General features: G+C 40.0%; 5 long non-coding RNA genes, 1 other non-coding gene and 1 pseudogene across 16 annotated transcripts, besides 18 other annotated features; 3 read left to right on the plus strand and 4 right to left on the minus strand.

Annotated features, from left to right (window-relative positions):
• Positions 1–219: part of an enhancer, noted in NCBI's record as "tiled region #5177; K562 Activating DNase matched - State 8:EnhW", that runs on past the window's edge. NCBI's record gives its function as "activates a minimal TATA promoter and a strong SV40 promoter by Sharpr-MPRA in K562 cells {active_cell/tissue: K562}" and the evidence as "EXISTENCE:reporter gene assay evidence [ECO:0000049][PMID:27701403]".
• On the minus strand, positions 16,955–423,500 carry LOC105379013 (uncharacterized). 5 transcript variants are annotated; one of them, XR_007058804.1, is made up of 5 exons: positions 423,183–423,500; positions 419,351–419,472; positions 208,126–208,158; positions 24,112–24,228; positions 16,955–21,220 (listed from the first exon to the last, which is right to left on the minus strand). It is a non-coding gene; the product is annotated as an uncharacterized LOC105379013 (long non-coding RNA). The 5 variants fall into 5 exon arrangements; XR_007058805.1 differs by lacking the exons at positions 419,351–419,472; positions 423,183–423,500 and adding an exon at positions 350,231–350,340; XR_007058806.1 differs by lacking the exons at positions 419,351–419,472; positions 423,183–423,500 and adding an exon at positions 209,745–211,970.
• Positions 24,357–25,556: an enhancer, noted in NCBI's record as "BRD4-independent group 4 enhancer chr5:67729541-67730740 (GRCh37/hg19 assembly coordinates)". NCBI's record gives its function as "activates an origin of replication core promoter dependent on BRD2, P300/CBP, MED14 and CDK7 cofactors, and independent of BRD4, by STARR-seq in HCT116 cells {active_cell/tissue: HCT116}" and the evidence as "EXISTENCE:reporter gene assay evidence [ECO:0000049][PMID:35650434]".
• Positions 24,835–25,174: an enhancer, noted in NCBI's record as "active region_22632". NCBI's record gives its function as "activates an Ori minimal core promoter by ATAC-STARR-seq in GM12878 lymphoblastoid cells {active_cell/tissue: GM12878}" and the evidence as "EXISTENCE:reporter gene assay evidence [ECO:0000049][PMID:35858748]".
• Positions 24,865–25,159: an enhancer, noted in NCBI's record as "tiled region #6353; HepG2 Activating non-DNase unmatched - State 4:PromP, and K562 Activating DNase unmatched - State 5:Enh". NCBI's record gives its function as "activates a minimal TATA promoter and a strong SV40 promoter by Sharpr-MPRA in HepG2 and K562 cells {active_cell/tissue: HepG2 | K562}" and the evidence as "EXISTENCE:reporter gene assay evidence [ECO:0000049][PMID:27701403]".
• Positions 25,545–25,604: an enhancer, noted in NCBI's record as "active region_22633". NCBI's record gives its function as "activates an Ori minimal core promoter by ATAC-STARR-seq in GM12878 lymphoblastoid cells {active_cell/tissue: GM12878}" and the evidence as "EXISTENCE:reporter gene assay evidence [ECO:0000049][PMID:35858748]".
• Positions 31,894–31,973: an enhancer, noted in NCBI's record as "active region_22634". NCBI's record gives its function as "activates an Ori minimal core promoter by ATAC-STARR-seq in GM12878 lymphoblastoid cells {active_cell/tissue: GM12878}" and the evidence as "EXISTENCE:reporter gene assay evidence [ECO:0000049][PMID:35858748]".
• Positions 42,965–43,259: an enhancer, noted in NCBI's record as "tiled region #11081; HepG2 Activating DNase matched - State 9:DNaseU". NCBI's record gives its function as "activates a minimal TATA promoter and a strong SV40 promoter by Sharpr-MPRA in HepG2 cells {active_cell/tissue: HepG2}" and the evidence as "EXISTENCE:reporter gene assay evidence [ECO:0000049][PMID:27701403]".
• Positions 42,965–43,299: a biological region, named in NCBI's record as "Sharpr-MPRA regulatory regions 11081 and 12221".
• Positions 43,005–43,299: an enhancer, noted in NCBI's record as "tiled region #12221; HepG2 Activating DNase unmatched - State 9:DNaseU". NCBI's record gives its function as "activates a minimal TATA promoter and a strong SV40 promoter by Sharpr-MPRA in HepG2 cells {active_cell/tissue: HepG2}" and the evidence as "EXISTENCE:reporter gene assay evidence [ECO:0000049][PMID:27701403]".
• Positions 56,725–57,019: a silencer, noted in NCBI's record as "tiled region #5137; K562 Repressive DNase matched - State 8:EnhW". NCBI's record gives its function as "represses a minimal TATA promoter and a strong SV40 promoter by Sharpr-MPRA in K562 cells {active_cell/tissue: K562}" and the evidence as "EXISTENCE:reporter gene assay evidence [ECO:0000049][PMID:27701403]".
• On the plus strand, positions 74,080–103,393 carry LOC105379012 (uncharacterized). Its single transcript, XR_948411.3, has 4 exons — positions 74,080–74,381; positions 82,225–82,328; positions 102,145–102,351; positions 103,346–103,393. It is a non-coding gene; the product is annotated as an uncharacterized LOC105379012 (long non-coding RNA).
• On the minus strand, positions 98,866–157,219 carry LOC105379011 (uncharacterized). 7 transcript variants are annotated; one of them, XR_002956214.1, is made up of 5 exons: positions 126,279–132,887; positions 124,062–124,926; positions 122,403–122,560; positions 117,457–117,787; positions 98,866–99,030 (listed from the first exon to the last, which is right to left on the minus strand). It is a non-coding gene; the product is annotated as an uncharacterized LOC105379011 (long non-coding RNA). The 7 variants fall into 7 exon arrangements; XR_007058802.1 differs by lacking the exons at positions 98,866–99,030; positions 124,062–124,926; positions 126,279–132,887 and adding exons at positions 107,822–109,611; positions 110,873–110,917; positions 156,055–157,219 and having other exon boundaries at positions 117,457–117,562; XR_007058801.1 differs by lacking the exons at positions 98,866–99,030; positions 124,062–124,926; positions 126,279–132,887 and adding exons at positions 107,822–110,917; positions 156,055–157,219 and having other exon boundaries at positions 117,457–117,562; positions 117,673–117,787.
• Positions 156,267–156,316: an enhancer, noted in NCBI's record as "active region_22635". NCBI's record gives its function as "activates an Ori minimal core promoter by ATAC-STARR-seq in GM12878 lymphoblastoid cells {active_cell/tissue: GM12878}" and the evidence as "EXISTENCE:reporter gene assay evidence [ECO:0000049][PMID:35858748]".
• Positions 236,048–236,107: an enhancer, noted in NCBI's record as "active region_22636". NCBI's record gives its function as "activates an Ori minimal core promoter by ATAC-STARR-seq in GM12878 lymphoblastoid cells {active_cell/tissue: GM12878}" and the evidence as "EXISTENCE:reporter gene assay evidence [ECO:0000049][PMID:35858748]".
• LOC105379010 (uncharacterized) lies at positions 241,546–249,859 on the plus strand. The gene is made up of 3 exons (XR_007058808.1): positions 241,546–241,622; positions 248,818–248,965; positions 249,775–249,859. It is a non-coding gene; the product is annotated as an uncharacterized LOC105379010 (long non-coding RNA).
• Positions 270,199–271,398: an enhancer, noted in NCBI's record as "CDK7 strongly-dependent group 2 enhancer chr5:67975383-67976582 (GRCh37/hg19 assembly coordinates)". NCBI's record gives its function as "activates an origin of replication core promoter dependent on BRD2, BRD4, P300/CBP, MED14 and CDK7 cofactors, with strong dependence on CDK7, by STARR-seq in HCT116 cells {active_cell/tissue: HCT116}" and the evidence as "EXISTENCE:reporter gene assay evidence [ECO:0000049][PMID:35650434]".
• Positions 302,447–302,496: an enhancer, noted in NCBI's record as "active region_22637". NCBI's record gives its function as "activates an Ori minimal core promoter by ATAC-STARR-seq in GM12878 lymphoblastoid cells {active_cell/tissue: GM12878}" and the evidence as "EXISTENCE:reporter gene assay evidence [ECO:0000049][PMID:35858748]".
• LOC124900991 (uncharacterized) lies at positions 335,722–337,036 on the minus strand. The gene is made up of 2 exons (XR_007058807.1): positions 336,799–337,036; positions 335,722–336,174 (listed from the first exon to the last, which is right to left on the minus strand). It is a non-coding gene; the product is annotated as an uncharacterized LOC124900991 (long non-coding RNA).
• On the minus strand, positions 445,553–445,728 carry VWA8P1 (von Willebrand factor A domain containing 8 pseudogene 1; annotated as a pseudogene).
• LOC124900198 (U8 small nucleolar RNA) lies at positions 464,597–464,730 on the plus strand. The gene has a single exon (XR_007059147.1). It is a non-coding gene; the product is annotated as a U8 small nucleolar RNA (small nucleolar RNA).
• Positions 489,310–490,509: an enhancer, noted in NCBI's record as "P300/CBP strongly-dependent group 1 enhancer chr5:68194494-68195693 (GRCh37/hg19 assembly coordinates)". NCBI's record gives its function as "activates an origin of replication core promoter dependent on BRD2, BRD4, P300/CBP, MED14 and CDK7 cofactors, with strong dependence on P300/CBP, by STARR-seq in HCT116 cells {active_cell/tissue: HCT116}" and the evidence as "EXISTENCE:reporter gene assay evidence [ECO:0000049][PMID:35650434]".
• Positions 489,742–490,278: an enhancer, noted in NCBI's record as "OCT4-NANOG hESC enhancer chr5:68194926-68195462 (GRCh37/hg19 assembly coordinates)". NCBI's record gives its function as "activates a minimal SCP1, AML or CMV promoter by ChIP-STARR-seq in primed H9 embryonic stem cells {active_cell/tissue: H9 hESC(primed)}" and the evidence as "EXISTENCE:reporter gene assay evidence [ECO:0000049][PMID:30033119]".
• Positions 512,469–513,050: an enhancer, noted in NCBI's record as "OCT4-NANOG-H3K27ac-H3K4me1 hESC enhancer chr5:68217653-68218234 (GRCh37/hg19 assembly coordinates)". NCBI's record gives its function as "activates a minimal SCP1, AML or CMV promoter by ChIP-STARR-seq in primed H9 embryonic stem cells {active_cell/tissue: H9 hESC(primed)}" and the evidence as "EXISTENCE:reporter gene assay evidence [ECO:0000049][PMID:30033119]".
• Positions 513,051–513,631: an enhancer, noted in NCBI's record as "OCT4-NANOG hESC enhancer chr5:68218235-68218815 (GRCh37/hg19 assembly coordinates)". NCBI's record gives its function as "activates a minimal SCP1, AML or CMV promoter by ChIP-STARR-seq in primed H9 embryonic stem cells {active_cell/tissue: H9 hESC(primed)}" and the evidence as "EXISTENCE:reporter gene assay evidence [ECO:0000049][PMID:30033119]".

Here is a 532,780-nt window from a genome sequence, read left to right on the forward strand (position 1 = left end):
GCTTGTGCTCATGGAGCCCAGTCATTGCTGCCTCAGCCTTGACTGCAGGCTGCTTCATTGACTGCTCCCCCAGGCCTGCAAATGACTCAAGGACACACCCCAACAGCACCATACTTCAGTCCACGCTTCAAGCCTCTTGCCTCATGTTCTAGGAATTTTCTGTTGCTTCTGAGACATGAGATGCCTTGGACCCACTTGGCATCCATGTAACCGCAACCTAAAAAGTACAGGCAAGTTAAATATCCTTTGGAACAACGTTTACCAGTGGGGCCAGGAATTAGCAGAGAAATTCTCCCTACCTTCTGTCGAATGAGGTATTCAGAGATGAAGTATCTTTGTACAGTTTTTCTGAAAACATTCTGAGACCAAGCAGTTTTCTGGGAGCTATGGGCAGCTCAGTAGGGGTTTTACTTCTAAGTGAAATGAATAAAATTGATGACTTAATACATTTGCAAGAAAGTAAGCCAAAAACATCTTGTAAGCCATCAAAATATTCTATTGATATTAAAAATTATATTAATAGAACTTCTATTCCACTAATACATGCTTTTGGCTCAGGCTTGGCTTTTTAGGGAATGTGGGCTGAGATATTAATATGCTACAGTGGTATTTCTGACATGAACACTTCAGAAGCAGCATGGAAACTGACTGAAAGCAAAGACTCAAGCCAGATTGCTTGCGTTTGAATCCCAGCTCTTCCATTCAGCCCCTGTGTGACATGGAGTCCGTCACTCATTCTCCTTTTCTCCGTTTCAATTACCTCACATAAATACATTATACCTTCTTCAATTTGTGTCACAGGCTTGTCTAAGCATTCTCATGTATTTACTCTCACTTTTGAGAATTAAGTATATAATTCTGAGAGACGTGACAGAGAAGATGAAAAGGTAATTAAAATTAAACAATGAAAAGATGTTGAATTCCCAAGTGGTTGGAAATTCCAGCACTAAGTCGTTAATAGTGATTTCATCTACTTCCTGCCTACCTGAGCCACATTCAGCTCCTTGTTCTCCATCCTCATTCTAACCCCCTTTTGCAATCTGCTCATGTCTCTTCTACCTTGAGCACTCTTTCCTCCAATATACTTGCCTCCTTTCTCCCTAGCCCTACACATTGCCAAACTCCTTTTTATTGCACAGATCTCTGTTTATATATCACTTGGGAACTCTCCTAATCTCCAGAATCAGGAGGCAGTCCCCTTGCACATATTCCCATTGTAACCAACATATTTCTTACTTCTCTATCAGAAAAGCCAGCTCACTGTATTTTTTGTTTATTATTGAATCTCAACATAATTTTTAGTTCTTGGCCCACAGTAGGTGTTCAATAAAAACTGATAAGTTATAGCTTTATTTATTTTTTTAAAATAGATTTTCAGAGCAGTTTTGGTTCACTGAAAATTGAGTGAAAGGAACAGATATTTACCATATACTCCATATCTCCACACATATATGGCTTCTCCCACTGCCAACATCTGTGCCTATATTTGTTAAAACTGATGAACCCACATTGGCATGTCATTATCCCCCAAAGTTCACAGTTTACATCAAGATTCACTCTTGGTATTGTATATTCTATGGGTTTAGACAAACATATAATGATATGTATCCACCATTATAGTATCAAAGTAGATACAGAATAGCTTCATTGCCAAAAAATTCTCTGTGCTCTGCCTATTCATCCTTCCCCCAACCCCTGGCAACCACTGATCTTTATACTGTCTCCATAATTTTGCCTTTTCCAGAATGTCATGGTGCTGGAATTATATAGCATGCAGGATTTTCAGATTGGCTTATTTCACTCAGTAATATGCATTTAAGTTTCCTCCATGTCTTTTCATGGCTTGATAGCTCATTACTTTTTAGCGCTGAATAATATTCCAGCGTCTGGATGCACCACAGTTTTTTTTTTACCCATTCACCTACTGAAGGACGTCTTAGTTGCTTCCAAGTTTTGGTAATTATGAATAAAGCTGCTATAAATATTCCTGTGCAGGTTTTTGTGTAGACATAAGTTACCAAGGAGCATGATGCTGGACCATATGGTAAGAGTATGTTTAGTTCTGTAAGAAACTGCCAAACTGCCTTCCAAAGTGGCTGTGCCATTTTGCATCCCCACCAGCAACGAATAAGAGTGCCTGCTGCTTCCTTCACATCCTCACCAACATTTGATATGGTTAATGTTTTGAGTTTTGATCATTCTAATACGTGTATAGATAAAAAATTATTTTTATTGCCCATAATTTCTAATATTTATATTTTAAATATTTATATTTTCACAGAAGGCCTATTTTGCTACAGAACAGCATACTAGTGCAAGTAGAAAATTCACAAATGTATCATGAATAGTTCAGGAATCTGCAAGGCAAGGTCTAATGAATGACATAGATAGGTGCATACACTGTCACTAACATTAATCACCCACTCAGGATTCTTAAGCTAGAGTATTCATTTCCTAGAAAATAACGGGGAATAGGGCAGGCTGAGAGCAAAGGGCCCATTTCTGAAGTCTCTGAACACGTATTTATACAGACGGGTCCTCAGACAGCACTGTGATACTAAACTCACTCCATGGCAGAGTGGCCATTATTGTCACTTAGGCCATGTGGTCCTCTATTCCAGAATATTTCAAGGAACATTTTATGCTTTTATCAGATATGAGTTAGCTGTGCATATCGGAAATTTAATTCAAGTAGACAACGCTTTCATATACTCTGGCTTTGAACCAAGGAGTCAGTCACTAATGGCAGTTATACTCAAAAAGCTATCATCAAACCTAAACACTTGAAACTCAGAGCTAAATGTATATATTTGCACTAAGATTTTCTCTTCGTCATTGGGCTTTTATTTTGGAGGGTTTCCTCAATAACATCTTCTCAAAATAACCTCCCTCCCTAGAATCTTCTCTAAAACAAAGCAGCACTGGTGTTTGATGTCATTTTAAAAATCGCATTATACCCTTAGGATCTTGTCATCACATTTTTTTTTTTTTTTTGAGACGGAGTCTTGCTCTGTTTCCCAGGCTGGCGTGCAGTGGCGTGATCTTGGCTCACTGCAAGCTCCACCTCCCAGGTTCACGCCATTCTCCTGCCTCAGCCTCCCAAGTAGCTGGGACTACAGGCACCCGCCACCACGCCCGGCTAATTTTTTTATATTTTTAGCAGAGACAGGGTTCCACCGTGTTAGCCAGAATGGTCTTGATCTCCGGACCTCGTGATCTGCCCGCCTCAGCCTCCCAAAGTGCTGGGATTACAGGTGTGAGCCACCGCACCTGGCCTGTCATCACATTTTTTACTGGAATTGAGACATGTTCATCTTCATTATCCACTTCTTACCAGAACATAGAAAAACATATAATTCTCTGAATTAAGTAGAAAATTATCCTATGTAATCTAAGCAAGTGTCTTTTTCAAAAACGATGCTTATCAGTGTAAATCAAATTATTTAATTCCCCTGCTTAAAACCCTCCAATTAAAAAAATTACCAAGAAGAAAACCCCAGATTCTTACTAAGTCTATAAGGGCTACATGGACCCTCATGATCTGGCTCCTGCCCAGCTCTGACTTCCTCCCTTTCAGCCCTGCCCTCTGCATCTTCTATCATGCCATCTTTGCAGTTTCTTAAATACATCAAGCTTATCCTTGCTAACCCTGTGCTTGGAAAGAGCTACACGGTTAGATCCTTCTGTATGTTTACATCTCAGTTCCAATCTCCTCTTTACCAGGGAGGTCTTCCATGGTACCCAATTGAAATAGTGCCCACCTCTCCTCCCAGCACCACTTGCTCTCTATCACAACATGCTGCTTTAAGAAAAATCCCATTTATCGTTATCTGAATGCATCTTATGCATTTATTTTTTATCTACTTTCCCCTTGGTTTCCATGGATAGACACTATAATCCAGAAGATAGAAATCATGTATGGTTTTCATAAGAGCAGGAACTTTGTCTCTCTTGTTCACATTCCCAGAGCCTAGAACATACATAGTAGGCACGTGGGAAATACAAATGAATGGTTGACTCAGTTGAGGCCCAAAGTCCTTACTGCATCATGGTCCGCTATCTTTTCACAGAGACAGATGCAAATGATGCAGCTTCACCAAGCCACAAACTTGCCTTAGTAAACAGCAACCCCACCCATACACTTCCAAGGGAACCACTGTGTTACAAAATGCTCCTAATGCCCCAAAGTCCCAGAAACACAAGGAGACCTGAGATGATAAAAGGCTCAAAGGTGCGAAAACCTTCCTTCCATGTCCTGGATAGCGTCATCGCTTTGGGTTTGGAAACTATTCTTGGGAATCTCGTTTGTGGTCAAGATTCAGAATGTTCACCAATTTCATGAATAGGCTGTGTTTTGGGCTGTACCTGTGGATGAGACCAAGAAGTAGAACTGAGATGCAATCCTTCTCTAAAAGGGAGTTACTCACATTTCTTGGGAAACAAGATAAATTGAGGTAAACAATCGGAAGGAGGAAGGTGTCATTACTGACATTTAAAATGCTTTTTTCACATGACTTACATTCTGTCTAATAAGCATCATTAACCTCAACTTGAGAATATTGAGAAGAAAAGCCACACAGAACAAGGTTCAAATCCCAGTTTCTCAACTGGGATGTTCTTCAAGACTCTCTGGCTCCAGAGCCCTTTCTTCTGCATCACAAAAGCCTCATATGAGTTGCTTGAATAGCAGCGATAAAGGGTTCAAGAGAGGGACCCGAACAATTACACCACTGATCCCTTAACTCTTGACCCACTCCCAACGTATGTTCTATGCAGGTCATGTTTCAAAGACTCCATTTCTCTCACTTCATGTCATCATCTTATTTGATAGGCTTTTGGGCTAAGCCTGGCATCTCAAGGTTTGAAAGGTTCAATGAAGACTTCACTGTTGACAGTAGCATGTTCTTCATTATAAGAACTGTGGTTTTGGCCCCCTGCTCTAATTTATATTACTCCTAGTTTAATTTCAAAATTAGGTTCATGTTACCATATCATTGTATTTGTGTTTGCTATAAGCTAACAAAGTCATTGTGAAATAAAGTATAAAGAAATATAATTACATGACACAATATATGCTTATTTTGGTACATGACAAAAATGGCCACGAATTTTCATGCCTCCATTATCCATGTCCTTTGCCATGTGACTTCTCAGCTCCTTCCAGTAAGAAGTGAATATCTTGATCACCTTTTGAATCTAGGCTAACTTTATGACTCACTTTGGCCAATGAAATATAGTAGAAATGATAATGTGCCAGTCCTGAGTCTAGGCTCAAGGTCTTACATGTCTTTCTTTCTTTTGGACCCTTGAAATCCCCATGTGAATAAGCTCAGATTGGCTTGGAGGTTGAGAGACCTGTGGGCCGTTGGTCCCACTGTCCCAGGAAACAGCCAGCCATATCCCAGAAGCCAAGATACCTAGTTGATCTGTCACTGACTTGTGATTCCTGAGGGAGCCCAGCTAAAACAAGAAGAACCACTATGCTGATTGCGGCCCCAATAAGCTGAATAAATGGCTGTTTTCTCAAATAACTAAGTAAGCAAGGGCTCCCTGATACAACTATACTCACGAAAGCTATTCATATATGCAATATTGTAATAAGTGACTCACTTACATAATCTCAGCCTTCAAGTTTAATACTATCTTCATTTTATATCTGACCCTTACAGAGGTTTATTGACTTATCTTTTCTCTTCTCCTATATAAAGTAAACCTATCTATTGTACTGTCACTATAGGAAATGTTAGTTAGCGCTCCTTAGCTGTGAACTTTATATTTTTATTGTTATACTTACATATAAACCCCTTCCTATTTGGCGTCCAACTAAGCAGACTAAAAAATGTAAAGCTTGAAAACCCTTGTTACAAATTCTTCTTCATATTTTTTTGCTTAAAAGGCAACCTTAGAACATTGAAAGGAAGAAACAAGCTCAAGTTACACTGAAGAGCCAACTTATCAGGGGAGGTTTGCCCATATCCTGACAGACTTTGATAAAGTGCTGAGGAAACCATGTGCCCTCTGAAAAATCCAGCCTGGCCCTGGTTGCCTTAACATCCCCAAAGGTTACTCTGTAGATCACTCCTCAGAAAGCCTTTGATAATACAAATTACTTGCTTGCAAATTTAAGGGATAGTGTGTCTTGAGAATGTCTTTGAAGGTACACAAATGAATGCTCTGTTTTCCTCACTACAAAACTCAGACAGTACCAAGTCACGGGCCAAATTCTGTTTGTTCTACTTGTCTTTGTCAACTAAGCATCCTTCCCCAGGGGACTGATATAAATCAGCCTTCCCAGTGTCAGTGTGTAACAACTTCCTGCGAGGGCGGGAAAAAGGAAGTGTCCTCTCATGTTGGCTCTGCAATTCATAACCTGTAAGACTCAAGATCTCCAGCAAAAAAGACAATTCAGGCAGTCCAGCGGTTGGCTGAAGGTTGTATTATTTCAGGATGTTAATAAGGTGAGACAGAAGAGAAAGCTGCTCAACAACCACATCTGTGTTCCAGAAGGAGAAAAGCAAAGTCATGAATTAAAATATGTAATTAAAAAATTTCTGCTTGGTATCCAAAGAAAATAAAATGCATTTAATTTTTCTCTCACCTTGACTTCAGTTTTTTTCTGCTTCTTGTTGCTCCCAAGTATTTTATACACTTTATCAACACCTTCTTTCCCCAAGGACTGTGTGTGCCTGTGTGTGTGTATGAGTTTAAGTGTACACATATAGAGGTAATGGGCTTTGGGGACAATAAAGGCAGGAATGGGTATAGCCAAAGAATGAGAGGAGAATGGGCCCATTAAAGTCAAGGAAAATGAAAAGCTGTTTGATAGTAAAATATATACACAAATGGATAACAAATTTAATTTGTGAGCCTTAAGAAAGACTCAAAATTATAATAGGCCACATTAAATTTGATTATTGGAAACTTTCAAAAGAACCCTTCTTATGTGCCCCAGTTGCTACAATGACATTTCCAATTCAATGTATTAAATGATCACTCTATAGGATTGGCCCTCGGCCGACTGACACCTGCTTCATCTCTGCTTTCTGGTGTTGAATATAAATTAATGTTCTTCATTTATTGTACCTTGTTTATTAAACTAACCTTCTGACATTTCACCAGTGCTCATTAGGGTTAAAGTCTGTCTCCTACTCAGAAAGGGTGACTTTGAGTTAGGTGAGGCTCAGGCTGGTTGGGCTCAGCTGTGGGGCTCCTTAACAATTGTGGGAGGAATTGTGGGAGGGAAGCAGGTGGGTCTGAAAGTCCTGGTGGGAAATGATGCTGAAATGTAGACAAAGGAGACACTGAAAATTACCCTTTTGGTCTGTGTTTTGCAAACTATTTGTATGGTCTCTTTTTAAAGGAAAAATTTGACATTTCAGGATTTTCAGTGTTTTATCATTTTACTTAATTACGAAAATGCTTATAGGTACTGAACACATGTACACACCTGTAGTACAACTCTAAATCCCAAAGAAATAAGCTATAAAAACTATAAATTCAAATTAGCAAAAGTAATTTAATAAGGATGGTTCTGTTTTACTGAAACAGAGTCATCTAGATTGATTTAATAAGACAAATGCATTTGCATGCTTTATGTCTCATTTTTTGGACTTGATTCTTTTGCTTTTGATAAGGCATTATTTAAGACATTATTGTTATTTTTCTTTAAAAAATTAACTCATTTTAAACCAATTAGGTTCATGGGCCACTTAAAACTGTGTTTCAAAATGCAATACTAGCAGGAAAAAACCCATTGAATTCCACTGAATAAGGAGTTTTCCACTGTCTTTTTGTAACTACCTGTACTGCCCCCTTATGAACTGCTCGATGTGCTGGAGTACAAAGATGGGTGCCCACTAACATGTTTGCTAGCCACAGGGTCTTGATGCTGACCACTGTGACTGAGTCTTTGAACAAGGCATGACTGGGCTGCCAATTGCTGAGGGTATTCAATTTCTTCACTATTCAGTTTCCTCATTTAAATTGTGAATGCTGCTTCTACTCATCATGCTATGATGCCGTTTGGTCTTCAGTAATGCTAAAGGGATAGGAACATAAATGCAAATTCAGACATAGAAACTGAGTAGCGGAGCTCAATTACAAGGTAATTGTTTCATGTCCAGAACTGCTTGTAGTAATGTACAAAATTACAAAGCCAAAACTATCACAGAAATTCTACACATTAGAGAACACATCCATGTTTGCACAACATCTTCCTAGTTTGTTGTTTTGCCTGGGACTATTGGACCTTGTTAATAGATTCGTCTAAGCACAGTTAATAAAATAACTTTTTGGCATTCAGAAATGTACTGTAGAGGGCTCTTATAATGGGATTATGGGACTGTGGAGAGATGACCCTTATAAAAGCATGTGATCATCATAGGTAAAAAGATTTTTTTTTTTTTTTTTTTTTTTTTGCTAAGGTGTGCTCCTAATTGAATTTTACTTTTCTGCTTTAGCTAACAAAGTTTTTTTAAAAAATGTAATGACTTTTGAAAATATATCATTACTTTTAACTTAACATATGTGCAAACCAACATTCACAGTTTCAAGTTTATGTGTTTCTGGTCAAGCCAGAGGCTGCTCCCTTGCAGCATTTTAATACCTCTGGTGGAAAAAAAAAAAAAAAAAATCATTTCTTGTTTGATACAGAAAAGAGAAAAGAACAAAATTAAATAAAAATGTTTTATGCCCCTTTAAAAAAGTTAACCTGAAAACCCAAAAGTTTATTTTGATTTCTGTTGGATAGAGACCATCACCCAAGGGATAGGTTTGCCGACAAAGGCACCAGAAATTTCTATTAAGTGCCTTATTTCATGCAGTGCTTCATTTAATTCCTGAAGACAGATTTCCAGTCTGCACAAGTACCAACACACATGTATTCATACTTTCCCCACAGCTTGCCGAAACTTAGGTGTCAAAGTCTCCCGCAATAGATTACTCTTCTATGAGGGAATATGCAGACTTGCTAGTCCATGGGCCATTGTTCCCTAGCACTAAGTTGAAATGATTCTGCCAACCGGGACCCCAGAGATATCAGAGATTTCATCATCTGGTGCCTAGCTGAGCTGCTCAAGGTCATTGACTAACTTAATGGCTCAGAAGATTATTGCAATCCTGAAGGAAACATTCCAGGACAAGTCATTCCTATTTATAGAAATAGCTTAAAAATGTTCCCAATAAACTCTTTACTCTGTCTACTTGACTTAAAATATAATTCTATTGCTCAAGTATTTACATATATATAAATTCGTGTGTTTGTATCTGGACAGGTAATGATGTGTACTTTAGGGACAAATCTTTGGTTTGCTTCTTAGAAATACATAGTCTTCATTCCACCAAACGCCCCCCAAAATTTATTTTTTTAAAAAATTGTGGCAGAGCCTGCCAGTTGTCCTCTACTATTCATTTTCACCTTTTCTGGTAATAGAATTTTCAGCAGACACAAGATTGTCCTAAATAAAGACCATGTTGCCACGTTACCCTGCCTCCCTTGTAGCTAAGTGTAGTCATGTGACTAAGTCCTGGTCAATGAGAAGTAAGCAAAAATGTTAGAGCAACTTCTGGGACCCTCATATGAGAGTTGGCTGACATATGCTCTTTGCCTTTTCAACATTTCACCCCTCCTGCTGCCTGGAAACAGATGCCACCTTGGACTATGATAATGAGGCCACACTATACAGGTAACAGCACGGTGAACTATTTTCTGAGGATTTCCAGGAGCAGATCCCCCTTACCCACCCAGTGCTGCTTTTTTCCACTCTTTTACACGAGAGAAACCCACTCATTTTTCTTGAGCTATTTTGTTTAAGATTGTTAATTTTGGATTTTTCTGTTCCTTGCATACAAACCTAAAATTACAGAACGCAATTTGGTATGAAGCAAATTGCTTAACTCCCCTCTTCCCCCACCCACCGCCCTCAATCTGTCACCCAGGCTGGAGTGCAGCAGCACAATCACAGCTCACTGCAGCCTCATCCTCTTGGGCTCAAGTGATCCTCCCACCTCAGCCTCCTAAGTACAGGCATGTACCACCACATCTGACTATTTTTTAAAAAAATTTTTATAGAGACAGGATCTCACTATGTTGCCATAGCACTGATATGGATGATTACACAAAGATATACTAACATATAAAAAGAGAGATTACATCTATGCACGAACAATAAAGAATTTATAGCACATGCATATTAAAGCTAGGTAGATCATTTAGATAGAGAACAGAGAAAGAAACTATGTTCCAAATCTGCATAAGATAGGGTGAGGGAAGGTCAAATGTTAAGAGCTGTTTGAACAGCTTGGTGGACTAAAATGAGATAATCCAGACCCATAGTCTCTTGGGAATAAGCTTAGAGGTTGAAAGGAAAGAGCAGACGGAGGGGGCTTTGAGAAAGTATGTGGATCAGGCTGACAGCAGCCCAGCTCACTTTCCACGGAGCTGACTCAGCCTGCCCTGCTCCACCCTAACCTCTGACCTCCTGTGCAGTCACACATGGAGGAAAGCCCTGGGCAACTGTACTTCTTGTTCCTTTAATGCCCCTACTGCAAAAATAACCTCCAGCTGCTCCAGTAGTGCTAGAGGCCGTGGGGAAGAACCCGACCCCACTCTCAGAGCCCTTAGAGGGAAAGGCAGCCCACTCAAGCAAGCATCTGATGCCTGAAGATTCCTCTTCCTTCTCTGAGTGTGGCAGCTGCAGCAAGAAAGGAGGAGACCAACATGAGACTTGGTAAACACATAAGAATGGCAGCAGAGGAGGTAGCCATTCCTGGGGGCCCAGGCTCCCCTCGGGAGGTTGTGAAATTGATATGGGCATCGAGCTAAAAAAGTCCCTGGAAAGCCCCCACCTATGGGGAGCTTGGGATGAAGCTGGAGCAGGCTTCTATCTCTCCCAGAGTCAACACCAGGAAGGGACAGCTGGTGTGACCTGGGCATGATAAGGAGAAACAAAGCTGAAACTAAAGAAGCAGGAACTGGAGCCTAGAAATGTCAAATAAGTGTAGAGAAGCCACAGGGTCCCACTGGAGACTGGGGTGGGATGCAGGAACGGCTAAGCGATTTGTCCAGATAATCCAGATGAAATACAGGTGTTTACAATTCTGAGCCATTTCAAGGTAAAAGAAGTTTATAGAAGTTGATTCAAGTCTCTGCCTCATGATTTTCTTAATGGGGCTTGGCTATATTCCTCTCTGCAGGAGTGACACACATGTGTGCTCCAGCACATCTTTTTAATATGGGAGACTCCTCAAGTTTTGGTTCTCTAGACTCTCACGCTAAGGACATAAATCCTGACAACTCTTTACATTTCCCCACCTGATAGTCCCCTACTCACTAATTTGTACACTGCTTCTGTGGAAGTGACCAGGGCGTTTCTGCCTGGTAGGCAGAGGAGTACTCAAAAAACAGAGGGCGATGCAAGGCCACCCAGCAAGGTGTTGGCAGAGTGCCTGACTCGGGGTGCCTGTGTCAGCCTGATAAGCCCTCCAAAGCACCACGCTGTCACTGGAGGGTAGGGCCAGGGTTGTTGAGGTCAGGGATGATGCTGATGAAAATACTGTTAACCGGACTCAGCCGGTTTTTACATGAATTCATCTGAGTATCTAGAGACTTTACTGTCTTTTCTCTCTCTCCTCTCTCCTCCTCTCTTTGGTCAGCTTGTAGCTTTGAGGTACCAGGCCACCTGACCACATTCTTTTAGATTCTCTCCAACAAAGATATTGAAGAGATCGCTCATCCAATGCTATACAATATCAGATCATTTATCTGTCCACTCCTCACCCCAAACTAAACTCTCAAGTTTTCTGAAATTAAAAAAAAATACATTTACCAAACACATGCATCATAGGTATCATGAGCACAATGAGATTAAGAAGATGCAATGGCTATCTTCAAGGAGCTCATATTCTATTTGGAGAGAACACACATACATGCACGTCCACACATGCACAAATTGTTCAAAGACAACAACCAAAGAGACGCAATCAAGGCTTCATGTGTCCTTTTTCCAAATGAATGGACAGGGATAGCTGTATTGTTTAAACGAGGGAGAGAACTTCAGCCTGTGGTGCAGAGGAGGAAAGACAGCAGTAAACAAAGAGGACTATGATAGGCTAGTGTTACAGGTCAAATTGTATCCCCCCAAATTCATGTTGACAGCCCAACCCCCTGTACCTCAGAATGTGACCTTATTGGGAGATAGGGTCTTTACAGAGATAATCAAGTTAAAAATGAGTTCATTAGGATGGGCCTAATCCAATATGACTGGTTAGTTATAAAAATGGGAAATTTGGAAAGAGACACATATAGAAAGAAGATGGCCTTCTGCAAGCCAAGGAGAAAGGCCTTGGATGGATCCTTCCCTCACAGCCCTCCATAGAAACCAAACTTGCTGATACCTTCATTTCAGACTTCTAGCTTCCAGATCTGTGAGATTATACTTTCTGCCATTCAAGTCAACCAGTCTGATATATCACAGCAGCCTGAGGAAGCTAACATGTCTTGACACCAGGGTTAGCTCTGAGTAAGCAGAGCAGGATGGGAAAAGGCTTAACGTTGGAGAAACAGGACCAACAAAATAAGCCCTTCCAAATGCCAAGTATATTCTGAGAAAACCAGTTTACCTGAAGCCGAGCGTTTATGTGGGAGAGCGGTAGAGCATAACGTGTCTGTAAGGAGTCCTCATGTCTGTGCGAGCTGGGCTGTGTTCTAGGCTGAGGAGTTTGCGATGTGTTCTAAGGGCAGAGGGGAACTGTGGTGGCACTCAGAAGCATGTCATAAGACACAGGGTGTGTGAAGACGATGGCTAGCAAGAGGATTGAGAGACAAGCACGGAGAAAGGATGCTCAGTCACAAAAGTAGTTCTCAAGCTTGGTTGCCAACTAGAGTCACCTGAGGTAACAGGCTGACACCAGCCCCCAGGGTTATCCAGGACTTAATCCTGGGAACCTGTGAATGTTTGTTTCTGTGGCCAGAGACTTTGCTGATGTTGTTTAGGATCTTGAGAGGAGGAGAGTACCCCAGGTTATCCAGGTGGGCCCTAAATGTAATAACAAATATCCCTCTAGAGGGAGGCAGAAGGAGATGTGACTTTACACCAGAGGAAGAAGGCTGAGTGACAAGGGAAGTAGGGGGAGAAAACGCAACGAGATGGGGCTATGAACAAGCATGGGGAAAGAAAGGAAATGCATTCTCCACTAGAGCGTCCGGAGGACAACACCTTAATTTTACCCCAGTGAAACCCATTTTGGACTTCTGGCCTACAGAACTACAACTGTAGGAAAATAAATTTGTGTTCTTTTAAACCAGTGAGTTGGTCGTAATCTGCTACAACAGCCATAGAAAGCTAACACACCTGGGGAGACTTACAAACATCTGTGGCCTCGACCCCATCTTGGAGGGGCTGAATCTGTTTTGAGAGTGAAGCCCAGGCTGTAATGTCTCCCAGGTTTGTGGCAAGCTCAAGGACCTTAGGAGGCTGCAGTCCAAGTGTGAGGCCACAGGAGCCCGACCAGTGGGAGCAGCCAGAGAGAGAAAGAAAGGAATGCAAAAGGTATCATGAACAACACACTGGGACCAGGAACTACTCGGTTACTTCATTTAGGGAAAAAAAGCAAGAGTCAAAAATGAAATGGACTCAGACCCCATATCTGGAGAGCACCAGACCCTTCATACCGGGGAGGAAGGGCAGGTAAGCTGGGGTGGAGGTGGGCCTGATTTTAATTGTCTGTCTGGGGTTGTCCAGCAGGCAATTGTAGAAATATGAGATGACAGCTGGAGAGAGAGAAAGCAGGCCTGAAGGTAACATTGGGGCATCATCAGCAGAGATGGAAGTTGAAGCCTGACCATGAGTGAGATTTCCAAGGGAGTTTTAAAATGAGAAAATGAGAGTGAGGAAGAACAGAACCAGGCTTCCCATACCACTGTGGAGAATGAGATGAGTAAGCAGACAGAAGCAATAATCAGAGATTCAGAGAAGTACAAGAGAAAAGCTCGGTGCATGTGTGGGGAGGGAGACGACAAAGCCACATGCTACAGAGAAGGTCAAGAGAAGGATGACTAAGAAATGATGGCAGATTAGAGGCCATCGGTGACCTTTGAGAAAGCAGTTTCCCTGTTGTAAAGAGGTGGGGACAGATATCAGATGACTGGTCTATGGGAGAGAGTGGGTGGGGAGAATGTGGAAGCAACAATAGAGGCTAACTTTTGGGGCCCTGGGAATGAAAGCAAACTGAGGAATGAAGTGACAGCCTAGCCAGGTAGACACAGAGCTTAGCGGCATGGGCTTTGCACTCAGACAGACCCGAGCCACCCCCAGCTCCTCCACTGTACTACCTCGAACAAACTCTTTAACCTTGCATAGACTCAGTTACCTTGTTTATAAGACAGGCACAATAATTAGTGCCTACACCAAAGAGTTGTGAGAGTTAGATGAAATACCATAGGTAAATTGCCTATTTTTACTGCCTGCAACATAGTAAGTTCCCCAAACTGATATAGAAATGAATAGATAGATAGAGGCAGAGATGTACAAGAGCTCTGGAATCTCAGGTTCCTATAAAATGGATTGCCAGGTAAAATACAGTATTCAGTCAAATTTTAACTTCAAAATAGAAATAATTTTTAGGATAAGCGTGTTCTAAATATTTCATGGACCAAACATACTAAAAAATTCTCTGTTGCTTGTATTCATTTTCTATTGCTGCTCTAGTAAATTATCACAAACTTAGTGGCTTTAAACCAACACAAAGTTATTGCCTTACAGTTCTGTAGTTCAGAAGTCTAATACGCATTTCACTGCGCTAAAATCAAGGTGTCAACAGGGCAGGCCCCCATTCCTTTCTGGAGGTGCTAGCAGACAATGTGTATTCTTGCCTTTTCCCACTTCTGGGGCCACCCACACTCTTTGGTTCATGGCCTGTTCCTCATCATCAAAGCCAGCAATGTTACATCTCTCTGATCCTTCTTCCTTAGTCAGATCTCTCTCTGATTGCAGTTGGCAAAAGTTGTCCACTTTTAAGACCTTATTTGATTAGATTTGGCCCACCTGGATAATCCAGGCTATTCTCCCCATTTCAAGGTTCATATCTTTAATCACATCTGAAAGTCCCTTTTGCCAAGTAACATAATATAGTCATAGGTTCCAAGGATTCGAACATAAATATCTTTTGTGGAATATTATTCTGCCTACAATATTGTTTATCTGAAATTCAAATTTAGCTAGGTAACCTGTTGTCTCTTTGCTAAATCTGGTAACCCTACCTATAAAACTTTGATTAACTGGAAGGAAAAATACTAATTTTCCCTTTCCATAGAGCCTCAACTATATCTTTTATTAATTCTTATTTCCATTCTATGATTCCTCCATATGCATCCCCCTTTATGCTGTATTATGTGTATTTCTGTTTCAAATTTTATTTTTTTTTAAATAAAATTTGCGCCTTGAACACCCAGGCTCATGTGATCCCCCCACGTCAGCCTCTCAAGCAGCTGGCACTACAGGCATGCACCTCTGTGCCTCGTTAATTTTTTCTATTTTTTGTAGAGACGAGGTTTAGCTATGTTGCCCAGGCTGGTCTCAAATTCCCGGCCTCAAGCAATCCTCCCACCTTAATCTCCCAAAGCACTGGGATTACAAGCATGAGTCACCACACCTGGCCTAACATTGCACATTTTATGGAGGTCTGTAGCTGTTTGTAAAATGCATATGTGTGTGTAAAGAGAAATTCTGTATCTTGACTTTCATTAAGTCTAAATGAGATTTGGACTTATATAATCAGAAGTAGGAAGGGAAAACAGAAACCACTCTAGGTATTTCAGGCAGGAAAAGAACTTAATACAAGGAAGTGGATGCATACAAAACTTCTGTAAGGGCTATGAAAGGTCAAGGGTGAAAGTTCAAGGAAGGAAGTTCAGGGAAAGCCACAAACTTTCAAATTTGCTGCTAGCTTTCAGAGACAGAAGGTTTCAGGGACTACAGGAAACTGCTGGTGATGGTATCATCTGTTTCTAACACTGACGTTGATGATTCACAGGGAGATGTCGGGGAGCCAATACAAAATCTGGTATTTGCTGAAACCCACACATTTGCTCTCTTCTGCAGAGTAGCATTATGTGGCTTCTACCTCTCTTGTACCTTCTTAATCTCATGTCAGTATATGATCTGGAACTCTGTTGGCAAAGATGCTGGAAAATGTGGTTTCCAGGCATCCAGCCCCCAATAATAAAAGGGAAGAGGGTAACAGAGAAGCTGTCAGATACAGCTAAAGAAAGAACTCCAAAGGCTGGAAGGGATAAAACTTTTGCCAAAGGAAGAGGTAAAAAACATTACCTGTGCATAGATTCCTGATTATTGTAAAATACCTCCCACTCTAAGTCTTCTGTACTGTATGCAACTTCTCTTTTAAGGCGATACTTTGGGCTTGACATAGTGGCTTATGCCTGAATTCCCAGCACTTTGGAGGGCTGAGGCAGGAGGATCTCTTGGAGTCCAGGAGTTCAAGATGAGCCTGGGAAATCTGGTGAAACCCCGTCTCTATAAAAAAATACAAAACTTAACAGGGCATGGTGGTGAGTGCCTGTAGTCCTAGCTACTTGGAATGCTGAGGCGGGAGGATTGCTTGAGCCCAGGAAGTTGAGGCTGCAGTGAGCTGAGATTCCACCACTGTACTCCAGCCTGGATGACAGAGTGAGATCCTGTCTCAAAAATAAATTTTTAAAAATAATACTTTGTTAATTTGTTGTGGCTGCCTCATTGTTTTCTGGGCTTAGCCTAGCCGTCAGATTTCATTGACTACATACTCTTGACCATCAGAATTTTGTTTTTCACATTTAAGGTGCCATCATGTAAAGAGAGAAATCTTGATAAATATGTTTGTCTCTAGGGTTAATTACCAAACTGTAAGAATATGATCGTTTTGTTATCTATTGTTGTGAAACAAACCACACTCCAAAACTTAGTGGCTTAAAACAATAATTTACTCCTTCTCATAATCAGTGGCATAGGAATTCAGGCAGGGTTCAGCTGGCTCTTCTGTTCCAGTGAGGATGGCTGGGTCACTCGCTCAGCTATAGTCAGGTGGTGGCTAGCTGAGCTACAAGATCTAAGGAGGATTCCCACACCTGTGTGGTGCCTTGGTGCTCCTCCACATGGCTTCTGTCCATCCATGTGGCTAACTTAGGCTCGGCACAATACAATCTCAGACAGTCAGGCTCCTTACACCGTGTTTATACACACACACATTATACACATGTACTACGGACAATCTGTTAAATGGTAGTCAAGCCTAATGTCTTTTATTTTTTAACGAACATAAATAGAAAGAGAAGATCTTATATTGCTTTTATTACACTCTACTGTGGCAATCACTGATCTACTTTTCCATTTCAGTCTCATCATCCCTTTCTTAGTTTTCTTGTTAACTCCCTACCCTGATCCCTTCTACCTCCCACGAGGTGACACGGGGAGCTTACTCCATCTTTGTATCCTCTTCCTGTCACCTGGATTTTTCAAATATGTAATAGAACTTGGCTTTGTTCCACACTTCACAGTAGGTATCTAGGAAATAAATACATCATGTACTTAGACCTGAGCATTGTGAGAGCTTACAGCTTGTAGTTGGGTAAAGTGGATTTGTTCTTCTTTTATTTTGTTTTTGTTTGTTTGTTTTGAGACAGGGTCTCACTCTGTCACCCAGGCTGGAGTACAGGGGCGCAATCAAGGCTCACTGTAGCCTTGTTACACTCGACATCCCAGGTCCTCCTACTGCCTCAGCCTCCTAAATAGCTGGGACCACAGGTGTGCACCACCATGCCAGCTAACTTTTTAATTTTTTGTCTAGAGAGGGTCTTGCTATGTTGCCCAGACTGGTCTCAAACTCCTGGGCTCAAGCAGTCTGCCCACCTTGGCCTCCCAGAGTGCTGAGAGTACAGGCAAGAGCCACTGCATCTAGCCTGTTCTTTTCTAAATGCTGCCAGCTACACATTTAGATCCCTGACACTTGTATAGATGTATACAGATACTCACACATCCTCATTCCTCTAAAAAATTCATTTGGGAATTAAACACTGTTAAGAATCATTTGTGTTCTCACATCGAGTGGAAGTTTGAGGATAACTTAAACTTTTAGGAGGCAGGCATGTGCCTTTTCATCTTTGTGTCTCCACATCTTTGTGTTCTCCCACAGGGACTGGCAAATAGTAGGTGCTTAATAAGCATTTGTTTTACTGAAGGCTGGCCATTTCCATTTAACTAATCCAGCACATATTGCCCTTTTTTTTTTTTTTTTTTAGTTTGCAAGCTGAAATGTATGATTTGTTTTGCAAATACTTATTAAGAAATTCAGAGACACACAGTAGATGCTTTTTTTTTTTTGAGACAAAGTCTCACTGTGATGCCCAGGCTGGAGTACAATGGTGTGATCTCGGCTCACTTCTACCTCCACCTCCCAGGTTCAAGCGATTCTCCTGCCTCAGCCTCCCGAGCAGCTGGGATTACAAGCGCCTGCCACCACACCCAGTTGATTTTTGTATTTTTAGTAGAGACAAGGTTTTACCGTATTGGCCAGGCTGGTCTCAAACTCCTGACCTCAAGTGATCTGCCCGCCTCAGCCTCCCAAAGTGCTGGGATTACAGGCATGAGCCACCACACCTGGCCCAGTAGATGCTTTTTATAATATACAAATAAAAGTCAAATCATCACAGAAAATATCGGATAGAAAATGAGGCAGAAAAAAATACTGACCATTGCACTTATAAGTGCTGTATCCTTTTAGTTATAAATACAAATTAATTTTCTTCAAGTCTAAAAAATCGTGCATGGGCGTGTGGAAACAGAAGGGAAGGACTTGAGGCACAAGCCAGGATGGAGGGATTCTAAGTAATGCATTGTGATCCCCTACGCATGTGTTGGCCAGGATGCTCTCCAAACAGGCCTCAGTAGAAAAGAAGAAGGAGCCCAGCTTCCTTTCTAATCAGACCTGAAGCTCATGTGTGCAAGCCCCAAGGTCCAGGCTGCCTGCAGGCTCCTGATAGCTTAGGCAGAAGCAAGGGAGAAGCTGATAGTGGGGCAGAAGACCTGGGAACCGCTAGGCAGCCTAGGGCCTCCCTTCTGGGCAATTCTTGTGCCAGATGTAATGCACACCTCAGGGGCCTGAGCGAGGGCCAGGGAGGGCCTCTCCCTTTTTCCATCATGTCTAATTGAACCCAGTTTCTGCCTGGCACCTCTCAGCTTCAAACGGGGGACTGAACAGTTTGTCGACGTGACAGTCCTGTGGCACTTTCTCAGCAGTATTTTGAAAGAAGCACTGGAGGCAGCGCCTCATGCTGAGAAGCATGAAACAGGCGCAGGGGTGTGTGTGGGTGTGGGTTTGGAAGGGAACCTGGGCTCTGACTGGATGCCATTTGTTTCTTTTATTTCAGGCTGCTGTTCTTGTTGTTTTTACGAAGACATTTTTCTCTCGCAAATGCAAAAGCTCGAGCTGTGTGGGCCATCAATTTCTGCCCCTTCATACAGACAAATCAGGGCTGCATGGTGGCTCGGCCTTCCTCTGCTGGGAAGCAGCCCTGGCTCACCTCACAGGGTGCCCATGGGCCGGCCAGCAGGGAAGGGAGTCCTGTAGGTGGCAGCTTCTGGGGGTGCTGCCAGAAGGCACTGGGTGCTTACCCTTATTGATATTGCAGAGAAAAAAAATCAGAATATTGCTAAGTAGTTTCAAGCCTGTCTAGCAGTCACAGAAGAGAATTCCTGTTAGATTTTCTGAGCTGAAGTCTGTATTCCCTAAGCCAGGCCCTCTTTCCAAGCCTCAGCCCCTCCACTGCGAAATGAAAAGGCACATGCCCTGGTTGCTCCCACTTTCTATCATCCCATGACCTCCTCTGGACTGGGAATGGTGGAGGTCGTTAGAAGCCTGGAAAATCCAAAAGAATGGAAACCCCCAGTATATTCTTTTCGACTTAGAGGAGAATGTGTGCATCTACATACTGAAGCCACACCATCAAGAACTGACCCAGAAGCTTCCCCCATGTCTCCATCCTGCCCCCCTGAAATCCTGAAAATGTCTCTGCTCACCTGTCTAGAAGAATACACATGACTGTTTCTGCATTGGCTGTGCTCCCATCCCATCCCCGACTTCTCTTTCTCATTTGTCTATCTAGTTAGCCCTGTCTCTGATTGGGAGAGTGATGCTTGGTTTAAAAGACATCTCTGCAGGAAAACTCAAGAGGAAACAGAGAGGCTAATACATCAAGCATGTTTTAAAATAACCAAGGTGATACATATAATAACATCATGCCAGCTCACATTCTGTTGCTCTTACAGCTCCGTGTAGGTAAGACAGGTATTCATATCCCCACTGTACAGATGCAAATACTGACTCCATGAGATAATTGAGTTGCCCAAACTTTCAAGACCAGTTAAAGGCAGAATGCGAACTGAAAACCAGATCTTCTGAGTCTTAGTGCCCCATTCACAGAGCTGTTTAAAATATGGATCATCTTTCTGGAGGAAACAGCTTTACCTACTCTGCTCACTTGCTCTAGGATTGAGAGGGTAGAGTGAAAGAAGCGGGGAGAAGTCATCTCAGAGTTAAAACTTTTTTCAGAACCATTTGACTCTTGCTCTGCTATGCTTAAAAGCTGCTTCTGCATCTAGGGTTTACCCAGAAACCCATCATCACAAAACCAGTAGCTCCTTTTGTCATACGTAACTACTCGAAAGCATGCAAGCAGGGGTGATCATCCAATTACAAGATCAGCTTTCTGTTGTCCAAGATAATAAAGCCGCAGTATTCATGGGTTATGATTTGGATGGGCACCCGCTAGAGTGGCATCATCTTGTTGGCCATCTTCCCTGCTCTGATCACATCCTTTAGTACCTGTAGAAATGTTGCAGCTCTTGCTACTGACTAATGGGACTATTTCATGTTGAATGTGAACAGAGAGAAACTAAGAAACTTGAATATTATAACTGGAATATGAATTTGGAAAATATTTAGATGTTCTCATTTATTCTAATTCAATACTTTAAGAAAGGGCATGGCTTCAGTTCTGATTCTGCACAATTTACTGGTAGATTTATGGGGAGGAACCCGTTTGGATTTGTTTCAAAATTTAACTTAAAATATTGCTGACTGGGTTTTTTTGGGGTTCATGTCAAGGTTTTTCTTCATGGTTTTGTTTTGTTGAGGTCCTGGGAAGGTCCATGAATATTTGGAGCATGAAGTAGATCTGTTGAAAACAAAAACAAATCTTGAGAATGCTACTATTTTTTGAAAAATACTAAACAATAGGCTTCTGATGTTCATTATTTAAACAAGATGAACTGAAAGAATGTTTGTCAGTCCATTTTGGATTGAAAAATGTCAGGTTCTTCTTTTTTAAAGTTTGAAAAAGCATCTCCTTTACAATGGATTTTTAAACCCAAAGTGTACCATTTCATCCTCTAAAAATGTAACTGACACCTGAGGTTGGGAGTTCAAGACCAGCCTGACCAACATGGAGAAACCCCGTCTCTACCAAAAATACAAAATTAACCAGTTGTGGTGGTAGGCACCTGTAACCCTAGCTACTCAGGAGGCTGAGGCAGGAGAATTGCTTGAACCCAGGAGGTGGAGGTTGTAGTGAGCCAAGATCATGCCACCCAGCATGGGCACCAAGAGCAAAACCCCTTCTCAAAAAACAAAACAAAACAAAATGTAACTGATGTGAACTTGGAACTATTGTGGCAGAAACAGTTTCTGGTTGTGCATTTTTGATTGGTGGGGGAGGTTTTTAGAGAGGTCACATTGAAAAGTCTGAAATATCCAAGAGTGCTCAGCAGAGCTTTTCCTGTAACTTGAAGGTATATAAAGCTGAAAGGCAGAACATAAAGAAGAGGTGCCAATGGAAATTCTATTTTAGGGGCATCCCTACCCTTCACCAAATGGGTAATTTTTAGTACACTTACCAGGTTATATTACTGTGCCAAAAACAGTGTGGTGGTTTTGAGTGTCTTTTTTTTTTCCACTTGGTTAACTACTTCTAACCTAATGTTTCTAAACCACAAGAATTCAACTAAATGCTTTAGACTATGAATACCTCTTTACCTTTCTTCATCACACGCACATGCTCATTCCCTAATGGCAACCTGCTCATTCCTTTTAGCCTTCACCCCAGTAAAGCTGGTCATTTGGATATTATCTTTAACTGAATTGCTTCATTTTTGTTAAAAATTATTTAATGCAATCACAGAAGATGTCTATTTATTAGAGATCTATTAAAGTAGCAGCTTTTAAATCAGATGGATCTCAAAGGCTCTCTGTGCTTCAGTTTTCTCATCTAAAAGATGGGCATAGTAACAAGACCTTCCTTAAAGGAGGCTAAGAGAATTACAACCAGCAGATGCCAGTGAAATCCTTAGTAAGTGTCCAATAAGCAAACCATGGGATTGTCCTAAGTTCAAACAGGCATCTTTCATTGTTTGGACCAGGGCTTTGCTGGGGCGGTAGGGTTAGGCAGGGACACTGAGATGTGTGTCCTTGGAGAACTCTGAGAAGGAGGGGGGCAAGAGCTCAGTAGCTCACTCTCAGGGAAGCTTCCAGTCTCCTTTAGCTTGTCACAACTGCAGAACCGTGTTTTCCTTTTCAGATCAAGAAACAATGTCTGCAGTCTCCCTTTCTCCTGTGCCTATGCTCAAGCTCCACACTGGCCCAGAGCTTCCTCCTTCAAGTCAATTCAAATAGTTACACTCAAGTAGCAGACAGAAACAAGCTTTCTCTTCATTTGTTAAACTTTTAAAATTGCTTCATCGTGATAAAATACACACAACATAAACGTTACCATCTTAACTATGAAGTGTACCATTAACAATGTGTTAAGTATACTCACATTATTGTACAACCAATGTAATCTCCAAAACTCATCTTACAAAACTGAAACTCTGTACCCATTAAACGACTCCTCATTTCCCCCTCCCTTATAAAAGTCTGACTGTTCTTGATATCTTACGTAAGTGGAATCATACAGTGTTTGTCTTTTTGTGACTGGCCTATTTCACTTAGTATGATGTCCTCAAGGTTCATCTATGTCAAAGCATATGTCAGACTGTCCTTCGTTTTTAAGGCTGGATAATATTCCATTGCATGTGTATTTCACATTTTGTTTATTTACTCATCTATCAATGGACACTGGAGTTGCTTCCATTTTTTTGGCTACTGTGAATAATGCTCTATCAACATGGTGTACAAACATCAGTTGGAGTCCTGCTTTCTACTCTTTGGGGTATATATTATACCTATAAGTGAAAATGCTGGGTCATATGGTAATTCTCTTTTCAATTTTTTGAGAAATGCCATAAGTTTTTCCACAGTGGCTGCACCGTTTTACATTCCCACTGACAGTGTTCTCTTCACTTTTATGAGGTGGCCACTCTTTCAGAAGGAGAGGCACTCTGGGTAAGATATGTGTCTAGAAATAGAATAAGATCAATCAGCCTTGATTCACGGAAGTGTCCTGTTCCAGCACCACCTTGCCAGGTGAAGTGAGTCACAAGCTCCCTTTCCGTTTCATTGTCACTGGCGGAAGGAAGTGATAGAGGTGGCTTCCAGCCATGCTGGGATGCCACATGCGTTTGCTGCTTGAGGAGGGACTTCCCATCTTTCCCTTGCTCTCTTTTCGCACACCTACTGCTAGGGCGCCTCTGACATAAGCCCACCTGCAACTTCTTCCAGGATCTGCTTCCACTTTGCCCCAGGAGCTACTTTTCTCTTTATCATTTTCTTTCATAGGATCTGAAAATGGTCTAGCAAAAGGTTGTTTCTTTGTTAGTCTCATGTTCTCGTGTCCATGTCAAATAGGGAAAATGAGGAAATTAATTGCTGTCTCTCTCAGGAACTCAGACCAACATAAAAATAAGACTCCTGAACTTAGAGCCTGTTTTGTCCACAAGATTATCCAACCTGCAGCAAGCACCAGAACTTGCCTGAGATCCTGAGATCCTAGTCACCTGGACATACACCAAGATCTAGCATGGAAGAAGGGAAATCTGCATCAGGAGTTCAGAGAAGGAAGAAGGATCAGTGAACTAACCTTAGCTCCTCCCTTTCAAATATCCACCTGGAAAAACAAAAATCTGTTCTCACCCTGGGCCACAAAGCTTGATGCTTAGGAGGCAGGCAGCTTGGAGGTGTGTTTCACCACCTGCTGGTTGCATGACTGTGAGCTCAGGACTTCACCTTTTTGTGCCTCAGTTTCCTCATCTGTAAAAGGGAGACAAGAGTTGTATACCTTATAGCATTCAAAGCAGTTTTATCACCTCACAACAACAAATTCTCTCACACTAGAGGCTATTAATCATCCTAGCAAGAGAAAAAGAGAAGGATCTTCAAAATTCAAATTTGGTTCCGTGTTTAGGTTCCTGTAAACAAGTCCGACACATTCTCCCTCTGCATCTTTGTTCAAGTTGTTTGCCTCTGTTGGTTCTTTCTCATGGTCCTCCTCCCGATCTTCTGCCTCTTTCTTCCCTTTCTTTTTGTGGGTTTAACTCTCCAGGCCCATAAGGATCTGTCCTGCCACATCTCTTATTTGAGATGCTCATTTTTGCTCTTCTTTTTACTGTGTCCTTCTCAGAGCTCCAGAACGATTTATTTTGCATTACCCATTAAGGCAGGCACATTGCTAGGCGCTCGCTGGAGACATGTGGTTGACGCTTTTTGAAGAATGCAGAATGCCTGGCTTAAAGAAACCTACTTTCTTAGAAAAGTTCCAGCTTAGAGCAAACCACCTCGTGATCACCCGCGTGGAATCTCGGGCTGAGCAATGTGGTTTGCAGATCCCTGAGCAGGGGCCTGTGAAATCTGGGAAGCAGGCATGTGCTGTGCGCAGAGGCATTCCAATAATAGTTTCAGATGCAGAGGACGGGCGGGCTGCTGTGACTCATGTCCCCAGCGCACGCACGTCTCCAGGCAGAGGGGACGTGGGCGGGGACGCTCACCCTTGGCCGAGGGGAATTACCTGGGGAGGCCAGGAAACAGGCCCCGGAGCACAGACAGGAGCCTGGCGTGCACAAGGGCAGCCACGCTGACTCACACAGGAAGGCAAGAGGGCGATGACCAAATTTGAAAGAAGCAAGTCGTCTATGTCAGGGAAGCCCTTAGAGAAACAGGAAGCATGATCAGCTGGTTTCAAGCTCAGAAAAGGAAAATTCAGTGTGTCCCCATGCCTTTGTTCTCACAGAAGTTTATCAAGATGAGACTCTGCTGAGCCTAGCACTGTGGTTCTGAGAAGTGAGAGTCAGCTACCTCCTCCAAGGGGGCCTCCACAGTGAGAGCGCACACAGTTGTCCGTCTGCAAGAACTGTTGGTACTTACCATAGCAAACATGTACGGACAGGGCCTCCACCTTCAGTTTTGTGGGTTGTGACCAGCCAAAGGGTGGCCAGCCGAGGGAGGAACTCTGCTTCCCAAGTCAGGCACCAGCCTGAGCCAGCCCAGAGGAAGGGACATCTTTTTCTAATGTGTCTACCCAAATGAGCACACCCTTTTCCAATTACCACAAAGACACCCTGCATGCTAGCTGTGGCCCTGTCTACAGAACACTTATTATATTCCAGACTCTGTTAAGAATTTGGTACACATTGTCTCATTTAATTCTTACAACGAACCTAAGAGACGGATTCTTTTTTTTTTGAGACAGAGTCTCACTCTGTCACCAGGCTGGAGTGCAGTGGCACGATCTCGGCTCACTGCAACCTCCGCCTCCTGGGTTTGAGCGATTCTCCTACCTCAGCCTCCCGAGTAGCTGGGAACTTCAGGTGCGCACCAGCATGCCCAGCTAATTTTTGTATTTTCAGTAGAGATAGAGTTTCACCACGTTGGCCAGGATGGTCTCAATCTCTTGACCTCGTGATTTGCCCGCCTCAGCCTCCCAAAGTGCTGGGATTAGGGTTCTTTTATTAACTCTGTTTTATAGATGAGGAACCGTAAGTACAGAGAGGGAATCTGCCTAACGCCACACAGCTATTTGTATCAGATTTGAAATTTGTACAAGGGCATGCTGCCTCCTAGGATGATTTTGTTTAGAACTAGATGATGATGATGATCATGATTTCAGTCATAGGTAGTTGAAGCTTCCCTGTGTTCTCAAGGATGTCTCAGTCAGCCTAATATGCCTCTGGGGTAAACAGAGAATGGTGGAGTGTTGGAAAGTTCTTGGAGAGGTTGGCTCCACCTGTCCAGGGCCAGGCTGCCCCAGGGCCATGTGCCCTGGCTGAGTAGCTGGCCTCTCTCCTATGCTAGAGCTTGGTATATGCCCAGCTGGCTAGGCTCTCTGGATTTCAGGATCTCAGACAAGTTCTGGTGCTTGTTGCAGATTGGATAATCTTGTGGACAAAACATAGGCTCTAAGTTCAGGAGTCCTATTTTCATGTTGGTCTGAGTTCCTGAGAAAGACAGCAGTGAACTTCCTCATTGCAGCACAGGGCACTTCCTCCGGCAGCACAGGGCAGGGATCCCCCTAACTGAACATAGGCTTGCCACCACCCTATTTCCCCAATGCCCTGAGTGTGGTGGGACTTCTTGCTATGCAGAAGATTTCTGTATAATTCTCCAGGTAATGACAGACAGGATAACCTGCCACTCAAATGGAGTTGCCACTTCAAGAGAAACAGCAACCTTTAGTCCAGAAATTCTAAAGCATCAATCCCCTTAAAATCATATTCTCAGCCCAGGATTGGTATGCTAACAAGTTCCCAGGGAGTTTGATACCCGTAGTTCTTTGGATTATTCTTCCTGAAACATCGCTTTGGGCCTTTCATGCTGAGAGATGTAGGTCGCCATCCAAGCTAAATGAAATAAGCAGAGCTGACACTGAAAGTCCTTTTGTCCGATGAAAGCTAACAACTCTAGTATCTTGGCTGACCATCACATCCTTTAAGGATCATTTTATTTTTAACAAATAACTGGAAAGTTGGCTTGCAATACCTTCAGGTGAAGGCTTTGGGGGGTGGGGCCACCTGTGACGACATGAATTGCCCTGAGGAAAATCATAGGAAGAAAATATATAGGTTTGAGTGACCTGGGCCATATTTTTGGGGCCCAATGGTTCAGCAAATCTAAAGATTTTCATATAGAAACACAAAACATTTGGAAAATGAGAGTAGATAAGGATTTGTGTTTCAGAAGGGCAGCTTACACCTCTGAGTTCAGGGATGAAAGGTTCTTCAGGACAGAGGGTGCTGTACTTTCTCTAATTTCCCACCCAGACTCCCTCCTTCCTACAAACATAGCAGGCACGACCTGGGTTTTGATCTGAAAAGCATCACACAGGCTTGTGGCCCAGAAATGTCTGTCTAATCTTCCTGACATTTCATGCTTCTGTGGCTTTCCTTTGGCTCTGGAAGAATTGGGAACTGTGAGACAGCCCACCCGAAGGGCTAAGTCCCTGAGAGGGAACCCCTTAATCTGTTAGCCCTCTGCCATTTTGGGACAGATTTCTTATCAACCCTGGCAGCTAGCCGAGATAATCAAGGCAGGTAAGGAGGCAGTGCCTGGATAATGGAATGGGAGAGGGTTAATGAGATCTGATAGGACATCGGGAGGGGGGCATGTGGATGCTGTTTCACATGCCAGAGGCCAGGTCTGCTGGTCTGCTTACTTCCTTTATCCTTCTGATTAGAGCTGGAATGGTCCCTGCCCTCCCCACCAAAACCATAAGTGCCCTCCCCACAACTTGCCCCATTACTTAGACTCAACACTCTCTAAGAATCCAAACAGCTGACCACATCACATGTTCTGGCTTCTTTCTGTTTTAAAGGAATGAGGGCAAGTGTGTGTGTGTGTGTGTGTGTGTGTGTAGAAGGCATGTTGGGCTCTATAGCTGCAGATTCCCTTCCCTTGGGCTCTCTCAGCTTCTACCAGTTTGAACAATCCCAGGAACTGCACACAAAAGAGACAGCTGGCTATGAACATCTTCCCCATGGGGAGACAGCTCCCAGGTAGAGCTGAAGCTGCAGCTGTCATCCTCAGAAAGGAGCTGTCTCCCTGCCAGATGTAAAGCCCAGACCTTGACCATCTCACAGCAACCTGAATTTCATTTATTGGGTTAGCTGGGCCACAACAGGCAAAAAGTAAGGAGAACTGGCCTTCCTCTGCTTTCCTCCTAGCTGTGAGCAGACACACAGGCTCCCAAAGCTTGTTGGAAATGAAGGTAGACAGTGAAGTTGGGCAAGGGACAGCCTCTTTGTGCCTCAATTCTGTCAAATGTAACACAGACCACTTGACCATAGAAGTTCCCTCTGGTTTTAAAGCTGTAAAACTCTGTAAGATGTTACCACTGTTAGTCTGGCACACATTTAGAGGTATGCATGTGTAGAGAGACATTATACAGGTGTTTAACTTACATGAATTCAACTAAACAAGTTCTGTCTCTTTTGCATACTTAAAAATAAAAATGCTGTAAAATTATATTTTACGTACACATACACAACGTTATATACTTATACAAACATAATACGGGGCAGGGTTATATGCCCAAAACCTTGTATAACTAACTATACTTTATCAGTGACTTAGGTTTTTTCTAATTTACCTTTGATTGCACTTAACTTTATAACCTAACCCCACAGAAGGTGAGATTCCACTGTAATTATTACTGTGTTGCTAAGGAGGCAGTGGAGTATAAGGAGAAAGATGTGGGTTTAGGAGACAGATTGAGCTGGATTTGAGTCCTGGATTTGAATCTCGGCTTTGTTCTGTATTAATTGTGTGATCTTGGATAAGTTACTTAAGCTCTTCCAAGCCCAGTTTATCATCAAATAGGAAGAATAATGCCCATCTCGCAGGATTATTGTGAAGGTTAAATGAGATCATGTATGTGACACTTATTACATGCCTGGGACAGTGTATCACTCAGCATATGACATTTATTACACATGATTCAGCCCACATACATTTACATATCTAACACTATTTTATACAGCAAAATCAAACACTTCAGTAGTCATTTACGCACAGCAGAAAACTTCTCTGATGATCTGCAGATCACACTTTCCCAAGATGTGCTCCAGATTTCGCAGATGATTCTGTGGCCATATAAATTTGAAACATTTTACCTGTTATATACTTCTCCTCGAGACTCATGATATATTAACGTTAAAGGGTCTGAGAAGTCCCACAGCAAAAACACTTGATTAACTTGGTTTATCTCAGCCCTCTAACACTTATTAAGATCCCTAGGATCAGGTCCCTAGAGTCCAAAATACACTTTGGGAAGTGTTTTCAAGTGACCTAGGTCACTGTGGGCACAGGTTACTCTAGCTTCCAGAAACCCCTGGCTAGGCAGATGGGCTCAAGTGTGGCTGTCGGGTATCTGCATGAAGAAGGTCAGTATTTCTGGGTTTCACTGGTATCACAATCACCTGGGGAGCTTTACAAAAATGTAGATTTTTTGGCTCCACCTCAAAGTTGCTGAATTAGACCAGAAGGTCAGAAGTGTGCATTTTAAATAGGCATTACAAGCATCGAGCTAAATTTTAAGATGCACTGGGTAGGTGCTTGGAGTTAAGTTCAAGCAAGTGGTAGGAAGAAGACCTCACATACTTCTCCCTCTCATTCTCCAAGTTTCTAGAACTAATTTAACATGTGATTCAATGGACTAAAAGGATTTTTTCCCTGCTTCTTCACATGAACAGCACTAACGGGCAGGTTGGAGGGCTGCCATCAACAGAGTTTAATGTAGGTTCCTTTAATCAGATTGCTTTCCTCTTTCTAGCTTGCTGAGACCCTGGGCCTCAGGGAATGGCCATCTTGATCTCTAAAGGAGCTGTTTCTGCCAAAGGAGGGTGTCACTTGGGAAAACCACACTGTGTGACCTGACTCTCAACTACAGATGCTTCTACACAGAAGTATTCAGATAATGGGTGGCATTGAAGGAGAAAGCCACAGAAAGCCACAGAGAGCCTCCAGGCTGGAGGTATGAAAAGGGACAGTATGTTTTCTAACTATGGGAGAGGGGTATATTAGAAGTTGATTCTATGCTTACGAACCTTTCTGTTATTACTATTAGTAGTAGTAAGACTCTCCTTGAAAACCAGTAGGCTTAAGTCCTTGTTCTAGCCTTTCGGAATGTAAACGGGTCTTTCCAGAGGCGAGATAAGACCAGTCTCCAGTTTTACAGAGATGTCTTCAAGGTCATGGGTCCCATAACCCAAATGCAAACATGTGCCTCTGGAGCTAACCTGAGAGCCTGTCTCAAGATGTAATTGTTTGTTTCTTAAGGTTGTGGGAGATGTATTATTGTTATTTCTTCTGTTTTGCTGCATAAATTGTGTAAAATTTCATTCTGACCTTGTAGCCTTTTGCCAGCTACCATATGTGTGTGCTGTGTTGTGTGAATTCATAAATCAGTGTTGCTGTTGTTTTTTTTCCACAGTGATGTAGAGAGGTCTCTGTTTTTTGGCTAGACTTTGAATTCCCTAATAGTAGGAATGGTAGGTTGGACTTCAATTGTACTATTCTAAGCAGTAATGTGAGGTTCTTAAAATTATGAAGACAGCGTAAATTCTACCTTTGCTACAGCCAATGGGAGCTATCTTGGGGGAATTGAGGGGGAAGGAAGAAGGAGCTTGTGAGCCTGGAGCACATTGAGCAAGAGCATTAAGAGTCATGGTGGGGAGTGGGGATGTGAAGACCCTCCCAATGTAATTGCCCAGTGGTTTCTTCCTGCCCACTGCATGGGCAAAATCAATTCACTGAGACTGCAGTATTGCAGTAGAGAAAGTGTTTAATTGATGTGAGGCTGTCACATGGGAGACTGGAGTTACCACTCAAATCAGTCTCCCCAAAGGCTCAGAGGTTACGGATTTTCGAGGATAGTTTGGTGGTCAAGGGACTAGGGAGTGGGTATGCTGATTGGGTACACTCAGTGGGTATTGGGGATACAATGATAGGGGTGTGGAAAATGGTCCTTATGTGCTAAATCCATCTCTGGGTAGGGGGCCATTCGACTGGTTGAGTGATGCATTATGATTCTGGGTGAGGTCAGTCTGAAAAACATCTCAAAAGACCAATCTTAAGTTCTACAATAATGATGTTATCTACAAGGGCAATTGGGGAAGTCACAAATCTTGTGACCGCTAGTCACATGACTCCTAAGCAGTAAGAGATTATAGAAATTATACCTACATTTTAACAGAATTCAGCCCCTTACATAATTGTAATCTTGTGGCCTTTCATTAGTCTTACAAAGACAGTTTCAGCCCCTGAATATGGCACAGATCAGTTTCAGGGAGGGACTATTATTATCCTTGCTTCAAACCTAATTTATAAACTAAATTCCTCCCATGGTTAGCTTGGCCTATGCTCATTCCTGGTCTTTTTTATGTTTAACAAATTTGGAAAAGTTACTGGAGATTCACAGGAATTTGATTCCTCTCCAGGGATGATCTGCTTTGTAAAATGCAGAGGGAATGGGACAGTGGGAAAGGCTGGGGCCCTCAGACCACTCCCTTGCCATCCTCTTCTGGCCTCTTCAAATGCTTGTCAAGCAAAATTTCTGGTTGAATCATATGGCTTTGATTGAAAAAAAGGAGGTTGGTATGTGGGAAAAGAGCAAAATTTTTTTTACAATGGCATTGTTACAAGCTTGATCAAATATACCAAGTAACCTTCCCTTCCAAGAGTAATTAGTCAAACTCTTCTCTGTTTGACCTCCACTTCACTCCACCACCACACATGCTAGCTGTTGTGTTTCTCCATTTGGCATGACACAGGACAACTGGTCAGCTTTCCATATAAAGGAAAGATAATTTTTTGCTTTTAGCTAACATTTCCCTTTAAGGAACAGAAAGAAAAAAACAATTGGGGTCCCATGTTCCCATGGCTTCTATCCACTTTTCATTAGGCACCCCATGCACCTGCTAACCAGAACTCAAGCAACACTTTTGGACCGCCATCGTGTTGCAGCTGCCCCCCATCTGGGTAGCTCTGTCTTGAGTTTCTTCCTGTTCCTTGGCTATCTTTGACACAGTGACCCATTTTACCTCTTTCTGGCCAGAAGTGGCTGTTCCTCAGTGGGGATGAATCACTTTGTACCCATAACAATGCTGGCAATCCCCAAACAGCAGACACTTTCCACTTGTTCAAAGTCCCTGAACAGCCTTTGAAGGAAACTTAACAAACAGTTACCCCTTGGTTAACACCTGGTGTGAGGCTGCATAGCTTGAAATATAACTTTATAAACCACTTCAAAGTTGCTGGAGATACAGGTTTGGAACAGAAAGACCATTTCCCTCTAACCACTACAGCATATTTCCTTCCAGCCAAGCAGTAAGCCCCAGTGTAACAGCAGAATTGCAGAGTCTTCCTGATTTAGCACACTGCCATTTTGTCATGGCTCGTTTTGATCCCTCTCATTAGTCGGCCCAGTGTTACCATATCCAATAAATCAGGTATAGACTGGTTGCCTCCCAAAAGAAAGAATTTGCCTTTATTTTCTGCACCACACAGAAGCAAGCAGTAATTTATACACTGCCTGGAAACCAGTAGCACAAACACTGGTAAGTAAATGTTCAGCTGAAGCCAAGCTCCCCCTACTATTCGTGAAAGGAACTTGGATGCCCACTCTCAAGTGTCAATCATCTTGAATCACGCCGCTGTTGAATTTAGCTAATTTTTTTTTTTTCCAGAGTAGCATCTCTCATTAAGCCAAATGATGCCTTTGGGCACATTTTTCCTTTAAAATGTTTTACTGTATTTGAATAGAAAATAACTGAAATAGGAAAAAAATGTAAGTCTATTTGGGTGGTTGGTTATATAGCCAGGGTTAAGTGTTTATATTTTAAGTTACTATTTTTAATCAAAAGTTTCCCGATAATTACAGCCTAAAGGAAACCACAGTAAAAATATTAACCAGAAATTTACTCAATGTAATGGATAATTACCAAAGAATAAATAAATCATATTTAGGAATAGGAAAGAAAGAAAAGTGACCTTGTTAAAAGCTGTCAGCTTCACAGAGGTGAACGTCTTCTCCCCACTCTCCTCCTCCACCCTCCTTGTCTCTCCTTCCCACCTCAGCCAGGAGCTCAGTGACCTTCTGCACTTCCCCTCTGTTTCTATCGAAACTTGCCCATGGGAAAGATCCAAAACTCTTTCCATTATGACATAAATGATTGATAACTTACATGTTCCATGTTTTCAGATTATTCATTTATTTTAACAGACTGGAGAATACTTTTGACTAAAGAAAGAAGCTGTAACAGATGTCTTAGCAGCCAGACGATGGGTAAAGGATAGTTTTTGTCAGTAAGGATGGTGGTACTGGGGCATTGTCTTCCAAACCTAAGTGAGATTGTAATAGAAGTTTTGAAGCTATTAATGAAATATATCAATAAACATGAGATAAAACTACATGGTTTGACAGGTATATTGTTTTTTTAAAAATGTGTTCTAGGAATTTCAGTGGCTTCACCAAATGGAGTCAGTCCGACATGTAAGGTTTGGGCATTTGGGAAAATGAGCAAGAATGAACATTGAGGAGATACACACACACATGAACACTTTAAAAGAGTGTACTGTAGTCTTACAGTAAGTGGGTAGGAGAGGAATGGGGCAGAGAAAGCATCTGAGGTTCTTGGAGGACCTTGAAGGACCTGGGAACTATAGGACTATCAGACCCAAGGCCATTGCTCTGGGGTGCTCCAGACATCTGGGGAGGAAGAAACCTGGAGAAAGGCTGTAATATTAGGTAACTGGCAGGACATGGTGACCTTTTGTGAAGATAATTCCCAAAGCTATTGTTCTCATGTTAGAGACCAAATATCTCACTGTTCTGAAGAATCAGCCCCTGCCTTCCTCTCATCTCTCTCCACCACCTCCCATCCCCACACTAGCACTTTGCACTCCAGCCAAAGGCCTTTGTACTTGAATCACCCAATTTGAGACACTCTTACATTCCCCTAAACTTCTCTAGTTAACTCCTGCTAATCCTTCAGGTTTCAGTATGACAGTTACATCCTCCGAGAAGCCACTCTGTCTCCTTGCACAAAAAAGACTTCGTTGTTCTCACAGATCCTGAACTCTGCCTTAAAAACTACTGGTTTATTTGGGAGGCTGAGGTGGGCGGATCACGAGGTCAGGAGATTGAGACCACCCTGACTAACATGGTGAAACCCCGTCTCTACTAAAAATACAAAAAATTAGCCAGGTGTGGTGGCGGGCACCTGTAGTCCCAGCTACTTGTGAGGCTGAGGCAGGAGAATCGCTTGCATCCGGGAGGCGGAGGTTGAAGTAAGCCGAGATCACACCACTGCAGTTCCAGCCTGAGCAACAGAGTGAGACTCTGTCTCAAACCAAACAAACAAACAAACAAAACCTACTGGTTCTGCTTTGTAATTATGTGTTGATATGACCATTGATATATGTCTGTCTCTCCCACTGCTCTGCACACACTGCAAAGATGGGATCATATCTTGTTGGTTTACCTTTGTGTTCCCAGTGTGAAGCACAATGTGTGACATATAATATGTGCTCAATAAATGTTAATTAATTATTTGAATGAATGAATGGTACTTCTCATCAAGGCAGCTCAGGAGAATCAACAAGCTGTTTAGCCTTGAGTAAGTGGCTTAATCGCTCTAAATTTCAGTTTCCCTATCTCTAACACAGCATTAGTAATAGCACCTATTTCCAAAGTTGTTTTGAGAATTAAAGGAAATAATGCATGCAAATCACTGAGTACAAATCTAGTATGTAAAACACAATAAATGTTTATTATTATTACTGTTACTACCTGCATCTTTGCACCAGCTTTCTCATCTATAACTGATTGTTTTAAAGTTTCCTTCGGCTTTAAACAGGCTATGACTCCTACCTAATCCTAAAAGAAAAGTTCTTTGTTCTCTGGATTTGTCAATCTGGCAACTCTAACCATCAATATATTAACATTTTTTTTCCAGTTACAAAAATTCTGCAGGAACCAGCAATGATTCATCAACTTGTAATAACATGCATGAATTTAAGACATGGCCATAATTATTTTATGAACTTGCATTTAATGTACCAAAGTCTTCACTGTTCTCATAAGATTCTGGGAAGTGGAAAGAGAGGGTGATTTGGAAGGATAAAGCTCCTTTTCATCTACATACCTAAAGAGGGGTGCTTTTATTTTCCTTTTGATGATCTTATAATAGGATATCCTTGAAAAAGAAAACCAAAAGTAAGATATTTGTATTACACAGCCAAAATATTCAAGAGACCTGTGTTCCACTTGGCACTTTCTAACTCTATTCTGTATCTTTCTGGATTTCAACCCACATGAAAGAAGCAATATTTATTACCTAGTAACTGGATAAACTATGTGTGATATTTAACTTCAAGTACAAAATATTATCTTCTATGATCTTACAGTGTACTGGAGAGCTTTATGTCCTTTTTATGCAAGAGAAAGCTGAGGCTTCCTGGAGGAAGAGAATGACGTGAAGCCCACACAGCTATCCAGAGCTGAAACCAATGCCAAGCAAGCTCAAAGGTTTGGGCTTTATGATTAGACACCCCACTTCGCTTTGCTTACCTGCCAAATCCTGTAAGTGTGAGCTATACTTCATGTTTGTTTCCCATAAATACATCCTTATTGATAATGTCAATAAAGTAAATTTCATCACCCACTTGGAATGGCTCCGTCCTCGTCCCGGCAGTGTTTTGCCTTCCAGAAGAACAGAACAATGCACCATAGTTTCCAAGTGCCTTTCATTTGCCACTGGGACCTTTGCTATTTGGATCATACTTCCGCCTTCTCAGACCTTAACAAATAAAATATCTTGGTGCAAGCAATTTTCTCTGTAATGGAGGGAATTGCAATGATAAGCAAATTTTACCCAAATTCCTGTGAGTTTTCAATGCTTTATTTTAGGTTGACTGATGCTGTGTAAAAATGTTTCAATGACATCTAAAGCCAGAGGGCAAAAAAGTATCAAGAAAAAAAATTATTAAAACCAACAACCAATGTGTGTGTAAAGTAAAAAGTTTATATATAGTTCACCAAGCATCAATACTATAGACTTACTGGACTTTCAGCAACCCAGTAAGGTAGCTATGGCAGGTCTTATGATTCCCATTTTACAGATGAGGAAATTGAGGTCCATTCCGATTTTTTACTCAAAATCCTATGCTAGAGTTAACAATCCCTCAAAGTTCTTGAGTACCTTATTTATTACTGTTATTGTTACTCTTACCATTTGAAACCAGAGGGGCATTCACCTAAATTTTCATTTGCATGAGCAATCAAAGAAAATCAGAATTGGAATCACCTGCCAACATTTACTTAAAATAAATGTACTTATTATTTTCCAGACGTACTTCGGACAAGTTATTTTAAACACAATTGTGCATCAGTAAAAATCCACAGGAACAATGAACACTCCACAGGCTTCTGACTGAGAAAGTGAATAGGGAGCAGACCTTGTTATGGTGTCAGAATGAAACAATGCCTGGGAAGGCTCCAATACTGTTCCACAAACAAAACTAAGGAAATGGGAGAAGAAAGAAAAGTAAAGTATATTTATGTGCTGCAGGTCTAGCACTCCAGCAGGAAATTCCGAGTGAGAGCTCTCACCAGTGCCCTAGCCCTTGACCCTGAGGTCGTGGGGTTTTTGGGTCCAGCCAGGCATTGGTTGGCCACATCCACAGACTCCAGAGTCTTAAAGGGCCTGGGCCTCACTTGCCTCTCCCGTGTGCCCCAAAACCTGGCCACTCTGTCTGAAGGGTAGCCTCCCTTCTTGCTTTCACAAGCCTGTGGATGGCTGGTTTAAAGCAGGAAGAGCTGCCACTCTCCCTTCACACTTTACATCACCTCTACACAAGTCATTCACTGATTCCTGCCTTAGTAGGTGTTTAAATGAAGTGGTTGTTGCCTATTGACTGAGAATGGACACCTTGAAGAAACATACGATGTGCTTGACACACACTGCAAGTATTCCCTAACTTTATTACCTAAGAATCACTTGGGAGGCTCATTTACAATGCAGATTTCTGGATCTTATCCCTGGAGATCTATCTGGTAGGTTTGGAATGGGGCTGCAGCCCAGGATCTTAATCAAACAGCCCAGGTGATTTTATGTGGGGAATCTAGGTTCATATTTGAAAAATACCACAGTAATTGTGAAATAATTAAAATAATGAATGAATGGTAGCATTATGAATGTCAATAGTTGTTTCCCAAATTTGTCTTATCAAAAGAATCACTGGGACTACTGTCAAAAATACTGATTCCTAGGCCTCCCCTAGACAGACCTAGTAATCATAATCTCCAGAGAAGGTACCTGGGAATCTAAATTATTAAACAACTGCCCCCAAATGAGTCTTCTGATCAGGCCCATTTGGGGAATACCACTATAGGCTGTGGTCTCTGCAGTTCTCACAGCATTCGTTTCTTGTTCTTTGAAGCAGTAACTTGGTGTGACCACATTCACACAGGTACCCAAAGCTCCTATTGTCTCAGTAAAACTGCTCCTTCTGTGCAGTACCATTTTAGAAAAACTTGGACATCTCAGTCAGACCCCAAATGATACTTCCAATACATAGCCTATAACTGTAGATCCAAATGAGTTTTAATAAAATCAGATTTCAAAATATTCAATAATTGATACAGCATGAGTGCCAACCAATGTGGATAAACAGTAGGTTGTAAATAACCTGTACTTACCTTCTATTATTAGCCCCCAGTATATTTTAAATGACAGTTTTCAATTGTGTCAGCCTCCTAGAGCTTAGGAATACTGATTTATTTTCAAGATCCCCTTCTACTTTATCTCTCCCATCCCTATTAAAAGAGCTTGAGATTGGTAAATATCTTCAAAGTAATGCTTGGTAATTGTGCCTGGGTTTGGCTAATATATTTTCCCCTGTTTAATTTGTTGCATGCTCCATGCCCTGACATCTTATTCCTTACCAGACCAGAAGTTTTCAAATGTGCAAGCCTATTGTGCCTGGGGAAAAATGTTGAACTTTTGCCTTTGTAATAAGATATGCTCCAATTACCAACTTTAGCAATTTAATATAGTTGAATAATAACTGAATGGGACACTTTGTCACTCAGTCATTATTCAAGCTCCTACTAGGGGTGGAATGAACAGTTGCTGGAGGTCAGTCTATTCCTGAGGGAGCTCAGCCTCGCAAATCAACACTCTTGAGAATTTTTTAAAAAGCGATGTTATAAAAAAATAATTCTAGGAAGTACAAATCAAACTATAGATTTGTAAAATGCTATAAGAGCTTGGGTTCCATTTTTAAGAATGGCACAGTGTTTAATGTTAAGATAATTTTATATGTGGAATGCATGGTGGAGAGATAAAGCAATCACCTGGATAATTCAATCTAAGAAGCGCTTTGTGGGTGGAGATGATACAGATAGATGAGGTCATTTTCGCCTGGGCCACAGATATTACACATTTCCCCTCACCCTACATTGCACGTAGCCTCACATCCAGAAGGTATTACAGTACCCATGACAAGCTTTAAGCACCTATATCTTGCTTTGATGTGCACAAGACATTTCTGCTGAGAATTGCAAGGTCTCTTGTTTGTTTATAGCAAAGTTTGAAGACGCCAAGGGTGTTTATTTGTTTGGTTTAGGCTCAGGTTTGCTTGTGTGTTTTTTTCAGACGTACTGTAGGGCAATATTTTTCCATTTTGGGACTAAGACTTATTTGCCTATTAAGAGACTATTACATGCAGACTTTTAATTTATGTACTTAGTGCATATAATGTTCCTAAAGTCTCAGGGAAGTTAATCAAGAAAAAGTCAAGGGCAGGCTTCAGGAACTAGAATGTAGTCATTCAGGAAGGCCGTCTCTCCCTCTAGAATGACACTTTGTTGGGACGTGGCTGAGCCACAGGGTCTGGGGCCAGTGATGGCCACCTCAGTATCAGAACAAAAAGCAGCTCTAAGGAAAGATGTGGCACTCTTCCAGGACATCCAAGCCCTGCCTCCTGCAATCCAACAACCTCGTTTTACTCTCTGTGTGGACATTACTACCAAAGAGGTCATAGAAGCTTCCTGACCTCATTTCTCTAAAGCAAAGGAAGGATCTCACCTGCTATCTAGACCAGAAACGTCCTTCCTAGGGATGCTTAGAGGACTCAGAAGAGTTTCAGAATAAGTTCTGGAAAGAGTTCTGGAAGATGTTGGGGCGTCCTGAGAGATATGTACCCCTTCAACAGGGGGCTGAAGATCTCATGGTAGTGCCTCCCCATCATTCACCTGCTCTCCTCCCCCTGACCACTATATGCCATCCCTAGGGTTCTATAAGCCACAAACCAGGTGGAGGGACCAACTACAGGTCAAGAGAAGCTCCAGATCTGGGGCTAATAAATTGATTTAGGGGTTTCACAATTGTTGATATACTCTAGGACAGTGATTCTTCCTCCTCCTCCTCCTTCTCCTTCTTCTACTTTTTCTTCTTCCTCTTCCTCTTCCTCTTTCCTTCTCACATGGATACAGATGTAAATTGAAGAACACTTTTCCTAAATCACTAATTTTCTCATATCCACATTCTGATTAGATATCGCATGGCAGGGACCTTTCTCCAAGCCCTAAGAATGAATAGAAATCTAGATTCCCTCAGAGTCCAGCTCAGGAGACAGCACTGCTTACCCAGACTCAGTGGCCCTGACCCAAAGAATACTCAGCTTTTGTTCCAATGGAACCAGTATCCCCCTTTCCTTGCCCTGGCCCACTGCACACCAGGTCTTAGAGAAAACAGGTAGATTGATTTCCCCATAGCGGAGCTGCTGGGAGAAACTCTAAGCCATGCTTCAGTGAATGGAAGCCTCCATCAGCACCACATCTCCCTTGAGAAGCATCTGGAATGATCTTAGTTATTGTCTTTAGCTATATCCAAGCTGTGGCCTTACCTGACTCCTCAACTTCTATCCTTCTGAGCCCAGCCTGGTGGCCATACCCACCTCAACAATCAGTGCCAACCCAAGTTCCCCCTTCTGACCCATCCCATCTTTCCTTTCCTAGGGCCGCTCTCAGCCTTCGCTTCTGATTTCATATACCCAGCCAAGCCTTTGTCTAGCCCACCATAGCTGATTATTCAGGCTGAACATATATCCACTGGCTCAATCCAGGCCTATGCCCATCAGGAAGGCCTAACCCCATCCGAGGCCCTTGTGCTGGCGCAGAGCCTCCAGTGTCTGTTGCACAATTTGGGCACCACAGGGAACACATGACTGGCATCCACAAAGACAAAGATGGAAAATATGAGCCATCCATTTGGCAACAATGTTGGCATCTTCCTAAATTCGTGCTGCCAAGCTCTGACCAGAAAGATCTTGGCCTGTTTACTGCCTGATGCAGTCAGTCCAGACTCAGGGTGGCTCAGGTCATGGTGATAGAGCCAGCTATAATGAGATTTAGACATGCAAGAAAAAGACAGAGAAAGGGATCCAGACTCCATATCAGACACAAGCTAAAGGGAACACTAGAAAACCTTCATGAAATCAAAGAGGGAAGGTTTTTAAAATTTAGTAATTGGCCAAAAATAAACGTTACGTTCTGCTTTTCTTTTTTATTTGGTTTTCATAGGAGAAACTGTTTTCTGTCCACATAAAGTGTGTACGATCTTTTTTCCAGAATAAGGGAAGCAGGAAAATAGGTGAAGAATATCAAGTAACTGGAGGATGGTGTGTGTTATAATGGGGGAACAGCTGTGTCATTTGCTGCCTATAAAGTATTATTAATAATTTTGTGGCCAAAATAATTTCATAAGAACTTTAAAGAGAAGACGGAAAGAAAAGAACCAGTGCATACATTGATCTCATCCTATGCTCCCCCCAAATCTTTCAAGTTAAGTGTTATTTCTCCCACCTTGCCAACTGAGGCAGCCTCAAAAAGGCTAAAGGATTGCTCAAGATTACAAAACTAAAAAGTGATTGAGTTAGGAAAGGATTCCAGTCCACCAGACACAAAAGCTCACAACTGTCAAGGATTGTCATTAATTTAGACAACTGTCTTCTCCCTAAAGTGTATACTAAAAGAAGTTTATCAGCATTCCAAGACGATGTCATCAGAGAGACAGCATGGTCAAGTTACCATTGAAGGAGTCCTTCCAGTCCATTTCCCAAAACTAAGAGTTGAAAGGTGAGTTTTGTAATTGGTTCGCTTTGAATAGATTATTTATTTTAAGCCGCCTGGTCTGATGATGCAATAAGCAGGGGAACAAGCTTGGTTTGAAGATAGATTTCTGATCTTCTGGGAAGTGTTTCTACTTTAATAAGCTTTGATTCCCCAAGGAAATTCCTAAAGGCATTCAGTCACAACCCACTGGGCTGCCAGGTCTCTGTAAATACACACATGCGTGTGTGCACACACACATACAGGAATAGATAATTTTGTAGTCACGACAGAGAATGCTGCTGACAGTAAGCAGAGAGGAAACTATTGGGGGGTAAATTTTTCTTCTTGCAACTTGAATCCAGTGGTAGGGGGTTCACAAATTAAGTGATGATGGACAGATTAAGAGGAGAAAAGATGGCTGGGCATGGTGGCTCACACCTGTAATCCCAGGGAGGCTTAGGCAGGTGGATCACCTGAGGTCAGGAGTTCAAGACCAGCCTGGCCAACATGGTGAAACCCCATCTCTACAAAAAATAAAAAAAAAATTAGCCGGGAGTGGTGGTGCATGCTTGTAATCCCAGCTTCTTGGGAGGCTGAGTCAGGAGAATAACCTAAACCCGGGAGGCAGAGGTTGCAGTGAGCCAAGATCGCACCATTGTACTCCAGCCTGGGCGACAAGAGTGAAACTCCACCCCCCACCCTCCCCCCTCCAAAAAAAGAGGAGAAAAGACATGATTTATTTATACTTACAGGCAGGAATACTCAGTAATAAGTAACTCACCCATTAGCCAGAGGAAAAAAGGTTATATACCAAACTTAACCAAGAAGGAGGGAGAGTGGTTAGGGAAAGTATGGAAGGTTCTACTGGACTTTTTTTTTATGCTAGTGGAAACGGGCAGTCTATTTCCATGTCAGCTGAATTTGTAGGACACTTCCTAGGAGGAGGGTTAGTGGCAGCTGTATTTTCTGGAGACTCTAACTTAATCAGATAAGAGAATTTCAGATAAGATTTCTTTTTGAATCTTCTTTAGCTCCAACATTTTCATTTAAAAATTATCTTTATATCACGTCTAGGGGTCCAAGTGGGTCCCCACATGTCCTTCATCTGAAACTATTCTGGACATTTCACCAAAAAAAAAAAAAAAAGTGAGTTTGATTGCTGTGGAGAGTGATTGATGTTGGAAATTGTGAGGTAAGAGATCTGCAAAGGGACAGAAAAATGAAGATTAAAGGTTGGAACCGAGCAGAACCAATTTCTGAGTATAGAAGGCAGCCAGTCCAGTTGAGAAGTTTTCTAGATGTTGAGTCTGAAGCCTCTTGAGTGAAGATGGTAGTGAGAATGTCACAATAATGGTTATTTGCTGGAGCAGGGCATGGAAGATGCACATGTTCTGGTAAACTTGCTGGGTATCCCACATTGTTGTGGTGGTTATCAATCTTTTGAAGCTATATCAAGTTGTCCAGCTTCAGCACTCAGAGCTTCAAGAAATAGGCAGTGCTAGTTCTCAGTGATAACAAGTCAGGAGAATGGGGGAAAAATGAAAGTGTTAATTATTGACAAAATGTGCAAGATGGTAGAATCCAGTTTAGAAGAGATGAAAAATAGCTCAAAGACAATCAACAGAACGACAATCTGCTAACTCACAAGGGGTGTTATAATTTTCCATTGAAACATAAAATTTCTCTCTTCAATCACCTCCATTTTTATAAAAGATAAAGTAAGATTACTCTTATTTACAAAATAAGCCTAGCCTCGTTAAATATGTCCTGATCATGTAATAAATGAAGCAAGAATTGTAATTGACCACACAGGCCTTTTAAAGTTTGCTTTGCTGGAAGTTTTATAAGGAATCTCAGACTGGACTTTTAAAAGCCTTTCTTGGCTAGGAGGCCAAGCCAAGAACTTGTCATCAGAACTTTATCTGCAGTACCTATAGATTTGGGTGAAATCCTCTCCTGTTGAGGTATCCAAAGCATTCTAAAGCTCCTGGGCCTGCCAGGAAGTGATCTTCATTACTCATCTGTGAGGCGGGGGACACTGTAAGCCAGGTACAAGGTCAGTTTTGCTAAGAGGGCTTTGTGAACACTGGCTCCACAAAGTCAACCTTAGTTCCTTAAAACTGCCTAGTCATGTCTGTTTCTATGCACATCATTCTCAAATACGACATTTCAGTTAAAGCCTTGGTGATATAACTAATTTCCTCAATTATGTCCGGTTACAAGGAGAATAGATACTTATGGAACCTGTGCAAAAAACTGTATCACCATAAAAATAAGAATATTCAATATGAGTTTCTGAATTCTGTAGGGATTAGGTAGGGAGAAAAATATAAATGTTTCATTCTTGTTTATAAGATATAATCTACTAAATTGTCAATTATAAATAGGTTAAGAGAAAAGAGAAAGGAATTCTTTATATTCAGAAAATGGAATATTAAAGAACCAGCAATGTTCCAAACAAAAATAAAACCCATAAAAATTATAATCAATCTTCATCAGTTCATTCAGTCCCAGATGATAACTTATTTTTGTTCTGCTCTATCTTGGGTTAGCAGTTTTATGAACCCATCAGCCTCTCCACTAGAATTCTGGAAATTCTTACTCAGTCCAGTGGTATGATCTCAAAGTCATTTATGCAGAGCCATCAGAATCCTTTACCTTGGATAACCAGTCATTTCTATGGGTCTCTAAAATGTTCCCTGTTCTGAAGATGATGCATTCTGCCTTACAGCTGATTGGAAGAGCTTTCAGGAAAGCATCAGAATAAAACAATAACTCCCTGTGAACGAAAAAAGACAAAATGGCAATGGCTAAAAATTTGATGAGAGTTTGTTATAAAAATAATGCAATTGACAAGGATATGTGGTTGTTCTGATGACATAAAACATTTAAGATAGTAACTGGAATTATGACTACTAACATTATATTAGGACATATGGACAATAAGCGTTTTAACTCATATACTTTCTGATGTACTTATATTCATAGCATTTACCCATACAAATATAACATAGGGAAGGTTAAGTATATCTTCTCATTGGATAATTCTTCCCTTTTCTAATGTCCTGACTTCTTTAAAGTATCAGCAAGCATCATGAGATAAATAGGAGAGGCTTTGGGATTGATAAGAAATATAGGTGGGCTTTGGGTTATCCTTAGAGCCCTATTACTGTCTTTGTAAAGACTTAATTAGTAAGGTGAGGGCAGTATTTTTAATTCTTCAAAGAATTAGGGGACAGTGTGTTAGTCTATTTTGTGTTGCTATAACAATATCCGAGACTGTAACTGCCCAAAGGGTTCTTCTTACCTCCTGCTCAAATAGTGATGATTTATCAAGACAGGATAATTGCAAAGGAAAAAGGGTTTAATGCACACACAGCTAACCAAATGGGAAACATGAGTTTTATTACCCAAATCAATCTCCCTGAAAATTCAGAGACTAGGGTTTTTTAAGGATAATTTGATGGGTAAGGGGCTAGGGAGTGGGGAGTGCTGATTGGTTGGGTCAGAGATGAAATTATAGGGGGATCCAAGTGGGTTCTTCTTGCTGTCTTCTGTTTCTGGGTGGGATCGCAGAACTGGTTGAGCCAGATTACCAGTCTGGGTGGCACCAGCTGGTCCATCAGAATGCAGGGTCTGAGAGATATCTGGAACACTAATCTTAGGTTTTACAATAGTTCTCTTATCCATAAGAGCAACTGGGGAGGTTAGGAATCTTGGCTGCATCATATCCTGAACTATAATTTCGAATCTTGTGGCTAATTTGTTAGTTTTAAGAAGGTGGTCTGGTCCCCAGTCAAGAAGAAGATTTGCTTCAGGAAAGAGCTGTTATCATCTTTGTTTCAAAGTTAACCTATAAACTAATTCCTCCTATAGTTAACTTGGCCTATGCCCAGGAATGAACAAGGGCAGTTTGGAGGTTAAAGGCAAGATGGAGTCAGTTAGGTCTGATCTCTTTCACTGTCACAATTTTCTCACCATTATAATTTTGCAAAGGTGGTTTTATAAGTGAGTAATTAATAATAAACAGAAATGTATCGTCACACAGTTCTGGAGGCTGGGAAGTCCAACATCATGCTGCTGGCATCTGACAAGGACCTTCTTGCTGCATTATCCCGTGGTGGAAGGTGCAAAAGCAAGAGAGAGGACAAGAGGGGGTCATACTCATGCTTTTATAAGGGGACCAATACCACCCATGATGGCCTAATTATCTCTTAAAGGTCCTAACTCTTAATACTGTTACAATGGCAATTACATTTCAACATGAGTTTTGGAAGGAACGAACATTCATACCATAGCAGATAGCCTCAATAATAGCATTAAGGAATTGGCCTACCTATCCAACTACAATATTTTTAAATTTGTTTCTTTATATTGGAGATAAGATTTCCAACTAAGGTGGAAACCAAGAGATTTTCAATGATCCAGGACTCTGGATTTAGAGCTATGTGTCTTTGGAATGTTTTTATAAGTCATTCAACAAAGACTTTAGGATGTATTCCTTTCCTCTGAGTACATTGCTCCACTTTAGCCCAATTAACCTTCAGAGTGGGAGGGAAGACGGAAGGGAAAACATCTTTAATAGCTCCTCTCAGGCCCTGAATATCAGCCTCCAACTGGGCCATTTGCAGGAGGAAGATAGTGGTGCAGGGGACGGGGAGAGTTTATGGTGAGTGTGAATTTCAATTTTTGTTCTAGATCTGATTTCTGTTCTTTAGTTTTGTTAAGGGAGTCTTTTAGGCTAGCTGTGATACTTTTTTTTTTTTTTTTAAATGTCCTTTCATTCTGATCCTCCCATATTGGTAACAGGACATTTGTTTAGGATGAGAGCTTTCTGAAAATCCTCTCAAATTTAAAAGTTGTTCCAAATCAAAGGATCTGCTGTGTGGCCATTGATGATTTAGTATCTCCAAAGGTACACTTTTTCCAAAATGTGACTCATAATGAATAAACATATTTTACGGCTTAATCGTGGACACAGGAAACACCCCCATAGAGGGTGCAGAAGATGCAGCTCCCATGATCCAAAATCAACTCCAAAGACAGCCAAAGAGAAGGAAAGCAAAGATCATCATTGCTATAGGCAGTAAGAATGATACTTGTGAAAACTCCTGTCTCCAGTTGCCCATAAAAATGATATGACTTTGATCATGTACCTGCGAATCCATGACTCTGGGCAGGTAATACTGAGATGGGACTTCTCTCCACTAGCAAGACAATAGGAAAGAGAACTTAGACAAACCCCCTTAGCACTGGCAACAGTCGGCACGGTGCCAGCTGAAAATGGGATGCCCAGGATACCCAAATTTCTCTTCAGTCAACTACAAATGCTTGAGCCCCAACCTGACAATTGGCTGCTTCTGAGCACAGAACAGACAATCTGCACCCCACAGCATGCAGAAAGCCAGAGAGTGAGCACTCTGACTGAATCCAAACCAAACTATCAGGACACAAAATGAGACAGAAAGGATACAGGAGCTATCCCTGGGAAGGAAAAGATCTATTTTAAAAAGTATTCAAACCAAGTCACAATACAGTAAGTATAAGTTCTGAGTGTTTTCTCCCGGAAATCTAAATCTTGGGAAGAAAAGACAGAAAGATGGTCTTACCATCCTCACTTGACGGGATTCTGAGCAGAAATCTGGGAACCTGGCTGCTAAGAAATTTATCTTTGTCAGCATAGTCAGAGATCCTGACATCTTAGCTGCACTTTCTGGAGGAGCAGAGAGTCCCAGCCATCCCATCCTCATCACCAAAATTATTGGGAGAAAACTTTTCCTCATCCAATTTAGTTCCAGTGGTTGAAGGCCCATGAGTTAACTGACAATAGACAGATTAACAGGAGAAAAGATAGGCGATTTACACATACACAGGAGTTCTCAGAGATAATAACTCACTCAATAGCCTGAGATTAAAGGGTTCATATACAAAATTTAACAAAGGGTAGAGGGGTTAGGGCTTCAATAAGAAGGTATGGAAGGTTCTGTTGAGGTTTTTGATGCTAATAGCAATGGACACTCTGTCTCCCTGGCAGCGAAATTCCAGGAAACCCCCTCAGATGGGGGTTAATGGCAGCAGTATTTTCGGGAGGCCCTGCTTTAGTCAGGTAAGTGCAGTCGAGATAACACTTTTTTCTGTATCTTCTTTAGCTCAAATGTTCTCACTTCAAAAATCTTTATGCCAGCTCCAGGGATTTGAATGAATCCCCACAAGACTCAAGACATATATCATCTCAAGAACTTTCAAAAAGGAAAACTTCCTGGTTCCTTTCTAGGGCAAATTTTGAGATGGACAATATTTCTATGACATGCTTGAGAGCTTCAGGAAGGCTCAGTGAAGTTCCTGGTGACAGAGACATCACTGCCTAATACAAATGCACTGTGGGGTTACGGATAAGGTCTCTGCCCAGGATGACATCATCCTGGGCCTCATTCCAGTACTGTAAGCTGTGACTTCTGTGCCCAGAGTGAGGACTGCTGTTTAACTTCGTTAGGTTCTCAAGATACAAAGCCTGCTACTTACCTTCAGAAAATCATTGCACAATATTTCAAGAGTGAAGTCATATCAGGTTTCTTTTTTCTGTTTACTTTTGCCTTTCACTCATCACAAACAGGATAAAAGGTAGACCGTTTATATTTTTGGGTCACAAATTGATCTTATAACTCCAAACACTGACTTCCAGGGAAATTTTGTTACCAGTGGAAATATCTAGACGAAAAGGTGAAATTCAAAGTGCTAATTTCAAGAGGCAGTATCTTTTATAAGTAATATGAATTCGTGCTATTTGTCTATAAGGAAAACATGCTTCCTGTTCAGTAAAGTCATTTTCACAACCTCAGGAATGCTGCCATTATTAAGATAGTTAACAGCATCTTCTAAAAAAATTGTGGACTCAGGTTCATCATTTCAAACAGCTGATACACAATACACAATGTAGAAATTAAAGATAACTTGGCCAGGTGCGGTGGCTCACATCTGCAATCCCAGCTACTCGGGAGGCTGAGGTAGGAGAATCGCCTGACACCCGGGAGGCCAAGGCTGCAGTGAGCCGTGATTGCGCCACTGCATTCCAGCCTGGGCAACAGAGCAAGACCCTGTCTTAAAAAAAATAACCGAGCCACCAAGTGATCCTATCTTAGGAGATGGAAACCCCCATCATAAGAAGAGTAGGTAAATGTCTGCAGTCTAGCCTCTGGGAATGAAATTTCTTAAGGACGGGCTTCATGGATTTGGGGCTCATGAACCTGCAAGAACACTGGCAATCAAGAGAGTAAAAACATAACCAGAAGGGTTCAGAGTTTGGGAAGCTTCTTCGTAGCACTAACTGAGATATTGCTAATTAGTGGCTCTCCAAAATATTATTAAAATAATCTGTTGATTCTGGACAGTCTTTATTAGGGGAGGAGGCTGTCCTGTGCATTATAGGATGTTTAGCAGCATTCCTGACTTCTACCCTCTAGATGCCAGGAGCAGCCCCAGTCATGACAACCAGAAATGTTGCCAGACATGGCCAAATATCCCCTGGGAGGCAAAATCATCCCCAGTTGAGAACTGATGGCTTAAAGTTAATGGAGAACACTATTTACAAAAAATCTCACTAGAGTCTCGGGGTGCAGGTAGGGGATGGAGCAAAGTTGGGAGTATTTTTGAGATTGTGAAGTCTGGATTTTTTCCAATGTGTATCTTTTAGTGTGAGAGCCAGGGAGCCCTGGCTGGGGTCTAGTGAGGACCATAATCTAATCACTTAGAATGGGCAAACACAAGATGAAGATTTTGAGGGCAAAGACTCGGAAATGCTCAAATTTTAAAATTTTCCTTGAATGCTTTCTATTGACGAGTTGATGTGTCTTTGGGGAAATTCCTGGAATGAACAATACAGTTATTTGTAACTGTTATCTTCTTGAGGAAGAGTTTTCTGGAACAGTAAAGTTATGCTGATGAAGATCCTGGAATAGTAAAATCATGTTAACGTAGACTGTGTGGATATAAATACGTTTTAGATCTCAGTGAATTCCTTAAGTTCCTTGATTTTTTGCCCCTGCCCTTTTGCCCGTTATTACCACATTCAGAAAAGCCAATAAAATACAAAAAAAAAAAAAAAGAGACTAAAGAGGCAGCAGGAAGAAGGAGGGGCTCGGATGTTGCTGCTGGGCTCCATCCTGGCTTCACCACACTGACACCTGCATGACCTGGGTGAGCAACATACTTTCTCCAAACCTCAGCCTCTCCATCAATATATGGAAGTTGATAATAGTGACTCCTTCATCAAGTTGTGGTAGAGTTTGAATGAAATAATACATGACCAGTGCCCTAGACATACTATGCACTCAGTGGGTATAAATCAACTGTGTAAAACTAGGAAAACATGCCATCACTATGGTGCTTCTATGCTTAGACCAACATGCCTTTGGGGACTGCCTCATTCTTTCTGAAAACTAAGCAAATACTGGGTTTAAAAGGAAGCAGAAGTGTTGTCTCTGCACCCTAGAAATATTGTGTAGGGAGAGGTGGCTAACTCTCCTAAATCCTTCCACCCATGTTTTTAACTGAGCATGCTCTTGGATCACCACTAAAATGCATGGGGGAATTTAGGCTGTAATTTAGTAATGCCACTGTTTATAAAAGTAGAGGAACAATGAGAACACCATGGCATTAGTTTGGAGTAGGTTAAAAATTACTTTTCTGAAGCTTATCTACTAGAATGTTTATCTAAGCTATTTTTCATGGGACGTTTTAAAGACAATACCTTCCTTCAATAGCCATGACCTTGAATTCATTACATGGTGGAATTCTACTGCTTACTCTCTCCTAATTCTGAAAGCCAGCCATATTCTTCAAGTGGGAGACTCATTTGTACAGTGCCAGGTGCTGATCTAGGCACTTCATATGAACTTTCTCCTTTAATCCTCAGTCTGTAAGGTAAATACCGTGATGAGAAATCTGATACTCAGAGTCAAGCAATACAGTGAGGAGACCCAGCTGACACACAAGTGGAGGCAGAATTTAAGCCTTGTCTAGTGGGCTCCAAAGTCGATGGTTCTACTGCAGCATGTTACCACCTACATGTCTATTTCTCAAAACAGCAACAAACAGAAAAACCCTAAGATAACACATCAAACATCCTAGTCATGGTTTTACAGAGTCTGGGTCCATATGCAGTATTTGAACAGATAAACTGGTTTCTAGTATGTTGGCAAGGAAGGGGCAATCTTGCAAGGTGGATAGATCTAATCTGATTGTAAGGTGACTGAAATAACCAGACACCAGCCTCAGGGAGCCTCATTGCCAGTCCAGTTGTTTGCCTAATTTTAACCAGTGAATGAAGTAGATCCAATCCATTGGTTGACACTTAACTGCTGTTGATGGGGCTGAGAGGAAGAAAAACAAGTCCGTCCCCTCTCTTATATACCATCCTGTCCCCCAGTGCAATCTGAGTGCCGTGTAAATTTGGCAAAGGGATGTTTAGACAGCAAAGGTTATCAACAAAATGGTTATGGGCCAAGGGAATTTCACTGAATAACCCTGTGGCTGGGAGTGACACTGGAATTAATTGTCTCCTAGTGTCCTGAAGAGTAGGCTTCCTAGGATGGTCTCCTTTTTTATGGTGGTGGTAATCTTTTTATTATTTTTCACGGTGGGTGATTCATTAAAAGAACAACTAAATGCAATTCAATTTCTAGGCCTTTGTAAGGTTTTTGGGTTTGGTTTTTGTTTTTTAACATGAACCAGAGTTCTTTTTTCCATCTCAGCTCTGTGAAAATGCCAACTGTGTGATTCTGAGCAAGTCGCCTAATCTCACTAGGGCTCAGTTTCTTCTCTGTAAGAGAGGGATCCACTATGTGACCCCTAAGGTCCTTTCTTGCTTTTAAGTCAAACTGATTCAGATGTTATTAACTGACTAGTGCCCTCTACAGGCAACTTCCTCCACCGTGTAAGAATCCAGGAAGAGGATATTTGCAAAATTCTCTTATTATATTTAATGTTGTGACTTAGTGTGCAACATAATATTTTGTTATGTAATGAACCATGCTGTGAAGCAAATAAAAATGTTAGACTTCATCTAGACCTAATTTTACAGATAAAGAATATAAGGACCACCATGGCTGGGAACTTTTCCAGTTCCTTTGGGATAAGGCTGGGGCTTGGTTACAAATCCCTGATATTCAGCTTAATAGTGTCCAGTGGTGACCTTTCTAGTCTTTTATGGTTTTCTTCAAAACTCTCTTTCCTTCACTTCTCAGATAACATTGGAACTCCGCATTTTCTAAATTTTCTATGTACTTACTATCCTTAACAGTTGATGAACTGTGGATTTTTCCACTAGAGTGGGAAATGGCTGTGTAGAAGTTGCCTGGTAATGATGTGAGCACCTCCTGTGAGGGTTACTTTCTTGCAACCTTTCCTGCTACTGATGTGAAGGTCCTTTACTGACATTGCTAGTGGAAAATGTATGCATGCTCAATATCTGATTGATTCACTTTTAGTTCAAGGACTGCAAAAATTTTTAATCCTTCATGCGGAGACCTACTCAGAAGTTGGGACACATTATTCATTTCTAAGGTGGAGGACGTAGAAAAAATGTCCTGGACAGCTTTCAGTGAAAATCTGGGTCTGCTTAAGCCTGCTTTAAAATTTTCTAAAATGAATTCATGTTTTAATTTTTATTATTACAAAAGCAGCATTTGTGCCTTGTCGAAAGTTATAAATTCAGATAAAGAAAAATAAGAAAACGATAGCACCATATTCCTACCACCCATAGATTACCACTGTTAACACCTGTGTGTATATCCTTAAAGCTTTTTCTATGCGTGTATAAATATACATATACATATTTTTACCAAAATGAGATCATGTTGTACATGCTGTTTGTAACCTGCTTTTTTTAGTTAATGATCTCCATCTTTCCTTGCCAATAAATTTTCATCTTATCTAAAACCCAGTCTGTATTCAAATTCCTCCTGCTCGTCCCCAAAAATGTCCTTTCCAGTTGGTTTGTCCAAACCGAACTCAAACCTAGGGCCCTGCATTGCATCTAGTATTATGTCCCTTAAAGCTCTTTAATCTAGCATGGTTTCTTCCCTCCTTTTATTATTTTTTTCATGAAACTCCTTGTTGAAAAAAACAGGGAAGCTTTCTTTTGTTTTTTTCTCTTTCAGATTTTGTTCTTTACATAAACCAGATTTTTTTTTTAAAATTGCCCAACTTTTTGCTGTATCTTCACCTGCAAGAGATACTGCCTTAATGGTATGACAGATGGTCAACTGCTGAAATGTAAAGATTTTCGTCTAAAATGAAATCTGTAAACCTGCTCAAAAGCCTGGAAAACATCTCTATTTTTCTTTAAGTTTCCCCTCTGCCTGTCCCTCCAGCCCAGAACAAAGGATAATCAGTCAAAACTTGTGTCAGGCCCTATGATAAGCTATAGTGGTGAACCAAACAGCCATGGTCCCTGTCCTCATGGAGCTTATAGTCTAGGGAGGGAATCTGACCTTCAGTTAATCATTAACATTAAATGCTTAATTAGGTGATGACAAAGACAAATGCTGAAAAGGCAAAGGATAGAGTATAAGGTGTCCAGGTGTGAGAGGTGGCTCAGGAAATAAAGGGGCCTTGTCTGGTATATTACAGCAGCCTTTTCCAGAGAAATGGCATTGAGATTAGAACTGGTTAAGAAGAGAGGAAGGAGAAGACTGTTTCAGGCAGTGAAACCAGCATTTGCCAAGGTGCTGAGGTTTAGGAGTAGTTTCTAGCATGGCTGGGATAAAGGGGATTAGGGGAAAAATGGAATGAGATAAAGCTGGAAAGGAAGGCATGCAGCAGCTCATTCAGAGCTTATAGGCCATGTGAACAACTTTGGGCTTAATTATGTGGGCAAGGGGGAGCAATGAAGAGCTCTGAGATTTATATTTTACTAAGATCAGGCTGACTATTGTGTAAAGAGTATGTATTAGTTCGTTTTCACACTGCTGATAAAGACATAACAGAGACTGGGTAATTTCCAAAAGAAAGAGGTTTAATTCAACTCACAGTTCCATGTGGGTGGAGAAGCCTCACAATCATGGTGGAAGGCAAGGAGGAGCAAGTCATGGCTTACATGGATGGAGCAGGCAAAGAGAGAGAGCTTGTTCAGTGGAACCCCTCTTTTTAAAACCATCAGATCTCATAAGACTTATTCACTATCACGAGAACAGCACGAGAAAGACCTGCCCTCATGATTCGGTTACCTCCCACCAGGTCCCTCCCACAACACATGGGAATTCAAGATGAGATTTGGACAGGGACACAGCCAAACCATATCAGAGTACATGAAAGAGATAGGACTGGGCACGAATTACCAGTTAGAAGGCCACTGTGGTTGCGCCACTGAGAGATGATAGCTTGGCCTAAAGTAATGGCTGGAATGGATTGAAGAGGAGTGATTTCAGAGATATTTAGTGAATCAGCAAGTGGAACCAAAAAGACTTGAGGACTGATTGGATGAGGAGAGGTTAGGGAGAGGTAAAGGAAGGAGAGGAGCTAAGGATGATATATCTGTCAGCATTGTTTCTGTAGGGGTGATTGCAATCCCATTCAAACTGGCTTAAGCCTAAATGAAAATTTATTGATTCAAGTGAAGGAGAAGTCCTTGGGGTAGATCAGATACTTCATATATGGCTGGATCCAGGAGTTCAGATGATGTCTTCTAGAGTAGCTCTCTTTTGAATTCTTTATCTGGTGTAATGGCTTCACTCTCTGGAAAGCTCTCCTTGTGGTGGCAAAATAGCTGCTGGCAGCTCTAGGTTCACATCCTCAGAGGTTAGCAACTCCAGAAGAAGGCAACTTCTCAATAGTTTCAGGAAACTTCCTAGAATTGAGCCTTATTGGCTAGTCCTGGGTAACATGTTTACCCATGGAGCTAACAGGTAGGATTAATCTCACCTGGAGTAAAGACATTGTGAGCAGGAAAGGAAATTTGAAGAGCTATTCCCAGTACAAAGGTGAATGAGTGCTAAGTAGGCAAGAATGACAGTACTAATAAGGAGTCCAGGTAACTCTGAGGATTTTTACAGGCAAAACTGAGTGGATGGCGGAGGGATGGGGGTAGGGTTTATTCATTGAAGGAAGGGTAGAGTGTTGAGGGGAAAGATCACAAGTTCAGGTTTGCACATGTTCTTTTTGAGGCCTATTATCACATGGGGATATCAAGTGGGCAGATGGATCCATGAGTCTGATCCATGAGTATCAGTAGAAAATTCTTGGCAGTAGTTCAAGTTCCTGGAGTTATCACTGCACAGGATATGGACAGGATCATCTGAGGAGCGAGTCAGATGAGAAAAGGAAATTTAATGTCTGGGTAGAGGAAGAGGCTGCGGAGCCCAGAATAAAAGAAGGTCCTATCAGCTAGTTAGAAAGAAACCTAGCGGGAATGGTGCCATCAAAGTCAAGCCTCTGTCATGACAGTGAGTATGGAATGATTAACTATATGCCATGCCTCTGAGAGAGAAAATCAGATGCAGAAGTGTTCCTCAAATGTAGCAGCACTGAGATTGTTGGTGACCTTAGTCAGTGGAACAGGTGTCCTTAGAGCATTGGGGAAGGAAGCCAGGTTTGGTAGGTGGTGGAAGGGTGAATCAGAGTTGAAAATATGGTAAAGATTAGAAATTTACTATGAAGAAATGGAGATTGACAAAAGAATGGCAAGAGTAGGCAAAGGGGGTCTAGGAGGGGTTTTTGTTTTATGTTTTAAAAGAGACACTTGAACTTATTGAGAGGAAAGTTGGAAACACAAGCTAAAAGACAGAAGATGGGATCCACGGCATGGGTGGATGGAGAGATGTTGGAATTGAGAGGGACCATGTCCTCCACTGTACCTGGAAGCAAAAGGATGAACACAAAAGCAGGAAAGTTTGTATAGATCTCATGGCCAGAAATTGAAGTTGTTTCCATGTAATGGTTTCTATTATTTCTGTGAAGTAGGAAGTTACATTGTCTCCTTAAAGCGAGCAAGAAATCCAAGGTTTGAAGAGAACAGAGAGATTTGAAACAGAGTGTAGAAAAACAAACCAGAGGTAGAGTAGGATTTCAGAGCAGTGCCTGTGGCCCAGCAGGGGAGGAATTGGCCTCATCAGATCGGTTGGTGATTTCCCGCAGCAGTGCCCAGCAGCCTGAGCGCTCAACCTGAGAAGATGAACAGTGAGTCATTCAGATATGATGAAAGAGCACAGGAAAAAGGAGCTGATGGTAGAGTCAAACCCCACCACAACATTATATGTGAGATCCAAAAACTGAATTGCATAAAATGGAGAGCCTTGTTATAACTAGGTTAGTGAAATGAGGATAGGGACTGGGTGGAAGGTGGGAGCCAAACACCAATTACAGGCTGCTAACTTCGCACTGCAACAGGAGGTACCATCATGGGGGTTTTACTACATTTGCAAGGGAAAGATTGAAAGGATGAACCATAGAGTTCATGTTAGGAAGGAAGGGAGTGAGGAAAGGTGGGTGCTAAGGACAGGAAGAAGGAGGAGTTGACAAGAGAAGGTTCCAAAGAGGTGGGGGAACAGGCATGGAAAACATAGAGGGCTGGCCAACAGTGACACAGAATCAGGCTTGGGAAAGAAGGGCAGCCCTGGGCCATGGAAGCACACTGACCTAGGTGTTCAAAGACCTAGGTTCTAGTCCCAGCTCCACCACTTATTACCCATGTGGCCCTGACTCCAGATTCCTCATTTAAAAACTGGGAATAATGGCATCTTTCCTGTTCACCTCACTGAGCTGTCGTCACCAATTATCTGAAGTGCTTTAAAAGTGTGAGCTCTATTAGAAAACAGACCCAACAGTCTCTGGTTTCCTTTGTGGCAGAGAGGGGGTGTATGGAAAGGGAGGTGGTTACCCACAGACCCACCACCAAAAAGTGCTGGCCTCGCATGCGTGCAGTGCTTAGGTTAGGGAAGGAAAAACAGACACTGCATCTTCTGCCTTTAGCTGCTGCTGTTTACCAACAGGCTGTTCCTCAGCAGTGCTGTGGTTCTATTTTAATTTTTAATTGTTTGTTTTTATTCCATAACAATCAGACCTTCCTGGATCATTCATACACATCAAAACATCAGATGAGAGACACACAGCCCAAAGCCCTGATGCTTGCAGTGATACTCTGCAGGAGGCTACCCTATGTCTCCCCAACATTGGCCCTGTGTTTTTAACCCTTTATTCCTTTCCTTTTCTCCTTATTCTCCTTTTCCTATTAATCCCCCACTCTGGAAAAAAAAACATCCTTTTCTTTCTGTGGCCATCCATGTTTCAGTAAATGGCACTACTATCTGCCAAGTTGTTCAAGTCAAAACGTGAGAGTCTTTCATAATTCCAATCTTTCCCTCATATCCAATTCATTGTTACATCTGGTTGACAACTTCCAAGAGAAAGTCACTTTTTACCACCTTTATGGCCATCACCACAGTCCAGCAACCAGCATCTCTCTGTTTTTGTTTGCTTGTTTGTTTTTCAGGGACAGGGTCTCTTGCCCAGGCTGGAACACAGTGGAATGATCACAGCTCACTGGATTCTTGAACTCCTGAGCTCAAACAGTCCTCCCACCTCAGTCTCCCAAGTAGCTGGGACTACAAGCACACACCACCACATTTGGTTAATTAAAAAAAATTTTTTTTTTGTAGAGACTGGGTTTTGCTATATTGTTCAGGCTGGTCTCGAACTCCTGGCCTCAAGCAATTGTCCCACCTTGTCCTCTCGAACTGTTGGGATTCCAGGCGTGAGCCACCGCACCCAGCCAGCACCCATTGCATGGACAACTGTGATAACCTCTTATCTGGTCTTCCTATTTTTGTGTTTACCTGCCTACAATCCATTCTCCCCACAATCCGTTCTCTAAAGTCATCTTTTAAAAACACATGTCAGATGCCACTGAAAATGAAATCTGTCCCTCCCCCCGCCAACTACTTCAGTCAAGCCACCTGGGTCCTTTTTTGGGTCCTTGCTCTTGCCAAGCTTGTTTTAGCCTTGGGCCCTTTGCCACAGCTGTCCTCTTGCTTTGGAATGTTGTTCTCCCTGATCCCAGTTCTTTCTTGTTATTCAAATCTTAGATTTAATGCTACCTCCCCAGAGAGAGTCTTTCCCTGGCCACTCAGCCAAAAGTAGGTTGGATTATTTCATCTGTCTCACAGAAACATACACATCTTTTATCCTGTCCTGTCTCGTCTACCTCTTTCCCTGTTTCATTCTTTAAAAGGTTCTCTTTAACCCATTTCTTAAGTTAGCCTGTGATGTATATTAGACATCACTTAGAATCCTCTAAGCACCACCCATGGGGCTAAATTCATGGAGCAACCATATTGGCTTGGGGGTCACACATACTCCTCCCTTCCTACCTCTGTCCCTCTCTTCCTTCCTCTTGCCCTCCTTCTCTCCCCTTTTCCTTCATTCCTTCCCTCCTTTCCTCCCTCTTGTTGACATAATTAATTTGTAGGCTCTAATGAGCTGTTAGACTCGTGTTTTTAAACATCAAGGCAGTTATGGCCTAAGGACGGGAGGACCAAATTTGAAGTCCAAAGACTCAGGAGACTCAAGGGAAATTCTGTTTCCCTCCTATTTGTTTCTGAGCCCCAGTTTTCGTATATTTGAAGTGGTAGTAAAAACTACTATTTTACAGGTTTTTGCTGAGTGAGACAGTAGGTGTATCAGTTATTTACTGCCACAATATGTAATAACCACCCCAAAGCTTAGTGGCTTAAGCCAGCCATTTGGTGTTTCTCACACCTCTGTGGGTCAGCTGGGAAGTTTTGCTGATCTGGACTAGGCTCAGTCATGTATCTGCAATCAGCTGCCCACTCACCTGGGGTCTAGCTGGCTTAAGATGGCCTTCAGCTGACGCCACTCATCTCTGTTCCATATAGTTTCATCTCTCCCAGCAGGCTAGTCTGGGTTTGTGTTTCTGGTGGTGGCAAGGTTCCGAGAGAGCAATCAGACACCTTTAAGCACATTTCAAGTTTCTGCTTGCATCAAGTTTGCTACTATCCCATTGTCTAAACAAGTCTAATGGCTAAGCCCACTGCCAAAGGGCATGAATACAGGGATATGTGCAAAATCCTTGTCCAATAACACAACCCACCAAAATTGAATTGAATAATAGTGATGTGGTGCTTCCTCTCTTCCTTAATCTTCCTCAGCAGCCTTGAGCACTCTTTCTGATACGCTTTCATGATAGAAGTTATTGATAATTCCTAACATTTCCTAGACTCTATGTGCTGGGGCGCTCCAGATACAGCAGTGAATGTACAAAGTCTATTACATTTTAATGGTGGGGAACAGAGAGTGAATAAGTAAAGATTAAAATATACCCAATTCCACATACTGATGTGTGCTCTAAAAATACTCCTTTATATTTCTTTATGAGTGTGTTTTCCACACTATACCAGCATCGATCTCCTTTAGGACAGAGACTAAGTTTTCATCTTTGCACCTCAAGTCTCTAGTATGGTGCCTGGCTCCATAAGTGTTCAGTAAATAATAAACCTGCCAGTGGGCAGGAGAGCTCTGCAGAAGGCTTGGCAGTGAGGGGTGTGGAGCCATGGACTCTGCCCTGGCAGTAGCTATTTGTTTTCAAGAGCTCATTCCTGTCAAGTCTTATGTTTTCCTATGGGAAGGACTTCCCTTTCTCCCTGACGTGCCCTTCTCTCAGTAAGTCTCTATAGGGATGCCCCCTGGCTCCAATGTCTATCACAATGGTGATTCTGACCAATGGCTTGGTCAGCATTTACCCAGAACTGCTTCTCTCCTATAACCCGGGTGCAGTGGCTCACATCTGTAATCCCAGCACTTTGGGAGGCCAAGGCGGGCAGGTCAAGAGGTCAGGAGATCAAGACCATCCAGACCAACATGGTGAAACCCTGTCTCTACAAAAATACAAAAAATTAGCCAGACATGGTGGTGTGCACCTGTAGTCCCAGCTACTCGGGAAGCTGAGGCAGGGGAGTCACTTGAACCTGGGAGGTGGAAATTGCAGTGAGCCAAGATGGCGCCACCAGACTCCAGCCTGGTGACAGAGCTAGACTCTGTCTCAAAAATATAAATAAATAAATAAATAAATAAATAAATAAATAAATAAATAAATAAAAGAAGCTCTTGCGCTCCTCTTCTCGGGCACTTGTATGTCTCATCATAGGTCATTGTAGGAAAGTCAGAGAGGACAAGGGATAGGTAGGCCTAGGTGTTTTCCTCACTTCCATTTGGGATTGTGATGGTGGAAATTAATCATCTTAAGTAGAAAGGCTCCATGGTATCCCACCTCTCTCAATGTGAATGAGAGATAGACTAAAATTTATGAGTTTTGCCATTAAGCATTAGCGTTCCTTCATCACCTGGCTTGATTCTAGACCCTCTATTTACATGTTATTCAAGGCCAGGCATGGTGGCTCATGCCTGTAATCCCAGCATTTTGGGAGGCCAAGGCAGGAGGACTGCTTGAGCCCAGGAGTTTGAGACCAGCCTGGGCAACATGGTGAAACCGTGTGTCTATAAAAAGTACAAAAATTATCTGGGCATGGTGGTGTGCACCTGTAGTCCCAGCTACTTGGGAGGCTGAGGTGGGCATTGCTTGAGCCTGGGAGGTTGAGGCTGCAGTGAGCCAAAATCACGCCACTGTACTCCAGCCTGGGCAATGGGAGTGAGACCATGTCTTAATAATAAATAAATAAATATATTTAAAAATTGTTATTCAAGGCCTCTTTCCATAGACTAGTATGCCCACTTGAAGACATTGACTAGTTTAAAAAGTACAAATGTGGCTACTTGGCGGGTTTCTGACTGTTTAGCTGCTGAGCCTCCTCCTCCACTGAGGGCAATCCCACAGCATGAGTCTTGGTAGAAGACAGAACCTGCCTCCTGCCCTAGAAACTGAGAAAGCCAGAGTCTAACTTTCCTTCTCCTCACTGGCAGAGTGTGTGTGAGCAGCCTAGCCAATCAGATGCTCCAACCTGGGGCAGTGGAGCATTCTTCTCCCAGTGACCAAGGGAGCAGGGGTCACAGCACCAGCAGGAAGCAATATCTAACAACCAGCACCCAGAGGGACTATCTGTTATGGGTTGAATTTTGTCCCCTACCCCCTAAACTCATATGCTGAATATCTAACCCCAAGTATCTAAGAATGTGAGCAGATTTGGAGATGGGGTCTTTGCAGAGGTAATCAGGTTACAGTGAGGTTATTGGGGTGAGCCCTAATCCTACAGGACTGATTATAAAAAAGGGAAACTTAGACACAGAGACATACACAGAGGGAAGACACTGTGAAGAGACGTACAGGGAGGATGCCAAGTGAACATGAAGACACCATCTCCAAGCCAAGGAGAGCAGCCTGGATCAGATCCCTCACAGCCCTCAGAAGGAACCAACCCTGTGGACACGTTGATCATGGACTTCCAGCCTCCAGAGCTGTGAGAATGTGCCTCTTACCTAAGCCACACAGTCTGTGGCACTTTGTTACAGCAGTTCAGGCAACCTAAGACACCATCCTTACCAAAAAATTCTTGTGGTATGATTTTAGCTCTGATCCTTCATGATTCTCCATTTTCAGGCATTTGTGAAGCTATTAAATATCTTTTCAAGAAATTATGTTTTAGTAAAATCTGACCAAAGTTTGTTTTGTTTCTAATTAAGAAAACCAACAAGTACAAATACCATGTTCTGAAGCATTCTTCCTCTATAGGGACCTCTGGGTTCTTTTTTCTTCCTCTTTCATTGAAACAGCCCATGCTTCTGAGCTCCCTGGTCCAGCCAAGGTTTTGTAGGATTGGGATATCTGCACTTCTTCTGTGCTTAGTGGGCTTTTAACTAATCTAGTCCTGCTTCTCCCTTCAAACTTGATAATAAAAATGCAGTTTTCTTATACGACTCACCTCAGGGTTGACTGATTGTTGACCGTCTTCATTTAAATCATCCAGGATCAGTTATCATTCAAGTTGTACCACAGAGGGCTAATGTGCCTCCTGCAACATGGTACACTCTGCAAATATCAACAGGTTATCCCTGGCCCCAGTCCCTCAGGTTTTCCAACATTAAATGGAACACCAATTTTATTCCTGTGCCAGGATGTGTTTTCTGAGTAATTTACTCTGCTATCTTTACTTTGGGTTTGTTCACATTAACACCCTAACTTGAACTCCCCATTGCTGATACATTTTGATACAATGTCCAGATTAATAGTGTTCAATTTCTTGTAAATATTTGACACTGAGGATGTGAAACCACGGGGTAGCTGGGGATGTCTTGTGTCATCATTGGGTTGCACAGGCTCAAAACGCTGGTGAATTGAAGTTTTATTTTGTTGGCTGCTGGGATATCTCACAATTCAAGATATTTTTTAAAGAGAAAAATAACTACAATAGGAGTGGAAATTATTAAGCTCAGGTTCTCTATTTCAAGTTCAAAGGAAAGAAGGAGGAAAGAGGAAAAGACGGAGTGTGGTGTCAGTTTTTTCCCCCACTTTTATTTTCCAAAAAAAAAAAAAATGTAGAGAATTAACCTCTTTCCTAACAAAGAAAGAACCACGTGCTAGGCATGATGTTGACTGCTTCACAAATACTGTCCCATGTAATTCTTGCAACTGTCCTCCAACATAGTTACTAGCATTATCATTCCCATTTTCCAGATGAGCAAACATGTTCTCACACTGTTAGTTAGCCAAGTCAGCATCCTATATTATTCCAAAGCTTTCTCTTTCTACTGCACAGGTTAAAGGGGGACATGTTTTCAGCATCACCCAAGAAACCCTAGAAGTAACAGTAATAGTATTCCTTTTGTTCAGAGTAGCTGGAGATTCAACAGGACAGGAAAATTGAGTGGCTTCTGAAAGAAGCCAACAATGCTGGATCGCGTTATCACTCTTGAGACCCTCCCTCTTCTTTCAACTCATCCCTGACAACACAGGTAGAGAAACGTGTTCTGGTGTCCTCTCCTGCCTGTTCAAGCTCCAGGCTTTGATTTGTTTTGTCTATTTTGAGTGTCCAAGCATTTTGCTTCTTTTCCACTCTTCTTTTTTTTCTAGCTGCCTATTTTAGAGTTTATAGTTTAAGAATATTTGGTATATATTCTATAGCCATTGGTGGCTGTGACCTCTTGTTTTTTTCTGGGGGAAAAGACTGCATGGATGAGTGATCTTGAGCAAGTCACTTAACCCCTTGAAACTCTGGTGATTTTATCTGTAGAGATGAAGGTCCCGGACGTGGCTGACAGCAGGGGCCACCTAGACCCCCTGTTCCACACCAATGGAGATATGTCACATATCTTGCTTGTGACATGAATAGTGATCCACTATTACAAATATATGCCTTCAAGAGAGCCATCTTATAGTGGGAATTCTGAATGGCATTTGTGGTTGGTAAACAGCACCAATTTTGGGAGGTGAGGGAGATCAGACATCACGGCAGGCCCACTATGTACTTGCCACTGGCCACATTCACTCAAATACTATATTTAAAAATTAGTCTCTTGAATCTTATTACATAGGAAGAAAGTTTTGCTGTAGCACCTTTAACACCAGGACATGAAGTACACTTTGACCTGGAAGTGCAAGGCTAGGTAATTTTATAAGTGGAGTTTGACCTAATCATTCATTTTTAAATCAAATCCTTCCATTTTGGAGGTTTCAAAGGCATCGTGGGATATTCTCTAGGAAATATTCTTGAAATATTTGAACTTACTGTTGAATAAATGAAGCAAGAAGCTATATTAGGCCTCTCTCATACTACTGTCCAGAACACAGGAATAGCCTTCCCTTTGGGGCACTTATTTGAATTGTAGATTTGAGCCTATGAACTTGAGAGAGGTCTCTGTTAGGGGTGAGAGGGAGCTGCATCTTTAAGGATGCTGTAAGTTACTACCATGGTGTGAACTGAAGACTTTTATTCCCCTTCTTTCCATGGGAAAGAAAAGATGGAGCCAACTGATGGATAAATATTTCTCTAGGTAGCAAGGGGAAAAACCTACTCTTATGGTTGAAACTTCCTTTTATTACCTCCTAACCAGAATTTTTAGCTTCCAACAATACTAGGTTTCCTAGTGAGAAAATGTTATTGTCTCTTTAAGAAAGATTGTGGTCACGGTAGTAGTAGTGCTAATAATGACCATAGCAACAATAATAACATGTAACATTAACTAGGTATTTACATGTTCCAGACATCTTTAAGTGCTTTACATATATTAACTTACATAATTCTCACAATAATCATTATCTAGATGTTACTATTATTTTATTAGCAAATGAGAAAACTGAGACACAGAGAAATAAAGTGTCTTCCCCAAGGTCACACAATTGGTGGAGTTGGGATTTGAACCCAGGAAGTACAGTTATATAGCTCTTTGTGTAATATTACTTACTACACAAAAAGCCAGTGGTACCCATTTCCTCTGGAGTCTTCCCAGCTCCACCTCTGATCTGTGACTGAGAGTGATTCCTGCTAGGCTCACTGAAGTCACTCCTAGTGGATCCTCTCCTTGGACATAGCTCTATTCCAGGAACCACTCTCAGCTGCTGCTTCATTGAGGTAGTTTCTGCCATTAGAAGTGGCTTCCATCATCACCTCTTGGCTGTTGCCAGTGAATGGTGGCTCTGGTCATCCACTCCTGCCAACATCAGTTTTAGTGCCCTCTTAGTTTCTGCTGCTCCTATAACAATATCCATGTATCTCAGTCCTCAGTGCCATCTCTGGAGAGTAGCTTAACAAAGCTACAATGTTTTAGTGCAGGATCTTAAAGATAGCATCAAGGAAACAACTCTACCCATTCCCTTACATCCCCTTTGTTCTTTGAGAACAAAGGGCTATAGGACCCAATAATTATATATACCTGTGTGTATATTACTTTTGAATTTACAAAGTTCATTTAAAATGTATTAGCCCGTCTAATTCTCAGACTAACCCTGCAAGTGATACTATTATAATCCCCAGTTTACAGATGAGAAAATCGAGGCTCAAAAAGCTTAAGCGGCTTTCCTAAGATTTTATACTAAAGTAAGAATGAGGAATAAAGCTAATCTTAGAGTGTTCATTTCACCGCATAATTACCAAGGCTATTATCAGTCTTTTAACTGACTCTATAGGCAAAACAGTATTTCCTTGTTTTAGTTTACGCTGCTTTGAGTATCTATGAGGCTCTTTTCCAGTTCTTTCTTACCTGTTGCCTATACCTATTTCTCTATTTCTTTTTTTTTTTTTTTTTTTTTTTTTTTGGTGGGAAGAATGGTTATCTTTTCTGAGTTGACTAATAAGAACTCTTGCCATAATAGTGATATTATCTTATTTTACAAATATATTTTCCACTTAGTCCTGTGGTTTTTTTCTGTTTGTTTTGTTTTTGTTTTTGTTTTTGTTTTTGAGACAGAGTCTGGCACTGTTTCCCGGGCTGGAGTGCAGTGGTACAATCTTGGCTCACTGCAACCTCTGTTCTCCTGCCTCAGCCTCCTGAGTAGCTGGGATTACAGGTGCCCTCCACCACACCCAGCTAATTTTTTGTATTTTTTAGTAGAGACAGGGTTTCACCACATTGGCCAGGCTGGTATCGAATTCCTGACCTCATGATTCACCCACCTTGGCCTCCCAAAGTGCTGGGATTACAGGCGTGAGCCACCGTGCCTGGCTGTCTTTAATTTTTTATTGTTTTAGGATGTACAGAAAAGTAAAATTTTTATGTTGTCAAATCTACCAATCTATTTCTTCACGGTTTCTGCCTTAGAAAAGCCTTTTCAAACTAAAATTACATACATTTTTAAACCTAGTTTACAGTTCTATATTTCTTTAGTCTACCTAGAGTGTATTGAAGTGTATAATGCGAGCTAAGTTTCAATATGCAGTTTTTCCAATGTGTAAGCTGTTATCCCAACACTATTACTAAATAACGCATTTCTCCCTACCAATTTGTTCTTCATTACGTTTTAAGTAGTATAGATATTTGGTTTTGACTCCAGGCTTTCTATTCACTTCCTTTGATATGTTAATACTGATTCTAGTTATGGTTTCTCCCTTCTCTACCCCATGACCACCCCAGGTGCTAAAGGTAGAATCCACATCTATCTCAGCATCACTCTGCTGTGGGCACCCAGGGTCTTGGCAACAGCATCTAATGCCTTGTCACTTGTGCCCTCTAGGCAGAAGAAGAGACATGGATTCTGGGTCCCAAATCAGGATGAATGAGCTGAAAAAAAAAATACTTCCTTCAGTTATGAATGTGTGTGTGTGTATGCATGTGTGTGTCTCAGGGCTATGTATCCCATGGCCCATGGCTCTCCAAACCAGAAAGCCATTTTCTACCTGTAACTTGTATTACCAAATAGAACGTCTAGAATCTGGGGCTGACTTTGTGACTATTTCCATTCAGAAAACTCTTTCTTATTCAAGAAAAGTTTTGCTCCACTTAACGTGGGATTTTTTGCAGAAAATTTTGCAACCTTCATTTTCTTTTAAGGTGTGTAGGTCATAAGGAAATGTGGAAACACATGAACATTTAAGACCTAAGCAACTGGATGTGTAGAAGTTAAACACTGGTCTGGGAAGTCAAAGAACAAATTTCCTGTTCTTTTCAATCTCTGTGACATACCCATCTCTGTGCTTCTGACAAACCCATTTATGGTTTGTTCAGGCCACTTAAAATGATAAAATTTTACAACCGAAATGGACCCTAGAGATCTTCTAGTCCTACCTCGTTATTTTTACAGATGTAGAAACTAAGCCCAGAAAGCTTACATGGCCTGCTCTACAGGTCAGAGCCAAGGTTAAGAGAGGGTGTCTCAATGCACTACCCTCTGCTCCACCTCCTCAATTAATAGGAAAAAGTTAATTAAATCAAGCAATTCAACCTGTAGTGATTGTATTAAAATCCAAAACTCAAATCAGGACATATGCTGAAAGTAGAACAGTCTTTCAAATGAATTGATTTAAATACATCTTAGATTGAAAAAAAAAACTATACTGTAAATAGTTATAAGCAAACAGTCTCCTCACTCTTTCTTTTTCTGTCTTTGTTACACCTTTCTCCACTCTCTCCCACTCCTTTCTTCCCCTACCTCTGGAGCCTCTCCTGCCAGAAATAAAACTTGTGGCACAGGCTTCTCATTGGAGCCCCCACAGTCCATTTGGTTGTAATGAATGTGCCTCTCTTGTGTAGGTTGCAATCGTTTTGCAGCCTCTGCTACCAAGCTGTGGTTCTGAGTTCCAGAATTCAGGCAGGAATAGGCAAAGTGGGTTAAAGCAAAGTAGGCCGTGGACAGGACGTGCTCATGGACACAGTGAGTCTAAGTCTGCAACCCAGCTAACCAGGACTTCAAACAAACTGGATTTAAAGTCTTCCTCTCCAACCCCCACTGCCCTCCCACACATTCTAGTCACCCTTGAAAGGAAAGACGATGATGACTGCAGTTACGCAGGCAGAAAAGGGGACCGATGCAGCTTCTGGCACAGAAAATGAGAGGAATTAAAATCTTGGGTTCACACACTCTCTCATATTGGTCTTTGCATGGTCTCCTTTTATTCTGCTAGTCAGTTCGTTAATCAATTATTAGTAACAAGGTAATAAGAACCCAGAATTGGCCATTCAAAACAAAATCTCAGAACTTGATGCTAATCTACATGTAGCCCACCCCACACCTGTGGTCACCATCATCCTTTTAAAAAGCTTTTTATGGGCTGGGCGCGGTGGTTCACGCCTGTAATCCCGCACTTTGGGAGGCTGAGGCGGGCAGATCACAAGGTCAAGAGATCGAGACCACCCTGGCCAACATGGTGAAACCCCGTCTCTACTAAAAATACAAAAATTAGCCGGGTGTGTTGGCGGGCGCCTGTAGTCCCAGTTACTTGAGAGGCTGAGGCAGGAGAATTGCTGGGACCCGGGAGGTGGAGGTTGCAGGGAGCCAAGATCGTGCCACTGCACTCCAACCTGGCAATAGAGCAAGACTCTATCTCAAAAAATAAAATAAGATAAAATAAAAAGCTTTTTATATGTTTTAATGGCATCTATGTATTCATGAAAGTATTTCTTAATTTTTAACTGTTTTCAATATTATACAAATGTTATTCCACTATGTCTGAGATTTTCTTCAAAATAATAAGGGAGGAGAAAAGCGGGTAAGAGGTATATATGGATGAAACAAGATAGGCCAAGATGGAAGCTGGATGCAGGATGCCTGAGGGAGGTGACAGTATTCTCTTTTGTATGTGTTTTAAATTGTCCATATAAAATTTTTAAAGGGTATCATGCTGTATGTAATACTTTAGGAGGTTTTTTAACTGAATATTATATTGCTAAGATTCCTGCCTATTGTGTGTTTTGATCTCGTATAATACAGTCCCTATTGCAAATAGATCACTGTTTATTTTTTACTATTAAGGATTGAAGCAAAGGAGATTTTTGGTTAACCCAAAAATCCAATGTAGCAATATTTTCCCTTTTCCCACTGACTGCAGTTTCCTCGATTTTTTTCATGCTCCTCTCCAATTCTGTCCTGCTCCTGAATATATCCATCCCCTCCACCACCCCACCCCAGAATTCCATGAGGCAGCTGTAACTCCAGTTGAACTTTGGCCAGAGAACTTTGGTGTTTCAACTTTTTCCCATTGGATTTGGCTGTCAGTCACCACTTAGACCTTGGCTTCCCTGAGGTGTAGCCCTACCACTAGGAGGCCTTTCTCCCTCTCCTCCCTATGTGGCCTCTGGCCTGGCCATGGAGGGCCCAGCAGAGCTCTAAGGGAGGGCTGCGAGGGGTGCCTCCTTTGCGTTTTTGAGTCTCTGAAGTTGCACTCTATTTCTTTGGCCCTTCTGCAGCAGGACAGACTCACTCTTCCAGGGACCATCTCTGAGGGCTTTCTTCCAAGTGGATGGGCCTTAGCTGGAGCTAAACTTGCAGTCTTTCATGCAAAGTCTGCTTTAGAGTCAAAGCCAGAGACAACAGAGTGTGTCTCTATTTTGCCTTGCTTAATGATGTTTTCATCATTTTGATTTTTCATCCATGTGACATAGAATGCCACTTTCAAAGTACTTCTAAGCTGCACAGAGGTTGACTTGCTTGGAGCCTTAGCAAAAGCCCTCTTTCCAGGGCTTGTTCCATGTGACTTAAAATACTAATCATTTCTTTCATTCATCAAATATATAGTTGTTGCCTATGATATGCCAGGTACCATGCTAGGCTCGGTGTGTACAATGGTAAATAGGATGCAATCTTCTGCTTTCAAAGGGCTCCCCATTCAGTTAGGAACACAGGAAAAGACATGAGCAAATACAACAGAGGCACTTGCAGTCTGGGCTACATTATAACTTCCTAATATTTTGCCTTTGTTGACCCCTTCTTCCATAAAAATATTAAAAACTGTATTTCATGTTTATACGAAGTGCCTAAAGACAAATGTATTAATATTATATATTAAAACACTTTCTTCAATCTGAAAATTAACTTTTTCTTCCGGTTTTAAAGGAAATTAAAACATTTTCATGGGCCTCTGAAAGCATTGTGGGCCCTAGATTCTCTGCCTACTTTGCCTAATAGAGAAGTTAGCCCTGCTTGCCATACATATTTTCTTCCCTATTTTAGGATAACTCAGCCCCCCTGTTTTATTTCTTTCATTCATTTCTGAGAATGAGGACTCCTCTGTTATGACAATTCTGTGTTTGGTTTCCATCAACCGAAACTGTGCATATTGACAAAGAGTAACAATGAAATCACATTTAAATGAAAGTATTTTAATTTATCATGACAGCAGCTTCAAATATGTCTGTCAAACAATAAGAATGGCTAAAATGCACCGAGCCCTAACTATGTAAGCAGCACTGTTCCTCAGATATTAACTCATTTAAGACAACAACCCTGTGAGGTGATATTATCACCATTATCTCCATTTTACAGATGAAGAAACTGAAGTATTCAGAGGTTAAATAACTTGTTCAGGGCCACACAACTAGTAAGAGACACAGCCAGCATTTGAACCTAAAATGTTAGTCTCCAGAGCCTTCCTTGCTATGTTAGATGACCTAGGACATAATTATGTGAAACCTTACCCAGGCTGTTTTCTACCCAGCTGTGAATTTCTCGCTCTTTACAGAGCTGCAGCTGCCAGGAGCCCACAGTCCACAGGCTGGGAACATGTACTTAGGGTAAAGGTTCTAACCCTTCTCATAGCATTAAGCTGTCATGGGACTCTGTTAGTACCTGAAATGTTTCTATTTCAGGGAGCCTATTATGGGTGCCCTAGGGCTCCCTCTGGTAGCTGTACATGGGCCAACTGAACAAGAAGCTTGTCTCTTCCACCTCAGTTCTCTCTACCCACAGAATGATCTAGGAGCTCTGGACTGCCCTAGACCCTTGCATTGTCCATAGACTTGAAGACTGGAATTATAGCCACTACCTCCCTGGGTTGCTTCCTCACCAACAATGTAGATTCACAGAAAAGGAATTTAGGTTAAAAAGATGATGTCTTAAATTCTAGGTCCACAACGCCAGAACAGTCCTTGTTTGCCAAGTAGAAATTTATGTAATCACAAGACTAAAGACACTTTTTATTTCCAAAATGTTTTTGCAACCAACATAATAATTCCCCCTAAGTAAGTGCCAAAATACTTTTCCCTGAGTCCTCTTAAGTGCTTTGAGTTGCTAGAAAAATATGCTTCTGAAATTTTACAGTTAACTCTGGAGCTGAAGCTGTGCTATATAAGAAAGAAAGAGATGAAGGGAACATTTAAACTGTGATAGACATCATGGGAGAAGGGGAGACAATGGTCTGACTCGTATATACAGTTTTCTGGTCCACAAATATCATTCGCTCAACAAGACTTTTAGTACAGAATCAAAAGCAATGGTAGAAAACTATGATGGTTTTTCTGTATTGGAGAGACAAAGCTTCAGAGCTTGTCATTTTTTTTTTCATTCATGCAGGTTGGAGCCAACACGCATGCTGTGCCTAAATAATAACATATACAATTAATGGAGGGAAATATATGAGAGCTGGCCCAGAATAGTCCTTTAGACTGTGACATTTGGGCAATGAGCTGACAGATTAAAAAGATCATGTGGCCTTCTAATACAACATTGCCTCCTTTCTTAAAAACAACCAAAAAATGATGTTTTTAAAAATAAGCTTAAATACCATGGGAGTCTATCCCTAAGTCCCTGGACTCTGCATAAAGAAGTGTCTAATCACTGAGCTGGAGTTTCTGGAATGGGATTCCAGGCAGAGGCAAATGCTTCCATCAGGGCTTGTGGACAGGTGACAGATGGTGGATTTTCGCCTTTCAGCACATAACTGTAACCTCATGCACTGTCTGAGTTTATTTTCAACCCCCTACACAAGGGCTTATTGTTTATAATAAGCTGTCCTCTAAACCCATTTCCAGGAAAAGATTCCCCATGTGTGTCAGCCTGCATCACTTCCCGGGCTGCACAGTGACCATGAAGACTCCAGGCCAAATGTCAAGAGCCAACACAGGGGAGGGGGCAATAAATTTTCCAGTCTTTGTTATAATTTATATTAGTGCCCAGTCAGTCTCAGGTGCATCTTAGAACACATTACTTAGAATTTGCAGCCTCACTTCTACTTTCTCACCCAGAATGAAAACCAACACACATTTCACCAAGCCATTTCTACTTGTTATAAAAAGAGGGAAGAAAATAAAATTTTGTCTCACAGGTCAGGTTTCTATCTCAAGGTGGGAAAACTCAGTAATTTATACTCAGAAAGTAAACAAGCTGCACCCACCCCCAGCCTACAAGGTGTATAAACATTAAATGAGCAATTCTAATTTTATTCTCAGAACTGTTTGTGTTCTGAGTCAACTCTTGCCTTCTCTTTATTTTGAAGCTAGAAAATACAGGCCTCTGATTTTATCTAAGACCCTGTAATTCCACTGGGCTTTTCAGAAGGATTGGGGTCAACACAAGGACATGAATCTGAATGAGCACAAACTCTAGCTATACGGCCCCACCTAAAATGTGAGGCAAAGAACAGCTCTGAGATCCATGAACATCAATTTACTTCAGGGAGAAGCTGGATAAAACTTTGAGTTTGGTCTCAAAATAGCCTGAACAATTTTAGTTTTCTGACAGCATTTGGTGGCAAGCCTGTTAGAGAACAGCATCTTGAAATTTCCCATTTGTGTGCTGTAGATAGCATATCATCTGGGCACACCCAGAGCTTCAGAAGCATTAATCACCAAGGTACACCTGCCATGGAACACAGGTCTCAGGAGAGAAAGGGAGAGAGTTTTCTATGGACCCCCATACCTTGTGTTGCGTACATTTTTGCCTACTTGATTGACTAACAACTCACCTAATTGCTAACCCAGGGAGCCACTGGGGTGCAGTGGTTAAGAGCGTGGACACTTGAGTGAGGTCTTGATTCAAATCTCAGCTCTGCCATGTACTGGCTGTATGATCAGAGACAAGTTTCTTCTCTGAGCCTTAGCTGTCTAATGAGACGAAGTCTGATGGGACCTAGCACAGTACCTGCACATTTAGGGACTCAAGTCTCTTTCTCTCCCACACTTTTCTTTCCCTGAGCATTAATAAGAAGGATAAGTATGAAAGTACTCAGCATCTATGTATTCAAACTAGCTCACTAGACATAAATGTGGCAGATATTCTTGTGATGGTACAGGAAGAGGCCAAGAATAGAGACCTTCATCCTCACTTTGCTTAATATAGGCTCAAAGTTCCCATATAAATGGACTGGTTATACTACAAATATGTCAGGTTTGGTATAACTTGAAATATATGGCCCAAAGCAGGAAAAAACCTTTCTCCTTATATAAAGGTGCTTATTGTAATAGAATCAGCCATTTTATAATCTGATCCATATTAGCATTTTTTACTTGACAATCTCAAAGAAATTCTTGGCATCAATACTGACTTTTTATAACATTGCCAGTGGGTAAAGAAGATAACAAAACATTTGCTCACCAGTTATGCACCTTAGCTTCCAGCATCAGCTGTGTGAGTGAACCAAAAGGGCAGTTGCAGAAACTGAATATAGACTCCCATCCCTCACTCTAGCATTCCCACCAATAGGACTTACGTCATCCTTCCTGGGCAGTTGGGTGGATGGGGTTTAAGGGAGCGTGTGAATTCAGGAGACCTGCTTGGCTGGTTCATAGAATTTGCCCTGGGTGGAGCTTTAATTTTAAGGAACACCTTCCTTCTGTGGGCCTGAGGAGCTGCAGTGTATTTAAGCTCTAGTCTGCTGGACTTGAATGAGCCCAGTGGAAAGGAATGGCTAGTGTGATCATAGAGCCTTTAAGACATTGGACACTCACTCACTCACCTATTAAAGGAGGAACAAGTCTTAGGAATCATGCTTCCTTGGTGCCCATTCACTCACTAAGCTCTTTAGGAGATTTAGATTAGACGCATAGATCTTAGCAGTCCTCCAAACCAAACGCCTTGTTTTACCGATGAATGAACCAGCCTAAAGTCACACAGATCATAAGTGGCAGATCCATGACCAAGGTCATGATTTGATGATTTCTAATTCTCTAACACCCTACCCTTCCTTATGTAAAGACAAATTAGATGAGACTTTGTCCTCAAGGAGTTCACAATCATGCAGGGGAAATGAGACTGTGCAAATGAACAATGGTTATCCCAGCATGAAAGCGTGATAGGGAGGGGGCAGAGATTTAACATATGCTGAACACCTACCATGTGCAAAGGGTTTATTATACATTTTCTCATTTAATCCTCACATCAAACGTATGAGGAATACATTATCATCCCATTTTATTGATAAGGAAATGGAGGCTCAGTGATTCTGCTGTAGCCTGTCTACATATCCACTGCTCTGGAGACCCAGGTTGAGTGGACTCCTGAGGAAGGGTGGTTCAGGCGGAGAAGGCTGCTTGGAAAGATGAGGCTTGAGTTGGTGCATTGCACTTGATTAGGTGCAGAGAAGCCTCAACAGATGGAGGAAACACAGATGGTCTCCCCATGATTACATCACCACCCAGAGAAGGTTGGAAGCAGTTACACGCCCACTGCTTTGCAGTCTCAAATGTAAACTGCCTAGAAAACTGAGCATGCTGATGAGAAGTTTTGTCTTAAACCTGCAGCACCCCTATTTACAGATGGTCTATTCTGAGCAAGGAGCAACACAATATATAGTGGGGAGTTCCTGAGGATGTAGAGGACCCTGATGCCCCTTTTGTGAGTTTATCATTTCATGAAGAACTAGAACCGGCATCAGTGAAGGGCAGAGAGACGGACAGTTGGACGTAGCCATATGCAAGTGCTGAGGGAGAGTCAGGGAGAACAGAATAATGACAGGTAGCATGGTGTGGTGTGTGGCGAGTTTAAGAAGGAGGAATAGCCTGAGCAATGGTTTGAAGAACTGGCTTGGCAGAGAGCAGGGAGAAGCTCCTGAGGGAAGGTTTTGAGGTGAAGAAGGAAAATTCCATGCTTAGCTGGAGGAGAGAACACAAGACAGAGTATGGCAGCTGGAGATGAAGCAGTTTGGTAAGGAATATATGTTGGGAAGTTTAGAAACTCATAGATTCAACCACATTACCCTTGATCACCTGTACACAGAACCTCAAAGACCTCATCCACTTCAAATACCTTTGGTTATTACTTTGGTGTTGTCATATCCCCTGTGTACATGGGGGTCCTGAGTCAGAAAGAGAAACAGAGAAAGGCCTTTCCAGAACTGAGATTTGTATTATCCCCTTTCCCTAACAAAAGTAGAGGCTTAATGCAAGAGATCAACTAGATTCAAGTAAACACTTAATTTACATTTTATAAAGGGGCTTCAGAATGCACATAGACCTTCAATTGAAATGTGCAGGAAAATTAAATCACTAACTATCAATGGGCATGAGTTGCTCTTTGAGGAATCTCTATTATACATAAGCTTAAGGAGATGCTCAAATACACTGGGTGCCCAATTTTCTGAACTCTTTGTGGCTGTAAAGGTGAAAACTGGAATTTGTGTTTAGCAAAGCCTCTCATGCAGTAAGAAAGTAAAAACATTCTTCTTGAGGAAACACTGGACAAATGGAAATACCTAAAGGCGGGGGCTTCAGACTGAGATGATAAACATACTGTTTGACAATAAAAGACTTGCAATAATAGGTCATTGTGTTTATTTCTGCAAAAATAATATTCGTTGCCTGATTTTTTAAACTTCCTCTAATGGAGAGAGAGACAGAAGACTAGAACGTTGGTCTCTGGGGAGTGACCACGGTTACCATAAACAGTGGTGCAGGGAGTGCCCTGCAAAATGTGCCTGCTAAGAGGACAACTGGGGAGAGAAATACAGTAACCTCCATTAGAATATGAGTTCCATGTAAGGTAAGGGTCTTGAGATCTTGGTTTCTTTCATATCCCCAATGTCTAAAACAGTACTTAATGCATAGAAATTGATCAAAAAGTGTTTATTAATTGAATGAATAAAGAAAAAAAAACCATGATCTCAGCAATATGGTATTGGAGTGGAGGATCAGGAAGAAGGCACCCAGGAGGCTACTCCTCCCAGGAAGAGGCAAGGCCACTACTAGGGTATTCACGTCTCAGATCTAGTTTTAAATTTTTCCTATCTCATAGTTAGGAGATGACCAGACATGGCCAGCGTGGAGTGGTTCAGGACGAGAGCTGGGAAGAGTGGCAGACACTGCTGGGTACTCAGCAGCCCAGCTCCCCTTTTCCTTACCAGCCATATTCATATTTTGTTTTAGATGGGAGTGCACTTTGCTATAATCCTTGCCTTCCCAGGCTTCAGAAAATGCACTGACACTCATTTCAGGTCACTGAGATATAATTAAAACTTGGCTAGGAATTTCTGGGAAAGTTTCACTTTTCTGCTTCAGGGGTTCCCCCTTGGTCCTTTGCCCCTTATTCTTTCTGCTGAGAGTAAGGACATGAGCCTGGAAAAAGGGCAGCCATTCTGTGACCATGAGGCAACAAGCATGAGGCAAAAAGTCACATGTTAAGGATAGAGGAAAAAAATGTTGATAGGACATGGAGCTCCTAAGACTTTACAGAGCCCTCGTACTGCTCATGTCCAGACTTTGAATACATGAGAAAATCACCCCTCCTCCTGTTTGGTTAAACCACAGCAGTTGAGTTTCTGTTACATGCAGCTGGACCTAATTTCTAACTGACACAATAAGCAACCACCAGGAATGTAAACTCTACTGGGATGCTTAGAAATACTTGAGCAGGATGCAGGACTTCTTGTATCCAAAACGGAGACTTGGACTAAGACTGATGGACTTCCAAGGACACAGTGGCTCCTCAGGAGGTTGGAGAACTTGGGTTACAAAGTAAAGAATTTTACAACAGTGAAGCCTTTGGAGTTACTGAAATATACTATGAAGGCAGCCTACAGATTCTAAAGTATGTGTTTTGGGAATTTCCGTTCTGACAACAGCAGAAATGACCCCTTAGTTGAACAATGCCTGAAAGAGCCATCTGTCTAGAACTGCAACAAGCTTGAGCTGCAGTTCTCATACCAGTTTGAGAACTTCACATTCTTTCTGTTGCCTAATACCACTGAGTCGAAATGACCCAATTTACTTTGAATGGTTGCTGTTAATTTGATCTCCAAATTACTGGTTGGTAATTTTAGTGTCCATGATCTGAAAGTACCCTGTGATTGTAAGGAGGAACAGTTGATATAATCACTATCATCAAAATAACAACCTCATTTCACATGCTAACACCTTGAGTTTGTTGACATTGTTGGTAACTGTGGTACACATCTATTCTGCTTTACACAATACTGGTGTGAATTAGTGTCCTGGAGAACTGTGGGCTCTTTGAAGTATATTTGGAGACTACCCTTAGCATCCATGCAGCTAGAAACAACAGAAAGGTGTTGATTGGTAGATATATTTTTAGTCAGATTACTTCAGCCCCAAACAGAAAGTGCTTAAGGCAGTAAGTACTGAGGTACATCTGATTAGGGCTCATAAACTTTATTCAGAACTACTTCTATAGCTAAGTGGCTGGTGTGACATGGTGTGTCTACATGTATGTGTGTTTTGGTGAATGCCTTTAGGTGATCCACTCTCATATTTAAAAAAATAGATTCCCACTTTTATCCTATAGGGCTTCAAAATTTACTTAAAAAATAGCTTTTTGCATTCACCACAGCTATGTGAGCTAGTTAGATGTCTTAAGCAAAATACCTCCACCCCTTTCAAATGAACAAACTAAAAGTAAGCTTTGATATGAGGCCGGTTCTCAATTATTTCTGAGAAAGGTCAACAACTTAGATATTATATTCAGATGTACAAAAGTAAACACAGATTTTCTCTTTCACATTTCATCTTGTTTGGGAGCTCTTCATTTCTAAAGACAGCAAAGAAAAGTTGATATTTTCACATTGCCACTCAGGGTTACTCTGTTTCTGCTCTTCCTTGAACTGTTCCAGACCTCTTTGGCTCTTGCCTCTGTTGCCTTCACTTGTCTCCAGTGTGATGCAGCTCATCTTATTTGCCCTGGCATTTGAGCTAGAAGTTTATAGTTTCTGTCATATTCTCCTGTCACGAAGACCTGACATCATGAAATGATCTCCTCATCTCCCCTCTCAGACTGTTCTCTGTCCCTCTCTGGTCCAGCGCCCTATGGCACTTCTTGATTCCTTTATTGAGGAGCATGGGGACACTGAATGCCTGTCCAGGCCACACAGACTACCTCCTTTCTAAACTCCTTCCTGGGTGGCACCATGTTGCTCCGTGCCAGGAAGAAAACAGGAAACTCCCCTATAGGGAATCAATATTATAATATTTACGTTAAAACATTTGGAATATGTCAACCTCCCCTCAGAGTTTCTCGAAACTTTATTCCCCCAGGGATTTTGATCCAGATAATGAAGTCATGTTCCTCAATTCTGACATCTTGCTTCTCTTTCTTCTCCTTCCTGGGCTCCTCTCTCTGGAATCTGAAGGGCTTTTTTACTTTTCCTTTCCGTCAAGTAAAATTTTTTCTTACATCATATCCTCCTTCCCCTTTTTACTACAGTCTACAAATAAATCTCTGGAGTTCAAATCTACCAAGCTTCACTCTTCTCCCCCACCCCCCAAAAGCTCTATTGAAGGACAAGTACAAATAAAAATTAAATATATTTATGGTATACAACATGATGTTTTTATATATGTAAACATTGTGAAATTATTAAATCAAGCTAGTTAACATATCTACCACTTCACTACTTATCATTGTTTGTGGTGAGAACATTTAAGATCCATTCTCTTAGCAATTTTCAAGTATACAACATATGATTGTTAACTATAGTTAACAAGCTGTAAAATAGATCTCCAGAACTTATTCATCCTGTCTGACTGAAACTTTGTATCCTTTGACCAACATCTCTCCATATTCTCCCTTTCCCACCCCGCAGTCCCTGGCAACCACCATTCTACTCTCTGCTTCTGAGTTTGACCTTTTCAAGATTCCACATTTAAGTGAGATCATGAATTATTTGTCTTTCTGTGCTTGGCTTATTTCACTTAGCATAATGTCCTCCAGATCCATCCAATTGTAGCAAATAACAGGATTTCCTTCTTTTTTAAAGGCTGAATAGTATTACATTGTGTATATATACCACATTTTCTTTATTCATTCATCTGTTGATGGCCACTTCAGGTTGATTCCATATCTTGGCTATTGTGATAATGCTGCAATCAACATGGGAATGCATATATATTTCAACATACTGATTTCATTGCCTTTGGATATATACCCACAAGTGGAATTGCTGGAGCATATGGTATTTCTATTTTAAATTTTTGAGAAATCTCCACACTGTTTTCCATAATAGCTGTACTAATTTACATTCCTACTAATAGTGTACAAGAGTTCCCTTTTCTCTACTTTCTCACCAACACTTGTTGTCTTTTGACTTTTTGATACCAGCCATCTAAAAGATGTGAGGTGATATCAAACTGTGGTTTTGATTTGCATTTCTCTGATGATTAGTGACATTGAGCACCTTTTCATATTCCTATTGGCCATTTTTATGCCTTCCTTTGAGAAATATCTATTCAGGTCCTTTGCCATTTTTAAATAGGGTGGTTGTGTTTTTGCTATTGAGTTGTGGGAATTTCTTATCTAATTTTGGATATTAGTCCTTTATCAGATTTATGGCTTGCAAATATTTTCTGTTATTCCATAGGCTGCCTTTTCACTCTGTTGATTGTTTCCTCTGCTGTGCAGATGCTTTTTAGTTTTATATAGTTCAACTTGTCTACTTTTGCTTTTTTTGGCCGGTATTTTTGAAACCATCTCCAAGAAATTATTGCCAAGACCCATGTCAAAATTTTCTCCTATATTTCTTCTAGGATATTTACAGTTTCAGGTCTTATATTTTAGTCTTTAAGTCTAGATTAAAGAGACTGTACTTTCTCCATTGTGTAATCTTGACACCCATGTCAAAGATTAGTTGGACTATATGTGTGTGAGTTTTTTTCTGGGCTCTCTATTCTGTTCCATTGGTCTATATATCTATCTTTATGGTAGTACCATACTGTTTTAGTTACCGTACCTTTGTAATATATTTTGAATCAGGAAATGTGATGCCCACAGCTTTGTTCTTCTTTTTCTAAATCACTTTGGCTATTGTGGGTCTTTTGTGATTCCATATGAATTTTAGAATCATTTTTTCTATATCTGTAAAAAAATCTCACTGGGATATTGATGGGAATAGCACTGAATGTGCAGATTAGTTTAGGTAGTATGGATATTTTAACAATATTAACTCTTATTATCCTTGAACATGGAATGTCTTTTATTTATTTGCGTCTTTCTTTCATCAATGTTTTAAAGTTTTCAGTGGAGAAGTCTTTCACCTCCTTGATTAAGTTTATTCCTAAGTATTTTACTCTTTTTTGTGCTACTATAAATGGAATTTTTACATTTCTTTTTTAAATAGTTCACTGTTAGTGTACAGAAACACAATTGATTTTTGTACTTTGATTTTGTGTTCTCTACCTTTACTGAATTCATTTTTTAGCTCTAAAGGTCTTTTGTGGAGTCTTTACCGTTTTCTACATAAAAGATTATGTCATGTGATGATTTTACTTATGCCTTTCCAATTTAGATTTCTTTTATTTCTTTTTCTTACTTGATTGTTCTGGATAGGACTTCCAGAATTATGTTGAGTATAAGTGGCAAGAGTGGGCATCTTTCCCTTGTTCCTGATCTTAAAGGAAATTGTTTTCAGTTTTTCACTACTGAGTATGATGTTAGCTGTGGGCTTATGATACATGGTCTTTATTATGTTAGGGTATATTCCTTCTATATCCAGTTTGTTGAGTGTTTTTGTCATGAAAGGGTGTTGAAGTTTGTCAAATGCTTTTTCTGCTTCTACTGAGGTGATCATGTGATTTTTATCCTTATTCTATTAATGTGGTATATCACACTTGACTCTTAACAAGTAAAGGGAAGTTTAACTATGTAGAAGATTCTTGTATTTTTCAAAAGCTTGGCTTTCAAGATTATTGTGCCCACCATCTCTTTCCCTGTGGCAACCAACTTTAAAAAGGAACCCAGGTAAATAGGATTTGTCAGGGAATTTCTTGAAAGGAAGAATAAGAAAAACTAATTTAATATTTTTAAAATATCCTCCACTGAGTTTATGGACAGCAAACTGTTGTGTGCTAACCATACGCGAGGCACTATGTGCTTCTCAGGCTTTTTCTCATTTAATTCTCACAGTGCTCAATGAGTTCTTCACTTATGAGGACACCAAGTCTTAGAGAGGTTATAGATCTTGCTGAAAATCATATAACTAATCAGAAATGGAGCCAGGATTTGAGCCCACGTGTTCAACTTGACCTTGAAAGAGTCAAGACAACTTGTAAGAGTACTGACATGTGTCACAGTGTTGTAGAAAAGACAGAGGGGCATGGACAAGAAAATCCATGTCATGTTCAAGACTGTGTACCACAAATCTCATTATACCCTGTTTTCCCATGCTTTTCACTACAATTTTCATGCCCCATGAAACACAAATCAAAGTACTGCTCACTGGAAGAGTGTTCCACAAAGAAGAACCAGCTGAAAGTTTGGCAGGAGGAGATAGAAGGAGGAAGGCATGGAATGTTTACAAAATATCAATTTCTAGGAAAAAAACCTGCTTAGTGAGTTCATTAATTTTTCACCTACACCACTTTGAAGAGAATTTTAATGAGCCATTATTGGAAATTTGTAAGGGGCCTATATTTTGGGTGCTATATTTTTATTGGTTTCCTTTTTATAAAGAGGCAAGACCAAAGTACACAGTGTTCAGATGACTTGCTTAAAATGGGAGGCATCTGAGTCACAGAAGTAAAGTTAAATTCTCTAAGCTTCCGGTCCCATAATATCTTTCCTTAAATACACTTTTTCCTCCAGCTTCACTTTTTCAATATCACAGGATGATTCTGTAGGAAGAAGAAAATCCATCTGACCTGCCTACACTCTAGTGAAGCAACCTCCTTGAAACCCATTTCTTTTCATACTCCAGAGAAATTATGTTTGAAACAACAGAGGTGGTAGAACTTTGCAAAAAGTGAAAATCCATTGATCTTTTAAAGATCCAGAAAGCAATGTTTCTTAAAATACAGATCAATAGCATAAGACCATATTTTAATATTGTCATGTTTACCCACTCATACTATTTATACCTTAGTATGTGCTATTAGGAGTGAAGAAAAGCAAATAGTCAAACTTGTCTAAAGAGAAATGACAATAGATTCCGGAATAGCAGTAAAAACAATTAAGATTAGTAGCTGATACAAATGAAAACATCTTAGGTTACTTAAGAAGGGTTCTTTTATATAATCAAAGGTAGTAAGAAGAGATGGAATTAAGACTCCAAACAGAAACAAATTAGGGGAAGCATGAAAAAAATGGAGCAAGAATAGTTTTGAATACATAAAGAGGAGGAAGACATAGGAGTTCAACATGCCTGTTGAGAGAGAACTCAAGTAAATTTTCATAAAAGTGGGAGAAATGGCTTGAGAAATGAAATTACTTTTTTGTCTAGGTGTGTGATGCAGGATCAGTGGGGATGGATGCCAGATACAGGCATATTTCCCAAGGGAGGAAGAAATAGAAAACAAAGTGGGTTTCCTGCCGGAACAGGTGGTGTGTTGACATGTACACATCTGACAGCCGGGCTTTTGAAGCTTTCCAAGGGTCTGACCAGGCCAGTCTGAGTTGTCTGTAAGACTTCAGGGAAAAGCAACACAGGGGAGTCTCAGTGATGTGGTTTCAAATGTCTTTGGACACATGAGACATAGCAGTTGTGGGTAAGGAAAGTAATGGGGCATCCTGCTATTGAGCACAAGGCTGAAAGCTGGGTTAGACTCAGTCACAGCTCATGATTTGATATTCTCAGCCATCCATTATAAGAAAGGAGCCAAATGTCTGTTTAAATCTAGGTGCAGGCAGATATTAACTCACTAAACTCCCCTTGACCTTCTTAAATACTGGAAAAGCTTTATCAGGACTTTCTCTTTCTTCTTCTTTTCTTTTTGGGGGGCGGTAGTGGTAGTTAGTAAGTAGGAGGGTGGGCCTGAAATTAGGAATGAATACAGAAGGTGGGAGTGGAAGGCTAATGTGCAATGTTTCTGCAAAGTTTAGAATCTTGTTTTGTTTGAATAACAGGCTTTCCTATGCTCTGTGATTGGGACTCTGTAAGTGACATACTTAAGCAATCACAAAAATGACAGTTTGGGGCTAGATTTGGGATGAAACTATCAAACCAAATAGTGATGACTGGCGAATAATGTTTTTGACCCTGAATTATAGTTGAGGAGCAGTAGTCATGGTATAAGCATAGGCTAAGGATAAGATTGCTTGCTGTTTGAATCCCTATCCTGCTTCTTGATTGGGTGATACTGGATATCAAACTGTGTGATCTTGTGTAGTGGTCCCTTAATTTCCTCCATTATAAGGCATGGATAATAGTAGTACCTATCTGTGGCAGAAACATTGTTTGTGCCTACTCTCCTGGTTCTTTTCTTTCCTGGAACAATGGAAAATCATGTTTCCCATTCTTTCTCTGCATCTATGTGGGACCATGTGACTAGCTCTGCCCACTGGGATGTGGGCAGACATGGCTAGCTACATCAGTACTAATTTGACCCCTAAAACTTTCCACAAGATTTTCCATGCCTTTTCTCTCTTCTCATTGTCTGCTGGCCAGTTGTAGAAGATCCAGGAGAGGAAGATTTAGGACTCTGAAGCTGTTGCTGCCTCCCTGAAACATGGCGTGAACATTTGTCTTCCAATCATCAGATTTACTGTGATGTAAGCAAGAAATAAATCTTTTCTTGTGGGAAGGCATTAAGATTTGGGGGACATTTGTTATAGAAGTCAGCCTACTCTAATACTATTTCAAAGTATTAGTCACTCTTGACTAAAAACTATATATTGGGGTTGTAGTGAAGATTAAATGAGTTACTGTATATAAAGAGTACTATTATAGAACGGTATCTGGCATATAGTAAGCTCTTGATAAATGTTATCTTGCATATTATAAGTGTAGAATTGGTTGGTTGGGTCAATCCAAGAACCCCACTTGGTCCATTAACTTGAAGAAATGCTATTTGCATCTTCTTAGCAAATTTGAATATAGACTGGGCCACCCATCCCTCATAGTTACTACTGGGTTCTATGATGAGCTTCATTTAATCACTTTGGGTCAGATTAAGCATGGCACTATGTTCGAATGGTTGGAAATCTGTGAGGACTTCTAAGTATCAGACATTCTACTATTCATAGGTGCCTTTTCATAGGGGCCTAAGATTCAGATGGACAATAGGTCTTTTAGGTTCTGTTCAGTAATTTTACAGAAGTCATCACATAAACTGAATACTTATGCTGAAGGGCTCTGAGAAGGCTTAAAAATGCTATATGCAAAGGGCTTAGCACCAAACCTAGCCCAGTTTTAAACTCATGCTAGGAATGTAATAAATAGTAGTTATAACAATAATAATAAATACATAAACCACCACCACCACCATCATCATCACCATCATTTGAATACCTCTTTTCTTCTGAGAACTTCAAGACTGTATCTATATCATACTTTCTACCTCTGGCATGCCATTTTATATTCTGACACTGTTATGGCCTTGCTTATTACATAATACCATCTTTTTAAATATTTTATCTACCTCTTGCCTACTTTGACCAGAGGCCATTACTTGTTCTTATATTTGCTTGACCTAATGAGGCTAACTTGTCCTTGCCCTCTTTAAAACAACCTTTATGTATTTGCAAACTCCACACTGGTGTGTTATTGGATATCATGCATTAGATATGCAATATTACCCATTGAGATCTCAGTGATAATTAGTCAGGGGAAGGTGATTTTTTTTGAAAGAAATGTTAGTTTCAACTCTGAAATTCCCTTTTCTTTAGTAGGTGCAGGTCGATAGGTAAAGGCCTTAATGTTTCTTTAATGTATAGATGAGCAAATCTAACTACTTTTAGGTTTGGCAAACTTTATCTGGCTATTTTCAAGAATTATATGGCTGGCAACTCCTCAGATGTATTCTGCCAAATGCTTTCTCTCCTTAACCTGTGTGTGTGTGTATATTTCAAAGGGAATTTAAGCCACAAATTTATTTATTAATTTTATTACAATTAGATTTATTATTTATTATTACTTAGCTGATTTATTAATACTTAGCTGATCAAATATGTGGTATTTGTCTTAGTCAACACTTACAGGTTCCAAATTCTGTTTCTCTGACCCAGGAAACCCTGAGAGGTTGGCAGCAGCCACCCCCTAAAGAACAAACCAAACTGGTTGTCTGAGCCTGGGAAGAAGCTAGCCCACATCTTTCCTTTAGATAGGGTTTTAAATGATATTTTGTCCCTTGGAATTCTCAGAGGTGAGGAAAAAGATATGTTTCCAAATGTCTGTTAGTTGATATCAACCTAAAATGGAAGCAGCCCCAGGTATTCTAAATGGAAGAGGTTTGGGAGCAGCAATGTAATTGAAGAGTGTCGATGTGTCTTGTCCTGGAGCCCAGTTTACATAACTCTTTACATAAGATGGAGAAAACATCTACTGTCCATATCGAGGAATGAGTAGAGGTAATGGAGTGGGGAACTGGGAAGGAGTGGACTATGGCAGTCATGGAGAATCTTGGCTGCCACTACTTCACTGCTTTTGACCTAACAATATCACACTTTGGATCTAATATCTTGAGGACTGAAGTCTCCAGAATCAACAGGAACCACTCAAATACTGGGTAGGCAAAGAGTGACAATTAAAGACAAACCTTTGCTAAAAGGTGTAAATCAAAAACAAAATTCTAAGCCCCCCAGCCAACTGAATAGACCCCTTCTGTCAGCCAAGGGCATTCTAAAGTAAACCCGAAACACGAATTTGGGCCATGATGGGAATGGGTGGTAGGACATGCCTCATTACAGCTTTCTCCCCTTGGAATTCAGACACATCTGACCAGCATTAACATTAAAACAGAGACCTTAGAACTAACAGAATAGACTCTGTAAGACTGATTAAAAAAAAAACATTTGTAATCTATTCTCTCTGAAACAGCCACCTGGAGGCTTCATCTGCATAATAAGAACTTTGGTCTCCACAACCCCTTATCTTAACCCAGACACTCCATTATATTGATTCCAGGTCTTTAGATAAATTATTTTAACCAATTGCCAATCAGAAAACCTTTGAATCCACCTGTGACCCAGAAGTCCCCCACCCCACCCTTTGAGTTGTCCCACCTTTCCAGATCAAACTAATGCATTTCTTACATGTATTGATTGATGTCTTATGTCTCCCTAAAGTGTGTAAAACCAAGCTGTAGTCCAACCACCTTGGGCACATGTTGTCAGGACCTCCTGAGGCTGTCCTTGGGCTTGTCCTTAACCTTGGGAAAATAAACTTCTAAATTGATTGAGACTTGTCTCAGATGCTTTTTGGTTTACGAGAGATATTGACTTCATGCCATACTCATGGACTAGTTAAATGCCCAGGTTTTTTTTGTGATTCATTTTTTCTTTTTTGGTAATTTTTATAATATTGGATTTCTTCTGAAAGATGACAGAGCACTTTGTGTGTGTGTATATAGGACATCCACTCTGCAAATATTCCAGGGGCAGGCTTGTCTCCTAGAAAGGTAGGTTGGAAAATTCAGTAGATTTATTTTGACTATTTGCTAGAGAATGGCATGATCTTACCTGAAAAAGATAGGAAGCAGTCTTGGGACTGTTGTCAAAACTAACAATGGTGCAGTTATTTGTGAGTTTAAAAGCCAGTTTTCAACTAGTGTTTTAAAAGATGCACCTCCCTCTCTACCTCCAGAAGATACCCATGGAGAGCAAAGTAAATGTATAAAAGAAAAATGTTTGAGACCTGCTTATGGGGCTGAGGGCAGCTTCTAGGTCTGAGGGTGGCCTTTGGCTGAGAGTTGGCAAGTAACTGGAGCCTTCAGTCCTACAACTGCAAGGAGATGAAGTTCGCCAACAAATTGAGTGATCTCAGAAGCAGATTCTTCCCTAGTTAAGCCTTGAGACACTGACTGCAACCTTGTGAGACCCTGAGCTGGGGACTCAGCTAAGTGGTACAGGGATTTGTGACTCACAGAAGCTGTGAGGTAATAAGTGTGTATTATTTTAAGCTGCTACACTAGTGGGAGTTTGTTATGCAGCAATAGAAAACTAATACACCATGTAGCTATCAAAATTGTTTCTGCTACTTATGAGTTTCATATTGATGTATGAAAAGAAAGCTGAGTTATAGTCAACTGATATTATTAAACAGTACAATAAGCCATAATTTTACTAGTGCCAAGTTACTACCAGCATAAAATGAGAAACATTAAATTGGGGCTTGCCTTTCCCCTCTTTCAGCATAGTTAGAAAAAACATCTGTCCCTCAGGCATTTGGATGCTGCATCAAGGGACATGTTTTGTTAGAACAAATAGAACCCAATACACTGCACCTTTCCCTACCCTAGAAGTCACTATCAGAATTGTCTTAAGGCCCCCATCCAACTGTATGAAATAATTAGGGCAGCCTATATGCCTTTGCATTTGCACCGACAATTGACTATGATTTGCAATTGGGTACATGCAGTTTTCAAAATCTCATGCTCATAATGAAATACACACTTCTTACTGTGACTTACAAGGCCTACAGAATCCAACACACCCTTTTGTCTCTGGACCCCTCACTGGCCTCCTTGTCAAGTATGTTTGCCCTACCTGACACACAGACTGAGATCTTATGCCTACTTCCAGGGCTTCTGCCTGGAATGTTCTGCAGAATTCTCATGGCTGACTCCTCTGATTTCAGTCTCACACATTCCCTCCCTCAGCAAGGCCTTCTCCAACTTCCCTGAAGTCCCCTTTCCTCCCGGTCACTCTCTTCCACATTAACTTATGTTTCCTTCCAGACCCTTATAGTATCTGAAATGACTTGGTTGTACATTTATTTATGTGAGAAATCAATGTCCCTCTCACTAGAATATAAGCAACATGACAGCAAGGACTGTCTGGCATCTGTGGCAAACTAAACAAGATTACCACTTAGGAGATGCTCAATAAGTATGATGTAAATAAAATGTGATTAGAACAACAAGACTGCCATAAGACTTGACTTATTTTTCTTCTTTGCCCCTTGCACACCCTCTCACAGGTTCAAAATCCACAGCAGTTTTGCCACTAACTCAGCCAGCATTTTTTTGTATATCTGCACTCCCAGCACCATGGAGGGTAGTTTAAGGAAGACAGAAGTTGTAGAAGACATAGTTCTTCCCTTAAAGACTACATAAATTAACTGGGTCGGAAGATGCCGCTGCATAAATTGATCAAAATCTAACTACAAGGCATTTACTACACCAGTATCTGGGCCAAACTAAATATGAAATTGCTTAGGGAATGAAGGCAGGGAGTGATTAGAAAATTTCGTATAGGAGCTGATTCTTGAAACAGGTGCGTCAATGGGAGATGTGTCATGAGTATTCAAAGCAAGGTAAAATAAGATAAGAAAAAGCTATGAAACTCTTAGAGTTTATGTATCCATCTCCCAGAGCAAAGTATTTCTAATCCAAAGTTTGTGCTTTAGAATCACTTAATTGAAAGACCAACTCTGGCCTCTATTTAACTTTTGTTAACTTTTGTTAACTTTTACTTTTGTGTTCAGTCTCAAATCAGAATCTCTAAGGGGTGGGCTTGGAACTGGCATATTTTCCAAGATCCCCAGTGAGTCTGATGTGCATCCAGGTTGAGATCCTCTGCACATAGCCTGAAATGGCATCACAGGGTTAAACAAAGGAGAAATGCCTCATAACAATAAGGTGACACACGGTGAAACACAGTGGTTAAGGCTCTAGCCTAGGTTTAAATCTAGACTCTGCAAGTTACCTGCTAGGTGACCTTGGGCAAGTGATTCAATCTCTCTGAGTGATATGGTTTGGCTCTGTGTCTCCACCCAGATCTGATCTTGTAGCTCCCATAATTCCTATGTGCTATGAGACAGACCCAGTGGGAGATGATTGAATCATGGGGGTAGGTCTTTCCTGTGCTGTTCTCATAATAGTGAATGGGTCTTATGAGATCTGATGGTTTTAAAAACAGGCGTTTTCCTGCACAAGTTCTCTTTGCCTGCTGCCATCCATGTAAGATGTGACTTGCTCCTCCTTACCTTCTGCCATGATTGTGAGGACTCCCCAGCCATGCAAAACTGTAAGTCCAATAAACCTCTTTCTTTTGTAAATTGCCCAGTCTCTGGTATGTCTTTATCAGCAGCATGAAAACAGACTAATTCAGTAAATTGGTACCAGTAGAGTGGGGCGCTGCTGATAAGATAACCAAAAATGTGGAAGCAACTTTGGAACTGGGTAACAGGCAAAGGTTGGAACAGTTTGGAGGGCTCAAAAGAAGACAAGAAAATGTGGGAAAGTTTGGAACTTCCTAGAGACTTGTTGAATGGCTTTGACGAAAATGTTGATAATGATATGGACAATATGGTCCAGGCTGAGGTGGTCTCAGTTGGAGATGAGGAACTTGTTGGGAACTGGAGCAAAGATGGCTCTTGTTATGTTTTAGCAAAGAGACTGGTGACATTTTCCCCCTGTCCTAGAGACTTGTGGAACTTTCAACTTGAGAGAGATGATTTAGGGTATCAGGCAGAAGAAATTTCTAAGCAGCAAAGCATTCAAGAGGTGACTGGGGTGCTGTTAAAGGTATTCAGTTTTATAAGGGAAACAGAGCATAAAATCTCAGAAAATTTCCAGCCTGATAATGCAATAGAAAAGAAAATCCCGTTTTCTGAGGAGAAATTCAAGCAGCCTGCAGGAATTTGCAAAAGTAACGAAGAGCCAAAAGTTAATCCCCAAGACAATGGAGAAAATGTCTCCAAGTCATGTCAGAGGTCTTCATGGCAGCCCCCCTGCCCAATACAGGCCTGGAGGCCTAGGAGGAAAAAGTGGTTTCATGGGCCAGGCCCAGGATCTCTGTGCTATGTGCAACCTAGGGACTTGGTGCCCTGCTTCCCAGCCACTCTAGCTGTGGCTAAAAGGGGCCACTGTAGAGCTTGGGCCATGGCTTCAGAGGGTGCAAGACCCAAGCCTTGACAGCTTCCACATGGTGTTGAGCCTGAGAGTACACAAAAGTCAAGGATTGGGGTTTGGGAACCTCCGCCTAGATTTGAGAAGATGTATGGAAATGTCTGGATGTCCAGGCAGAAGTTTGCTGCAGGGGCGGGACCCTCATGGAGAACCTCTGCTAGGGCAGTGCAGAAGGGAAATGTGGGGTCAGAACCCCCACATAGAATCCCTACTGGGGCACCACCTAGTGGATCCGTGAGGACAGGGCCACCATCTTCCAGATCCCAGAATGGGAGATCCACTGACAGCTTGCACCATGTGCCTGGAAAAGCCACAGACACTCAATGCCAGCCTGTGAAGGCAGCCAGGAGGGAGACTGTACCCTGCAAAGCCACAGAGGCAGAGCTACCCAAGACCATGGGAACCCAACTCTTGCATCAGTGTGATCTGGATTTGAGACATGGAGTCAAAGGAGATCATTTTGGACCATTAAGATTTTACTGCCCTGCTGGATTTTGGACTTGCATCAGGCCTGTAGCCCTTTGTTTTGGCCAATTTCTCCCATTTGGAATGGCTGTATTTACCCAAGGCCTGTACCCACATTGTATCTAGGAAGTAACTAACTTGCTTTTAACTTTACAGGCTCATAGAAAGAAGGGACTTGCCTTGTCTCTGATGAGACTTTGGACTGTGGACTTTTGAGTTAATGCTGGAATAAATTGAGACTTTTGGGGACTGTTGGGAAGGCATGATTGGTTTTGAAATGTGAAGATATGAGATTTGGGAGGGGACAGAGCGGAATGATATGGTTTGGCTCTGTGTTCCCACCTAAATCTGATCTTATAGCTCCCATAATTCCCATGTGTTGTGGGACGGACATGGTGGGAGATGATTGAATCATGGGGGTGGGTCTTTCCCATGCTGTTCTTGAGATAGTGAATGGGTCTCATGAGATCTGATGGTTTTAAAAACAGGAGTTTCCCTGCACAAGCTCTCTTTTTGCCTGCTGCCATCCACGTAAGATGTGACTTGCTCCTCCTTGCCTTCTGCCATGATTGTGAGGCCTATCCAGCCATGTGGAACTGTAAGTCCAATAAACCTCTTTCTTTTGTAAATTGCCCAGTCTCAGGTATGTCTTTATCAGCAGTGTGAAAACGGACTAATACACTGAGCCTCTGTTTACACATCTTTAGGCTAGCAATAATAAATGTAGTTACTGCCTAAGAACAATGGAGAATTAAATAAGGCACAAAAAGCACTTGTTACAATGTGTGGCACATAGTCAAAGCCCTAGTTTTTTTTCATTATCATTATCTTTCTACGTTAAAAAATTTCTAATCTTTATAAAGGCACTGGAAATTCCAATGTACATTTCTAAAGTTTTTGCATCCATCAGCTTCACAAATTATCATAACTTTGAAGCACAGCCTTAGCCAAGCACATTGATGAATTCAAGCACCTTTAAGAAGGGCCCCAAAGAAACAAGGCTGAGGCTGAGATTAGTCAATATGGGAGCAAATGAGCATTTTAATAGAAATTAAAATCATATACAAAAGCAGAAAATGGGCCAGGTGCAGTGACTCATGCCTGTAATCCCAGCACTTAGGAAGGCTGAGGCAGGCAAATTTCTTCAGTACAGGAGTTCAAGACGAGACTGGCCAACACGGCAAAACCCCATCTCCACTAAAAATACAAAAATTAGCCAGGCATGGTGGTGCACACCTGTAATCCCAGCTACTGCTCCTGAGGCAGGAGAATGGCTTGAACCCAGGAGGTGTGGAGGTGCAGGTTGCAGTGAGCCAAGATCGTGCCACTGCATTCCAGCCTGGGCAACAGAGTGAGACTCCATCTCAAAAAAAAAAAAAAAAAAAGCAGAAAATTCATCTGTAAAAACTGACAACATTAAAAGAACAACAACAATACAAAGAAATTAAAATAATGACTGATGAGTTCAGCAGCCTTGCCTGACAAGGCAACAAGCGAGGAGCTTGCAACTTCAGAACAACCCTTTCTGTAAAACTTTACAGAGCATTTAAATAAAACATAGTGAAGCTTTTTTCACATCATTTGGATTAACAGTACCATCTTTCTCCCTCATTAATGTGGACCCAGCCCTAGAATAAACTGAAAATCATCAACTGAATCATTCTACCTCACCCTGATCACTTTACTCCATAGTTTTCTAATATACGTCCTGCCAAATATTTTTAGGACAAGTCATTTAAAAGTTTTCTAAATGTCTCAAAAATTAGCAATGTGCCAAGAATGAGACCAATTAGGTCATTTATGCTTATCAGAAAAGCAGTTTATTCCTTTGCATAAGTACAGAGAATTCACTGTGCAATTTTAACTTTGCTGTATTAGGATTTTTAAGATGCACGCCTTGTATATTGCTAAACGCGTGGAAAATAAAGTCTGGAAGAATATCCTCCAATCTTTCGACAGTGGTTGTCTCTGGAGTAAAATTAAGGATGACTTTGTATTTCTGCATTGTTCTCTTTACTGCCATTTGAAATTTGTATAATAAGCATTTATTATTTTCCTACTACTAAAAGATAAGTTTTTAGATGAAATAAAATGCATGTTTTACAAAAAGACTAGCCCTTTTGAAAGTACCAAAACGCTTCAACTTAGTAAAAAAAGGGCTGTCACTGAATATGAATTTTAAATATTTAGTGGGGTGGAAAAAACCTTCTGCAGTGGAAAGAGATGATGAGCAAGGCTCCTGGTTAGAAAAGGATAGACTTTTTGGCTCCCACTGGGTGGTTTTGAGCATCTCAACTCACCTTTCAAAGGCTAACCAACCAGGTGATAGCAAATACTACACTGCGCATGTTTGTGGAGAACAGAGTCCAGACCTCCAAGGCTGGCCTAGAAACATTCTCCCTAGCAAAGACTTAAGTCTCCGTTTCACAAACTGAATCAGTGCTTTTCATGATTCCAAAGGACTCCCGTTCGACTTTTTTTTCCCCTTTCGTCATTCAACTTGGAAACATTCCTTTTTGTGGATTTTCATGAACTCCAGCCCAACACCAGGTGCAAATTGAAAAAATCCCACTGGCCAAATTTAGCATAGGGAGGCCTACTGTTCTTTCAACAGAGCCTTTCTTTCAGGCCAGGAGTTCAGATCTTAGCCCCTGGGCACACAAGTCAGGGGTTTTGCTTTCATCCACAACCATCACTCATGAAAAACTCCTTCTCGACGGTGCCTGCCTCTCCAGACCCCCCAGCCTAGAGGCTCAGATGCATGTGCCTGTGTGAATCTGGGGATTTGTAGGAGAGGAAAGCCAGAGAGATTCCTCATTGATCTTGACCTATAAATATTCAACTGTCCCCAGATCAGACATGTAATTTTCCACACACTGCAGTTTCTGTGTGGTCGCCATTATCATTTAGCAAATACAGTTGGCCCTCCATATCTGTGTGTTCTGTATTCATGGATTCAACCAACGGCAAATAGAAAATATTTGGGGAGGTAATCCCAGCACTTTGGGAGGCTGAGGCAGGCAGATCAACTGAGGTCAGGAGTTCAAAACCAGCCTGACCAACATGGTGAACCCCTGTCTCTACTAAAAATACAAAAATTAGCCAGGCTTGGTGGCACACACCTGTAGTCTCATCTACTTGGGAGGCTGAGGCACAAGAATCGCTTGAACCCAGGAGGCAGAAGTTGAAGTGAGCTGTGGTCATGCCACTGCACTCCAGCCTGGGCAACAGAGTGTGAGGCTCCATTTCAAAAATAAAATAAGAAAATATATGGGGAAAAAAATTGCATCTGTACTTAACATGTACAGACATATTTTGGTCATTATTCCCTAAATAATACAGTAGAACAACTATTTACATAGCATTTACCTTGTATTAGGTGTTATATGTAATCTAGGGATGATTTAAAGTACATAGGAGGATGTGGTTAGGTTACATGCAAATACTATGCTATTGTACACCAGGGACTTTGAGCATCTGTGGATTTTGGTATCTGCTGGAGTTCTGGAACCAATCTCCCATGGATACTGGGGGATGACTGTACTTTACATTGAGTTGCTCTCCTTGATTTGCAATTAAGAGGCTGTTACATGGCATTCCCCAACTTGGGGCATTCCGCCAATGTCCAAAGAAGAACATGGTGCCTTCAGAAATTCTGGCTGGTTCAAACAGGAATTCAATTCTGGTGTCAAGTCAGTGCTCCACAGAGCTTGTGGCTCAAGCAATAATCTGATTATATTCCATTTTACAAGCATTTATTGAGCATCTAATTTGTGATTTGGTTTGCCATAGATAATTAATCTAAATGCCTGCTATTTAATTGAACTGCTGCCTTCTTATCCTGTGGTGGGATTGCACTACCAGGATTGGTTCTCTACATTTGCTGCTATATTTGTCTTATAAAGGTTTCATCCTCTGCTAATAAGTGTGAAGGACACCCAGCTACTGAAGTTCTAATGTTACAGTTTTCCTGATCTGAATTGATTAGATTTGTCTCTATGGACTTTGTGAATGGCATTCGAACACCCCATCTGAGGTGCAGTTATGGGGGCTTGAAATAATGTTTTCTGGTGTTATCATTGGGCTTGGTCTACCCATTTGACAGCTCACAGAAGCAGTGCAGAGAGCATCTTGGAAGAAAGACACAAAACTATCAGACTATAAACATTACAAAATGTTCTTGATCTACTCTCCAAACTAGGTGTATCAGTCAGTCTTATAGGACATGGATGGTCCACTCATACTGAGCAATTCATGAAACAAATTAGTGACTATTCAGAAAGGCATGGCCAGGGTTTCAGGAAACAAGGGCAGTGAAGTAAGGGCTAGCAGCAACTGAGAACTGCTGCTACCACCAGAGGCCCAAAAAAACATGGAGGGGAGGGTATACCAGAACAAAAGCAGGCAGCTACAGAGGGCTGCCTAAAAGAAATTGTAGCTCCTGGTATAAAGATCTAGACAAACCAAAGCAACTAGAAAGGAAGGGAGACAGCCAGGAAATAAATACCATAACTCTCTCCTTCTCCTTTATGAACTCCTGCTGGTATTTCACATTAGCCGAACCCCACTGGGAGCTGGAGAACAAGAGAGCCAAAAGTCCATATGGACCAGCTCCTGGGGCACAGAGGAGGACGTAGAAGGGTGAAGAATGAACCTGCAGAGACAAACAAAGACACCTGGCATATCGAGTTTTTGTAAGGGAAGTGAGGACACAACAAAGCGTGCAATAAATGTATTCTTTCTGGAAGCTAAACACAAATGTATAATTAGAGATTTGATGCTTGAGCTGATTCTAGCACAGGTAAAAGTCTGATATAGATGGAAGGGGAAGACATTGTGGGCTGAAAAAGGCTATAGGGAAAAGAGCTTTAGAAAACAGCTATGTGGCCAGAGCCAGGGGCGTAAATAGCAGCGGCAAGAGAGCAGCCTGTAGAGACAGAGGGGTTGGGCTGTGAAATCCCCATATGCCAGGTGAAGGCATGCAAGCGTCTGATGGACGTAGCTTCAGATCCACATTTTACAGAAAGTCTATCAGCTCCCTAGAGACAGGATTAATGATGATATGGAGCTTCAAACCCCTTTCCAGAAACAGGTAGGACAAAGAAACTAGGTAATCAACATAAATAAAATAATTCTTCTTGACCATGATAGTCCCAAAGCCTTTGGTTTTGGTCACATCTGAGAAGGAGTCAGTACAATCATCTCCCTTTATAACCTAGACAGTGATTATGCTTAATTATCTTCACAAGATCGTCTTCCTCTATGTTCTTTGTATCCTTTCACAGAATCTATGGACATTCTTTGGCTGCATCTGGAACATACTGAACATATTGCATAGGAGCGCCAAGTTCATTTTTGTCTTAAACTTCTAAGGAGCCTTCCTTGGCATGAGAAGACTGACTCTTCTGCTGAACTCCTACACCACTTTAAATAGCTGCCACATTACTTCACATGCAATTATGTACACATTGTAATTTTCTCTGAGTTTGTTGTTAATTTTGATTAATTAGATTTCAACCTCCTTGAATGCACCATGCCTAATCCTGCGGTGTGCTCCTCACCACCACCTCCAGTGCTAAACATGCTCTGAACACAGACAGTATTTGTTTCTTCAATAGCAGGTAGTCACTCTCTACCCAGGAACCAATTTGTGCTTTGGAAGGAGAATTTCCTTACAACTCACTGGAGTGTCTTTCTATAAAATAGCCTATGCCTTTAAGCATCCATGGTTCATACTTTCTGAGCCCACAACAAGTATTTATTCAATCAGAAAAAAAGTATATTGAGCACTTACAGTACACAAGAGCTAGCAGATAGTTAAATAAATATGATTATTTGGAACGTAAAAGAAGAAATTTTGAGCTAATGCATTAGTCACTAAAAATGGACTACTGTGTTACCCTTTGCAGATCATATTTACCATTTTGCAGAGTCCTACAAAGCCTATTCAAAGATTAAATACTGTAGGAGTGTTAAACACTATAGCAGGACTCACAAGGGAAGTATTTTTGGTTAGGGAAGTCCTTTAGCATTTGTCATCTTATACCAATGACAGCATGTCAGAAGCCTGGATTTGGGAGCACAAGCTCCTACTCTTCTTTCAAAGCCTTGCAGAACTGTGGAGCTCTCTGGAGGCCTCTCCACAGAGTCCCAGGGAGTCATTCCAAGCTAGTTATTCCTACAGCAAGTGTTTCTTAAAATGCTGTTCTCATTCCTATTCTTTAGAATAATCTGGGTGATCTTGTTAAGCCTGCACTCCATCACAGATCTGCTAAGTCAGAGTCTTTGGACATATGGCCCTGGGGTATTCCATTTCTAACCCACTCCTTAGTTGATTCTTACACACACTGACGTTTGAGAATTACTGCTATGGCCCTTTGTACCATCATTAGCTTAAATCTTGAAGTTTCATGTACATGTCTTATTATTTCCATTAGACTGAATATCTTGCAAACAGGAGCCATATATGAATAGCCATATTCTCCAAACTGGGTACAATTCCTGGAACATAGTAGATTTTTGCTAAGAGTTCTCACAACTGTAAGAGTTCCCTATATATGACCATATCCAGATGAATATGTTGGTTGAACCCAAACAACATATTCTATTTCTCTATTGCCGTATAACTACTTACCACAGAAACTGGCACAGTGTCACTTCCAATTAATTCCATTGGTCAAACAGTCATAGAGCATGTCCAGATTCAAGGCTTGGGGGACAAAGACCCCACCTCTCATTGAAGGAACATTGAATTTTTGGCCATCTTTAATCTACCACACAGTCCCTGCCAAAGTCTATTAAAAACAGACTGGGTATAATTCTTTAATCTGACTTTATGAGCATTTCAAAGAGGCAAATAAACCAATCATGTTTTGTGGCCTAGGAAATAGAGTTCAGAAGACATGAGACAAGGTATTTAAAAAGAAAGAAAGAAAAATCCAAAGATATTTCTAGTGCCTATGGCCCTTTATAGTTTAGTCCAATTAAATTGGTCACAGGCCTTTTGAACTACATTTGAGTCCCATTGTGGCCTCCAGTAGTTCCTTCCCCAGAAGGTAAATGGACATGTCAATGGTGGTGAATGAAATAATTGATACCCTTTATCAGTTTTAAGACAAGGTCAGAAATTGGAGCTGCGAAAGTTTTAGAAAGTTCTAGGAATAGGCCCAGGGTATTTAGCCCAGGAATCTTCTACTATAGGAATACTCTTAGTTTGCCTTCTTGGGGTTTGCAACTCTGGATGTCTCTTAATTGCAAATTCTTTTCTCTCTCTCTCTCTCTCTCCCCCCCACCCTACACACCCCCTTCTCCCCTCCCTTTTTTTTTTTTTTTTTTTTCTATTCTATCCACATGGCTAAATAAGACACCTGGTCTTTCCCTCACCCATCCAATTCTATGGCCGGACAAAGTACATGGCCTAGAAAATTGACATGAAGTCAACCAAGATGGTAAACTATAAGGTAGTCAAAGTAAAGAACTTTAATTGGTCAACACAGAAACTGAAATAAGTAGTCCTTGTGAAGCTAGGTTAACAAATGGCAATTCAGCTAAAAGCTCTTTTGTTGAGCTTGAGAATTCTTGACTAAGGGGTAGGAGTCATAAAGTGCTTTATGAGTCATGAGAAGGTCAAAGATCACCTTTCAACTTTTCAAACTAGCCCTGGCTACTTATGGTAGCTTTTCTTTTTTCCCTCCACACACCCTCCCCCACCCACCAGTTTCATCGTCTATGTCCACTTCACAGTGTATCTGTAATGAATTTGGATCCATTTCAAAGAATACATAGAAAATCTTCAGCTCCCAAAGCAGGCTGCTCTGTAGGAGGGAAAGAGTAAGGAAAACACCCTAGGGCAGTTCTTTATTTCCAAAAGATTAAAAATAATTAAACATTAAGATATTCAACATGGATTATTGCAGACAGTGATGAATGGCTCTTCTCCCCGTAATGATGCCCTCCTCTAAGCTAATCTTACCCAACCTCATTTCAAAGAAAATGTTGGTTAATGCTTTATTTGTTTCATTCCATGTACTCTTAAGTAAATCAGGGTTATAATTGCCCTGAATTCATAACAACTAACTGCCTCCCTCTTTGCCTTCTTGGAATAACTGAGTGTGAAAGAAAGAAGATATTTTCAGAGGCATTAGTACTTATCTGAGAATTATCTATCTACCCAAGTCAGTAAAGCAAAGGCCAGCCACTATGCCACTGTTGGAAGCCAGAGGTCAAAGCATGAGTATCTCCCAGGCAGTGTGTCTAGCACTGTCTCCACCACAAAATAGGTACTCAAGAAATATTGGCTGCCTGTAGAAGCAATTTGTTTCCTCTTTCAAAGTGGGAAAGTGAATCCTGTTCATAGGGACAAAAACTAAGATAAAGCAGAGGCAATATTTTTGCTACTGCTCCCATAAGAGTACTCAGATTTCAAAGGAGCTTGTACATTTATTCAACAAGTGTTTACTAAGCTCCTACTATGTGCTAGACTCTGGATTCCATTGTTCTAATGGCAGTGGCAGCAAATTGTAAATAAATAATTACTCCATTAGACAGGAGATAGCAGTTTTGTCTCACTTAGATAGTGCTTAGAACATTGAGGTACTCCAGAAATACTGGTTGAATGGATAACAATACTAAAACAACAACAGCTACAGATTATTCAGAGCATGACACCCCCAAAACTCATGACCTTTAGTTTTAATGCAGCAGTCCCTTGGAAGCCCAAGGCATTTTGAAGGAATGGTAGGTATTCTTGGGTCATTTACTTTCAACTGTAGAAATGTAACAAAAGCAAGAATTTTAGCCCTACGTCTTTCTTTCTCTTAAGGTGGTCATGCAGAGAACTTTTTGCACTGGGAAAGTCAGGAGGTTCATTTGAAAGATGACAATTTACCAAAACCATGTAGAGGTTTTCCTAAGTTCATGATAAATTTCATTTGAAATAAACCTTGATCTTTGATTTAATGATGAGATTGACATTAAATTGAGCAACTTTCACTGCATATTTTATGCTATTTCCCTAACTTATCAGCTTCCAATTTGAATTTCCCAGCATGAAGAAACAGGTTTTATTCCATATCCCCGCCAGTGGAGCTGCAAAAATAGGGGTTCATCCTTAATCAAATCCACTTGGTTACATCTTCCTTTATTCACTCAAGCTAGAAGTTTTCCATTTGGGTAACTGTGATTCCCCTTTCTAACTTGTAGGAATGGAAAAAGCCCTTGCAATGATGGGCTGAATGGCCACAGTGTATGTAAGTTAAAACACACACACACACACACACACACACACACACACACACACAAACAAAATTCTATCCTGTTCAGTTGCTGTCAAAAAGCAACTAAATGCAGGCTGTATGTAAGTTGGAGCTGGGCCCCTGAGCATCCTGTCCGGAAATATAACTCCCTGACCCTCTGACTAAAGTTCCTGTCCCTACATAAGCAAGAAGCTGATCCTACAACCCAAGGAACACTCTGAGGAGCAAAAGAAAGATCTACTCCAACAGCTATAGCAAAGACTCTCATGGAACTGTCTTCTTAATAACTAAGAAGCACTAGGCCAAGTGTCTGTTGAGAATATTATCAGTACTTTCATTGATCACACAAACCAGATTTCATAAAGGATCAAGCTTCTATAAAAAGTAATCTTTGTATGTCTACGCAAGTGCCTACTTTATTGGCTGCTACCAGTGCTTACCCAATTTTTGGAATTCAGTAGGTGGGTCAATAAGGGAAAATGAACACTTCTGTAACAAACAACCCCAAACTGCAATGGCTTAACATAATCAATGTTTAATTCCCACTCATGCCACTGTCTATGAAGGTTGGATGACTCTCCTGAGTAGTTCTTCTCCATCTGATGACTCAGGGATCCAGGCTCTGGATACTGTAGGAGTGTTAAACTCCTGTGTCACTATCATTCCAGCATATGAACTCCTTATCTACATGGAAGGAGAAGAAAGACCAAAGAAAATTACCTAGAGAAATTTATGTGAGGCTTGGAAGTAGCATATATCACTTTTTGTCCCCATTGGCCAGTACCCAGCAAATATCTCCAACCTAACTGCAAGGAAGGGTAGGAAATTTAGATTTCCAGTGTGCCTAGCAAGATGAAAGGAATTGGTGGGCATTTCCCTAGTCTCTGCAATCAGGTTTATGCCTTAAATAACAGTACATGGAGGCCAGGCATGGTGGCTCACACCTGTAATCCCAGCACTTTGTGAGGCCAAGGTGGGCGGATCACTTGAGGCCAGCAGTTCAAGACCAGCCTGGCCAACATGGTGAAATCCCCTCTCTACTAAAAATTTTAAAATTAGCCGGGCGGGGTGGTGCATGCCTGTAATCCCGGCTACTCGGGAGGCTGAGGCAGGAGAATCACTTGAACCTGGGAGGCAGAGGTTGCAGTGAGCCAAGATTGCCCCACTGCAATCCAGCCTGGGAGAGAGCAAGATTCTGCCTCAAACAAACAAATAAACAAACGAGTATATGGAATAGCAGAAACAGAAAGATTGTAACATGTTAAAGAAAAGATCATATTATGTAATGTTTCCTGTAGTATACTAGCAAAAGAATAAAAAATAAACAAGAGGAAGGGTAGTTTAGTGGTTAGGAGTATGCATTCAGGAATCACCCTGACTCAGTTCATATCATGGCTCTACTACTTATTAGACATGTGATGTTGGGTAAATTGTCCCATTTATTTTTGTGTCAGATTTATCTGTGAAATGGAGATAATAGAATCTACCTCATAGGAACTTATTATAAGGATTCCATAAAATAAAATCTTTGAAGCACTGGTACTCTGGAGGTAGAAAGAGAGGGCACTAAAGGGGTTTTGGAAGGACCCAGCCTCTGGGATGACATGAAATAGGAGGTGCTAGTACACACATGGCAGGGGAAGGGGGTATTAGGAAAGCATCCTCAACTTGGACCAGGAATTCCCTGGATTTCCAATAACACAGCACTGCCAAGTCAACAATGTCAACTCAACTTGTAAAATATGAAATTGCTTTCTTCAGAAGCAAGCAGAAGTGCACTCTTGTATGGATGCAGTAAAGTCTCATGCCCCTCAAGGACAGGGAGAAAATTGAATCTCAGAACTACTGAACCTAGAGACTAGAGCCCATTAGGGAACCAGAGAGTCTCTTCTTTCCTTCTCCTATCTTTGCTTCTCTCTTCACATTTGATTCATATTTTTTTTTCCTTTCTGCAACTGACCTTCTTTGCTTTGTCATGGTAGAAAATGGTCACTACCAATATTTACATCTATTTTATAAAGGAGGAAAACCAAAACAAACTGGAACTTACACAAATTCCAAGTTCCTGTGGGAGAATCTAATTGGCCCAGCTTGGTCAGGTGCCACCCTGGGTCCATTCAACTTTGGCCAGGCAGGCAGGTTTATGTCCTAGGAACATGACTTATACAGTAATCCTGCATATCAGGACGGGATGTGATATTACTCAAAAGACAGACTGGGTAGACCCTTTCTTCAGGTTTGTGATCACATGTTGTCTTCTGACATCTTTTATGTATTCCATGATTTTTTACCTTAGTTTTTTGAGTGCTTTTATATCTTTTCTCTGCAATTAGGTTATAAATAACTTAAAGAAAAGAACTATGTGCTACAATTTTTCTTTTTCTTTTTCTTTTTTTTTTTTTTTTTTTTGAGATGGAATCTTGCTCTGCAGTGGTGCGATCTCAGCTCACTGCAACCTCCACCTCCCAGGTTCAAGCAATTCTTTTTCCTCAGCCTCCCGAGTAGCTGGGACTGCAGGTGCCCGCCACCACACTCAGCTAAGTTTTGTATTTTTAGTAGAGACAGGGTTTTACCATGTTGGCCAGGATGGTCTCAATCTCTTAACCTCGTGATCTGCCCACCTCGACCTCCCAAACCACTAGAATTACAGGCATGAGCCACCGCACCCAACCGTGCTACAATTTTTCTGTTCCACCTAGTATAATGACCTATACTGGATAGAAAAAAAGTTATTGAATGAATACATGATTGATCCCAGAGGAGTGACTTGCCAACTCGACAGCTTTAAGGGTTAGTGTAATACCTATGGATGTCTAACTTCCTTAAGGAAAGTGGTGGTGTCATAAAGAGATGGGGCAGAAGATAATCTCATGATTCCCAGCTGATTTTTTTAGCCCTCCTTGCAAATGACTGTTTTGAGTCTCTAAAAACTACTAACTACTGCCACTACTAATTACTTTTGCTCATCAGTCCTTGATGTTGGCAACTTCACTGAATACTTTGACACTTACTTCTTCTTGTCATCCCTCACTCCTAAAACTGAACTTCAACTGTAAACTATAAAAAGAATATTTTTTACCTGCATGTCACCATTATGGATACATGTAGTAATAAAACTTACTGCTCACTTAGTGCATTTGTTGCTATAGCACTCAATTCCTATCTCTTCAATTCTCCTTGCTGCTAATTCATTCATTCACTCACTCATTAACTATCCGAGCATCTCCCATGCACACTGGGTATTCAGCAGTGGTTAAACCCATTGCCTCCCTCAAGGAGCTTACAATTAGGAGAAGCAAACAAGTCAGCAGGCAGTTACTGAGAAAGTTAATATCCACCTTTTCCACATTTGTGGTTCTGCAGACATCATCTGGGAAATGAAGAAATTTACAAAAAAAAAAAAAAAAATCCCTTCCTTCCATAGCGTCTAAGTAAAGAGAATCATTTGGAAGGCTACAAGTATGTCATGGTAAAAATGTGTACCTAATTTAACGAATGCAATTTTATGCATTCTCTATTTGTGGTAACCACAGTCTATATTCCTTTCCATCTGTTTTCAAGTTGAAGTGTGACCACTGCTAAAGTGAAGGCCCACTTCTTTTTTGTTCTTTCTAGTCTTTTTCCTCCATTTGATTTACTCTCATTGACCCAGAGTTCACTTCCGAAAGGGCGTATTAATGAAAGTGGGCTCCCCATAGGACTAGGGAGCGGTAAGCATGGCAAGGAGAGATAACAGCAGTCTTAGAGGTCAGCAAAAGAGGGATGTACAATTAATTCCACTCCCTTCCCTCATTACAGTGAAAAGTCTGAACACCTTGGAGAATACCACTTGTGGAGGAGAGAAGCTGGCCCTTTACCTTGGCTATTAGCACTTATTCCTATACCATCATCGAGAGAAAGATAAGTCAGTTACTAATTCTGTCTACTCCCTTCACCCCCAATAATTGACAAGAGATCTCTTTGGAAACTCAACATGATACAGCTAGATTCAGGTGAAAGACAGAGGTAGGTGTCAACCTTTTTCCTGCAAATCTATGCAAATACTCTATTGCCCCATCCCTTCTTTAAAATGTAACTGGAAGACACAACCAACCAACCAACCAACCAAAAAACAATACAACACCCTAAGTGCAAATGGAACAAAGACTCTTGGTGTTAGTTAGATGAAGGATTCCAGTGTGAGGGGTTTTCAAGCTTCTTGCTGGACTTCGAGATCTCCTAGTGCGTATAAGCACAAACTGGTTTTTGCAGTAACTTATGGATCTCAGAAGGCTGTAGAATTAGCAGGCCTTGCGTGAGAATGTTGTTCCATTATTTACTCACAGTAGTCACATAGAAGCCCACAGGAGCTGTCAAGGCCAGCATTAGACTGAGCTTGCAAGCAGAACTGTTCTTTCTTACATCTTGTTCAGAGGCCCTTTCTAAAGAAATCATCACCACATATTTAAAATATGATGGGCTTGGTCTGACTTCATTTTGGGTGGTGCAAAACTTTGTCCATTTTTTTCCAATTTGGGAAAATTATAGTACTGGCATTGCAGTTAACCCTGGGAGGCTCGCTCTTTACTCCCCTCCCACATTTATAGATTGTTCCATTCATACTTAGTTTCCTCTTCCAAAGAAGCATGGATTCATTGTTCCACCATTACACTATTCAGTTTCTGCCAGTTAAGTGGTAACAATTTTCAACTGTTTCAGTGATGGCTCTTTTCTTTTTAACTTCTAGAGCCATATACCACAATTCTGAGGTTGGTCATCATTGGATTACAGCTGGGATTTGTCTGGTCTAGACTTAGGTGTCAAATACATGGAGAAAAAAGAGCAGCAACAGCCAAGGGCATTCATGACATCTTTGTACACTTCTAAACCTCAGTAATTTAGGTTGTAACCCTGTTAGAAATAATCTGCAAGTGGTTTTCAGAAAAATATTTATTAAATTTTAAACAACTACATTTGTTAAGTTTAAGACAAGCATACATGATGTGCTTTTTTTCCCCAGAATCTATGACAAATAACAAAGGATGCCATAGATGACAAGGTAAACCTCTGTCCTATCATTAGCAAGACTGAAGTCCATATCAGTTGTGAGAAAAGAATGTAATTTGCATTTAAGTGCCATTTATAACTTGTTTCTTTCATACTTGCAGCCTAAGTTGCAGAACTTTGAAGGTTAAATGTTTAAAAGCTGCTCAAGTATTTTATAACATCTGAATTTTAGGAGAGTATGCACTTTTTTCACAGTTATGTTTAAGATATCACTTTAAAAAAAAAAGGACTTGTAAAAGGAGTTCTTCATATACCCCAGGTAAGGTAAAAGTCATTTAATGGCTGGGGACACTGAGTCAGAGGTCTCAGTGGACAATTCTCTCTGCTTTCCTTTGAGACTCTGTTTCTGGCATTGTCCTGGCCTTCCCAGCATCTCTACTATCAAGCCTGGGGACAAGCCCTACAATTCAGGAATTAGCTTTTTGGCCAGCAAACACCTAGATCTATTCCATACACCATCTGGACCTCAGTTGAACAGCATTTGGGGGGAGCTTTTGAAAATGGGAAACGAATGTTGCTTTGTCTGTTCTAAGTCAAAGAACTGAAGAGACCAGGTGCAATGTCTCATGCCTGTAACCCCAGCACTTTGGGAGGCCGGGGCGGGGAGATCACGAGGTCAGGAGATCAAGACTATCCTGGCTAACATAGTGAAATCCCATTTCCTACTAAAAATACAAAAAATTAGCTGGTTGTGGTGGCACGCATCTGTAGTCCCAGCTAGTCGGGAGGCCTAGGCAGGAGAATCGCTTGAACCCGAGAGGCGGAGGTCACAGTGAGCCGAGATCACTCCACTGCACTCCAGCCTCTGTGACAGAGCAAGACGCCATCTCAAAAAAAACAAACAAACAAAAAAAAAACCTGAAGAGGCCACCTTCAGCAAAGGCTAACAGTCTCCCTGCAGGAATGATGCACCCTAACCCCAGGGGGTATTTACACTTCAATGCTGCCTGGATCTCCTGCCCGAGGTATAGATGAGGATACAACCACATCCCAGCTCACTCTATAGGTCCCTGAATTCTCTTTTGAGTGGTTCCTCATATACTCAGTGACTGATATTAGACAGACATGAGTTCTAATTGCAACTCTACCACTTACCAGCTGTGTGACCTTATGCAGGTCACTTCTTTCTGAGCCTCTGTTCCCTCATCTGTAAATGAGGATGATAATAATGGCACTTAACTCTTGGAGTTATTGCGAGGATTATTGAGATGATACATGCAAAGTACTTTGTACAGCATCTAGCATACAATAAAAGCCCAACAACCATCAGCAGTTATTATAGTAATCAATATGCATCTGGGAAAGAGTCCATTTGCTTTGCAGGAGAAATCATTAAAGTCATAGATTCCCTCATTTTGACACAAAACACCTAGGGATGTTGTGAATGGCAAAGTATTTGTCAGGACTAAAGTTCGCTTCTTTGATTGATTCCTGATCTGAGAAACAAACACTCAGTGCACGTTGGGTTGGAATATTGCAGCTTTCTGATTCAAAGCAAAAGTCCTCAAAATCAAGGTAGCTCAGAAATCTAATAATTCTCTCCCGTGAGACCCTCATCAGTTCTTCCTCTGAAAGGGCTCTTGACTCCATTCCTTCACCTTCCTCACTGCCTTCATAGAAATGTGATGACCTCTTCCTCATCTCCTTGACTGACAGACAGCTCTACGTCCAGGCAGCTGAGATAGAAAATACTCAATGGACTCAAGATATAGTAATTTGAAAATCCACATTTAAAATTTTTCATTGCTAAGATTTTTTTTTTTTTTGGTCAAAATATTTACTGCATCTGTTATTTCAAATAACTGTAAAGGAGGAAAGAGATTTGTGTGTTTGTCAAAAGATGGGAGAGTAGGTTAAGAAAGGACTAGAAGCTCTGCCTTAGCAGGGCACACAGGGCTACTACTAAACTGCCTTGTCAGGCTCACCTGTTGAAACTCCCTCTACATAGCCCATCATCAGCCTCGCTGAATTATAAATTGCGTGGCCTAGCCCTGCTCTTTTCATCCTTTCTGTCTTTACAAGCTTAGTTGCAACTATCTCTGGAATGATCTGCCTTTAGCCCCCTATCCAATTATAAAGCCTCAATTCAAATATCATCTCACAAGAGGAATAAATTTGTAGAGAGAAGAATCTGGGTTTGAATCCTGGCTCTGCTTTTTCCTGGTTCTTTGACCTTGAGCAATAACATTCAGTTTTCTCATCTGTATGGAGTCCTAAGAGCTCAAGCTCCACGTTGCTGGGAGTAAAAATCTAAGCACTTAACATAAATCTCTGACTTGATTGCCTTCACCCTGTCCCTCTCCAAATCAGTTTAGGGGCTATTTAGTTTGTTGCTGTTGTTGTTGTTGTTGTTGTTGTTGTTGTTTCCAACAGATTCTCCCTCTGCAACTATTGTTGGGAACTTCTAAGGGAGATTGTTGAACAGACTCTAGGTCCGGACCCAGCTGGTCCACAAAGTTCACTTGGAGGCTGAGATCTTGCCCTTATTGTTACTGCTACCATTATTTCAGTCACCTGAAAGCAACTGACTTTTCATTGCCAGTTAGAGCAACTGTCTGCCAGTCAGGAGAAAATTCCACCACCATCCTTGCTGCCATCTGGTTCCTCCATGCTCAGGCCTTTGGGCAATATCATCACTGTTTCTTAACAGTTATTTTTGAAACAAAATAGAAAGCTCTCATCTTTTGGTCTGTGAAGGATTGCCTCCAAACAATGCTTATTGAGCTTCAAAGTTTTGCAGCTTTTCTTGTTCTCCAGATTGTGGTTGATTATAAATACAGAGTACACCTGTATGCAAAAACCCCACGTACTCTCTAAGCCTTACACCTTGGTCAAATTTTAACTGAGTCAACTCAGTGGGCCAGACACCTGTTCCCCTTTTGGCAGGTTTCCTCCTAAGGGCTCTCCAACTGTTCCCACCTGAGAGTTCATTGTTCCCACCTGAGTTTAAGTTCTTCTTACATCTGAGCACTTCAGGGCCTCCTCTGCAAATCAGCATATGCGAATAGTTGCTTGGGGGTTGCAGGGACGGTATTTTGTTTCCTCTCAACATCAAGCATCACCTACCATCAAGTGAGAATCTATGTAACATGTAAAACTATGGTAATAATGCGTACCTAATGAGGGTCTGGGAATGAAAAATTAGATTATATTAAGTGAGGTAACATATTCAAAGTGCCTCGTGCAGTCGCTGGTACGAATTATAGCTTATGTATTATATAGTACATATTATAGTGCATTCGCTAGTACATATTATAGTTTATTCTTGGGCAGATCCAAACAACCAGTTTCCTGAACTTCACAGTGAAAGATCTCCCTTCTCTGTGTTTTCACAGGAATTAGTAGGTTTCTCTCTCTGGCCCTGATCATATTGTGTGTAACGTATCTCTCTCTGTGTTACGGAGGCCCATGTCCTCTCATTTCTGTATTCTTACCACTCTCCCTACCATTGGCTGAGCACAGTGCCTGGTATATCACAGCCCCTTAGAAACTCTGGAGTGAATGAGTTAAGAGAAAAGGTCAAAAACAACTAAATTCCAATTTTTCTTAGAAAATAACAATGTCAGCACATCTTTAGAAGCCTGTGCGTTCTTTCCCAGCTACCTTGTAAGTGATTCCAGGTGAAGGTGTTTAATTATTTTTGAGTCTCTATTACTAAGCCCCAGCGTCCTATACAAGGTACACTCAATGGCTGTTTGTTGTTGATGATAATTAAATTAATGCTTCCTCAACTGTCTAACCCATGACACCATTCTAGGCATTATCATTAACCTAAATCCCTAAACACCTAGCTCTCAAATAAACAAACACAAATGTCTGCAGCACCTTATTGCTGACCCCACCAAATGGCAGTGCAGAATATGTGGACCTGTTGTCTGGCTTGCAGGTGAATCTCCTCTCCCACTGGTTCCCCAGGGAACTGTGTTAGCCCAGCGCCTGAAGGAGGCTTCGGTTCCCAACTTAACCCCCGATGACATGAGTGCTTTCAACATGGGAATCCAGACAGCCATATGCAACCAGTGGCTACATGAGAACTTGAGAGGCACCCAGCCAGTGCGTCCCACACCTGGATCAGCAGGATCGCCTGGGAAGTGTACTAAAACAAACTTAGACTCTCTCCCCCACCTCTTCCCCCTAGGCTTTAATTCAGTAGTCAGAACATGGGCCCAGGAGTCTGCTTTTTTTTTTTTTTTTTTTTTTTGAGATGGAGTCTTGCTCTGTTGCTCAGGCTGGAGTGCAGTAGTACGATCTCGGCTCACTGCAAACTCTGCCTCCCAGGTTCAAGCGATTCTCCTGCCTCAGCCTCCTGAGTACGGGGATTACAGGTGTGTGCCACCATGCCTGGCTAATTTTTGAATTTTTAGTAGAGACGGGGTTTTGCCATGTTGGCCAGGCTGGTTTGAAACTCCTGACCTCAAGTGACCCGCCCGCCTCAGCTTCCCAAATTGCCGGGATTACAGGCGTGAGCCACTGTACCCAGCTGAGTGTGCCTTTTCAAAAACTCCCCAGGTAGTTCTGATACAGATCAGAATCTAGTGGGTAGACTGGCCTTTGGAAACTTTGACCTGGGTCATCCATCAGGGCTCAGTTAAGACTTTTCTAAAGGGATTGGTCTATTGTGTTACAGGGGATATGGAACCAAGGAAGGGGGAAGGACACCCAAGGGAGTGGTGGGGCAGCATTCTTAGGAATGGGATCTGTTGGTGGAAGGGGGATATGATAGGCAGAGATGAGTAGGGTTGAGGGACACAGAAGATGAAGGTGAGAGCATACCCCTTACCACTGAATTCAGGAAACTCGGGAGCAATGTGAGGTATGACGTGAATAATGACGGAAAAGGTGACTGCAGAAACAAGGCTTTGAGGAGAAAGGATGGGGTGGGGGCAGGCAGGAAGTCTGAGGAAGCTACACGGCAATTCAGGAAAGGCTGCTGCGGAGGGTCAGCCCTGGGGATTTCCAGTGTGCATGGCAGGAGGGACTTCCGAGCCAGGGTAAGTGGTTCCTGCCTGAATACACGGAGATGGGGTCCTGGCTGGGTGCTTTCTTGTTTCAATAGGAAAGTTGTGACTGTCACCGGGAGACAGAATAAGTGAGGTGGCACAGGTGCAGTATTGGCCACCTTGGACACTTCACTCTGAGAGCGCAGGAATAGTTTGAGTTAATTTAAAGAAAAGCAAAATAAGAGAATGCGACTCAGAATGATCTATTAACAGGAAAGAAATTTGATGCTGATGGATGTTTGCCATGGTTTCGTTAGATGTTTTTACAGAAGTGGAGGAAAAAATACCAAAGCCAAATTGTACCTAGGCCTTTGATTCTGCACAGAGGCCTAGGGGTGAAGCCCTGAAGGTATTGGCCATGCCAGATGGGTGTTCCCCAAATGGGGCAAAAAGCAAGGACTCAGGTGTGGGCAAAAGCAGTCCCCTGACACAATGGAGTCTTCATGGGGATGGGCAAAGCTCAGCCGCAGGCTGTAGAGAAGACACAAAGGAGCTGGGAATATTTCTAGAGAGAGGAAGAAGACTCATGACATTCTACTCCAAACTCTGTGCTGGTCCACTGGACCGCGCAGCCCCTCTTTGACCTCTTGGCAGGGCATGTGGGAACCTCTGGGTGTCTGTGTGCCCTGCCCAGGCCATGAGGAATTGGGGATGCCACAGCAGGCCCTTCAGCATGAGCCCACCAATAGCCTCAGTCCCAAAATGCACTGGGTGTGGCACTGAACCGAATGGGGACTTCCCTAGAGACTTAGAGCCACCCACAGCCATGCTGCTAGAAGGAGGCCACTAACCCTGATAACCTCCAGGTTGCTTTTACCAAACTGAATGCTTCACAGCTCCCCCATCCCAAACACCCTTTGGGGTTTGGTCCTGAGGTAACACTGGTTACCTCCTCCTTTCTTTCCTTCTAACAGAACCCCGATTTTATTGAGGTATTTCCCCACTGTTTAACACAGCCCATGTACCTGGAAAAATCTGACCTTACTCCCAGCCCCAGGAGTGGCTGGGTATAAGAAAAGTCTTATTTTCCTTGTCTTTTTGTTCAGGAATGGCCATGTGACCTAATTCCAGCCAGAGACACATGAGGGGAAATCATCTGAGTAATTTTGGAGAAACTTGCCTCTCCTCCAAGAAAGATCTGCAGAAAGGCATATTCTCCCTCCTTCCTCTGCAGCATTGCCACGTCTGGTATATTTCCAGAACTTCTGTAGCCATCTTGCTACCGGCATGAGGATGAAGCCAACATTAAAAGTGGGAGAAAGGAAAGATAGTAAGAGGATGAGTCTTCTAAGATATTGCTGAGCAATTGAATCAACTAACTCTGAAGTCCACTCCACCCCTGGATTTTCAATTTACCTGAAATAATACACTTCTTTGTTGTTTAAATCAAGCCAGAGTTTCTTCTACTTGTAGCTAAAAGTGTTCTAATTGTTAAAATTCCCAACAGGAAGGCAAAGCATCTGAACAGATCTTTTTCATTCATTTCCCCAAACCCTCAAAGAATAGAAGAGTGGTTTCCACTTGCTATTTCAGTCTCTTAGGGGTTCCTCCTATCATACCCTCCTCCCTCCTGAATTGGAGTTTGTTCCTCTTTGTATCTCCAGTACGTGCACCATGGTTAGGCCTTCTGTTTAGTTGATGTAAATCCGAAAGGAAGAAGTTGTTTGATGCTGCGTAATACAGGAAAGGGAAGCAGAGGGAAGGAAAGATTGTGGATGACAACTCTACACAATCAAAGATGAGAATTGTGCACAACTCAAGATGCTGAATGTGAGGGAGAGCCATGGCACACATTCCACAGTGAAAATCCAAGGCACCTTTCAAACCTAATGTCTCAAAATCCAAGGCACCTTTCAAACCTAATGTCCCAGTGTTTTTTGGGATTCTTCCTATGAAGCTATGCTGTCCTATACGGTAGCCACCAGCAATTAGCCACTTGTCCCAGCCACTAGCCATAGATGGCTATTTACATTTGAAATTAAAATTAAATAAAACTTAAAATTTAGTTCTGCAGTCACACTAGCCATACTTCAATTCTCAGGAGCCACAGGTAGCTACCATATTGGACAGGATAGATAAAGAACATTTCTATTGCTGCATGAAGTTTATTGGGCAGCACTGTTACAGAGGCACCTCTTTATTCAAAGAGAAATGATAACTAGAGAACCAATCCCAGGCTTAGGAATCATAAGAGATGAATGTATAGTGGCAAGGACACAATTTCATAGTGAGTCCTGGGTTTGAGTCCTGGCTTTTCCACTTATGTAAATTCTACGAACCTTAGTTTCTTTATAAAGTGAGGAAAATAAATTGTATTTATTTTGGAGGAGTATTCTGAGGACTACAGTGATATATATGAAATACTTAAGGAAGATTCTTATCACATTGTAGATGCTCAATGGCATTAAGTGCTATCCCTGGTTTCCTGCCTTGGGGATGAGTTATGCAAAATTTTGCTTTGTCCATACAATCTTCCATACCTATGATAGTCTACGTGTGGTTCAGACTTGTAACTTCAGCATCACCTGGGAATTAGAAAAGCAGGATCTCAGACTCCACCCCAAAGCTATTAAAGCAGAATTTACATTTTAACAAGACCCCAGGTGATTTGTATGCACATTACAGGTTGAGGAGCACTTATTTATTCAACATGATGATCAAAAATTCAAAATAAGTAAACTATGTGACCTACCAAAAATGATTTTGATAGTGGACTATGGAATTCTAACCATATCTGAGATGCCTCAGTTTGAAGACAGTGGCTGAGCCTGGCAATGATGGGACCTGGGTCAAGAAGGAGCACCAGGACGGAGACCTCTTCCGTCATTCCAGCAAGATAACTCCACAAGAAGCAGAAGCTCTCGCCTCCCTGGATGGGGGAATCTGGTGCATCCCCAAATCCTCCCAGGAGGTAAGCCATTGCTGCATAGCAAATTACCCCCAAAAGTTAATGACTTAAACAATAATAAGTTCCTTTAGTAAGAAATCCAGACAGGGCACTGGACCTGAGTCCTCAGCTGGAGGACTTGCAGGTTGAGGGCTGGAATTATCTGAAGACTCATTTAATCGCATGTGTGGCCATTGATGCTTGCTGTCATTTGGGGGCCTACTTAAGACTGCCAGCTGGAACACCCACCCATGGCCTCCCCTTGTGGCCTAGCCTTCCTCAGATCATGGTGATTGGGCTCCAAGGACAAGCGTTGAGAGAGGGAGAAAGAAAGAGAGAGAGAAAAGGGGAGAGAGGGAGAATGGAGAGAGATAAGAAAGGGAGAGATAAAAGGAGGGAGGATTAGAGAGAGAGAGCCATATTGCATTCCATGACCTAGCTTTGGCAGTCATGCAGAATCATTTCTTCCATCTTCCATTGGCCAAGATAGTTACAAAGTTTTGCTTAGGTTGAGAAGAAGGAAACATAGACCCAACCTCTCAATAAAGGTAGGTCAACGTCACATTGTAAGAACATTATGTGGAAAGAGATATTTTTGTGATGGCCATATAATTGTGGCCACCTTTCAAATCTACCATACAAATATTCTTTTGAGTTCGAGTTATTCCAGATCCGAAGTTGCTACTCCCACCACCATCACTATTAACAACTTCTTATTTAGTGTCTTCCACATGCAGGGCATCATATTCTGATTCATATTTATATTACAGCAAGACTGCAGGGAATTCATCTTCCTTTGGTGTACCACGTTCTTGGGAATTCTTACAATTTTTTTCCAGGAAAAATAGCTTCAAAGCTAGTTTCACTTTTCATTCTATCTTGTTCTTTTGCATTATTTCATTACAGTCAAACTCTTTGACTGTGACATCAAAGGACTTTGAGAATAAGTGAATAGGTAAAGATAATGGCTCATTCACTGGTACTAAGTCCCCAGATGGGTTTTTGGTTGCTCAACAGCTTGAGATTCATTGCTAATGGCAAATAAAATAATTACAACAAAATGTGTCCATGCATTACAATTTCTGATTTCTACTTTTGGTAGATATCTAACTACCTTACATTTTCAGACTAAAACATTCCTCTGTGCATTTTCATCTTTATAGTAAAACTTTCTTGGCAAGATTGATCTCAATCTGTTTGGTGGTTCTTATATTAGAGCAGAATCAAGAAAGGGAGAAGAAGAGATATAGTTTTCTACATATGACAGAATAAAAAATACTAGTGTTTGTTTCTCATTAAAAAAAAGTCAGAGGCAAAAACTACAATTGGATCTGGCCTATAGCCACTCATGCTAAATAATGAAGGAAGGGAAGCATAAGGCAACCGGATATAGACTTGGCACAGACTTGTAGGTTTCTAATTTTGTAGAATCTTCTGTGTTCCCTTTCACCAGAAAGTCACATTCTAGTTTTGTGTGGTTAGATGCTTTGCCCCATGATAGTCTTTTCTCCCTACCCACCTCCTAATTGCTGTTAACATCTCAATGTTCTCAATACTTCCTTCTCCCAGAAACTTCACACATGCTAGTTCACTGCATATGTACACAGTCACACACACACACACACAGCTTATACACAGTCATTCACATGCACACACACAATCACTCCTAAGCACATACACATATTCTCATGTTAGCCTAGCACAATCCACTTCCTGACTCTGATCACCTGTGCAACTACTTGGCCATCTCTTCCCTCCCTTGAACACCCCAGCTTCACCCATAAGCAGGAGGAAAACCTTTCATTTTGGGGGACCTATACGATAATAGTGACATTCACATTCAAGACACTCCCAAAACTCACTCAGAGTCCTGGCTTTTCCAGTGTCAGCAGCATATGACTCCACTCCATTCTTTTCGCTAATCAAGATTATCAGGAAGCAATTAAGAGTGAAATCTGCATAAGGTTAACCTTGAATTTGTTTTAGTTTCTCTTTAATTTCACAAAATTCTATAAGTGTTTTGAATCGAATTGTGTTCCTTAGAAAGATATGTTGAAGTCCTAACCCCCCATACCGGGGAATGTGATCTTACTTGGAATTAGAGCCTTTGTAGATGTAATCAAGTTAAGATGAAGTTATTTGGGTAGGCCCTAAACCAGTATGACTGGTCTCCTTATAAGAAGGGGAGAAGACACACAGGCAGGGAAAACGTCACGTTACAATGGAGACAGAGACTAAAGGGATGCAACTACAAGCCACACAAAGGATTGCCAGCCACCGCCAGAAGGCAGGCACCAGCAAGGAAGGATCCCACTCAGTGTTTCTCAGAAGGAACATAGCCCTGATGACATCTTGATTTCAGACTTACAGATTCCAGAACTGTGAGAGAATAAATTTCTACTGTTTTAAGCCACCTAGTTTATGGTACTTTTTTATGGCAGCCCTAGAAAACAACTGGAGTAAGTATAAATATACTCCTCCTAGTGAGCCTCATGACTGATGAGAAATAAAAATGGAATGTTAGCAAGGGCAAGAGTGGAGAGAAATCATGGGGGCCAGGCTGGGCGCCTGACGGCTTGTCCTCTGTCCCTCTAGGCCCCCTGAAGTCTGCAGCGTGCAACTAGTTTAGGGACCATATTTGCTTCAGCTCTTTCAGGAAATGTAAGGTTCAGCTATGACGATCTGTTGCTTATAAAAATATAAATGCTTATGCCTCTGCTCATTTGTGTGTATATTTATTTAAGTCTTAGATATAGCTGTGTATGTTTTGCATGTTTCTTGTTGAACACTAGTCCATAGAATGTTTTCCTGGTTATAGTGAATTTCCTGTTTTTGATGTCAGCATGGCAATTGCTGTAGTTGGTGGTATAGCTTGGGTCTGCTGGTACTACCCCTTTATGTGAATTGGGTGATAAAGATCCATACCAGAAAGAAAAAGACTTCTTGGAAAGACATAGTCAGAGAGCAGAAAAGCAGCTTCCAAATGAGAAAGGATAATGTATATTAAAAGAGAAGGGAACAGAAGAAAGGTCTTATTAATTGTATTCACGTATTTCATATATGTATTGCTGTCTAGTCCTAACAATATCCTTAGGCACAGGTATCATGCCCATTGTGGGGATGAAATTGAGGCTTGGAGAGCTTAATTGGTCTGCTCAGTCACACAGCTAGTAAATGGGAGAGCCAGGATTTCAGTCCAGTTATGCCTGGCTCTTATTCCAATTTGTAGTGGAAACTCAGTAACTATTAGGACACCCTTGAGAAGAGCTGTTCAGACTTATCAGAATCATGGAAGGAAGCTGGATTCTTTGATTACCAACCTGAAGTTGTAAGTAGTCACATCTTTTTACATTGCATATAATGGCAGTCTTACTTTGATACTTAAGAAGGCTACACCAGGATGCATTGTTGACACATTTTTCTATTGAAAACTAAGATTTAGGAAATTACAATGGCAATTTGATCACCTTCTTTCATAATAATAGAACCTAAATTTCTAGCTGGGCTCACGGCCATGTTTCTTGGTTTTCTTTGCAACAAGATGTGTCCATATCACTAATTTCTGACCACTGGGAAATAGAGGGGAGTGTCACGCAGGTTCAGTAACCTTCCTAAAAGAAAGCTGAAGCATACTCTTTGCCCCTTTCCTCGCCAACCCTCCCTTCACTATGTTGCTGGTAACTTGGATGTGATGACTTGAGCTCTAACCCCCTTATTCGATGACAAAGGTCTTGCTCTAAAGATAGCAGAGCAGCAAGTTGAAGAGCCCAAGTCTCTGAGGACTTTGTGAGGACTGGGGTTATTTCAGTCCTGGACTGCCCACCTTCTACTTGCACACAAGAGAAAAATAAACTAACTTGTTTAAGCTACTAGAACTGGGGACTTTGTTACTTGCAGCCAATGCTAATTCTAACTGATACAGGTTTATCACAGAGGCAGTCAGCTAATAGCAGAAGGTAGAACAGGGATTGCCATGTTTGAGCAGCTTCCCATATTATGGTGGCTTCTGTCCCTTAAAACACACACACACACACACAGACTTCTCTGTGTTTTTAGTTGTGTTTTCATAGACTCATCCTCCTCTTCAAAAAGCCTAAAACCCTCAAGTGAAGTATCGGGCACCCAATTCCCATCTTTCGCCAGTGAAGTCAATAATACTTAAGTTTTATGTTTTTCTCCATTCTTTCACTTTATTTTTCTCAGTCACTATTACTTTTACTTGCACATGCTCTAAAATTTGGTTTGTCAAACTCTTCTCTCTCTCTGCTCTTTCAAAGCCTTCATTATGCTCCACATGTTCAGAGACGATATAATGCAATACTCTGCCGCTTACTTTTACCTGCTCCTCATTCTTACTGATGTAAGGCTGATAGATCAGAGGAACAGACCCAAGGGCAAAGGGGAAATGAAATGAAATGCTCTTAAAAACTTACTGGGAAGGTCTGTCTAACCCTACCTGATGTGTCTCTTTGTTACAGCTCTTCATTATCTTTTTTTTTTTTTTTTTTTTTTTTTTTTTTTTTTTTTTTTTGAGACAGAGTCTTGCTCTGTCACCCAGGCTGGAGTGCAGTGGTGTGATCTTGGCTCACTGCAACCTCCACCTCCTGGGTTCAAGCAATTCTTCTGCCTCAGCCTCCCTAGAAGCAATTCTCCTGCCTCAGCCTCCCTAGAAGCTGGATTACAGGCGCACATCACCACACCCAGCTAATTTTTGTATTTTTAGTAGAGATGGGGTTTTACCATGCTGGCCAGGCTGGTCTTGAACTCCTGACCTCAGGTTATCTGCCTGCCTCAGCCTCCCAAAGTGCTGGGGTTACATGCATGAGGCACTGCGCCCAGCTGTTCTGTCATTTTTGATAAGAATATAAGTCCACTGATCAGGAAACCTCCCTACATCTTCCATATGCTGCCAACACCTCATGGGTGTCTAATAAGCAATTAAATAGTCCCAACAATAAGAGAGAAACCCAAATTCTAAAACTCGAATCTTCACAAACCACCATGGCACACGTTTACCTATGTAACAAACCTGTATATCCTACACATGTACCCTGGAATTTTAAAATAAAGAAGCAGGTGAAATTAACATTAATAAAGACTCTATTCAACTCCCCCCCACCAAAAAAAAAAAAAACCCACTAATCTTCATTTATGACGTTGTATAATTCCTCTAAAGCTATTCTTTAATTCATTTGACAGGGGCTGAAGGAAGCTTGTTACTTAAGCAGGAGGTGGCCCAGAGGGAAGAACTAGAGAGATGTTGGGGTGGGGATGATGGTGGAGGATGCATTACACACTCTCAGGGCCACCATTACTACCACCCTGGACTCACACACAACCCACTCTCTACTGTGAACCAAACTCCACACAAACTTCACCTAGAAGCTCCTGAGCAGCTTCCCTGCCTCTGTGAGTTCCATGGCAGTGTGGATGGTGGCACCCACAGCACTTGGTAGGCAAGGAGAGAGGGGATTCTCCAGAGGTCTTCCCCAAGAGGGAACCGCTTCTAAAAGATGGGCCCCAGAACTTCAGAGAGAGAGAAATTTAGACTTTGTAAAGCCAACTCTTCGAGATATGGGAGTGGACAGGGAAAGGAGGTGTTTCCCTAGAATTGTACTATTTCCTAGTTTGGTTTAGTCGGTTCTCCACAGCCCACTCTACATAGCCAGGGGATGCAGAGCCATGTCTGCTCCCTGAGGGTTGCACCTACTGTCATTAACCCCACCCAATTTTCTCACTGAGGAGGTAGTAGAGTGAAGTGAGCCTGTAAGCTGCTGGCTCTTCTTGCTGCTACCTCCAATATGCCCAACAGCAGATGGCCTTCACGGGCCTGTTGCATGACCCCAGGTCCAGCAAACACATTTCCTCTGTGTCATCAAGGTTTGTCTGGAAGATGAGCTCAATAAATTCTTGATGAAATCCGCCAGCCTACTATCAAGATTTGACTGAGACATACTTAACTAGCGTAAACCAACTGCTACTAACAAAAAATTAACTGATGAAAAGTGATGGAAATGAAGGGACTCTGAAGCAACACGAACTAGTGATAGTCAAATAATAGTAATAGCTAATATTTAGTGAGCACTAACTGGGTCAAACATTGTGCTATATGCTTTGTATATTTTAGATAACAGTCCTTTATCTAATATATCTTTTGCAATATTTTTTCCTACTCACGGTTTGTGTTCTCATTCTCTTGTATTTGCAGAGCAAAAGCTTTTAATTTTAATGGAGTTCAGCCTATCAGTTGTTTCTTTCATGGGCGGTGCCTTCAGTGTTGTACCTAAAAAGTCATTGCCAAACCCAAGGTTGTCAGATTTTCTCCTATGTTATCTTCTAGGAGTTTCATAATTGTGTATTTTACATTTAGGTGTATGATCCATTTTGCATTACCTTTGTGAAGATGTAAAGTCTGTGTCTCGATTCTTTTCTGTGTGTGTGCATGGCTGTCCAGTTATTCCAGCACCTTTGTTAAAAGACTGTCTTCTCCATTGTATTGCCTTTGCTCCTTTGTAAAAAATCAATTGATAATTTTTTTTTTTTTTTTTGAGACGGAGTTTCACTGTTGTTGCCCAGGCTGGAGTGCAATGGCGCGATCTCAACTCACTGCAACCTCCGCCTCCCAGGCTCAAGCAATTCTCCTGCTTTAGCCTCCTAAGTAGCTGGGACTACAGGTGCCTATCATCACAACCTGGCTAACTTTTGTATTTTTTTTTAGTAAAGACAAGATTTCACCATATTGGTCAGGCTGGTCTTGAACTCCTGATCTAAGGTGATCCACCTGCCTCAGCCTCCTAACGTGTTGGGATTATAGACGTAAGCCACCGCACCCAGCCAGTTGACAATATTTATATGGGTCTATTTCTGTGCTCTTTATTCTGTGCCATTAATCTATTTATCTGGGTTTGTTTTTTTTTTCCTGCTACTACTCTGTCTTGATTACTGTAGCTTTATAGTAAGGCTTGAAATAAGGTAATTAGGAAATTAGGTAAAGTCAGTCCTCTGATTTTGTTCTTCTAAACTTCAATATTGTGTTGGCTATTCTTGGTGTTTTGCTTCTCCATATACACTTTGGTATCAGTTTGTCGATGTTCACAAAAAAATTTGCTGGGATTTTGCTGTGTCTATAAATCAAGTTGGGAAGAACTAATATTTGACAATACTGTGTCTTCCTACCCATGAACACAAAATATCTCTCCATTTATTTAGTTGTTCTTTGGTTTCTTTCATCAGAATTTTGTATTTTCCCTCATATAGATATTGTATATATTATATTTATACCTATTTCATTTTGGGGAGTGCTAATATACATGGTATAATGTTTTTAATTTCAAATTTAACTTGTTCATTGCTGGTATATAGAAGTGATTGACCACCCTGCAACCTTGCTCTAATTGCTTATTAGTTCTAGGAGGGTTTTTTGTTTGTTTTGTTTGTTTGTTTTGTTTTTGTCAATTCTTTCTGATTTTCTACATCATGTCCTCTGCGAACTGAGAGTTTTATATCTTCCTTCCTAATCTGCGTATCTTTTATTTCCTTTTCTTGTCTTATTGCATTAGCTGGAACTTCCAACATGAACTACTGAGAGAGGACATCCTTATCTGTGCCTAATCTTAGTGGGAGATATTATGCTATATACTTGTATATCTCAGAGCATCCTTACAAAAACCCTGTGAGATAAGAACTATTATAATTCTCATTTTTCATGTGAGGATACTGAAACCCGAGAAGTCATGCCCAAGGTTACATGGCTTGCAGTGGTAGAGGTAAAATTTGAACTCACATATTCTGCCCCCAGAGCCTGGTTTCCTATTCACAGGTTCCAAGGATTAGGACCTAATGTCTTTGGGGGCTATTATTCATCCTATTACAAAGACACAAGTCAGCAAGGGGCCCATGGGGAAACAGTCTCCTGACCAGGTCCCTAGAAACTTATACTATCATCCTAGGGAGACAATGCTGCTAAATAATGGCTCAAATTAGAGTGTTATATGTAAAACTGCTATTTAAATGCAATTTATTAAGGTTGTTAATATATCTAAGGAAATATAGATTTACTCATCATTCAGCGACTTTGCATCATATAATCATGATTTGTTTTTTGCCTTGAGCAAATAATTTGCCCCAAGCATAATTTCAATTTAATTAATGCCATAAAAATGAATGTGAGCATATTTATGGGGAATTAAGTTACAAAATGCTAAATTTAGTATACATTTTCTGAGGCGTGGTTCATTTGTGACTTCCATTCCTATCGTCTTATGTTTGCACAGCTGGTAACTGTAAATTCAACATGAAAACTGTATTTGAAAATCAGCAGACATTTCACTGAGGTTGGGGGTGAATTTGTCACTGCTGAATTCTGTGATGATCTACATTCTTAGTTTGTTGACTTTGAGGGGGTGATAATGGCTATATTACTCACATAGGTGTCTAGTATTGACCCAGCTTGTCATAGTATGAGATACTTGAACCATGTCTAGAAATTTTTTTCTGTTCTAACCACAGAGAGGAACACTGAACTATACCACTTGCTTAAGGAATGGGTATAACCTGGCACTGCGGAGGGGGCCCTCTGAAAGTTTATAGTTCAGCTACAGCTCTGGTTAACCTCAAGCTCAGAGGTCTAGGGAATGTGGAGGCAAAGGATATTACAGAAATCATCAGACAGACCCTCTTTCTGACTATGTTAGTGTTAATGAAGGTTCCAGTTCCCTTCCCTCTCACCCCTTAGCAGCAGTTAGTGCTTGGCACACTTTTTTCTAATGGCCCAGACAAGGGATTTCAGCTGTAAGAGTGGTCATGTGCAAAGACAGAAAAGCCTTACAATGAAAAAGCCTGACTGAGTACCTCCTTCTTGGTTTCTGAAAGGCTCAGAATGGCTTGCAACAGAAAATGGATCTTCAGCAGCTGCCCACAAACAAGGTCACCGACAACAGCAACCAGCTCTCTTCATCAGCCCCTGCCAACCCCACAAAAAGTACATATTCTCCTTCAGAAGGATCCATGAGGCCGCCATTCAATGGCTGACAGAAATGGAAAATCGATTCCAGATTCATCTCTGCTGGGAATTAAGTATATTCCTTGGAAATAATGAGTTATGAGGTCATTGAGGGCTTGTTCTTTTCCTGCTTGCAGAGACATTTTAATTTTAGAAGGAAGAGTGACTAATGAACAGGACATTCTAATTCTGGTGATGTGCTTTTTCCCATTTTAATGTCAGCTGAACCACAAAAATGTTGATATTTCTCTCTTCATTACTCCTCATGGTTCAGGAAGAACATTGTCGCCAAAGGGAAAAAAAACTGGGTAACTCCTGATCCCTCCACCCAGTTTCAAAAGACAAAATAAGGTGCAGCTCTGGTGTCAGCCAGCCTGTTTTCACTGCTCTTAGTGGGGTCATTCTATACACCAGCAGTGTCCCCACAAAACGACATTTTCCACACTTTGTCGATAGTAGTGAGATACAAGGAAGACAATGTCATTCAGAACCCAGGACGTTCAACAAGGTGGACAGAAGTTTGAAATGCAAAAATAAGAAATTCCCTTAGCAAGTCTCTCACCAAGCAGACTCACAGCTCATTCCCTCCCCCAAGTTTATAAGTACCATCTATTGAGTGCCAGCTGTAATTCTGATGTTGTTAAAATCCTGTTTACAGGCATTTTCTCATTTAATACTTGTAACAGCCCTGTGATGTCACACAATTAGTAAATTGCAGAGCTGACATTAGAAATCAGGTAACATAGTCTGTTTTCTTAAACCTTGTGCTCAAATTCAGTGGCTCTCAAACTGAAGCCTGCATCAGAATCACCTAGGGGGCTTGTCAAAACAAGGATTGCTGGGTCCCACCCCAGAATTTCTGATTCTGTAGATCAGGGGCTCAAACTCTGAGAACCATTGCTCTCATGCCTCAGTATGATCACCCACAATCACACTCTTAAAAGGCTACTTATTCAGGGAAGAACTTCAAATACAGAACACTATTCTGACTCCTCCCTTCCCTACTTCCTAAAAGAGAATCTGAGAACACTGACTGATGTGCCCAAGGCCAGGTAGGAAAACAGAAAAAATGGAGAGTTAGAGGTCTGTATTTCTCGTGTAACAATGTCCCAGTTTAGATAAAACTTCTTTACGGTGGCTCAGGACATCCAGGACACACATCCTTAATTGAGGCTCTCTACTTTAAAGTGAATGCCTCCTTCATGTGGGCAGGACTTGATCTTACTGTGGTGGTTCTCTCCACCATCACAGTCCTAGGGCAGGTTCTCAGAATTTAGAATACTTTGCATTTCTGTGTCTCTTGAGAAACGCTGGCCCCACCGTTTCAACCCTACAGTGAACTTAGCCACCAAAACAGCTACGACCTCACTACCTGAGTTTGAGTTTTTCTTTCTCTGTGAGGGTGTGTCTCTCTCTGTCTTTCTCTGTCTCTCCCTGTCTTATGTTATTGCTCACAATTTTCTTATGGATTAGCTAACCATTGGTTGATTCAATAGTAAAGCTGATGCAGTGCAATGAAATGAAATATAGTCATGTGTCACTTAATGATAGGGATACATTCGGAGAAATGCCTCATTGGGTGATTTTGTCATCATGTGAACATCACAGAGTGAATCTACATAAACCTAACCTACTACACACCCAGGCTATATGGTATAGCCTGTTGCTACTGGGCTACATACCTGTATAACATGTTACTGTACAGAATACTATAGGCAATTGTAACACAATGGTAAGTATTTGTGGGTCTGACATGGTTTGGCTCTGTGTCCCCACCCTAATCTCATCTTGAATTGGACTTCCATAATTCCCACATGTTGTGGGAGGGACACATGGGAGGTAATTTGAATCATAGGGGCAGTTTTCCCCATACTGTTCTCGTGATAGTGAATAAGTCTCAAGAGATTTGATGGGTTTATCAGGGGTTTCCGCCTTTGCACCCTTCTCATTTTTCTCTTGCTGCTGCCATGTAAGAAATGGCTTTTGCCTCCCGCCATGATTCTGAGGCCTCCCCAGAGATGTGGAATGATAAATCCAATTAAAACCTCTTTTTCTTCCCAGTCTTGGTTTTATCTTTATCAGCATCACGAAAATGGACTAATACAGTTCTAAATAAACATACCTAAATATAGAAAAGGTGATTGGTTGTGCTATGATGTTACAATGGCTATGATGTCGTTCAGTAGTAGGAATTTTTCAGCTCCATTATCACCTTACAGGACCACCTCATATATGCAGTCTGTCATTGACTGAATGTCATTATGCGGCACATGACTGTACCTGAAATAGACACAACCGGCACTTTGATTACACTGGGCAAGGAGCTAACATGACTCCTCTTCCCCACTCTTCTTCCCTTAATAATAGCCATGTCTTGGACCTTAAACAGCCACTCCTCTCTTCTTTCGCATTCACTTGGGACTGCGAGGACTTTCAGAATGGGGTACAACTACACCCAGTGCTGGAGCAGACTTCTGTGGTTTGCCTGAGCCTCTATAACACAAGGGTTCTCATGCCTCCAACGCCCTCATGGAGCTATTGTGAGGAGCTGTGCTCCTCAAAGAGGAAGTTTGAAGTGACCAAAGCCTACTTTACTGGTAGACCAAGAATTTTTTTGTTTCAATACTGAAAAGTCAGAACATAACAAAAATGGGAAATGAGGCTTCAGGTTCTACCTGTCTATATTGAAAGACTCATAGAAAGTTATTTCTTATTAAGAAATTATAAAACGAACAGGATTGGCCTAAAACAGTAAAGGGAGCCTAACCTTTGTGGTTGAATATTCCTATAATATACCAGGCACTGAGTTAGGGGCTTCAGCTATGCTATTCAATCTAATCATCATCATATCTCCGTGAACTTGGCTTTGCAATTTCAATTTCCATTTCATAGTTGAGGAGGCTGGGGCTAAGAGGTTATGTAATTTGCTTCAGATCTAATTGAGTCAAGGCTGGAACCCAGAATTTTGTTTCTTTTATGGTATATGGCCTTTTTGGAAAGGCACATGGTAAATAAAGATGGCAAAGTGGAGGAGAAAGATAAGCAACTTAGAAAGGAAAATCAAGAAAGGGTGTATGATGGAAAAATAACAAAGGCATTTACATGGATTATAGAACCAGGGCCTTTAAACCCATTAAAAAATAAAACATAAAACATAAAAAAATAAAAAACATAAAAAATAAAACATAAAAAACCCATTAGCCACAAGGAAAAATGTTTAAATGAAGACAGATTTGAGAAAGAATGAGAAACGCATAAAAGGTTTTAGGGTAGATCAGAGCACAACCTAAAGCAGGGTAGGAAAGGAGAATGGGCAACAAACACCTGTCCATGAACACACTATAACAGAGATACTCAGGGACACCTGATCAAGATGATAGAGTATAGGGATGTGGACAAATATAACTCAAATGCAGTATTTCTTTAGTCTTGTTAAAAATGAATGGGAAAAGGAAGTGCAAATAAGCATGAGATTATATAAATGGTAAAAACCTTAGAAATGTGTAAAAGAATTAGAAAAATAAATTGCCAAAAGCAGAGAGAAAGCGGGGAGGGAGGGAGAAGGAGTCGGGGAAAGAGGAAGTAGGGAAGGGGGAAGAGGAGGAGGAGGTGAAAAGAGAGTGAGGAGGGGAGGGGGAAGAGAAGAGGGAAGAGAACAGCAAAACACTGGGGGAGGAACAAAAATGTTTTAAATGTTTCCAAGGAACAAGCATGCAACTATTCTGATATCTGCAGAAATGCTGATTTTATGCTAATAAAGGAAAATACAAATACAACATACCTTTAAAAATTTCAAAATAAAACCACAGAGATGTGTTAAAGTGACAATATCAGGAAGGGGTTCTTCAGAGAAAGGATCTGTATGAATTGAAAAGCTGGGCTCAACTCTCCTTCAAGATACCTGCAATAATGCTGGCAAATTCATCTGCCTTTCCTTCTTCTCTGGCTCATTACTGAGGTGCCGCAAAATGCTGTCACATGCCCAGGCAATAAAGGGTTGGTTGGGAGGCACACCTGCTACCCTTTCTTTTATCGCTGGGAGCAAACAATGCCAGTTAGGATTTATAGCATGTCTGAAAATGCCCCAAACATAGTCACTCTCTTGGAGAACTGTGAGGAGATTCCAGACCTAGATACGGATCCCTCACAGACCCTGTTCCATGCAGCTGTTTTTATGGACTATAGGATAATAATTGAGGTTAATTGCCACTGAAAGACACACACCATATGATCTTTTTACATCCGGTTAGTGAGATGGTTCCAGCCTAGAGAGATGTTCCCAGGGGCACCACAATGATTCGCTCCCACCATTTCCCTGTACCTTACATTTATGGGTTATGCACAAGCTAATGGGGCTAATTGTTACTGCTCCAGAGGAAGTCCCTTTTGCATTTCCCCCACCTCCTGCCTAAATGTCATGTCCATTGTCTTTTTGTGCTTTGGCTTGTACACATTTTGCAGTCCACATATTTTTTTAACTGCTGTTTAAAAAAAAAAAAAAGTTACCACAAGTGGAGTTTGGCAGCCTTGACTGTTGCTCTCTGCTCAAGCGGGATTTTGTTTTTCGAGTCATAGAATAAAATGATTTAAGAAAAAGAATCCTCAGTGTTCAGGCTTTGCCTTCTAGCTTCAAAGCCTTTTACAAGCTGCAATTCATTAAACACAATAATCATTAGAGGCCAGTGGACCGACCTCTGCAGGGAGAGAGGCCAAGCCCCCCCACCCCACCCTCTTTCTCTTTGTGTTCCCAGCCACAGAAAGCAGGAGAGGGGGCGGAATAATGTTGTTCCCACCAGGCGGGCCACCCATGGCCTCCAGCCCAGGCTGCGTTTCTCTCTCCTCCTTGCCAGGGCTCCACGCTCCATTTAGCCATCGGGTACAGGCTCTTCTCTCCTCTGGGCTGCGTTTGTCTGCCTTTCACAAATAGACAGGCTGCCCACATTTTTATTTGCTTTAGATAAATGCAGAGAATTTCCTAACCACAGGGCCAGCCAAGCCTGATATATGCCCCATGGGACAGATTCCTCTCTGCCCAGCTTCTCCAGGCTGAGCCAGGAGGTATCGCACCACTTTGTCACCAAGAGATAAAGCCAGGGCACCCCCACAGCATGCAGAGCCCAGGGAGGGGGTGCACATGGCTGTGGGTCCGTGGTATTGGGGTCACTGGAATGAGAGGTATGTGGGCCACTGAGCTCCCCTGGGTCATTCCACCATTTAGAGTCCCTGTTTCTTTTGCTTTCTGTTCTTCCACACGGACCATACCCAGACCTTTTCTTAGAGACAGGGAGAAAATAATAAAGCACTCCCAAGGCCCAACCATGGCCCATGACGTTTCATATGGCAATGCCGAATTAATTTTTAGAGTTCTTCTTTCTTTCCCTTTCCCTTTGCTCTCCTCTTGTCTGCCTACTAGTTTAAGAAAACAACAAGCATAACATCCCCTTAAAACACTAACGAGTAACTATACTGTAAGGCAGCAGATTTGGCATTTAATAGCTAATCATTTCCTAATGGTACCGACAGCTTTCGGGAGTTTCATCCACAGAACAACCTTAAAAGCAGAAACTTGTGCCAGGATCTTCATGGGCTGGAGTTCCTGTGGGTGAAAGATGTGGAACCACCCCCTACCCCACCACGCCTTCCCCAGCCCCAGGCTTTTTTTCTCTACTGTCTCTACCTCTCACTCCAACCCTCTGCCTTTTCTTGAAGTCTTCCCCCGAGGCGCCTGTTTCCTCTCCCAGCTACTCCTTGATGGCTTTTCTACCAGCTCCAGATCAAATGGATCTCTCTTTCCTTCAGGTTCTTAAAACATCCATACTCAGTGGTGTCAAAATTATAATTTGAAACTTAGAAGGAACCTGAGATGCCAGCCTCTTCATTTATGGAACAGGAAATCCAGTTATTATGAGCTTAAGAGACTTTCTCAGTGTCACACAGCTAGTTTGCGGAAGGGACAAGACAAGAATCTAAGTCTCCTGGCAATGACTTGTCTGCTTACCTCCCTACACAAATGATTGCTAGAGCCAGGGATGTCTGTAGATCACCAAAGGCCATCACTCATGGCACATTTTGTCTCACCCCTGAAAAAAAAAAATGAGGCAAAGTGGTCACTGCTTTCAGCAGAATTCATTCTATTCCATTGTGAACCAGATTTCAGCCTCCAACTGCAACCTGGGGACTATCAATACTTCCTTGCTCTGCGTGTCTCCAGGAAGTTCTGTTACAAGCCCTTGCTGCTCCCTCTCCCCACTTCTCCCAATTTTGCACTACTTCACTGCTCAGGTTGCTAGCTGAGCCCCTCTGGACACAGAGCACTCAAATATGTTAACTAACACATTCAAAAGCCAAACACCACCACTTATAGTGATGCTAATTGGCACCAATGGCAGTAAAGACCAATTATATGGCAAGATTTGGGGTAAAGAGGAGGTCCAGATGACTCAGAATATATTCATATTAATTTAATATTTTTAAAATAATTTCAAACATATAGGAAAGCTTCAAAAGTACCAAGAACTCTTTTTTCCCTAAGCCTTTTGGAAGTAAGTTGCTGACGTGATGTACCACCATCCCCAGATACTTTAGTTTGTAATTTCTTCAAAAAAAGGATATATTCCCTACATAACCACAGTACCAACATGAACACTGAGACATGCACGTTGATACATTACTACCATCTAATCCACAGACCCCATTCAAGTTTCACCAATTGTCCCAGTAGTGTTCTTAATTGTAAAAGGATCCAATTCAGGATGGTGTGTTAGATGAATTGTCATGTCTTTTAATCCCTATCAATCTGGCACAATTTGTCAGTCTTTCCTTGACCTTAGTGACTTTAAGGGTTGGGATCTTAAGATTACAAGCCAGTTATTTTGCAGAATATCCTTCAACTTAAGGTTCATCTGGAATTTCCTCATGATTATATGAGATTATATATTTTGGCAGAAACAACACAGAATTGATGCTCTGATTGCATCTTATCAGGTGGTACATAATTTGTCCCATTACTGGTGATATTTTTCTTAGATACAGTAACATGTGAGTTACAGAATAACACAGCATCAAAATACATAAAGCAAAAGCCTAGAACATACGAAATGATGTACAGAACAATAGTTGGGAAAAACTCTAATAAATTTTTGACAGATCAGGGGCAAAAAAGCAAATAAGGAGAAAGAGAATTTGATAAATATAATTGATATGGCTCATTTTATATCATTTGACTTCTGGACCCCATTGACAGATCATTGACATGCTTTACATCACAGAGAAAACAGCAGTAAGTTTTCCAAGCAAGATATCTTATATTTTATTTGAAATAAAAGTATGAAAATTTCAAACTACTACTTGATTATCCAAAGGTGCTTTTAAAGATACCTCTTGGGACAAAGAAAAAGTCAAAACTATAATTAAAGAATACTTAGGAAACAATAATAATTAGGATATTATATTTTAAAATCTATAGTATGGAAGCAATGTTGTAATCAGAAGCAAATTTATAATATTAAATGTATTTTTAAATAAAGGGGGAAGGGAACGTATACTAAGAATTCTCTGAACACATTATAAACAAAGCCAAAATACCAAAATAAAGAGAAAAAGGATTCAGTAAAAAAGAAGCAAACACTAACAAACTGACATTGAGAAGAAAAAAGGATACATAAATATAAGGGTAGAATAAATTTATGATCATTAAAGTCGTGTAGTATTGCTTCAGAATTCTACAGATAGATCAATGAAATTATATAAAGCATCCAGAAATAGTGTTCATGCATAAGTACTTAATATATCAACAAGGTAGCATTTTATATTGATGAAGGATGACTCTATTATTCAATAAATGATACTGGAAAATAGATTAACCTCTGCGGGAAGATGAAGGAAGTTAAATTTCCTACTTTAGACCATGTGTCCCCAAAGTATAAATGGATTAAAGAGTTTCTAGTAAAATTAAAATATTACTTCTAAATTTTAGGCAAAAAATGACCATTATATCCCATGATGGAAGCAATCTTCCTAAATAGCATCAAGCATCGACACTCTAAAGTAAAAAGATCAATACATTTGACTATATGACTTCAAATAATTATAAAACAAAATTAAAAGGAAAAGACAAATTAGAAATATATTTGCATTATATAAAACAAAAAGAAGAGATTCCAATATATAAATAGATCTTCTAGAGCAATTAAAATTAGAAAGACCCCACTTATTGGCAATATACCAAATCACATTAATAAGGAAAAAGATTGAAATTAAAATAAAGAGATAGAACTTTGTGTTTCTTACCTTGACAAAGATTCACAAAGATATAGTCTACCCAGTGTTAGGCTTCAAGGACAAAGATACATTTCATATACTGCTGGTGGAAATATAAATTAGAACAGTCTTCTTGGAAGAAAATATGACAGTATGTATAAAAATTTAATGTGCATATTCCTCTCTAGAAATGTATTTTAAGGATTATAATTATGAAGGTGAGCAAAGACTTATGTGCAAAATGTATAATTAGGAAAAATTAGAGACAACATAAATGTCCAACAATAGGGGTTTGATTGAGTAAATTGTGGTACAGGAAAAAGACGGAATAATGTTCAGCAATTAAAATCATGTTATAGAAAAATATATAATGCTGAGTGGAAAAGGCAGGATGTAATAAAATATGATTCCTCCTTTAGTTAAAAAAGTGTGTATATACACATATATGATTTCTATATGTATAAGGAAAAAAAGAGCTCAGAAAATGCATACCAAATGTTAACAGATTAACAGCAGTTACCCCTGTTTGGGTAATTTTTGTCTTTTCATTGGTGATTTTTGTGTTTTCTATGTTTGCTACAGTAAACATGGAAGTTTTATAATCAGGGGGAAAATACTCTATTTTCAAAAGTTATTTGAGTCTTTTCATGACAGTTGCTAAATACTTTTTTCTTGTTAGTTTCCAGAAATTGCTGCTAATGAGCTTGGCTCACAAGCCAAAGCCAGGTCTACTCAGGCTTCCTTGGCCTTACCCCATCCCTGCCCATCCACCCCACCATGCCTTGTGTCACCACAGGGCTCCTCTGTATATTTTTTCCACAACCAACTCTTCCCTTAAGCCCTTTCTTGGATCCCTGGAGTAAGGAAAGGTCTGGGAAGCCCCACCAGAACTTGGGGTCTGACAGCAGCTCCACTCCTCCTCCCTAAATCCTGCAAGCAGCCTACCCTCCAGCACAGCTCTCGTCCTGCACAGCTCTCATCCCGTACAGCTTTCCTGAGTCCCAACCAGCCCCAGGACAATAAGCACTTCACAGTTTCCATGGAACAGAAGCCAAGCTGGGAGCACAGCATGGTCCGAACAAAGTATCTGAGCCACAGAGCAGAAGGCAGCCGGTGGCTGGTTGTTGTCGCTGTGTGTCCAGGGCTCACAAGAGCCCTAAGGCATGGCAATGACTAACCAAAGAATCTGAGGCCACCTTGGGATAATTTTTTTCACAATCAGACAAGAGTCTCAATGCAATAACCTCAATTAATCATGCAGAACAAGGCTAAAGAGGCATCAGGATTGTTCCCTCATGCATGTGGCCTGGGCCAGCCTGGCTTCTCTGGGCTTCTGCAAGGAGAGAGGGAGAGGCTATGGAGTGTAGGTGGAGGGGGTTTCGGGCCACAAAGCTGTGTGATTTTGAAAGCCCTTGTTAGCCTCTAAATCCTTTTCCAACAAGCTTCTGTCAACTAATATCACCTCTGTAGTGTTTTAGAGACTTGCCCATTAGAATCCTTAACACAGTCAGTCTTTAGCAGCCTGTGTGAGTGGATTGCTGCCTTCTCCTTGGAGAGCCCATTAGAACAGGTGGATGGGTTTGTTTTGAGGAAGAGGTAGGCAATGAGGAAGGTGTTTTCTGAGTGTACAGATCTAGGAGGAGACACTGAGTGAAAAAGCAGCCACTGCAGGGCTCTAGGGGCAGCAAGGAAGAGAGGAAAACAAAAAGAGGGGGTGTCTAAAGCAGGTGAATGGGTGCGGAGACACAGTTTCCCCCATCTTTCGTCCTGTGCCAGTCCTGGGCTTGGGGTTTCTACCTGTCTTCCAGCACCTGTCTTGGTGGTATGGTATAAGGGGTGGAAGGGGCTTCTTGTTTGATTGGCATGTGAGTCAGATTCAGGACAGTAGTACTCAGCTGAGATCCACCAAATTCCTGTTCTGTACTCAGGGTGATAGTTGGTATAACTTGGTTATGTGGAAGGAAATTTAATATAAAATCCACATGGGTTACCATTCTGAAAGGTCAATTCATTTTCACATGTTGAGATCTGAAGCTTTTGCATAAGTGCTGTGCATTCCACCCTGTTCGTGTCTCCTTTGCCATTCATCAGAACTTACCTGTCCCATGTCCTAGTTCTACTGAAAGTGCCCTTCTTCAGGGAGTGGCTGGTATGATAGAGAAGCCAAAATTTTTGGACATCACCCGGTACCAATGTGTTGTCACATGCTCATTGTAATATGTTTCTGAATCTAGAGGTCATATTATTTTACTTAACCTAGTAGAATGAGAAAGGGACTTGGATTATAGTGTTTGGCAATGTGGAATTCATTTTACCCACAAATAAGGAAGGCTCCCAAAGTAATTATAGCTCATTTTTATCCTTCAAGAAGTCCCAGGGATCCCAGGCTACTCCAGGCAAAGTACATTAGGAGTTATGGCCACATCTTCTCAGCAGGACTCCAGAAAAAGTGCTTTTATACGATATAGTCAGCTTATATTTCTTCCATGAGCTTCTCCTCTTATTTGTCTCTGAGAAGTTAAAAATACAGTACTCCCTTTGAGGAAGCAATCTCAATACTCATGTTCTACAACACATAATTTGGTAAAGGGGACCCTTCAGGAAACATCTCAAGGGACTTCAGTAATGTCCAGATGTCTTCCTTCTCCTTTGCATGTTGTGCTAAATCATGTCGGAAATTAGGCTTGCTACATTGTTGTCATTTTAAACAGCAATTGTGTTGTTGATACTATATCCATTTTAGAAAGAATCATAGAGGCTGGTTCTGTCTGTATCTAGAGCAAAATGACAGATCCCTGACATATTATAAATTAGAGAAAGAATGGAAAGAGTGAGAAGACAGGAGAGCTAGAAGCCAGTCTCCTGTATCAAAGTAGCTTTGTTTTTGCCTTTTTTACCCCTAGAAAAACAAGGAGAGGTTTTTTCTTTATAAATCACAATCTTTTAGAGACTTTTTCATTTAAAAAATTAGAGGTTCTTACTAAATGAGTTCCAAGTTGACATTCTTTGATGAGTTTGGGCAGGTAAGGAAGATAGATGTTTTCCCTAACTGACCACCTGGCTCAGTTCTCCCACGCTCTCTTCCCCTCCCCCGAGCGCTCCCTTGTTTAATACAAGTCTCCCATTTTCTTTGGGCTTTCACTTGATACAGCAGGGCTTCTCTGCATGACAGCCATCGTAGCCCCACAAACAGGGTTCTCCTTTCATGCAAATAATTTCTTAGATTACCGCATTTTTTCTATTTCCTTTTGTGGGGAGGAATTGTTTTTAAAAAAAATACAGTTCAATGTCTTGAGCCCATTTGCACTGATTCTCTTTAGATAACCAGAATATCACAATAATCAAAATCGGCAGTAACCATAGGCATAAGGATAGACATAAAGATAGAATCGAATTAAGATAAATAAACTGTTATATTTATGGTCAGCTGATTTTTGGCAATGATGTCAAGGAAATCTAACAGCAGAAACATCGGTATTTTTAACAAATAATACTGAGAAAATTGCATCTCCACACGCAAAAAGGTGAACTCAGACCTCACATCATACACAAAAATTGCCTTAAAATGGATGAGAGACCTAAATGTAAAAGCTAAAATATAAAACTTTTAGGAGAAAATCTTCAAAACCTTAGGTTAAGCAAAGATTTCCTAGATACAATACCAAAAGTATGACTCATAATAGAAAAGAACTTTTATTTTGGACTTCATCAAATTCAACACTTTTGTGCTTCAAAACACATCATTAAGAAAATAAAAAGACACACCACAGGCTGGGAGAAAATATTTGCAAATTCTATACCTGATAAAGGACCTGTATCCTGAATATACAAAAATATCTTACAATTCAATAAGATGACAACACGATTAAAAAAGGATTAAAGATAGGAATAAACATTAAAAAAAATCAATGACTAGCTAATAACTGCAGAAAAAAGATGGTCCACATTATTAGTTATTAGGGAAATGCAAATCAAAAGCATAAGGAGATTTATATCATACATACTAGAATCGCCATAATAAAAAAGACATAATAGTCAACATTCCAGGACATGGAGAGTTAGGAACATTTTCAGTGCTGGTGGGAATGTAAAATAGTATAGATGCTTTGGAAAAAAGTTTGATAGTTTCTTAAATATTAAACATAAATTTACCATATGACCAAGCAATTTCAGTCCTATGTATCTAACCAAGAGAAATGACAACATATGTCCACACAAAGATTTGCACACAAATGTTCATAGCAGCATGATTCATAATAACCTAAAAGTGAACATAATCCAAGTGTCCATAAACTGGTGAATAAATAAAATGTGGTATATACATACAGTAGAATACTCTCAGCAATAAAAAAGAATGAATTCTTGATACATGCTACAACATTAATGAACCTCAAAAACATTATTTTAAGTGAAAGAAGCAAGACACAAAAGACTACACACTGAATTATTCCATTTATATGAAACGTCCAGAAAAGGCAAACCTACAGAAACAGAAAGTGGATTAGTCATTGCCTGGGGCTAGGGATAGGAACAGGGATTAACTAAATGAATAGAAGGGATCTTATTGGGGTGATGAAATATTTTAAAACTGGGTTATTGTGATGTTGCACCACTCAGTCAATCTACAAAAAAAATCATTGAATTGTACACTTAAAGTAGGTGAATTTCATTGTATGTAAATTACACCTCAATAAATTTGTTAAAAGTTAGTAGCTATCAAAAGAAACTCAATGATAGATCTCAATTTCAATTTAAAATGTATTTAATTCTTCATCAACCTATTCCCCTAAGAGAAAAAGAGGAGAATAGTTCTCTAACTGTAAACAATATAATAGAGAATGTCTTTTCTGGAAGCATAAAATAGCCTATTAGTTATACCTAACCATACCCAAAAGGAAAGCTAGATTTCTTTTACACATTTTCTTTGTAGAAGGTATTCCATCCGAATAAAACTTGATCCCATCTCACAAAGAATTGGTCCTGAATCAGATATTTTAAAGTCAGATGTTAGGACAGTTAGCCATCATATTTTCCCAAATAGAAGAAAATCTTTTCCAAATGGAAGAAAAAGAAGAAAAGAAACAAAAAAAAAAAGAGGTGGGTGTGGGGGGAGAAAGGGAGAGAGGAAGAAAGAAAAGCAAAAAAGCTAGAAGAAGAAACAAAGCATCTGAGATTTGGAGAACCTCAAGCCAATCTTCAAGGTTGGAAACATTTCACAAAATTGATGAACCAAATTCCCATAGCACCCAACTCGTAGAGACAATTTTCAGGGAGAAAGACCCACTGCTATCTCCTCATTAGCATACCTGTTGCTTTACATTCTATGCTTGAATAAATATACAACATGCAAGTTGTATAGGAAAGCACTAGCCAGCTGCCCCTAAGTTTGATTAACTTTAGGAGCCACTGAAATAAAATAACCAAGTGCCTCACCCTCTGATAGCCAGGGCAATCTGCAAACCACTACCCACTTATGGAAGTCCTGATCCTGAGCAGAGTACAGCTTGTCCTGTGCCTTCAGTGTCTGAACCTCGTGCAGATTATGCTTCAGAGGGTGGTGTGATTTAACATTTCCTCTTTCATTTTTTTCTTTCGGCTGAGTGGTTGCTGATTACTAGACAGTCAAAATTCTTCTAAAGAAGAAATGTGAACTGTGAGTTTTCAGAACCTGTGTCTGCAAAACCAAACCTATGGCTGCTTCTGTCCAGGGTTAGCCCAGAAATATGGGATGATAAAGCATGTCTGTGTTTAACTTACGGTCAACTCCTGTGGCAGGATCCTCATCAATGCTACTTTCTTTTCTTTTTTTTTTTTTTTTTGAGACAGAGTTTCACTCTTGTTGCCCAGGCTGGAGTGCAATGGCACAATCTCGGCTCACCACAACCTCCGCCTCCTGGGTTCAAGCGATTCTCCTGCCTCAGCCCCCAGAGTAGCTGGAATTACAGGCATGAGCCACCATGCCAGGTGAATTTGGTATTTTTAGTAGAGACGGGGTTTCTCCATATGTTGGTCAGGCTGGTCTCGAACTCCTGACCTCAGGTGATCTTTCCGCCTCAGCCTCCCAAAGTGCTGGGATTACAGGCGTGAGCCACCATGCCCAGCCATCAGTGCTACTTTCTTTTGCATTCAGTTAGAAGAATTCAAGTCAGGCAGGACTTGCAGAAAAATGATATTGGGGAGATGACATGGGTCTAGTTGTCTTAAGAACCGAGATCTTTTGTCTGGTAGGGCTGGAGAAAAGGTGTGAGAAATGAACCTCCTGCTGACACAAAGGAAAGGGTTCTGGTAACTGTTCATTTTACCCACAAAAGCTCTGAATGTCTGTGAGACAAAAGGCAGCTTGTTCCTTTCCAGACTCAGTGATACTATGGAATGGAGGCCGGGGTGGTTCCAACAGGTATTTTGCCAGTGCAAATGCATGAGCTTGGAGAAGGGCTTGCCAAAACCTGTTAAGGTTTATAGAAGTCAAGCGGCCATGGAACGCCAGCTCTGATCATATTTCTTGAGTTCGGCTTAAGTTTTGTGCTTGCAGTTGACTAGCTTTTTTGTATTTTGATTTTCATTAACACAGAAGGCTTGCTGTTGGCAATCATGCCTTGGAATGTCCTTGCTACAGCTTAACGTTTCAGCACATTTTGCCTTGCCTAATGATGGAGTTGCGGTTTGCCAGGAAGGTACTTTTAACGCTTTCTTCCTAGAACTGGGTAGAACTATCCCCATGCAAACCTCAGCTAGTTCAAACAAAGCTTCTGTAATGGCGAAGGGAGAGAAAAGCTGCTATAAATACTTTTATAGGCTGCATAGGTGATTTACAACCCGCTTTATTAATCCTATAAAAAGGCACAGCTGAACGCCTTTAAGTTACATGCATACAGATGACTAATTAAATACACAGTTAAAAGTCTTGACCTAGCACAATTCTGACCATTAAAGAAATAAGTCTTGAATTTTCCTCTAGGCAAAAGTTTCTGGATGAATTTGTGGGTGGAAGCGGGTGGGAGCAAGGTGGAGGGGGAAGGCTGACATGGATGACGGTGGCAGGTAGAGAGCCGAGGGAGGCAGTTCATTTCTGCTGGCTCATGTTTTCCCATCTTCACTACACACACTGACGACAACACAGCAGTCACATGAAGGCTCCACACCGCCAGAGGCTGCTTCCTCTGACCTCTAACAATGACAAGTCCATGGTTAGCTTGCATGGGGATGAATTCAACGGCCTTGGGAAACAAAGAATAGGAGAATCCCAGCATTCATTCTGGGAGAGATCTTAGCAGCTGATCACCACCCTACTCCAGGCCTCCCCCGCCCCTGCCCTTAGTTTGCGCTCTCAGCAACTGAGATTCAGGGATGAGAGGTGATGTTTTTCCAGTCACAGGACTAGTTAAAAGGAAAACCCAGACGAGGACCCAGAAGCGACCTCTAGAACATTAACCTTTCAGAGACACATTCATTGCTCAGGCTGTGTTGCCAGGAGACACAACATATTTAGATGGGGGGGTGTAGGGGGAGGAAGAGGCATTAGTGGAAGGCGAGTCAGGTAGGATATGATTCCAAAACCAAAAATGTTTGCCAAACCATTTATCAGAAACATAAAAGGCCCTTTCAGTTTTCAGGTTCTTGGAAGGGTTTGGAAGAGGAGGGAGTGGCCTTTCCCATCAGGGGACAAGCCCCAACAATTCTTCCATTAGCTCAGTGGGATTTTCTTTGTTGGTTGGTCCCCTCACAAAACATTTTTAGAAGCTCCCAAATCAGACTGTGAATGTGTGATATGAGAATGCTGGGTCAGGAAGATTGGGTAGCGAGCCTGGGGGCGCCGCTTAAGGCAGCCAATATTATTCCTCCTGCATTTAGCTCCTGAGGTGACCCACAATGTCAAGGTCACCTCAACACTCCAGGTGGCCCGTACAGGGCTTACAGCCGAGCATTTTTTCCATTGGAACAGTTCTACTTGCTTTGCTTGGCTCCCTTATGAGCCTGGGGCTATTTCCTCAGTTCCAAAATGGAAGACACATTTTCTTCCCTCTGTATATGTGAAGCACCTGCTTGGAAACATTGCCTTCACTTTCTTTCACTAATTTTCCACCCCCTTCTCCAGCAAATTCTGATTCATTATTCAAGTTTCAGCTTAGATGTCACTTCTAATCAGGGAAGTGTTTCCGGATCCCAAGAACAAGTTGAGGGCCCTCTCCTTTGTTTGCACAGAAGGCTACATACACCCTGTCACATAAAGCTCTCATCACACTGTCTTACAATTGGGTTGAGGTTGATTTTTCCTGCCAGACCATAGGCTCCAGGAAGTAACGTTGCTTTATTCACCATTGTGTCTCTAGCACACACCATGGGGCCTGACATCCAGAGGGGTGATTGAACAATGCAAATATTTGTTAAACACCCTCACCATCTCTCCATCATTTTCCATATCTGAAAACACTTTTATAGGATACAATTTTTTGAGTTAGAACTTAAAAATTGGCCCGGCATGATGGCTCACACCTATAATCCCAACACTTTGGGAAGCCGAGGCCAGAGGAATGCTTGGGGCCAGGACTTTGAGACCAGCCTAGGCAACATAGCAAGATCCTATCTCTACAAAAAATTTAAAATTTACCAGGCATGGTAGTGTACACCAGTAGTCCCAGCTACTTGGGAGGCTGAGGTGGCAGGATCACTTGAGCCCAGGAGTTTGAAGCTGAAGTGAGCTATAATCGTACAACTGCACTACAGCCTGGGTGACAGAGTGAGACCCTATGGCAAATATATATATTTTTCTATATATAAGTATATATATATATATATATATATATATATATATATTTAGATATATATTAAACATTTATATTGTATATTAAACATATATTGTATATTAAATATATATATTTTGAAAAGTTTGTTTTAATACTATTGAACATTTCATTTTCCCCCCACAGTAATCAAAGCAAACATTTTATCATTATTTTTATCATTATTATTCTTGGTATATCAAACTAAATTCCAGGAATGTATTATATATAAAAAACATATTTGCTATATATAAGTATATATATTTATATATACATATGTTTATATATAATTTTACTCTAGACACAGGGATGTGGAAGAAAATTACTGAATATGGGGACTTCACTCATTTGTTAGGACTGCTGCAGACTAGGTGACTTAAACAACAGAAACTGATTGTCCCACAGTTCTGTAAGTTAAAAGCCAAAATCAAGGCATCACAGGTTGGTTCCTTCTGAAGGCTGTGAGGAAAGTATCTGTTCCGAGGCCTGTCTCCTTAGCTTGTAAATGTCTGGCTTCGTGTTCACATGGGGTTCTCCCTGTATGCCTGTTTGTTATCAAATTTTCCCCCTTTTTATAAGCCAGTCACATTGAATTAAGGCCGCCTCTCATGATCTCATTTTAACCTAATTAGTTCTGCAAAGACCCTATCTCCAAATAAAGTCAGAGTTCAAGGTACTAGGATTTAGGACTTCAACATATGAATTTTGGGGACACAATTCAACACATATCAGGAATAGTGGAAGTTATTACAACTCTAGGTGGCCACTTGAAAGGCTAAAATCAAAACAAAATTAAAATATCTTTTTTTCTGGAAACAATCTTCTCATAGGGCTTGGACAGCCAGGCTGGGTAACATATTCTAGGGATGTAATCGTCTCCAGATTGGGAGGCTTAGGATTTTTAAGATCCTTCAGCAGAGTGTTCTATCTGAACACAAGGTGTTCTAGAAATGCCTTGTATACAGAAACCCCCTTCTTTACCTGTCATAGTGAAGAACTATACTCCCTTTCCCCACCAGTGATTCCTATGATGATGACAAGAAGCAAAGGGAGACTGAGATTCCTAAGCTCATGATGGGAGTTTCCATTCCTTGTTCCAAATTTGCACTACATTCCCAGAATAGCTGTGAAATTAGAATTTGACCATAAACCTGGTGAGCAATGAGTTAAGGTCACCTAGAGCTAAACTGTGCCTCTGCTTGCTGTTCAGTGTTTCTTCTCTGTGTCTCTTTCCCCTCCCAGCAAGGCCAGAAACAGACAGATCTCTAAGGCAGCCTCCTGCTTCCTTCTGTTTCAATTTGCACTTGCTTAATTTTCAGTGGTTTGAGCATCTTTCTGTAAGTTGATAAGGCTGTTGAATTTTCTCTTTTGTAAGTGCTCTTTATATATGAAGGAATGTTTCTCTTAATGTGGCCTATTTTCTCCATGTTTCCAAGTTTCAGCTTTGCTTATGAATTTTTCCCTGCCAAAATTTTAAATCCTTACGTAATCAAATAACAAGTCTTTTGCTTTTTATCTTTTACATTTCTTAAATGTTTTCCTCAGAAATTTCACTGATTCCTGGTGGCATTTTCTGTCCCTGTCTCTTACACCAGGAGTTGTATATGTCTGACTTATTTACAAGTCTTGAGAAACTTCACAGGCTCTTTAAGTGATAGGTTTTATTTTCTCAGGAGTGGCTTTGCAATATTCTGGATTAGACACATTTAATAACATCAAATAACACTTCCATTATAGTGTTGATCATATTCTATATTTTTGTCCGGGTAGATATCTGTGTCTCCCACCAAACTGACCTTCAATGAAGCCACAGATTGTGTCTCATTCACTGCTATAGCCCTGAAGCCTAGCAAAGTGACGGGCAAACAATGAGTGTTCAATAAATGTTCTCTTGAATGCCATCCCTAGGGCCTCCCCTTCCCTGGTTGGCCCTTACCCTTTAAGTGCCATATCCTGAATGGTAAGTTCTATCAGGTTGTTCAGAGCTCAGCATCTGATAACATCATTGGCCCACTGGTAACAGGGTATTATGATGGTCAAGTGTGACCTCGCTCCAAAAACATTTTTTATCATTAAAAAAGTACGAGGGACTGAATCCTTTGGAGCCACTCAAATTCTATCTCTATGCCTATTCTGTCTACATATAATGGTGAACCAGATTAAAGGACTTTTTCACCCCAAATCTTTGCTATTTCTTAAGTTAATCTTTGTTTTTTCTTCCCTCTCAGAGTCCTGCAATCAATAAAAGCCAATCAGTGGCTTCCATTTTGCTGTTACTGTTCATGAAAAGGCAACGCTTGACCTCTTTTGAGAAATGATGCTATAAAAAAGATTTTAGACCTCTTTTCATGTGGCCAATAAATAGAATAATAATGGAATCTATTTCTTAGAGTATGCATGTGGCAACCCCTACTCTTAGCTACTTTTTTCCACTCTACTTGCCACTGCTGAAAAAAGGGAAGACACATGCTTATTGAACTACTCTAAAGTTAGGAAGCCAAATGTCATGATTTTGTTCGAGGAAAAACCCTGCTTTGTGTTTTTCAGTTCCACCTTAGCAAAGTTAGGGCTGCTACTCAATACTGAGCAAGCACGTGAAGGGAGAGAATGGGAAGAATGAAGTGGGATGCGTCTGTCGAATCCTGCACAAGTCTGCGTTTGGATTTGCTATGAAAGTGACTCATTTCATAAACAATACAGCCGCTGTAGGAGGCAGGCCTGTCAGATTTGATGGATGGCTGTGTGTCTCTGGATCTTCTGCAGTTGTTGGGCGGATAGGCTTCAGGGCCAAGCAACCATATCAAATCTATCTTGAGTCAATAAGAAATATGAGAACTCTTCGCACCAATGGTAAAAATAAGGCAATGTTCTGTGAATTCTGGGACTCTGGACCTACTCGACACGCTGACCTCCACCTGCCTTTTGACCGCAGCTTCACATCTGACCAGTCTGAGTGCCTGTGCTTTGCAAGGGGAATTCTGGAGAGTCGTTCTCCCTTTCAGAGCGCAAGGTCAATCTCAGGTGGTCCCCCCACAGCAGAGGCTGGATGGGAGAATGGATACATGATAGTTGCTTTGAAGAAAGAATGGATTTCTGGCAAATGTGTGTTTAAGAGGACAAATCCATGAGTTGGATAATGACCATTTTGCTTATTTAGCCCCTTGACCCATTTCTAGCAAAATCACTGCCAATAACACAGCTCCTGGAGATCTCAAACAAAGGGAGCCAAGAATAATCATCATGGGCTGCTTGCAGATAAGAGGGCATGACCAGTGGTGAGCTGAGCTCTACCTCCACTCAGACCTAAGGGACACTAGGCCTGTTCTTACCTCCCAACTCCTAGAAAGCCTGAATCCTGGCTAGGAAAAGCACAAATTTTGACAGAGGAAATGTGATTGGAAGAACTCTGGAAAAGTCTTCTCAGTTAATTACATCTAAATATCTCTCCCACCCCTCATGGTCTCTGAAAGCTCCATCACAAGACATTTCTTTGTGTTAACACATGAAGGTACCTGGGTAAATGCAGTCATAAAGGGGTAAACATTAACCTTGATCCCCCATGCATACTTTAGTTCTAAATAGTTTATCACACTGCCCAGGTATTTTTAAGTACCTCCAGGCTAGGAAAACAGAAGAAGTAAGGTTGACACCAAGTTTGGAATAGAAATCTCAGAAAAGAGTGCACAGACCAATAGGGTAACTTCTAGCCAGACAAATATCAATGGGTGATCCTAAGTAGAGAAAAAAATTACATAAAGGAATGACTTAATGTGGCAATGGACATAAAAGGAGACTTGAGGCCAGGCACAGTGGCTCACACCTGTAATCCCAGCGCTTTGGGAGGACAAGACCGGCAGATCACTTGAGGTTGGGAGTTTGAGACCAGCCTGGCCAACATGGTGAAACCCTGTCTCTACAAAAATACAAAAATTAACCAGGCATCGTGGCACACAACTGTAATCCCAGCTACTTGGGAGGCTGAGGCAGGAGAATCACTTGAACCTGGGAGGCAGAGGTTGCAGTGAGCCAAGATCGCACCACTGCACTCTAGCCTGGTGACGAGCAAGACTCAAGATGAGTGGAATTAACATTCCCCAAGGCAGCCATGAACAGAAAGCTTTCCCAGATGAATCGCCCATCAGTGGCAGGTAACTTTTCACTTCTACAATGTAGGAATTCCTTTATTCATATACCCATTTAACAAGCAGGTTCACAGTGCCTAGTATAAGCCCTGAGAGAAGTGTGTGAGACAGAGCACAGGGTGGTTCTTGACTCCGTAGAGGCTCCTTCACGCTCCAGCTTTTCCCTAATGCCTGCCACTCAGGTCCTCTTCCTCACTTGGTCCTCCTCCTGCCCAGGTCACATAGCACCTCTGAGCACATCCCTTTCTACTACAGTGTGAGGAAATTTCTTGAGCAACAAGCTCTTTGCTGTTGAGGGAAACTGCAAGTTCCATTTCACATGGCCCCTGAAGCAGTCTAGGGCTGAAGGATCACACTGTCCTGAGGGCCCCCACCTCCAGTGTCTAACCACCCAGGCTAAATCTCAGGCCTCTCTTCCAGGCTTTAGCTCTGAAATTCACAAATTCTTCTTCCTTCTTTTCCCAGGCTTGAGCCCAACTCTCTCTTGCAGCCTCTTTTTCCTAGAGAATTAGGCATCTCTATTTCCTGTCCTGATTCCAGGTCCTTTCCGCTGTTGGCCACTGTCAAAACTCTTCCATCAGCAATCACCTGCTCTGCTGATTTAGCTTGGGCCTCCCGACGGGACGTTGCCAAATAAACTTCTCCCGGCTGAACTGCCCTGAGGAAGGTACCTACCTCCAAAGTGCTGTCTCTCCCCTCTGTTCTCCCATCCTCCTTTCTATTGCATATTTACTTCTTTGACAAACCTAACTCTTAAGGATGTGGCTGGTTTAGACCCTCATGACTCAGTGTCTGGCCTAGCAGGACTGGCCTCGCCCAGAAGCTTTTTAGAAATGTAGAACTCTAGGGCCGCACTGGAGACCTGTTGAATCAGAATGTGCATTTTAGCAGGTGATTAGTATGCATACAAATGTTTTGATAGTCCAGCTTTAGACCTCTTTTCCCAGACACCCCACTCAGGGATGTTCATCCTCTGTTCCTTCAAGCTGAAACCTCCCTCCATCCCTGAGAGTTCCAGGCCTATCTGACCAGCCTGGCAGTGTTGTCAGCCTTCAGGTACCAGATGGCTTTTCTCAGTAATTTGCTTTGACTCACCCCTCCACCTGTGGGAGGCACCCTTTATCTTGTCCTCCAAGGTGCTATGGGGGCTGGCAGTTCCCCTCGGTCTGGGCTTCCCCTCCTCAAACAAGGAATTGTACCAAGTATTCTTTTAAAGAGACTTTGCTTTAAAAAACCCAGTATGGAATATTCTTTACAAAATCCCATTTACAACGTCAATATGCCAGGGAGAAGGGTCATCTCAAGGGCTTACTCTACATTTGTAGAAACTTTTTAAAGAAAATTGTAGATTCACATGCAATTATAAGAAATAGTACAGAGAGATCCTCTACGCCCTTCACTCAGTTTCCCCCGATGGCAACATCCTGTATAACTGGAGTTTAATATCACAACTAGGCTATTGACATTGATACAATACTTCAACCGTATTCAGATTTCACCAGTTTTACCTGCACTCATTTATATATTTTTTTGATGCACTTTTTATCATGTGGGTGGACCCATGTGACCACCACCACCATTACAATATAGAAGAGTTTCATCATAAGGTTCCCTGATGACACTCATTTATAGCCACAACCACTTCTCTCCCCACCCCAGGCAACCACTCACCTGTTCTCCATCTCTATAATTTGTTATTTCAGTAAATACAAACACACACACACAAACACACACACACACACACGTAACCCTTGACCCTTGTACACCATGGGGGTTAGGAATATTGACCCCCTACACAGTAAAAAAAAATTCTACCTGTAACTTTTGACTCCCCAAAACTTTAAGCACTAATGGCCTACTGTTGACCAGAACCTTACCCATAACATAACATAAACAGTCAATTAAAACACATATTTTGTATGTTATCTGTATTATATACTGTATTCTTACAACAAAGTAAGCTAGAGAAGAGAAAGTGTTATTAAGAAAATCATAAGGAAGAGAAAATATATTTACTATTAATTAGGTGGAAGTGGATCAGAATAAAGGTCTTTATCCTCGTCCTCTTCACATTGAATAGGCTGAGGAGGAGGGGTTGATCTTTCTGTCTCAGGGGTAGTGGAGACAGAAGTAAATCTGTGTATAAGTGAAACCACACAGTTCAAACCAGTGTTATTCAAGGGTCAACTGTGTGTGTGTACACACACACATACACAAAATATATATACACAGGTATTGTGGGTTTCGTTCCAGACCACTGCAATAAAACAAATTTATCACAATAAATAAAGTGAATCACACAAATATTTTGATTTCCCAATGCAATAAAAGTTATGTTTATACTATACTATCATCTATTAAGTGTCCAATCATGTCTAAAAAACAATGTAATATCATGATTTTAAAATACTTTATTGCTAAAATATGCTAACAATCATCTTAGCCTTCAGCAAGTTGTAATTGTTTTGCTGGTGAAGGGTCTTGCTTCAGTGTTAATGGCTGCTGACTGATCAGGGTCGTGGTTGCTAAAGATCAAGGTGGCTGTGGTAATTTCTTAAAATAAGACAATGAAGTAGTTTGCCACATTGATGGACTCTTCATTTCACAAAGATTTTTCTGTAGCATGTGGTGCTGTTTGATAACATTTTTTCCACAGTAGACCTTCTTTCATAACTGGAGTCAATCCTTTCAAACCCTGCCACTGTTTTATCAACTAAGTTTATGGAATATTCAAAATTCTTTGTTGTCATTTCAACAACATTTATATCACCTTCACCAGGAGTAGATTCCATCTCAAGAAACAACTTTCTTTGCTGACCCATAAGAAGCAACTCCTCTTCCATTAAATTTGATCATGAGATTGTAGTAATTGTCACATCTTCGGGCTCCACTTCTAATTCTGTTTTTTTAAATATTTCCACCAAATCTGCGGTTGCTTCTTCCACTGAAGTCTTGAACCCCTCCAAGTCAACCATGAGGGTGGGAATCAATTTCTTTCAAACTCCTGTTAATGTTGATATTTTGACCTCCTCCCATAAATCATGAATGTTCTTAATGGAATCTAGAATGGTGAATCCTTTCCAAAAGGTTGTCAGTTTACTTTTCCAAGCTCCATCAGAGGAATCACTATCTAGGGCCGCTATAGCCTTACAAAATACATTTCTTAAATAATAAGACTTGAAAGTCGAAATTACTCCTTGATCCATGGGCTGCAGAATGGATGTTGTGTTAGCGGGCATGAAAGCAATATTAATCTCCTGTACATCTCCATCAGAGCTCTTGGGTGATCAGGTGTATTGTCAATGAGCAGTAATATTTTGAATCTTTTTTCTGAGCATTAGGTCTCAATGGCAGACTTAAAATATTCAGTAAGCCGTGCTGTAAACAGATGTGCTATCATCCAGGCTCTGCTGTTCCATTTACAGGGCCCAGGCTGAGTAGATTTAGCATAATTCTTAAGGGTTCTAAGACTTTCAGAATTATAAATGAACATTATATATGTTCATTTGTATATAATATACTGTATATAATATATACATAGTATATTATATACAATGTATATAACATATAAATATATACTATATGTGTATATACATATGTGTGTATATTATATATAATCATAAGGTATGTAATCTTTTCATATTAGATTTTTTTATGCAGCATAATTCTCTAGAGAGTCATCTAGCTGTTGCGTGTATCAGTAGTTCATTCTTTTATATTTCTAAGTAGTATTCCATTGTATGAATATACCACCGTTTGTTTAACTGATCACCTATTGAAGGACATTTGGGTTGTTTCTAGTTTTTGGCCATTACAAATAAAGCTGCTATGAATACTCCTACAAAGGTTTTTGTGTGAACATAAGTTTTCATAATTCTGGGGTAAATGCCCAAAAGTACAATTTGCTGAGTCATATGGTAGTTGCTTGTTTAGTTTTGTAAGAAATTGCCATAATCATTTCCAGAGTGGCCATACCATTTTACATTTCTGTCCACAATGTATGAGTGATCCTTTGCTCTACATTTTAAATGTTTTTTATCAGGCTAAATGTCAAAATCCAATTACCATCCATAGTTTCCTTTAAGCACCCAAAGAAACAATAACAGAAAAGGAAACATTTGCCCTCTCTGAGTTGCATGATTTATGCCTCTGCCCCCTAAAAGGCTCTGTCTGCCCACGCTCACTTTGATTTTGCAGTCTGCCTTCATGTTTTTCCCTCCTTTGGGTGCCTTCCAAATTGCTTATCAACATTGGCTGCAATTTCTTTGTGTCTTGTTCCGATCATAATCTGCTAATCCTCCCCAGATGCCACGCCAAGTCCCAGCGGTGCAGTCGGGCCTGCAACCACTGCTCATGACTCAGCACCTTGGACAGAAGAGCTGAGGCTCTGGCCCCAGGCGCCCAGGCCAGCACTAGCCACTCACTCTTTCCGAGCCCAAGGTACATCTCTGCCTCCATTCCTATTTGGTCAGGAGCAAAGCAGAATTGTGGGAAGGGTGAAGAGTCCAGGCAGAAATTGAACAAGACTGGGGCAGGAACATATTGACAGGGATGTCCAAGCAGGAAATGGGCAGAACTTCAGCACAGGGGACTTTGCCATTTGAGCCAGGTCTTTCCTCAGTTCTGAACATCATAATCATAACAATGCTAGTTATCATTTATTGGGTATTTCATGTGGGTCAGGAACTTTTAAAATACACTTTCCATGTACTCTTTTACTAAACCCTCATTGACACTCTATAAGAACACATCTTTTCTCTCCTCCATTTTACAAGTGAGGAATCTCAGGCCTGAGATCACACAAGAATTTAAATCCAGACAACTTCAGAGCCCACGGATTTAACCCCATTGTTCTATTCTCTCCCAAATGCGTGAATCTCTAAAGCACAATGTTCTACAAACCTTAAGAAAGAGTCCACAGGTCCTGGGTTCTCTTCCTACTAATTCATACCCAAATATTTGCATGCCAGGAAGGAGGGCCCATGTGGAGGTGGAGAAGTATGTCACAAGCAACAGCTTGTGCAGCCTGTCAATAAACCTTTGGTTCTTGTCTTAGGAATCGAGTGACAGTGTCCAGTTCATATAAACAAATGTATTCTAGCAATTCACAAATTCTAGGATAAAAGAAGACAACTAAAAAGTTGCTGCCCATCTAAAAATGTTTGAAGGGATGTGGTATGCAGCAAGCTTCAGGCGAGAAATGCAGGCAAGCGTGTCTCTCGTCCACCTGCTCATGACCCTGCGACATACCACAAACTAGCAAGGACACAGTGCAGCTTCATGGAATACCAGGGCTCCAAATGCATATTTGTTACATACCATTCACTCTGGCAACATGCATTCCACATGCCCCAGAATTCTGCAACTTGTGCTGTTTTGCCTTCTGATGAGACAGCTTGCTGACAATAAACACTTCTTGATAGAGGACCTTCACTCCCAAGCTGAATGTTATTTGACCTGTGTGTTAAATTCTTTTCCCCCCTTACTATTAAGCCACACATCTGTATTCTCCACACACCCCATCTTGAGTAGCCTGCTAAATATTCTGTCTTGTCCCAAAGAGGATTGCCTTCTAGATGATTTCTTGTCTCCTTAACACAGTCTTGTCATGGGACCTCCTGACGCTTAAGGCTGCCAAGAACAACTTGCAGTTCTTGCAGTCAACACACTCCATGCTCGTCCTGGCCTTCTCTGACACTCAGGGAGCCCCACCTTTCCTGGGCACATTCCATCCCTACTCATCCCACCCACTCCTTTTTTATTCCTTCATTGGGTGGTGCCACTGAAGCTTGCAAACTGCTCTTTTCCCTTAGGCAAGGGATTTGGGCTTGACAATGTCATCTGTTCTATGTGGTCTAGGGCCGAAAGTTAGGATTTAAGAATCCAAAAGTTGTGGCTTCCAATCTTGACATTCCCAGGTACCAGCAGTGTTCAAAATCCCCAAGTTACCAACAACCCATGTGTAACATAAAATCCCTGGCTCTACCTTCATTACAGGGAACACCCCTCAATATCAACTTTACCTCAGTGCCTTATTTCATTGCCTCGAAACAACAGATGTCTCCTTTTTATTTAATGCCCCCTACCTTTGCTTATTTCCTTCTTTCATTCTGCCTTTTATAGCTGCTGTTTTGTATGTTTCATGTATCTTCAGAAATTGGTTGCAATTCTTTCTGATTACAAATTGTGGAAAGAATAAAGGGAGAAAGTGAAGAACAAAGGAAAAATGGAAGGAAGGAGGGAAGGAAGGAACAAAGGAGGAAAAGTAAAGAAAAGAAAGAGAGGAGAGGGAAGGAAAGGAGAGGAGGGAGGAAAGGAGGGCAAAAGGAAGAAAGGAAGAAGGGAGGGAGGGAGGGAAGAAAGACAAAAATGCAAACAAAATTAAGAAATTTCAGACAGAACTCTGTCCATAGCAGATAAGTTCAGAATACCTTAGCAAATTTAGCTTTTCTTTTAAGCAAAGCAAGCAGCAACCAGAGGGAGGAAGCACCTAATATTCATAGATAAAGAATTTAATAGCTCAAATTTCTTGCATTCTATGCATAACTTCATAGGTGAGTTAAACTTTCTGATTCTTTCTTTCTCAATCTGTAAAATGAAGTGGGAATTAAGGAACTGGACCACAATAACTAAAACAGGACATTCTCTTATAAAATATTGATGTTACAAATAAAAAGCAGCATTACTGAGATACATTAAGAACTCTCTTCCAAGCAGTATGCTAATTATAGAAATGAAAGAATCATTTGTCACTACTATTTATCTAGGCAGATTCACAAATTCTTATCGCAGTTTAAAATGTATCCTTTTTATTTCTGATCAAAAAACACTTGATAATTATGGGAGTGATTGCAAATAGCCCAAAGCATGCCAGCAGCTTTCCTCACCTTTGCCCTGCTCAGTTCCCATAGAAAAGCACTGACACTGGCGCAATCTACTTTACATTTCAGGGCTTGCTCTGCTAGGCCTCTTAACCTCTCTGTCTTTAATACTGCTGAGTCTTCCTGAAACTCTCCCCTTTCATTGGCTTCTATGCCACTACTCGTTGCCTATTCTTCCTCAGTCTTCTCACTTTCTGTTCCTAGGTCCTCTCCTGTCCTAACGGTGGCCTCTTCTCTGCTCACTCTGCACCCTCTCCCTTCCAAGGCTCCAGTGTTTCCCAATGGCAACATAATTGGTTGGCATTTTGAGTGGCACACATCATTGTTTAGGACTGCCCTTTTATTTCAGAACATTTAGCATCCTGGTCCCCTCTCACACATGTCAGCAATGCTACACCCCATCATTGTGACAACAAAAAACAACTCATATATTTCAAAATGCCCCTTCTAGGGGCAGCACTACTCACAGTGTGTTAGAAATTCTGTGCCATTTTACCATACCCAGCCCAAATATCTCCCCTATGCTTTAGTCCATTGTCAACTAGATATCTTCAGTTAGATGATGCAAAAAAACCCTTCACACTTCTGTCTGCAGCAAAGCCGATCTCCCCAAATCTGATTTTCCTCTTGAATTCCTATCTCTGTTGGTCATGCATAATCACCAGAGCCAGAAACCTAGATGTCAACTTTGATTCCTCCCTCTTCTCAAATCCCAGATCAATTAATCTCCAGGTCTTTTCAACTGTACCTCATGAATAACTTTCACATCTATCATTTCCCCTCTATTTCCACATAATAACTGTCCCTTTTCCAACCCACTGATTCTCAGTATGGGATCTTAAGCCTGCTGGTTGGCCATGAAAGACCTCCCAATAAGCTACAAAATGATCATATGTATATATAAACCTCTAAACTCATATTCTTCTCTTATCGAGTAAAAATTGGTTCTATAAAGTCTTCGTTCTCTAAATTCATTTTTACTAGAGACTGAAATTCCTGGAGTAAGTATGTTAAGGTATTGTTTGTCCCACTACATGGGTCAGGGTCAAAAGAGTCTGCACCACTGTCCTAGACAATAAGCTCCTCAATGTGCAAAATAATCTCATTTTTCTCCCACCAGTTTTCTCCTTACCAAGTCCATAGTCCCCTGCATTTTCAGAATTATCTTTCTAAAACATTAACTTGACATTGTCACTCCTCTGCTTAAATTTATTCAATAGTTGTTTATCACCTAAAACACACACCTCAGGCAACCATATGTGAAATCTCAAGATATGGTCCCTCTCTCTCTCTCAACTCAGTCCCCAAACTTTACACAAAGTTCTACCAATACCAAACTCTTATAGTGTCCCAAGGACACCTTGCTGCTCAGTGCCCTTCTGCTTTTGCACATGTGCCTCTCTTGGCCTAGAGTTATCTGCCATTGACTTGAGTTGTATTTTAAAAGTATCAATCCCAGTATTGTGTAGAGTAGGGGTCCCCAGCCCCCAGGCCATGGACCAGTACCAGTCTGTGGCCTGTTACGAACCAGGCTGCACAGCGGGAGGTGAGTGGTAGGGGAGCAAGCATTATTGCCTGAGCTCTGCCTCCAGTAAGATGATCAGTGGCATTAGATTTTCATAAGAGCATGAACCCTATAATAAACTGCTCATGCAAGGAACCTAGGTTGTGCCCTCCTTATGAGAATCTAATGCCTGATAATCTGAGGTGGAACAGTTTCATCCCCAAACCATCTCCCTGACCCTGGTCCATAGAAAAATTGTCTTCCATGAAACTGGTCCTTGGTGCCAAAACGGTTGAGGGACTGCTCGTATAGAGAACAGACTTCGAGGGCATGGGGAAGAAGCAGCAAAACAAAAGCTGCTGGTGGTTTGACCCATGGTGATAGCACTGAAAGGGGAGAATAATGATCAATTCTTAGATGTTTGTAAAGTATTCATTTTATATATTTCATTTAAAAGCCTACCAAAATGTTTTTCCTAGTTGACAGGCAGCAAAACTGAGCCATGAAGTCATTGCCTTAGTCCATTCAGGCTGCTGAAACAAAATTCCATAACTGGGTGGCTTATAAACAACAGAAATGCATTTCTCACAGTTCTGGAGGCTGGGAAGTTCAAGATCAATGTACTCGCAGATTCAGTGTCTGGTGAGGGCTTACTTCCCAGACAACCATCTTTTCACTTTAACATTAATGGCAGAAAGGACAAGGGATCTCTTGGGACTTCTTTTTTAAGAACACTAATCTCATTCATGAGGGCTTCATCCTCATGATCTAGTTACCTCCTAAGGCCCCATCTCCTAATATTGATTAGTATTAGGATTTCAACATATGAATGTGGGAGGAGGGGTACAAGCATTCAGTCTATAGCAGTCATATAGCATCTCATCAGTATTGTATTATGTATGAGTATTGTACCTGAGAGTCCCAGAATTCATTTCCTCAATTAAATAGTTATTTTCCACTCAAAACTTCTTTGTAAACTGAGCAGGGGTGTGATTTCTGTCTCTCTTGAGAATCTTAAAAGTTAAGTGCATATCTCAGTTATCTTGAAAAGAATTCCCCATTCCCCAGTTTGAGGTTGTTTTTATTGTGTTGTTTTATTTTCAGCAATGCTAGTAAGAAAAGCCGTGACATTAGTAATGTTTCAATGTTGCTTTTGCTCCCCTTTCAACCCTCTTCTCTTAATCTTACCATATACCCATGCCTCATAAGGTCCTTTATCCTAATTGTTTTATTGGTAATAGTAGTAGTTGTTGTTGTCACTAGGAGTAGAAATAATTATAATACTACAGTGCATTAACTCAGACTCACAGAATCTTGTCATGCTAAGAGTTTACATGAATTACTTCATTTAATTCTTACAGGAACCATAAAAAGGTGAGCAGCATCTTCATACCAATTTTACAGATAAGACAATAGAGGCTCCAAGAAGTTATGAAATGTATTCAAGATCATTCATCTAGCCAATTGTACAACAGAATTTAAATCCAGATTTCATGGCCTGTACTCTTACCTACTACTCCATGTTGGCTCTCTTACAGCCATTTATGTAGATTCCAACTATCGTGTAACTGTGAATTAATCTAATGAAGCATTTAAAAATAAATATTTTAAAATTTAAAAAGTAATTTTATGTTTGTTGTAGAAAGTTCAGAAAACTTAGAAAAGCACAAAGAATAAAATATTTATATAATTACATCATACAGGGATTGTTAATATTTTTGTATTCTCTACATCATACTTATAATAGATTAATATTGTGATTAAACTGAACAAATTTTTTGTAATCTGATTTTCTAAAACTTATTAAAATTATTAAAGCATTTTCTCATATCATTGTTATATTTCCCAAGATCATTGTAGTCATATAGCATGCTATTATGTGGATGCATAAACAAATTTATTTCATCAGTTTTATACTGTTGAATATTTTGGTTAATTTTTTTTTTATTTTAGGTCACAAATTTCCTTACTGATATAGCAGTTAAGAAGAAATCACGTAGGCAGTTAGCAAGGGTATGAGAGTCCCTGGTAAAGCTTTTCTTTTTGATGAAAAGCAGCCCCAGATCATTTTCTAACAAAGACCAGCCTGTAAAGTTGAGCTGCAGACATAGACAAGCAAGCTGGAGCTTGCGTGAGTGAATGCCAGCAGGAACTAAGAACTAGACATTTTCAAGAGGGCAGCTCCATCTTCCTGTCTCTGCCAGCCACATGTACTGTAAGGAGCAGACAAGATGGCGCAGATCAACTAGAAAGTCTATTTGCATAGTAAGACTAAGTTGGGACAACCAGCTTTCCCAGCACGCTACATAAATTTCATACCTTACCTGATGTGACCAATCTATGAGCCCTCTGCAAATCAGACACTGCCTCCTCAAAATGGACTATAAAATTCGGTGCATTCACCACTAGCCGGTCCTTTCCCTTGGAGACCCCTCTCTCTACGGAGAGAGCCGTCTCTTTTTCTTCTCTTCTGTTTATTAAACCTCTGATCCTAAACTTCTCGCTTGTGTCTGTGTCCTAAATTTTCTTGGCATGCAACAATTACCCAGACAACGTAGCCACTCCATTACTATAATTAATTATTTAATTAAAACTTTCATATATGTCTGATTATTTCTTCTGGATAAATACCTAAAAGAAGAATTTCCAGTTCAAAAGTAAAAAAAAATATAAGCTTTTTATTCTTTTTTGCCAAAATACACTCCAAAGATTGTTCTAATCTAAATTTTAACCAGTAGTTTTTTAATGTGGCCTGCTTTTATACACTCTAGCTAATACTAGTTTTATTATTTGGAATTGTTTTCTTTTCCTTTTAATACTTCTTCCCATGTATTTTATTATTTTATTTTATTTTATTTGTTTTTTTGAGACAAGGTCTCACTCTGTCACGCAGGCTGGAGTGCAGTGGTATGATCTCAGCTCACTGCAACCTCCACTTCCTGGGCTCAAGCGATCCTCCCACCTCAGCCCCCCAAGTAGCCATGTATTTTAAAATCAAAAGGGGAAGGACTTTTGCTTCCTTCCATGAAGGAGTAGTAATTGCATGGTCTTTGCACACCCTCCTCCAAAACCCATAAACAACTAGAAAACTAAATGAAATATATAAAATGTCTGTTTTCCAGCATTAGACAAGAGGCAGTGTAGGTCTATGATCCCTGAAAGCATGACTTGCAGCCTGGAAACAATTTCCTAACCTCAGGGCAGGAAAGGGGGCCCATGCAGAGCTTGGCAGTTTCTCTGAATTGAGGAGAGATAGGAGCTCAGAAAGGCTGAGGCAGCTGGAAATTACAGGGCAGCATTCCAGAGAAGGAGGAGCTACACAAAGGAAGAATGCCAGAAACCTGCATAAGAGTCCCATTGAGTGGCTGAATCCAAAACTGCACATGTGTAAGTGAACTCCACAAATCCAGGCAAAGAACAACTGCCGGGGTTTTCTATCGGAACAATTCTCTGAGCTCATTCAGGGCTGAATGACATTCAACGTTTTATTCCTTGGAGTGGAAAGACTCCATTTGAATATCTAGGTATTCAATAAAGACTACAGAAAAGCCAAGCCTTAGTAGTAGGAATAAACTAACACTACAATAAGGCTACTCTAGACCTATCCTAACAAAGCTTAACAATAAGGCTCAAAAGGATAAAACTGATATGCAAGTAACGGCCTGCCAAAGCAAATATCAACACTCTAAAAGACGATAACAAAATCCAAATAGTCAATAATATAACATTCCTAACATCTAACATCCAATAAAAAATTGTTAGATATGCCAAGAAGTAGCAAAATGTGACCCTTAATCATGAGAAAAATAAGCGAATGGAAATAAACCCAAAAGTGGCTAAGAAGTACAATTAGCAGACAAGAACTTTAAAAGAACTACTATCAAAACCCAGCAATTTAAGAGAAAGCAAGGACATAAATAAAGAAGTTGAATATATGAAAAGGAGCCACACAAATGTTCTAGAGTTCAAAAATAACATATCTGAAGTGAAAAAAGATTCACTTAATGGTCTTAACAGCAGATAAGACACTGTAGAAAAAAGGCCAGCAAACTTGAAGATATAGCAATAGAAACTATCCTAAATCAAGCACAGAGAGCAAAAAGGCTGGAAAAAAATGAATGAAACTTTAGTAAGCTGTCAGACAAGCAGTCTAACGTACATGTAATTGGAGTCTCAGATTGAGAGATAAGAGAGGAAGAAGTAAAAAAAAATTTAAAGAAATAATAGTTGAAAATATTCTAAAATTGATAAAAATAATAAGCCTACATGTTCAAAAAGCATGAGAAATGCAGGGCAAACACAAAAAAACACCACACCAAGTGTGATAGCCAACCTTCAAGATGGCTTCCAGTGACCCTCATCTGCAGGTATTCATGCCGTTGTATGGTTTCCTTCCATACAAAATAGTGCTGACCTGTGTGACCAATTGGATATTGTGGAGATAATGGCATGTGACTTCTGAGTCTAGATCACAAAAGGCACTGCAGCTTCTGCCTTGCTTTCTTTTGAATCACTTGTTCTGAGAGAAGCCAGCTACAATGTCATGAAGACACTCAAGCAGCTCTGTGAAGAAGCTCATATGTAAAGAAATTGAGGCCTCCTATCCAAGTCACCATCAACTTGCCAGACACATGAGTGAGCCATCTTGGAAGCAGACCCTGCAGCGTCAGTCAAGCTTTTAGATGACTCCAGGCCCAGTCAACATCTTGACTGAACCTTCATTAGAGACCCACAGCAAAACCAAGTAAGCTACACCTGAATATCAAACCCACAGAAATGGCAAGAGATAAGTGCTCGTTGTTTTAAGCCACTTGACTTTGGGGCATAATACTTTACACAGAAATAATTAGTTGTGTTTCTATTTGCTCATAAAAAAAGAGGAAAACAAAATCAAAAAAAAAAAAAACCCTTAACAATAGCTATGAAACAGCATCTACTGAAAATTACAGAACATTACTAAGAGAAATTAAAGTAGACCTAAATAAATGGAGCTACCTACCGTGTTCACAGAGTAGAGGACACAAGACTATTAAATACCACTTTTTCCCAAATTAATCTATAGGTTCTAGCAATCTTTTCGTAGACACTGATAAGCTCATTCTAAAATGTATATGGAAATGCAATGAACCTAAAATAGCAAAATAAATCTTGAAGTAAGAACAAAGCTGGAGGCCTTATATGCCTTACGTCAAGAATTATTACAAAACTACAGAGCTCAAGATAATGTAGGGTTAGCATAAAAGTAAACATCTAGAAAAATGGAATGGAATACAAAGTCCAGATATGGATCACACATATGTGATCAATTGGCTTTAGCAAGGGTACAAAGACATTTCAGTGGTAAAAGGAAAAATTTCCAACATATGGTGTTGAAATTACTGGAAATATATGAGGGGAAAAATGAACATCAACTTTTATCACACGCAGCATGAAACAGTCCTAGAACTAAATGTAAAAGCTACAACTGTAAAATTTCTAGACAGAATTTCACAAAGAGAAAGTTTTTGTTCACAAAGAAACAGGAGAAAATCTTTGTGACCTTGAGATAGGCAAAGATTTCTTACGTAGTACACCAAAATCACAAATTATAAATGAAAAAATGATAAATTAGACATCATCAAAATTTAAAATTATTATTCTTCAAAAATCACTATTAAGGAAACAAAAAGGCAAATCACTAAACAGAAAAAATATTTGCATACATGTATAGCAAGGTGTCTAAATCTGGAAAATAGAAAGAACTAATAACTCGATAATAAAAAGGCAAACAAATTAAAAATGAGCAATGGATTTGAATAATAATTTCTTAAAAGAAGGTGTATGAATGGCCAGTAAGCACATGAAAAAGTGTTCAACTTTGAGTAATGAATTGTACACCTTAAATGGGTGAATTGGATGGTATGTGAATGATATCTTGATAACACTTACGTAAAAAATGAAACAATGAAGCTAGGAGTGGAGGAAGGAGTAAATTGCAAAGACACGTGATACAGAAAAAGTGGCAGATAGGAGGCAGGACTAACTTGCAGATCCCACCTGGACAGACACAGCAGTGTGTGGAGAGTCACATTGTGAACTTTTGCTCCAAGAACTCCTACAGGAACATACAGGGAAAGCCGAGAGAATCTACAAAGCCTGTGAAAGAGGTGGAATGCCACTGCAGCTCTGTGAGACAGCCAAGGAACTGTGAGTCCACTTTCTTTCTCACCTGGGAGTCTCGTAACCTGGGACAAGTTCTCAGCCTTGCTCACTGGTTGCCTGGAAATAAATTCAGTGCTGTTTGCGGGGACATGGTGGGAGTGAGACTGGACTTTTGGGCTGCATGGGAGACGGGTGAGGCCTGTGGTTGCCGGGTTTCCCCCACTTTCCTGGCAACCTGTGTGATGCAGCAGTGGCAGCCATAATCCCTCTGGGACCATAACTCCACTGGCCTGGGAAACCACAACTCCATCCCCCACAGCAGCTGCAGCAAGCTCCACCCAAGGAGAGTCTGAACTCAGACAGCCTAACCCCGCCTCAACGTGATGATCTTTCTCCACCCACCCTGGTAGCTGGAGACAAAGGACATAATCTCTTGGGAGCTCTATAGCCCTGCCCACCACCTGATACTTGGGCAAGCTTGTATCCTCCCTATACTACTGCAGCTGATGCACTTTTGAAAGTGCTACCTTTTGGCTGGAGGCCAGCCAACACAAAATCAGTGCACTTAAAAATACAACCACGGACCCCTCACAGAGTCTACTTCAGTTCCCTGCTACCTCCACCAGAGCAGGTGCTTGTATCCATGGCTGAAAGACCTGAAGACGGATAACATCACAGGACTCTTTGCAGATATTCCCCAGTACCGGCCTGGAGCCCAGTAGCTCCGCTGAGTGGCTAAATCCAGAACAGAAATAACAATAATGGCAGTTTGGCTCTCAGGATGCCCCATCCCTAGAAGAAGGGGGAAAGCACCAAATCAAGGGAGCACTTCGTGGGACAAAAGAATCTGAACAGCAGCCCTTGAGTCCCAGATCTTTCCTCTGACATAGTCTACCCAAAAAAGAAGGAACCAGAAAAACAATTCTGGTAATATGACAAAACAAGATTATTTAATACCCCCAAAAGATTATACTAGCTCACCAGCAAAGATAAAATCTCTGAATTGCCAGGAGAAGAATTCAGAAGGTCGATTATTAAGCTAATCAAGGAGGCACCAGAGAAATACGAAGTTCAGCTTAAAGAAATAAAAACAATGATACAGGATATGAATGGAAAAATCTCCAGTGAAATAGATAACATAAACAAAAGACAATCACAAATTCTGGAAATGAAGGACACACTTAGAGAAATGCAAAATGCACTGGAAAGTCTCAGCAATAGAATTGAACAAGTAGAAGAAGAAACTTCAGAGCTCAAAGACAAGGCTTTAGAATTAACCCAATCCAACAAAAACAAAGAAAAAAAAATTTTTTAATGAACAAATCCTCCAAGAAGTTTGAGATTTTGTTAAACAACCACACCTAATAATAATTGGCATTCCCGAGGAAAAAGAGAACTCTACAAGTTTGGAAAACATATTTGAGGGAATAACCAAGGAAAACTTCCCTGGCCTTGTAGATCTAGACATCCAAATACAAGAAGCTCAAAGAACAACTGGGAAATTAATTGCAAAAAGATCATCAGGTTATCTAAAGTCAAGACAAAGGAAAGAATCTTAAGAGCTGTGAGGCAAAAGCATCAGGTAACCTACAAAGCAAAACCTATCAGATTAATAGCAGATTTATCAGCAGAAATCCTACAAGCTAGAAGGGACTGGGATCCTATCTTTAACCTCCTTAAAGAAAACAAGTAACAGCCAAGAATCTTGTATCCAGTGAAACTAAGCTTCATAAATGAAGGAAAGATACAGTCTTTTTCAGACAAACAAATGCTGAGAGAATTCACCACTACCAAGCCAGCACTACAAGAACTGCTAAAAGGAGCTCTAAATCTTGAAATGAATCCTCAAAATACACCAAAATAGAATCTCCTTAAAGCATAAATCTAATAGGACCTATAAAGCAATAATAAAATGAAAAAACACAAGGTATTCCGGCAACAAATAGTATGATTAATAGAATAGTACCTCACATCTCAATACTAACATTGAATGTAAATGGCCTAAGTGTTCCACTTAAAAGATACGGAATGGCAGAATGGATAAGAATTTACCAACCAACTATCTCCTTCCTTCGAGAGACTCATCTAACACATAAGTACTCACATAAACTTAAGATAAAGGGGTGGAAAAAGATATTCCATGCAAATGGACACCAGAAGCAAACAGGAGTAGCTACTCTTAAATTATACAAAACAAACTTTAAAGCAACAGCAGTTAAAAAAGATGAAGAGGGACATTATATAATGATAAAAGGACTAGTCCAACAAGAAAATACCACAATCCTAAATATATATGCACCTAACACTAGAGCTCCCAAATTTATAAAACAATTACTACTAGACTTAAGAAATGGGATAGATGGCAACACAATAATAGTAGGAGACTTCAATACTCCAATGACAGCACTAGACAGGTCATCAAGATAGAAAGTCAACAAAGAAACAATGGACTTAAACTATACTCTAGAACAAATGGACTTAACAGATATTTACAGAACATTCTACCCAACAACTGCAGAATATACATTCTATTCATCAGCACATGGAACATTCTCCAAGATAGACCATAAGATAGGCCACAAAACAAGTCTCAACAAATTTAAGAAAATCGAAATTATAGCACATACTCTCTCAGACCACAGTGGAATAAAATTGGAAATCAACTCCAAAAGGGAGCCTCAAAACCAAGCAAATACATAGAAATTAAATAACTTAGTCTTGAGTGATTGTTGGGTCAACAATGAAATCAAGATGGAAATTTAAAAATTCTTTGAACTGAGTGATAATAGTAACACAACCTACTGAAACCTCTGGGATACAGCAAAGGCAGTGCTAAGAGGAAAGTTCATAGCATTAAATGCCTACATCAAAAAGTCTGAAAGAGTACAAATAATCTTAGGTCACATCTCAAGGAACTAGAGAAATAAGAACAAACCTAACCCAAACCCAGCAGAAGAAAAGAAAGAAAGATCAGAGCAGAACTAAATGAAATTGAAACAGTATATGTATATATATACGTATACATACACACACACATATACATATATATATATACACACATATATACATATATATACATGCACATATATATATATGAGACAAATGAAACAAAAAGCTGGTTCTTTGAAAAGGTAAATAAAATTGGTAGATTATTTGTGAGATTAATTAAGAAAAGAAGAGAGAAGTTCCAAATAAGCTCAATTAGAAATAAAACGAGAGATATTACAACCAATACCACAGAAATACAAAAGATCATTCAAGGCTACTATGAACACCTTTATGCACATAAACTAGAAAACATAGAGGAGATGGATAAATTGCTGAAACTATACAACCCTCCTAGATTAAAGCAGGTAGAAATAGAAACTCTGAACGGACCAACAATAAACAGTGAAATACCAAAAAAAAGGTCCAGGACCAGAAAGATTCACAGCTGAATTGTATCAGACATTCAAAGAATAATTGGTACTAATTCTACTGATACTATTCCAAAAGATAGAGAAAAAGGAAATCCTCCCTAAATCATTCTACGAAGCTAGTATCACCCTAATACCAAAACTAAGAAAGGACATAACAAAAAGAGAAAACTACAGACCAATATCCCTGATGAACATAGATGCAAAAATCCTCAACAAAATACTAGCTAACAGAATCCAACAGCATATCAAAAAGAGTATCCACTATGATCAAGTGGATTTCATACCAGGATGCAGGGATGTTTTAACATACCCAAATCAATAAATGTAATATACCACATAAACAGAATTAAAAATCACATGATCGTCTCAATCAATGCCAAAAAAGCATTTGACAAAATCCAGCAACGCTTTATGACTAAAACCCTCAGCAAAATCATCATAGAAGGGACATACCTTAAGGTAATAAAAGCCATCTATGACAAACCCACATCCAACATTATACTGAACAGGGAAAAGTTGAAAGCATTACCCCTGAGAACTGGAACAAGACAAGGATGCCCACTTTCACCACCTCTATTCAACATAGCACTGGAAGTCCTAGCCAGAGCAATCCAACGAGAGAAAGAAATAAAGGGCATCCAAATCATTAAAGAGGAGGTCAAACTGTCAAACTACCGCTGTTTGCTGATGACATGATCGTATACCTAGAAAACCCTAAAGACTCATCCGAAAAACCCTGAGAACTGGTAAATGAATTCAGCAAAGTTTCAGAAAACAAAATTAATGTACACAAATTAGCAGCTCTGCTATACACCAAGAGCAATCAAGCTGAGGATCAAATCAAGAACTCCACCCCTTTTACAATAGCTGCAAAAAATAAAATACTTAGGAATATACCTAACCAAGGAGGTGAAAGACCTTAAAAACAAAACTTCAAAACACTGCTGAAAGAAATTATAGGTGACACAAACAAATGGAAACACCCCCTATGCTCATGAATGAGCAGAATCAATATTGTAAAAATGACCATACTGCGAAAAGCAATCTACAAGTTCAATGCAATTCCCATCAAAATACCACCATCATTCTTCACAGAACTAGAAAAAAAAATCCTAAAATTCATATGGAAACCAAAAAGGAACCTGCATAGCCAAAGCGAGACTAAACAAAAAGAACAAATCTGGAGGCATCACATTACCTGACTTTATATAGTATAAATAGGCCATAGTCACCAAAACAGCATGGTACTGGTATAAAAATAAGCACATAGACCAATGGAACTGAACAGAGAAAATAGAAATAAAGCCAAATACTTACAGCTAACTGATCTTCAACAAAGCCAACAAAACCATGGAGTAGAGAAAGGACTCCCTATTTAACAAATGGTGCTGGGATAATTGACAAGCCACATGTAGGAGAATGAAACTGAATCCTCATCTCTCACCTTATCCAAAAACCAACTCAAGATGGATCAAAGACTTAAATCTAAGACCTGAAACCATAAAAATTCTAGAAGATAACATCAGAAAATCCCTTCTAGACATTGGCTTAGGCACAGACTTCATGACCAAGAACCCAAAAGCAAATGCAACAAAAACAAAGATAAATAGATGGAACTTAATTAAACTAAAAAGCTTCTGCACAGTAAAAGAAATAATCAGCAGAGTAAACAGGCAACCCACAGAGTGGGAGAAAATCTTCGCAATCTATGCTTCCAACAAAGGACAAATATCCAGAATCTACAAGGAATTCAAACAAATCAGCAAGGAAAAAACAAACAATCCCATCAAAAAGTGGTTTAAGGACCTGAATAGATAATTCTCAAAAGAAGACATGCTAATGGCCAACAAACATATGAAAAAATGCTCAACATCACTAATGATCAGGGAAATCAAATCAAAACCACAATGTGATATCACCTTACTCCCACAAGAATGGCCATAATCAAAAAGTCAAAAAAACAATAGACATTGGCATGAATGTGGTGAAAAGGGAACACTTTTACACCGTTGGTGGGAATGTAAACCAGTACAATCACTATCGAAAACAGTGTTGAGATTCCTTAAAGAACTAAAAGTAGATCTACCATTTGTTTTTGTTAGTTTGTTTGTGTTTTGAGACAGAGTCTCACTCTATCGCCCAGGCTGGAGTGCTGTGGCGCGATCTCAGTTCACTGCAAACTCCATCTCCCAGATTCAAGTGATTCTCATGCCTCAGCCTTCCAAGTAGCTGGGATTACAGGTGTGTGCCACTACATCTGGCTAATTTTTGTATTTTTAGTAGAGATGGGGTTTCACCATGTTGGCCAGGCTGGTCCCAAACTCCTGACCTCAGGAGATCAGCCTGCCTCAGCTTCCCAAAGTACTGGGATTACAGGCATGAATCACCATGCTCGGCTAGATCTACCATTTGATCCAGCAATACCACTCCTGGGTATCTACCCAGAGGAAGAGAAGTCATCATAAGAAAAAGATACTTGCACACGCGTGTTTGTAGCAGCACATTTCACAATTGCAAAAATATGGAACCAGCCCAAATGCCCATCAATTAATGACTGGATAAAGATAATGCAGTGTGTGTGTGTGTGTGTGTGTGTGTGTGTGTGTGTGTGTGTATGAAATATATATATTTGAAATACTACTTAGCCACAAAAAGAAATAAATTAATGGTATTTGTAGCAGCCTGGATGGAATTGGAGACCATTATTCTAGGTGAAGTAACTCAGGAATGGAAAACCAAACATTATATGTTCTGACTTGTAAGTGCAAGCTAAGCTACAAGGACACAAAGGCATAAGAATGATACAATGGACTTTGGGGACTCGGGAAAGGGTGGGAGGCAGGTGAGGGATAAAAGACTGCACATTGGGTACAGTTTACACTGCTCAGGTGATAGGCACACCAAAATCTCAGAAATCACCACTGAAGAACTTATTCATGTACAAATAATAATAATAAAATAAATAAATATTAGGGCTTGGTGATGGGCCACTGTAAGATACAATAGCAAAAAATTAATTAAATCATACAATTTTTAAAAAGGTATGTGAGGTGATGAAATGATGAAAATGTTCAGTATCTTGATTGTAGCAGTAGTTTCATGGGTGTATGCAACTCTAAAAATTAATCAAATTGTACACTTTAACTGAATTCAGCTTATCGTATGTAAGCAATCAGGTTGCTTTTATAAGATGTGTAAACTGAAAAGTCTCCAGCATTTATTTCCCATCCCCAGATGCAATTAACATTGTTATACACTTGTATATTCTGTAGACATTTTATGCATGTGGAAATAAATACTTTTTTTTTTTTTTTCGAGACAAGGTTCGCTCTTGTTGCCCAGGCTGGAGTGCAATGGTGCAATCTTGGCTCACTGCAACCTCCGCCTCCCTGGTTCAGCGATTCTCCTGCCTCAGCCTCCCAAGTAGATGGGATTACAGGCATGCGCCACCACGCCTGGCTAATTTTTTGTATTTTTAGTAGAGACGGGGTTTCTCCATGTTGGTCAGGCTGGTCTCGAACTCCCGACCTCAGGTGATCCACCTGCTTCTGCCTCCCAAAGTGGTGGGATTACAGGGGTGAGCCACCACACCCAGCCCTTGGAAATACATTCTTATATACATTGTTTTCCCTTTCTTAAAACAAATGGTACCATACTATGCACACTTTTATACATCTTGTGTTTTTTTCACTAAATATATTTTGAAGATAATTCTCTATCAGAATATAAGAAACTCCATTATCCTTTTTTGCATCTGCTTAGAATTAGGTGGTATGGATGTAGTATGCTTAATCAGTATTTTATTAATTTATATCTATGTTATTTTCACTCTTGATATTACATAAAGTGTCGAAGTGAATAAGACTTGTATATATGTAATTTCATGGGTTTATCTATCCAGAGAGTAAATATGTATCCAAAAGAAGGCTAGAACAAAAAATATAGACCTTTGTAATTTTGATAAATATAGCAAATTTCCCTTCATGTGTATTGTATAAATTTATACTACCACCAGCAGTTATCAGGTTTTTTAATCTTTGACAATATTATAGGTGAAAAACAGTATCTCATTACTTGAATTTATGTTTCTCTAATTGTGAATAGGATTCAGTATCTGCTCAGTTTCCAGAATCATTAGTATTTCCATTTCTGTGAACCAGTGTTTATAATCGTTGACGATTTTTTTCTATTATATTCTTAAATATGGACTTATCTACTGGTAGAAGGTCTTTCTATATAAGCAAAGTATTTTTAACCTCTGTTGTGAGTTGCAAATATTTATTTCAGTTTGTTATATTTTGACTTGATCAGAATGAACTTTATCAAATATTTTTATTTTATAAAATTCTAACTTATCACACATTTCTTCTTGACTACTGAGTTTTGTGTTAGACCTAGATCTTTCCCATCTCATGACTATAAAAAATAATTCCCCAGAGTTTTCTAAGGCATTTTTATGGTTTTACATTTTATGCTCAAACCTTTAATCAATTGAGAATATGTTTTGCTGTAGCATTCTAATTACTCAAATTTTTCCCAGATGGCTACTCAATTGTTCCAATACCATTTATTGAATAATCCATCTTTTCTCCATTAATTTGAAATGACACCTTTATCATAGGCTATATTCCCATATGTATTTGAATCTATTTCTACACTTCTGTTCTGTTCTACTGATCTGCCTGTCTATTCATGTAACTATACCAGAATGTTCTAATTGTTATAGCTTTATAACAAGAGTCCATAGCTAGTAGGGCTAATTTCCCCTCCTTTTGTCTTTTTATATCAAATTTTTTTCTGGCTCTGCTTGTTTGCTTGTTTTTCTATTTGAGCTTCAGAACCAGTTTGTATAGTTCCACAGAATAAATCCTTTTGATATTTTTATTGGGATTATTTAAAGTTTATAGATTGTAGAATATTGACATATTTCTGATTTTGATCCTTTCTATCCAAAATCAATTACAGTATACCTTTTCATTTGTAAGTCTTCTTTTACTAGTCTTCAGTGCTAGTCTTTTACTAGTATTTACATTTTTTCTTTATAGAAATCATGCATATTCTCTTTCCAGGTGTTTTAACCTAATTGCATTGACTAGAATCTCTTAGAACTTGCTACATAAGAGCAAGGACGTCTTGGTCTTGTTCTTAATTTTAATGGGAATGTTTATAACATTTTCCTGTTAAGAGCCATGCTGTGTTTGTGGTATACATGTACATATTTACACTACCACCAGCAGCTATCAGGTTTTTTAATCTTTGGCAATATTATAGGCAAAAACCAGTATCTCATTTACTTGAATTTATGTTTTTCTACATAAATCTATGTAAACTCTGCATAGAAAGAAACATAAATCTATCCATTGAGAGATTTTTTTAAAATCAGAAATGAAAATTGAACTTTATTAAATGTTTTTTAGCTTCCATGAACACTATATTATTTTTCAATTTTACCTATTGCAGCAAATTTTAGTCATATATTTTTGTAACAATGAATAATTCTTACATTCCTGGAATAAACTTCATCATGCTGTATTCATTTCATATAGAGAGAGAGAGAGTGAGAGAGAGAGATGGGGTCTCACTGTGTTGCCCAGGTTGGTCTCAAACACCTGGGCTCAAGCAATCCTCCTGCCTTGGCCCCCCAAAGTAATGGGATTACAGGTATAAGCCACCACGCCTGGCATGTATTAATTTTTTAATATGCTGCTGAATGCCATTTGCTAGTTTTTAATTTGGGATTTTACATCAGTATTCATAAATGAAACTGATAGTCCAAACTTTTGTTCAATCTTTGCTGGATTTTGAAATCAGTGCTAGTTTCATTCTAAAATGTTTTGCAAACTTACCTGTGTTTGTGTGCGCACGTGTGTGTGTGTGTGTGTGTAAGAACAGTTTAAATTGTATTACAGTTCTCTCACCCTTAAAGATTTCATAGAATTCCCCTGTGACTCCATCAAGCCTAGTGATTCTTAGGAGGAAATTGTTTTATCCATTTATTTTTCCCATCATAAATGGTAAGATGACATTTTTATCTCTCCAGGTCAATTCTGGTCATTTATATTTTTCTATAAAGTTATACATTGCATCTGGATTCTCACATTTATTTCTATAAATGTGAACACAAAGTCTTGTGAATTCCTTTTTTTCTGTATATGAGGCTCTTTTACTATTGTAATTTTACAATTACAATATATGTTTTCTTGCTTTTTTCTTATTTAAGTAAGCTAGATTCTCTTTAAATTTTTTTCCCCACAGAACCAGCTGTTGGACTTGTTATACATATGTTATCCACTTTAAAATTTATTAATTTGTTTTATCCTTATTTTTATTTTTCTGCTTTCTTTAGCTTTGTTTCACTTTTATAATCTATTAAAATTGGGTGCTTTACTCAGCCGTTTTCATCCTTTATTATTACTATAAAATTTCCTCTAAGTACTATATAAAAAAACCTGTATCCTGATGAACCTCTTATGTTTTGTTTTCATTATCATTATTTTCTAGATAACTGGCACTCTCAGTTTTGATAATCTCTTTGGCTTAAAAAGTTAAACTTTTTTGGTTTTCTGAGGCATTCTCACTCTGTCACTCAGGCTGAAGTGCAGTGGCACAATCACGGCTCACTAAAGCCTCAATCTTCCCAGACTCAGGTGATCCTCACACCTCAGCCTCCTAAGTAGCTGGGATTACAGGTGCACACCGCCACACATGGCTAATTTTTGTATTTTTTTTGTAGAAATGGGATTTCTCCATGTTGCCCAGGCTGGTCTTGAACTCATGGGCTCATGTGACCCTCTACCTTGGCCTTCCAAAGTGCTGGGTTTACAGGCATGAGCCACTGCACCCAGCCAAAAAGTTAGTGTTTAAGAGAAGGTTATTCTTTCTCAGCTGTTATTTTTGTTTGGTTTCATGATTTTAATTTATGCACAGTGAATAGAATATGTTAAAACTGTTTCTATTTTTTTTTTTTTTTTTTTTTTTTGAGACAGAGTCTTACTCTTTCATTCAGGCTGGAGTGCAGTGGCACGATCTCACGCACTGCAACCTCCACACTTCCCAGCTTCAAGCGATTCTCGTGCCTCGGCCTCCTGAGTAGCTGAGAATACAGGCACACACCACCATGCCCAGCTAATTTTTGTATTTTTAGTAGAGACAGGGTTTCACCATGTTGGCCAGGCTGGCCTTGAACTCCCGACCTCAAGTGATCCACTCACCTCCGCCTCCCAAAGTGCTGGGATTACAAGCATTAGCCACCATGCCCCACCTGTTTCTACTTTTTGAAATGTATTCAGGTGTACCTTATACCCTGAAATTTGGTCAATTTTTATAAATGTTTCATAGATACAAAAGAGTGAATTTATCCTCAGTTTTCATTATACACAGGTTAGATACTTATATCAGTATAATCTCCCTCAATATTTTAATATAGGTTTTATTTCCTTATTTACTTTGACCATTTGTTCTTTCATAAATAACTAAACTTCCTCCTCCCCACTGAACTGTATGAATAATTTTTCTGTTTTTCCTAATGTTTGCCTTAATACCTTTATAATTCTATTTATATTACTTGAGTTATTAGCTTTTTAAATGATCTCTATTTTTTTAATGAGAAAATTTGGCACAACTTTACTATCTGCAGCTTTTTAATCACCTTTCTCCACCAGTTATTATTATGCACATTATTTCTACATTTTCAGGTTTTATATTTATATTCTATTGATCATCTCCATTTATTTTTATTTCTTCATTCACCTACTGGTTAGCTAAAATTCTTCTGCCAATATCTTCAGAAAGGGATCATATGAAGAAAAATCTCTTATTTTTTCATGTTAAGAAATATTTTGTTGTTGCTGCTGTTTTTTATATGTAAATGACAATATGTCCAGATATAATATTCCTGACTCACACATTCTTTCCTTCAGTGTTTTAAAAGTATTACTCCACTTTCTGCCAACATTGAATATTGCTGTGAAGAAGTCTGAGGCCATCACTGTTTTCTCCTCTTATAGTGACTTTATCTTTTTACCTATGTGCCCCCAAAATTCTTTAGCTTTAAATCTAGAAACTGTATAAGGAGATTTTAATATGACTGTTCTATGCCAATTTTTTCCTGAAACATGCCCTTATAATTTCTGGAATCCAGTCTTGAAAGTTTTCTTGAATTACATTTTTATCTTGTTCTCCACTTAAAAGGCATCAATTATACATATTTTGGATCTCCTTTGCCTTTATTCCGTGTCTATCATTCTTCCTTTACTTTATAGCAATATGCTGAATCACAGTTTTAATTGGTACTGTAATAATATTTTGATGACAAGTATTTTTCCTATCCAACATTATTTTTTCTTGTTTCTTTCCAACTGTTTTCCTTGTTGTATATCTATATAGATCCTGTGGTCATTCCTCTATAATTATTTATTATTATTATTACTGCAATTCACCTTTGGGTAAGATGAGTAATTATTGGGTCAGCTGTTCATAGTCAGTTTGTTTTAAGGAATGGCTTATAACCTTGTTCCAAGGTAAATAATTCTCACAAAACAGGGCTGTGTATATGAATGTGATTGTTGAATCATTTCTTCATCTCAGCTAACAAAAAAATTACACTGTATTACTTACCAAGTAAACCAAGAATGGCTTCTTTCCAGTCTCAACAATAGACCAGTTATAGTCAATATGAGCTATTTGTTTAATTCCTTTTCAATCTGGACTTCTCAGCTTCTCAATATCTCATTCCACATGTAATCAGGAAATCTTTATCTGCCAGCTCCTCACCCTATTGCCATTGTTACAGATAAAGAATTATTGGTTTACGCCTCAGGCTTTACCACTTATTTTAAAGATGTGTGCTTTGCTAGCTTTTTCTGAAATACACAGCTCAAAGCATCTTTTCTCTGTGTCTTCTTGAACTCCTGTTTGACCTTCACTGTTTTTGGCAGGGCTTCCTCTTATTTTATGGTTTTGGGTTTCAGATGCTTTTTATTTCATGGCAATGGAGCATTTGTTTTTGTTGTTCATGATCTTTGTTGCTTTTAGATGATTCCCAAAAAATAAAAGAGAAGTTCTGATTTTGCTCCATACTTTAAAAGTATATATATAGCTGAAAAGTTTAAAAAGTATTGATCACACCCTCCACTGGGGAGTGTTTAATTTATTTCAGACTCTTGAAAAATCAACAAAGTTTATATTATATCTGCAGCCATCTAAGCTGGCTGCAAGATCATGAATAGGTAAACACATTACCAATGTGTGTGTTAATCTTTTGGTCATTCTCATACACTCCCTACTTCTCATCATCCACTAAAGATCAAGCACACACTCCCTACTTATCCACTAAAGATCAAGCACTTGATGATAATAGCAAAAGTACCAGATTGAGGAAATAGGCTCACTGCCCCTAAAAATAGATAAATAAGTCCGCAGCAACTTCTTTCCACTCTTAATATTAGTATAAATCTATGTTCATTTCAATTGCATGAGAAAGAATTTTTTTTTTTTTTTTTTTTTTTTTGAGATGGAGTCTCACTCTGTCACCCAGGCTGGAGTGCAGTGGCATGATCTTGGCTCACTGCAACCTCCGCTTCCTGGGTTCAAGTGATTCTTATGCCTCAGCCTCCAAAGTAGCTGGGATTACAGGCACCCACCACCACGCCTGACTAATTTTCATATTTTTAGTAGAGACAGAGTTTCACCATGATGGTCAGGCTGGTCTTGAACTTCTGGCCTCAGGTGATCCACCCGCCTTGGTCTCCCAAAGTGCTAAGATTATAGGCATGAGCCACCGTGCCTGGCCAAGAAAGACTATTCTTTTCAGTTAAATTGCATATCAAAAACTGAGCACACATGCATGAAACCACGCTGATAAAAATTTTTGAACACAGAAATTGTCAATATATAGACTTTATGAGAAACAAGAATTTCACCAAACTGAACAATCCTTGGAGGCTCCAACTTTGTTAGATAGCTTCTATAGAGCAGCTAAAAGTGTCTTTGCTTTTAGATACTATTAAGATCCAGTTTTATTGAATTATAATCAGAAAATGTTAATTGTAATATTCTAATTTGAAGAACTTATCAAGACTAATATCTGATTAATATGAAATTAGTATTTGTGAAATTTTCATCAATGTTCCATGGGCATTTAAAAAGAAGCTATATTCCCAATCATTGGTTCCTACATATAGGTCTTATTTACCATATTATTTGCGTTACATTGGTCTCCTTTATTCTTATTTTTTCCTTCTTGTTTTAGTCCTTTTTCCCTGTATTTCCTGTTATTTCTGAATCATTAATGCTGTTGATGTGTTAATTAGAGATAGATTTTTCTAGCTGATATCTTTCTTGTGAATTGCATCTTGTAGCATTAAGTGGACTTCTTCTTTGAAATGACTTGGGTCCCTAAATTTCACATTGTCTAAAATTAATATCACAACCACAGCTTTTTTTTCCCCTCCTAATTTGCTCCATTATGGTATACCTTTGCTCACTCTTTTAGTTTCAAACACCCTTATAGCATTATTTTATATGCCCTTCATTGCTCCTCCTCCTCCTCTATACAATATCAAATTGGGTTTAGCTATATAATTTAGTTAAAAATATTTTTCAATTAATAGGTCAAGCTTGCTTACATTTATTGATATGGCAGATATGTTTACATTTAATACTGTCATTGCTATTTTACATTTTGTTCTCTGTTTTCTACAGTTATTTAAAACTTATTTTATTATGTGGCCTGTTAATATCTATATGCTAATCTTAAATCACACTACTGAACTAGTCTTTTATTTAGTTAGTTCTCCTGAACTTCTAAATATATCATTTTAAACACAATTCTAAAATAATCATCAGTGAAGACAGCCTAAACATTACAAAATATGTGTGTATTTTAGCCCCAGAGCCATGTCATGTTCTATGGGGAAACCCTACCTACATTTCCACCCTGGTTAAGAACAATAAAAGGATGCCCATTATCACCACTAGCACAATGCAATTATCCAAGGAAAAATAATAAATGCCATAAAAATTATATACAAGGAGATAAAACTGTATCCCTGGAAACCCCAAGAGAATAAAATGAATCAATTGAAAAACTACTACAAACAATTAGAAAATTCATTAAATTAAAATATATGTTAATTGATCTCCTATGTACAAATAATCAGAATATGTATTGGAATAGAAGGCTCTGTTTGCAATAGCAATTATTACCCCAACAAAATACCTGTGAGAAAATGGAACAAGAATTTTCAAAAATCCATGGGAGGAAAAATAAAAGAAATTTAACACCCATAAAAGGCACAAAAGAACATCAGAACAAGTGAAAAAAAAAAAAACCACTTTTCTAAGAAAGGAAGATCACAACAATGTCAAGTTATTTTATAAATTAATGATACAACATTAATTTATAACATATCAACAAGTTTTTATTATAACATACCAACACTTTCTTGTTTCAAACTAGGTAGACTGATTGTAAATCTCATGCAAAAAAAAAAATAAGCAGAAATATTCAGTAAAAACTCTGAGGAGGACGAGGAGCAATGAAGGGGTAACAAGCCCAAGTCCAAGTGAATATTAAAACACATTATAAAGTGATAACTCAAATTGTGTGATACTGACTGTGAACAGATAGACAAGTGGAACAGAATAGAAAGTAAAAAAATAGCCCAAATCCATATGGAAATTTATTATTTGACAAAAACAACATTTCAAATTAATGGTGTAAGGAGAACAGAGTCTTAATCTAGAAAAAAAAATGTGATGTCAACTACTTACAATTTTAAACCTTATGGCTTAAAATGAGTGAATTTTTTTTTAATTTTGAAGTGGGAATGTCCTTTCCAATTATTGTACAAAATCCAAAGCCATAAAAAGGGACAGATAAATGTAAGTACATTTTAAAAACCCTCTGCATGGCAAAGTTATCATGAGCAATGTCAAAAGATAAATTAAAAATTAGAAAAAAGCTGCCGGACATGGTGGCTCACGCCTGTAATCCTAGCACTTTGGGAAGCTGAGGTGGGCAGATCACAAGGTCAGGAGATCAAGACCATCCTGGCTAACACGGTGAAACCCAGTCTCTACTGCAACTACAAAAAAAAAAAAAAAAAATTAGCCGGGCATGGTGTCACGCGCCTGTAGTCCCAGCTACTCAGGAGGCTGAGGCTGGAGAATCACTTGAACCTGGGAGGCAGAGGTTGCAGTGAGCAGAGATCATGCCACTGCACTCCAGCCTGGGCAGCAGAGTGAGACTTTGTCTCAAAAAAAACAAAAACAAAAACAAAAAAAATTAGAAAAAAGCAATTACAACATGTATCATAGAAAAAGTGCCAATTTCTCGAGTGTTTAAAGAGAGCACCTAGAAATTGATGACAACCAATCATTGAAAAGAAAAATTGGCAAATAATATGAATGGAAGTTCACAGAATATGAAATACAAAAACATTTGAAAATGAAAAGCTGTTCAATATCAGTTAAAGGAATGCACACTATCACTACACTAAGTTGCATTTTTTGACATATCAGAGTGGCAAAAAAATGTTTAAGAAGTCATTCTGTTGGCAACATCTATTAAAAAGTACAAAAGTATATAAATGTACAGGCATCTTGACCCACCGATCTGACACTGGGGAATTTATTTTATAGATATATCAGTACAGTGAAAATGTTATATTCAATATTATTTTTGCAGCATTGTAATAGCAAAATGACCCAAGAATAGCTATGACAGGTTAAATAAGCAACAGCATATCCACTCAGTGGAATACTATGAAGCTTTAAAAAGTGAGGCGGCTTTGTATTGATATGAACATATTTCCATGATATATTAAATAAGAAGAATGAGATAGAAAACAGTGTATAAGAATGATAACTTTGGGGTAAGGGTAGGAGAATATAAATACTGAATATGTATTAATAGTTACTTATATAAAAGACTAGAAAGACACATTAAAAATGAATAATGGGGTTTTGTTGGTAGAGGGTACTGTATGAATTAAGAACAGGGTAAGAAGAATATTGTTAACTTTGCATATTTAAAAAAGATTTTTTGAACTAAGTAAATTTTATTATCACATAAAAAGATTGAATTTAAGTAACCTTTCTTTTTGTTGGTATAAGTAGGGTTTATTGGTTATGAGAAAATTATCTTCAATGAGCCTTTCTATGTACAAACAAGGTATTCTTTTTCATTCAAGTTTTCTTTCATGTCTAACTTTAAGATTTCAAATTTTTCTTTGCATTGATCTTAAACATTTCCTGCTACATTTATTACTAAATATTTTATTTTTGATTGTGTTATAAATTGTACTTTTTTCCATTATACCTTCTAAATAATTATTGTTCACATATAGAGACATTACTGATTTTATTATACTAATTTTATACTCAGACATCTTTCTAAATTCTGTTAAGTTTTACAATAATTTTTCAGTTGAACTTTTTGGATTTTTTTCTCTTGTTCATTTGCATCAATTTGTACTTCTGGAACAGTGAGCATTGAATTATTAAAGTGATAGGGAATTTCCTTGTTTTTTTAATAACTTTGATGGGGAATGTTACTTAAGTTTCAGCAAAAAAAAAGTCATTTTAATGAGCTTTCAGAACAAAGAACTTTGTAATACTTTGAAGATACATGGTCAGAATATGATAGATCAAGCATTTACGAACTAAATTCACAGGCCAAATCCAGCTTATGTCTGTTTTTATAAATAAAGTTTTATTGAAATGCAGCCACACATGTATGTTTATGTACTGTCCATGGCTGCTTTCACTGAAAATATTTACTATCTGGTTATTTACCAAAAAATATTGTCCTCCCCAGTGTGAGAGACTATGCTTCAGTAACAATTCCAAAATATTGGTTGCTAAACACAACAAAAGTTTATGTCTTGCTTAAACTACCTATCCAACATATGTGGACAGGGGCTTGTGTTCCAACAATCACATCAGGACTTGGCTGATGAACTCTCACCATCTTGTAGCTCTACCATCTGAAACACACCCTCTTCTAGGACACACATCACTTCCATCCATGTCCCATTGGCCTAAACATATCATATAGTATCACACTTGGAACTGTAAGGACTAGACAAATAAAACAAGCTGTTATCTTTACTCTTGGGAGTTTATAGTCTAATAACAAAGAAATGAGGGGAATGACTGATAAATAATCAGCTAAGTCCTAGTGGGTTTCATCGAAGAGAGCAAAGTTCCATGAGGAGGCAACAGCAGGAAGGGAGTGATCATATCTGTTTCAGAATATGAGCAAGGGCTTGAGCTGAAGTGGTACTCAAGACCTACAAAACAGAGATTTAAAGTGGAGGGTGTCTAAAGAGAAGGGGGTACTGTGAATAAAGAGACAGAGGCCAGAATACTAGAGGTGCTCAGGCAATAACAGAGTCTAGTTGGATTAAAATATATGGTATATTTAGGAGAATAGTAGGAAGCATGGTTGCAAGTATGGGGCCATATTGGGAGGATCTTGAATATGTTGAATATGAAGTCTTTTGCCCAGAGGTTACAAGTGTGAAGGTGCAGACTCTTCAGTGTAAATAGGTTTATCCTGAGCACTCAGCACAGTGCTTGGCATGTGCATGAGTCTAGTAAATGTTTATTAAGCAGATAAAAGAATAGATGAATTTCCAAATTTTCTCTTATTATTTTAGAATATGCTGATAACAGCACAACAAAAATGTCAGTGAAGATTGATAATGCTGATGACTCTGATCTTACAAAGAAACATTTTCAATAAACAATCTAGGCATGTTGGCATTCTGCAAATAAATAGGGCAAAAGTAAGTATTTTGTCCATCTTCCTGCCTTTAATCAAGTTTCAGTCTAAGTACTAAGACTGTGAAATCAGTTTCACAGTACCCCCCAACAAAGCTCCTTTATTCCCTGCTCCAATTATCACAAACTGACAAGATCTCATCCCATTGACTTTCTACTAGGTAGTCTTATATTTATTCACCTTAAAGTTACTTTTTCTGAAAGGAAATTATAAATCATGAAAGAATCACTTAAGCTGATTTTTAAAAATCATTTCTTATAGCATAGACCAAAATAAATTCCAGATAGATTAAGAGTAAACTGCTTAAAAATTCAAATCATAGAAAAAATGAAATCAGATAGCTATCAAACATCTGATGAGAAGATGACTTTGTAAGCTTAGAAGCATTAGAAGATGCTTGAAAAGGGAAAATTCAACAGACTTACTACTAATTCCTAATGACAATAAATGAATAAAAAGCAAATGTTAAAAGAACTCATGGACTAAAATAAATTTGTAACATATATAATGTACAGAGTTGATATTTTTAAAGTAAAAAAGAATTTAAACCAATTGTTACAAGAAATACTAAGCTGTCTCAATCGACAAAGGAAAGGTCTGTCCATGACAGAAAAAAACTACAGAAAATCTAGAAAGATGGCCAGTCTCACTAGTAATAAAGTGAAAACTAAAAATAAATTAAGAGACTACTGGGAAAGTTATCAAAACAAAAATTATAAACTATCCAGTGCTGGAGAAGATATAGTAATAGTTGCACTTATTTCTGTAGCTGTGAGGATTGTAATTGGTGCAGCTCTTTAGGAAAGAAATTTGACAATAGGTATTAAGAAGCATAAAAATGTAGTTAGTGTTTTATTCAGTAATTTTACTTCTGGGAACCTGTCCTAAGGAAACAATCCAAAATATGGGGAAAAATTTATTTACCAAGACATTTATCATGGCATTATTTGTAATTACAAAAATAAAAACTATCCAAATGTCCAATAAGGGAATAGTTAAGTAAATTATAATGTGTCATTTGAGAGATTTTATGTGGCCATTAAAATTATAGTTGAAAAGAATCTAAATGGAAAAATGCTTATGCTATAAGAAATATTCAAAATATCATGTATACTAAGATAGCAAGTAACCACAGTCATTGCATAAATGGTAACATACAGGTGTTTTAAAATCCCACCCCCGCCCCACCACTGTGAGAAAAATTATTGGTTATTACAGTTACCCACCTTAAATGGCCAAGTGATCAATTCCTTTCTTAGTGTAGACATGGCAGAAAACTTCCATTCACATGACACTGTATCACTCATGGACTGTTTTAAAGCGCAATCCACCCTGTCCATTGATGCTGGAATTCTTCTCCCCACTGCTGCACAAGCCATTGTCTCACTGCTGTGCGTTAGATTCATGTGAAGGAAGGTCAGAGTCAGTCTGCCCTTCTGTCAGACTCAGATTCTTACCTGGCCACAGTGAGGTGGTGGAGAAGCAATTGTCTCAGGATAGGAAAGAAACTAACTGGAGGGTCTCTCCCCTTTATGATGACCTTCTCACAACACCACTACCACAGAGGAAGGAAGGTGAATGCCTGCACCCAAATTATCCTAAGTACTAAGAATGTATCTGAGACATGTCACCACCTATGTTGTAAGCTACACATTACACCATGAAAAGGCTACGGTAAGGTAGGCAGTCCTCGGCCTTCCCTAAGACCACACTCTATAGGTAGTATATCTATGGTGTAGTTCTACTGCTATGTAATTATCTTGAAAATGAACTAGAATAAATAATTTAGCTAAGCTTAAAGTGTTTACCTTGGGCCTGGCCCTATGTGCTCAATATGTATTAACTCATTGAACAACAGTCCTACAAAGTATGTGCTGTTATCATTCTAATTTTGCAGATGAGAAAACTGAGATACGAAGAGGTTAGATACCTTTCCCAAGGGCACTCGGCCAGCAGGTGGTGAGATCGGGAATGCGATCAGCACTGTAACACCATAGCCTGTATTCTCAACCACTGTTTAATAAATGCCTCTGAGAGCCTAGTTTCTACTATTTAATCCATTTTGATGCTCATTTCTTAGGCTTCTATGAGTTCTAATTATTGACCAGTAAAGAAAACCATGAATCCCACTTGCATCCTCTCATTATGAAAGGTATCTCTTATGGATTGAATTGTGTTCCCCAAAAATTCCTGTGTTGAAGCCTTAATTCTCAGTTCCTTAGAATGTGACCTTACTTGGAGGTCAAATCTTTACAGACATAATTAAGCTAAAATGAGGTTATTAGGATGCTAATCCAATATGACTGTTGCCCCTATAAAAAGGGAAAATTTGGAGACAGACACATACATGCAGGAAGAATACCATGTGAAGATGAAGGCAGAGATCAAGATGATGCTTCTACAAGCCAAGGAACAGCAAAGAGTGCCAGGAAACCACCAGAAGCTAGGTGAGAGGCCTATTCTCTCTCTCAGTCCTCAGAAGGAACAAACCCTGCTGACACCTTGATCTTAGACTTATAGTTCGTGGTTGGAGGAGCCGTAGGAAACCAGTACAGTATCTTTCCTCTTCCTGTTATCATTGTCTATCTACACAATGAAAATTATTTTGTTCAACCAATCAGATGAAACTAAAGTGGAAGGTAGGGATCATGTAAAAAGTAGAGATCTGGGATAGAATAATTTAGGGCAGTAATGTTAAAACATTTAATGAAGGCTTAAGATTCCACATAGTTACCTGAAAAGATTCCATGAGGTTAAAGAAGGCACAGAGAGCAGGGTTCTTGTGTCCAACCCCTCCAGATAAATCCCGCCTTTAGTGAGAGCCAGGCTACTTTTCTCTGTTGTACAATTTGTGTTTAAACTAAGATTTTTGTTTGAAGAAAAATTTCCATTGCATTTTTGAAGGTTAAGAATATTTAAAAACTGAACTTGTTTCATTTCTTCACTTGATGTAATTTTATTGAGCCACTACTATGTATCAGTCAATGTTTCATCTCCCATGGACTACCTTTTTTTTTTTCTTTTTGAGACAGAGTCTTGCTCTGTTGCCCAGGCTGGAGTGCAGTGGCATGATCTCAGCTCACTGCAACCTCTGCCTCCCAGGTTCAAGTGATTCTCATGCCTCGGCCTCCCAAGTAGCTGGGATTACAGGCATGTACCACCATGCCTGGCTAATTTTTGTAATTTTATTAGAAGCAGGAGTTTGCCATGTTGGCCAGGCTGGTCTCGAACTCCTGGCCTCAAGTGATCCATCTGCCTTGGCCTCCCAAAGTACTGGGATTACAGGTGTGAGCCACTGGACCCAGCCACCCATGGACTAACATTATGGCCCCCAGGTAGCCTGTGTTTTAAAACACTGGGTCAACAAAAACAACAAAAATAAATTATTAGGTAATCATTGACTAATTAGCTCATTTTTATGAATCAAAACATGTAATAGCCAATCAAAATATATTTACCAACAAAGCTATAAACATTCCCTAATAATGCCATTGTCCAAAGATGACTTTTGGAATTGCCTTCAGTATCTGCAACATTTTCTTTTGAACATCTTCAAAGGCAGTAAATCACTTTGGGCAAGTTACTTAACTTCTTTGTGCCTAAATTTCCTCATAGCAAAATGGTGATAATAATAGTATCTACCTCAATGGGTTTTTGTGAGGATTAAATGAGAAAACCTATCAATAGTTCTTAGCACAGTGATTGTACCCAGGAAATGTTCAGCAAATGATGTTAGTATTATTAGTAATACAACTAGAATTGTCACAATTCTTGGAGGATGTGTAATTTTATTGGAGTGTTGCAAAGCTTTTGAAAATAAACCTTAAATCAGATGGGTGATACATACTGGGTAAAAAAAACTTTAAATCAGCAGCAAGAGGGAACTACAGGGCAAGGAATGGTATTTGTGTAGTCTATAAACTGGTATTTTTTATAGTCTCAAATATGTGTGAAATAATCTCTGCATCCTTAAAATATGCACTGTCTCCCTAATGTGACTACTTTGAAAGAAAAAAACAGAGGCTTCTTTCAATGGAAGCTCCATGGAAATGAGTGGTTTCACCATCAGCCATTGTTTTCAGCATCATGCCTGGTTAAATCTCACAGGAGTTGACAAACACAAAGATGGCATGTGCAAATTGAAATAATACAAACAAGCACCTGTGCACTCATGCTTTGTAACTCTCTCTAATTTTATCTCCTCCACGTGCTGCTTGTCTGTCTCTGAGCCTTCGTGGAAAGGGAAAAGGGGAATTTTTAGAATGTTCATACTCTGTGTTATTCATGTTTGTATTATTACACATTTAAAACTAAGACTCTAAATTATTTACTGTAACATAGAACATGGATGGGTTTTTTTTTCCCCACTCTTTAACTTACTACTGGTGGTACAAGTTTCAACTCTTCAATTCTAGTTAAATTCTAGAAGCACTTATGGAGTGTCTGTTACATGTAGGGCCCTGTCCTTGTAAACATGGTTCACATCACCAAGAAGCTTCCTGTCAAATGGGACAGACGAGATTTTAAATCCACATGAACCAAATCATGATACCAGGCAACTTGTGGTTAACAGCAAAATCTCAGGAACAGGTAATTGTTTTGGGATATCAGAGGAAGAGTCTGGGAAAATATCATGGGAAAAGTAGGATTAGATGAGGTTTAAATTTAATTTTCTGATTGCAATAGAGAGACAGTTGTCCATTCATTCAACACTTGTTCTTGAGTGGCCATTATTTGCCAAGAAGATCTTTATGCAAAAATGAAAAAGCACCTTCCCTAACCTGAAGGAAATTTAGAACCTGGCTATACCATATAGAAAAATTGACACAAAAATAACTATGCTACAGAGTAAGATGTAAAATTTGCTATGCGTTGAAATTGTTAGAAGATAAAAATAATTTTATATACATGTATCACAGCTAAAGGTTCAAAAAGATAGACACCAAACTGTTAACTGAGAAATGTTTACCTTTTAATCTAAATGCTGTGAATTACTTAACTATTTTTCCAATGGACATATATTAATGTATTATGTAGATCATTTTCATAAGGTAATATAGGAAGTACTTTGATAAAAAGAAAATTCTGACTTTGGGAATTCTGGGAGGTTGCACAGGGAGATAGCTTTTGAGTTTCATCCTGAAGGATGGCTGAGGTTAGAATAGTAACAATGGCCAGCACTTACTGAATATATGTTGTACACTGGACTTTATGCTAAAAGATTTATAAATAGGTAAACATTAAAAACAAAACCATTTAAGTTATTTTATCCTTATTTCTACAGATCACAAATCTGAGATATAAAAGAGTTCCCACATTGAGTGACAGAGCTGAAGTTTAAACACAGGTTGTCTAGCTCCAGAATCAGTGCATATAACTACATTAAAGAGCTTCAAGTGGAAATGTAGGGCAAAATTCTCTAGCTTTAGAGAATGGAATCAACTAAAGACAAGGATGTGAAATAGCAAGATATGTGTGGGGAACACTAAGCATCTTTGTGTATGAACTATTTTTCATTTGTAAACCTTTCCTTACATGGAGTAGAGCTCCTCCATAAATGGCTAGGAATATCTTGATAAGTTACAATTGTTCTTAACTAGCCTCCCTGCCTCTAATATTTTACCCTTCTAAGATGTCTTGCACATTAACGCCAAATAAATATTCCTGGCTGGGCAGTTATTTGCCCACTTAAATATATCAATGAATCCCCATAATGTGTAGAATCATTTCCAAACTCTTTAATATGTGGATCAAATTACTGTAGTATCTGAGCCCAACAGATTTAGTAAGTTCCCACCATCCTTTATACTACAAATAGGAAGTTCCAGGTTTATTTTTTAAGCCACATTCGTTAAGGGTTATATTTATTTTCTTGTTGAAGAAGAACAGAAGATCAATATCAGAACTGGAGCTTTTATAACCAAATAACCAAGCACAGTAACCAATTGAGTTTTTCTTTTTTCCTTTTTTTTTTTTTTTTTTTTTTTTGAGATGGAGTTTTCCTCCTGTTGCCCAGGCTGGAGTGCAATGGTGCAATCTCAGCTCACCTCCACCTCCCAGGTTCAAGCGATTCTCCTGCCTCAGCCTCCCGAGTAGCTGGGATTACAGGCATGTGCCACCATGCCCGGCTAATTTTTATATTTTTTAGTAGAGACGGTGTTTCTCCATGTTGGTCAGGTTGCTCTCAAACTCCGTACCTCAGGTGATCTGCTCACCTTGGCCTCCCAAAATGCTGAGATTACAGGAGGGAGCCACCACGCCCAGCCCCAATTGAGTTTTTCTATGATGAGTACAAACTTATATTTTCAAAACCAAAAGTGATACTTTTAGTGTCAAAGACAGAGAAAATATCAAAATTACAGACAATAAGTTGTGCTCATCATAAGAAAAAGAGGCTTAAAGTCATATTTCCAAGTTTATATAACCAGCTACAAAGTTGATACCAATTCTTACACTCAGTGACAAGTTTTTGCAAATTCCTATACAAATATACCAGCAACAACCAGCTCAGTGGTTGGACTGAGAAGAAACTCCAAAGCACTTCCCATGGCCAAACTTGTGCCAAAAAAAAGGTCATGGTCACTGTTTGGTGGTCTGCTCTCAGTCTGATCTACTACAGCTTTCTGAATCCTGGTGAAACCATTACATCTAAGAAGCATGCTCAGCAAATCAGTGAGATGCACCCAAAACTGCAATGCCTGCAGCCGGCACTGATCAACAGAAAGGGCCCAATTCTTCTCGACAACAGTGCCCAACCGCATGTCATACAACCAGTGGTTCAAAAGTTGAACAAATTGTGCTATGAAGTTTTGCCTCATCCACCATATTCACCTGACCTCTCGCCAACCAACTACCACTTCTTCAAGCATCTCGACAACTTTTTGCAGGGAAAATGCTTCCACAGCTAGCAGGGTGCAGAAAATGCTTTCCAAGAGTTCATGGAATCCCAAAGCATGGATTTTTATGCTTCAGGAATAAATAAACTTATTTCTCATTGGCAAAAATATGTGGATTGTAATGGTTTCTATTTTGATTAATAAAGATGTGTGTAAGTCTAGTTATAAGTAGTTAAAATCCATGATCCAAAACCACAATTACATTTGCACCAACCTAATATATATGTATGATATTTGGTAAAACAAAACTATGAATGAACCTAAAACAAGACTTGGCTTATACACAGTACATTCGTAAGCAACAAGTACTTAATAAATCTTTAGATTTTGTTATTGAAAACCCAGGCTACAGGAGAAAGTGTTTGTTTGCTTGGTTTTATTTATTACCACTTTTCAGGGGGAGTTATATGGTGTAGACTGACAAACGTGCACTTGGTCTAACAATAATTAAATACCAACTGACTGAGCAGCAAGGAATGGTTTTTTCCCATGAATAAAAGATGTTGCACCCGAATATAGGTCCACACCCTGGCTTATTTATAGAGAGCAGCTAATGGTCAGCAACATACCTCTGGCTCTTGATTCCATGTTGAGGGTTCTAGTGAAAATTATTAATACAATCAAGTCACGACTTTAGGCAAGAAATGGGAAGAAAGCTCAAGATTATGCTTTCCCGTTTGAAATGTTCTATTCTATGAAAGGAAGGATGCTTACGCTGATTTTTTTTTAGGTGAAAGATGAGATAAAAACATTTCTATATGACACTGACCTTGAATGGTGTGTATCAGTGATATATGCAGCATCTTAATGGTATAACCCATTACTTTAGGGTCAAATTTTCAGTTTTTAATGCTGTGTATAAAATAGTAGAATTTCTGTGACTCAAATGGCTCAATTTCTGAGTTTGGCTCTTTTCAGCATTTGATCATTTTCTCCACCCAGCAAAGAAAAAAAAAATCTATGAGCACATCATTGAGCATATTTTTCAAAAAACACATCCAAATTCTACCATAGAACTTGAAAAAATTCTTTACAGAGACTAATACTACCAAAGAGTGTATTCAGAATCCATTCACCACCATCTTCTAAGTCAAGTCATTTAACATTCAACTGTCCTACTTCTGAGTCTAACACACTCACTAACTCAACATATGATGGAAAACTCAAAGTAGTCTTCAGTAAGAAATTGTTCCATAATATCTCAATCTAAATACCAAGAGCTACCTTGCTGCCATTTTCAAGGAGCTGTAATTTTGCATTAGGGTTTTTTAATTAAGTAGAAAGGAAAAGGAAAAGATAAGCCACCCAGACGTAAAATCTGGCCTAAAGCTCCAGCAATCTGATGTTTACATAAAGCTACTCTTATTCTTATTAACTTTAAAATATATATATTTTTAAAACATCATGATTTTTAAAAAATTTGTTTGACACCAGTAATCTATTCCTTAAGTGGTTTCCAGATGTCAAGGTTTTTAAAAACTATGCCTTATAGAATGTTGTCTTCTGTGCCTTATAGAATGCTGTCTTACTAAGGCTTATTTCTCTGCTTCGAATTACACCTTACCTATACTTTCCGTTCATAATTTCAAAATTGCTCTGTAAGCTGCTTGCTCAGCATTTCCCAAGCCCGAGTGGGAACTCTGTCTATCCCTGAGTAATCACTGCCAAGCAATAGTAATATCACTAGAATATTAAAATCGATAATCCTGAAACATTAGGGATTTTTTTAAACTTAAAAACCATGTCTTTTCTGGTTATTTTATCTTTTCCCTTGGAAGCTAGAGTGTATTAGAAGTTCATTATCTATAGCAAAACAGAAAATAAGGGAGAAGGATGAAATAAGAAAGAACAGAGTCCCTTGGTAATGAAGCCCATTATGAGACACCCGGAAGGGTGTGGCCGCGGCTTGCCCTTAGTGCTTGCCTACCACAGCAACTGCTCCCATGAGGATATGCAGATTCTCAGGCTCTGTGTTTGGTTTTCCATGGGCCAGTGTTTGTCTTTGATGGTAGCAAGTTTAGGAGACTCTATTAGTAACTAAGAATAACGCTTTGGTTCGTCCCCTTTCAAAAAGAGGAACGTCTGTATCCTAGCTTCCTGGGTATATTGTGAAGAAGGAAGATTCTGAGAAGAAGTGAAATAGCCAGTGGGCACTAATTGCATTTTCCTTCTGAGCCTTGCAACTTATTTCCCAAGTGAGTTAAATCACAAGCTAGAAGAATCTTAGAGCTGTGAGAGACTTGAGGATTTTCCTTTATCATACAGTTGAGGAAACTAAGGCCCACACAGGGCATGCCACTAACTCAGAGTCAAACTAGAGTTTATTTCTGGTTCAAGTAAGGACAAGATTCACTTGCAGACCACTACATTGTCTTCACCCTCTGCTTTTGACTTCTCAGTTTCCCTATGAAGCAGAGGCATCTCACGACCTGCCCACCCCCACTCCCCAAATCTCATAATCAGCTTCATTAGAGAATTGCCCTACATTAGAGAGATACAGAACACTTAACAAGGAGTTTGTCTCTCTCTAGAGAGTTTGAAGAAAGAAAAGGAGCTTTCTATTAAGGTAATATTTTAAGTGCAGTCTTTACTGAAGGCACAGAGTAGCGGTCTTTTAAAGTCTCCTTTATGTCCTGAGATTCTTCTCTCCTGATCTGAGAAAAATAAAGCATTGAGAAGCCTCCTTGAAAGTTGACATCAAAATGAGAATTACATCTTAGATAAGAGGCAGAACTAATCTTTGATTTAATCCTACTAAGCCATGTGCCCAGTTTCTTCGGGTTGGTTTGAGTCCAAGTAGACAGAGGTTAAACAAATTAGAATACACGTTGACAGTGGGAGCAGGGTTTTCAGAGCTATTTGAGGATTATGTCTACCTTGCCAGCCCAGGCTTGCAGCAAGTAAGTAAACTTAGATCAACCCTAGATTAATCCATAGACAAAAGAACCTTCGGCCAAGGGACTAAGATAGGGCTGAGGGAGAGGGGGAAGAAAAATATGCTATGTCCTAATCACCAGGATAGAACAGGCTGTTCAAGCCAATTCTGTTCTGATATATAATGAGATCAATTGCATCTGGAGCTCTATGGGCACTGGCAGCAGGCACAGGGACAGCAGGGCAGCACGGAGGAAGGATTACCTCATTGAAGAGAGCAGCCAAGGCTGCCACCTCCCTTTCTGACCCTCCTTTTCTGAGTCTGCCCTCCCTCGCCTCAGCCACCACTGAATTTCCAGTTGCCCAGTGAAGCATAGCTAGACTGCAAAGTAAATATAGCTATATATTGTACCAACAGTCTCTCTTCCCATTAGCCAACTAAGTGTCTTCCTGTTCAAATTCACCTAAAATTTTAAATGTATAGAAATTATACAGCTGCTTTCAGATGGTTCCTCCTCTTTTTTCCCAAAATATCTCTATAGATGATATTTAGGGGAAAGTTTTAACCATCTCTCTTATTCTCCTTCAGCATGGAATGAAACCATATAAATGTGGGAAGATGGTTCGTCATTCAACCATTCCATGGCCATAGAAACTTAAGTTATTACAGCTTAAGTCTAGGTCACTAGGCTCCCAACAAAGGAAAAGCTAGAGCAGGGGTCCCTAACCACCATGCCACAGACAGGTACCTGTCTGTGCCTGTTAGGAACCAGGCCACAGAGCAGGAGGAGAGTGGCAGATGAGCGAGCATTACTGCCTGAGCTCCACCTCCCATCAGATGAGCAGTGGCATTAGATTCTCATAGCAGCAGGAACCCTATTGTGACTGCACCTGTGAGGGAACTGGGTTGCCACTCTTTATGAGAATCTAATGCCTGATGATCTGAGGTGGAACAATTTCATCTGGAAACCATCCCCCCCACCCCCATCTGTGGAAAAATTATCTTCCATGAAACCAGTCCCTGGTGCCAAAAAGGTTGGGGACCACTGAACTGGAGTGTCTTTCTTTGTTCTTGTCCTCCATTTTACTTCTTTTCTTCTTCAGACAGCATAGAAAAACAAAATGGATGATGTCTTTATGAACCACTTCAATTAGTGATCACATCAGAGTGGAACTGGTATGGATGGGGAGTCAGAGAAACAATACAGATAAGGTTTGAGTCAGATAGGGACTGGGACAACAGAACTTGCCAATTCACTAATGTTCCTGAAAAAAAAAAAAAGAAGAAAAATATTGGTGGAGAAAAGGCTATGCTGGCTTATTTAAGAAAAAAAATGGCATTGGAGGCCTCTTGGACTTCAGATAACTCTTACAAAATATTTTGATGGATTAAGTGCAAAAAGTGAATCAAACATATGGATTAAATTTTCATTAAAATATAAATGGGGTATTTTGCTATTAAATTAAGTAAAATGTTTGGCAAAGTAGACTTGGTTTTGGCCAATCCCAGAACATTTGAAAAATGGTTTTGAGATATTCAGTGAACTGAACACAAAACCAGGTTTACCCAACCCTAGAGTTTGGACAAATGAAATTTGGCTCATCAAAGTTTGATTCAGTGCCAAATATATTTGTGTGGAAATAAGTTTCTGAAACACCAAAATTGCCTACGTGCCTTGGAAGTGTAGTTGAAATGCCCAATTGTTATTGAGTAACTCAGTCTGTCCAGCACCATAAAAGGCAGAATCCACTGACCTGAGATAAAGGTGAGCAGCTCCCCTCCTCCCCAACCAAGGTATTAAGAACTGAACCAGCCGGGCGTGGTGGCTCATGCCTGTAATCCCAGCACTTTGGGAGGCCGAGGCGGGCGGATCACAAGGTCAAGAGATTGAGACCATCCTGGCTAACATGGTGAAATCCTGTCTCTATTAAAAATACGAAAAAAAAAAATTAGCCAAGAGTGGTGGCGGATGCCTGTAGTCCCAGCTACTCGGGAGGCTGAGACAGGAGAATGGAATGAACCCAGGAGGCGGAGGTTGCAGTGAGCCGAGATGGCACCACTGCACTCCAGCCTGGGCGACGGAGTGAGACTGTGTCTCAAAAAAAAAAAAAGAACTGAACCAAAGCCAGTCTATCCTGCATTTTCAACAATACTGTCTAGCCCAGAAAATTAACACAAGGCAGCAAATGAATAGGAAACACTCATTTGTGAGAAAGGTGATCAGCATAGTTGGATGGCTGACAAGGAATTTTATTATCTGCATTGTCCAGAGAATTTTAAAAAGCAAAAGACAATAAGAGTATTGATGAAAGGTGAGTAGAATGTTTGGAAATATTTTCCAGGTATTAAGAACTTCATTTTACTTATTTGAAAAAAAAAATCCAAAGAAATGCATGGAAATTGTTAGCACTCTACTGCCAGTCCATTTGAATATCTTTCCATCAACCCATGGGTTACTGGAATTTCTTTTAATCCATCTATCAGCAGCCCATCTGAACATGACTACACATGAAATTTCAAGTTTAGTAATCTTTTGTTCCTGCACATGGCCATTATGAAACTCCATTCTACCCACGGTAAAGCTTCTTTCTGCCAGTGTTTTGGGGGAATGGGATCATGAAGAGCCAAAATTTCTGGGTAACTAAACAAGTATCAAGATACCAGCATCAAACCATGAGAGGGTTATATTTAAGCCACTTTGAGTAAAAATATTTGGAAATCTTCGATCCACTTTTTTTGTATTCTTAAATAAAGGATCACATAGTATTGTAAGAATACTCCAAAGGTGGTTGAGATGGATAGAGCTATTTGCCTCCAAACTACATAATCTCAGCTTGCAATACCGTTTGAACACTTGTATTTTCTCTGTACAGCATATAAGTCAAGAAAACAGAATTACTCTAAGTATTTAAAGCAAGAAGAGATTTAAAATAGGGATTTAGAAGTTTATGCAACCATCGGAAGGGCTGGGTGGTATAAAGATCAGGGATACTGCTGCCTGCTAGCACATCATAATTCAGGAAATGCAGGCTTCATAGGAGACTTCTATCTAGGACCTTAGCTGACTGTGGTACCAGAGGAAGTGATTCTCAGGGGGGTTACCTGGAAGTCCTCGGAAAAATCATGTGCCTGAAGATGTCCATATGCCTGCCCACAGCTGCAGCTAGAAGATGATCTTTCCCTCTTTTCCACATTCCACACCTGTATGAGCATCTCTCCTTGATGAAATCAAAACTTGAATCCTCCTAGTAAAAGAAAATGTAATTTCCACACGTCCAGTCCCTGCACACAGGAAAGAGTTTGGAAGGGAGAAGTGATGTTGAGCAGCAGTCCCCAACCTTTTTGGCACCAGGGACTGGTTTCATGGAAGACAGTTTTTCCACAGATGGGTTGCAGGGTGAGGGGATGGATTCAGGATGACACTGTTCCACCTCAGATCATCAGGCATTATTCTCATAAGGAGCACACAACCTAGGTCCCTCGCATGCGCAGTTCACATTAGGGTTCATACTTCTGGGAGAATCTAATGCTGCTGCTGATCTGATAGGAGGTGGAGCTCAGATGGTAATGCTCACTCGTCTGCCACTCACCTCCTGCCGTGTGGCCCCATTCCTAACAGGCCACAGACCAGTACAGGTCCACAGCCCAGGGACTGGGGACCCTGTTAAGTATCATCAGCAGACATTATTGACACATGAGGTTTTCCTGCTTTTTGTGTGTTGCTGAGTACTCCACCATTTATTCAGTGGATTTTCCTTACCCATTCCTCTTCATTCCTTTCCATCTTTTATTTTTGTGGCACTTGATATTGGTAACAGCCAAAAAATCTAATGCCTAAGTTATTGAGAATAAATAGTCCCAAGTGAGGACCTTGAGACCTTAAAAAATAAAAATAAAAAAAAACAGTATAGTAGAGTGGTAGGTGCTGGAACAGACGTATTAGCCCAGCTCTGCCAATTACTAGCTACATTACATTAATATTTCTGACTATAGATTTTCTCATCTGTAAAACGGAAGTAATAACAACTGCCATTCCTACCTTTCCCAAAGATGTTGCAAGTATCAAATGACTTATACCTATGAAAGCTCTTCACAGATTGTAGAGTATTATGAAATATAATTCATTCTCTCACTCACTCAACACATTTATTTAGTACCTAGTCTAATACATAGATTTGGACATTTCAAGGGTATAATATAGAGACAAACAACAGTCTCTGTGCCCTAGAAATCTACCACTTAGTAGCAGAACAAAATACATAAATATAAAACCAAAATACAAAACAGAAAGCTAGAAGGGCAGTAAGGAAGAAACAAAGGATGACAAGTTTGCCTAGGAAGGAACTATTATTTGCATGTGAAGAAATTAGGAAGGCTTTGTGACCCAGATCGCTCTTCTACTTACCTGTTCTTCTATCTGATTCTTGAACTCCCACTCTCACATACTATACTCACAATCTTCAGTAGATGTCATTGTCTTAGTTCCATCAATCATCCATCTAATTCCTTTTTCTCCATTCCCATTGTAATTGTTTTAGCTTGGGGTCTTATCACCACTGTAATACCTTCCTCACTAATCTATCTGCCCCCCAGCCTGCCCTCACCATACTCTCCACACCACCCTACCCAATCCACAATCCCATATAAAATTAATCGGTCCTCTGCACTGCTCTCAGAATAATCTATCCAAAATTAAAATCTAGTCACATAATAATCTGCTTAAAATACCTTCAAAAACTAACCCTTACTTTTAGGATAAAGGTGGCACACAAGGCCCTCCATGGTCTGGTCTCAGTTTCCCTCTTGACTTACATGGGATGTGCCTTTGTGCATAAACTTCACGACACCTATCTATAATACTCAAGACAGCTTTCTCTTTTCTCCTTCCTGGTCCATGACAGTGTTAAGAGTAATATAGCCATGGTCCTTAAAGTGAAGGAATGGAATTAAGAGATTGGTGGGCTGAGGAACAAAGGAACTGGCTGAAGAGAATAAAAGAGGAAAAAGTATGACTAAAGAAAAGGGAGAAAGGTAAAAATATGTAGTTGGTGACATCCGCCTTACATGATACTGAATGTGGGAGTCAGGACTCAAGCTGATTGTCAGGTAAGGAAGGATTCACTGGGGAGGGGCACTCAAAACTGTGGCCAAGCAGATGAGGTTCTTCTCTATAGAAGGGTCTGAAGCCAAGAACTCTCTGAACCTTTTTACGGAGGAGGAATCAGTTTAGGGGGAGGTCTTACTGACCATAAGAAGTTCCACTATATATACTATTCTTCAAATATTTTCTAGTGGGATGCATTGCTGCAATTATGATAATGATTATCTAACATTTACAAAGCACTTTAAGGTTTCCCAAATGCTGCCACAAATATCTCATTTAAAGACCAAATTATAGGCTCTCCAAATTAAAGCAGAGTTTCCAAAGGGTGTCCAGACTACTTGCTTAGCTAACTAAAATGGTTATCATATGCTATGTTTTTATGGAGTCTTTGAACTCTCTATTAACTCTTGGCAAAACTAATGTGTTTGAGTGTTACCTAACATTAACATGATAACACGGTAAAGTCTAAAAAACATTTAAATGAATGAATAATCACAATCCTTTGTGCTAAGAACTCAGATTATCTCTGCAAAAAAAAAAAAAATCAGCTAGTGCAGTATAGAAGATTCAAGAGAGGAGGTAGTGTAAGAAGACACAAAGGCAGGTCTTGACTGCCAACTTGCCTCTATTTGTTCTTTTTAGCCATCAGACTGGTCTCAGTGCACTCATGTGTCTAAGGGAAAAGGTAGGAAAGAGGTGTGCAGAAGGAAAATCTCCTTTTATTTTGTAGTTAATGGATTAATTAACCTTTTCTGAATATTTTGCTTAGAGAGTTAAAGGTCTACAGTTTAATCTTGTGGTGCTGAACTAGTGATTGGTTTATATCAAAGATATTAAAAAGTAACCTTTCCCCAAATCCTTTCTCCTTCCTGACTCTAACACCAAAGTCTTGTCACACCTACTTGGAGAAACTGACCCAGACTAAATGTGTTTTAGCTCCCAAATTGAAACTTGAAAGGATAAGACATTGTAAATATAAATAACACTTTTCAATTACTTCACAAATAATTGCTCCTTCCTTTTTCCACCCTTCTGAAGTTCTCTTCTGTAATAACTAGATCAATGTATCCCTAAGCTTCTGAAGTTTCTGGCAGGACTCATAAGACTTGATGCAATTCTGATTACAGGACTAATACCCTGCTGGGGCAAACTGAAAGCCAGAGGCACTTTCTTTTTTTTTATTTTATTTTATTATTATTATACTTTAAGTTTTAGGGTACTTGTGCACAATGTGCAGGTTAGTTACATATGTATACATGTGCCATGCTGGTGTGCTGCACCCATTAACTCATCATTTAGCATTAGGTATATCTCCTAAAGCTATCCCTCCCCCTTCCCCCCACCCCACAACAGTCCCCAGAGTGTGATGTTCCCCTTTCTGTGTCCATGTGTTCTCATTGATCCATTCCCACCTATGAGTGAGAATATGCGGTGTTTGGTTTTTTGTTCTTGCAATATTGATGATGATGACTGAGAATGATGTTTTCCAATTTCATCCATGTCCCTACAAAGGACATGAACTCATCTTTTTTATGGCTGCATAGTATTCCATGGTGTATATGTGCCACATTTTCTTAATCCAGTCTATCACTGATGGACATTTGGGTTGGTTCCAAGTCTTTGCTATTGTGAATAGTGCCGCAATAAATATACGTGTGCACGTGTCTTTATAGCAGCATGATTTATAGTCCTTTGGGTATATACCCAGTAATGGGATGGCTGGGTCAAATGGTATTTCTAGTTCTAGATCCCTGAGGAATCGCCACACTGACTTCCACGTGGTTGAACTAGTTTACAGTCCCACCAACTGTGTAAAAGTGTTCCTATTTCTCCACATCCTCTCCAGCACCTGTTGTTTCCTGACTTTTTAATGATTGCCATTCTAACTGGTGTGAGATGGTATCTCATTGTGGTTTTGATTTGCATTTCTCTGATGGCCAGTGATGGTGAGCATTTTTTCATGTGTTTTTTGGCTGCATAAATGTCTTCTTTTGAGAAGTGTCTGTTCATGTCCTTCGCCCACTTTTTGATGGGGTTGTTTGTTTTTCTCCTGTAAATTTGTTTGAGTTCATTGTAGATTCTGGATATTAGCCCTTTGTCAGATGAGTAGGTTGCGAAATTTTCTCCCATTTTGTAGGTTGCCTGCATTTAGGACATCTGGTCACCTAGTCTTATGACTTTTTCATAAGCACATTGTAGTCCCCAAATTTCACATTCTTTTGGAGAACGATGAGGATTTCTTCATTTATATTATACCCTTATAGACAAGGAGAAAATATTTCATGGCTTCAGGCTTCTCCATGGAAAACTGGGACTGTTACAGTGGCCTTAACTTAGCAATCTTTCACACTAGTGATGGCTCTCTAATTAGGAAAAAGATACAAAATAACATTTGTGAAGTGCTCCACAGATAATTTTTATAATTTTTTTTCCCTGTGGTTGCTGTAACAAGTTACCACAAAGTTGGTGGCTTAAAACAACATACATTTACTGTCTTACAGTTCTGGAGCACAGAAGTCTGGGGAAAAATTAAACTATCAGCAAGGCTGTACTCCCTCTGGAACCCTATAGGAGAATCTATCTCCTTGACATCTCTACCTTTTACACCTGTATTTCTTGCACACCTTGGTTCATGGCCCCTTTTTCCAACTTCAAAGCCAGCCATGTGGCCTCTTGCGTCAGTGGTCACATTGCCTTCTTCTGTGTCAAAGTGCTTTCTGCCTCCCTCCTATAGGGACAACTGTGACTGTATTGGGTCCACCCAGATAATCCCAGATAGTCTCACTATTTAAAGACCCTTCACTTAATCAGAGCTGCAGAGTCTATTTGGCCATCTAAGTGTTGCAGGAAGTCAGGGACCCCAAATGGAGGGACCGGCTGAAGCCATGGCAGAAGAACGTGGATTGTGAAGATTTCATGGACATTTATTAGTTCCCCAAATTAATACTTTTATAATTTCTTATGCCTGTCTTTGCTGCAATCTCTAAACATAAATTGTAAATATTCCATGGACACTTATCACTTTCCCAATCAATACCGTTGTGATTTCCTATGCCTGTCTTTACTGTAATCTCTCAATCCTGTCAGCTGAGGAGGATGTATGTCACCTCAGGACCATGTGATAATTGCATTAACTGCACAAATTGTAGAGCATGTGTGTTTAAACAATATGAAATCTGGGCACCTTGAAAAAAGAACAAGATAACAGCAATTGTTCAGGGAATAAGAGAGATAACCTTAAACTCTGACCGCCAGTGAGCCGGGTGGAACAAAGTCATATTTCTCTTCTTTCAAAAGCAAATGGGAGAAATATCCTGAATTCTTTTTTTCAGCAAGGAACATCCCTGAGAAAGAGAATGCATGCCTGGGGGTGGGGCTCTGAACTGGCCCCCCCTGGGCGTGGCCATCTCTTATGGTCGAGCCTGTAGGGATGAAATAGACCCCAGTCTCCCATAGCACTCCCAGGCTTATTAGGAAGAGGAAATTCCCGCCTAATAAATTTTGGTCAGACCAGTTGCTCTCAAAACCCTGTCTCCTGATAAGATGTTATCAATGACAATGGTGCCCGAAACTTCATTAGCAATTTTAATTTTGCCCCAGTCCTGTGGTCCTGTGATCTCGCCCTGCCCCCATTTGCCTTGTGATATTCTATTACCTTGTAAAGTACTTCATGTCTGTGACCCACACCTATTCGCACACTCCCTCTCCTTTTGAAACTCCCTAATAAAAACTTGCTGGTTTTTGCAGCTTGTGGGTCATCACAGAACCTACCGACATGTGATGTCTCCCCCAGACACCCAGCTTTAAAATTTCTCTCTTTTGCACTCTGTCCCTTTATTTCTCAAGCTGGCCAATGCTTAAGGAAAATAGAAAAGAACCTACGTGATTATATTTAAATATCCTTCACTTAATCAGAGCTGCAGAGTCTCTTTGGCCATCTAAGGGAACATCCACAGTTCCCAGGAATTAGAACCTGGATAACTTTTGGGGGGCCATTATTCTGCCTACCACACTTTTGCTTTTAATTTTCACACCACCACCACCATCATCACGCAGACATTGTTACCTCCATTTTACAGATGAAGTTACCGAGGCAAAGACAGATTACAAAATGTATTATTTTAGGAAATAAGTGGCAGAGCCAAAGATCAAACCCAGTTTTTCTGGGTTTATGGGAGAAAAAAGAGGGAAAACCAGGGATACAAGGAAAAACTGATGACAACTTTTTCAAATCTTTTTTCTCAAATTCCCTTCTAGTTCTCCTGTACAGCACAGGTAGCCCAATAATGACCCTCTATATCTTCCTGACCTTGGCAGAAAAAAAAAAAATCTCCATTTTTAAACTTGGAATGAGAAAGAAATGGTGACTGACAATTGATTGAAATTGAATTCCATAATATTTCACCTAAACCCTTTTTCATCTGAGATGTGGAGATTTGAAAAATAAATAAATGAACCTCTTATATTTTTCTCACTTTTAAGTTGTCTAATAAGAAAAATTTTTCAGTCATTTCTATGTGTTTTTACAAGTATCAACTCATTTAACCTTCACAATACCCATACACTATAGGTGCTTCTCATTTGTTTTCATTTCACAGATGAGTAATCACACCATACTGCAGTAATTGTGGTCAACTTTTCACAGACCAGGATTCAAGCCCAGGGATCTTTAACCAGTAGGAATCTTACTATACCATGTATAGTATAATGCTTTACATATATTTTAACCTCCTTCTAGTTTGTAAGTTCCATAAGAGGAGGCTTGATTTTTTTTTTTTTCTTTTGAGACGGAGGTCTTACTCTGTCACGCAGGCTGGCTGGAGTGCAGTGGCGTGATCTCGGCTCACTGCAAGCTCTGCCTCCTGGGTTCATGCCATTCTCCTGCCTCAAGAGGAGGCTTGATTCTAATTCTCCCTTTTTTCTGCATCATTGAGCATGTGTATTATCCGTAACAGGCTTTTAGGTGCTGGATAAATGAGTGAATATTGATTGTGATTGAATTTCTCTTTTCCCCATATGTTTACTCTTAAATATATTCCTTTAGAACCTTGCTATTCAGAGTGTAGTCCCCAAACCAGCAGCACAGGCATCACCTGGGACCCTATGAGGAATTCAGAACCTCAGACCCCACCCAAGACCTGCTGAATGACAATCTGCATTTTAACACATTTCTCAGATGATTTGTATGCACATTAAAGTTTGAAAAGCATTCTTTAAAGCACGTGGTTAAATTTAACAAACTTAATCCACTATTTCCACATGGTTCTCTCACCTACCGACATACTTGAGCACCTTGGTTCTGGCCTCTTCAAGTTTATTCTAGGTCTAAGGTTCTGTGAATTGGCCAGTTCCACAAAAGCTGTTCCTTTTATGAGCACTTGTTTCAATATGACAAGAGCAAGATTATTCAAGGGAAGCATTAGTGGGTAGTGGGTAGCTAGTACTTTTTTTTTTTTCTTTTGCTTCAAAGTTCTCAACAGCAAGTACACAAGAAGCTCCCCTGTCCCTGGACACACACACAGACTGCACTTCAGTGGACTGCACTGCAGGTGAGCTGGGAAGCCGCAGCCCAGGTGGAGAAAAGACTAGCAGCCTGTCCCTGGCACAGGGAAGGAAGCTGCTCATCATGGTGACATAAAATAAAGCTTCTAAAGTTGCTCATCATGGTGACATAAAATAAAGCTTCTAAAGTAGCTCATATGTCTCGACCATCAGGAGAGTTTTATAACAACACATCTCATCTTGCCACTCTCATCTCTAGACTCTGCGGCACCTGGCTGTGAAAACTTTTAAATAAAGGAAGCATTGATATGGTGCATCCAAGGCAATGCTTTTGAGAGAATCTAAAGAGCAGTTTGTGATCCCAAGATCAGGGCATCTCTTTTTAAGAGCTGATATTACCATATGAATAATAAAAAGAAAGTACTCCCTTAGCATAAAAGAAGATGAGATCACTGCGGATCCCCACTTCGGAAAATGAATATCAGTCCCATTCCAAAAATGGTATAGGAAAATTGAACTTTAAAGAAACGAACAACTTTCAGGTGATCTAATCTACTGCACCTTCAGAATGCAACAAATCTAGATTAGGGTTTGACTGTACTAGACTTTTTGTTTTAAGATTTTAATTTCTACCTATATAAAAAAAATTGGTGGGGGAATTGTTGTAATTAACATGCTATCCTCAATCTGTAATATAAACAGAGGATGCTGATACCACATTGGTAGAGGGCATTTCTGAGTATTTTAAACCTCAAACTTTGGTTTTAAACAGTACTTGATTCCGGTCACATTTAACTGAGGGCTTTTGCTTCTGGCCAAGATAGAGTAACAGGGATAGAATGTATCATCCCTCCAGAAACAACCAAAAACTAGACAAAATATATAAAATAATGGTTCTCAAGATGTAGGATGTGAGGCAACAAAGGACAGAAATCCCTGAGAAATACAAAACAAGTGAAGTGAGCCCTACCATCACCAGCTTACTTCCTGGAAGGAGATTTTAGGCTGCAGCACCTGAAGAGAGAACCCAGGTAGAGCTTGGTAGTCTCCCTGAGTTGAGGTGACAAGGCTAAAAGTATGAGGAGGCTGCTCTCCAGGGCAGAGTGCCAGAAAAGAGGGCTGCGCATAGAGAAGACTCTGAAGATCTTCAGAAGGACCCCTTTGCATGTTCAACTGAGTACTGACCAATACAGGTATATGAGGAAACTACCAGAGGCCAGGGAAAGAACCATCCAAAACTATTAGAGAATAGAAACTCACAGTTTATGCAGGACAGGGAAAAGTGCCTGTTTCCATTAGATAGAATGGAAAATCCTGTAACACACAGGATATAGGATAAACTACCATATTAGTTTTCTATTGCTGTGTAACAATGAACCATGAATTTAGCAGCTTAAAAACAATACCCCATTTATTATTTCACAGTTCTGCAGATCAATAGTTTAGGCAAGTTTGACAAGATTCTCTGTTCAAGGTCTAAATCAAGCTGTCAGTTAAGTTGGGCTCTTGTCTGGAGGCTCTGGAGAAGACTCTTTCTGCATTCATTCTTGTTATTGACAGAACTCAATTTCTTGTGGCTGTAAGAATGAAGTCCCTATTTTCTTTTGGCCATTGGTCATGGATTGCTCTCACTCCTAGAGGCCACTCTCAGCTCTCAGATTCTTTCCCCGTGACCCCTTTCACATTCAAGGCAATGACACCTCAAGTCTCCCTGGTGTTTAGAATATTTGACCTACTCTTCTGCAATCGTCCAGAGAACAGAATCTGCTTTTTAAAATACAGCCTAGGCCCACAAGATAATCTCCTTATCTTAAAAATCAACTGATTAATAATATTAGTTACATGTGCAAAATCTCTTTTTCCAGCCATGTGGAAAAAAAGTCATTTAAAAAAGTCATGTTAATACCCAGGGGAAAATACAGGGATTATCTTAGAACTCTACCAACTAAAAGTACTTAGAAGAGCCTTGCCTCAATAGTTGGATTAAAATTGCTCTCCATGAAATATGGTCCTGAACTGTATTAACAAAGTTTAAAAGCAAGACCCAAAAAAATCAAACTATTTCTAAATAACTTAACCATCATAACTTAACCATTCCAGGACAAAACTCTACAACACCTATGGGAATGCAAAAATAACGAGCAGCCAAAAAAGTAAAATTCACAATGTCAGGTATTTAATAAAAAATTACCAGGCATGCAAAGCAGCAGGAATAGGTGACCCACAATGAGGAGATAAATAAAACAATAAAACTCAACTCAAAACTGACAGCAGTGATAGAATTAGTAGACAAAGATCTTACCATAAATATTACATTTATAATATAATAATATATATAACGGTCAAAAAGATAGAGGAAAGACTAATCATGTTAAGTGGAAGCATGGAAGATATTTTTAAAAGACATACAATAATCTTTTAGAGATGAAAATACATTATGTGGGATTGATGTCAGATTAGACATTGCAGAAGAAAAGGTAAGTGAACTAAAAGACACACCAATAGAAACTATCTAAAATAAAACACACAGAGGAGTAGGGAATTAAAATAAATAAATAAACAGAACACCCATGAGTTGTGGGCAAATTCAAATGTCTGCTATATGTATAATTGGAATCCAATCCTCAAAGGTAGATAGAAGTAATATAAGAAATAATCACTGAAAATTTTACAAATTTGTTGAAAACTATAGACCCACAGGCCCAGGAAGCTCAACCAACCCCAAGGACAAGAAGCATAAAGAAAATTACACCATGGAATATTATTATGAAATTGCTCAAAATCTGAGTTTTAAAAAACCTTAAAATCAGCCAAAGAAAAAAATTATGACATACACAGGAGCAAATATTAGGATGAAACCATATTTTTCATCAGAAATAATGCAAATGAGAAGATAATGGAGCAACATCTCTAAAGTACTGAAAAAATAATTGTCAACATAGAATTTTACACAACAGTAAAAAATATTTTTTAAAAGTGAAGATGAAATACTTTTTTAGATGTACAGTGGCTGATCCATTGTTATCAGATCTGCACAACAAGAAATGTTAAGAAAATCTTTCAGTCACAAGGAAAATGATACCAGATAGAAATATGTATCTACACAAAGGAATGAAAAACATTTGAAATAACTACATGGGTAAATATGATTTATTTCTTTTTTTATATTATTTTTATTTTAAAAATTTATTTCTAGAGATAGGGTCTCACTCTGTCACCCAGGTTAGAGTGCAGTGGTGATCATAGCCTCAAACTCCTGGGCTCAAGCAATCCTACTTCCTCAGCCTCTCAAGTAGCTGTGACTACAGGTACGTACCACCATTTTTTAAATGGTTAATTTTTAAATTTTTTGTAGAAACAGGATCTCGCTATGTTGCTCAGGCTGGTCTCCAACTCCTGGCCTCAAGCAATCCCTCTGCCTCTGTCGCCCAAAGCACTGGGATTGTAGACTTGAGTAACAGAGACTGGCTTAGGATTTATTTATTATTATTGGGATGCCTTTTAAAAATAATTGGCTATTTAGAACAAAGATAAATAAACTTTTTTTCTAGGAAGAGCCAGATTGTAAATATTTTATGCACTGTGGTTCACACAGTTTTTGTGACAACTACTCAACTGTACTGTTATATCATAAAAGCATTCATTAAAATATGTGAATAAATTGATATAGCTGTGTTACAGTAAAATTTTATTTACCAAAACAGTTTGCAGGCAGGTTTGGTCATTGGGCCTTAAATTGCCAATCTCAAAGTTAAAGAAAAAACAATAATAAATATAGCGTGAGAATTATAATATAGGTAGAAGAAAAAGGTATGACAAATATAGCATAAAGGCCAGAAGGTGAAAGCTGGACATATGCTATTGTTCTTATAGCATATGTAAAGCAGAACAATGTTACTTGAAGGTAAACTGTGCTAAGTTAACTATTTAAGTATATTACAAATCCTAAAGCAACTGCTAAAAAAACAAAGAATTATAGTTAATACACAATTAAGGAAATTAAAAATGAAAATGTAGAATCATAAGTAAAATTCAAAAGAAAGCAACAAAAAGCAAGAGGGAACAAAGAACAAGTGAAACAAACAGGAAACAAATATCAAGAAAATACAACACACTGATTAAAATGTCAATGACGATAATGGAAGAGAGGATAATACACAAGGTCAGATGCGTAATGTTAGTGGAGAGATGAAAACTGTAAAAAAGAATCAAGTAGAAATGCTAGAAATAGAAACACAATCGTAGATGAAGAATGCCTCCCACATGCTCATCAGTAGACTTGACACAACTGAGACAAAGAAAAAAGGGAACCAAGATAAGTCCATATAAATAACTCAAACAAAAACACAAAGAAAAAAATAGAGAAAACAGGAGCTATAGAATATTATCAAATAGTCTAATTAAAATGAATGATAGACTCTAAATCACATATCCAAAAAGCTTGGAAAATACCAAGTAGGACACCAAACTGCTGAAAAACCATGACAAAGAAAAAAAATTTTGAAAGCAGCACATAAAGTATAGAGAAACAAAGACAAGAATTAGAGCAGACTTCTCACCAGAAACCATGGAAGCCAAAAGATAATGCACTGATGTCTTTAAAGGGCTGGAAAACAAAACAAACAAAAACAGATAAAAAACCCACTGTCAATTAAGAATTCTAAACTCAGAGGAAGAAGAAAAAAGAGGAAATAAAGGTATTTTCATACAAACAAAAGCTGAGCCGAATTATTGCCATTAGATCTTCACTAAAACAAATGTTAAAGGAAATTTTTTAGTAGAAAACGTATAACACCAGACAGAAATTTGGATCTACACAAAGAAATGATGCGCACTGGATGTAGAATAAATGAAGAAAATATAAATTTTATTTGCTTTACTTATAATTAGAACAGAGATGAATAAACTTTTTTCTAGGAAGAGTCAGATTGTAAATATTTTATGCATTGTGGTTCATACAGTCTTTGTGACAACTACTCAACTGTAGTATACTAAAATGTAACTACAAAAAGCAAAAATAATAGTAACATTTTGTGCATTTAAAGCACACATAAAATTAAAATATATGACAACAAAAAAGGACACATAAAAGTAAAATATATGACAACAATGATACAAAAGATAAGATGAGGAATTGGGAATATACAGTTATAAGATCCTTATACCACAGGTAAAATGGTATAATACTATTTTAACTCTGATTAATTAAATATGTACATTGTAAATCCTAGGGCAACAACAAAAAAGGATTTTTTTTTTTTTGAGACGGAATCTCACTCTGTCGCCCAGGCTGGAGTGCAGTAGCGCGATCTCGGCTCACTGCAAGCTCCGCCTCCTGGGTTCACGCCATTCTCCTGCCTCAGCCTCCAGAGTAACTGGGACTACAGGTGCCCGCCACCACGCCTGGCCAATTTCTTGTATTTTTTAGTAGAGACGGAGTTTCATCATGCTATCCAGGATGGTCTCGATCTCCTGACCTTGTGATCCACCCACCTTGGCCTCCCAAAGTGCTGGGATTACAGGCGTGAGCCACCGCATCTGGCCAAAAAGGATTCTTAAAAGTGATATAAATAGCAAACCAATAGTGGAGATGAAAGGGAGTCATAAAATGCAATCAATCAAAAATAAGAGAAAAATAATAAATGATACAAACAAGAAACATTTAGCAAAATGGTAGATTTAAAATTAGCCATATTGGCAATGACATTAACTGTGAACTATCTAAACACACCAATAAAAAGACAGAGATTATTCAACTAGATAAAAGTCAAAGCAAGACCCAACTACATGATGTCTATGATAAACCAACTTTAAATATAAATTAACTGATAGGTTAAAAGTAAAAGAATGGAAATATAGATGGCATACAAACACTAATAAAAAGAAAGCTGGGGAAGCCATATTGATATCGAGAAAAGTAGACTTAAGGATAAGGAATATTATAGAGGATAAAGTGGAACAATACTTAAGAATAAAACGGTCAATTTTCTACAGAGACATAACAATCCTAAAGACATATTTACCTAATAACAGGATTTAAAAATACCTAGGCCAGATGTAGTGGCTCGCCCCTGTAATCCCAGCACTTTGGGAGGCCAAGGTGGGAAGATTGCTTAAGACCAGGTGTTTGAGACCAGCCTGGGCAACATAGCCAGACCCTGTCTCTACAAAAAAATTCTTAAAAATTAGCCAGGCATGGTGTCACACACCTGTACTTTTAGCTACTTGAGAGGCTGAGGCAGGAGGACTGCCAGAGCCTAGGAATTTGAGGTTGCTGTGAGATATGATTGTGGCACTACACTCCAGCCTGAGTGACAAAGTGAGAACCTGTCTCTTAAAAAAAATAAAAATGTGCAAATAAGATAAAAATACCTAAAGGAGAAACAGACAAATCCACAATTATATTTGAAGTTGCCAACACTCTTCTTTCAGAAATTGGTAGACAAAGTAGACAAAAAATAAGTAAGGATATAGAAGAGTTGAGCAATACAGTTAACCAACTTGACCTAGCTGACATTTATAGATCAATCCAAGAACAGCAGGATACACACTTTTCTCAAGTACACATGGAATATTCATCAAGACAGACTATCTTCTGTGCCATAAAACAAACCTTGACAAATCTGAAAGAAATAGAAATTATACAATATATGTTCTCTAAACATAGCTCAATTAAACTAGAAATCAAAAACAGAATAACATCCAGAAAATCATCAAATATTTGGAAATTAAACAATATACTTCTAAATAACCCATGAATCAAAGAAGAAGTTTCTTTGAGCATGACAACCAGGGTCCTGAGAATCAATCCACCCCACCCACTGCAGCCTGTACCTATGTGCACCATAGGGAAGCCTGAGGACAGGCCAATGCCACTCACAGCCTTCAGCAGTGGTGACCATGCATGCCATCCAGGGGCCTGAGGATAGACTTGCCTGGTTCATTGCCACCACCACTGCAACCCCAGCATACGATCTGAGGAGCTGGGGATTGATTCATTCCGCCACTGAAGCTGGCACCCACACACACCATCAGGGAGCATGATGACAAGCATGCCTCACCCACTACCACTACTGCCAGTGCCCATGAATGTTATTCAGGGCCCTTAGGATCTATCCATCCCACTTACCACCACACGTACCCACATGCACCATCAGAAGGCTGGAGAATAGGCCTATTCCACCTGCAACCACTGGTGCCAGCACATACCTTCTGGGGGCCTGAGAATGGACCTATCCTATCTGATGCCACCAACTAGATGCACATTCCTGGGGCCCAAGGACTAGCTTGCACAGCCTGCCACCACCACTGCCACCAGCACCCCCTTACCTGGAGACTGGCCTGCCCACCATACCAGTGCCACTGCTGGCACCCACACATGTCACTCAGGGCATGAAGTCTAGCCCACTGCCACTCCTGCCATAGCCAACACCATGAACACCACCCAAGGGCACAAGAACCCACTCATTTGCCTGCTTGGCCCACTGGTGTCACTGGCAGCACCCAAGCAACCTGCCTGGAAGTCCAAGAACTGGCCTACTCAAACCTGCTACCACTGATGCCAGCATACACTGGCCAGGAGACTAAAGACCAGCACACCAGGCCTGCCACCACTACTAGTGCTCAAACATTAGCCAACCTGGCATCCCCATCCCACCAAAATGCCATCACAGCCTCCACTAACATGCACAGCCTAAACCACTAAGGAACTCAAACACCACTGATGCTGATTCCAGTTGAAGAAGTCATATGGAGACTATACTACTGCTACCCAGAATCAAAGCCAAAGTACCATACTTAACCAACACTATAGATATACCTACAGGAAAAGTCTTTTCCTGAAAAAGCCAATCCATAAAATTCAAAAAAGTGATTATTATATCAGATGCATAGATATCTTGTGTAAGGACAAAAGAAACATGAAAGAGCCAGGAAACATGACACCTTCAAAGGGACATAGTCATTCTCCAATAACAGATCCCAAAGAAAAGGAAATCTATGAAATGTCTGAAAAAGAATTCAAAATAATGATATTAAAGAAATTCAGTGATATGTAAAAGAACAAGACAAATAATACAAAGAAATCAGAAAAACAATTCAGGATATGAATGAGAAATTTACCAAAGAGCTAGATATCATAAAAAAGAACCAAACAGAAAGTCTGGAACTGAAAAACTCATTAATGAAATAAAAATGCATTCAAAAGTTTCAACAGTAGACTAGGTAAAGCAGAAGAAAGAATTTCTGAACTCAAAGATAGGTCTTTTGAAACAATACAGTCAGACAGAAATAAAGAATAAAAAAGAATGAACGAAGCCTATATCTTATATGGGACACCATAAAGTGACCACATATTCAATTTTTTGGTGTCCCAGAAGGCAAAGAGAACAACCAAATGGATAGAAAACTGATTTAACAAAATAGTAGCTGAAAAGTTACATAGTCTTGCAAGAGATTTAGACAGCTAGATACAGGGAAGCTCAGAGATCCTCAAATAGATGCAATTCAAAAAGATCTTCCCCGTGGCACATTATAATCAGACTGTCAAAAGTCAAAGACAAAGTGAGAATTCTAAATACATCAAAATAAAAGTGCCTAGTCACTTATAAGGAACCCCATTAGAATAACAGTGGTTTTCTCAGCAGAAACTTTACAAGCCATAAGAGAATGATATATGTTCAAAATGCTGAATGAAAAAAAGAAGCTGCCAGGGAAGAAGACTATACTCAGAATAAATAAAGTATTTCCCAGACAAGCAAAAGCTGAATTCATCACTACAGACCAACCCTACAAGAAATGTTTAATACAGTCCTACACCTTGAAGTAAAAGGACAAATTCCACTATCATGAAAACACACAAAAGTATAAAACCCACTCACTGGTAGAGCAAACCAACAAATAAGGAAAAGAAAAGATTCAAATGGTACCACTATGGAAAATGACCAAAACGCAATAATAAACAAGAAGATTGGAAAAAAAGAAACAAATGATATACAAAACAACCAGTAATCAATAAAATGACAGGAATAAGCATTCACATATCAATAACCTTGAATGTAAACAGACTAAACTCATAACAATTCTATGTACCCAATACTGGACCACCCAGGTACATTGAGCAAGTATTATTAGATTTATAGGGAGAGATTCACCCCAATACGAAAATAGCTGGGGACTTTGACACCTTACTCTCAGCAATAGACAGATCATCTAGACAGAATTAACAAGGAAACATTGGATTTAAATTGGACCTTAGACCAAAAGACCTGGCAGACATTTACAGAATAGTTTAACTGCCACAGACTACATATTCTCCTCATTAGCACACAGAGCATTCTCCAGGGTAGACCATATGTTAGGCCACAAAACAAGTCTCAAAAATTTTTTTAAAATTTGAAATCATATCAAGTATTTTCTCAGACCACAATGAAATAAAACTAGAAATCAATAACAAGAGGAACTTCAGAAACTGTACAAATACATGGAAACTAAACATACCTCTGAACAACCACTGGGTCAATGAAGAAAGTAGTGAGGAAATAAAAAAAATTTCTTGAAACAAATGAAAATAGAAGCACAACGAACCAAAATCTATGGAAGACAGCAAAAGCAGTGCTAAAAGAGAACTTTATAGTGATAAACACCTACACCAAAAAGGTAGAAAGATTTCAAATAAATAACCTAACAATGCCCTTAAGGAACTAGAAAAGCAAGAAAAAAAACAAACCCAAAATTAGCAGAAGGAAAGAAAGATCAGAGCAGAACTACATGAAATAGAGACTTAAAAAAATAAAAACACAAAGAATCAACAAAATGAATGGTTGGTTTTCTGAAAGATAAACAAAATCAGTAAACCACTACTAGACTAACAAAGAAAAAGAGAAGACTGAAATAAACAAAATAAAAAATAGAAATACAAAAGATCATCAGAGACTATCTGAACAACTACATACTACATACACCAACAAACTAGAAACCCTAGAAGAAATAGATAAATTACTAGACACATACAACCTACCAAGATGGAACCAGAAAGAAATAGAAAACCTGAACAGACCAACATGAAAAATCAAGGAAACATGATGCCATCAAAGGAACACAATAATTATTCAGTAAAAGATCTCCAAGAGAAACGAAATTAAAAGTGTTCCAACAAAGAAAAGCCCAGCACCAGATGGCTTCACTGACAAATTCTGCCAAACTTCCAAAAAGAACTAAAACCAATTATCTTCAAACTATTCCAAACAATAGAAGAGGAGGGAATTCTCCCTAGCTCATTCTATGAGACCAGCATTACCCCGGTATCAAAAAAAAGCAAGGATACAACAAAAAGAGAAAACTACAGGCAAATAACCCTGATGAACATAGAGGAAAAGAATCCTAAACAAAATACTAGCAAACCAAATCCAATAGCACATCAAAAGTATAATATACCATAATCAAGTGGGATTTACCTCCAGGATGCAAGGATAGGTCAACATATACAAATCAATAAAAACATATCGCATCAAGAGAATGAAGGACAAAAACTACATGATCATCTCAATTGGTACAGAAAAATCATTTGATAAGATTCAACATCCCTTTATGATAAAAACTATGATAAGGCATAGATGGAGCATACTTTAACATAATAAAGGTCATATATGAAAAATCCCAGCCTAGCCAACATGGTGAAACCCTGTCTCTACTAAAAATAAAAAAAGTAGCTGGGGTGGTGGCGCATGCCTGTAATCCCAGCTACTCAGGAGGTTGAGGTGTGAGAATCGCTTGAACCCTGTAGGTGGAGGTTGCAGTGAGCCAAGATTGCTCCACTGCACTCCAGCCTGGGTGACACAGCGAGACCCTGTCTCAAAAAAAAAAAAAAGAAAAGAAAAGAAAAACCCATAGCTAACATCATACTGAATGGGGAAAAGCTGAAAGCCTTTCCTCTAAGAACTGGAACAAGGACAAGGATGCCCACTTTCACCACTCCTATTCACATAGTATTGGAAGTCCTAGCCAGAGCAATCAGGCAAGGGAAAGACATAAAAAAGCATTCAAATTGGAAAAAAGAAATTCAAACTGTTCCTTTTTGCAGATGGCATGATCTTACATCTAGAAAAACTGAAGACTCCACCAAAAAGCTCTTAGATCTGATAAATTCAGTAAAGTTGCAGAATATAAAATCAACATACAAAATCAGTAGTATTTCTATACATCATTAATGAGCTAGCTGAAAAAGAAATAAAGAAGGTAATCCCATTTACAATAACTACCAACAAATAATACCTAGGAATAAGTTTAACAATGAGGTAAAAAGCCTCTCAAGAAAAACTACAAAACACTGATGAAATAAATTGAAACAATAAACAATGGAAAGACTTCCCATGATCATGAATGGGAAGAATATTGCTAAAATGTCCATACTCCCTAAAGGAATCTACATATTTAATGCAATCCCTATCAAAATGCCAGTGTAAGTTTTTTACAGAAATAGAAAAATAATCCTAAAATATGTATGGAACCAAGAAAGAGCCCCAAAAGCCAAAGCAATCCTGAGCAAAAAGAACAAAGTTGGAGGCATCACACTCCCTGACTTTAAAATAAGTTACTATAGTAACTAAAATAACATAATATTGGTATAAAAAGATACATATACCAGCGGAACAAAATAGAGAATCCAGAATTAAATTTATGCTTTTACAGCAAACCGATTTTCAACAAAGTTACCAAGAATATACCTTGGGGAAACGATGGTCTCTTTAATAAATAGTACTGGGGAAATTAGGTATCCATATGCAGGAGAATGAAACTGGACCCCTTTCTCTCACCATATACAAAATTCAGCTCAAAATGGAGTAAAGACTTAAACATAAGACCCAAAACTATAAAACTACTACAAGAAAACATAGGGTAAATGCTTCAAGACATTGGTCTAAGCGAAGATTTTATGGCTAAGACTTTAAAAGCACAGGTAACCAAAACAGAAATAGACAAATGGGACTATATTAAACTAAAAAGCTTCTGCACAGCAAACGAAACAATCCACAGAGTGAAGAGACAAGTTGTTGAATTGGAGAAAATATTTGCAAATTATTCAGTTGACAAGGAACTAATGTCTAGAATATGCAAGGAACTGAAACAACTCAACAGCTGTTCGAAACAAATAATCCCATTTTTAATGGTCAAAGGATATCAATAGACATTTCTCAAAAAAAGACATTCAAGTGGCCAACAGGTATATAAAAGAATGTTCAGGCCGGGCACGGTGGCTCATGCCTGTAATCCCAACATTTTGGGAGGCTAAGGAGGGAGGATCACGAGGTCAGGAGATCAAGACCATCCTGGCTAACACGTTGAAACCCCGTCTCTATTCAAAAATAGAAAAAAATTAGCCGGGCGTGGTGGCAGGCGCCTGTAGTCCCAGCTACTCGAGAGGCTGAGGCAGGAGAATGGCGTGAACCTAGGAGGCGGAGCTTGCAGCCAGCCGAGATTGCGCCACTGCACTTCAGCCTGGGCGACAGAGCGAGACTCCGTCTCAAAAAAAAAACAAACAAAAAAGAGTGTTCAGCATCACTAATCATCAGGGAAATGCAAATCAAAACCACGATTAGATTTCATCTTACCCAAGTTAGAATGGTTGTTATTAAAAAGACAAGAAATAACGATAACGATGCTGGCAAGAATGTGGAGAAAAGGAAATTCTTATACACTATTGGTGAGAATGTAAATTAGTTCAGCCACTATAGAAAATAGCATAGTGATTTCCCCCCCAAAAAAAAAAACTAAAGAAAAAGCACTACCATATGATTTAACAATTCCACTACTGGATGTTCATCCAAAGGAAAGGAAGTCAGCATTATCAAAGGGATACCTGTACCCCCATGTGTATTGCAGCACTATTCACAATAGCAAAGACATAGAATCCACCTAAGTGTCTATCAACCAACAAACGGATAAAGAAAATGTGATATATTTACACAATGGAATACTATTCTGCCATAAAAAATGAAATCATGTTATTTATAGCAATGTGGATGGAACCAGAGATCATTATGTTAACCGAAATAAGCCAAGCACAGAAAAACAAATATTGCATGTTCTCACTCATATGTGGGAGTTGATCTCAAGGAGATAGAGTAAAGAGATGGTTACCAGATGCTGGGGAGGGGGATGGGGAGATGAAGAACAGTTGGTTAATAGGTATAAACATATAGTTAGACAGAAGAAATAAGTTTCAGTGTTTAACAGAATAGTAAGGCAACTATAGTTAACAAGGTGTTATATATTTCCAAATAGCTAGAAGATTTGAAATGTTTGCAACACAAAGAAATGATATATCTCTGAAGTGATAGATATCCTAATTACCCTGATTTGATCATTACACATCATATGCATGTATCAAAATATTACATGTACCCCATAAATATGTATATTTTTGTGTATCAATGTAAAGTATATGAATATGTGCACACACAATGTAGAAGTCTCAAGGGAAATATTAACATATTCTGAACTCAATGAAAAGAAAAATATAACATATCATCATTTTAAAATTAAACATATACCTACCATATGATCCAGTCATTCCACTCAGATATTTACCTGCAAGAAAAAAAGAAAAAAGAAAATATGTTTATACAATGACCTGTACATAAATGTCCTTAGGCTCTTTATTTGTAATTGCCAAAAATAGAAACAACCCAAATGTCTATCAACAGGTGAATAAATCAACAAATTTTGGTATAGTCACACAATGGAATACTACCTACAATGAAAAGGGATACACATATTTTGGTATATTCATTAAATGTAATAGAAAGGAATGAACTATTAATATATACAACAACATAGGTGAATTTCAAAACTATTATGCTGAGGGAAATAAACCAGGCAAAAAGGAATAAATATGATTCCATTTTATAAAATTCTGGAAAATGCAAATTAATCTGTAGTGACAGATCAGTAGTTGCCTGGGAATGGAGGGTGGGGTGAGGAGGGGAGAGAGGGAGGGATTACAAAAGGACTCAAACTTTTAGGGGTGATGGCTATGTTCACTGTCTTGATTATGGTGATCGTCTCATGGGTATATGAATATATCAAAATGTATGAAAACTATGTATTTTTAAATATATGCAGTTATTGTATATGTCAACCTACACAAAGTTGTTAAAAATGAATCAGTGACATTCATGTGAACTTGTACAATCTGAGTGGCTTTCGAGTAGATATCTGGCCGAACTCGGGATCTGACTATAAGCAACCTCTCTACCCTCCATCCACTCCACTCCTCTGTAGAACAAACGAGAATAAATATAAGAATTTTATCAGAGCTAGAGTCTTTCATAAAATTTTGATGGCAGGGCTAAAGCTTAAATTGATAACACCAGCTTTGAAAAAAAAAATCCCAAAGGGAATAGCCTAAAAGAGAAATATAATCCAAAAAATAACTGTCATCCCTAACCTTTACATTTAGCATCTTTCAGCCTATTCACTACTTCCCTCTCTGGACCATAATTGCCAGCAATGGCATCAAGTTCTCCATTATGCCATAGGGTCATTTTTTAAAAACTGCCTGGATCCTCTATTAAAATACTGGGTTGCCTCATGATTAAGTAGTTTTCACTTTTTATTCACAATAAAAGCTCAGACTGGGCAGTTTATCACTGCTTATTCTACATCTAGGGAAAAATCATCCCCTATTTGGCAGCAAAAAAAGCTAGTAACTCATTTCAATGCTGCAACAGGCCTTGCCTGCTAGTGGGCACACCCTGGCTTCAGGAAGGCTTTGGATGTGTGAAGACCATACATTGCCATGACTCACTCAAATAAAATAATAAACCAGGCCATGCAAACTTAGAGAGAAACGTATAATTTTGCAGCCTATCTGCATCCGTTCAATTATGTCAGCATTCATGACCAATGTATTCAATTGAACATCATAATGACATTTGCTGTTCCTGGTTTTGAGTTGATTTCCTTACAAAATTAGCATTTCATTTTTCCAATTTCAGAGCATATTGAGAACTGTTCGCTACTTAACTAAATCCAGAATTATGAATCCTTTTTCCTAATAAGGCAGCCCCTTGTGCCCCTTCCCAAATTCGATAATTCAGTTTTAAGAAAATAAATGCTTTTCAGCTTAGTGATGGGGCTCAGGCCTCATGAGCATTTGAGCGTTGCAACCTCACCTTTCACACAGGATGAATCTCTGGTGCCCTTATGCTCCTCAGCTCTTGCTGGATGGCCAAAGGAATAGTTGTGGTTAATAGTCACACAATAATCTTTGGCAAGTGATTATTGCCATTTAGAACCCCAAGTCTCAAGGGTGCATTTCTTCTCTTTTGTTTATTGTTTCTCCTGGAGCTTTATCTCATAGTGTGTTGTGGTTATTATTACTTTTTAAAGCAATGGGAAGTTGCTATTACCTGCCTTTGATTGAATTTCCTTAGCTTGTTCTTTCTATTGCCACATTATTAAAGGCACCAGGAAACACTTTGTATTTATCCTCTCTTCAACGTCAGCTTCCCCTGGATCCTAGCTGCCCAGGTAAGTGAAATTTTCCAGTACCAATGTCCCCCAGTCTTCTCATTTTTTATTTCCCAGCTAATTGATCTGTCATCCTTCACTCTTCCTAAGTTATTTGCAATGTCTGGAACATTTTTGAAAAGTAAAACAACAAGGCCTAAAATGAACACTTAAGAGAAATTATAAATCGTCCTCTCCGCTTTACTGGAAAGGCAATATGGAAGGATCTGACGGCAAACTGTGTTTCCATTCTTCTTAGTGAAAGAATGGATGACCATCTTAGCTATAAAATTAGGTATCTTCTTCAGAATGTTCCCTCAGGTTCTCCTGTGGTTTTCCTGTTGGTATTGATAAAACCAATCACAGATTCCTCGGTCAGCAGTTTATTAGGCATTTGTAGAACTCTGATTTGAAATTCGCTTCTTTATGTATTTGGCCAGTAACTTAAGGACTATCAGAACAAGAGACACCTCTATGATTTTCTGAAATCTCTGTTTCTTTTAGGGATTCAGCAACCACATGTAGGGCAGAGTCATTTGCTGACCCACGAGCATCTTAGACTGAAATTGTATCAGATGGATGTAGAATCAATCCTGCATATCCGTACCCCTGAAACAAGTAAAAAATACAGTTGGACATTTCCAAAAACAGGGCCAAGCAGTCATTTGTTAAGAGAGGGTTGCTCTGGGAGATAGATGCAGGAGTTGGAATAACACATCCCAAACCTCCCTTTCCCTTCCAAAACACAAGTCAATAGACCTGCCTTACATTAATTCATCTAAACTTTTCCTAACCATATTTGTATTTTCAGTCTGTATGAACTCCTGGGGTAATGGATCTGAGAACCACTGTTTAAGAGGATTGATTGTGTTGCCTTGTAGGAAAGTAGAAATGGAGTAAGATGAATCACTCAGGCAGAATCATTGTGCTGCAGGACAGATGGAAAGGCTCGGAAAGCACTTGTGCCCCTCCCTGTTACAGAGCATCTGGCCATGCCTAGCCTTGGTGGGCTAAAGAAAAAATACAACTCTCACCCTGCCAGCTGTGTTTTCCATCTTAATTGAAAACTTACACTGAATCTCTATCTAATATGCTCAGCTAGGCAATGCAAGCCCTTAGCCTTTCTTTTGGTACAAGAAGTTGTTGACATCTTTCTGGAAAACATATTTACTACTACCTGTGAAGTTGCTTTGTACGACTAGGTGATATTCAGGGTAAATAAAACGTGTGGCTCTTGACCCTTGGGGAACTCAGTGGATAGAAGAAGCAAACTCAGACAGACAAATAGAAGTTTACAATAGATGTAAGAGATCAAGTAGCTATGCAGAGACATCAGTAAATTAAAAAGAGATGTTTACATATTTACAATAAATACCAGAGGTGCCCATCCTTGCAAGTACCATAATTAGATGGATGGGGGTTGGAGAGAGACAGAGAGATGCTCTCCACATATATTCAAAAACTGGGAGAAAATTTAAAGAGACTTGCTTCTAAATCTGTTAACACAAATGAAGAGATGAACAGTGTTCAGTAGATTTGTTACAAGAGGAAAGTACATATTGGGCACCATATTTTTAAGACAGTGAGTGTGATATGGAGAAATAGGCAAAATCAAATAAAAATAACTGTAATGAAAATAGAAGAGGTGGAGGGAACTGCTATTAGGGCTGTGTGTATATAGGAGAGGAGGAGATAGGAAAGATCTGAGGTAGTAGAGATTTTTAGTAAAGTTCTTGGGAACTGGAGTACATACAGTCTGGGCATCAGGACTTTTCAAAACCCTCCAGGCAATTCTAATGTGCAGCCAAGTTTGAGAACCACTGATCTGTATCATCCTACAAATGGCCACCAGATCAAGTTTTTGATTGCTTTCATTTTATTATTTCCTCTACCAAAAGATTTTTTTTTTTTTACCAATTATTGGGTAGGTATCATCTATTCTTTCATTTTTTTAACAAATAAATGGTAATAGCCATAGATAATTGCTTTACTGCTTTGAATCTTGGGCTTTGACCTGCATGTTGAAAACAATAACTACTTGTAGCTTTGCTTTAAAGATAAAAGGAGGCAATGTTTATAAATAAAGCATTTAACACAGTGCTTGCTACAGAAAATATGCGAGAATAGCGGCAATTACTGCTACTAACTCTCAACATTATGACAGATGATCTTGCCACAGTCTCCGCTCCACCCCATGAAGGTATCTGGCTAACTTCCTCCATATCTTTGCTCATGCTGCTCTTTCCCCTGATAATAGGTTCGGTTCCTCTTGATTTAAGCCCTGCCTTTCTGAAGTTCTACCTCCTTGAAATCTTTTTAGGACATGTCCCCATATACTTTGTCCTAAACAATCTCACCCCATTTTAGTATCCCTAAAGAGAAATTATCCTCAATAAAGTTGGTCTTGAATTGTCTCTTCATTTTACTATGCATGTTAAGCATTATCTCTGCAATTATGTTACAAATTCCTTGAAAGCAGGTGTTTGGTTGTGTCATCCATGGCGGGACGTGGGGGAGCCTGTTTATTGTGTTTAATGAAATAGTCATTCACATATAAGAGACACTTAGCAGATTGCAAGTTCCATGTGGGCAGGAACCTTATATACAGGATTCATCTAAATCTCCCCATGACCTAGAATAACACCTGATACACAACAGGTGCTGGTATTAGTTTGCTAGGGCTGCCATAAAAAGTACCAAAGATGGGGGACTTAAACAACAGAAATTTATTTTCTCGTAGTTCAAGAGGCTAGAAGCCTGAGATCAAGGTATCAGTAGGGTTGGTTTCTTCTGGGACCTCTTTCCTTGGCTTATAGATGGCGTTTTTCCTTGTGCTTGTGTCTTAATCTTCTCTTCTTATAAAGACACCAGCAATGTTGGATTAGGTCTCACTGTAATGGCCACATTTTAACTTCATTACCTCTTTAAAGACCTTATCTCCAAATACACATTCTGAAGCATTGGGATTTAGGACTTCAAAACATTGAATTGGGGGGGTGGGTGGAAGTGCACAATTCTTCCCATAAAAATGCCCAATAAATATTTGTTGAATGAATGAATGCCCAACATGTCCTCATTGCCTAATCCAGCATTACTGCTTAGTGCAGTCTGACATTTATTAAGCAACTATTATGTTACTATCTTAGGAGGCTGTGATAGGAAGTTCAGTAAGCTATGGTTCCTGCCTAAAGGAACTTACATTTTAATGGAAAAAAACCACTGCACACAATTTCAATAAATGGGAAATTAATTTAAAAGTATGCACAGGGAATATGTAGAAGAGAAGGAAGCCATCTAGTCAAGCTGGGGGTACAAGGAAGGCTTTCTTGAGGAGGTAATTTCTTAAGTGGATTTTAAAAGATGAATGAAGCCCACTTGATCGTGGTGGATAAGCTTTTTGACGTGCTGCTGGATTCAGTTTGCCAGTATTTTACTGAGGATTTTTGCATCAATGTTCATCAGGGATATTGGTCTAAAATTCTCTTTTTTTGTTGTGTCTCTGCCAGGCTTTGGTATCAGGATGATGCTGGCCTCATAAAATGAGTTAGGGAGGATTCCCTCTTTTTCTATTGATTGGAATAGTTTCAGAAGGAATTGTACCCACTCTTCCTTGTACCTCTGGTAGAATTCGGCTGTGAATCCATCTGGTCGTGGACTTTTTTTGGTTGGTAAGCTATTAATTATTGCCTCAATTTCAGAGCCTGTTATTGGTCTATTCAGAGATTCAACTTCTTCCTGGTTTAGTCTTGGGAGAGTGTATGTGTCGAGGAATTTATCCATTTCTTCTAGATTTTCTAGTTTATTTGTGTAGGGGTATTTATAGTATTCTCTGTTGGTAGTTTGTATTTCTGTGGGATTGGTGGTGATATCCCCTTTATCATTTTTTATTGCGTCTATTTGATTCTTCTCTCTTTTCTTCCTTACTAGTCTTGCTAGCGGTCTATCAATTTTGTTGATCTTTTCAAAAAACCAGCTCCTGGATTCATTGATTTTTTGAAGGGTGATTTGTAACTCTGTCTCCTTCAGTTCTGCTCTGATCTTGGTTACTTCTTGCCTTCTGCTAGCTTTTGAATGTGCTTGCTCTTGCTTCTCTAGTTCTTTTAATTGTGATGTTAGGGTGTCAATTTTAGATCTTTCCTGCTTTCTCTTGTGGGCATTTAGTGCTATAAATTTCCCACTACACACTGCTTTAAATGTGTCCCAGAGATTCTGGTATGTTGTGTCTTTGTTCTCGTTGGTTTCAAAGAACATCTTTATTTCTGCCTTCCTTTCTTTATGTACCCAGTAGTCATTCAGGAGCAGGTTGTTCAGTTTCCATGTAGTTGAGCAGTTTTGAGTGAGTTTCTTAATCCTGAGTTCTAGTTTGATTGCACGGTGGTCTGAGAGACAGTTTGTTATAATTTCTGTTCTTTTACATTTGCTGAGGAGTGCTTTACTTCCAACTATGTGGTCGATTTTGGAATAGGTGCAGTGTGGTGCTGAGAAGAATGTATATTCTGTGGATTTGGGGTGGAGACTTCTGTAGATGTCCATTAGGTCTGCTTGGTGCAGAGCTGAATTCAATTCCTGGATATCCTTGTTAACTTTCTGTCTTGTTGATCTGTCTAATGTTGACAGTGGGGTGTTAAGGTCTCCCATTATTATTGTGTGGGAGTCTAAGTCTCTTTGTAGGTCTCTAAGGACTTGCATTATGAATCTGGGTGCTCCTGCATTGGGTGCATATATATTTAGGATAGTTAGCTCTTCTTGTTGAATTGATCCCTTTACCATTATGTAATGGCCTTCTTTGTCTCTTTAATCTTTGTTGGTTTAAAGTCTGTTTTATCAGAGACTAGGATTGCAACCCCTGCCTTCATTTGTTTTCCATTTGCACAGAACCAAAAACAAAAACCACATGATTATCTCAATAGATGCAGAAAAGGCCTCCAACAAAATTCAACAGCCCTTCATCCTAAAAACTCTCAATAAATTAGGTGTTGATAGGACGTATCTCAAAACAATAAGAACTATTTATGACAAACCCACAGCCAATATCATACTGAATGGGCAAAAACTAAAAGTATTCCCTTTGAAAACTGGCACAAGACAGGGATGCCCTCTCTCACCACTCCTATTCAACATAGTGTTGGAAGTTCTGGCCAGGGCAATCAGGCAAGAGAAAGAAATAAAGGGTATTCAACTAGGAAAAGAGGAAGTCAAATTGTCCTTTTTTGCAGATGACATGATTGTATATCTAGAAAACCCCATCGTCTCAGCCCAAAGTCTCCTTAAGCTGATAAGCAACTTCAGCAAAGTCTCAGCATACAAAATCAATGTGCAAAAATCACAAGCATTCTTATACACCAATAACAGACAAACAGAGAGCCAAATCATGAGTGAACTCCCATTCACAATTGCTTCAAAGAGAATAAAATACCTAGGAATCCAACTTACAAGGGATGTGAAGGACCTCTTCAAGGAGAACTACAAACAACTGCTCAGCGAAATAAAAGAGGACACAAACAAATGGAAGAACATTTCATGCTCATGGGTAGGAAGAATCAATATTGTGATAATGGCCATACTGCCCAAGGTAATTTATAGATTCCATGCCATCCCCATCAAGCTACCAATGACTTTCTTCACAGAATTGGAAAAAACTACTTTAAAGTTCATATGGAACCAAAAAAGAGCATGCATTGCCAAGACAATCCTAAGCAAAAAGACAAAGCTGGAGGCATCATGCTATCTGACTTCAAACTATACTACAAGGCTACAGTAACCAAAACAGCAGGCTACTGGTACCAAAACAGAGATATAGACCAATGGAACAGAACAGAGCCCTCAGAAATAATGCTGCATATCTACAACTATCTCATCTTTGACAAACCTGACAAAAACAAGCAATGGGGAAAGGATTCTCTATTTAATAAATGGTGCTGGGAAAACTGGCTAGCCATATGTAGAAAGCTGAAACTGGATCCCTTCCTTACACTTTATACAAAAGTTAATTCAAGATGGATTAAAGACTTAAATGTTAGAACTAAAACCATAAAAACCCTGGAAGAAAACCTAGGCAATACCATTCAGAACATAGGCATGGGCAAGGACTTCATGACTAAAACACCAAAAGCAATGGCAACAAAAGACAAAATTGACAAATGGATCTAATTAAACTAAAGAGCTTCTGCACAGCAAAAGAAACTACCATCAGAGTGAACAGGCAACCTACAGAATGGAAGAAAATTTTTCCAATCTACTCATCTGACAAAGGGCAAATATCCAGAATCTGCAAAGAACTCAAACAAATTTACAAGAAAAAAACAAACAACCCCATCAAAAAGTGGGCAAAGGATATGAGCAGACACTTCTCAAAAGAAGACATTTATGCAGCCAACAGACACATGAAAAACATGCTCATCATCACTGGCCATCAGAGAAATGCAAATCAAAACCACAATGAGATACCATCTCACACCAGTTAGAATGGTGACCATTAAAAAGTCAGGAAACAACAGATGCTGGAGAGGATGTGGAGAAATAGGAACACTTTTACACTGTTGGTGGGACTGTAAACTAGTTCAACCATTGTGGAAGACAGTGTGGCGATTCCTCAGGGATCTAGAACTAGAAATACCATTTGACCCAGCCATCCCATTACTGGATATATACCCAAAGGAATATAAATCATGCTGCTATAAAGACACATGCACCTGTATGTTTATTGTGGCACTATTCACAATAGCAAAGACTTGGCACCAACCCAAATATCCAACAATGATAGACTGGATTAAGAAAATGTGGCACATATACACCATGGAATACTATGCATCCATAAAAAATGATGAGTTCATGTCCTTGGTAGGGACATGGATGAAGCTGGAAACCATCATTCTCAGCAAACTATCACAAGTATTAAAAACCAAACACTGCATGTTCTCACTCATAGGTGGGAATTGAGCAATGAGAACACTTGGACACAGGAAGGGGAACATCACACACCAGGGCCTGTTGTGGGGTGGGGAGAGGTGGGAGGGATAGCATTAGGAGATATACCTAATGTAAATGATGAGTTAATGGGTGCAGCACACCAACATGACACATGTATACCTATGTAACAAACCTGCATGTTGTGCACATGTACCCTAGAACTTAAAGTATAATAAAAAATAAATAAATAAATAAATAAATAAATGATGAATGAGAATTTCATAGGAAAGAAGAGCATGAGGCTATTGATTTTAGTATTAGGTGATCACACTGTCTGCAGAGTGGTAGATGGATGTAAGGTAGGGGCAGTATTAGAGGCATGGAAGTAAATAGACATAATTAACAACAGTTCAGGTGAGAGATGAAGGGATTTGGCCAATGATGGTGGTGCAAAGAAGTCAGTAGGTATGAGAAACATTTACAGGATAAAATCTGCAGGCCTTATTGGTAATTGAATATGGGAGGGGTAGAGAAGCAGAGGCATAAGGATAGAACAGCTCAAAGAAGTATTGAAGAATTTGTGGCCATAGTTTAAAACCACCACAATCTGCAGCACACGGGAACGTGAGAGAAATGCAAATTCATAGAGTTCACCTAGACCCACCAAACCAGAATCTCTAGGGGTAAGGCCCAGCAATCCGTTTTTAATAAGCTCTCCAGGTGATTTTGACACTGCTCAGAGGCCCTGCTCTCATAATGAGAAACTTTTTCTATGTGTTCAGGAAAAAATATTTCCTTACTGTTGCTTCTAATAACTCTCATTGAATTATTCATGCCCCAGTTCTTGCTGAATATCTCCAAACCAATTAGTTGAGGGAAAGGAGACATTATGGGGGTGGTTGGGGTATGCGTGCATGCGTGCGTGCGTGTGTGTGTGTGTGTGCGCGCTAGGAAAAGAAGTGGGGAGAATGCCCAAACACAAATGATCTCTATGCATCAAAAGATTTTCCAAAATCTGATTTTCATTATTTATTACTTAAATTTAATGTGTGGCCAAGCTTTTCTAGTAAGGTTTTTCTAGTAAGGTTGCAATTAAAAGAAAATGTAAGCAGATCACAGAAAACGTCATACTTTGGGGGCAGGCTTTGGAAAGCACAAATTTATTTACTTATTTATTTGTTTATTTATTGTCACTCACTGTACTACCCAGGCCTACTAAAAAGAGGATGCATTAAAATAACTAGCTGGTCAATATCCCCATCAATGTTTTAGCATAACCCCACGGTAGAATCAATAACGGTGACCCTAATGCAATGACCTTTGAAGTCCAAACTCTTCTGCCTCACAGGTTATTTCCAATCAACTTAATACAAAAGGTTCAGGTGCAAAACCAAATGGTTCAATTCCTGGAGCATCATTAGTAGTTAAGTAATTAAACAATCACTCACTTATTAACTTTTCTAGGTACCTTGGTCACGCTTGACAATACCAAGATTGCCTGGTAATTATATAAATTATTCCTATTCCCTGTTTAGTAGTTACCCAAAAAATATATTTTCAGAAAGAATATATAACAGACAGGGACATAACCTTCAAAGTGGGGTTTGGGGGAGTAGAAAAAAGGTGACAAATTCTCCTAAAGAAGAATTGCTAATTCAGAAAACATGTTGGGAGCAAGCGGTGTGAAGTGGTAGAAACAACAATTTGTTTCCTGTATAGTTCGAAATTTTAATAATAAGCATGAGCACTTCATAATTAGAATAACAAAGGTATTGTCATTTAAAATTAAAATAAAAAGGAAGGAAAAAACCTGGATGAAGGAAAAAGCACAGGGATCGAAGTCAGAATGTCCTGGTTCAATTCCTGATTCTACAACTTACTAGCTGTGTGACCTTGTGTCAGAGGTGTTTGAACCAGAGCAACTCCATTTTGAATAGAAGCTGGGCAAAATAAGGTTGAGACCTACTGGGCTGTATTCCCAGGAGGTTAGGCATTCTAAGTCACAGGATGAGATAGGAGGTAGTTACAAGATACAGGTCGTAAAGACCTTGCTGATAAAACAGTTTGCAGAAAAGAAGCCAGCCAAAACCCACCAAAATCAAGATGGTGAAGAGAGTGACCTCTGGTTATCTTCAAGCCTCATTATATGTTAACTTTAATGCATTAGCATGCTAAAAGACACTCCCACCAGTGCCATGACAGTTTACAGATGGCATGGCAACATTCGGAAGTTACCCTATATGGTCTAAAAAGGGGAGGAACCCTCAGCTCTGGGAATTGTCCACCCTTTTCCCGGAAAACTCATGAATAATCCACCCCTTGTTTAGTACAGACTCAAGAAATAACCATAGAAATGGGCAACCAGCAAGTCCTGGGGCTGCTCTGGCTGTGAAGTAGCCATTCTTTATTACTTTACTTTCCTAAAAAACTTGCTTTCGCTTTACTTTATGCCCCAAATTCTTTCTTGCATGAGACCCAAGAACCCTCTCTTGAGGGTCTGAATCGAGACTGCTTTCTGATAATGCTTGGACATGCTACTTAGCTGCTCTGGGCTTCAGTGTTCTTATCTTTAAAAGAGATATGTGTACCTCCAATGGTGGGTATAATATTAAAGGAGCTATTAATAATATATGTAAAGCACTCAGCACAAGCCTGTCAAGGTGTATATTCAACAATAGTAGCTTTTTGCTGCTGTTAGTAGCTTTTGGCTCAGCTGAGATCAGAATTTAAATCTCAGTTCTCCTACGTACTAACTATATGTACTTGGTCCAATAATTTCACCTCTATAAGCCTTGTTTGTTGGTTGGTTTTTGAGATATGTAAAACATGACAAGATTATCTATCATTCAAGGCTTCAGAGAACACAGAGCAGACATTTAAGAAATGATGGCTATTCTACGTTAGCTCTTTAAAATGGATTTTAACTTTCACGTCAATTTGCCTTTGCCTGCTACTTGGGCTCAGTTCAGTCCTTAGTACTGTCCTGTCCACACTGGCAATGGCAGGGAACTCTCTTCTTAAAGAAGAGATGGTTTTCTTCATTTTGTGTTTGTGGGAAGGCCCTCTTACATATGCCTGCCCTCAGATTGTCCCAGAACCAGAGTATGGAGACCCCACAAACCATGGGGAAAAAGATAAAATCATGCCTTTGAATAAGCAAACAGAGATGATCTCAGACATATACTGTAGATGTTTTCTCATTTTTTACCAACACAGTCCCTGTCTTATTAGAATGTATTCTCAGCCATCTGGCTTCCATCGAAGCCTAAAATTCAGTCAGGCACAATAAGACAATATTATAATGAAAGAAAACAAAATATTTTACCCCAAAATATAATTCTTGGACATATTTTGAGATGGCTGTTCAGAGAGCCAGCAAACAGAATTAGCCCTGCGAAGCTGTCTTTTTTGGGGGAGATTTGCATCTGTAGAGAAAATCCGCATTGAGGAAGCCAGGCTTTCTCTGAGGGCCCTCTCTCAACCAGACCTAGGAAAGATGAACTGAGAGTCTGACATCTTTCAAGATCTGAAAGAAACATTCACCACCTATCCTCTCTGAGAGCTGCTACCTTGAAGTTTCATCTACATAACAAGACCACCTTTGCTAGCAAGGATTCCTCTTCCCGTCCCATACATGTTTTGCCACTCACCAAACCCCCATTCTTTCTGGAACTTCAAGATGGTATAAAAGCATCAACCATCTGGACATTTTTTAAGTTCTATTTTATATGACTCCCACACACATTAATAGCTTTGCATACCCTTTCTTCTATTAATCTGTCTTTTGTCAGTTGATTTTTAGCAAATCTTCAGACGGCAAGGGGGAAGTTTTCCATTTGCCCCTATGATAAGAACTGGTTGAAGAAGATGACATAAAAATACAAAACCATAAAAGAAAAAGTGATTAGATGTGACTACATTAATTTTGTTTGTTTATTTTAGCATCTCTATGGCAAAAAGACAACATAAAAATAAAATGTCAAATGATACATGAAAAAAATTGCAACATGTATTGTAGTCTAAGCATTAATGCTCTTAATACCATATACAAAGAGCATTTGCAAATCATTAATATGAAAAAGACCAGTATCTCATTAGAAAAAAATAGGCAAAGGATAGAAAGAGGACATTCACAAAAGAAGACATACAAAGGATGAATAAACAAAGGAAAAATGGTCAACATAACTAGCAAACAAATAAAAGTAAAGTTTCATCAGATGGTCAAAGGTTTTATAAACAGAGGATTTTTGGTGTTTGAGAGGACATGGAAAATGGTATTTTGTATACTGTTGATAGAAACTTTCAGAAGGGCCGCATCTATTTGGTAACATGTACCAAAAACTTAGTGTGCATATTATTTGATCTCATAATTCCATTTTTAGGAATTCATCCTAAGATAAATGTATATAAAAGGATATTTGCAACAGAATTGTTTAAAATAGAAAAAAGTAAAACAAGCTAAAAATCTAGCAATATGTCATTGATTAAAAACAATAATGAATCAATGCCTTAACCATACAGCAGAAAACATACTTTCATTAATTATATATATCATCGAATTATACCTATTGGGAATAGATACCAATCCAGGCAGAGAAACTAGCTTGTGCAAAGGCCCTATAATGGGAAGGGCTCCAACTCCACATGGGTTTTTGCAATCAGTTTTACCTTTGCGGGAGTCTACCCTAAGTTAAGCCTGAAGGTGAAACTTCACTAATCAGGGCCCCTATCTTTTGTGTTCATTGCTATTTGCCAAGTGCTTTGCACAGCCCTGGCACAATACACCTGTTAAACTGCTCTGCATGCCATTTCTATAGAAGTGTTTCTCTGTGGGTATATGGAAGGATGCTCACAAAATGTTAACAGTGGTGACCTCTAAGTTGAAGCGCTTGGGGGATGCTTTCTTCTTTCTATTTTTATGTGTTGCTTGAAATGTTAATGATAACCATGAGTTGGCTTCATAATTAGAAATAATTGCGTTATTGTTCTTTTAAAAGTTTATGAAGAAGAAAAAGATCTGGATGTAACAGAAAGTACCTACTAGCCATTGAATTCAGATATTTTTGGTTTATTTCTTGAACGTAGTCTCTTACACTTCTATCAAAGGCTACAAACAAGGCAGCCACACCTCACTGTCAGTGGCTGAAAAGGCACCTGACACTGACACAGTCTGGGGACAGTCAACAGTATTTGGGCCACATTCAGAGAGAAGCCACCCCCAACCCCAGACCTGCCATGCTGGCTGCCCCTCCATGGAAAGGAATGTTCTTCCCCTCCTTCCACCACCTGGCAGCAACACACCACTTATCCTTTTACTCCTAACTCAGCCTCACCTCCTCTGGAAGCTTCCTCGATCCTGGCGCTTTTCCTCTACGTCCCTGCAATGCTCTCTTCATTCCTCTTGCATCACCATCTCTCTTGGGTTCTAAGTGATCCATTTACTTACCTGTCTCATTCATTCTCATGAGCTCCTTGAAAGCAGGAAGGCTGTTTTACTCTATAGTTAATAGTTTTATGCTATTTGCAGGCCCAGCCTATCACCCAATATATAGCAGAAGCTCAATAAGTACTTGTGAATGAACAAGCAGACAGTAGCAACTTTATCCTCGGCTTTGCCATACAGCTATTACTATGCCCTAAGAAACTTTCCCACACCTCAAGTTCTTTTGTAGCTGGCTTGGCCTAGCCCTCCAGCTGTGTCAGGCACTCTGCAGATATCAATTCACATGACTACATTCCTGGTCTGAGGGATGGAGGTGGTTTACCTCCCAAACATCAGGGAGGTCAAAGGACGCCACCCTTATGTATCCTCTGACTGCCACAAACTCTGTTCAAATAAAAATAAGATGGGAGACCAGTTTAAAGTAAGATCAAAGCTTCTGAGGCTTGTCATGTGTCCAGACACCAAAGCATTCTGAAGGAAAAGGCAGTATTTCTCCAATCCACGTTTTACCAGTGGATAGAAAGCACATGCTGATCCTGATCCTTGCCACCCTGCAAGCAGAACTTTCTCACACATGAAAGGGCTCTGGGTACCCAGCAGTTACATTTTCTTACTGTGAACCCCTCTACCCGTGAGCTTCCAGGTGGGTTTATGCCAAGCAAGCCCTGGGCAGCCCAAGTTATAGAAATGTTACTGGAACAAAGAAGAAAAACAAAAACTGTGAAGTTATGTGTGTTGACAGACTGGCAATGTTTTTATCTGATTCAGTAAGCTTTTCTCTGAGGTTTAGCAGGAATTGCAAATGCTAAGCTGTTCCACCTGAGTTGAGCTTTTAAAATGCTGCTGCTTTGGAATCAGAACTGTAGGAAATAATAATGTTTCCATTAACAACAAGAAACAGTGTTAGAACAGTATCTTTCTAGTACTTCAAAAGCAGGACAGGGGCCTGGGGTGAGACTCCTGGGAAGCACATGGGCAACATTAGCTTCCAGGTCATTCTCACCCTGCCCTCTTCATGCCTAACAGTGACTTCCTTCTAGGAATATATTTCATGGAAAAATCCAAAATACAGGGAGGATCTTCCACTGTTTATATTAGGAAGAAAGGAAGGGAGGGAGGAAGGAAAAAAGAAAAGAGGGAGAGAGGGAAGGAAAAAAGGAGGGGAGAGAGGGAAAGAAGGACAGAAGGGAGGAAAAAAGAAAAGATTAGTCTAAAAACCTACCATTTACAGACATTTAAGAAATTAACATATTTCTAGTGACTAGTTTATTGTGACTCCATTAAAATTATTTTGAAGAGTATGCAACAACATGGAAAATGCTTACTATATGACTTTACGAGAAAATACAGAATATGAATACATTATAATCACATAATTTTGGGAAAGACAGAAAATATAAAGACAAAAGTAAACAAAAATTAACAATTCAATCACCCAGGGAACTATTATTAACAGCATGTTTTCATCCAGTCATTTTTTAGTTCATGTAGGTACATACATACGCAAACATGTATTTTAATAAAATAAAATTGAGATCTCATGATGTATACTTACCTTTATATCCTACCTTTTTTATACATTTTATTTATAAGCTTTATATATTCTTTAAAAATACGATTGTCAATACTTGCATAGAAGTCTATCATATGAACATCCCACAATATATTATGTTGAACCATATAAAAATGCTGCTTTGTAGGTCAACATTTTATATGATTCAATAATTTTACATTAGTAGTTTTAAATGATTTCACTTGGTATTTATCTAATTCTCATGTGGAGCACTTGGGTTATATTAATTACAATGCAATCATTATAAATAAATATTTAGTGCCTTTTCACTTATTTCTACAAGGAAAATTTGTAGATAAGCATATTTTTTAAGATCCCTCAAATGTTTTTTCATTTTGCCCTTCAGAAAACTTGTACCTATCTACATTCCCATAGTAGTCCTTCTCATATTGTTTCTACTGCACTCCAAATGCAAGAAACTGCTTATATTTTCTATTTCACACATGATGTTCTAGAAAAAGATGTCATTTTTTTCATTCTTGCCATTTAAGATAACAGTTTCCCCAGAATAGGGCCTGTTCTGGGGTAGGGGTTTGCGGAAGGGGAGAGATAGCATTAGGACAAATACCTAATGCATGCGAGGCTTAAAACCTAGGTGACGGGTTGATGGATGCAGCAAGTCACCGTGGCACATGTATACCTATGTAACAAACCTGCATGTTCTGCACATGTATCCCAGAACTTAAAATATAATAATAATGAAAAAAAAAGTTTTCCCAGAATAGTTGTGAATAATTTATCTTATCAAAGCTTGTTGATGTCAAGAGAAAGGACTTTCTGTTGAAGCCTTCTATCTGGACAGAACAAAATTGGAAATCAGTTCTGAAGTCTAGGGTAAAAAACAAAGAGGATATGTTCTGGGGCCAAGTAAATACAGCAATGGGAAAAAACACAGGGAATTTGAAATTCCAGAGTTAAGTTTAGAATTTTCAAGATTAGACTCTAGTGAGGTTATGGAAGCCCACTAGTTCAAATTGGAACAGAATGAAGCATAAAAGGATGATCACCAATAAAAGAGAGCTCTTGGATGTCTTTGGTGTTTGGTGACGTCTCCATCTCTGCCAGCATAACACCCACATCCCAATCAGCACTCACTTCTCTACAGTGACCTGTCACCTGGCTGTCATAAACTCACATGGTGGCATGGTGTTGGTTGATGGGTAAAGTCTGAGGGAATAGAAATTATAAAAAGATGGAAGGGAGATAATATAGAGGGTGCCCTCTTAGGGTGATTTCTACTAGCTCCTTTTAATGCAAATCACCACTGGTTCAGATAAATATCCTCACAAGGGTAGTAAGTAAATCCTTGGCCATTCTGACCATCTTCTCCACCAAAGAGAAAGGAGAATATTGGAAGGGTTACAGAGGCTTCCAGGGCCCACTACAGCCAGGGGCCTGCCTGGGACTTCTGTAAAGAGAGCTAAAAGGATGACTTTGTTCTCCAGAAAACAATCTAAAGAAAAGGCAGAAACTTCTAGCCAAAGTGACCCCAGGCCAACAAAAACATGAAACTGAATAAAAATATGGAGCCCTTTCAAGGGAAGGCGCCATAATAAGCAGTTGCAAAAGCTTCTTTGAGCCATGGCAAGTCCCTGGTTCCCAATAAAACTCCAGATCCCCCAAGTTTGCTTGGCTGGGGACTCCTCTAGGAACAGAACACAGAGCTCTCCTGGAGTCTTTGAAAGACATTTTCACAGATTGCTATATACCCACCAGCACCAAGTACACCATCAGCAGAGATGCTCAAACCAGGAAACCAGCTTGGTCTAGTTCATGAATGCATCCACATCTAATTTTCCTTCTCCCAGATCACTGGCTCCAAAGACATTCAAGCTGCAATAACTTAGTTTCACACATCACCAGCAACTCAGTTTCATACCTGTCAAAGATTAATGAATTGCATTTGAGCTGTGGGTCCAGGTCTGGACCTGACCCTCATCTCTGTGCACTTTTCCTTCCTTTGAGTTTCTCAGATGCCTGTCCTACGGGGCAACCAGCCATAAAAACAGATAGGAGACAGAAAGTGGGCCCTGAAATTTCCACATTTCAGAAAAGATCAAGGAACTCAGCTTTCAGTCCTCTTAAAAATGTTCCTCCTCCCACGTCTGATTCAGAAGGCACGCATGCAGAACTAACCCCACACAGAACTTCTTAATTACATATAATAACTTTTCCTCTCATAGTTTCTCTTCATATAGAAGTTTACACCAGTGGCTCTAATATTCTTTCCATGATACTTATTTGGGACATATCTCCATACATAACCATTTCCCACTGCCAACATTGGATATCGTGTACATTAATATTACTTTCCCTCTTCTCAATCTATGACCACTATTTGAAAACTTTATCTAAAATATGTTTTGGGGGTTTAGGGTTTCTGGAAGACCCACTTAAAGCCTTAGAGAACATCTCTGGGGCTAGTACCTATTTTCAGGAGCCTCGGACAAATTTTTTGTCTCCTATTCTTAAATGTTACATCACAGAATTAAGATGAGGCCCCTCTTTAATTGTTAATGAGTTTGAAGTAGAATTATATCTGAAGGGGTTTTTAAAAATATATTTTATGTTTTTTAGCCTGTTTACATAGTGGTGATATTTACAAGTGAAACTCATTGTGGAGCTTAATTGAGTTTGTATTTTTTCCAAATATATTCTTAGCCCCAAATTATTTAACTCCCATGGGAAATGGTCAGATCACACTTTTTCCATTTCAGAAGAGAAGAAACTGATTATATTTTAAACCATTTTTTCACTTCTAGTATAATCAAGAAAGTTTCTACCAGACTCTAGCATCCAACAGATAACAACTACAAAGCATGGACAAATTATACAAACAAAAATCAAATATCCAAAAGTGCTAGGGAGTAAACTCAAGCAGGAAAATTCTGAAAGGAAGCTGAGATTTGATAGAAGGGATTGGTGCAGGTAAGAGTATTTATGTCTTCTGCTGAAAGGCAGGTCAAAGTCAGTGCCACACAGAGTAACTAAAACTCTAATAGAAAAACCAAGTCTTTCTAGACTAAAGAACCAAAGGTCAGAATTTGGGGCAACCATAGCTACTGGAAAATGGCAGGAAAACCCCCAAAAAATGAGCTAGTGAGGAGAAGCCCCAAATTTTCTACATATATTTTCCTAAGTATCTGGATCACCCCTGAATCACATGTGTATTTGGTAGACTCAAAGCACCTCAGCAAAGAAGAAAGAAACAAACAACAAGAAAAGCTAAACTGGCCAGGTGCAGTGGCTCACACCTGTTATCTCAGCACTTTGGGAGGCTGAGGCAGGAGGATCACTTGAGCTCAGGAGTTTGAGATCAGCCTGAGCAGTATAGTGAGACCCTGTCTCTATTTTAACAACAACAACAAAAGAGACAGAGTATAATATGCAGTTTGAGCTACAAAGGTAATTGCCTGTCGAAATAAAACATCAATAGTCTTCAGAGGGAAGTAATACAAATCAGAATACCTACAACCAATCATTCACAATATCCAGAGTATAATATGAAATGTATTACCATATGAAGAAACTATCCCCAGTAAAATAAGAAACATATTCTTACAATGAATTCAAAGATAATAAACCTCTACTGAGAAACGGAAACTATAAAAAAAAGAATTAAATTGAAATTTTACCACTGAAAATCAACATATCTGAAAGTTAAAACTCACTCAATGTGCTTTATAGTAGAATGGAAAATATAGAAGAGTCAGTAAGCTTAAAGACAGGTAAATGGAAATGATCAATCTGAAAGACAGAGGGAAAAGATTGAAGAAAATAGAACAGATCCTCTTGAGCTAATGGACCTATGGAGCAATAACTAAAGATCTAACATATGTGTCATAGGAGTGTCAGGAGGAGAGAAGAGGAGGGTTGAGAGTGACCATTAAAAAATATTTAAAGGTATAATGGCTAAAGGTTTCCAGATTTGGTGAGAGACTTAAATTTACAGATCCAAGAAGCTTAATGAACTCCAAACAGGAAAACTGTTATGTAGTTTCATCATAGTTAAACTGCTAAAAAACAAAGATAAGGAAAAAAATCTTGAAAGCGGTCAGATAAAACCACACATTACACACAGGAGAACGATGGTTTAAAAATACTGACTTCTCATTTAAAATTTTGGAAGCCAGAAGACAGTGGAACAATATCTTTTAAAGAACTGAAAACAGAACAAATAAAAATCTGTTACACCTGAATTCAATAGGCAGTGAAAAGATCTTTCAAGAATGAGGCAAAATAAAGACCATTTTCATATAAAATAAAACTAAAAGAATTTATGATTAGTTATCTGCACTATAAGAAAAGCTGAAGGAAATTCTGCAGGCTAGAAGGAAACAATACCAAATGGAAACACAAATGTATAGAAAAGAATGTAAAACATCAAAAATGGTAAATATCACGGTAAACAGAAAAGACGTTTTCATCTTTATTTCTTTTAAATTCATAAGGCTATTTACAAAAAAGCATAACATTGTCTCATGGAATTCATAATGTATGTTAGCATACTACATGTAATAACTATAGCACAAAGGGCAGAGGTAGGATGGACTCATACAGCTGAAACCCCTAAAATAACCATTAAAAATAATACACAAAGGTGTATCTGAAAATACAATAGACATTTTGGGGTTTTTTTTCTTTTCTTTTTTTTTTTTTTTTTGAGAAACAGGGTCTTGCTCTGTCACCCAGGTTTCAGTGCAGTGGCAATAATCATGGCTCACTGCAGCCTCAAACTCCCGGGCTCAAGTAATTCTCCTGCCTCAGCCCTGCGAGTAGCTGGGACTACAGGCATGCACCACCATGCCAGGCTAATTATTTTATTTTCTGTGGAGGCAGGGTTTTGCTTTATTGCCCAGGCTGGTCTCAACTCCTGGCCTCAAGAATCCTCCTGCCTTGGCCTCCCAAACTGCTGGGATTACAGGTGTGAGCCACCACACACAGCCTACAATAGACATTTTTAGAAAGCAATCCTAGAGGAGAAAAAAGGAAAAGCAGAAAAATAACAAAAAATAATAATAAAACAGTAGACCTAAATCCAACCATATTGGTAATTTCATTAATTGTTTTTAGACCAAACAGAAATTGTCAGAATAAAAAAAAAAGAAGACCCAGTTACCAGAAATGCACTTTAAATCCTATAAGGAAGCCAAGAAGCATATAAGCAGTCCAAGCTATAAAACAAAAACAAAACAAAAAGCAGATTTATGAAAAAACCTTGACAAATCTCCACAAAAGTCTATGTTTGAGAAAATAGCCTCTATGAACTTTTCAAACCTTATGCTTCAGAACCAAGTACACAATTTACTGATTTTAGCCAGACAGCAAGATAATTTTCTACATTCAACTTTATCTCCATTAACATATAAAGAATTATTCCACATGTGAGACGTCATCAATTTTATTCCTTTCCTTCCAACTCCGCTTTGAGCAAAACATTCCTAAATTAAATCACAAGGCAAGTGTATATCCCTGTCTTCTAATACACATTCTAAAAAATTCTTGACTCCAGAACAAATTTTTTTATTTGAACATTACATTCTTAGTAGCATTTTGAGAGGGGGTAGGAAAGGTGGGCTCTGACTGAGTTTTGAGGAATATTGGTCAGGTATTTTGTAGAATGTCTCTCAATTTGGGTTTGTATGGTGTTTATCTCACAATGACATTAGAGTTACGAGTTTTTCTTTTTCCATTCTCCATTCTTTAGAAGCAGGTCACTAACTCTAGCCCACACTCACGATGGAGGAAATTAATTAAGTTCCATCTCCTGGAGGGGGTAGCATCTACATAAATTATTTGAAATTCTTCTAAAGGGAAAAATATTTTCATTTCTTTTTTCTCTATTTTTCAACCATTTATTTATATCAGTATGGACTCATATATATATTTATTTTGCCTTTTGCGTTATAGTATAATACCATGCCATTTCTTTTTGATTTAAGTGAAATCATTTTCTGTGCACAGAACTTTTTTTTAAGAGACTTTAAGTTTTGGAGCAGTTTTAGGTTCACAGTAAAACTGAGCAGAAGGTACCTAGCTTTGTCCATTACCAACATCCCTCACAGTTGGGTAATAGACAAAGCTGTGTACCTTCTGATATTGACACATCAGTATATGGTAATGACATATCATTATATCCAGAGTCCATAATTTACATTAGGCTCTTGGCGTTGTACATTCTATGGTTTGGGACAAATGAATAATTTGTCCATGATTCTACCATCATAATATCATAGAGTACTTTACCATAAAAATCCTCTGTGCTGCACCTATTCAGTCCTCCCTTCCCTCTAGTCCCTGGCACTACTGATCTTTTAACAATCTCCATAGTTTTGTCTTTTTCAGGATGTCATATCCTGAAATCATAAGGTGTGTAGCCTTTTCAGATTGACTTCTTTCACGTAGTAACACACATTTAAGTCTCCTCCATGTTATTTTGTGGCTTGATAACTCATTTCTTTTTAGCACAGAATAATATTCCAGTGTCTGGATGCACTAAGTTTATCCAGTCACCTACTGAAGGACATCTTGGTTGCTTCCAAGTTTTGGTAATTATGAATAAAGCTGCTATAATTATTTGTGTGCTGGTTTTTGTGTGGACATAAGTTTTCAACTCCTTTGGGCAAATACTAAGCAGCACAAGCTGTGGATTTTATGGTAAGAGTATGTTTAGTTGTGTAAGAAATTGCCAAACTGTCTTCTAAATTGGATTTTTGCATTCCCATCAGCAAAGAGCGAGTGTTCCTGTTGCTCTACATCCTCTCCAGCATTTGTTTTTGTCAATGTTCTAGATTTTGACTATTCTAATAAATCTGTAGTGGTAGCTCACTGTCATTTTAATAGGCATTTCCATGATGACATATGATGTGGAGAATTTTTTCATATGCTTATTTTCCATCTTTATGTCTCCACTGGTGGGGTGTCAAAGTCTTTGGCCCATTTTTTAAAAAATCAGGTTGTTTGTTTTCTTATTGTTGAGTTTTAAGGGATCTTTGTATATTTTGGATAATAGTTCTTTATCAGATAATGTCTTCCACAAATAATTTATCCCAATCTTTAGCTACTTTCTTAGTCTCTCAACAGTGTCTTTCACGTAGCAGAAATTTTTTATTTTAATGATGTTCAGCTTATTAATTCTTCCTTTCATGAACTGTACCTTTGGTGTTGCAACTAAAAAATTTTTCCAAACCCAAGGTTGTCTAGATTTTTTCCTGTACTATCTTCTAAATGTTTATAGGTTTACGTGTAGGTTTGCAATCCATTTTTAGTTAATTTTCATAAAGGGTATAAGGTCTGTGTCTAGATTTATTTACTGTTTTGCATTTGGACATCCAGTTGTTCCAGCACCATTTCTGTCTTGATTATTGACTGTAGCTTTATAGTATGATAAGAAGTCAAGTAGTGACTATCCTCCGACTTTGTTCTTCTCCTTCAATATTGTGCTGATTATTCTGGATCTTTTGTGTCTCATATAAACTTTAAGATCAGTTTGTCAATATCCACAAAAATAATTTGCTGGGATTTTTATTGAGATCACACTGAATCTATAGATCAGTTGAGTCTTCCTATCCATGAACACAGAATATCCCTCCATTTATTTAGTTGCCCTTTGGTTTATTTCATCAGAGTTTTGTCATTTCCCTCATATAGATCTTGTACATGTTTTGTTACATATATACCTAAGTATTTCATTTTGAGGTATGCTAATGTAAATGGTAATATGTTTTTAATTTCAAATTCTATTTATTGCTGATATATAGAAAAGTGACTGACTTTTTTTTGGTCAATTCTCTTAGATTTTCTACACAATCATGTCATCTGAGAACAAAGGCAGGTTTGTTTTTTTTTTCCGCCGTCTCCATTTGTACACCTTTTATTTCCTTTCTTGTCTTATATTAGCCAGGACTTTCAGCACAATGTTGAAAAGCAGCGCTGAGAGGGGATATCTTTGTCTTGTTCCTGATCTTGGTAAGAAAGTTTCAAGTTTCTAACTTGAAGAAACTTGAAGTATGATGTTAGCTGTAGGGTTTTTGTAGACATTTTTAAATCAAGTTGAGGAAGTTCCCCTCTATTCTAGTTTACTGAGTTTTTCATTATGAATAGGTGTTAGATTTTGTCAGATGCTTTTTCTGTCCATATTGATATAATCATGTGATTTTTCTTCTTTAGCCTGTTGATGTAATGGATTACATTAACTGATTCTCAAATGTTGAACTAGCCTTGCACACCTGGGATAAATTCTACTTCATTGTGGTGTATAATTCTTTCTATACATTGTTGGATACAATTTGCTAATATTTTGTTGAGAATTTTTGATCTATGTTCATGACAGATACCGGTCTGTAGTTTTCTTTTCTTGTCTTTGTTTGGTTTTGGTATTAGAGTAATGCTGGCCTCAAAGAATGAGCTAGAAAATATTCCCTCTCCTCTTATCTTTTGAAATAAATTATAGGTAACTGGTATAATTTCTTTCTTAAATATTGGTAGAATTTACCAGTGAACATATCTGGGCCTGGCATTTTCTGTTTTGGAAAGTTATTAATTATTGATTCAATTTCTTTAAGAGATATAGGACTATTCAGAGTGTCTACTTCTTCTTGTGTGGGTTTGGCAGATAAGGTTTTCCAAGGGATTCATTCATTTCATCTAGGTTATTAAATTTGTGGCCATAGAATTGTTCATATTATGCCTTTACAATCTTTTTAGTGTTCATGGGATTTGTGGTGATGTCCCTTTTTTATTTCTGATATTAATATTTTGTGTTCTCTTTTTTTGTAATTAGTTTGACTAGAGGCTTAATAATTTTATTAATCTTTATTAATCTTTTCAAATAGCTTTTGGTTTTGCTGATTCTATTAATTTCCCACTTTTAATTAATTTCTGCACTAATTTTTTTATTCCTTTTTTCTACTTTGGGCTTAATTTGGTCTTCTTTTTCTAGTTTCCTATGGTGAAAGCTTTGATTATTGATTTTAGATCTCTTCTTCTATTATAATAGATGCATTTATGCTATAAATTTCCCTCTAGGCATCACTTTTGCTACATCCCACAAATTTTGATTTTGTTTTCATTTTCATTCTGAACTTTTTTGATTCATGTAATCTGTAATGTGCATTTCCATATCATCCTAAGTAGATCTATTTCACTTTAACTGGTATGTAATATTACATTGTATGGATGTTTCATATTTTACTTATTTAGTACTATTTTGTAAGATACTTAAGTTGTTCTAATTTTTATTCTCATTCAAACAATGCTCAATGAAATATATGTGTATATCTTTGTATATTGCAGGTTTATATCAATAAGATAAATTCCTAACGTTGGAATTGCTTAGTCAACAGATACATATATTTTCCAACGTGATAAATATTGTCTAATTGTTTTCCAAAAATGTTGTACCAGTTAATACTCACGATGAGCTTTCAATAGGTCATTGCCTCTGTAGGAGGAGATCCACTCTCTTTTTGTAATTGCAAAGCATAGTCACCTTGCCTAATTACAGCAGGATGTTATTTATACCTGTATGTTTTGCTATAAACACATTAACCTAGAGATGTGGGATCTAAACGTTAATCTTAGGTGTTGATATGCTCTGATGAGTAAGAAATTGCTAAAAGCTAGAGACAAAATGGGAGAAATAACTTGAGGCTTGCTGCAACACAGGAACAGAAAATAAAAATCAAGAGAAAAAAAGTTGGGGGGCATAAAGCAAAACATAAAAGTAAACAAAAAAAGGGGGAAGGGGAGAGTGAAGACCATGGAGATTGTGGTTAATCAACAACAGGACGTGAGAAGTTGGGGAGCTGACCAATATTCTTGACATAAGATTTTGAGAAAAATAGAGCTTACAGGGTAGGCTTAAACCTAGGAATCATTCTTCATATTTACCCAAAGAGGACTATGGCACTAGCAAGTATTTGTTTTCTCAGGTACTAGTGATTCAAAGAGAGGGAGCTAAAAAGGGGAAAATTAAAATCAAAAGCCTAACTTATTTTATGCAAGAGATAGCTGAATTCTAAAATTTTTGTTTTGTTTTGTTTTGTTTTTTTACCCTCTCATGGGCCTAGCCTTAGGATTTCTTTCACCACAAATCCTTTCATAGATGGGATCCCTATCTGCCATAGCAGCTGCTACCTCTGAGAGACTTGAAGCGACCTCTACCTCACACATGAGAGAAAAGACCCTTCTTTTTACTTCTTGGGGAATGTAGTGATTCAGGACTGTAGTGTTTCCTCTTGGAGTCTCTCCCTAGAGGTTTTCCTATTGTTTTTGCTCTAAGCAGAGTCCCCACATCCACACTCCCCCACCCCCTCCATAGCACAATCAATATTAACTCATTCATAACAGAGGAGCAGCCTCTTTTCCAATCACAGTTCTGCTGACTTGTTTGGGATTGGTTTGGGTTGAGTCACTAAGAAACATATTAGATTAAGGCACTGGTCTTTTTAATAATAATATAGAATCTCCACACCTCTCAAATAGACCTCAAATTTGGGAGCCATTTATTTTCATTACCCTCTCTTCATAGGAAAAATTGAGGACCCCGTTTATTTACTTAAAACAACAATAAGCTGAATCACTGTTGCTATTTAACATCTTACTTTTTAGAAAATATTCTTTGTGGTGCCTGACGGCAATGCTGCAAAGGAAACAACCAGTTTAAAAATAGGAAAGATAAATTAAATAATACCAATTTACAAACAAATTTAAAATCGAAACAATCCCCCATACACACTCTTCTTGGTCAGCTCTGCCTCACCCTAAGAGATCAGTAGGTAAACAACATTCTGTTACCTCTGTTTGCACCCATGGATCATCAGGTGAGAGGGCAGGTGTTTGGGAGTAGTTGGAGAGAGGGCTGAAACAATATTTTTGCACCAAATAACTTGGTCTCTCCAGTTTGTAGTTAGTTTATAATGAGTTTGTGATCCATGGATCTCACAGGCTGCTTCCTTGTAACTTAATGAACCATAATGACAATTCCAAAGGCTACATTAATTTCTTTTTAAAATAAAAGAAGGAGGGTCTGCTGAGAGTGGATGTTAGGAACTAAGCTATTTCCATTACCCTATTTTAAGTAAAGCGCTAGCTAGAAGGCCCATGTACCAGCTACTGCTAACTCCTAACTTCAGAAACTCATTTGCAATGAGCTTTCCATACCTCTTTGGGTGGGAAATGTACTATTGCTTCTCTTCTTAGCGAGGCTATCAAGAAACACACTTCAAAAAATTCCCACAACACACATAATCATTCTTTCAAAATAGCAATTTGGCTGTAGCAGCCTTCTTCCCATTCAGCTAAGTGTGTGAAAGGTAATGGAGACAGCTAATGCCTTTTGGTTTTGCTGTGGGCAGGGGAATCTTACCATCATATGTAATTAGTAAGAACTACCAGAAAACAGACAATTGTTATAGAAGTCACACTGAAAATACTCTAACAAATAGTCTAAGCAACATTCATTGAGCTCCTTTGGGGGTGGGGCAAGGGGGGTAATTTTCTGGTGTTAAGAATGTCATAAGATTGCCAAGGTAGTAAATGACTGGGACTTTACAAAGGCCTTTGGAAGGAGAGGGGGCAATCCCATGAGAAAATGACAGGTACTGTTTTATTTCCATGGTCCTTTTTTACCTGCCAGTTCTTACTTCTCAGTGAACACAACTGATGTCCCCACTTTCCCCAACAACAACAATGACAATAAAATAAATTTTAAAAAGATTCTCGGTATGAGTCATGAGCTTACCCACTGTGGACCAGGAAGTTCTCTTCAGGCTCTCACCTGCTAAACTATGGCAGAAGTGATTATGCAAAGTTTTCAAAAACCCACAGCACAGCTCTCCTCCTGCTGGGCTATGAATGGAGACAAGGGACTGGTACTAGTGAGGGCCATTCGGAAGAGGAAGTGGGTGAAGGCTCTGCCACTGGCCAAAATCGGGTTGCACCTCTTCTCCCATGCTCCCCATACAAGCCCTGACAATGACATTCTCCTGGAAGCCCATTTTCATTGCTGCCTCCAGGCCTTTGCTCTCCTGTTTGTCTGGGACTACCTGAGAGCCCTTCTTCTAAACCCATCCTAGTCTGATTCGAACTCATTTTTCAAGGACCTACCTCTTCCCAGTTTATAGGCCATTTTCTCTCATTTCAGCCCACACTGCGCTCTCCTTTCTCTGAATTCTTGCAGCACTTATAATCTCTATAATTATAATAACAACAATATTTTAGTTATTTACGTATCAAGTACTCACTACATGTCAGGTGCTATGCTAAGTAGTTTACGTAGTCCCTTATTTAATCTTCACAGCTATCCCAACCTATGTTACATTTGAGGAAACCGTGGTTACGTGGTTAGTAAGTGGCAGGATGGGATTTGAACCCAGGTCCATCACTGGTAAAGCCTGTGTCCTTCCCCATGGTCCATATTTCATTTTTTGGGCTACCTCACAATATACTTGCACTGCATCCTTTTTGTATATTTTATATTTCATTTTATGTGCTTGTGCCTCATGTTCACAACAGAATTTATGCCTCTAGTGAATGGGGCTACTTATTAGATGTGTGTTTACTGCCCATTTTGTCAAGCATGGGATCAAGCATTTAGTAGGTGCCTAATATTTGTGACTGGATATAGCATGAATAGACATGCATCTTTCTTCGAAACTCTCAAAGGTCTTTATAAGAACAATCACACCAGACAGTGGTGCATGGAGGAGGGGAGCAGTGTAGTGGTCGCGTGTGAAAAGGGTCCCTGAATAGCCAATAAACCATCTTACTCCGGTTCACTGTGATCCCCTTAACCCCTCAGTAATAGGCAAGGCCATGTGAAGCCTGGCACAGATAGAGTATCAGAGAAATCCCAAGAGGTGCAGCATCCTTGCCACAAAAGCAGTGTGGCTGTGGCAATCATTGTTCCTGAAGCTTCTCTGAGGATCCAAGATCACTTCAGCCAATCAGCTCCAGGATGGAAAGAACTTCAGGGTTTTACTGGGCTTCCTTGCCAAGCTTTAAATAGCTTAGTTACATCATTGAGAACCAGTGCCAAATGAAAGTCTTTCTGATTGACCTGCTATTAGGAGGCCACTGCATTATAAACCTTCAAAGCTTTAGCCATAAAATAATTTCAAATGCAGTGTCAAGAGAAGTGTTCCAATATGTAATAAGTAAAACTTAGAAGACGTATAAAAATTAAAGAGTGGGTCAACTGGTTCAAATGGCACACAAATTTAATGTGAGTGTCACAGTCTAATGGAAAAAACAGCATCTCAGGATCCAAGGGGGTTCACATCAATTCCAGCTTTGCCCTTCATATAACCTCAGCCATGTTACTTCATCTTACTGTGCCTCAGTCTCCTCAGCTGCATGACGAAGACTGCGAATTCATTGATTCTCAAATTACATGCTAGATATTATCTGAGGTTCACATGATGGCATAAGCTTCCTTTCCCAAACCTCATGTAAATACGTACCATATGTTTCTAAAAAGTTCTCTGTATACACACCTCTATTGCAAAAGTATATCACTCCGCAAGTTCTGTCGAGGTAACAAGCCCCATTTTAAAGAAAAAAGAAAGGGAGGGGAGAATTACATTCAGGGTCAGAGAAAATAAGGCCAGAAACATACAGAAACAGGTTCCAGATATGCAATCTGCTGCTTATCCATGGAGCCATGCTACTTTCCTTTAAGAAGAGAGCGCTTAAAAGAGTAAGGTTCTACCTCTATTCTCATCAAGGGGAGCAACACTTTTGTAATGACTTATAAAGTGACTTGAGAAAAATACTTTCTTATCACAATTTCCATGTAAATTCAAAATTACCATAATTTCCATGCCAATTCAAAATTAGGAAAATACTTAACACATTTTCTTAACTGTACAAATGCCAGGGGAACAGAGTCCAAGACTCACTGTAGAGGGAAAAAACCCAAGGTTCTCACAGAATCTCCATCCCCAGCCCACTTGGCCAGAGTTTTCTTTCTTTTTAAATTCTTGTGTCTCTACCTCTCACAGGTCTCCTCTTCCTCTTTTCCTCTTGTCACACTATCTGCTGTCTCTCCTGGCCACCTCTAGAAGCCAACACCCTCATCCTTTACCCTTTCTTTGCTTGTTGCATCTAACTTTTAAGGGGCTCAGAGGCAAGAGGCCAAAGCCTGTTAAAATCAGAAATAAAGCTACAAAACTGGAGAAGACCTGAGCTGCCTCCCTGAGAAAAGCACACAAGTGTGACATCTGCTAGTTGCTAAGTCCTTGTCTGTCACAGACAGTGGTAGAGGTCTATCTTTCAGAGTAAAGAAGCCTAGCTTGATCTAGAAAGCAGCATCATTTGGGCTCTTGACTTTGGGAGAAGGAGTCCTTCTGATATGACACACTAGTTAATTCCTATTCCACAAAAACCATAACTATGGCACAGTTAAAGCACTATAGCAGGCACAGGTAATGAATAGGGTCACTTTCCTGAGTGACATCTCCACTAAGATCTTTCATCACATCAGACATCTGTGACCCAGCCAAGCAGCAGTTACGAGGTCAGTCCTATAAGAGAAATAATAGGAGGTGGGGATGGGCATTTGAGCTTAGCAAAGTTGTAATCTAATCTTTCGGACTTTGGTCATAAATGGGACAAAGTCCTAAAGAGACCACACTGGGTGTTAGGGAATAAAATGGCACTTTCCTCAAAGAAACAGCTAGAAAGGAAGCATCCCAAGCTATATCCCGAAAGGCTCTAACCTCTGGGACTAAATTACAGTCATCAGAACCTTTATCTTACAAATGAATTGTTAATTGTACTTACCCCACCAGGACCCTCATTTGTATCTGTTTCTCAACTTCACCCATGAGCCTTCCATACACTCCTTCCCACCCTGTGCTAGATGCCTCTCCTCTGATGCACAACACCCTATCACACTCCTCCTGACTAACTCACACACACACACACACACACACACTGTACTATAATTGTATGCTTTTCTTCATCTGTAGGCTCCAGGTCCATTAGGACAAAGCTTGCATCTTTCAGCTCATAACTTTAGCTCTTAGAATTGTGCCTTGTACATAGTACATGTTCACTATATGTTTAAATGAATGAGTACATGAACAAAATGAATGAATCTTTGTATCTTTTATAATATAGTTCTCCTTCCACCAAAGCACTCATCTTGGTACCTTCCCATCATGAGGCCAGGGTAAGGCTTTGTGACATCACTCTAAGATAAGACAAAAGCACAAGAATAGGTTGTACTTAGCAGAGGCAAACAAAGCTGTCCTCGGGCAGGGTGTGACACAGGTTTCTTCTTGTCTTGAGGATGAGTGAAGAAGCCCACAGCCACATGGGTATTTTCGCAGCTTCCCATGGGGGAAAGGCTGACCCTGGATAGGTAGGTGATACATGACCTCGGAAGTACATGGTTTCATTGTGGCTGGGGCCTAAAAGAAACAGGACTGGGCCTTGTGGTAGGTCTGGCCTCCAAAGCCTGGAAGGATGAGGTTGGTGCTCCGTGCTGTGGCCCAAAGAACAGTGTGAGCTGTTTCTTGAACACATAGTAAGATGTCCATGCCTTAGACACCAGCACAGGAATTCAGGCCCTGTACATTGGAGCTCTCTTATACTTTTCCTGGGCAACTAATTCAATTTTCAGGAGAGGGAAAAAAAAAAAGGAACAGCTGACATTTTCCATTGATGGCTCTCAATAAAACCAGAAATACTTTGTGCTTTTGGGATTGAGGCGGGGTAAGGTGAGCTGCCAAGCTGCAACGTGTTCTTAAACAAACAGGCTGTGCAGCCACAGGAAAAGCCATCTAACAAGGTATATTTTTATTAGTCCTTCTTTCAAAGACTTACAAGATTTTAAAAGAACCACATGAATTCTGCTTTTAACTTGCATAAAAGCCTGAAGTTAATTTTTATGAGCAAATTTCAAATCCCTGAAAAACAGGTTTGGTAATATCTCTGACAGGGCTTGAACTGCAAAGTTTAAGCAGGCCTCAGAAAAAAAATAGACATTTTAATGTCCCCTGTACGTTTTCACTGAAAAGCTGTGTCACATTTTGGTAAATAATATTTAAAGGACAACAAATCTTGCTTAACAACACTCCATGGAAAAAGCCAGCAATGAATGACTTTCTACTGACTTTTAATGGTTACCTGCAAATCATCAAAGCCAAGGCTAATGACGTTCAGAAAACTATGAATTTTCTTGGTTTCTGATAAGTGATGTTGAAAGAATAGTCCATAAAACACACCACCAACTCCCACCTCTCTCCCATCCCTAAAATGCCTCATCTAGTCAGAGTTTCTGTTTATAGTTCTCAAGTAAACAGAAGACACGAGAAGGTCACTGCACTCCCTGTGCATCTGCTGAGCCCTGACTTGGTCTATGTCTACACATGTAAGCTAATTAAAGCAAACATATTTAATTTTTTTTCTTTTTTTTTTTTTTTTTGAGATGGCGTTTCACTCTTGCCGCCCAGGCGGGAGTGCAATGGTGTGATCTCAGCTCACTGCAACCTCTGCCTACTGGGTTCAAGCAATTCTCCTGCTTCAGCCTCCCAAGTAGCTGAACTTATAGGCATGTGCCACCATGCCCAGCTAAATTTTATATTTTTAGTAGAGATGGGGTTTTGCCATGTTGATCAGGCTGGTCTCAAACTCCTGACCTCAGGTGATCCACCCTCCTTGGCCTCCCAAAGTGCTGGGATTACAGGCAGGAGCCACTGTGCCTGGCCTTGATTTTTTTTTTTTTTCTAATTCAGCCATATAATTGATTAGTATCCTTAGAGTTAATTAGGTTAACTAATACTAATTTTCCCCAATAATTTACAGTTTATTGAAATTATTGGTAGGACTCAGTAATACTCCTGACAGGTTAATGTCTGTATAAGCACAACATAAAGCTACTAGTCCTAGAAACTGAAGGCAGATGATTTTTTTCTCTCACTTTTTCTTTAGCCTCAACCCAAATAGAACAGAAGGTCAAAATGTGGCAATGTCTTGGTCACTTTTGAAGAGCCAACCCAGCATACATAATATTTCTGCATGTCATACTACCAAGATAAATCGCAAGTCAGGAAGCCAGGACCAGAACACAGCAGAGAGCTGTGTTCAAGAGGTGGAAATGAGAGCCCAGAGTCAGGGCACTGTGTCTATGTCTTGCCACCGGACCCCAGCAGCAGGGGGTCAGGAAATGACCTGGGCTTGGTTCTAGCCAAAAGGAGAGGTTCAGAATCCCTTCTATCCCCTCTAGACCCTTCCATTCACCAGCCACTTCTTCCTCACTTTGCCCACCATCTCCACCCTGGAAGCCAAGCCTCAAAACAGACTATATCTGGAAACTGCTTACCTTGTGGACAGGATGTGAAATATTTTAAACATCCTAACGCTACAACAGTGATCAGTGGTTTTATTTTATGTCAACACTGAAGTGTGAGGACCAAATGTAAATAGATTTTTAATCACAACATTATTTCCAGAATGGCAGGAGAATTTAATTTTAGGATTTGGGAAGAAGGAATTATTGTTAAGTATCTCAGAAGAATCAAGATTTGGGAGCAGGAAGTGAAGACTTATCCAAATTAAAGATTGTGCTAATTTATTACAACCATGTATACTGAAAACAAGCATGTTGGGGTAAGTGGACTGCTTCCTCCATAGCAGAGTTATGATAGCTTGGGAAGAAAGAATTAAGCCATTATAAAAAGTACAGCAACCTTCCTCCTTCCAGCCTGCCTGCACAAAGTGACCATGCAGAACAAGCCATACCTGTACACAATCTCCATTTCAAACACGTATAAAATCCTATTTACACATTTCTAAGCTTGTCTTTCTTGAGAACAACTGATTCCACTACAATCCTGGAGTCCTAAAACGTCTTATGTAATCCACTCCAACTTTTTCAATTGACAGACGAAAAGCCCGAGGTCCAGAGAGATAAAGTGACTTTCCCCAAATTTTAGAGTTTTCTGTTCCTCTAAGGGCGTAAGGGTGTAATAGGACAAAAAGTGATAATCTATGTGACTTGGGATTGGGAGACCAGTGTAATGTAGTGTGTTTGGATCCTGGCCAACTGTGTGATCTTAAGCAATTTTATGTCTCTGAGCCTCAATTTTCTTATTTCTAACAACTGGTATAATAATAGCACCAACTTCAAAGGTTTTTGTGGTGATTAAATGAGAGAACATATCTAAAGCATTCAGCACAGTGTCTGGTACCTAGTAGGTATCAACAAAAGGTATCTATAATAGGTATTGTTGTTATTGGTATTATTACTGTGCTAATAGCATAATGGGTGACAGAATAATGAAGTCAGGAGTCAAAATAAATTATAATAATGATTATTATTATAATAATAATATGATTAACATTTCTTAAGTGTGTGCCTAGGTACTTTAATGATTGCTTCAACTACATTATCTCACTCAGTTCTCCCAATTCTACAGATAAGGAAACTTTCCCTTAGAGGAGCTTAAAATTTTGCTCAACAGCTGATAAGTGATGACCCTAGGATATGAACCTAGGTTTCACAGACTCTAGAATTTCTGCCATTATGCTGAATTAAGGATAACCATTAATAGATTAAGGAAAAATAAAGAAAAGGAAGATGTTTAATTCCATGAGTGAGGTCCTTTACTCTTTTCCCAACTAAAACAGATGAAAGCCTACATTTTAGAGCAAGATGGGCCAATATCAATCACTTCACTTAACCATGTCAGACTTTTATGATAAATGTTACGGCTGAGTGTGAGGTCACTCAATGTCAGCTCAATATCCCTTTAACAGGGAGCTATAAGTCAATCCTGCCATCTTCAGATTTATCTCTGGTGTACAATAAAACTGGTTGATTTTCTATTGATTGAGCATTTGAGATACAAAAGCTTGAGAATTGGCTGCTATTTGTTTGATGTGTTCCTGTGTCTGTCAAACTTGTAGGAGTGTTATCTGCTGTTTGAATGTGGCTTGAAGCTTCCCAAATCTGGCTTCCATAATTGTTTGGGAAATGTCATTTGCTTGAAAAATGGGGGTAAATTGAGGGCCTGTCTTTTCCTATTTGCAGATATTAAGAGATTTTATTTATGCAAGCTGTTAACCAGGTTAACATTGCCCACCCCATCCCTAGGGATGAAGTAGGAGTTCAGTGTGGGTGAGGCATACTTCTTAAGGGTCCTCAAAGCCTCTGAAAAAGTTACATCTTCAGTAGAAAGCCCACATATTGCAAAATGTTGGAAGGACGGTGCCTTAAATTGTGAAATCTTCTGTGAGGGATCTCATTTTTCTGGAACTCCCTGACATCTGAGCCCTCATGTTGCTGGAATGATTCCAAGAGCACCATAAAATTAGGGCTGGTCCTGTCTGAACTGAGTCCAGATCATTTCAAAGTGACTCAAGGCAGGGAAATAAATATTGAACCTAGTTAAATGTTGCTTGAGATTATGCTTGGCACTGGGTGTCCAGTCACTGATTTACTCTTAGGTTACAGGGGTTATTTTGAGCCCAAATGGATGTGCCAGGGCGGATTCATTCAATGGCAGCAATTATTTGCAAGCACAGTTGCATTTCTGACATGTTTAGCGGAATGTAATGTAGAGATTTATGTGATGGTTTCAGGTGGGTGTAACAGACATTAAAGTCCTCAGTTTCATGCTACTTTACTCAACCCTGGATCACATTTGGCTTTTCCCCATTCTTTTTCTCCTTTTCCTTATCTTGCTTGAAAAAAACAAAAAACTGACGTTTTTTCTTTCTTTCTCTTTCTTTGTCTCTTTCTCTCATTCTGCTTCTTTCTTTGTCTTTCCTTTCTCATCCCTTTCCTTTCCTTTTAGACAATAACTTATAAGTTATGAGTGAACAATACGAAATCAGAATCAAAGAGGTTAAAAGAAAGAGTTGTAATGATATTCAGCTCACCCCACTCCCACTCTAAACCACCCAAAAAATATGGGGGTAGCTACTTGGAAAAGAAATGTTTTAAATGGCCAGTTACAACTTTAAAGAAGAGATTTTGAAGCACAGGTACCCATGGTACACATGGACTATGTACAGCCATACAATTTAAGCCCTGTTGAGTTGGCCTGTGACATGTTTCATTTTATGACTGATGTCGGGTCTTGTACCTCAGTGCCACAAGATGGAAGTCACATGCAGTCCCAGTCCTCTGCCTCTCTTCCCTTCAGCAAGAGGAGGATACTCCCTAGTGCCACATTTGGTCTCACTGTTTGATCTGAGGCTCTGGCTGCTGTCAAGTCCCAGCTGGGCAAGACACTGGAGCAGCATTCTGGTATAAGAGCAACCTTTGGGATCACACATACCCACATGGGACTCCTGATCTGCACTCTATTAACTGTCAACCTTCAGCAATTGACCTAAAACTCTCTGAGCTCAGTTTCCTTATCTGTAAGATGGAGATGATAATAACTCCTACCTTGCAGTACTGTTGTGAAGATTTAATGGGGTAATGCACATAAAGTGCTTGGGTCAGCACCTGCCATCAGCAACACTTACTACATGGTAGACAGCAGAACAATTCCTCAAATGTCAAACCACCTCTCTTTCTGATAGGCCTGCAGACTCTGGCCACAGATGTGACCCTAGCCTCAAACCTCTAAAGACCTGGCCACAGAGATCAGGTGGCTCAAAATCTTGGCAGAGGTGGACAACGGGGGGCAGGTCAGAGGTCCAACGTGGCAATCAGGCAGGAACCATCTTCCCAAGACACACCCCCACTTCTTGGGTTACACTGCCTATGCTCGGTCTCCGACCCGTTTCTACATTGGCCTGGCAAGGTGCAGGGCCCTGCCAAACACAATGCCAAGCACAGGCTTTATTAACTTGCCTATATCTTGAGAAAATAGACACAAAACAACAGAGTATACATTAAATCCTGTTAGGAGAAAAATCAATAAGAAATATCTGTTTAACAAAGCCCCATACTTAGACCATTTTCTTTCAAGAACTATTTGATCACACTTAAGATCAGAAGCCATAATTTTCACATATGTAAGACTGTATAGTTCCCAAAGCCGTTCCCCATACCTTATCTTATTTGAGCCTTCCCAATACCTTTCAAGGTAAGTATTATCTCCACTTTACAGATAAGAAGCTGATGTTCAGAAAGTTTTAAGTCAAATCCAAGGTCATTCAGCTAATACCTGTTTGAGTTATTTCTTGATCCGAGATCTTCTGACCCCAGCATTCCCAGCACTACACTGTTCACCTTTTTCTACCCACTGAGTACTGGTCACCAAAACCCCTACTACCCTCACATCCCAACACTCACCTATGCTATCTGGCTTTGATTAGAAACCTGACCAAGGTATAGGCTCTGAAAAGACACACAAGTTAAACGAGGCATGAAAAAATTATCTGGTTTAAAATATGATCATGAATATACACCATATACAAAAGAACTTAATGGAAAGAAACAGAGCCCAAGAATTTCAGGGGGACTCTTCACTCTTCCAGCTTTAAGAAGCAAACTGGACCTGATGGGTGATGTACTTTGTGAGCCAGTTAATATAAATATCATGATAATTTTAATGATAATACAGCCCATAGACCTCAGGGAGAAAGTAGTATTCTCACCAAAGGTACAAATGGATGGGGATTTTATGAACGAAGGAAGATCACTTCCTCTACACAGACTCTATGCTCCCAGCTATAGTGATTTATTTCTGCCCCTTCCAACCCAACATTTCCTGAGAATCCCCATGGCCCCTGTCTTTGCTAGGTGGGGAAGAAAGACCTGATCTTGTCACAGGAGTAGTGCTGGTGAGGAGAGGACAACAGACCTAGTGATGTTTCTTTCACCCTCCCCAATTCCCACCACCTAGAAAATGAAGACTGACAACTATTAATGACTCCTGGTAACCACGTATGGATTATTCATGAGATAAAGCATGATTTAAACCATAGCTATGAGATGATCGTTTCATGTCCCACATAGCCCTTCCCCAGCCAGGCCTGAAGCTATAGGGATGGAGGTGGGTGTTTGGGATGAACCAGGGCTGCCACACAAAACATCCAAAGAAACCAACTTCTTGACTGCGGGGAGCACAGGCAGAGCTGATTGGACATCAGCTACTCTGAGGAACACAGGAGATTGCCTATTTTTTAGGAAATGTTCCAAAAAATTGTTTCCCCTCCTCTTTAGCCCAGAGTGAAGGAGGGTGTTTCCCATGCAGACAGTGCAACCTGCCCCGGCCCCTCACCACAGTGAGAGAAGACTCAGCAGCACATGCTCACCGAGCTAACTGAACCGATGGTGCTCTCCGTAGTGGCCACAGACTACAGCTGAGGTCAACTGATGCATGCCCAACGACGTCTGCAGATCCCAAGATATGATTTCATTAATTGCCATGGATAAATCAGTTGGGCATTTGCTGGCAGTGTTTAAAATGCCACGATGGGTCAGATTAGAAAGCTGCTAGTACTGTAAGTCCAAAAGTGACCCAAGGAGGGTTCTTGGCTTCTGCCAAGGGTAAGATCCCACAGCTGCTTGAGTTGACTCCACCTGAACAAAGTGAGGCCTCTGCCATCAGGCCCATCATTCCATCTAGATAGGTATGGCCTCCTGCCACCACCGGGACACACATCTGTGATACAACCAGAGACAACAAAGGTACCCTGGGCTGGAGGCAGGGCAGGGGTAATTGCAGTATCAGAACCTACTTCCCAGGATTCTTGACAAAGTTCTCCCCAACAGGTGCTTCTCCTCTCTGGAGTAGTGTAATGATGAAAGACACGTATTAGAAGTTGAACTACCAAGGTTTGAATCCCAGCTCTGCCCACCAACTATGTAATCATGAGAAAGTCACTTAACCTCTCTGAATCTCAGCTTCCTCCTCTGCAAAAGGGAAGAATAAAGCTCCTATATAGTCCCATAAAATTGGTGTAAGGATTAAAAGACATGATTGGTGTGAAGAGTTAGAACAGTGAGTCAACATGAAGTCATGTTCCATATTATTTTTCCTTTAGGGTCCTCCGTCTTCCCCTTTCCCTGGAGACCCATCCTATCTGCCCTAGTGGGGCAGTGCCTTGTTCTCTGGGATGCTCCTCTCTTTACTCTGAAAGAGATCAAATAACCAGTCCACACAAAGCTTAATATGTTGTTCAATAGGAGGGTGGAACTTTAGATGCAAGGAGCAAACTCCTAGAGGGAAATTTCCAGTTTTATTGGTCTGCAGATAGAAAAGGGTTATTTGCATCATGTAGGAGAGTATTGAATAGGAGGTGAGGAAGTAGGCCAAGGCCTCATAATCTGGACATCGATTTCAGGATAAGAAGTGCATATATAAGAGGTTTCATAGGTAGAGTCGAGAGCAAGCATAGTAGAAATGACACTACAAAGATTTTAAGAAAAAATAGGATTGAAGGGGAGCCAGTGTTGCCAGATGGAGGCCATCATGTGGAGATCCTGCTTGGAGCACTCACTAGCCCAGAGCCACCATGCCATGGGATGGACCTGCAGCCTCTGGAGGCCTTGATAAGGGATGGCTGAGCTGAGCTGAGTGTTCACTTCCCTGTGCTTTTTACATTTCCTAAGGTATAGGCAACCAGGAGATGCCTTATTCTCTACAATTTTCTGGGACCAACATAGCCACATCTGTTATCCCTTTGTCCTTCCTCACCTTCCTTGCAACTCTTCATACACATTCACACACACACACACCTTTCCAGGTCTGAGAAAAAGGTAATAGACAAAACACAAACTCTAAGAATCAAATGCAGACATGTGAAGCTGGCCAGGTGCAATCATACATGCCCTCGGGTAAGGCATGATTCATCACCAAAGTCCCCAACTCCTCTGCTCTCTGAAAACACTCTGCCTTCTTGCAGATGGATGGTGACAGTCCCACTCCTTTCTACCTCATACTGAGACCAGCTTGAGCATGTGGCTGGCCATGCAGCCTTGAAAAGGACAAATGACCCGAAGGGACTAAAGTAGAATGGGGAAAGCCAGGCACTCCAAAGCTGCAACATCACCCTCTGGCAGTTATAATTGCTCCCCTGCAGTGAGGGAATGTCCCTGCCCACTACTCATCGACCAGGTAGCTCCTGGAGGGCTCAAGTTCCTGGTGGAAGGGGCTTGGCCTGTTTCAACTAACTTCAAGCAGCACAAAGCCCAGCCCATCTCTCTGTAGCTCTGGGCATTTAACAAATGCTTTTAATGATGATGATGCAATCCTTTCAGCTTAGGTCTATCAGGGTCCCCTGAGAAACATATATTATCTGAAGCTTTCCCTTTTGCTTAATTACATTGTGCTAATGTTCTTTTTCCACTAGATTTCTCCTCCCCCAACTCTCCCATCCAAATCCTGCTTCACTGTGGGTTGGATTTACATAAAAGGCCAGCACGTTATAATTGTGATGATTGATCACCAAAGTTTCCTTGGGTTCAGATTGTTTCCTAATGTGGGTCATTTTTCATCATGAAGAGTTGGCTGATAATGATGTCATTTCCATTGCTTGAATTTTGAGGCAGTGGCCACATATCACAGAGTTTAAATGACTGTCTATAGGGCAGCAAAATCATGTCGTTATCAGTTTAAAGCAGTTGCTGCTTTACTCCTGGGGACAAAACAAGAATTGGAGCCTCCTAAAACTCATCAAACAAGAGCAGGATGCCAAGAATACAAATCTGTATCTGGGCCTGGGAAAGGGGGAGCAGGAAGGAGGGGTGGTGGTGAAGCAAACCTGTTTTTGCATGAGGCTGTGTGGTAAGTATCAGATAAAAATGACAAAGTCATACTTGACAGAAAATAAGCTGTACTGCTGATCACTGGATACCTTAGATGTGTTCACCCACAATCCTTTAACTGTGATTTCACAGGAAGATTAACGAGCAAGAATTGAAATCATTCACGAAGAGAAGCTTTGGACTAAAACCCATCTGCCAGATAAGCCAATAAATGTCCCTCTCATCAAGTGATTGGGACTGGGATGGAGCTGGAATTTGGCCCTAATGTTGCATGTGTAAAGTATGCATATAAAATGAAATGATGTTACATGTGTGTTTAAAACAAATAGTTGCATTGTTAAAATCCCAAGGCTTGCAGACCCTAAATCACTGTGAGTGAGCTGCTGCCCCAGATGCTCTGTTTTCTGCTATTTGCCCCCAGCCAACTTCCCATGTGGCATGTCCTTCTGAACCCTCTAGGATGCCCTGCAGATGTTAAAAGTGTATAGTGCAGCCCCAGCCCTGTCTTCCACAGTCTTTCTCATGCAACCCAGCATCCCTCCTCCAACTTCTTTTCAAAATACTCTAACTTGGAGAAAATTGCAAGAACAGTAAAATGAACACCCATATATTGCTCACCTACATTCACTAATTATTTTTATTGTCCCAAATATGCTTTATCTCTCTGTATACATATACACACTTTTTTTTGTTTAATCATTTGAGAATTCATTGTTTTAGCTTCCCATGCTTCAGGATACTTCCCTCCTACATACTTAGGTGAGTATCTCAACAAAAGGTTTTCCTCCTTTCATATCATACTTCAGAAATTTCACATTGATATAATACTATTCTCTAATATGGTCTTTTTTAAGTTCAATTGTCCCTATAGTTTTATGCAGCTGATCTAAGTACATACATACACACATACACACACCCACACACACCCGCACACCCACACACACACGCCTCCAGGGTTTAATCAAAGATCTCACATTGCGTTTAGCTGACATGTTTGCTTTTTCATTTGTTTGTTTTGTGTTGTGGTGTTGAATTGGTCCTAGCGGTATCAATATAAACCTATTTTTATTTCAAAAATTTATTTCTTAGGAAGATGGAGATATGTCAAGAAGACACAGGATTCTTCTTGAAAGGATTCCCACTGGGAAAACTGGGATAATTTAAACATCAAAATGACAAATGACAGAAGTGGTTATAACATATTAGAGGGAACAAATATATTTTCTGATATTTTGAAAAATCAAGGTGGGAAGAAGAATGGAACACTCCTCTTTAGAGAAGAATACCAACTAATAAATGAGTAGGAAATTTAGAAATAGAAAATTGTCATTTTGTAACCATCATAATGATAATTAATTCAGGCAGGGGCCATGATATCCCAGTCCACATTTGTACCTTTCTTTTTCCACAGTGAGAATCCAGGTTCCCAACAACCTTGTTATGTTTACCCATTTGCCTGGTCCTGCAGTACACACTATCAACAATTTATTAAGTGGAGTTCAAGATTTCCATACCGTTTCATTTTTATTCTTAGAAAATGTTATGTTGGGTTGTACAATCAGCATACTTTGTTCGAAAGTGACTTGAGTACTTTTTCTAATCTGTGATTTTTATCTATTTCATGTAATTTTGGGTTTTTTCTGCTTGAATTCAATTTTCATCTTTTTTCCATTTCTTAATTCTATTTTTTGGAAATGTAAACCTTTAACACACTTTGAAACACAAAACCAAATCAAAAGGGATCCCCAGAGAAATTCCATCTTCTTCCCTATGACTTGCATTTGGTTCTCACTGATCCCTATAAATAACCAATTTCATTCATTTCTAGTTTAATTTCCTTGTTTTGTTTTTGTTGTTGTTTTTTTTTTTTTTTTTTTCAGAAAAATAAGCAAATTTACAGACAAATTTTTAAGCCATTAATATTTGTGTCCTTTTTGTAACAATTGCTTTGGAATTTTGGAAAAATATATGAGAAAATTCCAAAAGATGAAGTCACCCCAAGAACATACGTTTTCATTTCCTGCTTAGAGTTAAGTGAAGAATTTTTGTTTAAGGGAGGATGACAGACGCCAACCTAGTCATTGGACTTAGGGGACTAGCCACTATCACATTCCTCAAAATCTGTATTTTTTTGTCTCAGTAACAAATAGGAATGCAACCAATTTGACCCCGTACTGATTCTCTTGTTGATATGATCAAATTAACCAGCCAAGCAACAGCACTTCCTAGACTCAGCATAATTCTGATCACTTTGTTCTGTAGCTTAATACCCTTCCATGGCTTCCTATTGTCCTCAGGATAAATTCCAAACTTGCAAAGCCCACTGTAGGCTGCCCTCTCCACTTGGCGTGCACACAGACACACACACACACACGGGTTCCTGAGTCCCAACAGTTCACTTCTTTTCTCAACCTGTGCTGTTTGCTTTGCTCACACTGAGCCCAACATTTGAACTGCTCTTCCCACGAAGGGCAAGGAAGTCGGGTGGATGGGTGTCACCTTCACCAGCCCCTCAAGGCAAGTCCATTTGTTGAGCTCTAAAGACGCATCTTACATTGCAGTTTCCCATGTCTGAAACTTGGGAGTTGGATTTATAACAGGACCTCCTGTGACTGCAACCACTTGGAAAGGCATGATGGGAAACTGGGCTTTCCAGTTTAGCCTTGGAGCCAAGGACAGGTGCAGGACGGCTTATTACTGTTCCAGGACAGAACTTGGGACCCAGTAGCTCCTTTGGCCCCAGCCTCTCGGTCCTGCACTGTGGTGTGGCCCTCAGCCCTCCCGATAGTGAGGACTGCACCCCCACCCTGTTCCCTTCATGCCTCAGGCCTTCCAAGTTCCGACCCTGCAATTGGATGACTCTGTCTGCCTCACCTGTTTCCATGCGTTGTATTTCCAACCAGGCTAGTAAATTAACAGTCTCCTAGGAGATCTCTTTTTCTGACTCTCTTCTTGCATTTCTACTTCCCGGATCCTGCATCGGATCCTACATGGCTCTATAGCAATCCCATAAAACCCAGCATTTAATCTTGGTCTAGTTCCTTCTATTGTCTTCAACTCCATGCTTCCACTTGAAGAGAAGCTAACGCAGCAGTAATTTTCAGCCTTGACTGTGAAAAAGAATCACCTGAGAGATTTCTGACTCAGTAATCTATGGGTAGGGCACTAGGATTTGCACTTCCAGCATGTACCTCGGGGACCGCCAGGACCTCTTTAAGAAACCCAGTAGGTAGGCAGTCTGGGCACTTCCTATCACCCTTCACCCTAACTGGGCCCTGTTAATGCTAGAGATACTCTTTCTCCTAATTACTCACAATGACTATTCAGCAGACATCCTTAGGAAACTCTAGGCCTCTAAGCCGACAATTGCTCTCACCAGAACCACTGCCCTCAGCTGGCCCAGTCAGGAACCACAGCTCTAAGACACACTCCCTGCTCTTTACCCCAATTACCTTCTTGCCCTAAAACAGATTTATCTTTGAACTGTGTATTTTTGCACTCAGAAAAATAGACATTATTATGCTGCCTGCTCACACTCTGTTTATTCACACCAATGTAATTTTTATTAAAATAATGTTTGCATATATCATTTGTAAATGTGTTTTAGATAGTAGGCATACTTTGAAATCTCTTTCCATCACCCAACTTGTAGAAAATAATTTCACTAACACCCAGCTAATCAATATTTCTTCTTCAAAAACATAATAAAATGAAATTTGGCTTGACATCTATGAAGCTGGTACAAATTAGTGAGAATTACCACCACCTGGCAGAAAAGTGGCTAATAGACATGGTGGAAGGTGTCCTGGCCATTTATAAGCAGAGTCTGGTGGAGGCGGCCACATAGAACCAAGTCCAGTGGAGGCAGATGATGGCTGGTTTGGGAGGGGTGCTGGGAGACTGTTTTCCTCCAGCCCTTGGGACACGGGCATGCTTGTCTTCACTTCTGAGGATGTCAGCAGCTGCTTTGGCCGAGAGTACAAGTGGTCTTACGTACAAAGCTTTTTTTTTTTTTTTTTTTCCCCACAGAGCCTTGAAAGAAATCAGAAGAGATTCTGAGGAGGTAGCTAAGGAATCCCAGATCACCTAAGAGTTTGGAAAGAAGAAAGAGGGCATGGCACACCCAGGGGAATGACGCCTCTGCACCCCAGCCTGGCCTCACAAGCACTGTAGTGGTTATATACGAGGCTCTGGGGGCTTTCTGCTGGAATCCTCCTCCTGCTCTGCCATGACCAGTTGTGATTCTGGGCAATTTACTTAGTCTCTGTCAGCCTTCCCCATCCACTGGAGGAGAGATAGTTTTAACTCATGTCACTGTGATAACTGCACTGATGACATCAGGTATTTGACACAAAGTAAGCATTCAATAAACATGCCTTTTTTTTGTTGTGGTAAAATAGACATAATAAAATTTATAATTTTGGCCATTTTTAAGGGTATGGTTCAGTGGCATTAAGTACATTCACATTGCTGTGCAACCATCACTACCCTCCATCTCCAGAACATTTTCATCATCTCCAACTGAAACTTTATTCTTTTTTTCAATCCATTAGCTGGATTTAGTCACGTTTATAAATTTCTTTATATGGTGTCTAACACGTTAACTATAACATCAGGAAACACAGGATCCCATTTTAGCTTTTGGATTTTATTTTTGAGCAATTTATTTGTAGGGATTGATATTACATTGCTTTTACTTTTTCTTAGAGGTCTTCCAAATAACAAGAGAAAATTTACTATTTAAAAAATAGAATAAAAGTCAATCTTGCAATTTTTGTAAATCCAAGCTATATTATGGAATCTTAGTGATTTTCTTTTTCTTATATCTTGAAACATTTTGCTATTCATCATTCTAGTCATCATTTGATCATTACTCACCAATTATTCCCAACTGTGTTTAAAAACACTAAAATAATGTGAAATGGAAAAATGATATAATTTCATAAAAGGCTGATGCAATAATGAACTAAACTGTGGCTATTACATCACCTTTTAGTTTTCCTGCTGTCCTGCCCCAAGTATTGTAGAATCATTCAAGAAGGTTTAGGAGAACAGTAAAGACACCATCTTTGTAGTTTCTTCTCATCTTTTATACACAACTGAGCATCCATAATTTTTATTTTCCAACCACAATGGCAAAGATAAGCAAATTTACAGAGGAAGATGTTTCATATTATTAAACAAATCATAAGATTAATGCAAAGAGATTTCATATAAGCAAAATTTTAGACTGTGAGTTTTCAGATGACAATATCCTAAGTGAATTTTTCCAAAGTCTAGAATCAATAAATGGACACTATATTTTTAAGGACAAAAATGAAATATCGTGTCCTCAATGAGTTAGTAACTCAACAGGAAGAACTTTATCATGCAGTGTTCTGTGATCAGAACATAGACCATCCCGTTTTGAAAAAAAAAAAAAGTAATAATATTCTTTTGTCTCTTATGTGGTTGTGCACCAAAATTTGCTTAATATGGGTCATAAGTGGACTAGGTGGGTGTGTACTGAAAGGGGAATGGAAGAAAATAATGTGGAAACCAAAACAATCAATTGAATCATTCTAATTGATAAAACATGAAAATGTTTTGCAATTATAGAATGAAGATGTGAGTCCTCTTTTAAACAAATCATGAGCCACAGTTTTTAAAAATATTTTATTTTGATGATATAACTGCAAGAAGATAAAATTAGAGGTAACGATAAGCTAAACTTTTAGAGATGGACTTGAAATTTGGAATCAATGCTGTATTTCTAAGACCAACATGTTCCAGAATCATGCATGACAATTGATCACCAGTTAATGGCATTCGAAGGAAGTTGCCCAAAAATTGTAGGCATCAATACCTTCTACACCAGGAAAATATGGTAAGAAAAACTGGAGTTTGCTATGTTTACATTTTTATTAAAATTTTTAATAAAGTTATTTTTCATAATATATCTGGTCTTCTGTAAATTACTCATAAAATGACTAAAAAATATAAAAACACAAAAAGGGTCCATTGGACACAAATGGTAAATGGTGAGAACTATTCTTGGTTTACCAAGGATTAAGCACTCAATAAAAGGTCATTGTTATCACTGTTACCGTCATCAGAGTTCACAAAGTTTTATCCGGTCCTAGACTTATTCTGAAAAAGAAACCACATCCTATGTTCCATGGAACAAAAAGGACTCCTAAGCACCAGTGGGTTTGAGGTATCCTGCTACCACAGCCAGGAAAGGGTGTCCCGCATGCCTTCCCATTGCAGCATGAGAAAGGAAGACATATGGCCTGATGCGGCCAGTCATGAGGTGAGCCTTCTTCCTGGTGGGTATGCACAGCCTGCAGGATGTATCACTGACCACTCTCCCCGGCTACTACCCACCTCTACGGATTTACATGGAACTGTGCAGCCTTCCCTGCTTTTAAGAGCTCAAACTTTTAAAAAGAGTAGAAGAAAAATTTGTAGCCCAGTGGTTCCTTTATTCCTTCTGATGTTTAGGCTGTGACTTTGAAAGATAAAGACTATGGGAAGTGACCATCTGGCTACAGGAGGGAGTGTCCATAAAAGAATCATATAACTGGACCAGGAGTGGTGGCTCATGCCTGTAATCCCAGCACTTTGGGAGACCGAGGCAGATCACTTGAGGCCAGGAGTTCGAGACCAACCTGGGCAACATGGCAAAACCCCATCTCTACAAAAAATATAAAAATTAGCTGGGTGTGGTAGCATGTGCCTGTAGTCCCAGCCACTTGGGAGGCAGAGAGGGGAGGATTGCTTGAGCTTGGGAGGTCAAGGCTACAGTGAGCCATGATTATGCCACTGCACTCCATCCTGGGTGAAGACTGAAAATCTGTCTCGAAAAAAAATTAAAAAAACCCGAATACAAAAAGGACATCCAGGGGCTCAAAGACAGAAAAATAGTAAGAGAGGAATCTCCCTACTAATTCTGAAGAGTAACATCTGAGAAAATGAGTAAAGGAGAAAACAGAGCTTCAGATTTCTATGTATCAATTAAAAATAGATTTGATTTTTTTGATTAGTAAATGTTACCCCCTGGGTTTGTCCAATCTAAGAGAAAGCTTCCCAGTCATAAGAATAATCCCCCCAGTGGAGACAAAAATGACCACAAGACAGTCACTAATACCCATGTAGGCAGATATTCAAGTATTGGCCAAAGGATCACGTGAAAATATGCTGCAAAAGCTATTCCCAAGCTGAGAGGGAGGAAACCTGAATCCCCTCAAGGTTTCTTCCATCTCAATGCAGGATAACATAATAGTTAAAACAAAGGGTCTTGGAATCAGAGTGTCCCAGCTCAGCGTGTACTGAGGGACACAGTTTAACCTTCCTAAACCTAGCTTTGACCATTTATAAGTGGACCAGCTGGGGTTGCGGGGAGAATGCTGATGACAGTGGTACCCACCTGTACTGGTATGCCCGACAGATCCCCTTACACCCTTCACTATTCTTTCTGCCCCAGGAGACTGACCTGGATGAAACTCCTCAGCAGCCTCCCTCTTTGAGTCCAACAGCCTGCCCTGGTTGTATCCAACAGACTCCTGCCCCAGAAAGAGACTGGAGGAAGAAAAGAGTGAGTGCAGGCTGTTGATGGCCTCAGCTCCTTGTGCGGTCCTATCTGACTGGCTGTGTCCTCCAACTGAAGGTCACTGCTGCTCTCAAGGCAGCCCTATCTGCATAACTCTTTCCTTCTGGATTCTGGAACCTCCTCTCTTCCCTCAATGCTTCAGGCCTAGAGGTGGTAACCAGTTCTTTGTCACTAGCCTGGGACACTGCACTATCTCTTATGGATCCTTACCACAGGTCTTACTCTATAAACACTCCAGTTACCAAACCGCCTTCCAATTATCCTACTTGGAGTGGGCATCTGTGCTTGGCTGGGACCCTGACTCTACCTCAAAGATAACTGAGAGGATTAAAAGTGGTATTGCACATAAAATACCTGGCACTTAGCAAGTAACCATTACAATACTATTATTATTCTCCTTTCTCTGATCTCTCACTCCCCTTTTTCACCCATGGTTAATCCTTCTAGTCAGCTCCTCTTCTGATTCTTTAACACAGGAGTCAGCACACTTTTTTCTATAAAGGACTAAACAGTAAATAATTTAGGCTTTGTGGGCTACACAGCCTCTGTTGCAACTGCTCCCCTCTGTCACTGAAGAACTAAAGCAGCCACCAGCCAGCAATGCTTAAATGAATAAGCATGACTGTGTTTCAATCACATTTTATTTATGAGCACTGAAATCTGAATTTCATATCATTTTCATGGGTCATGAAATATTATTTTTCTTTTGATTATTTTTCAGCCATTTGAAAATGTAAAAACCATTCTCAGCTCACAAGTTGAGCAGTAACAAGTGGTGGGCAGGACTTGGCCTACAGGCCACAGTTTACCAACCCCTGCTTCAACAGAGTTCTAAGATTTAGCATTTCTGCTATACCAGAGAGCTTTTACGCCCCAGATTATGATTCTATATTTTTCCTATTTTCCTTGTTTATAAAAAAAAAAAAACCTCTAAAAATTCATTCTTTGAAGCCAAAGCTTGCTTGCCCTTTCCCATAATCTTTGCCAACTGGCTTTTGAAATCCCCTGCCATAGCACATTCAAACCATCCCCTCTATCATACCTTCCAGGGGCAATGTCCTTGAAGCTGTTCCCACGCTAGAAACCCATTCCAGCACTTTTCATCTAGGAAAGGGCACATCCAAGACTATCCCAGTGTGATTCACTCCATGGAAATAATAACAGGAACTCTGCTGTACTTGGGAAAAGGCTGGCCTGGGCAATGCTGGAGAGAAGGTGAGGTTTGTCTCTGCAGGACTCCACCCGACTGTGCCCACCCTGGGCTTGCACACATGTGGGGCCTTTACCAGCCTTGTGATGATGCCCCTCCATCCCTTTCTCATAGGACCAATCTGAACACTCTGCAAAAACGCAGGTCAGATGCTAAGGCATATTAACCTATTCCAACAGACATACAGTGCTGTGTAAGAGTCTTGAATTTTAACATGTCTTTTCAAAATAACCTAAAGCAGTGGTTCTCGAGCTGGCTACGTGTTAGAATCACCTTTTCCAGCATTTAAAAATGCCAGTGCCACCAGACCATGATTGAAATTTTATCTGCAGTTTTAAAAAGCTACCCAGGTGATTCTAGTGCAAGGTGAGGGTTGAGGGTCATGGACTTTGACGAATGGCTGAGGGAGCTATTTTCAGACAACTGAAGGAGGCCAGGATGCATCCATTCAAATCATGGTTTCTTTTAATTTTCCTTACTGTCCCATGCAAAGCTTCAGAAAAGAAGGCAACTGGGAGGATAGGATGAAAATAAACATTATTGTGCATCTAGTTTGCATTTGGATTTTATTCATTACTTTTCATTTGTGTATTCATTCATATAACATCATTCATTAAGCTACTACCATGTGCCAAGCACTGCAGATACAAAGATAAAGAAGATAGGCATGATTTCTGTCCACATGGAGTTTATATTCATATAGTGGAAAGAGTGGGGGGAATTGAACAACTCATTACACAATTATTATTTAATGGCAATTGTGGGAATTCTTATAGAGTTCAAAATGCACCTTCTGAGGAAATCTCACTTAATTGGAGAAGATCAGGGAAGGCTTCCTTGAGGAAGTGGTACTCTGGCTGAGCTCTAATATGATCGTGAGTCAACTAGACAAGAATGGGGAAGGCAGTGGGAACTACATAGGCAAAGGCCCTATGGTGGGCATACAGGAGCTTGAAGCTTTTGAAGAGCTAAAAGGCAGCAGTGTGGGTGAAATTCAGAGAGCAAGGGGAGAATGCTAGGGTGGATTAGGACCGGGTCGGACAAGGCATTGGAGGCCTTATTAAGACACATGTTATCTCCTCTTCTTCATTAACGCCGTCACTTTATGAACTCTGAGCATTAGCGACACGCTCAAGATTCCATCACTGGTAAGAGGTAAGGCCAGCACTCAAACCCACTTCTGCCTAACTCCATCTGTGGTTCCATCCATCTCTGCAGTTCCCGCCACCTCCAGGGGTCAGATGTTTCACCAGAAACAGAAATTATAAATCAAAGCTGAGTTTCTATATAGAATCTCTCCACACAGAAATAGAGTATCTATGCTTGCGTATAGATAGGGAGGAACAAAAGGAACAAACTAGAAAGGATCAAAGATACTAACTTTAGGGAAACTGACCTTCCTTCATAAAGGAAAAGGTTTGCCTGCATCTCCTACCCAGTTCTTTGCAGAATTCAAAAGGGCTCCTATTGCTGGACCTTAGTACAGGTCAGTGAGATAAATCATTCATTGATTACCTGGTATTTATTGAGCGTTTATGTGTCAAGTTCAAGAGACACCAATGAAAATACCAGATCCTGCAGATCCTGACACTTGGGGAATTTAGTCTTTTCTAGAAGAGAGTAGAGATGCAATAAACTTAGCCAAATTCAAAATCAGAAATTCCTAAAGGTTAATAGGAGATTAGAGAATAGAGTAGTAATCTCTTATGCTTAATATTTATGTCTATCAGAGTTAATTTATTTCTCCCCAACTCCATCATCCCAATATTTTTCAAAGATGACCACACAAAAATGGCAAGATCAATAAAAATCACCAGTTTTTAGTAGCTAGGAATATCACATTATGAATAAGATTTAAGCAGTGGGCTAGGACATTCTGGAACATGATCAATGAGGGAAAATTGAATAAATCTTAAAAAAAAAAAGTCTGACTCTGTTCCAAAATCAAAGATGTACATGAGATTGATCCAGTCCTCTTCCAGATGGTTTGAGGAAATCTGAGCTGAGTCCTTGAAGTAATGGTTAGTCTAAGATATATAAAATGAGCAAATAAAAAACTTCATTAAAATCCTAAAATAAAACTGAAAACTCTGCAGCAGATGGTATGGATCATAGATAAATGTCTGACAAAGGCAGTAATGATTATTTCTTATCAACAACAAGGATTTGGGAGAGAGACAAGGAGATTGAGTTATAGGAAATACAGTATTGATTTTGAAAATGAAAGTAAGATTGATTCTATCTAGCACTTCAGGTAATCTTCAATCTCTATTAAAATATTCAGTTTGATTCTAACAATTGCGGAGTCACCTCAGCAGACTTTCTTGACATCCAGGGCAGGTGGTGGGAAAAGAAGTGTCCATCTTCCCATTTTTCCTCAAGAATCCCTAACAGGCAGTCAACAATGTGCCCAGAGCACTCCCACCTCATGAGGCTGAAGGACCAGCACACTTGCTCCTGAGTGAAATCTCCAACATTCTCCAGGCTCCAACACATGGTTAGGGGAGACGGCTGAGTGGGAAACCCCTGCTAAACACCACACATCAGTATCCCAGCCACCAAAAGCACACTGCAGTTGTGTGTGTATGCCTGCATGTGCACACGTGTGTGTGTGTGCACACATGTGATGTTCACATCATCAGCTATCCTCCTTTCTTTTAGGATTGATTTCTCCTGCCCTTCATTGCAGCCAGAACATGGCAAAAGAGAGCAAGAAACTCTAGCCATCATAGCTCATCAGAGGCATCTTCCAATATAGCCCCCAAACCAAGATCTGGAATTTCTGCCTTGTCATCTTTGGAGATCCCTAAGTCAGAGCCGAGTCTAAGAACAGACTTCTCTTTCTCCCTTTCCAGAACCCTTCAGAGGCCATTGCCCCTCACATTCCTGCATTCACCCTTCCCTCAAGTAAGATGTTAAAATGTCAGGAGACGAGAAGAACTTTGCTTTAAAGGAAAACAAATCTTTACCATACAACACTTAATGCCAGCCCCATCTCCACCAACTTACTCTTACTATTATAACATAATATAAATCCCTTTCTCCTCTTCCCCTTTATGTGATCTGCCAATGTGTCAGCTCCCTAGTTTTGAGGGTATTGTAACTATCTCTTCCTCACGTCCATTGTGATGAATGTGCTGGGTGAGCTGTCAGCTGCCTTTGATGTGTAACTCTGTGTTCTAGACCCACGACTCAAAGCTTGGTGCCTGGATGAACAACGTCAGCATCACCTGAGAGTTTGCTGGAGAAAGAGAATCCCGGGCCCCACTCCAGACCTGCTGAATCAAAATCTATTTTAACAGTATTCACTAGGTGATACTAATGCACATTAAAGGGAGTTCTGACTAAACTGCAAGACACTTATCACGTCCCTGAAAACAGGTTGGCAGTAAGTCGCTAAAGGTTAACTCTGTCACTAGAGTGGGATTTTATAAAGAGATAGAGGGAAAATATAAGGGAGAATTGTTGTTACTATTTACAGCTTACCAGAATTTATGTCCCTTATATGAAGCACTTAGACTCAATGAGATCATGCATATACATGGTATAAGCATCAGAGAAGCTCAAAGAAAGGAGAGCCTGATGTGGGATTGCCAGTAGGGGGGAATATCACGGAGAAAATAGAAATTGAACCAAGATAAGTGGGTAAGATCTTGTGACAATCACTACACGGGAAATTTCTAAATCTAAAACAGATAGTTGTCAGGTAGCACTTACCAGAAATGTAAAGTTCTGGTAGCACTTATCAAAACTTTAATAAATTATGTTATTACTTTCACTTCACTTTAATAAATCATTATTACCATGAATTTTCTCTGAGCATTAATAAAACCAGGAGGGTGATGGTGATGGGTGTCATGGAAACAACAGGGTTTGGTGTCAGATGGATCTGGCTCTAATTCAGCCAGACTGTGTCATCTTGAAACAGTTACTTTCCCTTGCTGAGCCTCATTATCCTACTGAAACATGAAAATAATACCTGAGGATTAAGTAAGAGAAAGTATACGACTGTTACCAATATAGCGTCTGTGTCTGTAGCATAGTAGGCAGTCAACCAGTATCAATCTACCTTTCTCCTCTCTTCCCTCTGGCACAGAGTTGGCCCCAGACAAATGTTAACTAAACCTGGACCTAAGTCAGCAAGTGCAATCCAGATTAGTAAAGTCCTGAAGAGTTTAGGCTTGATGCAGCAGGAAGCAGGAGTCATGTGCAAAGACAAAAACAGTATTTCAGGAAGGCCAGCCTAGCAGTGGTATTCAAAATAGAAGAGAGAGGCAGGTGATGGTCAGCAGTGAATTGGTAAGCTCATTGAAAAGACAACCATGTAAAGGACTTTGGGCCAGGCTTTCAAGGCACACCTGACTGCAACTGTGTTGGTCATTTGTCCCTTTGCTCTCAATTCCACTGTCCTCACTTCCCCTGCTCTAATCTGTACTTTTAGGAACTGGATTTCTTGTGAAGTGGCTTCCAGGTAAGATCAGCCAGTGGGAGGCTCACCAGCTCATCAATGGAAGAGGGGAGATGCTAAGATTTGTGTCTTTTCATCTCCCTGCCTGGGTAGCATCTTAGGCAGCGCTGTTTCTCTTGAGACCTTCAACTCCAACAGGCAGTCCTCTCCTCTGTTCTCCCAGTTCCCAGCTCTGCCCGGTAACCTGAGCTGGGCTGTGGAACACTTCCCCCTCCTGTGCTTCAACCATGCTAGAGTGGAAGGATCTTCCAGCCATTGCCAACCTCTGTGGTACTTCACCATCTCCTCTTTGGCTTCTCAGTTTTAGCATCACCTGAGTAACTAGTTTCCTGTATTATATTTCCCCTACTGAATGAACAAAAATGGTTTATATTCCCTGACTAGACCTTAATTGACGATATCTAAATCAAAATATATTTCAGATTATTTCTGTATGACTATGTAGGTTTCTAAATCTTCGAAGATATACAAAATAAAAGCCTCATAATGATTTATCTGCCACTGAAAAGGAGGAGAGGAATTGGGCTTAGAATTCTCCAACCAAAAAACTCTAGTAGATCCATTAAAGCAGGGTAATTATTAACCTGTGAATGTAGTGATGTCCATAGGCATGTCATTTAATTTAGCATTTGCAAGCGTGATCTGGAAGGGTGAATAACAAATGCAGAAATTATTGGGAAGTATTGCAAATACCCAAAAGGAGAAGGAAATAATGTTTTAAAACCCAAACTGGCAGTTACAGAAGTATGTGCAGGATACAGTTATGGAATTGATAAAAATGCATAGCTGGATCAAATAGCAAAATGAGATGCTGCCTGAAAAAATGTATGGTTGGATAGGTAAGAGAAAGTAATCAAAAACACAGATACTCCACAGGAAGGAAAAAAAAAAAAAAACAAGAAATGAATATAGGGAAGAAGACTGAGGAGAGACAGTGCAAACTTAGATCTAATTTGGAAATATGATGGAAAGAACCTGGTTATTTTGAGCTTTAAGTATAGACACTTTATGTTGTTATTGTTTTTTTGAATGATGTTCTTTCTCTCTCCAACCTCCATCATGCCTTTCAATTTATACAGTATTTATTAGGCCATACCTACCATACCTTACCCAATTTTGCATACCTCAATAACAAAAATGAGAAAAATAGTAAGAATTGCAAGATCCTGGGGAAATCAAATCTGAAAGATAACAGGCTGGAGGACACAACTGATAACAGGAAGTAAAAAGAGCCACATTGGCTGAGCAATCATATTTCTAGCACAGACAGAATCACAGAAAATTAGGCATATTGTGTGGGAGAAACAAATTCCAATTAAAGAATAGATTTCAGTGTTGACCTAATTATCTAATGTCCAGCTCTCATTTTTATGGGATGAAGCCAGGCATGTAAAATAAATTCTTGGAGATAAATCTATGCTTTCTAACAAAGAAAATTACTTCTTTCTCCGTGAAACTCCAGATGATCAGAAAACAATACCCTAGTATATTATTTTTGCTCAGTTTGAACCTCAACTATCACTTATATAAGGATAATATTGATTTCAAGGGGTTCAGACAATGTATTTCTATGTGGTCAAGAAGGGATTCCTTTTGGGAAAACAGAAGTTCAAAAGGAGAACAAGAACTCTCAATTCTGAAAGCACACAGCCACCAATAAAATTCACTTGCTCCCTAGTAAATTATTAGGTCAAAGAAGAGTAAAGGATTAAAGCTAAATACTTATAGCTCCTTGTTAAACTGGGGCTGTTATAATCTAAGAATTCATGAGAAACCATTTTCAAACTTAGAAGCGGGTGGGAGAGAAGCAACTATAGTCAACTGTAATATAGTAAGGATCTGTCACATGATCTAATTACAGAAATGAAAGCAACCCAGGAATTATGTGGTCTATTCAAGCCTGCAAGGAGTACGAACAAAGAATATAATTATACATCAAGCCTGTTGATTAAACAATTACTATTTAAAGCAGATATAGATTTAAAATTAATTTGCTTCTGCATTCTGAGGATTTGGGGACTGAGATAAACAGTGTTTGAAGTTTAATTATCCGTGCGTAAGATGAAGGGGCTCATTTCAATTTGGTTAGCTCTGCAGAGTGTTTTGGATGGTGTAAAAGAATGAATCCGACTCTGCTGCAAGTCTCGGCACTGCTGAAATGTGTGATTAAAGTGAGCAAGAAGGCTCACTCAGCCTAATTCCCACAGAATGTGGTAATATCACAGGAGGGATTGTGCAATTGCAAATTAATATTTAAATGAACACTAGTTTGAAGTTTACCTGGAGGGTGAAACACACTATCTCCAAAAGAACAGAAGAAGGCCAACCAAACAGTTCCAGGCTCCACAGCAGTGAAATCTGAGGAGTGGAGACCTTCACGCTTGTTTGAGCAAATAGGACACCTACCTGCCAGCGACTCTGAATGGAGTGATTCTTATCAGAGGCCACATGTACAGTGTCCCACGGCAGAATTGCAGGGCTGAGGGGTGGGCAGGGTGAAAGGGTGAATTGGAGTTGGAGTAAAAGACAATAAACAGAGACTAGAAAATTCCAAAGTTAAAGAGTGATTGTCGAGATGCAAGGAACCGTGTCTGTGTTCCCACACCGAGATCAGAACGTGTGGGGACAGAATTCCCAGAACTCAAAGCCGACTCAACAGCTTCCATGAAGGGAAGGTGTGCTCCTGACCTGGCTGTGCTCGAAAGAACAGAAGGATGCCACAGAGTGTCCTGGTTCAGAGAATGGACTTCAGAATGAGAAAACTGAGTTTCATTCCCAGCTCTACCACTTTTCAGTCTTGTGACCTTAGCAAAGCATTCAGCTCTCTCAGAACCTTCTGTTTCTTTAGTAAAATAGCTTTCATTCCTTCCTCACGGTAGTTGCAAATATTAAATATGGTAATGAGGGCAGCCTAAGAGTGTCCTTTCCCTACTGAAAACCACTCTGTGGCTCATCACTGCCTTTTGGATAAAAATAAATCTCTTTAGCATGGCCTGTAAGGCCCTAAAACGGGGTGATGCCCACTCACGTCACCTGCCTCTCTTGTGTTCTCTTCCCCAGCATTTTCTCCACCCCGGCCTCACTGGCATTTTTCTTTTTTCAGTCCTTTATTCTCTCTTCTGCTTTCAAGGCATGTTCATTGCTTTCCCTCTTCCTCGGAACATTTTTCCCTCCCCTCTTCACCCAGTTGACATCTCTTCATTCTTTAGATCCCACTGCTAGTTGTCCAAGGTGGTAATTAAAAGCTCAGGCCCTGAAGACAACACGTTGTGTTCAAAACCCAAACTCCACCACTCACTCTCTGTATGACTTTTGCCCATGTAACATTCAGCTTCCTTCTCTGCAAAACAAGGTTGATCACTAGTACTTACATCATGATTTTGCCATAAGGGCCACATGAGTTAATGCAGGCTATGGTCTCAGAAGTGAGTCCAGTTCAAAGGAAGCATTGGAAAACTGCTTTTGTAGTCCTCCAAAAGATCTCCCTTCCCCAGCACCTAGCACGCTTGCAACGTTATGTTTGTGTGATTGTTCTAATACACCTCTCTTCATCATAACAAAGGCTCCACGGGGGCAGGAGTTTGCCAGTGTTTAGCCCACATTATAGATTCTGTTCCTAGTAGAACAGACACTCAAATATTTGCTGAGGACTAAACCAATGAAAATGCTGAGCACAGTGCCTGGCACATAGTGGGCCTCAATGAATACTAGCTTTTAAATAACAACTTACTGACAATGCCAATTGTTAAGTGAAAAAAATTCTGACTATTATTATTTACTTTGCCCAGTGGTTCTCAACTGGAAATGATTCTGTCCCCCAGGCAATGTCTCGGGGTGGTGGGAGTGCTACTGGCATCTAGTGGATAGACACCAGGGAGGCTCTAAACATCCTACAACGCAAAGCACAGTCCTCCCACAAGAAATTACCCGGCACAAAATGGCAATAGTGCCAAGCTTAAGAAACTCTGAATTTTGCCATCTGTCATTTTTCTCTGATGGCTTAATTTACCAGTTGAATTATAGCAACAGATCGGCCTAAGGTAATTATTCTTGCCCTTTATCCTGTTATTCCTATGGGTGCAAGGTCACCCCTGCTTCTCCCTCACTCCCCTAAACTCTACTGGCCTATCTCTCTCATTCCTCCTCATCCATTTGCCAGGTGTGAGATGAAAATGTGGGAACATGGGTAAGGCTGAAGGAAAGTGCACACTCAAGACACCCTTCCCCATTTGTTCACTCTTCTCTGTCACCCATGTATTCCTATTTTCCAAAGAGCTTCCAACAGGAACAAAATGTGAGCACCACTACTTGGCTTTCCAGACAGTGCTCTATTTCAAATATTACGTTTTTTAAAAAGTTTATGTAGCCCATAAAATAGGTCAGGGGCCAACATGTACAATCCCCTGTGTCTAATACAGAGATCACTCTAAGGCAAAAGAGAATTCGCTCCACCAATAAACACAGTGTTCAAAAATTATCAAAATGTAACATTACAGGAATGAGTTACAGGATCTGACAAAAAGCAGAGTAATAGAACAAAATTATTCCAAAGTGGCAAGCCAGATAATGTCGAAAGCTCCAGAACATGCAAACGTTAGAGGTTAATATCAAATTTAAAACCTAATATTTAATCAATTGCATAAAATGATGTGCACAATGGTTAAAAGTATGTTAAATGGAAATTGCAAGTGTTGGCTAAGATGTGGAGAAACTGGAAATGTCCTATACTGTTGGAGTGAAAATTGGTTCAGCCACTATGAAAAACATTTCGTTGGTTTCTCAAAAAGCTAAAAATAGAACCACTTTACAGACCAGCAGTTCAACTCCTAGGTCTATACTCTAAAGATCTGAAAACAGATACTCAAATAAGAACATGTACATGCACATTCATAGCAACACTATTCACAATAGCCAAAATGTGGAAACAGCCCAAAGGTCCATCAACAGATGAATGGACAAACAAGATGTGGTATATCCATACAATGGAACATTATTCAGAATATTATTCAGCTATAAAAAGGAAGGAAGTACTGATACATGTTGCAGCCTAGCTGAACCTCCAAAAACAGTATGCTAAGCAAAAGCTCACATACTGTAAAATTCTATTTATATTAAATATCCAGAATAAATAAATCCATAGAGATGGAATGCAGATTGGTGGCTGTAGGTGCTGGGGGAAGAGGAAAATGCAGAGAAGTGCAGAGAAACTGTTTAATGGGTAAGAGGTTTTACTTTGGAGTGATGAAAATGTTTTGAAACTAGAGAGAGGTAGTGGTCGCAAAACACTGTGAATGTACTACATGCCACTAAATCATTCACTTTAAAATGGTTAGTTTTATGTTATGTAAATGTGATCTCAATAATTTTTTTTAAAGTATGTCAAAACTATGCACACAAAACTGACAAACACCAAAAGAGAGGATGCTTCAAAATGGAAATAAATGTGGGAGCCTGGGGGAGTTATAAGTGATTTATTTTTACAGTTTTAATCTGACCTATTTTTCTGAAGTAATACATATTAGTTATAAACATTTTTAAAAATACATAAAAGCACTACAAAGGATATAGAAGTCACTATCAATAATATTTCCAGTTTTAAAAAATATTTTTGGAGAGGGTACCTGGATATGAACCCAAAATATTTTTTAATGTCAATGTTAAATTTCCTTTGAAATTAAAAAACCACCAAAAAGAACAAAACCAAGACCTTATGCATTAAGGAAGACAAATCCATACAGCTGAACATTGATTTCTGCCAAGGGTTTTGCTATAAGCCTATTTCTCTCGGTGGGCAGAAGCGAGGCTGGGAAACCAAGAGTTGTAGGGGGGTTGGTGGGGAAGCAGACAAGTCTGTGACTTTTTGGCTAAGGCCTTTCTTCCATCCTCCCATCCATCCCAGACCAGCATGTCTGGCATTCATCAGGCTGGCAAAGCCTGGTCTCTGTGGGACAGAATTTGAGAAAGTCTCCTTCTCCCTGTCTGTGCTGTCAACTCTCCATGAAGAAAACTAGAATATCCATTTCTCTTGCCTGCCTGGCCTCTTCCCCTGCACACAGCAATGGTCTCCACTAATTATTACTACTGTAAAGCTCTAGGAATGAGGAGATGGGAATTTAGTACCCTTGACCTCCTGAAGATCATTATTTCCAAAAGATTTGCAAATGATAGTGTAACCATAAGTCCCTTCTCCAATTTTTCTAAAGCTTTTTGAGCATAAACATAAATAAAATAATAAGAAACAAAAACAGGAACAAAAATTTGGGGTTTAGCTCAGTGTAGAACAGATAAGTCAGTAGTGAGTCAACCACTTTCTATCAAGGGCCTATGTTGTAACTAACTACTATCAACTAAACGTTTGTGTCCCCCCAGAATTCATATGCTGAAACTTAATCCCCAATGTGGTAGTATTTGGAAGTAGGGTCTTTGGGGGTGATTATGTCATGAAGGTGGAGTCCTCATGAATGAGATTAGTTCCTTTACAAAAGAGACCCTAGAGAGGTCTCTCACCCCTTCTGCCATGTGAGGACACAATGAGAAGACAGCCATCTAGGAACCAGGAAATATGCCCTCACTAGACATCAAATCTGTAGCATCTTGATCTTGGACTTCTCAGCCTCCAGAACTGTGAGAAATAATTTTCTGTTGTGTATAAGCCACCCAGTCTATAGCATTTTGTTATAGCAGCCACAACAGACTAAAACATCAGCACTAGGGTGGTATTGTTGCTAAGAAAATGCTCAAGAACACCATCCTGATTCACAGATTCAGAGCTTTTGTATTTAAATAGTCACTCTGCCTTAACCTATCAATGGCCTCTTTTGCAGTTCAGTTTAATCATCCCAGCTTCAGATGCAATATCCTCCTCTTCTTTGAGAAATTGCTTCTCTTGTTCTTGCAACACTGCCCTGAGTGATGCACCTCACTTCTTGAAAAGAAGACCAGAAGATGTTAAAGATATGTAAGTGCCCTAAAAAGATTCCCTCCCTAAAGAAACTTGTAGAATCAAAAGAGCTCCAGAAAAATAAAAAAGGTAAAAGCATCAACTTTCGGAATTATTGATGTTGAAAACAAAGTCTAGTGTATTTTCTATATATGGAGCATCCCATAGCTGATCTCTCTGACATGGGAAGGCTATCCCATAAATGATGGAAGGTACTGATTCCTTTCCATTTCCTTAGGGAATTTAGCATTAATGGTCTCCCTGAAAAGAGTTGCTTAAGGAAAAATGACCACAAGCAAGTACATAGAAAATGCCTAGCCATCTGGCCTTGCCTTAACTTCTTGCTGTGCATTTTATGCAGACACACAAAATGCCCTCAGCAAGGTTCATCAGAGTAGCACAATCAAGAGAGGTAGGGGGAAGGAGAGGAGAGACAAATAGTCGAATAACCCGTATTCTCTTGTTCTGTCTTGCCATAAACATACAGACATGAGATATCAATACAAACATAAAAAGAAATGAGTTCTGCTCCTTATACCAAGCATAACACTTCAGGCTCTACTTTTCTTCAGATTTTATGGTTTCTGTCTCAACCCAAAACCTGCCCTGGCCAAGACTTTGGAGGTCGGTTGCCTAAAATGGACCCTGATTGTTCTCTGGGGTATACAGAACCAGCTGTGGGTCCGAAGTGAAGATGCTGCAGAGGTGGAATTCCAGGTCCTCAAAAAGGTATGTTTCCATAGAAACTAAAGCAAGTGGCCACCTGATATGAAGGACTCATACCTCAAGCTCTGAGAAAACAGAAAGTCAAAATGCCCTCATGAAAAGTTTGGTATCATTGAACCAGAATACTCTGCCCTGCCTGTAAATATTACCAAATCCAATTCTAGGTGGCTTCTTCTGAAACAAGGCAAGTAATCAGGATTTATTCAGGTCAACATCTGGAAGCATGCATGTTCCACACAGTTAACTCTAAAAAAGGGAAGTTGTGCCCTAGGACTTTACCCCACCCACCCCTCCTCTACCAGCCTAAAAACCTTCATGGTACAATATGTCTCTAAAACCCCTTAAGATAGCATCACAAAATTAGACAATGACTGGCAGCAATTATCTCCCAAACTTACCAGACTTGGGGGTTTTTTTAGGGCAGAAAGCAGCTAATGGCCATGAATACTTCATTTAGCGCTTCTTTTTTCTAATGCATTGCAAGACGTTCACTCTCCAGCGCTGGACTCTGCCAAGTATCCCATCTCAATTTCCCATTCAATTTCTAGAGAAATTCCATCCAAATCTTTTATAAGTCCTGCTCAAATGTTCAGAGTTTGCAAAGTACTTTCAATAATTCAGTAATCCAGTGCCCTTCCCCCAAGTCACAATCTAAACAAAGATGGTTGTCCTCTCACTATTAACACTCACTTTGCAGAAAAAGACCCTTGAGGCCCTAGGGAGGTTTACAGCTAGTTGCCAGGATCTTTCTGAAGTCAGAAATGAAGTGCAAGTTTAGACTTTTAGATCTACACCCCAGGACTTGTCCCACACAAACACAGAAGGGACAGCTGACTCCACTGGTAAGGTGAGCAGTGATAGTACTATCTTTTCTTTTGGTCTGTGATAATTCTTGAGTTTCCCATCAGTGTTACTCCTTGGGAGTCCTTCCTATACAGACAAAGCCTATATTGAAATGCTTTAAGGCAGCAGTCCCCAACATTTTTGGCACTAGGGACCAGTTTCATAGAAGACAATTTTTCCATGGACTGGGGAGGGGTTTGGGGATGGGGAAAGGGCTTGGGATGAAACTGTTCCACCTCAGAACATCAGGCATTAGATTCTCATGAGTGTGCAACTTAGATCCCTCACATGCACAGTTCACAATAGGGTTCACGCTCCTATGAGAATCTAATGGTGCCGCTGGTCTCACAGGAGGAGGAGCCCAGGAGGAGCTTACCGGTACCAGTCTGTGGCCCAGGGTTTGAGAATCCCTGCTTTGAGGTTTTGCTCAACAGGGTAAAGTCATGTAAGTTTTACCTGGTAGACTGATAGGTGTTTCTTTATCTGGAAAACCTGGTGTCACCGACAAAGAGAACAAGTCTGGAACAACGGGACTCAGGACAAGTAAGTTTGGATAAGTAGGCTGAAAAAACAGAGGAAAACAGTCCAAAGTATGAGGTTATCTAGGACCAGAATACATGAAATAGTAAAAGGAATAGCAATGGGGGTTGGAGAAAGGGAATTAGAGTAGCAGACACTTGGCTGGCTTTGAAATAGAGCAAAAGGAACAGAGGAAATGAAAACCAGACTTGGCTGAATTTACAAAACTGCCTGAGGCCAGCACTGCTTCCCAGGGGAGGAGAGACCAGTGGAAAGGGTGATCTGGCTGTTTTTAGGGTGATGTCTTTGATACCCTAACCTCATTGGCACCACTCCTCAGGGAATGATAAGCCCTCAAAGAGCTGTGAGACTGGGAGTGTCAGGAGCAGAGCAGGAGCAGGAGAAAAACCTAGGAAACATCAGAATTTCTCCAGGCTGGGAGGAGTGGAGTGGGGCAAAGGTCTTGGAGTTTCCCATTGGGTAACCATGCCCAGGCCCATCTCCTGGGGAGGCAGGTGTGCCTGGCACAGTTTAAGTTGTGGCTGAGCATCTGTAAGTGCCTATCTAAGACCATCTGGGATCTCTGATCTCCTAGGGAAAGAAGCATGTGACAAAGAACTGGCAACATCAGATGGACCTGTCCTGACTCAGACATGAGAAATATGTTCATCAATTTCACCGACCCATCCTGCTGCTCGTCTCTCTCCCCCATCTCCTTCTTGGTGCCTTCTAGGACTGTCAAGAGATATGGTTTACTTCTTTGATAAAATGTAGTTATTTAGTAATCTATTAATACACCTTACTTCAAAAAATATTTTTAAATTAAATATGAAAAGACATCAGCGAGTTTTCCTCTACATCCAAACACTTCTCCAATTTTAGCTTCACAATTTCCCACGGTCTCACTCTTCTTTTCTGCGTTGCCCAAACCTTCATGCCGATCTCTGACTGCTTTAGTTTCTATCAGGATCCACCCACAAGGGACACGGATGGATAATCCTGCCCTTTCCTGACAAGCTCTTCTTATCACCAGCCCTTACCTGTTCTCTGGTCCATTCCCTGAGGGCTTTGTTCAGTGCTATCTATTCTGGTAAATCAACCCATGCCAAGAGGAAACAGTTGCTTAGACTTTGTAGAGAGAATCAAATGAGAGAAATCAATACACACAGGTGAAGTCTTAATATTATTTCTATCAGTATATTAGTCCTCACAGTCAATAAACTGACATTAGTAGGGACTCTCAGAACGTTAATCTAAATGAGTGTCTCTGTTCTAGGGAATTTCAAGCATCAGGGCAGGCTGGAGTTAGGGAGAGGCAGAAAGGAGAGAGGCTGCAGCTTTGGGCTCTTCTCCACTCACATTTTCTAAACCAGCTGCCCACTCCCCCTGAGGTTGCAGCCCATCCTATGGCCAGACCACATTTTGCTTCATTCACTTGCATCCACAAAAAGCCTAGATTGATCTATAGTTAATAACATAAACTGTTCAGAGGATACAAGAGCAGTAATGAATAGGTAGTACCCAATTATGGAAAATAGCATTTCTTTGGGGCAAATGTCCTACAAAATCTCCCAGTTGGGAAGAAATCATTCTTCAGGGACTCATTCCCCTAGACAGGGGCAAAATTGCTTTTGTTGTGGGGAGTCAGCACTGCCACTGTCCAGCTCTGTGAGATGAGACAAACTGTTTAGTATCTCTGAGTCTCAGTTGCTTTATGTATAAAATGAGGACAAATACACCTATCTCATCAGGTTGTGAGGATTCAATTTAATATTATGCAATATGTGCAAACCATGTAACTCAAGGCTTGTTACATAGTAAACAAGGGAAAATTGTAGCAACCACAGCAACTATTCCTACACATTTTGAGAGGGGGAATATTTGGCCTTCCAAAGGTACTTGAAGATAACTATGTGATATTCACATTATTAAAAAAATTAAAAGGCATAAAACTAGGAAAATAATTTGGGCTTGAGAATTCCACATTGCCCTTTGAGACAACTGGCAAAACCTTGAAATGTCTCAACCTCAGGGATAGGAATTTCTACACTAGAGATAGACATTACCTGTCTGGCAGCTCCCGGAGACAGAACAGAGGGCCTGGCCACCCCTGGAGAAGACTTCTCCCTCCCACTAAGCTAAGGGCATCCCATTCCCTGTCCTTTCCCTCACCTCACCCTTTTCCACCCACCAGCTCCCCTCCCAGCTGTGAGAGCCTGCAAGAGCCTGCCTAATCTGAACTTGGAGACTGCTCTTTTGCCTTTAAAATGCCTTGCCCAGCTTAATCAGTAACCAGCGATCCTCTAACTGCCAGTTAGTCTCCTGCCCTGACATGAGCTCCTTCTCCTGCCAGCCGGCAGATGTGACTTTTTTAGGAAGATTCAATTCCCAGCCTTTGCCCTTCCTGCCAATGACAGCTTCCCTCTTTGAAGGTTACCTGTCGCTAGCATTCTTGCGCATGAATGCAAACTAAAGTGGGTGCTTATCCTGACCTTGAAGAAGCACATCATTCTGTATATGAGTTCTAAAAAAGCACACTTGACATTTGCTGTCTTATGTGTGTCAGGACTGAGAAAAGGAAGCCCCACATGGCGGGATACCCTCTTAGGTCCACAGATCTGGCTTGTGAATGGCACTTGTCAACTAAATCTTGCAATGATATTCAGCAGGCATGATGTGGAGGAAATGTTAATGAAATCCTGCCTAACTGAAGGAACACATTTGAATAGAATCAAAGTCATATGTGGGATTTTTTTTCTCATATACTGTCTTCTCTGCATACATTAACCTTTTGCCAGCTTTAAAAAAATAAAAAGACATAAAACTAGAATGATTCACTCATTCAATCATTCTTCAAACACTTATGGAGCACCCATTATGTACCAGACCCTGGTACAGGGAATAAAATATTGAATGAGACACAGATTATTTTAGGCAAATAATCTATTATTCAGCATTTTATGGTGAGAACCCAACTTCTCAATTTGTTAAAAAAACAAAGTATTTCAAATGACCCTTTGCTTCATTTTAAAATAGGCAAAGGGAAAGGCGGGGCTCTTAGAAAGAGCAGAGTGTTACATTAGCTAAGTCATGCTGTGGACTTGTGAAAATTTTTTGAGAGGCAATAGCATGTTGAGTTATGGGAAACAGACATGCAAGCAACCAGGATGGATGGGATGATCTTGGACAGTCTTTCAGGAGAGTGCCTAGACATGCCATTGTTTGTGAAATTGTCTTTCAAACAAGAAGAACCTATAATGGCAAAGTTAGGCTAGCCCTCCCTTGTCCAGTCTCTTCCTCACTGCCTGACACCACTGATAGAGAAATTCAGCTGAGCACTGCTCTGCTGATAGTGGTGTGAGGCACTCCATTTAGCAGAAGCTTCCTGATGCAGAGTTTTTAGAGAACTCAAGGACTTGCTCTGTCATCATCATAAGTGCATGTTTCCATCGCTGAGTCAGAAGAATGAAATCGGAGCTGGACCAGACACAAATGGGTGAGTCAAAAGAAAGACTTGCTGCAGAGCAAGCCCCACTGCTGCTAAGATTGCTGAGGTGTGGTGTGGAGCAGCTCAGCAAATGCCTAGGGCCCATTCATTCATGCAACAAATGGATATGAAATACCTCGTGTGTTTTGAGAACTGTCCTAGGTACTAGGGACAGAGCATCGAACCAAACAGACAAGGCCACACCCTCGGGAGGCTTATATTGTAGGGAGAGTGACAATAAATGAATGGTATCATTTAAATTATTAAAAGAGTGAGGAAAAAAATAAAAGATGAGCTAAAGAGTAACCTATAAAAAAAGACTTACATTGGTCCAGACTGTATTGCAGACAACAGAATCCACTCTAGCTAGTTTAAGCAGAAAGGAATTCCATACAGGGAATTCAGTGATTACAAAATTGTTAAAAGGACTAGAGGAGGAGGCTCTAGACTGACCTCTCAAGAACAATCCCCCATCTATGCACATTCTAAGAAACTGTTGTATGGTGACTTCTGTTGATATCTGGGGTGGGGTGGGGGATGCTGTTGTATTAGGGAAGGTACTACACCCCTGCTGACTGCAGAACCATACTAGCCCCCAGTGCAATCAAAATAGCAGACACTGAATCAAGAAGCTGCCTCTTCCTGCTACAAGTCACAGCCACAGCAATGACTACTTGCTCCAGACTCAAACCACTTCTGCCACAATCCATGCCAACACAATGACACTTGGTCCCATCAAAATGGAGATCCTGTGAACCACAATATCGATGCCTTGCATTTTGTTGGGGGAAACTGAATCATTTCTAGTACCCAAGCTTCAAGACAGTCTGGAAAATGCGGGTTTTAGCTTTGCATTCTTGACATGGGATAAGGGAGTTTGAAGGGATGTTAGACTACCCAATCCATAGTAGCTACCAAACCACTTTGAGAAAGATAGTCAGGGCATGCCTCTGTGGAAGGTGACATTTAAGCTAAGACCACGTGAAGGACTGACAAAGAAACAGTCCAGGAGACACAACAGCAACAACTCTGGACTTAGTAATTGGGGGCAATAGAGAACTTAGAGAAGTTAGCAGAAGCTAAATCAAGCAAGGCTTTGAAGATCATATTTAGGAGTTTGGAGTTTATTCAGAATGCAAGAGAAAGTTTCATGAAGGAGACTGGCAAAATCTGATTTGTATTTTTAAAAGAAAATTTCATCCGTAAGGTGAAGAATGAATTATCAAAGGGCAAAAATTGAGCCAAGGAAGAAAGACAGAAAATTATTGAAGATTAGAGATGATGGTGCCTTGGGCTAGATGTTGTCTGCAGAAATAAAGTTGACACTTTCTCTGTGTGTTTTTTAGGGAGAATTACAGGGTTTCAGAAGGAATTAGATGTGAGGAGTTACAGAAAGAAACATTCAGGATTGCTCTCGTATTTCTAATCCAAACAAAGGGTGGGTGATATTTCATTTGCTGGATTGAGGAAGAGTGAGTAGAACATGTCTACAACTGACCAAAACACACAGTTCTTGATGTTTAAAAGAGATCTGTCATGTAGACAGGATGGAGGTAGACACAACCAGAAAGCTTCAGGCTTTGCTCTCCCAACTGGCCGCTAATTTAATTCTTCAGAGTATTCCTGAGGTTCTGGAGAAGTGGGTCTCCAACTCTATGTACCTAAGATTCTGACACAGGTGGGATCCATATTTAAAGACATGTGGAGCAGTGTAGAATTGTTTGGGGGGCTGGTATCTAATCTTCATGAGGAATGAAAGTCATAAAATAAAGAGTTCATTTGGAGATAAAAAGCAGAGTTCTGAAAAGTGCTATAAATTTAGAACAGTGGCAAATCAAAGCCTCGTGCTGCCATTTTGGCACAGCAAAATAATCCTAAGGTCACCTGCCCCCATGCCCTTCCCTTTCTTACCTCTATTCATTTCCACCACTAAAATATTTCTTAGAATCACTTGCATAGGATGCTTACTGGGTTTTTAGGAACTAATAATTAAATGATGAAATGATGTCAAAAAACAAAATGTAGATTACTGTCTCTTTATAAATATAAATGCTATAAATGATCAGCCTGGGAGTCACTCTTTACTTGGAAAAACCACAGCTCTAGACGATGCTATAATGTCTTCAACAAATAAATAAACCAACAAGAATTTAAAAGTCTCAGCAAGAGACAGAAGGAGAGGCCATGCCTGAGCCCTGCCTCTCTTAAGCAACCAGAGCTCTTAGAATAGCTCTGTTGCTGGGGCAGAAGCAAATCATCTTTTCCTCTCCCTGAGTATTAAATCTTCCACATGTCTTTAATACTCTCCATGAGCAGACCAGTGCCAAAGGAGAAAAAGATTTAATTTCATGTTGCTAGGTTTTCACAGTTCTGCAATTAATAAAGAAGTAAGTTCAGTCAGCTGGCCTGTTAGAAAAGTAAAAGGAGAGAGTTAAAATTGTTTATTTGACCCACTTCAAATCATGCAAAACTACAGAATAAAACAATTCCTAACTTGTTCCCAGCTCCCACACCTCAATCACTTTCAAGGAAAGTGCTTCTGAAAGTATTTCACACTTACAAATGAAAATATTTTGCCAACATGGGCACTCTGAGGTCTGCGTGAAAGACTTTTTGAGCCCTTCTCCTACCCTATAGAAGATGTAAGTATATAATATAGTAAGCCCAAGAGTAAAGTTGCCAGCTGTCAAACTGGTGATTTGTGGGTGACAGAGATACATACCCAGTGCTCTCAAGAGTTAAAGGTTAAGTCAGTGTAATATATCACTTGATAAAGGGAAGTTGGTATATATAAAAAGAAAGGTTGATTTTTTGAAGGATTCTATTTAATAAAATAGTTGGTTAGTAACTACATGGTTGACTGAATTTGGCCAGTTTCCTTGTTTTAGAGCCATCAATTTGGGCTCAGTTTCCATCGTTAGTCCTCTCCCTGGCTGTGTTGGGGTTTCTGTTAAGTGCTTATACCAAAGTGTGGGGAGGGGGATGCAGAAGGGGCCTGAGCCACAATTTGTTATTTCTGTCATCTATTAGGAAAACAGATTCGCGTGGAACTTTTCTTTAGAATCTCCTGGTTCTGAGCAGATGGCAGATATTTAATACACGTCTCTTGGCTGTGTCAATGAATCATGGTATCCATCTGGTACGGGCAAATTCTACACTGGGCATTGTGGTTGCCTCTGTAACATACATTCCACTTCTCTCTTACTGAGAAAAAGCAGTGGTGTCACAGGAAAGACCCTCAGTTAAAGAGATGGCCCTGGACCATTATGAGGAACCTCAACCTCTTTTCCAGAGACCGATTTAAAAACTGGGCATGTGATTCTTGATTCTGGCCAGGGAGACAGAAAGAGAAGCTTCTGGGAATGTTCATCTTGGTTCTTCAGAGAGAGAGAGCGTGCAATAGGAAGCTGGTTTTCTCTTCCTTGCTGTATGGGAATTAGGAGGCTTGCACCCCACAAAAGCTGCTGGCAGCCATTTTATGAACTCAAGGAAACCAGCCTGAGAATGAAGCCAAAGATTAAGACAACAGAATGTAAAAATTGAGAGAACCTGGCCCTTTGATAATTTTTTAACTCATCGAATCAAACACAAAGCTTCCTTTACCTCCGAATTGCCTGTTATAAGACCTAATAAATATCCTTGTTGTTTAAGCCAGTTTGAATTTGATATTTTGTTTCTTGCAGATGAATTTAAATGATATGAAGACTGCCCCATTTTCACAAGCAGATTTTGTAAAGTATCTATTTCAAATATCCAGGGTACCTTTCTTTGGAATGGATAATCAGTAAATAACTTTATATTTCTAGAATGTCTTTAACAGTCCCTTCTCACTATAAAGCTGATTTTTAAGAACTAAAAAGTTTACAAAAGTCATAGGAAATCGGGGCTGACAGTATAGAGCTTCTTTAGAAGTTATACTCTCATTTATGTGAGTGTTTGAAAGCAAATCTTATAAGTTTAAGTGCAGTTTTTAGTTCATGTCATTTGGTTATATTTAGATGAGTCTTTATATATGTGTGTATATATATATAAAATATATATATAAATATATATATAAAATATATATATAAATACATATATAATATATATATAAATATATATATAAAATATATAAAAATATATATATAATATATATAAATATATAATATATATATAATATATATAATATATATATAAATATATAATATATATAATATATATAATATATATTATATATAATATATATAATATATATAATATATATTATATATAATATATATAATATATAATATATAAATATATATAATATATATATAAATATATATAAAATATATAATATATAAATATATATAAATATATAAAATATAATTTATATATTTATATATAAATATAATTTATATATTTATTATATAAAATATATAAAATATAATTTATATATATTAATATATAAAATATAATTTATATATATTAATATATAAAATATAATTTATATATATTAATATATAAAATATATAAAATATAATTTATATATATTAATATATAAAATATATAAAATATAATTTATATATATTTATATATGAAATATATAAAATATAATTTATATATATTTATATATAAAATATATAAAATATAATTTATATATATTTATATATAAATATATAAAATATAATTTATATATATTTATATATAAAATATAATGTATATATATTTATATATAAAAATATATAAATATATATATAAAATATATATAAATATATATATATAATATATATATATATAAAATATATATATATTTTATTTATCCCTGGAAATTTCTAATCAAAGCCTATACAAAAGCAACTTAAGCCAGACTGTAAAATGGAAAGCCCCACCCAGGCATACCCCACTGCTCTGTAATCAATTACCCCTTCTACACATGCAATAAAACACCCATTCTCTAACTGGGTGGTAGCTGGGCATGAGATTGTACATTGCAAGATAGGATAGCTCATAAGAGCATGGAATTCAAATCTTCACTCTGTCATTTATTAGCCGTGTGCCTTTGAGTGAAATACTTAACCTCTATGAACCTCCATTTATCCTTTTGTATTGTTTTGTATTTAAAACAGTAACTGTGTTTATCTCATTATTACCATTACCATTATTGTGTGCATTGTATAGGATAACATGTGTGAAGCACTTAGCGTAGGGCCTGCCATGTAGAAACTGCTCAAGAAATGTTATTAATACTCACTTTGTGGTGCAAGTGATCAATGAGTTTTACCTGAAGAGAAGATGCTGGAATTTTTTCAGTGCAGCTTGACAAGCCAAATTATTAACTAAATAAGTGGGGTTTAGGAGAGTGCTGTCTGGGACAGCAGGCAGTGTGGGCTCACCTTTTCCAGGTACCTTCTTAACACTGCCCTCCTCCCTTTCTCTCATGGACTTAGCCTGCAGCCCTCTCCCTCCACAACACTCAAGAGTTAACTCTGATTCTTTCACATGGAGCTCAGAGTAGTAAAAAACAATTATAACAGAGCATGATGATGATATCATGGCTTGATATAGAAACTCTCAAAGTTGTCTTTTTTAAAATCTGGAATATAAAGAATGACTAAATTAACAAACAAAGGAAAAGGGAAAAAAGCAATAGAACCTGCTCATATTGGCTCAATTCTAAGAAATTTAAGAAACCGCTTAAGGGTTTGGTGGAAACAGCACTGCTGTCTCCAGCTTAGTGTGACCTTGTGCAGGTCATAGCATCACCCGGGACATCAAAAGCCTCATCTCTCAGATGAAGAGCTTGGACAGGAGCCAGTGTTTTCAACATGTGCTTCCTAGCACCTCTTCAGGGGCTGTCGGGGGTGTGAGTGAGAGGGGAGGGGTGCAGAGGGGGACACAGGGGCATACAGAGCTAGTCTTTGTGGTCCCCTCATTGGCTCTAACCACAGCAGTTTCATGGTCACCTGTTTTATCTACTGCTTTTCAATAAAAAGTTTGAATAAGCACACAAGGAAGTTTAACTCAATAGTCTTCCAGGTCCCTCCCAACTCTGACTCCCCAAGAGTCCCCTCACATGGCTCTGATCCCCAGCACTCCCACCCCAGCCCAATCTTTCCTTTCCACTGAACAGACAAGGGGGTGTCACCAGCTGTGTTGCCTGCACGCTGTTTCTGTACCAGGAGGACCTGGAAGACCACAACTTCATTCTCCTTGACCGGGAAACCTAGAACAGGTGTTAATGAACCCCACAGAGCCCCCCGATGAGGAGGGGTTGTGAGAACAGTAGAAACCTGATCCTGAGAGCAGAAATAGAAAGGTGACAAGCTTAGACTGGGTGCTGCACATGGGGTTGAATTTTTGAGATTCCTGAGCTGAGCTTTTCCTAAACCAACTTTCTTTTCTCCATTCCACCCCCAAGGTGCCCACAGAAGGAAGGCTAAAGAGATCATATCTGATCACTCTCCATACATTTAATTTATGTGTGTTCACCTAACCTCTTTCAAAGCCCTTGTAGAGCCTGAGTGGGAGCTCACGAGTCTAAATGCTATATATATATATATATATATATATATATATATATATATATATATATATATATAAAATCAGGATACACACACACACACACACACAAATATAGCATTATTCTGTAACTTGATTTTCTTTTTTTGGTTCAAGATTTCGCTTTTAAGATCCATTTATGTTGAGACATATAGTTCTAGAAGGGTGTCCCCAGGCTTTTGGCTTCCCCTGAGCCACATTGAGAGAAGAATTGTCTTGGGCCACACATAAAATACACTAAACACTAATGACAGCTGACAAGCTAAAAAGAAAAAAAAAAGAACCCACAGAAAACCCATAATGTTTTAAGAAAGTTTACAAATTCAAAGCTGTGCCATGCTCAAAGCCATCCTGGGCCACGGGTTGGACAAGGTTGTTCTAGAGATCATGTTCACTTCAGTAGAATATGTCCTGGCATGAAGAGACCTCAGCTTATCTAATCTTCAGTAAATGGAAATTAAAGCTGTTTCCAATTTCTATCCATTACAAATGATGCTACACTGAACACATCCATATGTGAATGCATTAGAGTAGTAGAGAATCGGTGGAGTGAAAATTAACCTTATTTTAAATTTTATTTTATATTACCAAATTGCTTTCCAAAGTGGTGGCTCCAATTTACACTCCCACCAGCAAAGTATGAATATTTCCTTGCCCCAAATCTTCACCATCACTTGAAATTGGCAGACTTCTCCATCTGTACAAACCTGATGGATGTGAAAAATTTATTTTACCATAATTTTAATTAACTTTTCCATAATCACTGAAGTTTTACAACTTTTCAAATGCTTATTAGCCATTCCTGTTTCAGCTTCTGTCAATTGCCTGTTCTTATCTCTTGCCTATTTTTGTTTGTCTTTTTCTTATGTTTTATGTGCATTCTTTAAGTATTCCAGATATTATTTCTCTGTCAGTTACATATATTACAAATATCTTCTCTCATACTGTGATTTGTCATTGTATTTTGTTTATTTAAGTTGTCTTTGTCATACAAAACTTTTCATGGACTCAAAGTTACCAGTATTTTCCTTTATGATATGTGGTTTTCAGGCCTTAAGAAACCCTTCCCTACCTCAAAGTCATAAAGATATTTCTGTATATATTATTGTAAAGTTTAATGTTTTATAATTTAAAAATATCCAGTCTAATTGAAATTGAATTTTTATACATGAAATGTGGCAGAAATATAATTTTATCTTTTTTTATCTTTTTCCATGTGCCTTACCTAAAGTCGCATCCTTTTCCTGGGAAATCCTATATACAAAGACTGCTTGACAGGGAATAAAGACTCGGCCCTGAATAAGAACAGCTCCAGTCTGCAGCTCCCAGCGTGAACAATGCCGAAGACTGGTGATTTCTGCATTTCCAACTGAGGTACCGGGTTCATCTCACTGGGGCTTGCCAGACAAGTGGGTGCAGCCCACAGAGCAGGGTGGGGCATCGCCTCACCCAGGAAGTGCAAGGGGTCAGGGAATTCCCTTTCCTAGCAAAGAGAAACCATGACAGACAGCACCTGGAAAATCGGGTCACTCCCACCCTAATACTGCACTTTTCCAACAGTCTTGGCAAACAGCACACCAGGAGATTATATCCCGTGCCTGGCTCAGAGGGTCCCACGCCCACGGAGCCTCGCTCACTGCTAGCACAGCAGTCTGAGATCAAACTGCAAGGTGGCAGCGAGGCTGGGGGAGGGGCATCTGCCATTGCTGAGGCTTGACTAGGTAAACAAAGCTGCCTGGAAGTTCGAACTGGGTGGAGCCCACCGCAGCTCAAGGACGTCTGCCTGCCTCTGTAGACTCCACCTCTAGGGGCAGGGCATAGCTGAATAAAAGGCAGCAGAAACTTCTGCAGACCTAAACATCCCTGTCTGACAGCTTTGAAGAGAGTAGTGGTTCTCCCAGCACAGAGTTTGAGATCTGAGAACGGACAGACTGCCTCCTCAAGTGGCTCTTTGACCCCCAAGTAGCCTAACTGGGAGGCACCTCCCAGTAGGGAGGTGACTGACACCTCATAAGGCTGGGTGCCCCTCTGAGACGAAGCTTCCAGAGGAAGGATTAGGCAGCAACATTTGCTGTTCTGCAGCCTCCGCTGGTGATACCCAGGCAAACAGGGTCTGGAGTGGACCTCCAGCAAACTCCAACAGACCTGCAGCTAAGGGTCCTGACTGTTAGAAGGAAAACTAACAAACAGAAAGGACATCCACACCAAAACCCCATCTGTATGTCACCATTATCAAAGACCAAAGGTAGATAAAACCACAAAGACGGGGAGAAACCAGAGCAGAAAAGCTGAAAATTCTAAAAATCAGAGTGCCTCATCTCCTCCAAAGGAATGCAGCTCCTCACCAGCAATGGAACAAAGCTGGACAGAGAATGACTGACGAGTTGAGAGAAGAAGGCTTCAGATGATCGGTAATAACAAACTTCTCTGAGCTAAAGGAAGAAGTTCAAACCCAACGCAGAGAAGCTAAAAACCTTGAAAACAGAGTAGATGAATGGCCAACTAGAATAAACAGTGTAGAGAAGTCCTTAAATGACCTGATGGAGCTGAAAAACATGGCACAAGAACTACGTGACACATGCACAAGCTTCAGTAGCAGGTTTGACCAAATGGAAGAAAGGGTAACAGTGATTGAAGATCAAATGAATGAAATGAAACGAGAAGAGAAGTTTAGAGAAAAAAGAGTAAAAAGAAACAAACACAGCCTCCAAGAAATATGGGACTACATGAAAAGACCAAATCTACGTCTGATTGGTTTACCAGAAAGTGACAGGGAGAATGGAACCAAGTTGGAAAACACTCTTCAGGATATCATCCAGGAGAACTTCCTCAACCTAGCAAGGCAGGCCAACATTCAAATTCAGGAAATACAGAGAACACCACAAAGGTACTCCTTGAGAAGAGCAACTCCAAGACACATAATTGTCAGATTCACCAAAGTGGAAATAAAGGAAAAAATGTTAAGGGCAGCCAGAGAGAAAGGTCGGGTTACCCTCAAAGGGAAGCCCATCAGACTAACAACGGATCTCTCAGCAGAAACTCTACAAGCCAGAAGAGAGTGGGGGCCAGTATTCAACATTCTTAAAGAAAAGAATTTTCAACCCAGAATTTCATATCCAGCCAAACTAAGCTTCATAAGTGATGGAGAAATAAAATACTTTATAGACAAGCAAATGCTGAGAGATTTTGTCACCACCAGGCCTGCCTTACAAGAGCTCCTGAAGGAAGCACTAAACATGGAAGGAACAACTAGTACCAGCCACTGCAAAAACATGCCAAATAAGCCATCGATACTAGGAAGAAATTGCATCAACTAATGAGCAAAATAACCAGCTAACATCATAATGACAGGATCAAATTCACACATAACAATATTAACCTTAAATGTAAATTGGCTAAATGCTCCAATTAAAAGACAGAGACTGGCAAATTGGATAAACAGTCAAGACCCATCAGTGTGCTGTATTCAGGAGACCCATCTTACGTGCAGAGACACACATAGGCTCAAAATAAAGGGATGGAGGAAGATCAATTAAGCAAACGGAAAACAGAAAAAAAAAAGCAGGGGTTACAATCCTAGTGTCTGGTAAAATAGGCTTTATACAAACAAAGATCAAAAGAGACAAAGAAGGCCATTACATAATGGTAAAGGGATCAATTCAACAAGAAGAGCTAACTATCCTAAATATATATGCACCCAATACAGGAGCATCCAGATTCATAAAGCAAGCCCTTAGAGACCTACAAAAAGGTTTAGACTCCCACACAATAATAATGGGAGACTTTAACACCCCACTGTCAACATTAGACAGATCAATGAGACCGAAGGTTAACAAGGATATCCAGGAATTAAACACAGCTCTGCACCAAGCGGACCTAATAGACATCTACAGAACTCTCCACCCCAAAACAACAGAATACACATTCTTCTCAGCAGCACATCACACTTATCCCAAAATTGACCACATAGTTGGAAGTAAAGCACTCCTCAGCAAATGTAAAAGAACAGAAATTATAACAAACTGTCTCTCAGACCACAGGGCAATCAAACTAGAACTCAAGATTAAGAAACTCACTCAAAACCGCTCAACTACATGGAAACTGAACAACCTGCTCCTGAATGACTACTGGGTACATAACGAAAGGAAGGCAAAAATAAAGATGTTCTTTGAAACCAATGAGAACAAAGACACAACATACCAGAATCTCTGGGACACATTTAAAGCAGTGTGTAAAGGGAAATTTATAGCACTAAATGCCCACAAGAGAAAGCAGGAAAGATCTAAAATTGACACCCTAACATCACAATTAAAAGAACTAGAGAAGCAAGAGCAAACACATTCAAAAGCTAGCAGAAGGCAAGAAATGACTAAGATCAGAGCAGAACTGAAGGAGACAGAGACACAAATAACCCTTTAAAATCAATGAATCCAGGAGCTGGTTTTTTGAAAAGATCAACAAAATTGATAGACCACTAGCAAGACTAATAAAGAAGAAAAGAGAGAAGAATCAAATAGATGCAATAAAAAATGATAAAGGGGATATCACCACTGATCCCACAGAAATACAAACTACCATCAGAGCATACTATAAACACCTCTATGCAAATAAACTAGAAAATCTAGAAGAAATGGATAAATTTCTGGACACATACACCCTCCCAAGAGTAAACCAGGAAGAAGTTGAATCCCTGAATAGACCAATAACAGGTTCTAAAATTGAGGCAATAATAGCCTACTGGCCAAAAAAAGTCCAGGACCAGACAGATTCACAGTCAAATTCTACCGGAGGTACAAAGAGGAGCTGGTTCCATTCCTTCTGCAACTATTCCAATCAATAGAAAAAGAGGGAATCCTCCCTAATTCATTTTATGAGGCCAGCATCATCCTGATACCAAAGCCTGGCAGAGACACAACAAAAAAAAGAGAATTTTAGACCAATATCCCTGATGAATATCAATGCAAAAATCCTCAATAAAATACTGGCAAACTGAATCCAGAAGCACATCAAAAAGCTTACCCACCACGATCAAGTTGGCTTCATCCCTGGGATGCAAGGCTGGTTCAACATATGCAAATCAATAAACGTAATCCAGCATATAAACAGAACCAAAGACAAAAACCACATGATTATCTCAATAGATGCAGAAAAGGCCTTTGACAAAATTCAACAGCCCTTCATGCTAAAAACTCTCAATAAACTAGGTATTGATGGGACGTATCTCAAAATAATAAGAGCTATTTATGACAAACCCACAGCCAATATCATACTGAATGGGCAAAAATTGGAAGAATTCCCTTTGAAAATAGGCACAAGACAGGGATGCCCTCTCTCACCACTCCTATTCAACATAGTGTTGGAAGTTCTGGCCAGGGCAATCAGGCAGGAGAAAGAAATAAAGGGTATTCAACTAGGAAAAGAGGAAGTCAAATTGTCCCTGCTTGCAGATGACATGACTGTATATTTAGAAAACCCTATCGTCTCAGCCCAAAATCTCCTTAAGCTGATAAGCAACTTCAGCAAAGTCTCAGGATACAAAATCAATGTACAAAAATCACAAGCATTCCTCTACACCAATAACAGACAGAAAGCCAAATCATGAGTGAAATCCCATTCACAATTGCTTCAAAGAGAATAAAATACCTAGGAATCCAACTTACAAGGGATGTGAAGGATCTCTTCAAGGAGAACTACAAACAACTGCTCAGCGAAATAAAAGAGGACACAAACAAATGGAAGAACATTCCATGCTCATGGGTAGGAAGAATCAATATCGTGAAAATGGCCATACTGCCCAAGGTAATTTATAGATTCAATGCCATCCCTATCAAGCTACCAATGTGTTTCTTCACAGAATTGGAAAAAACTACTTTAAAGTTCATATGGAACCAAAAAAGACCATGCATTGCCAAGACAATCCTAAGCAAAAAGGGTGCATCATGCTACCTGACTTCAAGCTATACTACAAGGCTACAGTAACCAAAACAGCATGGTACTAGTACCAAAACAGAGATATAGACTGATGGAACAGAATAGAGCCCTCGGAAATAATACCACACATCTACAACCATCTGATGTTCGACAAACCTGACAAAAACAAGCAATGGGGAAAGGATTCTCTATTTAATAAATGGTTCTGGGAAAACAGGCTAGCCATATGTAGAAAGCTGAAACTGGATCCCTTCCTTACACCTTATACAAAAATTAATTCAAGATGGATTAAAGACTTAAATGTTAGAACTAAAACCATAAAAACCCTAGAAGAAAACCTAGGCAATACCATTCAGGACATAGGCATGGGCAAGGACTTCATGACTAAAACACCAAAAGCAATGGCAACAAAAGCCAAAATTGACAAATGGGATCTAATTAAACTAAAGAGCTTCTGCACAGCAAAAGAAACTACCATCAGAGTGAACAGGCAACCTACAAAATGGGAGAAAATTTTCGCAACCTATTCATCTGACAAAGGGCTAATATCCCTTTGTCAGACAGGATATGAACAGACACTTCTCAAAAGAAGACATTTATGCAGCCAACAGATACATAAAAAAATGCTCATCATCACTGGCCATCAGAGAAATGCAAATCAAAACCACAATTAGATTCCATCTCACACCAGTTAGAATGGTGATCATTAAAAAGTCAGGAAACAGCAGGTGCTGGAGAGGATGTGGAGAAATAGGAACACTTTTACACTGTTGGTGGGACTGTAAACTAGTTCAACCATTGTGGAAGACAGTGTGGCAATTCCTCAAGGATCTAGAACTAGAAATACCATTTGACCCAGCCATCCCATTACTGGGTATATACCCAAAGGATTATAAATCATGCTGCTATAAAGACACATGCACCTGTATGTTTATTGTGGCACTATTCACAATAGCAAAGACTTGAAACCAACCCAAATGTCCATCAATGATAGACTGGATTAAGAAAATGTGGCACATATACACCATGGAATACTATGCCGCCATAAAAAAGGATGAGTTCATGTCCTTTATAGGGACATGGATGAAGCTGGAAACCATCATTCTGAGCAAACTATCACAAGGACAGAAAACCAAACACCACATGTTCTCACTCATAGGTGGGAATTGAACAATAAGAACACATGGACACAGGGTGGGGAACATCACACACTGGGGCCTGCCAGGGGTGGGGGGCAGGGAGGAGGGACAGCATTAGGAGATATACCTAATGTAAATGATGAGTTAGTGGGTGCAGCACACCAACATGGCACATGTATACATATGTAACAAACCTGCACGTTGTGCACATGTACCCTAGAACTTAAAGTAAAATAAAATAAAAAATTTAAAAAAAGACTCGGCCCCCTTCCATCAACTTGGGCCAACTTGTGAAGGGTCATCCTAGTTCTAGAGCTCCCCTACTAAGGTCTTCATTGAGACTACATCTCAACCCATCTTCTCCTCCATTCAGTCCTGCTCTTTTCAGTCTCTTCCACAAATATCAACCTCAAGAACATGCTCTAACAAACTTCTAGCACATGAATCTCTATTTCACAGTCTGTTCCTTGGAAGTGACACAGTTAGTCCATGAAAACAGATGCTAAAGAGGAGATTTTAAAGTCAGGTCATTCTATGACTGACTGGCAACCAGGGCCCATTACTGGCACAAGGTACTGGTAAAATTGCTAAAACTTCTGTCAGTGGTAAACCAAGAAGGTATCCTGACGAAAGAGAATGCACAAAAGAATGTGATTTATCAGGCATTTGAGAAATATTGGACAAATAATAACTAGAGAAACAGTGGAATGGGTGGCTATAGCTAAGATGTATTAATCCTTTGAAAAAGATAGCAAAAGGCTAATAGAAATTAACTGGTAATTAACAACTAAATTGAAAGCCAAAGGATCTTCATGGTATCATATGAAGTGGCTCTCACATCTTAGAATCTGAGGAAAAGGTGAAGAAGGAGTGCTGAAGACCAGACCCAGGACTTAACCATAAGAGTAGCAGAACTGCAAAGAAGATTAAGCTTTCAACTTGCACGGGTCACCTATGTAAATTCAGAACCCTTCCTGGGAAAGAATGAACCTTATCACAAGGATGCAGACATATGAGTTAATGTAACTGAAACTCTTAAGCCACACCCCATGCCTCTGAATCTTCTGAGCTTGCAGAAGTAGCCTACCCTCCCTGTTAAACTTTACTTCTTTCCCTCTTACTTGCAAAGATGGAAGACATCTCCCTTCTACAGTACAACATGCATCCCTCTTGGGATCTGCCTCTACTTACTTTCCTGGCAACTAGTATAATAACTAAGATTAAGTCACAAAATAACCCATGCAGGTACAATGCTGAGCCTGATCAAGAAGGAAAGAGAAAATGCCAAAAAGGAGCTGCAGGACCTAGCAAACATGTCCCGGCAAGAACCCAGGAGAGTGTATGCATTGGACTGGATTCTGAGGATGCTGGCTCAAGGGAGGCAGAATATAAAGTTGAAGAGGTAGAAATGTATTGATTTGGGGGCACTCTGGGAGGACACAGGATTTAACATAGGTTCCGTTTAGGACCCTGGGAGATTGTGCAAACACCCTGCTAGGATGGCTCCCAGAGCATGAAGAAGTGATGGCCCAGCAGGGGGGTTCACAAACTACAGTTTGCTGGCCAAATCTAGCCTGTGGCTTATTTTCATACACCCCACAAGCTAAGCATGAGCTTAACATTTTTAAAGGGTGTAAAAGATAAAGAAGGTAGGCAAACAAGGCTGTTTGTGGCCCACAGAGCCTAAAATATTTACTATCTGGGCCTTTATAGAAGAAGTTTACACAACCCTGGCCCACACTAAGCAAAGGCAGAAACGCCTGGATTGCCAAGGTAGAAAGTAGAAGAAATTATTCAAAGACTCAGAGAAGTGGGCATGCAAGAGTGGACATGCCATGTAAGACTGAAAAATCTGCAGGATGATTATCCTCCATAGGAGGGCCCAAAGCAATAAAGAATGTGCTGGTGAGAGGGGCACCAGCCTCCCTAATTTCAGTGGTGGCTCCCCTCTGCAGGCCAGGGATGACAGTAGTAAAGGCCATAACAGAACTGGGCTCATTGATAGGAATGGGAATGCCAGGACTCTGAAATAATAGACAGTGGCACTTAACTGTTAAAATCCCAAGGTATGCAATTCTCATAATAAGTAGCAAGTTGGGAGTGGCAGAAGTATTAATAATGATTATTGGGAGAAGACAGGTTGCTGTTCCACAGTCTAGATAGGGAAAAGCATAACTGGCATCCTAGTAATGTACTTGGGTGCCTCTTGGTAATTTCTTGTTCATTTTGATGGTAAATGGACATTATAGCAATCCTGGCCTGAGAAAGGCACAAGTGACCAGGATCTCAGGCCTCTCAGTCATGAGGATCTGGGTCATTCACCAGGTGGGGCACTGAGACTAGCAGAGGTGCTAGCTAAGTGTTAGAAGGCTCTAGAATGCATAGTAGAGCAAGGGATCTGTGAGTATCAAAGGGTATTAATGTGTATCCTTTGTGGCCCCAAGACCAACTACAACAATGAAAGCTGTAGTCCATCCTACTAATCTTCCTCTTATAACTTTCCCCCACGACTCCCTCTGGAATCCTGAAAGAATGGCTCCCAGAATAAGTAGATCCCAGTGCCTCCAAGATCCCACTTTATGACTGAGAAACTTATTCCTCTACATGCATGAAGTAGTGCCAGCAGTTAGACCTCATCTGTCAGCCCTCTGAAAGAAGTGTCTTAGCAGAAGAGAGCTGCCAAGCCCAAAGTCACATTCCATCCCCAGGTATTCTCACACAATGACTGGTCAACATGAGCCTACAAAGGCCTGACCTCCTCACCCCAACTTGTGACAATTCTCAAGGGACTTGCCAGCTTCAGATCTCCCCATGGGGTTTTCTAGGGCCTACTTTAGAATTGCATTACAGCTCAACTTCTCCCTCTGCCCGATTCTGCTTCGTTCCCTTTCTTTTCACAGGCATTGATATTAAGAGCACTACTTAATAAGCTCTGCACACTAATCTCCTTCTTAGAGTCAGCTTCCCAGGGAACGCAACCTACAACAATCTTTTATCCAACAGTTGCATTACTTGAATTATTTGACAGTTTCTCTTGTATATGTACATTGTCAGAAAAATAATCAAAAGCATTTTCTTGCTTTTCCAATTTTTATATCTTTCATTTCTTTTTCTTGTCTAACACCATTGTCTAGGACCTCCAGTACCTTGGTGAATAGATGTCATGATGACCAGCATTTTTGTTTTCTCTTTGAAGGTAATACCATAGAGTATAATGTTTGCTCTTAAATTTTGCTAGCTATCCTTTATCAAATACTCCCCTTTTCTATTTTTGTTAAAAAATTTTTATTATCAAAATATGTTAAATTTTTCAAGGGCTTTTTACCCTTCTATTGAGATGATTATGATATTTCTTCCTTCATTAATATGCTTAATTACATTAAAAGAGGCCCCATTGTTAAATCATCTTTATATTACTTAGTAAGTCCTATTTGGTTTACACAACACACATGCACATACATACATATAATGCTCATAATGATATAACTGGATTCTGAGTTGCAAATATTTTATTTATGATTTTTGGTCCTTTGTTCATTACTGACTATTGGTCTGCAAGTTTTCTTTTTTATATTGACATTTTCTGTTTCTAATATCAGGTTTATCTGATTTTTTTATACTATCCCATAAAATGAATAGGAGAGCATTCACTCCTTTTATTATTTGGAACATTTGTATGTTTGACAGAATTCATCTGTAAATGAGGGATTTGAGATGTGTATGTGTGTGTACATAAATGATATGCATAAATTTTTATAAAATATTGATTATTGTTAATGATTATAACTACTTATCTGTTTCTTCTTGAGTCAATTTTGGGACATTTTTATTTGCCTATGAAATTGTCTACTTATTCAAAGTTTTTAAGCTTATTGGTATTTGAGGAGTCATGGTATGCTCTTTTTATTTTTTAATATCTACTGTATCTTGTCAATATTTCCTTATTCATTTCTAAAAGGATTTGTGCTTTGCCTCTTTCCTGCCCAAGTTATAAACAAATTGAGAAAACAAAGGAGTGTCTTTATTACTGATAAAGTCTAGGTGGAGGTGTTAGCTTAATATGAGAGCCAGAATTAGACTGGTTTGCTGACTGATTAAGCAGGAGTCCCCAAAAAGGGTTGCTCTGGTAAGATCTATGGCATGGAGGAGCAGAGGAGACTGTCCTGACTCCAGGCAGGTTTCCTCTAGAAAAAGAAAAAGGGCAGGGCTGAGCTGAGTAACCTCAATTTATTCTTCTCAGATTTACCAATCAGATGCCTTTCTAGAGACAACATGCATAAAGGAGCACAAGGAGGTCAGTTCTTGGATTTTGGTGAACCTTCCTATTTCTGAGCTTTTTATTATATTGGTTTATGTTCCCAGCCTCATGATTTTCTTCCTTTTAATTCCTGTGGGTTACTATGTTCTTTTACTAGATCTTTAATTCATAAATGTCTAATTATCTTCATTTGTAATGGAATGTAACTGATAGCTGTAAAGTGTTTTTTTAATTATCATTATTATACTTTAAGTTTTAGGGTACATGTGCACAATGTGCAGGTTAGTTACATATGTATACATGTGCCATGCTGGTGTGCTGCACCCATTAACTCTTCATTTAGCATTAGGTATATCTCCTAATGCTATCCCTCCCCCCTCCCTCCACCCCACAACAGTCCCCAGAGTGTGATGTTCCCCTTCCTGTGTCCATATGTTCTCATTGTTCAATTCCCACCTATGAGTGAGAACATGCGGTGTTTGGTTTTTTGTCCTTGTGATAGTTTACTGAGAATGATGATTTCCAATTTCATCCATGTCCCTACAAAGGACATGAACTCATCATGTTTTATGGCTGCATAGTATTCCATGGTGTATATGTGCCACATTTTCTTTATCCAGTCTATCATTGATGGATATTTGGGTTGGTTCCAAGTCTTTGCTATTGTGAATAGTGCCGCAATAAACATACGTGTGCATGTGTCTTTATAGCAGCATGATTTATAATCCTTTGGGTATATACCCAGTAATGGGATTGCTGGTTCAAATGGTATTTCTAGTTCTAGATCCCTGAGGAATCGCCACACTGACTTCCACAGTGGTTGAACTAGTTTACAGTCCCACCAACAGTGTAAAAGTGTTCCTATTTCTCCACATCCTCTCCAGCACCTGCTGTTTCCTGACTTTTTAATGATTGCCATTCTAACTGGTGTGAGATGGTATCTCATTGTGGTTTTGATTTGCATTTCTCTGATGGCCAGTGATGGTGAGCATTTTTTCATGTGTCTTTTGGCTGCATAAATGTCTTCTTTTGAAAAGTGTCTGCTCATATCCTTTGCCCAGTTTTTGATGGGTTTGTTTTTTTCTTGCAAATTTGTTTGAGTTCATTGTAGATTCTGGATATTTGTCCTTTGTCAGATGAGTAGGTTGCAAAAATTTTCTCCCATTTTGTAGGTTGCCTGTTCACTCTGATGGTAGTTTCTTTTGCTGTGCAGAAGCTCTTTAGTTTAATTAGATCCCATTTGTCAATTTTGGCTTTTGTTGCCATTGCTTTTGGTGTTTTAGACATGAAGTCCTTGCCCATGCCTATGTCCTGAATGGTAATGCCTAGGTTTTCTTCTAGGGTTTTTATGGTTTTAGGTCTAACATTTAAGTCTTTAATCCATCTTGAATTAATTTTTGTATAAGGCGTAAGGAAGGGATTCAGTTTCAGCTTTCTACATATGGCTAGCCTGTTTTCCCAGCACCATTTATTAAATAGAGAATCCTTTCCCCATTGCTTGTTTTTCTCAGGTTTGTCAAAGATCAGATAGTTGTAGATATGTGGCGTTATTTCTGAGGGTTCTGTTCTGTTCCATTGATCTATATCTCTGTTTTGGTACCAGTACCATGCTGTTTTGGTTACTGTAGCCTTGTAGTATAGTTTGAAGTCAGGTAGCGTGATGCCTCCAGCTTTGTTCTTTTGGCTTAGGATTGACTTGGTGATGCGGGCTCTTTTTTGGTTCCATATGAACTTTAAAGTAGTTTTTTCCAATTCTGTGAAGAAAGTCATTGGTAGCTTGATGGGGATGGCATGGAATCTATAAATTACCTTGGGCAGTACAGCCATTTTCACGATATTGATTCTTCCTACCCATGAGCATGGAATGTTCTTCCATTTCTTTCTATCCTCTTTTATTTCATTGAGCAGTGGTTTGTAGTTCTCCTTGAAGAGGTCTTTCACGTCCCTTGTAAGCTGGATTCCTAAGTATTTTATTCTCTTTGAAGCAATTGTGAATGGGAGTTCACTCATGATTTGGCTCTCTGTTTGTCTGTTATTGGTGTATAAGAATGCTTGTGATTTTTGTACATTGATTTTGTATCCTGAGACTTTGCTGAAGTTGCTTATCAGCTTAATGAGACTTTGGGCTGAGACAGTGGGGTTTTCTAGATATACAATCATGTCGTCTGTAAACAGGGACAATTTGACTTCCTCTTTTCCTAAATCAATTCCTAATTGAATACCCTTTATTTCCTTCTCCTGCCTAATTGCCCTGGCCAGAACTTCCAACATTATGTTGAATAGGAGTGGTGAGAGAGGGCATCCCTGTCTTGTGCCAGTTTTCAAAGGGAATGCTTCCAGTTTTTGCCCATTCAGTATGATATTGGCTGTGGGTTTGTCATACATAGCTCTTATTATTTTGAGATATGTCCCATCAATACCTAATTTATTGAGAGTTTTTAGCATGAAATGTTGTTGAATTTTGTCAAAGGCCTTTTCTGCATCTATTGAGATAATCATGTGGTTTCTGTCTTTGGTTCTGTTTATGTACTGGATTACATTTATTGATTTGCATATATTGAACCGGACTTGCATCCCAGGGATGAAGCCCACTTGATCATGGTGGATAAGCTTTTTGATGTGCTGCCACATTCAGTTTGCCAGTATTTTATTGAGGATTTTTGCGTCAATGTTCATCAAGGATATTGGTCTAAAATTCTCTTTTTTGGTTGTGTCTCTGCCAGGCTTTGGTATCAGGATGATGCTTGCCTCATAAAATGAGTTAGGGAGGATTCCCTCTTTTTCTATTGATTGGAATAGTTTCAGAAGGAATGGTACCAGTTCCTCCTTGTACCTCTGGTAGAATTCGGCTGTGAATCCATCTGGTCCTGGACTCTTTTTTGTTGGTAAGCTATTGATTATTGCCACAATTTCAGATCCTGTTATTGGTCTATTCAGAGATTCAACTTCTTCCTGGTTTAGTCTTGGGAGACTGTATGTGTCGAGGAATTTATCCATTTCTTCTAGATTTTCTAGTTTATTTGCGTAGAGGTGTTTGTAGTATTCTCTGATGGTAGTTTGTATTTCTGTGGGATCGGTGGTGATATCCCGTTTACCATTTTTTATTGCGTCTATTTGATTCTTCTCTCTTTTTTTCTTTATTAGTCTTGCTAGCGGTCTATCAATTTTGTTGATCCTTTCAAAAATCCAGCTCCTGGATTCATTAACTTTTTGAAGGGTTTTTTTGGTCTCTATTTCCTTCAGTTCTGCTCTGATTTTAGTTATTTCTTGACTTCTGCTAGCTTTTGAATGTGTTTGCTCTTGCTTTTCTAGTTCTTTTAATTGTGATGTTAGGGTGTCAATTTTGGATCTTTCCTGCTTTCTCTTGTGGGCATTTAGTCTTTTATTAGAAGAGTTAAGAGTTTTCTTTACTCTTTGTCTTTCTCTGCTACACATTTAATTTCTATTCTTTTAGTGTTTATCCTTAAAGTCTTAATATGCATACTTAACTAAGTCTAAAGTTAATCAATATCTCTATCTTCCTCCAAAACAATACAAGAACACAGAATACTTTAAATCCAACCAGTGCCTGTTTTGCATATTACTTTTGTACAGTTTTTAATTATTCCTTATCTTTTTACCTCTAAATCATGCCATTGTTGAAATTCTTATTTTATAGAGTCAATTCTAACTTAAATTTATCCCATGCTTACTAATTTATTTGTTCATCATTCCCACTTGTACCTCACTCCAAATTTCTGGATTTAACACGTTAATGCAAAATTCTGTATTCAGCCAAATTATCATTTAAGAGTGAAGGTAAAATAAACAAAATTGTATCTTGGCATTTTAAAAATATTCTTTTTGTTATTGAAATGTTTGTTGTCAGTGCTTATAAGTAATATACTGTTCCTTTTTTATTGTTTCTGAGATTTCCTCTCTGTCTTTTGAGTTCTGAAATTTCCTTTCAGAAAGTCTATTGTATTTTTTTTTATTTAATCTACTTGGGATTTGTTGTACTTTCTGAATATGAGGACATAGGTCTACCCTAATTCTGGAAAATTTTTAATCATTTTCTCTTCAAGTATTACCTTTCACCTACTCTCTTTACTCTTTCCTTCATGATTCTTTCCTTTATGATTAACATAAATAAGCCTTTCAATTCTATCCTACAATGATTTTTACCCATCTTACATATTCTCCATTTTTTATCTCTCAATGATAGTTTCTGGATAATTCTTTTAGATCTACTTTTCAGTTTACTACCTCTCATCTCAATTTCATCCAATTACATTCTACTTTAGAAGTTCTATGATGTTTTAGTTATTTTCAAATTTGTCTTCTTTTTTTTTTATAATTGCTTGGTGTTTTTTCTCATATTTTAAATTCCCAGTTATATATCTTTAATCATTTAAAACATTATTGTAATAGCTTCTACACAATGGCTCTAATATCTTAAATTATTGACAACTATCTAATTCTAAATTGCTTTTTAATATCTGGTAAAGATAGATTTCTTATGTATTTTGCAATGGAATATCATGAGCTCATGTTCAGCAGCTATTTATCTGTGAGAATCCTATGAGACCCAAATTAAGGGTTTATCCCACCATATCAGTTTTATGTTTGTTTCTTCCAAGCACCTTGGAAATAGCTCTTTTTATAAAGATATCTCATCTTGAGAGCTTCCCAATAATGTAGGCACAATAAAATCAAATGTCAAACAGACACAGGTCCATAGCAGATCTTTTTTCTTGTCTTTCCAGCAGTATCTCGCTAATACATAGAAAATAAGTGGATCATAGGAATCTTTTTCCATTTTTACTCATAGTGGATAAATTATCCTCTTTCTTACCCCTTTCCCCATCCTCAGGTGCAGTCAAAATAAGTCCCTAAATAGCAGGTTGGGTGGGGTTTTTTTTTCCCTCTAGTAATCCTCAGAATGTTTTCCACCAAAGGGAACCGTATTAGTGTATTTTCACACTGCTGTAAATAAATACCTGAAACTCGATAATTTATAAAGGAAAGAGGTTTAATTGACTCACACACAGTTCAGCATGGCTGGGGAGGCTTCAGGAAACTTACAATCATGGTGGAAGGCAAAGGGGAAGCAAGAACCTTCTTCACATGGCGGCAGGAGAGAGAATTGCAAGCAGGGAAAATGTTAGTGCTTATAAAACCATCAGACCTCGTGAGAACTCACTATCATGAGAACAGCATGGGGGAAACTGTCCCCATGATCCACTCACCTCCCACAAGATCCTGCCCTTAACATATGGGGATTATGGGGATTGCAATTTGAGATGAGATTTGAATGGGGACACAGGAACTAACTGGCCAAGGCAGAGTTTCCAGAAAGAGCAGACACACAGCCTACTTTAAAAGCAAAATGTTTTATCAGCTTCAAGGTTGACATCTACTAGCATATTAAAGAGGAAAGTCAACAGAGAAAGAAAAAAGAGAGGAGGAAAATAGAGGGAATCAGAGAATCAATGTTTCTTGGCCACTGATAATACATCACTCCTGAAAACCACTTTTGTGGCAGATTTTCCCTCAGTGTTAAGATGCTGCACAGCCAGGACTAGGATCTAACCAATGTCTCCCTGAATCTCCTTCTCAGAAGGGAAGTCCATGAGCCAGAAAAGAGGGCCCATGGTAAACATCAAGAAAACAGCCTCAAGTAAAGGACTGCTTAAGGCAGGTAAAAGTCCTGTTTCTAAGTAGACCAGGGAGCTTGCTCTTTTTGTAAATCCTGCTTTTGCTCATTAGTTCCTTCTGGACATACTGCCCCATTTCAGTTTTTCATTTCCTATCCTCTCTAACCACACCTTCTCCATCCCCCAAGTTTCCTATTGTAATTGTGCTGATTCTCTAGGCTAGAAGGCTAAGATGACAATAAAGAGGGAGCAAATATTGCAGGAAAGGCTCCCAATCTCCCAATGTCAAAATATCTGCAGCATTCCCCCTGGAAAAGGCCTTCTTTCCTTGAAGGCCAGATATATCTGTGACATACGACTGCAAGATAATGTGATTGCAGGATTCAGGCCTTATGGTGCTCCAGGACATTTTTAAAAATCATGCAGTCATCAAAAAGCTCCACTCCCAGCTGTGTGGAAAGTGACTCTGCAGCTCTCACTTAATTTTGGTTGCATTACCTCATTCTATACATCATTCATAACAAGCAAGGAACCACAGGGCTCCCTTTGCTGAATCTTCATGTCCTTGACCCAGCTCTAACTAATTTGTCCATTTACTTCATAAATGTGGTAAATCCTGTAGCTAAAAGAAGTTGTGCAGAAGTTTAATGCAGTGGGTTCTCGCCTAGTTGTCACAACAAGCAAAAGAAGCCAAGACAAATAGGAATCCTGACCTACTACCATTTTCTCGTCCTTCCCATGTGATTCACATTGCCATCACTCTGGCAGCTAGGATGGAAAGGTTGAGAAGAGAGGAGATTTTTTAAAATTGTCTTTGGATGGGCTATTTATGTCTTCCAACCTGGTACTTTTCCTTGAACTCAAACAGAGCACCAAGACAGACTGCAGCGTGACTCCTCTACCCCACATAAATGAATACATTTACACTTCATCAGCTGTATTGGGAAGGAACTAGGAGTCTCCATGTGCTTCATGGGCCCATATAGGTTTCTTGCATGTCAAGGCAGAAGCTTAGGAGCACATGGCCTCAGGCCTGAAAGTGAGGCAGTACCCAGTCATTCCCCAGGAGAATCGTTCTGTAAGGATTTTGTCTGGTTTGTTAACACAGCTCTTCTACCAATCTTCATCATCAGGACTTTATAACTCTCTTACAATTAGATAATATGGAAGCAAAGGATTCATTCTGGACCTGCTATAAAAGTAGCAGTATTTGGGGCTGGAGTCTGCAGATATCTTGAACCGAACCAAGAACTCCAGTCTGTCTCAGGATTCAGACACAATTAGATAAAGGAAACTTCTCAGCCAAAGCCTAGACCCATTACAACCTTCTGTACCCTTTACCCCTACAATAAAACACTGTTAGAACTGAGGGGCTAAAAGACGCTGAATCATCAGAGCAAGATTAGATCATGATCACGTACTGTGCCGAGACGAAAAGCTAATGTAGACATTTTAGAAAGGGTTTCAACATCAAGAGTCAAAGCAAAAGGGGTTTTATATTTAACTAGGAATTAAGCAAAAATTCTATTTCCCCAGAATCCCAATAACAAACGTTTTATTTCTGAAGTGTTTGGGCACACTGTACAGTCTTTGCTTGAGAGCTGCCACAGTAGGATAAATAGCAATACACAAAGGCACCAAGATTGACTGGAATTGCTCCAAATTATGCAACAATCTTTGAAAACCAAAAGAAGAGACTAGCAAAAAGATACATATTACTCTGTTTTAAATGGACTATTTTTACATTTGTTTAAGGAAAAGGGAGCCAGAAGAGAAGTTCACTCAACTAGATTATCTCTTGAGTCCTCTTCTCATAGAGGCCAGCTAATCTGGTAAATCAGACTTGCTTTCTGCCTACCCATGGGTCCTGCTGAGCTCTTTAATTCTTATATTATGGAGATTTGAAAACCAATCGTTAAAGAATGTATCAAAGAAAGTCTCAAAGTCAGCTTAAGGTTAATTTCCCTCAAGAAATTCTTGGCTTTTCTTCTTTTGGTGCCTCCCCGTCCCCACTTCTTAATTGCCTCTGTCTTCCTCCAGCCTAACCCCAGCTTGATCTTAGCACGGCTTGCCCCAGGACTGGCAGAACAGACAGGATAGCTCTTTAAGAATATAGAGTTGACTATTAATAGCAGTGACACAGGCCATTGAGAGCCAAGGCAGCCAAGCAAGGAAATCTGTCAGCCTGGATTAGCTTTCCAGCACCTGGGAGGTAGGACTAATTTATAAGTAAAAATAGACAGCAAAAATGTCTGGCCCTTCATAGGCCCCTGATGTCTGAGAAGGCTTGCATGGATCCAAGTCCAAGGGCTTTTTCCAGCTGTCCTCCAAACCTAGCAGCAAACTTTTTTAAAAAACTGGAATTAATAAAAAGAAGGCTTGTTTCAGTCTGAATCAAAATCTATGTCTATATGAACAATGTACCTTTTTCCATGGATTTCTAACCATTTAACCAGATCCCAAATAACCTATAAGAGGAGTCATGTATGCCATAGTATCCTGCAGGATTCACTTATCAAAGTTATTAACGAGTTATTTAGTAGAGTATGGTCGTGCCTTCTTTCTCTCTGGGCCTCCATGCATCCCCCCATGGGAGGGCTATACTTCCTGTACATGAGGTCTAAGCCTCTACTTCCCTAAGCTCTGGTAGAGTTCCTTTGCTCATCACAGAATGGACTGCAAGAATCACATCAAAATCTTTTGAAAGAAGTTTATATTTTAGAGGAGTATTTGAGGTTAATTTACTAAGTCTCTGTTTTTTATAAACCAAAATTCGGGCTGCATGCAGACACTTGCTGCCAAGTTTAGAGGTTAGGTGACCACATATAATTTATTTTGATCAAGTAATGAATTTATAAAATGAAATTATAAAATATTCACATAGGCCCTATTCTTAGGGCCCTATAGATTAGGTCACTTTGTGCTATGACAGTCTCTGTCCCAGAGAAATTTACAGTGCCATTTTACTGAAAATCTTTTTTCAAATATCTCAAGTAATTGGGTACACACACACACACACACACACACACCAGATACCCCTGAGAAGTGGCAGTCCTGTTGTGTAAGCTAACACAATTGGCCAGAGCATTTTCTTATGCTATCCAGTCTTTCAGTTCCCATCTCTTACCTTCTAATTATACTACCTCCTATTATAAATAAGTCTTTTTTTGTAGGGTGTCAGGAACTAGTAGACTCTTGCCAGCCCCATTAGCCATCCATATTTAGATCCTTTAATCTTTCCTCTAATCTGACTCCCTGAGTCCCCCTCCCCTTCGACTACCCCCTCTCCTTGTCCTTCTCCAAATTCCTTAAGATTCTATGCCCCTAACTCAAGCTTTACAAAATCAGAGTGATATTCCAGATGCTTGCTCACTGAGAAACTGAGAGACCAGCTGTCACCTCTGCTTTCTGTTACTCTGTGACTCAGGGTATGGTCCCAAAATAGGTCTGGCCTTTCATGCTGCCTTCTCTCATTGCAGTCTGGCTTCACCTTACCTGTCCACCATCACCCCAGTTCCCCTTTAGCATTCCTGCTTTCCAGGTTTCTCTTCCCCATGAAGTGAACATGTTTCAGTTTATTTCCATTCAAACATGAATATGCCACTGGTCAGCACTCTCAGAAAGAATGTGTCTTACTTTCACCCTGGTTTGGAATTAGCCCAAAAGTCTCCATGAACATTTCTACCAAAGGAGCTCTTATTTATAAGGCCTTCCAATCTGGAAAGAGAAAGCAAGAAAAAAAAATTATGATTTTAGACTCCATTAGTACTTCTAACAATTTTCTGGAGAAAGTAAAATAGCATTCCAGGAGGATCTGCCTCAGAAAAAAATTTGATGGGCTTATGAAGAGTGACTGTGTACCACCCTGGAGCTAAGGAGAGGAAGCTTTTCCCTACTAAAGTAAATTTCCCTGGGCTTACATGGAACGGCACAGTCATGGGCTTCATGGTGCTTTGTTGCTTGGGAACCCTGCTTTCTTCCCTCCTCCTCCCCCAGAATCTGTCCTACTCTCCCTTCTGGGAGCTCAGCTACGGCAGGTGGCAGGAAGGGTGTCCATGGGGACTGAGGAGCCCCACCCTCCTCCAGGAAAGTGCAGGGGCCCACGCTGTGCCCTGGGGAAGTCCAAGAGGCCCTCATCTCAGGAACTCCCAAGCCCACAGCACTAATCCCCACAGCTTCAAGAGGAGAGAACATTCCTATTTTAAGAGCTCCTGGGTAACGTTGTGCTCACTGAGGTCTGAGTCACTGCTCTTCTTTAAAGTTTTTGAAAGAAATCTATTTCTCAGCCATTAGCTTTGCATGTTTTTTTTTTCTGCCTCAAAGATCAATTGGTTTACCACAAAATGTAAAGAGAGTTAGTGAAGCAATGGTAACCAAGGAAGCTATGGTGTCTAGAAGTGCAATAACAGACAAGGGCAGAGCTAAGAGTTAAATAAGATCTAAAAATAAGTCACTAACTATACCCCACTTCCTGTAACATACAATACACAGGTACCTAGGAGAGAAAACCACTCACAGTTCAAAAGAACACATAAAGAACACTGCAATTAAACACAGCCCACCCTGACCCAAGTATCACCATCTCCTTAATTAACAATCTTGTAAGCAATGAGGATATTTCATTGTAAGCTTATTTGTCGTTATGATGCTTGAGAATATAGAACCACCATATCAGCCATTACAGTAATTACAAAAGAAGGTCACATCACAACCACGGCATTTGTTACCCGTTGTATAAACCACTGCAAGGTGAATGTGAGTTTTTCCACAGAGTTTGCCTGCAAGAAAAACCATGTATTTCTTCCTTATCAGCAAGCTACTGTCTAAACAATTTAATGTTTTCACATTACCATCAATAATAAAACAGCTAATGTTTATTGTACCTTTATACAATAATCCATTATTACCTCATTTAATCATTACAACAACCACATGAAGCATCCCCTTTTTACAAACAGGAAAACAGAGGTAAAAAGAGATAGAGTAACTTGACCAAACCAATCCCCGTTAATAAGTGTTGAAGTTTAATTTCAGATTTTCCTAGCTAGTCACCTCAAGAAATTAATCACATTTGATACGGTTGTTTACAATTCAAAATTTGAATGCCATCAGTTCCAACTTTATTTTAATGGCCAACTTTATCTTTCCCCCAGCTAGTTAAGCTGATTTTTCACATATGTAAATGACTTCTATTAAAATTCAGTTTGTACTCTTTTCTCAGACTTCTATATTTAATATCACATTTTGGGTGTGGCTCAGCAAAAAATGAAAGTAACTGGTTCAGAAAATAAACACCCAGTTTCCTCTTCATTCTTTTTCCTTTGAGAAAAAGAGTAGCCGGATCTAAATAGAATGACCCTGGCCCCAAGTTAGAAGTTTCCAATTCCTTGGGACTCCCTTGGTGTCTGCATTAGTTTGCTAGGACTGCCATTAATAAAGTACCACCTACTTGGCGGCTTAAACAACAAAAATTTACTTTCTCACTTCTGGAGGCTTAGAAGTTCGGCAGTGTAGCTTATTTCTGAGGCCTCCTTCCTTGGCTTGTAGATGGTTTTCTTCTCCCTGTGTCTTCACATGGTCTTCCGTCTATATGTGTCTGTCTTAATTTCCTTTTATTTTGAGGACAACAGTCACATTGAATTAGAGCCCACCCACGTGACCTTATTTAATCTTACTTCCCTCTTTAAAGACCCCATCTCCAAATACAGTCACATTCTGGGATACTGGAGGTTAAAACTTCAGCATATAAATTTGGGGAAGCAACAATTTATCCTATAGCACTATCCTAACAATTTTCTTTTACAAGGTTGTCTATGTAGCACAATATAAATGTCTTTGACCCTGACAACCAGGAGGTTAAATCACTGCTTTTTCTAAATGCTTTTGTATTACCTCCCTGTGATGATACACACAAGTTTTTCTATGATCAAACCAAGTTTTTATTCAAATACTGTTATCAGCAATACCGACCATATTATAGTTTTCACCTTAAAAGATACCGTTAATTTCATTTGTAAAGAAAATGCATTAAAGATGTATTTACCAATTATGAATTACCAATTGCCAATTAATAAAAATAAATTCTAGATTTGAAAAAATTTGAGGTCATTAACATCTTAAATTGCTATTATTATACACATGGCACTTAAAACTGTATCACCTCTCGTCAAGATAGTGCCCAGAATAACTTACCCTGGGCCTCAGCATATGTCTCAATTCCTGGTCATCCCACATGAAGATTCAGAATGACCTGATAAGAGGTGATTCAGATGTGTATGTTACATCAGTGTAGAAGCTACCACTTATGGGTACCTCCTGCTTTCACATGCTGTGCTACATGTGTTATGTACATTAAATCATTTATCTTCAAAATCTCTGTGGGAGAAATATTATTGTGTCTGCTTTACCAGTGAGTAAACAACATTAGAGAGATTAAGGAAATTGGCCAAGGTCACACAGTTGGTCAAGACAGGTCTTAGATGTGAGCCTAGTCCCATCTGACTGCAGAATTTTTTTTTTTTTAACCACCACATGTTTCTTCTTTGACTTCTTAAGAGATATAGCGGTGGAGTCTATGTGGCTCAGTGACTCAGTGATGCAGAACTTTTCCTAGGCCATAAAAATATCTAATCTAGTTTCACCAACTGTTAGTTTGGATAAATAAACTGACAACAGTATCTTTGTTTCTATGTTTTAGCTGAAAAACAAATCATGAGGTATTCACCATCAGAAATAAAATCTACATCTGTCTTTGGGAGATGATGAATAAGGTTACGTAAAACAATGGATGCATCTATTTTTCTAGAAAAGGTTAATTATATTGAGCAAAGCCAATTAGTAATCACAAGCTGCTATGTGGCATCTCTGGGACTGTGGTATTGCATTCCTACAAAACACTTATTTCATTGTTCAATTTTATCTGTTTTGTGTCCCGGCTTCCTAGTCAAAATGTGTTGAAGGCAGGCAGGAGCCTTTCTTCTTTCTATTATCTTGCGATGCTGAGCACTGTGCCTTGCACAGAGCAAGTGCTCATTAACCTTTCATTATCCGTTTTGAAGTCTCTACCAAGTGACCATCAAGAGAAGCACCTGAAGGCTTGGTGATAAGCCTCAGTCACACGACAAGGTGTGTAAGAAATCCCTAAAACCACTCCCCAAACCTTTTATTCATAAACGCAAAATGTCTGAGGGATGGCTGATGGTGCCGGGGAGGAGTGCTTTTGTAGTAATTGTGCAATTCTATTTATTTAGATAAAGTAGGACATGTCCGAAATCTTAACAGGTCTTAACTGGGGACCCTGAAGGCAGTTTCAAATAAAGCAGGATTCTGTATGGGGTGCTCATTAATGCACCTGAGCGATCCCAATTGAGGAGTGAGTCGGGCCAACCTACCAGCAGAACTCAGAGTGCCTTCCTCCTTCCTCCTGTTGGTCATGTGTCTTCTTTCTTAGCAGGACCTCTTCATCTTGACCAAAAAGTAGCTTATTGAAGTTATACAAACAGGCAAAAAAGCAGAGTAGTTATTTCTAGAGCTTTACTCTAAGAACTACATAACTAGCCACATTATACTTCTTTACCTAGCAGTAAAAATTAACAATAACTCAAAGAAACATATAAGTACACTGAATACTTAACACTGAGCCGCAAGGGCCCTTGGCAACTGTCATGGAAACCCTGATGCCAGAGATAAAGAGGGCTGTCTCAAAGGAAAGCATTGTCCTCAAAAGACGAACTAACTGTGAGAACATGATTGGATGGATACCAGTAGATCTCGTCCGCAGGAAAAAAGGCATTCTCAGGAAGCCTGCCGCAATGAACAGAACCTTTCTTTAGTCTGGCATTTCCTTTCGGTTCAGGACACCTGTCTTCAAGTCTGCCTTAGGCCCTTATATTTGTCCCAGAGTGACTCTGGGCACCTCTTCTAGAGCTTTCTATACCTCAAAGAACTAAGAAAACTATAAAATTATTCAGCCTATGACAGCAGGCTTTGAGAATGGCTAACTGATAGAGATGAGCTTATGGATTTACTGATCCTTTAAGGAGGCAGGGATATTTTCATATCCCTGGAATTTGAGGCAATATGAAGCCAACTAAGCTCCAGGGATTGAGGTGGCTCCCCTTAAGATTTTCAGTAGCTTGGGATCTCTCAAGACTGGTATGAAGCTCCTACTCCTCTGCCTAGGGAGGCTTTAGCTGCATCACAGCCTCAGGTAGGTTAGAAATGGATTGGCATCTAGCAGCTGGGGTGGAGTTGGAGGGCAGTTAGCTACTATACCCCACCAAATAGATCTCTCGCTAAAACTCTAAATCTGAGTTACCCTTCCTCAGAAGACACAGATGTGCATAAGACACTGATTTAGATTAGGGAAGGAGGCCATGAGTTTGGATAAGCAAAACAAGCACAAATAGGAAGAAAATGAAATCAGAGGTGCAAAGTATGATAGAAGAAAAAACCTGGACTACCCAAGCCACCACCAGTAATGCTTGTGAATACATTATCTTGGTGTGGACTCATTATACAGCCTAGTACCAAGCATTCCTCCTGAACGATTCTAATAATTGGAAGAGGACAGTAGGGCCCCAGAAGTGAGTCATATCAAAGCCATCACTACACAGCTAACCCACCCCTTTCATCAAGCAGAAATGATTCCATATTAGCCACAGCTTCCATGATCTCATTAGCAAAGATATTAAAAATCTGCTTTTCCTCTAGGAGGAAAGATTGAAGCACTGCCACAAATTATTTCACCCAGAATATTTTGGCTTGATTGGATGAATGGGGATGGGGAAAAATTCTTTCTCTCCATGGCAGTTTTCCTTAATCCTTTTGGGAGGGTACTTATGTGATGGAAAATGAGATACCTCCCGATGTGTGTGAGTCCAGGGAAAGGCCTAAACTTAGACTTGGGACACATTCATTGCAAGTAAGCAGCTTGGGCAAAAGGCAATTACGGGCTTACACAGACTAAAAGTTCACGGGTCGATCTGGTTTAGTGCATAAATGAACTCAGGACTCAAATAATATGATTAGGACATGACTTTTTTCCCTTCAATTAGTCCTGCCTTCCTTGTCTCAATTCCCATATGGCTGCATGATGGCATTGGCACCACGGACCTCTCAGCCTCTCAGGGTACAGACCCTGTACACAAGAAACAAGAGTGCTATTCACAGTAAAATTCTCAGAGCAGACCAGGGCCATGCGCGGTGGCTCATGCCTGTAATCCCAGCACTTTGGGAGGCCAAGGTGGGCAGATCACCTGAGGTCAGGAGTTTAAGACCAGCCTGGCAAACATGGCAAAACCTCGTCTCTACTAAAAAATACAAAAATTAGCCAGGGGTGGTGGTGGGTGCCTGTAATCCCAGCTGCTTGGGAGGCTGAGGCAGGAGAATTGCCTGAAACCGGGAGGTGGAGGTTGCAGTGAGCTGAGATCGCACCACTGCACTCCAGTCTGGGCCACACAGTGAGACTCCGTCTCAAAAAAAAAAAAGTCTCAGAGCATTTGATTGGGTCACGTGTTCACCTCCAAACCCAGACTGCAGCCTGGGTCATATGGCATCAGGGAATGGAATCAGGTATACCCCAAAGACACATGAACTGAGTTAGAAAAGAGGACATCAGGCTATAGTAATCATAAAAAGAAAGTGGTGCTGAGAAGAATGTATAATCTGTTGATTTGGGGTGGAGAGTTGTGTAGATGTCTATTAGGTCCCCTTGGTCCAGCTGAGTTCAAGTCCTAAATATCCTTGTTAATTTTCTGTCTCGCTGATCTGTCTAATATTGACAGTGGGTTGTTAAAGTCTCCCACTACTATTGTGTGGGAGTCTAAGTCTCTTTGTAGGTCTCTAAGAATTTGCTTTATGAATCTGGGTGCTCCTGTATTAGGTGTGTATATATTTTGGATAGTTAGCTCTTCTTGTTGCATTGATCCCTTTACCATTATGTAATGCCCTTCTTTGTCTTTTTTGATCTTTGTTGGTTTAAAGTCTGTTTTATCAGAGACTAGGATTGCAACCCCTGCTTTTTTTTTTTTTTTTTTTTTTGCTTTCCATTTGCTTGATAAATCTTCCTCCATCCCTTTATTTTGAGCCTATATGTGTCTTTGCACATGAGATGGATCTCCTGAATACAGCACAGAGATGGGTCTTGACTCTTTAACCAATTTGCCAGTCTGTGTCTTTTAATTGAGGCATTTAGCCCATTTACATTTAAGGTTAATATTGTTATGTGTGAATTTGATCCTGTCATTATGATGCTAGCTGGTTATTTTGCCTGTTAGTTGATGCCGTTTCTTCATAATGTCAACGGTCTTCACAATTTGGTATGTTTTTGCAATGGCTGGTACTGGTTTTTCCTTTCCATATTTAGTGCTTCCTTCAGGAGCTCTTGTAAGGCAGGCCTGATGGTGACAAAATCTCTCAGCATTTGCTCGTCTGTAAAGGATTTTATTTCTCCTTCGCTTATGCAGCTTTATTTGGCTGGATATGAAACTCTCGGTTAAAAATTCTTTTCTTTAAGAATGTTGAATATTAGCCCCCACTTTTCCGGCTTGTAAGATTTCTGCAGAGAGATCCACTGTTAGTCTGATGGACCTCCCTTTGTGGGTAAGTCCAACCTTTCTCTCTGGAAGGACCTCTTCAAGGAGAACTACAAACCACTGCTCAAGGAAATAAGAGAGGACACAAACAAATGGAAAAACATTCCATGCTCGTGGATAGGAAGAATCAATATCACGAAAATGGTCATACTGCCCAAAGTAATTTATAGATAGAGTGCTATCCCCATCAAGCTACCATTGACTTTCTTCACAGAATTAGGAAAACCTACTTTATATTTCATATGGAACGAAAAAAGAGCCCATATAGTCAAGACAATCCTAAGCAAAAAGAACAAAGCTGGAGGCCAGGCGCGGTGGCTCACACCTGTAATCCCAGCACTTTGGGAGGCCAAGGCGGGCGGATCACAAGGTCAGGAGATCGAGACCATCCTGGCTAACATGGTGAAACCCCGTCTCTACTAAAAATACAAAAAATTAGCTGGGTGTGCTGGCAGGCATCTGTAGTTCCAGCTACTCGGGAGGCTGAGGCAGGAGAATGGTGTGAACCCAGGAGGCGGAGCTTGCAGTGAGCCGAGATCACACCACTGCACTCCACCTGGGTGACAGAGCGAGACTCTGTCTCAAAAAAAAAAAAAAAAGAACAAAGCTGGAGGCATCACGCTACCTGACTTCAAACTATACTACAAGGCTATAGTAACTAAAACAGCATAGTACTGGTACCAAAACAGAGATATAGACCAATGGAACAGAACACAGGCATCAGGAATAATGCCACACATCTACAATCATCTAATCTTCGACCTGACAAAAACAAGCAATGGGGAAAGGATTTCCTATTTAATACACTCAAGATGGATTAAAGACTTAAACATAAGACCTAAAACCATAAAAACCATAGAAGAAAATCTAGGCAATACCATTCAGGACATAGGCATGGGCAAAGACTTCATGACTAAAACACAAAAAGCAAGGGAAACAAAAGCCAAAATTGACAAATGGGATCTAATAAAACTAAAGAGCTTCTCCACAGTGAAAGAAACTATCATCAGAGTGAATAGGCAACATGTAGAATGGAAGAAAATTTTTGCAATTTGTTCCATCTGACAAAGGGCTAATATCCAGAATCTACAAGGAACTTAAACAAATTTACAAGAAAAAAACAAACAACCCCATGAAAAGGTGGGCAAAGGATATGAACAGACACTTCTCAAAAAGAAGACATTTATGCAGCCAACAAACATGAAAAAAAGCTCATCATCACTGGTCATTAGAGAAATGCAAATCAAAACCACAATGAGATACCATCTCACGCCAGTTAGAATGGTGGTCATTAAAAAGTCAGGAAACAAGAGATGCTGGAGAGGATATGGAGAAGTAAGAACACTTTTACACTGTTGGTGGGAGTATAAATTAGTTCAACCATTGTGGAAGACACTGTGGCGATTCCTCAAGGATCTAGAACCAGAAATACCATTTGACCCAGCAATCCCATTACTGGGTATATTCCCAAAGGATTATAAATCATTCTACTATAAAGACACATGCACACATACGTTTATTGCAGCACTGTTCACAATAACAAAGATTTGAAACCAACCCAAATGCCCATCAATGATAGACTGGATAAAGAAAATGTGGCACATACACACCATGGAATACCATGCAGCCATAAAAAAGGATGAGTTCATGTCCTTCGCAGGGACATGGATAAAGTTGGAAAACATCATTCTCAGCAAACACTGGAACAGAAAACCAAACGTTGCATGTTCTCACTCATAAGTGAGAGTTGAACAATGAGAACACATGGACACAGGGAGGGGAACATCACACACCAGGGCCTATTGCGGGGTGGGGACTAGGGGAAGGGTATCATTAGGAGAAATACCTAATGTAGATGACAGGTTGATGGGTGCAGCAAACCACCATGGCACGTGTATACCTATGTAACAAACCTGCACATTCTGCACGTGTACCCCAGAACTTAAAGTATAAAAAAAGAAAGTGAATACTGAGTGCCAGAAACAACAAATGCCCACTATAATCAGTGAGTAGCCTTGCAGCTGGTATTGCAGAAACCTTTTGTCTTAGCTTAGGTTTTTTCCTAGAAAATAGGACCTGAGATCAAGGCTTGCTTGTCAGTCATTTATTTATGGAAATGAACCAGGTAATGGCTGAGAACTGGAAAGAATGAAACAAGAAAGAAGGGAAAATCAAAACAAGGTATACTGTGAAGGTATATAAAAGAAAGAATCAAAAAGGGAGCATTTATTGACCAGCTGTCACCATGTGTTAGTCAAAGATTGCCCATGGATGTTAGTTCTCACTTCTAGACTTATGCATGCATGAGAATGAACTAGAGGATTCCCCCGGGTGTCCCACACTGCAAAGTCAGAAAATCCTGGAGACAGAAAGCAGGAGATAAATGGTGTATCAGATTTCCATGGCAATAACCAGGGTAAAAGGTAAGGTAAGAGGATGTGAGGTGGGCATAAGAACTGTCCCATGTACTTTTTCTCTTGAATACTTAAATTGTTTTTGTTTTGTTTTGTTTATTGTTTCTGGTAAATTTTTAACAAAGAATAACTGTAAAGAGAGAACACTGCAGGATTGGATTTGGAATTAGATGAGGAACAGTATGAAAAGACTTGGGCTTGAGTCCTTACTCAGCCTCCAGCAGTGTCATTTAGTCATTTAGTCAATTAATCTCTCAACAGTAGAACACAGATGCAAAAATTGCCTACATTATATGATTGTTAGGAGTATTATTAGTAGGTAAAGTCATACTGTCACCTTATTAAAAATATTATTTTCATTTCTATCATTCTTAATAACAAAGAAATCTCCATAAATTTTAAATTGTGCATGCAAACTCAACAGACTTTTATTTTATTTTATTTTTATTTTTGTTTTTGAGACAGAGTCTTGCTCTGTCGCCCAGGCTGGAGTGCAGCAGCGCAATCTCGGCTCACTGCCAGCTCCGCCTCCCGGGTTCACGCCATTCTCCTGCCTCAGCCTCCCGAATAGCTGGGACCACAGGTGCCCACCAACAGACTTTTATAAGTGGCCTTTCTAACCACTTCCACTTCCCCTCAGTTTATGAAGTTTGCAATTCATGGTGTTTAAAACAACATCCAGCTTATTGCGGAACCAAATGGTGTACATACCACACCAACAGAAAATAAAAGCTGCCAAATGTCATTGAAATTGCTGCAGGACACATCATCAAAATTTCCCCCAAATTCTAATCTTATGAAGAAAATGTATCACCCATCATCTTTTAAAACCCACTTAATCTAACACAAGGGAGGGGTTATTTTATACCCCACCATGTGCTAAGGCAGTTTCCAGGAATTTAGAAAAAATATATACAATACATTTGTTATCATTGACAGCAGCTCGATGTCCAAGAAATTACTTTCTACATTTTATGAGAAATACTCTGGTAAAAAAAAAATGCTGAGCTCAAACAAAATTCCAGATTATTGGCATCACACTACACTGTAGATATAGCCAGGGCATCTAGCCACGCAGTCCACCCTTCGGTCCCTGAGACAACAGTTCCAGCCCCAAGCCTCTATTGTAGTCCCGCATGGTTTGGTCTCCCTGAATCTCCTCCAAGTCTTCTCTCTATGAGCTCATGGAAGCCCAGGGACTGAGTATTATTAAATCAGTCGTGCTGTCCTTTGACTGTGGAAGGGTCTAGCTTCTTAGGAACCAAATGTAGGAAGCCTCTTCTGTCTCTTTAATTTTCTCCTTCTATCTGGCTTTAATCCTAATGTGATTCAAATGTTTTCAGCAGAAAACCAAACCATCCCTGGCTGAGGGTGGGCAGAGATGGCTCCTACCAGACTCCTGTGAGAGAAACACATAAATGCTCAATTCTCCTTTAGTTCCCAAATGACCTCAACCTCTACATCAAATTACAGCATTCAAGACAGCTAGCGCCAATTGCCCAAAAGCAACTTGATTACAAATCAATATCTGCAGGTGTTTAGGAAACATCTAAAATTCCTCTTTGCGCTATCCTCATGCATCCCAAAAAGGTAAATTTCACATTTCATGGATTTCACACAGCCTGTATTTTAAGTCAGACCATCTAAATTTACTCTTCAAAAATGCGATGAGGAAGGGCGCGGTGGCTCACGCCTGCAATCCCAGCACTTTGGGAGGCCGAGGCTGGCGGATCACGAGGTCAGAAGATCGAGACCATCCTGGCGAACACAGTGAAACCCCGTCTCTACTAAAAATACAAAAAATTAGCCAGGCATGGTGGCGGGCGCCTGTAGTCCCAGCTACTCGGGAGGCTGAGGCAGGAGAATGGCGTGAACCCAGGAAGCGGAGCTTGCACTGAGCCGAGATCGCACCACCGCACTCCAGGCTGGGCCACAGAGCGAGACTCCGTCTCAAAAAACAAAAAAAAGAAAAAAAATGCGATGAAAATCCATCCAGCCATTCCTCCATCGTGTACTAGTAGGCAAACAATTTTTTTTATAGATGGGAAAGAAACCAACAGGTAGGTCATACCTGTAAGAATTTCTCAGTTCCAATTTTAGGAAAAGAGAAATGAGAGGGATGATAAAAGTTTGGGCAAAAGCATAATTGAAGTATTAAGATAAGGAGCAAACTCTAATGCATGGAGGAGGAGGAAGGTGACTCTCAGACAAGTCGCATACGTGAGGACGGGGGCACTAGAGAGCACATGTCTTTAGAATGAAAGCAGCAGCCGCTCCATTCCTGCGGCTTCTGGCCACATGCGTAAACTAACCCAGTGTTGCCAGGTCTGTCTCTACAGTCTCAAGCATGTTTAATTCTGAATCTGGTAGTTCAAATTCTTGAGAAAAAAAAATATATCACCGATCAGCTCAGCCTATGTACTTGTTCTCATGGGGGCAGATGTCTACTCCTATTCCAATTAGTTTTGGCTAGGGGACCTGAGACAGGTCACACAGTCTACCGCCTACATTGGAGGAACTTGGGAATGGGGAGTTGATTTATGAGAAAGGGACTGTGGGAGAAACTGGTACAGCAAAGCCTCCCTTTATAGACCTAAAGGGCAAACGTAGACTTATGATAGCCATGTAGTGATTTCTACTGGGGAAGAGATTCTTTCCCACAATTCCCCAGTGCACAAACAGGTACTATATTTGCCTCTCTGATCCTGTGTTGCTTATTTGAGCCAAGGTGGGTGTATTAGGCCATTCTCACATTGCTATAAAGAAATACCTAGGTAGGGCATGGTAGCTCACATCTGTAATCTCAACACTTTGGGAGGCCAAGGTAGGTGGATCTCTTGAGCTCAGGAGTTTGAGACCAGCCTGGGCAACACGGCAAAATCTCCTCTCAAAAAAAATATAAATAAATAAATAAATAATAGTTGGGCATAGTGGCTCATGCCTGTGGTCCCAGCTACTCAGGAGGCTAAGGTGGGAGGATTACCTAAGCTTGGGAGACAGAGGTTACAGCGAGCTGAGATCACACCACTGCGCTCCAGCCTGAGCAACAGAGCAAGACTCTGTCTCAAAGAGAGAGATGAGAAAGATAGAAAAAAAGAAAGAAAGAGAGACCTGAGACTTGGTAATTTATTAAGAAAAGAGGTTTAATTGGCTCATGATTCTGCAGGCTTTACAGGAAGCATGGTGCAAACATCTGCTCAGCTTCTGGGGAGGCCTCAGGAAACTTACAATCATGGCAAATGCAAAGAGGAAGCAGGCATGTTACATGGCCAGAGCAGGAGGAAGAGAAAGAGTGGGTGGGAGGGGGTGCCACACACTTTTAAATGACCAGATATCAAGAGAATTCACTCACTATAGCGAGGACAGCAAGAAGGGGTTTGTGCTAAATCATTCATGAGAAATCCACCTCCATGATCCAATCACCTCCCACCAGGCCCCACCTCCACTGGGGGTTTCATTTCAACAAGAGATTTTCATGGGGTCTAATATCCAAACTGCATCAGTGGGGATGGGGTGTAAATAGCAAGTCTTCACTCCTTGTTTCTCTACACTGTTATTAAAGGCTGAGTATATTTGGCCAAGGAGGAAGCTGCCTCAGAAGTATGATTGAAGATGGCTCCAAATATGCCTGTCACTGAAACACTATTGCCACCTTCAGAATATGACATTTGCATCAGGAGTAATGTATTCTTTGAAATATGGCAGCATATATTTAGGAGTGTCTTGCTGTAAAGAGAAAAATCTCCAAGAAAATAATCTCCAAGAAGCTATGAATGCCTAACCTACTGCAGCTTGGAAAGCTGAGGTGGGTAAATTTCGATCTAGAGAAGGATGGAGAAACCTTTGGTGGTGTGCCTCCCAAGACAGTATAATCAGGATCTCACTTCACAGACAAGAAATTGAAGCCCAGAGGGGTTTAGAGTCTGGTGTCTTCAAATAGAATATGAGCCTTACATCCAGTCAGGGCTTTTCAAATATTTGTAGCAGGCTCTGGGTTTGAGGGGGAAGAAACAGAGAGAATATGACACAACTCTAAAAGCTACATTTTTCTATAGTAGACTCCAAACTAAAGACATTTATCACTTGTCAAAAGTAGACAGTGTCTTGAAATACAATGATTGAAGGGCAAATGCTCTCTGACTTGACAAGAGTCTGTTTATAATTACAGCATTAGGATAGACACACTTTAATTAAAAATCATGAAAAGGACCTTAGCTGTACTGTGAAGCCTCCATTAAAATCCTGGCAGAGGAGCCGCTTTCTGGCCAAGCTTCTATTTTCAGATACCTGCCCTTTATTAAAGGATTTCCTTTAGTCTAAAATTTCTTAGATTTATGCTTTGACTGTTGATGACTTTTTGGCAATATCCAAAAAAGAAGAAACCAAAAAAGTACATCCCTCAAACCTGAACAGATAACATCATTCTATCCCTAGTCCAAGCAGCTGTGGTTGAGGGGCAGAGTAGTAGAGTCCCAGGACTACTGTCCACCTTGCAGGAACTTGGGGAGGGGGTATTATAAGTGGCCCTACAGGCCATTCAGCCCAGCTCTCTAATTTTATACACATGAGGCTCAGGGAGGACAAGTGACTGTCCAGGGCCACCATCCAGTGGTGGGAGACCTGGAACACACCAGTATCCAGTCTAGATGATCACTTTCGGAAGCTGAGCTGCTCAGTCAACTGAAAGAGATGGAATTCTGAAATTTCAAATACCATCACCTATTACTTCCCAGGCTGCACTCCCCAAAGCACCAATCCTGTAGATACTTGGTTTAATAAATAGAAAATAGAGGAAGGAAGGAAAGAAGGCCATCCAGGGCCAACAAACCTGGGACATGTTACATACCATATTTCCTTCTTGAAGATTCACATCACACACTAGGAAACCTGAGAAAGAAGCCCAGCAGAAAAGAAATCTGTTTAACTCAAAACTCTTTTTCCAAGTGACATCTATTAACATCCTGCAGACCTGATGTTCTAGGAAACATACACTGGGACATGCTGGCTTAGTGAGAAGACAAATGAATTTCAAAATAATTGGGCTGGAAAGTAAAGAAATTGAACCAGTCTGGCTCATGTCAAGCAAGAGTTCAGAAATGCTACCATGTCATCTTTATTTTCTTCCCCTGGGTCTTTTTATCCTGGCAACTTGGAAAGAAATGGAGGATAAGGGTGTCCCTGAATAGCAAAGATAAAGAGAATTAACTTTTTAGTTTTCCATTAAAGGTATGTGTAAAAAAGTACACACAGAGACCCTGCCTCTGCCACTCTTCTCCATGGGTATTTAAATTCCTACCAGAAATGTAATGCTTAGAATAGTATTCCTACCTATTTATAACTTCTATATGGTGAACTACCATGACTGTTCCCCCTCAAAGCTGGTAAAGTTACATTTCTACCTCAGAAACTGTGAGGAAATCAAATATGGCCTTTAAATAAACTAATTTGAAAGGTTTGAAAAAATATTAAGAGACTTTAAAAAAGGAATAGGGGACTTGAATATCCCAAAGTGTGAAAATGCCACATTTTTATACTCAAATGATTCAAAATAGATGAACAGAACGCTTCCCAACTTTCCAAAAATATGCACCTTCAGGCAATAAAAAAAATCAATCTAAAGGGTCATTTATTTCCAGAGCCTAAAAGCCCAATTTAGCACTCCAATGAGCCCCCACAGCTGACTGGATATGGGAGACAGGGCTGAAGGAAGGTCATTCACACTCCTCCCTAACTCCTTAATGATATGTTTAGCTGGGCTAATTTTAGACCTGTCGGAAGCTTTTGATTCAGTTAACCATAAGGTGTTGGTAACAAGACTGTGGTCAACAGCAGGCATGGGCTGCACTCTCTTGAAGTCAGTGGGTGAGTTCATTCCTGGAAGGAGGGTGCCAGTAGGTAGTCACAGAGAACTGCTCGTGATCCACATATATCTCCTGGGAGGTCTTTTCTCCCTGCCCTATTTACTCAGCATGGGCAGAAGACTCTGGGACCCATCTGTGGAAGCAACGTATTCTTGATGGCACCCATCTCATTATCATCTTTTCTACTGATCGATTCAAAACTATCTTATCCTTTGACTTGGCTCATAGTTATTTTGGTTTAGGCAGGAAGTAGTAGGCTTCAAGTCAACCTGAATAGGCTAAGTTTGTGATCTTCCGTCAGAGGAAATGCTTTAAGGATGTCAGAGGTGGAGTTGCATCATAGCTATTCAGGGATGGAGGCTCACTAACGCGTCTTTTAACAGGAGCTTCAGCATGGACAAGAAAAGCCTTTTTTTTTTTTTTTCTTGAATTCAGAGATGCCTGTACCTACATCAACTTCCAGAAAAGGCTACCCCTCCAGTTGCTATGTTTCACCTGGTAATAGCCACCCTTTTCTCTACTTTGCTAGATTTTACAGGGGAGTTTTATTACCCTAATTTCTTTAGCCTTGTTACTTTTTGTACCAATCAATTCATATCCTTTCTACTGTCTCAAGGTTTACTATGAATGGATTTTATTTGGTGCTGTGCAATTTTGTTCTACATATGCTCTGTAAAGGTATCTGTAGCAAAGAAAATGTCAATGTTCTACTCAAAAATTCACCAGCCCAATGAGGGAAAAATGCTTTTAGTACTGTCTCTTACAAGATTTCAACAGATTCTTATGCTATAAGGAAAAGTAGGGTTAATCTATCATCACCCTTTCATTTTATAAAATGAGAAAGCAAGACTTAAATTTCTTTAACTCACATTCAGGAGAACAAAAAAAAATTTCATTGAGCAAGAAATCTAATACTATCTTTCCAAATTCTATCAATCACTCATGGTCCTCACTATAGGTCAAAAAGTGTGGAGAACAAGAGGAAGGCAAGGGGGTTGGGAAAGAAACACAAAAAGGATAAAAAAAAATATGGTTAGACAAAGCCAATTAGAAAGTGGTTTCCTGTCATCCTTTATAATCATCCTTTTCTTTCCAACTATATATTGTGTTATTTTTGGCCTCCTCAGATAAACCAGATATCCTTAGTCATCCATATCCAAGGGGCAGAAGGAGGCAGAGATAGGAACATCTAAATGAGCCCCATTTTCCAGCTTTGGGACTATAGATGCTTCCATGGTTAATATTGCAACTGAGGATTTTAATGCTCATTTCATTGATTTGACAATCATCCACTGAACATCTGCCATGTGCTAAGAACTATGCTGCACACTCTAAGGGACATAAATATAAAGGAGACATAGTCTTGCCTCTAGAAATGTACCATTTAATTAGGGAGAAGAAAAATATGCCTCCTGGTTGCAAAATTCTAAGACTGTGACATTGCACATCAACAACTGTGCCATAGGGAGGAGTCAGCTAGGTGCCTAAAGACAAGCTCAGCCTGAGTATTGTGGGGTCCAGAGAGGGAGTCTGTCACTTCCAGTTGGAAGGATACAAGAAATGCTTATCAAAGAGGTGGCTTCTTGAGCGGGGACTTGAAGGATGGAAAGGACTTAAACACAGTAAGAGGTCACTGAAGACTGAGCTTTCTGGGAAAGGAAATTGACAAAAAGGCATAAAAATCAAAGGCCTGCTTAGGAACTAGCAAGTGGACCTGTTTGGCTAATATGTGGAATAGATAAACGAAGGGAGACACAGTTGGAAGCATGTTTTAGAAGCCAAGTTGCAGAGTATCAAGAAGAAGCCAGAAAGCTTGTGGTAAATTCTTTAAGTGACGGGCAGCCACTGACCATTCTTCAGAGGGCCTGTCTTTAGGCAGATTCATTGGGCCTCAATGAATTAGAGACCACAGATGAGAGACACTAGAGGAAGGAATCTGCTTATGATCATCAAAGTGAGAGATAAAGAGCACTCCAGCAAGAATGGAGAGGAGGCAGAATCACCAGGCACCACTGATAGAGGAAGAGCAGGAATAATTTGGTGTGAAGCCTGGAGGAGCAGTTCCTAGGGTGTTTGTGATGAAAATAAAATTCCACCGTGTCAAGCAGACACTTGAAAGTGTGAGATTTTGAACTTACCAATATTGATTGATGAATGATTTTGTTACAGGTTAAGGATGTTTCATTTGCTATGAGTTTTTTAACTGTATTGTCTCTTCCATATGTTTTCAGAGGGTAGAATGATAGAATAAGCAAATAGACATTAGATATCACAGATATGTCATACTGAAAAGAGCACAGGAGGTCTCAATCTTTTCTGTTGTGTACTCGTTTTGCACGTAATCATACAGTGGTGGGCCCATAGCTGTTGAATATAAAATATATTACAAACTGCCCAAATCAATTATTCTGCTATAGCATATTCTTCCTGTCAAATATATGCTCCTGTCTGCATTCATTTTTATTTATTTATTTATTTTGTAGAGATGGGATCTCATTATGTTGCCCAGGCTGGACTCAAATTCCTGGGCTCAAGTGATCCTCTTGCCTCAGCCTCCTGAGTATATGGGACTACAGGCATGCACCACTGCACCCAGTTCCCCATCCCTTTTTATATCAGCGATTTTGTTTAAAACTGACATTATTGAATTAGCAAGAACCTATCCATGAATGGTCCCTATTAATAAAGAATTCAATCTTCACGTGTCTCTAACATCTATTCACTGAGCAGCCTCAATCACCTAGTCAGATGCTAAAGAATTTGGAAACAAAAAGCAATAGCCCTTTCATCTTATTTAGCTGTGAATGCAGACACATTGTTGACCATCTTCCTCAGGTAGTCTTCTCTGATAAACTAGAAGCAACCTGACTCCATGTCATTCTCACTGAGCTCTCTATTTGATTTATACTTTATTTCTTTGTGCACTTGTTCTCTGCCTCTTTCTCCCTCACCTCCTCCTCTAATATTTAGCAAACATTTAGTGAGTACTTGGTATATACCAAACAGGGGCCCAGTGACACAATACAAAGATAAAAGGCAACAATCCTTTGCTTTGTGCAAATATTAATGTGATGAATTCATTTGCCCCATGGAATACCTGGCTTAAAGACAGAGATCATCTCTACCTAAACCTTGTGGCATCTGAACGCTAGTGCTCCAAGGTGGTTATGCTGAGAATGCCAGTGCCAGGTGGGCCAAGTACTAGGTGTGCAAGCATGACAAGTTATTTAAACCTTCTGAGCCTCAGTTTTCCTCTTCTGTGAAATGGAAAGGATCATACTAGTACCTATCTCAGAGGGTTCTGGTAAAAATTAAATAAGACAATACAAAGACCTTAGGATAACACCTGCTATACACTAAAAAACACTAGCTAAAAATTATCATCATCATTAATAGTATTAATATTTGACCCATGATCAGGCTGCAAATGACCACCAGTGGCTCTGATAGTGACCGTCCTTTTAGCAGGTAAGAATAAAAGACTGGCTGGCATTTCATAGAAAGATCTAGAAAGCAATGCCGTTTCAGTTTGCATGTCATAGAAGCAACTCCTCTTCAGCCTATATGTCATGTTTTCTGTTTTATTTCTCTCGTTTTCTTATACCAGCAAATTGTCATCTGCTCCCGATGTTTATCCCCTATTTAAAGACACAGTAGCAGTTTGTGAAGCCAGCAGTTCTCTGCCAATGCTGTCACACACACTCCTGTTCCCCCCAGGTCTGTGGCTCTGAAGGCCTGATCTTCAACAAGCAGTGACACAAAACCACTACTGTTCCATCCAGAGGGAGTTGCTGCTGTGCAGCGCATGTTACAGGATCAAGCCCCAAGTGAGGAACATAAGAGAAATCATAGAAGGCAAGTAAAATAGAAATGTGTTCCTCATGCAAACACTCCAAGCAATTAAAAATAAAATGAAGGAAAGCATGAACTAAAATAGAAAACTGTAGTGATGGAACACTTTTGAAATCAAAGATCGTGCTTCTTTCCTTACTCTCTGGAACTCTAAATCATTACTTAGGTGAATTTATGTCTGTTTTCAACATTTCTGTTAAACACGACAAAGAGCTGGACCCTAGTTGCTGGTTGCCAGGCAGGCTACACCCCAGAAGGTCAGAATGCATAATTAATCCACGGGAGGCTGCAGGAGATTTGTTATCTGGGAGCCTTTAGGTTCCCCATGCACAGACTTCTGCATGCCAGAGCAGGTTGCACCTAATAAAGTTTTCAAGGTGATTCTGACTTTCTTCACCACTCCTCACCCCCAGCTTCCTCCTAGGCATTTCCAGCCTACTTATCCCAATATTTCAGGAAAGGCACGATCTCCTTCAAACACCACACCCTCTCCTCAAACATTATCTGCAGAAACAAATTTGAAATTACATTATAAATTACATCACCACTTTGTGCAGATTACAGACCCAGACAACAATTTCCCACATGGGCCAAGGTGATCCAGGGAGCCTGGAGTACCAGTCTGTCCAAATTGGAAGGGGGCAAGACCTCTTGGTGAGCAGATGCTCTGCCCAGCAGATCTAGGAATTCTGTTTCATTTTTAATTTTTTTGCCTTTAAAAATGCAGATAGGAATATCAGACCTAGAAGTTTTCTGTGCTGCACAATTTATGCCAGCTCATTACCTCCTGCTAGACTCCAAGGCTTTGTAACGGAAATTGGCTCTGATTTCTGAGATGGGCATTACATCATAGTCTTCTTTTAGCACATTATGTCATCCCTGCTGAGGCGCATTATCTAGGGTTGGCTCAGCAGTAGCGATTTTTGTGGGCCGACTGCAGTGTTCCAAAAGAACTGCTGGGAACCACAGATTGAAATCTGAAACATTTATCTTCTAAAAAGCTGAAAAGGGGGAAAGATGTTCACACTGGACCCCATTTATTTTCCTTAACCCTCTCCTGTCTCAGCTCCCTTTATGTTACATTGCAGCAAATGCCCATAAACAATATGCTGAGTCCGTGCAGGAATGATCATTTTGAGGTAACCACCATTAAGGATGCCTAAAATATTGCTCCCTAGAAAGGGCTGATATATCTGATACTTGCCATGGTTGTATCTCAGGGCATGTTACAAAATGCTTAAAAGATATCACCTGGCACTCATATTGATAACATAGAACTTCTTAAATCTTGGGTTAAGAAAAGAATTTCTTTTCATGATCAGTCTATAAATGCATGTGAATGAAAACTATATGTACACATATATACATGCTTATCCTTCTGACCGTGTTGCAGCAACAAAGGCAAACTTCTAGAAGGTTTATATGAGAAATAATTTTTACGCAGGAAACTGAGCTGATATTATCTCTTCTCACTTCAACCATGAAATTAGAAGCCCATTTTGTATCTCTCCATCCTAGGCAGGATTAGAAACCATTGCACAGAGGGAATAGACAGGTGCTTTTAGGATAAAGCAAAGATATTCCCAAACCCCAGAGAATCCCAATACCTCTCTCATCACAAAAGCATAATTATAAAAAAAAAAAGTCTCAAAATACCAAAAGGAAATGGGATACATTCAACCATGACTAAAGTACAATTCATCCCTTATACACCAACTAATGAGATTCATTGGGTGGGGAATAAGTGCTGGGGGAGGGGCTAGAATGAAGGGCATGATGTTCCTTTCCTCCACCCATCTATGTGCAACTTTTTCACTCATTTTTAAATAGTGAGTATTTTCATGTTGTCACTTTTTGTAGCTCTAAAATGGTAGCCACATTCAAGCAAACAACCTCATAATTAAATTGGAGATGAGTAAAGTTATCATTTGGCCCAGCCTAAGAGTCTAGCCTTGTTCCTATTCCAATTAAAATGATTTTTCATCATGTTCAATTCTAGTGTACCCCTGCCATGGGTCATAAAGCAAGATGGCAGTCTTCATTCTTTTACTCAGTCCATGGCAAGGCCCTGTGAGCAGTCCCTGCATTCAAAAAGGAGTTGGGACCACTGGCCCCGCGCTCAAGGTAAAAAGTTACTTGAGTGACATTTTGCATCCTACTGACTCCCCATCTTCTTTCATATTTCATACCTATTGCCAGTTGCCTTTATTCCTGCAAGGGGACAGTGTGAGGATTGATGGTATGACCCTCAGAGTGCTCCAAGGCTTTCAGATGGACAGTGCTCTATAAAATAGTGTTAACAGCTATGGGTATTTGCAAGAATCCTCTCACCCTTCTTCCTTTCCTTTGTCCCTTCATCTCCACCCCTTCCCCCTAGCTCTAGGAATTTCATGATCTCAAGGCCAAAATGCTTTAAATCTTAATAACTACATGTGCCACTGGGGATACTGAAATGAAACTATATATACTCTTTACTTGACTCATTCCAAGCTTTTACTGCAGCCAAAGTAATTGCTGCACCATTTAAAAATTCCACTGAAAAAGCAAGTAGCCTTCAACACATTAAGCTGATTTTCATGTAAGTTGTAAAATATTAAATGATCAGAACTTCTATCCAATACTAAAATTACCTGGCCCAATCACCCCTTTTCCCCTTGAAGGAAGAAAGAAGGTGGATTCATAAGCCCTGAAGGATATACACCTGCCCCTAGATGTTGGCTGCCTGGCCACCAGCTTCTGAAGATGCACTGGGGCACAGGGCTGGGCATACTACTTCATCTTCCTCCAGTGACCTGTGTGTTCCAGTAGGCCATGTCCAATCCTAGAAAAAACGCCTTCAGAATGCCATCAGCCCTCAGTCCACTCCCCAAGCAGGACAACTGTGGAACAGAGCTGCTGTGTTCTTGGACCTGTGAAAAAACAACTGGCTGTGAGAGCCTATGGGAGGAGCTCTTCCTGCAACCCTCCTACAGGGAAGAAGAAACTGCACCCATTATCTGTACATACTTTCTAAGAGTAAGTATATAATGGGGGGACTAGACTGTACAGTGAGAAATCAATTATTCCCTGATGGATAGGTGGAGGGTAGGGGAAGCCAAATCAGAATGGAAGATCATGCACCCTACTTACTGGCTCTTGACATTACAATAAAACCAGGGCTTGGAGTGTAGAGGGAATTCTGGGCCTGCCTCTATCCTCCTTCACTAGTTGCCTTAGCACAAGTCATTACACAAGACACTGGTGCTTTCAGGCTGTCCTGTGCTGAGAGTACATGGAGAATTGGGATAGTCTCCCTTGCCCCACCTGCCTGCCCAGTGTCACTATCAAGACCATCTAATGCATTAAAAAAATTGTTCTATCAATGAAGGCCTCCATCCTGTCTACCGGGCAATGCCAGGATACCAGCTGTCCTCACCACTTGTTTCTCTGGGTGTCACCCCAGAGTCTCGTTGCCAATCCTCTGGGTCCTGTGGCATTTCCTAGGCTACAGAGACATCCCTGCTTCTCAGAGTAAGTCAACAGTGTACTTTCAGGCCTGTCTTCTCACAAGTAACAGAATACTTCTTTTCTAGAAACACAAGCATGTCATGAAAACACAGACCAAAACCCATCAAGGATTGTAATCCAGAACATCAAGGGTTATAGAGAGGTAAGCTTTATCTGGTTTAGGGGGGAAAAAATCACACAGGTTCCCTAACAATGCAAGTCCAGACTATTTCTGGTCAGCATCCTCTTAAAGTCTAGGACGTTTACATTCCCTTTACCTCTATTTCTAGTCCAGGCTTGGTACCCTGCCTTCCCCCTAAGAAGGTTTTTCCTTCTCAGACATCAAGTTCCTACTCCATTTCTCCTCCATGACCTGAGTGGTGGCTCTTGTTTACCCCTGAATAAAAATACTAGATCCTCACTAGTCCTGAACAGTAGAACTAGGTAGGGTTCATTCATTCATTATCTATTGAGCAGTGGCAACTATGTCACAATTATTATAAGAAGTTTTGTGGGGATGGGTCAGACATGGATTCAGCCTTTCGGTAACAGAAAGGATCTCAGATAAAGTGACGCCGTCGGCCCTTCACATCCGTGGGTTCTGCCTCTATGGCTTCAACCGACCGTGGATCAAAAGTTTTTAGAAAAAAACATTGCATCTGTCCTGAACATGTACAGACTTCTTTTTCTCACCATTGCTCCCTAAACAGCACAGTATAACACATAGTTTACATTTTATTAGGTATTATAATCTAGAGCTGATCTAAAGTATTTAGAAGGATGTGCACAGGTTATATGCAAATACTATATCACTTTGTATCAGAGACTTGAACATCCATGGATTTTGGTATCCAAGGGAGATCCTAGAACCAATTCCCCTTAGATATCGAGGGATGACTGTATTAATAATACGTGGCAGAAACTCCTAGCTTTTCACTCGAATTCTTTTTTTTTTTTTTCAAGATGGAATTTTTGCTCTTGTTGCCCAGGCTGGAGTGCAATGCACAATCTTGGCTCGCTGCAACCTCTACTTCCTGGGTTCAAGCAATTCTCTTGCCTCAGCCTCCCTAGTAACTGGGATTACAGGCAACCACCACCACACCCAGCTAATTTTTTGTATTTTTAGTAGAGATGGGGTTTCACCATGTTGGCCAGACTGGTCTCAAACTACTGACTTCAGGTGATCCACCCGCCACGGCCTCCCAAAGTGCTGGGATTACAGGCATGAGTCACTGTGCCCAGCCCAAATTCTTTTTCTTATTCCTGTGTCTAAAACACAGCTAGACACACTTTCCAACTTCCTCTACAGTTAGGCATGGCCATGCACCTGAGTCCCAGCCAATAAAAGTGGATGGAAATGGCACACACCACTTCCCGGCCCAGCCTGTGAGATCCTACGTGCACTTTCCCTCTTCAGGCTGGTTGGAGTAGGTGTGATCACTGGCATTTGGAAGCCACATGTTGAACAGATTAGCCTCGGATGACCTGAGCCCTTGAATACCCACTTGGAGAAAAGCTGCCCTTCTGGCCTATGCATATTCAGGATTCGTACAAGAGCAAGAGATAAACTTCTGTGTGGATTCATCACAGATTGAGTGTTTTATAATAGCAGCCAGGTTACTCTAATTCATACAAACTATAAGATAAGGCAGCTCAAATTGTTGAAATGATTATTTATTAAAATGGAAAGATATTCACTGAATAGTAGAGAGGAACAGATTGAAAAACTTACTATAGTGTGATCCTATTTTTTAAAAGAATATATATGCATATGTATACATACACACAGAGAAAGTTCTAGTATAGAACAAAGTATAGGTGTTTATCTATCTCTGGATAGTGGTAGTATAGGTAGGGCTTATCTACATTTTTTGATATGTCAAGCATGAATGTATTCTGATATTATAATGAAAAAATAAAAGCTATGTTTAACATTAAAAATGAAAGAATATCTTAAAACATATATATATAAAAGCATAGCATCTCAAAGTGAGTAGATTTCCTGAGGGAAATTAGAAAAGGTTTCTCAAACTGAACATCTATTAATGACTCTTCTAACACTGAAAATCTATAAATTAGCTACAGCCTGAGAAATAGATCGGTTCAATTTACAACACACCTGGCTCCCAGCCTTTACATATCGAGTCCTCATCAATGGAAATCAATTCACCAGAAAAAAAAATGGAAAAAATACATTTTTCACCTTTAAAAAGAAAGTGCCAGGAAACTAGTCTTAGTAGTTGTTTGGGGTGGAGTTGTTTATAGAAATAAAGAGAAAGGGAGGTTTTGGGTGTTGGAGGGAGGAAAAGTAGCACACTTAAACTCTTTTTATCTTCTGAATATTGCTATATGCATTTAATGCCTATTCAAAACATTCTTAGTTCTAAAACCTTTTGTAAATAGTAAGTCAGAGATTCTCATTGAATTGGTTAAGAGCAGAGACAAATGCTAAGCAAACAATTCATAATTTCCAGGTGGAATTTTACTGACCCATGAATCTAATTGGTCATTGCAGCAAAGTTTCCCCCTTTTATTTGGGAAGAGCCTAAATCTATTCTTCCCATATACTGAAGGACAAGGGACAATTAGTGAAGACACCTCCACTCCCCTCCACACAATCTTCAAAAGTGTCTGGAGAAGGATTTTGTTGTACAATAAGAACCAGAAACTGCAAAACATGGTGTGTCGAAGTCTCAACCCCTGTTCCGCTGTCATGAAGGCTTGGAGGAATGGAGTTGACCTGAGAGAGGTGGGGCAGGCCTCCAACTCTCTGGATTGAGGAAGAGTGTTGTGGGTTGAGGTTCCTGTGAAACAGACTCTGAGACGGTGATTTGGCTATAGGTGGCTTAATAGGGAGGACTCTTGAGTATAACATAAGTAAGGGAGTAAAGGAAGCAGAATGAGGCAAAAGGAGGAGTTGAGCCATGAAGCAGTGATGACAAAGGAGTCAGGGGATGCCACAGGGCACTCTGGGGCTGGGATGGCCCTTCAGTTGGAGCAAGGGCACCAAGCCTTTACATGCCCTCATGGTCTTGGAAAAGAAGCTCTCTTCAGCCAGTTTTCTAAGAGGGACTCAGTTGTGAGACATCAGGAGGCAATACTCACAGCATCTGAAAGGACAAGTGCCCAGGATCAGGGGTCACACCACAGCTCCACTACAGAGCAGCAGGAGGGGCTCACCTCTTCTCCTGATCACTTCATATACAGTTGTCAAACAGATCACACCACAATCTGCTCCTGCCATTGCTCACTGAAACCCCTCAGCAGCTTTCCATTACCCCTGGAAGCAAATAAACCCTCATAAGCCAGCCCCTGGGCCCCTCTCAGGCCCAGAGGCCAAGCCTCATGTGGCAGTTCCCGACGGAGCTGAGAGTCCAGCCACACAGGGTTATTCATCAGTCCCAGGAGCTACCATTCTCTTTCATGGCTCTGAGCCTTCATGTATGCTGCTGGAATGCTTTCTCCACTCTAATCTTTCTAGAAAATCCCTAATCATCTGTCAACCCCCACAGTAGTTTCCACTGAGAAACTTCCCTGGCTCCCCTGGACCACTCGGACTCACTCTCCTTCACATCCCCACCCATATTATGTGTATCTATACTACCACCCACACCAGCCCCTGTACGACACAACAATTTTGCATACCCCATCTTCACTGGACTGGGGGGTTCTTGAAAACAGAGCCAGGGCTTTCATCTTTGTTCGCCTGATACATAGGAACTACTGGATTAAATGTGCATTGAATGGATAAGCAACTCAATGTGAAAGACATGTTGCTGGCAAGGAAAAGAGGATGAATTCTGTCAACTGGTAGGAGACGGACAGTAACTAGAAACTGGGGTAGAAGATGTTTATAACCAGCCATGTGCCAGAAAAATGTGACCGTTTGCCATCTTTGGTTCTTGATATCTATCATCAAAGTTTCAATTTCACAGAATGCAGAGTATATCAGGGTCTTTTATGTGGACAGCAAAATCGCTGTTAGGGTGCAAACACCAGAAACTCTCCCAAAGGTAACTTTAACAAAGGAGGATTGAGCTGCATAGATCCCTGGCTTAGGCTATTTATAAATGAAATGGTGGGATGAGCAAGCAGCCCCCTCTCTGTGTTCTCTACAGAATCTCTGCCAAGAACAAGAGGATCCACTACACATGCATAACACACTATACTCATCACTGTTCTATGTGATGCTGATCAGCTATTCTTAATGAGGTAATGAGCACTGGGGCTGTATGAACCAAGACTATTTAGGACAAAGATCCCAGGTAACAAAGAGAAGGAAAGAAGGAACTTGGGTCATCCTGGAGCTCCCTTGGAAGGGGAAAGTGGAAATGCAGGCTCCCATTTTTCTTTGCCTCTCATCTCATACCTATCTTCATCTCATACTTCTATTCTCAGGAGGAATGGAACTAGCCCAAACTATGATGAAAAATGATCATATCTCATTCATATCTTAAGCAAGTAACATTGTTTTAGAACCCCTGATGCAAACATAATACTCTGAGTAATGAAGCAAAATTATCCAAGGTCATTGTAAACAGGCATCAAACCTAGTGTGGCTTCAACTGAGATGAATTTTAGGTGTATAGGTTTTTACTTTGAAATCTTACTGTCTCATTATAGAACCAGGGAACTGTCTGGGAGGGAAGAAAAAAATATCCTATTTCTTCAGAAAATGCCAAGGGGCCACAAGTCTTAATCTGCTGCAGCCAGACTGGAGGCCGGGGACTTATTCAAGCATACAAAGTGAACCTTCTCGAGTTTCCTTCTGCTGACACCCAAGGTCCTCCTTGACCAAAGTTCAGAAGGAGATGTTCCCATATCCAAAAGGAAGACTGCCTGGCCGAGCAAATGCTCCACCCACCTGAAAGCCTGATTATGATTCCATTGGAACGTGGGAGTCAATCTCTAAACATAGCCCCGAAAGCGGCCTCCGCCATCATCCTTGTGCTGTAGCTTCTCTCCTTCCAAAATAATAAAATGAGGTGGGTGGGCCCCAGGCTTTTTCCCTGGGAGGACAGCTTGGGGTAAAGAGACAAAGGGACCAGCCCTGTGCTTCGGGCAGCCTTCTACCCCGGAGTTGTCCCAAGCCCCACCCCTTTCCACTTCCCCACTGGGTCCCTCTCCGGGTAGATGTGCCCTGAGATTGGTCAGCTGCCCCAGGGCACTGATGAACCTCAGGTAAATCCTTGGAGGTGTGCCTCTCCCTGTCCCTGACCCAGGGCCCCTGCTGTAAAATTCTGAATCTCGTTACCTTGGGTGCCCCTCCTCCATGCTTCAACACACTCTGTTCCTAGCTACGATCTTTCTTATATCACTGGATGGCATTCTAATAACCAATCAATACCTGCTCCACCATTAGTCTTTCTCACTCACCCTGAGATCCCCGACAGCAGGTGTCTTTCCTCATCCATGGACCTTCAGCCCCCATCACAGTGCCAGACACATAACAGATGCCCAATAAATGCTGAATGAAGAATCGCCCCAGCATTGCACTTGGTACATAGAAGGAATGATAGGAACACAGCGCAAGAAGCTTGACTGCAGCTCTGCATTGCAACTCAGGCCATGATACTTGAACCCCACAGGGAGCTCTGGGGGCTCTGAGTCCAGCACAATGGTGCCACGTCTCCAACACTCTGGGTCATCCTGCCCAAAACTAAATCCAGCTGGGGATGAAGGTAGGTGCTTCCTAGCAGGCCCAGAAAGGAATCCAATTGGAATCACCTGTGGAACACAGAGACCCTAACAAAACCCCAGGCAGGCTTTCCTTTTCTTCACCTGCTGCTCCCCTTTGGAGGATCGAGGGGTGGAGGCACAGTTCCTTCCCTGGTCCCCAGCCTGCTGAGAGCGAGCGGGCAGGAGCTTACGGCAGCCCCTACTGCACCACTGATGGCTCATCCCAGCTATGGCTGAGGAGGGCCTGCAGCCAGGTGCAGCCCATGGGTTGTGAGGGGCCACAAATGTTTCCTTGCTGCAGGTGGGCTCTCTCCCCATGGGCGAAGCCTAAGGGGCCATAAGCCTTTGTGTGGATGGTAGTTGGTTTTGTGGCAATGCCATTTCACTGTCTGACTTGTTTCCCAGGAAAGGAGGGCCTTATTATCAAATCAAGACTGCTGAGCTCCTCAAGCATTGGCAGGTCTCCTGTGGCCAGGAAGAGAGAGCCACCAGCATCAGGGTACCCTGAGGTGCAGAGGGATGAAATTAAGCAAAGGAAAAATCAGGCTGATGCCAACTAATACTCACGGCCAGAACTCTGCTTTCGTTAAGACCCACTTTCTGAGAAGAAAGAGGCCACCACTTCTTCTTTACCCACCCTGGACCACCCTTCTCACTCAGCCCTCCCTGGCAGGTAAGGATCTAACCAGCCCTACCCATCTAACAGAGAGCGTCTCTGTCCCGCCACGGTTTCTCATCTGGCTTAGGCTTGGTGAAATGAACAGTTAAGAGCCTAATAGAAACCAAAGAAACCACTCTTCACAGAGGCTGAGGCCTGAGGCTTCCTGGCAACACCTGCCACTCTGTTTTGCTTTAATGACTAATTTTGATTAAAGCCAAAGCCAGAGGTTTTGGTCTCTGTTTTTGAGTCTTTTAATTGACTGAGATAAAGAACTACATTTCTATCATGATTTTATAGAAAATTATCCTGGTTACACATAAGTAGAAAATGTTTCTACAACAGTAAAGTCAAGAAGAGCAGGCTCTTGACATCTTTTGAATAAATCCTAGGTGCCTGCTATAAGGTGCTTCATTTTATTTCATTTCACTTTATCTTCCCAGCAACCCCATGAGGTAAGTATTAACCCTCAATGTATGAGGAAATCAAAGTTCATAGAAGTTGACCGACGCGCCCACAGCAAACAAGTGGGGAATCTTCCCTTTCTGCTCTGTGGTTTCCAGCCCTGGCCACAGAATAGAATCCCCTAGGGAGCTTTAAAAACAACAGGTGCTCAAGTCCCATGCCCAGAGCATCTGATTTAATTCATTAGGAATGGGTCTCAAATCTTATTGGTGGGTTACACCATATTCAAATAGAGGGCACCTAGATCCCGGGAGGAAAAAAAAATGCCTTAGAGTTTTCATTTCATCTTTACTCCAACTCTGGGAAGTCAAGCCATGTGACTGATACTCAGCTATGTAAGTGATGCCAGTAAGTCTCAGCTAGGGTGGAAAAATCAGGCTGACAACTGAGCATTTTCGTAGCTCATAAGTGCTTTTAGCCTATCTACGAAGTTATACCAAGTCTCCTAGGTAACTGGGACTATTTTCATTAAACTAGGAAATATTGAGCAGAGTGGATGGTGAATTGCATTGAGATTTTCATCTCCTGGCAGCTCCTTTGTTGGGGGGTTGGAGGTAACTTACCTCTCTGTGACTCAGCATGCTTCCCCAGTCACCAAAGGAGGAGGAAAGAAGAGAGCACTGAGTGGCCTTACAGGGAAAATTTGGAGGCATGAATCAATTAGTCCATGTTTATGAAGTGCATTGTGCTCCTTGAGTAATAATAGAGTGCCAGGGCCTGGTATTATTAGTTTTCACACAAGTCCCAAGATTAATTGGTCCTCTCAACCTCAGTCCCCAACTCACTAGTTCTGCTTTGTGTCCATCCTAAGTTACTTTCCTGGCAGAAAGCAACATCTGGGCTAGAGCTCTCCCTGTGGAGAGGCGAAGGGACCCAGTGCATCCTATAGCAACCCTTCTACCCAAGATGGACTCCTCTGAGCTGGAATTCACCTTCTGCTAACTCCTTGGCATTTGTTTAACACAGGCCAAGTAACCAGATCAAAAACTGAGGCTGCCGTCACATCCATGCTGTTTATAACTAGGCAGATTCCTTTTATAAAGCACAAATAACTTCAAAACATTAGGCAATCAAGGCCTCAACTTAACAGGTGGGAAGGGTCTGCACTTTATAACTGCATGCCTCTTTAGCATCATCTTCCCTTGCTCTTCTATTTCAGCATAAAGTCAACACAAAACCAGTTGCTTTTCATAAGTGAAGCCATTCCTTTCTTGAAGTGCCATTTCCTGAACAAAGAATGTAACAATAATCAGCTTCTCACAATCAAGTGAGTCTTGAATATGCCTGGCCTTATGACAGATTGCTGTTTTGTTAAGGAAACCATTGTTGAATGTGTTTGACTTTGACAATGTATAGTTTTAAATTCAAATCCAGAAGATTTATGTATTTGCCCTTGTTTCTATTACAGAATCTAAGGATATTAAGGTGAGAGGGAAGCTTAGGGACCTAATCAAAGTCCCTCATTTTAAAAGAAAACTGAAATTCAGGAAAATGAAGTGACCCATCCAAGGTCAGTCTGAGTGTCCTTAGTTCTCCTCTTTTCCTTATTCCACTTTCTCTCTCTAGAAATTTCATGTGGTCCCAAGTTTAAATGACCCTCACCTATTACTAAGTCCCAGACCTCTCCTCAGAACTGTGGTTTTCTATCCCAAGCCTCTCCTCTTATCCCCAAGTCCTAAGCCTTCTCCATCCCAATATTTTGCATCACTACTTCATACCTTCTCAGGTCCAAAGACCTTCCATTATTCTTTCATGTTCCATTTTTCATACACCCTATATCTAGGTTGGCATTTGTCCTAAATTAATTTAGGATATGGGTTGTATGAGGAATGGGACCTCTACTCCCAAAATAAATTACAAATTCAACCCTTTTCTTTACCCCTCTGCTATAACCCTAGTTCATACTACAGTCAGCTCCTGCCTATTTGAATAGCTCTGTAAGAGTCTCCCTCTTTTCACTCTTTCCCTTTCCTGTACATCTACCATGTGGTAATAAGAGTGGTCTTTCTAAAGCATCGATGCATTGTCTCACACCCCTGCTTAAAATCCCTAACACTTCAAATGCGACTTGAACTCTTTTTCTTTCTTTTCTTTCTTTCTTTCTTTCTTTTTTTTTTTTTAACTGAAACCTACAATCATGGCGGAAGGCACCTCTTCTCAGGGTGCCAGGAGAGAGAATGAGTTTTGAGTGAAGGAGGAAGCCCCTTATAAAACCATCAGATCTCGTGAGAACTCACTCACTATCATAAGAACAGCATGGCAGAAATCATCCCCATGATCCAATTATCTCCACCTGGTCCTACCCTCGACACATGGGGATTATTACAATTCAAGGTGAGATTTGGGTGGGGACACAGAACCAAACCATATCTCTGGGAGAGACCACAATGAGCAAAAATTGCACTGTAGCATCAGTTCCACACATGTGAGTACATACTATATACAAGGTCCTTTACTGAGGCCCTTCTGTGTGTCAAGCATCATGCTAAACATAGTACATTTAAGCCTTGAAAAAACCTGTAATAAGATGTACATACTCTTATATAGAGTATATAGATGAGGGAACTTCAGGCCAGAGAACTAAATAACTTTCTGAAGATCGTACAACCAGGAATTGCCAAACTAGGATTCAAGTTCAGATCTTAAAGTCTCAAAGTCTCCCACAAATCTAGGTCCTGGGGGGACACTGAGCCCCCAGAAACTTCCACTGAAGTTAGTGAGATAGGCAGAAATATGTTCATTGACAAGAAGAGGAAAATCAGTAGGGAAGTTGGTTACGAGGAGGAAGTGTTGTGTTTAGCCTAGCACACATTGGATTTGAAGTTAAGGATGGAGTGTCCAGGTGGGGATAGCCATGAACCAGAGAGAAATAGGAATGTGAAGGTCAGGAGATAGCCCAAGGCTCAGGCTGCTGAGATATGGAGATAAGAGTCAGATTTCTACAGGTAATTATAAAGCCTTTAACAAGAGGTTGGGGAGACAAGTAAGGTGACCACCCATGCCTAGGTCTATCCTAATTTTAGCACTGGCAGTCCCATGTCCCTGGAAGTCCCTCAGTTCCAGGCAAACCTGGACCACTGGTCAGGCTAGAAGACAGTATTTAAAGAGAAGGCATACAGGCCAAGTATGGAAACTGGAGAATATTTATGCTTAAGGGAATAAAGACAGGGACGAACTTGCTAAAGAGAGTGCAGTCAGAAAGGTAGACGTGACCAATGCATGCTGGGCTCTTGCTGTGAATTTGGGGCTGGGAATTCAGGTGGAAGGCATTGAAAGGAGAAGTCTCCATCAGAGAGGGCTGTGAGGAAAGTAGAACCATCAGATAAAACCTGGATTTCCATTAGGGCCAGGCAGAGAAAGGAACTTTGTGGAAAGATGGAAGACAGGACAACTGGAAGATACCAATAGTTATACCCACAAGAAGGCCTGAGACTGGAGAGGAGCTGGGCTGAGTGGGGAGGAGATTGCAGGAGGACTTGCTTTTCTAACTGGGGAGAAGGGCGTATCTCAATGGCATGGAGGAAGGAGCCAGGCTTGGACCTTTGGCCTTGAATCTTATCCCCTTCACTCAATAGCTGCGTAATTTTGGGCAAATACTTTCCCCTCTCCGAGATTCAATATCGTCTACTGTAAAACAGAGATAATAATATCCACGACCTTGCAATCCTAGAAATAGGATTGCATTTAGATCTAGGTAGCAATTAGTGGTAATGTACAAAGCAGGCTGTCAATAAAAGGTTTCATTGCTGGGTTATCAAATTTTTTTTTTACTAATATTGTGAGATTTGTCAGGGGCAACATATAAATATCAGAAGAAATTAACTAGGCAGAATTCTGTTGTTGAAGGAGTTTCAGGCCTTGTGTTTCTGCTTAAATATCACCAGGCTGACTGTGATGGAACTGTGAGGCACCCAGCTGATCATTTCTTAGAAGCTCGGTATAAGGGCAGATGGTAAGACAGGTCTAACTTTCAATGTCAAATGATATTATTAAAGTTAAACAGTCTGGATAGGCTTGGGGAGGTTAACTCCGCTTTCTATACTCTGCACACCCTAGAGCTAAGTGCCTAGAGCTGAAAGTGCTGCCAGCAAAGTGAAGCTGCTCTCGAGGGGAATACACTTGGCAAAAAGAGCGCTCATCAGGAGCAGGTGGTGAAAACTCCACTAAGTTAGTGAGAACATCTCAAAGCCCAGAATCTAGGCTTTAAATATTAATCTGACTTCAGTAAGAAAGAGCTAGTTTTTACCCATTAGCTGAGAAGCACTTCAGCTCTGACTTGTTATTTTTAAGCAGTAATGTTTTTTTAAAGAGTCCAATTCTGCTCCCCATAAGGGAGAGGACTAGCTTGAGCAAACCCCAGTGGTCTTTTTTCTTCAGAGTGTGGGAACAGAGAAGCAGTCGGCTATCATTCAGCTTGTGCCGTCCCGAGGTCACCACACCTGATGCTGGTTTAGAGATGAGATTAACCACAGTTCAAGAACAAACTCTCTCCGCAACGTAGGCTGGAATGGCTCCACGAGCCAAACCACTTGACAGAATTTTAAGAAACAGAAATCTATTGCTGTTTCCTTTCTATACTGGAAATATACAAGATATTGAGGCTACTCACCCCATCAGGCCACCAAAAATACGTGTATGTTCTATTGCCATCTGATGCCATCCTACCCCACATGCACAATGCCAGTGTGGGGGCTACAAAGTACCTCGGTGCCTATTTTAATCCATTTAGGCCACTCTAACAAAAATACCATAGATTAGGTGGCTTACAAACAACAGAAATTTATTTCTCAAAGTTTTGGAGACTGGGAAGTCCAAGGTCAAGGCACTAATCTTGGTTTCTGGGGACAGCACACTTCCTGTTCATAAGGCAGCAGTCCCTTTGCTATGGCAGAATGGGTAAGCGACCTCTCTAGGGTCTCTTTTCTAAGGGCATTAATCTTATTCCTGAGGGCTCCACCCTCGTGACCTAATCACCTCCCAAAGGCCTCACCTCCAAATACCCTTACACTGGGGATTAGGTTTCAACATCTGATTTGAAGGAGACATAAACATTCAGTCTATAGCAGTGCCCCAATTCTGGATTTTTTTTCCTCTCACTTTCAGAGCAGAACTCATCTGAGTGAGAATGATTACCTTTTCAAATAGATGTTAGTTTCATTCTAATCAGGGCTTTGGAAGAGAATCAGGGAAAGAGTCTTCTCAGAAAAGGAGTCTGAAAGAAGAAGTTGGCAGAATTTCAGCAAACAGGAGTTTAAAAAAATCTAACATCATGAATCTGTTCACTAGCAGGAAAGAAAATATATTGTATTTTCAAGGCAGGGTAACAATGTTGCATAACTTAGGGTTGGGGGGTTGGCATTCACTTTACAGTCTATGTGAAGGGTGCCCCCTAGAGTTGTACAGTGGGCAGCCTGTGCACCCAAATTTGAAAAGCCCTGGTTCAGGGTATCCAAGTCAGAAAAGTATCTACAATCATTTCCACACAGGCATGAAAGCTTTAGTCTATGGAAAAAATTAAGTTGTGATAGACTATTCTGTGGAAAATTCTTAATGCACACAGTGGAACCCAAATTTCCCACCGAAGTGAGTCCTAAATTATAACCGGGGTTGAGGGGGGACTTGGAGGTCATTTAGACCATCACTTCATTTTGCAGATGAGGCAACTTTAGCCCAGAGACATGTCTTGCCCAAGACCAGCAAGGCTATGCTAAAAAAGTGAAACAGACTTCCCCTGCTTCCCATAGATGGCAAAATAGGCCACTTTGCTGTGAATGGCATTCAGTCACCCAGACCCCAACCTGAGCCTAATTCATCATTATCATCACTCAGCACTTACGGAGCACCTTCTAAATACTAAGCCTTTCTTGAGAATACACAAAGAGTCTCTCCAAAGGTCCCAGCCCATGAGGCAACAGGAGGGCAGATCTTCGCATAAATCACACATCCTTTGGTCCAGGAAATGAAGACTTTGCTAGAAACGTTTCCAGGCACAAAAGTAGTATAACCCTCTTTGAGCCATGAATGGTTATGGTCCGTTGAACAAATCCTTATTTAGGCTTTTCTTTCTGAAGAATGTCCCCGTTGGAGTTGACTAACTTCTTTGAAGCTGCCTTGGTTTATTGGTTAAATATTTACTCATTAATATATTTAAAAGCCATATTATTTACACAATGGATTTGGAACCATTCTGGACTATTGGGTAATTATTACCTATTTAAAATCAGGCTATCCAAAGCAAGAAAACTGATGGTCATTTATAGGGAGAATGGGGAAATTTACAGGTTACTGAGGTTGATCTTTAATCTAAATTTTATTTTTAACCCAGTCATTCTACTCCTTCTAACGGGAGTTTAATGCATGTTTGAATGTGTGTGGTGAAAGTGAGGTGGGAGGAGAGAGAAGCCCTTTTACCAAAACCCAGTGCAATTAAACTGCTTTATGGACAAGCTCTCTGCCAAATTTCTTGTTGAAATCAAAGACACCTTTGAGTTTGTTATGCAAGAGCAGGGCAAAAAGCACCTGCAGTCACGTCTGTTTCTCATTTTGTACTCGTGTAACTCAGATGCCCTGTGGATTAAGTGGAATCTGCTCCTGAGTCGAAATCGTGTACACCACGTGTCAGCTCAGCTTGAATTTGGAAACAGGAGCTCAGAAGGTGCCATTCAAACATGTGGCTCTGGTTTTCCCCAGGTGTAACTTGAACGCGGGAGTCATGTTATGGGGCCCCTGCCCCCAGCTTCGCTCTAAGTAAGAGATACAGCAGCACCTTGTTTCCATTTGATCGTGCTGCCCCCCACTCCTCACCCGCATATGAGTGCCCATTTAGGCTTTCATGAGAGAAGGTGGAAAATGAGTGCTGTGAATGTGCGTGTGGACAGTTCATGACCTGTGCATGAATTTACAACCGTGTCCTGACACAGAGAAAGGAAGACAACCAGAATGCGTGACCAAACATCCCCAGGTAGCCAACATAGGTCACTTCTCTGGGCAGATACTGTTTGTGCCCTACTTAAATGTAAAAAGCATTCTCTGGGTCTAGAGAGGTTGCATTAGGGTAAAATAAGTACTCAGCTTTTATGTTAAGACTCCAACCAAATTCTTTCCAGTTTTAACCCAAAGAGGCCTCTTTTAAATATCACACTGATAAGGAATTCTGGATCTTGTCTCTTTGATCACATTTTAAAATATTAGCTTCTTATCTGCCTCTTCATTCACTCCGTGGATTCAACAAATATTTAATGAGTACCTGCTATGTGCTATCGAGCATCAGCAGCTCATAAAACACCAAGGACTTTGCTTTCATGGAGTTTCCTTTCTATCTGGGGAGGGGAAGTATTGGCTTTGAACTAGCTTGGTGAATATGTGTTCCAGTTAAAGTCAAGTCTCCATGTGGCATTCCAGATTTACACAGGATAAATTGGGATGTGATAATTTGCTTCAAAAAAAGATTCAATATTTTGCTAAAAAAAAAAAATCACAGAAGGATTCCCTTTAAATCTAAAACTCCTGTAGCGCCCCCTCCCAACCCAGTCATTTTATTTATTCTGCATTTTTTGAGGACTCCATGTATTATTAAATGGAGTGCCCTGCGCTGTTCTGAAATACATCCCCTAATCACCACCGTAGGTAGACAGTCACTTCCCCAGGAGGATTTGACTGCATAAAAGAAGTGCCTTATGAAAGCACTACTTATTCCAAAATAAAAACCCACCTATTCGGCAAGAGGCTACCGGCAGGCCCAGAGAGGAAAAACCCTTAGGGACTTCACTGTCAGTGGTTTCCCCAGAGCCTCTGTGCACCCTCAGTATTTAAGAACTGAGTTAAGGGCAAAAAAAAAAAAAAAAAATCTAGAGTCAAGTGGAGGTTTTCCTTTAAGTTTTTCCAGATTTTTCTCATTAACAAAAATGAGGTAAAAGAAAAACAAGCTTAACCAATACAATTTAAAAAATGAATCTGGCAAGGTGACGACATCACTTTTCTCTCTTGACACTTTGAACTACTTGGATACTTCATTATCTGTCACCAGCATCTCTCCTTGTAAGCACCAGCAATTTGGCCCATTAGCAGTTTGTGAGAACAGTGACTCCACTAAGCTTTTGTGTGAGAACATAGAGAGTCGCCACACAAACACACAGACTTAGAAGAAATGAGAGAGAAACTGAAATGAACGTTCCTAATATTACAGTGGCCCTCCTGTTATTTTCCCCATGTTGGGGTTTTATTGATCAGTGACCACATTGCTCCTCAGGACCATCACACTGCCAGGAAGCTTCCCGGTCCAGCTGCACAGTGGTTAGTTGGCATTTAAAAATAAAAAGAAATTCAAAAACAGGTTTTTGTTTTTTGTTTTTTGTTTTTCAGAAAAGTGAATGCCATATCATAAACTTCAGTTTTATGAGTGGGAAGCCCATCCCACTAATATCAGGGAAGGAAAGTGAAGCCAACCTTGGGTGGTGGTGTTTATCTGTTCAAGAAGGATTCATACTAAAAAGGCATCATATTAATTAGATAAGTTTAGCGGATACAGGTACAAAAGGGTATTCAGAAGTCAAATGAGCCATTCTTCAATTGAAGAACTTTGCTTTAGAATAATCATGCTCAGTGCAGTCATTGTCACTTAAATTAGCCCAGGAGGAAAAGTTTTCTTAAGAGAACATATGTACAAATAAAATGAGATTGAGGTAGGAAGAAATTAAGTGTTTTTTCTTTCCCAAGGTTAGATCAGTCTAAACAGACTATAGCAAAAGCCAAGCCTCATACACATGCCACAACCATCACTCTTCAAGGCCTCTCCTGGCCTCAGCATTTGGGTCTTCACTGACCCAGAGGCCAGGTCCAACACCCACTCTGTTACTTTTTCAGATAAAGACTTTCTGATTCCTCCAGGAGAGCCTGTGATAGCTGCCATCTGACACATTGCAGAATTATACTTGACTTTCTGAGAAGAACCAGATTCCTCTTGCTGCTGCTTAGACACAGCACTTAGAGTTTGTCTGTGGCTGGAATCCGAACTAAATAGCAACTATGCAGCTTCCTAGGCAGAATGGGAGGTGTGGAATCCACGTGTAGGTGAAGCAGAGAAACTCAGTTTTCCTTTGTCTATCACAGGCCCCCCTTCCTGGTGGAAGCACTGAGCAAAAGTATGCCTGGACTTCTCATTACAAGTCACCTGTCCAGGCACATCCTTCATTCATGCCACCATTTTCCTCAACTGATTTATTTAAATGAAAAGAACTGAGGAATATTTTCATGGAAAAAGAAAATGTCTCCTCAAGCATACCCAAGTTACTGGCAACTCCCAATATGAAAGTCAAGCCTGGAACTCTTGGTATCCAGGCTTTAGACCACATGGAAGCAGATAAAAATCTTTGAAAAATCACTCACAAAAGTCATCAACATCTTAAAGCCTATACGTTAAAATGCAATTCCTTCTAAGGCATTTACCACACAACAAGAAGTTAAGCCAATGGATTTAGAATGACACCATGGCTATTAAGAACTGCCTGCCAAGTGGCTGGTATGACACCCAGCACTGTGTTGCAACATCCTCTATTCCAAGTAACCACTTAGATCTTATGGTAAGATAAAACCTCAAAACAGACACATCGAAAAGGAGAAGGTAGACATTTGACTTCAACTCCATTTCCCAATTAAAACCTGTCAAACGAATGGTGGAGAAGAGTACGGAAAGACCAACTGCACTCAATGGCAACAGTCATCTGGAATTCCTAAGAGAGGTACAAGAAGATAATGAGAAGATTGAGGTTTAGAGTAGAATACATAGGTGTGTGCTTTGGAAATGTGGCATATTCATTTACTTTTTCTGTGTCTCAGTCTCTTCCGTATGGACTAGTGGAAGTTGATGATTCAGATTTCCTGAGGTTTCCCTGGAGATCATTTTTAAGACCTTGGGCTTACTGCCCCTATTCATGGTTCCATGTTCCTCTATTGCTTGAGCACAGTTTTTCAGTGCCTGCTTTTCCAAGACATCAGCATCAATTAATCCACTCTGAAATGCAAGGGTTATTGAAGAGCTAGGTTTCTTCTATAATAAAGGTGTATCAGGGCTTTTTTATTTCGTGAACTGTCCCAGTGGAGTATAACTATAGAACACTGTTCCGAAAATCCTTAGAGGTTTCGGATACACTGCTCAGAGATTCTTGAGAATAAAATTCTGCCATCTAATTGATTCTAATTACCAAACATTTTTGAAAGTTTATCAACTCTACTATCCATATTTATACTAATCCAAATCTAAAGTATTTCCTAGCTAGAATTCCATGATTCTGTAATTCTGGTCATAAGTTTTTTCCTCCCTCTATTCTTTTAAGAAGATCATATCAGTGAGGAGCTTCATTTACTATCTCCGTCTCTAATTCCTTCTCTTTAGTCCTCTGTGTGTCCATTAGAAATAAGGACCAACACATTCTTTTTTATGGCCATTTTCACTTTCATGGAAAACTCCATTTACAGAAAACTCCATTTTCACAGTGGACATTATTTTTAAAAACTGTGAAGTAGTTGCCATCAGTACATCTGACCACCTCATTAAAGAGCTACTGCTTCAAAAGCAGGTCTATCAGAAGGGACTCCTTGCTTAACCTAGAGACAGCCTAAGGAAACAGTTACCTGTCCATTCTACAAACGTCCTGATGTTCATTAAATATTATTAATGTCTACTTCAGAATTTTATTGGTATTAATGTCAATAATTTTAGACCTACTTCACATGTTTGCTAGTGTTGCTTAAAGATTTTGGCAGATTGTAAAGATAGCACGAATTCTGAGGTATACTTGCTTGATCATTTTGCTGCTTTTGTCCTAGAATGCTGAATGTGATGTGATTGAATAGTTCTGAAAGATTTAAACCTGCAGAAATTCCACACACAGTGCTAAAAGGCTCATAACAGTCTTGGATCCAATTTAGCCAAATCACAATCAGATTTGACATTCGTTGACTGACAGAGAGACCGACAAACCAATATTCAGAAGCTTCTTTCTTTTTCATAGTTCATTAACAGCAGGGGAGTTTTCATTTCTTTGTCTCAGTTATGCAAACATTTGGTGAATTTAACTGATGCAGAGAATCGCACTAAAAATCCAAGTCTCAAAGGTAATGTGCTCATATTTGTGGGTTTCTGTGACGAAAATGGCCACTTTCACAGAGCAGCCTACGAAGCACAACGCTTAAGTTGCTGGTGCCTGGCGTGGGATCTCCAGGCCCTGATCTCCAGGTCAGCCTTCCCACCAGCGATCTATACAACCTTGCTACAGAGGATCCCACTTATCATTACCCCATACATCAGTTCACTCATTTGGTCAATGACAATGAAAACGTCAACTGTTACTTCTTTTGCAACTCTGGTGATTTATTTATATAAGTAACAATCATTGGTTTGTCTCCGGACCTGTGCTAGGCATTGGGATCCTTTATGTACATGACTAGCTCTAAGGTAGTGAATGGGAATCAGAGAAAGAAGAGAGGAGGGGGGTAGTTAGTGCACAGTGTGGGCTGGAAATATAATTAACCAGCTTGAGATTTCCACTGCGCCATAATGCAAATGCAACCCACCAGATTCTGTCAATCTCCAGTTACACCCTTATTTAGAGAGAAAAAAAGATCTAGTTGAATAGGGGACAAATGCTGACATAGCTCGTTGATTTGTAAATGTAGAAATGACAGTCATAGTGATGAAAACTGTATACATTTATATACAGATTATGAAGCAAAAATTTTCCCCCGAAATATCCTATTTAATCAAGGAAAAGAGCTCTTACACCATTTTATACTTTCCTGCCCACCACTTCTCTCAAAATTCTTTTAAGCCTAAATATTCTCATCCTTTCATTTCACCAATGTCTAGGATACAGCTAAGACAGCTCAACAGTAATAATGCATCCAAAACCAAAATTCAACTTAATAGGCATTTATAGCATGATACTATATGCCAATATTCTTACGTAAGTTTAATAGCTTCAATTTCAGATGGCAATCTAACTTAGAAGGATTTTATTAGTTTGTATGAAGTTTCAGGGATATTCCCTCCTTATAGGGAAAGTGTGTGAGAACATTTATTTTTGAGAGTCATTTTTATACTAAATAAAAGACCATTTAAATAAAGAAACAATATTCCTGGTCATAACAAAATTGTAAATATTTAATTATCGTAAAACCAAAAAGCTTAAGGTTAAGGAAAAATATATTCAATAAATTCTTAAATGAAAATTATATATCCCCGGGGCTGGGCGCGGTGACTCACGCCTGTAATCCTAGCATTTTGGGAGGCTGAGGCGGGCGGATTACCTGAGTTCAGGAGTTCCAGAACAGCCTGGGCAACACGGTGAAACCCCGTCTCTAATAAAATACAAAAAATTAGCTGGGCATGGTGGCATGCACCTGTAGTCCCAGCTACTCGGGAGGCTGAGGCAGGAGAATTGCTTGAACCTGGGAGGCGGAGGTTGCAGTGAGCTGAGATCGTGCCTCTGCACTCCATCCTGGGCGACAGAGTGAGACTCCATCTCCAAAAAATTTAAAAAAAAAAAAAAAAAAAGAAAGAAAGAAAATTATATATCCCCAAAGAACAATTGTTAGTTTGGATTCTTTCATCCCACTAAATGTAAGTCAAATAGATCCTGATTAAATACCTACTATGTGCAAGGCACATAATTACTAGAAGAAAAAAGAAATGACTTCTCCCTTAAAGAATAACATTTTAACAACCAAGTTAACCAGCTGAACTTTCAAGCAGAGTGCTATTCATGCTTTTGAATAAATGAGTCTGAATATTACCATAAGAATAAAAAAAGAATTTGATTTCGCCATTTCCCAATGGAGCAGAGACTTGTTGTATCATGTACTAAATGCAAAGTCAAAACATAAATCCCAGGAAACATATATCCTACATGATAGATCAGCCTGTATATGGAAAGATGCATTCAAAATGGAACTTTTACTTCAATTACATTGATCACTATCTAATAAAAGGTCTTAGAGGGAATATGATTACACTTTCATTTTCATAAGCAGATATCCATAATGATAGAACAAATCAAAAAGGAAAGCAATTGCAGAATAAGTAAGTGATTGAGCTAATTAAAATTATTGCCAAAAAAAGAGTTTCGTCACTATGGAACAAATCAATCAATATCAAGTCTAAACCAGAAAACTATGCCAAGAAATGGTATAACATTTTGCCTTTCCACCTTGAATTTTGAAAGGAATGACGTGCATTTGAAGAACTTCTCAAGTGAGTAATATCAAAAGTACAAAGAAAGAGGGGAAAAACAAAGAGATTTCTGCAACTCTCATTTCTAAAATAACAGTATACAATCTGTTTTGTATAAGAAATATTTTATAAAGTTTTCTAGTGGTGATGTCAATAAAATTAGAATCTTTTTGAATTTAGACTGATGTCACCCAGTGCTTAAGTAAGTGTATCTGATGTTTGTTCATTATTATTAGGCTATGTTATAGACTGTATAAATAAGTATCTAATATTTTAGTAGGCTGAAAATCAACCATGTAATATGTTCCTAACTACATACGAAAATGCTATTAAATGAAAATATTTCTCTATGAAAACTGTTCTGACAGTTAAACTAATAGAACATTAAGTACAAAAAAAATTTAACAGGCTTACATTATGTTAGGTTCAAAGCTACTTAACCAGCACTATGTATACTGTTCCCATGTTTTGAATCTATTAAGATAGTTCAAATCCCATCATAGTCAACTCCACAAGATTGCCCCAGTTCTTTTGTTAGATTGACAATTTTCCATGTCAAATATAACTTGAAATAAATGAGCCATTATACCACCCTTGGAATTAACTTTATTATAAAGAGATAATTATAATAATTCCTGTAACTTACTTTGCTGTTTTGAATATGAAGGTATAAGAAGATTTTAACTACTTAGACTTCTAAGAAGGGTCCAGAAAAGGTGCATGTTTAGTTTGAACACTACAGTCAGATTCAAGCTGACATATGTTTTGATGGTGAACAAAAAATTCCTCTATTTTATTCACTTAGGGAGGAGTAGTGTACAGTAACTAAGTCAAAGAATAACTGACCAGTGGTGCAGCTATAGAGTTGGAAAAGGAGCATTCCCTTTCAAAGCCCTACTTCTTCCAATATTATCAAAGACTCAAAAATAATCCAAATGGCCCAAAAAGCTCCCAACAGTCTAAGTCTCTGACATGTAACAACTGTAAATTCCAGATGAAAACAAAAACAAGAAAACCAACTCCTTGAAGACACAGAACAGGTGGATTCTGGAAGTTGACACTGAGAGAAGAAAACAGCACTGGGTGGAGTTCCTATTTTCATGGCTTCCAGCATGAGGGCCGAATCCCAAGATGTGGAGAGCCAGAAATGGGAAGCTCTAAATTCCCTGTACAAACTCTTCCCAAATCTCTGGCTGACCACCGAACCACACATGTGAGGGCAAGCTTCCAAGCAGTCTCAATAAGAATAAGACAACCACAATGAGGTTGGAGCTGCTGCCCAAGAGGCAGCAGTCACAGTTTTTGTCTAGTTAAGTTAATTGCCTGTTGTAACAAAAGAAATCAACTCTATTCAAAGAAATATGTAATATCCAGAGGTTCCACAACACATCAGTCATCATCTTTAGGATATGATCCAAAAGTTTTCAGCATACAGAAAATGTCACCTATTCTCAAGAGAAAAAGACAACCCTGAGAGGCCAACCACAGGATGGCCAAGATGATGGAATTATCAGAAAAGGACGGTAAAGCAGCTATTGTAACTGTGCTCAATGGCATAAAGAAAAATGTGTTTTTCATAAATTTAAGATAGGAAATGTCAACACACAACCAGAAATTATTAAAAAGAACCAAATGGAAATTTTACAATGGAAAAATAAAATGTCTGAAAAAAATTTAGGGACAGGGTTAACAAAACAGAGGTAATAGAGCAGAGTCAGTGAACTTGAAGACAGAGCAATAGAAATTTTCTAATCTTAAAGAAAAGAGAGAAAACAGATTGGAAAACAATGAACAGGGACATATGGGACAATATCAAAAGGCCAAACACACAGGTAACTGGAGTTCTAGAGGACAAGAAAAAGAAAATGGAACAGAAAAAATTTTTGAAAAATTAAAAGCCAAAATTTTTACAAATTCAGTGAAAGACATAAATTCACAAGTTCAAGAACCTTAATGATCCCCAAGCAGACTTAATACAAATAGCACCACAGCTAAACATCATAAACTGCTAAAAACCAAAGACAAAGAAAAAAATCTTGAAAAAGCATTACAGACAGGGAAACAAAGATTCAAATGATAATTAACTTCCCATCACAAACAAGTCAGAAAATAGGAGAACAACATATTCAAAGTTCTGAAAAAAAAACTGTAAGCACAGAATTCTAGGTTCAGTGAAAATATCCTTCAAGAATGAAGATTAAATAAAGACATTTTCAGATCAGAGGAACAGAGAATTTATCATAGTAGACCTGTACTGTAAGAAATGGTAAAGAAAGTTCTTTAGCCTAATGAAAACTTCGATCTTTAGGAAGGAATGAAGAACATCAGAAATGGTTTGGAGTTGTTTGTGATAAAATGATGGACAAAAAAGAAGTAAAATCTATGTCCCTGAAACTTTACAAATCTCAATATTCTAGTCTAAAAGTCAGAATAATAAGGCTATGAGAATTAAAAGGTAAATGAACACATTTTGTTAAAAAGTTAATTATTATTAAAAATGTATAATATGCTTATACACATGCCCAGAACCAGGGAAAAGTCACAAGACTTTAGTGTACAGCTTGGCATTTATGCAACCAGCATTTATTGAATGGCCAGAATTTGCAACATAATATGCTATGTATGTCAGATGTTCTGCTTTTAAAAAAAGTGGTTTTAATTTCCAAACTAATTTGATAAAAATTCTTGCCAAACAAGGATTTTAGGGGAGTTAGGAACAAAATATAAAATAGCCAAAAATGTTGAATAATCTGCACCTTTATTCTAAAAGCCATCTCCAAAAAACCCAGTTTTAGATAATGAATCTATGTTTGTATATTACCTTCCTTAAGGTTTTACTTAATTTTTCCTTGCAAAACAATGCAAACAATGTTAAGTCATCAAATTTCCATTTTGCCAACCTGGTTTCCCTTCAAGATACTCAAAGATTACATATCTCAGTATAACCTAAATTACACAGCTAGTAAGATCAAAGAAATCAAAGTGTTTTATTTTTGACACCTAGAAATTTGCATCGACTGCAAACCCGTGGAAAGACAATCGCTACCCAATTACCCATCTTTGTGATATTACAAATAAAGAGAAGATTTATATCTACATAAACATAACGTATAGAAATATTATAAGCATAAAGTTCTGAGTATCTTCAGAAATGTTGATTCTGGGAAAAACTTCAAACTTCATGTTCCTTAACTAGTTCTAAAAATCCCTAACTTTTAGAGATTTCCCTTTTCCTTCTCATTCAGCATCACAAGCTATTTCTACTTTTACTTGACTCCATACCCTGACAGATTAGGGTCAGAAATTGCACATATTCCATAAGAGATTTCTCTATCACACATCACTGCGATGTCACTTAAAGAAAAAATCATAAATGAATGTCAAATATCAGAGTTTTATCCTAAAGTCCTCTTTTGCTTCCCCATGTTTCTGTTCTTCATTCTGTTTCTGCACTTTCTTGCAAACCACCTTCTGAGACAGAAGCAAATTTTTGCCTCAAATTTGCAGAGATATCTTCCTGTCCTAATTGAAAGAGGAATTGGGGACCAATTTGGTGTGTGTGGTGATCTAGCTAACCAGCTATTATCTTTTCACTTGACTCTGCTGTGGGGAATCATGCCTTTTTCAGTTGTAGGTGGAAGTTCATGTGTTACAAGAGGAAGGAAAAGGAGAACTCAGTATAAACACAGGTGCCCCTGTCAAGATTAGATTGTCATTCTGGCTTATTCATATCCTTGGCAAGCAGAAAAAGGATATTTATGGCCCATGTGGTCGTTGAGTGAACTAATTTTGCAAAGCAGTGATTAGGACCCATTCAAGACAGGACAAACTATCTGTCTCAGGATTCTATTTTGCCTACAAATTCAGTGAAAATCTGACCCACCCAAATATTTTGTACCTTTTATATAAATGAGTTTCATACAGTACTATTCTATGAATGCACTCTACTTTCCCAAGGCAACCCTTTTGGATTTCTTAACTTTAGAAAATTAAATCTTTCTATAATGTATTTCATCTTTGCATTTTAAAGAGCCAGCAAAGCTGACTGATCATCATCCAAGGGGCAGTCCACTTTGCTTGCTGTTACACTCAACTAGAAGTATATTTGTGGTGGTAATTGCCCAACGGATTGGGACTGAAAGGATGGATTGCAGTGGGAAGCCTGCTTAGCAAACATTGCAATTAGTGCCACCTAAGTGTTGGAGGGTGAGCAAGGTAATAAACAAAAGAGTAAATTAATATGCATGTTCATTCCCCAAAGATAGCCAGATAGCTGGCTGCAACATCAGATGTTTCCTCTTTGCCTTTGCAGAGAGAATCACTCCTTTGTGCAGTGAGTGGTACAGTTGACATTTGCTGTGAGCATAGGCATCTGATAGTGGATGACAGGAGCCATGAAGCAGCCTAGCTGGGATGCCCTGAGGACTTTGAGCTCAAAGCCATGCCAGGTGTCCCCAGGGACCAGGAAGCACAAGGAACAGCAGTCATAAATTGGATAAAGAGCAAATTTCACAAGCATAGTGCTGACCCTGTCACTACAGACTCACACTGCCCAGGGAAGAAAAGAGGGAATAGAAGAGTTGGAGAACTAGAAAAGTTCATTTTCTCTCTGCCTCAGAAGCTCAGAGTGTCCAAAGTTTTCCATTCTGTGTGGTCAGGCTGTGACTAAAGCCACATATGTAAAATCCTTGTTCCCACTTCACTGTTAGAAAACAAACGGGCCCTTATTTCTCTCTAATGTAAGCAGCCATATCCACAGCTTTTGTCATATTCCAAAACCAAAAGGTGGTCACCTAAACAAAGCCCTGGACACCTGGGATGGTCTCAGTGCTCAAGACTGGGCCCACTGGACACATATGCCACCAAAAAAGCCTTTCCAATGACCCCCTCACTTTTTCCTTCTGCTTATTTTGTCCTTCTGTCTTTCCAACTGCTCCATTTGTGTTTTACCAAAATTTTTCCAACTAACAAATAACTAAGCAGCCCAAAACAAAAAGTCCGGGCAACAGCACATGGTATCATAACAGAAGAGAGTGTCTCTATTGCTCTCTCCCCTCTCCCCAAGGATTAGAAGACAAATAAACAGCACACTGCCCTGCTGACCACGAGGCTACCCACACCTCTATTCCACACCTTGTACTTGATGCCTTTCTGTGGGCATGGGAGGAATGCTCTCCTCATTCTGCAGAATTCATCAAGAGGTCTTCTTGGGCAATGGAGGCAAAACACATTGGAGCTTGAAAAACTAAAACACTGTGGGTGTTCTTGGTTGACTCAGTAAGCATGGACCTTTCCAGTTTTGAATAAATCTTGATTTTGTAAATCAAATTCCATCTTAAAACCCTAGAAGAGCTCAAAACTTAGAGTAACACTGTGGTATATTAATTTGCTAACCCCTGTTCTCTAAAGGAGTTCTTAACTGGAGTCCATGACTTCCAAGGCATGTGTAGATAGACTTTACAGAATACATTAATTTGGATGGGAAAAAACATTCATCTTTATTTTCAATAATTACTCAAACTTTGTACTTTCTTTAATTATGACTGTAGGTACCAAACCATAGTATCAGCAGTCCTAGTCAATAATTGTACCACCAATTGAGATCTTAGATATTTTGGTATTACATTACTGTTATTGCAGATATCTCAAAATATCACTTAAACTCATCAACTTGGAGATTACAGTCATGATTAGATGGCCACTAGACCTTGTTGTTTATTCCAGTACTAATGAAATACTTATATTATTATATCATAAATTTGTGTATTTTATCGATGACTTTATTTCAGTGTAATTGCTTTCTCCTGCAATCCTATTATTTTGATTTATGCACTAAAATATTATACTAGGGATTCTATAGGCTTCACCAGACTGTCAAACAGGGCCACAGCACAACAAAAGGTTCAGAACCCCTGCTGTAAACTCAATGGACCACTCACTCTTTCCCCAAACACATTCTACACTTTAAGCCAAGGCAACTTCTACTTTCAGAATATCTCATTGACTTCTTTCATTACCACAAATTAAAACCATATTACCTTACCTGCCCCTCAACGTATAGACCAAATGCCACTTCCTTTAGAAAGCTTCCCCTGATTCCCTTCAACTGGTCAGATGGCATTTTCAGTCTTTCTTTTCGCGTTATCACATTCTACCTTGTAACTATTTGTGTACACATTTTATTTGACTTGATTAAAATTTCCTGGTGTTCTTCATTGCTGAGTGGCCAAAAACAGTAACCTTTGCACAGGTCTGCTGCCCTTGTGGCCCCGTTCTCTACACTGCCCTCATTTCTCTACATTTCTACACCGCAGTCCTGTTCATGACACTCCCCTTTTATTTTACAGGATAAAATCAAATTCCTTGGTCTGGCATTCAAGGCCCTTCCCAATGCCACCTACAATTTAAGTCTTCACCTCTTCAATCTCTGAGCCCTATGTTCTAGTCATTCCTCAAATTCCCACACTGTTTCATACTTCCACACTTTCATGTCGTATAATCTGTCTTCCCAGAATATTCTATGTCCTTTTTCACGGAGAAGAGAAAATGACAGCCCCATTTCCAAAAGAGCATTTATTTTCATGGGGTTCCTACTCAGATGCACACAGACAGACACTTTGCAAAGCTGGCTGCAGCAATAGCGCTCCATTACCTGAGTTTCATTACTGAAAAACTTGGTCACAAAATTCCATTCTAAAGTGCCATATTTATGTTTTATCACTTTGTGACAGAGCTCCAAATGTTCCAGAACCATGAGACAGGTTGAAACTACTAGTACATCCCTCTCACCTGTCACCATCTGAACTTCAAAGCCATTGCCAGACCCTCACCCTCTTTTGCTCTGGGCCTGCCGCATGACAGCCTAGCCTCCAAAGTTGACCAACCACCCAGTTATTTCCACTGATCCCTATAGAATTTCCTTAGCTAACAGATGGCTCCATTACCATGGAACCACATAGTGGAATGTTAACCCTAGATCCCTTACAGTCATCTCTGGGAGATACTGTGAAGGCAGATAGTAATGTAGGCATTCTCCCAGCTCACCACTGATCCTTCCTGCATTTGATGAAGCTCATGCCATTCAGCTTGCCCACCTTCTACCTTTGCCTTATTTCAACCCCCATCTACCACCAGTGGATATTTAATGATGCCTGGTAAGGATGAAGGCAGCTGCTTCACAGACTCCACCACAACTTGTGCCATCTTCTGGGATGACTTGAGTCCCCCATCTCCTGGTCTTACACTTCCTAAACCTTCTAGACTCCATTGGTCACTTGATCTGCACATCAGCAACTATTCACATGGTTCACACAGGACCTTATCTCCACCTCCTAAATCATTAAGCCTGAAGTCCCATTCTCTGAACATCACCATCCATCCTACCAGTACTAACAGTTAGTCATTCCATCTAAATATTCTCTCCTACCTCATAGAATCCTCTTGGCCCTTTATTTATTTACTTTCTTTGAATCTAGAAAACAAACAAAAACAACACACTTCTTTAAGATTCATTCTTCCCTCCAGAACATAATTTTGTGCTCCCATCCCTCTCCCTGAATCCCACATAAACCATAAGACTTCTTGACCACATAGACTTCTCACTCTACAAAGAGGACTAACACAGGGCTTTGAAAGGCAGGGCCCAGGGCAGGAGACCCAGTGCAAGGGTCTAGGGGTGATGTTGCCACTCTGCCTGGAGTAGAGGCATTGTACCCTTGCCTATGTTCCCAATAGATTGTCAGCTCCCTGCAGTGTAGGAGTTTTCTATCCCACTTCCCAGAAAATGAGAGAGAGGGTGCTCTTATTAGGCTTCTAACCACACAAAAGTACTGAGTTCACCCAGGAGAGCTTGCTCATAAGAAATGCTGGATAAATAGTTGTTTTGTGAATGAATTAACAAAGACTCCTTTTATACTTGGAACAATTAAAAAATCTATCATTTGGGTTATTTATTAGTAAGTCTTACATTGTTATTCAACCTTATGGTCCTTCATGTCTTGTCTCCCCTAAAAGATTTTAAGTTCTTAACAGGTTTTCTTTTTTTTTTAATTTTATTATTATTATACTTTAAGTTTTAGGGTACATGTGCACAATGTGCAGCTTAGTTACATATGTATGCATGTGCCATGCTGGTGTGCTGCACCCATTAACTCTTCATTTAGCATTAGGTATATCTCCTAATGCTATCCCTCCCCCCTCCCCCCACCCCACAACAGTCCCAAGAGTGTGATGTTCCCCTTCCTGTGTCCATGTGTTCTCATTGTTCAATTCCCACCTATGAGTGAGAATATGCGGTGTTGGGTTTTTTGTCCTTGCAATAGTTTACGGAGAATGATGATTTCCAATTTCATCCATGTCCCTACAAAGGACATGAACTCATCATTTTTTATGGCTGCATAGTATTCCATGGTGTATATGTGCCACATTTTCTTTATCCAGTCTATCATTGTTGGACGTTTGGGTTGGTTCCAAGTCTTTGCTATTCTGAATAGTGCCACAATAAACATATGTGTGCATGTGTCTTTATAGCAGCATGATTTATAGTCCTTTGGGTATATACCCAGTAATGGGATGGCTGGGTCAAATGGTATTTCTAGTTCTAGATCTAGATCCCTGAGGAATTGCCACACTGACTTCCACAATGGTTGAACTAGTTTACGTCCCACCAAGAGTGTAAAAGTGTTCCTATTTCTCCACATCCTCTCCAGCACCTAAGTTCTTAACAGGTTTTCTATCTCCCATAAAAATCTCAGTGTCCTAAACAAAACCTGCACTCAATAAATATTTGTTGGATTTTTTATGAGTCCTTTTCATTAACATGTTGAGGTTTTTATTTTTCCCATCATCTCAGTAGTTATATTGTGAGTCATCATAGCCCAAAGGGTAATAGGATTATAACAGAAAGCTTCTGAGAGTCATTTCAACTGGTTGTTAGTAATAATTTATTTTTAATTTTAAAAATAAACTGTAGCTGTAGCTATTTTACTAGTAAAACACAATAGCTGCTGTTAATCATGCTCAGGCAATTGTAAACTAACAATTGAACCCGTGTTAATGAGTCAGAGAAAAAAGTGAAAGAAAAAAGGATAGGTTTAGAAGACAGAATTTGAGAAATTGAATTTGTGTGGAACTGTTGCAAAAAAACTTGGCTGAAGAAAGAATTAATGATGATCCCTAGAGCCAGGACTTTTCACAACTCTAGGAGCAATTTGGCAACTCCATCAAAATTAAAGCAGCCTCTGATTAATAAATGGGTCTTTTGAGACGATCATTTTAAGGAAGGAGGGAGACCTACATAAAGCTTCTTGAACCTGACATCCTATGGCCACAGAAAAATGAACTCCTCAGGAGCATTCATTCCATTGATACTATCTTGCAAGTTTCCTTGAACTTTAATAAACCTAAGGAACCTGACCAGAATGAGTATTTTTGCCCAGAAGAATCAGGAACAATGTAGGCAGAAGAGTGAACAAACCCCTTCTGTTCATTAATAAGAGTTTTTTTATAACAACTTTATTGTGACATAATTTACATACTATAAAATTCACCCTCTTAAAGTGCATTTCAATGGATTGTACTAGGTTCACCAGGTTGTGCACATAATCTAATTCTAGAACACTTTGTTTCTGCAAAAGAAACTCCATACCCATTTGTAGTCACTCCCCAATCCTCCTATCCCCTCACCCCTAAGCAAACATTAATCTACTTTCTGTCTCTATGGATTTATCTGTTCTGGACATTTCAAATAAGTGGAATCACACAATATACGGTCTTTTATGACTGGATACTTTTAGCATAATGTTTTCAAGTTTCAACTATGCAGTAGCAAGTATCAGTGCTGCATTCCTTTTTATTGCCAAATAACATTTCATTGTAAGGATAGACCACATTGAAATTATGTTTAGAGAATAACAATTCTGTGTCTGTTGGTGCTTCTACCTAAACCCACCTTATAAGATCTCCAGTTTCTAGATACAAGGATACATGATCGAATAAGTTCTATCAGTGTATGAACTTCACAGGTTACTTCTCCAAGCTTCAATTTCCTTACTTGTAAGGTAGAACTAATACTAGTACCACTTTGTAGAGTTATCAGGATTATTATAATTTATTAAAGACTGGTACAGTGATTTCCCATGGGAATAACTTAATAATCATTAGATGTCATGAGAACATAAAAATGTTAACATCTTTCTTTTAAATTTGATTGGATTTTTAATTACAAAAGGAGATACATATTGATTATAGCCAATAAAAAACACAGAGATGAGTTTTTAGGTTCGTAATCTTTCTCTCAGCTGTCTATCCATCCTCAGACATTGTCAGTGTAAAGTGTGGTGTGTATCTTTTCACACCACTCTCTGTGCTCATACAAACTCACAAAATCAAAATGCACATGCAGAGAGGTTTTTCCCTTTTATTTTAATATACACTATACACATTGCTTTGCAATTTACCTTTTTTAAAACTCAAAAACTTGATTATTTTTTCCAGGCCAATATGTGTCTATCTTTTTCTCTTTAAAAGCCATGCCATATTCTCAAAATATATTCAACTCATCTACTACTGATGCACATTCAAGTCATTTTCACTTGCCATTATAAAAATTCTGTGATAAACATTCTTTTAATGAGCAATCACAATCACAATTTTGATATCATCATTATATCCATATCTTTGCATTCTCAAGGCCAATCTAGGTCCATTCTCTACCTCATGAACACCAAGGATCAGGACTTCTATGAACCAAGGATGGAGAACCAAATTATCTATAATAAGGAATTTCAAACAGAAGGAATTTGAGGAAAAAGAAACTACTTCGGCCAATGAACAACTACAGAGACCTAGACCTGCACAGAAGATAGTACAGGGCATTCTGAACAAGAGAAGAAGGACAACCGAGGAGAAGGCGGAAGAAAAGGTGATCAAACCAGAAGAGGCAGGACCAGTAAGCTTCCTAAGAAAACTCTGCTCCTCCCCCTGGGGAGAAAGTGAATTTTTGGCCCTCTACCCAACCTAGTTATTTTCCTTAGTATTAGAGATAGCATTGTCCTTTAGATTACTTCTTTCTGGAAATGATTTTCTAAATTTTAATTAAAACTAAACCCTTTACAATGAAGCCTTACTATTACATTCTAAATTAAACAAATAAAAACATATATCCAAATGTATTTAAAATGGGGCAATGGAAGGATATGGTAAAGCTATGTGACAGGCTGAATGAATTTTAATGTCATCCTGGAACTTGACTGTATGTAGTGCTTTTGTCCGTTTCATGGGAGAACCTGCTGTTGGGCATATATGCTTATAAAGCCTCTTGATGAACTTCCTTCAGTGGGTTTTAGTCACTAACGTACTAAAATAAGATCTGAAAATGATTAAATTGCAAGGTATTTCAACCACGGTTTTCTCATGACACAGGCTCTGCTTTACCTTACAGCTGGTTCCAGTGTCCACGAATGAATTTTCTATGAACCTCACATATGTTACCCCCTTCCCAAAAGCCAAACCAATTTAGAGAGAACACAGGGAAAATGATCCTTTTCTTTATTTCTGGAAATACGTGCTATGCGGAAAAAGTTTCTATCCAGAGGGAAAACTTCTGGATTTTACTGGCTCACTGAAATATAAACCATTTAGTGGCTTTTTTCTTTAAACCCAAGATTAAGCTTTCTTTCGTCTGTTTGCACATGTCAACCAAAAATAGCAGAGTATATATAAGAAAAACACTGTTTGTATAAAAATGAAAATTTATACCCCAAAAGCCATGATCTCCTTTTGCTGAAGTGTTGTTTCATGAATTTTTTTATTCAGGTGGTTTATTAGATTACTGTAATAACATGAAAGAGAATAGTGATTCCCTATCAACCCTGAAAATTCTCACAAAATTTGCAAGGGGATCACTAAAGATAAGTGACTGCTGACAGCTCAGGGCTAGCAATTGCACAGAAACCCAGCCAGGTAAATAAATATGTTCACTGAGATTTAATATTCTGTTACAGTATAAAAAAATTAATAACTCTTTTAATTGACAGATTCTTTATTTCCTTTTACCAAGGTATAGATGGCCCCCTAAATAACCTCTAGATGTATTAAATCTTGGCAGCATACAGCTATTTCCTCTGTGGTCTTCAAGGTCCTGACACCCTTCATCTTACACAAGGCAGCGTATTTAAATCTTTCAAGGGGCCTTTTATAACTGGGCCACCCTGTTTCTCTTCACAGGAGATACTGAAAGCCTATTTGTCAGGAGCAATAAAGGGACTTATCAAGGCCTGCTGTCAGGCCAAGAGGAGGCCCACCTGCTCAACTCCTAACTCAAGGATTATGTTTCTGTTTGTTGCGGTCTTTCCAACAATTTTGGAATCAACACTTCACACCTTATCCTTGATAATCTATTTCAGCCATAAGTAGGAAGCCATTTAGCATGAAGAAGTTGTTGATTTGATACAAATTCACATTTCACACATGATATCTAATAAAGCCCCTATCATTAACTCAATGCCATTGCATTATTCATACAAGTCAGGAGTTCAAGGCAGTGTGCCTTTACATTGATCTAGCTCTCTGGGCCCCTAAGACTTAAAGCAGTACACCCAGAAAAAAGTTGTTCTCTCTACCTCATCTCCTGCTCCCTCGATCCCTCCCAATCAGCCCTGCCTATTCGAGTTCCCTTCCTGACTTCACTATTCTTCTTACATCCACACCTACAAACCTGATGTTTCTCTTACTGATTAAGATCTCCCAGAATGAATCCACACACAACCTACCCGAACCGGGTCATTTTTCCTAAAAAAAGACTCTGGAATACCTTTTTGCCATAAGTCATGAACTCTTTGATGGCAGGGACTGGATTTAATTTATCTAGGGCCTGGCACTAGTATATAGTAAGTGCTTAATTTGAAAAAATTATTAACAGTAGCAGTAGTAATAATAATGATAGATGGCAAACATTTCTTGAGCACTTATTTTGCACCAAGAACTCTGTTGACCTTCTTATTTGCATCGTCTCATTGAGTCTTCACAACTGTAGTGTTAAGAGAAGCATAATTATCCCCACCTTACAGATAAATAAACAGGTTTGGATAAGTACTTTGCTCAAGATCACACTTATAAGTGGGAGAAAAGAGGTTGAAATCCGGGTTCATCTGACCCCAGAGCCCAGACTCTTTAACCCAACCATTATTGCATTTTGATAAATGAATTTAATTATATGTCCAGCTACGTTAACCTTTAGATGCTGTTAACAGGGATCCTGCAGGCAGAAAGAAACAGTCAAGTCCTTAGAAACTTTTTGAGCTATTAAGATTTCTCTTTATCACTGATAATTTGTGGTACCAAAGAACTATGCTACCAGGAGACAATGTTGTCTATGAGATCAGCACTTATCTATTTTGGGACCATGTGGGAGTGTACCAAACAGTGCACATGTAATTTTATACTTTGCTTTTCTTATGGTGGGCTCCAAATTAACCAATGCTTGACAAAGGAGAACTGAACAGGATCCAGGCAAGGAACACGAAGTTGCAACTCGGTTCTAATTCATCCAATAATCAGGACACCTTTCACGTGGTGTTTATTCTGCTCCCATTTACCTCTCTTGCATAATCACCATCATTTTAGTTTCCAGCGGTTCTGCTTGCTGAGCAGGTGATGAACAACTTCCAGGCACTAACTTCAACCTGCAAATGGTCCCATCATCACTTCTCCACACATAGTCTCTTATGTCCCCAGGTGTTATGCAAGTTCAGTTACTAAGCTTTCTGGTCTGTGAGCTGCTTGTCTTCCTGGAACTACATAAGCAGGAGGAGAGGACTATAAGCCATTAGCTTGCTTCTCAGATTTGGAGACCTGAGGCTTAACTGAGGTTTACTGGCAACTAGGTTTGTCTTTTTTCCAGATCCTTCCAGCTCTGGCCCCTGTTAAGTTCTTTGAGCACACCCGCTTCTTTTCCCGTTTCCCAATCCACTGAAATTTCATTTCTGGGATGGAATCATAAATTACAAGGTGTAATCTAAAGGAAAACATTTATTTTGGAGTCTCATTAACAACTGAGAGGAGAGTAATAGTGTTTATTCCCAGCACGATGGCGTAGACTCCTGCAGATGCAAAAAAAGGCCAAGCCCTCTTCCTAATCCTTACACACACACGCACACACTGGGTCAATATTCACAATAGTGAAAGTACCACATATAGGCAGAAGTAAGAAACACTCCCACAGAGACAGTCTCTTAATATTCTGTTCAAACATCAAGTTTGAAGCTCCTTTTAATTAGTGATTTACTGGCAACCATACATCATTATTCACCCTACCTGCCAGTTTTTATATTGTCTCTCAGCCCCAAAATTCAGCCTTCTACACTCTGTGATTCTAAGGCCAAGGCTCTGCAAACCACATCTCTCCTTTGCCAGGTGACTCTATATTTGACTGCCAATGAGGCACACCAGAGGGAAACTGCAAGGTAGAAGCCAGAGAAGGCACGTGGTCCTTCCTGCTTGCTCCCTACTCCTGTCAGCATCACCCAAACACTGGCCCTTCATCCTGGAAGTGACCACTGGTTTTAGTCTTCTACTTCTTTCTGCCCCTTCAAAACCACCCTCATCACACCTCACTCCCATTGACCTCTCCCCCAGGCTGCTGAGATATCTGCACCAGTTGGGTGGTGCCCTTCCCTCAGAGGTCTGAGTCTTAGCTCTGTGAGACCCTCCTCTGAGCTTCCCAACCTCTTCCCTGTGTTCCCCAGCCAGCTCTGTGGTTGGTAGCTGCATCATGTAATTATTACCTCTGTGTTACCTCAGTGTTCCCTTTTTGCTCTATCTGAAACATGTTTAACCAATTCCCCGTATTCGATCTTCTCTGTTGGAAGACCTGCAGTGGCTTCTATTCTTCTGACTAGCAACAAGGGGTACTCCCTGTTTTAGCCATACCTTGTTTTAACCCTACCTGCCTGACCCCCAATCCTAATCATTTTGCTCCTGCAAAAATTTTCTAACTATAATATTTTCTGGTTTTCACACTCTAATACCTGGGTAGTAATTGATGTTAGTGGATGGCATGGAGGACAGGGCAAGGCATCAGGAATCCTATAACTCAAGAACTGGAAGCAACCTCAGAACATAAACTATTAATGGGCTCACTTATGGGATGGGGCTTAGGGAGGTCAAATGAAAGCAAACCTTCCTGTCAGCTTGCTCCAAAGTGGAAGCAGTAAAGATTTCTTACCAAAATACTTGGAAAAGAGGCTCAGAAACTAATGAACAATACTCACATTTGAATAAGTCCAGGAATTTGAAATGACACAATAAACAGGTATCACCACTGAGTGATTAAAAGAATACCAGAAATAAATTATTGCCCAATGTTACTCTCTACTCTACCCATTCTTTTCCACCGTCAATGAAATCCCACCTTCCAAGATTCACTTTCTTGGTTTGCCTCTCTTAGCATTCTCTGAGGTTCTCTTCTAGAATTGCAGGAAGAGGAGTGACTTAGTAGGAAATTTTCAGTCTCTACCTTTCTACTGAGAATTGGCCTGTGAGCTATCCTTCACTCAGGATTGCTAGCTGAGATAAGAGCTTTGGGAAAGTTGGGAGCATTCATGAAAACAAATGAAGAAAGTTCTGTAGCACCAGGGCAAAACACATAATACATGTTACATCAGACACTCATGAGTACAAATCCTGGATTTACCACTTTCTAGCCTGAGACTAGGTCAAGTAACTCAGTTTCTGACCCTAAGCCTCAGATTCTCCAGCCGCAAAGTGAGGGTAATGACCTTTCGGTACCTCTATAAGGGTAAGATCTAAGACGTAGAACACCTTTGGTGTAATGTTCTGGCAGGGCATCACTTGGCAGTGGAAGTTTGTGATTAAGCCTGTCTGGAGGGGGGTCACATGTTGTCTCAGCCTCTAGCAAGCTCTCATCTTTTCTTTTACTCTTTGAAACAAGCCCAAAGCCTCAGTCTCAGCTTTTCATTTTCTCTCAAAGTCCTCTACTGCTTACCCTGCTTCTAAGGGCTTTTCTGCCCCTTCTCCAAGATGTAAAGGGAAGCATTCACCCCAGCTCTTTTGCTTTCTTGTAGCCTCAGAAAATGATCACATGGTATTTGTTTTCCTTTTAGAAGTTTACTGCAAAGCACCACTAGGATGGGAGGAAACACAATTAACAAGATGGGTAAGGCTCAAAGACCACAGAATCCTCACTGTGGTGGTTTGTAGTTTCTAACTCGTCCGGGAAGGTGACCCTGGGCTTCTGCCCTCCTGTCATATCTGCGGGTGAAGAATGGAATAACCGATGCTTTCTCTTCAGTGCCTCTCCTCTCAGGCTGAAGAGGAAGAGAAACATACATGTCTTTTGTCTCCAGAATGCAATTGGCATCTCCAAGGCCCTGCTCCAGGATGACAAAAAGAAAAAAAAAAAAATCTGCCCTGCCCAGGCCAGAACTCCTAGGGCCATTACTTTCTGGTGGTACCATATGTGTGCCTCTGGGTATCCTGAACAAGAGGAATTTGCATTTGGGAGAGGAAAATAAAAGTGTGGCCAACAATGGGGAGAGAGAGAGAGACCCTTAAAAGATATTCTTGAGTTACTTCCCAATTTACCTTCAGGCTACCACCTGCAAAGGGTCTGATCCCTCCCTCCTTCCCCTGCCACATTCTCATTTATGATTCTATTTTAACAACCACAAAACCAAGAGCATAAGTCCAACACTTACTATGTTCCAGGCACTGTTCTAAATGCTTGCCTGCATTAATTCCCACAACAACCCATAAAGTAGTTGTTATTGCCCATTTTACAGATGAAGGAATTTAGGCCACAAGAAGACAACTTGTCTGCGATCCCATCCTAAGGAAAGGGCAGAGCTGGGATTTGAACCAAGGCCTGTCTGACTCCAGACCTTGAGTCTTCATGATATTATGCTTTTCCAATAAATCCCTCTCCCCATCTCCCTCAGAAAGGCCCTTCCTAATCCTTTACAGGATCTCCTAATCCCTGGCAGAATTCTCCTAGAATGTTTGCCGTGCAGTGAGAAAAGAGTGAGCGCTACCAAACAAATTCCCCAGATTTCTTCTTCTCACTCTAGCTGGAGCAAGGTTTCAATAGATATGCCTAAGTTTTAAAGATAGCATTTGGATCTCAGTAATGAAATATGACACACAAAGGCACATGTACTTTGGAACAGGAATTAAAACTGGCCTGGGGAGATGCAGGCAGAAGGCAAGCTGAGGGTGAGGTCATTGACTCAAGTACTCTCAGCCCTTTATTTGATGCCTGGTGGGCTCAGACCTTGGGACTAATCTCCCTTCTCCTCTAAGCTGATGAGCTTTGCGGGAATCTGTGCATTGCCTTGGAAAGAGGAGTGGTAATAGGAGGTTGGGATGAAGGGGGCTGAAATTTTTTGGAAATTTTATTTTTTCTCCCTTTGTCCACACACTTTTTAATTAGTTTGCTGTCTTTGGGGTCTTGATATTTTTAATGGACAACCATGTTATTTCGCTTTAATTCCCTTCAAGATTGGGTCATCTCTGAGCCAATAAATCAGAGGCTTCTTGAACTCCTTGCAATCTGTGACTTTGGGAAAGAAAAGGGTTTTTCTGTATTAGTCAGTGTCTTGTCTTTCTCTATCCCATAATCCATGCCAAAATAACACTGGGGAGAAGGATGTTTTAAAAGACTGGGCCACAGTGGTCCTGGCTACCAGGCTGTTGCTTGCCAGCCCCATTTTAACCTGCCTTTTTTTTCGCCATCTACCTGCACCCAAGCTGGCACAGGCCCCCAGCTGCAGCTGATGGGGAAACTCTTGCCAGCCACTCCCGTGGAAATAAGCAGCCCTGCTGAGACCATTTTGGCACCACAGTCAGATAAAAAACAATGCTCTACTCCTGGCTTCATCTCACTTCATGTCCCTTCTCTCCCAGCTGGCTGCTTGGACAGGTCACCTCTCAGCTCACTGTTTACCCAATTCCACTTCAAAGAGAAAATACCTGTTCCTTCTGGTCTAATAAAATTTCATCGCTTTTCCAGGCCCCGGGACAGGAGAAACTTTGGTAAAATTTGCCCAACAGCATGAATCTAATGCAAAAGAAAAAAAGTTTAACATTCCGAATTTTTAAGCCTTTCCTCACCTTATTCAATTAATAATATCAGCACTTCTTTTCTTAATTCCAGAAATATTTATTGAGCCACTACAACAAATTGGGTACCATGCTAGGCACTGAGAGGGCACCCAAGAATACAGCACAGACCCTAGCCTGAGTGAAGAAATCAACTCAAAGTGGGAAAAAAAAATACATGGCTAAATAATCTTCACCATATGTAGCTTGCCTGTCATCAGTAATAGTCACCAGACGTTTTCTGCTAAAACACTAAAATAGTCCTACAGTAAGGCATTAATCTCATCTCATAGGCCATATTCAGTCGGCCCTGATCTTGGCTGTTGATTTTCTCACATATCCAGAATCAGAGTAGAGCTGATAATAATGTCTATTAAGATATAGCACGGCAAAGTGCCTCTTCTAGCAAGCAAGTGTGGAAGAGTTTCCATTACCCATTGCACACACTGACAGTTTTTCTGATCCAAAGCAGCTGGGGCCCTGAAAAGACTGATGGCTGTGTTTTGATTCTTCTTCAGTGCCAATGAAGAGCCTTGACTTTGTGATGCCAGTGCTGGCACCTTCTTCTGTGTCCCTCATTGGCACCTTCTCACATGCCCTTTTTCTGTTTGTTTATGTACATCCTCCTGACAGCAGAAGAGGCCTGAAGACAAAAATCAAATCCACATGGTCTGGGGAAGCAAATTATTAGCACAGAGGCCCTCCAGCCCCTGGTCTTCACTGCAGTGAGTGTCCCACAGTGGCTTCAGAGCAATCCTCCATCATGTATGCACAGATAATTAATGAGATTTTTTGGAACGGGTGGGTGTCTCAACAATGTCAAGGAACTCAACAAAACAGAGTGAAGGCAGAGCCCCAGCACCTCGAGGAACTTATGGATGTACAGCCGAAGGACCTGCATGCATGAATGCATTCAAGCTCTAAGGCAGAGAAAGAGGGAATTATGCTTTGAGGAGATGAAGGGAAATTATACTTTAGGAATAATGATCACTTACCCACCCCTACCTAATGAGGTAAATACACAGCAGTGCACACAAATTATGTTGGAAACGATAGAGTAGAATTAAAAAAAAAACTATAGAGATTTACCACATGCTCTCACTTGCACTTTATTTAATTCTCCTAGCTACCATATGCAGTAGGCCTTTCTATCACCACCATCATTATGGATGAGAACACAGAGAGTCAGAAATAGTAACTAATTCACCTGAGAAGCTACAGGGCACAGGGTAAGCATTGCGGCCTGGCGTGCACAGCCTCCCGCTGTGCCCGCTGTCCTGGGGAGCACAGGCCTGGAGGGTCTGCAGAAGAGGAGCTCGTGCCCTGAAAGTCACATGGAAGACCCTGGCGAGACGGTCAACGAAACATACATGGACTGGGAGAGGTAGGATTTACTTGACCCAGATGGAAGAAGACAAGGAAAAAGGCAAGAAAAAGAATGTAGAGAAAAGATAGCCAAGGGGTGATCAAAGAACATCTGGTTTTATTTCAGATTTGGTTGCACTTGTGACTGAGACTCTCACCTTTGCCCTCTTGTCCTCATTCATCCTCTCTCCCTCCTTTCTCCTCCCCCCACACGTCTCTGTGTCTGTCTCTATCTATCTGTCTATCTATCTATCTATCTATCATCTATCTATCTATCTATCTATCTATCTCTCCTAGAGCTACCTCTGACCTCTCTAGCACCATATACTCACATAGCAGTGCATATAATTATAGTCAGATTTAAATGTAAATCTTCCTTTCTTCCGATGGCCTCAGACTTTTAGTAGAGGACCTCAAAGAAATAAAGCCATAGTTTTAAAAATGCTGGACCATCCTTGCAAAACTTACAAGTAAGTGGGGATGTGGATAGGGCCCTAAACCTACCTCTAGTCCATTAAAAAAAAAGCTCAAGTTGGGGGGTCAGGAGAGAGGATTTCTTTGGAGAGAGTTATCAGTGCCCTGTGCATTTCCAACACCCACCTATCCCAACAGAAGAGGCTTGAAGGGAACCATGTGAGAGCTTGGCCTGTGTTCTCTGGAGTTTGAAGGGCATAGAGACTGGCCTATGGTGCACACTTTCTCTGTTAGAATATACTCCATGCATATATTAAAAGTCTAGTAAATATTTGTTGAATGATGGAATAGATGGTAAAAGAATGAGTAAGTGAATGAATGCTGAAAAGAGTAAAAGGGAGAAGCTGTGACTAGAACTAAAGGGAAGAGATAGGTATATTAGCTACACAACAGTGATAGAAAGTATATTTACACACATTGCACACAAATTTATGGAATGAATGAATACAGTGAGGAAACCAAGGCTATGTTGGCTAAATAGACCTTTCCTCATATTAGACATCCCGGCTAGCGGAAAAGCCCACCATGGCCCAGGACTTCTCCATATTGTCCTTCAAGGGCCCTGGCCTCAAGTCAATCCCTAAAAAGTAGACAAGAAAAATATACAGGCAACATCCCATAAGAAAGAAATCTCTAGAGTTAAAAGGTATTTGGGTTCTATATCTGGCTGATAAGAGATTCTGATTCCTGAGTCTATTTCTTTGCTTCTGTCTTTCATATCATTCTTTCTTCTACTCTGAATTCTTCCCCTTAACCTTAGTCCAGTCTTTGCTTGATAACAACATTTGACAATAGAAGGGAAAGGAAATATTGTCCCACTCATTTATCTAATCAGCACACTGAGTGCTTTCTCCATGTGCTGATCTCAGTATCTCGCCCAGAGACCCAGGTAAAGTGCCCACTGCTATTCCAGCGATGAGCATCACTTGCCTGTACACTTCAGGACTTCTAACGTGGTAAAATCCTCCATGTAATTAGGTGGTAAAACTGCATTTATAATCTATCCTAATGCTCCAGCACAGGTTCCTGAATTACAGACCCAGTATCTGTGCTCCACTACTCCCCATAAAAGACAGCATGTGATATGGTTTGGCTGTGTCCCCACCCAAATCTTATCTTGGATTATAGCTCCCATAATGCCTGCATATTGTGGGAGGGACCCAGTGGGAGATAATTGAATCACGGGGGCAGTTTCCCCCATACTGTTTTCGTGGTAGTGAATAAGTCTCATGAGATATGATGGTTTTATAAGGGGAAAACCCTTTTGCTTGGCTCTCATTCTCTCTTGTCTGCTGCCATGTAAGATGTGCCTTTCGCCTTCCACCATGATTATGAGGCCTCCCCAGCCACGTGGAGCTGTGAGTCCATTAAACCTCTTTTTCTTTGTAAATTACCCAGTTTCAGGTATGTCTTTATCAGCAGCGTGAAAACGGACTAATACAGCATACTTCTGGAAACACAGTTAATACAGCCACAGCAATGAGAGAGAAGTATGGTTGTTCAAGCAAACACATACATTTGAAAGACCAGATCCAAAGCAGAATCATCACAGTGGACCTTGAACGCCCTTCCCCAGGATGGATTCCCTAGGCCTCCTGATGCTCCTGTGAAGGAGGAAGATCAAGCCAGTTTCCGAGCAGTGACCAAAACCAAATCCCACCATACTTCCAAGATCTAAGTTATCAAATGAAAGCAGCCAGGGTCACCGAGCATGGCAGTGTGATATGCCAGATCTATTTATCCTGTCCTATTTGGAAGAGGGTGGGATTCCAGGGCAAGGAAATTCCAGAAGACTCCATGTGAGAAGCCAAGCCTTTGATACAAATTTCTTTCACTCCTTGCTTCCCAATGCAAATATCTCATTACTCCATGCAAATAACTTTCAAAACCACAGCTTCCTCTGTGTCTTGTCATAAGAAAATCTGTGAACGGGTACTGGGACAAGCACCGTACAGAGTACCTGCTCTCCCCCTATCATTTGGAGAGAAGGAGCCTTGAGCTCATCAATGGCTTGGTTCCATGTGTCCCCGAATAGGAAAGGGAGGATCAAAGGGCCAAAAATATTCATTTCTGAGGGAAAAGTAGAAGAATTAAATGTGTAGAATATGCCAAATGATGCCTGAAGGGGGATATAAATACCTATAAGCATTTGAGGGTGTAACTAAACACCACAAGGAGGGACTTTTTTTTTTTTTTTTTTTCAGACGGAGTCTCACTCTGTTGCCAGGCTGGAGTGCAGTGGCACGATCTTGGCTCACTGCAACATCCACCTCCTGGGTTCAAGTGATTCTCCTGCCTCAGCCTCCTGAGTAGCTTGGACTACAGGTGCACGCCACCACACCTGGCTAATTTTAGTATTTTTAGTAGAGACAGGGTTTCACCATGTTGGCCAGGATGATCTCGATCTCTTGACCTTGTGATCCACCCGCCTCGGCCTCCCAAAGTGCTGGGATTACAGGTGTGAGCCACCGCACCTGGCCAGCTTTTTGTTCTAAAGGTGGTTCAACTGGCTTAACTAGGAGAGACTGAAGGAAAGCAAAGGAAAATCTGAACCAGGTGTTATGAAAATTTTGCCCTCGACAAAGGCTACTATGCAGAGGGAACAGGCATCAACAGAACCTCTAGATGGAAACTTCTATTCTCTAGAATTTTTGTCATGTCTCATTTCCAATCATTTCTCAGATGCATTTGTTTGGACTTAGAAATATATGCAGTCCTTTGTGTCTACATTTTCTACGTACATTGTTGCCTTTTGTGTCTTTGTTCTCTATGTACTTTTTGGCATGTACTCTCCACGCCATAATTTGTAAATGCCCTGGTCTTGCGGTCCTATAGGGCAGTAGATATGCTTCATTTATCAGATCAAACAATCTTAGTAATGGTGATTTTAGGAATAAAATACCAAACAAAGAATCCCTCCATTTTAGTGACTTCAATGCCTCAAATAGATTTGAAGTTCTGGAACAGGCCTAAGTGCTTCTCAGTCTTCTCCAAGTTCTCTGGAGGGAAGAGGGATCAAGTCAGCTGAATATAGTCAGAAAATATATGTTGACAGTTTTCTCCGGAGATGCACTATATGGCAAGTCCTTCTGGAATTTCTAGATGGAAAGAAATATGTATGGTGAGAACAGCTTTTCTGAGAGTCTTTCAACACATTTATTCCCAGATGGGTTCAGTGCAAAAGTGAAAATCATTTTTTTAAGGAGCGAAGAAATTTCAACAAAGGTTTGGTTTGAATTTAAACTAGAGAGCTAGGCCTCTCCTTCATACGAGTGGTTTATGAGGGGCTCTAAGCTTCATTTACAGCTCCTACTAGGTTCATGTTCTACCAGAGAAGAGGCCCTGACCTGGTGGTCTGTAGAGTTTATATCCTTCCCTTATCATTTAAATATCTAGATGACCTTGGATAAATCAACTTTCTACTCTGGATCAGCTTCCTGACATATAAAAGAGGGAATTGGACTAAACTGGTGGGGTTTTTTTTTTAACATTTTTTTAGGCAGCAGAGGCCCTTTTTAAATATCATATTACACAAAAATCCAATAATAGAAGCAAGATAAAAATGTAGCCTTTCTGATTAAGGCAAATGGAGTACCCAGAGCTTTGACTGCCCCATACCCCCCACTGTAGATCCTGACCCTAAGTCCCCTCTCAGGAACCCCTGGGGCACCTCCAGGGGACAGTATCCCTCTCCAAGGAGAATATTTTGGAAGCCACTGGATTCCATGCTCCCTCAGATCTTTTCTAACTCTAGTTCCTTATGAGTTTAAATGACAGCAAGCAAAGAAACAAGCCAGGCAGCAGTGACACAGCTGATCATAAGGCAACAGATTAAAATGACTGCGAAGTTCATGGTTCAAAGTCTCCTTGAAGATTCAAAATCTAAAGAAAACAAACCCAGAAGAGCACTGTGTGAGCGTGAGCAGAAACAAGGAAGTTAGCATCCTCAGTCTCTCTCTCTCTCTCTCTCTCTCTTCCCTTCCCATCCCCTGCTTCCCCCTCTCTCTTCCTCCTTCCTCCTTTCTCCCTCCTCCTCCCCTCTTCTTCACACTCTTCAGACCAAGGCCCAGTGAGACTCCAAAGGCCTGAAGTCATGTCTCATGAGAAATAACCAAATGAAATATACATTCAGGAACTGGAGCCGGGTAAGCCAAGGACTTAGAGAGTAGTGGCACAGGGAAGCTCTAAATCAAGCATAGAGGATGAACCAGGAGAGAGTTCAGCTGCCCTCTGGATTTCTGGTGCCTGCAGCCTCAGATGTGAATGTGCTGGGAAGAGGAGGATGCCCAGGGCAACCCCAAGCAGAGAAGTCTGAAGGCTTCTCCTCAAGGCCCCACCCCATCAATTTAGGCTGGCTTCACAGGAAGAGACTGCTCATTACCCAGTCACCCAGCTTGAAGATGATTCTCCTACACACATTTGTTGGGCATGTCCAACCCCTCGGAAGACAACTTGGTAGCATCTATCAAAGTCCAAAATATGCAAACCATATGACGCAGCCATTCCACTTCAAGTGGAATATCTTACAGGTAGACTGGCATATGTGCACAAAAATATCTCTGCAACAACTTCCATTGCAGCATGTTTGCAATCACAAAAGACTGGAAACTGCCTAAGTATTGATTGACTGAAATGAGATCAATATATTTAGGTTTTCTCATACAATGAAATGCTCTGTAACCGTTAAAAAGAATGAATCCAGTTTATACTAATGACAAGGAAAGAGCTGTAATATCTAACGTTAAGGAAAAAAAGCCAAGTGTACACATTGTGTACAATGTGGTATTTTGTGTCTTATGTAAGAAAGGATATGTACACATATATGCATGCATTTTCATAGATTATTTGTAAATGAATATACACAAAATAATAACAATGATTACCTTTAGGGAGAGAAATTGAGGTGGGTGATGGGGAGCTATGTCTGCAAGCAAAAAGGCTTTCTTTAAATGCCTATACATATACTGATTCAATTTCCTTCTAATGTGCATATTGCATTTAAAACAGAACAAAACAAAAATGTGTGCTAGAACAAATCCTATCAAATTGATTTACCATTCAACAAACCATTGTATACTTTAAGAGTCCAAAAGTCAACCAACTGCTCATCAGAAACTAGAATCAAATCATGAAACTGGCTGAGTCATTAAAACCTTTACTGAAAACCAGTTTGACAGTGGTGTACAATGAAAACTCCTGGACTCAAGGGCAGGAGACCTGGTTTCTTGTGGTGTCCTCATCACCTTTAACAAATTACATATGCTCTCTTGACCTATTTTTTCATCCATGGAATGACTGCATGGGCTGTAGCTTCCTTTCTTCCTGTAAGATGTGCAATGTCTAACATGTCATAAACTTCTAAGATGTGCAGTGTCTGATGTATCAGGCCCTTCTTGCATTGCCATAAAGAAATAGCTGAGGCTGGGTAATTCATAAAGAAAAGAGGTTTAATTGACTCATAGTTCTGCAGGCTGTACAAGCATGGTGCCAGCATCTGCTCAGCTTCTGGGGAGGTCATTTTACTCATGGCAGAAGGCAAGCAGGAGCAAGCACTTCACACAGCAAAAGCAGGAGCAAGAGAGAGAGAAGGGGGGCAAGGCCACACTTTTAAACAAGCAGATCAGATAAGAACTCACTTACTATGGTGACGACAGCACCAAGCCATTAGGGATCCACCCCCTTGACCCAGACATCTCCCACAGGGCCCCCCTTCAACACTGAGAATTACATCTCAACATGAGATTTCAAGGAGACATCCAAACTGTATCATCTGTTCATAAATTTTAGCTTTGGAATTCTAATTTCAGCCCCGCCAACCTATTACTTGTGTGATAGTGGGCAAAATATTCAATCTTTCGAACTTAAATTTCCTGGCCAGGCATGGTGTCTCACGCCTATAATCCCAGCATTTTAGGAGGCCAAGGTAGATGGATCACTTGAGGTCAGGAGTTAGAGACTAGCCTGGCCAACATAGTGAAACCCCTGGCCAACATGGTGAAAAATACAAAAATTAGCTGGGTGTGGTGGTGCACACCTATAGTCCCAGCTACTTGGGAGGCTGAGGCAGGAGAATCCCTTGAACCTGGGAGGCAGAGGTTGCAGTGAGCTAAGATCACGACACTGCACTCCAGCCTGGGCAACCGAGTGAGACTCCACCTCAAAAAAAATTTTCCTTATTTGGAAAACACAGATATTTCTTTCTGCTTCATTGAGTTTTGGGGAATTGAACAGGAGACTGCACTAAAGCACTTAGCACAGGGACACTGTCTGATATGCTCATCCCAGATATCCTCAACTGAGAGTTCCTAGCTCAAATGTCACCTTCCCTGACCACCTGATGGAAATCGACCTCCCTGGTTATTCTCTATCACACCACCTTGTTTTCTTCCTTTATTGCATAAGTCACAATTTTTAATTATCTTGAATGTTCATTTATTTTTCTCACTCCAACCAGAATCTAAGGTCCATGAGGTTAGTGATTTTATTTTTTGTGCTCACCACTCTGTCTCGCCCCCAGCACAGTGGCAAGTTCATAAAAATTTGTTGAATGAATCAATTTTTAAAAACTGTGTTAGCTACTAGCTGCTGTTGATCCTCGCAACAACTCCATGCCAGAGGAGACTAATGATATCACTCTCCTAGAGTGGTTGTGAGAATTACAAATCCCACTTTATGAAGGCTCAGAGCACTTAAGCAATGTGCCGAAAGTTATCTAGTTCATAAGTGGCAGAGCCAACATAGAAACCCATCCATTTTTTTACTCCAAATTCTGTTCCCTTAAACAGTGGATTATTCTAAGACAGAATTCTCTCAACTGGAGTTCATACTTACAACTCCTGCCTGGTTCCTAATGACATGCCTCAAACAACAATCATGTTCAACCTTTCAATTCTACATTGCCTGAAACACCACTAATGGGAAATCCTGTAATGAATGGGAAATCTCACTAATCTATGCCATCACACATTTCTCCCCTGCAGTCCCCTCCTGCCAACACTTTAAAGATCTTTGCTGGAGGCAGAAAACCAAAGATATTCTTGGGCCATTCAACAACACTTTGAAACATCCCAGTTGAAACTCAGAATTACTCACAATTACCAAAAAACAAAAGTGGCTAGTTGTCATTTGAATATCACCAAAGTCAAAAGAAGTGGTCACACAGAAAGTCTTATTACATTTGGAGAAGGAAACAGAAGCAACTGAAAAAGAAACATTAAAATCTTAGAGGCTGATTAATGGCTCACTATGTTGTAATTTTGAGGTTATGTAAAGTTTATGAGCAATGATTGCCTTAATGCTGTTATTGTTATTGAGCTATTCAGCAATTGTAAAATTCCTGGCTATAAAGCACACAAAAATACAAGTATCTGTAAATAACTCCTTTGTTTTTAGATAGAAGTTCTACCATTGTTAAGCAGAAAAAATCTTTTTTTTTTTTTTGAGACGGAGTCTTGCTCTGTTGCCCAGGCTAGAGTGCAGTGGCACGATCTCAGCTCACTGCAAGCTCTGCCTCCCGGGTTCACGCCATTCTCCTGCCTCAGCCTCCTGAGTAGCTGGGACTACAGGTGCCCACCACCACGCCCAGCTGATTTTTTGTATTTTTAGTAGAGACAGGGTTTCACCGTGTTAGCTAGAATGGTCTCGATCTCCTGACCTTGTGATCCACCCGCCTCGGCCTCCCAAAGTGCTGGCATTACAGGCGTGAGCCACCGTGCCTGGCTAGAAAAAATCTTTTAGACACAAAGCTTTGGAGAGAAAAAAAGAGATGTAAACATTGTCTTGGCCAAGGCACCAGTAATAGGTAACATTGCCCTGAGAAGAGCAAATCACAGAATAAGCAAGCACCTGTTATTGATTAACCAATTACACACATGTTCAGAGGTAGATGGCTTTGAATCCCAGGTTGAAACCATTTGGTTAGAAAAAGCTTCCACATTTCTGTTTTGCTCTTTTAAAATGGAATGGGAAAATAATCACTTCTTTATGTGTATATATATATAGATAGGTTGGTGCACAAGTAATTGCGGTTTTTGCTGTTACTTTCATGGCAAAAACCACAATTACTCGGGCACCAAACTAATACTTGCATTCTCCCAGTGAACAAGAACTATGGCTTTGTCTTTACAGGTCAATTCATTCAAAATCTGTACTTAGGCCAGACATGGTGGCTCATGCCTGTAATCCCAACACTTTGAGAGGCTGAGGCAGGAGGATCACTTGAGCCCAGGCATTCGAGGCTACAGGGAGCCATGATTACACCACTGCACTCCAGCCTAGGTGACAAAGTGAGACCCCATCTCTAAAAACACAAACTCACACACACACAATAACAACAGCCAAACCTGTACTTAATTCCATCTGCAAGGAAATCAAACTGGTTTTGATTTTTTTTTTTTTTTTTTTGAGACAGGGTCTGGCTCTGTCATCAAGGCTGGAGTACAGTGGCACAATCTCAGCTCACTGCAACCGCCACCTCCTGGGCTCAAGAGATCCTCCCACCTCAGCCTCCTGAGTAGCTGTGACCACAGGCACGCACCACCATGCCTGGCTAATTTTTTGTATTTTTGGTAGAGACGGGGCTTTGCCATGTTTCCCAGGCTGGTCTTGAACTCCTGAGCTGAAGGAAGCTACCTGCCTCGGCCTCTAAAAATGTTGGGATTGCAGGCATAAGCCACCACACCCAGCTTGCTTTTTACTTCTGTAGATTTTTCATCCTATTAAAAAACACACACAGCTCAATGGGATGTTATTTTGTACACATATAAATATGGCCACCAGTGGGATCCATACATACAAATTATACAGATTCAAGCCACAAAATACACTGGCATCTCAATTAAACGGGTCTTTCAAGGACAGAGATCTTTAATAACTAAAGAAAATGTCAAACAGCAACTAGTAGCTAAAATATACTATGATAGTGTTTTTCAAAATGTGGTCTGTGAACCACTTTTCTCACAAATGTCTGGAAAGCATCTGAAAGCACAAATTTCTAAGCCACACCCTAGTCCTAGAATTCTATGGAAAGGATCCATTACTACTATGTTGCAAAAACAAGAACACACAAAAACCGCTTCCCAGATAGTGAATCTTTTACCCTCTAAGGTTTGAGAACTATGGGACTGTAAAAATGAGGGTACCTGTTCAGGCCAAGGAAACTAGGCTTCTCACATCACACGATGTAAAGCAGGTTGTAGACAGCAGCAAAGAGGGAGATCATTTCTACTTTGGTGAAAGCAAAAAGAGAGCATTACATGGAGAGTTATCAAAACTATAGCTTAAAGACATCTAATTCCACCTTTTCCTTTTCTTCCTTCAATAACATGGAGGGGGGCTTTTTCAAAAGAGCAGAAAGCCTCAGACTTTATGCTATAGGAAATACATGGTCATTTCTTGTACATAAAAACTAGTAAACAGTAAGAAAAGCAGAACTGAATACGTAGAGAAATGAACAAGTTCTGGACATGGATTTATAAAACAATAATTTATTAGTAATCATTTTCAGTTTGAGCAGTGTAGGGTCATCCAAGTAGAGTTTTCCTGTGGGCAGCTAAATATCCTGGTCTCAAGCTCAAGGAGCAGTCTAGAGTCAACAGCATGGAAGTGACACTAGAAGCCTTGAATATAGAGGATATAGAATGGCAGAAGAATGAGCACAGAACCTTTGGAAACATCAGAAAGAAAATTTGCAAAGCCAAATAATGGATAATGAAGATTACTTAGGAAGAAGAAGAAGAGCTGAGAAAGTGACATGATGAAAACCAAAGAAAAAATGTCAATAAAAAGGAATGGTCAACAGTGTAAAATACACAGGAGAGAACATGTAATATAAATCCAAAAAGTACCTGCCGCATTTGACAACTGGGTCACTGGTAATCTCTGTAAGAGAGGCTTTCATGTAGTACTATAGTATGAAGCCACATTGCAGAGAATTGAGGAGCAGCAGAGAGACGAAAAAGTCAAGACAGCTGATGGGAAAAATACTTTGAAGATGTCTGGCTGAAAAGGAAGAAGGTGTCATGTTAGGAGAGGGATTTTTAAGAAGAAATAGAAAGGCACTTATATACCAAGAGAAACAATTAGTGAAGAGGAAAAAAAAGATATAGAATGAAATGAGAATCATTTGTGGACAAGCTCTTAGAGAAAAAAGAAGTGTATTAGCCAGCTTGGGCTACTAACAAAAATCCATAGATGGTGTGGTTTAAACAATAGATGTTTATTTCTCACAGTTCTAGAGGCTGGAAAGTCCAAGACCAAGTTGAGGGCAGATTCAGTTCCTGGTGAGGACTCTCTTTCTGGCTTTCAAATGACTGCCTTCTTGCTGTATCCTCACATGAGGAAGAAAAAGAGGGCTTTGGCCTCCTCCTGTTCTTAAAAGGACACTAATCGCTACTACCCAAAGTGATCTACAGATTCAATGTAATTCTTATCAAAATACCAATGACATTCTTCACAGAAATAGAAAAAAAATTCTAAAATTCATATGGAACCACAAAAAAACCCAAATAGCCAAAGTTATCCTGAGCAAAAGGAACAAAGCTAAAGTCATCACACTACCTGACTTCAAAATACACTACGAATTAGAGTAACCAAAACAGCACGGTGTTGACATAAAGACACATAGACAAATGGAACAGAATAGAAAACCCAGAAATAAATCCACACATTTACAGCCAACTGATTTTCAACACAGGCACCAAAAACATACGTTGGAGAAAGAACAGTGTCCTCAATAAATAGTGCTGGGAAAACTAAATGTTCATATGCAAAAGAATGAAACTAGATCCCGTATTTTCACATATACAAAGGTTAACTCAAAGTGGATTAAATACTCAAATGTAAGACCCAAAACTATGAAACTACTAGAACAGAGGAAATTCTTCAGAACATTGTTCTGGGCAAAAATTTTTTTGATAAGACCTCAAATGCATGGGCAACAAAAGCAAAAATAAACAGGATTATATGAAGCCAAATATCTCCTGCACAGCAAAGGAAACAATCAACAGATTGAAAAAGACAGCCTACAGAATGGGAGAAAATATTTGTAGACTATCCACTCAACAAGGGATTAAAATCCAGAATATGCAAGAAACTCAAACAACTCAACAGCAAACACACACACACACACACACACACACACAAACATACACAAATAATTTGATTTAAAAATAGGCAAAAGACCTGAATAGACATTTCTCAAGAGAAGACATACAAATGGCCACAGGTATATGAAAAAATTTTCAACATCGCTAATAATCAGGGAAATGCACATCAAAATCATAATAAGATATCATCTCACCCCAGTTAAAATAGTTATTATCAGAAAGACATAAAATAACAAATTCTGGTAAGAATGCAGAGAGAGGAAATTCTTACACTTCATTGGTAGGAATGCAAATTAGTAAAGCCATTATGGAAAATTATGGAGGTTTCTAAAAGTACATCTATCATATTAACCAGCCATTCTGCTACTGGGTGTATATCCAAAGGAAAGGAGGTCTGTATGTAGAAGACATATTTGCACTCCCATATTTATATTGCAGCACTATTCACAATAATAAAGATATGAAATTAACATAAGTGTCCATCAACAAATGAATGGATAAAGAAAATATGGAACATATACACAATGGAATTCTATTCAGCCATTAAAAAGAAAGAAATCCTGTCGTTTGCAACAACATGGATGGAAATGTACATCATCATGTTAAGTGAAATAAGCCAGCCACAAAAAGACAAATACTACATATGCTCAATCACATGTGGGAGCTAAAAGAGTTGATCTCATAGAATTAGAGAGTAGAATAGTGGCTACCAGAGGCTGTGAAGGGTGGGGGGAAGGAGAATATGGAAATGTTTGTTAACAGGTACAAAATTACAATTAGATTGGAGAAATAAATTCTAATGTTCTCTAACACGATGGCGTGACTATAGTTCACAATAATTTATTATATGTTTCAAAATAGCAGAAGAGAAGATTTCAAATGTTTCCAACACCAAAAAATGATAAATACTTGAAGTGATGCATATCCCAATTACTCTAATTTGATCATTACACATTGTATGCATGTATCAAATTATCTCATGTACCCCATAAATGGGCACAATTATGTATCAATTAAATTTTTTAATAAAAAATTTTTTAAAAGGGCACTAATTTTGTCATGGAGGCCCCACCCTCATCATCTCTTCTAAACCTAATCACCTCCCTAAGGTCCTATCTCCAGACACATTGGAGATGCATGCTGAAGCCCTAAACATTAGGGTTTAGGGCTTCAACATATGAATTTTGGAGGAGCACAAACATTAGTCTATAACAAGGAGGATGTGTGATATAAAGCATGAGAGAATTGCCTTTAAACAGGAAAGGCAAATTTTGCTTGGATACTAGATTCAAGGCTATAGGAAAGTCAGGAGCACATAACTTTGCAGGTTAAGAAGGAAGGAGAGAAATGTGCAAGGTCACAATTAATAATGTCAATGTCCCCTATGAAATAGAAAAAAAAAGGTGTCTATTTAGACGTAAAGTGGTGGGATTAGAATAGAACTGCTTGAGAGATTAGAGGACTGAGAACAGCTATGATAGGACATGGAAACAAAAACTTACCTAAGCAAGAGATAGGACTGATGAGCTGAGTTGAGATCCAGTTAAAGTCCGAGGTCACAAACTATTAGTGGGACCAAATGACAAGGTTATTCAATTTTCTCCAGCAGTACTTAGTATCCTGGTAATAGAAGTAGAGAAGGTCCTGACAGCAGGCACCTTAAGTAGGATAGAGGTGAAGGTCATAGAAGACAAAGAGGCTAAATAATTCTAAGAGGAAATATTAAATAGAAATCAAAATCAATCAAGACTTGGAGCAAAAAATAACCCATAAGCCAAGATGCATGGTCCTCATAAATGTTGGATGCAAAGTTTTCATAAAACCAACATTTATGATAAGGAGGGGGGAAAGTGAAATAGCTAGATTGCATAAAATCCAAAGGAAAAGAAATGTTTGCATGGGGATCTAAGAGAAATGGTTTAGTACAACACGTAGAAATACAAACCCCTTCCTTGGCCCAGTGATGTGCAGTAAATGGCCTTCCTGGCCTCAAAAGGGCCACTAGGAAGCAGGTTCCAAGGAGGAATAAATTTCAGTTAAAGCCAGGAGTGAAGAGAATATTCTGTAAGAAACCTAGAATATAGGAAAGTTAATTTAAAATACAATGAGGCTCAGCCAGGGCAGCAGACGGATAGGGAGGGAAGAAACAAGATGGGTCAGTAAGGAGGGAGTCCATGACAATGGGCAAGTGGATGGAAGTTCAAAAGGATGTTCTTGTTCTCAGCCCCCACTCCATTTGATTCTGGCCAACTTTTAAGCCTATGGTTTGCCCCTCCCTATCTGGCTTTAGCCCTACCATTGCCCCTTCATCATGACTGACCTTAGCTTCCTAGCTTAGATGGGAAGGCTTTTTTTCCTGCATATTCCTGGCTACCCAACCCAGCCTCTACCCACCAGTGTGCCCTGTTTCCAACAATCTCAGGATCTGAGTCCTGTTCTTAGTCCACCATCCTTCCCTGACTTTTTTTTTTAATTACAATCTAAGCTCCAAATTTTATCTCTGTCCTCCTCCCTGAAATATAATCCTGATCTCTGACCAAATTTCCCTGGAACACACCACATTCAACTCAACAGAGGCCTGCCTCAGAATGGCTTCCTACAAATGTATCCTTAGGACTGTTGGCACAACCCCACACACATTCAAAGGACCATAAATGCCCTTTCCTGTATCCCGTTGAGCTGTAGCTCATTGCCTTACATCCAGCCCCCTACGAGGATTTTTTTTTCTCTCCTTTATTCAGTCTTCTAGCACCCATGGGACAAAGATGTGAACCCCGTGCTAACTATGACATTGAAGGAACCAGAGTAAGTCACTCTGATATAATCAATCAGGTATTGGAGACAAAATGAAACTCAAGGGATGTGGCCAGGACATTGAATTGTGTGATTGTCAGGAAGGTAATAAGTGGGTATAGTCAAATATGTGCCACAGGCTTTAGCAAGGCAGATTCCAAATCCTGAGATACCAACATGATCACATTGTCTGAGACTCTTGATAGACAACAAGGAGCAAGAGGATTAGGAAACTTCTAAGAAACTAAATTCCAACAAGACAATTACAGACGCATGTCAACAATCAAGCAAGTAGTGAAAGAAAAATACAAATGGCCATAAACATGAAAATCTTATTAGCAATGAAAAAATGCAGATTATAACAAGACATGATTTTTTTTACCTAGACAATTGACTGAACCTTTTAAATTGTTGTGTTGAGAAGAATGCCAGGAAATCAGCAATGGTACTCTTAAATACTACTGATGGAAGTGTGCACTGTCATCTCCTTTTTGGAAAGCAAATTAGCGCCAGGCGCAGTGGCTCACGCCTATAATCCCAACACTTTGGGAGGTTGAGGCAGGTGGATCACTTGAGGTCAGGAGTTCGAGACCACCCTGGCTAGTATGGCAAAACCCCATCTCTATTTAAAATACAAAAAAAATCAGCCAAACATGGTGGCGGGCGCCTGTAGTCCCAGCTACTTGGGAGGCTGAGACAGGAAAATCGCTTCAGCCTGGGAGGCAGAGGCTGCAGTGAGCCAAGATTGTGCCATTGCACTCCAGCCTGGGAGACAAAGCAAGACTCCATCTCAAAAAAAAAAAAAAGAAAGAAAGAAAGCAAATTAGCAATATGTGTCAAAAGCTTGAAAATAATTTGTAGTCATTAAGAATAATGTTCTAAAAGAAAAAAACAACAGGAGAAACAATCATAGTATATTTTAGGTAAAAAAGTTTACAAAATGTCATGTGTGGTATGATCCCAAATTTGTAATGACAGTGTATACTTACATAGATCCATGCAAACATATACATACACACATATAATGTTTGTACAGATATGCATAGAAAAATGACTGAAAGACATCAAGCAAAGTGTTAATATTAATTATCTCTGAATCATGGAATTGCGGTAATTTTTTTCTCCTGGATGAGTCTCTCTACTTTCAAATTTTCTGCAGTGTAAATTTAATACTTTTGCATTCAGAGGAAAAAAATTTTTAAGTTGGTATTTTAATAAAGAAAGAATAAGAAAGACAAGTTTACATCCTGACGGGAAAAAAGTGGGGGTAGGGGAGAGAAAAGATACTTCCGAGGACAATATGGATGTGAAGGGAACTTACTAATATACTCAGGCCTTTAAAAATAATTCAAAAGATGAAGAAAAGAGAACACACCCAGAGATGATTATAAAAGGCTGAAACACAGGGTCAGGAGGTGGAAGCCCAAAGTAAGCTCAGGCTTGCAGTGAATGGAATGACAACAAAAAGGACCATTTTACTTATGTTTAGTGTAAGAAGAACAAAAATGGTCTAAGTGCTGTTGGGACAAATGGAGTGAAACTAATGACAACTTGTATTTCCCACCCCATTTGCAAACCAGAAAATAACAATGAACACAAAATAGTATTCCTTTGGCTTCAACTCTACCCATTCTGCAGAATTTCTAACATATGCACACACACACACACACACACACACACACACCCTTCACAAAGTTCCTTTCATATGGCTTTAGGAATGAATCCCTAAGGGTAAATAAAGATAATACCAAATCATTCAGGTTTCCTTGCTGTACTTACCATTTTTTTCTTTCTTATTCTAACTCCATGTTTGGAATTCTCAAGTTATGGTCAACACCCAAGGCGGGAGCTACTGCTGTTGCTGAAAGAGCAACCACCACTGTTAACCTCTCTCCTGACACCACTAATGCCTACTCACAGTTTGCATTCTCAAAGTCCCACAAAATCTACTGAGAAATAGTCCTTTCGGCATTTACCTGCTTTTGTGATGGCCTCCTCACCCCTGGACACTGCTGTGATTTCCCGGGGTCTAGATCAGAGGACAGTTGCAGTGACACATGTTAGGCTGTGCTCTGAATCACCATTCCTTCTGATAACTGTTTGTTCTCCTTGGACCAACTTCTTGGCCTCCACTCTCATTTCCTTCTGTTCTTTCTGGTAATTCTATCCCTGAAAAGTCCTTAGACCTTCAAGTTAACAGCCCTGTCAGGCTGGCCCCACGTTACTCTGGGCAAACAGGCTCACCTCTGACTTCTAGGACAACTGCTCTTTGGGCTACAGCTGGGATTCTTGCTATGCTAATGGAGGACAGTCAGAAACCATGACACTTCTGCTCTGATTTGGCTTCTAGCTTCTTTGTCAAAAAAAAAAAGAGCTTCTGGAATTGGTGGGATAAATCTCACTCAGAGGGAATTAAAACCCAAGGTAAGTGAAGAGATCATGAGATATTACCTAGCTGTTCAGAATCAGTTATGGACCCTGGCTCCGATGCATCACAAACTTCTTTTGTGAAAATCTGCAGATAAAATGACCATGATCAGTAACCAGCGAGGAACCTCAGAGAACCACAGGAGAGGTGCTAGGGATAGCCAGTCCCACTTCTAACCAGGGAAAAGAAAAATAACCTACAAATGAGAAATGGTGACTTTGTTCACCACACAGGCAATAGTCTAGATTTTTTTTTAATGTAGTAGCTATTCATCTCAGTCCACTGACTAAAGAGCACAAGAAATATAACTTTCTTGATTTTCTGTAACAACTAATTTCTCAGTCTGCACCCTTATTTCCAGGCTAATGGAAAACCTTAACCTCAGTCCCTCTGGAGACTGCTCCATGATTCCTGAGTCTTCTACAGAGCCAAGATGTGAGCGACAGGGGACGCAGATCCTCTAGTTTCCTCTGAGACATCTCTTGTCCCTGTTCTTGTGGTTTCTTTGGATCCAAAAATGCTTATCTCTCAAAAGAAAAAAAAAAAAAGCACTGATCACTGAAAATTACTCCTGCTGCACCAGCTTTATTGCATGTTTTCTAATAGGATTATAGTCATGGTATCTCCAGGGTACCAAGATTTCAATAGAATAATTAGAAAGGTTATTTTGATGTTCCTGAACAAAATCGATAAATGCTGTCTGGATGCTGGTACAGTCAATATATTTATAACCTAGTGGACCATGATAAAAGATAAGACACAACCTAGTACAGTGGCTAAGAGCACAGATTCTACAGCCTGACCGTCTAGGTTCAAATACCACCTATTTCACTGCTAGACAGGCCCAAGGAAAAGTCCTTAAACTTTCTGCACCTCAGTTTTCTTATATATAAAAATGGGGATAATGATTTCAACATAGTGACAGGGATTATTAGTGTTCACTAAATATTTAGTGCTCTATTTATCAGCTCTGGTGCATCTAGACGAGGTCATGTGACTAATACAGGCCAATGGAATGTGGGTAGAAGTGATGGGAGCCAGTTCCCATCTTGGTCCTTAAAAACATCCACCAGGTTCTTCCTCCATCTCTCTCTCTCTCTCTCTCTCCCTCTCACACATACACACTTTGCAATGGCAGCCTTGCCAGCCACATGTACCACATAACCTAGTTACAAGATGGAAGCAGCCTAGATTCCCACATCACCACTTGGAGGGAAGAGCCACCCTGGAAAGCCATCTGACCCATACTGAAATATGACGTGAATGAGAAATAAACTTTTATTGTGTGAAACCATTGAGATTCTGAGGTTTATCTACTGAGGTTGGTAGAGCTAATTATTCTGCCCAATAGGGTAGTACAGAACTCGCATCAATGCCTGCCACATGAAGTACATTCAATAAATGCAAGTAATATTTGGCATCATCTTCATCACCATTACTGAAAAGAACATTCAGGTTTCAGAATATTTGGGATTAAATGCTAATTTGTGTTGATGAAAAGAGTCAAACTCTGTAAAATATTTGAAAAGATTCATTCTGGGCCAAATGTGAGTAACCATGGCCCATAAACACAGCCCCCAGGAGGTCCTGAGAACATGTGCCCAATGTGATCAGGGTGCAGCTTGGATTTATATACATTTTAGGGGGACATGAGACTCAAATACATTTAAAATGTACATTGGTTTGTCCAGCAAAGTGGGACAACTCAAAGCTGGTGGAGGGTGTGGGCGCACAGCAGGAGTTCTTTCAAGTTGTATTTCAGGTTACAGGTATATTTAAATTTTTTCTGGTTGGCTATTGGTTGAGTTTATCTAAAAACCTGAGATCAATAGAAAGGAAATGTCTGGGTTGCAATAAGAGGTTGTGGAGACCAAAGTCTTATCATGCAGCTGAAGCCTCCAGGTAGCAGGCTTCACAGAAAATAGATTATAAAGGTTTCTAATCAAACTTAAGGTCTGTGTTGATGTTAATGCCAGAGAGGTGTGATGTGACATGTTCAACCCCCACTTCCCATCATGGCCTGAACCAATCTCTCAGGTTAAATTTTAAGAGCTCCCTGGCCAAGGAGGAGGAATTTCATTCAGATGGCTGGGGGGACTTTAGAATTTTATTTGTGGTTTATACTTGCTAGTGATAAGATGACACTTCATGTCTCAGGATTTAATTTGGTAAATAGAGAAAGCAACCCTTTTCTCTCAAGGTTGTGGCAATTGACACAGAGAGATGTGAAGACACTTTGGAAACTGTTACACAAATGATACATACTTTTACCAAATGACTTAGTGTTTCTAATTATTCACTGCCACTCATTCCATATGAGTTCTGCAGCGTTCCTGCACGAGTATGCATCCTCCTCCCATTGATGCTGGGATTGGTCACATGACTTGCTTTGGCCAACAGGAGGTGAGGGGACATGTATATTTGAGCAGAAGCTTTATGAACCATTGTGTGTATATGAATTAGTGAAACAGGAGAGTTCCCTGACCCCTTCACAGGATGTGCAACAGGGGTGTGGCTCATATATTCAGCTGCTGCACACTCAAACCCCTTATGGGAAGGGGAGCACACAGACGGGCAGATGCAGGAGCCAGGGTGAGCACTTTTGGGCTCCAGCCCTACGGTAGCATCTATGGGTGGGTGCCTGCAACTCCCGAAGCCCCAGTGGGAATGTTACAGTGCTTCTTTAGCTCTCCTGATGGCTAAAGTGTTAATCAGTTTAGTGTCTTCTTCTACCCAGGTCCTTGTCCGGTGTCCAGAAAGAATCAGGTCACACACAGACTCAAAGGATGGTAAATGCAGGGGTTTTATCGAGTGGTAGAGGTGGCTCTCAGAGGGATGGATTGGGGATCTGGAAAGGGGATGGAGTGGGAACATAATCTTCTCCTGGAGTTTGGCTATCCCATGATCAGTCTCCTCTCTGACCATTTCTAGTTGAACTCTCAACGTTCAGATGCTCCTTCTCTTCTCTCCTTCTCTGCTGTGCCATTCATTCCTTCTCGGCTGTGCTGCTCTTCTGCTCTTCTGTTCATCTGCTCATCTGCTTACAGGACCTGAGGTTTGGGGTTTAAATGGGTACAGGATAGGGGGGCGTGGTGGGCCAAATATTTGGATGCAAAAACAGGAATGCCTGTTCCCATTTAGGGCCATGGGTTTCCAGGCTTGAGGGTGGGGCCTTTGCTGGGGAACCACCCTCTCCTACCCAGTATTTCCTTGCCTCCTGTCCATACCATTAGCAATATATCTTTTTCTCCCTTTAACATGAGGAAAGCATATCCCAGATTGGGACCTCTTCTTGCTGGCCCTGTAATGAAGACAAATGGAGCAGAGTGACAGCTGAACCACAGTCAGCACAAATTGTAAGAAATAAACTCTTGTTGTTGGAAGCCACTAAGACGTGGCAATTGTTTGTTACTGCAGCATAATGTAACTTAACTTTAGCTAAGTTATATATTAACCAAAGGGAATTGACTAATAGAATAATGCTAATGTAGACATAGGCACCTGGCAGTTTGCTGCAGTTTTCCTTCCTCAACATTTTTTTCTAAACAGCTTTTATTAAATATGAAGAGGAAATAGTGCTCAGGTGTACACATGACAAGCTCTTGAGGTTAATAGCTAATAGTTTGCATAACAGAATCAAGAGCCAAAAAGAGAGAAACAAACTGGAACAATGGTTTCCCAAGATGCCATTTAACTGGGAGAAATATAACGTCTTCCACACAACTGCAGGATAAGGAAGACGGCAGTTATCATGAAAATAATGTAAACTTTTATTTTATAGTCAACAGAATATAAGGCAAGAAGTTGTTTCCAAAAAAAAAAATGGACTTAAGGCTATATTCACAGAAATGTGGTACCCCAAATAGTTAGTTTTAAGTATCTTCACAACTGTAGTCACTTTAATTTGTTGAATTCCCTCTTGGTTGTAGAACCTAAAGTGAAAAGAATTGGATTTGGTTTAACTCCAAAAAAACAGTGACTAAATTGTATAAGGCATGTGTAAATCCTGTAGGAGAGGAAAGTAGGAAAACTTAAGAGAAGAGAGGAGAGGAAAAAGAGGAGGCTACCACCTTAGGAGAGTTTAAATAAATGAATTTAAGCATTTGAAAGCCTCTCTTTTAGAATAAGTATTGGAATTATTCTGCGTGACTTTGAAGTACAAAACAGACACGGCAGGGAAAAGAAAGGGATTTTTAACAAATAGATCCTCCTCGTCACCCCCAAATTGAAGGGGCTGCTTAGAATGTGTTGGAGAGGAGATCCATGTATGAGTAGGAATAACAATTAGTCTCAAGGATAGCAAAAGTCTCTTCTAAATGTGAAGAATCAAAACCAATTTGCAGAGGGCAAGACTGGATTAGGCCAGTGGAATACCTTGGGGAGGCTATTAATAAATCACAATTTGCAGTTCATGTTGGAAAATGAATTTCACTTACCAAGGAGAAGTGCAAAATTGGTATTATTTAAGATAGTTCTACCCTCACAAAGCGGGGAGTCACCCTCACTCCCCCACAGCCAGGACAGCCAATGTGCCTTTAGATTTAGAAATGGGCTGGTCTGTCACACGTGCACTTTCTTTCTCTTGTCAGCAAAGGAAGACACATCTTTGGCAAACCCTCTGTTTTAAACCTGGCATTTCCATTTTTTATTTGTCTAAAACAGAGGGAGGGAAAATAGCTATGAGAATACAACTAGTCCCAACTGGTAAAAAGAAAGGCAAGTGGCCAACAGAAATATTATAGCATAAGGCTGAAGCAGAGAAGAAATGAGAAGAAAAGATCAGCCCCTCTGAAAAGGTTCTCTCAAAATAAAAGGCCATGCCAAGGAAAGCCACAGGGGCAACACCACAAGCCCAAGGAGAGCTTTAATCAGGAAAACCTGGCCTCAGGCACGCGCATGCAGCTTCCTACCTGCCTTTCTGCGTGCCATTTTCTGAAACTTAGGAGACAGGAGGTTTGTTCATGGCCAGATGAAAAAGCAATGCACGCTTTCAATGGCAGCCCTGCTAGGATTCATGTTTCTACAGGTTTTTTTCCTCTACCTCCCGTAAATCTCATGCTATACAATCTCCCAGGGCCATCTCACCTGATCTTACAGTTTCAGTCGTAAGACTGTGGTAGTCTTTAAGCTACCCACCCCTAAATCTACACCTGCAGATTGAATCGACCAAAGGAATCAAAGACATTTGTATCCTATTGTTTATTAAGTAACTGTCCCTTGGATTTCCTACTGACACTTCACATTTACAAGGCCCCAAACTCCCACATTTATCCTCCTACTGATGCAAGATTTTTCCTTGACCCCCTTGCAGAACAGGGGTGCCATGTTTACTCAGCCAATCATGCTCAGCCCCTCGCAGGAGGGAACATGCAAGTGAGTGACTGCAGGAACCTGCTGGCCACTTTGGTGCCAGCAGAAACAAACTCTGTGCAGGCCCCGTGGCAGTGTCCAGGTAGGGGTGCCTGTGACCCCAAGGCTCCAGAGGGCATGTTACAGTGTTCTCTTAGCTCAACCAACCATGGACAGCAGTGTGCTATCAGCTCAGTGGCCCCTTTGCCTCGGCGAGGGGGGTGGCTACCTCCCGCCAGCAAGGGAAACAAGCCAGTGTGATAGCCTTTTTGGGTATCCACACTTGGTGGGTCCCAAATTCTTGTCTAATATCCAAGAAGAATGAGGTCATGGAGATAAATTGGAGGATGGTGAATGTGCAGAATTTTACTGAGTGATGAAAGCAGCTCTCAGCAGAGAGGGGAGCTCGAAACGGGACGGGAAGGGTAGGTTTCTCTCCCCTGAAGCCAAGTTGCCTCTCTGCCTCTTCCTCCAAAGTCAAGTTGCCTCTCTGATGTCCCCTATCTGCCTAGAGTTTCTCCTCCTCCTGCCTCTATCACTACTCTATTTCTATCTCAGGGAATAATAGACAGCAGGGTCAGGAGTGTGGAAGTCATATTCCTTATCTTCCTCTCTCCCTCATCATCTCCCCCATTTATATTCCACCTTCCCTCACCTCCCACCTCCCCATTTTGATGCAACTCCTGTTAATTACAACTCCCAAGCATTTCTTCCATCCTGGTGAGCACTATCGTAGTTCACCACCATCATCTCTCACCTGAATTACTGAGACAATCTCCTGGCTGGTTTTCATGATTCTGATCTTACCACCCTCTAATCTGTTTTTCACATAGCATCCAGAATAATCTTCCTAAAAGTGCAAATTGATATTACTCTCCTATTTAAAACCCTTCAAAAATTCCCTTTGGCCATCAGGATAAAGTTCAAGATTGCTAATGTGGAATAGAAGACCCTTGTATTTCATCCCGTGCATCTTCCCTGACCTCTCTCTAGCCTTTTAGCCCTCTTCCCACACACTCTCAAAACAGCTTCATCATGTCACTGAATTTATCATACTCTCTTTTAATCTTTGTACATTCTACTCCTTTTGTCTGGAAAGGTCTGTCTCTTCAGAGGTCACTTGCAACCAGTAAACTCTTACTCAAACTTCAGGTCCGTTGAAAAGTCTAGCAGACCTTGTTAATGCTCCCCTCTTCCCCTACCCCCAAACAGTACCATTATCATCTGAGCCCTCTGCAGGCTGTCCCCCCACAGACACACCAACAGTTTCTTGCCTAAGTCTCATGGCCTAAAGGAACATTCTGATCAGGAGGTGGTGCTCTGCCCACTTGTCAGGGAGCTATCCCAGGAGTGACCCTCAACTAATGAGGGTTAGAAATTGCTGGATAACTTGCTCACCCCTCCATAGGACAGCTCTGAGATGTGCTCTATACAGTTTCTTAAAGAGTCCCTAGTAGGGCCAAGTCCTATTTACCCATAGCAGAAACCTGCTCATTAATTCACCCAGTATTGGCTTCTCTTCCTTTCCCCTCTTACTCTCACATTCACTCACTATGGTTCTTGGACTCTCCCCCCAAAAAAATTCCCATAACGTTAGGGGAAGCTGGATGAGAAGTCTACAGGAATGCCCTGTACTATCTTTGCAACTCTTCTGTTAGTCTATAATTGTTTCAATATCAAAAATAAAAACAAAGATAAAGTCACCTTTTCCCTGTAAATACCAGAATTGTAGTGGCATGCACCCCTGCTGGTTTTATTCAAAAACTCTGACCCCTGGCCAGGCACAGGGGCTCACACCTATAATCCCAGTGCTTTGGGAGGCCAAGGTGGGAGGATCACTGGAGCCCAGAAGTTCAAAATTTGCCTGGCAACATAGCGAGACCCTGTCTCTACAAATAAAAAATTAAAAGTTAGGGCATGGCAGCATGTGACCATAATCCAAACTACTTGGGAGGCTGAAGCAGGAGCATCAGTTGAGCCCAGGAGTTTGAGGTTATAGTAAGCTATGATCATACCACTGCACTCCAGCCTGGACAACAGAGAGAGACCCTTGCTCTAAATATACATATTAGGTCCCCAAAAATGTCCTCCAGCTTTTTCTAGGAGTTCTTTCAGTTTTCTCTCACATGTACTCAGCATTGCTGCTGCCTCTACTGTAAATACTTCGTATTAAGTCATTACTTCACTGGACACAACTAAGATTCACCATCACCTGTTGCTGCCATAGTATCTACCCTTGAAGGAAGGGAAGCTCTTCCCTTGGCTACTCCATCTCAAGGGTGCCACAAGATTTTCCATTAATTTATCACTGCAAATTAGAGAGTAGGCTGTTTTCTTCTGGAAGACTTCTGGCCTTGAGTTTTATTTTTCACTAAATTTTTTCTCACTTCATATATTAACAATAATTTTTTAATGGGTCATAGGCTTAAATATAAAACCCAGAACCATTAGTCTTCTAGAAAAAAAAAGTAAGAGAATATCTTTGTGACCTTTGTGTAGGCAAAGCTTTTTGGACAGGATGCAAAAAGCCATACAAGAAAAAATTGATATGTTGGACTTCAACAAGACTGAAAATTTCTACTCATTAAAGTATGCCATTAAGAAAATGAATTAAGCCATAGACCAAGAAATAATATTTGCAGCACACATATGTGACAAAGGTCTTGTATACAGAATATGTTTTAAAATATCCTGCAAATCAACAATAAAATTCTGTACAATTTAATAAAAAGTTGGCAAAAGACATGAACAGACATTTCATAAAAGAAGATATATGAATGGCCAATAACCACATGAAAAGGTGCTCAACATCATTAGTCATCAGACAGATGCAAATTAACATATGTAAAATACCATTTCAACCCCCACCAGAATACCTAAAATTTAAAAAAATACTTGAAACACAAAATGTTGATAAAGATGGAAAGCAACAGGAACTCTGATAAGAAGGTAGAGTAGTACAAGTTTGGAGAACTGTTTGGTAGTTTCCAATAAAATGAAGTGCATGTCTTAACTTTATTAGTAGTAGAAAATTCTAATCCTAGGTATTTACCCTGGGTTGGGGAAGCAGGGAGGGACACGTCCACAGAAAGATTTGTGAAAGAATATTCATTCATAATAGCCCAAATTAGAAACAACTCAATGTCCATCAATAAGAAAATTAATACACAAATTGTGGCATATTCATGCATTGGACTACTACTCAGCAATAAAAAAGAATAAACTACAGGGCAGGCACAGTGGCTCACGCTTTAATGCCAGCACTTTGGGAGGCTGAGGTGGGTGGATCACTTGAGGTCAGGAGTTCAAGACCAGCCTGGCCAACACGGCAAAACCCTGTCTCTACTAAAAATACAAAAATTAGCGTAAGCATGGTGGCGCACAGTAGCTGTAGTCCCAGGTACTTGGGAAGTCCCAACTACTCAGGGGACTGAGGCAGGAGAATCACTTGGACCCAGAAGGCAGAGGTTGTAGTGAGCCGAGATTGTGCCACTGCATTCCAGCCTGGGCAACAGAGCAAGACTCGCCCTCAACAATAAAAAAATGAACTACTGATTCATGTGACAACATGGATGAACCTCAAATATATTATGTTAAATGAAACAAGAAGAAAGAAAGACAATCAGCTGCGGGAGGCAGTGTTAGGGCATTACTTTATTTCTGAGCTTCTCTCCTTGACTAACCCCAAGGCCAAAATAAGTAAAGTGAATTCATTAGTAAGCATGTCTAACACCCAACCAATACCATGTGTTCCACCCATTCAGAGCTTTGGGATGTCAGGAATTAACCCCCAGTGGGCATCACTCATCAAGTATTAATTACAATTGCTGCTTGCTCAGATTTTTCTGGAGATAGGATAGGACAGCCCAGATTTCATCCAAATCCCAGAGGAACATTTCCTCTAGAAACCGGACCCTGCCACATCAGACATGACAAGGCTTCCAAGCAGTGGACAAGGCAACCATCCAGGAGACTGGCAGTCACTGGCTGGCTCTGCCAACACCCCATGCAGCTGTCAGCATGACAGGACAGAAAGGGGCAGCCCTCCTACAGCCCCCAGCAGAAGCCACACATTGTATGGTGGGGCAGGAGCCACTGGAAGCAGGACAGGGCTATTTCAAACTATGAATTGGGAGCAAACATGGCAAATTGTGGCCTCATTCCTAAGCAGGAGCAAAGTCATTCTGGTTACCAACAGTGCCCAGCCCCACTGCCAAGATTGCATAGGCTTTCAGTGGGAAGAGCCTTCTGCTTGGGGTTTTAATGGCCCCTAAGAAGGTGAAGGAAATAGGCTAAGAGAATGGTCAGCAGGTTTTTTCCTTGCTGTCCGGGGAACACAAACAATGCCATTACTAGACTCCTTGAAAGGGAAATGGCCATCCAGGTACCCCTTCCTGAACCCAGGCCTGGGGCCTCAGGCCTGCTGGCCAGTGGGCAGCCTGCTCAGTGTGCTGCTTCCAAAGCAGTTTCCAAGAGCAACTGAAAGCTACAGCATGGGTGAGCCTGGAAGACATAGCACTCAGTGAAATATGCTAGTCACAAGAAAGGACACATGCTGCATGATTCCACTTATACAAGGTACCTAGGAGAGTCCAATTCTTAGAGACAGAAAGCAGCATGGTGGTTGCCAGGGATTAGGGGTAAGGGTGGAAGGGGATGGGGAGATATAGTTTATTGCCTATGGGGTTTCAGTTTGGGAAGATGAAAAAAATTCCCAGAGATGGGTGTTGGTTGTACAATAATGTGAATATATTTTATGCCACTCAACTGTACACTTAAAAATGGTTTACATAGTAAATTTTATGTTATGTATATTTTACCACAATTTTCTTTTAAAAAGTAGCTGGGGAAGGGATATTCCCAATCATGTCTCCCATGCTATGAGGTCATCTTGTCCATCAGTTCTGCTCCTTGGACTGTGTCCTGACCCAGGTCTATACGTAAGCACAACTCTAATTTTTCCAGAATGTGCATTTGGGCTTAGAAAGACCTTTCTTCCTCATCCTTCCCCCAGCATACCGCCTCATCACACACCTATCAGGGAGGTGAGTTGGTCAGTAGAATTATACTGAAGGATTAAGTCAAAATATTTAAAAAAAAAAAAAATTCAGAGAGGTGATCCTGACCAAGATAGCAGGAAGAGGGAGGTAGGTAGCCATCCCTGGGTGGTGTAGCCAATAATGTTTTCCTACACGACTCCTCGTTCCACTACCTCCTTTCCTCACCAGATATTTCTTCCCCAAACCTGGCCTCAGGTCTCCTGCTCAAGAAAAAAATCCTATTTTTAGGAAAGAAGCTCAAGACTCATTCCATGGAAATATAAAGTAAAAGTTTTAACTTGTTACCTCTAGCAGGGTTATTGTATCTGTAAACATGGTGTTAGCAGGAGAAATCTAGCTGTGGGATTTTAGGGAGTAAATAAAAGGGTGGTAGGGCAGGAGGTACAAGAAGGTCTTCAGAAACTCCTGAAGGAGTATTTAAAGGCCGTCTACTCATCAACTACAGGCAGCCTTCAGCTTTTTCTCTGCAAAGATTTATTTCTACTAGGGCCCACTCCCAGATTCCTGAGCATAGGAAGAAGAAAAAGCAAAAACTCTGAAAAGTAAATACGATAGCTACTTTTTGTTAAGCATTTACTCTATAAAATACATTATCTTATTTAATCCTTCCAGCTGCCTTGGGAGCTGCTTGGGAGAACATTATTATTCACATTTGACAAATATGGAAACAGACTTTGAAAGCAAAAGCAATTGCCTTTTTTAAATATCTACATAAACACACGGATAGTCTTGGAGTTGTTTATTTTCATTTTGGGGGGTTTTGCCACATTTTCACATTTCCCTTTTCCTCCATTGACAACTCCTTCTCTTGGACCCAAAATACCAGCACCGCAGGCAGGAGATTATAGAAGTCAAGAGCACAGTTTGGAGTGAGAGAACCCCATGTTTGAACTCATCACTTATTTGTTGAATCGTGTGTGTGTGTGTGTGTGTGTGTGTGTGTGTGTGTGTGCGACATCAGATCATGTCTGAGAGAGCGTGCATGTGTGTAAATCAACCCTATCTAAGGACCAGTCTTTATGTAATAAAATTACTCATCTTTAGAATGAAAATCCTTAAAAAGATGTCTGAAAACATACATCAGAACTGAAAACTATGAACACACTCTATCTGGTTAGGTCTTCATCAAAGAACATGTTTTTGCAATCCAGATTGTATATAACCCTCCAATATTTATGATTCTGTAAGCATTCTTTTAACAACAAATATATTAGGCACCCCAGTGGGATAGCAGATAAAAAAATTAATAAGATTCCACCCTTATCCTCAAGTAGTCCACAGTCCTGTAAAGGATATAGACAGGAGACATGTAAATGAGTAGAACAATAAGTGATAATACAGAGATGGACGCAGTGCTGTGAGGTCACAAAGAAAGGGGTGCCTCAAATAAGTAGGAATATGCCAAGGGAAAAAGATGGGAAAAGCACTCCAAGCAGAAGGAAGATTGTGTGCAAGGATACAAAGGCTTAATAAATACGTCACTTCCAGACAACTACAAGTAGTTCACAGCTGGTACACAGGTAAGGGCTGTGGCAGGTGACAGGACCAGTCCAGTAGGCCAGGGCAGCTGGAATGCCTCTTCAGTCTTGAATGAGCTTGAATTTCACCCTATAAGCGACAGGAGGCTGTTGGAGATTTTTAACCCAGCGGTAACATGATGAATGTTCATGTCACAAAGATAGCTTAGGCCATCGCTGTGTGGAAAATGGACTGGAAGGAAGTGGAAACATGGAGACCCATGAAAGTTCCTGCAGTGATTCAAGTGAGAGAATAACGGAGCTTGAACAACAAATTCAAAAGACTGTCAGGGACATTGGACAGAATTTGGTGAAGAGACGGGTATTAAACAGGAAATTATTTAAAATGATTCCAGTGTTTTAGGCTCATACATTAGCCAACTTTCCAGCAAAGAGAGGGACACACCTTCTCCAGTGAGCTTAACAGCACATCATGGAAGCACACAGAGCATCTAAAGCCCCATGAGTCCCCTCTACAAGGTTAGGGTGCCACATAAAAGCAAACTTTCATTCCTGTCATCTGCTCCCCTCGCCACTTTGTCTCCCATCCTGCTTACAATGGTTCCATATACAAAAAACCCATCTTGAAAGCTGGTCCTTCTGCACACCCTGCTGCCCATGCCAACCCTGAAGGCACAAACACAAGCTTTGCCCAATTCATTTTTGTGGGCTTCCCTAGAATTCTTTCCTTGGGGTTTCTAAAATATAATTTCAAGCAACTTGTCATCATGGAGCAGCACACCTTTATTTTTAAAGCCACAGTGAGTGCATCTGGGCCTCTAAAGAATTCTGAAACCCATACATGTCCTTAATTGATCCAGCGGTCAAGTGCTGCCAGACAGTCCACGTGGGTCAGCTGAAACACCCACATGTGGTTTGCCTGCCCCAACCTAAGCCATGCAGTTAGCCAAGTCTGTCAGTGATACCCTCTGGGCTCAAGTGTCTTTGGGACTAATTGCCTGCCAGTCACAGCCAGACAGGGCACATTTATTCCTCCTACCTGGGGGAACATTTAGTTTTATGAATTTTTCATTACAGCTTTTATCTCTAATAAAGATGTACATGAATATTAGCTACAAAAATGTTCATCAAATCATTGAATTAGCAAAAAGTTGCAACTCATCCTGTTGGAAACAATAGGATACAATTAAATTAAAATCTATCAATACTAGGGAATAGTATGTGACTCATAAAAATGTTGTTTCATAAAATGATCTATTGATATGAAAAGATGCTCACTACAGAATGCTTTCCCTAGAACATAAGTTCCATGTAGGCAAGGGCTTTGTTTTCATCAGTGTACTCTCTGTGCCCAGAACAGGGCCGGGCACACCACAGGCATTCGTTAAATATCTACCGATTGAATCAATATAAGTGGAAAAGCAGATGACAAAAGAATATGGTTTCATTTCTGTAAAAATATACATGCACAGAAAAAATCTAGAAACATATACATCAAAATGTTAGCAGTAGTTTTCCCTGCATGGGTGGGCCATTTTATACTCTGTTTTGTCTCTTTTTTTCCCACTCTGTGAGCGGCACAAGGTGCTATTACAACAAGGTTCAAAACACAAAAGGAACTATCTGGGGGGTTAAAATGCCATTACAAACTCAGTGCTAACTTTTCAAGGTCATCTATGAACCCAATGCCCCTTACATGCCCGAATAACATTACGTTATCTATCCATAACCCCACATGTAACCCAAAGCACTAATTTGCGCTAACATAGAACAGAATCCCTGTATCCTGCATCTGAGTTGACCCCTTAGCTTTAGCCTCATTCTTAACCTGGATTCCACCCACTGCCCTCAGGACTCCTATCACTCTTGCTAGAGCCCCATCCTAGCCTCTCCTTACTGAGCTCTGCAAAAGCATCCAATTCCTCTCAAACAGGAAAAGGACATTTTACCACTCTCTCCATATAAACAGCTTGCCCACGTTTGCAGTTGGACTCCTCCCCTTACTACACCAAGCGTGAGAGTGTGAACACTTTTCACCCAGTTTCTCCACAGGCAATTTGAAAAGTACCCGAAGGCGTCACCTGCTGGGGCCTAGCCCCAGTTAAACTGTGACTGCCCTGGAGGAAAATATGGCAAGCAAAAACACTGAAACTTCAAAAAATCAGCTTACATCAATTGCCTGGTACCAACACCAGTGCACATAATCCTCTCCTGGCTGAGCTAATTGGCTTAGCTTGCTGATGATTTTACAGCACCAGAAGCTGTTCTCTGATTGTAGGAATGAACGTTGCCAAATGATCTTAAACCATAGCCCAGACGGCCCAGTGCCACCAGAGGCATATCTGGGAAAAGAGCTATTTTAAACGAATGCTCCTGTGGGTATAAGGATCCTTTTCTGTCTAGACTCCTGCTAACACCTGTTGCTCACTCATCCTGCCCCAGTTCACCTCCTTTTCGACAGCCATGTGGCCAAGACAAGCCATGGCCACCTGACAGGGCCTGAAATGCGGCCACGTGAACAGCAAATCCAGGCAGCCCAGGCATCGCATGCTCTGGCACAGTGTGTTGGGCCCCAACAGCTCTGCTGCCAGGTGTCAAGGAGCCATTTGCAGGCAGAAAGCAGACCTGGCAAGGCAATATTTTAAACTTTCAGCATGGCCAGGGAAAGGAGACTTCTTCCAGAGACTCTGCCATGCAAATCAGCATCAAGCAAGTAGAAGGAGAGGATGGCTGCATTTTGGTTCAACCAAACCCTTCATACCTAAAGCCCCTTTACCACGTCCCCAGTAGGTGGTTGTCTAGCCTATCCTTGAATCCCCCTGGTAACCAAGAAGCTCACTACCTCATAAATAGCTCATGAGGCAGTCTTCCTTATACAGTGCTGAATTCCTTCCTGTGGCCTTTGCTCCTCTTGTTACGCTTTAGAAAGTTATATAGAATGAATCTCATATGTCACTCATGTAATTCCATTCAAATCAATCTATGTTTCTGCATAAAACAGTTCAGATTCATGCGAGTAAGTGAGCACTGGAATCTTGGGGGGAGTTTTTCAATTTCTGGAAGCTTACAGCCTGGGTTTTAATAAGACCTGGGGATAAGAGACTAAGCCTGGGCAGGGTTGGAGGTCAGATCTGAGATCACTGCATAAAGCCAGGACTCCAAAAGGGCAGTCCTCAGAGGGATGAAAAAACAGTTTCATATCAACAGTAAAGATCCTGTTTGATTCAACCTAGATTCTGGACAGAACAGGGAAAAAATATTTTCCCAAAAGCTTCCTAAACACAAGTTCATATTCTTTGAAGAAAGTATTCACACTACATATGTAGACTGAAAAATTCAAGCTGAAATCTTCATTTAAAATGGTCCTGAGTTAGTCATGGAAAACCAAAGCAAATCCACTCTGAAGGAACACACTTTAAACCCAAGCCTTAAAGAATTATGAAAGATAAAGTTTCAAGTAACATCAGCTCAAAATCAAAAACCACCAAACATACAAGGAATGTTAAAGAGTAAAAAGTATCTACGGTGATACAGAGTAAAAAGAAAGAAAAAAATGTAGAATCAGAACCATACAGATTTCAGCTATTATAATTATCAGATACAGAGAGTAAAATGTGCTTAATGTGTTTCTTTTTAAGTTTTTTTAAGTTTTGGGTATATGACAAAGGAAAAAAGAAAGCTTATCAAAATTAACAGTTCAGATTGGAAAAATAACAAAATAGAACTTCTACAAATTTTTTTAATGTAAGAATTGAAATTATAAACTCAGTTGATGAGTGAGCCTACAAAACTGGAAAGAGAATGAGTAAATCAGAACACAGGTTTGAAAAAATCCACAAAATGATGCACAGAGACAAAAAAAATTGCAAAAGATGTTAAGAGATATGGATAAAATGAGAAGGTCCAACATATGTCCAATCTGAAATCTATAAAGAGATCACAGAAATAATGAGGTAGAAGCAATATGACTGGGAATGTTTCCAAGGAGAAATTCACAGATTCAAGAAGCCCAATAAACACCAAGGAACATAAGAAAGAAAGGAGAAAAAAACAAACAATCTCAACCCATCATAGTGAAACTGCAGAACATCAAAAGCAAAGAGATATTTAAAACAACTAGAGAGGAATAAAAACAGATTATCTATAAATAATTTATATGACAGTGACAGCTAATTTCTCAGTAACAACAATGTAAGCCAGAAACCAGTAAAATAAGCCTAAAGCGCTGAGGAAAAAAAAATGTCAACCTTGTGCTGTATTTTCTACCAAATGAAATTTACTTTAATGAATGATGGTAAAATAAAGATATTTTCAAATAAATCAAAACTAAGACAGTATGGTATTAGCAAAAACTTACTAAATAATTTTCTAAAGGAGATACTTAAGAAAGAAAATTATCCTAGGAAGTAGCTCTTAGACACAAGAAGTGGTGGGCAAAGAAAATGGTAAACATGGAGGTAAGCCTAAACAGTGACTATGTAAATAATAACAATTATAGTAACTAGAGGAACTAAAAATCAATGCATAACTAAATTTACAGCAACAATAATTTATGATTAAAGAAAGGGAAGAAAATTAAAGTTAAGGCATTTGATTTCTTGTATAGAAAAAGAATAAAAATATTAATTACCTTTAGACATTGTTAAATTAAACGTACCTCTTAAAATTTCTAGGGTAACAATTAAAACTATTGAAATAGTATATGTAATTTCCAAACTAGTATAAACAATTTTGATAACTAGTGTTAATACAAAATAAAAGTCAATAAATGAGAAATAAACATTGAAAAAGTGGGGGGAAGTATGAAATAAGGTAACATGAATTCAAATCAAGCTGTAGTCATTATTTAATGTATACAGATTAAATTCACCCATGAAAAACAAATATTGTCAGTTTTTTTAAATCCAGCTATATGCTAACTATAAAAATAGAAAAGCATAAGGATGCAGTAATATAGAAAGTAAAAAGATAAAATATGCCAGCAAATAATTAAAAGAAACCCGAGATTGCCAAAATACATTTTGAGGCAAAAAAATTTTATTTAGAAGCTAAAATGATCATTGCATATTGATACAAGGTTCTATTCACAAGGAAGATATAACAATTTTAAACCTGGAAACCCAGGGTTATCATATTTATACCAGATGAAATATATTTTAAGGCAAAAGGTACTATTTAGACGCTAAAATGATTATTGCATATTGATACAGGGTTCTATTCACTAAGAAGACAGAAGTTATGAACCTGCATGCCCCTAAAAGGCAAATGTTTGAAGGAAGTACAAGAAGAAATTGACAGGTTCACTATCACAGAAGGAAATTTTAATACATCTCTCTCGGTGATTGGTAGAGCAAACAAACAAAATTGTCTCTATGGACGTGTGGATTTTCTCACTCAACATCTACTCTAACCTCTCTCTGGTATGTCCTTCTGTACTGTGGGGCAAGAACACTCAAAAACTACATTTTCCAGTCTTCTTTGGACAACCCAGTTTTTCTGAGACAATCCTGGTTGATGCTCATTGCCCTGCCATAATTATTAACAGCATTCCCCTTTACCTTTGAAAATGTCTGATATAGATAATAAATTTTACTGTTACTCTACCTGTATATAAAAACACCATAAATGCAAAAGGTTCTTGCAAGTGTGCCGTATTGGTGATTCAAACAGCAAAGCCACATTACCTTCAGTGGTGTAATTTTTCCAAATAAGTGAACAACTTTTCGAAACAAAACAAGCTAAACTTCTTTTGGATTTACATGAGAGTGGCATTCCTGGAAAATTAAGTGTATGTTAAAAACATGCAAAAAATACTCAAGGTTTATACTGAAAAAGGAGATCAAGTCTGGTCTTAGATTATTTTAAACAGGTTTTCCACCTAAGTTTAGGTTCCACCTCAGTTTAGGTTTTCTAAAGTATAGAAACACTTCAGGAAATCACGCAGGCTGGGTACAGTGGTTCACCCCTGTAATCCAGCACTTTGGGCGGCCAAGGCTGGCAGATGCTTGACCTCAGGAGTTTGAGACCAGCCTGGCCAACACGGCGAAATCCTCGCCTCTAATAAAAATACAAAAATTATACAGGTGTGGTAGCCTGCACTTGTAGTTCCTACTACTTGGGAGCTAAGGTGGGAGAATCATTTGAACCTGGGAGGCAGAGATTGCAGTGAGCCAAGATGGCACCACTGCACTCCAGCCTGGGCAACAGAGGGAGAACTTGTTGAAAGGAAAGGAAGGAGAAGGGGAAGGGAAAAGGGGAAGGGAAGGGGAGTGGGAAGGGAAGGGAGGGGGAAGGGATGGGAAGGGAAAAAGGAGGGAAGAAGTGGGAAGGAGGGAGGGAGGGAAAGAAGGAAGGCAGGAAGGAAGGCAGGAAGGAAGGAAGGCAGGAAGGAAGGAAGGAAGGGGAGGGGAGGGGAGGAAGGGGAGGAAGGGGAGGAAGGGAAGGAAGGGAAGGAAAGGGAGGAAGGGAGGGAGGAAGGGAGGAAGGGAGGGAGGGAAGGAAAGGGAGGAAGGGAGGGAGGAAGGGAGGGAGGAAGGGAGGGAGGAAGGGAGGAAGGGAGGGAGGGAGGGAGGAAGAGAGGGAGGAAGGAAAGGAGGAAGAGAGGCAGGAAGGTAGGGAGGAAGGCAGGAAGAAAGAACATCATGCAGGATGAAGGCATAAGGGTGATATAATGGACTTTGGGGACTTGGGGAGGGAGAAGTTGGGAGGGGGTGATGGATAGAAGACTACATATTGGGTGCAGTGTACACTCTCAGTGACAGGTGCACTAAAATCTCAGAAGTCACCCTAAAGAACTTATCCATGTAACAGAAAACCACCTATATCCCAAAAACTATTGAAATAAAAAGAAAGAAAATCATGCAGGATGTGGGACACTCCTTCACTCTATGCTGCAGTTCCACACCTTGCAGCACACTGAGGATTTGCTGCTGTTTGCCCACAAGGCCCATTACGCATCCCCCAGTTGTTGTGACAAAATCAAAACACTGCCTATATTTCATATTATAGATGAACATCAAGAACCTGAATAATAACATGCCAGAGGCTCTTAGGCCTTTCAGTACATACTGTTTTCCTATGAGTAAATTGCCTCCCCTCAGGCTCCAAAGTGAGTTAGACAGTGTCTGTGGGCCTGGATTTACCATATCTCAACCCCAACAGGCACTTCCAAAAGTTTCCTTTCTAAAATAAAAATACACTTTATTTTAGAACCATTTTAGGTTGATAGAAAAACATTGTAAAGGTGGTACAGAAAGTTCCCATAAACACCATGCCAAATTTTCCCTATTACTAACTTCTCACATGAGTGTGGTACATGTCTTGCAATTGATAAGCCCACAGTGGTACATTATCATTAACCAAAGAGCACAATTTCTTCAGATTTCCTTAGTTTTACCTAATATCCTTTTTCTGTCCCAGGATGCCACATTATATTTAATAGTTATGCCTCCTTAGGCTCCCCTTGTTGATGAATTTCTTAGAATCTCCTTGTTTTTGACGACCTTAACAGCTTTGTAGAGTCCTAGTCAGGTATTTAGTACTAAATCCCTCAATGGGGATTTGTCTGATGATTAGATTGGAGTTATAAGATCTTGGAAGGAAGACCCCAGAGGTAAGGCGCCATTGTCAATGCATCATATGAAGGATACGCACCATCAACATGAATGACTATTGTTAATGTTCGTCTTGATCACCTGGCCGAGGTAGTGTTTGTCAGGTTTCTCCACTATAAAGTTACTATTTACTCCCCTTTTCTATGCTGTGCTTCTTTTTCTACTCTCACCCATTTGTTTATTTATCCAATTATTTATTTTTATATCAGTATGGAGTCACACTCATGGATATTCATTTTATATCGTGTGTTGTAATCCAATGCTGTTTTGTTGTTATTGTTGTGTGATTTTTGTTTGGTTCATTGGTTGGGCTTTTTGTTTTTGGGGTTTGAGTACTTCCTTACTTTCTGGCACTACAAGATGTTCCAAGATCATATATCCTGCCCCAGTCCTAGAATCAGCTATTTTTCATTTTTTTTAATAGAAGATGGTGTTAGAAACCAAGACCTGGGTGCTACGTGTGCTTGTTGCTACAGGGGTGTCGTTTCCAGATCCCTTCAACTAACAGAGTGAGGTAATATATGTGTGTATACTAACCCATGTATATAAACATTTCTAAAAAATGTATTCATGTATTCATAAATACATGTATTCATACATGTATTCATCTGTGTCTATATTAGGCTAAGCATGAGTTCATACTGATATCCTCAACTCTAATCTAACTACAAAGGATCATTCTAGCCTCTTCCCCTTGCTGATCAAAAATGTCCCTCTACAGAAGGGAGAAACCTGGCTCCCACCACCCATCATTCATTTACTTAGTTATTCCATGTCAGCTGGGTGTGGCGGCTCATGCCTGTAATCCCAGCACTTTGGGAGGCCAAGATGGGAGGATCACTTGAGCCCAAGAATTTGAGACCAGCCTGGAAAACTTGGTGAAACCCCGTATCCACAAAAAATACAAAAATTAGCTGGGCACGGTGAAACGTGCCTGTGATCCCAGCTACTTGAGACACTGAGGTGGAAGGACTACCTGAGCCTGGGAGGTTGAGGCTGCAGTGAGCCATGACCATGCCACTGCACTCCAGCCTAGGTGACACAGTGAGACCCTGTCTCAAAAAAAAAAAAAATTATTCCTTTTCAGTATACATGTGGTTTCATAATTGTTAAGCCATGCTCCCATAGGAAGCACCTTTCTTAACTAGAGTACAGTGCTTATGTACACTTCCATTTGTCTTTACTCCCACAGACTCATTTCTAGCATTACTTAGGTCAGCACCTTTTTTCTCCATCTCATTCATTGAGGTTGTTTCATACTTTTGTAATGCAGCTAGTTTTATCACATTCTGCATTGCATCTGGGGATCCTCTGAGTTTCTAAATGATGTTTTCATTTGGACACATTGAGGTTCACTCCTTGTACTATAAAGTACTGTGGGTTTTGACAAATGCATAATGTCATGTATTTACCATTACATGATTACAGTATCCTACAGAATAATTCAATCACTCGGAAAAAAAAATTCCTTGTGCTTCACCTAGTCAATCTTCTCTCCACCTATGAATCCCTAGCAACCCCTGATCTTTCACCATCTGTATAGTTTTGCCTCTTCCAGAATGTCATATAAAAGGAATTATACAGTATGTAGCCTTTTCAGACTGGCTTCTTTCATGGCAATATATTTAAGATTCATGCATGGCTTTTCGTGACTTGATAGCCCATTTCTTTTTATCATTGAATAATATTATACTGTGTGGATATACCACAGTCTCCTTATCCATTCATCTATTGAAGGACATCTTGATTATTTCCAGTTCGGGGTGATTATGAATAAAGCTGTTATAAATATTCACATGTAGGTTTTGTGTGAGTATAAATTTTCAAATCAGTTGTGTAAATACCTAGATGCATGCTTATTGGATCATGCTTATGGCATGACTATCACTAGATTAGTAAGAAATTATCATTTCAGCCAGGCGTGGTGGCTCACGCCTGTAATCCCAACACTTTGGGAGGCCGAGGTGGGCGGATCACCTGAAGTGAGGAGTTCAAGGCCAGCCTGGCCAACATGGTGAAACCCTCATCTCTAAAAAATTACAAAAATTAGCCAAGCATGATGGCAGGTGCCTGTAATCCCAGCTACTTGGGAGGCTGAGGCAGCAGAATCGCTTGAACCTGGGAGCCAAAGGTTGCAGTGAGCCGAGATTGCGCCACTGCACTCCAGCCTGGGCAACAGATTGAGACTCCGTCTCAAAAATACATAAAAAAAATAGAAATTATCATTCTATCTTCCAAAGTAGCTGTATCATTTTGTATCCTTTATCTTTCCACAGTAGCTATATCAAGTGGAATAAGAGTAACCCTTGCTCTGCATCCTTGCCAGCAACTGCTATTGTTCATTTTTTGGATTTTGTCCATTCTGATAGATGTGGAATGCTATCTCATTGTTGTTTTAATTTGCAATTCCCTCATGACAAATGTTTACCATCTTTTCATATGCTTATTTGCCATCTGTATATCTTTTTTGGTGAGATGGCTGTTCAGATCTGTTTTCCATTTTTTTGGTTGAGTTGTTTCTTATTTTTGGTTTTTAACAGTTTTTTGTATATTTTGGATACAAATCCTTTATCTGATATGTGTTTTGCAAGATGTGTTTTATCAGGTATGTTTTCTGCCAGTCTGTGGCTTGTCTTATCTTTCTCTTAATAGTATCCCTTTCACAGAGCAGAATTATTGATAAAAAGTTCATGTCTTAGTCTATTTTCTGCTGCTATAACAATATTACAAGCTGGATAATTTATAAAGGATAAAGTATTATTCGGCTCACAGTTCTGGGAGCTAAGAAGTCCAAGTTTAAGGGGTTGTATCCTGTGTGGACCTTCTTACTAAGTCATAGCATGGCAAAAGACAGAAGGACAAGCATGTGTGCAAGACAGAAAATACACTCCCAAAGCCCCTTTTTGAAGCCATTAAACCCACCCATCAGTACAGAGTCCTCACAGACTAATCACCTCTTAAAGGTGCCACATCTTAATGCTGTTATAATAGCAATTAAATTTCTTATGAGACCGGGCACGGTGGCTCATGCCTGTAATCCCAGCACTTCGGGAGGCCGAGTCGAGTGGATCACCTGAGGGCAAGAGTTCAAGACAAGCCTGGTCAACATGGTGAAACCCCACCTCTACTAAAAATACAAAAATTAGCTGGGCGTGGTGGCACGTGCCTGTAGTCCAAGCTACTCAGGAGATTGAGGCAGGAGAATCGCTTGAACCCAGAGGCAGAGGTTGCAGTGAGCTGAGATCGCGCCATTGCACTCCAGCCTGGGTGCCAAGACCGAAACTCTGTCTCAAAAATAAATAAATAAATACATTTCTATATAAGTTTTGGAGGGGACATTTAAACCATAGCAGTTCAATTCATCAATTTTTTTCTTTAATTGTGGTTTTGGTGTTGTATCTAAAAACTTATAACCAAACACAAGGTCATCTAGATTTTCTCCCATTTTTCTTCTACAAGTTTTACCATTTTGTACTTTAAAATTAGGTATATAATGCATTTCAAGTTAATTGTTGTGAAAGGTATAAGGTCTGTGTCTAGGTTCAGGTTTTTGCATTTGGATATCCAGTTGTTCTAGCACTGTTTATTGAAAAGATTATCCTTTCTCCACTAAATTGCCTTTGCTTCTTTGTCAGAAATCTGTTGACTGTATTTGTGTTGTTCTATTTCAGGGCTCCAATTTATTGATCTCTGTGTCAACCTTTTAGTATCATGTTAGCTACTCCATACAAATTCTAGAATCAGTTTGTCAATGTATACAAAATAGCTTGCTGGAGTTTTGATTGAGTCTGCTTTGAGTATACAGATCAAGTTGGGAAAAACTGATGTCTTAACAATACTGAATCTCCCAATCCACGAACACAGAGTATCTCTCCACTCATTCAGATCCTTTTTTTTTAATCAGTCTTATGGTTTTCTGAATACAGTTCCTGTGTATATTTTGTTCAATTTATGCCTTAGTATTTATTTTTGTGCTTTTGTAAATGGTATTTTTAAATTTTAAATTCAAATTGTTTTTATGTATGTAGGAGTACAGGTACCTCATAACAGAGGATTTCTAATTGCTCCCTTTTATCCCTTATGACATTGCAGTCATTCATTTTACTTATCCATGCTATAATCATCCAATATATTGTTACTACTAATACTTTAAATAGGTGGATATTTTAAATCAATTAAAAAAATAAAAATATTATCTTTATTTCTTTTCCAACACTCTTTATTTCTTTATATAGATCTGGGTTCTGACCTATATCGCTTTCTGCCTGAAGAACTTAATATTTTTGGCAAAGAAGATCCAGTAGTCATAAATTTCCTCAGTTTTTATTTGTAATGACTTTATTTCTTCTTCACTTTTGAAGGATAATTTCAGTGTATGTAGAATTCTAGGTTTGTGGGGTTTTATTTTCTTTCAACACTTGGAGATAGATATTTCATTCCACATTCTTCTTGCTTGCATTATTTCTGATGAGAAGTCCACTGCAATTCTTATCCTTGTTCCTCTTTATGTAAGGTGTTTTTCCCTCTGTTTTCTTTCAAGACTTTATTCTTGCCTTTTGTTTTCTGCAGTTTAAATATGATATGCAAAGCAAGTATTTATCCTGCTTGGCATTTTCTGAGCTTCCTGGATCTGTTCTTAGGTGCCTGTCATTAATTGTGGAAAGTTCTTGGCTATTATTACTTCAAATATTTTTTTTCTCCTCTGCTTTTTCTTCTCTTCCTGGTATTCCAATTATACACGTTACACCTTCTGAAATTTTACCTACAGATTTTGAGTAATCAGTTCTGGGGTTTGTGTGAGTTTTTCTTTTCTTTCTTTTTTCACTTTGCACTTCAGTTTGGAAAGTTTCTATTGAGCTATCTTCAAACTCAACGATGCTTTCCTTGGTTATGTCAAGTCCACTGATGAGCCCATTGAAGCCATTCTTCATCTCTGTTACAGTGTTTTTAGTTTCTAGCATTTCCTTTGATTCTTAGAACGTCTATTTCTCTTGTTATATTATCCATATGTACATGCATGCCGTCTACTTTTTCCATTAGAGCCCTTAATTATAATCATGGTTATTCTTTTAAATTCTGTATCTGATAACTCTTAACATCTCTGTCATATCTGAGTCTGGTCCTGATGCTTGCTCTATCTCTTCAGACGATTTTATTCTTGCCTTTGGCAAGCTTTGTAATTTTCTGCTTAAAGCTGGACATGCTGTATTAGGTAGCAGAAACTGGAGTAAATAGGCTTTTAATGTGAGGATTTATGTTACTATGGCTGGGAGTTGGATTGTGTTTAATGCTTGGTACAATTGTAGGAGCCAGAAGCTTCAATTTCTCCAGTGTCCTTGTTTTTGCCTACCCTCTAGACTTGGGGCTTTCCTAAGTATTACTCTCAGAGGAGTACGTGAATCTTGCATTTATTTCAGCTATAGTCCATTCTTATTATACTGGAGCCCTATTGGGGTAGTAGCAAAATATGGGGGGAAGGGGCATATTGTTAAATCTCAGTCTTTCAATTGGCCTGTGTCTTTGGGCTGTGACCTTCACAAGCTCCAGTGGCATAGCTTCACCACCCCTACTTAGACGAGAAAGGAAGGCTGGAAGAGGCTAGAGTGAGAGGGATGTCCTTTCACTAGTGAGATAAGGTTCTGGTATTTTCCCTTGACATTGGGCCTTTGTTAGGGAGAACGCTCTTGGTGTATATCACAATGAGTACTCTTCCCCTCCCCCTGCCAAGGCCACAGAGGATCTTTCTTGGATCTTTACCGTGAGAACCTGCTGGACTTCCTGGAGGTAAAACCCACAAAAGTGTGAGTGTCCCTTGTGATGGTTAATACTATCAACTTGATTAGATTGAAGGATGAAAAGTATTGATCCTGGCTGTATCTGTGAAGATGTTGCCAAAGGAGATTAACATTTGAGTCAGTGGGCTGGGAAAGGCAGACCCAGCCTTAATCTGGGTGGCCACTATCAGCTGCTAGTGCAGCTAGAATATAAAGCAGGCAGAAAAATGTGAAAAGACGAGACTGGCCTAGACTCCCAGACTACGTCTTTCTCTTGGGCTGGATGCTTCCTGCCCTCAAACATCAGACTCCAAGTTCTTCAGTTTTGGGACTCAGACTGGCTCTCCTTGCTCCTTAGCTTGCAGATGGCCTATTGTGGGACCTTGTGATCATGTGAGTTAATACTTAATAAAATCCCCTTTATATATATATATATGTATGTATTTTCTCCTATTAGTTCTGTCCCTCTATAGAACCCTGACTAATACATCCCCTAAGACAACATAATACTGTGCCCCTACAGGTTCCTCACTTTCGGCTAGCCCACAGTCTACCTCTAGCAATTCATCAAAATTATCATTTAATTACCGAAGTTATCAGTGGCTTCTAATCCAGGTAAGCAGGTTTCAGCTGTGGCTCTTTGCATTCACCTGTCTCTCTAGATTTCAGGGTGGTGATTTGTCCTGCAACTTCATTTCTCTAATGGGTCTGAGAAAAGTCCCTGGTTTTCCATTTTTTCAGGTTTTTTTCTTTTTGTAAGAATGGGAGTGATGACTTCCAATCTAAAGAATTTTCAGAGCTGAAATTGAAAGTCCAAAACTTATCTTTTTAATTAGAAAAATTTGAAAACAAGATTGGACATAGCTGGGTGATAAACTCATAGGGGTTCTTTATAAAATTTCTACTTTTAGGTATATTTGAAATTTTCTATAATAAAAAATTATGGTTAAGAATCTGAAACAGGGTAGCTTTAAACAATAGGGACAGCAGAGAAAAAAAATTCGTCAGCAATATTTGAGTATCTAATATTGACCAGGTACTGTGCCAAGATAATTTGGATATAAGAATGAACACTACTATCTGCTGCCTTCCTGGAGCTATCAGCTTTTGGGGAGAGAATGACATTAAATAAATAATTATGACTTACTTACTTAGGCTAAGGCCTACAGCGGAGGCAAAAATGGTGCTGTGGGAGCAGATAACAGAAACTAGAGAATCTAACCTCGTTGGGAGAGTTGGGGGAAGACAACTCAAAGACCACCAGGGGACTGGGTACAGAAGGCATGCTGTGCCTATTTCCAGGGGACCCAGCAGCCTGGATCAATGGTATAACCTGAACTTAGTCAGGCTGGACGCAGGGGCTGGTCTCCAAAGTTTACACGTAATAACAACAATGTTAAAGGTAAGAAGAGAGAGAATGTTTCAGAAGCAAGCAAGCTTTCCATAGGTCGGAATCCCCCATAGACTCTAAAAACCCTGACCACCTGAATTTAGGTGAAACAACCAAGTGGGATTTTCACAATTCATTCTTACTTTCTATAATATTGACCATTTTCATGAATCCTTCTTCCCCACTCATTCAAATTCTCTTTGGATACCAGTAAACTCCGCACTTGTTGTTTTGTTCCTGGAGTAATACCATAGGAGAAGGATTGTAATTTATCGTATTGGACAGAGCAAAAGTAACAGGAGCCAGGCAGAGGGAAAAAAAAGATGATATTTTGAAGGTCTGCACTCAGATATGCCATGATTTCAACATATAAGTTAATGCGAATCACATGATTCTTGTAACATTTTTCCCATCAGGAAAACAGAAATGCCACTTACCAACTCTGGTACAGATTATTACTAAGCAAGTTTCACAGTTATATCTACATAAATGTTTACTACTGATTTATTACACAGCTAATGATAAGTAATGATGGTAATTATTAAAATACAGATTGATATTAGCATTTAGAGCAACATCTAAACTTTCCAAATTATCAATTTATAATTTTTTAAATAACAGCAATTAATCATTATTATGGTTAAATGATAATACTTTGTAATATATTATCATGTTTTCTACAAATAGGAGAAGCACTAGTCTATTATGGTGAAGATAATAACACTAACAATGGTAGAGTAATGATTGCTAATCATTTCCCATTATTGCTATTAAAATGTACAAATCACTCAAAATGACCAAAAATCTGTGAAATAAAAACCTAGTGAAGGCGTACGATAAAATAAGCAATCTATAGTTACCAAGCCTACCAAATCAAGATTCTGGGCCCTGGTCACAACAGTGGCTGCCCATCAGAAAAGACTGGGGACTTTTCAAAAAATCCCAAAGCCCACCGCCCTACCCAGAAAATCTGATTTAACCTGTCTGGGGTGTGTCTGATTTTGTTCTGAAAGTTCTCTAAGTCTAATGTGCATCCAGAGTTGAGAACCACTGCTCCAGGTGTCTGATTTTTATGCTTGAGAATAAAGATGTCTTCAGTCCTAGGGGCAAAATTCAATTGGGAAACCCACTTGCCCAGCCTCTGTCAATCAGTGCTGTGTGTAGCAGAGGAAAGAGTTGTTAGTTTTCGTTGTCAGGGAATTTTCTTCATAGAAAAGTACATTAAAATACCAAATTACAGTATTTACATATTTCATGTATTTTTCCCAACTGCGTTCCCATAGCAACTAAATCCATTTGCTCCCTACTTTCTTGAGTTATTTTCCATCATGAGCCATGCTTTATTAGTGAGGCAAGCAGTTTGCCCTCTGAATTGACTGTTTTGCTCTTTACTATTTCTTTGCCAGGGAACACAACTCTGTTGTGTCTTTCTAACTCCTGTACTCCCTGAATTTGATAAAGTTGGCTTTGCTAGTTTGGGCAGAGACAGTGTCCCTGACTGCTTTCCTCAGTCTGGAGCAGTCCCTGTTTTTTTCCAGTGAGCTGACCAAAAACAAAAAGCAAATGGCGAGGAAGGGTTCCCTCAAGAAACCTGTGACTGGGAAAGGATGCAAGGAAGGGAATTGCTTAAATCCCAAACAGTGACGAGTTCACCTGAATCAACAGCGGACAAAGGATAACCCAGCTCTCTGGGACCTCACTAGGTTTATCAGGTAGGGTCAGTGGTTAGATATCACGGCTTTGGAGACAGTCACCCACTAGCAAGCAGGAAGGAAGTCAGTCCTGCTGCAGCTTCTGAATCCCCAGAGAGAGGGCCCAAAAGAGGCACAGGACACTGAGATTTCTTTGTGATTTCACCCAGACGACTTGGCAGACTTTAGGGCTTGTTTGTTTGTTTGAAACTATAACATTTCACTTGCTAATGAGGCTCTGCCTTGCAAGGGGACAGGGATGCCAGAGAAGACTGCGGGAGGGAGGCAGCAGGCCCAGTGCTTCAGGGCAGCTCTCCTTGTGGCCGCCTGACGCCAGGACGGACTTGGGCCACCAGTGCCAGAGGAGAGAGAAGCGGCACCAGAGACAAGGCGATGCTTCAAAATCATCTGTTCTCAGTTGCTGACTCAGACGCCTCCTTCTGTGCCAGCAGCACTAATGAAGAGGACTTGCTTCCTCCTCTCTCTTAGGCTCCAAATAAAAACCAGAGCTATAGTGCAATGGCTCCCAGGCCAGGGGGCAAGTGATCCAGGCAGTATCTCAGAAAACAGCAACAGAAACCACACGCAGCAAGAGCATCCCTCCCATCTGCAAGATCCAGTGCAACTTACATAGGTACATCTGTGGCATTGCTTGCTGCTGGGTTCTGGGGGTCATGGTGAAGTCCTTCAGTACTCTTCCACCAATAGCATTTATTCAAGGACAACTTCTATCAGTTAGGGTTCCAGCAGGAAACAGATGGCACTCTCAAATTGGGTTATTTGAGGAGAGTTTAATTAAGGGACTATTTACAAAGGTATGGGCAGGATGTAGGAAAGACCATAAGTCACAGTGTATTATCTCAGAGCTAGGAATAGCAGGGCACTGCTCCTACCCTAGGCGTAAGCAGTGGAATCCAGAGACAAAGCCACATGGAGTGACAGGAGCTGAGACCTTCAGTTGCAGGAGATGGCCAGCACACCACGATCAAGCAGGGAGGAAGCCAGGAAATAAATACCTGGACCTCATTCTCCTTCCTCCCTTCGATCTGCTGCCAGTGCTTCCTGGTGCCAAACTCAGCCAGAAACTGAGGGCCTGGGAGCCCTCACTGCTGCAGTCCATACAGGTCAGCCTCCTGGGGCTCAAAACAAGATAGAGAAGTGGGGAACTAGGAGGGTGGATAAAGACATCAAGCACCCTCTCTTACAAATCAGAGCAGGTGAGATACTTCATGACCAAGGATATATTTGTTCTGCCACTGCCAGAGCCCTCCCAAAAGCAGCAAATTCTGAGATAATAGTGTCCGGGGGTTGGAAGATAACATTGAGAGCTTGCAAAATGTTTAACCACAGAGAAGGCAAGTAGAAGCCCAACCTCCTCAAGAGCAGAGAGGTGATACTGAGAACACAGACGAGCATCCTAGCCCTGATTCAATGATACATCCCGCCATGGATCACACGGTTGCTGTCCTGCTCAAAAGGAAATCATGAGCACCACGATATGCTCACTTCACAGGGAACATTTTGCCTGGTTACCTATTTGCACAGGCGAATGGAAAAGGAAGCCTCCGTTATTCTGCAGTTTGGCATCATTTGTTCTAAGAGTGTGCAGAATTATAAATAGACACACTGGCCAGGTGTGGTGGCTCACACCTGTAATCCCAAAGCTTTGGAAGGCCAAGTTAGGAAGATCACTTGGGACCAGGAGTTCAAGACCAGCCTTGGCAACATAGTGAGACCCTATCTCAAGGAAGGCAAAAAAAAAAGTAGCTGGGTATTACACTGCTCCCCTGTAGTCATATCTACTCAAGAGGCTGAGGCAGGAGGATTGCTTGATCCCAGAAGTTTAAGGTTGCAGTGAGCCATGATCATGCCACTGCACTCCAGCCTGGGCAGCAGAGCAAGAATCTGAAAAAAAAAAAAAAAAAAAAAGAAAGAAGGAAAAAAACACACTTTAAGAGTCTCACAAGATATACTTGGTTATCAAAAGTTCAATGTTTGAGGAAAATCAGCAGGGTTGGTTTCCATTCTGATGGAGCTAGGAGAAGAGCAGATATTTGAAATGGATGTACAGAAGGCTAGGTGAGATAATAGCAAGATGCTCTTCTGCTACGTTATGGGGTGGTGGAAGTGGAGAGGCAATACTAATTATAACATCTACCCTACCTGATTTAAGAATCTCTGTCATACATTCTATATTTTGGCATCTGCTTGTCTTATAAGGAATCTGAAGAGTAAGTGCTATGTACAACTCAAAAAAAAGATGGTCTGACCAAATATTTATGGTGATGGTGGGAAGTATCACAGATTTTTAATTCAAGTTCATATGCAAACTTGATGGATCATTCTCTACTGCAATTTGTTCACAAAATTTCAAAATTTCATATTCTAGATTCTAAAACCAGCCCAAAGATTTATGCTTATATCAGTTCAACTCTAGAATTGTTCCACTCTAAGATTATTAAAAAGAAGACAACATTTACCAAACTGCTCAAAAGAAGAGAACTGAGGTGGTAACATTAATTTAATATCTCTGTGCTTTGCACTGACTTTGTTCAGTATATTAAATTTTTCCTAATTGTTTGCTTAATAAGGTACCCCATGCACTTGAATAACTTCATTTAAGAATCATTCTTTTCACAGTCTATAGCTATGGGGATCATGTAAATATTTTCCCAAATAGATATTAAGTATTTTCCCAAGTAAATATTACAACTTATCACCTTGACACAGGCGAACCTGGAAAACATATGGTCACTATGGTTATGATACATATAGTGGCACACTAGGGGTAACAGCATCCACAATAATAGCCAAAAATAGTCTCTCAAAAGCCTTTCTTTCACCCATGAACCTGTTCTCCACGAAACTTGATTCTTGTGATTATAGTGGTTCAGAGTAAATTTAGACAAATGGAGGCATTTGTCATTTCCCTTGCACCTTCACCCTTTTGCCTCCTCATATCCAACAACCACCCCCTCCCGCCGCAAAAACAACATAGTAAACATGCAGAACACAAGCCAGTATGCTCCACTTTGTTCTTGAGCCATGGAATTTCTCCACTGTGCTCATTGTACACAAGCAACAGTATTATTTTCAGAGTGATAGAACACTTTGCCCAGACAGCTGAGGCCACAATTGTTCAGAAAGGCCCTTCAGTTTTCAATCTTTCATCTGTTCTCTACAATAATTGATGTGCAGGTCTTCAGAGCCACAGTCTCCTTCTAAGACCCAAATTAGTAATAGGGGGCACTTGGAGAGCTCCCTGTTGTCTCCTGTGGCTGTAGAGCAGGTTTCAGGAAGGAAAAATAAGACTGGCCCCAGTTGAGGGGGAGAGAATCGATCATCTTCCATCCACTGGGTTTGTGGTTGATTCAAAGCCAAGAATTTTTTAACCTCTCCTATAGAAAATAGGGAGCTATCACAGTTTTGTAAGCAGGGATGTGAATTAATCAATAATAACTTTGTTGACAATGTGAATGATTAAATGGGAGGGGTAGAGAGATAAAACTGCAGTAGAGACACTAGATAACAAGAGTTTAGCTCGGGCAACTAAAGCCGTGGTAGTAGTGAAGAAGACAAAAATAGAGGATCTCTAAGAAGAAAGCCTTTCAACATAGTCAAATGCTATGGAGAAGTTAAAGAGAATAAAGGATTAATAAGATTTCTTTGAATTTGGCTATTTGTCTTTGTGGTTGCTATTATGAAAGCTCCAAGGACATAACCCCTTTTCTCAGAAAACCTTCACTCTAATTGAGGGGCCCAAAATGTCATTGAAAAGTTAAAGTATCTAGAATAGAGTTTATGCCCATGAAATATTTAAGTGACTAAGAAGGTATTCTTCCATCTTTTCCTTTCCACCTTTTCTTTCTTCTCTTCTTTGCTTCCTAGAGACTTGTTTTTTCCCAGATGACAAAAAGTTGCCACGAAAACAGTATGTTAGCTTATGAGTTCCTAATTTAAAATTATTTTTCTTTCTTTGAGTTAGTTCTGACATCACTTACCATGTTAAGTAGTGGGTTTGATTGTATTTCTTAAAAAGATCATTCCAATATAGAAAAGATGATGGACTAGAGGCAAAAGGATAAGATAAGAGATATTCTTGTTTCTGGTCATTCAAGATGGCATCCTGTCTTTCAGGTGCCAAAGGATGAATATGATTCCTTACAGGCAAATTCAAACTCCACTGGGTCAAAAACACAAATACGCAGTTACAGACGAAATCCTTTCCCCAAATTACAAGGCTTAGAACCAGGCAGTCAGCTTAAATCTTAGAAGGACAGAGTTCCTCAAAGGTGATCCCAAGGCTGCCACAGGAAGCAATAATAAAGCTCAACACATGCTCTGGCTTAAACAATTTGCAATTAAGTTCAAAATTCAGAGGTGCTCAGAGTGCAAAGACATTAAACCTCGATATTTATTCTGCAGAACACACAGGAACAACGATGAAAGAAACAAATCCGTTGTGATATTATGAAGTAACTATCCCAATCTCATAAAATCCTCTCAGTCTTCTGTTTTCTGCCATGAGCTTCATTTCACTAAAATACACCCCCAACCACTTTGTGGACATGTTTTACATGTCAACAAAGGAGCAAATAGTAACTAGAGTAGACAAAGAGACATTTATCTCAGACTTACAGATTTATATATAGTGTGGCCAGACATTCTTTTCTGTATTTTGCCCTTTGCACTTGCATTCTTTAGATGGTGTGTCTAACTGCTATGTTGTATGCTCAAGTGCCTCTGAATACCATATATTACCTTCTGTTTAAACCCACATTGTTCTCCCCCTGGTTTTTGGTCATCTCCCCATCCTCTATGACTAGTGTAGTGGTGGGGTTTGCTTTAATTCCAATCGGCTACATACCCTAAATTCCATCCAGAGCATTTATTTGCCTGGCTTTTTGGCATCTTCCCATGTGCATCTGCATTCCTGTAAGGGTAACATCTTCATCCTTTTCCATTTCCCCTCTTTTCCATTTCCTATGGTTTTCTCTGTTTCTGTTCTTTGGCCAACCCTCCCTGCAGCTACATGTGTTTTTGAATCTTCCCTGTGTTTTTAAATTTTCTTGGTATTCTTAGCCTTTGGGCTTTCAGGACTTACTCAAACTCTCTCAACTTTCCTCTGCCGCCTTTCCAATTACTTCTCGGTCTCATTTTGCGTGGCCTACCCATAGCTTCTTTGTAAGTAAAATTTACTTTGTATGCAGTGAAATGCTTTACTAGGGTAGGATTCTGTAACCTCTCCTTGCAACACAAACTTCAAAGTCTTTGAGATGAGTGATTCACATATCCATTTTGCTTCCAGTCTCACTCGCTCAGAGTTCTAGCTTCTCCTCTGCCATTCCTCTATTAGAAAATGTCCCAGGATTGGGAAACATGCTAAGAGTGAGATGGTGCCAATGGCAAATAACTTAGATGTCTTTTCCTAACGTTCTACATGATCTCATCATCCTTCCCCAGAGGATTTTCTAAACCTTGCGCTAGGCACAAACACAATGCCACAAAGATTCACACTGGAAGCTTGTTATTGAAAATTAACCAGGAATTATCCTACAATCCACGTGGTTCTCATTGTCTTCCTATTAGACTTGCTGATCATTAGGCAGTTATGTGAGTCAGTTATTTAGGATTCATCTTCCTTCTCCCCTTTGTGGGCTGGCACATCTTGATGAAGGGCCTCATTTGGAAGGGACAGTCTACACATTTCTATGAGTACAAGATCATATTTATTTTTAGTCCAAAACACAATTTTTAAATGCCACAAAAAGCAGATGTATGGATCATTCTGCCTAATGCTCTGCTTATGATAATGAACTATGGGCATGTTCTAGGATATTCCTACTTTAAAGAGGGACTATAATATAAGAAAATTCATTGTAAGATGCCAATTTGAACTTATGCATTAAATTGCCTTCCCTCCCATATTCCCTCTGAAATGACCAAAATATTAAAATCGGGGAGAAAACATTCACATCAGCCCATGAAAACAGGAAAGTTATACAAATAGTCCAAAAACAGAAATGAAGTTTTTCAAGATATAGCTTAGGTGAACTGGATTTAAATACCAATATAGAATTACGGTTAATATTCTGAGAGGATAATAGTGTTAGTCTTATGCTAGGAAATACATGCTGAAGTATTTAGGAGTGAAGTGTCATGATATCAACATACTCTCAAATAGTTCAGGGTGAAAGAAGATGTATGTAGAGAGAGATAAGCCAAGTAGAGCAAAATGTTGATTTTTGAAACTTGAGTATATGGATGTTTAATATACTACTCATTCTCTTTTCTGTATACTTGAAATTTTTCATAATTAAAATTTGGATAAAAAATTAAAGGAAGTACTGACGTTCCTGTGACCCAATCCATGCCAAAGGAAAGCTACTCTGGCAATACTTAGGCATGATGTATCATGAAAACTATCACTCTCTCTCCCCAAATAAATAAACAAACTCAGGGAGTCTGCAAGTTTGGGGAGGGAAATACCGCAAATATGAAGACCTGGATCAAATGAGAACAGGTAACAAAAAAAATCAGTTTTCCATTATTCTTTTACATATATGTTAAATATGAAAGATAATGAAGCAATGTATATAGAATTTTGAGGATAAGTTAAACATTGAAGTCCACAATTATATAAGCAGCTAATCAAACATACAAGAACTCAGAAAGGAAATTAATCACATAGTCTTTTGACAAATTTATTTGGAAGAATATTTCAGCATGCTAGGAAATAAATCATAAACAGAACTCAAATATAAGTATGCTCCAATATAAGAATTGTGACAGTGGACAATGAAACCAATTTCTATTAATTTACCATTAATGTCGACATAACCAACTTGCAAAAGATTTTGAAACTTAATACAAATGCTAAAAATAATTATTTTAGAAATATTTGTTAATGTAGAAAAGAAGTTAATAAAAATAATCTGGATCTAAAGGGTTCAACATAGTCAAATGCTGTGGAGAAATTAAAGAGAATAAAGGATTAACAAGATTTATTTGAATTTGGATCTAAAGGGTTGGTGGGGTGAAAGCAAGAAGGAAGAAGGAATGAAGATGTGCTACATCATTCATTTTACATGGGGAATCTCATTTCATTCCTGATAGACAAATATGAGTTTATACTCTTTAAATAATTAAGAATAACTGCTGGGAGACTAGAAATAAGTAACTTTCAGACAATATACAGGAGGGGGGCAGGAAAAAGACCAGGGTTCGGTAGAACAATGTTGGGGAAAAGAAAAAGAGAGCAGGAGAGAAAAAAGTTGAAAAAATATATAAAATAAAATGACAGAAATAAGACCAATACGTGTGAATGGGATAAAATCTACTCATATAAGATAAAGACACACTGGATCAACAAATAAAATTCAACTATATACTGTTTACAAGGCACACATTTGAAGCAAAATGATATGAAACAGTTAAAAAAAAAAGAGAGATGAGCAAGGATATGCCAGGGAAATGCAAACAAAACAAGAATAATATTAATGAACAAAACAGCATTGAAGCCAAGAAAAATGATTAAATTAGACAAATTTGTCAAACACAAAAAAGTAAAATCTACAATGAATATGTAAAAGCTAAGTATAGCACTGAAATATTTTTAAAACTATTAAAAATGCAAGAGAAAATTAACAGAATTATTACCATAGTAGAAGATTTCACATTCCATTGGAAGATCAAATAGTCAAAAGTAAATAAGAGTATTTTTTAAATTGAATAATACAATTATAATACCAGAAATTAAAAACAAAATAATAGACAAAAAAAATCAAGATACTTAGAAATTAAAAAGTACCCTTCTAAACTCTTTGGTCAGCAAAATAGTACAAATTCTAAAGAAAATACTATTAGCATCACATCATATTTTCCATGGTTTATGTGATGTTTGGCCAAAGATACACTCAGTAGAAAATCTATAACATAAATATTCTTATTAAGCAATAAATGGTAACAATTAAGCATTAAAAATTAAGATGTAAAAAGCTGATTATTATATAGAACTCTAAGTTATTTAATTTGAAATCTTTTTTAAATTGACTTTTTTTACTAGAAAAAAATAAAATAACAAAATTGACTTAAGAAGTTTCCAACCCTTTTTTTTGGCAGGGGTGGGGACAGAGTCTCACTCTGTTGAGGGAGTAGACTGGAGTGGAGTGCAGTGGCACTATCTCAGCTCATTGCAACCTCCACCTGCCAGGTTGAGGTATTTCTTGTGCCTCAGCCTCCCAAGTAGCTGGGATTACAGGCGTGCACCACCACACCAGCTAATTTTTGTATTTTTAGTAGAGATGAGGTTTTGCCATGTTGCCCAGGCTGGTCTCTAACCCCCAGACTTCAAGGGATCTGCCCGCCTCTGCCTCCCAAAGCACTGGGATTACAGGTGTGAGCCACCATGCCTGGCAATTACTAATATAATAAACTAAAGATATAATAATAAAGTCATCCCCATTAGAATGAGAAACAAGACAGGCATACACCTAATATTTAGCACCACTCTAGAAATGTGTGACAATTAAAATGTACCCAGAAACAAAATAAGAGTATCAATATTGAAAAAGAAGAGGAAATTATCATTATTTCTTGATTATTTGATTGGTTAAACTGGAAAACCTAAGAGAAACAACTGAAAAAAAGCTAGAATCAGTAAGAAAGTTTGTCAGGGTGTCCACTTAAAAAAATAAAATATTTTAAAAGCAATAATTTTCTTATATGCCCTAAATAAGTAGCTAGAATAATGGGAGAAAACCATTCACAATAGGAGTAAAAAGTAATAATAATAATGCTGTGGACCTAATAATCAAGTTAATAAGAAATATGCAGAACAAATATTCATAAAATAAGAAAATTTTAATGAGACATATAAAGACTTGAAAAATGAAAAGATATACTGTTTCTAGATAAAATCACTGCATATTGTAAAGATTTCCTCCAAATTAATCTGTAAACTTAATGTAATTACATTTAAGATCCAATGGGACATTTTTAAGATGAGAAAAGTATTATAAGCATAGAAGATAAACATATAGAAAAACCCAGAATTATTTTAGCAGTATGGAATTGGTCAAGGAAATTATAGCACATCGATACAAAGCAACACATAGCAGTCATTTGAAATGTTTGTGTAGCTCTAAATTTAGGGACATGGAAAGAATATCACGAAATATCAAGTTGAAAAAGCAAATTGCAACTTTGCTTATTTTAGTTTGAGCCCATTTGGATAAATTAAATACATAAACAAAAAAAATAAAGTCTTGAAGATATACATCAAAATATCAAAAGTTATTTTTAAGAAATTACAGGTTTTTAAACTATTTAAAATTTTGCTTATATAATTTTTCTAATTTTTCTACAATTAATATATGTTATTATTCTGATTTAAAACAAAAAGTATGGCCTATTTCTTACACAGGCCCACTACGAGTCCTACACCCTTGAGTTTATCTAAGCCCTTCTTAAATTCTACCATATTTGGACCTATCTCTTAGAATAATATATAAAGCCACACTTTTTCTTTGGTCTTAAAACTACCTTCAGTATGTATTCTTTGCTCTTATTTTTCTGAGTTGTTTTTTACGAGGAAAATATTCTCACCTGATTCATTTCCTTCATGACACTGTAAATTTTTATCCCATCCTACTCCACCTTCATCCTTCCAGATTGAGAGCATTAAGTAGTCAGCCCATCCTCATAAAGAAGCACTCATTTGCTCCATCTCTATTTTTACTACATCATTAAAATGACCACATGGCCAGAACTGTGCAGTACATTCCCAATTTACTTTTCCCTAACTTCCACTGTGTAAGAGTTATTCTCCCAAATGTAAAATACCATCTTCAATACTATTTATAACAATATTCATTGAGTCAAATATGTCTATGGATTACTTCTGCACTGTCCACTGGGAAAGCAGAATCTCTCTTAGGTCAATTTCAATGACAACATCTATAATACTATAGCTTTTTACCTCCCAAATAGACTTAGATTTGTCTAGACTGCACAGATGAATTTACATCCACATTCCCAAGGAAGGCCTTTTGTGAATCAATAAGTGCTATCCTCATGTCATTTTTCTTGCTGTCAAAATGCCACAGTAAAGGAAAAAAGGTCCCAACTCAGCCTGTGTAAATTGTTAGTTTTAGGCTCTTCCCAAATTACCCTGTGTGGCCGTGTACTCACAGAATGTCTGAAATGGTCTGATTAAATGTGCAGCATCACTAGGAAGAAGTGGAAAATCTGCTGTTTAAATTTGGATAAAAGAGACTGGGAATGGGAAGGGAAAAGAGTAAGACCAGGTAGTGGGCAAACATGGAGAGCCGAGGGAAGGAGTAGAGGCCACGATCCGTCTGCTCATCAAGTCAATATAACAGCGCACCTGTATGGAGGAGGTCAGCTACGCAGCAGCGAGCCATTTTGATTATCATTATGAGGCTGCTCACACAGACCATTTATATGTTCACTCTTTTGCGTCCACCATTTATTGTCACACGGAAAGGGAATATTGACATCACACTTACCCTTCATTTCTTCTCACCCGAACTGTCAGAGCCTCCCAGTACAGTTCCATTCCTGTCCACTTCATCTTACACATTGGTGTCAGAGTGATATGTTTAAAGAAAGTTTTTAAGTTGTCACTTTTCTGGTTAAAAAAAAAAAAAAAGAAAAGAAAAAAGAAAGCTGTCTCTTGGTCCCTATTGCTTCCGCCGAAAACCTTTCTGAATAGAGGAAAATCACATCATGTGGAATATGAAGCCCCTCTAAGCCAAGCCCAGCATCTTTTCCAAAATGCACCTTATCCCAGCTCCCAAATTCCTCCCTCCCCAATGAAGCCCTCCCATTTGCTTTTGCTGGCCTTTCCTTCTGTATGGATTCTCTGGCTTCCACTTCTACCTGTCCAAATATCACCCATTTTTAAGATCCTCCACAATTGCACCAGCTGGGGACTACATCATTACCTTCTTCCTACTTTCCTTTCTATTCTCCAAGGACTTTCGATGAATCTCAATAAATCCCTTAGCACAATAAGAAAACAACAAGCACATGAAGAGAACTCACTAAATACTGGGTAGGGTGCTAAGTGTTTGAAATAGGGGATCCTTTGATTGTAAGAAATAGAAACTTTCTGGAAACAAGCAAAAGGGATTTTATTATTAAAACTCAAGGAACCCTGGGCAAAATGTATAATCAGGAAATCAAGGAAGCACTGTCTTCTCTCTCTCTGTTTCTCCCTTTCGCTCCCTTGCTGTCTTCCGGCAGTGCCTCTTCCTTGTTGCTGGACAGTACAGTGGAGACATTGTGAAGACACTCCCTCCCTTCCTCCACCAGCCACTACAAAACCATAGAAATGACTCGACCTCTAATTTATGAATGTTGAGTGGATATTCTTTATATGTGCAGATTATTATGTATAAAAATGATTACTAGCAAAAGAACAAAAGAAGGTTATTTGTATTAGGTAAATATACCCTATTTAATCAAGTCTAAGACACCACTGATTGTGGGATACCTCTCTATTTTAGGTACCATCAAGAAAGAAAAAAAATGCCACCTTTCATAATGGTTAAGAAGCTGTCAGTTGTAAGATATATCCTTATTTTTAGAGATGTTAAAATGTAAAACAATTTCTTTTTACATTTCCCATTTAATTATATTTTACAGGTCTCCCAATTTTTCTCCCCATCAAACGTGCAGATAACCCATCATTCTCCAATTTCTTTTCATCTCTAGCTGTTTTGTCTTGATCAACTAACTGTGTTTTTTTTAATTGATATACAATAGTTGTACATATTTTGGGACACATATCACATTTTGATACAATGTATAATGATCAAGTCAGGGTAACTGGGATATCCATCACCACAAACATTTATTTTTGCTTTGTATTGAGAGCATGACAATTCTTCCCAAATACTAGAACTTACTCCTTCCATTTAACCTTATTTTTGTACTCCTTAACCAACTTCTCTTCACCCCCTTCCACAATGTGATACTTGATGAAATGTTATATGTTGAAAATAAATTTTAAACTTGCCTTTGTGCTGTACCTAAGATCACAAAAGGAGAGGTTGTTTAAACCATTTTCCAAGGAGAAGCCCAAAATGACCAGCTTACTACTGCATAGACCCCCAAAAGGACCCAGCAGGGAGGGGTCCTTCCAGAAGCTATCAGGAACTCATCAACTCAACTCAAAGATGATATCAATGACAGTAAATCAGTAATTAAAAGCCTTTTGGGTCAGACCATATAGACTACCCAGATAACAACTGGAAAGAGCTGGTCATAGGTTTCCCATCCTGAAGCAAAAGAAAAACTCCTCACTGTCTACTCCCTAGCCCTCTGAGCCAACTCAGTTCAGGAGTCCAGATGTTCAGGCAAAGGGTGGCTCTCAACCTCATCACCAAGATGAATATTTTCACTCTGCACTGCTCTCCCTTCCCTAGGGTGACTAATATGGTGGTTCTGGAACAGTGACTACTACTGCCCAGCTCCGCTTCTGCTCCCTGCTTGTACGATGGCCTAAAAGTGGGCTGCTGTCAGGGCCAGTTATTGATCTAAGGTCCAAGAGGACAGCATATAAAACTCTCCACAGAGTCCAACTGTTCCTGAAAATAGTTTATTCTTCCTCAATATTACCTCTAAGATCTGTTCCCACTGTTGAGTGTACCTGTGGCTCCTCCACATCCACTCCTGCATACTACTCTGCCGTGTGAATGCACAAGGCAGTCACCCATCCTCCCATCAATAACATTTGGCTTACTTTCTGTATTTTTCTTCCTCATCAGGAGAGACTCTGCAAGTCATTATAAATGTCTGCAGAGTACGTGAGCAAATGTTTTTCCAGAGCATATACCTAGACATGGAATTGCAAAATCTTAGGCTACCTTCATATTCAGCTTTGCAAGATAATGCCAGATTATTTATCCAGAGTGGTTGTCTTAATTTACATTTCTATAGGAGATATGAGTTCCCATTACTTCAGACTTCACCAACAACTTGAGATAGTCAGAATTCTTAATTTTTTTGTCCATGTAGTGGAATGAAGCAGACAATATAGAGTATATTATTTATAAAGTTCAAAAAACTGCTCAAAAATAAATTTGTTTAGGTGTATCTATACTTGTGATAAGAAATGATAAACACAAAATTCAGGATAGCAATGACCTCTCAAGAGAGGTCAAGGAATGGGGTTATTGTGTTTATACACAGACATGTGTATATATATTGATTTTATTATTTCAAATAATACACAATAAAATAATATTTTTCAATTGCTTTATTCTCTGTTCACATGACACTGAAACAATGGCTGCAGGCACCCTTGAAATTACTTGCTTATAGCCTCATCATCCAAAAGAAAAAAAGTTCTTCCCTTCTAGCTCCAGATAGAAAAAGATAAAATCTCAGAGAAGGAATCTGATTGGCCCAGATTAGATACTGTGTCCATCTCTGAACCAATCACCGTGACCAGAGGTAATAAACACTAACTGACCTATCTTGGGCCCACTTCTGTGGCCAGAGGGATAGAATCTGTAGCCATAAAGTGTGAGGTGGCATGGAGCGGTGTGAAAAGGCAAAGCATGACAAAATCTTATGAAGTGTCAATATCATCACCTTCTAAAGGTCATGGAAATGATAGGTGGCAGGGCTGGATTCAAACCCAGATCTGCATGACTCCAAAGCCTAGGCACTAGTCACTTCAGTTCCAGCTTCTGCTGGATAAAAATATTGAGTTTTCTTTAGTGTTATGCCAGGATTTCCTTAAAGGCTGGATACTGTCTTATTTATCTGTGTCCTTCCACCTGGCACTTTTTAGGTGTCTTGTAGAATTAATTAAATCACCAAACCACAGATTGCTTACTCGAACATATTCTTATATCAGTGTGGATGTGACCATGTCTGAGACCAGCTGTGTGGGTCTTGTGCTCACAAGAGAACAGATGGGGATCTGAAGAGTGGGAAGGGGTGGAACATTTTAATTTCAAGAACATTTTAGCATCACAAAATTCAAAAGAGAAATAGCAATACCAGAAATTTTATACTCAAAGTTGCCTGATAATCAAAAGTGAGCATAATAAGAGTAGCAAGGCAGAGCTAGCATATATTTTTCTTATTGAGAAAATTATGACCTTCCAGATTTGTTATTTCTTGTATGTTTTTTGATAAACTCTTTGGACAAGAAAGTGGGATTTGGTGGGGCCAAAGGAGGAACTTTTTCTTTGACTGCATCATTTCAATTGTTATTTTTAAAAAATGTATTCATGAGATACTTGCAAAATTAAAAATAAAGAAATAAAATAATAAAAAATTTACTGCCTAAATACATATTTTAAGTCTGCTGGCAATAATTACCAGTTTTCTGTCTCTTTCCACTTTGCCCAGCCATGATGTGAAGATATTGTTCAAGAAATGATCTTTATCTTCATCTGTTTTCATTTGGGTAATGTTATTTTCTATCTTTTTTCTTCCATAAAATTACATCTTTTCCTGAGACTTGTCTTTTACATTCGTTGTAAAGCCTAAAATAAGACAAACAATCACAAAAACATTTCTTTAAGTGCATTCTTCTCACCTCTCACTGTTCACTCTGTCTTGCTTTGGAATGCTTCTAGCCTCCTCAGGATTTTGGATGCACATATCTAAAGTTTTTATCTTCATTTTAGTCTTTCAACCCTTTTGTTCTCTTTTCTTTTCTTTGTTCCAGAAAAAATAATGCCTCATTTTAAGTGACTCACCATTGTATTGCTTCCTTGGCTTGCATAGCCATTAAGTTGAACATAGTCTATTAATTTAGAGTTGTGTGTTGTGTTGGTTCAGGCTGCTTCTAATTTTGCTAAAGGATCTGTTATGTGGCTGCAATTAATTTATTTTTAAACATTTTCTTTCTTTCCTTCTGTCCTCTTCTCTGTATTATCCAATCTGATATCTACCAGAGCATTATACTCTAATCCAAATTTTGCCCCATTCCAAACTTCAAATTTTCCTTTTTTTCCCCCTCCCATTAGATTCATTTTGTTTCTAATTATAATCCAACTACCCACAGGCTTGTTTCACCAGAGGCCATAACACTAGTGTTTATTCAAGGGATTTTTGAAGTGAGTTTTATCCTGCATTTACTAGGAAAAAGGAGAGGGGAAGGGAGTATAGAAATAGAAAATAATAATTGTTTCAATCTTGAATTCAAATTTCCCTATTGACTGTGTACACTGCTCGGATTCTCTGAGCCCTTATTTAATCCTACTATTGCTTTGCCTTTATTGACTTGTACATCTAGCAGGCTCAAAATAAGCAACGAAGACCCAAGAACCCTGACTCAAGACTTCTCTTCCTTCCCCTAGTCCTTTTCCCTTACCTCTCATTTAACAAACACTAGGTCCAAATCTACCCTTGTTCTCTGGACAAAAGAAACATTTCCTTTCACCTTCCTCTCCAGTCTAGAAGAGGTAGGCAAAAAGAGAATGGTGTAGCTGGACCCAGGACAATTTTTGACATAACATTACTGTCATGGCCCAAGAGCAAGATCTTAGCATATTTAACTCATGGAAAGCCATGGTGCAGGGAACAGAGGATAGTTATTTTGTGGGGTAAATTAAATCTCCAAACTACAGATTGCTTATTTGAAGACATTCTTTTTTTTTTTTTTTTTTTTTTTTTTGAGACGGAGTCTCGCTCTTTCGCCCAGGCCGGACTGCAGTGGCGCGATCTCGGCTCACTGCAAGCTCTGCCTCCCGGGTTCACGCCATTCTCCTGCCTCAGCCTCCCGAGTAGCTGGGGTTACAGGCACCCGCCACGGCGCCCAGCTAATTTTTTGTATTTTTAGTAGAGACGGGGTTTCACCGTTGAACACATTCTTATATCAACATGGATGTGATCATGTCTGAGACCAGCTGTGTTGGTCTTGTGCTCACACAGAACAGATGAGAATGAGAGCTCCTTCCCTGGAATATCAGAAAGAATGGGACCTTCAGTAGAGTCCATGCTCACCATGGTCCGTCCTCTCAGGGTTACATGCCAGATGTGGGGTTCATGTGACTATAGCCATGGGCAAAATGACTCTGCCTCCAAGATGAGATCGGTAGCCTCAGTTGTAAAGAACTGAGGCACGGTACCTCTACCCTAACTATTAATCCAGTACAGTGCCTTCTCTGCTTCAGGTATCAGACTAAGAGAAAATTTGGGATTAAAATCTCGCACGAACTTTTCTCTCATGTCTTGTGGAGACATAAAAAGGGCCATGGAAAAACAGAAACTTGACATCAGAGAGAAGTTGGGTCCTAATGAAAGGGCTCTGGCCACATAGGCCTGGTGCACTGGGAGAGCCCTGACTGCGACACACATCTGCCTGTCTCGCTGGGCACCAGACGTCAGTGGAGGCTGGAGTAAGCAGATGCACACAGTCTGTCTCCTAGTCACAAAAGTTTCCACCATCACCCCCACCATGATTCACTGACCCAAGTCTGGAAATCCCAAGTACAGGACCAAACCTCACAGAAAAGCATGAAGATGTCCCCAAGCCTTTTCCAGGCAAAGCTAATGCTTCCTGTTGGTTACAACAGATGCCAGTGAGGCCAAGACTTAAGCAACGCATAAAACAGTTCCTCACAGGGAAACATTCCACTCCAGAGTCAGAAACTAAACCTGTAAGCCTAGCCAGCCAAACATTTTGCAACCATGACCATAATGAAGTCAGTTAATTTTCTTTTCAATTTTCTGCTGTTTGAAGGGATGTTGTCACTTTAAATTCTATGCCAGAGGCAGTCTCTAAAGAATTTGGTTCCTGGAACAATGTAGCCAAGGGCTGTAGATGAAGAGCAAGATGGAAAAAGATTCCTTCTGAGAAAGCAGAAAAAATATAAGTAGCAAAATCAGAAAATCCTCCTATGATTACAGCAAGCCAGACACAGGCGTATTTGAATCTCTGTTCTATAGATGCAAAGGAAAATATATGTGCTTCGTGGTAGATTCTAAATTCAGAGATGAGAAACTGAATTAAAGAAATACCAAAGATGATTGATTGTTTTCCTCTCACTGAAAACCATCTCCCTCACAACCAGTTCAGGACATCTTCACATGGATAAAGAAATTAGGATACATAAGAGAAACTACCAGTGAGTTGAAACCAAAATAAGGAGGGGGCGACGGGTTAAGAATAGAAAATGATCTCATTCACTGTTGATGGGAGTGCAAATTGGTACATTTCTGGACAACAGTTTGGTAACATAGTTATCAAAATCCTTCAAAATATATTTCATCTTTGACTTAGTATCCCTACTCCCAGGCATCTGCCCTAAGAAAATCATAAGGAAGGTAAGGAAATATGCATGTCACAGAACTATTTACAATGGTGAATAGTTAGACATCTACATATGCAATAGGAGAATTCACACTATAGAAAATTATGCAGTTATTTAAATTGCCACCTTTTAGATTAGTAGGTAATCTGAGGACATGCTCATGACATGTTAATGGAAAAGAATAGATGCAAAATAAAACAAGTAGAACTATCACAGGTTTTTACATATTTTTGGAAGGAAACACACTATTAATAGTGGCTATCTCTAGGCAGCAGAATCGCAGTTCATATTACCAATTTGCTGCATCAAACCAGTACTACTTTTACAATCACCAAAAACTTATTTTTAAAAGAAAATGTAAAGGTTTATCCTATAAACTTTTAGGGGAGGAAGGGGAAGCAGAATATAAAATTCTACAGAAAAAAAGGCCTGAAAAAATACTTAAAATATTAATGTTTGTTCTTTTTAGGTTATAGGTCACTGTATAACTTTTCACTTTCTTCTTTTTCATATTTTCACATTTTTCTTTAAAGAAAATATATCCCTTTTATACTGAAATAAATTTTTTAAAGAAAAACAATATAATAAACAAGAGCATATAGAGATTCTCATTAAGAAGAACTAAACACCTGAGAAGTACAGAAGGGATTTGTTCTTTTATGGAAAGATATAGTAGGATGAGAAGACCTTTTCATGTTGTTCCAAAAATTGGCTACCAAACCCAAATCTAGAAACAAAGAACCATAATGATACCAGATTTTAAAGAAAGCCAAAAATAAGGTGAGGGGACTGCCCCTTATGAGACAGGCTGAACTTGCTCAGCTACCCCATCAAGCCCTACCACCTCTCTCCAGTTTAAACACACAGACAACTACGAGATATAGGGGTTTTAAGGAGAATCTTTGTAACCATGAGTCATTGATGTAACCTATGGAAGAGCACTAGAGTTTGCAGTTGTGGTGGCCATGAAAATGTGCTCTCAGATCTCCTACTGCAGAGAACACAGCAGCCCAGCTGCTACAGACTGCCATCTACCACAGCACTGGAACCAAGATCATGCTTTCCTTTAGCTGCTCCCAGACCAATGACTGAATGTAGCAGGGACACGAAGTCAGGCTCATTCCTGGCAGCCTTGATGGAACTATCTTAGAACTGCACTGTTGTCTAATACTGTCCTTCTTTTTTCTTCCCTGTCTCCTTCACAGGGGTCAGATCAACATCACAACTGGGTAGTGCTCTCAGCCTCCTCCATCTCCTGCTCCTTCTCCTTCACAAGCATTTTTCCCCCAATAAATCCCTTGCACATCTAATCGCATTTTGGCATCTGTGTCTCTAAAGACCTGGACGAATACAGGAGTACTCCAGTCACTAATATAGAGCCGACTACAACAGAGAGTTTTCTCTGACTGGCAGCAGAAGAGGAAGTCAGATTTGAGCATAACGGGGATGTACACTAAGGGATTTTGCTGCCAGCTTCAATGTTGCAAATGGTTCTGTGGATGGCCTATGAGAAGGCCTTTGGCAATAGACTGTGAGAAGCTTCTAGAAGATGACAACAGCCCCCCACTGACAACCAAGAAACTGGAACCTCAGTCCTACAGCCACAAGGTTGTCCTGCCCACAGCCTGAATGAACTGGGAGGTAGGCTCTTCCAAGATCCTTCGGTAAGCACCCAGTTAGCTGACTCCTTGAGGGTGAGACCCTTAACAGAGAACCCATTTAAGCCCTGCCAGACTTCTGACCTACAGAAACTGTGATGTCAGAAATGAGAATTTTTTTTTTTTTTTTTGAGACGGAGTCTCGCTCTGTCGCCCATGCTGGAGTGCAGTGGCACGATCTCTGCTCACTGCAAGCTCCGCCTCCCGGGTTCACTCCATTCTCCTGCCTCAGCCTCCAGAGTAGCTGGGACTACAGGCGCCCGCCACCACGCCAGCTAATTTCTTTTTGTATTTTTGGTAGAGACGGGGTTTCACCGTGTTAGCCAGGATGGTCTCGATCTCCTGACCTTGTGATCCGCCCGACTCGGCCTCCCAAAGTGCTGGGATTACAGGCGTGAGCCACCGCGCCCGGCCAGAAATGGGTATTGTTTTAAGCTGATAATGTGTAGCAATTTGTAACACAGTAATAGAAAAGTAATACAAGAAGATCTGACAGCATGTATTTGATAACAGTAACTGGAAAAAAGTAAACCACTTGTGCCACCAGCAAGTTAAGAATGCTTAATAAACTGATCACAAAGTTTTATTATTAATCTTGTCTCGTATTGTTAAATGAATACATTCAAGTGTTTCATAAACAAGTTATATCAATTATTGTACAATGCAGTGGCTTAAAGACTCATAGTAATCTCTTTCCTCAGATCATAACTGTTTAGAACCGACCTGATCATTCCCTATTGTGTTATTTTTAAATTACCATGTACATGCTACATACCTAAATTAATGGCATGATATTTAAAGTAATCAGCAATCTCCATACCACTGAATCTAAAATCTCTATCAGTGTCCCATCATGGCTTGCGATATTATATGGCATTGCTCATTGAAGGCATACCCATTCCCATGAGTGGGAAAGCAGGGTTAGTAGCTCCACTGTGATATATAAGGAGCTGAAAAATATTCTTGTCTTACCGCGGATTTCCTAGAAAATCAAGCCTCTGAAGTACAGCTTGTGTGCTAATGCTTTATTAAGGGGTACAGTCTCAAGACAGCAAGAATAAGGGGGAAAGGGAAGGGAGGCAAGAAAGGAGGGAAAACATGTAAGTGTGGTTCATCACTGGGCTGGCCACAGCATCACTAGAAAACACAGCTGGTTCCTTTTTTATGCAGGACATCTCCAGAGAGGCCATGTGCTTCTCATAATAGTCCATTGTGGGAATAGAGGGAACAGAATGTATCTGCCAGGTCTTTCCTGTCTCCTGTCTCTCACTGCTCAAAGAATGCCTGACACTTCTAGAAGTGTGAACGCCCCAACACTTCTGGGTGTGTCTGTGTTACCTGAGCTCTCCAGTCAGCCACTAGGGAAGTCAGATCCCATGCCACTTCCCAACACTTCTGAGCCTAGGTGTGGTCGAAAGGTCCGGGGTGGGGTTGCTACAGTTCTGCCCAGTGAGCATAGTGAAGCCATACAAAAGCAGGCTCCTGGCAGGGCACAGTTGCTCAGACCTCTAATTCCAGCACTTTGGGAGGCCAAGGCAGGTGGATCACTTGAGGTCAGGAGTTCAAGACCAGCCTGGGCAACATGGCAAAACCCCATCTCTACCAAAAATACAAAAATTACCCAGGCATGGTGGTGCATGCCTATAGTCCCAGCTACTTGAGAAGCTGAGGTGGGAGGATCGATTGAACCCGGGAGGCAGAGGTTTCAGTAAGCCGAGATCGCACCACTGCACTCCAGCCTAGGTGACAGGGCGAGACTTCGTCTAAAAAAAAAAAAGTCAGGGTCCTCACCTTGGGGAGGCTGGGACAGCTGACAATGTTAAGAGATGGAAGAAAGGTAGTGGTCAAGGCTTCTCTGCTGAGCAAGTGGTCAGGACCTAGAGGCAGCTGGAGCAAGCAGATCTGGAGAAAAACAGTAACACGGATCACACAGTCCCAAATCTTATGTTGTTTGCATTGCATCATCCTTCCTCTCATACTAGTATCTTGACAACTAGGTAACAGAGAATGGACACATCTCCCCCCACCTCCCTGCCCCACTGCTTCTAAGAAACAACTACTTCTTTGCTTTCATCATCATCCTTAATTTTGGGTTCTTCCATCTGGTTCACATTTCTTCCCAGAAAGCTCTTGATGCCCTTATTTCCAAATCCTTTTCTGTACATGAAGCTATTTCTTTCCCACCAATTTTTGTAATCCATTCTGGAAAACACACCCAAAGCCCTGGGGCTTCTGCCCATTCTGCTTTTCATTATTGCGATTGCAATGTGGTTAGACCAGTAATGTCAAAACCGTGTGTGTGTGCGTGTGCATGTGTGTGTATGTGTTTGCAATGCAGTCTCCTCCAAAGCTGATAAGAGCGGACTTAAACACACACACACAGACACACAGACACACACTTTTCTCCTGGGTAGTGCAGTATTTGGACAGAGATAAGATTACATCTCTTGGAAAGGAGAAAAGGTCTTGGTCTGAGGGATAAGTCTTCCAATTTTAAAATGGGAAATATTTCAAAACTGGTTGCATTAAGCCCTTACGTTCAGGAGACCAAAACCTTACGAAGGGCATGAAAAACTTAAAAATAGTCCATTAATAAAGAAAAGCATTTTTCCCACAGATTAATTGGGCTTTGAGTTCTTTATCCAAGGCCTTCTTTTGACATTTCAGGGATTCTTGTATTTATATTCAAACTCATCAGAAATGGTCTTCAGGTGAACAATTGCTTCTTGTGGTTTTTCTTCCTTCCTCTTGATTAGTTTTTCTCTTCAGACCTTTGGCTGACTGCTTTACTACTGTCACCAGGACTGAAATTCCTACCAGGGTTAAAAGAAAGACCCATGAGTAGCAATGCTGTGTTCTCACATTTTTTCATCCAGAGCAGGAAAAGACCATTTATGGATTGATCTTCAATCAGAGAACCATGTCACCCAATCTCCCTGCTCTGCAACTTGCCACAAGATTGATGGTAAATATAATACATATGAAAATGAAGGAGGAAAATGTATGTAAAGCCTTGGTGGTGGTGCAGGGGCCGGAAACGATGTTATGCAGTACATCATTTCATCGGAATTTCTCATTTTCAGGACATTGACTCTAAAATTACTGCAGTCGTAGTGTTTAATGTTCCTGTATTCAGATTCCAGGGTTTTCAAAAAATGATTTGAAGCCAGAAAAGCAAGGCTGACTTCTTTAGACCCATAATGTAGTGTGACCAGAAAAATTGCAAGGAAATTTGTAAATGCTATAAACACAGACACACACATACAGACACACAAAGATGATGGGGACGGGGGCCAGGGAGACTCACAGTGAGCTTAATACTCTCTCCAATAGAGCATCAAGCAGGTTGCCAATAAAAGAAGGAACACAACGTAATAGTAAACTAATGAAGCTTAAGTTCATGGCCCTGAGAGGGGACCCAGCGATGGCCTAGCAACATGGTCAATATTTTTACAAGTTTTTGTAAAATTTAAGCTATTTTAACCAAAATGCTTAAGATTGCTGTCTCTCCCTACTCCAATTTTCCTTCTGTATTGGGTGACATTAGACAGGCCATGAGAATTCGGGGGATCCAGCTAACAGAAGGTGAGTTGATATTTCATTAGGGTTTAGTGGAAAAGTAGGCTATATTTAGGAGGATCTCAGTCACTTCTGTGTTAGTTACGTGATTGCCAGCGTTCTGGTAGAACACTGGCTTCTAGGAGTGCTCCTCTGGCTCCTGAGCGACACAGAGGTGCAAGGCAAGAGTCCACATCTCAGCATGAATATGAACTTCAGGGCCCAGCACCAGGAGTATGTTAGGAAGTGGAGGAGAAACCAGAAGACAGTCAGAAGCTAATCATCTATGGGAAATCCTTCCAATCATCAGATCCATTGATACAGAGAATTCAAGTTTCACTGATGCCTCAAAAAGACAGAAGTTTTCTCCTCAACAAAGGCTTTTCCAAATTTGACACCAATCCTAAAAATTTATGTGATATTAATCTAACTTAGGACACTGGAAAAAAAATTATTGTAAACTATCAGTAATTTTTTAAAACTTCAATCAACCATGCTAGAACAACTGAGTTATCTCTCTATTTTCTCTATGAAAAACACATTACAAAATTTTTGTCCTATGAAGGGGCAATCAAAGTTTATGAAGCCAAAGAATGTATTTTTAATGTTCGTGATATTTGTCAGCTTTTTCAGATTTGTAATTGGTTGCAACTCTTTTCTCATTCTAAATACATGTTCTTTCATAATTTATTTAGTATTCATGACTGGTTGCATATAATCTCTTATATTTTCTTCTGAAATATGTATTATCTTCTTGTTTACATTTAAATCTTCAGGGCATCTGGGATATATATATATACACATATATTTTTTGAGACAGTCTCTCTCTGTCACCCAGGCTGGAGTGCAGTGGCACAATCTTGGCTCACTGCAACCTTCGCCTCCCAAGTTCAAGCGATTCTCATGTCTCAGCCTCCTGAGTAGCTAGGACAACAGGCCTGTGCCACTGTGTCCAGCCTGGAATTTATATTTGCATATTTTGTGTAGTAGGGTCCATCTTTATTTTCTTCAAGAAAGATAGTTACACTGACACTATTTATTAATTATTTATAATGTTACTGTTTATTAATGAAATATTTAATAACTATATAATTTATTTCCTGCTGCATTGAGGTACCACCTTTATCATAGAGTTTTTCATATATACTGAGATATATTCTTTTATTATAATTTTAACTTTTATTTTAGATTCAGGGGGTACATATACATGTTTGTTATCTGGGTATCTTGTGTGATGCTGAGGTTTGAGGTACAATTGATCCTGTCATCCAGGTACTGAGCATAGTAACCAATAGTTAGTTTTTCAATCCTTGCCCCACTCCCTCTCCCTCCACTCTAGTAATCCTAGAAATGCCATTGAGATATATTCTTGGTTCTATATTCTATTCTACTGATTTGTTTATTCTGTGTCTATACTATCTTGGTTTTTATTACAGTAGTTTTGTTGAATATACTGATATCTAATAAGAAAAGTATCTGTTTTATGGATACTTTTATTATTATTTGGGGGTGTTTACTTTTCTATACGAAATTTGAGATTATTTCATCCACTTAAAATGGCTGAGAGTCTATTGGTGTTATACTAAATGTATGTAATAGTTTGGGGTAATTTGACATTTTTATGATATAATGTCTCCCCTTCTAAGAATGTGGTATGACGTTCTAGTTGTTGAGATTTATTTCAGGTTTCTTCATATAGGTTCCTCACTTTTCTTGCTAAATTTATTTCTCAATATTTCATAGTTTTACGTCATTATCTCGAATTGAATACTTTTCCCACTTTCATTTCCACATTTTATTGATAGTATGAAAAAAGTGCTTATGTTTTTTAAATTATTATTGATCCAATTATCTTTCAAAAATTACATTCTTATACATTTTTATTAGTGTCTCCTGGGTTTTCTGGGAATACTATTATATCATCAGCAAAAAAAGTGATAGTGTCATTTATCTCAATTTCTCTAGCACTGAGCACAGTGTCTAATACTGTTCAGCACACCGTAAATGTTAACAATGAATGAACAAATGAATGAACAAAAAAGTGGATCGGAGATTCTTCACATGGAGCACCAAGTTCCTCACTATTGTAGTTCTCCAATGAATTCTCCATCCTCCTTCTGAATGCCACCATTTCTTTGATTGAAACTGCAGAAGTTTCCAAATCTAGTAAAGCAGAAGACGAATAAATATGATGACCAAAGGGAACACATTCCTGATGAGTGAAGGATCTTCCTGAGTGAATTGTAGGGTGTGTTCTTTAAGTTTCCCTTTCCATTCAAGCTGAGACAGAGAACACAAGGGAGGCTTTTTTATTCTGCCCAGGAAAAAAGCAATGGGCTGTCACTGCACTTTTGAATGAATTAGAAGGCATAATGAGGCAAACAAAAAAAATTTCTTTTAAAAAGAAAATGAGGCCAGGTGCGGTGGCTCATGCCTGTAATCCCAACACTTAGGAGGCTGAGGCAGGTGGATCAACTGAGGTCAGGAGTTCGAGACCAGCCTGGCCAACATGGTGAAACCCCCATCTCTACTAAAAATACAAAAATCAGCCAGGTGTGGTGGCATGCACCTGTAATCCCAGCTACTCGGGAGGCTGAGGCAGGAGAATTGGCTTGAACCAGGGTGGCAGAGGTTGCAGTGAGTGGAGATCATGCCACTGTACTCCAGCCTGATAGAGCGAGACTCTGTCTCAAAAAAAAAAAAAAAAAAAAGAACAGGAAGCTAGTCAGAGGTTTGCCAGCAGAAGCATTTCAGTGAAGGGTCCAGAAGCACAGATAACAAAAATCAAGGCAGCCTGGATAGCTTTCTAAATCTCAGAAGAGAGTTTTTTTTAAAAGTCTGTAGGTGGTGATGAGGAGAAAACCTAAGTGATGCCAATTTATAGATAGGTATTCATGTTCATTTTAGTCTTGATCCATATATTATATCCATACTTAAGCCTCAAAAATGCTGCATAATTGAACTAAAAGCATGTGCTCACCAATCTAACCTCTCTAAGTCAACCATATGTGAGAAGAGCCAAGCCACTAGGCCTAAAATCACAACCACGGCCATTCACCTTTTGGGAGCTATTAGAGTTTGTAGAATTGTAGGCATAATTTATTACTGAGGGAATTAGCCATTATGTTGCATACTTGAAATTCCAACTCAACTAATTGTCAATCTGAGTCATAATAAATAATAAATAGGCCCCAAATGCTAGAAGCTTCTGACTTGGCATCATAAGATATCACTTAATCCTGCAAGAGGTTTTCCAACAAACCACAATAGCTCCCTGCTTTTCCACAAAATTAAAATACACATATACAAATTTATGAGTGCACACAAAGAATTTTCCACTGTAAGAAATACCTTTGTTTTCAAAAACAGAAAATGATGATCACCAAGCTGGAGAGCATGATGCAAAGTGCTCCCCATAAATTAGCAGCAAGAACACCACGTACTAAGACAACCAGGAGAAAAGGGTTATGTTCAAGTTGTGGAAATAAATCCAAACTCTGGCGCAGATTACAAAGGATGGTTATCTGAAGGATATCCAAACTGTTCTTCTAGGGAAAACAAAATGTTTCTATTAGGGAGTCCCTAATAGGGAAATCACTTGAGAGGCAGCTAGAACACCAGCATAGTAATTGGCTAGATAATCCCAAATACTGCACTTGAGCTGACAGCACAAGGCCAAATGAGGAGTAGCAGCTTTCACGCACACACCAGGCTACTAGGTAGGGCTGATGCTTTGAAGCATCTCTTCGTGTTTTTAGTTGGTGAAAGGTTTGTAAAGAAAATGTGTCCCTCTAAATAAGCCTAGCCCTGCAAACACATGAGTGCATTGGTGATGTGGCTCGGGTCTTTAATTTGTCTTGGATAGCAGCTGGCACCCTGCTGTTAGGCCTTTGCTCACAGCCTCGTCCTGATGGAAGTGCTCTTGCCCTTCCTCTCTGAGGATCTGCATCTTTCTCATCTACTGTGCATCTGCCAGACCTAGAATCACTCCCTTCCCTGAGCCAGGCCATACTTCAATTCTTTTGATCACAAGATAGAATTTGAAGACATTAAGAGACAGATCTCTCAAAGAGTTTCCTATGACCTTAATTCCCTATCAAAGGCAATGCTAGGCAGATCCTGCGTGTTACCCATATTGTCATGCAGCCTCTGCCCAGCAGTGAAAATCTTCAATCATCCAAGTGGCCGTGATCCCTGGAGCTGGCCTTCTTCACTCAGTGGTTGGGATAGACAATAGTGAGGTTTTTCCCTGCAGCCCAAAACAGGGCCCCTGAAGATGACCAGGAGGGTAGACCCAGCAAGCAGAAGGAGTGCTCTTTATTTTCTCTGGGGTAGAATTATAAGTTTAGATTAATTGAAACCAATTATAACATCCCTTAATTTATAAAGTGACCATTAAGTCACGTTTGCCTCCAACAATCCTGGTTTATACCTATTGTCCCTGAGTCATTATTTATAGTACTCTCCCTTGCACTCTCAAAATTGTTCCACTTTGGAAAATAAATGATATTGTCAACCACTTATTTAGAATACCAAGGGCAAGTTCCTCCTTGATCCATACAAGGTAACATATGTATCAACAAGGACAAGTAAGCAGGATGCCAAAGTCAACAGACTTTAAGCAGAAGGCTGGGGCTTTAGAAATGTTACTCATTCTCCTTTGGCACAGATATCAAGTTTATTTTCTGTAAAGGGTGTAGCAACTTAGCATATCTTGCTGGAGAAAAACAATCATAATCTGTTGGTTTCATCTCTTCCATTAAAATGAAAATTTGTTACACAGCTGTGTTGTAGCTTCCCAACAGAGAGCAGATGACCCACCTGAACTAGCATAATTCAAAGAGGACTTGTTTACAATAGTGTGGATGTAGGGGGACCACAAGGAATAGTGCAGAAACCTGATGCTTAGTGCCAACCAAACTGATATCACCACAGGCCAAAGCAAGGAGGAGAGGGAAGGCATCTTGTGAATTGGCTTCTGGAGAAGAGGAGAGTCTCCTCTCATGATACAACTCGAGTCTCCCTTCTTTTGTAAACCAAACCCCACCATCTCAGCCCATAAGCATTCCACCTGAAAGCTCTATTCACAAACTGCACTATGCATCTGGCACTCACACAGATGAACTTGTGTTCTTACACCTTTTCACAGTACAGGTTGAGTATCCCTTATCCAAACCACTTGGGACCAGAAGTGTTTTAGATGTCAGTTGTATTTAAACTTTGGGATATTTGCATTATACTTACCAGTTAAGCATCCCAAATCCAAAAATCTGAAACCCAAAATGCTCCAATGAACATTTTATTCGAGCATCATGTCCGCACTTAAAAGCTTCTTATTCTGGAGCATTTCAGCTTTCAGATTTTCAGGTTTGGGATGCTCAACCTGTATTGTTTTTTAACTGATGTCATAAATGCCATGAAGGAAGGTAGAGACCACATTTCTTACCTCTAGATCTCAAGCATCACAACATCAGTGTTTCTAAACCATTTGTTTTCTCGCTACAACACATGAAACCAATGACATTCGCAGGCAAGACATTCCCCCAAGACATCCACTGGGTTATGCATAATTCCTACTATGCTCCCTCATTTATCTCCCACTCAAGAAGGCATACCAGAATATAGATGAGTGAGGTCAGGTTATTGTATAGGTAATGTCGAATCTACTCCAACTTTTTAATGTAAATTGTGTACAAACTATGTTGTTACTATTAACTGGTGTCTGGCAACACATCTCACAACCTCTCCTGCACACTGTGTGTCATAATGGCACAAACACATAAAGTACTTGATGATAAGGAAAAAGGATTCACAAAGTGGATAAGAAATGTGGAGGAAAAGGCTGTCTCTGTCACCATGGACACAGGTGTAGACCTATAGAAGAGACCCCAAGAACCAGCATCCCAGCATGCTATTGTTGGATCTCGGAAGATATTCCACTTTTACAGTCCCAGAAGAATGCAGCCAACTTGCCTTACACACTACCTAGCCCAACTCTGAATTTTACAGATAAAGAAATTGGGATATGGAATCTGACCCTGATCATACAAAGTACTGATCAAAGTGATGTTGGAGCCCATAACTAAATCAAAGACATTCAAGGAAAAATAACAACAACAACACTTTTTTCTTATCTGGAAACTAATGAATTCATTTGTATTTACTGGTTTCAAATATTTTCTGATTGTCACCTTGTCCAAAGTAATGACACTGTTCTTGGTAATGATGATACACAGTAAACAAAAACAAAAATGGTCTGCTCTCATTTCTGTGGGTCAGGAAAAGCTTTCTAATGTGGTGACATTTGAACCGAGAGGTAAAGGGAGTGAGGGAGTCACGTGGTTCTTTAGGGTAAGAGTGTCCCAGGCAGACGAATGAACCAGAGCAGCATGTACTTGGTGTGTTCCAAGTGAGCAGGCCATGGTGGCCAGACTGGAAGGGGAAGAAGGGGAGAGTGGCTGCAGGTGAGATCAGATATATGGAAGGGGGCAGATCATGTAGGGTCTTGGGTTTTACCCTGGGTAAGATGGGAAATCACTGAAGGATTTTCATCAGAGGAGACCCGTGACAATATGTTTTTAAAACATCACTCTCACTAGCTTGTGGAGAAGAGACTGGGAGAGCAAGAGAAGAACGAAGTGGGAAACTATTGCATGCATCTAGGAGAGCGATAGGCAGTTTGGACGAGGATAATGGGCCTGAGGTAGAGTGGTCAGATTCTGAACACATTGTGAAGGAATTGCTGACATTTGAGGATGGATTGGATTTGAGCTGTGAGGGAAGATGGGAGTAAAAATGAGACCTAGGCTTTTGACCTAAGAAACTGAAAGATTAAAGTGGACATTTACCAAGAGAGAAGAGAATGAGGGAAGAGCAGGTTTGGAGAGGAAAGTCAAGGGTCTGGTTGTTTTGCCAAGTTAGATCTGCCTTTTATAAGTCTAACTGGAATGTCCAGCAGGCAACTGCACATGGAGTGTACAGTTCAGAAGAGAGGCTGGGGTTGCCTACACAGAGGTGGTATTTTAAGTCATAAGACAAGATATGAGGGCAGACAGAGAAGAGGGCCCAGGACCAAGCTCAAGTTCAAAAACTGTGTTGCCCTTTCCATACATCACATTTGCCTTTAACTTAGACGTTCTGCAGATAGTGCCTCTTATTCTCCTTCAACAATCAGCTGAAGGACGATTTACTGCTAGAATGTCAATGAGCCTCACCTTCCTATTCAGGGAAGCAGCACTTCCTTTTCAGGCTTTTCACCCTTAGCAAGCAGCCAGTGGCCTTTCACAGAAGCAGAAGGAGTTGTGAAGGAGTGAAAGAAACCACCCTGAATGTGGGGGTGCTGGGAATGCAAGGAGAGAGAACAGGAGTACTGCCATTGTCAGAAGGTACATAAAAGAGAGAGATGCCACCTCATGGGCCCCTCCCAGACATCGCTCATGAAGCCATCCCAAAACAGAATGGGCAAGGAGAGAAGCGGGCAAACCAAGTGGACAGCTGAGCAAGATTTTGAAGAATGGCACATCCAGATGAGGGTGGGACTCTGACCACAGTCCTGAGTTGCAGTGATTATGTCCTTCAGGCTATAAGGAACGATGACTGGCTATGAGTAGAATGCAGGGCTGGGAGTCACAGACATTGTGGGATTGAATCATTTTTGTGGCCAAGGACAGAGTGATGACAGCAGGTCCTACCATTCAGCTGAAGCAGGAGCTTGGCACTGGGAAACCTCTTGCAGATTATCTGACTTCTCTGAGACTCAGTTTTCTCTCCACCATGAATTGAGACTGGTGAACTAGACCACCTTTACAGGGAAAGTTTTTCAGAAATAACTTATGGAGAATTATTTTACAAGTAAAAATAGCAAGCACCACCACATTAAGTTTTAGACAGTTAAAAATAGGTAAACTCCCATTGTGTTGAACTCAGGGAACTTGCCAATTATTTTAATGAAGTAAAATGGTTCTAAAATTAACACATTGTTAGAAACCAGGTTCCAAGATGAGGAATCTGGAAAAGAAAGAATGCCAGCATCCGGCTTCTGCTTAATAAATCCATGAGCTAAGGGAACTCAGCCCAGCAGGAGGAAAGAAAGGTCACAGATGCACAAGTACCTATATTCCCCCTTACCCTCCTTAGGTGCGGGACTTTTACGATACGTGGGGTTTTTTAATCAATTATTTGGAACATGAGATGGCACCAAATTAGATGGCTATCTCTTCCAGGTGAAAAAATAAGAGTTACTGAAAAAAATCTTTATTTTTTTTGAGACAGAATCTCACTCTGTCGCCCAAGCTGGAGTGCAGTGGCACAATCTAGGCTCACTGCAACCTCCGCCTTCCATGTTCAAACAATTCTCCTGCCTCAGCCTCCCGAGTAGCTGGGATGACTGGCACACACCACCACGCCCAGCTAACTTGAAAAATCACTTCTACTGGAAAAGCTTATCTACTAGGAAGAGCTGAGCTATCTTCTCCAACCCACAATGCAGGAAACATACAATCATTTCTTTTACTATTGGAGTGGCTACAATATAGACAGACATTCCATCTGATTGTTATTGCCCTTAACTGGCTGAAGCCAGACCAACAAAGACTTGTTTGCAGAGTATAACACAATGACCATGAGCAATAATTTTGGAATCAGACAGAGATATGGGTCTATATCCCAGCTCTATAAATTTTCAGCTATGTGACCTTGGGCAAGTTACTTTGCCTCTCCCATGTGTTGGCTTTCTGTTCTGTAAATTGGAAATTAATCACCATCTCATAGGGCTATAAGGGCTGAGTAAGTGTACATCACTTAGCACATTCCTAAATGTGGCTATTAACCATCAATACTCATATAATGGATTATTTAGAACATGGACTTGACTTTATTGTCTAGAAAGTTCTCCTATAACAGTATTTCTTGTGATGAGATTTAAATGAAAAGGACAAGCAAGTTCTCTGCTAAGTTCTCTGCTAAGTTCTGTTCTCTAACAGGCTTTTATAAAAGGAAAGAAGGATACAGAACTACAGCAAGCTGATTTTAGTAGCATTAACCTAGTGCTTGGCAAGATAACATACAAATGAACTGAGGTTTATAAGGGAAAAGTGACAAAGACAACAGAAAAATAATGTTTAAAATTCTCTCTTTGAGAGAAAGAAGTACATGAGATTAATGAAGTACTCCAAGACACTATTAATATTCTAATTAAAGCTTACAACTTGAAATTTTCAAAGATAGAATGATATAAAAGTACAAACAACAAGAATTGGAAAAAATGGTTCAGTGGCAGAAGTTGGACACATTTGTCCTGAAAATCCTGGAGAATAGTGAGGCTCTTCCAGCCTAGAAAGGCCTGACAGCGCCTGTTTCTTATTCACATTCCAGCAAAGAAGGTCTGCTGGCTGCTGGGGAGGGGCTTGCATGGCAGGCAAAGGCTCAATGCACTATGATGCATGCAGCTAAGATATGAGGATTTTTTGGTCAGTGTGTGGCAAAATCATTATAGTGGGGAATCCATTCACTATTTTGTTATGAATTATGTGTTAATTAGGTTTGCCAGATTTAGCAAAAAAATACATAGGACAACCAGCTAAATTTGAATTTCAGATAAGCAGGGAAATAACTTTTAGTTTAAGTATGTCCCGTGCAATATTTGGCAATCCTAACTTTGGGCTATCAATAATTTGTCACTTCAGCAAGGCCTGAATTTAGGAAGGAAGTGATTCTATTCAACTTTTGCAAAGAGCACAGGGTCTATTTGACAGTTTTTTTCCCCTTGCTTATTCATCATTGATCATTTCTATTAATCTAATCCAGTGGTTTTTAAACACACACACATAAAAAAACTCTTCAGAAAACAAATTCTCAGGTAGAATCCTAATACAGTTGACCCTTGAATAACATGGGTTTAAATTTCTTGGGTCCACTTATAGGCAGATTTTTTTCAATAAATATATTGGAAAATTTTTTGGAGATTTGTGACAATTTGGAAAAACTCACACATGAACCACATAGCCTAGAAATATCAAAAAAATTAAGAAAAAGTCATGTCGTGAATGCATAAAATATATCCATATACTAGCCTATTTTATCATTTACTACCATATGATATACACAAATCTATTATAAAAAGCTAAAATTTATCAAAACTTATACATGAAAACACCATATATGGTGCCATTAGCAGTCAAGAGAAATGTAAGCCAATGTAAAAATGAAGGAATAAATCATAAACTGCATAAAATTAGCTATAATACATACTGTACTACTGTAATAATTTGGTAGCCACCTTCATTGCTGTTGCAGTGAGCTCAAGTGTTGCAAAATGTCTGCTTAAAATGCTGTGTGATGCTAATGATCTCCATATGAGCAGTTCCTCTCTCTAGTAAATTGCGTATCACAGTAAAAAGTGATCTCTTGCAGTTCTCACATATTTTTCATCATGTTTGGGTGCAATACCGTAAACCTTGAATAACACCATGGGACCCATTTGAAGTGCTGCTAGGGATGCTGGAAGTGCTCCCAGGAAGCAGAGAAAAGTCATGACATTACAAGAAAAAGTTGAATTGCTTGATATGTTCCATAGATTGAGGTCTGCAGCTGTGGCTACCCACCATTTCAAGATAAATGAATCCAGCTTAAGGACCACTATTAAAAAAAAAAAAAAAACGTGAAATAAAATAAAATAAAAAGGAAATTCATGAAATTGTCACTGCAGCTACACCATCAGGTGCAAAAACCTTACACTTTTTTTTATTATTTAAGTTCTAGGGTACATGTGCACAATGTGCAGGTTTGTTACACAGGTATACATGTGCCATGTTGGTTTGCTGCACCCATTAACTCATCATTTACATTAGGTATATCTCCTAATGCTATCCCTCCCCACTCCCCCCACCCCACAACAAGTCCCAGTGTGTGATGTTCCCCACACTGTGTCCAAGTGTTCTCATTGTTCAATTCCCACCTATGAATGAGAACATGCAGTTTTTAAACCTCATACTTTTTGTGAAATATCTTTTATCTCAGATTGAAAATGTGGGTGTAAGATCGCTATAAGAAAGGCATGCCTATAGATTCTAATACAATTCAAGAAAAAGAAAAAAGGTCATTATGTGACAACTTAAAGCAAAAGGGAGGTGAAGGATCTAAAGTTGCAGAATTTAATGCCAGCAAAGGACGGTTTGATAATTTTAGAAAGAGGTTTGGCTTTTAAATTGTCAGGATAACAGGAGAAGCAGCTTCTGCTGACCAAGAGACAGCAGACACAATTAGTTCTGAGTTCAAGAGTTCCCAGACACCATTAAGAAAATAATTGAGGAGAAAGGGTATCTGGCTGAACAGATATTTAATGCAGATGAAAGTGCCCTATTCTGGGAGGGAAAATACCACAAAGGACATTTATTAGTAAGGAATAAAAGTAAGCACCAGGATTAAGGCAGAAAGGGATAGGTTAACTCTATTATTTCATGCAAATGCAGTTGGGTTTGTGATCAGGACTGACATTATCTATAAAGCCACTAACCTCTGAGCTTTGAAGAGAAAAGATAAACACCAGCTGCTAGTCTTTTGGTTTACAACAAGAAGGCTGGACAATGAAAACTCCTTTTCTGGATTGGTTCCATCGATGACTTTGTCTCTGAAATCAGGAATTACCTTGCCAATAAAGGACGGCCTTTTAGTGTTCTTTTGATGTTGGACAATGCCCCTGGCCACTCAGAACCCCATGAGTTCAACACCAAAGACTCAAAGTGGTCTATTTTTCTCCAAACAGAAGGTCTCTAATTCAACCTCTATATCAGGAGGTTAAGGACTTTTAAAGCTCACGACACACAGCATTCTGTGGAAAGGATTGTCAACACCATGGAAGAGAACCCCAGTAGAGAGAACATCATGAAAGTCTTGAAGGATTACACCATTGAAGATGATATCATTGTTATAGAAAAGGCAATGAAAGCCATCCAACCCAAGACAATAAATTCCCGCTGAAGAAACTGTGTCCAAATGTTGTGCATGACTTCTCAGAATTAATGACAGAACCAATCAAGGAAATCATGAAGAGATTGTGGATATGGAAAAAATAGGTAGGGGTGAAGGGTTTCAAGATAGAGATCTTGGAGAAATTCAAGAGCTAAAGACATCACATCCGAGGAATTTACAGAAGGCAACTTGATGGAGATGAGTGTTTCCAAACCAGTGCCAGGGATTGAGGAAGATGTAGAAGTGGCAGTGCCAGGAAACAAATTGACATTAGACAATCCGGCAGAAGGGCTCCAATTATTCGAGACTGCTTTTGACTTATTTTACAACATGGACCTTTCTATGATATAAGCACTGAAACTAAAGCAAAAGGTGGATGAATGATTAGTACCATATAGAAACATTTTTAAATAAATGAAAAAGTAAGAAAGTCAGACAGAAATTATAATGTATTTCCATAAAGTTATACCAAGTGTGCCTGCCTCCACCTCTTCCACATCTTCCACCTCTGCCATCCCTGAGACAGCAAGACCAATCCCTTCTTCCTCTTCCTCCTCCTCAGCCTACTCAAGGTGAAGACAATAATAAAGACCTTATGATGATTGACTTATACTTAATAAATAGTAAATACATTTTCTCTTGCTTATAATTTTCTTAATGATTTTTTATCTAGCTTACTTTACTGTAAGAATACAGTATATAATAAATATGACATACAAAATATGTGTTAATCAACCATTCATGTTATCAGTAAGGCTCCCATCAACAGAAGGCTATTAGTAGTTAAGTTTTGGAGGAGTCACAAGATATACATAGATTTGTGATGGTGTAGAGGATTGGTACTCTTAATCTCCATATTGTTCAAGAGTCAACTATATATAATAGAATTGTATTGCAGTTCAGAGATATTATGACTCAGTTTTAGACCACTATAATAAAGTGAATATTGCAATAAAGCAAGTCACACTAATTTTTTTGTTTTCCCAGTGCAAATGAAAGTTTTGCTTATACTGTACTGTAGCCTATTAAGTGTGCAATAGCATGTCTAAAAAAATGCACGCACCTTAATTTAAAATTTTTTTATCACTAAAAAATACTAATGATCATCTGAAGCTTCAGTAAGTTGTAATCTTTTTGCTGATGGAGGGCCTAGCCTCGATGTTGAAAGCTGCTGACTAATCAAGGTGGTGGTTGCTGAAGGTTGATGTGACTGTGGCCATTTTTTTTAACTTTTATTTTAGGTTCAGGGGTACATGTGTAGATTTGTTATATGGGTAAACTCATTTCAAGAGGGGGTTGTTGTACAGATTATTTCATCACCCAGGTACTAAGACCAGTACCCATTAGTTATTTTTCCTGATCTTCTCCCTCCTCCCACCATCAACTCTACAGTAGGCCCCTATGTCTGTTGTTCCTCTCTTTGTGTCCATGTGTTCTCATTATTTAGCTCCCACTTATGAGAAAGAACATGTGATATTTGGTTTTCTGTTCCTGCATTAGTTTGCTAAGGATAATAGCCTCCTGCTCCATCCATGTTTCCACAAAGAACATGATCTAATTCTTTTTTACGACTGCACAATATTCTATGGTGTATATGTATCACATTTTATTTATCCAACCTGCCATTGATGGGCATTTAGGTTAATTCCATGTCTTTGTGATTGTGAATAGTGCTGCAATGAACACATGCATGCATGTGTCTTTATGTTAGAACGACTTATATTCCTTTGGGTATAAACCCAATTATGGGATTGCTAGGTCAAATAGTAATTCTGTCTTTAGGTCTTTGAGGAATCGCCACACTCCTTCCCACAATGGTTGAACTAATTTACACTCTCACCAACAGTGTATAAGCATTCTCTTTTCTCTGCAACCTTGCCAGTATCTAGTTTGTGTGTGTGTATGTGTGTGTGCATGTGTGTGTGTGTCTTTTTCATTATAGCAATCCTGACTGGTGTGAGATGGTATCTCATTGTGGTTTTGATTTGCATTTCTCTAATGATCAGTTATATTGAGCTTTTTTTCATATGACTGTTGGCCATGTGTATGTCTTCCTTTGAAAAGTGTCTGTTCATATCCTTTGCCCACTTTTTAATGGAGTTGTTTTCTTCTTGTAAATTTCTACAAATTCCTTACAGATGCTGGATATTAGACCTTTTTCAGATGCATATTTTGCAAATATTGTCTCCCATTCTGTAGGTTGGAATGTGCACCTCTAAGAGATAAGGTGAATTCAAATGGTACCTGCATATTTCTGTCATCTTGTCCAATCATGTTTCTCCATTCCATGAGTGATCACAGCAGACGTTCAAGTTCAGTTTCCCAAAGCCTGATGTGACCTCCCATATCAACAGTAACAACACCGCTTTTGTCCCACTCAGCTAGCAGTGCATCTGTGTCTGAAATGGTAGACAGCCATGTGGCTGTCTGCTCTTACCTGTGTCACCACATAGGAAGGTTATGAAGATATGCTATGAGCAAAAGTTCTTCAACAAACATGTCCACTGTTGATAGTTTCTTTTGCTGTGCAGAAGCTCTTAAGTCTAACTATACCCCATTTGTCAATTTTTGCTTTTGTTGCAATTGCTTTCGGTGTCTTCATCATAAAGTCTTTGCCAGTTCCTTTGTCCAGAATGGTATTGCCTAGGTTGTCCTCCAGGGTTTTTATAGTTTTAGATTTTACATTTAAGACTTTATTCCATCTTCAGTCGATTTTTTATATGGTGTAAGGAAGGAGTCCAATTTCAATCTTTTGCATACAGCTTGCCAGTTATCCCAGCACCATTTATTGAATAGTGAGTCCTTTCCCCATTGCTTGTTTTTGTCAGCTTTGTTAAAGATCAGATGGTTCTGTTGTATGGCCTTACTTCTGAGTTCTCTATTCTGTTCCATTGGCCTGTGTGTCTGTTTTTGTGCCAGTACCATGTTGTTTTCATTACTGTGTCCTGTAGTGTAGTTTGAAGTCAGGTAGTGTGATGCCTCCAGCTTTGTTCTTTTTTGCTTAGGATTGCCTTGGCTGTTCGGGCTCTTTTTTGGTTCCATGTAAATTTTAAATTTTTTTTTCTTGTTATGTGAAGAATGTCATTAGTAGTTTGACAGGAATAGCATTGAATCTGTAAAATGTTTTGGGCAGTGTATGGCCATATTAACAATACTGATTCTTCCTATCCATGAACATGAGATGTTTTTCCATTTGTTTATGCCATCTCTGATTTGAGCGGTGTTTTGTAATTCTCCTTGTAGAGATCTTTCACTTCCCTGGTTATCTGTATTCCTAGATATTTTATTCTTTTTGCGGCACTTGTGAATGGGATCGTGTGGATTGTGTTCCTGATTTGGGTCTCGGCTTGGCTGCTGTTGCTGTATAGGAATGCTAGTGATTTTTGTACATCGATTTTGTATCCTGAAACTTTGCTGAAGTAGTTTATCCGTTTAAGGAGCTATAGACCAGGACTATCAGTTTTTCTAGATATATAATCATGTTGTCTGCAAACAGGGATAGATTGACTTCCTCTCTTCCTATTTGTATGCCCTTTATTTCTTTCTCTTGCCTGATTGCTCTGGCTAGGACTTCTAATACTATGCTGAATCAGAGTGGTGAGAGAGGGCATCCTTGTCTTGTGCTGGTTTTCAAGGGGAATTTTTCTAGCTTTTGACCATTCAGTATGATGTTGGCTGTGGATGTGTCACAGATGGCTCTTATTATATTGAGGTATGTTCTTTCAATACCTAGTACATTGAGAGTTTTTAACATGAAGGGACATTGAATTTTATCAAAAGCCTTTTCTGCATCTTTTGAGATAATCATGTGATTTCTGGCTTTAGTTATGTTTAGGTGATGAATTACATTTATTGCTTTGCATATTGTTGAACCAACCTTGCATCCCAGAGATAAAGCCTACTTCATCATGGTGGATTAGCTTTTTGATGTGCTGCTGGGTTCAGTTTGCAAGTATTTTGTTGAGGATTTTTGTATAAATGTTCAATGAGGATATTGACCTGAGGTTTTCTTTTTTTTGTTATGCCTCTGACTGTGGCAATTTCTTAAAACAAGAAATAAAGTTTGCAGTATCTATTGGCTCTTCTAATATAAAAAATTTATCTGTAGTATGCGATGTTATTTGATAGCATTTTACCCACAGTAGAACTTCTTTCAAAATTGAAGTCAATGCTCTCAAACCCTGCTGCTTCTTTGTCAACTAGTTTTATGTAATATTCTAAATCCTTTGTTGTCATTTCAACAATGTTCACAGCATCTTCACTGGAAGTAGATTCCATCTTAAGAAACTACTTTCTTTGCTCATTCATAAAAAGCAACCTCTCATTCATTCAAGTTGGATCATAAGATTGCAGGAATTCAGTCACATCTTCAGTCTTCATTTCTATTCTGGTTCTCTTGCTATTTCTACCACATCTGCGTTACTTCCTCCACTGAAGCCTTGAACCCCTCCAAGTCACCCATGAGGGTGGGAATCAACTTCTTCCAACCTCCTGTTAATGTTGGTATTTTGACCTCCTCCCATGAATCACAAATGTTCTTAATGGTATTTATAATGCTGAATCCTTTCCAGAAGGTTTTTCAATTTACTTTGCCAAGATCCAGCAGAGAAATCACTCTCTGTGGCAGCTATAGCCTTATGAAATGTATTTCCCAAATAATAAGACTTGAAAGTTGAAATTGCTCCTTGATCCATGGGCTACTGAATGGATGTTGTGTTAGCAGGCATGAAAACAATATTGACCTCCTTGTACATTTCCATCAGAACTCTTGGGTGACCAGGTGCATTGTCAATGACTGGTAATATTTTGAAAGGAATCTTTTTCTCTGAGCAATAGGCCTCAACAGTAGGCTTAAGATAGTCAGTGAACCACGCTATAAACAAATTTGCTGTCATCCAGTCTTTGTTCTTTCACTTATAGAGCACAGGCAGCATGAATGTAGCATAATTATTAAGGGCCCTAAGATTTTCAGAATAGATGAGCTTCAACTTAAAGCCACCAGCTGCATTAGCCCCTAACAAGAGTCAGCCTGTCCTTTTAAGTCTTGAAACAAGACTTCTCTCTAGCTATAAAAGTCCTACATGTCATCTTACTCCAATATAAAGCTATTTCATCTACATCGAAAGTCTGTTGTTTAGTAGAGCTCCCTTCATCAATGATCTTAACTAGATTTTCTAGATAACTTGCTGCAGCTTCTCCATCAGCACTTGCTGTTTCCCCGTGCATTTTTATGTTGTAGAGACAGTTTCTTTCCTTAAACCTCATGAACCAATTTCTGCTACATTCCAACTTTTCTTCTGTAGGTTCCTTATCTCTCTCAGTCTCCAAAGAATTGAAGAGAGTTAGGCCCTTGCCCTAGATTAGGCTTTGGTTTAGGAGAATGTTATGGCTGGTTTGATCTTCTATCTAGACCACTAAAACTTTCTCCGTATCAGCAATAAGGCTCTTTTTGCTTTCTTATCATTCATGTGTTCACAGGAGAAGCTCTTTTAATTTTCCTCAACAATTTTTCCTTTGCATTCAGCATTTGGCTATTTGGCACAAGAGGCCTAGCTTTCAGCTTCTCTCAGCTGTTGACATGCCTTCTTCACTAAGCTTAATCATTTCTAGTTTTTGAATTAAAATGAGATGCGAGAGTTTTCCTTTCACTTGAACATGTAGAGGTCACTGTAGGGTTATTAACTATACTAATTTTAATATTGGTGTATCTCAAGGAATAAGGAGGCTTGAGGAGAGGGATGGAGATGGAGGAATAGCCAGTTGGTGGAGCAGTCAGAACATTCACACCAGTTATAGACTAAGTTTGCTGTCTTACATGGACATGGTTCATAGTGCCCCAAAACAATTACAATAGTAACACCAAATATCACCAATTACAGACCGCCATAACAGATATTATAATAATAATGAAAAGTTTGAAATGTTGCAAGAATTACCAAAATGTGACACAGACACAGAGTGAGCACATGCTTTTGAAAAAATGGCCCTAATGGACTTGTTCAATGCAGTGTTGCCACAAATCTTCAATTTGGAAAAAACACAATATCTATAAGATGCAATAAAGTTAAATGGAATAAAATGAGGTATGCCTCATTTTAGATTTTTTTTTCTCAAAGGAGAGGAAGGTCCTCTGGTTGAATGGGGAAGTTAGGGTAAGATGGAAGAGGATGGAGAGTCTAGACCTCTGCCCACTTGCTTTACCCATCATCTTTGCCCTCGATAGTACCCCCAAAGGATCTTCTTGGAACAAAGGGACTCTACAGAGGAGACATGAAACATCAATCATTTGATCCCTCTCTTTGCCCATGTCAGGCTTTTTGTCACAGCCGACAGTATCATCCAATTCCCATTAAAGAAACACTGGAATTCTATTTGACTCATTTCAATCCTTCCTTTACCACAATCAATCTGTTACTGCAGCATGCTGTTTTTTATTTTACAACTGTACTTCTGTGATATAAAATAACCCACTAAAAACAGACAAAGTCACCCCAACAACTCATCTATATAAGAAGAATAATCCAAGAATTGAAATAAATTTCTAGATGCTTTGACTAAATTTTCCAGTTATCATCTAGACATCACTATCATATAGATATAGCCAGCACTCTTCCATGTCAGCCCTTCCTCTCCAGGTTGGTTCAGAAGAATGTTCTCAGCATCGGGAACAAGAACCACTGCTGTGACTCATAAGCCTTCTCCTTGCCCCACTACTATGACTATCTGTAAGGGTACACAGCACCACCTGTAGCCATACCTCCATTTGGTATGTGAGGAGTGTCCTTGGATAGACTTTTCATATTAATTTAAATTCTCATAATTCTTGCCCACCAGTGGATATCTTTGACACACTTCCTGTCTTCTATCTGGGAGTAATGACTTACTATGATTTTGCCCCCAACCATTTTCCATGAAAGACCCTTTATTTTGGAAAAGTCACCACAGAGAAATTCCCAGAGCACATGGAGGACATCATTGATGAGCTAAAAAAAAAAACAACTCTAGACCAATGCTGACAAAAGCTGTCTTTCACCCATAAACATAATCCTGACAGGTCTTCTCGTCAAAAGTTATTCACCTGTAAAAATGCTACCAAAACTAATAAGTGAGTTTAGCAAGGCAACAGGATTCAAGATCAACATACAAAAATAAACTATATTTCTATATGCTGGCAACAAAAAATCACAAATTGAAAAAAAATTATCATTTGTAAACCATCCAAACAAATGAAATACTTGAGGATAATTCTGACAAAAGATTCTGCAAGGCCTGCACTGAAAATGATAAAACATTGCTAGGCTAATTTTAAAAGATCCAAATAAAAAACATATCCATGAGTTGGAAGACTCAGTAATGTTAGGGTGCTAATTCTCTCCAAATGATCTAGAGTCAATGCAATTCCTATCAAAATTCCAGAAATTAGCAAACTAAAATTCATATGAAAGTGCAAGGGACAGAATAGCCAAAACAATCTGACAAAAAAAGAACAAAGTTGGAGGACTAACAGCACCTATTTTCAAGGTTTACCCTAAGCTAGTAATCAAAACACTCTGCTATTGGTGTAAAGATAGACAAATAGATTAATGGAACAGAATAAAGAATACAGAAATTGACCCATAAATATGTGGATTTTTTAATGGGCAAAGGCAATTTGGTAGAGAAAGAATAGTCTTTTCAACAAAGGGCACTGGAATTATTAAATTACTATATGAGGAGGAGGAAGAGAAGAAGGAGGAGGAAGAGGAAGAACTTTAGTCCATACTTCACACTATGTACAATAATGGTTCATACACCTAAAACTATATGAAAATAAACCTACTACTGTGAAACTTCTGGAAGAAATCATATAAAATTTTTGTGATCTTGAGTTAGACAAAGATTTCTTAAATATGATGCCAAAAGCACTATTCATAAAAGGAAAAAAAATCAATATATTAGACTTCATCAAAACTAAAAACATCTGCTCCTTAAAGGACACTGTTACCTGGGTGACAAAATGATATGTACAAATCCCCATGGCACATGTTTCCCTATATAGCAAACCTTCACCTGTACCTCCAAACCTAAAATAAAAATTAAATAAATAAATAAAAGACACTGTTAGGTAATTAAAAGACAAATCACAGACTGGAAGAAAATATTTACAGTCTGTTAAAGGACTTTTAACCAAAATATGTAAAGAACTCTCAAAATCAATAAGAATACAAGCAACTCAATAAAAGGGGGCAAAAGATTTGAACAAAGAAGATATATGGGTGGCAAATAAGCACATATTCAACATCATTAATCACTAAGGACATAAACATTAAACCCACACTGATGTACCACTACATACCTATTTGAATGGCTAAAATTAGAAAAACTGAGCATACCAAGTGCTAGTGAGGATGTGGAGCAAATGGAACATTCACACACTTCAAGTGGGAGTGGAAGATAGTACAATCACTTTGGAAAACAGTTTGGCAGTTTCATAAATAAACATATACCTACCAGATCATCCAGCAATTATGTTCCTAAGTATTTACCCAAAGGCACATATCCATAAAAAGACATGAATATAAATGTTCCTAGCAGCTTTATTTAAATAGTCAAAAACTGGAAACAACTCAAATATCTACCAACAGATAAACACTCTGTGGTATATCCATACAATGGAATACTACTCAGCAGTAAAAAAGGATAAACTATTGATGTATGAAAAACCATGAATTTCAAAATAATTATTCTGAGTAAAAGGAGCCCAGCCCCTACCCCTCAAAAAAAGAGTACATACTGAATCATTCCATTTACATAAAATTCTAAAAAATACTAACTAATCTATAATAACAGAAATCAGATCAACTGTTGCCTGGGGACAATAGAACAAGGAAAGGAGTTTAAAAGATTCAAGAAAACTTTTGAAAGTGCTGGATCTGCTCATCATCATGATTGTGATAATGTCTCACAGGTGCATACATGTCAAAATGCACCCAACTGTATACTTTAAATATGTGTACTTTATCTGCCAGTGCTACTGTGTCAATTATACTTTGATAAAGCTGTTCATATAAAACTGAAAAAGTTCAAAAGGAAGTATTTAGGAAGGATAATTAATTTTATTGGGTCTAGTCTCTGCAGTGTCATATGTAAACAGTTGTTTGACAGCTGAGAATTAAATCACAACAGTCTTAATCTTTAGTGAGGCTGTTGAAAAACATTAAATGTAACCCAATTCATAACCTATAACAAACACCTTCAATTCACTATCTCCTCATCTTATTTATCTTTCATAGATGCCCAGGGCTGCCCCTAAAAGACTCTCTTTCCTTCTCTAAACACCCCAAATTCTCTCTTCCTCAGCCTTGCCCTGGAAACTGACTGTGGTCATTTTCCCCATCTTTCCCCTCCCTTCCTAGAAGTATTCTCCAGTTACTCTATCGCTGCCTCGCCCAGCACCTTTATTCTTCTCAATTCTGATCTACTCCTTCTAGCTCAGCATTTTTCTATCTATTATCCTAAGCAGCATAACTGAAACCCCAGAGGCCAAAAAGTAAAATAATCTTCTCTGGAAGCAGAATGAGTAGAGGCAGAGAGGAATGCTGGGTGGTGGAAGGGAATCTCTTATTTTAAAAAGAAAAGATTGGTCCCAAGATCCTGGTCCCCTCTCTGCTCAGAGATCCTCTCCCTGCTCACGTCTCTCCTCATTCATTCTCACAGGCAAAGAGACTCGGTTTTCCTCCATTCAGTCTTCTCATTCTGACTCTAAACTGCATCCCTATCCCTGAAACACAATGCCCCTTCCCAGCACACAATGCCCATCCTCTTTCTACTGCTGTTTTAGGCTTCTTTTTTTTTTTTTTTTTTTTTTTTGCCTCTTCTCAACCCCCCGCAAGCCACTAGAAGAGAAATGACCCATTTCATCATTTTAAATAGCTCCCTTTTCACATGTATCTTTGGACTTGTAGATGATGCAAATTCTTTATGAATTTAAATTTTAAAGGCTCTGTTTGTTAAATGTTTGTCCATTTGTCTGCATTGAGTTAATATAATTAACCTGTCTCTCTGCAGCACTGCTCTCTGTAGAAGACAGTAAAGTCTGTTGCATCACTTCTTCCAGGTTTCGTATCACAGTGGCTGCAGGGTTTGCCCACAATGAACACGCAACTGTCTGCCACCGCTTCACCCACTCCTCCCACTTGTCTCACTCTCCTCCTCCTGCTTCATGTTCCAACATTATCAAACCACCTATCGTCCTCAACTTTACGTCCCTGGAACACCATCACCTGGGAATTACCCTCTGCCTAAAGCAGAGGTCAGCAAACTTTTTCTGTAAAGGACCATACACAAATATTTCTGGCTTCACAGCCCATGTGGTCTCTGTGCCAACTACTCCGTTCTGCCATCATTGCACAAATGCAGCCACAGGCTATACATAACTGAATTGAGTGTGGCTGAGTTACAATAAATCTTTATTTCCAAAAACAGCCAACAGATTTGGCCTGTGGGTCTTATTTTGCCAAACCTTGATCTAAAACGTCCTCCCTTCCCAATCTCCACCTGACCACCTCCTAGTTCTCCTACAAGACTAAGCACATTACCTTCTGGAGAGTGCTTTCTCCTATGACTGGTCAGGTTCATCCTTTCTTTGTACTCTCATAGGAATATATATGGAATATATTTTGTAGAGGCAAGAAAAGTTTCTTCCCAAAGATTCATGGTTTCTTCCATAAGGAAGGAGCTCTGCTATCATAACACTACTGGCCTTTCTCTACTCCTACTTACTCCTCTCCATGGGAGATGGAGCAGCTTGGAGGAGTCTAGCTCCTTCTCTCACTCGTGGGAGCAAACTGGCCACAGAGAATATGTATTTCTCCTGCTTTTCCATGCCACAGAGGGCACTCTCTGACACTCCTGGGGAAGGCTTGTCTGCCAGTACTACTGTGTTCGGACACATAAGTCTGTCTTACTCCAGAGTTCTCCATTATCAGTTTAACCAGTAACAACAGTAATATTTTTATCTCCATATATCTTACTTCCTGATTACCTCTTAATTGGTTCAGAACTCTAGAGGGAAACAGAAATGCTATTTATAAGGCCCCACTGAACCCCAACATACACCAGTAGCCACGTTTTCAGCATTTTGCTCAGGAATTTTCTTTGTGTATCTTCTATCACCTCAGTTCAGTGATTACCCAAGTGGACTTCAGTCATCTGGAGAGTCTTCCAATTGTCACAAACTGATCCAGAAATGCAAATCTTTCTTTCATACTGACAGCAAATGACACCATTCTGTAAGCTTTTATTTTTACCTACAATCGAATACTGCTTACTAATAACCTGTTGAGTACTATAGTCTGGATATGTTTGTTCCCCAAACCTCATGTGGAAATTTGATCCCCAATGTTGGAGGTGGAGCTTGGGTTATGGGGGTGGAGCCCTCATGAATGGCTTGGTTCATCCTCAGGGTAATGAGTAAGTTCTCACTCTCATTTCTGCAGGAGTTGGTTGTTAAAAAGAGCCAGCACCTCCTCTTTCTCTCTTTCTAGCCATGAGATCTCTGCATATACCAGCTACCCTTTTTCTGCTGCCATGTGTGGAAGCTGCCTGAGTCCCTCACCAGGAAAAGATGATGGCTCCATGCTTCTTGTACAGCCTGCAGAACCCTGAGCTAAATAAACCTCAAATTACCCAGCCTTAAATATTCCTCTATGGCAACACAAATGGACTAAGACAGTGAGTTAGCAGTAGTTTCTAAACTGAAAGTACTAATAGAGTTTACTAAATATTTAATTACATATTCAGTTAAGAAATCTGGCAGCCACACTTTTGGAAATCCTGTCAAACTTTTATTAAGCATGAGTACATAAGGCAGAATTTCAGTAGTTTTCAGGAAAGACAATTTGTGAATAGTGTTATCACTGATGCTGTCTTCAATTGATCATGGTTTTCAACCACTGTTATTCAAAATTATCCCACCTGTTCTCAGTAGAAAATCACTCAGTAATAGCAAATTGAAAATTCAAAAATATTTTAAATGACCCAGCAGTTCCAATTCTGTGGAATATGCTCCAAAAAAATAGTTGGCAATGTTCATCAAAAGACATGTATAAGAATGTTCATAACACAGCTTTGTCTTGTAATAGCTAAAAATTGCTAACAACCCAAATACCCATCATAGAATAATAAATAAATGGTGGAATATTTATAAAGTTGACTATTACACAGCAATGAAAAAGAACAAACTACTTTTACATACTTTTGTATGGAGCAACATGGGTGAATCTCACACACATAAAGATGAGCAATGGATTGCCGGCAACATGGCAGAAGAGGAACAGATCCAGGCTGCAGCTCCCAGTGAGACCAACACAGAAGGCAGGTGATTTCTGTATTTCCAACTGAGGTACCTGGTTCATCTCACTGGAACTGGGTAGACAGTGGGTGCAGCCCATAGAGAGTGGGCAGAAGCAGAGTGGGCAGAAGCAGGGTGGGATGTTGCTTCACCCAGGAAATGCAAGGGGTCGGGGAACTCCCTCCCCTAGCCAAGGGAAGCCATGAGGAATTGTGCTGCGAGGAATGGTGCATTCCAGCCCAGATAGTATGCTTTTCCCATGGTCTTCACAACCCACAGACCAGGAGATTCCCTCAGGTGCCTACACCACCAGGGCCGAGGGTTTCCAGCACAAAACTGGGCGGCCATTTGGGCAGACATCAAGCTAGCTGCAGGAGTTTTTTTGTACACCATTGGCACGTGGAACGCCAGCGAGACAGAACCGCTCACTCCCCTGGAAAGGTGGCACTGAAGCCAGGGAGCCGAGTGGTCTAGCTCAGCGGATCCCACCCCCATGGAGCCCAGCAAGCTAAGATCCACTGGCTTGAAATTCTCGCTGCCAGCACAGCAGTCTGAAGTCAACCTGGGATGCTCGAGCTTTGTGGGGGGAGGGGCATCCACCATTACTGAGGCTTGAGTAGGTCGTTTTCCCCTCACAGTGTAAACAAAACCACTGGGAAGTTCGAACTGGGCAGAGCCCACCACGGCACCACAAACCCGCTGTAGCCAGACTGCCTCTCTAGATTCCTCCTGTCTGGGCAAGGCATCTCTGAAAGAAAGGCAGCAGTGCCAGTCAGGGGCTTATAGATAAAACTCCCGTCTCCCTGGGATAGAGCATCTGGGGAAAGGGGCAGCTGTGGGTGCAGCTTCAGCGGACTTAAACGTTTCTGCCTGACAGCTCTGAAGAGAGCAGCAGATCTCCCAGCACAGTGCTCGAGCTCTGCTAAGGGACTTACTGCCTCCTAAAGTGGGTCCCTGATCCCCATGCCTCCTGACTGGGAGATACCTCCCAGCAGAGGTCTACAGACACCTCATACAGGAGTGGTCCGGCTGGCATCTAGTGGGTGCCCCTCTGGGATGAAGCTTGCAGAGGAAGGAGCAGGCAGCAATCTTTGCTGTTCTGCAGCCTCCACTGGTGATACCCAGACAAACAGGGTCTGGAGTGGACCTCCAGCAAACTCCAGCAGAGCTGCAGAAGAGGGGCTTGACTGTTAGAAGAAAACCAACAAAAAGAAAGCAATAGCATCAACATCAACAGAAAGGACACCCATGCAAAAACCCCATCTGAAGGTTGCCAACATCAAAAAGCAAAGGTAGATAAATCCACAAAGATGAGGAAAAACCAGTGCAAAAAAAAACCCTGAAAATTCCAAAAACCAGAACACATCTTCTCCAAAGGATCACAACTCCTGGCCAGCAGGGGCACAAAACTGGACAGAGAATGAGTTTGATGAATTGACAGAAGTAGGCTTCAGAAGGTGGGTAATAACAAACTCCTCCGAGCTAAAGGAGCATGTCCTAACCCAATGCAAGGAAGCTAAGAACGTTGAGAAAAGATTAGACAAATTGCTAACTAGAATAACCAGTTCAGAGAAGAACATAAACAACCTGATGGAGCTGAAAAACACAGCACAAGAACTCCATGAAGCATACACAAGTATCAATAGCTGAATTGATCAAGCGGAAGAAAGGATATCAGAGACTGAAGATCAACTTAATGAAATAAAACGTGAAGACAAGGTTAAAGAAAAAAGAATGAAAAGGAATGAACAAAGTCTCCAAGAAATATGGGACTATGTGAAGAGATCAAACCTAAGTTTGGTGCACCTGAAAGTGATGGGGAGAATGGAACCAAGTTGGAAAACACACTTCAGGATATTATCCAGGAGAACGTCCCCAACCCAGCAAGACAGGCCAACATTCAAATTCAGGAAACACAGAGAACACCACTAAGATACTCCTCGAGAAGAGCAACCCCAAGACACATAATCGTCAGATTCACCAAGGCTGAAATGAAGGAAAAAATGTTAAGGGAAGCCAGAGAGAAAGGTCAGGTTACCCACAAAGGGAAGCCCGTCAGACTAACAGCAGATCTCTAGGCAGAAACCCTACAAGCCAGAAGAGAGTGGGGACCAAATTCAACATTCTTAAAGAACAGAATTTTCAACCCAGAATTTCATATCCAGCCAAACTAAGCTTCATAAGTGAAGGAGAAATAAAATCCTTTACAGACAAATGAATGTTGAGGGATTTTGTCACCACCAGGCCTGCTTTACAAGAGCTCCTGAAGGAAGCACTAAATATGGAAAGGAAAAACTGGTACCAGCCACTGCAAAAACATACCAAAATGTAAAGACCATCAATATTATGAAGAAACTGCATCAATGAATGGGCAAAATAATCAGCTAGCATCATAATGACAGGATCAAATTCTCATATAACAATATTAACCTTAAACGTAAATGAGCTAAATGCTCCAGTTAGAAGACACAGACAGGCAAATTGGCTAAAGAGTCAAGACCCATCATTGTGCTGTATTCAGGAGACGCATTTCACGTGCAAAGACACAAAATAAAGGGACGGAGGAATAGTTACCAAGCAAATGAAAAGCAAAAAAAAAAAAAAAAGCAGGGGTTGCAGTCCTAGTCTCTGATAAAACAGACCTTAAACCAACAAAGATCAAAAAGGACACAGAAGAGTATTACAAAATGGTGAAGAGATCAATGCAACAAGAAGAGCTAACTATCCTAAATATATATGCACCAAATACAGGAGCACCCAGATTCATAAAGCAAGTTCTTAGAGACCTACAAAGAGACTTAGACTCCTGCACAATAATAGTAGGAGACTTTAACACCCCACTGGCAATATTAGACAGATCAACGGGACAGAAACTTAACAAGGATATCTAGGACTTGAACTCAGCTCTGGACCAAGCAGACATAATAGACATCTATAGAACGCTCCACCCCAAATCAACAGAATATACATTCTTCTCAGCACGACATTGCACTTATTCTAAAATTGAACACATAATTGAAAGTAAAACACTCCTCAGCAAATGCAAAACAGAAATCATAACAAACAGTCTCTTAGACCACAGTGCAATCAAATTAGAACTCAGGATTAAGAAATTCACTCAAAACGGCACGACTACATGGAAACTGAACAACCTGCTCCTGAATGACAACTGGGTAAATAAAAAAATTAAGGCAGAAATAAATAACTTCTTTGAAACCACGGAGAACAATCACACAACATACCAGAATCTCTGGGACACAGCCAAAGCAATGTTTAGGGGAAATTTATAGCACTGAATGCCCATAGGAGAAAGAGGGAAAGATCTAAAATTGACAACCTAACATCACAATTAAAAGAACTAGAGAAACAAGAGCAAACCAATTCAAAAGCTAGTAGAAGACAAGAAATAACTAAGATCAGAGCAGAACTGAAGGAGATGGAGACACGAAAAACCCTTCGAAAAGAATCAATGAATCCAGGAGCCGGTTTTTTTTAAAGATTAACAAAAATAGATACACTGCTAGCCAGACTAATAAAGAAGAAAAGAGAGAAGAATCAAATAGACACAATAAAAAATAATAAAGGGGATATATCACCACTGATCCCACAGAAATACAAACTACCATCAGATAATACTATAAACACCTCTATGCAAATAAACTAGAAAATCTAGAAGAAATGGATAAATTCCTGGACACACACACCCTCGCAAGACTAAACCAGGAAGAAGTTGAATCCCTGAATAGGCCAATAACAAGTTCTGAAATTGAGGCAGTAAATAATAGCCTTCCAACCAATAAAAGCCCAGGACAAGACAGATTCACAGCCAAATTCTACCACAGGTACAAAGAAGAGCTGGTATCATTCCTTCTGAAATTACTCCAAACGATAGAAAAAGAGGGACTCCTCCATAAGTCATTTTATGAGGCTAGCATCATCCTGATACCAAAACCTGCCAGAGACACACAAAAAAAAGAAAATTTCAGGCCAATATCCCTGATGAACATTGATGCAAAAAATCCTCAATAAAATACTGGCAAACTGAATCCAGCAGCATATCAAAAAGCTTATCCACCAAGATCAAGTCAGCTTCATCCTGGGATGCAAGGCTGGTTCAATACACACAAATCAATAAATGTAATCTATCACATAAACAGTACCAATGACAAAAACCACTTGATTATCTCAATAGATGCAGAAAAGGCCTTCAACAAAATTCAACAGCCTTTCATGCTAAAAACTCTTAGTAAACTAGGTATTGATGGAATGTATCTCAAAATATTAGGAGATATTTATGACAACCCCCAACCAATATCAGACTGAATGGGCAAAAACTGGAAGCATTCCCTTTCAAAAAGAGCACAAGACAAGGATGCCCTCTCTCACCACTCCTATTCAACATAGTATTGGAAGTTCTGGTCAGGGCAGTCAGGCAAAAGAAAGAAATAAGGGGTATTCACATAGGAAAAGAGGAAGTCAAATTGTCTCTGTTTGCAGATGACGTGATTGTATACTTAGAAAACCCCATCATCTCAGCCCAAAATCTTCTTAAGCTGATAACTAACTTCAGCAAAGTCTCAGAATACAAAAATCAATGTGCAAAAATCACAGGCATTCCTATACACCAATAATAGACAAACAGAGAGCCAAATCATGAGTGAATTCCCATCACAATTGCTACAAAGAGAATAAAATACCTGGGAATACAACTTACAAGGGATGCGAAGGACCTCTTCAAGGAGAACTGCAAACCACTGCTCAAGGAAATAAGAGAGGACACAAACAAGTGGAAAAACATTCCATGCTTATGGATAGGAAGAATCAATATCGTGAAAATGGCCATGCTGCCCAAAGTAATTTATAGATTCAATGCTATCCCCATCAAGCTACCATTGACTTTCTTCACAGAATTGGAAAAAACTACTTTAAATTTCATATGGAACCAAAAAAGAGCCCACATAGCCAAGACAATCCTAAGCAAAAAAAACGAAGCTGCAGGCATCATACTACCTGACTTCAAACTACATTACAAGGCTACAGTAACCAAAACAGCCAGTTTCCGTTACCAGTACTGGTACCAAAACAGATATATAGGCCAATGGAACAGAACAGAAGCCTCAGAAATAATACCACACAGCTACAACCATCTGATCTTTGACAAACCTGACAAAAATAAGCAATGGGGAAAGGATTCCCTATTCAATAAATGGTGTTGGGAAAACTAGCTAGCCATAGGCAGAAAACTGAAACTGGACCCCTTCCTTACACCTTATACAAAAATTAACTCAAGATGGATTAAAGACTGAAACATAAGACCTAAAACCATAAAAACTCTAAAAGAAAACCTAAGCAATACCATTCAGGACATAGGCATGGGCAAAGACGTCATGACTAAAACACCAAAAGCAATCACAACAAAAGCCAAAATTGACAAATGGGATCTACTTAAACTAAAGAGCTTCTGCCCAGCAAAAGAAACTACTATCAGAGTGAACAGGCAACCTACAGAATGGGAGAAAATTTTTGCAATCTATCCATCTGACAAAGGACTAATATCCAGAATCTACAAGGAACTTAAACAAATTTACAAGAAAAAAACAAACAAACCCATCAAAAAGTGGGCAAAGGATATGAACAGACACTTCTCAAAAGAAGACATTTATGCAGCCAACAAACATAAGAAAAAAAACTCCTCATCACTGGTCATCAGAGAAATGCAAATCAAAACCACAATGAGATACCATCTCATGCCAGTTAGAATGGTGATCATTAAAAAGTCAGGAAACAACAGATGCTGGAGAGGATGTGGAGAAATAGGAACTCTTTTACACTGTTGGTGGGAGTGTAAATTAGTTCAACCATTGTGGAAGACAGTGTGGCGATTTCTCAAGGATCTAGAACCAGAAATACCATTTGACCCAGCAATCTCATTACTGGGTATTTTCCCAAAGGATTATAAATCATTCTACTACAAAGACACTTGCACACATATGTTTATTGCAGCATTATTCATAATAGCAAAGGCTTGAAACCAACCCAAATGTCCAACAATGATAGACTGGATAAAGAAAATGTGGCACATATACACCATGGAATACTATGCAGCCATAAAAAGAATGAGTTCATGTCCTTTGCAGGAACGTGGATGAAGCTAGAAACCATCATTCTCAGCAAACTAACACAGGAACAGAAAACCAAACACCGCATGTTCTCACTCATAAGTGAGAGTTGGACGATGAGAACGTATGGGCACAGGGAGGGGAACATCACACACCAGGGCCTGTCAGGGGGTAGAGGGCACAGGAAGGGATAGCATTAGACGAAGTACCTAATGTAGATGATGGGCTGATAGATGTAGCAAACCACCATGGCACATGTATACCCATGTAACAAGCCTGCACGTTCTGCACATGTATCCAAGAACTTAAAGTATAATAATAATAAAAAGATAAGCAAAAGAAGCCAGATACAAAAGATATAATATCATGTGATTCCATTTATACGAAGATTCAACTTATATGAATTTATATGAAGTGTATTAGTTATAGACAAAACTAGTCTGTCGCTGTAGAAGTCAAAGTAGTGATTATCTCTGCTGCAGAAATGTAAAAGGGCAAGAAAGAGCCTTCTGAGATATGGGAAATTGTCTAATCACCTGATTTGAGTGATGATTCAACAGTGTGCACGTGTTTGTTGCTGTGAGTGTGTGTAAATTCATTGAATTGTACAGTTAAGATCAATGCACTTTACACCATATATATGTATACTTATATGTATATTTAAAGAGAGAGAGAATAATTTCTGCATGCCTGACATTTAGCTGGGCCTTTGAGATATGTTGATTAACAAAGCACACAGTTTTATTCCCCTTGGTATAGTGTATTCCTGGTACCAGTTCAGTCTCTATACTCAGTAAATGGTTGGTAATCTGAACTGAGCTTTCTTCTTTTATACTAAGCATTTAAACTTTAAAAAATATATACTATTGCTGATGCTAATGGCAACAGCAGTGCTTCACTTTTCCTTGACAAACATGTTTTGTTTTTAGGCTTTTTTAATCCAAGGTCATCCTGATGCCTCATTATGGAAAAATCCCAGAATCTTTCCTCCCTTCAGCAAAGGAGCTACATGCACTTTCATCCTGCAGATTTCAAAACTGATTATCTGTGCTGCTAGCATTCTCCATATCCCATGGAGTTGTGTGCTAAAATCCAGAGCAATGAATACACCTCTGAAAAATGATGCTTTCGAACCTGCCTCGTGGTGCAGTAAATTTAAAAGTACTCTTAATAATAATAAGGATCAACATTGACTTTAATAGTCCTCAAGCCCATCACGTAATTTCATTAGCCACCCAGCACAGATGCAAGCAGGGGTGATGTCATACTTTTTCCCCTTGCTCTGAAACCTGAGTCAGGCGCCAGAGATGGAAACCAGTTTTACAGACTCTAATCGGATTAAAGCTCCTGGCAGCCTCTAATCAATAGGTGGTAGCTGGAGGAATCTCAAAATGTTCAAAGCCCTCTCTGGCCCCTTCATGGGCATGGCCTCACTCAAGTAGAAAGGAAGTTCAGGTGGTCTCTTTCTACAAGTGGGGAAAATCTAAATGGTATGTCCTAGGGCACTGTGTTAGTTGCAGTTTTCCCCAGGACTCAGGTCCATACATGAGAGAGGGATTGTCACTAATGCAGCAGCCTCAAGTTTTCCTTTCTGATCTTACCTAAAGGAAACCTCTAACTATTCACACAACCATCATACAGTAAACTAGCAGTTATGATCACAGGCTTTGGTGTCAGGCACAGCTTGATCTAAAACCTAGCTCTTCCGCTGACTAAACAACCTCTAGCAAGCTAGCCTACCTGTGTTAGACTCAATTTTCTCATCTATAAAGTGGGGATAATAACACCTACCTCACAGAAGTGTAGTGAGGAAAAAGAGAGTTAATGTGTACACAAAGGGCTTATGACATAGTCCTTGCCCTGTGTAGTTACATGCTCAACAAATGATTGCTAATAAAAAGAAATAAGCTATGATTAATAGCTACCAGTTATCATTATGATTCTTAAAACTCTGAAATTCCCTCTTACAATCAGAGAGAATTCTTTTTTGCCTTTATCATTTTACTTACCTGAACTTTCCCACCTCTCCAACTTAGGGCAAGTGGGAAGCCAGTGCCTAGACGTGCTCATAATTTCCAGGTTGCTTTAACAAGAACTTCAATAACACGGCAAAATACAATGACCTCATCATCCCAATGTTGCAGAAGTAAAAATCAATGCTACTTAAAAAGCCTGACAATCAATCAAAGTCTAGCCAGATATCCGTGGAAGTCAAACAGACCATATAAAACTCAGATTCACCTAGGGATCTCATTAAAGTACTGCAGCAGTAGTTCCCTGATGTAAGCTGGGAGTTTTCACTTGGCTTTTTTTTTTCAAATATGGAGTCCTGGTGAGGTCAGGGCTATATGTCTCCCCAGCAGCTGGCTCAGGAGCACTTTTATTGGCTGGATGCCCTCACTGGAATTACCAGTGCAAACGGTCATTCATACGTCAATGTCATCCCACCCTCCCATGGTGACACAGACCTTCTCCTACTGAAACCACATGCTGCTTTAGTCCAAAATAAGCTCTGAAAAAGTAATAAACATTATTTTATTTCATTTTATTTCATTTTATTTTATTTTATTTTATTTTATTTTATTTTATTTTATTTTTATTTTGAGACAGAGTCTCGCTCTGTTGCCAGGCTGGAGTGCAGTGGCATGATCTCAGCTCACTGCAACCTCCACCTCCTGGGTTCAAGTGATTCTCCTGCCTCAGCCTCCCGAGTAGCTGGGATTACAGGTACACGCCACCACACTCAGCTAATTTTTGTATTTTTAGTAGACATGGGATTTCATCATGTTGGCCAGGATGGTCTCGATCTCTTGACCTCGTGATCCGCCCACCTCAGCCTCCCAAAGTGCTGGGATAACCCTTACCTGTTTCTCCTTTGCAGGGCAGATAGAACATGATAATTGGAGATGCATGAAACGTGATTAATCTCTCTGTATAATCAGGACTTGCAACACACTTAATTTTTTTTTTAATAGTGAAAATTTTATTGGAGATCATTGAAGTGAAGACTGATAAACACTTGCCCTGGGTGGGTTACAACCAACTTTTCTTTTTTTTTCTAAGTTTTTTAAATTATATTTTAAGTTCTTGGATACATGTGTAAAACGTGCAGGTTTGTTACATAGGTATACATGTGCCATGGTGGTTTCCTGCACCCATCACCCCGTCATCTACATTAGGTATTTCTCCTAATGCTATCCCTCCCCTAGCACCCCAACTCCCCAACAGGCCCCAGTGTGTGATGTTCCCCTCCCAGCGTCCATGCAACACACTTAATTTCTATTGCATAGTACTATAGGGGTTACAGAAAGCATAATTTTAAGATAATGGATTTATATTCTATGGGCTTCTTTCTAAAACCTTATAATTCAAATATGAATATAAGACAAATCCCCTCCCTGAGCTCAGGTCATTTTAAGAGATAACACCTACTATGGACCACATGTTCTTCGAGGCACAAGAGATACAAAGATGGATAATGCATGAGCCTGCCCTTCTTCAGATTCTATGAAACCAGAAGGCACAGATCCCCCTAACTCCAGACCCAGTCCCCCAAAAAACACCAACAGGATTAAATACACACCATTGAGTTAATGGGACACACCATTGAATTAAAACTTTTTTTTACTCTAGCAGTAAAGAAAATGACTAAACTCTGGATTATCTACTCCAGAACAATCAACTTAGAGTAGAAACTTAAGCTACTATGAAAAAAATGATTGAACCGGAATAAGAAGGCCTGATGTTCCCAACAGCATTGGCAACCGATTCATTTAGAAACTCAGTAAAAGTCAACTCAGAAGCCCACTTCTTAGCCAACTTCATGTCCCATGCATACATGGAGGGTAAGGGAATGAGTTTATACATTTCAAATTATGTCTTCTGACTGGGCACAATGGCTCACGCCTGTAATCCCAGCACTTTGGGAGGCTGAGGCAGGTGGATCACTTGAGGTCAGAAGTTTAAGAGCTGCCTGGCCAACATGGTGAAACCCAGTCTCTATTAAAAATACAAAAATTAGCCAGGCATGGTGGTGGGTGCCTGTGGTCCCAGCTACTTGGGAGGCTGAGGCAGGAGAATCGCTAGAACCCAGGAGGCGGAGATTGCAGTGAGCCAGGATCATGCCACTGCACTACAATCTGGGTGACAGAGTGAGACTCTATCTGAAAAAAACCAATTATGTCTTCTTAAATCCCTCAGGAACACACTCTCATTTCTTTAATTCACCTCCCTATTTGTAAGTATAATATTAATACCTCCCTCCTGGGGTTGTTGTGAGGGTTAAATGAAGCAATATTTTTTTTAGTCTAAAAAAGCACCTGGCTTATACTAGGGACTCACTGAATGATAGCTAATAGAAAATTCAGTACCAGGATCCTCAAAAACAATGTGACCACAGACACCACGCCCCCTGGCTAGCTTCTGGTTTTTCTTACTTTGAAGCAGGAGAAGCAGACTTCTTTCTGGTCGTACCAGCCTAGAAAGATCTAAGCTGAGCTACTAGTACAAGAAGATCACGGGGCAATGATTCAATCTTGACAAAAGATCTAGAAACATAGCTAACAGAAAACACAAAGATGACAGGAATATCAATAATCTCAACAACTGTAAACAGGTTACATTCCCTTATTAAAAGAGCTTTCAAATTCATTTTTTAAGGCAAGGTCCATCTATATGCTATTTACAAGAGATGTGTGTAACACAAAATAATGCAGAAAGGTTGAAAACATGCAGATGCCCAAAGAGAGACCAAGTGCTATAGTCTGAATATTTGTGTCCCCCCAAAATTCATATGTTAAAATCATAACCCCCAAGATGATGGCATTAGGAGGTGAGGGCCTTTCAGAGTTGATTAGAGCATGAGAGTGAAACCCTCATGAATGGGGTTAGGGCTCTTATAAAAGCAAGCCAAAAGAGACCCCTTTCCACCTCTACCATGTGAGGACACAGTGAGAAAGCATTGTCTATGAACCGAGAAGCAGACCATCTACAGACACTGAATCTGCCAGCACCTTGATCTTGGAATTTCCAGACTCCAGATATGTGAGAAATAAATTTCTGCTGTGCATAAGCCACCTAGTTTATGGCATTTTGTTGTAGCAGCCTGAAGGGACTAAGACAGCAGGGAAATATAAACAAAAAGAAAACAATATAGCAATATTAATATTACCTCAAATCGAATTCAAGGCAAAAAGCTCTATATGGGACAAAGAAAATTGTTTTATATTAATAAACAATAGATTCATCAGAATATATAGCAACCATGAACATTTTCACCCTGAATATCATGGCAGCAGATACATGGAGAGTAATGACAACACGTCAAGCACAATTCCAAGGTCATTGCATATAGCAACTCATAATCCTCCCAAGAACCCAGTAAACTAGATGATGTGATTTTACAGTTAAGGAAATGTGTCCAAGGTCTGTCAACTCATGAGGGTGGAGCGGGTATTCAAACCAGGCAGCCTGGCGTTAGCATCAATACTCTCAATTTTTTTACTATATTCTCTCCAAAAAGTAAAAAGAAGTGTTAGAAATTTTTTTTAAAGTTGGCCAGGTGTGGTGGCTCACACCTATAATCCCAGCACTTTGGGAGGCCAAGGCAGGAGGATCGCTGGAGCCCAGGAGTTCAAGACCAGCCTGGGCAACACAGCGAGACCCTGTCTCTTTTAAAAGGAAAAAGAAATTTAAAAAAAAAATAAATTTTGGGAGGCCGAGGCGGGCGGATCACGAGGTCAGGAGATCGAGACCATCCCGGCTAAAACGGTGAAACCCCGTCTCTACTAAAAATACAAAAAATTAGCCGGGCGTAGTGGCGGGCGCCTGTAGTCCCAGCTACTTGGGAGGCTGAGGCAGGAGAATGGCGTGAACCCGGGAGGCGGAGCTTGCAGTAAGCCGAGATCCCGCCACTGCACTCCAGCCTGGGCGACAGAGCGAGACTCCGTCTCAAAAAAAATATAAATAAATAAATAAATAAATTTGTTGTGTCAAGATGACAAAAATAAATATATAAAAGATGTGAATAATACATATTATAAGCTTGAATTCATAGCAAATTATGATCTCTCTAAAAATGAGACACATTCTTTTTAAATGTTTATGAAACATTCATTTAAAATACATAAAGAGAGGCCGGGTGTGGTGGCTCACGCTTGTAATTCCAGCACTTTGGGAGGCCCAGGCAGGTGGATCACGAGGTCAGGAGATAGAGACCATCCTGGCTAACACGGTGAAATTCTGTCTCTACTAAAAGTACAGAAAAATTAGCCGGGCAGGCTGAGGCAGGAGAATGGCGTGAACCTGGGAGGTGGAGCTTCCAGTGAGCCGAGATCACGCCACTGCACTCCAGCCTGGGCAACAGAGTAAGACTCCGTCTCAAAAAAAAAAAAATACATAAAGAGAAATCATTTACTAGGCCACAGAAAAATGTCTCCGTAAGTTTCTGATGGTAGAGTTCTTATAGGGTTCATTTACTGATTAAAATGGAATTAAATTCAAAACTTCATTGTTCTAAATAAGTCTGTGTCAAAGAATAAATAAAACCTTAATTTATAAATTATTTGAAAATTAACATATGTTGAAACACTAAATAGAAAATTCTATGGGAAGTAGCCAAAGTTTACTCAGGAAAAAAATCATATCCCTAAATAGGTTTTTTCCTAAAACAAGAAATGTCTAAAATAAATATTTTTGGAGCATTAGACTCAGAAGCTAGAAAAAGAACAACAAAATAAACAAAAGAAACCAATGAATTAGGAAGTTTAAAACAACTAGAATTGTTGAGTAAAACCAAGAGCTAGTTCTTTGTGGGGAAAAAAAGGATTAAGGGATGTCTGACAAATCTGTCAAAACAGAAAAAAGTTTGAGAACACATACGCTACATTAGCAATGAAAACATACATCTAACTACAGATAGGGAGGAGACTACTTTTAATAAAATAATACTATTTATATCCTTATGGCAATAATGTAAAGCCAAAAAAACTATTTTCTAAGTTACTACTACGAAAAAAAATTGAAATGATTAGTGAAATCAACTCCCCTCAAAACTTCCAGATGTTGGGTTTATTTAAAAAGTCATATAATGCTTTCAAGAACTCATTTCACAGGGCTAATGCAACCCTGATAGCAAAAGCTGAGAAAGTGAAAAAAGAACCAAAAGTCAAATTCATTTATTAATACATATATATGGAAACACCCTAAATATAATATTTACAAATAGAACCAACAACACATTAAAAGCACAATGTAACACCTTTACCTAGGATTTATTTTAGGAATTCAAGGATAGGTAGTTAGAAAAAATATGTCAATGTAATTCACTAGATTAATGAATAAAAATCAAATGGTCTTTTGATAAATGCAGAAAATGCAGTTGATAAATTTCTGAATCCATCCTGGGTTAAACTTATGGGTAAACTAGAAATAGAAGGAAACTTTAATATGATACAGATCTTTTTTTTTTTTTTTTTTTTGAGACAGGGTCTCACTCTGTCGTCCAGGCTGCAGTGCAGTGGTACAATCTCGGCTCACTGCAAACTTCACCTCCCGGGTTCAAAGCGGTTCTCCTGCCTCAGGCTCCCAAGTAGCTAGGACCACAGGTGTGCCCCACCACACCTGGATAATTTTTTGTATTTTTAGTAGAGACAAGGTTTCACCATGTTGGCCAGGCTGGTCTCAAACTCCTGACCTCAGGTGATCCGGCCGGCTTTGGCCTCCCAAAGTGCTGTGATTACAGGTGTGAGCCACTGCACCCAGCCAGTAACAGTCTCTTCAAAAAGTCACTATTATCTGGAGAAAAAAGTTAAGGGGCCGTTCTTTATTAAAAAGAAAGTAAAGAGACCTAAACACCAAAAGCAATGGGTAAAACTTTATTGACCCTTCGGTTTTAAAAAAATAAAAGCAGCAACAAAATATATTTTGAGGAGAAAATATGTACACAAAGAGCAGTAAAAAGGTTAGTATCTCTATCTGATGAAGAGTTATTGTAAATCAGTGTTATTTATTTATTCATTCATTTATTTTGAGACAGGGTCTCACTCTGTCACCCAGGCTGGAGTGCAGTGACATCATCACGTCTCACTCAACCTCGACCTCCCCAGACTCAGGTGATCCTCCCAACTCAGCCTCCCGAGTAGCTGGGACTACAGGAACACCACTGTGTCCAGCTAATTTACATAATTTTTGTAGAGACAGGGTTTCGCCCTGTTGCCCAGGCCTCGAACTCCTGGGCTTAAGCAATCTTCCTACCTTGGCCTCCCAAAATGCTAGGATTACAGGTATAAGCCACCATGCCCAGCCATAAATCCGTATTTTAAAAAGACAAGTAATCTCCTCTTGCCCCCCAAATAAGTAAAAAATCATGAACAGGACAATTTCAAAAGAAATACAAATTGCCACAAAAAAAAATATTTAAAAAGTATTTAGCCTGATTAATAGCCAAAGAAATTTAAATTAGAATAACAATGAAATATTTTTTTCAGTTTCAGATTAGCAAAGATTAAACAGAATGATAATATTCAAAGTTGGCAAAGGTGTAAAAATACTCTACTGATGAAGTGCAAACTAGTTCACCTTTTTGGAGGTCATGAATTAGATAATGTGCAACAAAATTTTTTAATTAAACATAAATATTCCTTTTGATCTAGCTGTTAAACTCCTAGAATATATCTAAGGGAAATAAGCAAGTAGGTAAAAATGAATATATATGATTTCTTATTGCAGTATTGTTTATAATTTTTTTAATTAAATCTAAATGACGAATTAAATAAGTTGTGCCAGAGCCATATAACCATATACTCTTAAGCACTTGGAAAGAACAAACACTGTAACTCTATGTATTAGCATAGAAAGAGGTCTGAAAAGTATTTTAAATTAAAACAGCTTATAGAAGAGTAGGTATGATTTTATCTAAAAAAAAGATACATATGTGCTAATACATGTGTTTATAGATGCATAGAAAAACTACTGGAAAAGTATACAACAAATCATAACAGTGGTTATATCTGTGGGGTAGAATTAAGAGGACTTTCTACTGTATGTCTAAAATTTTAGTGATTTATAATCAGCATATATTATGTTTACAATCAGAAAACTAATACCAGTACCTTGCAGAGAGAGAGAAAGAGGGATCCTGCGTTCTCTTTAATGAAGACAAAGTCCTTGCTCCATCTTAATGGGCTCCTCAAGACATACCCAGGCAAAGCCACTGGGCTTGGGGCAAAAACTCAGCCAGCACTGTGAAAATAAATCTTGCAGTATAAAGCTCCACACACCTGAGCCTTGAGTCATGTCAGAGATTGGGCCCTCTTTAAGTCATCCGTATTGCTACTGAAGTAACTACTCCACATCTGGGAATGAAAGTACATTTCCCCAAGGAAGCTCCTGTTTCCAAATCTCCACCCTGGTTTACCATCAGCTGAGACTCTTGGCCCCTCTTGGACCATCTGCTCAGCAGACCTCTGATCTGGTTAACAGCTTCATTATTTTTAAACTGTCTCTAAGCACAGATTCAGAAGCAAGGGCAGCAAGAATCTCTCCTAAGTCTCCGAAATAAAACAGTCCCTATAATCTGCTTCCCATGGCCCTCTGTGACTAGACCATGACAGGAGGTGTCATAATCATCATAACATCTTTGCCCTGAGCATCAGTACATAAAAGCAGGCGCTTAGCATGGGGCATCTGCCAGGTCAATCCAAGCCAGAGGCTAAGGGAGGGCTTTGCCAAAATGATTCTGAGTGTCACGGAGCTGTGTCTGAGGGCTTCAGCACCTGAGGGTGACTCAAGAAACAGGTCCAAGATGCTCGGTTAGCAAGGAAAGACAGACTCTGGGTAATTACGATCATGACTTGAATACCGTGTGTGAGTAATTAATAATCTATAAATGTCCTGAATGAGTGCACATATTGAGTTATTCCATCATTAAACACGGTGCCAATGTTAATGCAGTTCCTCTGGAGGGTTCATTAACTGGACAGAGCGTCAAGTCAGAGTGAATTTATTTTTTCATTTCTTCCATTTACTTGTTATTTTGTTTCCTTCCATTGTTCATAAATAGAAGTAGTAATTATGGGGGATGGAGGGGCAGCATTTCTCAATTCTTTTGCTGGATATTGTAGGGAAAGGTGGGAATTACCTGTAATCATCTTGCCAAGTCTGAAAGAAAACTAAGTGAAAGTAAATAATTAGCTGACAGATTTTGGATTTTTAGGTACTTTGAAAAGCCTAATTTCTAAATACTAGAAAGCTGTTGTTTTCATCATGCACTGTGTATATCTGACTCAGTGATCTTTAGGCTAGAGAAATCACTGTGCAGGACAATTCAAAAGACACAAAACTCCCATCTTGCCATGGAGGGCTGCAAGTGCCTGGAGAAAAGTTATCTATACCTAAGCCCCACCTCAGAATACTACCTGCTGCCCCAGCATCTCTCAGGATGAGCATCAGAAGGACCTGGCTGGGTTCTGAGAAAAATGGAATGTTAGAGAGATGAATAGATAGATAGAAAGATGGATGGGTGAACAGATGGATGAATGACTAGACAAGTAGAAAGACACAGACAAATGGATGGATAGTAGGTAGGTGGCTTCCTCTCTCCCTCCCTCCCTCCCTCTCTCCATGCCTGTCCATCCAAGCAAAGACCAGGGAATGTCTCCTACCTCAGACTAAGAGGTAGCCATACTGCTTCCCAGGACCAGTTCTCTTGTTGGCTTGATCACACTCCTTCTGCCCCCTCCCAAATCTTATTCCTCATCTATCCCCTGTCTTGATTAATCTCTCTCTCCACTAAAGATTCAGCTTACAAACACCTTCAGTTTTCCTGTAGGCTGATATATATATATATATACACATATGTATATATGTATTCCCCCAACCATCTTCTCATCAGGCTAAATTCAATTTCATTCCCTCATATGCTTCTTCTGGACCGAGTTCTCCACATCCTACCATCTATGTTCAGTCACCTCCACCCACTGCAACTTGAGGCCCACCCTCCACTCCATGCTCCTCAAAGGTCCCCAGCCCCCTTTCCCAACCTAAATCCCATGGTTTCCTCTCCTTGAAATATCTGAACCACATTATCTGCCTTGAAACTTTACTCCTGTTTCTTTGTTTTCCACATTTCCAGCAATCTTTCCTGATTTATTCATTCTTTAATTTATTCAATAAATATTTATTGAGAACTTATTTTGTTCCAGACACTGAGCTAGAGATGTAGGGAACACAAAATGACCAGTTCCTAGACCTTACTCTCAAGAGCTGAGAAAGAGAGCTAGTTATGTATGCAGGTGAGTTACAATAACATAGGATCAAGTAAACATTCATTCATTGATTCAAAAGGATTGCTGAGCACTTACTAGGTGCCAAGCATAGTTCTAAGAACTAGGGATACAACAATGAACAAAACTGATAAAGATTCTTCCTTTATTAAGTATGTACTAATGGAGGAGAAAAACACTATGCGAGTAAAATATAGAGTAGGTCAAAATATAATGTGTTATGGAGAAAAATAAAGTATGAAAGGAGAATAGAGAGAGGCCTGGGGGAGGGAGGGTTTGTAGTTTGCAATGGATTGATCACGGAAAAGCTTACTAAGGCAGAGACATTTGCACAAAGACTTGGCCGGGCATGATGGCTCACTCCTGTAATCCCAGCACTTTAGGAGGTCAAGGCGGGCAGATCACCTGAGGTCAGGAGTTCAAGACCAGCCTGGCCAAAATGGCAAAACCCCGTCTCTATTAAAAACACCAAAAAAATTAGCTTGGTGTGGTGGTGGGCACCTGTATTCCCAGCTACTCGGGAGGCTGAGGCAGGAAGAATTGCTTGAACCCAGGAGGTGGGGGTTGCAGTGAGCCAAGATCACGCCACTGCACTCCAGCCTGGGCAACAGAGCAAGACTCTGTCTCACAAAAAAAAAAAAAAAGGCTAGACGAGGTGAGGGAATAAGCCTTGTACGTATCTGACGAAAAGAATTCTGGCAGAAGGAACAGCAAATGGGAAGGCCCTGAGGCAGCGGGGTGTCCAGTGTCCTGGGACAGTGAGGGGGGTGAGAGTGGTGAAAGGCGAGGTCATAAATGTAGGGCGGGGGCAAGGCAGTGTGTAGGGCCTGTGGTCCCTCAGAGGCCTGGGAGTTCCGCTCTGCATGAGACAGGAGACCACCAGACACCTGGAACAAAGGAATAACATGATCTGAACTACATGCTGAAAAGATCCCTGTCCTGCATGTAAAACAGACTCCTGGAACACAGGCAGAAGCATGGAAACCCACCACAGTCCTGCAGGATAGAGTTGGGGGTGTCTTGGAGCAGGGGAAGTGGTGGGAGAGATACAAAATGATTGGATTTGGGGGACATTTCTAAGGCAGAACTAACAGATTTAGTGCCGGATTACAAGTGAGAGCTCTGCAGAGGTAGGAGTACCCAAAGAACCCACCAAAGTGCCCCCCAAGACAATCGGCTTCAAATGCCTGCCAGCCCAGGTTCAGCCGCCAGCTGACAACAGCACTAGTCAACCAAGGCCTTCCGCGGCTGGACTCCTCTCTCCCGAGCCCCTCCCACCTTCTCCCTGAAAGATGATCCCAAATGGTGGCCTCATTCTGAAGACGAGGGAAGTGGGGTATGATGCACGTTGGAGAAAAAGAGAAGAGGCCAACCAAGCCTCCTTTTGCCCAGTGCCAGTGGCCAACTTTTAGTTGGCCCAAGCTGGGGGAAGAGAAGAAGCATTAACATTGAATGAAATTACTGATTGTATTATTACACTGGCCTCGACATGCTAAGAGCAAGACCTACTGTTAACTAAAAGTGGTCAGAGGTGTACAATAATTTGCCCTAAATTTTCTTTCAATTAGGGTCAGGAAAAAACTAGTTCTATGGAATAAATGTCAAGGGACAGAAGACAAAAATACAGTTTTTATTATAATAAAGTCATGCTAACTCAATGAAACATTTACTTTGGGAAAACAAGACTGAAATAGTCAACAAAAGCTCTTATGGAAAGGCTGGTTTAAAAAAAAAAAAAAAAGCAACCTTATATCTAATTGATGATATATACTGCCAACCCTAAGCAGAGTTTGCAGGAGCACTGCTTTTATGGTTAAATCTTCAATAAAAGACACAGTCCACAGAAAAAGCCTCTCTCTCTGAAACAAAACTGCTAGAAGCTAGCAGGAAAACAAAGGGTTTTGTTGTTTCTGTTGTGGTTGCTGCGGGTGCAGTGTCGTTGTTCAGTAGAAGTCCTTAGGTTTTAGGAAGCAGAAATCCTGGGCTGAATTTATGACTTGAATAGGTAGTTCCACAGTAAAGGTAATCCTTCATTTGACATTTCTTCACTTAGTTGTTTTTTCCATATTGTTCACATCGAGCCTTGCCGTTTGATTTATTCTTACCATAATGCACTTGTACATTTGCTGTTTTGATTATTATCTCATACTTAAAGCTGAGTTGGCACTTTCTTCCAGGGCCTTCATTTCCAGTGGCTTATAAATTTTATGAACAAATTACTTTTTATTTATCAACCCCTTCCTCTGCCCAGCAGTGAATTTTTTGGAAGGTTGGCAGGGAATGCACAAATACTATTTTTTAAATGAAACATCCTAATGAAGAAGGCTGTGGTATTTGAGGGGGAATAAGCCAAGATACTCCTTTCTTTTAAATTATTGCATTACTCTAAAATAAAGAAATAAATATAATTTAGGAAACATAATATAAAGCAAATACATGTGCTAGTCTCCAAAAGCAGAATGAATTCCTTGGAGGAGGTACTGGGCCAGGATCTCATTTGTTCTGGTATATAGCTTCTAGGCTGGAATGTTTCCAAAGCAGTTATAATTCCATAACCCCATCAAGTTATGCAAAAAAAGTTGATAAGTTTATTATGATTTCAAGAATGACATTTGACTTACATAGGAGCAAGAAGCTGTCAGACTCTGGATTGACAGCATCCTCCATCAGCAGCACTGTAAAAAGATATTAAAGTCACCACAAGGGGGATAGGGTTGGTGCACATGAATAAACTCCATAGAAGAATGGATTCAACATTTACTTAGGCTACAAAACAAGCATTATTATCCCCACTTTGCAGAGAAAGATACTGAAATTCAGAGAGGCTGAATATCTTGCCCAAGTTCACACAGTCAGTGTTACAGCTTGGATCTAAACCAAAGATCTCTCTCTCCAAAATATTGCATTTTAATTTTAGATAATATTTTTTAACCTTCTCATCCTTCCCACCAAAATACACTATCCATCCTTCTAAAAATCAGAAAAATGGCCAATTTGGGGAGGTACAATAAATACTAAAAAGGCTGAAAGTCAAGAGTGTAGATGGTTTGATTTCTGGATGATGGTTTTGGAGGTAAAAAGCACAGCAGAGCCCAGGAGTCAGAAAATTCTGGGTTCCCCCTCCATTCCACCTCTCCCCTCTGCCGGTCATCTCAGCCACTCTCCCAACACCTGAGAGTCCAGCCTGAGAAGAATCACTTCCATTCATCAAAAAAGGAAACTCAGAAACATCAATTGCCCAGATTTACACAGTAAATGCTATTCTGACTCCTTAATAACTAGACAATGGTAAATTTGAATTAACCCATATCCAGAATTCTAGATCTCATAATTATCTGGTGTTAAGGAAATTCAGCCAAAGAGAGAATCCCCGATTATGTCTGTAGTCACAAAAAAAGCAGCACCCACCTTTAATGGTATATATCCTGAAATTCTACCAGATAACCGAAAAAAAAAAAAAAAACCCATAAAACTAAAACAAGTAGCTCTAGGCACTAAAATAAGAAAATATTTTTAACAGTGCTAAGAAGCCAAACTTCAATTATAAGAATATTGAAGGTTTTTATTGAGGATAAGAAAACACCCCAGGAGATTTCAGTTTTTACTCAGTATCACTTCCACAAAAAGGCAACTACATTATGCTGTTAGCAATTGCACAGGCTGCACTCCACTTCCTTGAGGAAAAAATGAGGAATTGGGCTCATATAAAAACATATGCAAGAAAGGAAGTGTCAAGATTTGTCTGGGAATATTACATATTTAACCTAAAGTGGGAGTCTAATGTTCACCTTAGCTTCCCAATAGGAATCCCTTTCTTTTTTTTTTTTTCTTCAACTTTTAAGTTCTGGGGTACATGCACAAGATGTTCAGGTGACATAGGTAAATGTGCGCCATGGTGGTTTGCTGCACAGATCAACCCATCACCTGGGTATTAAGTCCATCATTCATTAGCTATTCTTACTGATGCTCTCCCTCCCCCTACCCCCACCCCAGAGGCCCCAGTGTGTGTTGTTCCCCTACCCAATGTCAGTGTGCTTTCCTCATTCAGCTCCCACTTATAAGTGAGAACATGTCATGTTTGGTTTTCTGTTATTGAATTAGTTTGCTGAGGATAACAGTTTCTAGCTCCATCCATGTTCCTGTAAAAGACATGATCTTGTTCCTTTTTATGGCTGCATAGTATTTCATGGTGTATATGTGCCACATTTTATTTATCCAATCTATCATTGATAAGCATTTGGGTTGATTCCATATCATTGCTATTGTGAATAGCTCTGCAGTGAATATACGTGTGCATGTGTCTTTATAACAGAATGATTTCTATTCCTTTGGGTATATACTCAGTAATGGGATTACTGGGTCAAATGGTATTTCTGCCTCTAGGTCTTTGAGAATCACCACAAGGTATTCCACAATGGGTGAACTAATTTACACTCCCACCAACAGTGTAAAAGCATTCTTTTTTCTCCATAACCTTACCAGCATGTGTTGTTTCTTGACTTCTTAATTATCACCATTTTGACTGGCATGAGATGGTATCTCATTGTGGTTTCATTTTGCATTTCTCTAATCATCAGTGATGTTGAGCTTTTTTTCATGTTTCTTGGCCACATAAATGTCTTCTTTTGAGAAGCGTCTGAGGAACCCCTTTCTATGGGGAATTCCATACTGTTTGAGTTTTGATGTGGGGAGAAGATGGACAGTCACCCCTAGAGGAGCTGAAAATGTTACATAGTCCCTTGCCATGTGGGCACATTCGAAGCAAAGGTTCTGCCGATCAGAGAACCGCACCAGGCTTGGTACAGAAAATTCTCTCACACTAAGCGATTTCAATCTTTCTTTTTTCTTCCTCTCTCTCTTTTCCTCCCTCTCTCATACTAGCAGCAGCAGCAGTAGCTGCAAGGCAAAGCTCCTGGCACAGAAGCCACATTTAATACTGCCCAGGAGAAAATATGTGCAAACCATACACCTGATAAGAGATGAATATCCAAAATATATATATATCAGACAACTCAATAGCAAGAAAACAACCTGATTACAAAATAGACAAAGAAGATGAATAGACATTTCTCAAAAGAAGATATACAAATGACTAGCAGGTATATTTTAAAATGCTTAGCATCACTAATAATAAAAGAAAAACTTCAGCTGAATTAAATTTAAAGAAGTTTAATTGAGCAACAAATGAGTCATGAACTTGTTGTTCAAGGCAGCCTTCCTTGCCAGAGTGGGCCCAGAGACTCCAGCGCAGCCACATGGTGGGAGAAGATTTATGGACAGAAAAAGGAAAGTGAGGTACAGAAACAGCTGGATTGATTACAGTTCGGCATTTGCCTTATTTGAACACAGTTCGAACAGTTGGCTACAAGTGATTGACCAAAACTCAGTGATTGGCACAAGTATAGGTTACAGTATGGTTACACCTCCACTTGTTATATAGTTCATGGTGTACAGAAAACCCTTTAGGCTGAACTTAAAATATGTAAGGAGGCAACTTTAAGCTAAACTTGATTTAACACTCATCATCAGACAAATGCAAATTAAAACTACAAGAAGATATTCCCTCACACCTGTTAGATTGGCTATTATCACAAAGATGGAAAATAAGTGTTGGCAAGCATGCAGAAAAAAGAGAACCCTCGTACACTGTTGGTGGGAATGTAAATTAGTACAGCCATTATGGAAAACAATGTGGAGGTTCCTCAAAAAAATTAAAATAGAGCCACCATATGATCCAGCAACCCCACTTCTGAGTATAGATCCAAAGGAAATGAAATCAGTGTGTCGAAGAGGTATCTGTACTTGCATATTCATTGCAGCATTATTCACAACAGCCAAAATATAAAATCAACATGAATGTCCATTGACAGATGAATGGATAAAGAAAATGTGGCATATATATGCAATGGAATATAATTCAGCCTTAAAAAGGAAGAAAATCCTGTCATTTGCAACAACATGGATAAACCTGAAGGACATTATGCTAAGTAAAATAAGCCAGGCACAGAAAGACAAATACTGCATGATCTCACTTATATGTGGAATCTAAAAAAATTTGAACTCACAGAAGCAAAAGTAGAACACCAGTTGCCAGGGACTAGGGGCGGGACAGGGAGAAAATGGGAAGATGTTGATCAAAGGGCACAAAGTTTCAGCCAGAAAGGATGTATAAGTTCTGGAGCTCTACTGTACATGATAATTGTAGTTAATAATAATGTATTGTATACTTGAAAATTACTAAGAGAATAGATCTTAAATGTTCTCACCACAAAAATACAAGTATGTAAGGTGACAGACATGTTAATTAGCTTGATCTAATAATTTCAGTGTATACATAGAGTGAAACATCATGTTGTACATACCATAAATATATATAATTTTTATTTGTTGATTATATATTAATATAGCTGAGAAAGAATTTAAAATTTTAAAAAACAAAACTGTACTACCCAGTGCTCAGTGGCTGCAGTGGTGGTACTTTTCTTATAAGACCAGGCCTATGGCTGGTATTTAGACATTTTTTCTGGAAGTTCAGCCTCAAGACTGGGTGTCTCCAGTCCTCTATATATTTCTGTGAGCACCCTCTATCCTTAATAAACCAAAGTTCATTTTTGTTGTGTGCTACCAAGAATTCTGACAGAATCAAAACCCAGCTCGGACAGCACTTGCCTGTACAGTCCACCAACATTCTTTTAATGGATGACCTAAATCACTAAGGAAAGTTTCAATTATATTTTCTACATTCTGATTACTAGGATATAGAGTGTGGACTATCATTTTGGAAATTTCCATTTAAAAAAGAAAGAAATGGTTTTGTTAATTAAATCAAATCCTCCAAAACAACAATGCTATTGTCTGAGTATCTGTGTTCCTCCAAAATTTATATGTTGACATCTAATCACCAGTATGATGGTATTAGGAGGTGGGGCCTTCAGGAGGTGATTAGGTCATAAGCATAGAGACATTATAAATTTAGAATTAGTGCCCTTATAAGAGACCCCAGAAAGCCAGCTCACCCTTTTCCCCATGTGAGCATGCAATGAAAAGCCACCATCTATGAACTAGAAAATGGGCCCTTAGGAGACACCGAATCTGCTGCCCCCTTGATCTTGTACTTCCCAGCTTCCAGAACTATGAGAAATGAATTTCTATTGTTTATAAGCCACCCAGTCTGTGGTATTTTTGTTATAGCAGCCTGAACAGACTGAAACAAACAATCATCCAAACACTTTATGCCCAATCATACTAGGCTTCCATGGTATTACTGTGATATGATGTATGATACAATGCATAACACATTCCACACTAAAGAAATGCTTAGGAATGCCCAGAAAGCATTTATAGGGCATGGGTTTTGTGTTTGTATCTGGGATGGAGGTGGGGAACGTAAGAAGCAGAGGCAAAGAAATGGTTATAAACATCACCACTGTTGATTTGAGTTCATTTGAACAATTTTTAATAATTCCAAACTCACAATGTGATACTACATTGTGACTTGTAATTGCTAATAACTTCTTTGAGGGTGAAAGTAGGATAGGAGTTGAGGGAGAGATTACATCATTAATGTCTCTTTTTCAATTCATACTCTGGTTTTTAAAAAGAGATAAAGAAAAACATCTATTAACAGTAAATTATGTAAGAGTCTAACCGGACCATCAACCTTAACTTGATTATATGAAAAACAACTGGAGATCAAGGGCATTAAAAAAACATGTTTTATGAATGTATACGTATATAGCACATATTAGGTTGATGCAAAAGTAATTACAGTTTTGCCATTGAAAGTAATAGCAAAAACCACAATTACTTTTGCACCAATCTAATATAAATTATTTGTAATGGCAAAACCACAATTACTTTTGCACTAACCTAATATAAATACATTTAAGATTTGTTTCGTTTCAGCACATGGAATTCTACTAGACAGAGGGCTGGAAACAAACAAACAAAAAACCTGGCTGTCCCTTCAAGTAGCAGTAGTCTATAATGTAATCTAGAACATATAAACTGCTACATTACTAAAGAAAAGGCCATATCTCAAAGGAGCTCCATCAGTTTGAAACAAAAGAAAAGGGAATAAATTGAATCAAAAGAAAATGAAGGAAAGTCAGGAGAAAAGGTAAACTTCCTTAAGACAGAATACAAGGCAGGTCACCATGGATCGTTGTTAAGACTGTTTTGACTGAATTCATTAATTAAATTGATCAAACAGTTCAATGTCATCTAAAAAAACATTTAATGCTTTTGATGAAACTGATAGATAATTAATTACATAGACAGACAAAATAGTCCATGCAGGTGTGTGCTGATACAGCAAGAAGTCTTAAAGAAAAAGATCCTAAGAAAAGGACAAAACCAAATGAATATGTTCCTGAAAAAACAATGCTGAGAAACAGAAAGAGGCAAGTGATAGAGCAATCGCTCCTCAAAGGCTGTAAATTGTATCGGGTAAATGAAGACCTCTGATTAGCTCCTGGCTATGCTGCTAATAAGGGAAAATTCTTCAGATTACCTATGATTGCAGCAATTTTCAAAGCATTAGAATGTACAAGAGACAAGTGAATGATGGGTTCGAGGGGGTGAATGAAGAAAAAGAGTTAATATATTTTTAATAAAAACTGAAGGTGGAAACCAGCCATGGGATAATGTCGTGAAATAAAAAATGAGGTGGCAGAAGGGGTACCCTGCATCCCAAAAAGGAAACACTTCCAGTAGCAAGAAATAGACTGGCTCATAAAGAAAAGCCTTCCCCCTACTCTTTTCCAGCTATGTTTCAGAACAAACACTTTAAGATAGTTAATTTGATTTTTTTAATGAAACATGTCACACAACGATATTTTCTGACGGCAATGTCTAATTATATGAGATCGAGAGATCACGGTGAGACTAATACTGCTTTTCCCTACCTTCCTTTTGCTGTGTCCTTAACAGGTTGCAAGATCCCCTACACAGATCCACACAAAATTTACCAGTCTGCAGTCAGTCAATACATATGCATTGAGCACCTACTATGTGGCAGGCATTCTTCTGGGTGCTGGGATTTCAGCAGTAAACAAAACAAAAAATCCCTGTTCTTATGCAGTGAATATTCTAGTTGAGAGGGGAGAAAGACAGGCAAATAAATAAATAATACACACAGGAGGTCAGATTGTCATAAATGCTCTGGAGAATGATACAGCAAGGTCAAGAGAACCAGAATGGTTGGAGTAAGAAGCTGCCTGATAATCATACACGCGAACAGGAATGAGTGACTAGGGCCTGAAAGAAGACCTTGGGTCCTGGACTTTTTTGTTGTTCTTTTTTAATAGTGTTAAAATACATATAACATAAAATTTACCCTCTTAACCATTTTTAAGCATACAGTTCAGTGGTGTTAAGTACATTCATGTTGCTGTGCAACCGATCTTCAGAACTCTTTTTATCTTGCAAAACTGAAACTCCAATGCCGTTAAGAAACTCCCCATTTCCCACCCACCAACTCCCCAGCCCCTTGTGACCACATTTCACTGCACTAGGTGCCTCACAGAAGTGAAATGAGACAGAATTTGTTGGGTTCTGGGCTTCTTGTGGTGACTACTGGAAACTGCAATACAGTGCCTACAGAGATCAGTTCTGAGATGGTCAAGATGAAGAGAAATGAGACTAATCCCAGCTCTTTGGGAGGCCAAAGCAGGAGGACAGCTTTAGCCCAAGAGTTTGAAATCAGCCTGGACAACATAGTGAGATCCTGTCTCTACAAAAAAACTTAAAAATTAGTGGGGCCTCGTGCCGTGCACCTATCATCCCAGCTACTCAGGAGGCAGAGGCGGGAAGGTCACTTGAGCCTGAGGTCGAGGCTGCAGTGAGCTGTGATCATGCCACTGCATCCCCTCCTGGGTTACAGAACAAGACCCTGTCTCAAAAACAAAACAAAACAGAACAAAACCATAGTAAGGCTCTGCAGGTTAGAACTGACAGGGGACTTTTCCAGGCACAATCAGAATTATAGGACCTTTCTACACTCCTGCGTACGTGGCAGACTCCCAACTCTCAGGGTCTTCCTTGGCCCCTGCAGAATAAAATGTGAAAAGCCAAGCATCTTCTTACCTGAAGCAGGTGAAACTCCTGGGATCCCTCTTGACTGCCCAGAAATCTGGCTATTGCAGGGCAGGCAAAACACTCCCATGGTGCCCAACACATGAAGTGCACCCTCCAGAATGTTCTACACAAGGCTTAGTTTAGTGTGAGTACTCTGACCTTCCTTCCAAAAGGAAGCCCAGTTTTGTTATAAGGGAATCACTCTGCTCAACTGCCAAAGGGCAGGTCTACTTATATCTGCTCCTCAGAAAAACCAATGTGCCCCCTCCCATGAAGAGCACAGGCCAGTGCACTGAGGCCACCTGCTCCCACTCCAGGATCCTGCTACCTGGGCTCAGCTCTGCTCCTTCTCACTCTTGGGCCACAGTCATTGCAGCATAGGCCCCTTAGCCACTCAGAGCAGGGCAGGCCTTTTCACCCACCCAACCCCAACACAGACACATCTCCCTTAGCATTCTCACTCACACAAGAGTGTGGTCAGACACTCCCCTAGCCTCCTGAGCCATGTGTTGGCACACTATCAGTGACACTGGAGCCACCAATATTAATAAGTTTCTTACTGGTGGAGGACAAGGACAGATGAATTGGGATCAATTTCAGATAAGTTGCCTTCGTTCATCATCCCCTTTTGTTTTTAATAATTTTTTTAATAATTCTATAAAAAATAAATAATGTCTTTATTTTTATTTCCTAATTCATATTTGTTATAGTAAAATTAGAAAATACAGGTAGACTAAAAGAAAAAAGAACCACGCCATTCAGAGTTAATCATCATAAATATTTTGATGTTTAGTCTTTTAGATTATCTGTATTAATTACACAAACTGTAAAATAAAAACAGATTCAACCTGTTTTATTTGTATTTGTATTATGACCACCTTCATATATCCCTAATTTTAATTTTACAATATCCTCTTTCATTAATAGCTGTATCATATTCCATCAAATGGTTACAATACAATTTATCCCAATTTCCCATTGTTGACTTTTCATGTTGCTTCCAGAATTCTTCTTAATGTTGCTGTGAAAAGACTTTCTCAAAAGTCTAGCTTCAGGCATGTTTAATACAGGTATTTAAATGATATCATCTGGAATCAGTGTCTGTCCAAATTCTTTGGTTTCCAGTGGGTACACTTTATTATCAGTCAGACTCTCCCCACATGGTAGCAAGATGGCCACCAGCAGCTCCAGCCCTGATTATCTCTGCCAAACAAGTCTCAGAAGACACACCCATTGGAGTGGGTGCCTTCGCCACATGCCTAGGCCTCACTCAATCTGTGTGGTCAGAGAAATAGAACACCAGTTGACCAGCCCTCAGTCACAAATTCATCCCTGTGTTCTGGAGGTGGGGATGAGTCCCATCGAAACCACAAAGACAAAGAATTGGGGAGAAAGTGAGGAATGGAAGCTGAATAGCAAAACAACAGATATCCACTACAACCAGCTACATGGAAATCACTCTCCTCTCCTCCCATGAGCCACATCCTTCCATTGGGTCTCTGAGTCCTGAGGAACCACCTTCTGAGGGCTCTTACCCCCGTCACTGGCCCTCTCCCACCTCCCAGAACTGCACTGGGGTGGTAAAACTGTTCACCTCCTCTGCCCTCTGAAGGTGTTGTTCATACCCCATGTACCATAGTCAATCCGCACTCCCAGAGGGAGTCTTGCCAAAGCTCCCAATTGACTGTGACCTTCCTTCCTCTGTACTAGAGTTTCTATTTAGCAATTAATTATGTAACACTCTGTCCATGTCTTATATTTTTATTTAACTTTATCTGTATGAATCTTGTCTCTCCCCAGTTAGTCTTTAAAAGTGAATTTTTTTAAGAAGACACACACAATTTTTAAGGGCCCCCTCCAAACTACACATTTTGCCTAATTAGACATATATTTAATCTTTATAGGCCCCTCAGTTTGTCTCTTCTTTCCTTTCAGTTCCTTTCAGTAAGGTGAGCCACATTTGATTTACACTGGCTCACAAGAACTGATTGTTAAATTTTCAGGAACTTTGCAAGCAGATTGTTAAATAATTGGCAGTTCAAAATCTGCCATGGCAGGACTATTTACACCACAGAAATTGGCAAATATTATAAATTTTTTTCGGAAAGCCGGTTGTTAAACATTTGCCAATACCCCACCAGTCCCTTCTACCACTTGCCTTGCATTCAAATGATGTTTTAGATTTTGCAAAGCCCCGCATGTCACTCCCATCAGATCCTGTGGGTTGTGAAACACACAAGCTGAATGAGATTATAGCCAAAAACTAGCCAAAGCTCAGAGTAACAAGAATCCACACACACATATACAAGACATCTCCTTAGGCAATCTGTGGGTGAGGCTAGAGATCTAGATTTCTTGGTTAAAGCAGGTCTTCGCATTCCAATGTCCAGGGCAGGTCTTTGATGACGTGATAAGCCCAGCCTCCAAAGCAGCAGCAGAAGCAAAGCCTGACTTTATGTTTAGCTTTTATTCTGAAGAAGTCTTCTGTAACCTATCCTTCCTGTTATTGCTTATGTATCTTTTGATCTTTCTAGAGCCAGTAAGCTGCACGTGTGGAATGTGACTCTAAATCACTCTGGATTATCTGTATACTCCCTTCATTTTGGGTAGAAATCTGTCTCTTTGGTATAAATCTGTTCCTTTCCCAAATCTTTTCTTAGTAACCTCAATCTTTAACATGTTTCCATACCCTCATCTTTGACCTTTACATTTGTTCATGCAGAGTCACATCACACCCCTGTGAAATATGTAAGGCAGATTTACTAAGCCCATTTTACAGGTGGGGAAACTGACACCCAGAGATTTACTCAGGCTCACATAACTAGTTTACGGCAGAGCTGGGACTAAAATTCAGGACTCCAATGCCTTCAATTCATTCATTAACCTATTCGTTGATTTATTTATTCAGCAATATTTAATGATGCTATTAGAATGGCTGTTACTCCTCAGTTGGGCTAATGAGATTCTTGGCTTTATTATTACAGTCTGACTCTTTCCCACTAAGAATTGTTTCAAAAATACATTCAATTCCTATACCCTGTATGGGAATTTCCCGCCTCATGGAACTGACCTCTCCACCCCTGAGTGTTCCACATCTCAGAAAATCTAACTTGGAACCCGCAACCTAACCAAAAAAGCAGCAGGCAATAATGCCAAGACGGTGCCAGTCTCTCGCTAAATCTGATCCCCTGTAAATCTCCCAAGTATCTCTTTTAGAGCAGCGTGGCTATAAGCAACAGAAAGCAACTCTGGCATCTTTAATAAAAATTGACTCCATTGGGAGGATGTGAGGTAATTTATAGAATCAAAGAGATCTGGAAACCCAAGCCTTAGAAAGAACTCAAATCAGGTCCAGGGATACACATGGCAGGTACCCTCACCACCACAACCGGACTCTAACCATCTTTAGTCATGGTTTCACAAAACTCAGTATCCAAATCCCAGAGCAATTAGTTTGCATACCTTCCCATGGGGGAAAGGAGCTCTCTAGTCTAGAGCAAGATAGGGATGCTGACAATCCAAAAAAGGAAAGAATCCGACATAGTTAATAATCACAGAGGTTAACATGCATGTAGTATGTTAGAGTCTACAAAATACTTCCCCAACAATAGCTTTTATAAGGGCTCTATGAGATAAGCTGGACAGGTGGTGCTTTCCCAATTCCAGAAGATAAGAAACTCTTAGAGAGGTGAAGCGGCTTTGCCAAATCACTTCTCATTCCTGTTCTCTTTCTCCAAAGACTTCAATCCAATAACTACCCACCAGGCCACAAAAATACACGAGTATTCCCTAAGCCCTCATCTCTCTCCCAGACCTCTGTAATAAGCTCCTTATTGGTCTCCCTGCTGTCTCCCTTTTTCTCCCAATGACATTTTCTTTACACAGCAACCAGAGTAATCCTTTTAAAATACATCAAATTATTTCACTTCCAAGCTCAAAACCTCCTAATGGCTCTCTATCACAGAATAAAACTCAGAGTTTTATGTGGCCTACAATGCCTCACATGATCTGACCCACAGGCATCTCTTCTACCTTATCCCCTAGCACCCTACCATTTTCTTTCACTCTCACTGCACTCCAGTCACATCAGACTCTTTTCTGGACTTCAGCAGGCAGCAGACATTGTCATTTGAAGAATGACTCCCGCCTCAGGACCTTTGCACATGCGGTTCCTGCCGCTTGGAACACAACTTCTCCCAGACATCCAAACGGCTCTGTCCCCACCCAACAGAAGCCCTTCTGACTACATTATTGAAAATGCATATCCTATGCTCTCTGGTCTCTTATGAGATAATTAATTTCTAAACCCAAACACTTTTGAGAGTAAAAGGAGATGTTATTAATAATTACCCCCAAGATGACATAGGATCACCTAAACCAATTTATTTCTCTTTATGGCATCTATCAGTATCTGTAATTACATTATGTATCCATGTCTTCATGTTTCCATTGTCCATCTTCTCCACTAAAATGTAAGTTCTTGAACATCAGGGCCTCTGCCTTGGTAATTGCTCTATCTCATAACCTAGAATAGTACCTGGTATATAACAGGCACTCAACAAATATTTATTGAATGAATTAATGAACAAATGACCCTTGTTTTCTGCTTAATAATGTTTTAGGTGCTGTGGTAAAAATATCTAGACATCTGAAACATTTAGGAAACAATACAATTCCAGACTGGATGGTACTGACCACAGGTCTTACTTATGACAACCATCGGTGGCTATTATTGAGAAACAATTGGTAATTTTGATAAGGGAGGATTAAATGTAGCTATTTCATAAAGACATTACAGAAAGAAGAGATTTGAGCTGGGCTCTAAAAGGTAGGTAGGTTTTAAGCAAGAAAGAGGAAAAAGAATGTCCTCTCAGGCTGTTAAAAATCTGAAAAAGCATGGCATGAACAAATGACTATGAAAAGAACTTCCCAAAGGTCTTCTTTTACCTCTATACTCTCTTCCTAGGAGTTTGATTTGGGACATGTTGGGTTTGAGATGCCTGCAGGAGACGTCTAGCTTGTGTTTAGAAATCTGAGTTTGGAGCTTGGCCTAGAGATTCCAGAATTGGAAATCATCCACATAAAGGTAATAACTGCCACGGATGCCATCCAAGAAATCACAGCTCTCCTTAAGACTTATCCTAATACCCTACAGCTTTGGAGAGTTCAAACAGAAGATGGTATTCATGTTGAGAAACAATCCACACATTCAATCTCAAATCCAGCCAAGTAGCCATATTGCAAAAGCAAGCAAATCCAGAATGTTCCTCAGGTTTGTGCCTGCCCAATCTTACTCCAACACAGACGCCAGAGACCAATTTAGACTAGGGGGCAGGGAGGCAGATGATCTTACAGCTCAGTGTGCCCAGGACCATGCTATTAATAATTATTAATAGCACCCCTTTCATGCTCAAAACCATCCCAGTTTAGAAGATAAATTATATGCTCAATCTACTAATTCTACAAATGACAAATTGCCCAAATAACTAATTTCTTGAATGACCCATTCCCTAAAGAACAAATTTGCCTAACGTAATTGCTTCTTGTAACTTTCTAGTTTAGTTACTTGGTTTTCATTTTGCTTTCATAATACCACTTTGAGAAAGTCTATGTTTAGACTGCTTCTTCCCCAGCTCCCTAACACTTTAGCTGGAAACTTAACTACATCTGTGCCTCAGTTTCCCCTCACTGCCTCTGATTCTGTCCCTCAGCCTCCAGCAGCAACAGCAGGGAGCTAGGGTAGAGAAAAATTGAGCATGTTCTTCTTATGAATATATTCTCCTCATGAATATATTCATGTTTTACGAATATATTCAACGAAAATATTCTTTTTATGAATATAGTCTTTATAAATACTGCCTTCTTGCACATATTCTTAAATATGAAGAGTTCATATGAATGTATTATCCTAATGAATAATAACCTAATGAAAAATATAACAATTCTCCCTATTCCAGAATATATCGTTATGAATATATTTTTATCATGGTCCTCAAGGCCCCTCTCTCTGCCTCTCTATTTCCCCTGCTTCTGTCCCTCAGGTTCTTCAGCCTGACTAATCAAAAAACTGTCAAATAGTTCTCAAAATGCTATCAGAAAATCAAAATGAAAACCAAAACTAAATAGTATAGATAACATAAATAAGCTTGGTGAATTTGTCTTCCAGTGAATTAGGCCAGGTAACAAACTAGCTTTCAGCAAATTGGCTTTCCATTAGTTGGCTTTTAGCAACCTGATCTATGGCCTTCCTGACCAGTCCCTCTAAAATAGATCTGCCATTACCCTACCCATCACCTCAACCCCACCAAAATTCTCTACCAGAGGATTTATTTCTTTCATAGTTTTATCAAAACCCAAAATAATTGTGATCCTTTATTATTTTCTATTATCCCCACTTGGAATATCCTCATGAGGGCCAGGGGCCTATTCAGTTCTGTTCCCCAGTCATTCCACAGCCCAATCACAATCTCTGGCACATAAGTAGAGGGGCTCAATAAATATTTGTTGAATAAATCAGCAATGAGTCAATGAGTGAAGGAATGCACAGGGAATCCCAAGAGAGTCCCTAGATTCATGATAAAAACAAGACAGGGAGGATCAACCATGTACTAATCCCTACCTCAGTTCTGACCAGCATTATTTCAACCACCCTCCTTATCCACTGAAAAATAAACAGAAATAGTAAGCAAAACTTTTTTAATTGGGCATGAAAGGAAGGGGAGGAAAGTGACTCAAGAGATGAGCAAGCTTTAAACCATTTTTTAATCAAACTGAACCTGTTTGACCATCTCAAATCAGAATATACTGGAAAAAATTTCTCCCCCAGATGTTACAACATTGCCATTTAGTGCAGCGCTACTTGAGAGCAGATGGCGATGAGTCAGGATTTAACAAAGACCTTAATGGCTCTTCTGCCAGCCCTGGGCCATCATTTGCATAGGAAGCAGATTTGGCTCGGCTGCTGATGGTGATCGCCTCTTACCCACTTGGATGTGACCTCATTTTCACATCTCCATTTTCCATCTCTGCCATATGCACTCAAAGCCTTCTGGGAAATACTGTGCCACAAAATATAAAATAAAAGCAAATCCTAATCATTTGAAGCACTATTTTAATTATTATTTTACTGACATGCCTCCTCATTAGAAATTCATTTTTAATCAGTCTAACGCATTTGAGTTAGTATGACATGGTTTCCCTTTCACCGATTTAATGTCGCAAGTCCAAAGTTTATAGCATTGCATCAGGGTAGTTATATGAAGGGAGCCAGTTTTAAAGACGCATATAATTTTATTGTGGATTCACACTGTTTATGAATTAGGTTTATAGGCCTCACCTCATCTCTAGACACACTTACAATCATCAGAAGGAGAGAAAGAAGACATTTCACACATGAAAGCATAACCTCTTTCCCATTTGGAAACAAATCACCCAACCCTAACAAACACAAAGGCGTTTATTTACAGTTAGACAATTTACCTGGGGGAGGGTGGATGGGAACAAGGTCTTCATTTATCTGCCATTTCAACTCACTGAGGTTCAGCCAACAATGTATTTCCTCAGGAAAGGACAGGAGACAGAGGGGCTGGAGAGTGATATTATTCATTGTACTTTCTGAGAGCGGGAGTTCAAGGGACACAGCAGGAATCTTGGAAAGTCTCGCTTGTTTTCTTTCAAGTCCCTCAGAATTCCCCAGCCCAAAGTTCCAATAACTAAGTCCCATCATTTTCTAGCTTTCAAATACCCAGTGTTCCATACCAAGCCCTTAAGCTTTAGCCTGGCTCCTCCTCTGTGTCTAGAAATCTTAAATAGTTAATTTACCAAGGATGAAGACTAACTTATAAAAAATTGAACAATGTCCCCTATTGCTGACTGCTGTCCATAAGACTATAAGATGCTGATGAATATATTCTGAAATTGTATATATTTCAATTCAATATATATTGAATATATTTTGAAATTGTAATTAAAAACCCAGGGAAGGTATATGTTTTTAATGAAATACAATATAATAATAGAACATATTAGCATGTATTACACATAATAAATTTCTGTTTCAAATATGTGTGTGGAAGTATATACGTACTGAGTCAAATGTAAAAATATTATTAGCACACTCATGTAATGTTTAATATGTGCCAGGGACTGCGCCAAGTGCATTTACATGTATTAACTCATTTAATCTTCAAGATCATCCACAAGATGGGACTATTTTTAGCCTATGTTTACAGTTGAATGAACCAGGCACTGAGAATTTAAGTAACATACCCAAGATCATCCAGCTGGCAAGTGGCAGAGACAGGATTCAGACCTAAGCAATTGGGTACTAGAGTCTATTCTCTTAACCACCGCACCAGCCTGCCTCACCTAAATGTATTTTTTGCTATGAGTCTTAGTTTTTTTAAAAAAAATAAAAAGGTTGATAAATACCAATTTAAGGGGATTAGATATAATGCATATCCTAGGTTCATTCCAATTTCAAATATTCCATGCAACTGTCCCGATACCATCAGGCCATATGAGGTACTGTTTTGCTCAGGAAATGTGGTCCCTGTGTCATATATTCTAGTGTCACTAATGATACCAGTCTTGCCACTAATCATAAACCAGAGGTCTTCTGCCTTGATCACCTGTCCCTGGGATAGTGCCAGTTCTTATGTTCAATGGTCCCAAGCCCTATGACATCAGAGTTAATTAAAAAAAAAAAACACCCAGCTGCTTATATTATGGCAAAACTATTACACCATCAGCAGTGAAAGCTGAGTTTTTGAGAGACTAGACTTTGGAGGTGGGGGTGGAGGGACTATAGAATTATGTCATAAAATAACCATTGCAAAGTTTATTTTCCTTATCCTACTTTACGAAGAACTGTGCTAACTACTAGCAGATCACATAATCCATAAGAGCATCCTTCAACTTACAGGCACAAAAGCTGACCTCTACTCTGCCACAGTTACATAACTCAGGCAAATCACTTATTAACAACTGCTTACATGAGTTAGAATTTTATGCTTTCCATAGCATGCTCACATTCATGGTTTTCAGGCCCCAACAACCACTCTCTGAGGAAGGCAGAGATGGCTTTTGGAGACAGGGGTGTCTCTATCCTCCCTCCCCATGCTTCTGCCTCCCTCTCTCTCTTCCCTCTCATCCATCGAACTCCCTTCCCAAGAAGAGAGATGGTCACGTGGGTCAGAACACAGCACAGTCACTGATGACAGCCAGCACCACATGAGGCACACTCTTTCGCACTCCTTGCTCTGCGCAGGCAGTCCATATGAAACATCCTCTTCTCTCTGGCTCATCCTCTCCATCCAGATCACCTTGGGTCCCCTGTACCAGTTCCGCGTTCCATTCTCCAGTTTCGCTGTGCTGCTTTGCTCCTAGGGTGGAGTCCACCACCTTCTTCAGAGGATTAGCCTGGAGCCACTCCACCCGGATGTACATAGAGCCATAGGTGCCCAAGAGTTGATGTTCCACCCACCACCCCTGCCTCCGAGTCGCCACCTAACCAGTGACTGAATACACAGAAGTAAAAAGCACAACGTCCACACCTCAGGGGAAAAGAACCTGAGATGTCAGTGACACTCCAGAGCTCCCCACGATATCAGGCTGAGTCTGGGAGCTCATCTGGAATACGCCCTTGCTTGGCTCTGCCCCTTCCCTAGTCTCTTCCTCCACGCCCTTGCAGGTCTCCCCTGGGGGCCCTTCCTTAATAAGTCACTTGCACCTGTATCCTAGCCCAAGAGTCTGTTTCTGGAATCCTCACCTAAACTGTCCCTCTGTTCTACGCCTAAACCTAAGAAGATGGCCTCACCAGGCTTTCTACATCTCTATGTGGCCTACTCATCATCTAACCGGGTTAAGGTAGGGAGCCCTCCGCAGAAATGGCGGCCATCTCAGAATCCAGAAGGAGAGCGTAACAGCCTCGCTTAAGTCGTCATGCCTTAGCCGGATTCTCCAACTCAGCTTCCGCCAGAGGCATGCTTTGGAGGTCAGTGTTCACTGGTCAGCTATCAATATAGCAGAGATTTCATATCCATTTAGCTACTGTTCTTAAACAGCTCCTCACCTAGAAAACTGAGGGGAGGAGTACTAAGTGGATTCAGGTATTCCTGTTTCCCTGGTCCTAAAACTAACATAATAGCAATAGAAACCTCACCTCTAACTTCCTACAACTATGTTGCCCTGGGGATCCGCTTCTGGATAGTAAAAGTCATCCCGTATAACTTAAGAGCTGGAAGAGACCTTTGAAATCTATCCTTTAGTGTACAGATAAAAGAAATGGAGCTAAAACCAGGTATTTTCCTAACATCCCCTTAACTGACAGTAAAACTCTTCACTGAATCTGAGTCTCTGGGCTTAGAGCAGAGTGGTGGGTACTGGCACCTGAATGAGGCTGCAGAGGGAGGTGAGGATAGGTCAGTTGACCATTGTCTTCCCAAATCTTACCCCCTGAAAGCATCTCTGGGTATCTGTAAATAGTCACAGCAATTGTCTGGTTTGAACTGCTTAATCTTTTGCCCATTAAGATACATAGCTTGAAACACAGAGTAACTCTCATCATCGGCCTTGAAGAAAATTTAATCCATATACTGTCATCCCTCCATATCCACAGGGGATTGGTTCCAAGACCCCTGAGGATACCAGAACCGGAGAATGCTCAAGTCTCTTACATAAAATGGCACAGAGTTTGCATATAACATATACACATCTTCCCATATACTTTAAATCATCTCTAGATTACTTATAGTGCCTACTGCAATGTAAATGATAAATAAACAGTTGTTATACTGTATTTTTTGTATTGTTTTATTGGGGCTTTTTTAAAACATTTTTAATCTTTGGTACATTGAATCCAAGGATGCAACCCCTGCAGATACAAAGAGCCAACCGTAGTCAGTTCAGTAAGGAGACTCAGACTACAGGGAATTACTCCAAATTTACCAACATATTATTATTTACATTTGACAGACAATTGAGGCTTAGAAAAGTTAAATACTGGCTGGGCGTGGTGGCTCACACCAGCACTTTGGGAGGCCGAGGCAGGCGGATCACGAGGTCAGGAGATCGAGACCATCCTGGCTAACACGGTGAAACCCCGTGTCTACTAAAAATACAAATATTAGCCGGGCATGATGGCGAGCACCTGTAGTCCCAGCTACTCGGGAGGCTAAGGCAGGAGAATGGCTTGAACCTGGGAGGCGGAGCTTGCAGTGAGCCGAGATCACACCACTGCACTCCAGCTTGGGCGACAGAGTGAGACTCCGTCTCAAAAAAAAAAAAAAAAAAGAAAAGAAAAGTTAAATACTTTGAGTATGTTTCAAAGTTATCAGATGAAAGAACTAGCATTCTACCTACCTTAGGACCTACCTAAGATCAAAGTCTAATGTTTTCCCTACTTCCTGCAACCTCCTTATGTAGTCATGTGCTGCCTGTATAATACTGTGGCCCTCTTAGATCCTCCAGAGGGCAACACAGAGACTATATCATTCTCTCTGACTTATGGTCAAAGTCTGGATTGAGAAGAGGGGCCATGAAACCCCAAACGTGACCTAAGGAGGTAACTAGGTCACGTTTGGGGTTTCATGCTCAGAGGATTCTGAAATCCTGAAACACCATCTTCCTAAATGCTCCTAAAGGAATGAACATGCCTTAAAGCCTTGGGCTCCCACAGTGGGACACGTTTCAGGTGGCTTTTATGTTGGCTTGAAATGGGACACTTGGAGGATCCAAACAGCTAAAGGGAAAAAGGGGTGTGGGCTAATAGTCCTGCTGTTGATTGAGGGCCAGGATCTGTTAAGGTCCATGGGTCCCAGGGTTCCTAGTTAGTCTTTCAGTTTTTGCTTATAAACTTCTCTCTATACAGCCTCTATGAGGCTGTGTTAGGGAAAAATTTGAGACAGCTTCTTCTCTGGACAATATTCATTCTCTCATTGCACACCAACTCTGCAGTAGGCCCTCTTCTAGCCATCGGGCCTAGAGTAGAAATAAAAAAGAAGTCCCTGATGTGAAACCTCCTTTCTGGTCAATGAGAGAAAAGATGATAAATAAGCAAACAAAGCAATAAGTAAGATCATTTTAGATAATAAATGCCACAGAGAAAAATGTTAAAGCATGAAGGAGTATCTTTTTATAAGAGATATGAGGTAGGGAGAGCATCAGTTCAGATAAGATGATCTGAGAAGGTCTCTCTGAGGAGGGAACTTTGATTAGAGGCACAAATCACCATCCCCTTTGGAGATCTAAGATTGGTTATCATGCCCGGTTGCTCCTGTCTTCCTAAAGAATCCCTTCCCCAAAGAATCCTTAATTTATAACAATCTTTTGGCAAGCCTGCCATACCAATTCAACACATAAGCCCAGACCTGTTCAGATTCCTCTTAGACAAAAGCTGGCATCTCTTTTACAGCAGCAATCACGTCAATATTATAACTACTACCATTACTGCAGGGCCCCTGCAGGACATCTGCTTCCCAACTACAACAAAGAAAGAAAAGGAATAAACCAGGAACAGCACATGGATGTGGGCTTCCTAAGGCAAAATAAATAGTAATAAAAGCAGGTTTGGTCAAATAACTCAAGGTCAGCAAGAAGATATACACTATTTTTACATGAGAACCAAGAACTATGCTTAGCAAATGATTCTTTAAGGAGATCCAGTGAGAAAATTCTCACAGTGTAAAATCTGGGTGTTTTTTTTTTTTTATCCGGAGGAAATATTTTTAAAAAGCAGAAAAGGGAAATGAAAAAGGTAAGCTGCCCCTGAAGTCAAGACCACCTATCATCCTTCCTCTTCTGCTCTCTCCCCAAGTCTTAGAGCTTCTACTCTCTCTACCCAGCAAAAGGAGGGCTTGGGAGAGACTAGCTATGACTCACGCCCTGTGATAAGAGAATGAGGATGTTTGAGGCATGCGAGGAGTGGGGACAAAGAGAGATGGAGACTTCTGGAGACAAAAGAGAGAAGAGGGTCTGGCTGAACACTCTATCCTAAGAGAGTACCCTTATGGGAGCATCCCAATTGTCTGGTCAGGGAGGCCCTCCTTGTTTGTAGAGCACAAACATAATTTAACCAAAATAAAGCTGCAACCCCTCACATTTTGTTCTCATCCCTACGATGCCTTTTCTTTATACTCTGGATACTCTATTATCATGAACTTGGAGTAAGGAACTGAAAGAAATTTCTTTAGGGTTTTGCGTGTTTGTGTTAGCTCACCAGGGAGAGGGATGTAGCCCACACCCCATGATTCCCCAGAGCCCCAATCCCAGAAGCACCTGGAACATCTTCAGTGTCAAAGGGAGCCATTCACAGCCATCACCTGACCAGGATAAAGGTGATTTTCGTGATCCACTTCTTCTTGCCACCCAGAAAAGTCCCACAGATTACCACCCCTTCCCACTCCACTCCACCTCACCCACTCCCACTCCCATTCCAGCCCAGAATAGACCCGTGACAGGTAACGTCATCTTTATCATTCTAATCTTTGGCATCATCCTTTCTTTTTCCTGTTTCTTTTCCCATTTTACAGATTAACAGTGATTAGGGCATTTTCTCAAGTTCACAGTGCCAGCAGACAGTTGAACTGAAACACAAACACCAATCATTCATTAATTCTTTTTCCAACTTCCTTATGATGACTATTTATATCAGATTTAAATCCATTAGCATAATAGAGTCTCTTTATGTGGTTATGGTGAACTGAGCAGCAGTCTTGAGCAATTATTCTGCTACTTTATCTACTATAATTCTGTAATACAATTTGTAGTATTTTTTATTTTGGTAATATATGCCATCAGAAAATTTACCATTTTAACTATTTTGAAGTATAAAGTTCAGTGGCATTAAGTATATTCACATTGTGGCTGGGCGTGGTGGCTCATGCCTATAATCCCAGCACTTTGGGAGGCCAAGGTAGGCAAATCACTTGAGGCCAGTTCGAGACCAGCCTCCCCAACATGGCGAAATCCCATCTCTACTAAAAATACAAAAAAAAAAAAAAAAGTATATTCACATTGTTGTGAAATCACTATCACCATCAGTCTCTAGAATTGTTTCATCTTCCCATTCTTCCCAAACTGAAACTCTGTACCCATTAAACAATAACTCCTCATTTCCCAATTCCCCAACCCCTGTTCCATTCTACTCTCTGTCTCTGTGTATTTGATTATTCTAGGTACCTCATATAAGTGGACTTATATAACATATGCCCTTTTGTGTCTGGCTTATTGCAACTTAGCATGAGGTCTTCAAGGTTCACTCATATTGTAGCATGTGTCAGAATGTCCTTCCTTTTTAAGGCTGAATAATATTCCATTGCATGTATACACCACATTTTGTTTACTCATTAATCTGTTGATGGACATGAGTTGTTTCTACCTTTCAGCTGTTGTGATAATGTTGCTATGAACCTGGTTGTACAAACATTTGTTCAAGTCTTTGCTTTCAGTTCTTTTGTGTATATACCCAGAAGTGTCATTGCTGGGTCAAATGGTAAATCTATGTTTAATTTTTTAAGAGAGGAAGAAAATATCTGGAAAAATATTCTTCTGTTTGAGCACTACACTATTTTTAGTCATGCTGGCCCTCAATTTTCCACTGTAAAAAATGGGAGGGACAATATTTACTTTCTATTGTAAATTTAGAAAAAATAATATATGTAAAGCAAAAAAAAAAAAATTCCTTTTTTAGGAATTGCCATACTGTTTTCTAGAGCTGCCGCACCATTTGACATTTCCACCAGCAATGCACAAGGGTTCTAATTCCTCCACATTCTCACTGACACTTGTTTTCTGTTTTTTGATAATAACCATTATACTGGGTGTGAAGTTGTATAATACATTTTAACCCAGTTAAAATACAGCTGCTCTCTCATTATAATTCTTTTTTAAAAAATGTTTTGGCCATTCTCTATTTTTTTCTCCAAGAACAATTTTGCTATTATGTGTAAGTCCCCAAAATATCTTACACAAATAATAATTAGAATTCTATTAAACATGTTTTTAAAAGTATGAACAGAATTCATACCTTTAAAACTTTTAACCCCAGTCTCACCAAAGAACATAAGGTCTTCTCTCATTTCCCTTGGTAAAGTTTACAATTTTTTTCATATTGGACCTAAACATTTCTTGTTAAGATTATCCCAAAGTATTTCATATTTTTGTGCTATTGCAAATGGAATAATCAGTCTCATTTTAGAAAATAATTTTTGGAGGAAGAAGCCCCATAATCAACAATAACACTCGCTTATGAAACATCTGCTACTTTAAGGTCAGTGATAAAGGTCAACAATGCCTGTCTTCTACGTGGAAATTTACTGTAAGAGAAAAAGAAAACATAGGTTAAAACTTCATTGGATTACCTCTGTTAAAAGCCCAGGGCATTTAAATTACTCCTAAGGAGGCATGCAAAATTGTAGGTAATTTAATGTTTAATCAATATTTGTTACAGCTATCATTAATTTTGGGTCAAATTCATGATGCATGCCTTTTCTTGTCTCCTACATGGACCTTACATTACACTGGCCTCTCCTTGTGGAGTTATACTCATTTTATTACTTTATTAATTTATCATCTATTACAGAATTCTACACCTATCATCTCTCCCTTATAATATATTGATATAGCTGTGATTTTCTGTTTTTATTATTGTTATAATTTAAGTTTTAGGGTACATGTGCACAACGTGCAGATTTGTTGTATATGTATACATGTAACAAACATGTTGGTGTGATGCACCCATTAACTCATCATTTAACATTAGGTATATCTCCTAATGCTATCCCTCCCCCCTCCCCCCACCCCACAACAGGCCCCGGTGTATGATGTTCCCCTTCCTGTGTCCATGTGTTCTCATTGTTCAATTCCCACCTATGAGTGAGAACATGCGGTGTTTGGTTTTTTGTCCTTGCGATAGTTTGCTGAGAATGATGGTTTCCAGCTTCATCCATGTCCCTACAAAAGACATGAACTCATCATTTTTTATGGCTGCATAGTATTCCATGGTATATGTGCCACATTTTCTTAATCCAGTCTATCATTGTTGGACATTTGGGTTGGTTCCAAGTCTTCACTATTGTGAACAGTGCCACAGTAAACATACGTGTGCATGTGTCTTTATAGCAGCATGATTTATAATCCTTTGGGTATATACCCAGTAATGGGATGGCTGGGTCAAATGGTATTTCTAGTTCTAGATCCCTGAGGAATCGCCACACTGACTTCCACAATGGTTGAACTAGTTTACAGTCCCACCAACAGTGTAAAAGTGTTCCTATTTCTCCACATCCTCTCCAGCACCTGTTGTTTCCTGACTCTTTAATGATCGCCATTCTAACTGGTGTGAGATGGTATCTCATTGTGGTTTTGATTTGCATTTATCAGATGGCCAGTGATGATGAGCATTTTTTCATGTGTCTTTTGGCTGCATAAATGTCTTCTTTTGAGAAGTGTCTGTTCATATCCTTTGCCCACTTTTTGATGGGGTTGTTTGTTTTTTTCTTGTAAATTTGTTTGAGTTCATTGTAGATTCTGGATATTAGCCCTTTGTCAGATGAGTAGATTGCAAAAATTTTCTCCCATCCTGTAGGTTGCCTGTTCACTCTGATGGTAGTTTCTTTTGCTGTGCAGAAGCTCTTTACTTTAATTAGATCCTATTTGTCAATTTTGGCTTTTGTTGCCATTGCTTTTGGTGTTTTAGACATGAAGTCCTTGCCCATGCCTATGTCCTGAATGGTACTGCCTAGGTTTTCTTCTAGGGTTTTTATGGTTTTAGGTTTAACATTTAAGTCTTTAATCCATCATGAATTAATTTTTGTATAAGGTGTAAGGAAGGGATCCAGTTTCAGCTTTCTACATATGGCTAGCCAGTTTTCCCAGCACCATTTATTAAATAGGGAATCCTTTCCCCATTTCTTGTTTTTGTCAGTTTTGTCAAAGATCAGGTAGTTGTAGATATGTGGCATTATTTCTGAGGGCTCTCTTCTGTTCCGTTGGTCTATATCTCTGTTTTGGTACCACTACCATGCTGTTTTGGTTACTATAGCCTCGTAGTATAGTTTGAAGTCAGGTAGCGTGATGCCTCCAGCTTTGTTCTTTTAGCTTAGGATTGACTTGGCAATGCGGGCTCTTTTTTGGTTCCATATGAACTTTAAAGTAGTTTTTTCCAATTCTGTGAAGAAAGTCATTGGTAGCTTGATGGGGATGGCATTGAATCTATAAATTACCTTGGGCAGTATGGCCATTTTAACGATATTGATTCTTCCTACCCATGAGCATGGAATATTCTTCCATTTGTTTGTATCCTCTTTTATTTCATTGAGCAGTGGTTTGTAGTTCTCCTTGAAGAGGTCCTTCACATCCCTTGTAAGTTGGATTCCTAGGTATTTTATTCTCTTTGAAGCAATTGTGAATGGGAGTTCACTCATGATTTGGCTCTCTGTTTGTCTGTTATTGGTATATAAGAATGCTTGTGATTTTTGTACATCGATTTTGTAACTTTTTTTTTTAAGTAGAGATGGGGTTTCACTGTGTTAGCCAGGATGGTCTCGATCTCCTGACCTCATGATCCACCCACCTCGGCCTCCCAAAGTGCTGGGATTACAGGCGTGAACCACCACGCCCGGCAATATAGCTGTGATTTTCTTACTGACAACTCTTCAGTCAGAAAAACAATCTTTTATTTTACTACATCTCCTAGGAACAAATGTGAGTCACTTTACAATTTACGTAAGACACTCTACTTTACTATATAGTTATTTTTGCTCATTACATAGAAAAGCTTCTATTGGCAAAATTCCTCTCTTGGCAAGGGAAAAAAATCGTCAACTCTGCTCTAGGTATTGACTGCAGTGTGGGTATATACTAATACCCATCAAAAATATAGAGTTTATGACTTTGCATATCCATATCCTCAGGAAATGTATGAAAATTTTCCTGTCCCTTTCTAAAAACAGCCTAAGAATGTTAAAAAAGAACAAAGTTACCACCTAATACATCTTCCTCCCTGACATTTTTCCCCTTCACATGGGGATAATTTTGTCAATAGAAGCAAAAGCAGCAAATGGCCCACAACATTTTGAATCCTGATGAGGTTGCACACCAACCCTATTTGCCCCCATCCTCCCCTGACCACCACCACTGAAGGGCCCACGAAAAGCACATTCATTGTGGCTCCTCTGTTTTTTAAGATTCATGCTTTGGCCTACAAGAGCAACAAAGGGTATTTTTGTATTATCCTACCAGAAACAAAAAAGGAAACAGACGCCCATCTAGGTGAACAGTGGGCCTCAGTCAACTCATTATACACCTTTTGGCTCATGCCACCTATTTTAATATACTTGTTCTCCTCCCCCAGCAGTAACTCCACTTACTTTCCAAGCCTTCATTTATGCACACAAATAGGCCAGGTAACAATAACATAAACTCCTCAAAGTTGGACAGAAAAATGTCATAACCACTGTGGGCAATTCACAGCATTTTTCCATGCTGCTACTGGGTCTCTTCTGACTGTTAAAACCTCTGTCCTCAGAAGAAGATCATTGTATGTGGGACATACATTCCAATTTGGGGCCTGGTATATGATATATTTTATCAGATGTGATAGTACTATTATTTACTGCTCTAAGGAAACAGATAGTATTACTTATTACTGATTAGGTAAATGAAAAAAATATCCAAGTCAAGCATTAACTTGTTTTTATTGCTCAATTAGTTCTAAAAATTACTACCAAAATTCTATCTATTGGGATTAGAAGGGTAATCTCAAACTAATGACAACTCAGTGGAATAAACCAGGGAAGAAAGTCATATGAAAGATGCAAACCCATCTTCTCAATTTCCAACAATTCTAGTGAACAGAAAAATCTTGTCTCTCCTAAATTATGTTTCCATGCTCTGTTCTTGCTACCCAAATCCAATCAGACAGTATTCTCATGAAAATGATCTTGGCTCTACGTAATTTGATTTGTCTAAGAGCATAAACTAAATAGTAAAAAGAATCTTAACTTGGAAAAAAAAGAATTATTGTTGTATAAAGACAAGCAAACAGTATAAATCTAGCTTAAGGCTCGGAATCACCCACGAGCTTTAGCCATTTTAAGTCAACATCTCTCTAATAGACATTTTATACAGCCAAGGCCTCTGTGCAAGTATCCTGCACCATCTCTGTGCCAATATGGATAAGCTAAGCTCTGCTGTGCTAACAAATAATCCTAAAATCTTGACAATAATATCTGCTAATTTCTTGCTCACATGATATGTCCACCATGAGAAGTTGCAGTGCTGCCCACACTGTCTGCACTCTGGGAAAACTGAGTATCACAAAGCAGGAACTGACTTTTAGAGCTTCTGCCCCACATTTCATTGGCCCGAGCAAGTGACATACCACCGCCTGAGTTCAAGAGGGCAAGGATATGTAGCTGTCCTCCTACAGCCCCTTAGCTGGTCTCTTTACCTCTAGTCTACATCCTGTCAAAGGCATCCCCCATCCCCTGCCCCCACTGCTCCCTGGGGTCCCTCTTCAAATGGGACCATATTCCTCCTCTGCCCAGAAATCTCCACAGCTGGACTTCTGTCGGTATGCGTATCACCACTGGAATGTATGGCAATGTGCCAGGAGAGTTCCAGAATAAACATGGTGACTTTCCCAGAATGCTGGTTTTACTTGAAGACATGGAAATATATATACTTGTTTAATAACATAAACTTGAATATATTATTAGATAAAATAAAAATGTCTTTCTCTAAAGAAAGTTGGTGTTTGAATTAGGTCTCATTAGCTACCCCACATCTACTGATGCCATGGGTGCAGGCTCATCTACTCTCAAGGGTACTTTAGTGGAAGAGGTTGAGAAGTCCTGGGCCCTACCTTATCTGGCAGCACCCTCCTTCTAGAGCAGTACTGTCCAATACAGTAACCAATAACCACATGTGGCTACTGAGCATGTGAACTGTGGCTAGGGTGACTGAGAGACTGAATGTTTAGTTTTATTTATTTTAATTGGTTTAAATTTAAATAGCCACATGTGGCTAGTGTCTACTATATTAGACAGCACAGATATAGAATGTTTCTATCTGTGGTAGGCAGCATAACAGCCTTCCAAAGACGTCCATGTCCTAATCCCCAGAACATGTGAATATGTGGTTGCATGGCAGGAGGAATTAAGGTAGTGGACAGCATTAAGATTGCTAATCAAGTGACCTGAAAATAGATTATCCTGGGCTACCAGCCTGGGCCCAGTGTAATCACAAAAATCCTTAAATGTGAGGGAGGGAAGCAAAAGAGTCAGCATCAGAGTGACAGTGTGAGGAAGACTCGGCCAGCATTGCTAGCTTTGAAACTGGAAGAAAAGGGTGCAGGCCAAGGAACTCAGGCAGCCTCCTGGAACTTGAAAAAGCAGGAAAATTGATTTTCCATGAGAATTTCCAGAAAGAAACATATCCCTGGTGGCACCTTGATTCTAGCCCAGTGCAGTGAGACACATTTTGGACTTCTGACCTCCAGAATTGTGAGATAATAAATTTGTGTTATTGTAAGTCACTAATTTTGTGGTAATTTGTTACAGCCTCAAGAGAAAGCAAATACACCACTGTTGCAGAAACTTCTAATGGGCAGTGCTGGTCTAGAATCATTTCTCAACATTCTCAATGCAGTTAGTTACATGCAGCAACTCTAAATTATCTGTTGTTCTCCACACACACTGTGCAATCTCACGCTGTTCTGTCTGCCTCGAACTCCTTTCCCCAACCCCTCTCCACGGATAACTCCTGTTCATCGTTTGGGATTTAACTCAGGTGTCAGCTCTTTAAGGAACTCTTTCACTACACCCTGGCCTAGGTCAGGTGTGCCTTTTCTGTACTCTTGAAATCTATGCATAGCTCTGTAATATGTGTGAATTTCAACCAAAATCAAGTATACAAAAACATCACTATCTTCATTTTACCTGCATGAAATGAAACCTAACTCTGAGCATGCCCCCTAACGGGCTGGCAGAAGCCTGAGCCTTCATTCTGGCCAGGAATTGCCCTCCACAGTGTTAGCAAACCGTCAAGAGACCCCTCTCATTATTTTCACTCTGCCCATATGGGTGGGTGACTGGTAAGATGCTGTTGTCCCGGTCCTCATGGCCCCTCTTCCAAGCCATGTTTAGGGTCCTGAAATCTGCAGCCAGACTGGATGGACATCCTGGTGCCTCAAGCCCAAGGCCCAGGAACCCCCAGGTGCACCACTCAGCCCAGCCTCTTAGACGCCTGTGCTCCACAGGGAGCTGCCTCCAAGCCAAGTTCTGCTACCTGCTGTTCCAGGACCCACCCACCCACCTCCTCCCATTCTCAGTGTCTTCTAAGACTTCTCTATCTGACCTCTCCTTCCCAGGACTCCTTATTCAGAGTTTCATGAAAAATAGGACCCTCCCTGAGACAAAGGGACATAAAAAGGGTTCAGCTTTCTGTTTGAAAGAGTGGGGGAACAGAGAGAGAAAACACCATTTAAATCTCAGTTAAGTATCTTGCCCCATCTTCATTATAAATAGCATTCAAAGCATTGAATTGAAAATGTATCCACGCAGGAATCACAGCAACATTAACACCAAGGTCAGCACCAACACAGCAACCACCTTGCTTGAGGACTCACTACATTATCTTATTTCATGCAGCATCAGTTTCATGAGGCAAGTATTATTATCCCCATTATATAGATGAGAAAACTGAGATGCTGAGTTTTAGTGATTTTGCTCAAAGTCACACAGTTATAAAGTGACAGTACAGGGCTTCAAATCCAGATCAAAAACCCAGTACTGCCTCGCACCTGCATCTACAGCAAGCAGGGCAGGTGCTCGGTCGATTGAACTGGGCCACTTGGACCCACATCTACAGCCTTCGGGTCTTCTCCTGTTGTTCTTCTCTGAGTCCAAGTCCAGAAACAACACCCTTCCCTTATTTGCCTTAATATAACAAAGATAAGCAGTTGGGTTCAAGCAGCATTTCTTAAAAAAAAAAAAAACAAGATACTGGGGAAAATAAGAAATTGCAAATAGGATCAGACAAAGACATAAAGGACTCTAATCTCGAGAATCTCAGTAAAAGCTTGAGACCGCTTTACGGAACCCCCATTCTCCTGCCAGTAACTGCTCTCGAACCACAGACAACTTAGTGCAATGTGCACCGTATTATTTAGGGTACTTCTCTCTGACTTCCCTGCCCCATGTCAAAATTGCAGCTATTTTTATTTCTCAATATGTGAGAGCTATCTATGGAAGTACTCCATCTAAGGACACCGTCTTCTCAATTACAATCAGAGGAGCAAACCCGATTTGAGTTTCTCCCTTGGGATACAGGGCACCCCAAGGAATCATCCTACACAGGCTGGTCAGTTATCACCTCCACCCCCCCACTCCCTGGCTCTGTGACTCATCCCTCAGGGCCGCACCCTTCCCCCTTCCCCACATGGTCCATCCCTCAGGAAAGTGGTCTTTTATAATTAGAGTTTTAATATTTAAAATTAGCTTATGCATACGGTGACCATAACACAAATAGACTGCAACAGGTTATTCTCTTACAAGGGCTTTCCTGAGTATTTATCCAAATCTTCCTAATATAACAGCCTGTTCTAACAAGGGTGGACCAAATATCTTTTAACCCCTTAAGACCTAGAAGTGTGCCTGGTACAAAGGCAAACACTCACTCTTACCCATTATCTACAGAGATCCCCATCGGGCATTACTTCAGATGAAATTTTTCAAATAAAATCTTTAGCAAAATATCATTAGGCACTATTCTTATTTTTGCATATAAAAATATGCTTATTTAGCTTTTTCTTGCATTCCAAATTGACTAATTTTCCTCCATAATAAAAAAAATCAGACTATTAGATCATACAGATCAGAAATTACTGGGTTATAAAAGAATATAATTTTTAAAAGAGCTAATAATATGCACTAACCCTTAATGTCAAAGCCAAAGATTGAGATTCCATATGAATGCATGAATCCATTAAGCAGAAGTCATTTTCAATTATCAAGAAGAAGAGATCTGTATTCTTTGCAGAAATTAGAAATGGCAGAAAATAACATAAACATTCATAACTGCTACAATTAGGACCAATAAAATTTTTAAATCAAATTAAAATCAGAGTGATGATAATAAGAGTAATGAAATTTATGTACCACCATGTTGCCCTATTTCCTCAGAGAAACCCCCAAGTCTATTATTTTGCAGGGATGAAAGGAATCAGTAGTCACTGCTTGCTTTTTCCAGGAGACTGGACTAAGGATTCACCTGCTCCAATAGGGAAATGTACCAAATGTCATCACACGGCTGTGGCTGATGCCTCTCCAGCACCCCATGACACCCAGCCCCCTCGGCTTCACTTGAGTTATGCAGTTCTACCAGGAGCCAGGGCAGGTTTTTTGTTTTTTTTTTTTTTTTGGCATATGTTTAAGGGGTACAAGTGGAGGGAGTTTTGAGGTTGTTTTGAAACAGAGTTTTGCTCTACTGCTCAGGCTGGAGTGCAGTGGTGCCATCTCAGCTCACTGCAACCTCCATCTCCTAGGTTCAAGCAATTCTCCTGCCTCAGCCTCCCAAGTGGCTGGGATTACAAGCATGTGCCACCATGCCTGGCTACTTTTTTGTATTTTCGGTAGAGATGGAGGTTTATCATGTTGGCCAGGCTGGTCTCGAACTCCTGACCTCAAGTGATCTGCCTGCCTCGGCCTCCCAAAGTGCTGGGATGACAGGCACGAGCCACCACACCCAGCCAGAGTTGTTTTTACATAGAGATATTGCACGATGGTGAAGTCTGAGTGTTTAGTGTTGCCATCACCTAAATAATGCATATTGTACTCATGAATTTCTCATCTCTCACCTCCTCCCACCCTTCCAAGTCTCCAATGTCTATTATCCCATACTCTATGTCCATATCTATATATTATTTAGCTCCCACTTATAAGTGGGAACATGTGGTATTTTACTGTGTTTCTGTGTTGTTTCATGTAAGTTAATGGCCCTCAGTTCCAGCCACATTGCTGCAAAATACATGATTTCATTTTTTATGGCTGAATAGTATTCCATTGTATATATAGATACATTTTCTCTATTTAATCATCCACTGATAAACACTTAGGTTGATTCCATATCTTTGCTATTGTAAATAGTGCTGTGATAAACATATAAGTATCTTTTGATATGATTTCTTTTCCTTTGGGTAGATACCCAGAAGTGGGATTGCTGGATCAAATGGTAGTTGTATTTTTAGTTCTTTGAGAAATCACCATACTTTTTCTGATAGAGGTTATACTAGTTTACAGTATAAGGATTCTCTTTTCTCCATCCTGCTAACATCTGTTATTTTTTTACTTTTTAATAATAGCCATTCATATTGGCATAAGATGATATTTCATTATGGTTGTAATTTGCATGGCTCTGATGATTAGTGACGTTGAGCATTTTTTCATATGCTTGTTGGTCATTTGTGTGTCTTCTTTTAAAAAATGTTTTTTCATTTCCTTTGAAGCCAGGGCAGACTGAGCCTAGGAAATGCCTGATCCTATGGTTCCACATATCCCCTGCATTCATTTGGCACTTGTGGATCCCTATCCTGGGTAACCTGACACATAAGGGAACGAGAATCAGAAGGGGCTTTAGAACTGAGAAGTCAGGCTGGGTGCAGTGGCTCACACCTATAATCCCAGCACTTTGGGAGGCCAAGGTGGGAGGATTGCTTGAGCTCGGGAGTTTGAGACCAGACTGGGCAACATGGAGAAACCCCGTCTACAAAAAATGTGAAAATTAGCCAGGCATGGTGGCACACACCTGCATTCCCAGCTACTCAGGAGGCTGAGGTGGGAGGATCGCTTGAGCCTGGGAAGCAGAGGTTGCACTGAACCAAGATTGTGCCACGGCACTCCAGATTGGGTCACAGAGTGAGACGCTGGCTCAAAGAAAAAGAACCGAGAAGTCAGATTTGTATAATTTAGCACACCCATGGTGGCTATATTTGTTTTTAAGGACTTATCTTGAAGATCCCACCCTATCAACATAATGCACATTTTTCATAATCCAGAATCAATAATAGGTATTAACATATTTAAGCCCATAAATCACCTTGAGAGTCTGATAGATGTCTCAAACCCTCTCACCAAAGAAAGTATACAAAAAGTATACAAAATACAAAAAAAAGCTATAAATATTTGTTTTTAAGGACTTATCCTGAAGATCCCACCCTATCAATATAGTGTACATTTTTCATAATCCTAAAATCCAGAATCAATGACAGGTATTAACCTATTTAGCCCACAAATCACCTTGAGAATCTGATAGAAGTCTCAAACCCTCTCACCAAAAAAAAAGTATACAAAATTCATTCAAATTTTTTCATTCAATTTCAGGAGGTTCACAAGCCTACTAAAGCCCAGCCAGACCCTCAGGGGACCTATGAATTAATCCCAAGCTAAGAAACCTGCTTTAGGGTCTTTTTGCATTTCCTTGAAATACTCAGGATTAAAATTAACTGGCTTAATTTGAAGTAAGAAATTAAAGTCCTAAACTAATAAAGTTGATGCTTATTAATGTTATTATGTATTTGGGGCCATGTCAAGACAGCCAGATATCTGGTCCCTAGTCTGGGATCACTGTTTGGATAAATAGGAGCTTGAAGAGAAACAAAATAGCTCTATGGAATTGTCACTGGACTGGGCATTTAAGTTTTATTCTAATGAAGTAGGATGCACTGTCCTGATGCCTTTTCCTGACACTAGTCTTAAGCAAACCTCACAGAGAGGAGAAGATACATATATAGAGAACATGTGCTCTAAGATGTCCTCTTACTCAAGAATCAGGAGCGTGATACGACATTCTGACAGGTTCTTCTTGCCTGCTGCCCAGGACAGCCAATGCACTGAGAACAGCACGTTTTGCAGCAAAGAGGAGTTCCATAATCACAAGGCCAGCCAAGCAGAAGGATGAGAGATAATTCTCAAATCCACCTCCCTGACAGCTCAGAGTCTAGGGTTTTGAAGGATAATTTTGTGGGCAGAAGGCTATAGAATGGGTGCTGCTGATTGGTTAGAGATGAAATCATAGGAATGTCCCAAATGTCTTCGTGTGCTGAGTCAATTTCTGGGGGGCAGGGGGTGGTGGGGTCACAAGACCAGGTGAGTCATGGGTCCAGGTGGAGTCAGTCAGTTGCCAGAATGCAAAAGCCTGGAAAATATTTCAAAGACCAACCTTAGGTATATTATCTATAGGAACAATTAGGAAAGTTTCAAATCTTGTGATCTCTGGCTATGTGACTCTTGACAGTAAACAATTTTAGAAAAGCAATCTAGGGAACAATACTGGTTATTGTTTACACCTATATCTCAGCAGAATTCAGGCCCCTCCCATAATGCTAATCTTATTGCCTTTCATTAGTATCACAAAAGCAATTTTGGTCCCCAAGCAAGGAGGGAGTTAGTTTTGCGAGGAAACTGTTATCATATTTGTTTTAAAGTTAACAAAGGCAGTTAGCTTGTGAGTTTAGAAACGAGAAGGGGCCAGGCGCGGGGGCTCATGCCTGTAATCCCAGCACTTTGGGAGGCTGAGGCAGGCGGATCACAAGGTCAGGAGATCGAGACCATCCTGGCTAACACAGTGAAACTCCGTCTCTACTAAAAATACAAAAAATTAGCCTGGCATGGTGGCGAGCGCCTGTAGTCCCACCTACTTGGGAGGCTGAGGCAAGAGAATGGCGTGAACCCAGAAGGTGGAGCTTGCAGTGAGCCGAGATTGCACCACTCACTGCACTCCAGCCTGGGCGACAGAGCAAGACTCCATCTCAAAAAAAAAAAAAAAAAAGAAAGAAAAGAAAAGAAACAAGATGGAATCAGTAAGGTCAGATTTCTCTGTTATAATTTTTGCAAGGCAGTTTCAATGACAAGAGTACTTTATGAAGAACTGGACACACTACAGGCTCTTAAAAAATAAACATAATAAGCCATATATAATTTGATGTTTAAAATATAAAGAAAAATGCTTTCTTATTGCACCTGAGTGTCATGGAGCCAATTCATACACAAGTTAGAGACTTCTGACCTAGAGCCTCTTTCTGAACTAAGAAATCATAGAAAACCATGAATTGATTCTCCCTTCTTTGTGGGCCTTGGTCTTACACGTATCTTTCAGCAGTCCACTTCAGTTCTCTTACTCTTGTCCTGACACGGATATAAGCTACTGACAGAAATCATCAGTGATGGGATCACACAGAGGGTAGAGTGAGAAGATATGACTGTGGTGCCCATTCTTTACAGCAATTTCTCAGCCCAGGCTAAAACTGTGAAAAGAAGAGGAAGAGAGGGTCCTCGGGAAAAGTATGTTAGCAGTGGCGAGTATCCGAGTCACCAGCAGCATATCCATACAGGTCTACAGCAACCTCAGTTCTTGCCTCCTCAGAAGAAAGAATTTGACTGAGAGGCATAAGGCAGAAAAAGAGACTGAGGCAAGTTTTAGAACAGAAGTGAAAGTTTATTAAAAAGCTTTAGAACACGAACGAAAAGAAAGTAAAGTACACTTGGAAGAGGGCCAAGCAGCCATCTTGCAGGACAAGTGCAAGGTTTGACCTCTTGACTTGGGGTTTTATATGTTGCCATTCTTCCAGGGTCTTACATCCCTCCTCTCTTGATTATTCCCTTGGGGTGAGCTGCCCACACAGCACAGTAGCCTACTAGCATTTGGGAGGTAAGCAAGCGCAGTGTGTTTACTGGAGTTGTATGCATGCCTACCTGAGGTGTTCTTCCCTTTATGGCCTCTGAAGGTCATAATATACCAGTTAAACTCCACCATTTTGCCTCTTAATGCGCATGCTTGGGCCCATTTGCCCAACTCCTGAGATCTTATTGGTAAGCTGCTGATCACCAGTTTCAGATGGTTGACAAGCAGTTTCTCAATTGCTGAAAATACTGACAATGGACAGATTAATAGGAGAAAAGGCAGACTAATTTATTGAATGTACATAAACCCAGCATGATTCCCCAACAACCCAATGGGGCACAGATGTTTATATACCCTTCTTCACAGGGGATGGGGAAGTTGGGGAATGTATGCAATTCTTTAAAGGGGTAGTAAATGATTATTAGGGAGAATGAATGGACCAGGGAGCCAAAAATTATTGGGAAACTGCCTTTCCCTGGCACTGGCTGTGACCAATTATTATTTTAGAGACAGCTTAACAACTGCCTGACCATCACCTGATGGTTTCCTGCTGAGAGGTGACAGTGTGCTGGCAGCCCTCGCTCGCTCTCGGCACCTCCTCGGCCTTGGCGCCCACTCTGGCCACACTTGAGGAGCCCTTCAGCCCACCACTGCACTATGGGAGCCCCTTTCTGGGCTGGTTGAGACCACAGCCAGCTTCCTCTGCTTGCAGGGAGGTGCGGAGGAGAGGCGCGGAAGGGAACCGGGGCTGCGCGCAGCAGACCAGCTCGAGTTCGGGGTGGGCATGGGCTCGGCGGGCCCCGCACTCAGAGCAGCCGGCCGGCACCCGCGGCCAGGGCAGTGAGGGGCTTAGCACCCGGGCCAGCAGCTGCGGAGGGTGCACCAGGTCCCCCAGCAGAGCCGGCCCGCTGGCACTGCGCTCAAATTCTCGCAGGGTCTCAGCTGCCTCCCTGTGGGGCAGGGCTCAGGAACTGCAGCCTGCCATGCCCAAGCCTCCCCCTAGCCGTGGGCTCCTGCGCGGCCTGAACCTCCCCGAGGAGCACAGCTCCCTACTCCACGGCACCTGGTCCCATCAGCCGCTCAAGGCCTGAGGAGTGCGGGTGCGCAGCGCAGGACTGGCGGGCAGCTCTGCCTGCAGCCCCCGGTGTGGGATCCACTGGGCTCCTGAGTCTAGTGGGGACTTGGAGAACCTTTATGTCTAGCTGAGGGATTGTAAATACACCAATCAGCACTCTGTGTCTAGCTCAAGGTTTGTAAACATACCAATCAGCACCCTGTGTCTAACTCAAGGTTTGTAAATGCACCAATCAGTGCTCTGTGTCTAGCTAATCTAGTGGGGACTTGGAGAACTTTTGTGTCTAACTCAGGGATTATAAAGGCACCAATCAGCACCCTGTCGAAACGGACCAATCAGCTCTCTGTAAAATGAACCAATCAGCAGGATGTGGGTGGGGCCAGATAAGGGAATAAAAGCAGGCTGCCCGAGCCAGCAGGGGCAACCCGCTCCGGTCCCTTTCCACACTGTGGAAGCTTTGTTCTTTCGCACTTTGCAATAAATCTTGCTGCTGCTCAGTCTTTGGGTCCGCACTGCCTTCATGAGCTGTAACACTCACCGCGAAGGTCTGCAGGTTCACTCCTGAGGCCAGCGAGACCACGAACCCAACAGAAGGAAGAAACTCTGAACACATCCTAACATCAGAAGGAACAAACTCCAGACACACCACCTTTAAGAATTGTAACACTCACTGCGAGGGTCCGCGGCTTCATTCTTGAAGTCAGTGAGACCAAGAACCCACCAATTCCAGACACACTGCCATTCCTGGTGGGGGCAAGGGCCCTCTCCTGCCCTGCTCATGCCTGACTGTCTACCTACTGTAACAAGCATAGCTACCAACAAGATTCCTTAATATTGCATCCCTGCTAATGTCTCCATTTTTAACCGTTAGATCTCTCCAAACGACTCTAGTTATTTACATTACTTTTTTGTGGCATTTCAAGTTGTTTGCAAGGAAACACTATATATATAGGTGAAGTAGCCCAGGGAATTCCACTCCAAAATATAGCACCATGGTATACTGATATTTTAAATTAAAGGCACTTGAAGGTCAGCAGATGCTTGAAAGAGGCTCTCCTCTGATATTCTCTTATCTACCTTAAGACTGGATCTGCCAAAGAGAACACAATTGCCTTCCATCCCTGCTCTGAAATCTCACTGCCCATCACAGAAAAGAAGACTGAGGAATGCAACCACACCTGGATGGACTTTTTCACAAGATAATGCCTGCCTCTTGGGCTCATTCAAATTGCAAAAAGAATCATTTACAAGTTAATTTCTGTCTCCCTGTTTCATTCATTCTCCCTAATAGTCAGTTACTACCCCTTAAAAGAATTGCCTACATTCCCCAACTTCCTCATCCCCTGTGAAGAACAGTATGTAAACATTTGTCCCCCACTGGGTTGTTGGGGGATCATTCTCATGCAATTCCCCTGGGCTTATGCACATTAAATAAATTGGTACACCTTTTCTCCTATTGATCTGTCCGTTGTCAGTACTGTCAGCAAACCTTCAGAGAAGTTTTCCTCCAGGGAAAGCTTTCCTTAGCTCCTTCAGCATAAGTCTAAGCATAAAACAAGAGAAAAAAGCAACAAGAGAGCTCAAAGGGGAAACGCAGGTGAGACCAACAGGATTGCAGGAAGCAACCTGCTCCTCTTAGGTTCAGGTGGTATTAAGACAGCCCTGCTGTGAATATTGCTTTAAGGGTTGGATTTAAAGTGAAGTGACTGTTGAAAGAATAAGGCACGCCCTCATATCAATGATAAGTCTCCTAACCAGGATTGACGATTCTTATGTATGGACTCCAATTATTTCAATGCCACATATTAAATTTCACCCCAAATTCTCAAAAGTGAATTCATTTTTTAATTTTAAGAAGAATAGATTTTCAAGTTTTGCATACTTTCAGTTAGATGATGGCCTTACCAAAAAAAAAAAAAAAAAAAAAAAAAAAAGGGTGTTGCCATACCCAAAGATTTTAGAAATCCTGGTCTAGAAAGCCCTTAAGAGAAGTAGTTCACAACTCTGGCAACGCTGGCTGCACATTGGAACCTCCTAGGACCCACTCCTAGAAAGTTTTATTGAATTTTTATGCCGTATACTCAGGCATTAGTATTGTTAAGGTTGAGAACCAGTTCTAGAAACTTGTTATAACAAATATGTACTTTTTCTTAAATATCCCAAGAACTGATCCCACATTCTTTTTGCTCTTGACTCCTTATAGCCGGTGTCTACGTCCTGAAATTATCAGTATGAGAGAAAAAGTAAGAAGTATGGCCTTCCCAGATTGGTGAGGCAGAAGATGACCTAGGGGCAGAGCATAAGATGCATGATTTGGTCCTATATAGTAGAAACACGTCAACAATAACTTACGCATACCCTGAGAATGACCCTTGTGGCAGATGCACCCGACAGCAACAAGTTAAGAAATTAGGGCTGCCACCAGGAGGTTGGTAGGGAGAGGGTGCTAAGTGAAGGTGCTACATAAACTGCGTGCTTTTCACAAGTGGTTGTTTCTCCTGTGCAGCCCACTCCCTCTGGACCGTCCCTATATATTCCCTGTATGCAAGTTCCCCCAAATAAAACCTTATGTCTTGTTTGCTGACTCCAGGTCTCTTCTTCGGCCTCTTGAAGTTGGTGCCATCCCTAGTAAAGTTAATAGGAGTCTGGGCATCTGGGGTAACAAGTTCCTCCCCAACTCACATTCCTGCTCACACCTGTCCATAGCCTCAAAAAAGGATGTGATGACTGAAACTCATTTACATCCCCATTATTCCTGCATTATCATTGTTTGTAAATGCCATTTGTCTTTACCCCTGCCTAAAACAGAAATGAAAGCAAGAGGAGACAAAAAGGCTAATGCAACATTCCAGTAGAATCACAAAAGCAGGGCATGGGACTGCCTTATTAACTTCATTGTAGTGATGTGTTATAAAATGCAAATTGCCGAAAGAGGGCAGTAATTTGTTAATAAATATGTTAATTAGGCAGAGTAAATGCCATACTGCATGGAGGGGGGAAGAAAATCACTGATTGTAAACTCCACGCACAGCAGATTTCAGAGGGCAAGATGTAGTTAATAAAACTACCTTTATGTTTTATATTGCTGCTCTTTAACATAAATAGCTAATAAGCAATTTACATTAACGGTGTGGGCACAAATGTAAATTAGCCCATCTTTGGTTTATATTACTGCAATGCAGTCCTAATGCTAAAGTGTTGCATTTGGCGATTTCATTAAGGGAAAGATCTGAGAACCCCATACAGTCCTAGGGCCCGCTTCAAGGGATTTTAATATGAAACCAAAATTCCACTGCACATTCTTGTTCACCACGTGGGAATTTCCAGAAAGGGCTCTGCTATCAAATATTTTCCCTGTCCATGGCTATGTCCACAACTCTGAGCTCCTGTGGGTGTTCAAAATATCCTGCTCGCCAAAAATGCCTCACAACCCTGAGGCTGCAACAATATGGTCTTGTGCAATTGCAGTCTGGACTTCTGCTCAACTCTCTGCTTGCCGACTGGTAGCAGCCTGACTCAACTACAAACAAAGAGACCCTTGTTATCAAAGGGACTTTCACAGGTCCAGGTGGCTGGAGGAAGGAACTGAGGAGGACCTTCAGGGCTTTCTGAGTCTATATTCCCACTAGCCACAAAGATCGAATGCAAATGCTAGCAAATTCCAGCAACACACATTTGTGCTGCTTGAACCCATGGAAGTTTTCCATTTCTGGCCTCATTCATCTGCGACCTCTCCTACTCACAGGGTCTTTCTTTAGTCATGCTGTGCAAGCAGCTACTGTATATACCAAAAGTTAATTTTACTACACACTTCAGTGTGTCGCCGGAGGTGCAATAAATCACGAACCAATTTCCAATTTTGTTATGCCCTACTTGATAAGGACGTGAAGCATTCTTTCCCCCAGTATACATGTTTTTAAACATGAGGATTAGAAGTAGGAACACATCTCTTGATGCACAGTGACATTTTAGCCTTCCTTTACAAGAGAAGTTGACCCCTGCAGGTCCTATTAGAATAAAACATCAACTTGGGTCCAGAAGCTGCCTACAGGCCTTTAGAACACCTTGTAGAAGAAGTTTTGGTTTTCTTTTTTTTTTTTCCAACTTTAGCAAATAGATTCCTTTAGATGAAATACAAGTTGTTGGGGCAGTTTTATTCTCAATTGTGCTGCCTTTTTTTTAAAGGTATAGAATAAGGTATTGAAAAGTTCATAGAATCCAGTTCTTAGAGATGGATAAAGAGACTTTAGCATTCCTTCTACAAATTTAACTTTTTTTAATTTGCAAGTAAAAATTGCTTACATGTTTATAGTATATAATATGATGTTTTGATATACATTATGGAATGGCTAAATCAAGCTATTTCACATATGGTAACATATGACAACTAACCCTTTATATTAATTCCCTTGCTGCTGTCTATACTCACAATGACAATAAAGCCTATTTCTTGAGGTTATTCTGAGGTTTAAATAAGATTATACATCACTAATTGGCAATCACCACAGTAATAACTGTGTTTAGTGGTAATCATCAATGGATGCTAAAACTAGTGGGTAACACTTGGATGAGAAATAGGGTATTACGTAGTCTTAAAAAATGTCCCTACAAGAAAGATACCCACCAAAAAGTTGCTGGGTAGTTAATCTAGCGAGCAAAATGATACTGGAGTGGAGAGAGTCGAACAGGAGACACATATTACTTGGGTCTCAAAAAAAATGGAGTTAAAGATTTAGAAGAAGAATGAAGAAAAGAAAAAGAAATGCTCCATTACAGTGCAGGAGAAAAATATATTTTCTCATCTATCACTAGATTCACGGCTAAGCCTCCTATAACAAAAGAGATTAACAAGAAAAAAGCATAGAAATCTATTTAATGTAAGTTTTATGTGACATGGGGGCCCTCATAAGGAAATGAAGACCTGAAGAAATGGGTAAACCTATGTGTTTTTTATGCTTGGTTTGATGAAGTGGACAGTTGTAGAAAACACAATTGGACAAAGGGTATGATCTAATGGTAATAAACTGGGGGAAACTTAACAAGACCTAGGTGTTAGATTCTTCTATGTCCCTGTGTCTTTAAAAATAAGGGGGCTCCCTTCCTCTGGATATAGGGAGGCTGCCTCTCACATGAGGGTCTTATGACTTGCGTCAGGGAAAGGTCAGAGAATCCTTACTAGGTTTATGATTTGTTTCAGAGGAAAAGGGAAGGGGAAGGTGAGAGTGACCCTCCAGCTTCTGCAGTTTAGTCAAATGCCAAAATGCCCTATTTTGGTGTAGTACGTCCTGAACCCCACCACCAGCAAAAGAAAGGGAGCCAATGATTAGGGTCTCCTCCACAATCACATAAACAAGTACCACCCAAGCTACACATGAACTCATACTTTCACTTAGGCTCAAATCTCATATGCAAGGACGTAGGATGCCTTCAGGTAGAGGAGACAAAATATGAAACAACAGAAAGTGCAGAGAGTTTGAAGTAGAAGTCCTGGGTTCAAACCCCAGCCCCACCTCTTGCCAGAATCACACCTTTTGAAAGAAAAGGATATTAATAAATAAATCAATACAATTCCAAAACCTGACTATTACACATACATGCCACTCTCGGTCAATAAATAAATTTTGAAAGGATACATACAATCCCTTTGGAGAACAGTTTGGCAATATCTAGAGAAGTTTAAAATACACATCCTATGACTAAGGAATTTTCTTCCTAGGTAAATACCTTAGAGAAACTCACACACTTACATCAGGAGGCACATATAAGACTGTTCATTACAGTATTGTTTATGGTAGCAAAAACTGAAAGCAACGTAATCATCCATCAAACAGAAAATTAATGTATAGATTGTGATATATTCATATAATTAAATACCATATAGCTATGCAAATGAATACAGTAAAAGGCTGTATATACCTATGAAATGGGAGAGTTCTCTGGCCCCTTCACGGGACTTACGATAGGGGTGGCTCATTTACTCGGCCACCACATTCAATCCCATATAGAAGGGAGCACACAAGTGGACAAGTGTGAGAACTAGAGTGAACAAACGCTGGAGCCGGCCGCTTCTCTCTGGTGGGAGCAGGCTCTATGCGGGCCCTGTGGCAGCATCCAAGCATGTTATGTTGCTCTTTTAGGAGGGTGTGTCTGCCACCCCCAGAGCCCCAGAGGGCATGTGTTAACAATCAGTGCTCTTTTAGCATTTGCCATCTGCAGATGGCTGTTAAGCAGCTCAGTGGAGTTCAGGGTGACAGCCTTTTACACCCTGCCCTCTTGGTACCTGAGTTCTTGTCCAGCATCCAGGAAAAATCAGGTCACATGAATGAATTGAACTGTTGTGAATGTGGAGGACTTTATTGATGGTGGAATTGGCTCTTGGTGGAAAGGGAAGCTGAAAAGGGGGTGGAGTGGGAAGATAATCTTTCCCTGGAGTCTAGCCGTTCCTGGCCAAACTCCTCTCCAACCATAGTCTCCAACATCCAGCTGCTGCTTCTCCTCTCAACATTCAGACCCTTCTCTCTTCTGTGTGAGTCTCCTGAGTCTGGGGTCTGGGGCTCTTATGGGCACAGGATAGGGGGCAGGGCAGGGTAGGCCAAAAGGCAACATTCAGGTGGGAAAACAGGGATAGTTCTTACTTTGGGCCACAGTTTCAGGCTTGAGGGGGGGCCCTCGCTGGGGAATCACCCTCCTGCCTCTATCATGGCGTCATCTACATGAATGACTCTTATAATGCTGAATGAAAAATCATGATTTTCCATGCCACATACAATATGATTAGAATATGTACAATATGTGTAATATACAATATGATTCCATAAATATATTATTTTAAAACGTTACAGTTATGCACCACAAAGACATTTTGGTCAATGATGGACCACATATACAATGGTGGTCTCATAAGATTAAAATAGAGATAAAAATTTCCTATCACCTAGTGACTTCTTGATCATCTTGACCCTATGTAGTCCTAGGCTAATGTGTATGTCTGTGTCTAACTTTTCAACAACAAAAAAAAGCTTAAAAAATAAAAATAAAACATTTCTAAATAGAAAAAAAGCTGGCCAGGCATGATGGCTCACACTTGGCCATCATGCACTCTGGGAGGCCGAGGCGGGTGGATCACGAGGTCAGGAGATCAAGACCATCCTCGCTAACACAGTGAAACCCAGTCTTTACTAAAAATACAAAAACTTAGCCAGGCGTAGTGGCACGCACCTGTAGTCCCAGCTACTCAGAAGGCTGAGTCAGAAGAATCTCTTGAGCCCAGGAGGCGAAGGTTGCAGTCAGCCGAGGTCATGCCACTGCACTCCAGCCTGGGCAACTGAGTGAGACTCTGTCTCAAAAAAAAAAAAAAAAATGCTGATAAAGATATAAAGAAAATATTTTCATACAGCTATACAATGTGTCTTTTAAGCTAAGTGCTATTCCAAGAGTCAAAAGTTAAAAATTCAGCTTATAAAGTAAAAAAATTACAGTAAGCTAAGTTAAATTTATTACTGAAGAAATATTTTTATAAATTTAGCATAGCCTAAGTGTACAGTGTTTACTGTAGTAGTGTACAATAATGTCCTAGGCTTTCACACTCACTCAACACTGACTCACCTAGAGCAATCTCCAGTCCTGCAAGCTCCTTTGATGGTAAGTGCCATATACAGGTGTTTCATTATTTTTCATATCATATTTTTACTGTAATTTTTCTATGTTTAGATACACACGTACTTACCATTTTGTTACAATTGTAGTATTCAGTACAGTAACATGCTGTACAGTTGTATAGCCTAGGACCAATAGGCTCTACCATGTAGCCTAGGTGTGAAGTAGGCTATACCATCCATGTTTGTGTAAGTACACTCTATGATGTTTGCACAATGATGAAGTCACCTAATGATACATTTCTCAGAGCATACTCCCATTGTTAAGCAACTCATGACTCCCTATATATTGTTTAGGACACATAAATAAATCATAAAAGTATAAGGAGTGAGCATAGCAACCAAATTCAGAAGACCAATTACCTCTCGGAGGAAGATGGAATCAGGAAGGGGCTTCAACTGTATTGGCTTTATTTAATAGAGGGTGAGAAAACATATGCTTGTGGCATTATTCTTCATACGTTTGTCTTAAATATTACTTAATAATTATCTAATTTTCAAACAAAACTATATACATAGAAACCAACATATTCATAGAAGATTTCTGCAAGGAATCAAAAAGAAACTAAGGACAACACTTGCCCTCAGAGAGTGAACTGGGGGCCTAGGGTGGAAGAAAGAGTCACCCTTCATTATTATACAGTTTGAATTATACTGTTTGAATTTACACCATGTGAAATGTTATTTTCAAAACAATAACAATTTTTCTAACAGCTTAGCAAAGAGGAGTCACTTGATGCTACCATCACAAGGGCTTTTGTGCTAATCGTGGTCTAGCTCATTGCCTCGTGTATCTAAGCAGTTAATGAGCTCAACTCCCCTTCTCAGGAAATGAGATGTTAACTCTGTAGAGTGATATGGGCCACAGATGTCATGAACTCAAGGCACATTAGTACCGCATTTCATTCTATGTGTAATATTTTGCCTCCATAAAATCCTGTGTATGTGATCTTACAAACCTTCAGAAAAGCGAAAAGAATAATTTCAGTATACAGTCATGTTTCATTTAATGATGGTATATGCTCTGAGAAACATTTTTTTAGGTGATTTTGTCATTGTGTTCTTACACTAACCTGGATAGTATAGCCTACTACACATCTAAGTTATATGGTGTCATGCCAAGTGTCAGATTCCAACTAAGGTCCAAGGGTAGTTGGTGGAGTGGTGGGTAGCTGGAAAAACACTCAAAGAATCGTAGACAGTTTTGACATGGCTTTGTTCTATCTCTAGGTACAAGTAAGCCTGGGCACAAGCAAGCCATGGGCACAAGCGGTATGTACAGCATCAGCAGGGTAATTATATCTCTTGCAGACAACAGTGGCTCCAAGTCAAGCATAAGCTCATGTGAGTGATCACCTAATGCACCTTATGTGGTGTGCTTACATGACACACCTCATGTGGCGTGGTTACATAACATGCAGAGTTGTGCCCCTGTGCTCTAAACCCACTGAGTCATGCTGTGCCAGAAAGCCACCTCAGACTACTCCTGACTAAAGCACAGCCATCCGCCTTACACCCACAAGGCCGAGGGCATCCTCCAGACAGGGACACATGCCCATAGGGTGGAGTCCTGAATTCATAACCCACAACAATACAGACAGCAACAGTTCCAGATTATGGCAGGCAACCACTTCATGGTGACGTTACCCCAATGTTGCTTTATACATTAAGCCAGGTTTTTATTTCCCTACCTTTAGAAGCACTGGAGCAGGCAACAACAGGTTATGGTTCATTCCCATACCTGGTCAGAGGAACTCTTTCTTCCTTCCGTAAGTTTTGCCACGTGGCTTGACCCCACATAGGCCAGTGACCAACTAGCCACTTTTGTAACTTCTAGGTAGTTAACCACAAGGTTAACCCTCGATAAACTGCCCAGCTATTGGTGCAGATCATTATAGGTGTCACCTCCTTGGTAATCACCATTCATACCGCTCTAAGTTCAGCCCATTGGCTACTTTGCCCACCCCTGGTTTCAAACCATATGGTGTCAGTACTAGGTTGGACTGCAACAATGGTCCAGGCAGCAGTAGCACCTTGGCTAGACCCATCTGTGTACCACGCCCCATCGGGAATGGGAGAACACTTCTTAAATGGTGAAGACTCAGGGTCTAGGGGTGCCTCAGGCCCCATGGCCTTATCTTGCATTAGGACTACAGGTCCCAAGACCTCTTGCAACTGTTCTGCTAAGGGACTTTGTACTCAGCGTACTCTGCTGCTCTAAGTAGGTGCCCCACTTTGCTAAATTGGAATGTCTGTGCTTTCCCAGTCTCAGGGGTCATTATCCATGAATACACCCATCCCACTGTCGATGACTGTAGCCCATCTCATCATGCTCCCATGAGCCTGAAGGGCAGATATACGCTACTAACTGCTTTCCCAGTCCAAGAGGTCATTATCCATGAATGCACCCACCCTGCTATTGGGTAAGTCATCCACACAACAACTGTAGCCTGTCCTGCCATGTTCTCAGGGGCCTGAAGGGCAGCATATGCAGTTACCAACAGCTTCTCTATCAGTGAATATCAGAGGTCAGCTCCCTTCCATAGCTGGAACCAAAAACCCACTGGCATTCTGAAGCACTCCATGCACAATAGGCTCCAGCCAAAACTATCTGTGGTCACATACACATCCAGCTCAGGCTCCCCTGGTCAACTACCTGTAGGGCTTCTGCCTGCTAAATAGCCCACTTGGCTGCCAGGAAGGTGGTCTCAGCCACACCATCTTAATTCTAGGCAAGTAAAGCATTGCCACTTCTAAATCTGCAAAAGGATTAGAGGTTAGTATAATATCATTAACAAGACCATGACATATGGTGGGGCTACACATATAGCCCTGTGGCAACACTGTGAAAGTCCATTGTTGCCCTCCTGTGAAGGCAAACTATTACTGGCTCTCTGGAAAAGAATGTATTGGCCAAGTCCACTACACAGTGGTACTGTCCCAGCTCTGTCAAGTGGTCCATTGAGTCCATGATAGATGGCACAGCTGCCAAGCCATGTAAAATATCCACCCCCAGAAGGTATTTACACACACAGAATGTACTTAAACTTTCACTTTCATTGACCAGCTTTCATAGCTGTCTATGCTGCCTTATCCGGAAACTTACACAGGTTCCCATAGACAAGGCTACAATCTGAGCTGGTACCTACCAGTGCCAGTGCCCACTGTACAAATTAAACAGAAAAGGCTCTACACCCCTGCCTGACTGCAGTACATAACCTTTGAACTGAAGCACCTGGGGGGGACCAGGTCATGCAGCAATGTCCTTCTCCCCGTTGGCCATTTTCTGGAATTGCTACTCCTGAGACAGCTGTCTCCACAAAGTTTAGAGTACTTCATTGGGCTGCTTATCAGTTTTCTCTCAGTCAACCCCAACCAAAATCAAATCTATCCACATTTGTGAGCATGTCACTCGTTGGGGCCCCCTTTTCTCCCATGGAGGGGGTCCCCTGAAGGTGGGGCATCTTCCCCTTCTTTACAGTGCAGACTTCTTTGTCCTGCCAATGGCTTCCTCAAAATCAGACCAAGTGGGGATCTCCAGCCGAGACGACAGACCCAGGCCTGCATTTACAGCAGCCTCTAATTCCTTTTCCAAGCTCTGTAGCCAGGCCTCCAGGCGCCCCACCTGCACCTGAAGGTCCCCATTCATGGCAGCTTCTAACTCTTTTTCTGAACTGTGGAGCCAGGCTTCCAGGGACCCACCTGTTCCTGGAGGGCCCCTACCTCTGCTGCATCCCTCAGAGAATGGGTGTGTACTACTCATAGCGTAGTGAAAAACACCCATCCAACTCTGCCAGCAAAGGCTTGCTCCTTCTCAGTGCTCCGTGCTTCCAACTGCTTCAGCACCTTCTCTGTGCTCATCTACCACTGCCCAGGTTTCCACTGGAGCCCATCTGAGCAGCACAGCTCAGGATCCTGTTCATGATGTCAATTGTTAGGTTGTAACTAAAGTCCAAGGGGAGTCAGTGGCATAGTGGGTAGCTGGAAAAACACTCGAGGAATTGTAAAGAGTTTCAACATGCTTTTACTTTATCTCTGGGTGTGAGCAAGCCTGGTCACAATCCTGGGCACAAGCCACAGGTGCAAGCTGCACGTACAATGTCAGCAGGGTAATTATGGTGTGGTTACATAATGTGTGGAGTTGTGCACCTGCGCTCCAAACCTGCTGAGTCACACTGTGCTGGAAAGCTGCCTCAGCCTACTCCTGACTAAAGTGCAGCTATCTCCCTTACATATGATATAGTCTGTTGCTCCAACCACCATTGTATATGTGGCCCATTGTTGACTGAAATGTCATTATGCAAAGCATGAGTATTATTTTGTGATAGTGACCATTAATATTTTTGGCCATGCAATGTAGTCTACTGCCATTTCAAATTTAGTGCATTTTAATTCAAAAAATGGTTATTGAGTTCCTACTGTATTAGAAACTAAGGTAGAAACATGAATAAGACACAAGCCCTGATCTCTAGAACAGAAGCTTGTATTCTAATGAAGTACAATTGGCCATACTTTATCTTCAAAACTAATAATCTGAACTTGTTTTGAGAGCAGATTCATCACCACTGCTTACATTTATCTTTCTTCAACCTATCAATGAATAGCAAGCATCTTCCAATATTACCTCCTTGTTTTCAAGGTGTGAGAAAATGTCCATACTATGTGAACAACTCACAAAGACAACTGAGCAGATGTGCACATTGATTAGCATTGCAATCAAATCTTACAACCAACTTGATCTGCCACACATTTGATGATATGCATAATTGTTATCATGCCACCTGGTAATTAAGGATAATTGGTAAATAATTCATGTAAATTACTGTAATTGTTTCAGCTCCGCAGTTAAGCCAAGCATTTCAAGGGTCAGCTGAGTGGAGTAAGAAGTAGTAAGTTGGCCCAACTGAAAACCCCCTGGATCAGCTAAGACAGAGGAACCCATGCCTTTACTTGCCCCACTAAAGGCCTCCAACTATCTTGTTTCCCAGGAGCCCCAAGGTGATGGCTGCACCCACCCCACTTCCCACCACAGCTTCCCAACTCTGACACTTCCAAAATTTACAGTTGAGCTTGGTTTCCCTTAGGTAGTGGAGTTTTCTCCTATTCATGAATGAAAAAATGGTCAACAAGGTTAACACAGACCTTGGGCTTTGAGCTAGAAGCTTGGACAGAAGGCAAAGGAAGACGATTAACTCCTTTCTCCAGCATTGTGAGGGCCAAACGTGGGTTTTCTAAGGGCTGTGGCTGCAGCTTCCTTTTACCGCTCTCTTTTTTCTTCAAATTTTAAGTTCCAGGGTACATGTACAGGATGTGCAGGTTTGTTACATAGGTAAATGTGTGTCATGGTGGTTTTCTGCACAAATCAACCCATCACACCTAGGTTTAAAGCCCAGCACCCATTAGCTATACTTCCTGATGCTCTCCCCACCCCATGACAGGCCCCAGTATATGTTGTTTCCCTAACCCCATGTGTCCAAGTGTTCTCATCGTTCAGCTCCCACTTAGGAGAATATGCGGTGTTTGATTTTCTGTTTCAGCATTAGTTTGCTGAGGATAACAGTTTCTAGCTCCATTCATGTTCCTGCAAAAGACATGATCTTATTCCTTTTTATGGCTGCTTAGTATTCCATGGTACCACTTCCTTTTTAAGGACAGGCCCTCATTAGGGAAAACTGTCAAAGAACAGAACAAAAAAAAAAGGCTTCTGCCTAAAGTTTCTCCTCTGAAATTCTCCAATTTGCAGACCAGTACTCTGGAAGTGTAAAGGGGGCCCTCAGTCATTTGCACCTTGCACCTCTGGGTGCTTTTGTTTACTCAGCTTGGTTTCCCTACCCAGCTAGGAGTAGAACAGTAGTGGGAACTCGATGGGGTTGTTGCTTATGAATCATAGGTGGGAAATCATCCTAAAGGAAAGGAATGTGGCAGAGAATAGGACCTAGGTGAGAGCAAAGTGGTGACTGGGTGCCTTAGCAGCAGAGAAGCAAAGAGACTAAAATGTAGAAGAGAAACTGAAACACACCCACTCTTTGAAAAGAATATACACATTGGTACACACAAGCAGTAATAGAGTACGATTTCTGCCTTAATTTCATAGACTGAGCTTGTCTGCTTCTCAGCTCACTGTACAACAGAAAGCCATATGTGTGTCCTGTTTGCTGAAAAAGAAAGGGTCTCAGCAGGCCTGGGTCCCGGCAGCACTGAGGCGAGTGCAGGTCTTTCAGGTCTGTCCCAGTGCTCATCTGCTAATCCTTGTTATTATCCCAGACTTGGAAAGTCTCTCTGCATGGTTAATCCATCCATGTATATGGACAGGGTTCTAGGAATATACTTCAAGTGCCTATTGCCTCTGGGCTCACATCATTAATAATGCCAAGGAACATGCCTTTGTTTTTGATGCCTAATGGAAGAACTGCAGTGACCTAGAAGCCCACGGAAAGCCCTAAGGAAAGAATAACCTTTCCAGGAATGTTGGAAAGCACAGTCCTAGAATGCTGGAAAGGCAGTGAGATTGAGGGCAAAAAAGGGTTCAGATGAGTTGAGCTTATAGGACAGAAACAAGCATTGTCCCTCCATGAGAAGACACCAGAACCTGTTCTTATGGTCTCCTAGGCATGAACAGTAATGTGTTCACACAGAGCTACCAAAGATTTCCTAAAGAACATTCATAAGAACACTAATTCTATGGGATGTTAGTAGGTTCAGCAATCAAATAAATTTGGGAGCCTCTGGTTTAAACCAATTTAAACTGGTTTTCTTATTACAGGATGATACACTTTGGATCTGTGTCCCCACCAAATTTCATGCCAATTTGTAATTCCTAATGTTGGAGGGGCGGCCTAGTGAGAGGTGATTGGATCATGGGGGCAGATTTCTCATAAATAGTTCAGCACCATCCTCTTGGTACCATCCTCGTGATCATGAATTCTTGAGAGATCTGGTTGTTTATAAGTGAGTGACACCTCCCTCTTCTTTCTCTTACTCCTGCTCCTACCATGTGAGATGGCTCACTTCCTCTTTGCCTTCTGCCATGATTGGAAACTTCCTGAGGCCTCTCCCAGAAGCAGAAGCTGCTATGCTTTCCATACAGCCTGCAGAACCATGAGCCAATTAATCCTCTTTTCTTTATAAATTACCAAGTCTCAGATATTTCTTTACAGCAATGCGAGAATGGACTAACACACAGGACTTCTCAGAGCCTTTGATATGTCAATATATGTACACTGTGGAAATCCAAGCTAGGAAAAGAATAGGCACTGTTTCAAAAACTCATGTGATAAGATAATTTTGTGAGATATCAGTGCATATTTTCTCCCTATGCTTTTCATTTTCCCTTTCACCATTAGAGAAAAAGGAAGGCTCTACTCTGTCTTGCCTCAGGGGAGAGGGATATCAGGGCTTCTTGATTCTTATTCCCAAATCAAAGAAGTTTGGAAGAGAGAGAAGGTTAGAGGTCTTAAGAGCAGAGACACACGCTCCCTATTCCCTAGTTTTTCCCAAAGGCAAATCTTTGGGGCTTCTAACCTCATCAAAGACCCTGTGCCCCAAGCACAGGACAGAGGCAGCAGCAAGCCCATCTGAAGGGACTGTGCAGGTTGTTATAGTGAGCATCTCCACAACAAGCACTGTGGGTAGCATTTCTCCATTCCTTGGCAATCGGTAAGACCACAGAATCTTGACACAACCCTTTGGAAGGAAAAGTTTGCCCAAGTTTGTCCGACTTGAAATTTCCCATCAATCCGGAGGGATGGCAGATCAGAGCTAAAATCAGGTTGATTCATGAAAATAGAAGAATGTGATATTTCCCTGTATAATTAAGTTTGTGCACTGAGAGTCATATCTGCAGTGAGTATTGTCCATGGAGCCTTTTTGTTGTTGCTGATTATCTCACTAGTTTTTTGCAGAACATACATAAGAATAATGCTGAGGTAGATTATCCCGTCTGAAAAGAGACAACCACTGATCGATATTCTTGACTCAAGAACTGTTGCCTCTACAGAAAAGCTGTGATCTCTGAGTAAATCAGGAAGAGAATACCCAGAAGACCCAGAGGAAAGCAGGAGGTCCTTCAAGGAAATGTGTTGATGGAAATTGTGATGTTTGAGACCCCACTCTTTGAAGAAATAATTTTGAATGCCTAGAGAACAGCCAAAATTTTTAACAAAAATCCTAGGAGACACCAAGTAGATGCACACTGGAAATAAAGGGAAACTTCAAGGTCAAAAGTTGCTCCTCCTAACTGCCCACTGAGCCAGCTTTGTTCAAGCCCATGAGTACCACACAAGGAGCAGAGCTCACTCCCTACATGCACCAGGGCCTTTTGGCTGTGGCCCTCCCTCACTCATAATATGAAGATTGAACGTTGATGATCTTGAACACAGAATCTCTCTCCCTTTGTTTGTCTATTGCACCATTCTTCACAATAGCCAAGATATAGAGTTGACCTAAGAGTCCATTCACAGATGAAAGAATAAAGAAAAAGTGGTATATGTGCACAATGAAATACTGTTCAGCCTTTGAAAAGCAGGAAATCCTGTCATTTGTGACAACATGGATAAACCTGGAGGACATTATGCTAAGTGAAATAAGCCAAGTAGAGAGAGACAAATACTGTATGCTCTCCCTTACATGTATTATAGAATCTAAAAAGGCTAAACTCTCAAAAGCAAAGAGTACAGTGGTGGTTGCTAGAGGCTGGCTAATGGTGGATGGGGGAATACAGACATATTGGCCAAAGGGTACAAAGCTTCAGTTAGACAGGAGAAATATATTTTTAACATCAATTGCACAGCGTGGTTACTATGGTTAATAAGAATGCATTATATACCTCAAAATTGCTAAGAAAGTAGGTTTTAAATGTTCTCATAACAAAAAATCATAAGTATTTGAGGTGATAGACATGTTAATTGGATAGATTTAATCACTCCACATTGAATATATAAATATTACATTATAATCCGTAAATATATACAATTATAATTTATCAATAAGAATTTTTTATTTAACTGTTAAGTTCAGGGATACATATGCAGGTTTGTTATATAGGTAAGCTTGTATCATGGGGTTTTGTTGTACAGATTATTTTATCACCCAGGTATTAAGCCTAGTACCCATTAGTTATTTTTTCTGATCCTTTCCCTCTTCCCACCCCACCCCGACAGGCCCCAGTGTGTGTTTTTCCCCACCATGTGTCCATGTGTTCTCATCGTTTAGCTCCCACTTATAAGTGAAAACATGTAGTGTTTGGTTTTCTGTACCTGTATTAGTTTGCTAAGGATAATGGCCTCCAACTCCACCCATGTTCCTGTAAAGGATGTCATCTCATTCTTTACGGCTGCACAGTATATGGTGTATACATACATTTTCTTTATCCAGTCTACCATTTATGGGCATTTGGATTGATTCCATGTCTTTGTGATTGTGCATAGTGCTGCAATGAACATATATATGCACGCATGCTTTATGATAGAATTATTTATATTCCTTTGGGTATATACCCAGTAATGGGATTGCTGGGTCAAATGGTTATTTGTTTTTAAGTCTTTGAGGAATCACCACACTGTCTTCCACAATGGCTGAACTAACTTACACTCCCACCAACAGTGTATAAGCATCCATTTTTCCCTACAACCTCGCCAGCATTTGTTATCTTTTGGATTTTTAATAATAACCATTCTGACGGTGTGAGATGGTATCTCCTTGTGGTTTTGATTTGTGTTTCTCTAATGATCAGTGATGCTGAGCTCTTTTTCATATGATCGTTGGGCACATGTATATCCTGTTTTGCAAAGCATCTGTTCATGTCCTTTGCCTACTTTTTGTTTATTTGTTTTTGGTATTGCCAGACTGATCCATCGGTAGACATTTTGCCCACTCTTTAATAAGGTTGTTTGTTTTTTTCTTGTAGATTTATGTTCCTTATAGATGCTGGACATTAGACCTTTGTCAGAAGCATATTTTGTAAAAATCTTCTTCCATTCTGTAGTTGTCTATATATAAATATAAAAAATATTTTTTACAAAAATGTTAATGTGATGATCCTAAGGCATTTAGCAGAGTACTTAGTCTATAGTAAACATATCAGGGTGGTAGTGGTGGTAATGGTGATAGTGGTAATGGTGAAACCACATATAATCAAAAAATAGATGGACGTTCTCTTGTAGCAAACTCCCCAGGGGAGCTAGTTATACTTAAGATGTGTTAAAGCAGGAGTGTCATTATCATTATAGGACGAGAGGGGAGTGATATCAGAGCTGGCAGCCCACCATCCCAACTCAGGCTCTGACTACAGAAGAAAGGGCACATAATGAAATTCCTCTCTTCCAAGAAGCATTTCAGGGTGTTAGACTGTCATTACTAATGACCTTAGATATTATCACTCATTTGTCAGAAATAAATCTTCCCTTGAGCACATAGAAACTGCAAATGGATTCTAATAGGGATTCTAATAGGACGAATTCCTACACTTCTAGATGACGTATCAAGCCTGCATGAGCTGTGACCGCATAAACATTTCTGATCCAATGGCTGTATAACTTTTTAAAATTAACTTTTCATTCTTTGAAATCCCCTAAAAGTACAGTGTCTTGCCTTTTTCCAGATTCATATGACTGTGAGGAAATAGCCCCATTACTATAGAGTCACTAAGTATTAATATTATGTTTTAATATGCATGTTCCCTATTTTCCACCTTCCCTTACTCCTTCCAATGGTTTTTCTTGCCACAACAAGCCACCATTACCTACTCATTTCCATACACGGCAGCCATCTGGAATGGAGTGCTAAGGGAAGATATTGCTCTTTCAGAAATCTCCCTCCCACGCAAGATATGTGAAATGCAGAATTGATATTTTTAGCTTTTAAATCTCTTTATCAGGAGTCTTTCATTATCTAAGTCATCTGTTCTGAAAAACGTGCAGCCACATCAATAATTTTATGGCTTCCTTTGGAACTCAAAATATGTTTTAAAGCCATAAATTTTATTTTGTCAATCTTTCTCCTCAAAACTGACAGCCTCAGAGTCATGTATGGATTATTTAAAAAGCAGTTCAACTAGCTTTTCTTTTGCAGAATTTCAGCCACAATACTAGGCTTAATTTAGCCTTGTCTATGCCTTGTTCCCTTGAGCAATGGCTACTTCATTGAAAATCAAACATGTAAGAAGGTAATGGATGAATATTTAACAAGAGGCAATAGAACATTCTATGGTCAAGAGATCAAACCAGGTCTGGCCATATCCCAGCTCTGCCACCTACCAACTCAAAGACCTGAGCAAGTTACTTGACCTCCCTGGACTTCACTCTCTTTATCTACAAAATGGGCCTACAAAATAATCCATTTCATACCTAATGTAGATGACGGGTTGATGAGTGCAGCAAACCACCATGGCACGTGTATACCCATGTAACAAAACTGCACATTCTACACATGTACCCCAGAACTTAAAGTATCATTAAAAAAAAACAAAAAGAAAAGAACGCATTTCAAAGGATTGCTTCCAGGATTAAACAAGTGCTAACTAAAGCACTTAGAATAGTGCCTGGCACATAGTAACACTCAAATTTTAGAACTGGAAAAAACTATTTTAAAATTTATAGAAAACCAAAAAAGAATCCAAATAGCCAAAACAATCTTCTGACTTAGATAATGAGACTTAGATAACCTGACTTCAAACTATATTCTAAGGCTATAGGAACCAAAACAGCATGGTACTATACAAAAACAGACACATAAACCAATGGAACAGAATAGAGAACCTAGAAATAAAGCTGCACACCTACAGCCATCTGATCTTTGACAAAGTTGACAAAAATAAGCAACAGGGAAAGGACTCTGTATTCAATAAATGGTGCTGGGATAGCTGGTAAGCCATATGTAGAAGAATGAAATTTGATCCCTATAATTCACGATATACAAAAATTAACCCAAGATAGATTAAAGATTTAAATGTAAGACCTCAAACTATAAGAATCCTACAAGGAAACCTAAGAAACACCATTCTGGACATCAGCCTTGGGAAAGAATTTATGACTAAGTGCTCAAAAGCAATTGCAACAAAAACAAAAATTGGCAAGTGAGACTTAATTAAACTGAAGAGTTTCTGCACAGCAAAAGAAACTATCAACCAAGTAAAAAGACAACTTACAGAATGGAAGAAACTATGCATCTGACAAAGGTCTAATATTCAGAATCTATAAGAAACTTAACTGAACAAGTAAAAAACAAATAATCTCATTTAAAATGGGCAAAAGGCATGAACAGAAGACATACAAAAGAAGACATACAAGTAGCCAACAAACATATGAAAAAAATGTTCCACATCGCTAATTATCAGAGAAATGCAAACCAAAACCACAATGAGACACTATCTCACACCAGTCAGAATGGCTATTATTAAAAAGTCAAAAAAAAACACAGATGTTGGCAAGGCTGCAGAGAAAAGAGGATGCTTATACACTGTTGGTTGGAACGTAAATTAGTTCAGCCACTATGGAAAGCAGTTTAGAGATTTCTTAAAGAACTTAAAACACAACTACCATTCAACCCAGCAATCCCATTACAGAGTACACGGCCAAGCAAAAACAAATTGTTCTACCAAAAAGACACATGCACACGCATGTTCATCACAGCATTATTCACAATAGCAAAGATACGGAATCAACCTAGGTGCTCATCAACAGCAGACTGGATAAAGAAAATGTGGTACATATACACCATAGAATACTATGCAGCCATTAAAAAGAACAAAATTATGCCCTTTGCAGCAACATGGATGCAGCTGGAGACCATTATCCTAAGTGAATTAACACATGAACAGAAAACCAAACAGCACATATTCTCACTTATGAGTGGGAGCTAAACACTAGGTACTCGTGGATATGAAGATGGCAACAATAGACACTGGGGACTACTAGATGAGGGAGGTAGGGATGGGGGAAATGATTGAAAAGCTGAGCATGTTGGGTACCATGCTCAGTACCTGGGTGATGGGATCATTCATACATTCATAACCCAAACCTCAGCATCATGTAATATACCCAGGTAATAAACCTGCATATGTACCCCCAAATCTAAAATAAAAGTTGGAAAAAATAAATAAAAAGTTAAAATCCAGGATTATAATACACATTTCTCAAATTCTAACAAGAAATAGAAACATGAACATGTTCTTTTACATTAGGCTTTTCAAAAAATAAAAAATAAACTGGGGTTAATTGCGGTACTCTGATACTTAATCAACTTGTGAAAATTAAACTGGA

Source organism: Homo sapiens, chromosome 5, assembly GCF_000001405.40.
Source record: "Homo sapiens chromosome 5, GRCh38.p14 Primary Assembly".
NCBI lineage: Eukaryota > Metazoa > Chordata > Mammalia > Primates > Hominidae > Homo > Homo sapiens.